Genomic DNA, 576716 nt, shown 5'->3' on the forward strand with positions numbered 1-576716 from the left:
AATTGGTGAGTTCCAGAACAATATTGACTCTGAAAAGTATGTAGTTCGTAAGAGTTCAAATGCCTGACTTTCACTCTTGTCCGATTCCTTGCAGATTGCTGCTTGACCCTAGTAAAGAGTTCCTCGTGGCAACCAGTAATATTCTGGTAAGGATTTGTATTTCCAACACAGTTCGATAAATAATGTCAATATGTAACCTGTTGCTTTCTCCCTTATTCAGGCACTGAGAGAAAGTATGAAGTCTCGGGGAATAATACATCAGGCGGTAAAATCAGGTAAGTCTAATGTGGTGAGGAGGGTTCCCCTTGATAGTCCCTTTGTTTCACCTTGCTGTCCTTTTGTTTCCCCTTAGGGGCTGGGGTTCGGCAAAGATGCAGTGGAAGCTGCGCCGACCCGTGAAGAGGAATAGTACCCCCGGTGGTCAAATCAGGTAAGACTATGGGGCGGTTACTAATATTCCTCTGTGTATTCCCTTGGCTCACCTTGCTGTTCTTGTCTACTCCTTAGGTGCCGTAATGCGGCGGGAACATGCAGGAGGATGCAGTGGAATGTGAAGATGCTGCGAAGGCCGATGAGTTCATTGCGGCGCTGCAGCATGCGAGGCGACGGGCATAAAATAACTTCTTTCTTCTAGCTCGAAGGAGCGATGGATCGGGAATTCAGGTAATGATCAAAGGTATTGCTCTTGTTCCAACCTTTTCTCCTTCTTTCTCCCTTTTTCTAGGAGCTCCAAACTCGAGGTGGGCGTGGCAGAAGCCTGGATGCAGACTTGCAGGCAGGGTGAGCGTTACGCTGCAGGATGCAGAATAACACGAAGCATGTGCTGCTCTTTGGGCGTGGTTTAAATAGCCTCCAAAGTAGTCCCAGGTAAGTATTCCTCCCCAGCCCCGCCCGAGTAAAAAATAGTACCTTGGTAAAATAGTCCCTTCCAAGCCTCATTTGGCTTGGAGCTCTTGCAGCATGGTCTGCAGCAGGACTGACTCTCCATATGAGCCATAGGCACCAGGACCGCACCCAAACAGCCCACTAGCAGGGGTTTTTGGGCTTGCTCAAAATAACTTGATTCCTGCTGCCGGCGTTGCTGGTCCTGGTCTGGATCCACAGGGGTAGGCATCATGACAGACTGATATCCAAATGGATAGTTCCCATCTGTGAAATGTACAGTGAGCTAAAGTGTGGCTGCAGACTCTCGAGTGGGTATGACCCAAAGAACAGGTTAATGGGCGGTTTTCATTCTAACCGAGGGGCACCTATGGACTCTTTTTTGTTTAGTGTTTGATGAACTTTCTACTATAATAGTGTGTCCAAGAAGGCTTCTTAATTCTTCCAGAGTAGTTGGGTCTTTTAATTGCAATAAGGCTTCCACCTTTTCGCCTGGGGACTGAGATCCTCAGAAGTTTCCACAGGTTTTACAGCACTGTGCCTTCTGGTAGGACAGTTTTTCTCTGGTTTTCTGCAACTGGATCAGAACAAAGCGTATTTCTGCTATATGTTCCTCCACCATTGAGCTATTGATTAAGATATCATCCACATAGACCAGGTTTTCCCTTTCGCCCAAATTGGGCATGGCCTTATGTATGAAGAGGTTACATTTGTTGCCAGAGTTTAAATATCCAAAGGGGGTTCGGGTCCACGTGTATTGCTGCCGTCTGAAGATAAAGGCAAGCTTGTGTTGGTCTTCCCTACTCATGGGTACAGTCCAGTATCTGTTAGTCAAATCAATGGCCGAGTACACCTTTGACCCTTGGATCAGTGCCAGCCCTTGATCGATGTAGGGAATTTGCTATCTTGACATGTGGACCTGTTTCTTTAACTACTGAAGGTCTGCGTATAGTCTCCATTGGCCATTGGGTTTGATTATCCCCAGTACTCGGTTGTTGGACAAATTATCCCACGGGATTCTAGGTTTTTAATCATTTCTTTTGAGTGACTCTGTAAATGTGAGAGGTAACCCATATTGTTTCACAAATACTGGTGCCATCCCGGGGTGCTTGGGTATGGTTATGGAATGTATATCCGTGCATCCACAGTCATATAAGTCCACTGAAAAGATATCCTGGAAATCCAGGAACACCTGTTTTAGCTCCTCTTTCTCACAGGCATCAGCAAGATTGATCTGTTCTTTGACCATTTGCTTGAAGCCTGGAAAGACTTCGGGCTTGGCAATTTCGGCAGTATCCTCCAGTTGAGTGGAGAGATCTATTGTTATGGTGTTGGCCTAGACGTACAGTTCCAAGAATGGAAGGTAGTCATTGTGGACTCAGAATACCACCTAATCCTTCCTGATGTCACAGGTCACCTCTTCCATACCATAAGAGCAGGAAGACTACACCAAGAAATTCCCCCTTGTCTGGTGAAAATCTTTTCAGGAGGGATACCGTTACTGATATTGAAGCAGTCATTTGGGACTGGTCCAATGATCTCATTACCTAAATCAATAGAATAATGTTGGGTATCAACTGCCATTCCAATAAAGGTGTCTGCACCCAAAGTGATACTTTGAGGGTCGCTGTTATCCACCAATATTTGAATGGCATCATGTTCGAGGTTGACTAGGGGTGTTGGATGGAAATACAAACCTTGTTGTTGGAGATCATTCAAATGTGTATATGTGTCCTGATTTTTCAGGTTCTGTCTCTGCTTAATTTTGAGGGGAATCGTTTATTATGGCACCTGTCCTGGGATGGAGACCTCTTCTCTCACTTGAACTTCAACCACATAAAACAGCAACTGAGCTGACCCGAATGCTTTGTCGGTGTTGTCAAAGTCCATAAGGTTACCTTCAGTCGTGACCAGGCTTTATAATTAATCAGGTCCAAATTGTTTACAAATCGGTTGAGAATGTCACTACCTAAATTAAAGAACGAAGGGAGATCTCTCATGACCCAACAATTATGTTCAATGCGTTTGTCACCAATGGATATTGTTTGTATAAACCTGCTAAGCAGGAGCTGTTTGGAATTTGGGGTTTCAAGACCTACCTCCCATTTATTAATCAATTTAAATGTGGGAATGGTCTCATAATTTGATGACGCTTCCGTTATTCAAGTATTCACTAGCGAGAACAGGCTCTTGCCCCTCATTTATCTGATTGGGGAAAAACAACTGCTCAACCTTTTTCTGAATGTCGGGCAGACTTTTAGCCAGTTTTTCATCATCCCTCCCTATGGGACTTAGGTTTCCTTCTGGTTTTGGACTAGTATTCACTTCCAGTGTGGAATGCCACTTAAAACTGTGAGAAACGTTGATTTTCAAAAATTTAGAAGAGTCCCCATCACCAGTTTGGTCTCCTAAAGAGATGACACTGATGTCTGGGGCCTGATTGTTCTGGAAATAAAATTCCACTTTCTCAGAATGTTGTTCAATCACAAGGCATATGCCATTCAAACTCACATCATTTGTGCTTTGTTTTAGATTGATCGGCTGGTTAGTCTGGGCCCAGAGGACCTTGTTCACACAGGGAATCAGGGATGATAACCTCTAAATGGGGTCATTCCCCAGTAGACAAGGTGTGCCCTCTGGAGTCACAACTATCAATGGGTGTGTCACCCTATGCCAACCAATTTTTGTTTCCAGATCCACAGACCCTTTGATGGAAATATAATTCCCATCAAAGTTTTGGAGTTGTCCAGGAAGAGGTGTGAGGGGGAATTTGGTGATCCTACCCCTTCCTGAGTTCAGTTGGTCGAAGGCCTTTTTGGAAAGGAGGGTGGCTTGAGATCCAGTGTCCACTAATGCTGATAATGCACACTGACCCTGTACCTTGACGGGAGCATAACATCTTCCTTCCCTCTCCTCCAGGGGGCAAAGAAAATGTGTATTATGTGCCAGATTGGCAGTTACTTTTTTTTTATTTTGAACTCCGACACTGTGATCTTGGACAGTTTCTGGTAATTTGTAAGACAACATTTGCACCCAGAAACAGATGGTGTTGGCAGATCCTCTTTCTCCCCTGATTCTTTGATGCCTCTCATTTCCTGGAGACAATTCACTGAACCTGTTTGGGAAGAGGATACCTCAGTGATTTCAGGATCATCTGGGTGACATTGGTGGGGTTAAATAATGTGTTGATCTGGGTCAGTCTCCATACTTACTCAGACAAAGTCAGGGTCTTTTGGGACCCATTTCTCATTTGGAGGGATCCACCCATCCCTGGAAGAGAAGATTTGCTTACCTGAATCCTCCAGGGATTCTTCTTGAAAAGGGATGATGTTGACTTCCTCCACAAAGTGGGTTTTCTTTTGCTTTCTCCTCCTTACCCTCTGTTTCTTAGGTTCCAGCTTTTTGGATGTAGAAGATTCATATTCAGGCTCAGAGGTTTCCAGGGGTTTTGTTCCGGTGGGAAAGGAAGGCTCCTCTAGGCCTGTGCATCTCCCCTCCACCCAGGCCTTCTCCTCAGCAACCTGTTGGTTGTCAGAAATTTATTCCAGGCAGAAGGTTCCAGTGGAGGGTTTGACTGAGCCCTCAGCATACGACGCAGGTCCTGGGTTAGTTGTTGGACCTGTCGCTCCAGTTGTGAAGCTTTTTCTGGTTGGTAGGGAGGTCTTGATTCTTACCATTGCTGCTTCCGGAAAGGGTAACTGTCCCTTCTCCCGCAGTAGCTAGTGTACTGGAAGTTTCCCTAATAACTTTCCATCCTAGGTCTCCCTTCTCCCGGGTTCAGGAATCTATTGCCCTGAATGTGGGTAGAGAGAGGAGGATTATTCTGGAAATTAGGGTTTGGGGGGTACCTGGCAATGAGGTCCAAGTTGAGAAGTGGAGTATTACTTCCCTGCAGAGGGAAGTTTGGAGGGAGGTTTCCTGGAGCGGTACTTACCTGATTGAACCCCCCCCTCCTTGTGCCGGGGTAGTGCATATATATATATATATATATATATATATTACATGGCCACGGTAGTGGCCATGTAGTTATGGTTAAGTTGCTGTTTCCATAGGAAGAGCACTTTTTGGGTGGCTTATAACTTCGCTCTCCCTGGAAAAAAAGTTTGCTCGCACCTACAGCCCAAACCGCTGGATGGGTTTCCACCAAATTTGGACCAGGAGCAGCGGCTTGGTCCCGAAAGCGTGCTTTTGCAAATTTGGTGAAAATCCGTCCAGTAGTTTTTTTTAAAATGACCAAAAAGTAGGTAAAAACAAATTAGTGATATCTGTGTTCGGTTCGCGGACACACTTCCCTGTTCTCTCCGCGGGCAGTGTCCTGATTGGCCAATCGTCTTGCGTGATGTTCGCAGACATGCAACGTGTTCGCTGATTGAAAGGCGTGGAGCGTGAAGCGCGTCAGATTTTTCGGTAGCGCCCACCATCTTGGATTCGCGGACGTCCGCAGAAAGCGCGGTGAAACTTTGTTCAAAATGTGTATTTTGTTGAGTGTGTTGGTGTGTAGGAGTGTTTGGGGAGGGTGGGAGTGTATGAGATAGGATGAAAGTTGTGTTTTTTATGTGTTAGACGTTCTTTTTGTGCTCGATTTGTTTGCGGACATCACGGGTGTTCTGAAATGTTCTAAATAAACTGACTGGGGGTGTTCTAAGGACTCAACATGTGTCCGTTTTGGTCGCAAGCAAAGTGAAACTGTTCTAAGAACACTCGCGGTGTCCGGGGAGAGTTCGTAGGGGGTGTCCTGAGGACGCTGTCCGTATTGTTCTCTGTCAAGTTGAATGTGTCCTAAGAACACTCGCAGTGTCCTGAAATGTTCGCAACTAAACAAGATGGTGGTGTTCTGAAGACGCTTCTAAGAACACTCCCGGTGTCCTGGAATGTTCGTATGGGGTGTCCTGAGGACGCTGTCCGTATTGTTCTCTGTCAAGTTGAATGTGTTCTAAGAACACCCGCGGTGTCCTGAAATGTTCGCAAATAAACAAAATGGGGGTGTTCTGAAGACGCTTCTAAGAACACTCGCGGTGTCCGGGGAGTGATCGTAGGGGGTGTCCTCAGGACGCTGTCCGTATTGTTCTCTGTCAAGTTGAATGTGTCCTAAGAACACTCGCGTTGTCCTGAAATGTTCGCAAATAAACAAAATGGTTGTGTTCTGAAGACGTTTTTGAGAACACTCCCGGTGTCCTGGAATGTTCGTAGGGGGTGTCCTCAGGACGCTGTCCGTATTGTTCTCTGTCAAGTTGAATGTGTTCTAAGAACACCCGCGGTGTCCTGAAATGTTCGCAAATAAACAAAATGGGGGTGTTCTGAAGACGCTTCTAAGAACACTGGCGGTGTCCGGGGAGTGTTCGTAGGGGGTGTCCTGAGGACGCTGTCCGTATTGTTCTCTGTCAAGTTAAATGTGTCCTAAGAACACTCGCGGTGTCCTGAAATGTTCGCAAATAAACAAGATGGTGGTGTTCTGAAGACGCTTCTAAGAACACTCGCGGTGTCTGGGGAGTGTTCTTAGGGGGTGTCCTGAGGACGCTGTCCGTATTGTTCTCTGTCAAGTTGAATGTGTCCTAAGAACACTCGCGGTGTCCTGAAATGTTCGCAAATAAACAAGATGGTGGCGTTCTGAAGAAGCTTCTAAGAACACTCCCGGTGTCCTGGAATGTTCGTAGGTGGTGTCCTGAGGACGCTGTCCGTATTGTTCTCTGTCAAGTTGAATGTGTCCTAAGAACACTCGCGGTGTCCTGAAATGTTCGCAAATAAACAAGATGGTGGTGTTCTGAAGACGCTTCTAAGAACACTCGCGGTGTCCGGGGAGTGTTCGTAGGAAGTGTTCTGAGGACGCTGTCCGTATTGTTCTCTGTCAAGTTGAATGTGTTCTAAGAACACCCGCGGTGTCCTGAAATGTTCGCAAATAAACAAAATGGGGGTGTTCTGAAGACGTTTTTGAGAACACTCCCGGTGTCCTGGAATGTTTGTAGGGGGTGTCCTTAGGACGCTGTCCGTATTGTTCGTTGTTAAGTTGAAAGTGTTCTAAGAACTATCACGTTGCTCTGAAATGTTCGTAGGGGGTGTCCGGAAAACGGTGTCCGTATTGTTCGCTGGCAAGTTCAAAGTGTTCTAAGAACACTCACATTGTTCACGGACATTAAAAGTTTCCCATAGATCATAGATGAAATGTTTGACTCTATGGATGTGATATGCTGCAGTGGTTGTTGCCAGGGCATAGAGTCTTGGGTGCATGGCCATTTGGCAACAACCACCGCAGCATATCACATTCATATTTGCTTATAACTTTGGGTGAAAAACAAATGTATAAGGAACAAAGGTATTAGATACTATGGATGCGATATGCTGCTATGGTTGTCCTTATTATTGTATACTTACTGATTGGTCTAGTAATGGGAGTCCATGTTTTTCTTCTTCATTTCTTTGATAAAAGAAAATAGCATGTTAGTATTAGTATTTTGTAATGACTTATTACATTGTATAAGCAATATACTTTTATTTTTTTTTGACCCTCATATTTAGTACAAATCAGAGTACTGTGCAATTGGCTCAGTTTCTGTATTTGTTGCTAAAATCATTGGGTCTGTGGGAGAAAAAAAATCCATGTTGGATTAAAAAAAAAACCTTTTTCTGTTATGCTACAGTTTATTTGTTTGTTTGTTTTCAGTGTTCACTTGTTGTTTCTGGCTAATGCTTAATACTTTGCTTTGTTGTATTTTTTTTGGAGCAGTAACAGATTCTTCATTTGTTTTGATATTATAAAATTTTGGAGCAGTTAGATACCAATTGGCGTATTCTAACTGTCTATTTTTTTAATATATTTTAGTGGTTTTGATTTATCTATTTGGATATTGTTAAATTTTGGGACAGTTAGATACCAATTGGCGTATTCTAACTGTGTATTTTTTGTCCTAATTTAGTGGCATTCATTTATCTGATTAGTTGTTGTAGAATCTTTGAGCTGTTAGATAGCTTTTGGAGTATTCTAACAGTTTATATTTTTTTAACACAAATTTACTTAAAGGTTTAAATACAGTTTATTTATCAAATTTTGGTTTTAAGAACAACAAATAAGTGTTTGCAAGATTTGCTGGTAATCTCTGCTTTAGAGTAATGGTACTATCATTACATTCAAACCATCCACATTTCTTTTTTATATATGCCGTGTAGTGCCCTGAATTGGTTGTGGCTCCTGCGTGGTAGATTATACCTATTGTTGTGAAGGTTTTCTTACCAAGTGATATTTGACTATGTGTGAATCCAGTCAGCTTGCAGTTGTTTTTGGTACCATCTGCATTGCAACGTAGAAGCATTAGTATTACGTATTTACTATGTGTTTGTATTACTAACGTGGAGCGATTATCTGAATTGCAGGTAGAGCATAATCTACCATGGTTTGCCTTTTGTACAAGTTGCTGAAATGGAATGGATTCACAATTTGGTATTGATATATATATGAAGCGTTCATTGGGAATTTCTTCTTGTGTCACATTGTTGCAGAGAGTGCATGTATGTTTCCACATGTATGAAATCTGGAAGATTTCATTTATAGGTATGTTTTTGTTTTCCAGTACTAATAGTAAGTACATTAGAAATTCTTGTGGTTCTTCCTGTGAGTTTATAGTGAATTTCACCATTCCAGCACAGTAGTCCAATGGTCGTCTTATTGCAAAAACACTATATGTGTTGTCAGGATTGTTTGCTGCATTTCTGTGAAGTACTAACATTTGCAAACTCAAAGGGTCTGTACTGTGTAAGTAAATGTTGTCAACAATTGGTGGTAATTGAAATAGAATATTCATTGCTACATTTGCATAGCAACTTACACCAACTATATTTGAGAATTTAAATGGTCCAGGTAGTTCTGTATCTAACTGCTTTTTTTGGAGTTTGTCTTCCTTCTTTAAAGAAGTACCTGGTTTACTTTCTCTAATTGATTCTTTTTTGTTTGTGGTACTTGATGAAGTATTAGTTTCTTTTACTCTCTTTGGAGGATTTGCAGTGACGTCCTGTTGCATTTCTGTTTGATTTCGTTTTCTTTTACAACGTTTTAGTTTTTGTGGAACAGAATATGTGCTTAGATGGGGAGTGTATAGTGAGCGAAGTCTATTATATTCTAAAATGCAAGGAATATCAGCGTTTACTTTACTTGCATCAAAGTTGATTAGAAATAGACTGTCAAGTGTACGTAAGCGTGATAGTGCTATGTAGCTCATGCCTTCTTTAAATACTGTGTTACCAATATCTATCATTGCTTTGTCTAGGTTAAGACCTTGTGATTTATGAATCGTGACTGCGTATGCAAGAGTTAGAGAAAATTGTTCTCTGCGTACATACATATCTTTGAAGAGAAGGAATCTAGCTGTTGAGCGTCCGATGTGTTTTACTTCTGAAAGTTTGTCAAAGAGTATATTGACAAACTGAATTTTGTTGTCACGTGGGTATGTTTGAAAGCCAACAACTGTACCCAGTGCTCCATTAACTAGTCCTTGGTCCACGTCAAGGTTACGTTTAAACATTACTCTGCAATTTAAGGATAATTTTAACATCTTTTCTAAGCCTGCTGTGTTTGAGATTGATTTTTCTAAATTATTTAGTCTTGTTGTGGCTTGGTCACACATGGGTAGTGTCATACCATGTACATCTAGTTTGTCTGTGGCGCTAATTTCTATTATTGGTTGCATTTCTTTACTTAACATTATCTCATTGAATTTGAGACAGCTTGCAAGAGTTGGCATTAAGGCCATACAATTGACATTTTTGTGGGCTAATTGTTCCATAACATCTGTAGCACATGCATCATCGCCATAAAGTGCATTAATGTGCCGGGTTTTCAATGTTGCTTCTGCTTCTTTAGAAAGTATACCAACTCTCAAACTTTTTAAAATGTTGGCATAAGTTAGATGTGCAGATTGGCGCATGTTTTCTGTTAATTCTCTGTATTGGAAATGTTGCGAAAGGTTGACATTTCCAATGCTGCCAACAGTTTTACGGCAGAGTTTGTGCCCTAATGTTTTAAAAATAGGTTCACCTTTTACTGGTGTTAATTGAAGCAGATCTCCAAAAATAATAATGTGTTTTCCTGCAAAGAGCTCTTCATAGTCTGTTTTGAGTACTTCTTGTAATCTGAGGTGAATCAAAGCTAACATCAGGTTGGAGACCATGCTCACTTCATCTATTAGTAGCATTTTCATTTGTTTCAATACTCTGCGTAATTCCATTGCAGCTTCTGCAGAAAGTTTGTAATAGTCTAATTTGTTCTGGTGTTCTACTGGTAATAGTAGTAATCGGTGTAATGTAACACCACCTATGTTGTAGGCAGCTAAACCTGTGGGGGCAGTGACAACAGCTGACAGTTTGTTGTTTGTCAATTGTTGAAGGAACTTACTAATGATTTTGATTAGGAATGTTTTGCCAGAACCAGATTCACCACTGACGCACAGTAGTATAGGTTTATAATTATGGCAGGAACATTCTTTATTTTCATGTTTTACACCATGTGCAATTTGTTTGTTACTTCTTGAAAAATGCTACTTTGCTCATTGTTTAGTTTTGATTGTAGTATAGTTAAGTCTTCCTTATCTTCATACTGACACATGGTGTTTTCTACTTCTATCATAGCTAATTCTGCCTCATTTGTTATTAGTGGTTCTCCCAGTGGTTCTTGGCTTCCTGTTACAGAAGGTTGACTACTGTCAGGAGTATCCTTATCTAGTTGGGCTTGGAGTTCTTCTTCATGTTGCTGTTCATTGTGCAACATTGTTTTGTACTGTGTAAAGTTTACATCAGTTATAGAACTTTCATTTGCTTTGAAAGCATCCTCATATGAGTCATAGTTATCTAGTAATTGTTCTTCTTTTCTCCATGGTTTGAAGAGTTGTAGCAGGGACATGTAATATACTTCTTTATGTTGAGGAGTCTTCAATGACAATTTGATATGATTAATTAAATTTGGTTTAGTGAGTTTAACTACGCTGCCTTCACAGTCTGTCACTCTATATTTACCTTTTTTTTCATCAGGTTTCATATTATTTTTGTATGTGTAGTTTTGGGCTATTTGGTATAGACACATGTTTTCCAAAGTGTTACTTCTGTTTGGGTAGTATGTGTCCAATAAATTGTTTTTTTAAAATGTCTTGGCTGTTGGGATCATGTTTGGCTATTGTTTCTATATCTTCATATGATTTTAGAACTCTTTTTCTAGATTTAGCTGGACCAAGACTTAGCCATACTATATTTTCAGATTTACCATATAATGAAGTACCAGTTAAACGATCAGCTGCTTCATAAGATCCACATTCTCTATGGGTGAGCATGTTTATGCCCAAGCTGTATAATTTCTGAGATACTGTTTTATCTCATGACAGGTCATTCCAGAGGTCTTGGAGCTCTGTCTTTTCTGCTTTAGTTAAGTATGCTGTGACATATCGTGCAACTGCAGTAGAATTTTCTGCAATGTACTGCACATCTATGTTTGCATTCCATAAGTGGGCAATGATTGCATTATAATCATTGATATATTTTTCTTCTTCTTTTCTTTTTATGTAATATGTATTTTTAGGTGACTTACCTTTAACACTATGTCTAACTGAAGACATGAGGTTGTTTACTTGACCTGTATTTGTAACTGGTCTAGGGAAACCAAATCGGCATTTGGTGTAGTATTTGCCTTTGTTTTTGTATTTGCGACGACAATATTTTCCACATTTGTGTCTTTGAAATTGTAAAATTTGTGCATGAAGATCACTATTTGTGGCTTCTGATGGAATTTCACAAGTGACATATTTTTCAATAAACTGTAAAACAGTGGCATCACTGTCTTGACCAAATTTAGGAGCATCTTTAATCCATAAAAGCATGTGGATATGTGGTGCTCCTCTGGCTTGGTATTCTTTTCTCCAAAAGAAGTGTTGCACTTCTCCAAGGGGAGGAACAGTTTTATTACAAATAAAGTGTAGCATAGCAATGAAGTGATGGTGAAAATATCTTGAAACATTAACAGGATCCAAAGAACAAAGTTCTCCAGGTGTTAGAATATCTATATTTGTTTTGTTTTTATTTGATATGCGTAGGAAATCATGTAAATCTTCCCATGCATATTCTGCACAACTTAATGTACCAAACCAAGTGGGTGGGCCAAGGTTTCTGATCATACAACGTACATCTCCATGACGTCGAAACCAGTACTCTTTAGTACCACGCATATTTGCTAATAGATTTGTAATATTTGATTGTAAAACCTCATCCTTTTGTTGCACTTTCTCTAATAATTGTGTAGCTGTCATATTTTGAAAGTGTGATCCTGATTTTAATATGTGTGCAACTCTGTAACATAAAGTTGCTAGTTCACTTTCAAAGAGTAGGTGGAATATGTATTCCACATTTTGTCTAAATCTGGGATCTTCAGAATACATCCGTAATGAGCGGTATTCTGAAGCTGATATTTGAATAGGTCTATCATCATACCTTCCTCCTTTGCCAGTAGGAAAGAGTAGAGGAAAAGCATGTGCTTCTATACTTTTTTCCCATATACTGATTGGCGATCCTTTTGTTTGACGCATTTGGTAAGTTTCCAGTACATCTTGTACGGTGTCATTACAGTGCAAAGGATGAATTGTATAATGGTCTAAAGTATTTGATATTGTAGCAGGATCTAGTAGCTCAAATTGACCAGCTTCTTGTGTTTCTTGAATTATTTCAGTTGTATCTTTCAAGTTTTCTTCAATATTAATTTCTTTGTAATATTCATTATTCTCTTTAAGATATTGGAAGGCTTGTCTAACTGTATATAAATCTACCAGCTGTTGCCATATTTTTTTGTCTTTTGTAGGTACTCCATTTACTAATATAATTAAAGATTGCTGCATTGGACGTTGCACTCCTAGAGTATGCACATTTTCTTTTAGATTTAATGGTAAATAAACTACTTTTCCACAAATGCCTTTTACCAATTCAGAGGGAGGTAATTTTGCTGTTTTTGGTTGAAGGCGCATTATTGCTTGAAATGGGTGGGGTGTACTGTTTGAATTATGCTCTCATATAAATTAAGTTGTTGTAGAGGTTTTGGTACTGGGTATAATTCCAAATTATTTGTGATAGAACGTGAAGGAGTTTGGTTGTTGTCAAGTTTTGTAGTGCAATAACTGCAAAGTATTAAGGGCTCAGTTATTTCATATTTGTTTTCTGCTACAAGGTAGAGAGCTAATTCAAACCATTTAGAATCTTCATTGTCTTCTATTTTGTATGATAGGTCCACAGTTTGTGTCTTACTTTTATAAAAAATTATACGGCAACATACACATACATGGTTTGGTACTTCATTTTAGTATTTCTTTTTTGTATGTGTTTAGCAAAAGGTTGCCATGTGTAGAATTGTTGCTTAATTGGTTTAAAGCTATTTCATTCTGTAAATGGCTTTCACTTCCAAAATATTTTTTCTGGATATAGTGAATTTCTTCAAGTAGGTCTTTTGCTGTACCATGTAGAAGGATGTTATTTAACTTTGCTAGTGCTAAAGCAGGACTTTTAGCATAGTACAGTTTATAGACCAGATTTCTTATAGTTGAATGATGTGTTGATATCCTTTTGATATCATGGAAAGTGGTTTTACAAGTAGGTCCTGTAATGCAGGCCAATGAATGTCCTTGTAGTCCTGTGTACTTGCGCACTGGACAGGTATCTATATTTTGCAGTAATTTAATTTTGATTTTGTCTTTGCTTTTTACATATTTATTGAGGAATTGGCGTAAAGATTTGAAACATTGTTTGGGAATGTTACAGATTGACGTGCATGGCCATTTGTACACTAGACGTTCTGATTCAGTTGAATGGAGGGGTAATTCTAAGTTTTCAGGGCATATTTTTGTAAGAAGTACTTCTTGTTCCTTTATGGTATTATTCACTTTTTCATAACCTCGACCACTGCTATGTATGGCAATTGTATTTGTTTGCTTTTGCTTGTACGCTTCTTCATTAAAATATGGTTCTGTGCTTGTAGTGTGATTCCATTCACCTCCGCTGATACTTAAGAAGTTCTTTCTGTTGATATTTCGCTTATTGAGAAGTCTTTTTTGTAATTTAGTTATTAATTTTGTTAGTGGTTTCATTTTGTTTAACAGTAAAATAAATACATTTCTTTTGAGAAGAATTGCACTGTCCATCAATGCTTCTAAGATTAATTTCCTACGATAGGTTTTAAGCTTTGAACCTGATTTCTCTCCTGTTTTTATAAGATTTTGAAGGACTTTGTGACGGTATATTTTGGCTAAAATACTTTTCTTGGTATGCTTACTTTGCACTACATTAAAATTTGAAGAAGTAGTTTTATCTGTACTGATAGCTGATTTTCTGTTAATTGTTTTTTGGTTTGTTTTACATTTTGATAGAGGAAGCAAAGTTGTTGTACTTGAAACTTCTTGTGTTTCACTAACTGATTGTACTAGCTGTTTTGTTTCAGCTTTTTTTACAAATTCTGCTAGAGATGGATGCTTATGTTGGACACCTTTATTTTCATTTGCTCTACTTTTGCGTTGCTTTCTACGGACTTGACTTTTGGTAGGCATTCTTTAGGGTCTGTTGAAAAAAATAAAGAAGATGTGGGTTGGGGTGTTCTGGAATGTATGTGTGCTGTGTGCATGAGTGTTTGAGTAAGATGATAAAGATGTATGTAATGGTGTGTGATTGTGCATTGGGAACTAAAACTAGTAGGGATAGGTATTCTTGAATTTATGTGTTACTAAACTGGGGTTCAGATGACAAAAAAAAGTAAGCTAGTGGTGTGGAAAAGTACAAATAGTAAATCGAATGTATACAATTAAAACAGTTGTTTGTTCTATAATATGAAAATTGTAGTGGTTGAGTTGGGTAATTTGTGTGTCCAAAAATAGAAATTTGTGGGCCATTCTGGCTGTAAATCGCTGTTTAAGACATGGAAATTTTTGGACAAAATGGTACAAAATCTCTATTTTTAGAAACCAAAATAGCTTGCATTAACGTTATAGTATATTTGATTAATAATACAAATATTATGGTGATATTTTACTTCCTTTTTTTTAAATTAACAGGTAACTTCTTAGTTTTTCTTTCTTCTTCGAATTCGGCTGCTTCTTTTCAGGAAACTGGTCTTCACTGAAATTGTAAAAGCTTTGAATTAGTAACTTTGTTTGTATATAGCACTGTTTTTAATTTAGATATTGATTTTTTTAATTGAAATCCTCAGTGCCTTCTGTAAAACCATTAAAATAATTTATTTACATAAGATACATTGCATCAGTTCAGGACATATGATATGTTCTTAATGAACAAATTGTATTGAATGACTAACTGTAGCAAAAAAAAATATCTTTACTATGTCTTGTGAAATTTATAATATATTAGTGAATACCACTATTTCTGTAAGTAAACTGTTCTAGGTAATAGCGCCTCAATGTCATGTCTAATTTAAAGTAATTAAGTAAATAAATAAATAAAAACAAAAAATATGAAATTGTATAAGTATTTTTATAAAGGTTTAAACATAGATTGTGTTTGCATGCAATTCTGTTTGAATGCATGTAGTCTATATATTTCATTTAAAAAATGTTAGTTTAACATGATTTGAGTGTGTGTGTATAAAGAAAGTAAATAGTATAAAGGTTTATAAGTGATAGTTGATTTTAGGAAATTGAAAAAAGTACAGTAAATTCATTTTACAGATTTTACAAGGTAAAAGTCTGTTTGAAAATGTGTTCATCTACTATACAGAAAATATGCATACCTGAAGTTTGTGTTCATGCATATGGATATGCATGGAGCTGCAAGTAGAAATCTTGAAGACTTGTACAGTATTTCTGGTAGATGCTGCTTGCCAATGATATGACACTTGTACTCAGAGTACTGATCTATGATGATGCAGTTAGATGTAGAGGTCTTGAATGTGATTGGTGCATGGTCATGTGATTTTTGAGGTACATCCAATGAGGGAATGGCAGAGAGAGTGTAGTGGAAATGGTAGAAGGGCTGTTCATGTTACGATATGTCCGCGGACATGGCGGTAGTTCGCGGACATCGGGAGTTACATCGGGGGATTTCTGGGTTCAGAAGTCATGCAAATGAGAATAAGCACTGAAAGGGATTGGTCAGGAAAGTTTGGTGGGTGTGTTGTGCCAGGAGAGATTTTCGCAGATACTCTTTTTGCTGAGAGAACAAATGATAGCTATGGCTGTGTGTTTCAGAAAACAGATTGTTTGGATTTTAGGAGATTTGTGGATACATTGGTTGAAGGTGCATGCAGAAAGCTGTGGAGTAGCTGTAGATCTTGGATTCCCACATGTGGAAATACACTGGCATGGAGTACGTGGAATGAAGTGGTTGGACTTGCTACCTCTCTGTGCTACTTTGGAGACAGAGCAACATCCAGACATATTTGTAATTCATTGTGGAGGGAACACTTTAGGACATGTGACTGGAATTTCTTTGCAATTTGCTATGAAAGAAGGACTTAGGAAGGTTATGGACATGTTTCCTAATTCTCAAGAGATATTTTCACGGACTGCGCAGAGACAAATGTGCCTTTGTTCATTTGGTCCACAAATGGAAAAAGCAAGGCGCAATGTTAATAAGGCTGTTTGTGCCTTTCTAAGAGATTTTGGCATGTCTTCTTTTCACAATGAAAATATTATGTTTTGTAGTACATACATTTTTCGCAGAGATGGAGTCCATTTTACTTATGCGCAATCAGATTTTTCTGAGAAATGTACAAAATGCATTTTCAATGCACTTATTAGGGTACATTTCTTGCAATGATTCTTGACACTTTTTTCGCAACATAATAAGAATCCCTTCTACACATATTTCATGAGAAGTACATACACATGTGATGTCATCAGTGATGTCATCAATGACATTTGTGATGTTATCTTTGATGTCCTGGGTGTTAGTCTTAGCAGTGCACGGTGGTGGCGTGAGTTATGGTTGCTTAGCTTACCATAACTGGCGAATTTCATGGGTTTTTCGGTTTTACTTGGAACCATAACGCCCCTTTAACAAAGTTTTTTCACTGAATTTGATAGGTTTTTAGTAGCGCAACTTAACCATAACGTCCCTTTAACAAAGTTTTTTTCACTGAATTTCATAGGTTTTTAGTAGCGCAACTTAACCATAACATCCCTTTAACAAAGTTTTTTCACTGAATTTCATAGGTTTTTAGTAGCGCAACTTAACCATAACGTCCCTTTAACAAAGTTTTTTCACTGAATTTATATATATATGTATATATATATCCTGGTATAGGTCTTGTACCTTTGTATCTTGGAGTTACATAGGTGGCAGGGTCAGAAGAGTCATTTGTCTGGTATACTGCCTAACTCCCACTCGATTGGGTTGAATCCGAGGTTCTCCTCTGCTTGTCATTCTGTTTTTGGCAGAATGAGTATTTTTATGCCCCGTCTCCAAGTCCAATGGAGGGGTATTTTTCACCTTCGCAGCTGCAGGTGTTTTGGAAAGTTTAGAGGTTTTATGGTTATTTTTATTTTCAGAGGGCTTATGGACATCATAGATCCTGGTGGCCTATTCAATCACCCAATCCAGGGTCCTATGCTCATGAAAATCTCTCACTAATTGGGTCATAATGTATTTCGGGAGCACATGGAATTATGTATTGATGAACTCCTTACTATTGGTATTCACCTGACTAGAAGTCTGGGCAAATGCTTGTTTCAAATCCTGCACAAACTCTTTAGGCACCTAGTCTTCCTCACACTGCAGGTTGGATGCCCCCTTGCAGGCTACCTGTGGAGTCCTGTGAGTAGTAAAGTGTTCAAAAATGGCTGCCTTATAGGTGGACCATTTATAGTGATCTTGATCCTACAGCCGTGCAAAGAAACTGAAGTATTCACGGGAGAATATCCACTTGACAAACTCCATGCAATTGCCATCATTTTTTAATTCCAAATGTTGTCATCATTTGCTCAAAAAGCTCTAGATGCTCCCATACCGAATATTTTGCCTTCTTATGACAGGGGGTCATGAAGCTCTTTATGACCTTGATCTTCCAAATTGGGTTTTTCTCAAGACCTTTCTTTTGTTTGGCAGACTTCCTTTTCCTCTGCACCTCAGTCCACTCAGAGCTGCTACTGTTGGTGGTCCATTCCCTGTCCTCAAGGCACTCCCTACCTCTATGAGACTGGGAAAACCTTCCATAATTACAGGGTCTGGACTCTTCTCTCCTGTGGTGCCATGAACTCTCAAGGTCATTTCCCTTGTAATCCCCTTTTTGCACAGGTGAGTTCCCATCCTCCTCATCCCTCCCTCTAGGTATGCCGGGTAATTCTACCCATCTCCCTGAATGTGTGGATGTTTTCATGCGCTTTCTAGACCAAAACTTTGGCTCTTCTCTTTCTGCAAAGCGGACTAGGTGGCCCCTTTGTAGTTTCATTTTCTGCCAGTCCAAATCCCTGATCTTTTCATCATAGGAGTCCTCCTGGTCAGAAGTACTCGCTAGGATGTTTTGATTTGCCAGAGCCCACTGGTCCGGCCACCTTCCCTTCTGCTACTTAGGAACCCTGAATCCTCATCTATGTCAGATAAGGACTGACATTCTGGATCAGTATGACTAGGCCTGGTTCAGTCCAGCTGCCTCATGTTTCCCTGTTCTTGCTAAGTGGTTTGCATGAAGTCAGCTGTGCTCTGGACATATGAAATGGTTAATTGGCTTGAGGTCCCTGGTAGAGAGGTCACCACTACTCAGAGGACACTTTTCCATAGCCTGACTGGGCAGGGTGACCCAAAGTCTGTTTGTATATGGCTATTTCATTAGCCAACCTCTCACACCTGTTTTTCTCGGCTCCTATCTCTTGGTGGGATGCAGAGACCTATGTTTTTAATTCTGACACAAGTGCTTGAGTGGCTTCTAACACTTTACTTTGGGCCATTAATTGATCTTTTAGTCCCTTGATTTCTTCACAATTGAACACACTTTCATTTTGTGAGGTTTGCATTGGGCACCCATATTCAAAGCGTTTCATTTTCAAGCGACTAATCTCTTCCTCTTGTGCATTTCTGCAGTGTGCTGCCTGCAATAGGCCAATCTCTGCTTGCCTCACACGTTTACTTAATTCTGCATTTTCTAGCCTTATGTCAGTCAGATCCTGAGAACATGACTCACTTTTCTCTGCATCCATCTTTAACTGACACACTTACAGATAAAGTATTCTATGGGTTTAATGTGTCCTTTTCTTTCCTCAACTGCTTTCTCTGTTGTTTCAATGGGCCTCATTACACAGTAGGCGCGCGGCAGTGCCAGTAATCCCTTAGTGCCCTACTACGAGGTCCCTCAGCGGGTCCCATCCTTAACGCCTGGTCTGACCAGGTGTTAAGGACGGGACCCGCTAAGGGACTTCAGAGCTAATAACGATACCACAAATTGCTGTAGCGTTATTAGCTCCTTCCCCATTCTCATAGGGGCTCGAATGGGAATGGGGAATGGTATTTGGCATGGGGACTTACCGGGTCCTCCAGGGTCGGAATGACCTGGTAAGTCCCCATACCGCCTACCCGGACCCGGTATGCGGTAAGGGAGTAGCCATGCCGCTAATAGCGCCATGGTTACCTCCTACCATGTAATGAGGCCCATTGTGTCTGGATCTTGGTGGCCTGATCAAAATCACATTGAGACTCAATCCCTTTGATAATGAATTGGCTATTTTCAGTTTTCAAATGTTTTAGTTGTTTGTTTCTTTATTTATATAGCGCTCCCAAACCCTGTTAAGTGACTTCAATTCAGCAATCCCACTAAGTCAGTGCCTCGTCTGGGACGCCCAAGGGAAGCCCTTATTTATATATTTTTATGACAAGTTATACTCTGGATGATAAACCCTTATGTAACGCCCCTCTCTTTGAATCCCCCTGACCTCACTGAGCCAAGAAGTAGGTTTGTTTTGGAATTTAAAAGATTTATTGGAAAAATTAAACAATATATATATGTATCACACGTTTATAATAAATTAATATTTGATGTCACACTTAATATGACAGTGATCAACAATGGATAATATTACAATTGTACGCTTATTTAATTACTTAGGAGTTGGTATAGGAAGGAAAAGGTAACTGAGAATGCTTTTATGGTTTCAAGGAAAAACAATGATGGAAAGAATGCAGTACAGAAATAAACTGATAGGGTTTCACAAGAGATAATATGTTCACTTTTCCCCTTGTAGCAATTCACTCCCCCCCCTATGCAATAGAAGGAGATGGAAGGGGAGCACACAATTTTCAGGAATACAAACAAAATGCAATACAAAGTTCCAGTTCCCCCCAGCGAGTTTAGGGGAAAACAGGTATGATTTTAAAGCAGGCAAATCCTTTTAAATGTGGTGGCAATGAAGTAAAAATATCCTAAAAATGCATTTAATTCCCTATAGGAGGTTCAGGGTAGGTGATAGCAATTTAAGATTAGTTCAAGTCACACTGGCAATGCTCAATGAGGGATTAGCAGATGAATTAAGGTACATTCTTGTCCAACTCTGATCTTTCTAAGAGCTTGGGTTAAGAAATGACAACATTTTTTCGTTTTTGGTAGCTTTAGCAACATTGGTTTTTCATCAAATCTTTACACAGACCTGTACCCTCTCCCTGAGCATATTACAGTAATTTACTAGGTCTCTAGCACAAACCCTGTGTCTGCAATATTAATAAATAGCGTGGTTCGGTCCCAGAACACCGCACAAAGTGGAGTTTGGTCTCAAATCGTGACGGCATTTTCCATATTAAGGACCCCCAAATTGTACATTTCTGTGAGCTTAATACAAGATTTTATAAGCAATTTAATCAAACATACATTTTCCCTTAATTGAATTCACATACCAGTCTGGCCCGCCCCCCAGCACTTGGTGAGTCAGAGATCACAGGCCTCTCCTTCCTGGCAGGGCAGCTGTTGACAGTTACACCCTAATCTGCATTTCTATTCAATTGAAAGGTTCTATTGTGTTGTGTCCTGCAGGCTGCAGGGGAAACGCCTCCCTCTCAATCAACAGGGCCATGTGATATCCTGGGCTGTTGTGTGGGTCTCTGGGGTGTTAAGGGTTCTCAGGAAAAGCAAGTCTTTTGAACTTTTAATTACATAAGACCACCTTCTGTTCACTGCACAGTTCTGTAAGACAGCTCTCCTGTCAGGATTTATAGAGCGCCAGCGCCGGTCAGTGGCTTGCAATGGTACTGCACCCATTTTTGGAAGCTGTCTTGAATTAATACATTTCAAAAAGAAAGGATTTTACTTGATAGTATATGATCCTTGCTTGGCATGGCATTGATGTGGATCTGCAGTAGAGTAATTTTGTGCCCATAATTTTAGCCATTTTTGACATCAATTAAAACGGATTTTGAACAGAACCATCTTTCTTTGCACTGGTGGGTGGCAGGTCAGGCAACCATTTTGGTGTGCGCAAAACTGTGCGGTTTTCCTGGATTCTGGCGCAAATGTGGGCTTTTCCGCCATCTTGGATTTTCTAAGCCCACAGCACCAAATGTTGTAGCATAATAGTTCAAACGTGGGTCAGGACAACGAAAAACCCAAAGGTATCTGAGCGCCTTGCGTAAGAATATTCAAATTGCATGTTACATATTATCAGATGGGGGGTACCTGGGAAAGAAGGTGTGATAGGAAAGTGATAATCTCCTCCAAAATGACTCTGTTATGAATAATCTGATAATTTAGTTAGTGTTGTAGTGCGCCCAGATTTCCCACACACTCTTTATGCTCATCTTGCAGTGCAGAGGAGCACTGCATTTTCTTGTTGCTGTTTTTTAACTCATGTTTTAGCTGCTCAATGAGACTTTCTTGTTTTAACTCTAAAATGTGGCTCTGTTGCACTTTAGTTTCTAATTGTTTGAGCTCTTGCTGGGCTTCATTCAAAAGCTCAGCATGGTTCTGTACAGACTGAGTATGAGTATTGTGGACACACCACACAGGACCTATGCGCTAGTTATCACTGTTAAACTTTAAAGAAAAAAGTTAGATTTGTTTATTCCAGTAGTGGTGTAAGCAGCAGTCCAATCCTGGTCAACCTGGCCACACAGGATATTATAGAAACAGTTAAGTGGAGTGTGGATGGAATTGCGCTAAACACCATTAGACTATATGACAACAATTAAAGTACAGTATTTTAATGTGATGAAGAACAGCCGACATGTGTTTCGACACTTGCCTCGTCTTCAAGGCTGAGTGGCAGAACCACAAAACGTAATACAGCAATATATGTACAGAGTTTGAAATAACAAAATTGTAACAGAAAATTGAAGATTGAGAAATGATTCAACATAAAAACACGAAAAAATTAAGTAAATAAAGAACCGGTAAGAGGAGTGGTACAGCAGTTGTGGGGCAAGATTGGCACCGCATTAAGAGAACAGGAATATAGAAAATGTATATAAGCACAATGGAAAATAAAAACTGTTTCATCTTCAAGTGAATGTGATGTCCCATTGCACCCTCGCAAGACCACCATGCAGATCACGCACCCAACACCATGCCACGTGTATAGGGTGCTAATGCAATATAATATTATCAAGGCAAGAGACTAATCAACATCCAAAATCAATCCATTTGTTACGCTCACCTGGTTCCCACGGGGGCGTCGACCAGAACTGGGCCGCTGTTATTTCCACCAGCGTGACGTGTAGCGCCGAGATGACTGACTGGACTGGCCCGCTCAGCCTAGTTTGTCTGGCTCGCAAGAATATTCTTCTGCAAAGGAGAAGAGGAATTAACCACCCGTGGAATTGAGTGTCAACCCACCTTCCCCACTCCCATTGTCTTCCCACAGATCACTCTTGATGTCCCCTCCTTAGTCTCACCTGATGTTTGGAAGGATGAGCTCTCCATCCTGCGTCGACCGCAGGGGCGCGTTGATGACCAGTTACTTCACTGGCGTAGAGGAATTGGTGAGTTCCAGTATTGACTCTAAAGTCCAATTGTTCAAATGTCTGCTCTTCACTCTGTCCTATTCCTTGCAGGTTGCCGATTAATCCACTCGAAGATTTCCAAATGGCACTCGGTAAGATTCAGGTAAGTCTATTGTGGTTTTCCCCTTAGGGGCCGGGGTACGACGATGAAGCAGAGTTGACTGTGCCGACCCGAGATGAGGTGAGTACCTCCCGTGGTAAATCAGGTAAGTCCTTGAGGGGTAGCTTGTATAGCCTTAGAGAGTCCCCTTGCTCACCTTGCTGTCTTTGTCTCCTTAGGTGTCGGAGGGCGGCCGCGAGATGGAGAGAGCGTGATGGAATGCTGAAGTACCGCCAAGCAGGTGAGTTCAGCGCGGAGCCGTAGGAATGCGAAGCGATGCTCCAAAGACTTCTGTCTTTCAGTTCCGTGGCGAGATGGATCAGGATTCAGGTAAGGATTAAAGTTAAAACTCCTGTTCTAACCTTTATCCTTCTTGTCTTCTTGTTTCAGGAGTCCCAGGACTGAAGCGGGCGTGGCTGAAGACTGGAGCTGCTGAAAACACAGTGAGCGTTACGCTGCAGCAAGCAGAATAACGCGAAGCACGTGTGGCTGTCCGGGCGTGGTTTAAATAGCCTTGGAAGAAGATCCAGGTAAGTATTCTTCCACAGCCCCACCCAAGTAACAAAATAGTTCCTTCAGTAAAATAGTCACTCCTAAGCCTCATTTGGCTTCAGTCTTCATGCAGCATGGTCTGCCTCAGGTGAGTATGCAGCATGGTCTGCTTCAGGTAAGTTATCAATAATGAGCCTGGCGCCCATGGCGCCAGGACTGACTTTATCTTTATGAGCCTGGTGCCATAGGCGCCAGGACTATACCCAAACAGCCCCTAATTGGGGCTTTTGGGCATGCTCCAAGTGGCATGATGCCTGCTTCCGGGGCTGCTGGGCCTGGTCTGGTCTTCCGGGGGCAGGCATCATGACACCATTATAAATGATTAGTGCACAACTGCACCAAACATAAATTCCAAAAAATACCAGAAACCACATTCCGGAAAGGTATACCCAATAAAGAAAACGCTTACCAAAAAAGATTTGCAAATGAACAGTGAATACAAGAGCCCTGTTGGAACATTGCCAATAGTAAATTAAAGATCTTCAACCAAAACAAACCTGAGAGCAACTAAGTAACATCATTAAAAATCAATAAGTTCAAAAGCAAGGGACTTACCACACTGGGCTTTAAATGGTGAATACCCGTTGAGAAATATATATCTTTATCCAGTATCCAAAAAAGCCTAATGGCTAGCACGCATATATCGCCTGCAATTAATAGCACAAAGGTATCAGAGGAAGAAAGACAAAATGATAACAGAAAGCATTCACGAGCACAAGAGAAAATAAAAAAGGCTACTTACTCGGCAAATCGAGTCAGGTACAAATAAAGTGAAACAAATCCAATGGCTACCGTTCTCAGTGAATCTAAATAGAAAAAACTGCCGTACACGTCACAGAAGTGACAGTGGCGGCGGCGCAACTACATTGTGTCGCGTAAGTGACATATATTGTCAACAAAGTGACGTAGGCGCGATTACTGTCCACACGAGATCCTGCCATGGCATTAAGGTAATCGGAGCAAAATTGCGCTCGTCACATTGGTGTGGCTCAATGACTGGTGATAATGAATAAGTCCCAAAACAACTAATTAGGCACATTAGCAAACAATAAAACACGTGATTCTATCAATTTAACCAATAACCCGAAAATGGGAAATCAAGAATCCCGTGTGGAGGAAATCATGTATAGTGATTATATCCATAATGTCAGCCCTAAACGTGCATAGATGCCGGTAAGCTAAAACATGGTGGAGTTGAAAAGATGCAAGTAAGGGGAGCATTAGCATAATTAATGACAGTATCTGAAAATTGATTAGTGGAAGTATTGGCCCACTTTTACAACAAAATGTAGCTATTTAACAATAAATCAGACCAGATTCATAGAAAGACGTGCATCTTGTGGTCAGAATTTAATCCACGAGTGGTACATCGTAATAGACAGATGAGTTTGGCTTCCATCTGTCGCAATTTCAACTGAAGATTCCCGCCCCTTTTCCCCTTATGCGCTCTCATTAATCCAATGAAGCGCAAATCAGATGTTTGATGCAGTTGGTGTTCAGTCTGCCAATGAACTTCCAGAGGAGATTTAGGTTCACACGCACAGAGATTGGTCAAGTGTTCTCTGATCCGGATTCTGAGTTGGCGTATGGTGCTACCCACATAGAGCTTGCCACAAACACATATAATGGCATACACCACATAGGTGGTTTTACAGTTAATAAAGTAGCGTAGAACCACTTGAGAGCCAAACTTATCTGTAAAGGTTTGACATTTAGAATGGGCCCAGGGCACTGATTGCAGTTGCCACATTTGTGAAAACCTGACGGTTGTTGTAGCCAAGAGGGATTGGCCACCTTATTGTCAAAAATGACGGACTAACCTGTGATTTAATGGTAGGCGATCTCAGAAAAGTAAATTTTGGCTTAGGTGTTAAAAAAGGCTCGAGATCCTTATCGAGTCTTAGGATATGCCAATGTTTAGCTACCATTGTATACAACATGGAGGAGTCAGTTGTGAATGGGGTAACCAAGGAGATATGTTGAAGGGAATCTTTGGGTTTAGGCACCTTGTTCAAGAGGTCAAGTTGAGTAACATTGGTGAATTTAGTGAATGCTTCATCTATGACTGAGCTGGTGTAGCCTCTGTTCAGAAAGTGCTGATTGATAATATTGCATTCCATATCATAATCTATTGGACGCGTAAATTGCGTCTTGCCCTATGAAATTCTCCAGTTGGGATATTGTTAATAGTCATACGCTGATGGTTGCTCTGTGCTGCTAACATGGAATTAACCTCAGTAGGCTTTCTGTAAGTACTGGTTAGAAGCTGTTGACCTTCAACAAAAACATGTAAATCTAGGAAATAAATTTGTTTGGAGTCACACGTACTGGTTAGGCTGATCCCAAATGAGTTAGTATTAGCAAAAATAAGAAAGTCATTCAAAGCATCTTCAGTGCCTTTCCAGATCAAAAAGATATCATCAATGAATCGTCGCCAAGTAATAATATTAGCAACAAACTGAGTTTGATTCAAAATGTGTGTTTCTTCAAAGTGATGCATAAAGAGATTGGCCAATGAGGGGCAAATTTAGCACCCATGGCCACCCCTTTTAATTGAAGATAGAATTGGTCATTAAAGATGAAGACATTGTTAGCTAGCACAAATTGTAAAAACTGTTTAAGCATGGAAACATGTTCTAGGAATGATGCCGAGCTATTTCTAAAGACATAGTCAAGTGTGAGCAAGGCTAAATCATGATTAATGTTAGTGTATAGGGAAACAACGTCAATGGTAACCAACAAATAATCAGGTTGCCAAATGATGGCAAGAATATCTTGAAGAATGAGAGAACTGTCTCTGATGTAGGTAGTCATTAGGACAACATATGTTTTAAGAGCCTCGTCCAAGTATTCTGATAAACCCTCTGTGGCCCAGTTAATTCCGCTCATTATCGGTCTAACTTCTGGCAAGACCTCAAAGGATTTATGAATCTTGGGTAAGAAGTACATGGTAGGTAAGGTAGGTTCTTTGATCAATAAAAATTCCTTTTCATCATCAGTCAAGTAACCCATGGTGTACCAACAATCAATTAGCTCGATTAGGTCCGATACAACTCGTTTGCTAGGATTCGATTTTAGAACCAGATAACATCCAGGGGTATTGAGGTATTTAAGGCCCATAGAGATATAGTCACAAGTGTTCAAAATGACAATATTACCCCCCTTATTCGCCTCTTTGATGACAATGTCGGTATCATTGGTTAAGTCCAGTAAAGCAATTTTTTGATTGTTGGTGAGATTGGATTTACACCCGGGTTTGGACCTTTTGTCCAAATATTGATGAATATCTCGAGTTATTGCTTGATTGAAAGTATCAATGACGTTGTCACCAGTAAGCTGTGGTGTGAATTTGGAATTGGGTTTAAGTTCCTTAAGATTCAAATGTAATTGGTTAATTTCCAAGTCATGAGGAACATTTGGGGTGTCACCGCTGGCCTCTTGTTCCAAGGAAACCAAGGTTTCAATGGCTCTCAGATCTCCAATGCTGAGAGCCCTCGGGGGATCCAGTTTGGGCTTGGGAGTGTACATAGTAACCTGAGTGGCAAAACACTTTTTTAACTTAAGTTTTCTCAGAAATTTGTATAGGTCTACTTGAAAATTAACAAAGTTAGTACAAACACTGGGTGAACATGATAAACCTTTATTAAGGGCAGATCTTTCATGCGCAGATAATGGACGTTTAGAAAGATTAATTACTAGATCAGTATCAATTACTGTCCCAAATGTTTTTTGGAGCGAGTTAAGATACCCGGACGGGCCTGGTCTTCATCTGAGCTGCCGCTTCCGCTGCCGCTTGCCCCCCCTCCTACACCTGGCATGTTTAGTGGAATTGGTGTATATACTGTGGGGGTTATGGAAAAACGAACCTGTTTGGTATTGGCAAATCTGACGTTCCCTTTCTTTCTTCTAACCAGTACTTACAGAAAGCCTACTGAGGTTAATTCCATGTTAGCAGCATAGAGCAACCATCAGTGTATGACTATTAACAATATCCCAACTGGAGAATTTCATAGGGCAAGACGCAACTGTACGCGTCCAATAGATTATGATATGGAATGCAATATTATCAATCAGCGCTTTCTGAACAGAGGCTACACCAGCTCAGTCATAGATGAAGCATTCACTAAATTCACCAATGTCACTCAGCTTGACCTCTTGAACAAGGTGCCTAAACCCAAAGATTCCCTTCAACATATCTCCTTGGTTACCCCATTCACAACTGACTCCTCCATGTTGTATAGAATGGTAGCTAAACATTGGCATATCCTAAGACTGGATAAGGATCTCGAGCCTTTTTTAACACCTAAGACAAAATTTACTTTTCTGAGATCGCCTACCATTAAATCACAGGTTAGTCCGTCATTTTTTGACAATAAGGTGGCCAATCCCTCTTGGCGTATCTGTGACGTGTACGACAGTTTTTTCTATTTAGATTCACTGAGAACGGTAACCATTGGATTTGTTTCACTTTATTTGTACCTGACTCGATTTGCCGAGTAAGTAGCCTTTTTTATTTTCTCTTGTGCTCGTGAATGCTTTCTGTTATCATTTCGTCTTTCTTCCTCTGATACCTTTGTGCTATTAATTGCAGGCGATATATGCGTGCTAGCCATTAGGCTTTTTTGGATACTGGATAAAGATATATATTTCTCAACGGGTATTCACCATTTAAAGCCCAGTGTGGTAAGTCCCTTGCTTTTGAACTTATTGATTTTTAATTATGTTACTTAGTTGCTCTCAGGTTTGTTTTGGTTGAAGATCTTTAATTTACTATTGGCAATTTTCCAACAGGGCTCTTGTATTCACTGGTCATTTGCAAATCTTTTTTGGTAAGCGTTTTCTTTATTGCGTATACCTTTCCGGACTGTGGTTTCTGGTATTTTTGGGAATTTATGTTTGGTGCAGTTGTGCACTAATCATTTATAATGGATTGATTTTGGATTTTGATTAGTATCTTGCCTTGATAATATTATATTGCATTAGCACCCTATACACGTGGCATGGTGTTGGGTGCGTGATCTGCATGGTGGTCTTGCGAGGGTGCAATGGGACATCACATTCACTTGAAGATGAAACAGTTTTTATTTTCCATTGTGCTTATATACATTTTCTATATTCCTGTTCTCTTAATGCTGTGCCAATCTTGCCCCACAACTGCTGTACCACTCCTCTTACCGGACTTGGTATGTTCTTTATTTACTTAATTTTTTCGTGTTTTTATGTTGAATCATTTCTCAATCTTCAATTTTATGTTACAATTTTGTTATTTCAAACTCTGTACATATATTGCTGTATTACGTTTTGTGGTTCTGCCACTCAGCCTTGAAGACGACGCAAGTGTTGAAACACGTGTCGGCTGTTCTTCATCACATTAAAATACTGTACTTTAATTGTTGTCATATAGTCTAATGGTGTTTAGCGCAATTCCATCCACACTCCACTTAACTGGTTCTGTACAGAGGCCACACTATTCTGATGTCATTCTTCCACTATAAGCAAATGGAAGTAAATATATCATGTGAGCTGAGCCATTTTAGCCTGCTCATCTCTAGTAGTTTGTGTCATATAAACGTATGTTAGATCTTGATGTAACAGACCATTATCCTGCCACATGTCAGCATTTGCAAAGGTAACCTGCTGCATCAGTCTGGCTTGCCCCATTTCACATTATTCCTCCAACCATTCACCTTTAATAAATAATCTTGATAGGTGGTCCTTTCTGGCAGCATTGATTTCTCTGGTGCTCATTTTTAAATGTGTTCTGCAACCTTATACACTCTCTAGGCAAGGGCAAAATCTCAACCCGTTCCTGCATATTTTCTGCTCACAATGTCAAATCGAAATAATTCTATTCAAATCTATGTTTTATCTATACCTCCCTGGAACCAGGGTTCAAGTCTGAGGGGCACCATAACAATGCAAACACAAATTCTTTCCACTGTAATGCAATTAAACCCACATGAATAGTCTGCTGGTACTGCAAATGTTACAAGTGAACACTCTCAACCAATTCCGGCCTTGAGCCCCCAATTTGTCACATTGTATTGGATGGTCACTCTGAAGTTGGGGAGTTTCCCCCAATTAATGTGTCGCACAACAATGTGCTTAGCAGATTCTTATTTGGTTAGGTCTCCACCTGAATAATACCACTCAACTGATACCCCCTGTATGACCAATAATCCGGGAAGCAGGCTGGTGTACATAAATAATCTGTATATATATATATATATATATATATATATACAGTCGTGTTTGTTTGTGGATTTGTATGTGGCATTGATCTTGGAGACGTAACTCTTCATGAACGGCGAGGTGCGTTGTCATGAATATTGCATGAAATATTCTTTATCTCATTGCCAAATTAATGCAACTATTTCTAGCTCAATAGGTCATCCTGTTGCCGAGATAATTATTTTTATTTTGTTTGTCGGCATTACATTTTGTGGTTTTCCGCCGCCATCTATGGGTCATTTGTAGAAAATGCTCATCATTGCTTTGTCTGTGCTAAACTGGTCTTGCATTTAATTTTTTAGAAGAAAGTGAGTGTGTCTTTCTTATCATTGATTTGTTTTGCAATAAACTTGATACATGTTAATTTCACTAATTATTTTACATTGTTTTATTTATTTAGTATGTATAGTCAGTCAGACCTTTACACTGTATTGTTAGAAAGTATACATATTTCCAATATTTCATTTCTAAAAAAATTCATAACTACAATTACATAATTTGCACTTAATTTAAAACCAATGTTTGTTATCATTTAAAACCAATTAACCGTTAAGAGGAAAGTAAAAAGGGGAGAAACAAAACATCAATTTTTAAGCAAACAATCTGTCAGTTGCATCAATAAAAAATAAAATAAAAACAGCCTTTTATAAGTGCTAGCCTCAAAGACATAACATTCTTCCAATCAAGAGTAGCTAGCAGTCCACTCTCCCTCCACATTTATATCCACTGATACAGAGGGATCTTAGAAGGATCACAAAGCAACCAGATGCTTTTCAAACTTCTGCCATATGTGTAATGCAGCCGCAGTTGCCACCAAGGATTTTGCTTGTTATACAGAGTCGCAAAATTGATCTGTTGTAAGATATACATACTTACAGTACTTCTCTCATAAAAGTGCTTTAACACACTACATTGAGTAAGGAAATGTCTAGCCAATTCCACAGACAGTTTGCAGATACGACAGTGTCGGTTACATCTTTCCAGAGCAATCCATGCCCCTGTATTTTTTAAAAACAGATAGGGTTTCAAGGTGCAATAAGGTGACAAACTGTACCAGTTTCGGTGTGTAACATTTTACCAGGCAATCACAAGGTTGATTTACCGTCATAACCTGTGTAGAATACATATTATACCTTTGTTTGCTTGCTAAATATTCAATGAAAATCATGCGATCATGATTCTTTGATTTCCTCTCAAAATCTGAGGCATATACCTCACCTAGCGAATCAGGTAAGCCTTTCATGCTAATCTCCACACAGTGATTTAATACAATTTTTTCGGTATTAGCAAACCAAACACTGTGCCCACAGTATGAATCATGCCACTTAATTATATTTGAGGGTCTATCCTTTTTGCTGAAATATACAGCACCCCACCACTTAATAACAGCCAACTGCAAAAGATCATGTAAAGATGGCAGTCCTACTTCTAGGCGCATGGCTTCCACAGGTACTGATTTTGGCAAGCCCAACATTGACCTCAATGTTTTCACTACAGTTTGGGCAAGCAAGAAGCTGATCCCAAAGGCAGCATTTCTATAGCTGTTTTATGTGCGGTAAGTTTATCCTCCATAGAACAGCCCCCCTACTTGTCAATCACATTATTTAAAGAAAGCCATTTAGTCCAAGCTAAGGAGGTAACCATCCTTGCATGATGAATACTGTTCAAGTCATGTGCTATATGCATGGCAAGATATCTATAGGTATCAATTTGATCTAGATTGTGTCCATCCAATTGCCATGTGAACCTCTTGCCCTGGTATGCTCCCTTACCTATTGGCATAACCTCTAGCTTCCCGATATTTACTCCAAGACTATTAGTTCTGCATAATTTGACAAAGCATCAAGAGAGCACTGTAGACCCATTGGGGTTTGATCAAAAATCAAAGTGTTATCAGCATATGTGAAACTATACATGCTTTTACCCCCAAAGGTCAAGGATGATTGTGTGTTGTTTCAAGAGTTTGAGCGAAATCTACCACATAAATCATATACAATATTGGGGCAAGTACACAACCCTGCTTAAGTCCAACATTGGGATAATGTCATGCGCTATCTACGCACACCATCGTGGCAGGTATGGAGTAAGTGGAGGCTCTGCGCCATTGAATGTTCCCACTACGGTATCTCTACTTCCTGGTTTACCGGTCTAGTCTTCTGTCCTTTTTTGTTTACCTTCTGGTATTTAGCCACACCCACCAACCTGTCCAGTGCGTTGCAACCCTTTGCTTTCCGCTCCAGGTGCTATCGCTCTCTTTTCCACTCAGTAGTACTATTTTGCTACTTTCCTGGCTGCTGATAATTTTTTCCCTTCTGAGTTTTTTCTCTCCTTCGCTACTTTCCTATCTTTACCCCTTGCGCCCCGCACCTGCTGCTTGGATTCCGAGTTTGCAGTGGGGGCGGGGTATGCCTTTCTTTCGGCTATCTCTCTCTGTGGTTTCCGGGTTTTGATTTTGGAAGTTGCCCCTAGCCCTTCTGCCTTTTTCCTTTCTAAGATTCTTTTCCTTCTATTTGCTTTGTTTCTTTTCACCTTACTGACAACTTACCTTCCTTTCCCTTTCGGTCTGTTGTTCGTTTCTTTCATGGTGTTCCTTCTCTCTCTACCGGCGGTGGAGTCACTCTGGTATTCTGTTCATCGAACAGGAATCTCTTGCATACTGTGGACACTCCTCCAAGTTCTACGGTTACGAACTACTTTGAACTGCTACCAAAAGTATTCATCCTCATATTCTTCTGAGCTGCTACCCTGAGGAACATTGGCTCTCTACGATCAGCAAGCTAGAAGACTTTCGTCCTAACCAGCCCTTCAACTTCCGGAGAGGTTTCTTTAAGCATTGCTTTTTACCTCTCTTTTGGAGTTTTCCGGAAGGGGGTCCCCTGTTCCCCTGTTTATTTAGGGTACCAGGGTGGCTTCTTACCGGGGACAACCTTATCTCTTCTCGAGGAAAAGGACTCCTAAGAAGAAGGGACAGAAAAAGAAATCTTCCACAGAAGAATCAGGTGAGGAGGAGTGGGGTTTTGAAGAGCGGGAGGACCTAGGAGTTGACAGATAAAAAGGTCTCGCAAGGGAACCATCCTGTGCTAATCTGACTCTCACTACACTGTCCTCATGCATCTGTCTAATAAAGTAATGTAATGATTTGTTCAGCCCCCAAACTGACAGTGGATTCCATAATCTACCCGTTGACCATGTCAGAGATTGAAGAATAATCCATATAACACACATAAAGACTAGTTCCAGGGTTTTATAACATATCGTATATCAATGTGAGTAGTATCCAAATTGCATGTTTAGTAGAGCGCCAAGGGGACCACTCCGGTGGTGATAGTGCACGGTACAAATATCTTTTAACATTAAAATTAACATTAACTATACCCCTTCCTGAATCCCATCTGCATTGGGCTCAGTATTTGATTTGTGCTTGCCCATGCGGAAAGTAATTTCTGAAATACCACATACCATACGTTCAGATTTTGCAGAGTCAACGTTTCACAGCAAAAAACTAAATTTCTCAGTGTCATTAGTTTTAATAATTCTATCTGCTAGGAGCCAGTTTCAGGCACTGATGTTGTATTCATAAGCACGCAACCAGCACCTATACTTTGATCTTGTAGCTACTTTAAGTCTGCATTTCTCACTGTAAGATATTTGTTTATTTTTTGTGATTTCTCGAGTGGTAACATTATGAGATCTCTTCCATTTTGGTATCTCGAAGTCATACAAATGCCCCAAGCTTGTTGTATTATTTGGCCGCATGACACGCAGCCTCTGTATAAATTATACCTATCTAATAAATGTTTCAACTCCCAATCATGTCCACTGAGTAAAGACTCATCATTCTGTGTAGTGGTTCTCAGATTTGAGTTGAACTGGCTATTGTTAAAAGTTGTCCAGCATAACCTATTTCCCTGTGAATTTAAAGACGGGTTTGTGCCCAGTTGCCTTCCATGCTGTTTACTTAATGTTTGAAGTGTTATACTCCGTGCAGCATGGTCACTTAAGTCTATCAAGCTAGCTTGCAACTGCGGTGAATACTTATGAATGGCAGTATTTACAAAGATAAACTCTATACAACTTTTGTATGTACCATTTAACCAGGTCACCATAGGCTCCCCTGAGTTGTCAATAAGCATTTCCAGATCATATTCTCGGAGAGCTGTGCACCAAGTTAGGGCCCTTGTCTGGGCTACACGTCCTCGCTTAGCCCCTTTAATCCCAATCACAGGGTTTGTGCAATCTACATTCAAATCACCACTCAAAATAATACCTGCCTTAGGATGTCTACCATACCAATTGCATAATGTTTCCATAACTGCAGTCATAAAGAATTTTGTTAAGGTCCCACCCTGGGGGTCATAAAATGTCAGCACTAGGGTTAATTCAGAACCCCATGATGGATTGGTAAGAACTGCTGCCAGGAGATTTTTCTGTGTAGGTCTATCAACAAACTCCAGCAGATCATATCTTGCTTTCGCAGCAATACAATGCCCTCCTTTAGGCCGACCCAATTTGGCTGAGGCTGCAAGGCTATGTACCATGCTATAGCCAGCAAGTTGGAAAGGCGAGGTTAACCATGTTTCCTGCAAAATTAAGACCTCAGCCCCCATCAAATGTGCTAGACCTCGTATATTTCCAAGAAATGTGTTATGCCCTCTTGTATTCCAGGGCACAACCTTTAATACGGGTGTGTCCTGTATAGATAAATTGCAATGAGTAGCATACACTCTAGCCCATTTGCCCTCCAATCTCCTTAACTTTCCCCCTATTGCCATATTCACTTGACCTTAAGCATAGGCAGCAAAACTACCCAAATCACCCTGTTCCCAACGTTGATTATTGCAGGCAAAAGGTCAGACAATAATAAGTTGAAACCCCAAAGCCCAAAGTGCTTGTGCATGCTGGCATATGCGTTCTGCGACGATAGGCGAGTGCAGAGAAGCAGTGACCCAGTACTTTGGACTAGTATATCTTGGCAATTCAAGTAGTGTTATATCATTGCTTGATATTGTTCGAAGGTCAGGTAGAGTGTGCAGGAGTTTCAAAAGCCATTTCCTATATACGAAGGGGCTACTGGTTGTTGGAGAAATTTCAACCAATTTTATATGGTGTAGATCTGCATATTGGGTAGAGTCTGAATGGGTGGCAGCATTGGAGCTGTAGGAATTCCCTAGGCAATTATACCAAGGGTCTGCTTGTGCAGGTATGGGTCAGACAATGATTTTTGTGCAGCCTTGGTAGTTGTCCCATGTAGAGCTCCACTGGCATCCCGCTGATTTCGGGGGTGGGGGGGGCACAGTAGGTCTATAAGGATCTGAATGCCAGTGGATTGCCCGTCCGATGTTTTTGTCGAGACATAAGTCGGCTGTCCATTTGTTAGCTAATTTACAACCAAATAAGGCGCCGTAGATGTAGTTGCACATAAAGTAGGATTATGATTTACATTTGTTATAGAGGGATGGCCTTTGTCAAACTGAATTTTGTGCGTCATCAATAGCTGATTGTCCCTAAGATCAACCTTAGATTTCAGTTCTTTTACAAGCTCTGAGATTAGCGATAGATTCAGCATAGACTGTTCAGTGTATAAGGTCAACAAGACTTGTTCCTCTGAGTAAGCAGTGACCCTTACTGAATCTGGCAGCCCACAGGAAAGACATTAGGATTTTACGGCCCCAGATGCATCACAGGATTATCAATAAGTGTGCAGGATTGATCACCCGCCCCGATAGTAGTGGGGCTAACGTTATGAAGTTTTCCAGCAGTTTGACCTAATGTCACTGCATTTACAGGGTTTTTGTTTTTTTTGCCCCTCCCATCTAATATGGCCTTCTTTATTCATACAACAAACCTTCGAGCTGGCCTCGTGTACTTTGCCACGTAACATTTTTTTTTTTTTGTTTATTTCTTTGACAACTTTATTTAAAGATTTATCAAAAGAAATACATATCATTCCAAAACAACAATTATGATAACAAGAAAATGACAAAAAAAATCATTATACAAGTTAATACAAATAGTACATAATAAATAAGAAAAACCTATCAATTATCTCTACTAATCGCAACAAACCTAATTTGAAATGATAACTAGCCAAAAATCAGAGGAAAACAAGAGAAAGAATAAATAAATAAATAAAATAACACAAACACACAACCACACAACACAAGACAAACACAATAAAAAGAACACAATAGTAAATTAACCACTCTGAAACAAAAACCATCGCCCATCAGCACTTAATTCACACATAGAGTTCATTAAAAGCCTCCCACTGTTCCTTATAAAATTCTTCTTTACGTAAAGCATAATACTTAATCCTCTCAAATCTACTACTTTTTGGTCACCCTTTAGCCTGGCTATGTTAGACCCATCCAAGTTCTTCACTTTGAGGACTATTTAGGTTACACCAGCTACATGTTCCATTGGGTAAACCTGTTTTAAACCTGTTGGGTAAAATTGGTCAACAAAAAGAAAAACAGAATGTATTGGTAGCAACATGATGCCTCTATATATTTCTGTCTCGGTTTTTTTATACCAGTGACAACACACAGTATGTTCATGTATGAATTGACTTTACTCTTTGTTGCATGCTTTCCACTTGAAATGTTTACACCCCTGTATATTGTACTTACAATTCCTTCACAAAATGTTTAAAGGAATGAGAACAGCCACTTAATAAAAGCTGTTCCCCTAAAAACTAATGATCTAGCACATGTGGATTATTACAGTCTCTTTCATGTACTGCTATCCTAGGTATTATATAAATTGTGACACCAAAAGATAGCAATTTGTCTTCAAACTTATACTGCAATTAAAAAATTACAGTCAGCTTAGACTTCTACAGTCAGGACAAAAAAAAACCCTTTTTGTACACATTTGTTAATGGCCCGTAGTCCTGAGTCTGGTTAGGGCTCTCCCTCCCGTACATACTGCTAACGTAGCTTCGGCAGTGAGCTCTACCAGGTGGTAATGGGCCATAGTCCTCCTTAATGACCCTTAATATGCACGTATATTCTCCTTCATTCAAATGAAATTCATCACACAAAATTACTACATTCATAATAAAACAGCCACCAGAAGGGAAGGAGGCTTCTCATCTTGTAGGTCTGGAGAGACACTTTGGAAGGCCATCCTGATGAGTATCAACAGGGTGGAAACAATACCTTGTACTGTGGAAGTCCGGAAGCTGGTCGCAAGACACCGCAGGCAGTGCATGCACCTAGGAGGTGGATTATTACATTTGGTACTGTCGCCATGGGAGGAGCAGGCACTGAATATAATCAATATACACAGCCTTACTGAAATTGGAGTAGTAGAGCATGGGGGTGTCATACATGTATACGTGTACGACAAAAAGAAAAGGCGTGATCTGCAAAGCTTGTGAGTGTTAAAACAGTGTGTATAACCTGACACTAATGCGCAGTAGTTCTGAAGACAACACCCACCCATGCAGCAACAGCGAAGGACGTGTGACATCCCCAATGTATGCTCCCTCAAGATATGCACCCTCTGAACTCAGATGTGGCTACATACTACCACTAGCCCTGTGCACGAAGGAAGGTGATGATTCCATGTATGCAAACAGGTTAATGGACACACCAAACCGCACTCCTATTTTACAAAGGAATGTCTGTTGTATCAGGAGCATAAAGTGTTGACTGGTAAAAATCCCAGGAAGGGGAAAATCAGAAAAGCCCAAAGAGATCAGTGTCCCGGACCCCTGTACAGTTTCCCCAGAGACATGGGTTAGTTACCAATCTATAATTCATGCGAGAGCATGGTAGTGTGCATGACACTACAGCATAGTGTAGTTCCTTATATTGCCATGTTCCAAGTGTGTGAGCAGCTACAGACACGAACTAAGGTGTTGCCAGTTTTGCTAAAATTCATATGTAATAGAGGAAACTTCCAATGTCGACACTTATGTGCATTGCAGTCCCCTCTGTGTGATTGCCCTTGTTACCATGTTGAAGTGCCAACACCACATGTAAATCCAGTGAGACACAGGCTTTACTGCATCATGTACAGATTGTAGTGCAATACTATCAAACCATGCATGCATGATGGAAGACAATTACACAAAGGCCTATGGAATCCTCCACTTTTACACAGCTGCTAAAAGTTGGCAGACTCCATAGGGACCAAATCCATTTAGGCCAGCATGGAAATCACACGCAGATGGAATTTCATCTCTTTTCGGCAGGTGAATCCAAAGGTGCAGGAAGCAATGCCCATGTTGTACTTTGTCAAACTGGTCAAAAAGATGGTCAATGGTACCATACTGGTCAAAAAGTTGGAACTTCCCTGTAGCTGCAAAGCATGTGTAAACTGTGCGGCCATCCTTCACGTGTCTCTTTGCATGCTTGCATACAGAGTCCAAATGTGTCTTCCCTAGGAGTGTAATGCAATGTGTCCTTTTGTGAGATCCCCACAACAAAACACAGATGTATGTGCATGCACAGCGGCATGAGAATGGAGACATGAAATCATATCACATCACCACTTCCTGGCCAAAGACATATCCTCCGGTTCCATGTGATTACAACGAAAACTGGAATAACGAAAACGTTTTTACAACCCTAAAATATTTGAGGGGTTCCCTCGCCTGAGCCCCCATTTCCCTAGGTCCATAACCCCACCTCAAACCCCTCCCGGCCCGTTTTTTTCCCTTAACACACCACCGATATATATTTTAAATAAAACATTCTGTTATTTTGGGGTGGTTTAGAAAGTTGGTTGTTATTCCAAATTCGTTATTATCGCTGTATACCATATCCTCCTTGCATGCAGTGGCCCTATTGAGTCTGCGGAATGCATCACCTCTCCATTGTTGATCCCTCAACATGAACATAGAGAGCTCTGCAGACCACAACGACTGAAAAGTCTGGTTGCTTGAGTGTTCAGTTAGGTGCTGAAGGAAAAGGAGCCCATCAAGCATTAACAACCATGCCTGTGGAGAAGCATTGAAGGGAAGGACATTGATGTCATAGCCAACCACAATAGGCTTATTGCGAAAAGGCATGATGTGATATATACACAATAAAGGTACAGGGCAGTGATTTTATCTAATTTGCATATTCATGTAGTGAGGCACCCATAGTTTCTATGGAGACACAGAAGTGGTTCATGAGCAGGCTAAATGCCTTCTCATTGGTGTTGCAGATACGAGCGTGTGCATTATTGTTTAAACTGTTGAGCCAGGAAGAAATAGAAGCCTACCGAAATCCTACACAAAAACTGGACACCCCGCAATGCCCAAGAAAAGTGGCAACAGGGCCCCTAGGCCACATGGGAAATTGAGATGAATGGGCATGGCTGGAGGGGGCCCTGGAAATGTTTAAGAAGGTAAGCAAGGCCAGCAGCAACTTTAAAAGGAATGATCTAAAGATAATATCATGGAACATCTGTGGTTTTCATAAGCTAATTGTTGTAATGTACAGTTGTGTGTGTGTGTTGGTGTGTGTTGGTTGTAAGGGAAGGAGATATGTTGTATAGTGCTTGTCTGTGTATGCATGACCTGAGAAAATGTTGGAGTGCAGATGTGGAATGTTGACCTGTGAGTCTATGTCAAGGTTCTACTTAGTGTCAGTTGAAACTAAGCCAGCTGGGTGATGGGACCCAGTGGTGCCCCTATATGTGTTCCTATTGTAACAGCTTTAAGTAAACTGGAATAAAGATTAAGTGTGAACCTACCTAAGAGTACAGAAGTTGCTTTTCTACATTGGCGACATGGAAACTGAAACTAAGAGCACGCGGGCAGAAAAAGAAGAAGAAGCAGTCTGCTGAGGGCGGAGCAGCAAGAAAAGAAGAGGAACCACTGCCCCCAAGGAGAATGAAGTAAGTCCCATCACCAAGAGCAGAAAGAAGGGGAGGAAAAGCCCAGCGCAGGGGAGGAAGCAGTTCCAAGTTTAACCCAAGGAAAGGGGAGATTACATCCCAGCACAGTACCAGGGAAGAAGAAAGAATAGTCCCAGCGTGGCATCAGGGATTAAAGGGACAGAAGAGAAGCAAAAGCTGTTGCAAGGGTCCCAGGGGTAAATGGAGGAAGAGCCCCAAAACAGGCAAGAGAAATGCCTAAGCCCAGTGCTTAAGTGAAGCCTTTGAGTAAAATTCTGGTTATCTCGAGGATACTGAAATAATATGCGCATAAGGAAGAAGGTGTTGACACCGGGTAGCCAAGAACTTAGATGCCCATGATGTGTATGCACTAAAGGTTGAGGCATTATTTAGTGTGGCATGTCTGCCATTCGGAAAGATAAGTCACCTGGTAAGATTGTGACTGATACAGATGGTGTGATGGGTAAACAATTTTTCAGCTGAATGGTGGTTGGGAGCAGGAGATGTGTATGCTCTGAAGCGGTCTGAAGTCTGATTATGTCAGACTGGGAGCAACAGGTGATGGCGAGAGTAGGAATGCCATTGTAAGCTCCAGTGCAACGGCTGATGTTGTCAGGGCCGAGTTGCTGAATATCGCAGTGCGTGTGATAAGTAAGCAACTGAGCCGTAATACAGGAGGATCTGATGCTTAACGCAGTGTCTGAGGAAAGCACCCTCATCTGCCTTATGTATCCAGTGTCAGAACCAGGAAGATAATGGGAAACGGATGGTTGGAGTCAAATAGAGTAAAGAGGAAGCGCTCCGTAGAGACAGTAGGGAGCAAAATTAAAACAAAGCGCTCCGCAGAAGCAGTAAGGAGCGAAATGAAGATATTGTTCCTAGAAAAATGTTGCGAGATCTTGGAGGGACAGACCCCGGCAAGTGTATGGATTTAAAGAATGTGAATCCGAAGTTCACATTATCAGGCGTGTCGATCGCTGTGAAGATTTTGGAACATGGAAACTCAAGAAGTAGTGTAGCAGCAAGGTAGTGAAGATGTCAAGACGTCAACGTCCATACAAGTGTTACGGCGTTAAAGAAGGAACATTGTGACACATTGAATGTCTCAGAGGGACATTTAGAAGGGAGTGTGAGCTGTGAAAAAAACAGGAGGAAGGAATATCATAAGAGGCATATCCTTTTAGCAAGTCATTTTAACAATGTATTACACAGTTTATGGAAAGCCACTGTGATGGCTTGAATTGTCATGCATGAAAAGTATGAGTGCTAGAGTGGCAGGATGGAGAAGAAGTGGAAATGGTGATTAATGTATGCTGCAATAAAGTATATTACTTTATGGGGATTTGCAGGGTGTATAAGGTAATATAACTGTTTGAACATGAGTGGCACGTGAGGTTTGTGCATTCATGAAAGTGCAAAGATGTTAGTAAGTAAAGTGTAACTTATTGAAGATTTTCCGTGGACATTATTGAGTTTAAAGGAATGGTTTGGTACATTTTTTTTATTGCCCCTACGGGTCGGCCATGTGTTTTTAAGCCTAAGTCGCTCGATTTTAGAAAAATTTCCTATGGACCTTACCCGAGTTTTTGTCCATTAAACGCACGCGAAAACAGGCATCAGGGAGCTGCCATTTTGTGATAATCCTATCACTTGCCGCATCGCCCTGGCTGACCTGCTTTTGCGGCACTAAATCATATCCCCCGCCCCTGAGCCTGACATTATCAAAACATTCATATTCCCCGCCTCTCTCCGTGACGTTTCTGTGCTGCGTAGGCAAACGCACCCAGTCGCCTTCTACGCGACTTCACACAGAACCCAGAAACTAACACAGATCAACTCACAACACAGCGCGCCACAATTCGGAATATGAAACTGTACTTTAAAATCAAACAGCAACACGGTACATTTGGTAAAGTACATTTATTTGACATTAAATGTTTATAGAATATTCAGCAATTGCCATATGAACTCGGAATGCCATTTATTTTCTTTTATCTCTATCGGCAAAAACTGTTCCGTTTTATCGTGAGTCATGCGCTGTTCCTTTATGGTACACAGGGTGTTGGTTTTCGTTAAAAGAAGCACTTTGGTCGCACGGTGAATCGCAAGGCTGTTCCATCAAGTAGGCACTAGGCCAGTGTAAAGGTTGATATGTTGCTTCTAGCTGCTAGTACCGCGTAAGGGCATATGGGCCCTTGGCGATCGTCCCATAAGATGGTCAATGTAGTGCAGTTGTTTACAAGAAGCTGCAGTTGGCCGTCTGCCGGGGTCTGGAATAGGTGGCAGTGGCAATATGGTAGGATGTACCTGTTTAGAAAACATAAACATTGAAATTAGTCTCACCAGCCGATCTTTATTACTATTATTCATTTTATTTATTACGGGCGAGCTGAAACTATTTGCTTTCAAGGATAGTGCAATGGAGTATGTTCGGCTCTAAAATCAATGCGAAAAGTAACGAAATAAATCGAGGTTAGCACACAATGAGAAACAACTGTTTGTCTACATGCGTGTGGAATGTGGACCTGCATGCCCATGTGCCCGCTACAAGGACGATACCACAAACGTTTTCCTAGCTCTTCATTCATTCATTTATTCATGCATCCATTCATTAATTCTTCATTCCGGTATAAAAGCGTCTAAAGAGTTACTTATATTATATTTGCAATTTCCATTGTGTCTCTGCGTAATGCAGTCCGTAAATCCCACTGTGCTCTTGACAACGATTTTTCGTATACTGAACTAACATGAAACTCGGTCTAGTTTCAGAATTTTCTGCCTTATCGTCTCTTACGTTATTGCACCCCCCCTTCAAATGAAGTTCGTTCGGCATTGTCCCTGTCTCTCAAGGTCAGAAAACAATAGAACCTTATACTGCCAGTGCGAGTTGTGGGCCTCTTCAGGCCGCCAGCTGAAAATCGAAGCCGCTGACCTTCACTAGAAATGAGCATACATTCTTTCTTTGCAACATCCCGTAGTAAAGCCATCTGTGAGAACTTGAAGTTTCGAATCCATCTATGTACTGCGCCTCAATGTGCAAATGCGAACTGGCTTATCTCCCATCTGCAACAGCTCGCTTGGCGCGTTCTAAGGACCCCAATTTTGTCCTCTTTGTCTGTGAGCTTTGCAGCCCCAAAGAACCATAACTATTGAGACTTTTAATTTTTTGGGGAAGGTCAGGAAAAGTATAAAGTACCCGAGGAGTTGAGTTGAAAGTGAGATTTATTGTTTGTTTGTTTTATTATTTGCAATACGCAAGCCTCCCCTCGGTTAACAGTGCGCAGCATTTACATGAGATTGCGAAAATTAGTTGCATCAACAAAAATATATACATACACATATAGACAAAGTCAGCAATATGAGGTGAATAGAGAGAGAATTCAAAGATGACACCCAGGTTGTTCGCCACCCAGGATGGTGAAGGTAGGGGTTAGGGTTAGCATACTTTGTATGTACACTGTACAATAACATTTATTTACAAAAAGATAATCGTATTACAATTACTTAAACTGGGATTTGTACTTCACAACCAGCTCTGCTTTGGGTGGACATGGCACAATGGCAATGTTGGGTGGCAATGGATCAGTGCTCTGCACAGAAACGTTCAAAATTCCATATCTGTGCTTCTCTAATACAGCAACAATAAGGCTTTTGACAAAGTCGAACTCCATTTACTCATAGACTGGTTTGATCACCCATTGCTTACTTCTTTTTGAAAAGGCCTTAGTGTAGCGAGGCATCCTTAGATTACCCGTAGTCCTAGATTGTTCACGGCCGAGATTCTCGTTATGGGCCAAGACGGCAAGTAGAGTCCTATGTCCCATGCCCTGTATGTTGAAATGCAAGCGCTTTGGCCTGTACTTTAGGCACATATTGTGGAACACCTCCAAACCTCCTGTGTGACAGAATTCTGTCAGTCCCCTCAAATCTCTTGATAGAGTTTTATCGAAAACAATCTTCTCAATGGCTTTGTGTGTCGGTGAAGATGGAATCAACCAATTCTTCTTCCGTGCCTCCACTGGGGACAAAGGGCCATGTTCACATTGGTGGAAATGTAGGTTTTCTGACCAGTGGTGCATTTTGGTACAGTGGTGCATCAGTGACCGCCATTTTTCAAGTAGTATTTCCACTGACCCTTCACAAGTTTTGGAGCTCCACCAAAGATGGTTGCTGATAGACTGGGACCACTCTGAAATACTTTCCAAACCTTTTTTTTTCCCTGCAGCCGAGATTTTCTTATTGATTGATTTAGCAAGAAGCCATACGTCAAATTGATGTTTAATATGTGGGAACTGCTCTCTCATTGTCTTGGCAATTGAAACGTGTCTGTCCATGGCTATGAGTTCGATGTGCATTCCCCTCGATTGTAGATATTCCACTGATTTTATAAATCCTCGTTTCTCCATGGCCACTGAGGATGTACATTGTGTTACCTGCATGACCACCGAACTCACAATTTTCTTACTATCCATGTCCTGAAAGTGGTAGGTGCAGTACTTGGCAGAAAATCCAGGGCTGTCGCACTGTCCATCCCCGGCTAGCCTGAATCGTTTGCCTTCGAATGTACTTGCTAGAGACAATTGTTCAATTTTCCAAGCATCACTAATGGCCGGAAACAGATAATCATGTTGGTATTTGTAGTACTGCGTTTTTTAAATGAAATGGAGTCCCACAAACTAAAAGAAAGACTCTAACTTTCTAAAACTGGACCCACTAAAAAGTGAGGCAGCTGCACACAGTAGATTGCCTGCTGGCAGTTTCCCCAGCATCGGTTGTGCGGACCATGAGAACGTATGATTTAATCTACAAGCGGCATTTATTTTGACGTTACTGCCTTGTTTTTGACGAGTCACATGAATCAATGGCTTCACACATACTTTCCCTCTAACTGAATGCCCACATTTCAGCATACTTATAATATTCATCAAACAACTGTCGAATACTATGTATTTGCCCTCTTTCGTTAGACTGTCATCCGGCGTCAAAGTTGTTTCGGCCTGTGACGTTGAGGACATATCACCACATTTGAAAGAAATATCGCTGCTATCAAGTTCTGATGCGTCGTTGAATGCTGCTGCTGGTTCATTCTCTGTCATTTCAACATCTGATGGGAGAACACAACAATGTCGACAGCTTTTTTGGTGGCAATTTTTTGGCGGGTGTAGATAGTGTGAATTGATCTGCGACTACTTCAGAGCTATCTTTAATACATCCAGTATCATGTTGTTGTGGTGGTGCGGTCGCACTGTAGCAATGGTCCAATACAACTTTGCTGGATTCTCCGGACACATTCATTTCATGTTCTGGCCATTGGACATGAGCATCCTGAGTCGCAACACGCCGCTTCTGAATTAATAGTTCCTCCATAGTGTAAATGGTCTGGCAAGCAACATCTCTCATTCGCTTCACTGTCTGTGTATGTATAGTTCGTAGACCCACGGGTAACTAGAGGACAGATTGGAAAAGGGATGTTCAGTTTAAACACAAGATAAAGTATAGTACAATTGAATTGAAAAAAACATAAAATAGTCCCCAGCACAAAAAAATGTCTAAAGTTATGAACTGTTTGTTTCTTTTCTTTGCAACTTTTTTGACTCGACCTTCAACATCTGCATGCTGTTGCTCCGATTCGTATCCGCATGGCTCCCCTTCCTCTTGCGCTGCAATGACTATATTTTCTGTATCCGCATAGACAGCACGGAATAATGCTCCATCGACTCCCTGAAACATAGTATTTTCATTACTGTGTATCAAAATATTGTTAGCATAAAACACACGTGAGGACGAACACACAGGTACATCTCAATAGCCAAACACGATTTAAACATTGTGTGGAACAATCAAACGACAAGTATTCGAGCTCTGATGACCTAGTTCGATAGAGCTGTCAGTATCCATACCTCTGGCTCTGCATGGACTGCCACGAATGATTGTATTGAAGAGGAGGCATCAGCAACTCCCTGAAACACAGTACTTGCGTTAGTATGGTTTTCAATATTGTACACATAACACACACTTTGGGTCGACGGCACATGTACATATAAAGAGATAACCACAAATGTTGCATTGTCTAAAAGAAGAAGGAATATTTAAATATGATCAGATTTAATCGACTTATTTCTCCGATTTCTTTACATCTGCATCATCTAAATGGGATCTTGTGATTGTAGTGGAAGCTCCATCGTCTCCCTGAAGCACAGTACTTGCGTTAATAGGGAAGAAAGTATAGAAAGTATAGCAAATGTAATCACGTTATATGATCACGCTCGATGGAGCTGTCAGTATCCATACTTCGTGCTGCTGAAGAATATCTATGGATGTTGTAAATGTGGTGCGCACTTCTGAAAGCTGATGCGCCGATTCGTTTCCGCATGGTCCTGCTTCCCCTGGAATTACTTGAATGTCAGGCTCTGCATCAAGTGCGTGGGTTGATGCTTCAACAACTGCTTGAAACATAGTATTTACATTAGTAAGGATTACAATATTGAAAACACAACACACACTTAGGGTCGACCGCACAGGTACATATCAATGGCTAACCACGAATGAAACATGGTGTAGAACAATCAAACGACAAGTGTTCCAGTCCTGATGATCACAGTCGATGGAGCTGTCAGTATCCACATCTAGTGCTGCTGAAGAACATCTAGGGCTGTTGTCATTGTGGTGGACGCTTCAGCATCTCCTTGAAAGACAGTACTTGCATTAGTATGGATAACACTAATTATAACTGAAAACAAACACCAGGGGACGACAACTAAGGTGTATATCAATTGGAAAGCACTAACCAAACAATTGGTAAAATAATCACACGATACATAAAAACTATTACTTGACATGCATAAAGCAAGTCTGTAGCGGAATAGCCAAGTATGATTACCTGATACGCGCTAGAAGTGGTTGATAACTGCGGGCACGTCACGGATGTAGAATGTTCTTGCTTCAGATTCAGTGGATAGTCAAGCAGTTGTAAAGGTAAATTATTGTTTGATGATGAAATGCAAATATTAAAAAATTGCCATGTAAACCGACAGGATACTTGAGAATAATGCTATTGAAAATGTGCAATATAGCACAGTTCCCTGTGCCCATAAATAGATTTCCTTTGGGGGTTATAACATAAAAAATAATGTATTGATAAATGTCATTATTCAAAAAGCTACACACTCATATCAATATCGAAAGTATTACAAGGGAGTATTACAAGGGACACAACACCTAAAATATCAATTCATCCATTCGGCTACCTACACACTACTGCAAGGCCTAAAGCTAAATCGGGACACTTGACTCACCAGTGGCAGAATGTGGAAGAATAGAGTTGGAATAGCGTTTGCGAGCAATTTTCGTGTTGTTCGCCGTTTATTCTTCTTTGTTACCCAAGATGTGGCCTACATGTTCGAGGAAAAGTGCCGGCTGCAGATGCGTTATCGATCACCCCTCTTGTTCTCTAAGACTTGTTGGACTCTATTTTCCAGCTCATCCAGTGTATATCTGCAATGTCTGACCCATTCTCTTATTCGATCAACAGTTTTTGTGAATACATGCATTGTAGTGCCTTCAGATTTAGCATGGGTCTTCGAAGGGCAACCGCTAATCGAACAGGCAGGCATTGTTGAAAATTCTGAAAAGTAAATACCAAGATTATTATAAAACCTTGATGAATAAAAATGTCATAAAAAAAGTAAATGAACCATACCATGCTCAATGCAAGGTTTGTTTTGGTCGCCGGAACTATACCAGTTCATCATGCGCCGTTTAGTATTTGCATAAGTTACAGAAATGTTTTAAATTATGTGACTAAACTCTGAACATGTGACTCGTCCCTTGGATGTTCTGTCTTGCACGAAAAGGAAACATGCTTACATTATAGGCTGGACCCCCGAAGGATGCAATTCGATGACAATTGACACAGATGAAAATAAATAGATCTATTGATAGCATAACAATTGAAACTCAAGTCAATAGCAATGAGACCAATGACCATAGCTCTATTGGGTACTGTAATCGCAAATAGATAGAAATGTAAAAATGACCGAAATATGACTAGGAGACATGGCCTTACCTTGACCAACAAACAGTTGGATTCAGCAGGCCGAGCAGTATGTTGCAGGAGAACAGGTAGATGGCCACAGGTAGCACACTGACGAGTTTGATCGAAGCGCTCACAGATAGCACGATGACGAGCAGATTAGCATAGATCTCAGAGCTTCTCAGGTAGAAGGTTCAGGAGTTGACTTGCAAAGCACAAAGATGTTCTCATGAGACATATCAAGTGGTTTATAAAGTACTAGAAACAGGGGTGTGTTTGTGAATGAATGACATGTGTATGTTGTGGTATTATGTGGTTTCCAGGGGGGCGGCCTACCTCAGGGGAGGCCTGCCTGGAGACACGGGGTCTGAGGAGGCCATGTGAGCGATGGCCCCTGGGCGTGGGATACCTTTTGAAGTGTACATGCTGTTTGGCACCTTGGCCGTTTGCGCCCGTGACAGCCCCCCATGCCAGCGCTCATTCCCGGGTGCGAACCGCCTTTGATAGAGGGGGGTGGGATGGATGGGCCTGGGGCGTGCAGATAAGGCACAGGAAGACTGCTGAATGGAGACACACTTATGTGGATTGCAGGGGAGCGGCCTGCCTCAGGGGAGGCCTGTCTGGAGACACGGGGTCTGAGGAGGCCATGTGAGCGATGGCCCCTGGGCGTGGGATACCTTTTGAAGTGTACATGCTGTTTGGCACCTTGGCCGTTTGCGCCCGTGATAGCCCCCCATGCCAGCGCTCATCCCCGGGTGCGAACCGCCTTTGATAGAGGGGGGTGGGATGGATAAGCCGGTGGGCATGCAGGCAAGTGTGTGGGAGCGAGGGGCCATCAGACCCCTCTCATTGTTTAATTCTCAGTAGAAACTCGGACCAAGTGCCTCCAATAGTGGGTTCGCCCGTTGCCCTTATGTGATGTTAACTTTGGTTGACATTCGCGTAGATGGGACCACTGAGCAGGACACGGGACATCCATTTTTGTACCCCCTTTCCACTCCATCTTGGTGACCAGGCCTCACTGCGCAGAGCACATGGACCCCACCCTCGTTCCCACTCTGACTGGAAAACTCCAGAGGTATTTGCAACAGCTAATAAATGTAACACATCACTCTTCCTCTGAGATCACTGTCCTGCATGTGAACAAGCCTCAACTAAGCACATAGCTCGTTCATCTCCACAAACGTGTCCTTGCCCACGCACCCTCACCAGTGGAAACTTACTGCCACTCTGACCCTGTGTCCCTGCAAGGTATTCTCTTCATGTGCCAGACCACTGACCACGCCATGATGCCCACCTAGCAGATCCCCAACTAACATTAGACCCCTACTGCAGTATATCGTTGCCTATCAATAACAAATGCCACATATCGGAGATTCTTGTGAGCACAGACCCACATTTCAAACAGTGTATTATAGTGGTCAAGACCCTTAACCTAAGGCCTGTATAATCCAATGTTGATTGATAGTATAGATATATGTGTGACTTTTATAGAGACATAACCAACTGAAAGACTTCGAACAAGTGTTATTTAGTGCATGCATTATTGAGAATATATTATGTTAGCTTAGATAGTGACCACCCTGCTTCACAGCGACCTGACCTTCACCCATTCGGAGCACATATGTCTGACGTCCATCCTTGAATGGAGACACACTTGATTCATTTAAAAAATCGAAACAACCGTTGTTAAATAAATGTGGTGTTTTATTTTGTATCTTATTTTGATGACACAAAAATACAAGACTTTAGACATTGTACAGGTCAGGTTGCAGCACAGTGAGAGAAAATCCCCTGTACTGACCGCTGTCACTCGGGAACGTTTCTCTTATGGCACGAACGGCACAGGCGGGTATCACTCTTCGAACGCGGTGTCCAAGCCTCCCGTGAAGCCACCATGTAAAGGAACGATAGGCCACCAGCCTTTACCACCTGTGAAAAGGAATGAAACAAACTGTTTTTAAATGACCAAGATAAGTTTAATAAATGTTTGTTGTCAATGACAATTCTTGTAACTAATGGCATTCTGCTCTAACAAATGCTATCTACACACTGCACACTATTGAACAACTTTCATGCGTTACAATGATATCTATATGTCATTTTGGATATAGCAGAAGACCATGAAATAAGAGTGGCATGACAAGCAGAGTATACTTACTCGTTACTCGGATTACGAGGACGAACAGTTGCGTGAAGTTCGTGCATAAGCCCCATCATTATCCTCAACACGGACCGTGTGAGGCAGGCTGCCCTGAAGTCTGGCAGCTCGGTGATGCACTGCGGTCGTGGCTCTCCTTCCGAAATGTAGGCCACGCATCCCGAGTTTTCACAGCAGCAGCAGTTCTCGTCCTCGGTTGGCATTAGCTCGCACCGATTGCATGTGCACCAGGTGGAAACACCGTCCATGCGACTAGGTCCAGGCTCTTCAGCTGTTGAATCGTCCTCCCAACTGCCGTCAGAAGACCCATTGTTTTCGGGTGTTTCCCTTTCCAGTAGTTCCTCCTCAGTATACTCGGGCTCGTACATGTAGGGCATTATTGTAGCCATTGTGTGTTAAACAAACTAAAATAATTTATAGCGGTGGTACTGGTATCTGTTCACACGGGCTACAAGCAACGAAGGTAGCTGACCAGAGCACAGAAACGAGCCACAGAATACTCAAAGTAACACAGAGAGAGGAATGGAATCGAAAATCTGCTGCTGTCTGTTGTGAAACGGTCTGTTTATACTTATTGAGGAAAGAGGCGTCCTGCCATTTCCATGGCGACAAGTCATTAGCTGAAGCGCAGTGAATGTTGACACGAGACGTGCTTTGGCATTGTGAATTGGGCGGTACGCGTCTGCTGATGCAAAACCAAACAGAATTCCAATATGTAAGTTATCTGTGGTAAATATGTTTAAGGTATACTATCAGAGTGAGTGGCTGTGGCTCTACCAAAGGTAAAAAGGGTGCAATTATGTTAGCAAATATGGAAAGTTGTGTACTCACAAATAGCAATGATCGAGGTCGTGCCTTGATGATATGGAAAAGGGGAGGCCGCACCTGCCCGAGAAAGGGACGCTGGGAGCCAGATCAGTTCTTGGTGGTCAAAAGGAGGGGTCATGCCTAAAGAAGTGTGATAGTTCGGTCATGCCTCCTAAAAGTTTCGATGGTGAGGTCATGCCTGCATCTACCATTGTGGGAGTAGTAGTTCCCCAAATGTAGAGTGAGAGGTAATGCCTCAAACAAGTTGTGATGGTTAGGTCGCGCCTGTTGCCATCCATTAGAAGAGGGAGTGTTCCCTAGTGGAAAAACGGGGTCACGCCTCCAAAATGTTGTATGAAGATTTCAGGTGGAGGTTGTGCTTACTACCCATTTATCAGTATTGGGACCAGTAGTTTCCCAAAATGTAGAGTGAGAGGTTACACCTCGAACAAGTGATGGTAAGGTCATGCCTGTTGCCATCCATTAGTAGAAGGAGTGTTTCCTGGTGGAAAAAGAGGGTCATGCCTCCAAAACATTGTGATGGGGAGGTCGTGCCTGCCACCATCTATCAGAGGTGGAATAGTAATTTCCCAGTAGGTAAAAGGGGTCATGCCCACAGGTTTGTACAGATTAGGACACCCTCTTCAAAGGTGCAGTGTTGTTGTGAGAGTGTATGTGTTGTGCATACATATGAATGGGAAATGTGTTGTAATGTACAGTTGTGTGTGTGCGTGTTGGTGTGTGTTAGTTGTAAGGGAAGGAGATATGTTGTATAGTGCTAGTCTGTGTATGCATGACCTGAGAGAATGTTGGAGTGCTGATGCGGAATGTTGTCCTGTGAGTGTATGTCAAGGTTCAACTTAGTGTCAGTTGAATCTAAGCCAGCGTGGGTGATGGGACCCAGTGGTGTCCCTATATGTGTTCCTATTGTAACAGCTTTAAGTAAACTGGAATAAAGATTAAGTGTGAACCTCCCTAAAAGTACAGAAGTTACCTTTCTACACTAATAGGAACTCCTTATGCACCTTTTGAAGCTGTAAACATGATAATCTTACAGGGAACAATGCCCATAGAACATCTTGAATTGAAAAGATATAGAACCTATTGTAAACCGGCAATACAAGGAAAAATGGGCCGTCCTAAAAGAGGGCTGGCAATAGCCATAGATCTGAGTTGGGATGCTAGTCGCTACGAGATTAAAGTAGCATCGCCTGACCTAATGGCCATATCTATTCAAATTACTCCTCTTGAGGCAAATCTCCTAATAAGTTACCGTTTATGGAAACCAATCACATACGCACACATTGAGGTTGCAGAATGTGTTGTGAACATTGTTTGAAGAGTGGTTGGAGAAAGAAGGAAATGACAACATATTAGTAGCAGGAAGCTTTAAAGAGTCCTGGGTGGGGATACAGCGGACTGAGAGTCGCAACAGAGGAAGAAATTCAAGAACAAGAAGTGAGCAATTAGGAGTCTTGTGGAAGAACTTCATGGCACAATGGGATCTATGGCCTTGTATTCCAGCAGATGGAGAAACAAGACTTCTACACATGGAAGAGGGGGGCCGTACCTCCTGGATTGACCATGCATTTGTTTCTGCAGAGTTGAATAGGAAGAATAATTGTATAATTCAGGGGGATGCAATGGGTAGTGACCACTTGCCTATATATTACAACCCCAATGTACGTCCGTCTATGCACCAAATGTATCCAGCAATGGCTTTTACTACAGTAACTAAGGGAGTTGCACCCATTACATGGAACAAAAGGGCAATGATGGAATTTAAGGTGGCATGGGGAAAATGGTTGTTGAACATGGCAGAGATAGGGGTCCAACTAACAGTCTGGAATTACAATGTTAGGTTGCAATCATGCTTGAAACTGCTCACTGGGAAGAGACAATTGCAGGGAAATGTCATTCACCTAACGCCCTTTGATGTTAGAATTAAGGAAGCTAAAACAAATCAGCTTATGTAGGATGAATTCTACTTCACCCAAAAAATTCCTTGAGAAGAAGAGGAAGATATTTGCTCGATATAAATAGGTATTTAAGTTGATTAGCAGGGAAACGAAAATCAAGAGAAATCAAGAGAAGGTGTCTTCTTTGGAGAATAAGGATGCAGGGAAATGTTGGTCTATGATGGCGGTGGTAAGAAAAAAACAACATGACCATGGTAGAAGAGTGCCAAGTCCCTGCACAAGCCTGGGAGCAATACTTAAACAAGAATACAACACTATTCCGGATAGGGAACCCACCATTAACTTAGAGGAAAGGCGGTCTTGTATGGGTCAAATTTGCCCTTTGGATCATGATGCAGTGGTGTGGGCAATTGTTAGAGCTAAGCCCTGAAAGGCCCCGGGGGCTGACAATGTTCCTCCGGTCATTATTAAGGAGAACATGAAGATGTGGGCAACTCCCTTATGGGAGCTGTTTCAACATGTATATTGTACATCAAGGGTACCAGAAGCATGGAAGCAATCCCACATCGTGCCAATCTTCAAAAAAGGGGATACATTAAATCCAGAAAACTTTAGACCCGTTGCACTAAAAGACTCTACTAGTAAAATGTGTTGGACTCTATTATTGAGGGATTAATACACAGAGCCTATTATCAGACTGCCAAATAGGTTTCAAACAGGAATGGGTACCCCACTAAATGCTTTCACCATAGCACATATGAGAGCAGCGGTCAAGAAGAAATCTATCGGTACTGTGTACATGGCCTCAATCGATATGACCGGTGCATTTGACACGGTTAGTCGTGTTCGATTGTGGCAAAAGCTGCTGCAGGTAGGGATTCCGATCAGTCTGGTGAAACTGTTGAGTCTGTTGCACACAGTTACGTCAGTGAGAGTGAGGTTAGACAGGGGGGCAATGACACCTCCAATTAATACATATGTGGGGTTGAGGCAGGGGTGTGTTGTAGCCCCAACCGTTTATAACATATACACAGCAGAGATTGCAAAAATCTGGGAGGAGGGCGCATTAACTCAGTGAGGGTGGGGTCGGCAACACTGGATTGGATAGCATTTTCCGATGATGTAGAATTGTTCGACCTCACCCTGATTGGGCTGCAGCGCACTGTGGGGTGTTTTAACCCACTAGGCTCTGCCCTGTGACCTCCCTGTATGCTGATGGTGAAAGAATCATCAGAAATGGCCGCAAAAGCCCTATGCACCCAAACCTATGAAAATTGTGTTTTGAAACCGGAAAGGATGGCTGCCAAATCTACATTGCCTGTGTCAGTGGAGGAAAGGAGACCACACTGCTGAAACCTGTCATTGGGCTGTAAAACATATAAAAATGGAGCACAGATGAAAAGCAGTGCTTGCTGAAAGAAATCAGAAATCTGCTTTTAAATCTTTTCTTGGTTGTTAAAAAATACATTATGCTGGTCCCAAACACCCGCAAACATGCAATCTTCTTGCGGGGTGTCTCATGCTATGGAATACAAGGAATTATTGTGCATTTGCAATATCCAGGAAAGTTGAACTGGTCATAAAAACATCCACAGCCAGTTTGCCTGTCTGGGAAAGCTGTCAAAATCTGGGCGCAGTACCAGCGGCCGCCTGTCACTGTTTCTAAAGCCCGTTTTAAAATTGTAAAAGTTGTACCATTAAGATCTAATGTCTCAAATCTAAGTGAGTTGTTATCAAGAGCAAACTAGGTTGTCACTATTTAAACTTCATGGTTTAGAGCCTAGAATCAGTGCTCTAGATGTTTGTTTTAAAATTGTAAGTTTATTTTCAACAAAGAAAAATGTAACAAATGTACTTGATTCAGCCAAAGCTACAAAGAAACTTCCCCCACTGAGAAAGACACCTCCCTTCTGCTTCCCACCAAAAGGCCAGTAACTCACATTCAGGTGTTGAGTAAGAGGCGAGGGGCACTGGATCTGCTCTGGGAAGAAACAATGGGCCTCCCTGGGTTGAAAGGATATGCAGATTAAAGTGTCAACAATGCTCTCTGCCAGAAGGAAGTAGGCGAAGATTACTGCTGGAGCTGCAAGAGAGCCAAGGAGGTGGGGATAGACAGTTTTGTTGATTCACAATCGACGAAAAAGCAGATTTCTCATAAGACTGATAATTTACTGTAAACAATTGTTAAAAATATATAAACCCCGGACTTCTGAATCTAAATTTTTGCTGCACATTTTAAGAGGTGCCAGAACTCTGTCCTATGTTCTGGGACATAACTGTAGAAATTGTGGTTTTATACCAAATGTAATTATGTCAGAAGTATAAAACTTCACACACTTATGCTCCTATGCAATGCGCACATGTGTACCAAGTTTGTACAAAACAGATATTGTGTCCCGGACAAAAAGTGCGAAAATCTGTCAGATCCAGACCCAAGATCATACAGAACGGGGTTTGGAAGCATATTTGCTCCACAAAGTATGGGCTATGGATATGCTATTGTTATCAAGTTTGTAAAATTGTAAATATGTATTATATGAAAAGTAGATTTCCTGTGCAAAAACAAAGGGGAGGTTTTCCCTGCCTCATAAACCACCTCACATAATGACACTCTGTTTTCTTCTCCAATCAGGAGAGAGGAAAGACCCTAGCCAATAGAATACCTAGGGGGTGCGCCAGGATAATTCAGCATAACCACCCCTTTATCAAACACATAAATAGAGACAGTTTAGGACCTAGAAAAGAGACTGATCCACCCACCATCCCGATTTCAGCGAAGCACTCTGCAGGAGAACCATCCATACTCCTTGTTCCAGACCACAAAAACTTTGCAAGCAGAAAGGCTCAGAGCATAGCTGAACCACTTTCAGCTGGGCCTAACTTCCAGAACCCATTTCTCCACTTAAAGGGGAAACCAAAAAGAAGCAGCCAGGCTGTGCTGTAACTGCTTGCCTGCCAAAGAATCATCTTCATAACCAGAAGGGCAGATTAAAATCCCACTCTGGTGCCGGGCCGTGCTGTGCAGACCAGAGAGCCATTGCAGATGCTGTCCAGTCCTGCCGTGCGGTGTCCAGAGGGTCTTGCTGATCGCTGACCAGACCAGTCCGGTGTACTCAGCAGTCTGTCCCAGAAAGTATCCCCGACCAGATCCCTGACGGGTCCATTCAAAACATTGGTAGTGAGTATCCATAGTACAGGATTGTCACTAGCCTATGTACTATCTATAATCATCGCCATCCAAATCAAATCTATCTCATATCCAGAACTGTATTGTTAGAAATCTTTTTTGTCTTGCCTGAACTCTCTCTCTTATCCTATAGTCCTTCTGTAATAATATTGTTAAAATCATCTTTGCGCTGATATATTTTATCTGAAGAAAGGCAAGCGTCTCGGCGGGCAAAAACCTGATCGATGACGTCCTGATTTGCTGGCTGTGCTGTTGTGTAGTTTGTATCTTCATAAGTTATCGCTAGTGTAAAGAAACCTTGTTTGTGATTTTAAAAGCGCATCCTTGTTTTACATTTTGCCTCTATCTGAAAAAAACGACCTCCACAAAAACGTTCATAACATCTTTATACTTTGTGCGAGAAACGAAATTTAAGTGTCTACTTGAAGCTAACATCCTGAGCTTTCCAATGAACCCAAACTGCATCTCAACTCTTTATATTTTTTCCGCAATCGTGCTTAGCGCACACAGAAAAGTTTGCCGCGAATTGTTCATTTGGCTCAAATCTATAACGTGTGAAATAGCTTTTCATTGCACCCGACCTCAAAATTAAGTTTTCAACTTGCTCATTACTCTCAAATCATTGCTAGTGTTTGTCTGATGCCATATAAAGTGGCTCCCATGAGAATTTCAACAATATCAGTGATTTAAACAATTTTCCGTGTTTTACCTAATTCATTCAAGCCAACTTTTAACCCATTTTTGACAAGTTTGCAATCATTCCTATTTCTCTCTCTGTGTTTGCTGGGGGAAATTGGGATTGTTATATTTTGTTGAATTCTGTATTCCTGAAACCTGTTCTCTCTCCTTCCATCTCTTTATATTGCATATTCGGGGGATTGAGGGGCGTGCGGGGGGAAATATTAACCACATTGCCATTTGATTGAACATACACAAAAGTATTATTTCTGTGCTGCATTATTTTTCCCAACATTACTCCTTCTGATTAAAGAGATTGGGTAGTGTGACATCACCCCATTGGTGATTATTATATAACCATTAAAAATAGTGTAATATATATAGTGCAATAGATAAATAAATATGTGTACTTTGCCAACCAGCCTGATTCCTGGTTCAGTGTGACCGGGGGAGATTCAAAGAGAGGGGTGTGACATAAGTGGTACATCATTCAGAAATAAAAGAACTTATAGACACAAATAAATAATTAAGTGTTTCAGCTGTGCATCACACGCTAGGCATTGACTTAGGTGAAGTGCCGGCTTGAAATCACTTACAAGATTGGCGGCTTGATGCCGGGATTTCTGAATTAGACATACCACTTGTGACAGCTTAATACAGCGTGCTAACTAACGGGGTACATAAACCCTGTTGGGCTAACACACTGTGTTGCATTCTGAAAAGCACCCTTCAATAGCAACGCTCTAAGGAATTTGGTCTGTTTTGCAAAAATAAAATAACTCCTGTAAGTAAGAAAGGAAATTAATATTTCCGGAATGGCGACCTTGGTAGAAAGCAGTATGGCAAAAGAACACCTACTGCACACATTATTTGTCAGGGGTGAATGGACAGAACAGGATCAGAATGTTTGGTTGCAGGGAATTAAGGAACAGGCCACGGCAACAGGATTAAATATATGGCAGGATCAGGGTCCATTACATATGGCACTGAGTGAACTGTATATGGCCCCTAAGGTAAAAGAAGAGCAAAGTAAGAATGCCAAAATAGCGGCATATCTGTATTTCCACATTGGAGCAATATAGGACCAGTATGCTGAAAACCTAGATCTGACAAACAAGCAACTACAAGCATTAGAAAAAGCCCAAACTGATCTGGACTCTGCAGATCAAAGGCTACAAAAGATCCATGAATCAGAAAATGAAACCAGGCAGACCTGATAAAAATAAAAGAAGATATGGCTATCCTGCAGCAGGAGAAGGTAGAGTAGGATACCAAAGTGCTGGCGCTGCAGAAGGAGTGGCAAGAAAGTTTGGACCCTCTACTACAGAGCCAGAAAAAGCTGGAACAGCAAATACATTTTAATAGAGCATGCGCAGAGCAGGTAGTCACCCTGCAAAACCGCCTAGACCAAGAAAAAGAAGAGAATAATAAATTAATCCTGAAAGACCTTGACACTCAGACAGAATTTGATGGAGAGCGCCAGAAAGCCAGTGTGCTCCAAAGGCAGAGGAACTACCTGGCTGCACAGAGGCATACTGTCATTCTGGAAAGGGACACCTTAGGCCAGGAGGTCAGTTATTTAAAAGATAAGATGGAAGAAAATTACCTGGCCCTCCAGGGACTGGAGGAACTCAAAAAAGATTATACAAAACAGTTAGAGCACTCCAGGAGGATGGAAGATGCTCTCGCAAAGAGTGACCAGGCCAGTAAGGACAGGACTCAGGATGTAACCCTCCTGCAGCAAAAATTGGCCCAATATACACAGGAAGCACAGAGAGACAATGAGGCTCTCTGTGAGAAAAATGACAGGCTCCACAGACATGTACTATGCAAGAACAACTGATAGAGACTAGCTAGGCCTTGATAGAGGAACAGGAAGGTCAGGTTCTTGCATGGCAACAGGGAGCAGGGGCTGAGAGAGATGAGGTCCGCTGGGAAAGGGAAACACCTAAGCATAACCTCAGGGACCCTAGTACCAGAGGTCTTCATCTCTTCCACTCCATGGGCTCTGCCACCCCCATGCCCACTGGCACACATGAGCCAAGGGCCACGGGGATGGCAGACTTCAATCCAATGATGAAAATGGGGCTCATAGATCAGCACCTCCCAGGAATGGATGGGCGGGCATCTGGGTATGGGTTCCCAAGTGCTAGGCCTACATTCTCTGATCAGGGAGACTCCAATGAGGAGAGGGTCAGAGAAATGGATCCTCAAAAATACCATCTACCCAGCGACCAGATGGTAAAGTTTAGTGGGGAACTCCATGGGAGTAGGCCCACTAAGGGCATCCTGAAAACCTCTGCCCAGCTAATACAGTGGGGGGGGGGTACTCAGCAAATCCTGGGAGCAAGGAGGAATCAGAAGACTCCTCTGAGCGCCACAGAACTCAAGAAACTAGGCCCCCACATTCTGCCAGCCATTCCCAAGCTCGCAGAATCCGGGAGAGCCTAGAAGACCAGACAGGCACCTCTGGTAGCAGTGCCTCTGAGTCAGAGGATGAGTGGACCAGGGTCACCCAAACCAAAAAAGCCAACAAGGTCAAAAGGGCCTTGCTCAAGGATCCCCTAAAACAAATAAAGGCCATTAGAAGCGTCATCATGCCAAATCATAAGAATGCGAAATATTCGGTTTGGAAGCACCTTGAGATCTTTGAACAAATGATGGAGACTTTCCATTTGAAGGACAGCCAAAGCTGTATTCAATATGCAAAGTGGACATTCTCTCCCGAGTACTCCAGCTTCTTTGCGGGGCTGGAGGATCTGAATCATTCCAGGTGGTCCACCTAAAGGGTGGCCATCTTGAAACATTTTCTGTGCACAGAAACCTCAGGAGGCTCGCAAGGCATCCTACAACTTGCAATGTGGGGAAGATCAGGCCCCACAAGAATTTGTTGAAGAATTAAAGCGTGCCTTTGCGCAGACCACTAGAAGGGTGCGCACCGACAGCAAAGAGTTTGTAAATACTTTCTTCCACGCTCTCTCCAAGTACATCATGACCCAGCTAGTGAGAGACTTTCACGAGAAAAGATCACTAAACTGGGTCATTGAACAAGCCACACGCATTTATGAGGTGCAAAAGCCAATGGAAAACTAAAATAATCCAAAAAGCCCCAAAACAACCAACACCCCTGCTGCTGCCAAAGTGGCGTAGGTGAAGGTTGCCCCCATTTTAGATTTGGAGATGGGAGGGCCTTAAAACCTGCCCGCACAGAATCAAAACAACCCCAAACCTAGAAGGCCCTTGTGCCAATCACAAACAGGGAGCCAGGGAGGTAACCTCATATATGGGACCCCTAAATCTCCTGACTACATCAGCCCTCGCTACAAGGGCAATAGACCCATCCTGGGTTATGTGTGGACTCCTCCAGCCCAAGGGGGGGATCCAACCAGACAGCAGCTAACCCATGGAACTTCCCTCCTCACTTTCCCCAGGAGGGCAGTAATCCTCCAAATACTGGACAGAATTTCTTCCCAAGATACCAGCAAAATTTCAACCCCCAAAACAATCCATCCTTCTTTCCCCAATTTCCTGAGCCCAGACAGCCCAATCCGGGAGAGGGGAGGCCAAGGGTGGAGGGTACCCAAATTTTCCTAACCCGGGGTATTTTGGGAGAAGGGATAGCTACCCTTCCCGGGATCAACTCAGGGGAGACATGAGGACCCCGTACCAGCCAGAGCGGGTGTCCCAACTAGAGCGTCATGTCCAAAACATGGCCCAGGATCTGGGTCGCATGCTGAGGGCTCAACAGAACCCTCAGAGGAGCACGGCGGCACATAATGCCTCAAATCCAGGACCTGGTGCTCCAGAGCAATGATGGGGGAAGAACCCCGACAACCCACCGGTACCCAGGGAGAAGGCACAAGGGGAAGGGTGGTGTAAAGCCGTGGAGGAAGCTTCCTTCCTCACTCGTAAAAAGCCCCTGGAAACCCAGGAACCGGAACCAAAATCTCCTGCCCCTGAAAGTCTGCAACCCAAGGAGCAGAGAGGGGGGTAGGAGAAATAAAGAACCGAAAAAGACCCATTTTGAGGAGGAGGTACAAGTCTTCCAGTTTGAAGGAGAGGGATCCTCAGAGGATTCTGGGAAAGGGATCTTCTCCGTCAGAGATGGGGGAACTCCTCCCAAAGAAAAATGGGTCCCAAAAGATCCAAATCCAGACTGGGTAGATGTGGGGACTGAGTTAGCACCACCCATCATCCAACCCCAGAATCACCAGCACGAAAATCCCCTGGTTCAAACCCATCCTAGGGACTGCCTCCAAAAATTGGGGGGCAGCCCAGAACCAGAACTAGGGGAACCCAAAACTTCCCCCATATCTAGCTGTCACCTTTTTCTTTCAGATTCCCAAGACTCCAAACAGAATCCTGCCCAAATCACTTTCCTGTCAGTGTCCAAAACCAAGAAACTAACCCACCAGTTGTCCAAAAATGTACATTATCTGTGCCCCTTGAGAAGAAGGAGGGAAGATTCTATGCCCCGGTCCAAATAAAGGGGCAGTGTACAATTTTGGCACTGGTGGACACTGGATCCCAAGCTACTCTTCTCTCAAAAAGGGCCTTTGATCAACTGAATTCGGGAAGGGGGAGAAATACCAAATTCCTCTCACCCCTCTTCCTGGACAAATTCAGAACTTCGACGGGAAGGAAATTCCCGTCGAGGGGACTGAGGATTTGGACATTAAAATTGGGCCACACAAGGTGAAGCACCCGGTCATAGTTGTGACTCCAGAGGGCACACCAAGTTTATTAGGGAATGACATCCTGCGTAGATTGTCACCCCTCATAGATTGTGTAAACAAGGTCCTCTGGTCCCAGACTAACCGACCAATAAAATTGAAACAGAGTGTCAACCATGTTAGTTTAAACGGCACATGCCACATGGTTGAACAAAAATCTGACCAAGTAGAATTTCACTTCCAGAACAACCAAATCCCAGACGTGACAGTAATAGCAGTAGGACAACAAACAGGTGATGGGGAGTCCTCTCTATTTTGAAAAATCAACCTTCCATTTCACAATCAGAAAATCCCACTCCTATAATCCAGAAAGATGAAAAATCGGCTCAAAGCCTGGCTTATATTCAGAAAATTGGAGAGCACTTGTTAATCCCTATTCAGTTAAATGAAGGGAAGGACTCTGTTCTCGCTTGAGTATGTGTGAACAACGGTAAGAGCTTCATCAGCGAAGCCATGTTCCGCAAGCTCCCAAAAGATCCAGGCATTCCCACATTTAAACTGATAGACAAATGGGAAATGGACCTGGAAACACCAAATTCCAAACATCTCCTGCCAAGCAGGTGTATGCTCAAAATCTCCATTGGCAACAAGAGCATAGTCCATATTTGTTGGGTCGTGCGAGACGTCACTGCCGCATTTTACTAAAGCAGTGACATTCTCAATCGCTTTGCCATTAGTTTGGAACTAATAAACTTCAAAGCTTGGTCCCGATAAGCGGGTATCCCATGGGTTTTGATGACCCAGAGAAAGCATTTAGGTCAGCTCAACTGCTGCCTTATGGATTTGAAATTCAGATTGGAGAGGAAGTCACCATCCTAGAAAGGACCTGACAATTCTCACTGGAAGTGAGATTAAAAGAGGACAGAAACTGAGAAACCCTGATGCCTATATTCATCTGAATGCTCACTTCCAACAGCAGGGGTTGGGGGGTAAACCCAACACCATTAGTCAATATAGAGCACAAAACCATTCCAATAGAGGTGGATAACAGCGACTTAAAGAGTATCACTCTAGCTGCAGGCAAAATTATTGGAATGGCGGTTGATGACCGACATTTTTCCATAGATTTAGGTAATGGACTGTTAGGGTCAAACACCAAGGAATGTTTTGACAGTGATAGCGACGAAGACCCAACACCAGACAGGATCTTCACCCGGCATGGGGGGAATTTCCTGGTGTACACTTCCTGCCCTTATGGTAAGGAAGATGTGACCTGTGACTTCAGGAGGGATGAGGTGATATTCCAAGTCCGCGAGGACTGCCTTCCCCACCTGAAGTCACCAGTCCAAATCAGCACTTTGACCACGGACTTCTCCACCCAGCTGGAGGAGGCTGCTGAGATAGCCAAACCGGAAGTCTTTCCAGGCTTCAGGAAGATGGTAGAAGAGACAGTCAACCTAGCTGATGCCTGTGACACTCTGGAGCAGAGGCAACAATTGAAACAAGTTTTCTTAGATTTTCAAGATCTCTTTGCGGTGGACTCATATGACTGTGGTCGCACCGACATCCACACAACAACAATTCCCAAAGACCCTGGCATGACTCCAGTGTTTGTGAAGCAATATCGCTTGCCTCTCGCATCAATGGAGTCCCTTACTGAAATAATTAAGAACCCTGAGTCCCGTGGGATAATTCGTCCAGTCAATAATAACCTTCAATAATAACCTTCAATAATCCGGTGCTGGGGATTTTGAAGCCAAACGGCCAGTGGAGACTCTGTGCTGACCTTAGGGAGCTCAACAAATGGGTCCATACTTCCCGTTGGCCTCTTCCCTACATTGACCAAGGGCTGGCCCAGATCCAGGGGTCACAGGTATTCACTGCAATAGACCTGACCAATGGGTACTGGACTGTACTTGTCAGTAGGGAGGACCAATACAAGCTGGCTTTTGCCTTCGGGGGGCAGCAGTACACATGGACCCGGACTCCCTTGGATACATCAACTTCGGCAATTAATTTAACATTTTTCTACACAAGGCCATGCCTGACCTGGGTGAAAGGGGTGACCTGGCCTATGTAGATGATGTTTTAGTCAAAAGCTCGACTGTGGAGGAACACATAGCAGAGATTCGTTATATTCTGACACAGTTGAGGGATGCCGGAGCAAAACTCTCCTTTCAAAAGGCACAGTGATGTAGAACCCATGTAAATTTCTTGGGGCATGAGATTACTCCTCAGAGTCTCTGCCCCAGGAAAAGAAAGAGGAAGCACTCCATAAATTAAAGGACCCCACAACTCTGCAGGAACTAAGGAGCCTCCTTGGACTAACTAATTACAGCAGAAAGTTCATTGAGGATTACGCAGAGATCACAAGAACCCTCATCCATCTTTTGAAGGGGGGGTCAAGTGGGAGTGGGGTCCAGAACAAGCCGAGGCAGTAAGACAACTCAAAAGAAGCCTCACACACGCGCCTTGCCTAGCTTACCCTGTCAAAAACAAGGAGTTCTTCTTGGAGACAGGGTTCTCAAATACATGCTTGACTGCAGTATTATATCAAAAGCATGACAAGACCAATTAAGTAATCTCCTATACAAGCAAAACTTTATCCTCTGTGGATGAAAAATTCAATGATTGTGAGAAGACACTCCTGGCAACGGTGTGGGCATTGAAGAATTACTGCCCGTTTATCCAGGGGGAACACATCATATTGGAGACTCCACACCAGACTCTGCAATATCTCCAAAGTGACAGAATCTGTGCCGGAAATGTGAGTAATTCCCAAAATCCTGGATTCTGTCAATGCAAGGCTTTCCTGTAGAGGTCAGATATGGCCAAAACAAGAAGAATCCCCTTGCGCAAGGTCTGGCTGACTTGCATTATTGTGCCAGAGAAAACTGTCTCAAGGACAAAAGTCTTAAAATGAAGGACAACATGGAGGCATACCTTCATTCCCCAAACAAAGTCTTTGAAGAAGACAAGTGTGAGGAAATGCCCACTGTCTATGTGGATGGATGCTCCTACCATGTTGACAACAACGGGGAAAAAGAACTTGTGGTGCCATAGGGAATGCATGGGTGAATGATGCCCCAGAACCCTCCGCTAGGTACAAAATCGGTCCCCAAAGTAGTCAAGTGGCAGAGCTCATGGCTGTGCATCAAGCCATCCTCACTGCTGTCCAACACCAACTCCATGAACTGGTCATAATCACAGATTCGGATTATGTACGGAATGGGTTCGTGGAGCACCTGGTTAACTGGAAAACCAGAGGCATGCTATGTGCTAATAACAAACCATTGAAACATGGGAAATTAATCCAAAATATTGATGATCTGGTCACCTTCAATGGGATGACCATCTACTGGAAAAAGATCAAGGGTCATTCTAAAGTAGAGGGACTAGACAAAACTGGAAATGACCTAGCTGATCTGCTGGCCAAAACCAGAGCCATACAAGGGGATCTACTTGAGATTGAGTCCATGTTGGGGGAAATCCAGGTCACGGCTATCACTAGGTCCCAGACAAATGCTCACAATGAACTCTGAACTGCACAATGGAGTAAGGAGACCCAAGATGCTGATTTGATCATGGCTCAAAAAGGGGATCCAATAATTGGTAAGTTTTATCAACACCTTGAGGACCCTGAGAACTTTCCCCTGACAGAAATCGATTACATAGGGAAAGAGGATCTCAGAGTGTTGATGAAATGTCCAAAAATGTTCCGCATCCAAGATGGTTTGTTGGTAAGGAGCTTGCCATGACCAGTGGGTGGTCCCTATCTCATTCCGAAGCCTGATGCTAAGTCACGCCCATGATGTGGCCAAAGCTGGTCATAGGGGGTTTCATACAACACTTGAAATCTTAAGAGAGGGTGCATACTGGCTACACACGGGGCAGGACCTCGACCAATACTTGAAGGGGTGTCTTGTGTGTGCCCAATTTCAGTCAACATCCCTCACACACCACGCGCCTCTCCAAAAGAGGGGGATGGCACTGCCTTGGTCAGATTCACAGGTCAATTTTATCGGGCCCGTGATTTACTCCTGTAGGGGGAACAAGTACATGTTGACCGTGACATGCTTGCTCACTAAATGGGTGGAATGTCTCCCGGCCCCAAATTGCAAGGTAGAAACAGCAGCTGCCCTGATGATCAACCACATCTTTTTGCATTTTGGACTACCCCAAAGGATCGAGTCAGACCGAGGAAGCCACTTCACTAGTGAAGTGATGACAAAGATGTGGGAGATACTTGTGGTCAAAAGGAAATTACACATTGCCTATTGGCTAGCCTCTAGTGGTGCAGTGGAGAGATACAACAAGACAATTGTGAGCATATTTAAAAAGTTTGTGGCAGATTCAGGGCCAAGTTGGCACATCCGACTACCTCTTGTCCTGATGGCCATCAGATCTACCCCTTCATCTGCAACAAAAATGTCACTGTTTGAGCTGATGACTGGACAAAGGATGGTGCTTCCCCAGCATCTGCTCTACAGAACCCAAGAGCAGACTTTGATCAATGCCTCCACAACTCATGAGTATGTTGAAAATCTGAGAAAACACCTTCAACATGCTTTTGCCTATGCTCAGCGAAATCTAGAACGATCTGCAGACAGTATGAAGACCCATTATGACCTAAAGACTACTAGAAAAGAATACCAAGTAGGAGACCTTATAGAATTTCCAAAGGAACCAGGCCAAACAGTGCAAATTTCTGCCTAGCTGGAGGGGTCCTTTTGAAATTGTAGACAAAATCTCACCAGTCGCCTACAAAATCCGTATCCCCAAAGGCAGTTTGGCAGAGGGGGAAGATAAGTGGGTCCACATCAACCAACTGAAGTGTTGCCATCCTAGGCACACTCTGCAGCAACTAGAGGATTCATCTGGAAAAGCAGAGGGGGACATTCCAGACCCCTAGAATTCCAACTATAAAACTATTCCACCTGTTGAAAATGAGTAATCAATTTCAAATAGAACAGATTGTCATGATATGTCAAATGTATGTGTCTGCCCCACTACATGAATAGTGGTGGGGAAATGTCTACAAATATGCTCTGTTTTGTCATCCTAGAATTTGAAACCATGGATCCTAAGTATCAAGGAGGACCACTCAGGGACCGGATGGAAAAACCCAAGGGTCCCGGAGTATCGCTCCATTCTCTCATCCTGAACCGGCGAGGGGAACCTGTCGATCCAAAAAACTGAACATCCCAATCTCGCGACTTCCTCTTGACGGGCGGTCAAAGGTCAAATTGCGAGGGGGGGCTTTGTGGGATGTTTTAACGCACTAGGCTCTGCCCTGCGACATCCCTGTGTGCTGATGGGGAAAGAATCATCAAAAATGGCCACAAAAGCCCAAAGCGCGCCGGACCTATAAAAATTGCGCTTTGAAAACCGGAAAGGATGGCTGCTAAATCTACATTGCCTGTGTCGGTGGTGGAACGGAGACCATACTGCTGAAACCTGTCATTGGGCTGTCCAACATGTAAAAATGGAGCACAGATGAAAAGCAGTACTTTCTGCAAGAAATCCGAAATCTGCTTTTAAATCTTTTCTGGGTTGCTAAAACATACAGACTGCTGGTCCCAAACAACTGCAAACATCCAATCTTCTTGTGGGGTGTCCCATGCTATGGAATACAAGGAATTATTGTGCATTTGCAATATCCAGGAAAGTTGAATTGGTCACAAAAACATCCACAGCCAGTTTGCATGCCTGGGAAAACTGTCAAAATCTGGGCCGCCTGCGACTGTTTCAAAACTGTAAAAGTTGTACCATTAAGATCTAATGTCTCAAATCTAAGAGACTTGTTATCAAGAGCAAACTAGGTTGTTACTATTTAAACTTCATGGTTTAGAGCCTAGAATCAGTGTTCTAGATGTTTGTTTTAAAATTGTACGTTTATTTTCAACAAAGAAAAATGTAACAAATTACTTTTAAGTAAGCCTGATTCAGCCAAAACTACAAAGACACTTCCCCCACTGGGAAAGACACCTCCCTTCTGCTTCCCACCAAAAGGCCAGGAACTCACATTCAGGTGTTGATTAAGAGGGGAGGGGCACCGGAGCTGGTCTGGGAAGAAACAATGGCCCTTCCTCGGCTGAAAAGATATGCAGATTAAAGTGTCAACAGTGCTCTCTGCCAGAAGGAAGTAGGCGGAGAATACTGCTGGAGCTGCAAGAGAGCCAAGGAGGCGGGGATAGACAGTTTTTTTGATTCACAATGGACCAAAAAGCAGATTTCTCATAAGACTGATAATTTACTGTGGACAATTGTTAAAAATATATAAACCCCGGACTTCTGAATCTAAATTTTTGCTGTACCTTTTAAGAGGTGCCAGAACTCTGTGCTATGTTCTGGGACATAACTGTAGAAATTGTGGTTTTATACCAAATGTAATTATGTCAGAAGTATGAAACTTCACACACTTATGCCCCTATGCAATGCGCACATGTGTACCAAGTTTGGACAAAACAGGTATTGTGTCCTGGACAAAAAGTGTGAAATTCTGTCAGATCCAGACCCAAGATCCTACAGAGACGGGGTTTGGAAGCATATTTTCTCCGCAAAGTATGGGATATGGATATGCTATTGTTATCAAGTTTGTAAAATTGTAAATATGTATTATATGAAAAGTAGATTTCATGTGCAAAAACAAAGGGGAGGTTTTCCCTGCCTCATAAACCACCTCATCATGATGACACTCTGTTTTCTTCTCCAATCAGGGGAGAGGAAAGACCCTAGCCAATAGAATACCTAGGGGGTGCACCAGGATAATTCAGCATACCCACCCCTTTATCAAACACATAAATAGAGACAGTTTAAGACCTAGAAAAGAGACTGATCCACCCACCATCCCGATTTCAGTAAAGCACTCTGCAGGAAAACCATCTATACTCCTTGTTCCAGACCACAAAAACTTTGCAAGCAGAAAGGCTCAGAGCATAGCTGAACCAATTTCAGCTGGCCTAACTTCCAGAACCCATCTCTCCACTTAAAGGGGAAACCAAAGAGAAGCAGCCAGGCTGTGCTGTAACTGCTTGCCTGCCAAAGAATCATCTTCATAACCAGAAGGGCAGATTAAAATCCCACTCTGGTGCTGGGCCGTGCTGTGCTGTACAGACCAGAGAGCCATTGCAGATCCTGTCCAGTCCTGCCATGCGGTGTCCAGAGGGCCTTGCTGATCTCTGACCAGACTAGTCGGGTGTGCCCAGAAGTCTGTCCCAGAAAGTATCCCTGACCAGATCGCTGACGGGTCCATTCAAAACATTGGTAGTGAGTATCCATAGTACAGGATTGTCACTAGCATATGTACTATCTATAATCATCCCTATCCAAATCAAATCTATCTCATATCCAGAACTGTATTGTTAGAAATCCTTTTTGTCTTGCCTGAACACTCTCTCTTATCCTATAGTCCTTCTGTAATAATATTGTTAAAATCATCTTTGCGCTGATATATTTTATCTGAAGAAAGCCAAGCGTCTCGGCAGACAAAAACCTGATCAGTGACGTCCTGATTTGGTGGCTGTGCTGTTGTGTAGTTTGTATCTTCATAGTTTATCCCTAGTGTAAAGAAACCTTGTTTGTAATTTTAAAAGCGCATCCTTGTTTTACATTTTGCCTCTATCTGAAAAAAACGACCTCCACAAAAACATTAATAACTTCTTCATACTTTGTGCTAGAAACGAAATTTAAGTGTCTACTTGAAGCTAACATCCTAGGCTTTCCAAACAACCCAAAACTGCATCTCCTTATAGTTTTTGCCGCAATCATGCTTACCGCAGGCAGAAAAATTTGCTGCAAATTTTTCGTTTGGCTCAAATCTATAACAAGTGAAATAGCTTTTCATTGTACCCGACCTCAAAATTACGTTTTCAACTTGCTCATTACTCTCAAATAATTGCTAGTGTTTGTCTGATACCATACAATGTGGCTCCAATGAGAATTTCAACAATATCAGTGATTTAAACCATTTTCAGTGTTTTACCTAATTCATTCAAGCCAACTTTTAACCCATTTTTGACAAGTTTGCAATCATTCCAGTTTCTCTCTCTGTGTTTGCTGGGGGAAATTGGGATTGTTATATTTTGTTGAATTCTATATTCCTGAAACCTGTTCTCTCTGCTTCCATCTCTTCATATTGCATATTGGGGGGATTGATGGGCGTGCAGGGGGAAATATTAACCACATTGCCATTTGATTGAACATACACAAAAGTATTATTTCTGTGCTGCATTATTTTTCCCATCATTACTCCTTCTGATTAAAGAGATTGAGTAGTGTGACATCACCCCATTGGTAATAATAATAATAATAATAATAATATTATTATTGTATAACCATTACAAATAGTGTGATATATATATTGTGCAATACATAAATAAATATTTTAACTTTGCAAACCAGCCTGATTCCTGGTTCAGTGTGACCGGGAGAGGGGGGGGGGATTCAAAGAGAGGGGCGTGATATAAGTGGAACATCGTTCAGAAATAAAAGAAATTATAGACACAAATAAATAATTAAGGGTTTCAGCTGTGCATCACACGCTAGGCATTGACTTAGGTGAAGTGCCGGGTTGAAATCACTTACAGCACACTTTTGCTTTTCCACACACATGTTGTTGAAAATAATCTCAAGTTAAATAGTGCTAAATCAAGAGTCTGTACCTTTTCAACAAAGAAAAGTCCCGAAATGTTGATGTGGAGGGTGGTGGATGAGCCTTTGGAGAGCGTCTCGACTCTAACATACTTGGGGTATGAGGTTTTAAATTCTACATCCATGCTAGGAGGGGTAAACTACCTCAACTCTAGGTATGGTCCGTTACTCACAAAGATGATGTGAGTATATGCACAGCTTTGTGGTTATTCGCTGACTCCACTGCTACGGTTTTACCAGATGCAAGTGGAGCTAACAATTTTGTATGGGTTGAACATAAACTTAAATGATCTGGGGCCAAACCTGAACACTATCCAAGGAAAACTCTGGAAAGAGACATTAAGGTTAGCAAATTCGGTGACAACTCAGTAATAAGGCATGAGTTTGGGCTAGTCTCTTTGGCCTCAAAGGCAGACTGGAGGAAACTGATGAGTTTTGCAAAATTACTAAATCCCCCAACCCACTCACTATATGAAAAATGGGTGCAAGTTCAGGTACAAAATTCTGGAGAATGCATAATCAACTTGTAGCTAGAGATGAACACATTATTGAGTGAAATAGGATCATCTACTGGTGAACTGATTACAAACCAGGTGAAAGTAAAACAAAAGTTGATTAAATATGACTGGGGAAGAACGTCAGAGGCAGGGCTGGACTGCCCCAACGGGACACCGGGACATCCCCCGGTAGGCCTCAGGACTGTAGGGCCTCTTTTTGAGCAGATGTATACACTTCATTAAGAACATCGCATTGATTTTGCCTCGGCTCCGTCTGGGTGGTTTGCCTTGAATTGGCTGCCACCGCAGTGCGACCGAGGCAGGCACTGTAATTCTTTTTCTTCCCAGCAACTGGGCTGGGCCCACCCAGCGCCTGTGTACGAGGGCCTCCTGGGCTGGGCACCAGAGGAACTGCACGTGCCCCTGGCCCCCTGCTGCAGCTCAGGCTGCGTCACGTGCCCTCTGCACACATTGTCACCGGCAGCTCAGAGAAGCGCAGGGGTCAGCAGGGTAGACTGCAGGGAGCTGGGCTGGCCCGGCTGCATGAGGCCTAATAGCAACTTGCAAGATGCAAGTCAAGAAGATCGAGTTTCAGGTAAGCTGCAAGACGCTTAAGGCTCTGAGTGTCAGCACAAACCGGCCCCCAGGGCCTCACACTGTCACTTTCTCGCTCTGCCCCCTCTTTCTCTCTGCTCCCCCACCCTCTACCTCTCCCGCTCTTTTTCTCACTCTGTCTCTCTCCCTTTCTATGGTTCCATCTCTCTTTGACTCGCACTGTCTTGCGCTTTCCCATGTCTTGTGTGCTTCTCCTAAAATGTCGCCACCATGTTCCCCTGCGCTGCTGCCAAATGTTTTGTTTAAAACCTGAAGATTTTACCGTTCCTGTCCCTCCCCCTCCCCGTGTGTCCAGAGCTCAAATTTCACACGAGGTCAGCCTGAGCCCTGCGCTCCCCCGCAGCACCCCTTCTGCTCTCCCTGAGGCTGTCCACCATAGGCGTTGCTGGGGGGAGGGAGCTAAGGGGGCTATAGCCCCAGGTCTTTTGATTGTAGCCATTCCCTGCTCTGGCACTGTGTGGTGCTCAGCTGCTGCCGCTGCGGATGCTCCACAAGCACAAGTGGCTGAGGAGGGGATAAGGGAATGCTCGCCGCCTTGCATTGCTGTCAAGGCTGATGCTGCGGGTGGAGTCATGGGCTGTGGCAGCCACATGCCAGTGTGCACGCAACACGGGATGCGGAGGGACACTAAGGGTGCAGGAGCCTCCTCCACATGCTCAGAGGCTTCTAGAAGCAAAGACAGGACTGTATTACGTGCTCGGCCAATGACGGCAATTATGGACTAGGACCTTCATTGTATGTAGTTTGTCTAGAGGCAGCCACAAGCAACAATAATACAAGGCCCGAGGTACACACTATGTACCAAGCAGAAGGGAAACGAAACATGCTTTCAAAAGCATTATTCACAACGCTCTCTTACTTAGACAACTCCAATGGCTTCTAAAAATACTCTGCTGAAACTGAGCTTTCAGCAGAAGGAGCAGGGGTCCTTCTAATGCTTCTGTCAAGAGGTGTACCCCAAGTCATTGCTAATCCCCATCACATGCCCGCTTCATGTCCGATGCCCCAGCTGTGACATAGTGTTACGGATCTACGTGAAAAGACTGGGGAAAAAATAACCAGTCAGAAAAGACTGAGTTTTTTTGGTCGAATTGCAGAAAGAAATTGGGGTTTGTGCACTTTTTTATTATAAGGCGGGGTGGGGGAAGACACCTCCAGCCCCACTAGTTCCCCCCTACCTTCATTTATACTCTTACCCCACCCCCCATCTATTTTAAAAACAAATTCAATCAAAATAACTCGATCTTTTCGGCCTCGTTGTTTTCCCATTCGTTCTTATGGGGGATTACCAGTGTTACAGTAGCTTCCTGAAGCGGATGCTTGCACGGCAGTTACGTTTTATCAGTTACAAGTCCCAGAGTGGATGTATGTCCCAGTTTATGGGGTCCTTTTGGTGTGGTTTTAATGTTTTTTGGGGGATCCGTGTTATTTTTCTTTCCAGTTATGCTGGAACAATTTTCTGTGGGAAATATGGAGTGATGGCCTGGGCATATGATGGCAGTGCCTTGCAAAAGCCTATCTAATATCTCAAGCCAAAACTGTTGGCTATGTATTTGCTTGTTTTTAAAAAGATTCAGTCCATGGAAGACATATGCATCAAGTGGCTTCGGGCATACTTGGTTTAGGCATTTGTATTACACTAGTAGCCATTTACAGCTGGAAGTAAGCAATGAACTCTCAGCAGACTGCTTAGAAATAACCCTGGCAGCCTATTGGTGGCTGATAATGCTTAATAGAGCGAGCTCAAAGAGACCCCAGGAGGATGTGTTTTGGGCGGAGAGGGCCAGGTACTGGATGGGAATTGCCATAGGGATTACATTGACCATGGGCAGTCAATGAGTGGATAAATAACCAAGCAACACCCAGAAGCGGTGCCCCTTCTCACATGCTATCTCCCACCTACCTGTGCTCTAATGCATTCTTTTCGGCTTATAGGTGGCACTTACCTAACTGACCAAACTAAAAACATGAAAAATGGAATCCACTGGTGGATTTTCAAAGCACATTTTCCAAATACATAGTTACAATGGTACATAGTACAACTGACCCCGACTTACACTCTCATTCTGAGTATAGGGAAAAGGGGCAAAAGTAGAGTAAATATTGGAATCCCCTAGCAATGTCATGTGTGCAATTTTATAGCATGGAGCCATGTTGCAACGTGGGAGGCCATCAGCTCAGCCGGCATTCATACATGTGACCTGCAGCTTAAATATACATCTCCACAGTAGGCAGAAAAAACAACCCAGCCATTTCACCAAGATTGCAACCTATCACCTGCAGACCAAAATCCTCATGCTCTGCCGGAGGCGCTTTAGCCAGCTTAGATATACTTTACAACAGGCAAATACTTCTGAAAGGTTAGGCTGGGGCAGTGTCAGTAGCATATGAATGATACCTGACACATGACTGGTCTATCCAAGACCGAGCGTAGCCTTAAAAGCCTACCCTATATAGAAACCATGGGAACAGGGTGGGGACTCTGGAAGGTTGGTATGGTTTGGCCTAGGGGTGGACTCGCATATATGGAACTCTGGTGATTTTTAGGTAGGCCTCTGCTCCATGGGCCTCTTTTTTGTGGTATTTCCAAACGTTCTCATAGGAAAAGGGTTGCGTTTGCTTAAAATGTGTAATATGGGGCCACTTTGAACATTATTTCCAGGGCCTCTTTTTGGCTTCCAGTCCACCCTTGATCAGAGGATACGGCCAGATATGGCCTATACAATGAATATGCAAGGTACATATTCATTTTTCCATGCCCAAAAAGAAGATCACTATACCTCTGTTTCCGAATAAATCAACTGCCTACACTCAAGAGAGTGGGGGTTGGAACGGTGGCATAGAAAACCTAAGTTGTAGGCTATGTGGTATGGTAGAAATAAGAGAAACAATAAAACATTTGGTCATGGGCTGTACAGCGTTAAGGGAAGATCGGAAGAGACATCTAGTTATGACATACGGTAATGAAGCGTGTTGGGTCAGTCTGATGGGTGGACAAGCACAGAGCCATATCCTAGCTCTATGTGACCTGCTCTATAAAATCCTGGAGAAGCTAGGTAGAGTGGGGGAGTAAACTATGAAATAGAAAGATTGACTTTGTGGTAGTTGGTGGTTTTCTTTCTTAGTCTTCTTAAAAAGCTATATTCTTTTATTTTTTTATATTGCTGATGTAATTGTGTACAAGTGACGGTATAAATGAGAGGAAAATTGTGTAATTTTCCTTTTAATTTTAAATGTTTTTTTAATGATTTGTATTTACTAGTGAAAGATTCCTTTCTGTTTACAGTTGGGACTCAAAACACAGTAAAGAAAAAAAATATATAACATTATTGTGGTATCTGTAGAAATGCTTGAATTCGAAAATAGCTACTGCATAATGATCAAATTGTTTTGGTTGAATTTGTTTGCGATTTTTGTACATTTGTAGTACAAAATAGATGGGGTTGGGATTAGGCAATAGGTTAAGGTAGGGGTAAGTGGGGTGGTATCCCCCGGCAATATTAAAACAAAAATGTGATCAAAATAAATTCAGTCATTTTGCAGTAGGTATTTTATTTTCGATCATTTCACGGTATCCTATTCTTATAGCTCTGCTGTCTATGGTTCACTGGATTCCGCAATGGTGTCATCAGCCATGGGCTATGCAGCATCACCTGGGGAGTAGAGAGGAGGATTGTGATGGTCACTATCGTTCTTCAGATGGCGGGATGGATAGAACTTGCTTTTGGTGCATATAAATATATCCATATAAAATGTGTTTCAGTGTTTCATAGGGTGTGCCCATGCAATAAGCTAGTGCCATTTCACCATAGTAGTGCATAGAGTACAGGTCAGACTTGTGCATGTGTCTGAGAGTAGGGCAACTCGTTTGCGTGAATGCCACAGGGCCTGTGTGTGGCACAGGCATGTGCCTGGTGTCATTTTTGGGTATGATGAGCCAGATAAATATAATTTTTTGATCGCAGCGGTCCATGTTTCTCATTCTGGTGAACAAACGAAGATGAAAAACATCCTCATTTCCAGATGATGCTTTCTTTAATGCAACATCTGCCCATTTATACAATTATAGTGTTGCGAAAAAGAAAAACAGGCCAGCGTGATTGGATGTGAGATTTCTAACCTTTTACGCTAGATCATGGGTGCACAACATACGGCCCGCGGGCCAGTTGTGGCCTGCCATGCCTTTTTGTCCGGACCGCCAGCAACAAAGACTTTCCTAATGGAGGGCGGCCCGCAAGCAGCATCGGCCGCCCTCCGTTAGGAAACTCTTTGTTGTCTTCCGGGCTGGACAAAACACTGGCCCTCATTGGTTCAGTGCACACGAACCACGCAACTCCTACGAGCCACGTAGTGCGTGTCTGCTGCACCAATGGAGTGCCAGCACTACGGCTGGCGTGGCCAGTAAGGCTTGATGCCGGAAGGCATTTCAGCCTTGTCACGCCCACGTCAGCCGTAGTGCCAGAAGCCTCGTCAGCGTTCCAGCACGTCTGGTAAGTACATGGTAGGGGCGCTGTATGTTTGTGTGTGTGTCTGTCTGTCTCGGGTCCGTCCTGTGTTTTTTGATTTTGTATGTATGTTGAGATGCGGAGGTGGGGGTGTATGTCAGGTGTGTATGGGTGTTTGTATTTGTATGTCTGCAGTGTATGTTGAGATGCAGGGGTGGGGGGGTGTCGGGTCTGCTTGAATGTGTTTGTGTGCAAGTGCAGTGTGTGTTGAGATGCAGAGGGGGGGTGTGTGTCGGTCCTGCCTGAATGTATTTGTGTGCAAGTGCGGTGTGTGTTGAGATGTGGAGGGGGGGTGTGTGTCGGGTAGGCCTGAATGTGTTTGTGTGCAAGTGCAGTGTGTGTTGAGATGTGGAGGGGGTGTGTGTCGGGTCTGCCTGAATGTGTTTGTGTGCAAGTGCAGTGTATGTTGAGATGCGGAGGGTGTGTGTCGGGTCTGCCTGAATGTATTTGTGTGCAAGTTCAGTGTATGTTGAGATGCGGAGGGGGTGTGTTTCAGGTCTGCCTGAATGTGTTTGTGTGCAAGTGCAGTGTGTGTTGAGATGCGGAGGGGGTGTGTGTGTGTGTCGGGTCTGCCTGAATGTGTTTGTGTGCAAGTTCAGTGTATGTTGAGATGCAGGGGTGGGGTGTTAGTCGGGTCTGCCTGAATGTGTTTGTGTGCAAGTTCAGTGTATGTTTAGATGCAGTGGTGGGGTGTGTGTCGGGTCTGCCTGAATGTGTTTGTGTGCAAGTGCAGTGTGTTGAGATGCAGAGGGGATGTGTGTGTCGGGTCTCCCTGAATGTGTTTGTGTGCAAGTTCAGTTTATGTTGATATGTGGAGGGGGGGTGTGTGTCGGGTCTGCCTGAATGTGTTTGTGTGCAAGTGCAGTGTGTGTTGAGATGCGGATTGGATGTGTGTGTGTGTCGGGTCTGCCTGAATGTGTTTGTGTGCAAGTTCAGTGTATGTTGAGATGCAGAGGGGGGGTGTGTGTTGAGTCTGCATGAATGTGTTTGTGTGCAAGTGCAGTGTGTGTTGAGATGCGGAGGGGGTGTGTGTGTCAGGTCTGCCTGAATGTGTATGTGTGCAAGTTCAGTGTGTGTTGAGATGCGGGAGTGGGGTGTGTGTCGGGTCTGCCTGAATGTGTATGTGTGCAAGTGAAGTGTGTGTTGAGATGCAGAGGGGGGTGAGTGTCGGGTCTGCCTGAATGTTTGTGTGCAAGTGCAGTATATGTTGAGATGCTGGGGGGGGGGTGAGGTCGGGTCTGCCTGAATGTTTGTTGTTGTTGTGTGCACGCTCAGTTTATGTTGAGATGCAGGGTTGGGGGGTCCGGGTCTGTATGCGTGCATGCTTGTGAGTTTGTTTGGTGAGTTGGGTGGAGGGGGGTTCAGGTCTGTATGGATGCATGGTGTATGCTTGTGAGTTTGTATGGTGAGTTGGGGGTGGGGGCCTCTATGGGTGCATGGTGTACGCTTGTGAGTTTGTGTGCTGAGTTGGGGGTGGGGGGTTTGGGTCTGTATGGGTGCATAGTGTATGCTTGTGAGTTTGTGTGCTGAGTTGAGGGTGGGGGTTCGGGTCTGTATGGGTGCATGGTGTATGCTTGTGGGTTTGTGTGCTGAGTTGGGGGTGGGGGGTTTGGGTCTGTATGGGTGCATGGTGTATGGTTGTGAGTTTGTGAGCTGAGTTGGGGGTGGGGGGTTCGGGTATGTATGGGTGCATGGTGTATGCTTGAGGGTTTGTGTGCTGAGTTGGAGGGTGGGGAGTTTGGGTCTGTATGGGTGCTTGGTGTATGCTTGTGAGTTGGTGTGCTGGGTTGGGGGTGGGGGGTTCGGGTCTGTATGGGTGCATGGTGTATACTTGTTAGTTTGTATGCAGGGGTGGGGGGTTGGGGTCTGTATGAGTATGTATGCATGGTGCATGCTTGGTGGCATGCAGCATAGTGTTTGCTTCTGGGGTGGGGGCCATGGGGCATAGTGTTTGGTTGGGGAGTGGGGGCCATGGGGCATAGTGTTTGCTTGAGGGGTGGGTGTTTTGGGGCATAGTGTTTGCATGAGGGGTGGGTGTCTTGGGGCATTGTGTTTGCACGAGAGGTGGGTGTCATGGGGCATAGTGTTTGGTTGACTGGTGGGTGTCTTGGGGCATAGTGTTTGCATGAGGGGTGGGTGTCCTGGGGCATAGTGTTTGCATGAGGGGTGGGTGTCTTGGGGCATAGTGTTTGCTTGAGGGGTGGGTGGCTTTGGGCATAGTGTTGGCATGAGCGGTGGGTGTCATGGGGCAAAGTGTTTGGTTAAGGGGTGGGAGCCATGGGGCATAGTGTTTGCTTGGGGGGTGGGGGCTATGGGGAATAGTGTTCTCCATGTGTTTAATAAAAATTGGGGGTTGAAAAAGCCTCCTGCTATGCCACGCCCCACTGCGCCTACCGCCCCACCCACATTTACTTTTCGGCCCACTATAGCCATCATGTAAGGTACTTTCGGCCCTCTGTTAAAATCAGTTGTGCACCCCTGCCCTAGATGAAGAAAAGCGTTTCCTAATTGGCTTCTTCATGGGAGCACAATTGATCCTTTTCGCTCATGAATCTTGCAATTTCTCACAGTCGCGCTAGCTTACACCCTCAGCAAGCCACTGTCCCTGACGCTGCGCTTCTTCTTCTTGCTGATAGATTTGTATCCATCAGCGGTGATTTTTGGATGCCGAGGCTTGAGCCTCATTACTCCATCTTCTAGGGTTGAGTGTATAGTCGTGGTTTAGGATTCTTCATGGTCAGTGTGGACTTGTCACAGTAGGGCTGGTTTCGCAGGGTCTTCGCCATGATGGGGTGTCCCTGATGCGGAGTAGCGCCCAGTTTAAGTAGCAGATGCGCGATAGAGGCGGGAACTGCATGTCAGCACCGGCTCCCAATCTAACATGAAGCCCCCCAAGGACTGCACGTGCAGCAGGTCCATTATACATCAGATGGAACTGACTGGAAGTACCTATGGCTAGACGGGGCTTTTTTCATCCATAATAGCGCCCCTCCATTATGTTTTACACATACACCCATCACCAAAATCACGTACATCAACCATACACTAACACCCAGACCTCCATCCATTTAATTATACTTAACAGGTAACACTCAAACGCCCATTGGTATCCATTCATTAATCACACCCATCCAACCTTCCACAAATTCACACCAAGCCTTTTTGCCCATACCCACAAATACACCCACACATCCACCTAATCCGATCCATTCACAAAGTGGCATCCAGCATCCACCTAAACAATCACATTTATCAATGAATCCACCCACCCAATCAAACATATCCATGCAACCTCCTATCCATACGTAAACAAACATATATAAAAGCAAGACCTACTGACTGTACCAATTCTTGTTGGGAGTGGGAAGAAGTCTGAGAAGGCGGCGCTAGCAAACACTACAATACGGTTGATAATATAGGTGGCAGTGATTGGGCAATGATAACAGCGAATGATGCTATTTTAAACTGGTAATAGCGGTCATCAGGTTATGATGGGGAACCAATGTTGGGGTTCTCTGGGTGAGCTCGAGAGGCGTGTCATCATCTCCTGGGAGAGTTGGAAAGTGCTGTAGAAGTGGTGTCAGCTGACTGAATGGGTAGGCTTTCTTTGCATTACCGATTGCCACTTTGGGCTAGATTTTCATAAAGGTGCGCAGATAATGAGCTCATTTCCTTTGCATTCATTGCTGAAATGCTCAGGTCACCTTATTCCCACAGGTGACTGTGATGTCGCTCGACGACCCTATCACGTGACGAGGGAACTTGGGGACACGGGAAGGGGAGGAGTCGGTGGCGGAAAGGGAAAGTTAGTTCATGAGTTGTTAAGAGGTGAATAAAGACATGTTTCAACCTCGCTCTGGCTCCCGCCTATTTTGTGCTACGTTGTATAGTGGCGTGTATAATGGCGTGTAGAGCAGAGTATTGCAGATCCTCCAGAATATTACATTGGTGAAGAGGGAGGCTACGAACTGCAGCGCATTAAAATACCCACGCTCGTGGCACTGAAGACGCCACTCGAGCGGCGGTACTAAAACTACGGTTGACGGGCGAGAAGCTGCCTTTGCCAATGGCAAGTGGAAGAGGCAGAACTGAACCCACAGCGGTTCCCTGCCGGCGTCCTGACACGCCTATTCCCACTCACACAGTTCCGGGCGGTACAAGTACAAGAACTCCCGCCTCCCATTACACACTCCTAACCCCCAGAGGTCGTGCGGTGCTCCCACCCACCCCACTAATAGCATTTTGAAGGTGACGGTGCCACGTGGCGGCCGTGGGTGAATCAAGGAATAAAAGGGCACACCGGCCCACACCATACGAGGTACTTCTAACGGATGTCGTTTTCAATTCACCAGAGCAATACACCACCAGACGCTCTCACAGTGCACGTGGTGGCGCCAGGCCGTAGATGAACCCCAGAACAGCACATAAAAGGATTGCCACTAGAAACAAAAACCGCCACGTCATTAAGCCCGGAGTTGGAGGGCATCAGGCAAAATTTTCCAATTGGGACCCCACAAGACTGCCAACACCCCCGCCCACAGCAAATGGTGGAGGGGAGGACAGGCAGCACTGCACAATCACACCTAGGAAAGCACGCAAACAGGCTCCATGTCAGAAGAAGAATCTTTAACCGTGCCACTGACACCTGCTCAAGCAACCCCAGCGAGGATGCACGACAGCCTGGTAACGCAACTACCCCCCCATTTTGACCTCACTCATTCCAGCACACTAAGACCACGCTGGAAAAGGTGGCTGAGGGATTTTGAGGTATGTTTAAAAGCAATTGGCCCGGTAGACGAAGAGAAGAAACATAGCTTACTGACATACTGAATTGGCTTGAATGTCAGAGACATAGTAGATGAACTTACGGAAAGTGCCACTCACACCTACGCAGGCCTAAAATCCACTCTCACTGACTATTTCATGCCATACACCAACGTGGATTACGAAAGACATATTTTTCACACGACCAAGCAAACCAGAGGAGAGACTATGGACGCTTTTGTCATGGGACTAAGACTCAAAATGAAACACTGTGATTTCAACAATTATTCCAACGAAGAGGCGCTACGCTAAAAAACATAGTAGGGTGTGAGAGCGCGGACTTCAGGAAACATCTCCTACAAAAACCACACAATTTTGAAGAAATCCTGCGGCTTGTGCGGTCGGATGCTGCACTAACTGCCCAAGAAAAAGTCTTGAAAGATATCAAGATTACGCACGGCAAACAAGAGAGTGTCAAAAAACTGGAAGGGACCACAAAAGGAAACACCAAACCATTCTGCTACAGGTGTGACCATGAATACCCACACGAGGGACTATGCCCTGCCAGGGGTCAGCAATGTGCAGCATGTGGAGGAGACAACCACTACAAAGCAGTATGTAGCATATTTCGCAACATGATACGAAATGATGGAGGGGGAGAAAAACTGACTCAAAGCAAGGAAACAAGACCACTAAGTCCACCCCGAAGTTCCAAACCAACGCACAAGGCCCCTCCACGATGGCAGAGAGAAGAGAGGTCAGAAAGGAGACGGGAACGATCCTCAGGCGACTGGAGGGACAGCCGACCGCCCACCTCCAGACCGAGGAGAAGACCCATAGATATGTCAGATACCTAGTCGAGCACTCCCAATCTGACAGCGGCTCTAGCATTTCCTCGGAAGAGAAATCCAGGCGGCATGAGAAACCATAAGAAGAACCACAAAAAAAAGGATACCTATACGCACTGGGAAACCCAACTGCCAAAGAGCAAAGCCCAACACTCATCATACAGATCAACAAGACAGCGGTTGTATTCCTGGTGGACACAGGGGCCACCATAAATGTTATAAGTGAAGAAATAGACCACAGCATACCACATGCCCCACGCCTGCGGCCAGCCAAGTCACTCATCTATCCATATGGATCCAAGACACCACTGCCATGCAAGGAGTACTTTGTCGCCTCATGCAGCTACAAAGGACAATCAAAAGAAATCTCCATGCATGTTCTGGAAGCCGCCACCGACAGTGGATGCATCTTAAGCTATTAGGTCGCCATTGAAATGGGCCTCATCCATGTGCTCTACAGATTAATGGTACACAAGTACCTGGACCCCACTGCAAACATTGAACAAGTGTTCCCCGCACTCTTCAAGGGGTTAGATAAACTCAAAGGAAGCCAAATAGAACTCCACATCGACACACGCATCACCCCGGTAGCCCAACACTACAGGGGAATCCCCACCAACATACAAAAACAGGTGGAGGAAGAACTGACAAAACTACTCGAGGCAGACATCATTGAGCCAGCAGACGGCCCCACTCCATGGGTGTCCCCATCGTGCCGGTACCCAAAAAGGACTCCAAGGATATTTGCATCTGCATAGACATGCGAAGACCCAAAGAAGCCATGCTCCGGGAACGCCACCAAGCCCCGTGCATCACGGACATGGTCCACCTCCTCAATGGGGTGACAACATACTCTAAATTAGACCTCAACAAAGGCTATCAACATCTGGAACTCAAAAAAACATCCAGATACATCGCCACGTTTGCCACCCACCTGGGCTTATACAGATACAAACGCCTCAGCTTCAGCGTCTCATCGGCCGCAGAAATATTTCAGTCGGAGATCCATAATGTAATCAAGCACATACCAATCTGCCTGAATTACAGCAATGACATTCTGGTGTTTGGTCAGATGCAGGAACAGCACGACAACACCCTCACGAGGGTGTGCATGGCTCTAGAGGAGGCTCACCTCACGCTGAACAAATAGAAGTGCGAGGTCAGGAAACAGACCCTTTATTTTTTTGGACACATCTTCTCCTCCAACGGCATGACACCAGATCCAGAAAAGGTCAGCGCACTTGCAGAAGCAGAACCACCCAACTCTACAACAGACCTACGATAACTCCTAGGGCTAGTGAGTTATTGTACACGCTACATAAGGGATTTTGCATCTGTCAGTGAACCCCTGCGGTTTCTCGCCAAACACAACACAGAATTCAAATGGACGGAACAATGTCAGCAGGCATTCCAGTCGATAAAACAGTGCATATCCAGCGCCCTAAATATGGCATTCTTTGATTCCAAGAAAACCACTGAACTTCTGGTAGATGCAAGCCCTGTAGGCATCGGGGCCATCCTGACTCAACTGGACGAGAAAGACAACCTATCAAGACACATTGGGGCCGATTCATGGAACAAACGTGCGCCAAAAATCTTGGCGCAGGCAGTCGCAAGCAGGCGCAAGCGCGAAAAAACAGGTGCGATTCATGGAAGTCCCTGCGCGTGTTTTCCTCGGGATGTGCGCCAAACCCGTGCATGGCGCATACGTCACTGCAACATCCCGAACGGCGTGCGCGACGCACACAGTGAAAGCGCACAACCTCAGCACATACACCAGAAAGTGGGCGGAACACGGGGCATAACGCGCGGAATGGGGAACAACGCGCGAAAATAAGGGCGTAACTGGGGATGTACTGCAGGGAAGAAGACGGAACGCCCACACGCACTCGAACCACACGTATTCATGGAATCGAATAGGGCAAAGCCGCGCACAGCCAAAGACACGCACAAGCCGAAACACGTCCGCCACACGAAGGCAGGCGGTAGCGTCCCTGCGCATTACAAAAGTGGCAATATACAGCAATGATGAATGTCCCATGCTGCGATTGGGCCTGTGCGAGCGGGGCACATGTATTTCGGGGGTGCGCGGGAAGTTTCACACACGTTTGAGCGGGGTACGTGTATTTCGGGGGTGCGTGGGAAGTTTCACACGCGATTGAGCGGGGTACGTGTATTTCGGGGTGCGCGGGAAGTTTCACACACGATTGAGCGGGGTGCGTGTATTTCGGGGGTGCGCGGGAATTTTCACACACGATTTAGCGGGGTACGTGTATTTCGGGGGTGCGCAGGAAGTTTCACACGCGATTGAGCGGGGTATGTGTATTTCGGGGGTGCGCGGGAAGTTTCACACGCGATTGAGCGGGGTACGTGTATTTCGGGGGTGTGCGGGAAGTTTCACATGCGATTGAGCGGGGTACATGTATTTCGGGGGTGCGCAGGAAGTTTCACATGCAATAGGCCTTGGGCGAGCGGGGTACCACTCACCGTCTGCGTGTAGAAGAACGCATAGCCAACACCCACCCGCTGTGAAGTAATAGCGTGTGAACCCCAACGCCTGGAAAACACACGCACCGCACCCCACAGAAAGCACCTACAGAGCAATGGAAATCCATGTGGAATCTTCAAGCCCTGCCAGGGCAACGCCCGTGCGCGATACGTCACAGACGCGCTTACGCGCTAAGGGCATTTGGTCCAATGAAATCGCGTATGCGTGCAGACACGCTTACGCGCTAAGGGCCTTTCCTCGAATTACACGCTGATGTGCAATTTTTTCACGTGCCAAATCACTCCGTATCAAGCTGGCCACGCGAAAACACACGGACGACCACGCTCCTGCCCAAAAGGCCGAATCACTGCCCCCCAGAGCCCCGAGCACGCTCCCACCTGCCATCTGCTGCTGCCTGACTGCCTGCTGCCCTCGTGCCCTGTCATTTGGTGCCTGCACATCAGCCATCTGCAGGGGTCCAGTTGCGGTGCCCACCCCTGCTGGAACAGAAGACTCCCGACTGGGATACCATTGCTCCACAGCCCAGGCCCAGGACCCAGTTGCCCACCCACGCCTGCCTCGGGGGTTGCCATGTCGGGGCAAACACCATCTGAGACCACTGGCGACCCCCAGCCAGGGGGGCAGAGGGCCACCAGCTTCAGTCAGAAGGAAGTTGGTGTCCTGGTGGAGCTTGTCCTCGGGCATTATGATGCCCTCTTCGGATCATCACACGCCGACAAGGAAGGACGGGACAGGATCTGGGACGACTTTGTGGTTGCCATCAACGCGGAGGGGGTGGCAACCCGCAACATCAAGCAAGTCAAGAAGCGCTGGGAGGACTTGAGGTCCAGGACCCTCATAAAGGCCCGGCGCCTCGTGGAGGGGGGCCGGGGCAGCATGAGTACCATCCAGATGAGGGTCCTGGAACGCGTACGCCCAGTGCCCCATGCCCAGATCCTTGAGAGGCAGACCCGTCTGGAGTCGAGCGGTAAGTGGCCAAGCATTGCTGTGTGAGACAGGGCATGTTGCAGTGTGCTGGTTGTCTGATACTTGCCTGTATGTGTGACATAGGCCAGGTACGCATGTGTGTGTGCAGGGACATCATGGTCATGCATGTGAGACCAGTAATGTGTGAACCACACGGTTGGTGCATGTGTTTAAATGCAACATGGGGAGCCCTATGCGGAATGGACACATGAGAGCATGCCAGTCTCTGTTCCTGGACATGGGTGGGGGTGAGGGATGGGTGCTGATGCCATGTACATGTATGGTGTACATGTCTGTGTGTCTGACCTGCGTGTCTGTGACTTGTGAATGCCATGGATGCATGACACATGTCTGTGACAATGTTCAGATTCACTGATGCAGCCTAGTTATCCTTGCATCCACTGTGTCTGGGGTGTACGAGGCCAGATGGATGAAACTGCGGTGAAGTGTGTGCATGTGATAGGCATGACCCATGATGCATGTGAGTTCCAAAACAACATTGTATGTTTCAAGAGTCCCTTGGACATGTATGCTAATGTCCATAGCATGCACCATGCCTGTTACTGCATGTGTTTTGCCTGCACTGACTGATGTGTTGTGGAGGGACATGATGGAAGTGATCTTTGACAGTGCCACTTATCTGCTATTGCTTCCTGTCTAGGGGACCATTGTACAGTACCCTGATGCTTGTGTTCTATGTCTCCCTCTACACAGCGCCAAGTGAAGAAGAGGGCGGAGACGTCGCTGTGGAGCAAAGCGGTGGGGATGCCCCCACAGCTGCAGCGGAAGGGGTGGGTGAGCCCTCACAGGGGCTTGCAACGGTGGAAGACGGTGTGGAGCCATCCAGGTTGGTGGTTTCCACAGAGGAGGAGGAGGCCGCTACTGAGCCGCACATGGGGCCTGGTGGGAGCATCCCTGCTGGTGCAAGTGCTGCAGTCCAGGGGCAGGGGCAGGAGGCAGCACAGGTCGCCGTGGAGGGGCCTGTGCATGTCACTGTCCCTGACACTGTGACTGCACCACCATGCACCAGCAGGGATGCCCCATCCCAGGCCCGTCTGCAGGTAGGGGGGATGTCCATGTCATCTGACTCCCCTCCACGTGTTGGCGAGGGGACCCCTGGCCATATGGAAAAGGTCCTGATTGGTGTCGCGTTGCGCATGTGTGACATTCGTGATGGCATGCGTGCTTCCCGGGGGGAGCACGCACGTCATCACGTAGAGCACCGTGCCAACGTGGCCCAGTTGGGAGCGGCCATGGTCGGGGGGTTCGTACATGTGTCGGCCACTCTGGCAACCCTCTCCTCCTCTGTGGAGGCTATGCGCCAGTCGTTCTCCATGCCGTCTTCCGGCCCAGATGCCACCAGGGCCCCCTGTGGACCTGCCCCGACCAACGCAGCCAACTCGGTGGGGATCCCATCCGTGCCACAGTCGGGAGTCGGAGGTCCAGCAGGGGTGGACACACCAGCAACTGGACCCCAACAGATGGAGGATGTGACGGCATCATCGGGCAGGGCACGTGCACGACGGCATCGGTGGATTCCATCAGCCTGGATGCCGTCGTGCTGGCAGAGGCAGTGGCGTCGGAGGCAGCGGCAGGCTCGACGTGGGAGGCATCATGGCTCGGGGCCATCAACATCAGGGGGGCAGGCATCGGCCGGAGGGCAGGAGAACCCTGGAATGGGAGTGTCTTCCGTGTGGGAGCGGTTGGGCCAGCAGATAGGTGCGGAGCGGCGGCGGGCGGAGGAGGTACGGCTCACAATGGTCAGGGCGGAGAACTCCATGCGGAGGGCGCTGAGGCGGGCTGTGTGCCTCGAGGGTATTCGCAGGGAGTTGGAGCTGGACACCGCATTATCCCTGCAAGACCTCGGGGCCAGGGAACATGCCCGCCTCCAAGCCATTAAACAGGAGTTCGATGATGCCCTGGCCCATCACATCAACCAGTGAGCCGTCGGACTAGCCCGCCGCATTTGTATATAGTTATTTAGGTTTAGGTTTCATTTCTTTATTATTATGATTTGGAATCCACAGACTTTGCTCCACTTTTTGTATATAGTTGTATTTTAGATAGGGTTCTTGGTAGGTTTCATTTGCTTTTGGGATAATGGACCCTTCAGACTTTCGTTTTCAATTTTCAGGACATGTATATACTTTCTTTTAGTCATATTCACATGGAGTAATGTTTTTTATGCTTTCCATCTTTGGATTTTGTTCTATGGACTTTGGGGATGCAACACTTATTTTTATCATGTTTTGGATTTCTTTTCTTGCTTGGATTTGACTTTCTTTTTCTTATTTCAAACATTATTTCTTCATTTGCATGTGTGCTTTTCATTTTGACATTTGTTATACTTTTTAATACATTTCTTTATTCAACATTATTGGTGTGGTGTACAGTGATGATTTTGGTGCATGTCTCCATGAGCATTGGCGCAGTCATGTGTTGCAACTGTGTGGCTCTGTAGGACATTTGCTGATGGGCATGCTGGTTCTTTTCAGACTATCATGGAATGGGTGATTTACTAGGGAGTGGGTGCAGTGGTTCGTTGGGTGTTTGCACTGGGGGGTGGAGGGGTGGGATTTGGGTTGGCATTAGGGCCATGGGTCTGTATAGTCATGGTGTGGTGTTTGGGGGACATGAGTGGGGGCCTGCTGGCAGGTGCCCCACACTGCTGGGGGTGGGGGTGCAGGGGGACATGAGTGGGACATGAGTGGGGGCTTGCTGGCAGGTGCCCCACACTGCTGGGGGGTGGAGGTGCAGGGGGACATGAGTGGGACATGAGTGGGGGCCTGCTGGCAGGTGCCCCACACTGCTGGGGGGTGAGGGTGCAAGGGGACATGAGTGGGGGCCTGCTGGCAGGTGCCCCACACTGCTGGGGGGTGGGGGTGCAAGGGGACATGAGTGGGACATGAGTGGGGGCCTGCTGGCAGGTGCCCCACACTGCTGGGGGTGGGGATGCACGGGGACATGAGTTGCTGATCAGTAGTGCAAGGAGACATGTGCCTTTTGCTGGGGAGCATGCCCATGTTGGGTGGGCTGCCTGCGGGACATGACCAGGGGTGCAGGGTAGTCCCCTGTGGTGTGGGATGCCTGCAGGGGCCGTGGAGAGTGTACAGGGAACACCTGGGAGGACCCACAATGCCAAATCACGTGTAGGACTCCCCGGCACCCCTGAAATACACGTACCCTGCTGGAATTGCGTGTGAAACTTCCCGCGCACCCCTGAAATACATGTACCCTGCTGAAATCGCGTGTGAAACTTCCTGCGCACCCCTGAAATACACGTACCCTGCTGAAATCGTGTGTGAAACTTCCCGCGCACCCCTGAAATACACGTACCCTGCTGAAATCGCGTGTGAAACTTCCCGCGCACCCCTGTAATACACGTACCCCGCTCGCACAGGGCCAATGGCGTGTGAAACTTCCCGCGAACCCCAGTAATACACGTACCCTGCTGAAATCACTTGTGAAACTTCCCACGCACACCTGAAATACACGTACCCTGCTGAAATTGTGTGTGAAACTTCCCGCGCACCCCTGAAATACACATACCCTGCTGGAATCGCGTGTGAAACTTCCCGCGCACCCCTGAAATACACGTACCCTGCTGAAATCGCATGTGAAACTTCCCGCGCACCCCTGAAATACACGTACCCTGCTGGAATCGCGTGTGAAACTTCCCGCGCACCCATGTAATACACGTACCCCGCTTGCATAGAGCCAATCATATGTGAAACTTCCTGCGAACCCCAGTAATACACGTACCCCGCTTGCCGTGCTGGTACAGGGTTAGCGCAGCCCTTTGCGCTGGATTGGGGATTTTGATGGCTTTTCCCTGTGCAAGGGGTGTTCTTCGGGGCGTAACTGGCGCTGCTGCAGGATCGCTGCGCCACTGAGCGCCACGGCTGGTTTTGGTAGCTGAAATCCATGAATACGCTGTGCGCGGAAATGGATTTTAGCGCACGCGGCTGGCGCAGAGATTAGCTCGCGCACACTGTGCGCCAGCCGCGTGCGCCACTTGTGCGCTAAATTCTATGAATTACCCCCATTGTGTCATACGCCAGCAGGAGCCTGTCCAAAACCGAACAGGCCTACTCACAAGCTGAAAAGGAAGGACTAGCAGTGGTATGGGCTTGCAAACATTTCCACCTATTCCTGTATGAAAAACCTTTTACAATAGTGACCGACCACCAGACATTGACTTTTATCTATGGAAACCCAAAGGCAAAAATGCTGCCACGTATAGCGAGATGGTCATTGAGATTGCAGGACTATCCCTTCAACATAATACACAGGCTGGGGAAGGAACACAATCCCGCCGATTTTCTATCACGACATCCATGTAAGGAACATCAGCCATCTCCATCCATCACGGACCAATGCATCTGGTACGTGGTTCAAGGAAACACCCCAAAGGGTCTTGACCCACAACAGATAGAGCAGGAAACACACACAAACCAGGGTCTACAAATCATCCTGAGGTGTCTGGAAACAGGACACTGGAAACAAGCCAGACAACTAAAAGAAAACGTGGAAGAGGACGTGAAGCAAGACATCACCTGCCTCGTGGCTGTAAGAGAGGAACTAGCCAATTCCGAAGAAGGACTGCTGTTAAAGGGCACCAAACTAGTCATTCCTCGAAGCCTAAGAAAAAAAGTGCTCGAACTGGCGCACGAGGGACACCGGGGCATAGTGTCCACCAAAGGATGCTCAGACAAAAACGATGGTTTCAGCATCTTGATTCGCAAGAGGAAGAACTGTTTCATGTACTGCCTCACCTGTGCAGTCATAAACCCCCACACGAGACCCGAGCCACTACGCATGACAGACCTACCCAAAGGAGCATGGGAGGAAGTCACCATAGACTTTTTCGGACCACTAGATGGGGGAGAACACATACTTGTGGCAGTGGATGAATACTCCAGATACCCCGACATTCAGATAGTACCATCCACTGCAGCGTTTCACACGATCCCGGCTCGACAGAATGTTCGCTACATAAAGCATCCCGACAATGGGCCCCCGTTTACCGGACGGGACTTCAAAACATTTGGTGAATACATGGGGTTCCATCATAGGAAAAACTCGCCACTCTGGCACCAAGCCAACGGCACAGTGGAACGTTTCAAAGAGCAACATCAAAAGAAGCGTACAGATTGCCTGACTGACAGGAGAACCCTTTGAGAAGATGCTGTGTCAGCTCAGGAGAGAATACGGCAACACTCCCCATAGCACCACAGGGCGAGCCCCTGCGGAAGTGATGTTTGGGAGAAGCATACGGACCCGACTTCCCGAGGTGACCAAGGAAGAGGAACGGTACGATGGAGATGGGGACATGCGTGAGCAAGATTCCTGGAACAAAGAAGCCATGAAGAAAAGGGCTGATGAGAAGCGTCGAGCGAGGGAAAACGACTTTGAGCCTGGGGACGTGGTAATAGTGAAACAGAACCCGAGTTGCAAAAGCATGGCTGCTTTTGGAGAAGAACCCTTGACAATAGTACAGGTGAAAGTGTCACTCGTCACAGCCGAGGGAGCCCAGAAAACCACAGCCCGAAACTCCTCCTCACAGTTTCGGCAAATGCCAGGAATTGTACCATTCGCCCACCAAGACCCCTCAGGCCAGACCACAGAGTGAGACTCACCATATTATGGAGATGGTGAAGAGTCTATTGCAAAACCACCACCCATGCCCGCAGATACCCTGGAGGAGTTAGGGGACATGAGACCGCACCGAACAAGAAGGAAGCCCAAAAGACTTATTGAGGAAATGAACTAATGATGAGTTACATGCTTAGTATCAGGGGTGTGTGATGTCGCTTGATGACCCTATCATGTGACAGGGGAACTCAGGGACACAGAAAGGGAAGGAGCGGGTGGCGGAAAGGGAAAGTTAGTTCATGATTTGTTATGAGGTGAATAAAGATGTGTTTCAACCTCGCTCCGGCTCCCACCTATTTTGTGCTACGTTGTATACTGGCGTGTAGAGCGGAGTACTGCAGATCGTCCAGAATATTACAGTGACCTGGGCATTTGAGGAGTGGCTAGACAATAGCGCAAAGATCCACTGTCCAGCCTCCCTGCACACATTAGTGTCGGGAGGTTGATCCCAAGAGGTTCTGTGGTTGCTGGGAAAAAGCGTTTCCATGTTTGGGGATGGAATGCAATTGGTCTGCCACTGTTTAAACCATGACTGTCTCACTTCAAAAACAAATCATGACAGCGCCAGAAATGACCCTACCATGATTTTCGCTTCCCCTGGGCCTGTTGGCAACAATGTCTGAGCATTCTGAGTGAATTGCGTATGAGCTTTTAAACACACAGAAAAGCCCACTTATTTGCCCAAGTGCACACAGGGGGAATAAGGGCATGTGAAGGATTCCAAAGCCCTTTGGGAATTGGGCTGCTGCTTTTCTTGGCGCAAGTGAGGAGATGCGCTAAAGCATCTTCTCATGTGCACCAAAACATGATTTGAGAATCTGGCACTTTGTAGCAGCCTATTGGGCATTCAGCAGCCTGTATAGTCAGCAGCAAACCTCGACCATCACCAGCATATGTAAAGTTCCTTGATTAAACATTTTTCATGCCATGCCACCTGTTAGAAAGTTGTTCACGTTACATTTGTTTAAGAGCTGTACTAATTTCAGGGTGAATATGTAGATGGAATTGTTTTCATTTTTTTAAAAATTAAGTGTTTATGGTCACACATGACCTTTACACTAAAGACAACAAATAAAACATTTCATCATAAAAACATAAAAACAGTAACATAAATAATAGAAGTTAATCTAAGCCAATAACATTTCATTTAAGGCAAAGAAAACATAACCATAATTAATAACAACAATTATAGCACTTTAAAAGCAAACAGTTGATTTAGCTGAACTATAGGGCCAATAGTGTTTTTATGGTTAACCTTTATAGGATGGGCAGTCTTTTTCCCACGTTTTGCCAAATGTGGGATGCAGCAGCAGTCCTGACCATGGTGTTTGCCGCATAGATTGTACTCCAAAACTGATCTGATGTATAATCCACACTCATGTGAAACCCCTTCTCATAAAGGGCATGAAGCAAACCACATTGGGGGAGCAGTGCCTCGCTGATTCAACAGCCGCATTACATATGCAGCATCAGCGCTCTTTTCTTTTGAGGCCAGACCAGGCCCCTGTATTTACTTGTACCGGTAATGTTGCAAGGCGCAAGGAGAGGTTAAAATGGACCAGTTGAGGGGAGACAACCTTGACCAAATAGTCACAGGGGTACCTGTATTCATTCCCTGAGTCGAGTAAAGGTGGGATTTCCGCTTATTTGCAAGACAATCGATGGACAGAATGCAATCGCAGTCCCTTGATTTCCTTTCAAGGTCTGACGCATATAACTCCCCCCAGTGAATCCGGCAGCCCCTTCATGTCTATGTTCAAGCAGTGGTTCAAGACCAGATTTTGCATGTCTCTGAACCATACACTGTGCCCGCAGCATTGTCCATGGTGCTTAGTTAGCTCCAAGAGTCTTCGTCCTCCCTCATCCCTGAAGAATATAGTACCCCGCAATTTACAGACAGCTAATAGCCAAAGTATGTGCAGGGAGGGCAGCCCCAGTTCAAGTTGCATGGCTTCAACTGGGACGGAGTTCGGGAGACACAGCAAGGATCTTAAAAGCTTGCCCTCAAATCTCTTGAGCCAGGACACCGATCCCAGAGGCAATGTTTCCAAAGCATACAGAATCCCGGGAACTACCGATAACTTATATGTAGAAAACTTTGCCTCCATTGATCTTCCTCCGTGTCTGTCGATCACTTTGTTCAATGTCAACCATTTTATCCACGCCAAGGAGGAAATTGCTTTCTCGTGGCGCTTAATGTCTACTTTGTGGGGGTTGTGCATACACAGATATTTATAGGTCTCAACTTGTTCTAGGATGGAGCCACCCAATCGCTGGTGAACCGCTTCCCCCGATAGGCCCTCTTGCCTATAGTCATGATCTTAGTCTTTCCGATGTTTACACACATACAATTTAGATCAGCATATTTCACCGAGGCCTCAAGCGAGCGCTGGAGGCCCATTGGGGTGCAATCAATTATGACAGTATTGTCCGCATAGGTGATTCAGTTTATCTTCTTTCCCCCAAGGTTCGGTGGCTGGTTATGTTCAGCTTTCAGGGCCGAGGTAAAATCTGCTACATATAGACTGTATAACAGTGGCGCAAGGATGCAGCCCTGCTTGAGACCAACGCTAGTATACAACAGTCTTGTGAGTATGCCATCCTGTGCTAGCCTTACCCTTACTATAGTATCGTCATGCAAGAGCTTGATAAAATACAACAAGGAAGGGTTAAATCCCCAGCCACTCAGTTTAGCCCACAATCTACCTGTCTGCAGTGTCAAACGCAGTCCACAAAGCACATGTAAAGATGTGAGCCCGGAGCACTCGTCCGATATAAGTGTAAGTAGCACCCAGATGGCATGAAGGGTTCTATGCCCCTTCCTAAATCCCATCTGTGTTCTATTTAATATGGACTTTGAGCTTGACCATGAGGAGAGCAGCTCCAACAACAGCTGTGAGAAAATCTCAGAGCTGCTATCTAGCATAGCCATTAATCAGTCATTATTGGGGTCTGATTGAAGCCCTTTCTTGTAAACTGGGATCAAGATGGAATCCAGCCATGTAGATGGATAGCAACCTGTCTCACAGACTCAATAAAATAATGTCCTCAATAGTTTGGCCCAAGGCAGCGGGTCCTTTTTAATGACCATATTGCAAAAACCATCAGGGCCCATGGCTCTAGATGATTTAGAGTTCACAATTATTTATATGATGTCTGCCTCCTTCACATAATGCCAAACCAATGAACCTACCTTAGAGACATTTGGCACATGAGATTTGGGTTAAATATTTCACCAGCAAGTTTTAAAAATGTGAGTGGCCCAGGTATTTTCAGAGATGCCACACACCAACTGGTCCAAGTTTGCAGGGGAAATATGTCTTAAAAGAAACCAGAATGTCCTTGTGTCACTAGTCTTGAGAATTCTGTCTATGAATCGCCAGTTGCAGGCATTTGTGTTATATTTATGAGCATGCAACCAGCTTTTATAGCTAGATCTTGCTTTCCCCCTAAGCATGACTTTCTCACTTGTGGATATTAGATGGTTTTTTGTTATTTCTCGGAGGGTACCATTAAGCGATTTTGAATTTTTGCAATTTCCAGATTATATAGTAACCCTTGCCCACTTCCACCAGATTCTTTCCATCTACATTGCACCCATCTAACAAGCATTTCAAGTCCCACCCATAGTGCCTAAGAAGATCTACTTGTGTCTCCATACTAACTCTAAGATTCAGGTTAATACGACTGATATTAAAAGATGACCAACAAAATCTATATCCCTGGGAATTTACCATTGGATTTACAACCAAAATTGTTTTCTGCTGCTTCAGTGTTACCTGAAATTCAACACTTAGGGCAGCGTGGTCTCTAATATCATCTGGGAATGATTGAAAATTGCAGAATTAGCAAAAATAAAATTGATGCAACTGTTGTATGTTCCGTTGGACCAGGTCACCACTGCTGCCCTTGAACTACCAACGACCATCTGTAAATCGAATTCTAAGAGTGCCGCTCACCAGGCCAAGCCCTTTGTGTAGGCAGCCTTGTCTCACCCACCCCTAGCACCATCTGTCATTGGTTCTGTACAGTCAACGTTAAAATCCCCAGTTAATTTGACACCCGCTCTGGGATCGCCACCACGCCAAGTCTGAAGGGTCTCTATAGCTGCATGCCTAGGACTCTTAGTGGTGTCTCCCCACCCCTGGCGAGTCATACAGAGTAATTGCCAAAAGTGGCCCTGGGCCCCACTGTGATTTAGACAGAGTAACTGCCAAGAGGATTTTATGGGCAGACCTGTCACTGAGTTCCAATAAGTCGTAGCATGTCTTGGCTCCTATGCAGAGCCCACCTTTGGGACACCCCTTCATAACTGGAGCAGCAAGATTGTGGGCTATGCTATAGCCATCCAGAAAAAAATTGAGAAGTCAGCCGTGTTTCCTGGAGAGTAAAGACCTTTGCCCCATCACATGAGCTAACCCTCTAGAGTTTCTAAGAAAGGAATTTGACCCTCTTGTGTTTCAGGATACCACCTTTAACAAGACCCCAACCTGCGGGGAAGGAATTCAGTGGGGCGCATGAACATGTAACCAGGATCCCTCTAACCTTGTGGACATTGCCCTGTAGCCAAAGCTCTCACAGTCTGCAGTCTGGCGAGCATAAAGCCCACGTACCTCCAGCACCCATGATTGATTATTCAGGGCCTCAGGGCGGAAAACTGTTGGCTCAAAACCCAGGTCCGCAAAATCTTGAACATGGTTACAAATCTGTTTGATTACTATAGGTGAATGAAAAGTAGCAACCACCCAGTTTGTTGCTCTAGAGAGTCGTGGCAGTTCTAAGGAGGTTATATCGTTGGTCGTTATAGCACATAAATCTGGTATAGTGTGCAATCATTTCAAAAGCCAATTTGTATTTAAAAAAGGGCCTTTAATAGTCGGAGAGACTTCAACCCATTTGATATGGTGGAGATTTGCAAACCAAACAGGAACAATGTGCGGTGGAGCAGCCTTACTCATAACTGTGCAATTTACCAACACGATTATACCAAGCATCTAAAGAAGGGTCCATAACTGCAGGTCCATGCATTGCGCCCTGTCCAGCAGGTCGGGTGCCCCAGAAATATCATTTCCAATAAAACCTAATTTGGGTACAGTGTTTTGCTCCATGAATGCAGATAGGTACCCAGGAAGAGTGGTGACTGTTACATGAGCTGGTTGAATAGCTCTAGATATCACCCAGTTGTCCAGGGGTCCTTGTAATATGGCCCACCTCACTTCTCCATTTGCTAGCTCATTAGTAACCAAGCACTCCCCTGACGTTGTGGGCATTAGGGGTTTAGAGTTAATTTTAGGGTCTCCTTGTCACGGGCCCTCCGTTTGCTGCGTTGTGTTTCTCATCAGTGGCCGTGTGTTTTTGGTTCATCTTGGTTTCAAGATGTTTAATGTGCTCCTGAGACAGCGGGGAGTTCAGCATTGATTGCTCAACACCTAAGTCTGATAGCTCTTGTTCCTCAGTTTCAGTCAAAACTGTGACAAAACCTGCACAAACCTAGGTAAGGCCCTCTATTTGACACTGTGTTTATACACAGGGAGCTAATTGTTACTGCCATTCCTGTGGCGAATGTGATAACTTTAGATATAGTAGTAGCTGAATCGGAAATTATGTGACGTGACTTTAATGGCTTCCCAACAAGCTTATTTTTAGATGCCTCTGGTGCCTAATATGACCTTCCTTACCCTCAGTACACAACACCTGAGTTGCCTCAGATCATTTTGTCATCAACATCTTTAAGGCCCGTTGTTCTTTAGCTATACTCGAGCATAATTGAAACAGGGCCTCCATTTTAAACTCTAAATTTGTACCAGGTAATGGACAGATTGTAACATGCAATCTGATTGGCCCTCGCTGGGGCATTACCCAACCGAGAATCCCTCCCCCAAGTTATTTTCCTTTGTCCCCGGCAGGGTGTGGGGGGTGTGGCAGCCTCTCAGCCAACGAGGAGGCACGGAACGGGATAATCCCCGCTCCAAGCCACCACTCAGCTGGAGGCTGCCATCTTCCCCTGCCAGTGATTTATTTAAGATTTTCCCCTCCCCTTCTCCCCCAATCCAAACAATCCCCTCCCCTACCCTCTAAACCCCACTTACCTGCTTTTTGGTCCATTTCGGGAGCAAACACGCTGGGAACACTTCTGTCCCCAGTGCGTCCGCTCCCGATCCGCAAGAGGCCGTCATGGCAAGGAAGAAGGGACTACACGTAGTCCCTTCTCTCCTTTCCATGGCGGCCATTTCCTTTGTTTACATTTTTCTTAGTTTTTGAATGGCCGCCATGGAAAGGGAGAAGGGACTTCATTTTCCCTTCCCCGGTGGCCATTTTTTGTTTTTGGAACAGAAAAACAATGCTCTTAGTACCCCGGTCTTGCTCAGGCCTGTAACTATGGGCCCCGGGGCATTACCTGACACAGTAATGCCCCTGCGGCTCGGGGCTTATTGCTTAATTATTCAATTTGCTGATTTCTACCAAAGAACCTTCCTTGAGTGGGGTAGATTTCACCCTATAATCAGAGAGATGGTAGGCCACCTCAGCCTCTGTCTCGCTGTCACTTAAGGAAAAGTCAGTTGTAGAAAGCAAATCTACAGGTCCGGAGTGTTCGATAGATGGGAACCAACCACATTATTGTAATCGGGTTTTGTGGGGCACAACGAATTGTGTAGAAGATTTGAGCAATGATTCAACAGAGATACATTATTCTCTATATTGGAAAATCCAGGCGAGAGATCAATCACAGTACTTCTGGGTTCCTGCACACAGCCCCTCTCTTTGGTAGGGGAGACTATGTTTGCCACAGGACCTTTCCCAGGCTCGGTGCAAGCAGATCCATAAAAATTGTAATCTTTGGTTGCATTGTCCGGACCTGTCCTTTTTGTTTTTTTGGGGAACGGGGGATCTCCCCTCTCTTGCTTGTCCAGAACTTGATTTCTAAGGCCTTTGCCATTTCGCTGCACTGTCCTGCATAGACCATATGTATGCAAGTTTGATTTAGGCATGCTGTCTTGCAAGTGACAGATTTTTATTTAAAAAAAACAGAATCCAAGGAAAATAAAGTATCAAATTCTACAATGAGATTATGTACTTATGACGAAAAGACTGTGCTCGCCAGCACTTTCAGCCTTCACTTTCAAAATATGCCAGTATGAGTCCGGGTCACGTGCTTTCCACTAGCTAGCTTGCACCTGCTTTCATCAGCTCTCACGAACATGACACACACGCCCAGAAACAGACCTCTAAACGAATTTCCTCCACTGCGGGCAGCGTCCTGCGGGGTGCGGCATGCACTCGCTGCTAACCCACTTTCCGTGGGTGTTGTGGAACTGGCCTGACATTTTTGTCTATGTGTAGTTTGATGCATGGTCCTTTTAACATTCCTACTCCTTCGAACAGTTTGGGGAAAGTGTTCTTGAGTTCCCTTTTTTTCCAATGGTCTGTCTATCATTGCCCTGACGGATTCGCATGGTAGTGGTAGTCCTTCAATGACCTCCGACTGGTCATAATGTAGGTCAATCAGGGCAAGTGCGTTAGCTGTCCTGTAACTGAGAAGGCAGCGGCCAATAGCTGGGCTTCTTATCACATGTATCGTGGCGGTTGTTGTGATGTCTCTGTGCCGTAGATCGCATTGAAATTTCCCTTTAGATGTCATGGGTTGGGCTGCTCCCCATTGGAAGATGTGTGTCTTAGAGGCTATTTCACGATAAATGTCTTCATTCATGACGTTTACCGTTGCTCCTGTGTCAACGATAAATCTGTTTTGGGCTCTTCCCATTTGAATTGTTACTCTGGGAGCCGCAGTGTCCTCTTCCTCCACACTGAGAAGGCATACATACTCCCGGTCGTAGCCGTCTTGCAGGTATTGAGGTTGTTCATTTCCTCCTGGTGGATAATGTGGTGGGGCATAGGGGTATGGCTTCCTGTCGCGCTCCCGGATGTCTGGTGCTTCCGCTTTGCGGTTGTCTTCGCGTTCTAGTTCCCGCATGAAGTCATCCTGATAGGCATCATATAGTTCGTGGTCTTTCCTGTCCGGTTCAATCTGAAGTCCCTCCAGAGCTCTCACTGTGTTTGGGCGTTGATATGATGGCGCGAGAGGTACGTTCCTGTCCACTTGGTGGTGCTGTTCTTTATGTGCGTCCATCACACGAGGGGCAGGTCGTGGGCGTGTTGATCCCCCTTCCGGTAGTAGTTCCTTGCACATCACTTGGAAGTGGTTCTCCATTCCGCATCTCATGCACCGTTGCCCGATGGCGGGGCACGGTCCTCTGTGTGGATATTCGAATCCACAGCGATAGCATTGGCGGTCACCTTGTGCTCGTTGTGTCGGGTACCTCTGTTTGGTCCTTGGTTGGGGGTTTGGCTGGCGGGCATAGGGATGTATTGCGGCTATAGTTTCTCCCTTTTTTGGGTTCTCAATGGCTGCTGCCTGAATGTCCACTCTTTCGTAGACCCTGGCTAGGTCTAGCACTTCTTTTAGAGATAAGGGTTTCTTGAGGAGGTGCTTCCGGAACATCGAGGATACACACCCCTCTATGATGCGTAATCTAATGGCTTCTTCATCATTAAAGCTAGCAAAGTCACATTTGGATATTTTCCTTTGGAGACGTATTACGAACTCCCCTATTGATTCGTGAGGTAGCTGGCCACATTGGTTGAAAGTGTATCTTTCATAGTCCCGGTTAGGTGTGATGACCAGCTTTTCGTTAATGGCTTGCAGGAGTCTTGCATACGTGGTGCGATCTTGTGGAGGGATTGTGCGTATAATGTTTTTGATTTCTCTCCCTGCGACATTTGCAAATATGCTCAGTATGTTGGGAGGTTCTTGCGTGCCAATGGCACCTACAAAGTCGTCAAATTCCTCCATCCATTCTTCCCATCTTTGCCCCTGGTCATGGTGTGGGTTTAACGTGAACGGGGCAGGTCTCCTCATTAGGCTTGCATGAGAGGAGGGAGCTCCTGGTGGTGGTGGTGGTGCATTAGGGTTTGGCGCGTCTGCAGATGACATGGTGGTGTCGCTTGGTGGTCCTACGTCCACTGAGGTGGTGTGCGTGTGTTGTCACCTGGTTGTGGGTTTTCTTGATGTGCAGCGTGGAGTGCTGCGTCGCAGATGCTCGGGGTGCCCTAGTAGGCTTTGCACAATGGCTCTCTTGTTCTGCTGCGGTGTAAGTTCGCGTGTTGGGGCACGCTGTTCACCTTCTGCTTCTTGTGTGCAGACCGGCGCTCTGGTAAATGTCACCTTTAGGTGTGTTTACTGATGTGTCACGTGGGTGGGAGACTCGGGGTTCCTCTTTGCAAATGTCACCTTTAGGTGTGTTTACTGATGTGTCTCGTGGGTGGGAGACTCGGGGTTCCCCTTTGGGTGTTTTTACTGATGTGTCACGTGGGTGGGAGACTCGGGGTTCCCCTTTTGCTACCCCTTTCCGACACCTTACTTGAGGGGTGGATGCCGCGAGCCTGTGCGTGTGGGCCTGCTGCATTCCCTCGTGGTCTCCTTCTTCTTGTGGGCCTCTTCCGGCTCGCGGGCTCTTCTCGTTGTTGGCGTCCGCGGTCCTCTTCCTGCCGAGGGGGGGCGCGGGACCTCCTGGGCTCACGGGCCCTACGATCTCCCGGTCGGCTGGGCTGCTGTCGGCAGGCTTCTGCCGTCGGGCACTTCGGTCTCGGGCGCACGGGCCCTTCGATCACCTGGTCGGCTGGTCTTCACTGCCGGGCTCTCCAGTCTTGGGCGCACGGGCCCCCCGATCTTCCGGTCGGCGGGTCTGTAGCTGGCGGTCCTCCGCTGCCGGGCTCCTCACTGCCGGGCTCTCCAGTCTTGGGCGCACGGGCCCCTCCAATCTTCTGGTCGGCTGGTCTGCTGCTGGCAGGCCACCACTGCTGAGCACCACACTGCTGGGCTCTCCGGTCCTGATACGCTGCAGGGCACACGGGCCCACCGGGTCTGCTGGGCTCTCGAGTCCTCCTTAACTGCTGGGCACACGGGCCCTCCTTGAACGCTGCTGGGCGCGCAGGCCCTCCTCACACTGCTGGGCTCACAGGCCCTCCAAACTGCTGCCGGCACGCAAAGGGTCGTATCGGCTTCGTCGCCAGTGTTGGACCCCGCTCATACGCACGCACTCAGGCCTACAAATGACGCGGAGCCAAATCTATGGTGAACCAACTTTATTCACCTCCAAACTCCAACTGCCGTCCCCTCCCTCCAGCCCCTCCCTTTCCCTCTTTCCTCCCGCTCTTTCTCCTTGGCTGCCCTTAAAGGGACAGTGTCTTTTTTATTCATGTGTAACAGGGAGGGGGGAGAGGGATAAAAGTTAGTGTCTATATCGATAGAATACTGTGTATTATTACGAAATTATACATAGCGGTCTATTATTATTCTCTTTTCATCAGGCATTTCTTAAAGAGTTAATTTCGTTGGGTAAGTACCGTAAGTGCCTCTACCAAGTGCTTCTCATTGCATGTCTGTTTGTCACGTGCATAGAGGCAGTGGCCAACACAACGGACGAATGAGGTGGATCAACAGAATGCAGGAAAACCCGAATTGTCAGCTCACCCCTTGTAATCGGAGTCGCCTTTATCCACTACCGTCAAAACCCCAGAAAGCCACTTATCACTGATCAGAACACATGGGTCTTGTTAGCCACTGATCAAAACTCTGGAAGGTGTGGAAGTCGTGAAAGGGGCCACTCTGCACTTACACTCCAGCAAAACACAACCAACCAAATACCTTCTGAATGATATGTATGAGCCATTCCTGCTAATTCCGAATGGAATCAAGGCCCAGTGATACAACTTCTTATATCCTACGCTTATGGTCCTATTTTGACATCGTAATCTTATGTAATAGTTAAATGTCGATTATTCTCATGTAATAGTTAAATGTCGACTTTTTTCTCATATTTTTTTTTATTCTCCGTATATATCATATTTTTAAATGTATAACGTATGCGTATTTATACCCAATTTTATAGCACAAAATAAACTCAATGAAAGGAATGCCATAATTCCCCTTCTAGGGACAGCTCCGGCTGCCCCATGGATGGTAAAGGTCGCAAGGTCACTTAATGCAAGAGCAGGAAGACACTTCCGGGGATGCCCTCCCAAACTCCCTCGGTCATTCACCCCTCCCCCCAACGCAGGCCAGGAACAGATGCCAAGAAGCACTAAAGGAGCGGATCAGACCGGTCAATAGGCCATTAGTTGCCATCCCAGTGGAAAGGAACACACAACAATAATTCATGACTTTGCCAGCCCTCAATGGCCTAATGCTTCCCCGATAGCGTTTGATGTGCATTAAGAAATACAAGTATATTTTCAAATGGAATCGTATTAAATTGAGGAAGGTAATGTATTGCTCCTCTCAGCACTCTGTAAAAAGATGCAGGCAACGATGCTCTGCACACATAAACCAACAGTATCAGCGTGATGTGGACAGAAGATGCTTTCAAACGATTCAGGTGTGATTAGGTGTGCTTACTAATTATCAGTAAACAGGGCGCTAGATTTGTATCCCAATTAAAATACAAATGAAGTGTGACAGGTGAACCCATAAATCACTTAATCCATAATGATCAGACCGCCGAAACACAGGGCAGAAAGAAAATAATCTATTAAAAGGTATTGTGAAACAGTTAGATCTCCATTAATAGTTAATCTGAGACTATTGGAATTACCACTGTTGGAGATATTCATGCAGCAACCATCGATGAAGGGAATTCTGTCCCTCCCCAATCAAACGCGCCACACCAATATTCCTTTTTGGTTCAATCTAGTCCTGTCTGTTTCATAAAGAACCACCCACGTACGTCCCTCAGCTCTGTACCACAGATAAGCCAAGAAGCAGGCTGGTGTACAGAAATAATATATATTTATTACAGAATAGGAAAATGTATAGTTGTACAAAATCACTGATCACACCACTTCACTCCATGGCTCAAATGCTTTTCTTTCCGAATAATTCTTTTTTTTTTTTTTACAAATTGAAAACACTAGTTGATTCAGGATAACAGGGATCACACATTCTTTAGTCCCACAACATGTACAGTCAAAACAATTTGCCTGGGGTTCACATTTAAAAGCATGTAGCACTTTCCAACATGACAAGATAATAGATATGTTCAAACTAAGAAATAGCAGGGACCTTACGAAGATTAAATATAACCCATACACACGTGACAATATATGCAAACACCAAATATGGCTACTAAAGGAATTGGCAGAATTTCTTCCGTTATCATGAAATCCGCAGATAACTATGAGAAATACTATGTGAGGCAAACGATAAATAGAGCGAAATATCGATGAACTGAGCATTGGTCCAGTATCAGGACAGCTAATGACAAATCACTGGTATTTGTCAAACAGCCGACGTGCGTTCCAACCGAAGTCTTTCTCAAGGCGGCGACGTGTACCAGTCGTGGTCAGCCACTTCCTGACTGACCACGACTGGTACACATCGCCGATGCCAGCACCAGACCAGGCCACCTAGCCTCAACCTGGCACCCGGATTAGGGGGGACCAGCTGCTAACTCTACCACGAGTCTGCTGCCACTTCACATCCGCCTTGAGAAAGACTTCGGTTAAAATGCGCATCGGCTGTTTGTATTCACTAATTCTGGCCTAAAGTGGCTTGTTGTTTTTGAACACGTCTGGCATAAATTGCCACATTGACTTTTTTGGTTGGTTACATCAATAAAAACCCCATGCACAAAAAAAACCCAAGACTGGACTATGACTAGACATTAACAAAAGGCAGAACTGCCAATTTTGGACCCACAGATCCAGCCAGCGCCCACAACTAACAAAGGTTTGTCATCCCAACAAGCATCAAATTACTTGGGAACCTCGGAGTTGGTCCCCAGACAACCCATGATCCATGCTGCAGGCAAAACCTTACCCACTAATAGGAGGTGCGCAGGGGACCAGGAGTCCTGACCACAATAACTCCAAACCTTCTGAAACCTAACCATAAACATAGTTCCCAAATTGGTAGATTTCCATATTTCCTGCGTAAAATTCCTTTAATACTCTAATGGCATTACTATTCTTTGTAAATCATCCACATGGGTGAATATTAGAAATATAAACACTGTGAATTCACTCACGTCAACGTGTAGGATGACATCATCGCATTACGTGCACGCCTTTGATGACGGCAGCCATTTTGGCACCGCAACGCTGCATCCGAATCCGAGGAAAGTGCTAGGTGGAACATTAGGCTCTTATAATCTCTTTTGGTGATTGATTCTGGCAACAATAGCAATTGGGGCTTATTTGATTTTATTGAATCATCTGCAATACGAACACCTCATTAATTGAGACAGTACTACTTATGTCTTTGAGGGGGACATTACCATTATTCATTCAATTTGATTAGGATTCACCACATATCCACCTGATTATTTTCCATTTGGAGATGCAGGTGAGCCTCACACTGAATTTGGCTACAATATGAATAGCATGGTTATCTTTATGGTTTTCTTTGAAAATATGAGAATACCCATCCCTTTTTTCAATTTGTAGATGCACCTTTTTGCACTGTATAAAGAACACCATGATGAAGCTTATTTTATTCGACTTCACACCTCAAGAGCACATTTTGGTAAATTACCACAGTCAGCGGTATAGCATTGATTGATAAAATAATCTAGATGCAAAGACTGTGATTTAGGAGACATTATTTACCTTTTTACAGATGTGGACCTCCTCCCAACAGAATTAGGATGCATAGATTGCAGCAATTTACAGCGAAAGTTTGGAAAGGAATATTTTTGTGGAAAGACACAGTATGACCTTTTTTCTTTTTTCTTTATTTAAGGACATGAATCTCCACTTTTGTTGGGACCCACTTTATTAGACACATGAGTTACATGTCTCTTCACCCTTATTTTTCTCCAGGTCCTTGGTCACACCAGTGGGGAAATGAATGAACATTGTCTAAAGACCAATCACATCACCAGAAGATATCTGGATTTTTTATTTATAAGGTGATTTAAAAAGCTTACAGTGATTTAAATTTACAAACATTTAAAAATGGAAATGTAACATAACAAAGTGTCTTTAAGTGTATTCATTGGTACTCTTCTCTATTATATTGCAGTAATCTTCACAGTAAAGCACTTCTGATGAAGAGAGTTATATCTCGAAACATGTTGGGTTTCCCATTAAATCTGAATTTGGGAAGATAAAAGATCATTGTGATATGTTTTGTCTTGAGGAATGTCCATTTAAATATTTATATTATTTGGCAATTTTGAAATTGCTTCACAGTATATGTTAACATAAATAAAGTAACATTTTGGCTGATTTTTGGCCCTTGATAGTGTGCAGGGAACGGGTGTTCCCACATCTTTTGGAACTTACTCTTTGGTAATTAAGATCATGAGCTTGACACACTACTTTATATGAAGTTGAATTTAATAAAAATGCAACACTTTATTCTGCAAAAACAATTTCACACCTGCAGCGACCTGTATTTTTATCTCCATGCATGCTTAGCAATGCCTTAAAGTCAGTGCTCCAGATAAGATTTGGAAGTGGGAGTATTTTACTCCCTATATTTTTAAGTTAGGTGTAAAATGATTTTTAGGGAGTCAAAATGTAAGTCGAATTCCCAATGAGAGTATCTTTTAAGCGAGTAAAAATATGTTTTAACTGGAAAATGGAAATGTTTTTGTAATAAATATTTCTTTGAACCTAGTTATTCATGCACATTAAAAGATACATGTTTACCTCTTTGGATCAGCCAGCTATAATAGTAGTTTCATCCTTTGGTCCCATGTGCACTGTAGCGGTTTATTGAGAGGCCACTATCAACAGATGGAATACCTTTCCTCCCCAAGCTAAGTGCCACACAATAAACGGTTAATGTCAGTTCTTTTATTGAGCCGTATCTCCAATCCCCCTGAACTACCAATGAGCCAGGAACCAGGCCGGTGTACAGGAAATATATTTATGTTTATTTGAATGAGATGTTATGAAAGTCACACTAAAATATCAAACACTACTTTATCCGTGACAGAACACAATAACCTTCTCTCAACATAAATAAATAAATCACACAAGTGGGTTGAAAAGAACACACAACACAATTCTTTACTGCCTAAAAATAATTAAACTGATCAATAAACAAAAACAATTACAAATGTAGTGCTATGCAATTTTGATTTTCCGGCATTCTTAAAAGTTTAGCAATAGGGTTTATAAATTGGCAAAAATGCATATGGCAATTATGGTTTCACCCACACTTTTGGTTTAAAATAAACATTGGGTGATTTAGCAGTTTGTTTTTCAGAGCCCCCACCGCCCTATTTTGGTCTGTGTTGAGGAAGTCAGTTAGAACAATTTGAATGATTTGGGAATTTTGGATGTCAGACCCCCCCTCCACTTAAAGGCATGGGTTGGGGAAGGTGAATGGTAAACATTGGTATGATCTGAGCATTTTAGATTTCGGACCCCCTCCACTTAAAGGCCTGTGTTGGGGAATCTGGCAGTTTAGGGATTTCTTTAGTTAAGGAGAAAGACACTCCTGTTCTGAAAGAAGTCAGGGTCAACAGGACAAATAGGATCACCCAATTAAATGACAGTCTATAGTTTTCAGCGCACACCAGGATTGAACTTTGTTAATTTCAAATTATCACAAAAATCGCCAGATGGCATCCTGCCAAGGGCAATTTATTAAATTAATAGTTTTAGTTAAATAGGCTAAGGATCTACACAGCCTCCCCCCATCAACTATAAAGGGAAAGGATTTAAGGCCAGTAGATTTACCCACCTTTTCGTTACAAAGAGCTCAAATCTACTTACATTGAAAATCTCTGTTTAAAGTTCAGGACAGCCAGCTGCATGACTGGACCCTCTGGAAAGATAGGAAATTGGCCTATTCACTCCACTCTCAAGGAGGGCCTCACACTCTCCACCATGGGACCCAGTCAGCTTTTAGTCCTTCCTAGAAATAGACAGCTCCACCCAGAAGCAATCTCTGCAAAATCTCTTTTTGGTATTTCCTGGCAGCTGTCAGATGGTCATTTTCAGCAGTTCTCCCCAATGGTAAATTTCAGCAGCTCTGTCCCTTCCTCATAGTGCATTCCACTTTATATAGCAACAATGACACCATCAAGTTTACAATCTTGGGAGAGTACCCTGCATGAGTTCTAACAAATAGGATTGGACAGTTACCCTTCTCTATCCTCCCAACTCTAGCCCATCTCTAAGGATTGGCTTAGGAGTCTGGAGCAGACATATGGCAGCTTCTATTTGCAATCCCCATTTGTTCTCATGTCAAATTTTTGTCAAAAATGAGTTATGTGGCAAAACTACATAATTTTACTAATAACTGCCATAATATACATATTTTCTGATTCAGCTAATCATGGGGAATTAAATAAGATGACAACCAGGTCTGCACCATGTTGCACAGTTGTGTGGCCATTTCCCGCAATATTTACCAAAACCATAATAGGTAGAGACATGTAATTTATTACACATATTCCTAATTTTACCCTCCACCAGCACGGCAACCCTCACATTTGGAAAATGTTTACAGGTCAGCCAGAAACCCATTTTAGATGGCCATTGCAGTTCCCTGAGTCATAGGTGGATGAATTGTATATCACCAAAATCGCCTTCATAGGTGGATGAATTGTATATCACCAAAATCGCCTGGAAATTACCTAAAAAATGAAGCATATATGAAATCAGTACGACTTGTGGTTGCTGAGAAAAAGGCCTAAGTTATAATAGTCCTTTTAAATTAATAGTAAATCTTCATGTTGGACAAATGGTAGCTCTCCTGCCTCCAGGCCATTTGTTCTAACCAGAACAGTGTTTTTATTAGTCTCTTTAAAGTTGGTTGTTTGAAGTTGCGTTCATCTCTTAGATACCTGGGATAAACCAGCCAGAGCATTTAGCCTGCTCAGAACAGCCCTTTCAGAGACACCAAGTCTAGGGAAAGTCTGTTTTCGACACCTCTTGGCAGCCACACTTTATTGCAGTTGTAAACAGCTGGAGGCATGTAAAAGCTAGGTTTCCAGTGGGGGAGTTCTTTGTGAAGTTTGCCCACAGCCCCACCATTTGTTCCTGGCTGAAACGGAAGTCACACATTGCAATTACTAACCTCAGCCTTCATTCTTTGAAATACAGTGTGTTTTACTGATCACATTGCTTTTGTGCTGAAAGTGCAGGGCTGTTTCTTTCAGTCAGTAATAAAATATACTTTTTTATTTTCTGCTCTTTGTTTTTCTGCTGAAAAGTGGGTCTGAATTGTCACAGTTTACTCCCTTTTGGTGGCTGACATTTTCATTGAAAAATTATGCATTTATTTCTCAGCCCGCAATGTGATGTGCTTTTCCAATCTGCACTTGGATTGCATTTTTGTTTTCGCTTTCTCTGGATTTCCATTGGAGAAAGACAAACACATAGTCTGCCAAAATAGGCCCACTTGAACTTTTCAAGGCAACGAAACAGGATTTTCTTTTCAAACGTTTTGCAGGTATTTTGCATGTGAAGCATAATCTGCCTTACTTTTTGTCAACACACACTCTACCTTACTTTTTGTCTTTTCTCTGACATCTTTATGTTGGCAGGGGAAACATTTTCTCATCTCTTGCGTTAACTTGCAAACACACATGCAAAGCCGTTTTTGTGTCAGTGTTTATAAATCATGTAAAAAGGACCTTTGGTTTTCATCTTCCTTTATGAATGAAGATGCTTCTTTTCCTTTGGTAATGACAGGTATGCCTTTTTCACATGGCCCTTCAGTTCTGGTCTTTTGGGTCCTTTGATTACACCCCACAGCACTACTGGTCCTGTTAATTGACTTCAATTCAGCACTCCAACTAAGTCAATGCCGAGTCTGGGATGCCCAAGGGAAGCCCTTAATTATATATGTTTATGACAGGTTAATGAATCTGGATGATAAACCCTTGTATAACGCCCCTCTCTTTGAATCCCCCTGACCTCACTGAGCCAGGAAGTAGGTTTGTTTTGCAAATTAAAAGATTTATTGAAAATTTAAACATGATATATATCACACTTTTATAAATAAATTAATATTTGACAGCACACTTATGAATATGACAGTGATCAACAATGGATAATATTACACTAGCAGACTTTTTTAGTTACTTAGGAGTTGGTATAGAGAGAATAAGGTAGCTGAGAATGTTTTTATGGGTTCAAGGAAATGCAATGTTGGAAAAGAATGCAGCGCAGAAATAAACTGATATGGTTTCAACAAGAGATAATATAATCACTTTTCCCCTATGCAATATAAGGAGATTGAAGTAAAGCACACAGTTTTCAGGAATACAATCCACATGCAATTCAAATTTCAGTTCTCCCCTAGCAAGCTTAGAGCAACCGGGATGATTTTAAAACACAGGAAAAAATACTTTAAATGTGATTTGCAAAGAAGTGAAATATGCTAAAAATGATTTTAATTCCCTATAGGAGGTTCAGGGTTGTGATAGCTACTTAAGATTGGTTCAGGTCAACACTATCAGTGATTCATGAGGGATTATCAGGTTGAAAACGGATTTCAGCAATTGAAGCAAAAGCAGCAATTTTTTTTACAAGTGGTGAAATGAGCTAGTTGCAATTCGCGGCACTTTTTCCGAGTGCGTCGAGCGCAATTACGGAAAAACTATAATGAGTCGGTTTAGAGCTTGTAAAGCTTAGATTCTTAACTTTAAAATTAAAGCTAAATCTCATTCCTAGCACATATGGTTCAAAAGATACAGACGATTTTGTGGAGGTAGATTTCAGAAATGAAATAATGATTCAGAATGGCAAATTACACTTTCACAGCTTTGAAGTCACAGAATGAACACGCGATTCCTAATGCAGTTCTATGCAGGTTGCATTGGATGGGATAAGCTTATTTTAAACTAATAGATGACTATGCACAGTTCTGGCTGGGTAAATTTGAAATAGGCCGTCAAGATCTGGTCAGGTTGGCTGCGGTTCTCTCGCCATGGGACGGTCTCTGGCACTGGTTCTGCTCACAGCGATCTGGTCTGAGTCTGCTATCGGCACTGCACAGCGGTCTGGTCTGGTCTCTGGTTCTGACAAAAGTTCTTGGCACTGCACAGCGGTCTGGTCTGGGTCTCTCTGGATACAGCACTGCTTTCTGGGTTCTGGCACAGGGTTCTAGCCAGAATCAAACAGCACAGCCCGGCTGTTGAAGAATTTAATTAGGTTGCAAAAGATTTTGAGGCCTCTGAAGGATTCAGCTTGTGGACTGGGCCTCTCTGCTACAAGTTCTGAAGTCTGGATTCTAAGTTCTGGTTCTGGAGTCTTCTGGATTTGAAGTCTGGAGTCTCCTGGCAAAATGCTTTGCAAGAAATCAGTTTGAATTGGAAAGTGAATGTCCCTACCTGGGTTTCAGTGGTCCTTTTTATGTCTTTTCAAAATGGGTGTGTGCGTGGGCATAACTAAGCCTGCCCCTCACAACTTATCATTGGCCACCTTCTCCTCTCTCCCCTGATTGGGGGAAGGAAATGGAGTGTCATCGTGATGAGGTACGTTTATGGGTCAGAGGATCCTCCCCTTGTCACTTTGCACACAAATCTATTTTTGATCCAAATGCATATTTATCTATGTACAATTTTTCTAATATTACATGTCCAGTTAACATATTTTCTGTAGCACCAAACCATCCGATCCCTGTCTTTGTAATATGGCGTGTCCACTTCTGACAGAATTCTGCCCTTTTCATCAAGAACACTACCTCTAACCCTTTCCAGAATTTACACAATTGTGCGCAAGGAATATGGGCATCAGATGATAAAGTGTCAGATTTTTAACATACAGACATTTGGAGTAATACCCTATTTTCCGCTACTACCCCCCAGAACATACCACCGAGTACTAACACCTCTTAAAATGTGCACAGAAAAATCACAGGAATGATGATATTATTTATATAATTTTGACAGTTATGTACTATGAATTATCAATCTTTTTAAAATTAGGCTCTGGCCCAGATGGGTGTGGTTTGGGTTCCAAAGCACATGGGGGAATTTCTGTCTGTCCCCGCCTCCAGCTCTGCTGGCTCACTGAGGCACTGCTCCTCCCAGTTTCTTCCAAGAGGAAGCCATTTACGACCCCCCTAATTTAACATTTGCCTGAGCCAAGGAAAGTTCATTGTTCTGTTTCCCTTGCAGTCCCAGGTGCCCCTCCTCTGATTCTATCAGAGAGGTGTGATCTCCTTTTGGTGGTGCAGCAGAAGGGAGGCCAGGCCTGGGAATGCAGTTGCTGGGCAAGTTTCCACTCCTGTCGGGGGTAGTTGCCGGGCAGAATTCAGTCCCCTTAAGCCAGGCTTTAGCCAAATGTCATTTTTGGTTCCAATTGTTCTTCATTCAAATCAAACTTACAATTTTTACACATGCAGCTAGAACACTGATTCTAAGTTCAAAACTATGACATTTAAGCAGTTGAACCTATGTGACACTCAAAAGTAGGTCACTCATTTATTTTAAACATTTCGATTTTAGTGACTTTAAATCCCATTTCACTTAAGCTGCTGACATCCACAGCTCAGCCAGTTTTGTTATGAACATTATTTTAGGCTCTTCATCTTTCCAGATTTGGTATACACACAAGACTTCATTCTACCAGACGTCTGCTGGTGTTCAGTAAGATTTTTGAATATCTTGCCATGTTTGAAATAGGCATTTTAAGCTTGCATTCAGAGAAACAAAGGTGATTTCAAAGCGCTTTTTGAGCTAACAGGCACTGCTTTTTTTCCTTTGGCACCACGTTTCACTCATGGCGCTTCTGGCCCATCACGCTCGTACTGGTGGGTGGCAGGTTAGGCGACCATCTTGGTGTGCGCAAACTGCGCGGTTTTCCTGGATTCTGGCGCAAATTTGGGCTTTTCAGCCATCTTGGATTTTCTAAGCCCACAGCACCAAATGTTGTAGCATAATAGTTCAAACGTGGGTCAAGACACCTGACAGTCCGAAGATATCCATGAGGCCATGTGGGTGTAAGCAGGGGCACAAGGTCCTATGTGTCTGTTCCCTATTTTTTGTTAGAAGTATTTGTACCACCTATCTTTATTTTTGGAGTATTTGCCTATTTTTAGGGAGTAAAAGTGGCCGATACACCCCTTATATGTAGGGCTGCTTGCAATACTGTTTAACTTTCTCACATGTAAAAAGAATTTTGACTGGTGCTGCGCTCTTAGCAATGCTGACAATGTTAAAGCACAACCACCTTTTCAGAACAATGCATTTTCTATAAATGAAACCCATTATACTTCACAAAAATATCAGTACGGGCATCCCTCTATGAGAACAAACACAGCTAATTGGTCTATTCTTTGTGAAGGTACCCACTCAAGAGTCTGCAGCCACATTTTATCTCACTATGCCTTTCACAAGGGGTAAATATCCATTTGCATATCAGTTTTTGTCCAGCCCACATGGGTAGTCCAGCACCAAACTGCTATGGCAATTCTCCTCTGAACAGGAGTACCAATAGCAACCCCAGACACGTGTTTCAGCCTAGTCAGGCCAAATCAGTGAGGTGGAGCTGTGCCTCTCTGAGCACAGTGAGCAAGGGGTCCATGTCTGGATGACCCTAGGAAACTTAGGGTGACCAACCCTAAGTCCCTTAAACAATCAAAAGAATAGGCATACGCTCCCCTCTATGAAAACAAACACAGCCAATTGACCTTTTCTTTTTAAAGGTACCCACTTGAGAGTCGCAGCCAAATTTTAGCTCAGTATGCCTTTCACAGGGGAGAAATTGCCATTTGCATATCAGTTTTTGTCCTGCCCACCAGGGAAGTCCAGCACCGAAATGCTATGGCAATTCTCCTCTGAACTAGAGTACCAAGAGCAACCCCAGACATGTGTTTCGGCATAATCGGGCCTCATCAGTGAGGTGGAGCTGTGCCTCTTTGAAGAGGATTGCCTAGCATTTTGGTGCTGGACTGCTCAAGTGGGCGGGGACAAAGACCGATATGCAAATGATTATTCCTCCTTTGTGAAAGGTACAGTGAGCTAAAATGTGGCTGTTGACTCTCGAGTGGGCACCTTCCCACAGAACAGGTCATTAAGCCGTGTTCATTCTCGCAGAGGGGCGCCCATACCTCTTTTTCCTTTCTACTTCCCTCCCCTCTGGTGCAATGAACAATCTCTCTTCTTTCAGGAATCACTTTCTCACTTTCTGCAGTGATGTACATTTAAATTATTGACTCCACTCTGTTTAACTTAGGGAAGATACTGTTCTGTCCCAGCACACAAACCAAGTGATTCAGTGGATCGTTTGGGACCCCTCTACCTTAAGGCAGGGTTCATGGGAATGGGAAGCAGTAGGGAATTTTGTTTTTTATGCACCCCATCTGTCAGGAATGTGTTGCTTGGCAAAAGAAATAGGAGTACCCAATTACTTCAATAAGCTATATCTTTTTTAGCCACACTGGAAGCAGTGTTATTTTCAAATTTCAACAAAATCACCCTATGTAATTTGGCTTTGTGGGAATTTATTCAAATACTGTTTAATACAATACTAAGGATTTATTTCAACCAGCACACCCAATCAAGAAATGGAACAATTACATCACACAGATCCCCAAAAACCTGGTTCAGCTGGACAAGTTAACTTACATAAACATCTCTGGGTTTGCGCTCTGTAAAAAGGACATCAAAGCTTAGGTCATCTTTCAGGTACAGGACAGGGACCACTAGAATCCAAGTTCAGTCATCAATATTCTCCAGGCTAAATCCCTCTATTTTGACTCTCTCTGGTCAAAGAACTCAGCCTCTGTCCCCTCTCCTGGTTTCCTCAAGCAATCTTATCAGAAGTTACAACCCAGGTAATTTCAGGCAGTCTCCCTCTCATTTTCCAGGTCCCCTTATGAATCTTTTACCACTCTCACAAAAATGTCTAAATTATGCCATGCCAGCTCACTGGTTATTAGTTTTGATTGGACAACTATTTTCCATGCCCTTATCCAAGGGCTAGCCCCTCTCCTTTGATTGGTCCCTTCAGTTTAGCAAGGCCAAATTTGGGAGGAGCAAGTCCTCCCACTTGAAATTAACCTTTGTACACATTTTACTTAAAAGTCACAATGTGGCAACTACATCTAGTTGATAGCTTAACATAATATTTAATAATAGTTTGCCCATGCCGGATCGAATGAAACATGTCTTGTCTCGGCACAATGTTGCAGATTTGAATGCCAGTTTTACGAGAATTCTGAAAAAATGAAAAAGTCCATATGACAAAATTGTACACACTTCGTTCGTTACTTCCATAAGTACGATATTCCAAAATGTCTGCTTCGTGACATTTCTGGGGAAGCTACCATCACATTTCAGAATATACCTTTAGTTCCCAAGGTCGAATCTTTATGAGGGTTAAAACATTGGATGGAGCTTCCCTTAGGCCTTTTAATGATGCTTAAACCATTACTGTGCGGCTTATGGTTCCTGAGAAAATGAACAAAGTATGAATCTAGATCTAACTTCTGGTAATCTCTAAACATATAAGCATATTTTGACTTCAATTGCACATTAAGTTTCCTTTCCCATCCTAACATGGGATCTGGACCATCTGCTTTCTTTGTTGGTCTTTGCCTGAAATTAATCAATTAGCATTGTTTCTCCAATGGCTAATGGAACATCTGTTGCTTATCTTTGAGCACAGGTCTCAATCCACCATAAATTCCTTCTTGGTCACTGCAGTGGCTTCAAAAAAATGTTTTAGATAAATAGAAGATAGGGGGGAGGTCACTATTTGAGCATTCTGAACAGAAACTGAAGCCATTTCTCCTGAACAGAAACTGATGCCATTTCTCTTGAACAGAAACTGATGCTTTTAAATGTTACAGTTTCCTTTACACATGAGGACCTTTATCTGCTGCATTTTCTTTACCTGTGAAAAACATATATATGAATTACAGCAATTTGTCATGACAGTCCACCTTTACATCATAATACTCATTTGAATGGTTCAGGCCGGGGAGTTTCACTGGTAAACAGTTCCTTTCCTTCCAGGCTGCAGAATACCCACATTTTCTCCATGGCATCTTTCTTTTGGGAAAAGTGCACTTTGGGGCCTCAGTCACTTGTATTGAAAAGTAGGCCTTTTCGTTTTTGGCTTTGTCAGTCGCATGCTGGGCCCATTTAATTAATAAATAATATTGTTTTCATTTATATAGCGCTACAAACCCTCAGGCATCTGAGCGCTGCTTTTTATTACCCACAGTGAGTGGTGCTCATTTATCAACTGCGCAAGGATGAAAGGCTGAGATTGGCCCTGCCGGGATTCGAACCTGCGTCAGCAGGCTCTGCACGGATGTCAAAGCGAGCGCTCTATTTGCTGTGCTATCTGTGCTATTTGACTGTCAATTTCATTTTATTTCTCTGGAAAAAGCATTTCGATGTGGCAGTTACGAGTGAAATACTGCCTTTTTGTCTGTCAGCCCCCAGTGTGTTTTCCAATAGCAAAAAGGATTTCTGCACTCTTAGGACCTACATAGTTATAGGCAGTTCATTTGATCATGGGGCTGACTTTACACCCCGCACCACTGAGCGTAGGATGGTCAATGGTAATTGCCAAAGCGAATAATATAGAAAATGTCAGTTTGTGCCGATGATCAAGAGACACATCGAAATAGGCCATTTTCATTTAAATGTCCTTCTGCTATTTGGATCTTTGACGCAACAGAATGGAGTAAGAGGACACAACAAGGGGACTAGATACAGGACCAGAGAAATGCTGAATGAACATAGATAGTACTTTAAGTACAGGAAGATATCTAGGGGGGGGGTCTAAATAATTACTAAACAATATTTGTAAGCATGGCCTAAAAAGTGCATGGCACGGCCTAGGGACCAGGGACCAATTGTTCATACCTGGTTGTTTGTTTGTTTGTTTATTTTATTTATATAGCGCTTACCCGTGGGTATCTGGGCGCTAGTAAATAAGAGAATGGTTACATGTTACAGATCATTTGAGAAGTACATAGGTCACTTAATACAATTTACAGTCATTTAAGGTAACAGAGGTCACTTAAAGTAGATCATACAGGATAGTACATAGGACATAATATACAAGGCATTAATACAATCCATGCTTAGGTGCAAGCATGAGTAAAGTAAATAAAGTCATGCATGAATAAGTGGACATATATGGGCAGGCTAGGTGCAAGAGGCCAGGATGGAGATAGGGTTAGTTCTTATTGAGTAGCCAGGTGATAACACAGCTTCTGAATGTTTAAGTTTTTATATCCTGTGGGAGTGTGTTCCATAGTTGGCCGGCCAGGACAGGGAATCTCTTTTGAGGTTGTATCTTGGTACCAAAAGGCATGAGGTATTAGAGGATCCCGTGGTGCGGGTGGACGATCTCAGGGTGAATTTATCAGTTAGGTAGTGTGGGCTCTGTGGTTCAGTGCTTTGTGGGTTAGGCAGAGAGTTTTCAGGTTCAGTTTATCTTGTATGGAGAGCCATTTGCACAGTTTTCTAGTTGCTGATATGTGCTCTCTTCTGGGTATGTTTAGGGCGGCTCTTTGAGCATTATTTTGCAGAATCTGCAGTTTGTTCAGGATGGACTTATTGGCGCCTAGGTAGAGACTGTTACAGTAGTCCAGTTTGGATTGTATAAGTGCCCTGGCTAGTATAAGACAGCTGTTAGGTGATTGTAGGGGTCTGCACGCCCTGATCAGCTTGCCTGTGTAGGCGGTAGCTGAAGCAGTCATATTTACGTGTTTAGTAAGTTTGGAGTTTGCATCGAAGTAAAAACCTAGAGTTTTTACATCTTTGGCAATAGGTATGTTGTTCCCATCTATGCAAATGCTGGTAAGGTTTGGGCTGAGTTTCTGTAGGTTGGTGTGTGATCCAACCAGGAGAATCTCAGTCTTATCATCATTCAGTCAGAGGCCGTGAAGGGCCATCCATGCCTGAATGATGGTATAGATTTCATTGATCCTGGCTACATCTATGTCATAGGTACCTGATAGGGTTAGGAGTATCTGGGTGTCGTCTGCGTAATTGTTGTAGGCGACACCCAGATGGTCCCGTTTATCAAATACGGGCTTTGTAAAGATATTATACAAAGTGGGCAAAACACATGAGCCTTGTGGCACGCCACATGTGATGGGAATAGGGTCAGCAGCTGCCGTGGGTGGGAAGACCTTCATGGTCATGTTGTCAAGGAAAGATTAAATCCACTTGATAGCTGAACTCGAAAAGTGAGCAACCGATGCAAGGTGGTCACAAAGTACCTTGTGGTCGACGAGGTCAAAGGCCGCCGTCAAGTCAAGGAGGAGTAGGATGGCCACTCTACCTTTATCTTTTAGTTCCTCAATCTGGCTTTTGAGGTCAACAAGGGCAGTTTCCGTTACATGGTGCGGTCTAAAGCCAGCTTGTCGTCATCCAAGTAGTTTCTTAGTTTCAAGATAGTTTTGGATTTGCAAATATGCAACCCTATCTAATATTTTTAAAAGAAAGGGAACCATTGTAATCAGTCCATGGTTTGTAGGAATCGATGGATCTAGCGTTTGTTTCTTGAGTAATGGGAGCACCCAAGATTCCTTTAAGTTGCATGGTACGGAGTTGCTGGAAAATGATGAGTTAATTCATTTGGGGATAAAAGGGGCTAGATCTCTGGCCGCATCTTTTATGATCTGTGCTGGGCGACTGTCACCTTTGCAATTGGAGGGTTTCAATGAGGCTCTGATTTTTTGTACCTCTGGTGCTGATACATTGGTGAATTTAAAGCCTGAGTCAAGGTTGATGGGGGCGGGCATGATCAGACTGAATAGATTATCGGTGGTTAATTGGTGCCGTTTGTTGGCTTTTTTAGTCTGGAGACCAGTATTTTATTGGTGAGTGCATTCTGGATGCTGGTGCACCAGGGTCTATCCTTAAGGCAGGAGTCTGAAGGTGGGTTAGGATTTTCCAGCTCGCTTAAGATGTTAAACAGTTCTTTGGAACTGGAGCTTGCTTGCTTTATCGTGTCATTGAAGGTTTCTTTTTTAGTTTGGATAATTTCACTTGTGTATGTCGCTGTGATATTTGCTAGGTTAGTTTTGTTCTCGGAGGAAGGGGTATTCTTCCAAAGCATTTCAAATTACCTTTTTTCTGTGCGTAGTAGTTTAAGTTGGGGGTGAACCAAGAGTTCAGATGTGCTCTTGGTTTCCCACTGCGCATTTTTAGTGGGGCGATAGTATCTAAGGCTTTGATCATAGATTCATTGTACAGATCTACCATCAGATTCGGGTCATTCGTGGAGGTAGAGCATTAAGTATTGGGATTACTAGAGGTAGGATGCCCTCAGCTGTGATATTGCATTTTTTTCTAGCGAGACATGGTGGTGCAACAGGGCTTTTTATCATCTCTAGATTGTTGATGTTAAGCTGAAAGGAACGGAGGTGGTGGTTTGTCCATAATAGGGGTGATGACTCTTTTATTGTGATGTTGCAATTTAGGTCTGCTACCCAATCGAGTGTCCTTACTTTCTGGTGATTTTTTGTAGGTAGCCATGTTCTGACAAGGCATTAGCTACAGATATGGCAGGTAAATCATTAGGATCGTTGTAGCCTAGGTTAAAGTCACCTAAGATAATGTTTTGTGCCTTAGGTCTGGTATTGTCCGCTGCTATAGCAGAGATGTCTTCTTCAAATGATCCTAAGGGACCAAGGGGCCTGTATATAATTTGGATGGTGATAGTACTTTTAGGTGAGGTTTGGAATTTGACTGATAGGAGTTTGCATGAGGCGACCGGAGATGAATTGGCTATTCTCATATCTAGTGTAGATCTAAAGATGATGGCGGTGCCTCCTCCTCTAGAGTTCAGTCTAAAAGCTCTGAGAATAGAGTAATTTTCAGGGACTGCTAGGGCAATAGAAAGGACAGCTGCTTCATGCAGCCAAGTTTCCGTTACTGCCAGGAAGTCAAGATTGTTGGACAAAATGGTGTCTGCAATCTCAGTCGCATGGGCCACAAGGGACCTGGCATTTAGTAGAGCCCCTTTTATAGGGTGCTTCTGGATGAGTAGGGGGTTCTTATTGGTCGGTGTCTTTTTAGGCTTGCAGTGATGTCTTTTGCGGTTCACTTTTTGGTCAGTGTGTTCTCTGGATGGTTTACTGATGGTCTTGGGATTGTGATTAGCTGGTCGGCTATAGCCCAAAAGGAGCCTATCATTATTATTCCAGGATGAGGCAATGTGTAGGTTAGGAAGGAATGGTGTGGTCCTAATTCTTGTGTCCCGACGAAAGGTACTCAGTGCAGGTAGGAAGGGGGTGGCCTTCATCATGGGGGTGAATGTGGAGCTGGGACTTTGGTTTGTGTCCAGTGGATACTCCATCAGGGCAGTGTTCCGTGAACAATTCTCGAGCCAGGTGATGTCATGAATTGCAGGGTGCGCCCCTTTTGGGCCTCATGGTCCTTGTCACAACGGACTTATACTCATTAATACCTCCAATATGGCCATCCAACGCATTCCCTTCTCGCTCCATGCGTTGGACGTAACCTTCTCTATTTGTAGACCACGCCTTCCGCGGCTCCGTGCGTCTCAATGCTATAGCGATTAGCGACCAGACGTGTGCTCCGTAGCTCGCGGTTCTTCTCCTTTCCACTCCGCTATCCCTTCCTCGAACCCCCCCTTCTTCTTCCTCCTGGATTCTAGTTCTAGCAAACTTACCTTGCCTCCTGGATTCCTGGATTCGACCTCCTGGGAAAACTGAACGCATTCTGGATTCGGCAGAGACACGGGCCGCCTTCTTCAAAACCCGATCCATCCGCAAGAAGGCAGCCTCCAAGGACACCGGTTAAGAACGGATTCAGATGAGAAGGGGGAACTCCTTGAAAGGTGATGTGGAGTAGCAATGGGAATAGGCAGAGTGTACTAAGCATGGTGTGGGGATTATCGCAGTGAGGCAGTGTTGTGTGCTGAGACACCTCCTAGATAGGTTAATTCAGCACTAGTGGAGAGGAACTATATTGTTCAAAGGCCTGTGTAGGTTTAAGAAGTGCAATGGGCTAGTTCAAGAGATGGCAACAATGGTTATAGTCTAAGGAGAGGCCAATTGGGACTGGTCTGCAAAAAATAGGCTAGTTAGATGTATCAGTAATCGCCCATAGATATAAGTAAGTTTTAGGCAACGGGATAGGCTAGTACTGGAGTAACGTAATAGTGGGGCTAGGCAGAATAGCACAAATTCAAAAGCAGTAGTGGGTTCAAATAATCAACAGTGGAACCCAACCAGCAGTAAGCCTTAGTCGGGCTAGGCAGTGGAATGGCCAAATTTGAAAATCAACAGTGGGTGCAATATTCATCGATAGATCAGGAAAACAATGATGGGTACAGTCTGTGGAATATTAACAATGGTTGCGAGCAAGCAAAATGTCTGGGTAAATCCTAACAACAAGATAGGTTACATAGGTCTGTGCAGTCCAATATCTGGGTGCAGTTGGTGGTGGACGGTAGATATATGCATATAGTGAGCAGACTAAGTGGGGCGTGCAGTAGTGCAGCGAAGACCATTAGCGGCAGGGTTAGTTCGTTTGGTAATAGTCAAATCAATGTGCTGATAAGAGGAAGAAAACTCTTAGGCTAGTTCAGAGAAAGAGTGCTTGCACGGCGTGCGGAAGAACACTGTACATGCACTGTGCCTTAGACATCCGCAGGGGGTTAGAATGACGTCGGGCTAGTAGCAGTAGCTGCCCCGATAATGAGCCAGTCATTTGATAGTAATCGTGTATGAAGTTACCTGAGAAATAATCCAGCGATCATAGGTGGCAGATATTTCACCGGCTCCTGCGGCGAACAGGGGCAAACAGGGCCTTATAATGGCCTTGGATATGGCCAGCTCTTCCGCCTGCCGGTGGATGTTTCACTTAAAGAGGATTCACGTTGCCTAGCAACCAAAGTGAAGATTAGCCTCGCTTCCATGCCACATCGCGCCCGACATTTTGGATCAAGGCAAAGTAGGCGTGTGCAGTGCCAGTCAGGAATACAAGTAAGCAAAAGTGGATTTTAGGCAAAGATAGGGGCAAACTAGAGCCCAGGCATGGCTCAACAGGTGATTCTCAACAAAGGGGAACAATGGATGATTGGATGCCTCGTCATCGCTGATGTGATGGCAGGCTGTGGATCTCTATGTGCAGCGGGCAGTTGGTGGGGGCTCCTGTCCTCTCCCATGCAGGATGGGCGGTCTGTGAAGTAAGGGGCAAACAGGGCCTTATAATGGCCTTGGATATGGCTGGCTCTTCCGCCTGCCGGCGGATGTTTCGCTTAAAGATGATTCACATTGCCTAGCAACCAAAGCGAAGCTTAGCCTCGCTTCCATGCCGCATCGCGCCCGACATTTTGGATCAAGACAAAGTCGGCGCGTGCAGTGCCAGTCAGGAATACAAGTAAGCAAAAGTGGATTTTAGGCAAAAATAGGGGCAAACTGGAGTCCAGGCATGGCTCAATGGGTGATTCTCACCAAAGGGGCACGATGGATGATTGGATGCTTCGTCGTCGCTGATGTGATGGCAGGCTGTGAATCTTGATGTGCAGCGGGCAGTTGGTGGGGGCTCCTGCCCTCTCCCACGCAGGATGGGCGGTGACACCCGTGTATATGTAAAATGTAAATGTAAAATAATTACACAGCAACTATGCCTCAGTGTTTGTCACTGTGTCCATTGTAGGTAGGCCAGAGAAGCAACGGCACCCTTGGAGGTTGTATGACCCAGTATTGAGTGATCCGGTTATGTGCTGGGAGTTAGGTGAGACAATAACCAACTATTTTCGGGAGAATAGTAACTCTGACCCTTCTCTGGGTATAGTGTGGGATGCAATGAAAGCTGTGGTACGGGGAGCACTTATTAGTAAGTCGGCAGCATACACTAGGGCAAGACAGCTAGCCTGTGCGGGTCTGTAAACGGAGGTGGAGCAGGCTGGGCAGGGGAATAAGAGAACTGGATCGCATTGTGACCTGATGAGCTTGAGGGTGGCATGAAAGAAATTGGAGGAAAATCTGGCTGACAGGACTGCCCAGGCTATGTTAAAAACCAAGCAGTTTCATTATGCAAAGGGGAATTGTGCCAACCGCCTCCTGGTCACTAAGTTTAGGAAAACCCAGAGCCCAAACTCAGTATTAGCCCTACAGGATCAGTGTGGGGTGGTCCAGCGGGGGGAAGCAAAGAAATTGCAATTATTTGAGGAACATTTTGGGGAAGTGTTTCGGGGGGTCGATGATCAACTGGCAACACAGGCCCAATATTAGCGGGGGGTCAACCTGACGAGATTAATCACAGAAAAATGTGGGTCATTGGAAGACCTGATTGTCCTGGATGAGGTGTAATGGACTATTAGGTCACTGAAGGCTAAGGCCCCCGGGCCTGATGGTTTCACTGCCCCGTTTTATAAAAAAATCTACTCTCCTTTAGCTCCCTTCCTGGTGGACCTCTTTAATTCATTCAGAGCATTCGTTGGGGTGGCCCCTACCATGGGTACCTTTACTACGACAGTGCTGATTCCCAAACCGGGAAAAGACCCGGCATTATGTGAATGATACCAACCCATTACTCTCACTAACATCGACTCAAAACTTTTCTCTAGGATTCTGGCCCGCCGCATGATGGCGGTCCTGCACAGAATTATAGCTGTGGATCAAAAAGGGTTTTAATCGTGGGTCGTGGTACCCATGACAATGTGAGGTGGATCCTGGACCTGCTGGAGGTAGGGGAGAGATTGGGCGTCAAGATGAGCATTGTCGCATTAGACTCGAAAAATGAATTTGACAGGGTAAGCTGGGCTTATCTTAAGGGGGTCTTGCAGGGGTTTGGGTTCGGTCCTGGATACATTAAGTGGGTTATGGCCATTTATCAGAACCAATCAAACTCTTTTCGGGTTAATGGGCGCTTGTCTGCGTGCCTGCCAATTACCAGGGGCACTAGGCAGGGCTGCCCTTTGTCCCCTAAAATATTTGTGCTACGCATGGAACCTTTGGCTTGCCGTATTAGAGCTAATGCAGGCATTGAGGGTATAGAGGTGGATGGGACCAGCTATAAGGTTTCTCTTTATGCTGACAACATTTTCCATTTTACTTACTCTTCACAACCTCCCTACCGCCCTGGCTCATCTGTTGGCAGAAGTGGAGATCTTTGGCCGGATATCAGGGTTCAAAATTAACTTTGATAAATCGCATGGGCTAGATGTTTCATTTGGGGTCCAGGACAGATCCGCAATTGAGGCCCTGGCACCTATACAGTGTTCCTGGGAATCAATCCCCTACTTGGGAGTCCAAATACCTAGTAGGGTCTCGGAAGCGTATCATTGCAATCTCCCTTCGCTGTTCCAAACAATGTCTGATGACCTAAGTGGATGAGATGGACAAGGAATGTTGTGGTTTGGGAGGATCGCCACAGTGAAGATGAACCTTATACCCCGCTTACTGTATGTTTGTCTAGGCCTGCCGGTCAGGATCCCGGATTCAGAGTTTCGCACCCTATAGGGGAACATTCTTAAATTGATATGGGGGGGTAAGTGGGCAACAATTTCAAAAAGGGTTCCATTGAAACCGACTGCAGTGGGAAGCCTGGGAGGCCCGGATGCGTTTAGGTACAACCTAGCTGTGCAGATCTCTCACGTGGTCTCCTTGGAGGACCCCGATAGGTAACCGGTCTGGAAGGTTATTGATCAAGTGCAACCAGTGGTGGGACTGGGCCACCTCCCATATATGTGCCAGGGATCCCTGGTTCCAACATACGGCTTCACACTCCTGTGGGCCCCCAGAAATACACTTTACTATATGGGCCTGGCACTCCGTATGTGAGACGTGGTGCGGGGGCCTGGCCCACTCACTCCTGTCTGGAATAACCGGAATTTCATCCAGGGTGCAGTAGTAGAAGCTTTGATGCGTGGGTAGTCGGGGGTTGGAATCACTTCAACAATTGTACAAGGAGGGGAGCCCATTAATCTTCGTAAATTGTAAAGACACCATTGCACTGCTAGAGGCTGAGCGCTATCGGCACGCGCAATTGAGACACTGGGCTTCGCAACCCTCCACGAAGATTGGAGGCCATTAAACGCCCTTGAGCCGACGGTCCGGGGGGTGTCTCCCGGGGCAGAGTCCCACAAATATACAGACTGCTGGACAAGGGGGACTCTGTGGAGTGGATGCCATGCATGAGTAGATGGGAAGAGGATCTGGGGGAGCCAATAGAGGATGAGGCTTGGCTGAGGATATGGGCAAGAATGCATAAATCATCCAGATGCCTCATGGATAAAGAATGTGCATTAAAATGTTGCCTCAGGTGGTCCTGACGCCAGAAAGGCTTCATCTTATTTCAGCAGACTACTGCTTGAGTTGTTGGCGGGGTTGCACAGAGGTGGGTTCACTCTTCCATATGGTGTGGAGGTGTGCAAAGGTAGAGCTCTTTTGGAAGGAGGTGCTATCCAAAATGAAGGAGATTACCGGCCTTTCTCTTCCTATGAATCCCTGGGTGATATTGCTGGGGGACACAGGTGACAAGCTATTTCCTCTGTTGGATCCGCTTGCCACAATAATTGTGCAGCTTCTCTTGGCAGCCAAACTGACTATTGCACACAACTGGAAAAACGTGGATGGTCCGCTGGTCCAAATGCAGTGGGTTAAAATTTGGGACATTATAGTGGCAGACAAAATTACTGCAATTCATGAGGGGAGATACGCCAAATAATTGTCTGTGTTGAAACCTTTTTTGACTTTTCGGACAGCTGTGCAGCGATTGTGGGTAACCCCCCACAGATGAGACATTGGGCCTCCTTACGAGGCTGGCGGCCACGGAATGAACGGTGCCGGTAAGGGACCGACATTGTTCATTGCGGGCCGCCACATTACGAGTACCGCTGCGGATCCTGCTCTGTACGCCTGGCCAGACCAGACATGCATAGAGAGACCCGCAAGCAGTCTAGGATGCTAACAACGGGCCTGTCACTAACGGGCCCATTGTTAGCCTCCTCCCCATTCCCATTGAGCCCTATGGGGGCTCAAATGGGAATGGGGATGTACCGGGTCTGGGTCCAGCGAAAGGGAATTACCGGGCACTGCAAGGTCGGAATGGCCTGGTAAATCCCCTTTTGAGGGACCCAGACCCGATTCTGGGGGTAGCCATGCTGCTAAAAACGGCATGGTTACCTCCAAACTCGTAATGAGGCCCCTTGTGCATTACTGTAATACATCTGGCGGTGCATGTTTCTCCTGCAGAGTGGAATGGGCTGTGGCTGCAGTCAGATGGGCCCTGTGATGTGGACTCGCTCCAGTGCATAGGAGCTGTCACTGTTGTTCTCTCCCTGCCATCTGTTCACTCGCAATGTGAGATGAGTCATGTGATTTTGTGAAATGCAAGGCATGTGTACATGTATCTGTCTCTTCCCACAGTACGTTAAATAAACGTTTTTTGAAAAATAAATTAATTAAACAGCAGTAAAAAATACTAAAATATCAATATTCAAATATGCCAGTTAAAATTCCTTTGTTTCTTGAAAGGAAATCCACGATTATTATGCAGTAATATATGTTTTTACATCATTCCACTCACAGTAATTCATCACAATAATATATTGGGAAAAGGAAAATGTATTCTCTACAATAAATGTTTCCTTTAGACTAGAAGAAAAATAAATCTAACTACAAATATCTGATACAAATGATTTGATTCTAAATATGGGTGATAGTGAGTACTGGTGAAGAGCAGTATTGTCACTCATCATGCTGACATTGGGCCTCATTACAGGTCAGACCTGCCGGGGCACCGGCACCTACAGGCATGGTTTTCACAGTGCTTCTGTGTCCCCATTCCCATGGGGTGCTATGGGACTCCACGGGAATGGGTACTTACACTTTCCGCCGCCTGACATCCCGGGACTTGTAATGTCACGGTGGCACTGGGATATCAGGCGGCGGAAGTGTTATGAGTTCTGCGGCAACCCGCCAGTAGCACCGGTGGGATACCGCCAAACTCATAATGAGGCCTATTGATTTTTATTGTGGGGAAATCAAGGTATAATGCCTTGCCAAAACCACAGATGGCGGGTTCTTTTTGAACCCCACCACGTCTGAGTCTAAACTAGCTCCAGTCCACTTAAAGGCCTCTCCACAATAGCTACCAAAACATGGTTAAAACGACCTGGCCCCACTAAATTGGTTATAGAGGGCAGAAAATGAGAATTGAAGATAGGTGTGGGGCAGGAGAAAAGAATGTTGGCTATCCCATGTAAAGAGCCATTTACAGCAGGGAATTCTGTGCGGTTGCCTAGAATTCCTTTATTGTAGCCGCAGCCCTTAGTATGTCCTAAAGAACCCATGGGTTGACAAGAACACAAAAGGACATGCAGTTCACCAGACCGGCATTAAGCTTCTTTACAGTTATCTTTATAGTGAAATAAACTAAATTAAACAGAGGAACACTAGCTAAGCCTGCCCTGGTCCTACACAACAGCAGTACATATGGAAATGAACTGAGAAAACATGGACATTTCACAGAGCAGAACAGGCTATCTAACCCAAAATGGGGATATAAGGGCCGTTCCAAGGCCCAAGGGCTGGATGAGAAATATCAAAAGGGAACACGGAAACAAACTGGATAAAAGGAGCACTTAGATGTCACTGCAGGCCACCAAAGGCACAAAGCCTGAACAAGCAGGGGCCCTGTGGCATGAAAATGCACGCTCAGGGGCCCGCACAGTGCAGGGATGAGACTCAATAGAGAAATAGAGAAAATGACCTAACTTTGGTGAAGGATATCTATGTGATGACACTGATATCCAGACTGATAACCAAAGTATGATTCCATCCATTACTCATGCTTGTAAGAATGCTAAATCTATTGTCTGTCATGTGATAATAAATCCATAGAATCAAATATGCATATGTTGCTATTTTGTTCTATCATATACCTCACAAATGTGTTATATTACCTCTTTTAAGATTATTTTAAGAGTAAGTGCAAAGGTTTGTTTGTTTGTGTGTTTGTTTTATTCACTTATAATAAAACAACCCGAAGGTAGCCGGGTGCAGCAGTACAGAAAATGCGAGGCTTAGTTACAGGGTAGGGTCATGGGTTACATGGAAAGTACAATATATTACAGGGAAAGGCAATTACAGTTTACATACAAGCATGGTCAGTACAAAGTGCAATGAGGACATTATCTGTACAGGCACTAATAGGACATTAGCCCATCAGACAGATGGGCAAAGTGAGTAAATCTGCACGAGCAGAGATAGGCCGGATAGTAATGTGTCTATACTAGGGGTCTCGAGAGAATGAATAAGCGCTAGTGGGCTAATCATTGGCAGACCTCAGCAGATTGATATAGTTGGATCTAAATTTCGGAAAGGGCTGCTCCTCATGTAAAGGGTGAGGCAGTGAATTCCATAATTGGGCCGCTTGAACCTGGAAGCTGCCTCACCCCGCCTTGGTTAGCCTAAATCTTGGTGTGATGAGGCTATTGGCATTGGACGTTCTGGCTGGGCGTATATGGTTTCTTTTTCTGAATTTGTTTGTGAGATAGCTCGGTGTGGCATTATTCAAGGCTTTGTGAACAAGTGATGCCACTTTTAAATGGATTTTGTTTTGGGTGGACAGCCAGTTGTTTTGGCGCCTGATCTTTGAGATGTGCGATCTTTTGGACACACCGAGGGCAGCTCGCAGGGTGTTATTTTGTAGGATTTGAATTTGATGGGTGATGGATTTGTTGGCTCCAATGTAGAGGGCATTACAATAATCGAGCCTAGAGAGGATTAGGGCTCTCGCTAGGATAAGGCAGTTGTTGTCTGAGAGGAAGTGTTTGCCTGCTCTAATGAGCTTACATGTGTAAGCAGTGGCAGATGCCAGAGACTTCACCTGTTTGTCGAAGGAGAGGAGGGTGGCATCCAGATAGAAACCAAGTGTCTTCACCTCTTTAGACACCTTAATGATATTGCCGTCAATCTCAAAGGAGGTGTAGTCCTGGATTAGTTTTTTGTGGTTAGCATGAGTCTTTGGATGATGAGCTCTGTTTTATCATCATTCAGGCATAGACTGTGGGTTGCCATCCATGCCTGGATGATGATATACGCCCTGTTTACCAAGGCCAAATCCTTATTATAATCCCCAGAAAGAGGGAGGAGAATCTGGGTATCATCTGCATAATTAGTGTAGGTGATACCAAGAAGGTCCAAATCATCAAAAAGGGGCTTAGTAAATATGTTGTATAGAATAGGGGAGACACAAGAGCCCAGGGGGACTCCACACAGGATGGGAATCGGGTCAGCCGCTGCCGATGGGGAGAATACCTTCATGGTCCTGTTGCTAAGAAAGGATTCAATCCAGGTTATGGCCTCTCTGGAAAAATGTGCGGCAGAGTCTAAATGGCTGCAAAGTACCCTGTGGTCCACAAGGTCAAATGCCGTTGAGAGGTCCAACAGCAAGAGGAGAGCCATTTTTCCTTTATCTCTTAGTTCATCTATTTGTGCCTTCAAAACAATAAGGGCGGTCTCTGTGCCGTGTTGGGGTCGGAATCCTGATTGCCGCTCTCCTAGGAGTTTGTGTTGTTCCATAAAACTTTGGATTTGATTATAGGCAACCTTATCCAGGATTTTAAGCAGAAAAGGAACTGTCATGATGGGACGGTAGTTTGTGGGTGTAAGTGGGTCTAGCGTTTGCTTTTTAAGCAAGGGTAGTATCCAAGATTGTTTTAGATTGGTGGGCACAATGCCGGACGTGAATGAGGAGTTGACAAGTTTTGAAATAAATGGGGAAAGATCCCTAGTGGCACCTTTTATGAGCTGGGCAGGTCAGGTATCGCCCTGACAGTTTGAAGGCTTGAGATAGAGGATGACTTTCTCTACCTCAAGGATAGATGTTTTAGAGAACATAAATCGTGTGGTTGGGTCCTGTTCCTTTAGAGCACAGTCTATAATTGACCCACTCTTGTGAGTCTTGGGTGGTTGAGTGAGGGAGGCTTTTTTATTGGCTATTTTCTTTTGGAGTAAGGAGATTTTGTTTGATAGTGCTTGTTGAATATCGGAGCACCAGGTTTTGTCTTTGGAACATATATCCGGAGTGGGGATGGGTGACTCTAGTTCCTTGAGAATAATGAACAGTTCCATCATACTTGAATTAGCATTGGATATACGCTTGTTGAATGAGTTCTGCTTGGCCAAGTAGATTTCTTTTTTATATTGGGAGGAGATTTCTGTTAGTTTCATTTTGTGATCTTCTGAGGGGGTAAACCTCCATGCTGTTTCGCAGTTCCTCTTAAGTAGTCGCAGATCCTTTAGTTCAGGGGTAAACCATTTGTTTAGGTGAGATTTAGGTTTACTCAGTCTAAGTTTCAGAGGGGCGATGTGGTCAAGGGTGGTTAACATAATTTTGTTATACTCATTGACTAATGCTTCTGGGTCTAAATGATCCTCTAGTCGGTTAAGGATGGGTAGAATCGCCGGGATCACTTTCTCTTTCGTGATGCTCTTTTTATTTCTTGTTAGGCATGGCGGGGCCACAATGGATACTGGCAGACGTGGTCTGGAGGTAGATCATTGAAATGACAAGAAGAAGTGGTCTGTCCAGGGTTGGGGGACAATGGATCTGATATTGGCGGTGCAGTTGTAGTCTGCTAGCCAATCGAGGATTCGCCCTTTATTGTGAGTGGATTCTAGAGTTTTTTGTGTTATACCCAGATTAGAAAGAGAATTGGCAATGGTTGCGGCATTATTATCTAGAGGGTCATTGAATCACAAGTTAAAGTCTGCTAGGACAAGTAGTTGGGATGAAGTTTAAAGGTTGTTAGAAAGTAAGTTGTGGATGTCCACCTCAAATGTCCCTATGGGTCCAGGTGGTCTATAGATGAAGTGGATAGTCAGTGTTTGGGAGCTAACTAGAGGAAGTTCGATGGTGAGTGTTTCGCATGAATCGGATGCTATGGTGGGCGTAATCCTCATGCCTAAGCTGGTCTTTGTAATGATATCAATGCCATAACCGCGCATATTGGTTCTGTCTTGTCTGAATATGGTATAGTCTTCCCGGATTGCTAGGGAGAGTAGGGGTCCTGATGCGTCATGCAGCCTTGACTCTGTGATAGCGAGGAAGTCCAAGTTATCGAGATATATCAAATCGCAGATGTCAGTGGCATGTTCGGTCAGGGATCTGGCATTTATTAGTCCTCCTTTGAGGGGGAGGGCAGTGTGTTATGACGGTTCTGTTTTGGTAAGGGTGGGGAGAGGCCTCCGGCTGTTGAAGTGGAAGATATTAGCACTCTGGATGTTGGATCTTTTGTTGGTGGGAGGTAGGGTTCTAGTCAGGGGATCTTGAAGTCTTCTGAGCTTAGCTCGGAGCGTAGCATTTCTGAGGAGTAGACTGCATGGGTTACTTGGATATTCAATTGAATGACTCAGTTCCGGGTGTTCCATAGTGGTGCTAGTAGCTGGGGAAGTCGTGGACAATGTATTGAAGGCTCTGGTGAATGCTGTGGATACTCTACAGTCAGCTCTCTGGTGGGTGGTGGATAGGAGGAGTAAATACAATAGTAGGCAACAGGGTGTGCCACTTATGATGTGAGAGCTAAGTTCCAAAGGCACAGTTCACTGGAAAAGGCTACTTCGAATGGGCACAATGGGCAGAATACAGCATAGTCAGGCACAGTGGGCTATGATGACTAACCTTCGGTAAGGCACTGTGGGCTACAGTGCCTAAGGTTCAAATAGCATAGGTACAGTAGCCTATAGTGACTACATTTCTAATAGCATAGGCACAGTGGGCTGCACTGTTTAAAAATCGAGTAGGTACAGAGGGCAGAATTCAACATAGGCACAGTGGGTTATAATGACTAAGGTTCAAAAGGCATTGGCACAGTGCATACAACAAAGGCAACAGCAAGGGCAGAGGCATGGGCAGAAGAGTTACAGTTTGACGTCTAAGGTAGCATGAGAACGCTGTTGGGTTGTGACGTGGAGGAACTCAGGGACAGGATATAACTAAACAATATGCATATATACGTCATATACGTTATGAATCCTTGCAGAAATTCAACAGACAACGCAGCGATAAAAGGTGTGTCATGGGGTTTGCCTCGTGAGTGGGCTAATCGTAGCACTAAGGTCTTACAATACTAAAGTATGAGGAGTGGAAATAACCGAGTCACAATGGCCTTATCAAAAATAGCGGGCTAACGACAGCGGATGCACATACATGCAGTAATTAGCTTGCGCAGGTCATTTTAACAAAGATCAGATTTTTCATCACAATTGTTTCTCTTATTGCGCGGAGGAGTGGCTCAGTATCGGTGTGAATGCCAGTGATTGAAGCTTGTTCAAATTATGTTAATAGTTTCAGCATAGAGTCATGCCTTTGCCGCCTGGCCGTCCCTGGACAGGCACAGGACAGGCACAGGACAGGCACAGGACAGGCACAGGACAGGCACAGGACAGGCACAGGACAGGCACAGGACAGGACAGGCACAGGCACAGGACAGGCACAGGACAGGCACAGGACAGGTGCCTTGATTGCGGTGCCGGCTTCCGCCTGCCGGTCAGCCCTATTGGTTAAAATAGATGCAGCGGCCTGATTGGATGGTGATGCTAGTAGGCTGCTGGGAGAAGGTCAGGCTGATGCATCGCCCATCTTAGCCTTGCCTGCAGCTCCAGAATCTTGTAGCGCTTCATAGGTATGAGGCAATACATTTCAAAATGCAAGGTATTCGGCTTGTGGCAAATCACGTCACATTAAATAAAAGTGGATTTTGCACAATGCGAGCACGGTGGGGTGCGGTTTGCTTTTGCTGCTCGTCGCGGGTAGAGGGGGCCCCGATGGGTTTACCGCATGGAAGGTTGGCGTCGGGGAAGTTGGGATGCCTTGCTCCTGCGGCGCTTCTAGGAGGGTGTGCCTTTCTAGGCTCTCTCCTACTGCAAATGGTGTCAGGCACAAGGTGGAACGTGTTTTGATACAGATGATGTTAATTAGAGAACTTGTTGCTATTTAAAAAATTTCTTGTTTGTGTACGTGATATTTTTTTGATTTTATTTATTTGTATATGCTGTATGAATGTGATGTTCAAAATAAATTGATTCGTTCATTGATTAGTACCAGCAAGGCCTAGGGAGCCTGGTATGAGAGTTACCATTGCATAGAAGGCTGGACAGATTTAAAGCCTGGCCATTTTTGACAAGGGCCTTTAGGCTGAGTACCTGTGGGCAGTTTAAGCAGTTCACATTTCTGTTCAGGTTTGGCAGTTCATGTGAGCATGCTACTGGCATGGCTGTTCGATTCCGAGTGTTAGCTTAGGTCCTGGGTGACAGGGATAAGGCCCACAGGCTGAATCTGGCCCCTGAAGCCCTTTTCACCTGCATGCACGTGCATATTATTGCAGAGGACCCCCTGAATGCAGGCGATGAAACTTCATTAACATGAAAGAAAGGCACTGTCGCCAGTACCGGATTCTGTGCAGGGGGTCTAGGGTGCAAAGCACCACTGCACGGGAAGCAAAACAAAACAACCCAAAGATAAAAAACGCAATCGAGAGCAAAAAACAAACACATACAAATAAACACACATCATCCGATTAAGGACACGTTTACTTTTAAGCAAAATCCAAAGGATATTTTTCTGCAGCGACCTCAAAGCCATTGGCACCATTCATAAAACAAGCATTGGCAATGCCAACAGCTTTGGCGTTTGGGTAGGCATGGGAAATGCACTTGCCAGGCACTGCTGTAGTGGTATTAAATGGCCATTCATGGTAGCAGGCGCAAAATGGTGTGAATACCTGGACATCTAATAGCGGTGCCTTACAAATGCCTAATACTGATACACAAGTGAAAACTGTTGGCTTTGTCAATGCTTATTTTTAACAGGACTTCAGTGAAGGACACGCAAAGTGCTTATAAATCGAGTGGCTGCAGCCAAACCTGGTTAAGATATTTTTATTACACCAGTAGAGTTTTTACAACTCCAATTAAGTCATTAACACTCAGAAGACTGCTTTGAAAAAACACTGGCAGGCACTTTGAGTGCATGGTTTGATGGCAAGGCTTGTTTAAAGCGAACTCACAGAGTTCCCATTAGGAGGTGTTTTGCGCGACAGGGAGTGGCCATAGGGATTAGCATGGCCACGGCAGTCAATGTGTGGGCAAATAACCAAACAACACTTACAAGCTGTGTGTCCCTCCTCGTGTGCCATTTGTCCCTACTTGTACTCTCAAGCAACAGATAAGGCTATTAAAAAGGGTGCAATTATTCTGAGGTGAACAAGAAACACATGAATGCTTTATAAAATCTCATAAGTGCATGGGAGATGCTATTCCCAGGAAGCCACGCCTGGAACCTGTTTATGATCTGACAGGAAGATGAGTGCAGACTTATTAAACTCCCAGCTGAAGTTCAAAGCGTTCTGCAGTGTAATTTCGCGCCCCTGCTTGAACAAACAAAAATGTGCTTAGCAAGGTTTCCTTGCATGAAAAGCTCAAATCGTAACATCTCAAATTAAATTTTAAACTGCATGTTTGAAATACGGCTCTGTTATGTTCCGCCCTGCGTCCCGCTACGCGGTGACGCAGGGCGTCCTTAATAAAAGCCCCGCCCCCGCGTTCGGGGGGCAGTTCCGGGCGAACGAGTATCCAGCGTGGGTGTGAGTCATTGCGAGCTCCCGCTGGAGCTGCGCCACAGGCCGCGCGGCCTACCCGCGTAATACCAGCCCCCGCGCGCCGGCCGCGAACCGGCAATACAACAATGGCGACGAGGAGAGACGAGCTCCACAATAAGCTCGGTGCTCTGAAGGCACCACAACGACACACAGCCATCGCGGCTTAATTTTTGGACACCCGGTGGGGGTGCCATCACACACGTGACCCCCCACCCCAAAAAAAAAAAAAAAAAAAAAAAAAAAAAAAATTTTTTTTTTTTCTCTCTTCGCTCATACACTCATGAGCTCTGCCTCCAAGACCACAGCTCTTCCCATCCACCACAGGAGAGCAGCACCACGGAGTGTGGGGAGTGCCAGGCCAGGAGTTGCAACACGGCGCCTGGACACGGCGGCACCTCCAAGGCAGGCAGACGTCGCAGCACAGCATTGGTGGCCGTCGGAGGCACCCACGACAACACGGATCAGGTACACGCCAGCATGGCGGCCGGCACATCCACGCCTGGGCCCTCCACGCCGTCCAGAATTGCGGCAAACCTGTCCATGACGCCGCCTCCACCTCGAACCCAAGGCACTTCGTCGACACTGGTCCAACCGTTTGACCCATTCACGGACCCGTCGTCATGCGGACCCAGATGGCAGCTATGGATCCAGAAGTTCGAGATGGCGATGGAGTGCAAAGAGATCACTGCGCCCAGGAAACTGAAGGCACACCTGCTACTCAGTGTGGGTGATGAGGTACTGCGCATCTTCAATTCGCTGAACGTTGATGATGGCCTAGATGGGTACCGAAGCGCGAAAGACGCCCTCACCGATCACTTTCTCCCTCAATTAAACCCAGACTATGAGACGTTTCTCTTCTGCACCACATTACAGACAGCGGAGGAAACCCTTGATGCGTACCACACCCGCCTGAGGAAGCTAGCCATGTCCTGTGAATTCACAAATGTGGAGAGGGAAATCAGGAGGCAGATCATCAACGGGATTTATTCGGAAAAACTGAGGCGCCTGATACTCAGCGAGAAGGGCATCCCCCTACAGCGTATCCTTGAACTAGGACGTCAGAGGGAACTGGCACACACCAGAGCGGCCAACATGGAGGCCACGCTACACAGGCTGCAACCTGCTCTCAACACGGCTATGGTGGCCCGCATCGTCACCAAACAATCCTCGAGAGACGACAACAGTGGCGGATACGGACAAAACAGGTGGCAACCGCGTATTCCGGGACCCACTGAGTGTGGTTGGTGCGGTGGCCCACGACATGGCCGTCGCAACTGTCCTGCTCAAGGCACCACGTGTGGGGCATGTGGCCGGAAGGACCATTACGCGAAAGTATGCCGATCAACGGACACCCCCATACAGCCTCAGCAAAACCAGCCGGAGAAGATCGCGACCAAGAAAAAGAAGCAAGCCAGTGCCAGAAGGGTCGCAGTGGCCAGCTCTTCCACGGAGGATGAAGGGGACGATGTCTCGGCAATGCTGCAGGCCCCCTCCAAGGACACAGACAGGAAAGGAAGGAAGGTATACCTAGTGTCTGCACTATGCCAGGGCCGTGGACCTCGAGGAAAAGCCACCCGAAGGCGCAAATGCATGGTCACCATCCAAAATCAGTGCGTTCAGATGACCATCGACACAGGCGCTTCGGTGAACGTAATGCCTGAAAGCATTTTCCTGACTCTAAGTCCTCCACCAGAGCTGAAAAGCACCGACACTCTGCTCTTTGCATACGGCTGTCGAAAGCCCCTGCCGGTAATTGGCAGGTTCCGCACCATGCTGGAACACGGGGAGAACAGACTATGGTCCAAAGTCTATGTTGTGAAGGCAGGTGTTGAGAGCCTCCTGAGTGGGGACGCAGCGGAGGACTTGGGAGTGGTTCAATTCGTCTGCCATGTCAACGAAGAAATGGAGATCGAGCAGATGCTTAACCAATACCCTGACTTGCAAGAAGGCATAGGCTGTCTAAGAGGCAAGACCATCAAACTGCATATTGATGAGACTGTGCAGCCGAAAGCCGTCCGGCACCGAACCGGCAATACAACAGGCTCCTTCCAAACCCTTTAATATTTCACTGATGCGAACCCTGCTAAGTGCTTTCAGGCTTGCTCACTTGCCTGGCTAGCTATATCATGGGGAAAACATTAACGCTGTGGCCGCCACTCTTTAGTATTATACTGTCCATTTTCAGACTCCTGATTGGTGTGGCCCACGAGGGGAGAGGTACACTTGAATCCAAAACGGCTCTTGGTCCGATTGAGTTTGCCAGGCCTGGTTAAGCGGTTCTTTTTCGAGTGATTTTCCTCATCCTTTCCTGGCTCTGTTACCATTGTCCAGTCTCCCAACTGTGATAATTCGACTGGCTTTCTGGATAGATTTTCTCTAGTTCATGCTCGGCTGCAGACTAAAGATGACTAAAGATGACCCAGGACCGTCCCTGGGGTGGATGGGGGGGGGGGGGGCATTATCTCCAGGGAGGCAGGTGCTGGGTTACTGCGGACAAGGGAACATAGCAGCCTCTAGCAGTGACCAATTCTGGTGCGTCTACCAACTTCTGCACTGGAGGCTGCAAGAGGTGCATGAACTGAGAGGACTTTCAGTGGATTGGGGCAAGGACGGAAAATAAAGCTTTTAGTTAAAATGTTAAAAATGATGAAACAGCAAACAATGAAGTCGGGTTTACTACAGCACCTCAAGGTTTGGTGCAGTCACTAAGCGACTCACACTCCTTCACTTAAAGGGGACGGAGGGTGTCAATTGCAATTTAACTAGGGAGGCAGTGTGGGTGGAGAGTGATAACACTTTACTAAAGTAGAGAGTCATATGTTTTTGCATCAGATAGAAGGTCATTTGATGGAGTCTAGCGGAGAGGCGGGGTGGGTTGGGTCAAAGAGGGGATATGATGTTAACTGTGGAAAACGTGGCAGGGAAAACACCAGATCCCAAACAACACCTCAGTGGCCATCACCATTTTACCCTGTGACATCTGCCACACAACACAGCGCTCTACAACATAGCAAACACCAATCATTTCTTACTCCCCAAGCCTCTTCACACAACCATTCATGAACCCCTCACGCTACTTCATCTCTGCTTGCTGCTCTTGACAAATGTGGAACAATCAACACCATTTGGTGTGGGTCAGGCTTTCAAGTGCAGTTTACTTCACCTGTTCTTTAGAAACTAAGCTGCAGAGACACAGCAGTGACAGGGCACGCACAAGGCGTGCAAGATGCCAATTTGTCTCACTGATCTTGCTGGTTCAGAGCTTCAGGCTCTGGCATCTGCCAGGACCACACCATGAGCCCTCAGAACATTGCAGTTCAGGGAATGTTCTGGAAAGCCCTGACTGCACCATGATGTCACTTCCGCTCCCCCAGCAAAATCCAAGCTCATCATGGAGGACAGTTTTCATGGAAGGGGAACGATTGAAGGTGCACGCACTATGAGTATAGACCCTCTGTTGCACCCAGACAAACTCCAGAAACTAAGTTCAACTTTTAATGCCTGCAGGTGGGGGTGGGGTGTCGGTGAAGCATGCCTACCATCAGAGATAAAACATGTCTTGCTCCAAACGTGAATAGTCCTGCTTGTTTGAAGTCACCGATTTAGACTTGTAACATATCATTTCACAACAAATTCTCTGGGCTGAAACCATACAGATCTATACTTAATGGCAAGGCACAGAGGCTTAAACCATGTTATTTTCTGACAGCAGCAAGATACTAAACTAGATTCATAACAAAGGTATTTTTAAGTGCTGAATTTTAAATCCCACAACTTCCTCGACTCCTTCCTACAAACTTTCAACCTCTTTTCTTGTTGGCGTTCAAACCTAGGTATCGTGCCATGCATGACCCAACTGATCCTTTTAATCTGGGCTTTGATTGCTGTTGTCAAATTGTTGGGAACTGGCCACATGGGTGGATCTTCATTAGCATGCGCGATAGGCTACTGTTTTTTCACAGTTATTTTAGTGACATGGCGTTCCATGCTTATTTTGTACTTAATTTCAAGGATGTTGCGAACCAACACCATTAGTGTACCCTCCATGTCCACTCCCCACACGTAATGACATCATCACCCAGGCCCTCAACCAAACACCCCCCCTCAAACACAAAAACCTCACAACCACTGCCATAAACCATGGTGCAACAATTCCCTCCTCTCCATCAAACAGGATACAACTTGAAACAGCCTGGGATAAGAACCCATGCCCCTCGTTCACAACACCCATCAAACATTGAGGCGGCAAATACAAGATGGCCATATGCAACGTCAAAGTTGCCTACTACCTCCAAGAACTCAAATCCAACACCGGTCAAACACAAAAACTTTTCAACATCATCATGTCACTTTTCAAAACCAACATCCACCCCTCCCACACCCCCATCCACATCACTGTTCAACTCCCTCTTGGGCTACTTCAACTCTAAAATACACTTCAGACAAGTCCATACCTCTGCTGTCTCACCACCATCACCCAATCTTAAGCATTCCCACACATGAGACACACACCCTCCATTGACTGAGACACCCCCATTACCCTCACAGCCATAACAAATCCAGCACAATTCCTGGATGATGCATTGCCACCTCAAAATGCATCAAACTGCATCACCACCCTGAACCTGCACTGAGTCCACATCATCAAATTCTGTCTCCCACATGGTACAATCCTCCCCAAATTCAAAACAGGACACATCTCAGTATACCTCAAGAAACCATCCCTCAACCCCACACTCCCTGAAAATGACCTTCTTTTCCCTATCCAGTCATACTTCGACAGGAACACTCAATCACAAGTCGAATCCAACAGCACATAACCACAAATTCTCTCCTCAACTCCTTCCAATGAGGCGTTCGACCCAGTCAAAACACAGACTGTAACACTTCACATCCTCGATGAGATCCACAACAATCCTGACAGAGGACACACACCTTTGACACCATAGACCACACCATTCTCCTAAAAATCCTTTCCCACAGGATAAAACTCTAAAGCACTGTTCTCGACTGTTTCACCTCCTTCCTAACTGACAGCACACACTTTGTCTCCACCCCTCCTATCAATCCCCCGATAGATCCAAACCCACCCCAGTCAAGTACGGATGATTAACTCGAACCATCCCTATCTGCTCTCCTCTTCAACCTACATGTTGAATACCCTGCATATAACCATACAACCACAACAACCAATTTCACGAATGCATGGACGACACATGAATATACTTCAGAATCTCATCCCTCTCACAAATCCACACCCTCAATATATGTCTTTCCACCTAGACGACTTGGATGACCACTCACATACCCAAACCTAACCGATTAAAAACAGAAAACCTCATCATCTGTCCCCTGGCACATATCCAACCTCCTTCCCTGGATCAAAGAACTCACCGGGGACAACCCAGGCATATCCATCTCCACACGTGTCAAATCCCTAAGCATTACCATCAACCTCCACCTATCCTTCACCAAGGCATGCAACCTACAACTACACCTCCTCTGCAAGATAAGACACATCTTTTCCCCTAATGACTTCCCCACTGCAGAAAAAGCACTCATTCTATCCAAGCTGGGTTCTGGAAACAATATCCTCACTGGACTCCCTAGCAGCACCTTCACACTCATATAAGCCTTACAGAACATGACAGCAAGCATTATCCCGTAGCTACTGCGAGAAACCTGAAGGTGTCTCCCTAGCTAGTCGCCGGGGATCTGTCATCCAGGTGACCATTGCTATTGGATCCAGTTCCTGGGGGTGGACCAGTGAGTGAAGATCATCTGGATGGGGTGTCCACAGGTAGTGGGACACTGTTGGGTGAGATGCAGTACCCCCCTTCTTTCAACACCTTTTCCCATCCCAACATGAAGGACATTCACAACCACTGCCCCCCCCCTTTTTCGGACACAAACACTTTTGCACGACACACCAGAGAAGGGACAAACACCAGCACTGTTTACCTTACATGTCCCAATACAAGGGTCAGGCAAAGTCAAGCAATTGATCAGAATCACACACACCTGACAGCCCTTTCCTTCCCCACAGGGATAAAAGGTGAAGCAAGAGAGCACAGTACAAACAAGGCAGAACGCACAACGAGACAGCTATCCAGACCCAGCAGTTTAAGAGCAGGAGAAAGGCGACAAATATCAAGAGGCTGACAAGGTGAGACACGACCTTGCCCTTTTCCCTCCGGAGAGGGAATCGTAAGACCTAGGACAATAGCCCAAGTGTGCTGCAGCAACAGATGTCAACGGTACACGGTGCATATCGACGATGATAAGCGAGACCGAGGACTTCTGTGGTACCGGCCTTAAATCCAGTCACGAGGAAAGCCAAGCGGTTCATCACAGCCGGTGAGACGACTGGGAGAACCGGTAAGAGCCGGGCCGTGGTGAATGACTGTCGCAAAGTGGCAACTTGAACCAAGTTCAGAGAACTGTAAAAGTGTTAAAGCAGAGACCAGGTGCAGAGGCAACTGGCACTGCGTGGGTGCTAACTCGAGAGACTCTGGTCGATACCCGTCTGAGTGAAACTACAGATACCAGAAGCCGTAGTAGAGCCGTCAAGTTAGGTCAAAGTGGTCATACAGGAGTTCAAGCAAAATCCCTGCACAGTCGAAAGCCTTTGACCTACGAACTGTAGAGAAAGCAAGAGAAGTGAATCCCGTAAACATTGAAAGCAAATGTGAATGTGAAGTTGGCAAGAGTGAACCCGGAAGAGGGATGCTGACAAGGAAGGGGCAAAGTCTAAAGTCCCAAAAACAGTGTGTTGACAAACATGAACCTGGCCGAGGGATGTCCACTGGAACTGTTTAAAAAGACATTTAGAAAAGTGAAAGGACAAGCCATAGTGAACCCGGAGGAGGGAGGCTGAAAGTAAAGAGGGGTCAGCGCCCGGAAGAGGGAGACACAGGGGTGAAGAATCCTCACCCAAAGTAAAACAAGGAAACAAACTTTCATTTTGTTGCAGGGACTTTTGTTTTGTTATTGAATATGTCAGGCCCTCGAAGGCAAGAGACTTTCAAGAGAAACAAGACTTGCCCATCAATGGCCCTGATAGCTGCAAGTGGAACTGTCGACTCCAAGATCCCACTTTACCCCGTGCTCAAAACGTGGGGAAGGGAGACCCAAGCTACCGCATCCTGACATTGTCTTTTGTGAACGCATCTTTCTTTTCTTGAAAACAATCCCACACCCTCTTTGTATTAGTTGTAAGGTTTGGCAATAGGTTTCTTAGTATAGGCCCTTTTTATTTGACACAACACCACTAGGACTGCCTTATTTTGATTTTATGGTCGACGCTTGCTCCCATCTTAGATTTAAGTTTAGGTTAGGCGTTTTCCAACCTGCATACAGTTTAATAAACACCCTAGAACTGTGATCATGTGTGTCTGTCTTTACTGTTGCCACCATGAGTTCCTTACACTACCCAAACACATACATACCAGTTCTATTCCAGCTCCAGTGGCTCTCTGTAACCCAGAGTATTGCTTTCAAAGGACTCTGCATCACATGCACAGCCATCCCCTTCAAATTCCCATCCCACCTTCACAACAAACTTAAACCCATCACCCACACAAACACCAGACAAGCTAACAAAATTCTCCCATGCATTCCACTCTGCAAAGTAACCTGCACACAAAATCAAGCCTTCACCCAGTGGGCACATAGAGCCTGAACTGCACTACTACTACCCGTCTGCATAGCACCATCCATTTTCAAAAACGAAAACATACCACTTTCATCATCGATCCAGACGATCTGCTCCAGCATCATCTCTCTATCCTGTTGGTCCTGTCCTGTTCATTATTTTGCATCTTTTTCCCCTCTTCACTTTTATACTGAGTAAGGTCCTCTGAGGCCCTCTGAGTAGGGCCAGTACTAAACACAAATTAAAATAAAATGAAATAGATAATACAAGAGAGCTGGTTTCTCTTTCCACAGTGTAATTATGGTTTGTGTGTGGTGGCCCTGTATACTGCATAATGCATTGCACTGTTTTCAATGTATTCATACAAACCTTGTAATATGTAAACATGTTCAAATCTAAAGTAGCAGCATTCTGGCTACAAAGGGATGGATATCCTTAAACTGAAACATGTCTGCTAACCAGTGCTTTAAGTGGGCTGGGGCCTGCCGGGGCCCAGCCCCGGCAGTCTCCAAAAAGTGGGGCTGAGCCGGGGCCCTACTGGGGCGCCCGGGTCCCACCACGCCATGGCAGGACGGATTATCCCGCCGCGGCCGCAGCCGCAACAGGAGATGCGGCCGCCAGTTTAACGTTAGGGAGCTGACAGAAGTGCCAGCCAGTCACAGTAACGCTGAAACTGGCTGGCACTTCCGTCAGTCACTGTAACTTCCTCTGATGACCCTAAGAAGTTAGTCCCTTTGTTTGCATTCGCCAGGTCACTGACCCTCAGTGAACCCGCGGGCTCCATGATCTAATATGCAGATTAGATCACGGAGCCCGCGGTTTCACAGAGGGTGAAAGACGCCTCGGGCTCTGTGATAGAGATCACGGAGCCCGAGGCGCCTTTCTCCGTAGGTAAAGCTTTATAAAAGATGTCTTGAATTGTCTACGTTTCAAGACATCTTTTAGAAACGTAGACATATTTCTATGTTTAGAACAGACGGCTTGAAACGTACACAATTCAAGGCATCTTTTATAAAGCTTTGTCGACGGACAAAGCCACCTTGGGTTTGTCCGTCCTCAAAGCTTTATAAAAGATGGCTTAAATTGTGTACGTTGCAAGCCATTTTTTATAAACATAGAAACATGTTACAAGTGTCTATGTTTTATAAAAGGTAGCTTGAAAAGTACACAAACCATAGTAAGGTAAGCACACACGTGTGCGTAACTTATATGGTTTGTGCACTTTCAAACCACCTTTTATAAACATAGAAATATGTAACATTGCTATGTTTATGAAAGAAGGCTTGAAAAATACACAAACCATAGTAGTACGCATACACATATATAAATGCTCAAAGACATTTATATATTTGTTTGCGCACCTTACTATGATTTGTGCACTTTTAGAACACGCCCACAATGGAAGCCACGCCCCCAAACGAGGGCCCCCCCCTCAATTTCTTACCCCACTTAAAGCACTGCTGCTAACACATCAGAGATAGGGAAAATCTATCACCAATTAGGTTTTCTCAGGATCGGGTCCCCTTCACTCTGCTTTATCTTCCCTGTAGGGGAATGCGAATTTAGCCATGGTGATGGGGGAGGTTGCATGCAGGCCCAATTAAACGAAAAAACACCTCTTTGACGTCAGCGATGAGTGTCGTGTAACTGCGTCAACGTCTTCAGAAACCGGTACAGGAACGCGACTGATCCATCAGATATGGGCACTAATCCCTCAAGAGTAGATATAAAAACTAAGAAGAGGAAAGGAACTTTGCCATCCCTTTTGTCACTGCTTCGGGAGTCTAGAAGTTTTGAGAATTCTCTGTTTAATGTTTAAGCCACTAAGGATGTGTAATTGGTGCCCTACAGCCAATCATTATTTATTTTGCATTTTGAAAGCGCACGCGGGCATCAAAGTGTTGTTACAGGAATTGTTTGTTTTTTAAGGTGCGTAATAGTTTTTTTTTTGTCTTAGTTGCGTATTTATAATGCGCTTAAATACCGAGGGGTTTCTAAGCGCGGACGCAGGGATCAAACCTGGGGTTTCTAAGCGCGGACGCAGGGATCAAACCTGTGTTGCTTCTTGTTATCTTGCTTCCAAGGCAAACATGCTGCCGCTGAGCTATCCTGATTGGGTCTTGTCACATGCACTCAAAAAAGTTGTGACCTATTCTCAAAAAGCACCTGAATGTACTTTCCACCCCCTTTGCATAAATAAGGGAATGTTTCTGCACATTTCAGCGCACATCCGGAATTCTCAAATGGGATGCACTTTGAAATGCACAGAAATTAGACACATTCTACTGTGCCTGTAGGGAAGGAGATGCACAAAGCATGACAAGGTCTTTTCTGACCCTGTCAAGCATTTTTCTTTAAGTATGACAGCAGCATTTTGAACCGTTTCTGTTCCACTTGAATTTCTATCCCTTACATAGCGATAGACATGCCTTTATTTGTATGTTTCCATTTCAGAATGTCTGACTATTTAAGGGCCTGCCATTGTAAATCACACCCCCAGCACCCACGTGTGCACACTTCCAACACTAATGTATGAAAGGAGGAGGGCCAGTGCATCTTTTGCCCTGCCACACAGCCTAAAAAAAATACACAGGTCACATTTCTGAATAAGGTGAACTGTGCATGTCTTTCGTTTGCTCAAATAAAACAACCACATCCTCTGCGCTTTTGTTTACTTGTGCCTTTTCATGAGAATCTTCGCGACTTGATTTATATCAATCCATCTACCTGACATCAGACCCTGACTTTCTGAATTTCACCTTAACCCCATGCCCTTTAAAATAAGAGATGGGAGAAATACAACTAAGCTTTCCCCCTTTCTCCAATGTGAAAATATAGCCAGTTCTTCAAGCTATTCATAGCCATGATATTCACTTCTCCAAAGATAAGTCTGTTTATTTTTATACAACGGGCTTCACAATAGGACACTTTACACATCATTATAGCTCATCTGTGGGTAACTGCACAGAAGCACAGCTAAATATAGCACTGGCAATTAAAATGCAACCTCTTCCCAGTCTATGCCAAGTGTGTATTTTCCTCTCACTCACTATAAAATGTTAACGAAATGAATAAAAAAAAGAAAAGGAACAATGGGGGTGACCCTTTCTCCAAATGTGCATTTCCCTTTTATGTACCATAAAATGCAAACATGTTTCCTCTTTTGCTGTGTTCACTTGACACACATTCAAATTTAGTAAACTGCAATATGTAAACAAAATGCTCCTACCCATGAATGAAGGCCCTATTACAGTTGCGCTATAACAGCCTGACACAGAGACATCCGTGGTCCTGCAAGATGGCAGCCAAAAATATGGGCAACTGAAGGTCATGCGCACCTGTCAGTGTGTGTGAACGTATATAGCAGCAGGTGTATTATCTGTGTAGCTGAATAGTTGGCTTAGTTGCCCTACAATAGGGCTGATTCCATGAAGCTTATTATTGCAGGGTTGAGCAGACCTAGGAAAGTCAGTTTGACTGATAATGGGTAAATGATTTCCATGCTGTAGATATAGTTTTTTTTTTTTGAATATTTTTATTTTATTTTTAAATCAAACAAACACACTACAACTGTTTCAAATCATAGTCCAGCACATTTTCATTAGAACTCCCCAACTCCCCGACCCCCCTTAAACTAGAGCCGGTTCTCACATGTCATTTACGGGAGCATCATTGGGTAGCACAGTACTTAGGCAGTCATCATCCGGGTCCTCTGTTCCGTTGTTACCCTGGTGAGGGTTTGCCATAGAGGCCACCAATTGCCGCCAGGCCAGCAAGGGCCCTACTTCCTTCTCGCCCCCCCTGGTGACCGCTTCAAACCAGACTACAGATTCAGCTTCCGCCCACCTCAAGAGGTCCGTCCACCATAGCTCCACCCTAGGTCTATGGGCCGCCTTCCAGCCCATGGCAATCCTACGTTTGGCCAAAACATAAGCCAGGTCCTTCATCTTGCTTATGTGTTTAGAATGCCAAGGTCTAGGGAAAAGCCCAAGCATACATGACCAGGCCGATTCCACATCCAGCACCACCCCCCACCAGCCAGTTTCGTCTTGACCTCGTCCCAAAATCTGTGCACCTCCGGGCAAGCCCAAAACATGTGTAGCTGTCCCGCATTCACCTCCCCACACCTGGGGCATTGCTGCGTAGCTGGTCCCCCAAACTTTGCAATTTTCCCGGGGGTTAAATAAGCCCTGTGGGTAACGTACAATTGAAGCTGTTGGAATCTCGCATTTCGGGAAACCTTTTTGTGGTACCTCTGGGCCCGTTCCCATTGCCCGTCTGTGATGGGTCCTCCCACCTCCTCCTCCCAATCTTGTCTCAATTGAAGCAACTCCTTCCCTGCCCTTACTCGTAGGAGCTTGTATATCCTCGATATTTCGTGCCCGCCCTCCGATACATCATACATGGTTTCCAGGGAGGCGTCAGGGTCTTCCGCTAGCACTGTCTCAGGCCATCTTTCTCTAGTCTTTTTCATAAGCCTAGTGTAGGTTATATATTGGCCACTATGTACCCCCGTCTCTTCATGCAACCTCTGAAAGTCCACTGCCTCCCCTTCCTGCCATATGTCCCCGAGGGTGGCCAGGCCTACCTGTTCCCAGTATCTACGGACCGATTCAAGTAGTTGAGAGTCGCTCCCACACAGCGCCGCCAACGGGGCCTGCTGAGAGTACGGCTCTGAGTCCCCCCCAATCTTCCATGTCCTGTGCCAGATCTCCCAGCCCAGCCTCAGTAGCCGCCCTTTGCTCACCAGTTTGTCTCTGCACAACCACACCACTTCCATCAGAAAGTATGGGGCTGTATCTCCCCGCAGAAGCCTAGCTTCCGCCGAGTCTTCAGCTGAAAGCCACCTGGCCACGTACTGCAGCTGCCCCGCCAGGTAATAGAGTTCAAAATTAGGCAGGCCTATCCCCCCTCTCACATGGGTTCTGAAGCTTCCACAGAGCAACCCTATTCCTAGAGCTGCCCCACACGAAACCCCTACACACGCTATGAAGTTTCGCGAATAGGCTCCTAGGTATCAAAAACGGGACGTTTACAAAAAAGTGCAAGAGTCTAGGCAGGACCACCATCTTGAGCAAGGCCGCCCTCCCCATCATGGTCAGGGGCAATCTAGACCAGAATGCCATGCTGTTCTTGATCCCCTCTATCGCCTTTTCCGTGTTATGCTTGTGTTCTGCCTCGACCCTGTGGTAAATATTTATTCCCAAATACCTAAATGTCACGGGCTGCCATGGTATTGGCAGGACAGGCAGCCTCTGTACCGGGACATTCCTATATCTGCCCAAAGGGAACAGACTAGACTTTCCAGGGTTCACCGATATGCCCGAGAGGTTGGCGTACCGTTCTATTACCTCTAGCACGTACTGCAGGTTTTCTTCTGGGTAACGCAAATAAAGGAGCATATCATCCGCATATAATGATATCAGATGCTCTCCACTGACAGTGCTTATGCCCACCACCCCATATTGTTGTCGCAGGCATATTGCCAGCGGCTCTAATGCAAGTATATATAGCATGGGTGACCAGGGGCATCCCTGTCTGGTCCCCCTGCAAAGCTGCCAAGAATTTGAGACTGTGGACCCTGTTTTGACTCTCGCCATCGGGGTGCTATAAAACAACTGGACCCATCTGAGGTATCCAGGTCCCATTCCGTACCCCTTCAGGACCGCTTTCAGCCAGGGCCATCGTACCGAGTCGAAGGCCTTGACCGCGTCTAACGACACTATAGTCAACTCGCCCGTGTCTTCCTCAGTTTGGTCTATGACATGGTGTAGCCTCCTGTGGTTATCGGTGATGTTCCTGCCTGGAACATATCCCGTCTGATCTGGGTGTATCAGTTTCTTAATCACCTTCTTCAGTCTATTAGCCAGCACCGCCGTGAGTATTTTGCTGTCCTGGTTAAGCATGGACAACAGTCTGTAAGACCCGCACTCCACGGCCGGCTTGCCTGGTTTCAAGAGTGGGATGATTACAGCCTCGTGGAGGGACAATGGGAGTTCCCCCTGCTCATAGGCCTTGTTAAAAGTGGCAAGCAGTGGCTGAAGCAACTCTTGCTTGTATGTTTTGTAGAACTCGCTGGGCAGCCCATTCGAACCAGGCGCCTTGCAAGTGGGCAAGTTCTGAATCACTACCTCCAGCTCATCCGAGGTGACGGGTGCGTCTAACTCGGTGCGTTCTAGATCATCCAAGGTGGGCAGCTCTATGTCCTCCAATGTGTCCAGTATGTCTTGACACATATCCTCCCCCGTGTCCTCATACAAGTGTCTGAAGAACTTAAGGAATTCCTCATTTACCTCTTTCTGGGTGTTGCATATGCAACCTCTCTCATCCTTAATCTCACTAATCACCGAGCGGGGGGTCTCACTCTTATACAGCCAGGCCAGCAGTCTGCCCTGCTTGTCGCCCCCTGCGTGTATCCTCTCCGTATATTTCCTGTAATTGAGTCTGCATAGTCTATCCCAGAGTGCGCTGCAGGACAACTGTAGGTCCTTTACTTTGGTTCTGTTATCATGAGCGGTGCTCTCGCAACGTGTGAGATCCTCTAGCTCCCTTTCCACCTCCTGGAGTTCCCTTTCAACACCCCCTTGTAGCCCCTTAGCTTGGGAAATGGCCACCCCGCGCACCACCACCTTAAATGCTTCCCACAGTGTGCCCACAGAGCTTACGCTTCCCGTATTTATATGAAAGTATTCTTCGATGGCATCCCTCAGGCCCTCCCGAAACCCCTCGTCCTGCAGAGCCTCGGCCCTGAGTCTCCATGTAGGGATCCGCGGTCTTGGGGGCTGGTGTCTCCAGTCTACCACCAAGGGCGAGTGGTCAGATAGTACTCGGGCCTTGTATTCCGCTCCTTCTATGTCTCTCACCATCTCGGCTGTTACAAACATGTAGTCTAACCTTGTGTGCAGATCATGTGGCGCTGCGTAGTGTGAATACTGCCTATCCGTGGGATGCAGCCTTCTCCACGCATCCTCTAGGCCTAGGTCTTTCAGTAAGGTACCCAGCGCTTTAGCCGCCGGTGCCGTTTTCCCTGCTCTGTCCTTGGACCTGTCCATTCTGGTATCCACGGTACAGTTAAAGTCCCCCCCCACACTACCATACCCCCTGCCAGGGGGCCAAGTTTCCCGTAGAGGGTCCTAAAGTAAACCGCTGTGTCGTTATTGGGGGTGTACAAATTTATGATGTGCACTTCTCTGTTTTCCAGGAGACCCGTTACCACCACCATTCTACCCTCCGGGTCCACCGTAGAATCAAGCATCCGAAACGGCACATGAAGCGCCACCCAAGTAATGACCCCTCTAGCATACGCTGAGTACGCCGCACCCACAACATTCCCCTTCCATTTCCTCCTGACCACCTCCAGCCTTTCCCTAGTGAGGTGGGTCTCTTGCAGCAGGGCTATGTCTACACGCATCCTCTTTAAGTACAACATCACTTTGTTACGTTTCAGGTAGCTGTTAAGGCCCCGTACATTCCAGGTCACAATTCTGAGATTACCCGATGCCATCCGGTCGGACCATCTCCATTCCATTCCGTCCCATAATGCTCCCCATGTTGGGTCGTTCCCTGGCTCTCTCCCTTCTATTCACAAACAATACCCCCCACCCCCTTCCCCAACTTCACACCACTGCACACAACTCCCCCCCCTCCCCGCCAGTCCCCAACAATAGCCCAGCTCCATCCCTGGATCTCAGGCCTACCCACGTCTGGACCCGTCTCGTGTCCGAGGACGGGGACCCCGCGGGGTGTCACCAATCTAACAGTGACCTAACTAAGTATACTACTATTGGGTGCAGAGGGTGCTCCCCAGGAGCTCCCAGTCGTCTATTTAGGAGAAGTGCATTCAACGGGACCCGCCGGAAGATACCATGACTTCCTCCCGACAAGCACAATATCGTACTATATTCCAGTCCCAATGTCATAACTATGGCCTCACGGGTGCCTCTGCAATGTGCTACTTATCTCCAGCCGCTTCTGTCTGGGCATCCGATTCCTGAGGTCGACCTTGCATATCCAACCACTCCATCGCTTCGGTCGGCGTCTCAAAGAAGAGGGATCTGTTCTTATAAATCACCTTTAACCTGGCGGGGTAGAGCAACAGGTAGCGGTGGCCTGCTTCTCTAAGCCTCCTTTTCACCGTTCCAAAGTTCATTCGACTCCGCTGTACGAGCAGCGTATAATCCGGATACGCCGTTATCTTCGCTGACCCCCTTTCTATCGTGCCTCCTTTGCGGAAAATTCGAGAATCTTTTCGCGGTCACGATAGTTCAAGATCTTCACGATCAACGGCCACGGGGGGGCTCCTGGGGCCTGTCTCCTGGTCAGGGCCCTATGTGCCCTTTCGACTGCGAACCCCTGGGTCAGTTCCCCGCCTGTAATCTCCTGCAAGAGCATGGTTTCAACGTAATCCGTGGGGTTCGATCCTTCCATTCCCTCTGGAACACCCACTATGCGAATGTTGTTGCGCCCGGTGCGCCCCTCTGCCTGCTCTGCTCTGTCCTCCAAATTGCTCACTCATTGCACGAGGGCATGGAGCTCCTTAGGATGTGCATTACACGCCTCCGTGGTCGGGGTCAACTCCTTTTCCAGTTCCCCAGTGCGATCCGCGATCGTTCGCACGTCCTGGCGCAACAGGTTCACCTCTTCTCGGACCGCTCCGATCTTAAGGTCTAGGCCCTCCTGCAGCTCTTTCGTGGCCAGGCCTAACTTCGTCTCCCAAGCCACCTTCAAGTCGGCAATTGCTGCCAGCACCTCCTGGATAGTACCTGGTGGGTCCATCGTCGCCGCGGGGGCTTCTTTGCTCTTGCCCCCTTCCGCGCCCGAGGGTGACCTAGCGTAGGCCTCCATCGTGGGCTGTTTGATTCGGGGTCGCACCACCTTGGAGGACATCCTGCTGCGTCGGTTGGGCCCACACGCCCAGCTGTATCTTCGGCACTGCGGAGCGCCTTGCAGGGTTCGTTCGCCGGCCCCTTCACAGCAAGGTTCCGCTGAACTCGGGTTCACTCTGCTGGCCCGCCACGATCCAGCGCCTCCTCAGTGGGGGCTCGCACTTATGTTCTTGCCTCCAGCCAGAGGCACATGCGACGCGTCTATCTGGTTGGGCTCGCCAACGCTCCAGCCAACTTTGTCTTCCTCAGCTCCACGGACCATTTGTGGCCCTTTGTCCGCAGGCGGCCATCTTGGGTGCTGCCCTTCCACTGCGCGACCGCCACCTTCTTCCAAGTCTAGTTCTGTGGGTATGCAGTCTCGCCGGTGGGGAGGGCACTCACCATGTGCCCCCCACTTTCATGCACCCTTGGATGCACCGTGGGCTCGAAAGTCCGCCGAAAACCATCACTTCTTCCCAGGATCAAGATCGGATCATCGGGAGCTCCTCCAAGGAATGTCCTCTCAGGTAGCCATCAAGCCACGCCCCCTACCTGTAGATATAGTTATGGTGTTCATAGGTCTCAGAGGGCGACAAAAGTCTTGTTTAAGGATTTTTCTGAAAGTTAGGTGGGCCTTCAGTTTACAAGATACAGAAAAAAAGTGTGATCCAGAACATGGATGTCTGTACTGAGAAATATGCAGTGCCCAGGTATGACTTCAACAAATATGGGATTTCCGTTCATAGTTGAGTAGTTGTAGAGTGGAGACAGTGCGTCTCATTATGAGTTCAGTGGTGCAGTAAAAAAGTGGTAGTTATGCTGGAATTACCACCATTTTTACTACACCGCCAAATTCCGAGTTTGACTTTCAGGTAAACCCTTCCCTTTCTATTTCTGCTTAAAAGACTTTGAGGGTAGCATGTCTATAGGCCCTAAAAGAGCCTATGAGGGTAGCTTGTCTTTTCACACACACAATCAGATCAGACAGCGAGATCATAGATAAGCTCCATCTGAGCTTAAGGTACGTATAAAGGCACTACTTCAGTGGCCATATGCTGCAGGAGCAGCTATCCATCCACACACTTGTTACGCTCACCTGGTCTCTGCGGGGGCATTGGGGCACGGTTGCAGCCCTCCCTGAACTTGAATCACCCCCTTCAGGCCTCTCCCTCAGTAAAAAAGCTGTGAGCGGTGGTACGTGGTGATACTGCTCCTGCATGGAGATAAGAGTGTGTGAGTGCGCCAATCTGTGATTGTTGTACCTCTTGAACCCTTCACCCCAAAGTACGGTTTCTGTTAGCACACGCTGCCCCCTTAAAGCTCACCTGTGAATTATGGAAGATAAGCTCTCCGTCCTGCTACTTCTGGCACGGACGCGTCGAATGGGATCTAGTTCCTTCACTGATCCCTGATAAGGATTAGTCCAGTCCAGCTGCGACTATGCTTCTCCTTATGATTAGTAATTGTTTCTTGAGCTCTTGTGATGCTGTTCGTTCTGTTTAATGTCTTTATATGTTGCTCCTATTTATGCCCGCAATAATGTCTCTATTCTGTTTTCTTCCCTTAGATGGAAATGTGGCCTCAATGCAGCTGTGAGACGCGAGACGCGGCCGGATGGACGATGGATGCTACCGCAATGTTCGACAGCAGGTAAGTGATAGTTTAAGGAAAAGCGCGAAGTATGGTGAAGTGCAACCTTAAACTGACTGTTTTTTCGATGTCTAACCTTCTGTTCTGTTTTTCCTTGCAGGCACTGCTGTCGACGATGGAGCGTGTCGTGCTGCGGTACCAAGATGAACATTTCGGCGTTCCAGAAAGTGTAAAGATGAATACTTGGTTCGCCAAAGAGCTGTACAGGTAAGAACAGCTTCCCCCAGTTGGTAAGTATGCTGGCAGGAAGCAGGATGTCCAGGAAGCAGGATCTTCAAAGATAAGTCTGACCTCAGGTGATGGTGAGCGTTACGCTGCTTGCAAGTGCAGAATAACGTGAAGCATCTGTCTTGAGGATCAGGGCAGCTTATATAGCTGAGATCGTGGGGACGGCCATTAGGGCCGGTTTACCAGCCACACCCTGCCACTCCTGGAGAGTGAGCACATGAGAAGGCAATCCATTAGCAGCTACACCCAAGAATACACTTGGGGCTGCTTAATGGATGGAATGTTCAAGGTTAATGCATCCTGCTTAATGGATGGCATATTCAAGGTTAATGCATCTGAAGTGCTATGTCCATAATAAAAGCTTTTTGGTGTTAAATGGATGTTCTTGTTTACTTTTGTTCATGAGACTGGCGCCAAAGGCGCCAGAACAGTGTCCACCCAGGTCTCCTGTGCATGCGCCCCTTACATGCCTGTGCCCCTGACTTCATGACAGCACTCCACCTCAAGGCCCCTCTCAAGGGTAGTTCTCCTCCCGGTCCTGGTTTGGTGGGATTATTGCGATGGAACTGTCTGATTAAACGCGGAGCATGGACGTGTTCACTGGGTTCCCAAGTTCGGTCTTGAGGTCCGTAACCTTTCCAGTCAATTAGGTAATACAATTGTAATCGAACCACCTTGGAGTCCAGGATGGATTTGACTTCATATTCTGGTCGTCATCTATTACTTCGGGCTCTGGCGGAGAACTAAGCCGCATATTGGATTTCATTGGTTTGAGGAGAGAGACATGAAATACGGGGTGAATTTTCATGTGAGATGGTAACCCCAATTTCATGGCGACAGCATTGATTATGGACTTTATAGTATAAGGGCCCAGGTATCTTGGGCGGAAAGCTCTTGGCCCATTCAGGGGAATATATTTGGATGCTAACCACACCTTTTCTCCAATCTGGTAGGTGGAAGCTTCCTTCCGATGTCGATCAGCAAACAGTTTTTGTCTTTCCTTAGCCTTGGTCAGATGCTCTGTCGCTTCCTTAAGAACCTGAGTGATGGTGTTATGCAAGTTTTTTATGGCTGGCATTTCCAGGGTATCGGGTGGATCAAATACTGATGTCCGCTAATGTCTTCCATGCACAGTGTAGAATGGAGTTTCCTCTTTGCTTCTGTGAACTGAGTTGTTGTATGCATACTCAGCTATCCAGAGTATATTTTTCCAAGAATCTTCGGACTGTTGCAACATACACCTGAGATATTGCTCTAAAGTTTGGATGGTTCATTTGGTTTGCCCATCAGTTTGAGGGTGATGGCTTGTGGAAAACCAGAGATCGATTTTGGCAATCGTACAACACTTTCTCCAAAAGGCAGAAACAAATTGAGTTCCACGATCAGATATTAATATTGATGGAAATTAATGCAATTGACAATTTTCTCTAGGGACACAGAAGCGAGAGTTGACACAGTTGGAAGTTCCTTCAATGGGATAAAATTGGCCATTTTGGAGAATAAATCCACAAGGACTAATATGGTGTTGTATCCATTGCAGGGTGGAAGATTTGTGATGAAGTCCATCGACAGGGTATGCCAAGGTGCAGGCGGTACTGTTAGGGGGTGTACTAAGCCAGCAGGGTTCTGTTTCTGAGACTTGTGTTGTGCACAGACACTGCAGGTTTAAAAAAATTGGGTGATGTCGTTTCGCCAGGTTGGCCCCCAGTAGTTTTGTTTTACCTTAGCCTGAGTTTTGGCTATTCCTGGGTGTCCTTCCACTAATGAATCGTGGTAATTTGTGATGATTTGCTTTTGCAGTTCTTGGTCTTGGACATATAATCATCCTTGGAAATACGGTAGATTGTCTTCGATGTTGGACTGGTCACCTTTTAACAGCCATTCCTGTTTTGTTGATTGATCCATTGGGGATTGCAAACTGGTTCTTTGGTCATCCACACACGTGGTGGCAGCTATTCTGGTTTGAATCCTTTCCTCAGGAATAATGGCTACTGGGTCGGTTGCTGTAAAAGCCCCTTTTTCTTCACTGATGCGTGATAGAGCGTATGCTTTTCCATTGCACTCCACCCTACCTGACCCAAAGAATAACCAAGCACTCCGCCACCAGACCATTAAGAATGTGCTACTCCAACACGATTGTCAGGCCCAAAACACGCAAGGTGCGCGCTGGTGGTGCCAGCTTTCCCACACGGGCCGCCACCCATTGGAACGCACTGCCACCGCACATAAGAATGATTGAATCCCACCAAGCCTTCCGCAAAGCTGTTAAAACCAAGCTCTTTGTATGAAACGTACCTGACTGCATTCTGTTACTGTATGACGAATTTCATGCTTCACCTGCAACTATGCCTGTATTTGTGTATCCATAAGACCTCTGGCCTCATGCATATCCGCTGAATTAAGAATCCAACACTTACTTGTAACAGCTCCTCGATGTCCATGGCTGCAAGTGCGCTATACAAATGCGAATAAATAAATAAATAAAATAAAATTGCATACTCAAGGTTTATAAGTGATAATAAAATCGTATTAGGTAGTGGAGAAGAAATGTATTGTGCAAGCAAGGTCTGTGAGTGATGCAGAAGGACAGGCAGATGGCAAGTGCCGGAAGCAATATCATCTTGGCCACCTTGTGAGCAGCTAGGTCTTGCAACTTCTTCTCCAAGTGCTATGTGAATCATCTGTACAGTGAATATGATGGGATGAAGCTGTTTTGCGTGGTGTATGTCTCCTGAACTCTAAAATAAGTATAAGATTTCCTAGTAGGTGGATTGTGTGGCGTTTAGGCAGGTGTTTTAGTGCTGTTTGTTAGCCTTAAATGGTGCTCGAAAGTACCTTATCTGACGCTGACAAGTGAGTTCATCAACAGGATCTAATTCAAGTGTCAGTGTCTTCCAGTTGTGTGTTTGTGGCTTTGTGGTTGTTGGTCTATTGAGTGAATCCCTGGATGTTTTCTTGTTGAGCAGGAACATTAGCTTCTGTGGAGCGAGGGTGTTACATTTGTTTGTGGGCTAGGTGCTTAGTACTGAAATGCAAGATGGTAATGGTGAGGGATAAATGAAGGTAGACTCCGAGGACTGAAGTACAACAGCAAGCCTGATATTTTGATTTTCTTCCATCCCTGTGAGCGAATGGGTCACGGGGAATTCGCTCACAGGGATCAAGGTGCTAAGATTGGTGGTGCAAGAAGAGAGGATAATAAAAATGCAAGTGTAGTTGGCACTTCATGGAGTGAGAACTGGGTTTAGACTTCCAGCAGATGCAGATGAGAAGATAGTTTCCATGGTGTATTAGGCTGGAGGAGTAAGGCTGATGACTATTTGGGGTAAGAGGAGAAATTATTTTCACTATGATGAGGGTGGAAACAGGTATGTCGAATCAGGTATTGGCATCACTGAGGTTGGCCAATTTGGGATGATTTATAATAATGGAGTCAACAACATCACTAATTCAGTCAGGAAAGCCTAGGTTCCATGGGCAGCAAGTATGATTTAGACAAATAGGAAGGAGTGATGAATATCTGGAGAGAGGATTGCCTTAATCAAAAAGGGACATTCACTCGGGGGTATTAATGTTGTTATTGTATAAGATGGCAATCCCTCCACCTCATTTGAATAGGCAGTTTTCCAGGGTGATCAAAGCAATTTTGCTCTTAACCAAGTCTGTGATACACAGGAAGTCAGGGTTGTTGTTAATGAAGAAGTTGTTGATGATTTGGCCGTTTTTGGCACTAAAAGTTGCATTAATGAGATTGCCAGTGATGTCACAGAGTTGGGAGTCGGTTGGCAGCCAGTGGGCAAATGAGTAGAAGGAATGTGGGGGAACCGAAACAGGAGCAGGGGAGTCCTGATAAAGACCTCCTGGAATGGTTCAAAATGGGTGTCGTTGGGTGTTGTGACGGTAGTAGTGTTAGGACAATGATCTGAAGTGCAAGAGAACCTTCATGCCATGAAAATATTAAACATGTGGTTCAAATTGACAGGTTTGAGTGATACAGAGGAAGAGGGTTGGGCAGGTTGAAAGTAATGTAGAATGAGAAGGTAATGAAAGAGTGTGTGGAAGGTAGAGGAGGTGGATAGAGGAGATTTTTGCCTGTGGGAGTAGTCAGGTATATAATATGCTTAATATGCTATGTGGGACTGAAATGGGGTGGAAGGTGGACATGGTGGTCTACAGTGAGTAAGTAGTGACACAAGATGAGGGAAATGTTGTAAAATTAATATGGGAGGATGGGAACAGGTGGTGAGCAAAGTGGATGTTCAAGTTAAGGGAAAATAGGTGGGAATTTCAATGAGGGGGGCATATGGGCAGAGAAGGTGAAGAGGTCAAGTAGGGTAGAGTAGTGAAGACTGGAGTAGGTCTGCAGAAGGGGCAGAAGTTGAAGGTCAGTAAGTGGGTTTGCATGATAAAGGAGAACGTTAAGGAGATATGAGAAAGTGGAAGGAGTGAATGAGATGGGCAATATTAGGGTGCTATGGGTGTAAGTGTGTGATGGAAAGAGATGACGCATTATGGGGAAGATAGGGAGTAGGGAATTATGGGGCAGGAGGCGGGAACTGTGGGGGTGGCTGAGAAGTGTTGTGTCTGGTAAGAATGGTTTTGAGGAGATCTACATGCTATGTTTGAGGTCACAGGGCTCCTTGCAAAATCTGTGGCTGGGAGGCATGTCCAGATTCAAAGCCAGGAGTTACTCATAAATGCAGCTTTGATCTAGTTCACTTGGGAGATAACCCAGGATGACAGAGAGAGACAAAATAAATCTTTTTACCCACTCCCTTTTATGTATAACTAGAGAGTGATGTAGCTCAATATGTAGAGAGATCATAGTGCCAATGAGCTGCTTACTGATGAATGTCCAAGTGCATCACGGTGAAAGTTTTGTTATGAGATGAGCGATTGTATAGAGGCCAAGGCTAATGTGTAAGTTCGGGGAGACTTGCATAAAGTTGACTGTAGTGACTCCCTTTGTCTACCATGTATTGTTCTTATTTGTTTGTAATGGAGGGAGCAGGCCACTCTATCATGAATGGCTAAATATCGACAAATAAAACATTCTGGCTAAAAGAAAATGAGGCAACATTCCCTTCCTTCCACCCAAAGCTCGTAAATCTGCCAAAGTTAAAGAGGCATACCTACAACATAGATTTGATGGATGCGTGCATTCACCCTGAAAGTGAGGCACCAGTTGGTGAGTGCATCAGAACACTAATATGTGCTATGAAACTGAGTTCTGAGGCACAATCTCTATTTTACCCATTTGCCTATTGGTTTACTCTTTACATTTGCATCTCAATTACAGCATTTTATAGTATTTCACCATTTATATTTACTTTCTCATTGTTTCTCTTGTTGCTCAGTTTTCAGCGGGCAACATTAATTGAGTCAGAGAACTAGTCACATGAAGCCAGAACAAACCTGGGTCCGAATTTTCCTTGAAGGATTTTCTGTTTTCTTTGCTGGCAGCCATCATACAATGGGTTTTCCCAGAGTTCCGGGCCCCCACACTTTATAAGAAACTCTGGCTGGGCAGTGGTTGCATTCAGCAGGTGCACCAAAAGAAATTAAGCCCGTGCCAACCCACATTGCAAACGCATCACACACCAGCATTTTCTTCATCCTCACCTGGTGGAGCTAATGAATTCGAACATATATAAAGTGTCTGCTCTCAACAGTTACAAATTTAAATAAAACATTTGAATATCTGAGAACCTAGCCACATGAAACCATAGATAGGAAAGACCATTAATACACATGTGGTTACAATTTGCCCTGACCTAATCACCTCTTCACTAGCTCACAAAGGAAAGCAAGGTTGACAGAAAAAAATTGGTATCTGATCCATGATCTTATAAATTATAATTATTTAAGTCACTTATGTAATGATAAAACCTGTTGCAATGGTGTGAATCTTATTGGTTTAAATGATTAAATTAATTCCTAACTAGGATGCATCTATTAGCTCCCCCACTGATTCCTGTGATTTGATGGTGATAAATTGTCCCACTCGAAACAACACCCAATTTTCAACAAATCTGATTGTGTTTTATCTATTACTATCCTTACATTCTCCAGATTGTTTTCATGATGTGATTTCAATCTGTTGTAAGAGCAATTAAATAATCAGGTAACCTACATTCTCCTGTATATCCTTGGACATCTGCGCTCCAGTAGAAGAAGATGGTAGGACCCACACCAAGTTAAGGTCACACTTTAGATGCTATTTTGTTTATAAGTTTTAGATAACCATATCATTGAAGACCTCGCAATGCCATTATTATGGTCATACCATGCTGGTATAATGCTTATCATGCAAACCATGGAAATGCAAACAGGACCTTGGAACATCCCCTTTCCTCCCACTCAATGGGAACTTTGGAAAATATGTAATGAGGATGCATGGTAAAAAACGCCTCTCAATGGCCCGCCAAAAGAAAACTAAGCTCATGTGTTTATCCCGCTAGCGGCACTGGCAGATTAGCAGTCTTGCCTATCGAATAAAGCTGACTTTATAGGACCTTGGAAGAAAGGTAAAGGACACAAATAAATGAAATGACCTGGAAAGGGGTACACTACATACACTACAAGTTTAAACAAATCTAAAAAAAACAACTGCGTGGGCTAGAGGTGGACTGGCATAAGAATCCAATCTCTTCCATCCAGCCCATCAATACAATCTGTGAAGAAATTGAAACGGCAACACCAAAGTACAGAACCAAAATATACAATCAAGTTCAATGTTCTGTATTGATTAGTTAACTACAAATGATATTTGGGGAAAGCCAGCATCCACTCCTGCGGTATGTAGACATGCTATGTCAAATATGTCACACAGAGACTTCTGCATAAATTGCCATTGAATTTACAAGCTTTGTGAAACACGCAGATACACGCTGTGATTTATTTTAAAACAGCTGTGTTTGGTAATCCTGCATGAGGATTTATTTGTCTGATCAATATTGACTAAAGCATTCGCTTAGCTCACCTTTGCAGTGCTCTGTGAATCGAATGCAATCTTCCAGACATCCGGAACCTTGGACGGCAATCTTGTCGTTTACGAGGTTCTGAAAGGCACTACAAGCCCCAGAAGCCCCGGCTTGGCATATAACGAAATGTCAGGTGCTTCAGCGCTGATGCTTCATAGCCAAGCCAGTCTTCGCCAGTCTTCGCCGGTCCTTACCGTCCGTGGCATTTCGGGGCACCCTGGGCCTTTTCCGTCGGACTTTACCATCCAGCCACTGCAGTCAATTGGTTTTGGGGGTGAGATGGGGGAGAAGACCGAGATTAGCAGGCCTGCGGGCCAATGTAGTATTGTCATTGATCAACTCAAGGCACAGAATGCCATGGAAAACGCAAAACTAAGCAATCATGCACCGCAGCACTTACATCAGCAGGTGGAGGTTAAATGCATTGAAATAAGAAATAGCAAAAGGAAAGCTAGCAAAATTAAGAAGACAGAGAATACTTCATCACAGGACAAAATGGACACCAGGGGGGAGGAACCTAAGATTTTGAGGACATGTCTACTTAATACTAGATCTCTGTGTAAACATGCACAAAGTGTGCACGATTTCATCATTGATGAGGAATTAGAGATTTTATGTCTAAAGGAGAACTGGCTCTTAGATTCAATTGGACCAACGTATGCCACTGCTTTGCCAGAAGGGTACACTATTCATCACAAGAATAGAGAAACAGAGGTAGGAGGGGGGCTAGCAGTGAAAGTCACAGACTCCGTACATTTGTTTATGGCCTCGACTTCATGCGCAAGATGTGAGTTACTTAACCTCAAGCACCCCCCATGAAAAATGACTGCATTAACATCATAGTAGTAAACAGACAGCCTTCCCTCATTTCAGATTTCACATAAGAATTAATCCAACAGTTTAATAATTTGAAATCCTTCAATTCAGCCACGTTGCTTGTGGGTGACTTTAACAGGTGGAGAGGGAACTCAATAAGCTCTCCGCCTGGAGCAATCCCTGAATATCGTTAATTTCAGGGTAATAAATAATGAACCCACAACAGTTAAAGGGAATCAGCTAGACTTGATCATAGCACAAAACCTTGATGTACAGATGGGGAAGACGTCTCCATGCATCAGACTGACCACTTCAAAGTAATCTTTGAGGTACAAATAAACTACCCCAGCAAGAAAAGTCATAATAGACGTGAAAAAGTCCAAAGTAGGAATTACAAGAACATAAGACCAGAACAACTGGAACAGTGCATCAATAAAATCCGTGAGGATTCCGAGGAGAATGATTCATGTGAAATACTCTTATTTTGCTCTAGAACTAGTGGAGCAGCTTGCTCCTATAAAGTCAAAAGGTGAGAGAGAACAGAAACCACAAGAAATGGTTCCATGCAGAGTTAGTCAAACTCAAAAAAGAGAAAAGATGCAGGGAGAGCAGGTGGCTAAAACATCCTACAGAAGCCAATAAAGAGATGTGGAAGTGCACTGAAAAATTTTACAAAAATTAGATTAGGGAGGCTAAGAAAAACTTTCATAATGAGCTGATTAAATCTATGGTCTCAATGCACTGTAGGTTGAACACCCTGGGGCCCAGGGAGCCGGAGTCCAGGTCAGTGGAGATAGAGCAGTAAATAGTTTGTGTGTATGTGTGCAGCTAGACTACATTTGTCAGTGTGTGCAGGGTATGTGAGACAGGTAGTATGTGTGCAGCAAGGCCAAATTGTAGTGGGGTTAGCTGCATTCTAGTGGAGGTGGAGCTAGTATGTGAGATTATGTGTGCAGCTAGTCCGACTTGATCGTCGGGGATAGCTACATTCTAGTATTGTAGATGCTGAGCAGAGAGTCAGGGAAATGGGAGATATGTGCGAGTATCCGTGGGGTTGGAAGAGGCCTCCCGCTCCCTGATTGCCTTCCTGTGCCTACCGAATTAACTATGCTCCCCTTTATAGGTGTCTGGTGGGTCAGGAACATTTTGGTCTAGTTGGAACTCAGCTCTGTCTGCAATCCACTTACTCATGCGATATGCAGTTTTAGCATAACTATGTATAGTGGGCGTGAAACCACTTAGCCCTCAAGAACAGCCCTATGCCACTGGTCCCTGTTAGCGTGGAATGTGGCCATTTGATAGCCACTATAGCCCAAAGAGGTACAAAAAGAAAACGAAGAGTCATGTCAGAACAAGTACACGCCTAGTAAAGATGGTCATAAGGGGGATGTAAAGATAAAGAAATGAAGGAAACTGATATATAGATCAAAATACAAATAGATGGTAAAGATGAAAAGAGAGTTGAAGAGAATGCAGAAAAACAGACAGCAAGAAAATAGTAAGAGAAACTGATAATGCCCGAATTACTTTCACTAAATTATATAAAGGGCGCCTGGCAGAGCCCTGAAAAACCCAGGTGGGAATAATTAAATAAACTGAACCAAAATTTCAGGGTGGGAGGTCAGGCAACAGTTCCAATCTAAAATTAGACAGGCAACCAATAGTTAAGCTGCAGTCCTTTTTTCACAAAATGTTTAATTTTTTTATCAAAATGAATAGTATTAGTAGAGATAGAACACTCAAGGTATATTCAAGACACAACAATACAAAGTGAGTATGATCCAGTATAGACAACTGGATCTTAATGTGATGGTACAAAAAAAGTGTGCTGTATCGGGTAAAACACAAACAACTATGCAGTCACAGAAATACAACATAAACCCACATTAGTGGACATGTATATAAAAGACACAAAAAAATCAATGTTTCAAAAATGCATTGTCTTAATGGTCATATCGTCGACACAATGGTGTTTCGGCCTAGAAAGTGCTGTGTAGTATAGCTATGTAAGCAGGCCTTCATCAGGACTTGTGGAAACCTGAAAGGTGATCCTGGAGTGTCTATCTGGGGAAAAAACAGATGGGGAATTGTCAGTGGAACTATGACCTCTAATAAAATGAATAATTCAAAAAAGCTCTCATAAGATGCTAAAAGGGTCTCCTAAAGCTAGGGGCCTGAAATCTTACCAGAGATTTGTCCAATGCTATGGTACAAAAGAATATCCATCATCAGTCAAGATATCTGGGGTGTACTGAGTACGTCATGGAGGAACAGGAATTGAACCTGTAACGACATGTACATAGTGCTGTAAAAATACAGTACAAAATAATAGGCCTTATAAATGCCCAATATACCAAGCCAAATATGGAGAATCTTACCTCAAACAGGTAAGTAATGCTCAGCCCGAAAAAATGGAGGCGGTAACTGCAAAACGTGATTCCTCCGCCAAATATATCAGAATGCGACTCAACTGTGTGGGGAAAATAAGAATAATGGAAAAAACTATATATAAAGATGGTGTCCTATATAGTATAAACATATAAAGATTATGGGGGCCAAAACATCACGTTATAGGCTAAACAGCATACTTGATTACTTACAATTGTATGCGCAATTTTACGGCCGAGCCCAGGCAGGGGGTCTCAAAACGCGAGCGTCGTCACAGTGAAAGAGTATCCCTGGGAATCGCGAGCAGAAAAAACAACAAAGCGTCTCAGTACGCGAGCGTGGTTGGAATGACAGCCTGTCCCAAAACATCGCGAGTAATAATACTTGTGAGACAATCCGATTGGTTGGACATGGCGCTGAAGTGAAGTGTCAATCACAAGAGGACCAATGAGAGACAAAGTAGGACCGTGACTAAACGTTGGAAGGAACCTCCAAGGGTGAGGTAACAACCACGTGATGAAGCGCAAGCCATCACGTCGGAAAAGAGCACGTGCAGATGTAAAGTAACGGGAGTAAATTCAACGTTCAAAGCGCATGCTAATGCTGTGTTAATGAGTACCACGAATGGTTATGGGTGGAAGCCAGCACTCAAGACGTTGCGGGAACAAATTCAACGTTCAGAGCGCATACTAATGCTGTGTTGATGAGTGCCACTAATGGTTATGTGTGGAAGCCGGCACTCAAACATGATGATACATAAAAATGAAACATAGAGTAAAACAATGAAACATATGGCAACAAAATTGCGAAGTAACAGTGTGATGTGAGATTGAGCACACAAAGAGCACTATTTACATTTGTTTGTAGACAAGGTGCTTATTTCAGAAGGTACATTATTAATGTAGCACTGAGTTTCAGTGGCAGAAGTATACATACAAGTAATATTGCACATCTAAACTAATGCTGAACAATAAGACAGTATAGTTAATATAGATTTGATGATGCTGTCACTGAATCTGATCAGAATGCCCTACATGACACCATAATTGCAGCACAAAGGTCATACGTATACTGCATGCATAATTGAAAAGAAGTTGGGATATGAGAAAACATCCTGTGATGGCCCAAACTTACATATAGCATTATAATGGTACATCCAGAATAGTCAAGGTACACAAAATTATAAGTTACCTGGGCAAAAAATCTAAATGCTTCAAAATGAGCAAGTGACTAAAAAACAGGAGTTCTCATAAATCGAACAGATCAAAAAGATCAAAAAGATCAAAAAGGGCTAGGATGGTCGAACAGGGAGTGGACAAACAGGCCAGGGGTTCATTGACTGTAGAAATGTTTCCATTCCACCGAAATATTCAACCCTGATCTGACAGTGTCAAGTTGATGGACCAGTAGTTGTTCCAGTCTAGTCAAAGCTCCATCTCTATCACCCCCTCCTTTTTGTGGAGTAAGTTGTTGAACGATGGTCCAGGATAAATCATCATTGGTGTGTCCTAGTCGGCTGAAGTGATCAACAAGAGGTTTGTCCTGAATCTTATTCTTGATACATGATCTGTGCTCTGAGATCCGTTGTTTCACTGGTCTGGTGGTTTTGCCTATGTATAACAAGTGGCATGGGCATAATATTGCATAGATCACGAACTTGCTGTTGCAGTTGGTATGTGTTTGTAGGGTATGATGATAGCCCTTGTAGTCAAAGGTTTTGGTGGGGCTCGTGTAGCGGCATGCTATACAGGTGCCACACCGAAAGTGACCCACAACGTTCGGAAGGTCCCACAATGTATTAGATGTCTTTGTTTCCTCGATATAGGTGTGGACCAGGGAATCCCTTAGGTTCCTGTTCTTCTTGAAAGCGAAAATGGGCTTTTTATCCAGGATGCCCTTGTTCTTAATCAAATGCCAATGTTTATTGATGGTTTGTTTAATGAGGTTACTTAGAGGACTATAGGTGGTGACACAAACCAATCTATTCATTTCAGTTTTTTCCTTGGGAGAAAGACATATGGTTCTGTCGGTATTCAAAGCCCTTTTTCTCGCTTGTTTGACAGATTTATTTGGATAACCTCTTTCCTTCAATCGTAGTTGTAATTCATCGACATGTTGTTCATACTTTTCTTTGCTGGAACAATTCCGCCTAATTCTCAGAAACTGGCCATAGGGCAAATTATACCTCAGGCCCTGAGGATGATAACTAGAGAAATGCAGCAGAGTGTTGCGGTCAGTTGGTTTCCTGTAGAGTTCAGTTTGAAGAATATTGCCTGATCTGTAAATATGCAGATCTAGGAAATCTACCTCCTGGTAGCTCCACTCGATGGTAAACCGGATGTAATGATTGCGTTGATTTAACCATAGATGGAACAAATTCAGCTCATTTTCTGTGCCTGTCCAAATGAGTAGGACGTCATCAATGTATCGTCGCCACAGAAGAATTTGTGACTTGTAAGGATTCTGATCATGATATATGTAATCTGTTTCATATTGTGCCATGTACAAGTTAGCGACATCCGGAGCAAAAGTGGCCCCCATACTGACGCCTTTAATTTGTTGGTATAGTTGTTCCTTGAACAGGAAGAAATTCTCCGACATAGCCAAACGTACACATTCCAGGATGAAATCTGTGGGTGTGGAAATAACATCGATCCTTTTGTTCAGGCAGACCTTCAGGGCCTCTAGCCCCTCTCTTTGTGGAATCGAAGTATACAAGGCTTCTACATCCAGAGTGGCCAGTATACAATGCTGTGGTAATTCAAGATCTTGTAGTGTTAGTATAACATTTGTAGAATCCTTAATATAGGATGGCATCTTACCTACAAAAGGTTTCAAGAAAAAATCTGTATAGAGGGACAGAGGTTCCAATAACAAATCACATGCAGAAACAATAGGTCTTCCTGGTGGTTGCCTAGGATTCTTATGGATCTTTGGTAGAATATAGAACGCTGGAATCCTTGGGTGTGTTTTGTTAAGAAACTGACGTTCTCCCTCACATATCCAACCTTCCTGCTCCGCGTGTTTTGTAAGATTGATGATCTCTTCTTGGAGTCTAGTGGTGGGATCCCTTCTTAGGGGTTTATATGAAGTAGTATCGGCGAGCAGACGCCGACATTCATTATTGTAGTCTGTTGTTTCCATGATGACGATCCCTCCTCCTTTGTCGGCAGGTTTTAGCGTGATAGATGGATCGTTTTTGAGGTCTGCTAGGGATTTTCTTTCCTCTCGGGATAGATTGTCCTGATAATAGTTCTTTTTAGACAAACCTTCTTTTAGACTTTTAGAAACCAAATTCTCGAAAGTTTCAAATTCAGCTGGTATAACGTGTGGTGGAGGCATAAACACTGATTTGGGTTTGAACCCGGTGGTGTTCTCGGGTTTTTCATTACTCTCGGATGTAGTCTCTTGATGATCTGGTAAATATATTTCAAAAAAATATTTCAGTCGGAGGTTCCGAAAGAATCTCTTAAGCTCCATTTCGGCCGTAAAATTGCGCATACAATTGTAAGTAATCAAGTATGCTGTTTAGCCTATAACGTGATGTTTTGGCCCCCATAATCTTTATATGTTTATACTATATAGGACACCATCTTTATATATAGTTTTTTCCATTATTCTTATTTTCCCCACACAGTTGAGTCGCATTCTGATATATTTGGCGGAGGAATCACGTTTTGCAGTTACCGCCTCCATTTTTTCGGGCTGAGCATTACTTACCTGTTTGAGGTAAGATTCTCCATATTTGGCTTGGTATATTGGGCATTTATAAGGCCTATTATTTTGTACTGTATTTTTACAGCACTATGTACATGTCGTTACAGGTTCAATTCCTGTTCCTCCATGACGTACTCAGTACACCCCAGATATCTTGACTGATGGTGGATATTCTTTTGTACCATAGCATTGGACAAATCTCTGGTAAGATTTCAGGCCCCTAGCTTTAGGAGACCCTTTTAGCATCTTATGAGAGCTTTTTTGAATTATTCATTTTATTAGAGGTCATAGTTCCACTGACAATTCCCCATCTGTTTTTTCCCCAGATAGACACTCCAGGATCACCTTTCAGGTTTCCACAAGTCCTGATGAAGGCCTGCTTACATAGCTATACTACACAGCACTTTCTAGGCCGAAACACCATTGTGTCGACGATATGACCATTAAGACAATGCATTTTTGAAACATTGATTTTTTTGTGTCTTTTATATACATGTCCACTAATGTGGGTTTATGTTGTATTTCTGTGACTGCATAGTTGTTTGTGTTTTACCCGATACAGCACACTTTTTTTGTACCATCACATTAAGATCCAGTTGTCTATACTGGATCATACTCACTTTGTATTGTTGTGTCTTGAATATACCTTGAGTGTTCTATCTCTACTAATACTATTCATTTTGATAAAAAAATTAAACATTTTGTGAAAAAAGGACTGCAGCTTAACTATTGGTTGCCTGTCTAATTTTAGATTGGAACTGTTGCCTGACCTCCCACCCTGAAATTTTGGTTCAGTTTACCGAATTACTTTCAGTAATCTGCATTACTTCAAGTCCTACTCTTCCTGGATGCAATCCAAACTTTGCATATGAGATCTATAACATCGACAGACCTATGCAAGTAAACACTGGATACTCCCCCCCCACCTTCAGTAGACTCCTCCTCCCCACCTCCTGTGCAATAACAGGCCACTTAACCAGTGAGGCATAAGAGGACAGATGAGAGAGATCACTCCAAAACTCACAAAAGACCTGGATGGCAGCCCATTGGACACGTAATGATGAAACTGCCTGTACTGACCTGCTTGACTTTGGCCGCTTCCATGCAGGCATTGGATTCTGCCTTTGGGGTTGAACTGACATTTTCTCCAGCCATCCCAACTGAATTCCCTGCAGCTTGCTATGAGAGGGTTCCAACTGAGAAAGGAAAGATGTTTTGTGGGAGAGTTATGTAGGTGTTCTCCTGAGCTACCCTCAGTTAAGATTTCTCTGTGTAAGAAATGAAGACGATTAGGTCCTGCCCCCTTTAACCAAACGCTTGCGTTTCCTCGACCTCCTTTTAGACCACAACGATAGCAAGTACCTGTGTGTTTCAGTGTCCACACCTTGACTGGCACAGCGGCTGTGGAGAAGAGCGTTTTTCACCAAGTTGTACGTGGTTGTAGCAGTTCAGGACCATTTTGGTGTTAGTCCACACATGAATTCTCCCACAAAGTGAAAACAAATCAAATGTCTCAGTGTTACTTTATACTTGGATTCTCGCTTGGACATACACAGTTCAAAGGTTGTGACAAGCATCACCCTTAATCGCCTCATCATTTTCTTCTCTTGGCAAAATGACAGCGTTGCAATGTAGAGCAGGCAGCCTCCACTTGCTAAAGTTAAATAAGGTATCTTTAGTATCTTTGCAGGTGGTCGCGTCATTCTCAGGGGTCCCCAGAACTTTTCCAGATGAGGAGAAAAACCGAACCTGCCCACCTCATTGCAGCTGTTTTACTACCGCATTTGTTGAACAGCCATTGTGTCCGCATTTTTGCTGCATTTCATTAGGGGGTGTTAAGGGAACATTTTAGAGGATTTTAGGGTAATGTGGGGTTCGGGACAGGTGGGGGTATGGGATGGGGTTATAGGGTGCTGAGTGGAAGCGCCCCCAAGTTAGCACGATCCTCCCCGCAATGGGAGACAATAATGGACACTCCCGCAATGGGAATAAGGCCAAGACAGAGTGCGGGTGAGCGTAAGTGGGAGTTTATCCAAAGAATATGGCATGCAAAGAACTCTGCAACCTCCGAGAGCGCTCTGCCTGACAATCGCAAAGGCAGGCGTATTTCTAATACAAAAAACGTCATCAGAACCTACACACTATAGGGGGCACAAGTTAATTGGGATTGTGTGGCGTCGACTAACTATAGGTGTTGCTGCAGCATGGTTGGTCCGGGTGAGATGTCGTCACTGGTCAGCCTCGTGGGTTGGGTTGGGCCTGGCAGGCCGGCTCGAGGTCATCCGGGCGGTGTTGGTACGCTGGGGCAGCCTGTGACAAAGATGAATGCCTTCCCTGACTTAGGTGCCCTAGATCATGCACATTGCAGTTACTTAAAACCCCATATCTAACTTCTACAGTAAATCTTTCAATCAATACAACACAGGAGGAATGCACCTTGTGAGGGGTCTGGTGGTCATCTGTTGGATTTACCGGTGTTCTGACGTCTGGTATTTCAGGTCGAGGGGCTGGGCTCTGGGGGGCTTGTGCCGGGTGGTACATGTTTTATTACTACGTTAGAAGCTACTATGAAGGGGGCTCTGTGTCTTGTCCCATTGTCGGGGGTCTCCTTGGGGTTGTCTGGGGGATTGTGGGATTTACGAGAGGGTGCTGGTAGATCAGTGGATTCAAACGTAAGTTTATTATCGTGCTGTAAATAACGCAGGTGGCGGCCGGTGGCCTTGGATGCTGTGTTGGGGCCTCTGACTCTCTGAAGTAGTTCCAGCTTGGCCGGGGGAGGTGGGGGAGCACGGCACAGGCCTTAGCTTTTTTCTACTTGGCAGGCTTCGTAGGGCGGGAGGGAGAATGGCCTTGCATATATTCACAAAAGGTATTTTCCTCGTGTGTTGCCTAATTTTGAATACAAAACTTTTATATCATTTGTCTTCTTTAAACTACTATACCATACATATATACTTCGAGTTCATTAAACATTTCGTTAATATATTCAGTCTGAGTACCTTTTCGTTACCTAACATTATATTCACTACAGTATTTGATTATTTTATGTACATTAGACGTTACATGAGGTAGTTCTAGGTTATGGCCTACAGAGATTGATACTCGCCGCTTGGGGTGATTAAGAAAACATATACGAGTTCAGGTTTCTACATAAAATTGAGAGAACACTTATACAGATAAAGGTTATACGTTTTGTCGACATCTTTCTCTGTAGTTATAGCAGCATTAGTCCAGACCTGGGGTGACATCATATAACGTTACATCTTTATGGTTGATTCACAGTTTACAGAATCTGTTTAAACAGAGGTAGTTCGTTAATACCAATACTTGAATTATTTTCTACTTTCTTCAGATAGTGATGCTTCAGCTTTTTCCCCGTCACCCCGGCCTTGCGGACCAGGTCATGCGGGGTGCAATATTACATTGTGAACGATAAAATGTTACAGTGTTAGCATCTCGGGTTAGCTCATACCTGACTTTCTCATGGGAACGCGCTCGCAGCGGATCTACCAGGGCTACGGCGGCAGGGATACTTGGAAAGCCCTCCAAAGGTGGGGGCCGCGCTACAGCGCGCTGAACTCACGCCATCTTTGCTGGGCAAGAAGGCTTCTAGGCCTATCTAAACGTTAGTGTGAGTGTATGATGGATATGTGGGGGCAATGTCATCGGCGGGCAAGCCCTCCTCCACCTGGGCCCGGGTGGCATGGGGGGACGCTCGGCGAGCCATGGTCCTCACCTGGGTAGAATGATGTAGGAGAGGGGGGCCTTTAAGGCCTGTCCTCCCCTACATTTCCCCCCTTTCGTTACTAAAGTAACGAATTCTTCAGGTCTTCCAACCTTCTGCACTCTTGTTCCTCTACTATCGCGTCATCCCATGCAGGTGTTCCCTTGATGGGCATCCATGCCCTACACACCCCCCTTAAGCTCTCTCCTCTTCTAGCATATTCGTCTGGTGTGCACGTTAAATATATACAGTCACCACTTTCCTCCAAATCTACCCAGACCTCTGTGTACCATTCTAATTCCACGTTTCGGGGCTCCTTGATAGTGGTATGCCATAACTTGTCTACTATGTCCTTGTCACGGTACATAGGCACTAACCGGTACTGGGGGGTGTTATCTATCCCTGTCTGCACATATACTTCTTGTGTTTCCCTCATTGTACCACCAGAGTTGCCCATTGTCACCACCATCATTGCGCCGTTAGGGACCGCATTTGCACAACATCGGAGGCCCAACTGGCACAGGCAGAACGCCACGAGGAGGAACACCACAGCTGGTACCAGAAATTTCATTGTTATTCCAAGCCAAGAGGGAACCCAGGAGAAGATATTGTCGAACCACGTGCTGGCTTCTGCTCCACCTTCCATCTTCATCTTCTCTCCCAAATTATGTACTGCTTCGATCACGTGGGATAAGGAACCATTTTCCGCGTCTTCAGAAGGTACGAAAGTGCAGCAGGCACTTCCTATTTTTCGGCAAACACCTCCGTCAATCGCTGTCAGTAGGTCCAGAACATACCTGTTCTGCATGGTCATCAGGCGTAGAGCTCGCAGTTCTACTTTTATTATGTTAAACCCTTCTTCAGTGTCATTGGCTAACTGAATCAGTTCCCACCGTGTTATCTGGAGCCATTTTGCATTTGCCCTTGCTTGGACACTTGAAATTAGCGAGGCAAAGAATGTTTCTACAGAGCTGAACAGCCGGTACCTGTCTGGGATCTGTGCCAATAAATCAGACGAAGCTTGAGATATGTAATTTGATGCCCGTCTGTTCCGTGATAGCTCTTCTCCCTTCTCTCCGGAGGACAGGACATAGAGGTGTGATTTTGCAGTGGGAGGAACCACACCCTGGTGCATGTTCCCTGGCATCCTTTTATTTTCGTCAACGTGGCTTTCTGGAATCACCATTAGGGCCGAGTGCAGAGTGGCCATCGAGCAGCTGCCGCTCCATGCCTGGGGAAGGTGCAAGTAGGCCTGGTTCCCACATACCCAGTATGTGTCCATCAATGCGGCTGTTCCTTTTCTCATCTCTGGGATGGTGAGGGTTTTGTTGCAGTTTTTATTCGTCCCTATTGCCACTTTTCCTTCTCCCTTAAAACATAGTTCGTTCTTGATCTCACTTTGTAGCTTGAAGGGTTTTTCCATTGCTGTTACCCATGTCAGTTTGGAAATGTGCTCCTTCCATACTGGTGTGCATGTTTCTTCCATCCATCGCAGTCTGGCTGGTTGGACACCTCTCAGTGCTTCCGCTTTGCACAGTACTTCTTCATCTTTCCATTTGTTTTCAGAAAACAGTGTCCCTTGTATCGCAAAAAATGGTTCTTTGAGACATACCACTCCAGCTGCTTTTGGGTAGCACGTTTTTTCAGTCTGTATAATCTTGAAAGTGACGTTGTGTGCCTGGAAGGTGTTTTTTATACGGCATAGCGTGAGATGAAGGAGACACTGGGCATCTACAATGGGCAATTCTCTGGGCAACAACACTTTAGGTGTGCCTGATGCATGGGGAATGAGCGAGCAGACATAACAGCTCTCATTTGTCGTTTGTTTGGCTGTGGCACTCATATCAGCATACCATTTATTTGCTTGGTGGGGGTGCCGAGGATCTTCCATTTTGTCTAAGCCTAACCCATAGTACTCATCATACCCCCTCCTGCTTGTCTCTCTTCTCCACCTACTATCCTTGCTTCTCCTACGTCTGCTGTTTTTGATAGAAGAAAAAATGGGCCCCCCTTCCTCCTTCCCACCCCCCTTGTCAAATTTCTGATATGTTTCCTTATGTTCTTTAATAGTTATAATATTCCCATCTTCCTCAATAAACAACAAGTCACTTTCTTCTGATGGGGTGGGGAGGGTGTTGGGGCTGTTATATAGTTCAGGTATGGACATTGTGTTATTTTCCATTTCTGTTTGTATACCTCTTGAATCTGACAGGGCGACAGTTGGTGGTTCAGTGTAATAACCCCATACAAAGTGTGATCCATCCCACACCAGAAAATCACCTTCTTTAAAATTTACACTTGTGGTTGCATTGCTCCCAGGAGCTCGGGTGACGTTACTCCCCCCTCCCCCCTCGGTCATCTCGATAGAGATGAACGCTATAAACCAATATGTTACCAGGCAAAACATTGATAGGAAGAACACAATAACACAAATTGACAATCCACATTCATATGAATATGTAAGTCTATCTATTAACATTTCTTTAATTCTAACAAATCTATTAGTTGCAGGCTGCCCATTAGATGCCATGGTAATTCCTGTTTGAGATACAAAAGTGCATTAAGTACAGGCATGTAAACATTTCCAACGTTGGAAGCTCTTTTTTTTTTTTTTTTCATAAAACATGGACGTGGGTGGGGGAAGGGTTTGTTTCCACAGACACGGGTATTTACAATCAATACTTTTAGATCATTGTATATTATATAGAAAAAACTTCTTCAAAAGAAAGAGAAATTTCAAAAAATGAGAGAAAAAAAAAACATTCAATTAAAAGAGCAAAAATATATTCTTTTTTTTTTTTTTTTTTTTTTTTTTTGTACGAATGCCATGTCATCAGTTGCATTCATTGTCAATCGCTGCACATACAGAAAATCACCTTCACTCATTCTGCACAACTCCACTGTCCGCTGTTGCCTGTGCCTCGTCCTGCGCCTCACCTTCCACGGCGCTATAGGCTCTGCGCACGTCTGTCAAATGCACCCAGTATTTTAGGCCCTTCACCTTTACTGCCGTGGGCGTGCAAAACACTACCTCATAAGGGCCATGGAAACGTGGCCCATTCCACCTTCGCACAAAACTTCTGACATATATAAAGTCACCGGGCATTAGCTGTAATGGTTTGTCAGGCAGTGTTACTAATTCTGTTGTATTCCCCTCCTCTCTTGTGGAGGGGGGGGCTAGTTGCTTCGCTATTATGCGCGCTGCCCGTGTCAGTTTTTTCAAGTACTCTGTGAACTCCTCTCCCAATACCGCTGCGCTTCTGTGTGCATCAGAACGTTCACGGAGAGGTGAATGTGTTGTGTTCATTCTCCTTCCCGTGACGATCTCATGCGGGGACAAATGGTGGTCTTTACTTGGCTGATTGCGCAATTCGAACAGGGCCAGAGGTAGGCAGTACATCCAGGTCTTTTTGAGGGAAAAACATAATTTTGACAATCTGCCTTTTAACAGGCCGTTCATCTTTTCCACTACGCCATTACTTTGAGGATGATAAATCGAACATAATTTGTGCTTTATTCCCAATAACGTAGTCACTTCTTTGAATAGTTCATTGACAAAATGTGTGCCGTTGTCTGAGCGAATGACTTCGCAAATTCCCCAGCGCGGGAATACTTCCCGCACTAGGAACTTTGCGGCGCCCTTCGCATCAGGGCGAGCACAGGGACCTGCCTCCACCCACCTCGAAAATGGACATACAACCACAATCATGTAGCGAGCCCCATTACATCTTTCTCCCATGTCTACATAATCAATGTGGAGCTCTCTGAATGGGCCATTTGGTTTTGGTATCGTACCTCTTAGTGTGCGCAATGTCATACCTGAGTTATAAATTTGACATGTTGTGCATTCCAATGCCAACCTTGTTATGTGTTCCTGGAGGCAAGGTGCAAACCAATCTTCTTGTATCTCCGGCATTATGTGTTGTTTTGCGTTATGTGCGGGAAAGTGTAGTTGTTGAAACGCTATTTCTAACAATGTAACTGGCATCACCGCTTTTCCTGAACTTTCTTGTCGCCACAATAAATCAGTCGGCGATTTGCTGCATCCCCTCTTAGTCCACAGCAATTTTTCTTCTGCACTAGCTCCCTCTTGCAGCTCTATTATTTCCTGTGTGGGCATCATGTTGTATCCTGTGGGGACCTCTTGGCTTGTTGTGTGGTGCAATATGTACTCTCCTACTTCACCTTTCTGCAAATATGAAGCTTCTTTGGCAGCGGCGTTTGCTGCCGCGTTCCCCAAAGATATAAAATCTGTATTTGTGGTGTGGGCTTGGCATTTTACGATGGCTACTGCCGTGGGGTCTTGCAGGGCCTCAATCAGTTCTTTCAATAATTCTGCATGCTGAACCGGTGTTCCATCTGCTCGTCGAAACCCTCTCCGCCCCCACCGTGCCAGCCCGCCGTGTACTGTTGTTGTCATGTATGCTGAGTCTGTATATATTGTCACTGCGCACCCCTTGGCGGCATGCAATGCTTCTATTAGCGCTATTAGTTCTGCTGCTTGGGCTGAATAGTGTGATGGGAGGCGGTGTTGCACTAGTGTCTCGTATTCATCTTCCTCTAATCGTACAACTGCCATACCCACATGTTTCTCTCCTGTCTCCATGTCTATTGATGCTGACCCGTCCACGAAATACACCTCTCCCTCGTTCAGGGCATTCTCAAAAACCACCTGGTCCTGACCTTCGTCACCTGTGTACGTTGCGCAGTTGTGGTTCTGCATGTCTTCTATAGTGCACGCCTCTGTGATGAATGTGGCTGGGTTCACTGTTTTACATCTCACTATATGGATGTTTGCGCTGGACAATATTATTTCATATGCTGTGGCGCGTTGTGTTGTCAATGTGCTCTTTGATCGCTCTAATATTGCAAAGAGTGAGTGTTCCACAAAAAGTGTCACAGAACAGCCCATTACTATCGTGGCACTTTTCTCAATAGCGAACGCAGCTGCAGCTAGGGATTGCTCGCACGCGAAATGGCCTTGCATTACTGCGTCTAGGGTGCCACTATAGTAAGCCAGTGGCTTGTGCCCTAACGATGTTTTTTGTGTCAGCACTGCTGTCATCAGTGTTCCTTTGCAGTGTGAAAATAAGAAGAATTCGCGCCCATAATCTGGATTCGCCAGTACTGGAGCGCTTGATATCAGCTCTTTCAGTGAGTTAAATGATGTGTTCATTTCTTCTGTCCATTCTATGTGTTTGTTTACCTGCTGGGCCTCTTTTAGTGCCTGTAATAAGGGCCTTGTGTATGCTGCATAATCCAATATCCATGCACGGCAGTAGTTGCACATACCCAGAAATTTCTGCATCTCTTTTACTGTTTTGGGCTCCCCAACTGCTCTAATTGCCTGTGCCCTGTCTGGTATGATCCGCTTACCATCCTTTGATATCAGCTGTCCCAAGTATAGGACCTCTGTCAGACAGTATTGTAACTTCCCCTTGTCCACCTTGTACCCTTTATTGGCCAATAATGTCAGGAGTGTTATTGAGTCCTTTCTACACTCCTCCTCAGTTTGTGCACAAACCAATAAATCATCAACGTACTCAATCACCGTGCTTTCTACAGGCAAATTCCCCAGATCTTCATGTAGTATCCTGTTGAATATGCTTGGGCTCTCGCAATATCCTTGCGGTAGTCTGCAATGTTCGAACCTCCTCCCCCCTAGTGTAAACGCTGTTAAGTACCTGCTCTCTTCTGCTAAGGGAATCGAGAAAAATGCATTTTTCAAGTCAATGACCGTGAAGTGGGACGCTGTTTTTGGAATATTGCATAGTATTGTCGCCGGGTTCGGCACTAGAGGGAACTCCTTCTGAATCACATCATTGAGTGGGCGTAAATCTTGTATCATCCTCCAGGAACCTCCCTTCGCCTTTTTAATCGGGTAAATGCATGTGTTACATGGGGAGTTTGAGGGCACTATTATTCCTTGCGCTAGCAGTGCATCTATTGTCTCTCTGATCCCTTCTTCTGCTTCGCGTGACAATGGATATTGTTTTACCCGGGGTAGAATTGCTCCCTGTTTCAGTTTTATTACCACAGGCTGAACCCCATGTAATAACCCCACATCATGGGGGCCATTTGTCCATATGTTAGTGGGTACTAACCTCATGTCATCATCAAAAAATGTATGTGGTGCTCCTACTACTGCCATTAATTCAACTTTAGTTTTTCTCGCTGTAACTACAATGTCGCACGGCATTGCTAGTTCCATCACTATTTCGCCATCTGTCTCAGTGTCAGAAAATAGCTCCTCGTCCGATAGCTCCCGCAGTGGGATATTTGCATTTGTACACAGTACTGTCCGCCACTCACATCCTTCCATGTCAACTCCAATCACACATATTCTGTTTGCTGACACGTGTACTGCGTGTAAATCCAATGATAGCACTGACCCGGGAGCAGTGTCGGGGCTCACTATGGGGCGGAAAAGGAATTCGGCTGGGATCCTCCAATCCGTCCTTTTTAGTTCTGGTACTATGAGAGCCAATGTTCTCATGCCCTCAACAAACATCTCCTCGTTTCTTGGTAACCCTCTGATCTCTTGCATGATTGTGTGGCCGTGTATTACTGCTAGTACGCGGAGGGGACATATGCCTGGTGTTGAACATACGATACCGCTTCCTGTGGATGATATTGTCATATTTAGTTTGCTTAAGAGATCCCTCCCCAGCAAATTAATGGGAGAGCGTTCATAGTACAGTAAGGGTGCTTTCACTGTTTTACCCCCCACTGTCACATCCAATGCCTCTGTGTAAGGAACTTCAATTACAGCCCCAGAGAACCCCTGCGTCTCTAACGTTCTATTAGATAACGGGAACCGGCCCTCTCTAATACATGATTTCTCCGCTCCCGAATCCACCATGAATATGAATTGCTTGTCTCCTATCTGCGCTCCTATCAATGGTTCCTCTGATGCATTGTGGGTCGTAGATAGTACTGGACACGCAAGTGTTCTCTGTGGGCTGTCCTATGCGGGGTGTCTCATTGCCCCCCCTTGATCAAAAATGTTCCCCGAAACTACCGACACCTCGCTATAAGGTGCGGGGGCAGGCGCTCCATTAGCTACTGTGGCGAAAGTGTTACCTGGCGTGTATTGCATATTGACATTATTCTGTGGGTGGTTTTGTGTTCTGTACTGATGTCCGTGTAGTTGTGCGTTACTTCTTTGCCCTGCATTTTCTGGTTGCTGGTATTGTCCCATGGGGAGGCCGTATGGGCTTCCTGGGTGGGGGTGACCGTACTGCTCTGTCTCCTGGAACCCGTTGTTTTGTCTGCTCCTGCACTCCCTTGAGTAATGCCCCCATCTCCCACAATTCCAGCAGCTCCCCTGTGGACCTCTGGGACCCTGCCACCCATTTCCTCCCACTCCTCCATACCCTTGTCCTCCTCTTCGGCCCCTGTACCCACCTCTTCCCCCTCTTGGGGCCCACTCTTGCCACGCCAGACCTCCGTTCTGCTCTTGTTCGTTCCACTGTCGCTGGCCTTGTCCGGCCCAATTAGCTGCTATTCTCCCTTGTATTGCTATCTGCCTCTCCTCTCCTTCGTCTCCCTCCCTCATGAGTGGGAGTCCGGCTACCGCTGCTGCAACCTTCACTAACTTTGACTGTACCAACTTCGCTTCGTCTGCCAACCTTTTCTGTGCTACTTCCCTCTCTCTTTCTTTTATTCTTTTGCAATGGTGCACTATTATGCTTTGGATCTCCGGCCACCCCTTCGCCTCAACCCCTGCTATTTTGTCGAGTGCCTTCTGCACCTCTTTTGGGAGCCCTCTCTTGATGATAAAGTAAAACAGAGACGTTGACTGATGCCAGGGCGTGCCCGTTTCCGCTCTCCACATCTCCTGCACCCGGAGAATGTAATCCATAGCATCCTCCCCGTCATTCATTGTACATTGCATTACTGACTGTAAATCAGGGGTATCTGGGAACGTCTCCCGCAGTGCGTCCCACACCCTTGCTCGCACTGTATTAAAAGAAGCCCCGTCATGGCGATCACAATTCAACGCCACGCCTGGGAAACCAGCCTTAGCCCATACTCTGTCCGCTTGATCTCCTACTGCGGATACTAGTAGGCTTTTCACATCGCCTACTGCCAACGGTATGCCGGCGGTATGTTTCTCAAATGCATATATCCACTTGCTCGCCCCTCCTGACAACGGGGGCAATAATTTCATTAAATTAGCCTTGTCCATCTGGGCCCACGGTATATAGTTTGGTCTCCCCCCCCCTCTGTGTATCAACGGAAGTTGTAACTTCCCTTTTGCAGTTGCACCCTCCCCTACCTTAGTCGCTGCTGACTCCAATGACGCCATCTTCCCCACTCTATTTCTTAATCGTCCCATCCATTCATCATCTATAGTCCCTAGCGAACATGCACCGTCCACCTCCTCGCTTTCCCCTCCTACTGCCATACTCAACCTATCACTCTCATCCAACCCTCCTCTGACATCACATAACAAGTCCTCTCTGATCCCTCTCTCTCGTGATACATCACCAATGCTCCCTTCTACTGCTCCTACCTCTATTATTCGTGTCGGCTCTTCCTCAATTCTGAACAGTATTTCCCCCTTTTTCCATCCTTCCTCCATTTGTCTACTTTCGCTTGACGCTCTAGACGTGCGTCCTGATTGTGTAGGGGCGCACGCTGTGCGCTCACATATGTCTTTTATTCTTGCCACAGAAAGCCTCGACTCTAAGTCACTCGTTAGCTTTTCTATATTCACCCTCTGTGTGCTTCCCTGGGCGCGCTCTCTAGTGCTTTGGGTACAAGCTAATCACCTCCGTAGGATGTTCTGTATTTAACTGGTCCTTTTCCCCCCTTTTCCCCCCTTGGAATCATGAGTGGGTTGTCTGTTGTGGGCGGCAGATCGACATTTGGTGCCGGATCTTTGGGTGGGGGTACTTCCTCAAACAATCTCCAGAGGTCTAATATCTCCTTCCTGTTTTGCCATTGTTTTCCCTTATACTTGAGGCTAATGCATGCTCGTACCATATCAAGAACGCTTTTGTCAAAAGATCCTCCCTCTGGCCAAATCTGGGGCAAGCCCTCCCCTTTCAATTCTGTTACCCATTGATCGTGATATTTATTTATTCGTTCAGCGTACCCCGGTAAGCTCTTACAAATATGCGACAAGGGAGTTTCTGCCCCCATATTCTAAATCACTAGCAACGACCGTGTCCACCTCCTTTACTTTTAGTTAGGTGTAGATATATTTATCTATATCTTTATGGCACAGACAAGAGCGGACGTCTCAATGATATCACCCAAAGTTATTCACTGCACAAATCCTTTCTTACTCACCACAACTCATCCCTTCTCATTCCCATACACTCTCATGTGATTTCACTTACAACCAATCAACTACTAGTTATGGCCAACACTCTCTAGCACCCCCTCGCGGTCAACCGTTCGTCTCCACTACTCGCACGGTGCGCGCACCCCTCACAATACTTTCCCACTCACACCTCTTCTTTTTTCCTCCCTTTCCTCCCTGGCCAGCTGTCCCTGTTTTTCTGCTAAGGTTACTGTGTTCACGTCTGTACGTGCCACTACTTAATCCCACTCCTAAAAAAGTGCTCCCTATTTTATAGTTCTTCTACAAGTATGTTTACCTTATACCCTTTTCGCGTTCACCCCTTGCCCCGTGGACTGGAAAAAAGAAATAGAAAGAGTAGCAATCACTAACAGTATCCTAAGTGTCTCCCTTTGCCAGACACCAATAACTTATTTTTTACTTCTTCATATATTCCCAGTACTACTTTAGATAGTACTATGCGGCGCCGCCTTCCACCCCCTCTCGGAGCTAGGTTTCCGTCACTTCTACCTCTTCACTTACTTCTTACTCCTAATGGCCATATGCAAAGAAAAAGATAAAGAAAGTTTTAAGACCTGTCTTTAGTAGACTCCCGTAATTCTCTCCCCTACCTGCCCACGTTCTCCTATTCACAAGTTCCCCTCCCTCCCCCTTTATGATCGCTCGCACTCGGTACTCACGTGCCCGTCTTGAACCGATAGTCTCCGAAACTGGGTCCGTCCAGGCGGTGTTGCCTTTCTGCTCAACAGTCAGCCCCGGCTCCGGCGAGCGGTACTCAAAGGGGATTTTGCAACCGGGATCCCGTACCCCATCTAGTTTGAGTGCGCACTTCTAAGCGTACCGGTCGCCGTTGGCGGGTAGCTTCCCGGAGCCGGCCCACCGTGCGTTTCCCTTTCTGACCGGAGATTCTCGTGCCAAAAGGGGGTCGTTAAAAGGAGTTCAGGAAAAATAAATTTGGAAGTATCACGCTATCGGGGTCACCACTGAGTGGAAGCGCCCCCAAGTTAGCACGATCCTCCCCGCAATGGGAGACAATAATGGACACTCCCGTAATGGGAATAAGGCCAAGACAGAGTGCGGGTGAGCGTAAGTGGGAGTTTATCCAAAGAATATGGCATGCAAAGAACTCTGCAACCTCCGAGAGCGCTCTGCCTGACAATCGCAAAGGCAGGCGTATTTCTAATACAAAAAACGTCATCAGAACCTACACACTATAGGGGGCACAAGTTAATTGGGATTGGGTGGCGTCGACTAACTATAGGTGTTGCTGCAGCATGGTTGGTCCGGGTGAGATGTCGTCACTGGTCAGCCTCGTGGGTTGGGTTGGGCCTGGCAGGCCGGCTCGAGGTCATCCGGGCGGTGTTGGTACGCTGGGGCAGCCTGTGACAAAGATGAATGCCTTCCCTGACTTAGGTGCCCTAGATCATGCACATTGCAGTTACTTAAAACCCCATATCTAACTTCTACAGTAAATCTTTCAATCAATACAACACAGGAGGAATGCACCTTGTGAGGGGTCTGGTGGTCATCTGTTGGATTTACCGGTGTTCTGACGTCTGGTATTTCAGGTCGAGGGGCTGGGCTCTGGGGGGCTTGTGCCGGGTGGTACATGTTTTATTACTACGTTAGAAGCTACTATGAAGGGGGCTCTGTGTCTTGTCCCATTGTCGGGGGTCTCCTTGGGGTGGTCTGGGGGATTGTGGGATTTACGAGAGGGTGCTGGTAGATCAGTGGATTCAAACGTAAGTTTATTATCGTGCTGTAAATAACGCAGGTGGCGGCCGGTGGCCTTGGATGCTGTGTTGGGGCCTCTGACTCTCTGAAGTAGTTCAAGCTTGGCCGGGGGAGGTGGGGGAGCACGGCACAGGCCTTAGCTTTTTTCTACTTGGCAGGCTTCGTAGGGCGGGAGGGAGAATGGCCTTGCATATATTCACAAAAGGTATTTTCCTCGTGTGTTGCCTAATTTTGAATACAAAACTTTTATATCATTTGTCTTCTTTAAACTACTATACCATACATATATACTTCGAGTTCATTAAACATTTCGTTAATATATTCAGTCTGAGTACCTTTTCGTTACCTAACATTATATTCACTACAGTATTTGATTATTTTATGTACATTAGACGTTACATGAGGTAGTTCTAGGTTATGGCCTACAGAGATTGATACTCGCCGCTTGGGGTGATTAAGAAAACATATACGAGTTCAGGTTTCTACATAAAATTGAGAAAACACTTATACAGATAAAGGTTATACGTTTTGTCGACATCTTTCTCTGTAGTTATAGCAGCATTAGTCCAGACCTGGGGTGACATCATATAACGTTACATCTTTATGGTTGATTCACAGTTTACAGAATCTGTTTAAACAGAGGTAGTTCGTTAATACCAATACTTGAATTATTTTCTACTTTCTTCAGATAGTGATGCTTCAGCTTTTTCCCCGTCACCCCGGCCTTGCGGACCAGGTCATGCGGGGTGCAATATTACATTGTGAACGATAAAATGTTACAGTGTTAGCATCTCGGGTTAGCTCATACCTGACTTTCTCATGGGAACGCGCTCGCAGCGGATCTACCAGGGCTACGGCGGCAGGGATACTTGGAAAGCCCTCCAAAGGTGGGGGCCGCGCTACAGCGCGCTGAACTCACGCCATCTTTGCTGGGCAAGAAGGCTTCTAGGCCTATCTAAACGTTAGTGTGAGTGTATGATGGATATGTGGGGGCAATGTCATCGGCGGGCAAGCCCTCCTCCACCTGGGCCCGGGTGGCATGGGGGGACGCTCGGCGAGCCATGGTCCTCACCTGGGGAGAATGATGTAGGAGAGGGGGGCCTTTAAGGCCTGTCCTCCCCTACAGTGCCTAGCCCCACAAAATAAAAATACTCAGACAAATGTGGCAAAAAACGACCGGCGACGAGATGGGCCAGATCTGAGAAAAGAGCAGGTTCAGGAGAGGAAGACGATCCCAGATTAGGTAAATCAGGTAAACTAGACACAGAACATCTGGCCCATGGGTTAGGATTATGTGGCTTTATATACCTATGGGAGAAGTTCTCGCTGTGCTTTATGAATTCCACAATAACGTAAAAGAGGGCAAACACTTCTACAGCCAAAATGAATGCCGTTCCCTGTGGTTAGTCTAATGGCCAATCCATAAATCTGATTTGGCTCTCCACAATCCTATACTTTCCCTCCATACCCTAAGAGAATGTATCAGAGTGCCCAAATTTGCACAGGTTTTTGATCCCGTGAGATCTGCCTGTAAAGGCCATGACACTGCCATATCCAACAAGAACCTCTTGTGGTTAAAGGGCAGAATAAATAACATGTCCCATTGAAGGGAGTCCATTCTTTTCTCTCCAGGTCTGAACGGTTTTCAATGTCACAAATAACACTGTAATATGGATGGACAATGTGTATACTGTATTGTGACTTCTGGGGTCCTGAAAAGATCCTCTTTCTTGTAATCCCTTCTTTTCAATCACCAGGTAAGAGATGTAGTCACACCTGCAACTTCCTTGCTATAAAAGGCCAAAGAAAAAAGAAAAGGGGAGCTTAGCGGTCAAGACTCTAGGGGAGAATGCATTTGAAGGCCTGCACCATTTTCCTCAAGAACAGAAAACATGTCATCCGTGCCCAGACAACACACACATGATCACTTGGGCCACCTATGTAATGATTGTCATGAAGAATGAGTGAATGAATGGAATTGGGGAGAAGAGATATAGGCGAATCCTTTGTAAATGGATTGCCTTGGCATCCACTGCGGATGCCCTGAGTTGTGAGAGCCTCAAGCAATACTCTTGTCTCGGGAGGATAGCTTGGGGGCAACGTGCTCGCCTTGGAAGCAAGACGACACGGAGCAACACAGGTTCGATCCCTGGGTCCACGCTTAGAAACCTCTGGGTATTAAGTGCGTTATAAATAACCTACCATATCTTTAGATCTTTGCATTAGTGTGGGATTCAACGAGCCCCCCTCCGGTGCCTGTATTTCTGGCACGGATGGTGGACTACCAGGGGAGTGCAAGGATGGCCCTGCTTATGGAGTCTGCTCTTTTGCCCTTGACTCACCGAATCTAAATCACCACAAAATCGAGAGCAGATTCCCTCTCCCCACTCACCATATTCCTACGCCAGTGTATACAAAGATGCACACCTACCCCCCCCCTTCAATTTATGAAGGACATAGCCACCCTGTAATCTATTCATTTATGTATTTAGCACTGAGTATTTCATTGATAGATGTATTTAGCATTATGTATTTTTATGAGTATAATAGCAATCCAGGAGAAAAGGCTAGAGAAGTGATAACAGACGCAAAATAAATAATGTTAGCATTTTTAAGAGGTAGGGAGAAGGAAGTAAAAAGAACATAAAATAATGTGAAGTTCCCGGGAAGATTTATATTTATCGATCCAAGGTCAGATTGAAACAGAGAGTTTATAACAGTAGTAGGAGACCATGAGAACCATGGCTGAGGGGGGTTGCCTTCAGGAGAAAAGGGCACATGATGCAAACAATGGACATTAGATGAAAGAGGCAGCTTCTAACTATTGCTTTATTGTGATGAAAGGGGGATAAGCCCAAGAATGTTGACTGTTCGGGGAAGGTAAGGGACCATTCCCATTTCTTCTGGCCAAGGAATAGTTTCAAGGTGAACCTTTTGGTGTTGAGATTGGTTTTAGTCTCAGTCAACTGATGCATCATCCACAAGTCTATTTGTGAGGACATTTCTTAGATACAGTTGATTTTTAGTTGAGGCTTGTGATAGTTTGTGAACAATTTTTCTATTATTGGTATAATTTTAGCAGGTGAGACCTGAGTTGATGATGATTTCCAAGAGTTGATGTAGCAGTTCGAAATTAGGGGTGACAGAACAGAACCTTGTAATACTGACGTAATCCACATGTAATATTTTAGAGTTGAGGGGATGAGGGGGTTAACAAAGGGTTGTATAGAATCTTCATTCTGTGGGAAAGGAAAGACATCATTCAGTGTAGTGTAGTTTACTCCAGTCCTATATCTGCAACTATGCAGGAGGTTTTCTTGGCTGAATGTTCCAAATGCAGCTGAAATATACCAGAGGATGAGGATGCTTAGTCTGCCAGCATCGGCATTGTTCTTTAGTGTATGTTTTATGGAGGAGTGGGCTGGTTGTATTCCAATCATTGGTCTGAATCCATGTTTTGCGCTGTATCCATTTTCTTTGTATACATGTATCCATGTAATTATTCGTCCCAAGGTTTAAGACATCTAGGGTTGGGGGGAGGGGGTCAGCTTCCCAGTAGCAGCACCGAAGATCTGGAACTCCCTTCCCTCCCACATTAGAAACGTGACTTCACACCAGCATTTTAAGAGTCTCATTAAAACTTGGCTCTTTGCAAGTAGCAAGTTAGAATTTGTTGATCTGTTTTGAACATCGCACTGCGTATATAGTACGCTCAAACTGTTTTTCTACCCGCTTGCACAACCCACCTGTAACCCAAATGCAAACATGTGCTCTGTATCTTTCCCAATGTCAATTCGGCTTATAATGTTATGCTTCTACCCTGTAACCATAGAAGTATGCACTCTTTTTAACGTACACCGTGATACCTCTGGGTTTGGGCGTATGACAAATGATATGAAAAAAAAATATTAAAAAAAGAAAAAAAATAATAATCCCAAAGATGTCGGTAGATGAATTCTTACAGGGATTTTACTCTGTAGGCAGTATTGGAAATAGGGTGGTAGTTCAGAAGGTCTTCAGACTTCATATAGTCTTCTTAATACAGGCTTGACATACGAAAATAATTGACCAGAACACACTCTGGGAATCGATATCTACAACTTCAATACTTTATTTTTAGTAAATTAACACAATCTAGATTCTGTATCAAAAACATATATAGTCTTAACGGTAGGGGGTAGATCAACACACCCAAAACAATTCTCCCATCAAAAGCTTTGACAAGGGTGGCTTGATTGTTTGAATGACATATGTAGATGTAAAGGGCGTGTACTGGTTCTCGTTCTATGGATGAGTTGAGAAGTGATTTAAAGAGGTAGGCAAGTCTTGTGAGTTGTGTTATTGCTTGGAAGATATCAGGTGCGCAAGGGTCATAGGGTGATCCTGCTGGTTTGCTGCGGGTGATTATGGTCATAATTTACTACAAGTGAAAGGGGGAAAGATCCCTGGCTACCAGCTTGTGCTGCAGTGGGTCCTAGTTCTGTTTTGTGGTGGAGTATTAAGATGCTGTTGTTTTTTACAACATGTGTCTTCAGGCACGGCTTTTATCACCAATCTATTGGTGCATTTGATTTGCCACTTCCCTAATCTAGTGACGAAAAGCCATGTGGTATCCTTCTTGATGCCAACCAGGTCAACAATTCAACAAAGAATATTAATTATTTTCGTATGCAATATTATGACAACTTGTGCAACAGAGCGTTATTGGGATCTATGCAAATCACAAACCAGCACAAAAGGCACTTTTGTTTTTATTGATGTGATATATATTGCAGTATTTAGATTTGTGATTTCTATGAGGTCATATCGCAGACGGCTCATACAAGAACGAGTGCCCGGTTGAGCACCCATGGTGGAACATCCAGTATTTGGAAATACTGTCTATTTTACCACTCTGTACAATTATAGGATTTGCAACCCACATGTGTTAAAGACCTTTACAATGGTGGTAAAGACCCCTGTGGCACTAATGACTCGTCGCCACTGAAACCCATGCACACTTATACCCTCCACAATGTAGTATTGTATTTCTTGCACTGTCGACCAAACTGTAACCGCCGGCCACAACTCTATGCTCTTATATGTATCAATATGCAAATCGGCCATCCTGTAACTTGTTGTCGACAAGCACGTCCTTCTTATGTATTCTATATGTATGCTTCTGTAACTGTCATAACCTCGGGCACCCAGTTACCTCAGGGTTAGGTGCGCTTTACAAATAATAAACTAAACTAAACTAAACTAATGCATGCAGTAAAAGTGCATGTGCCCAATGGAGTCCAATGGGACTTCAAAATGGGGTATAGCCTCACCTTAAACAAAGCTCTGAATGATACGGTAACCTGTAATTAAGTTTGGTGACATTACCACGGGCAATAACCCCAAGCTTGTAACGAGGCCGCCAAGTATATTAGTTGCTGTGATATTAACCGATATATTATTCATGTATAAATGCTTCAGCGAAACGAGCTGCATAAAATAAAGGTCGCCAAAAATGAGCACATGAGAATTGCATTCATTTTAGTCTGCAATTATTTTATTTTAACATCAACATTAAGTGATTTTGCACACCTTTAATCCAGGAGGCACGTGGTGTCCTGTTCTAGGCATCCGCAGGAGGTGTTCAACCCTCTCACATTGTGGGGACTCCAGCATTACAATACATATTGGGATGCTCGTGCCTGCCTTTGCAGCCTCCTCCACTTCAGTGAAGCATGCAGGCTCGCAATGCACAGCTTCACGCTACATTTCCTGCTGACACAGAAAGGTCATGTTTGCTGGGCTACAGAAAGACTACATTAGGATGGAAAAAGGTTTCAGGGCATCTTGGTTGTTTCATCTATTATTTACTTTCCTGACATTCCCTCTTATCAATGCTGGACCGCTGACATGCAAGCGTTTCCATCGAAAACATGGCGCTCGCTTGGCAGTGGGCTGCAGGACTAAAGCTATAACGCACGCTGGTTTAAATCGCTGTTTGTTTGAATAGACATACATATTCAGACCTTTGTCTCTCTACGCCTCTCAAATCTGAATTACTGAATCGTTCTTTGTTTAAACACAACTCAGGCTGGTGCTAGAAGAACGCAAAATAAAAGGTCAGATGTTTGCTGGATGAATTTATACAATTTCTTAATGTTCCTGTATTTAGTGATCCCTCCAGGATATAGCACAAATGATTCCCAAATTTTCCAGCAAGGAAAGGGAAATATTGTAGCAGCAAAATATTAAATGTTGTGAATGTATGCTTAATTAAAAGAGTTATGGGTAGCCACTAAAATTACATCATTCCATTTCTAATAAAACGTGCCTTCTGATTGAAAACAATCTCGCACACATTCCTCCACATGAATAATTCGTGGGGCTTGGGGCCACGTGTTCTCTGGAATCTCGCACACATTCCTACACATGAATAATTCGTGGGGCTTGGGGCCACGTGTTCTCTGGGCGCCTAATTTCAGACACTGACATGGATTTGTCCACAATACTACTTATAATAATTGGAAAATGGGCAAAATAGTGAGCTGGGTCTTCTCTCAGACAGTCCTTTAAGATGAGTAGGAATACCCTGGAGATGGATGGGGATGCAGATTTTAGTCATACCTCAATAATCAAGACGACTCAAGAAGTTTGGCAAAGTTTGTCTGTTTTAATGCCAAGTATTTAAAATAGGGAATACAACGAACATCAGCAATCGCTCGGACTCTACTTACTTCACAAAAAACTGGACTCTTATACCCAAAATTGGTCATCATTTACGTTTTGACCTGCGTCATTACCAATGTCATCCTACGTGGCAAACTACAAAAACCTAACAGAGGGTATGATTGGTTCTAAGTGTACTTCTAAGTATAGGCTCTATATCTACATAGAGCAGTGGAGGAAGTTGATAGGATACATAACATCAGGTGGGGCAACTAAGCCCTCACCTCAAAATGGCCACTATGAACGTCACTAAATGTACGATGTCCCATTGGCCACACAAGCTATAGGACCCTTAATTACGCAATCCCCTACAATTGGTTAGCTTCTAACCCCTGTCAGTACTTTTCCACCTACGTCTAACAGCATACAGACTGAACAACCAGGTGCGGGTGAGCTCGTTTTAGCACTAGCTTCCCGCCAATTAGCATATCATCTATCATCACCTCAATGGTCCAGTGTCAATTAGTGCTCTGAAGTTGGCCTTGAGTTTGTACTGTGTTCCGAGCATTTTTAGGGAGTATGGACACAGCCAGCCTTCGTACATATGTGACCATCTTGCTCGTCCAATTTCCCTCTATCACGTGACTGGACACCATCAAATCGAGCCTTTTAGTGTATTTGATTTTATTCTCCAATAGTCCTCTGGCGTCTTTTGTTCTGCTTAACCTTTCTGAACAGGAGTTTCTGTTCCTTCACGTTAATTGTATCCAATGTCAGCCAATTCCAGTTTGAGAAGACCTTAGCTCTCTTGGCTCTATAAACTCTGTTAACTGAGATTCATGTGTGCTTTCAATTGCTTTATTAACTGAGACACACTAAAAATTGAGGCCTTTTTGTTTTGTTCAGTACTGCTTATATGCATAGTGGAAACATCCATCCTTTACATGTCCATATGTATCTATATATGTATATGTTGGCACTTGCCGTGGTCTATCTATTTCAAAAGCATGTGACAAGCTTAATGATTGCATTGCTGCTTGCGTTTCATTGCATCTGTACACGTTTAAACTAACTAAGCATCTTCATCAGGTCTGTGGCATACGTTTCTTCCAAGATGGCACTTATCCTTGGTACCTTCTTGATGGTTTGTAAATCGTCTGCATCCTTTGGTCTGTTTATCTCTTCTATGGGTGTCAATTCGATTTTGTGTGACATCACCTTTCATCTTTGCCATTTGGTTTCTCAGCTTCTTCAAGAATCTCGTTCAAATGGCCATCATATTGTCTTGTATGTAGGTATGGTTTCCTCAATGGGTACTTTACCTCCCATATTCTGTTGGGTGTCCTGACCCACGTTTGGACTATTATGCTGCAACATTTGGTGCTGTGGGCTTAGAAAATTCAAGATGGCCAAAAAAGTCCACATTGTGCCAGAATCCAGGAAAACCATGCAGTTTTGGCGCACACCAAAATGTTCCCCTGACCTGCCACCCACCAGTGTGAGCGTGATGGGCCAGGAGTGCCATGAGTGAAATGTGTGCAAAAGGAAAAACAGCAGTGCCGGTTGGCTCAAAAAGCGCTTTCAAATCACCTTTGTTTCTCTGAAATGCAAGCTAAAAATGCCTATTTTAAACATTGCAAGATATTCAAAAATCTCAATGAACACCAGCAGACATTTGGCAGAAGGTAGACTTGTGTGCATACAAAATCTGGAAAGAGAAAGAGCCTAAAATAATGTTCATAATGAAACTGGCTGAGCTGTGGATGTCAGCAGCCTAAGTTAAATTGAACTGAAAGACACTAAAATCTAAATGTTTAAAATAAATGATTGACCTACTGTTGAGTGCAACTGTTAAATGTCATTGTTTTGAACTTAGAATCAGCGTTCTAGCTGCATGTGTAAAAATTGTAAGTTTGATTTGGATGAAGAAAAACTGGGAACAAAAGTGACATTTAGCTGAAACCTGGCTTAAAGAGATTGAATTCTGCCTGACAACTACTCCCGACGGGAGTTGAAACTTGCTCAAGAAATGTTCCCAGGCCTGGCCTGCATTCTCCTGCCCTCACCAAAGGGAGATGACACCTCTCTGATTGGATTAGGGGAGGAGCAGCTGGGGACTGCAGGAAACTGAACAATGAGCCTTCCTTGGCTCAGGCAAATGTTAAATTAGGGGGGGTCGTAAATGGCTTCCTCTTGAGAGAAACTGGGAGGGGCAGTGTCTCTGTGAGCAACTTGAGTTGGAGGAAGTGGACAAACCAGAAATTCCGCCATGTGCTTTGGGAAACCACACCCCTCTGGGCCAGAGCATAATTTTAAAAAGAGGATAATTCATAGTACGGACTTGTCAAAATTATATAAATAATATCATCATTATTGTGATTTTTCTGTGCACATTTTAAGAGGTGTTAGGACTCTGTGGTATGTTCTTGTGGATAGTAGTGGAAAATTATCTGATGCCCATATTCCTTGTGCATGTTTGTGTAAATTCTGGAAAAGGTTAGAGGTTGTGTTCTTGATGAAAAGGGCAGCATTCTGTCATAAGTGGACAGGACATCTTACAAAGACAGGGATCGGATGGTTTGGTGCTACAGAAAATATGTTAACTGGACATATAATATTAGAAAAATTGTACGTGGATAAATATGTATTTGGAACAAGAATAGATTTTTGTGCAAATTGACCATGGGTGGATCCTCTGACCCATAAACTACCTCATCACGATGACACTCCGTTTCCTTCCCCCAATCAAGGAAGAGAGGAGAGCTTGGCCAATGATAAGTTGTGAGGGGCAGGCTTAGTTATGCCCACGCGCACACCCACTTTCAAAACACATAAAAAGAGACTGCTTGGACAGGCGAGACATTCACTTTCTACTTTCTTGCGGAGCATTTTGATGGACGACTTCACATCCAGATTCCAGACTTTACATCCAGAGATCCAGAACTTAGACTTTAGATAGACTACAGAACTTAAAGCAAAGGCCTAACCCACAAGCTGAGAACACTTTTCAGCAGGCCTTCAGAATCCAACAATCCAACCAAACTATCCTACAGCCAGGCGAGCTGTTGGATTTTTTGCCAAGAACTTTTGCCAGAACCGGCGGACCCAGAAAGCAGTGCTGTATCCAGAATCCACTTGATCCAGACCAGCAGAACCCCAGACCAGACCGCTGTGAAGTGCAGAGCATAGCTGACCCAGAGAGCTGTGACTTCAGAACCACCTGCCGGAGTCCAGTCTAAACCTGATCAGACCTTGACGGCCTATTTCAACATTAGAGTGTGAGTACTAAGCCAGAACTGTGCAAAACCAATCTCTTAGCTTAAAATAATCTGATTCAAAACATTTGAACCTGTCCAGAACTGCATCATAGGAATCGTGTGTTCATTCTCCGATTTTAAACATGTAAAGTGTCATTTTGCCATTTTGAATCATTATTTAATTTCTGAAAAACTACCTTCATAAAATCGTCCGTATCTTTGGAATCGTAGGTGCTAGGAACAAGATTTAACTTTCATTTGAAAGCTAAGATGCTAAGCTTTCCAGCAGGCCTATTTAGACTTTCTATTCATTATACTCTTTCTGTAATCGCGCTCGACACACTCAGAAAAAGTGCCGCGATTTGCAATTTGGCTCAGATTTCTTCACTTGTCAAAATAGCAGCTTCTTGCTTTCCTTTGCTGAAATTCGTTTGCTACCTGATAATCATTCATAGAGCATTGCTAAAGTGATCCTGAACTAATACAAAGTAGCTATCACCCACCCTGAATCTCTTATAGGGAATTAAAATAATTTTTAGCATATTGTTCCCTTCTTTGCATACCACATTTAAAGTACTTTTGCCTGTGTTTAAAATCATCCCTGTTTCTCTAAGCTTGCTGGGGGGAACGGGAACTGAATTGCATGTTGATTGTAAATCCTGAAAACTGTGTGCTTTACTTCTATCTCCTTATATTGCATAAAGGGGGGAGTGAATTGCTACAAAGGGAAAAGTGAACATATTAGCTTTTGTTGAACCCATATCAGTTTATTCCTGTGCTGCATTCTTTTCCATCACTGCATTCCTTGAAACCATAGAAGTATTCTCTGCTACCTTATCCTTTCCATACCAACTCCTAAGTAATAAAATAAGTGTGCTAGTGTAAGATTATCCATTGTTGATCAACATCATATTCTTAAGTGTGATATCAAATATTAATTTATTATAAAAGTGTGATATATATATTGTTTAATTTTCAATAAATCTTTTAAATTGCAAAACAAACCTACTTCTTGGCTCAGTGAGGTCAGGGGGATTCAAATAGAGGGGTGTTATATAAGGGTTTATCATCCAGATTATAACTTGTCATAAAAATATATAAATAAGGGCTTCCCTTGAGCAATCCCAGACAAGGCACTGACTTAGTGGGATTGCTGAATTGAAGTCACTTAACAAGATTGGGGGCTCGAGCTGGGGATTCTGGTTTAGATCTATCACTTGTGCAGATTAATACAGTGTGCTAACTGACAGGATATATACATTCTGTTGGATCACCATGCCGTGTTACACTGTAAAAACACCCCTCAAAGGAACGCTCTAAGGAAATGGTCTGTTTTGCAAAATAAAATACAAACCTCTGTAAGTCAGGAAGGAAATCAAATTCCAGAATGTCGACCTTGGTAGATATCAAAATAGCCAGAGAACACCTCTTACATAAGCTATTTGTGAGAGGTGAGTGGGCTCATCAGGACCAGGTGGTCTGGTTGCAGGCAATCGCACCCCAGATCACTGAAACAGGGTCAGATATATGGAGAGATCAGGGTCCCTTACATGTGGACCTGAGTGAACTATATATGGCCCCTAAGGCCAAGGATGAGCACAACAAGATTGCCAGGGTAGCGGCATATTTATATTTATATATGGGAGCCATACAGGACAAATGTGCTGAAGGCCAAGATCTGGCAAATAGGCAACTGATGGCATTAGAGAAGGCCCAATCTGACCTGGTGTCTTCTGAGCAGAGGCTGCAGAGGAGCCAGGAGTCAGAAAATGATAGTAGGCAGTATATTATTAAAATATAGGAGGATATGGATATCCTGCAACAGGAAAAGGATGACCAGGATACCAGATTTCTGGCCTTGCAGAAGGAGTACCAAGAAGGTTTGGACTCCCTACTGCAGAGCCAGAAAAAGCTGTAGCAACAACTAGACTTTAACAGGGCATGCACAGAACAGGTAGCCACCCTGCAAATCCGACTAGACAGAGAGAAAGAGGAAAGCAATACATTGATTTTGAAAGACCTAGATACCCAGGCAGAGTTTGATCAAGAATGCCAGAAAGCTGGTGCCTTTCAAAGGCAAAGGGATGACCTGGCGGCACAGATGCAGGCTCTTAGGAAAGGGACACCTTAAGCCAGGAAGTCTGCCAATTAAAAGAAAAAATTGAAGAAAATCACCTAGCCCTCCAGTGACTGGGTGACCTCCAAAAAGAGCACCAGGACTTGCTAGAGCACACCAGGAGGGTGGAAGATGCTCTGGCAAGAAAGGAACAGACCAGTAGGGATGGGACTCAGGAGGTAACCCTCCTGCAGCAAAGACTGGCCCAGTATTCCAGGACCAACCAGGAGGCACAGAGAGAGAATGAGGCTCTCTGTCAGCACAATGATAGGCTCCAGCAACAGGTAGCCATGCAGGAGAGACTGATAGTCTAGTAAGGCCTTAACTGAGGAACTGAAAGCGCAGGCTCTTCCATTGCAACAGGGAGCAGGGGCTGATAGAGATGAGGTTCGCTGGGAAAGGGAAACACCGGAGCATAACCTCAGGATCCCTAGTACCAGAGGCCTTCATCTCTTCCAGTCCTTGGACTCTGCCAACCCCATGTCCCATGGCGCACATGAGCCCAGGGCCACGGGGATGGCAGATTACTATCCAGCCAAAAGTATGGGGTTCATAGGCCAGTACCTCCCAGGAATGGATGGGCGGGCATCCGGGTATGGGCCCCTAAGCACAGTGCAATTTAGCAGGGAACCCCAGGAAAGTAGGCCCACTAAGGGCACCCTAAAAACCTCTCCCCAGTTAGGTCAGTGTGGGGGGTACCCATCAAATCCTGGCAGCAAGGAGGGATCTGAAGACTCCTCTGAGCGGACCAGGACACAGGAGACTAGGTCCCCACATTCTACCAGCCATTCCCAGGCTCGCAGAATCCGGGAAAACCTGGAAGATCAGACGGACACCTCTGGGAGCAGTGCCTCTGAGTCAGAGGATGAGGGGACCAGGTTTACCCGAACCAAAAAGGCCAATAAGGCAAAAAGGGCCTTGCTTAAGGACCCCTTAAAGCAGATCAAGGCAATAAGGAGTGTTATCATGCCTTACCACAAGAACGCCAAGTATTCTGTTTGGGAACACTTGGACCTTTATGAGCAAATGATGGAGACTTTCCATTTGAAGGACAGCAGTAGCTGCATTCAGTATGTCAAATGGACATTCTCCCCAGATTACTCCAGTTTCTTTGCGGGGCTGGAGGACCAAAATCATTCAAGATGGTCCACCTACAGGGCGGCCATCTTGAAACATTTTTCTGTTCACAGAAATCCCCAAGAGGCTCGCAAGGCAGCCTACAATTTGCAATGTGGGGAGGATCAGGCCCCACAAGAATTTGTGCAGGAGTTAAAGAGCGCTTTTGCGCAGACTACAAAAAGGGTATGCACGGGCAGTAAAGAATTTGTTAATACAGTTTTCCATGCCTTACCCAAATACATAATGACCCAGCTCGTGAGAGACTTTCACGAGAAAAGATCTTTAGACTGGGTCATTGAGCAAGCCACCCGCATCTATGAGTTGCAGAAACCGGTGGAAAATAAGAATCAGCCCAAAAACCCCAAAACCAACAGCCCCCCTGCTGCTGCCAAGGTGGCAGAGGTAAAGGTTGCCCCCGTTTTAGATTTGGAGATGGGGGACCTAAAAACCTGCCGGCACCAAATAATTCTAAGCCCAGAAGACCCTCGAGCCAGTCACAGACAGGGAGTCGAGGAAGTAGTCCCACAAATAGGGTCCCTTGCTCCCCTGACTATGTAAGTCCCCGCTATAAGGGAAACAGTCCAATCCTGGGTTATGTGTGGACTCCTCCGGCCCAGTGGGGGGGTCCAACCAAGCGCCCAACCCAGGGAACTTCCCTCCGCACTTCCCCCAGGAGGGCAGAAATTCACCAAATCCTGGGCAGAACTTGTTCCCCAGGTATCCACCCAACTTCCAGCCGCCAAATCATCCATCCTTCTTTCCCCAATTCCCTGAGCCCAGACAACCGAATCCGGGAGAGGGGAGGCCAAGGGTGGAGGGGTACCCAAATCTTCCCAACCCAGGATATTACCAGAGAAGGGATAGCTACCCTTCCCGGGATCAGCCCAGGGGAGAAAACAGAACCCCGTATCAGCCTGAGCGGGTTTCCCAACTTGAGCGCCAGGTCCAAAATATGGCACGGATCTGGGTCACATACTGAGGGTTCAACAGAACCCTCAGATGAGCATGCCACCGCAGAATGCCCCAAAGTCTGGGCATGGTGCTCCAGAACAATGACGGGGGCAGCACCCCGATAACCCACCGGTTCCCAGGGAGGAGGCACAAGGGGAAGGGGGGTGTAAAGCCATGGAGGAAGTTTCCTTCACCACTTGTAAACAGCCCCTGGAAACCCAGGAACCGGAAACAAAATCTCCTGCCACTGAAAGTCTGCCTCCCAAGGAGCAGAGGGGGGTAGGAGAAACAAAGGACCCAAACAGACCCATTTTGTGGAGGAGGTACAGGTCTTCCAATTTGAGGGAGAGGGATCCTCAGAGGATCCTGGGAAAAGGATCTTCTCCTTCAGAGATGGGGGAACTCCTCCCAAAGAAAGATGGGTCCCAAGGGAGTCCAGCCCAGACTGGATAGATGTGGGGATTGAGCTGTCGCCGCCCATCATTCTATCCGAGAACCAACAATGCCGAAAACCCCTGGTTCAAACCCATCCTGGTGACTGCCTCCAAAAAGGGGGGGAGGCCCAGAACCGGAACCAGGGGAACCTAAAACCGAATCAATAGACTGGGTAGATGTGGGAATCGAGCTGTCGCCGCCCATCCTCCTATCCCAGAACCAACAATACCAAAAACCCCGGGTTCAAACTCATTCTGGTGACTGCCTCCAAAAAGGGGGGGCGGCCCAGGACCGGAACCAGGGGATCTCGAATATCCTCTTTCAAGTTGCCAACTTTTTCTTGCAGATTCCCTTGACTCTCCACAGAATTCTGCCCAAATCTCTTTTCTCGCAATGTCCAAAACCAGAAAATTAGCCCCCCAGTTGTCCAAAAATGTGCATTATCTGTGCCCCCTTACAGAGAAGGAGGGAAGATACTATGCCCCGGTACAAGTACAGGGGCAGGGTACAATTTTGGCACTGGTGGACACTGGATCCCAAGCTACACTTCTGTCCAAAAGGGCCTTTGATGAACTAAATGCAGGAAGGGGGGAGAATTACCAAATTCCTCTCACCTTTCTTCCTGGACAACTTCAGAACTTTGACGGGAAGGAAATTCCCGTCAAGGGGACTGCAGATTTGGACATCAAAATTGGGCGACACAAGGTGAAGCACCCGGTCATAGTAGTGACTCCAGAGGGCACCCCTTGTTTACTAGGGAATGACCTCCTGAGAAGGTTGTCCCCCGTAATTGATTTCGTAAACAAGGTCCTCTGGACCCAGACTAGCCGACCAATAAAATTAAAACAGAGTGTCAACCATGTTAGTTTAAACGGCACCTGCCACATGGTTGAACAAAAATCTGACCAAGTAGTATTTCACTTCCAGAACAACCAAATTCCTGACGTGACAGTAATAGCAGTAGGACAACAGACTGGTGATGGGGGGTCCTCTCTATTTCTGAAAATTAACCTTCCTTCCAGTTTAAGGTGGTATTCCACACTGGAAGGAAACACTCTGAAATTCTTTACTAATCCACAATCAGAAACTCCCACTCCAATATTCCAGAAGATGTGAAATCAGCTCAGAGCCTGGCTGATATTCAGCAAATTGGAGAGCAGTTGTTCATCCCTGTTCAGTTAAATGATGGGAAGGACTCTGTTCTCGCCCGAGTGTGTGTGAACAACGGTAAGAGCTTCATCAGCGAAGCCATGTTCCGCCAACTCCCAAAACATCCAGCCATTCCCACATTCAAACTGATAGACAAATGGGAAATGGATCTGGAAACACCCAATTCGAAACATCTCCTGTATGCTCAAAATCTCCATTGGCAACAAGAGCATAGTCCATAATTGTTGGGTCGTGCGAGACATCACTGCCCCTTTTTACTTAGGCAGTGACATTCTCAATCGCTTTGCCATTAGTTTGGACCTAATAAACTTCAAAGCTTGGTCCCGATTAGCGGATAATCCTATGGGCTTTGATGATCCAGAAAAAGCATTTAGGTCAGCTTAATTGCTACCTTATGCAGTTGAAATTCAGGTTAAAGAGGAAATCACCATCCCAGAAAGGACCCTACAATTCTCCCTGGGAGTGAAAGTTAAAAGAGGACAAAAATTGAAAAACCCTGATGCTTATATTCATCTAAATGCTTCTCTCCAACAGCAAGGGTTGGGGGTAAACCCAACACCATTAGTCAACACAGAACATGACACCATTCCAATAGAGGTGGATAACAGCGACTTAAAGAGTATTACTCTAGCCGCGGGCACCATTATTGGAATGGCGGTTGATGACCGACATTTCTCCATTGATTTAGGAAATGAACTGTTAGGACCAATCCCCAAGGACTGTTTTGACAGTGACAGTGATGACAATACAACACCAGACATGATCTTTACCCGGCATGGGGGGAACTTCCTGGTGTACACTTCTTGCCCTTATGGTAAGGAAGATGTGACTTGTGACTTCAGAGGGGATGAGGTGATTTTCCAGGTCCATGAGGGCTGCCTTTCCCACCTGAAGCCTCCGGTCCAAATCAGCACTCTGACCAGGGACTTCTCCACCCAGCTGGAGGAGGCCGCTGAGATAGCAAAACCAGAAGTCTTTCCAGGCTTCAGGCAGATGGTGGAAGAGAGAGTCAACCTAGCTGATGCCTGTGTGACTCTAGAACAGAAGCAAAAGTTGAAACAAGTTTTCTTGGATTTCCAAGATCTCTTTGCGGTAGACTCATATGACTGTGGTCGCACTGACATCCACACAACAATTCCCACGGACCCCGGCATGACTCCAGTGTTTGTGAAGCAATATCGCTTGCCTCTCGCATCAATGGAGTCTCTTACTGAAATAATTAAGAACCTTGAGTCCCGGGGAATAATCTGTCCAGTACACAGCACCTTCAATAATCCGGTGCTGGGAATATTGAAGCCAAACGGCCAGTGGAGACTCTGTGCCGACCTTAGGGAGATCAACAAACGGGTCCATACTTCCCGATGGCCTCTGCCCTACATTGACCAAGGGCTGGCCCAGATTCAGGGGTCACAGGTATTCAATGCAATAGACCTGACCAATGGATACTGGACCATGCCTGTCAGAAGGAAGGACCAATACAAGCTGGCTTTTACCTTTGGGGGCCAGCAGTACACATGGACCGGAACTCCCTTCGGATACCTCAACTCCGGCAATGAATTCAACATTTTCCTACATAAGGCCATGCCCAACCTGGGTGCGAGGGGTAACCTGGCTTATGTAGATGATGTCCTCATCAAAAGTTCATCTGTGGAGGAACATATAGCGGAGATCCGTTATGTTCTGACACAGTTGAGGGCCGCCTGAGCAAAACTTTCCTTTTAGAAAGCACAGTGGTGTAGAACCCGTGTTAATTTCTTGGGGCATGAGATTACTCCTCAGGGTCTCTGTCCCCAAGAAAAGAAAGTGGAAGCACTTCAGAAACTGAAAGACCCCACAACTCTGCGGGAACTAAGGAGCCTCCTTGGACTGACAAATTACAGCAGAAAGTTCATTGAGGGCTACGCAGAGATCACCAGACCCCTGATTCATCTCTTGAAGGAGGGGGTAAAATGGGAATGGGGTCCAGAACAATCCGAGGCAGTAAGACAACTCAAAAGAAGCCTCTCACAAGCGCCTTGCCTAGCTTACCCTGTCAGAAACAAGGAGTTCTCCCTGGAGACAGGGTTCTCTAATACGTGCTTGATGGCAGTATTATACCAAAAGCATGACAGCATGACAAGGTCAATAAAGTAATCTCCTATGCGAGCAAAACTTTATCCTCTGTGGAGGAAAAATTCAACGATTGTGAGAAGGCACTCCTTGCAATGGTGTGGGCATTGAAGAATTACCACCCGTTCATCAAGGGGGAACACATCATAGTGGAGACTCCACACCAGCCTCTGCAATATCTCCAAAGTGACAGAATCTGAGCCGGAAATGTGAGTAATTCCCAAATTACTTCCTGGATTCTGTCAATGCAAGGCTTTCCTGTGTAGGTCAGATATGGCCAAAACAAGAAGAGTCCCCTCGCGCAAGGTCTGGCTGACTTGCATGATTGTGCCAGAGAAAACTGTCTCAAGGACGAAAGTCTGAAAATCAAGGACAACATGGAGGCATACCTTAATTCCCTGCACAAAGTATTTGAAGAAGACAAGTGTGAGGGAATGCCCACTGTCTATGTGGATGGATGCTCTTACCATGTTGACAACAAGGGAGAGAAAGAACTGGTGGGCGGCGTAGGGAATGCATGGGTGAATGAGTCCCCAGAACCCTCAGATGGGTACAAAATTGGTCCCCGAAGTAGTCAGGTGGCAGAATTGATGGCTGTGCATCAGGCCATCCCCACTGCTGTCCAACATCAACTCTACAAACTGGTCATAATCACAGATTCAGATTATGTACGGAACGGGTTTGTGGAGCACCTGGTTAATTGGAAAACCATAGGCATGTTATGTGCTAATAACAAACCCTTGAAACATGGGAAGTTCATTCAAAACATTGATGATCTGGTCACCTCGAACGGGATGACCATCTACTGGAAAAAGATCAAGGATCATTCCAAGGTAGAGGGACTAGACAAAACTGGAAATGACTTAGCTGATCAGCTGGCCAAAACCGGAGCCATCCAAGGGGATCTAATAGAGATTGAGTCCCTGTTGGGGGAAATCCAGGTCACTGCTATCACTAGGTCCCAGACAAATGCTCACAATGATCTTTCAACTGCACAATGGAGTAAGGAGACCCCAGATGCTGATTTGATCACGGCTCAGAAGGGGGATCCAATAATTGGTAAGTTTTACCAACACATTGAGGACCCTGAGAACTTTCCCCTGACGGTTCTGATTACGTTGGGAAAGAGGACCTTAGAGTGTTGATGAAATGTCCAAAAATGTTCCGAATCCAAGACGGTTTGTTAGTAAGGAAATCCCAAGCTGGCCATGATCAGTGGGTGGTCCCTACCTCATTCTGAAGCCTGATGTTAAGTCACGCCCATGATGCGGCCACCGCCGGTCATAGGGGGTTTCATACAACACAACAGTCTCTTCTGGTGCAGTAGAGAGATACAACAGAACCATTGTGAGCATATTAAAAAAGTTTATGGCAGATTCTGGGCCAAGTTGGGATATCCGATTACCTCTGGTCCTAATGGCCATCAGATCTACACCTTCATCTGCAACTAAAATGTCACCATTTGAGCTGATGACTGGACGCAAGATGGTGCTTCCCCAGCATTTGCTCTACAGCACCCAAGAGCAGACATTGATAAATGCCTCCACAACTCATGAGTATGTGGAGAATTTAAGGAAACACCTCCAACATGCTTTTGCCTATGCTCAGCGAAATCTAGAAAGATCAGCTGATAGCATGAAGACCCATTACGATTTGAAAACTTCCAGGAAAGTATATAATGTGGGAGACCGGGTCTATCTATACAATTTCCAAAGAAACCAGGCCAAACAGCGAAAATTGTTGCCTACATGGAAGGGACCGTTTGAAATTGTAGATAAGATCTCACCAGTTGCCTACAAGATCCGCATCCCCAAAGGTAGTTCGGCAGAAGGGGAAGACAAGTGGGTCCATATAAATCAGTTAAAGTGTTGCCATCCCAGGCACACTCTGCAGCAACTGGAGGAATCCTCTGCAATAACAGAGGGGGCCGCTCCAGAGTAATTCAGTTCCAACCCTAAAATATCCCACATATAGTCTCTAAAATATTGATTCTTGAATGCAAATTGTCTCCTGATAAAAAAAATGTATATGTTCTTGTCTTCTGATTAAAAAAAAAAATGTATATGTTCTTGTCTCCTGATTTTAAAAAAAAAATGTATATGTTCATGTCTTTGGATTTATAAGATGAATATGCCGCCCCACTATATCAATAGTGGGGGAGAAATGTCTATGAATAGCTATTGCCGCTTTGCTTTGTCATTCTAGGAGAGATGAAACCAGGGAGACTGACCAAGGAAGACAACCTGGGGACTGGCAGCAAAGATCCGAGGGGCCCGGGGTACTGCCCAATACTCCCATCAGGACCGGCGAGGAGAACCGATCGATCCACCGTGATGGAGGAAAAGATGCTGAACTTTGTCATCTGCGGAATCGGAAGAAGATGATGTGGACATCCCAGCGCGTGGATCAAATCATCCTTTGCACCGGACTCCCCCTCGACTCGAAATCAAAGCGCAGTCGGATGGGGGGGCTTGTTGGGTGTCCTGACCCACGTTTGGACTATTATGCTGCAACATTTGGTGGTGTGGGCTTAGAAAATCCAAGATCGCCGAAAAAGCCCACATTGCGCCAGAATCTAGAAAAACGGCTCAGTTTTGGCGCACACCAAAATGTTCTCCTGACCTGCCACCCACCAGTGCAAGCAAGATGGGCCAGGAGTGCCATGAGTGAAATGTGTGCCAAAGCAAAAACAGCAGTGCCGGTTGGCTCAAAAAGCGCTTTGAAATCACCTTTGTTTCTCTGAAATGCAAGCTAAAAATGCCTATTTTAAACATTGCAAGATATTCAAAAATCTCAATGAACACCAGCACACATTTGGCAGAAGGTAGACTTGTGTGCATACAAAATCTGGAAAGAGAAAGAGCCTAAAATAATGTTCATAATGAAACTGGCTGAGCTGTGGATGTCAGCAGCCTAAGTTAAATTGGACTGAAAGACACTGAAATCTAAATGTTTAAAATAAATGAGTGACTTACTGTTGAGTGTCACATAGTTTGCAACTGGTGAATGTCATAGTTTTGAACTTAGAATCAGCGTTCTAGCTGCATGTGTAAAAATTGTAAGCTTGATTTGGATGAAGAAAAACTGGGAACATAAGTGACATTTAGCTGAAGCCTGGCTTAAAGAGATTGAATTCTGCCTGACAACTACCCCCGATGGGAGTTGAAACTTGCTCAAGAAATGTTCCCAGGCCTGGCCTGCATTCTCCTGCCCTCACCAAAGGGAGATGACACCTCTCTGATTGGATTAGGGGAGGAGCAGCTGGGGACTGCAGGAAACTGAACAATGAGCCTTCCTTGGCTCAGGCAAATGTTAAAATAGGGGGGGTCGTAAATGGCTTCCTCTTGACAGAAACTGGGAGGGGCAGTGTCTCTGTGAGCAACTTGAGTTGGAGGAAGTGGACAAACCAGAAATTCCGCCATGTGCTTTGGGAAACCACACCCCTCTGGGCCAGAGCATAATTTTAAAAAGAGGATAATTCATAGTACGGACTTGTCAAAATTATATAAATAATATCATCATTCTTGTGATTATTCTGTGCACATTTTGAGAGGTGTTAGGACTCTGTGGTATGTTCTTGGGGATAGTAGTGGAAAATTATCTGATGCCCATATTCCTTGTGCATGTTTGTGTAAATTCTGGAAAAGGTTAGAGGTTGTGTTCTTGATGAAAAGGGCAGAATTCTGTCATAAGTGGACAGGACATCTTACAAAGACAGGGATTGGATGGTTTGGTGCTACAGAAAATATGTTAACTGGACATATAATATTAGAAAAATTGTACGTGGATAAATATGTATTTGGAACAAGAATAGATTTGTGTGCAAATTGACCATGGGTGGATCCTCTGACCCATAAACTACCTCATCACGATGACACTCCGTTTCCTTCCCCCAATCAAGGAAGAGAGGAGAGCTTGGCCAATGATAAGTTGTGAGGGGCAGGCTTAGTTATGCCCACGCGCACACCCACTTTCAAAACACATAAAAAGAGACTGCTTGGACAGGCGAGACATTCACTTTCTACTTTCTTGCGGAGCATTTTGACGGACAACTTCACATCCAGGATCCAGACTTTACATCCAGAGATCCAGAACTTAGACTTTAGATAGACTACAGAACTTAAAGCAAAGGCCTAACCCACAAGCTGAGAACTCTTTTCAGCAGGCCTTCAGAATCCAACAATCCAACCAAACTATCCTACAGCCAGGCGAGCTGTTGGATTCTTTGCCAAGAACTTTTGCCAGAACCGGCGGACCCAGAAAGCAGTGCTGTATCCAGAATCCACTTGATCCAGACCAGCAGAACCCCAGACCAGACCGCTGTGAAGTGCAGAGCATAGCTGACCCAGAGAGCTGTGACTTCAGAACCACCCGCCGGAGTCCAGTCTAAACCTGATCAGACCTTGACGGCCTATTTCAACTTTAGAGTGTGAGTACTAAGCCAGAACTGTGCAAAACCAATCTCTTAGCTTAAAATAATCTGATTCAAAACATTTGAACCTGTCCAGAACTGCATCATAGGAATCGTGTGTTCATTCTCCGATTTTAAACATGTAAAGTGTCATTTTGCCATTTTGAATCATTATTTAATTTCTGAAAAACTACCTTCATAAAATCGTCCGTATCTTTGGAATCGTAGGTGCTAGGAACAAGATTTAACTTTCATTTGAAAGCTAAGATTCTAAGCTTTCCAGCAGGCCTATTTAGACCTTCTATTCATTATACTTTTTCTGTAACCGCGCTCGACACACTCGGAAAAAGTGCCGCGATTTGCAATTTGGCTCAGATTTCTTCACTTGTCAAAATAGCAGCTTCTTGCTTTCCTTTGCTGAAATTCGTTTGCAACCTGATAATCATTCATAGAGCATTGCTAAAGTGATCCTGAACTAATACAAAGTAGCTATCACCCACCCTGAATCTCTTATAGGGAATTAAAATAATTTTTAGCATATTTTTCCCTTCTTTGCATACCACATTTAAAGTACCTTTGCCTGTGTTTAAAATCATCCCTGTTTCTCTAAGCTTGCTGAGGGGAACGGGAACTGAATTGCATTTTGATTGTAAACCCTGAAAACTGTGTGCTTTACTTCCATCTCCTTATATTGCATAAAGGGGGGGAGTGAATTGCCACAAGGGGAAAAGTGAACATATTAGCTTTTGTTGAACCCATATCAGTTTATTCCTGTGCTGCATTCTTTTCCATCACTGCATTCCTTGAAACTTAAAAGTATTCTCTGCTACCTTATCCTTTCCATACCAACTCCTAAGTAATAAAATAAGTGTGCTAGTGTAAGATTATCCATTGTTGATCAACATCATATTCTTAAGTGTGATATCAAATATTAATTTATTATAAAAGTGTGATATATATATTGTTTAATTTTCAATAAATCTTTTAAATTGCAAAACAAACCTACTTCTTGGCTCAGTGAGGTCAGGGGGATTCAAAGAGAGGGGTGTTATATAAGGGTTTAACATCCAGATTATAACTTGTCATAAAAATATATAAATAAGGGCTTCCCTTGAGCAATCCCAGACAAGGTACTGACTTAGTGGGATTGCTGAATTGAAGTCACTTCACAATTATCTTAGGTATAGGTATTCTAATGGATCTTAGTTGGGTAGGCCCAACCTCTATAACCCCTTACTTTGCCTCATCTGCCGACCCTGTCTTCGGAGTTTAAATGAATTCTCTGAAACAAGTGTTGTGTGTGACTGATTACTAACAACATCCATTTCAAGCTCAGGTATCTTGACATCTTTTCTTGGGACTGTCTTTTTTTAATATAATGTTTTTGTAGCTGGTGTGTAGGGTCTAGGCTGCCTTGTAGTTGCCACACATACATCATCCTTATGCTCAGGAAGATACACAGGAGTCTTAGCTCCATTTGCACCTATGTAAAATGCAGTTCTCACTTTCAGTGAAAGCAATATGGTTCTGCATTGTAGATTGCTTCTGGAAGCTGCTGTCTTGATCCAGTAACTCGTCCTTGATCAATCGTCTGCTCACTGGATGCTTAAAAATGACTTTATCTGTATGTCTGGAACCAATTCTTTCACTATTTGAGATGTAAATGTTCCTTTATTGTGAAGAAAAATGATCTCTGTAAGTCTATACATGCTCTATCACATAGATCAGCTCCCAATCAATGCCTTGAATCTGTTTCAGTCCAGATGACATGTTGCTTCCCTGTGAGCATGAACAAAAAGTTTGTCTTTTATTCACTTCCTTGTTCTGTCCCTCAGAGGAAAGTTTCTACACCGCTCTCTGATTTCTTTCAGAATAGATGCTCACTTGAATGATGATACCCTCCAAGATCACATTCACATTTGCAGTGTTTCTTGGATCTCTCAGAAAAGTTACCATATCAGTGTGTCTTCCAACAAGATGCAGATATTCCTCAATTAGATGAAAGAACACCACACTGACTAGTCTATATGCTGCGTCGGCTGTTAAGGGCATTTGTATTCTCTTCACTGAACTCAGGTAACTTCAAGAATTGTTCAGTGATAACTCTAAGCAACCTTCTTATAATTTTCTCATTGTCAGGTTTTTGAATGAAAGCTGGAATACGGCAAGTTAGCCCCACCAGTGAAGGATAAGAACGCAGCACCAACTCACAATACTTAAGTATGTTCCTAGAAAGGTCATCACTGGGTAACACCATCTGTAGATCCAAACAAGAACTCATTGTGGAAAGAATCAGGGTATTGTACCCTCTTCCAATTGCTGTGTCCACAATCAGAGTCTGGCATACTTCTCTACTTATCAAGGCTTTTAAATATAACTCAGTCCAAAGTCAATTAGCTAATGTGGCATTAAGAATGCAGATCTTCCCTTAACCCTGCAACTAATATGCACAGAGTGTTTGAATGTTTTCTTTGACCCTTTTATGAATAGCTCAAAAGGGAGTCTCCAAAGCCAAGCCACAGTCCAATTAAAAAGGTTTTTTAATCTTTCCACTTGTCAGGTTATGTGTCCTTCTTCCTCGTCATAGATCTCTTCTGCAAGTGCTGTGGTTCTTCCCCGATGATTGTAGTTTCTTCGCAGAGGGGTGTAGGCAGAGGAGTTTCTCCAGAGTAGATCTTTACATCTCCCAGGAATATCCAAGCATGCCTACCCTGCAATTTGACTGCAGATGGCGCTGTGTCCTCAACGACAAAAGGACCCTTGAAACAGCGCTTGTCTCACTTTTTCCTTTTGTGGTTACGCACTAGGACCGCATCTCCGGGATACAGTTGGTGAAGATGAAATTCCTTGGGTTGTTGAAGCATCTCCTTGGGTGTTCTGTACTGCCCTACACCCTTTGCTCTGCAACTGTCCTGAAATGACAGAAAAACTAGAAGTCATACAGTTCAAATAATCATGCAATTCCAAGCCTAGTACTTCTGATGATGGCTGATAATCACTTCTAACTCTGGATGGATGCATTAGGGGTGTTCTCATTCACCTTTCTGTCATGATTCCGTGAGGTGTAAGATAGTGGTCAGAACCTGGTTGGTTCCTTAATGCATATAATGCCAATGGTAGGCAATGCAACCACCCTTTCCTCAGATTAAGCTACAACTTGGCTATCCTATCTTTTAACAGGCAGTTGAGCCTCTCACAGATCCCATTTCCTTGTGGATGATAAGCCGAAGGAAACTTGTGCTTTATACCCAGCAACAAGCTGATCTGTTCAAAAACCATATTGACAAAATGAGGACCATTATCGGACCTCTCCACCTCACATACTCCCCATCTAGGAAACACTTCTCGCACAATAAATGTGGCTACACAGGTAGTCTTGCTGTGTGCATGGAGCTGCCTTTATCACTTGTGTATAGGCACAGTATAAATGCCATATCATATCATATCATCCATCATGAAAAATGACACACCACAACGAGCAAATATATATATCCATTGTATACTTGTATCATGTCAATATAGTCTATATGCAAGTTCTGAAAAGGGCCATTGGGTCTTGGAATGGCTCCGCTAACTGTGTGCAGTGTATGCCCGGCCGTGAATTGTTGGCACACAATACAAATTACCATTAAAAAATGCAACATGTTCCATTAGGTTCAGTACAAACCATTCCTCAGCAATAGATAAAGCAAGATTCTCCCTAGTTGTATGCGCGGGGTAGTGTAGCTGTTCCAGCGCTACCCTTAAAAAGGCTATAGGCATCACCGGTTTACCAGTGCTGACTTGTCGCCACAATGCTTCAGAGAGGTTTAAAGAACACCCTGTGTGTGTCCATAAATTCTTTTCCTCTTGAGGTGCCTCCCCTTGGAGCTCCATTATTTGTGTTTTGGACATATGATTATATCCTTCAACTACAGTCATCATTACATTCATCCTTTCGCTCACATTAAGGGTCTCAACATTCATCTACCCTATATCTGTATTTGCTATGCGTTTGGCCTCAGCATTTGCTTCTTCATTTCTGCGCGAGATAAAGTGTGCTCTTTTGGTGTGAGCTGCGCATTTAATGACTGCTATGCCTACTGGGAGTTGTAGTGCCTTAATAAGCCTGTCCAATAAGGCTGTGTGCTGCACTGGCGTGCCATCCGCTCAGAGGTAGCCCCTCCTTTTCCAACGTGCTAATCCTGCGTGCACCGTCAACGTCACATAGGCAGAGTCACTGTACACTGTTACTTCCTGGTCTGCGTGATTCTCGATCGCGAGTATCAACAACAATAATTCTGCAGCCTGCGCTGAATAATTGGATGGCAATCGAGTACTAACCGACACCTGAAATTCCCCATTAGCCGTGTGCTTCACCACAGTGGCACCTGTATACCTTTGTCATCATTTTGATCGATCGTTGAAGACCTGTCAATAAAGACAATCTCTCACCCTGCTAGTGCATTCTCCTTTACTCTAGGGATTTCATCATAGAACTCTTCAAAGTTTGCACAATCATGCCTGGGTTCTCCTTCTGTGATTGGCTCAACTATAAACATAGCTGGATTCACTATTTTACATCAGACTATTTTGATTGCTGGATTTGATATAACTACCTCATAGGCAGAAGCCCTTTGAGAAGATAACGTACCTTTTGGTTTTTCTAAAATGGCAAATAATGCGTGTTCAACAAATAACGCCATAGAGCATCCCATCACTCTGCTTGTAGCCTTTTCTATGGCGAACACGGCGACTGCCAAACTTTGTTCGGCTGGGAAATGACCTCTCATTACAGGGTCTAAGATTCCACTGTAATATGCAAGGGGCTTATACCCCAACGTGGTTCTTTATGTAAGTACCGCTGTCATAAAAATGCCATCTGTATGTGAGAATAAAAATAAATCCTCTGTATAATTAGGGATTCCTAAAACTGGGGCTGTGCATATTGCTTTTTTCAATTCATCAAACCCTTCTTCCATTGCCTCAGTCCACACGATTCTTTCTTGTGTTGCCTGTGCCTTCTTCAAGGCTTGTAAGAGAGGCCTTGTATACGAGCTGTAGTCAAAGACCCATGCTCTTACATAATTACATAGTCCTAACAAGCTCTGCATCTGTTTTATCGTGTGTGGCTTAGCTGTTTTTAAAATGGCCTCAGCTATTTCAGGGGTGACCTTTTTTCCCTCATGTGAAATCAACTGGCCTATGTACAGCACTTCTTGTTGACAATATTGTAACTTTTCCTTGTCAGCCTTATATCCTTTGTAAGCAAATATAATCATCAGCTGAACGGAATCGCGTCTACACTCTTCCTCTGTGGTGCTACAAACTAAAATGTCATCTACGTATTGCAGCACAACACTTTCTAAGACAATATTGCTCAAGTACGTCTGGAGGACTCCGTTGAAAATTGATGGAGATTCACAGTACACCTGAGTCAACCTAGTGCTTTTCAAGCGCACTTGTCTGAAAGTAAACAATGTCAAATCTTGTGAGTCTTTGTGCAATGGGATTCAGAAAAATGCATTTTTCAATTCAATCACTGTGAAATATCATGCATCAACAGGTATATTACATAGAATTGTAGACGGGATCGGGACTAAAGGGAACTCTGCCTCTAAAATTTGGTTTAGTGGTCTTAAATCTTGCATTAAATGCCACAACCCCCAGTTACTTTTTTTCGTGGGGTACATTGATGTATTACATGGTGACTTCACTAAGATAGCCTTGATCCATCATGGCAGAAATCATATTAAAAATGCTTCATCTGCCTCTCGAGGGATATTGTCGTGCTCGAGGTAAAATTGCTCCTGGTTTTCATTTAATCTTCACTTACTCAACCCCCTTTAGTAAGCCTACGTCATAGGGGCCAGTGGTCCATAATGAAACTGAGACTTCCACCATATCTTCATCAAAATATTCAGGACGCTTCTGTGCTAAAGTCATTTTCTGCAGAACTTCTCTCTTAATTGCCCTTACCCAATAGGTAATGCTCATCTCAAATACCACATAATCATCAGATAAATAATCTCCAAACAATTCCTCATCAGTGACATTATTCACTCTGCAGCCCTCCTCCATGGCAATTATTGTGCTCTATCGTCTACCCTTATGATCATTTGCATCAAGTAAAGCCATATTTCCTCGGACTATTGCTGCTTCTATGTTTAAAGGAAAACTTTGACCTTCCTCTTCATCCATGGGTATCTGAGGCCTGAATAGAAACTCTCCTGGTATCCTCATCGTTCTACCCACTAAACCTGGTAGCCAGGTCAGCAGAATGCGTATCCCATAGTAAAAAACCTCGGGTTCAAGCGGTATCGTTCTTTGAGCTATCTGCCCTGTGAATGCCATGATCATTTCGCACATGTTTAAATAATGCATTCCCAGTGTTGAGCATGCTATGCCTTCATCAGTAAACAAAATGGTCATATTCAATTTCATCATTAAATCTCAACCCCAGTATATTAACAGGTGTTTGCCTTGAATTTAGAAATGACACCTTCATGATATAGAAATGGCACCTTCATGTCACATTCTTCCATAGAGACTGGTAATTCTTTGGTGAAAGGAACTTGACTTGTTGCGTCTGTAAAACCCTGAGTATTCATTGCATTGCCAGACATTAAAAATGTGCCATCTCATATACATGAGCGTGTTGCACCCGTGCCCACTAAGAATGAAAAAGCTTTGCCGCCTATATTTACGTCTATCCTCGGTTCCTCATGAGGATTCAGCGTTATAGATAGGACTGAATACATCAGGTATCCCAGTGAGCTGTCCTATTGTGGATGCAGTCTCACTCCATCACGCGTGAATGGATTCCCTCCATCGACAGTGACACCTCCTATTTTACGAGTCATTGGCAGTTCTGTGTGTTTGTGTTCTGCACAAGTTGCATAGGGGATTGGTGCGATTGTCCTTGTGGTTGATTACTTGTAATTTGTTGTGGTTGCAAGCTTTGCTGCACTCTCGGCTCTTGCTGCTGCACTGTTTGATTTTGCGCAACTCCATCCCCACTCTGCTGCCAATATGCAGGTGGATATGACATCCACCCTCTTAAAAACTGGTCATTCTACACCATCCCTTGGCTTCTACACACACGAGCCAAGTGCCTTGTCATTCCACATGTCCAGCATGCAGGCAGTGGTCTCCCCATCTGCACATATTGCATATTCTGATTAGCATTTTGCATATTCTGAAAACCTCCATGATTATTCCGCCAATTCCTTTGATTAAGTTGCCAACCTCTTCCTCGATATCCCCTTCCTCGTGGAGCATATCCACTATTTGTTTGATCAAATTGGTTATTCACCTGTGGCATGTTCAGTGTCTGTTGTGAATTTGATCTACCTACGCTAGTTAGCATTGTCCCTTTAATGGTGTACTTAGACAGTTTTTTCTGTACCAATTTTGCTTCATCCCCTTTTCGAGTATTTTTTTTTTCCGATTCTTTTCCTGCAGGAGTCTGCAGTAATGTGCAATGGTTAACTGGATTTCCGACCATAGTTTGGCTTCTATACCCACACATTTCTTGAGCTGCTTCTGTACTTGCTCTGGCAGCCCTTGGCATAATATATGATAGAATACAGGTATAGATTGCCCCCAAGCCTCACGAGTCTCAAGCGTCCAGGCGTCTTGGACATTTTTAATGTAAACCAATGGATTATCTCCTTCCTTCATTTTATTTGTCATTATAACTCCCATATCAGATGTGTTCGGATATAGTACTCATAGCACTTTCCAAACTGCTGCTCTGCAGTTGTTGAATGGCGCACCATCGTGCGCTGTGTTGACTGTAGTCAAACCCGGGTAACCTGCCCTTGTCCATACATCATCAGCTCTCTAAACAAGTATAGTGATTAGAAGACCTTTAATATCCCTTATAGCCAATGTATTCTCTCCTATCATTTTTTCACATTCATGTATCCATTTTCCAGCGCCGGAAGTTAAACTCAGGTGTTTGCACCTTAAATTATCTCTGTTCATTTGAGGCCATGGAATGTAATGAAGCCTGGCCCCTCTTTTTTCTAACAAAGGAAATTGTGACGTCCCAAATTCATTCTCATCTCTCATCATTTGTCTATCTATTGCCAGGGTAATATTTCCACATCGACGTCTACCTGGCAATGATCTTAATCTGCTTACATAAGGCAGAGACTGCCCCCTCTGACCGTGGGGTTGCCCCTTATGTCAATCTGACAGTGTCAGTGGCTCTGGTGCTTTAGACACAGGTATTTTTAAATACGACCATCTTACTCCCTTATCCATACGCGAACATCCCTCTTGACCACATACATTGCTTCTCTCTTCCCCATGGAAGTTTTCCTTCTCTTCATCTGACATTTCCTGTGCCCAACTCGTGTAACTTCTCTCTTCGTCGTCTCTATTCAGAGTCAGTTTGTCTAGAGACAGCGCCTTATGTCTCGCACTACATGAGGCTTCCTCCATGTCATACAACTGAGTGCTTTCAAGACAATCATTTTTTTCCTTCCCTTGTGATTCTTTCTGGGCTTGCATTTCTTGGTATACTTTATCGATCGCTTCCCCAATACTCCTAGAGTCAAACTCGTCTTCTAGATTTGCTCTAGACATGCCTGGTAATGGCTCCAATTCGGGATAAAATTCCTCTATGCCTTCCCATGCTACCTGTGGATTGGGATTCCTTACTTCCCTGTCCAAATAATCAAGATCGCGTGCTCATGTCTTCTTTTACGTTCCATATCCTCATCAAATTCTCTACGTTTTCTCGCTTCCTCTCGCACTCTGTCTTCTTCTTTCTTTTTCATATCCCTTTGTATCTCCTCATACCTTCATCCCTGTATTCTTTTCTCTCTTATCCTTTGTTCTTCTACTTCTATTCTTTTCCTTTCTAGCCTTTCCTATTCATCAGCTGTTCTTTGTTTATTGTCACGTTTTCTTTGCTCTTCTGCCCATTCCTGTTCTTTTGCTTGTTCATCTTGATATACCTGTTCTCGTCTCGATCTTTTCTTCTCACTCCTTCATCTTTCAATCGTTCCTCTCTTTCTTTGTCTTTTCTGTCTTGTTCATGTTGCTCTCCCCTTTGTCTTACATCCTCGATGCCTTTACCATCGAGTTTAAGTAAAATCTGCCCTCCCATCCATTCGTTCTGTAAGAGCGCTATCTCATCAGTTTTATCCTTGTCTCCCTTCCATCTCTTTATTTTTCTCCTTATATCTAGAGATATGCTTGCTCGATCACTTCTCTCCTTATTGCGTCTCGGCTTGTCCCTCGGGACTTTGGAGGTTATATCTTTCTCGGTTCCTTTCTCTGGGCCCTCATCACTACTTTGCATAGGTGACTCATATGATGGATTGCTATATCCCATCGCTGCTTTAAGTTTCCTTAATGGGTATAACCCATCATCTTTCTTAGTTTCGTCTTTTATTTCAGACGGGGTGGGCAGAGCAGAAGGCCCTTCACCCCCTCTTTGCATACATTGAGTATGCAATCTAAAGGAGGCTCCTCCTCCTTTTCTTGTTGATACATTTTCCAAAGTTCTAGACTCGCTAGGCGCTTTTCTAACTTTTTCCCTGTGTACGCTGCATGCAAATATGTCGTCATGTGCTGCAAGACTGCTTTTGATAATGATCCGCCTTGTGGCCATGGCATAAACATTTTATCTGCGGTTCCTTTAACCCATTCTACACTGTATTGTTTAAGCTTAAGCGCATGTTTCGGCAGCTGGTTGCAAAGATGCACTAATGGAGTAACCTCTTCCATTCTTAGCCTTTTCACTTTTTCTTTCTGCTAAAACTCGCTTAATTTTCAATCACAAGGTTTTTTAAGTACATCTCAATTAAAATATAACATGAGCGAGCACCAATCGTCGCAAGCTCCAATCCCATCAAAACATAATTTTTTACTTTACTCTTGATAAAAAACAACCATCAAAATGCAATTTTAAAACAATTAATTTCTGTGTCTTCAACTTCACGTTTCTTTATTACAAAAGAAATTTCTTTTCAGCTATGATGTCATCTCACCTCTCATTTACATAAAAGAAGCAGACAAACTTAACCAGTTAGATATACTATTCACAATCTTTTCCTTAAGGTTTCTGCTAACACTGTTTGAAGCTTAGGAACAGGGCGTATCGTCTTATCGTGTCCTCACTCACGATTATTCTTCTTTATATTTAGCTTGGCCACACTCAAGTCAGTGGGCCTCATTCTGAGTAGGGCGGTAAGGGTTAACGGTCACCGGTAACGAGACCAGTGCCGTTAAACCCTTACCGCCCTACTACGAGTTCCCTTTGCGGGTCCTTCCTTAACGCCTGCTTTTAGCAGGCGTTAAGGACGGGACCCACAAAGGGACTCCGGGGTCAATAACGGTACCGTAATTTACGGTACCATTATTGACACCTTCCCCCTTCCCATTGAGCCCAAATGGGAATGGGGAATGGCCATGGTGAATGGAGAATTACCAGTCTCTCCGACCTCGGAATGGACCGGTAATTACTCCATTCACCAGGCCGGAGTTTGGACGAGTTCGGAGACAGCCATGCCGCAAATAGCGGCGTGGTTACCTCCGAACTCGGAATGAGGCCCAATATCTTGTTTCCCATGTACATATATATTACACTCTTACTCTTACGTTATATTTTATCCCACCTCCCTCCATTACTCTCCCGTATTTACTATACATGTATTCCTTTGCCACACTCTTTGGTCTATTTACTCACCATTCGCATGTTTTTCTTGTTCGGACCATCGGGGTCACCACCTTCGTTACCACCTCTTTGAGCTGCTTTTCAATCCGCTTCTCGTAGATGTGGGATGGGTTACTATTCAAACTAGGGGTCCCGTCAACCGTCCCTGTAAGGCTTTGAAATCTATACTTTCCACTATCTACGGGGAGCTTCACGTCCTGTCAGCCGAATGGCAAAGGTTGTGCGATATTCCCTAGACTCTAAAGTTACTTACTTCGACAACCGATAGTTATCTTATCTAACCATCCTATCTCTGCTACCAAGTGAGCCGGGTGTTCTCTCAGACTGCCCTTTAAGATGAGTAGCAATACCCTCGAGATGGATGGGGATGCAGATTTTAGTCAAACATCAATAATCAAGACGACACAAATAGTTTGACAAAGTTTGTCTGTTTTAATGTCAAGTATCTAAAACAGGGAGTACGACGAACATCAGCAATCGCATGATCCTCTGACTCTACTTACTTCACAAAAAACTGGGCTCTTATACCCAAAATTGGTCATCATTGACGTTTTGACCTGCGTCATTAGCAACGTCATCCTACGTGGCAAATTACAAAGACCTAACGGAGGGTGTGATTGGGTCTAAGTGTATATCAAAGTATAGGCTCTATATTTGTATAGAACAGGGGAGGAAATTGATAGGATCCTTAACATCAGGTCAGGCAACTCAGACCTTCCCTTAAAATGGCCTCTCCGAACGTCCCATTGGCGACACAAGCTATACGACCTTTAATTACGTGATCCCCTACAATTGGTTGTCAGTACTGTCAGTACTTTTCCACCTACGTCTACGTCTAGCAGCATGCAGACTGAACAACCAGGTGCGGATGAGCTTGTCTTAGCACCAGCTTCCCGCCAATTAGCACATCATCTGTCTTCACTTCAATGGTCCAGTGTCAATTAGTGCTCTGAAGTTGGCCTTGAGTTTGTACTCTGTTCTGAGCATTTTTAGGGAGTATGGGCACAGCCAGCCTTCGTGTGTAGGTGTGACCATCTTGCTTGTCCAATTTTCCTCTATCACGTGACTGGACACCATGAAATCGTGCCTTTTCGTGTATTTGATTGTATTCTCCAATAGTCCTCAGATGTCTTTTGTTCTGCTTGACCTTTCTGAAAAGGAGTTTCTGTTCCCTCACGTTAATTGTATCCAATATCAGCCAATTGCAGTTTGATAAGACCTTGGCTCTCTTGGCTCTGTAAACTCCTTTAACTGAGATTCATGTTGTGCATTCAATTGCTTTATTAACTGCGACACACTGAAAATTGAGGCCTTTTTGTTTTGTTCAGTAATGCTTATATGCGTAGTGGAAACATCCATCGATTACTTTTCCACATGTATCTATATATGTATATGTTGGCGCTTGCCGCGGTCTATCTATTTCCAAAGCATGTGGCTAGCTTAATGATTGCTTTGCTGCTTGCTTTTCATTGCATCTGTGCATGTTTAAACTAACTAAGTATTTTCATCAGGTCTGTGGCATAAGTTTCTTCACCTTGATCCCAAGATGGCCCTTATCCTTGGCATCGTCCTGATGGTTTATAAATCGTCTGCATCCTTTGATCTGTTTATCTCTTCTATGGGTGTCAATTCGATTTTGTGTGACTTCATCATTCATCTTTGCCATTTAGTTTCTCTGCTTCTTCAGAAATCTTGTTCAAATTATCATATTGTCTTGTATGTAGGTATGGTTTCCTCAATGGGTACTTTACCTCCCATATTCTCTTAGGTATAGGTATTCTTCTGGGTACTGCACAGAGTCCACGCTCTTCTATTTGTTGGTTAAATTGTTCTGTATATGTCACATACTTGGGTTAATTTTATCAGGTAATGTAGGCGGGGCAGTTGGGGTTGGAGTACTTGACTCCTCTTTTACAATAGCATATTAGATCCTTATCCCTGGTGCATTTAAAATGTGTTGCAGCACGTTTAAAAATGTCAAAGTGTGTGCTATTAAATCACTATAAATTGGATGGGCGTATTATTCCTTTCTACTTTTCCGTAACAGTTTACAGTTTAATAAAGATAGTTGTATTGATTTTTCAATGATTCCGGCTACAGATTTGCTGGAAGGGCTGTCTTTTTGGGATCAGGCCTGTACCCAGTTTTAATATATGAATTCACTGCTACGAGGGGCTGTATCAACCTGAACCTCATCAACCAGCTATACCCTTTCCTTTACCACTAACCAGATGTTTACCAATGCCACATTAAAAAACAATAGCATGCGGAGAACCAAGGAACAACATATATTTATTTTAACAATTCACTATCCACCTACAGCAAAAGAACCATCAATCACAGGGTTATGCAACTTTCAGCTCTCCAGTTATTTTGGAGTATGGCTTCTAAGATCCCTCACCATTAATTAAGCCCAGTGGAGCTGCTGGGTGTTGTAGTCCAAAACATCTGGAGAGCCAAAGGTTGCAGGCCCCAGTTCTATCATAAATACCATCTGGGTGGGGAAAGACTGTATACCTCTGTCCCCACAAGGTACGTCCTGAAGTAATTTACTGGAGAGCCTACAGCATAGATAAGGTGAATGCAGAGAATACCCAGGAGTCACCTGGGACCTCATGAAGTGATGCTGATTAATGCATTTTATAATTCCCCGATTTTAATAGTCACAGATCAAAACAATTTCATGCTATGTAAGTAAATTTCCAATAATGATAAGGGGCAACCCGGCCTGCTACTATGTATTCCAAACCATATCTGTTTATTCCTTCAACACATTACAGTACCTGATGCATTCCTTTCCAGACCTTTTCACACAGAGTAATGCTATATACATTTATCTTTATATGGCCAATAGAGCCATACAAAATACAAGAGAAGAGGTGCGTGTGCCGGCAGCAGAAGAAAATGGCAGCCAAACTTCTCAGTTCTTGTCCCCTTTCAGGTCAAACACTCTTTTCCCCCCTTACCCACCAGCTGAAAAAGAAAGATGTCCTTATCGGGGAATCCAGGAAACATCCAAGATGATGTAACCACCGGTGGTGACCGCTGTTCAGCTGGGAGACAGAGAAATCCTACATTAAGGTACGGGATGCAGAGAGCCCTCAAGAGGGCAGACATGCTTAATTCTACAGGCAACAGATAAAGTGTGTTCTCTTTGAGCTCTGCCACGAGCTCTGGTAACATCCCAGGCCCCCTGGACTGTAGAGAAAGAAAATACGGGAGTGGAGGAACTTTACCTGGATCTCCAATCACTCTTGGTGCCGTGGCGGTCTCCACCAGTGTCTCGCCGCCAGTGCTTTGCTTGCCGGGTACTGCAGGGCGGGTGCCGGAGCTGCCACGGGACACTGAGAAATGGAGAGCAGTTCACCCAGGCAGAATGTCCTTTGCACATTAAAGTTCTCAATGAGTACCAAAGAAACAGTGCCTCTCCTCCTTATTTAGAAATTATGAATACATTGATCATATATTTAGTCAAAGCAAAGAAAGCTTTAATGTTGCATGCTTGATAACAGACTTCAGCCAACACATGTTTCGACACTGGGTCTTTATCAAGGCAATGCTGACGTCTTGAATTAAACCTAATGGTCTCAAATGATGTTCCAGTTCTACTAGTAATTGGTTGGCAGCTAAGAAACGGTGCTGATTAGAAAACACTAAGCCTTGCCAATTTTAGTAGATTGCTAGCACAAGAGAAACGCGAGGGAGGATTCCTTACAGGGAACCCCATTCCCATAAGGAAGTTATAATAGAGCCAGCCAATGTTGCTAAGACATACTGCCAATCTACTAAAATTGACAAGACTGAGTGTTTTCCAATCAGGACTGTTTCCAATCCTCCAACCGTTTACTGGTAGAACCGGAACATCACATGAGACCATTAGGGTTAAATCAATACGTCAACATTGCCTTGACAAAGACCTAGTGTCGAAACACGTTTTGGCGGAAGTGTTTTATCAAGCATACAACATTAAACCTTTCTTTGTGTTGACTAAATATATGATCAATGTATTCATAATTTCTGAATAAGGCTAGCGCGAACAACCAGAACCAACCTGCCATTTCTCAATACTTGTTGAGGTTGAGAGTAGAACCCCAAGGTTCCAGTTGTGCTGCACGCCTACGTATCTGCCAGGACTAGAGCGCCCTGACTGTCGGCCTTACTCACTCACTTTAAACCCCAACATAATGCATTTGCATTATGGAGGGAGTGATTTAACTCACTCAATAATAATACAAATATTATTTGCATTAGCTAAGAAACTAAACATATTTAAATTCTTTGCAAATGCAAAGAATGCTGGTGTCCCTTATGTCCTAGACAGCATTTTACATGGGTTAAGGCCACCGAACAAAACATCCATGCCTTCACTTATTTACGGCTATGTTAAGGGCATTAGCATGAACATGGCCAATGTCACGCTATTGGGGATGCTTCGGGGGTGCTAAATAATCCATGCATGAAGCATACTGATGGTTTCTTCACCCCATCATCTGCCTGTCAGTGTCAGGATATGGGTGGGGTCAGAATGCTGACCCTGTAATTTGCCTGATTCAGGAATAGGCAGGAGCAGGAGTGGAGGGTGCCTTCTGACTCTGACCATCTTCCTCCAATGTAATGACTTCTGGAGGAAAAGGGAGGAAACCCAGGCTGACAAGAGAAGATCACTGACTGCTGTGGTCGTCAAGGGTAATTCTTTTTTTAAATAAAATGAGAAATGTTGCGTATGCGTGTGTTTGTGTAAGTGTGTGAGTGAGAGAGAGATATTTTATTTTTAAAGCGTGCACTCGTGTGAGTGACACATTGTATCTGCGTGAGTGAAGAGTTCTGATGGGTGCTGTGTGAATGATTGAGAGAAGCTGTACGGGTGTGTGACTGCTTGTGTGCATGTTTATACCAATGTGTGTATCTGCATGAGTAAGTGTTGTGGTGGGTGATGTGTGAAATATTGAGAGATGCTGGATAGGTGTGTGAATGCTTGTCTGCATGTGAATATGAATTTGTGTCTCTGTGAGTGAAAAGTTCTGATGGGTACAGTGTAAATAATTAAGAGAAACTATGGGTATGTGACTGCTTGTGTGAATGTGTACGTGAATGTGTGTGAGTGAGTGAGTGAGTGAGTGAGTGAGTGAGTGAGTGAGTGAGTGAGTGAGTGAGTGAGTTAAATGCTCTAGTAGGTGCTGTGCGAATTATTGAGAAAAGCTGTGTTGGTGCATAACTGCTTATGTGCCTGTCTATATGAATGGGTGTGTCTGCATCAGTAAGTGTTCTGGTAGGTGTCATGTTAGTGATTGAGAGAAGCTATTTTGTCTAGACGCTGGGTCACTCTAGCAGATTTGTGAGAAAGATGTATGCCCCTCCAATTATAAAATTCACCATCCACCACTGTCGCCTACCTTTTTTTTCAGTGATGGAAAAATCCACAATCATTTTATAGTCAAGAAAATTAGGTTTTTCCAAATTTCATGTAAATAGGATTATATGGTTAGGCACCTAAGGTTCCTGGAGTCAGACGTGATCCACATACACAACAAAGTTGTTTACATTTTTAGAATTAAGTAGAGATTTGGATGGGCTTTGTGAGGCCCATTTGAATTTGCAAAAGAGATTATGCAGCAAATTGATTTTTTGATTGATTTTTGCAAATATGCATTGAACAATTCAGTATTGCTAAATGTCAGTCAAATCAAAATGTTGCCATGAGCCTCCTATCAGTAATGAAGTTGGACTTTGATTGAGCCATCTCATTGCATTTCTTCCAAAGTATGGGAGAAATTCACTACGTCAATATTATTCCTATGCAACATATTTTAATAACAATATTTAATTCATCAACATTATTTCAGCACATGCCATAAAGATTTTACACAGTAAATTCATATGTATCATAAAACACCCTGTCGATAGAAAATAAATATTGCGTACGTGTATATGGAACACATTTTTTAAAGTATTTATAAATCCATTATACAATTAAATGTTAAAGGTATTTGTACCGTGCACCGTCACCAACTGAGTTGGTCCCCAGGCGAACAAGTAAGATGGAAACTGAATATACACACCAACTGTAGGACTAAGAATGTTATCTACATCATCAGTTGTCCCTATTCACTCATGTATGTAGGTAAGACAACAAGGGAGGTGAGACAAAGAATGGGAGAGCAAAGATCCTGTATAAGAAACAAGACACCGAATAAGCCTCTAGTGGACCATTTTATTCAAAAGAGCCATAAAGACACTGACCTTAAGTGGTTTGTCTTACAACATATCAGACCCCCCACATGAGGTGGCAATATGGCATCTATTCTACATAAGATAGAGCAGAAATGGATTTACACCCTAGACACTGTAAGACGGGGTCACAATGATTCCGTTGAATGGAATTACCTTATCGCTAAAAACTAAGAGACCGTGTGTGGGATCTGTACACACCCTGAAGAAGAGAGAAAGATGGCGGAAGTGAGTATACCTTGCCTAGCTAATAGGGAGGGATGCACTAGTCAATAATAACGCGGAATTGGGAATTACATTCTAAATAGAGGATGTTCTCCGCAGGACCAATAAAGGTGGTCACATGTGTATGAGAGATGAGAAGTGTGTGAAGAAGATAGGAGAGGGAATGAATGGTGGGAATCTGCTGTGAGTGAGCCAAACTTTTTTACTGTATTGAACTGATGATATTGTGTTGCGATATTCATGAAATTGTATGAATTAATATATGTTAATTGATTCATTTTTTAAAAAGTGTAATAATTAAAGCTGGTTTTGGATTATAAAGATTGTTTATCGATATATATGAAAAGATAAACTTGGTATAAGGTGTCATCCCTCAACCACTGGTCCATAGTGCTGCTTTTATATATACTGTATAGCCCGAAGAACCAGGTTGGAATCGGGCACCCCCCTTTTTTGTTTGGTTCCAATACACATCCTGGGTGCCAGAGAGTCTGGTGTGCTGTGAGTGCCTGAGACCATTGTAGTCCATGATTGGTCCACGGATGGTATGCCTGTATGTGAGCAGATCTCCCATTGGGTCCTCTTTGTTTTGGAGCTAAGGAGATTTTGGATAAGAGAAGGCTCCAAACACTCATACCATGTCGATCTCAGGAGTTCTCACTGAACAAAGGATAGGATCCAAGTATCCTGAAACTAAGAAGGCGAGTCGAGGAACCGCTGGAAGGTTTGGCACCCTGAGCCTGCTGTCGTCCCACTGAACCCCTCTGCATCTGATTGTCCTACAAGGTCTGCGAAGGTGCTTCAACCCATTGGAATAGTGGAACCAACTATTCTCGGTACCTTCATCAAACCCTGCAAGTAAGCCTTTTGGGAAGTGTCCCTGGGCCAACCAGTGGGCTGACCAGCTAGCGCAGGACCTTTGCTCTGATAGCACTGCCGTTTAAGGCGGCCCTTGAAACTTTGTATATCGCAAGCTCTGTTTTCACAGCACTCTCACTCCGAATTACGTACACTTGGCGTTCCCAGGTCTGGAGTAAAGAGAGAGCATCCGAACCGGAGTACACGCAGTTGCCGTGTTGCTCAGCCATGGTGATGAATTTTGCAATGCATTGCAGCCGTGCCCCTCTGTGCCCTAAAGCCTGCTACAGTGGAACTGGCCTGATCCATCCACCAGGAGCTGAGAAATCGCCATTGTCCCGTTTGGGTATCAATGCTGTAACTTAGTCGTTAAAAGCCGCAGAGCCGCAAGATTACCGCATTTGAACCTGCAACCGAAGTGGACTCGAAGTTGGGTCCGTAGTGCGCCGGGAGTCAGTGAGTAATTGCAACCCTAACCATTGGCCCCTAGCGCATCCATCAATTTTTACGCACGCATGGCCCCGGAGGGCTTCTCTCCTTTCCACTGCTAGTGCGAACTAGAAAACTATTCCCAACTCTCGGAACCTGCTATGCCCTCATGAGGCGACCCTCCACTAATAGTCGGAACCTATTCTGCATCACCTTACCCACCTTCCTGGGCTGCTACAGACCCTACAAGAGACCCCATTTTGCCCATCTGCATTACCGCGTGCACCAGCATTGCAAGTACATTTGAGCAATAGGCTCCCCTCTTCTTAGTGACTGGACAGTCTTTCAGTTAGGATTGGGTTTGTTGCAGAACTGCCTAAAGACTATCTGCACTGCCTGCTTCATTCCCTTTTCTAGGTTGTGGACCCATTTCGTGCATTAACCCTTTAGGCCCCTTTGTTCTTGTATATATGTATTTTAGTAGGATTGTGTTGGTTTAGAAGTATTACTGTGATTATTACTGTGTGTTGAACCTCAAAGGCATTGAATAAATGTATTTGTATTTTTAATATATATATACACCTGACTGGGAGTGATTTGTAAGTGTCCTTTACTCTGTGTGCTCATTGAGGTCTTTCAGTCACCCTCACCCATCCTGAGACCTAGTCTTGACCGCCGCCAATGCTACCTTGATTGGTCTGGCTTGTCCATAAGGTTATCCTGTTCCAAGAAACAAGGCTGTCCTTCTGAACCTCTGCCCACCATGTCAGAGTTCAGAAATCCATCTTAACACTATCCTGTCACCATAAAGCTTCCGTGGGGGATAAAGAACACCCCCTTCATTTCTACATTTCTTGCTCTTCTTGTGGTGCGCTTCCCTGAATCTCTTTTAATTGGGTTATTGACAACTTGTTAAACCCCTCTTGTACTAACATAGTTTTAACTGAGTTCTCTATAATATTCTCAGTATCAAAACTCAAACTTTCTGGAGAATATGCAACCCTTTTGGCTTCTACAACTGCGGCTTCATTCCCATAAGAGATAAAATCTGTTCACTTATTATGCGCTATGCATTTAAAAACCGCTATGGCTACTGGCAGTTGTAGTGCCGTAATAACTCCAATAACGACGCATGTTGCACTGGAGTGTAGTCTGCGAAGAGGTAGCTCCTCCTTTTCCAACCTGCATCTGTACTGGCTCAGGCAAACCCTGACATAAAATATGGTAAAATAATGCCACTATCTTTTGCCCTGGCTCACGAGTTTCAAGCTACCATTTCTCCTGTCATTTCTTACGTGTCATAATTGCATCCCTATCCAATGTTTCAGGATATTATACCCTGAGAGCCCTCCAAACGTCTGCTCTACAATTATTAAACAGCGCTCCATTGTGTGCTGTGTTTTGTGCAGTTACACTTCAATATCCTGCTCTTCTCCATATGTCATCAGCTCTCTCCCCAAGAACAGCTGCCAGCAGTCATTTTATGTCCCTTATGGCCAGCATATTTCCTCCTGTCATTTTCTCTAATTCGTATATCCATTTCCCATCCCCCGAAGTCAAACTAGGGAGGTTACATCTTAAGTTATCCTTGTCCATCTGTGGCCATGGAATGTATTGTGGTCTTGCTCCCCCTTCCGCCAATAAGGGGAACTGTGTAAACCCTGTCTCATAGTCAGATCCCACTATCAGTCTATCTATGGCAGGGATAATCATCCCTGTCTGTCTCCTTGTTGGTAATGACCTTGACCTGCTTACATATGGTGGAGAACCTCCCTTCTGACTATGTGTTTGTCCTCGGGAACGCTCAGTATATGCTATGGGATCTCGCGTTCTATCTTTAGGCTGTTTCAGATCCGACCACCTAATTTCCTTATACATTTGCAGACTTCCTTCAGGAACTCTCTTTCTTCGTCTATGTGTAAGCCCCAACTAGTGTGACTGTCATCCCCCTGACCCTTGTCTAAATTCAGTCTGCTCAAGGAAAATGCCCTGCGTTCATCACTAAACAAGTTTCCTTCCCTACTCTGTGATTGAGGTACTGAGGATCGATCATTGTTCCCCTGAGCTCCATACTCGCTATCTCTTCTTAACTGTTGATAGACCTTATTGATCCTTTCTTTAAGGCTTTACGCATCAAATCTTTCTTCTTCCAACGCTACTCTAGATGCTGCTGGAGTTACATCCTTTATCGGAAGACTTTCTTCTACTCTGTCCCATCGCATTTCTGGGCTCGGTCTAATTTGTTCTTTTCAGATGAAACTGATGTTGAAACCTTGCTGTCTGCTTTTTTCGTTCTATTTCTTTTCTTCTCCCTACTTTTCTTGCATCCCTTCTAATTCTTCCTGCCTTTGTTCTTCTCCTCTTCTTACTCCTTTCCTTCCTTCCTCTTCTTCTCTTCATCGCTGTAATCTTTTGTCCCTTAGTCTTTGTGCTTCTTTCTCCTCTCTCTTTCTTTCCTTTCTGTCCCTCTCTTCTATTGCTCTTTGTCTATTGTCGTACTTTCTTTGTTCTTCTGCCTGTTCCTCAATTGTCTCTTGCTCCTCCTGATATATCTGCTTTCGTCACTCCCTGCTTTTCCTTTTCTACTCATCCTCTTTCAATCTTTTCTCTCATTCCTTATCCTTCCTTTCTTGTTCGTCCTTATCTTCTCTTTGCCTAACTTCCTTGATACTTTTCCCATCTATCTTGAGTAATATCTGTTCTCCCATCCATTCGTTTTGTACCAGTGCTACCTCCTCAGCCTCATCCTTTTCTCCTTCCAGAGTTCTAAAATCGCTAATCTTTTCTCTAGTTTCTTCCCTGTGTATACAGTGGGCAAGTATGTGGTCATGTACTGCTCTTGACAATGATCCCCCTTGTGGCCAGAGCATGAACATTTTATCTGTGGTGCCTTTTATCCATTCTGCACTGTACTGTTTGAGCGTGGGCATATGTTTTGGCAGTATTTTCCATAGGTGCATGAGAGGAGAATCCTCCATAATGACAAGTCTCAATTGAACGTCGAAACTTACCAGACCATTAAACAAACCTTTTATCTTGGCTTAAATCACCACTTTTCAATGTTTTAAAACAACAAATATGAGCAAGCACCATCAATCGCTGCTCAATCCTCTTATTTCAATGCCCTATCTATTCCTCTTATTGGCGCCAATCAGTTTGCTATACTCAATGGCTGTTGCTCCTCATCTTTTTTCACAATTCTATCCTCTTTGATAGTTTACTCAAGAAACAACATTTAGAGTAGTCAGACATTACACATTATAAACACAGTGATCGCCTCTTCCCTCGCCTTTACTTTTTTTACCTTGTACAGGGTTTGAGACATCACCTTACGTAGTCCTGACTACGAGTTTTATATTTCACTCTACCACCGCTGGGATATGAAATGTCTCCTTCTAAATCTCTTGAATTAGGAATTCTAGGCAGTATCTCTTACCTCTACAATTATGTCCGTTACTCCAAACGATTACAATCCCGTCCCCTTATTTGCCAATCCTCTTAGTCTACTCATGATTCGTCAATCTACTCGAGGCCTTCGGTATCGACTCCCTCTTCAATCCAACCACTTCGCCTTCCATCCGCAGAGCACCCGTGGAAGCCGGGCCGGGATTTCTTCAAAGGGGGACCTGCCCACCGACTCAGTTCTTCTTGCAAGTTTATTTCTAGTCAGCCGCTCTCCGCAGGAAACTCTGCGATCTTTCAGCTAATGGCGGAGGATGCCTGATCATCCGGAAATCTGGAGCAGAACTGGTTTGGATCTTTTGAACCATCTGCACCTCTACCACATGAACTTAGGGCCTTTAGGAACGTGCATGAAATGGATGGGTTCACACAGAATAACCGAACCAATTTAGGAAGATGGCAAAGTACTGTTTTATTAACAATTATCTAAAACAGGGAGTTGCAACGGACATCAACGGACAGACACTTCATTTCTCTTAGCAATCTTTTCACAAAATTAAGCTTATATATCCAAAATACATCAGAGGTGACGTCATACCACGTGGCAAATAATGAAAAACCTACTAGGGATCTGGTTTGGATTAAGGGGAACATCTAAGTACACTGTCATGATCTCTGCTTCCAAAAGGTCAGGGTTTTCCCAACTCCCTTGGAAGCAGATCCATAACCCAGGTTCCGAGTGCCAACCAGTCCCAATTGGGACCTTTTGGACCCAGTCCTGGCGCCAGTGGCACCAGGCTCATAAATATGCCCAGTCCCAGCGCTGGAAGCGCCGGGCTCATAATGCTTGGGTGGACTTACCTTCAGCAGACCATGCTGCTTACTTGCCTGCCAGTTGAGCCTTTGATCCTCTTCTGTTTGGAACTACTTTTCCTGTTGGGTGGGGCTGGAGCCACTCCCTAGATTCAGAACACTGGAACTCTTCTGGAAGGCAGGAACTCTTTTCTTACCAGGAACTCTTTTCTTACTTGGGCGTGGCTGTGGAAGGAGACACCTAAGCACTACAGGAGGCTATTTAAACCACACCCGGTGGATGAATCTTGCTTTGCGTTATTCTGCAACCTCTGCAGCAGAAAGCTCATCGTGTCTTCTGCATCCGGTCCTGGGCCTAAGGAAAAAGGCTTACCATCCTGAATCCAGTCTTCAGCAACACCTATAAAGACAAGAAAGAACAGGTTAGCATTCCGGCATCTGAAAGGCAAAGGCTTACCATCCGGAATCCAGTCTTCAGCAACACCTATAAAGACAAGAAAGAACAGGTTAGCATTCCGGCATCTGAAAGACAAAAGTTTACCAACTCTTCGCACGCTCCGGAGGCCTTCGGCGCTGCATCCCGCATCTGAAAGACAAAACAAGGTGCGTTTAAAGACATTGGGGAACTTTAATACTCACGTGCCATTACTCCTTTCCACATCTAATCCAGTGGGTATTCCGGCACCCTGCAGCCGCTCCGAACTCGTACCTGCAAAATAAAAAGACAGTTAGAGCGCATAGTGAAGCAGGCAACAAGCGCTTACTTACGTGCTTCCAGGCGCTTCTATTCATCACACGGGCTCCATCTTCAACTCACTTCAGCCCGTCATCCGCCATCGCCGGAACCCTGCAAAACAAGAGACATCATTACTGAAGACTTTAAAGACATTTGAATGACTCGAAACTTACCGTTCGTGCAGTAAACGACAGACAGCAGTCCTCTGAAGTCAAGAGGCCTGCGCTACCTATCCAGTGAAGAAACTGGTTACAGCACCCTGCCCTGAGGCAGATGGAGAGCTCGGCATTCACTTACCTAAGGTGAGAGCGTTAACCTTTGGGGGTCTACAGGAGAGGAGAAGAGGAAAGAGATAGGGACACCCCAATAACCCCAGTTCATTAACCCCATATTTTCTATCTGCAGACATCTTACTCTACACGTCAGGCATACAGTGCACAGAGGTCCAGCCCAAAGAGCCAACCGGGTGCTACACATCACCTTTGAAGATACGGTAGTCGCCCAGTCAAGACCGGCGCCTCTGCGAGAATCAGGTGAGCGTTACAGAACGCAAAGCCTACCGCAAAACTCTCGCCCAGGCGCTATGGAAACCTCGGATACTGACCCCCTAGCCCGGTTACTTGGGGAACTAAGGGCAGAAGTGCATGCAGCTCGTCAGGAAACGAATGCTCTAAGAAGGGAACTAATTATTTCCAAGGAGAGAACAGACAATCTTGCTAGACAAGTGCTACAGTCACAAGCCGGACAGACCCCGTTACCCGCATCAGGGGCAAATCTTCCTTCAACATCCTCTATGAATCCAGTGCAGATCAACCTACCTGGGAATGTACCTCTGGCTCCGCCCGAACGATTTTCTGGTGACCCAAAGAGGTTTGCAGTATTTATCAATCAGTGCCGCTTGCACTTCTTATGCCGGCCAGCAGCCTTTCCAACTGATCAAGCAAAAGTAGCTTTTGTTCTTTCGTACCTTAGTGGCAATGCGGCAGACTGGTCGATCCCTCTAGTTAATCAAGATGATCCGGTTCTCCATGATTTTCAAGCCTTTCAGCTTAGTATGAAAAAACTGTTCGCAAGACATTCACAGGGGCAGGCCTTGGACAATGAGCTTCTTTCGTTGCGACAGGGTAATCAAGACCTTTTGGCTTATATTGCATCTTTCAATAGACTAATAGTGGAAACTCAATGGCCTGAGGACAAAAGGATTACGCTGTTTTATAGAGGTCTACGTGGAGAGCTCAAAGACGTTTTAGCCCAAGTAGTGAATCCCCCACAAGACTGTTCGGATTATATAGACTTGGTCGTTCAAATAGATCACAGGCTGCAGAACAGGAAGGCCGATCGTTCCAAGTTTGATGCTCGAGTATTTTCCAAACCGCCAACTCCTTCCAAAGGAGTAGACTCCGGGGAACCCATGCAAATAGGGGGTCTGAAAGGTCCTCTAACACAAAGGGAGCGGGAAAGGAGGAAACAGTTGCAATTATGCCTATATTGCGGAAACTCAGGGCACTTTCTTCGAGACTGTCCGGTGAAACCTGCCAAGAAGGCAGTAGGAGCTGCAGTTACCAAAGTTACAAACTCTGAGCAGGGAAACGACCTCGCCCGACAAGAATAGAGGTCCTCTTGCCGAGCGTGAAAACCAGTTCCGTGACCTCGCATTTCGTGATACCTATGGTCCTCATTAGCCCTGATAATCCGGATCGATTACATGCAATTGAAGCTTACGTCGACAGCGGTGCCATCGGCAATTATGTGGATCATGAAATGGTTTTGAGGATGAATCTAACTCTTTGTCCCAAGGCTGTAAAGGACGTCATTACTACGGTGGATGGTACAGAGATAGCCTCCGGGCCAGTAACGCATACCACTCAAGAGGTGACGCTAGTAAGTCAAGATGGACACCATGAGAAGATCGTGTTCGATGTGATCAAGGCCCCTCAGTTTCAGATTATTCTAGGAATACCTTGGTTAGAGAAACACAATCCTCTGATCGATTGGCGAGCAAGAACGGTCCAGTTTCCAGAATGTGTCTCTACTTGTCACCCTCCACCTGGTGTTGCACTGGCCGCAATTTCTTCAGAGACTCCCCAGTTACCTCCCGAATACCTCGAATACCAAGATGTTTTCCAGAAGGATCAGGCTAACTCTCTACCTCCTCATAGGTCTTATGACTGCCAGATAGACCTGATACCTGGATCTACTCCTCCTTGTAGTAGAATTTATGCCCTCACCGAGCCTGAGAACCTTCACCTTCGACAATACCTGGATCAATACCTGGCAAATGGGTTTATTCGTCCTTCCAAGTCCCCTGCTTCTTCAGCTTTGTTCTTCGTTCCAAAAAAGGAAGGAGACCTTAGAACTTGTATCGATTATCGCTCCCTGAACCAGATCACCGTTAAGAATAGATATCCGTTACCTTTGATCCCTGAACTCCTGGACCAAGTCAGAAAAGCATGCATATATACAAAGCTGGATCTTAGAGGAGCTTACCACTTGGTACGAGTAAAAGAGGGCGATGAATGGAAGACGGCCTTCCGCACCAAGTATGGGCTATTTGAATATCAGGTCATGCCCTTCGGACTTTGCAATGCCCCGGCCGCCTTTCAATATTTTATGAACGATGTCCTCAGAGAGCTCATAGATGTATGTGTTGTTGTTTACATTGACGACATCCTCGTTTATTCTTCATCGGAATCTGAACATCGGAAACACGTGAAAATGGTCCTCGAAAGATTGCGTCAACACAAACTTTTCGCTAAGTTGGAAAAATGTGTTTTCAACGTGACTGAAGTTGAATTCTTGGGATTCATATTATCACCTGGTGGAGTGCGTATGGATTCAAAGAAGGTCGATGCAGTTCTCAAATGGCCATCACCATCCTCCGTAAAAGGTGTGCAAAGCATGTTAGGCTTCGCTAACTTTTACCGCAGGTTTATCCCCGAATTCTCTCGAATAGTCCAGCCCATCACTGCCTTGTTAAAGAAAAACAAACGTTTTGAATGGTCTACCGAGGCGGAACAAGCTTTCCAGGATTTGAAGACTAAATTTATCTCTGCACCAATCTTAAAACACCCTCGCCCCGAACTCCCCTACATCGTGGAAACTGATGCTTCAAGCCTTGCCATGGGGGCAGTTCTATCACAAAAGGACCCGGTAACCAATCAGTTGCATCCCGTGGCATTTTGGTCCCGCAAATTCTCGCCTCCTGAAATCAATTACACGATTACTGACAAGGAACTTCTGGCTATCAAGTCTGCCTTTAAGGCTTGGCGGCATTATCTGCTGGGGGCCCGACACACCGTTACTGTGATTACGGATCACCGAAACCTGCAATATTTGAAGACCGCAAAAGCCCAATCCTCTAGACAACTCCGTTGGGCATTATTCTTTGCCGAGTTTGACTTCATAATTACCTATCGACCTGGTACAAAGAACGGTAAAGCCGATGCCCTTTCTCGGATGGGAGTGGAAGAACTCTTGGTCAACCCTAAACCTGTACCAATCATTCCCGAACAAAGAATTCTGGGTGTAATCGCCACAGAATCCATAGAGGAAGTTAAGGATAAAGCCAGGCAACTTGTAACTCCAGCAGACATACAGAATTGGCATCTGCAGGGAAAGGACTTTGCAGTAAAGGACAACTTATTGTATTTCCAAGAACGATTATACCTACCCAGCACAGATTTACAGAAAAAAGTAATCTCTTGTTATCACGACTCTTTAATGGAAGGTCATCCCGGTATAGCCAAGACCGCAGAAAAGATCAAGCGCTACTTCTGGTGGCCGTCTTGGAAAAAAGATATCAGAGACTTTATAATGTCCTGTGGAGTATGCGCCCAAAACAAGAGTCAAAAGGAAAGACCAGCAGGCCTCTTACGCCCTATTGACATCCCACCTCGCCCTTGGCATACGCTTTCTATGGACTTCATCACCGATCTACCTCCATGCTCCGGATACAATACGATTCTAGTAATCGTGGACTTATTCTCCAAGATGGCGCATTTCATTCCGCTCAAAGGCTTGCCAACAGCAGCAACTCTGGCCCGAGAATTTCTCGAAAACATCGTCCGACTGCACGGTTTTCCTTCGGTTCTAATTTCCGATCGAGGTAGTCAATTTATTTCTCATTTTTGGCGAAGTTGCTGTCGGTCGGCTCAAATTGATGTGAGACTATCGACCAGTCACCACCCTCAGACCGACGGACAAACCGAGAGGACCAATCAAACTCTGGAACAGTATTTACGCTGCATGCTGCAACAAACTGAAAAAACTTGGAAAGATATCCTTTGGATTGCCGAGTATGCCTACAATAACTCTGTCCATTCGGGAACTGGGAAAACCCCGTTTTTTCTTTTGTACGACAGTCACCCTCGAACCTCGGAGTTGGATCCCCTCCAAGATCTTGAAACACCAGCAGTAGACTACCTGCATTCTACAATCACCCAAGCCTTTAAGGAAGCTGTTTCTCACCTTCAAAGGGCTAAAGAACAATACAAGAAAGGAGCAGATCAACATGGGAAGGAAGCCCCTCACTATCAAGTAGGGGATCAAGTCTGGTTATCCACCAAATATCTATCTCTAAAAGGGCCACGCACATTCAACCCAAGATACCTTGGTCCCTATTCCATCACTACCATAGTAAACCCAGTAGCGGTCAAGTTGGACTTGCCCCCGCACATGAAGATACATCCGGTCTTCCACGTCTCTCTATTAAAACCCGTGCAACCTCAAACCCGACTAACCAAATCTCCAAAACCTATCCTAGTGGATGGAGAACTCGAGTTTGAAGTCAAAAGCATTCTGGACTCCAAGATCTCCAAATCTAAACTATTCTACCTAATTGACTGGAAAGGCTACGGCCCCCAAGAGAGATCCTGGGAACCTGCTGAATATGTCCACGCTCCTCGCCTAATCAAAAGATTTCACCGAACATTTCCTGACAAGCCAAAACCCCCGGAGAAGCCCGGTTTGGGAGGGGCCTTGAGGGGGGGTACTGTCATGATCTCTGCTTCCAAAAGGTCAGGGTTTTCCCAACTCCCTTGGAAGCAGATCCATAACCCAGGTTCCGAGTGCCAACCAGTCCCAATTGGGACCTTTTGGACCCAGTCCTGGCGCCAGTGGCACCAGGCTCATAAATATGCCCAGTCCCAGCGCTGGAAGCGCCGGGCTCATAATGCTTGGGTGGACTTACCTTCAGCAGACCATGCTGCTTACTTGCCTGCCAGTTGAGCCTCTGATCCTCTTCTGTTTGGAACTACTTTTCCTGTTGGGTGGGGCTGGAGCCACTCCCTAGATTCAGAACACTGGAACTCTTCTGGAAGGCAGGAACTCTTTTCTTACCAGGAACTCTTTTCTTACTTGGGCGTGGCTGTGGAAGGAGACACCTAAGCACTACAGGAGGCTATTTAAACCACACCCGGTGGATAAATCTTGCTTTGCGTTATTCTGCAACCTCTGCAGCAGAACGCTCATCGTGTCTTCTGCATCCGGTCCTGGGCCTAAGGAAAAAGGCTTACCATCCTGAATCCAGTCTTCAGCAACACCTATAAAGACAAGAAAGAACAGGTTAGCATTCCGGCATCTGAAAGGCAAAGGCTTACCATCCTGAATCCAGTCTTCAGCAACACCTATAAAGACAAGAAAGAACAGGTTAGCATTCCGGCATCTGAAAGACAAAAGTTTACCAACTCTTCGCACGCTCCGGAGGCCTTCGGCGCTGCATCCCGCATCTGAAAGACAAAACAAGGTGCGTTTAAAGACATTGGGGAACTTTAATACTCACGTGCCATTACTCCTTTCCACATCTAATCCAGTGGGTATTCCGGCACCCTGCAGCCGCTCCGAACTCGTACCTGCAAAATAAAAAGACAGTTAGAGCGCATAGTGAAGCAGGCAACAAGCGCTTACTTACGTGCTTCCAGGCGCTTCTATTCATCACACGGGCTCCATCTTCAACTCACTTCAGCCCGTCATCCGCCATCGCCGGAACCCTGCAAAACAAGAGACATCATTACTGAAGACTTTAAAGACATTTGAATGACTCGAAACTTACCGTTCGTGCAGTAAACGACGGACAGCAGTCCTCTGAAGTCAAGAGGCCTGCGCTACCTATCCAGTGAAGAAACTGGTTACAGCACCCTGCCCTGAGGCAGATGGAGAGCTCGGCATTCACTTACCTAAGGTGAGAGCGTTAACCTTTGGGGGTCTACAGGAGAGGAGAAGAGGAAAGAGATAGGGACACCCCAATAACCCCAGTTCATTAACCCCATATTTTCTATCTGCAGACATCTTACTCTACACGTCAGGCATACAGTGCACAGAGGTCCAGCCCAAAGAGCCAACCGGGTGCTACACATCACCTTTGAAGATACGGTAGTCGCCCAGTCAAGACCGGCGCCTCTGCGAGAATCAGGTGAGCGTTACATACACATTCTATAGGAACTAGGATTGTAATTGACTGCCCACTGTCAGGTGGACAACATATGCCTACCTCTAAAACACGTCATCTTCAGAAACATTAGATACACGGTTTCTCATTGGTTTTCAAACTATAAGGTCTTTTGTTATATGGACCACTACAATTGGTTGGCATGCTTGTGCCATGTCTGGAACATTTGGTTCACCTAGCAACAGGTAAGCCCAGGTGCAAGGAAATGGGGCCTGACTCTACCTCCCCACCCAATTAGCCCAACATCTCTCATCACCCAAGCCCTCTGCCATGAAGATTGTCTTTGAACTTGGTCTGGCAAAGTATTCTTGTCTCTGAGAATACATGGGAGTGCGGGCACGCACTATTATGTTCTAGGACTCCAAATTGGAACTCTATTTTCATCCATGGCTCACGGGACAGGAGACCACGATTTGGTCCATTTTGCAGCCTTTGAATGTCTTAAATGAATTAAACTTGGCACTTTTGGTGTTCTTTCTTTGCAACTTAACAAGGGATGATTCATCTTTTGCACATTCACACCTTTCCAGAATAGATAGCCGACCTTGGCTACTTCATTCTTGACTCCAGGGCAAACAACCTTGCCTTGAAACTACACGATTCAGCTTATTTTTGCTGCAACATAGTTGTTCCCTTTCCTTTTCATGGGTCCTGCCCTATTAACTAACATAAATGATACCGATGTCACGCTTCTATACAATGGTGGCTTTGTCTGCATTCTATTCACTACATATAGCCAGCTTCTATGATGACTTCTATGATGACTTAGTCTACTTGCGTTTCAGCATCTGTACAATTATTGAACGGTTGATTATTTTGAGCACTTTGTGCATGTTTAATCTTCGTTTTCGTATTTAAAAGGTCTCTTGATTCTTTACTTCATCATTAGTTTCTATAGGATCCATACATCCTCTTCAGCCAGTATCCCCAGACGTCGTTCATACTCTCTCATGGTGCACAGACTTTTTTTTTCTTTGCTCTTTTTTATATTCCTTCAGGGAGTTCCTCCCTCAAATTGTAGTCGCTTCGGGGATCTTCTTTCAAGCATACGTTGTGGTATTGACACAACTGCTGGTGTCAAACACGCACAATCTCAGTCATCCAATATATGGGAGGTAGGGGCACGGGTGTTCCTGCAGATGCTCCTCTACAGCAGCACAAAGTATACAATGCTGTAATGAGGCGATTGAGTGAGCTTGGCCTTAAATACATGATGTTTTACCCTGCAATGTGTTGCTTGAGCGGTGCTCCTTCTTCACAGGAGAGACAGGGATATGGAGGGGGCTGTGCTGCTTTGGTCTGTGCTTGAGGGTATGTGGGGGTGGCAGTGAGGGAAGGGCTTTACGGCATTCGGAGGGGAGCATGGAGGAGCAGCCGTCCCTAGTTTTCTGCATCTTGACTGTTCATATGGCCCTTTCAAGGCCAGGTCAGGGTATTCGGGTGGAATCTTTGTTTGAGTTTTTTTTATTAGAGTGGGCGCGTGTTGGGGAAGGAGTGTGCACAATGGGTCTCTGTTCACTGTTAGTTATTTTTCTATGCATATGGAGATCCGACGATGTTCATATCTAGGGGAAGGTGCTTTAATTTATGGCAGATTTTCCCATGGCTGCTTTGAATGTACTTAGCTGGAATGTGTGGGGACTGAATAACATGGTGAAGCGCAGTAAGGTGCGCTCCGACCTAATCAGGTACACAATGGATGTGGCAGTGCTTCAAGAGACTCACCTTGATGTGGAACCAGCTTGGTCCTCATATGGGTATGGTAGGCCTCAGGGCTGAGAATAACTCAGTCCACGATTGAAACAGAGGGGAGGTATGTGGCTATAGTGGAAGACCTGTTGGGGCGCTCTTTATTTCTGCTGGGCATTTCTGCTTCGAATGTGGAACTAGGAGAGTTTTTTCCAGGGAATGCAGGATTGAATAGTTAAGCATAGAGTGGACTGGATCGTGTGGCTGAAGGGATTTTAACTGTGCACGTGATAGCACGCTAGATGTGAAGAGCGTTGTGGTACAAACCAGGAGGTCGGCATCTAAGACCTTTTCCAAATATGTAAATGAATTGTGCCTGTGGGATGTGTGACAGGCACGGCATGGGGAAGAGCATAGCTTCTCCTACTATTTGGAAGTGCATGGTTCTCACTTGTGCATTGATTATGCATTTGCAGCGGTGTAAGAGCTTGAATTGGTTGCGAGCGTGGAGTTTCTGCATAGGACTCTCTCTGACCATGCACCATTACTCCCGGGACTTGTGCTAAGGGGTAGCAGGTCGCCCATTTCCAGGTGAACATTTGACAACAAGATGTTGTTCGAATGTTGCCTACTGATCCACTCTGGAGATTCGCCAGTTTTTACGGATTTCAATTGTGGCTCCCCTGCCACTAGGGCCACTGAGTGGGAAGCCCTTAGGGGAGTCTGTATTTCAGCAATGGTTGGGGGTACACAGAGTACTGATGGCTGAGGTACTGGTTCTTGAGCGCACAGTGACATCTCTAGAACAAGCTGTGGTTAGGGGGGAAGCTGTACAGGAGGCACTAGCGGATGCCACAAGCAAATTGCGGTGGGCAAGGGAGTGACTGACTACCCATGATTACGCTGGTTATGTCTTCAAACAGCACTCGGAGGGGGATAAGGCATGCAGGCTTCTAGCATGGCTAGTCAAGAGAGAGGGAGGGCAGCGACTGTGTGAGGGTGTGAGGAATGGCGAGGGACAGTTGGTCACGGATAGTGTGGGTATCGGTGGAATGTTTTGTGAATTTTAAACCAGTCTATATGCAGAGAAGGGGGGTTGATTAAGAGCAGGCTGCCTCGTGGCTAGCAACGATGGATCTCAATGGGCTGTTGGAGGAGCAGAGAGAACAACTGGAGGTGGCTGTGGGGGCACATGATGTTGAGCGGGCTATTGAGGGTCTGAGCTCAGGTAAACCTCTGAGGGGTGGGATTATGGTAGGGGTGTACAAAACCTACAAGGAGCTGCTGGTCCCCAAGCTTCTGGAGTTATTCCTGGAGGTCAAGGAGAATGGCAGCCTCCCGGCATCTATGTTGGAATTCCTGGTGGTTGTCATTGCCAAGGAATGTAGGGAAAGTAGGGAGTGCACCACATACAGGCCCCTGTCCATGATCAATGTGAACATTAAGATCCAGTGGAAATTATTGGCCAGTTGACTCAATCCAGTTATGCATGTTTGGTCCACCCGGACGAGACAAGATTTATACCTGCAGAAGCACTATGCAGAATCTCAGAAGACTGTTCTTGATTCTGGACAAACAAAGGAGCTCTGCAGGAAAGCTTGCAGTGGTCAGCCTGAACTCTTATAAGGCATTTGTTTCAGTAAATTGGGAATTCTAGTGGATGGTACTTGGTAGAATGGACCAAGGGATCCAGTTCATGGACTTGGCTAGGCTTTTGTATGTGGGCTCGACGACTAGGGTTCAGGTTAATGGGGCCATCTCAAATGTATGGCCACTGCAACGGGGAACGTGACAAGGGTGCCAATTGTCTCAGCTGATATTCGCGCTGATCATAGAAAAACTGGTGTGGGTCTACCGAAAGAGGCACGAAGCAGTGGGGCTGCAAATGGGCAGAGTATCACCCTGTATGTGGACAACGTACTTCTGTATGTTCGTGACCTGGCCACACACCTGGAGCTGGTGACCCTAAATAATAAAGAATAGGAATAACAAATAGTCTTTTTAGAATTCTATACAATAATTGCAAGACTCATTAAAGGTTTATTTTAGACACACTTCAGTGGGTGAGTCACTGATTTAGTCTGATTTAGTCCGTTCTTAAACACCTCAAATTTACAATGCAGACACCAACTATATGTGTTTTGCTTTTCTCAAGTTGCAGTTATAGCATGTTTTTTCTGCCGTTGTCATTCCATCTGTGTGTCCTTGGCAAAATCATTGTGCCTAAAAGCTTGCGTACAGCGTAGAAATGTTTGACCATAGCACATCAAGTGGCCCTTGATTTCATTGTGCCACAATTAATGCTTTGTTGTAATGTGTCTATCTTTCCTATCTCCATGGCATGCTGTGCAGGGTGTTTGTTTGCATGTATGAGGTAACGAGTGCCCAGAGTATGAATCCTGTGTGTGCGCTGCTTTCCCTGCTCTACTCTAAATTCTTTAATACACAGTTATGAACCCTCCCAATGATATGTATTTTGCCAATCTCTGAAGCCTGAAAAGTAGATCCACGGAGGCTTGACATGTGGCCAACTTTGCACCAGACCTGCAGATGAACTGGCCTGCTGTTAAATCTCAGTTACCAGTTTATTGGTATCCACTACAGAGTGTAATTTGTTTTTTAAACTTTGAAAACATTCAGACATGTAATTTCTCATTTTACCATAGCCGGTAAGATAATGATAGCTGGTAAAATAGCTCAGTGGGTTGAGCACTCGCTGATGCAATGTGTGTGTGATTTGCAAGTTGCAGGTTTGAATCCGGCAAGGCCAACTCTAACTTTGATCCTTTTGAGGTCTATACACAGGGCTTTAAGTGGGCCGGGGCCTGCCGGGGCCGGGCCCCGGCAGTCTCCAAAAAGTGGGACTGAGCCGGGGCCCTGCCGGGGCCCCCGTCCCACCACACGCAACATTGGCGGGATGCATCATCCCGTCGCGGCGGCAGCCGCGACGGGAGATGCGCCTGTTTTGAAGTCAGGCGATCTGACAGAAGTGGCAGCCAACCACAGCGATGCTGTGCCTGGCTGCCACTTCTGTAAGTCATAGTAACTGCCTCTGGTGACCTCTCGCGCGAGGGGTCACCGGAGGCAGTTACTGTCCCTTTGTTTCCCCAGGTCGCCGAGGCGTCTTTAACCCTCGGCGAACCTGGGGATTCCTTGACATTTTTCGAGGTTTATGAAAGATGGCTTGAAAAGTACACAATTCAAGCCATCTTTTATAAAGCTTTGCCGACGGACAATTTTGTCCGTAGTCAAAGCTTTATAAAATATGGCTTGAATTGTGTACTTTCAAAGCCATCTTTTATAAAACCGAAATGTTTAAAAAAAAAATGGCCTGAAAAGTAGGCAAACCGTAAGGTATGCACACACACACATATATATGCATGTTATATATCTGTGTGTGTACCTTACTATGGTTTGTGTACTTTGCAAGCCATCTTTTCTAAACATAGAAATACATATTTCTATGTTTAGAAAAGATGGCTTGCAAAGTACACAAACCATAGTAAGGTACGCACACAGATATATAACATGCATATATATGTATGTGCATACCTTACGATTTGCGTACGTTTTAGGCCACGCCCCCCACAAGCCACGCCCCCAAATGAGGGCCCCCCCTCGATTTCTTACCCCACTTAAAGCCCTGTCTATACATGAGTACCAACAGAGGTTGCGTGATATTGTATGTATTTGTTCTATATAAAGCGCTTTATAATAATAACATCATTATAATTTGGCCTTGGACATCTGCTTACATTCACAGTAATTTGGTAATCTGGGCCTATACACACTGATATTAACAATACATATGTTGATTCATTCTTGTATGAAATGTTTATCACAGTGATATGGTTACCCCATTTATCGTAGTGTACTTAGGAACAATGCTATGTGATGCCACTTCCTGTTTTGTCAACGGGTGTAAGGTCGGGTTCCATCACTTCCTGTGATGTCACTTTGGGGTGCCGTCAAATGACATCACTTCCTGTGATGCCATCAGAGGTCAAGAGTTGTGTGATGTCACTTCTGCTATCCCTGGTATTTTGGTGAAATGACGTCGCTGGGTGGGCCCATACAATATGGTGTGGCCTGAGGAGGAGATACAATTCGGGTATGGATGATTCATGGGGTGTTTGTTTGTTTGTTTGTTTGTTTTATTCGTATTTATATAGCGCACAACAGCCCAAAGGAATCGTGGCACTTGTTACAGAAACTTGCTTAGTTACAGAAAATATTGCGTTGACATTTGTTACATATCGTGAGCATTTTGTATAAAATAATATTACATTTGTCAAGTGAATGTAGAGAGAGGATACAATATATGTACATAGATTACATTCTATTTATCTTACATTTATATTACAATATACATATTAGGAACAGTGGACGTAGTAGCAGCGTTAGTTCAGGAGAGTGGTCTTGAGGTTTTTACGGAAAGCAGAGATGGATGCTTCAGCTCTGAGGGGGGCAGGTAGTGAGTATCATAGTTTAGATGCAATGGGCCTCATTACAACTCAGGCGGTAAGGGGTTTACGGCGCCGTAAACAGCGCCGACCCTTACCGCCTGAGTACGAGGTCCCTTAGCGCCATGGCGGATTTAACACCTGCTTTTAGCAGGTGTTAAAATCCATGGCGCTAAGGGACCATGGAGTTAATTACGCCACCGTAATTTACGGAGGCGTAATTAACGCCTTCCCCACTCCCTTTATGCCCTATGGGGCAAAAATGGAAATGGGGAAGGGTAAATGGGGATTGGGGACTTACCGCCCCGCCAAACTCGGAATGGGGCGGTAAGTCCGCCAACCACCATGGCGTAAACGTAGTTTACGCCATGGTGGTAAAGTCACGGCCCAGGCGGTAACTTACCGCCTGGGTCGTAATGAGGCCCAATGTATGAGAAGCCTAGCCCTCTGGCTTTTGCTTTCCTAATGTGTAGCTGATTGGTGTACTGAGCTCTGGAAAGGCGCGTTGAGGCGGTCCTTGATATAGCTTCAGCTAGATATGTGGGAGCTGTGTTGTTGATGCATCTGTGTGTGATAGTGAGAATTCTGAGAGTAATGCGGTCTTTAACCTGTAACCACTGTGCGGCTTGTCTGGCTTCAGATATAGGGTCTCTTCTGGGGATGCTCATAGAGGCTCTTAGGGCATTGTTTTGTGTGGTTTGTAATCTGTGAATGTTTTTGGAGGAGGTGCCAGCCAGGACTGCGTTGCAGTAATCGAGTTTGGCGCCTATTGTTGCTCTGGCCATTGCAAGGCAGTTGGGTGCGGATAGGTAGGGTTTAATGGCATTGATAAGTTTGTGCTGTAGGCTGACGCAGAGGCTATTCCACTAACTTCTTTGTTCATAGAAAAATTTGCATCAATGTGGACACCTAGAGTCTTGACAGATGAGGATACAGTGATGGTGGAGTTGTATATGTTAAAGTTGGCGTTTTGGGAATTTAGCTATGTTATTGTGTTTTTCTGTCCGACGATAAGGATTTCAGTCTTGTCACCGCTAAGACAAAGGCCATTGACAGCCATACAAGCTTGGATTGTAGCATATATATTGCGTAAGGCAGTGGCGTCTTGGTGATAGGAGCCAGATAGTGGTAGGAGTACTTGAGTATCGTCAGCATAATTGGTATATGCTAGACCCATTAAGTCAAGTAGGTCGAAGAGGGGTTTGGTGAAGACATTATAGAGGGTGGGGGCTGTACATGATCCTTGGGGAACACCGCAATTTATGGTTGTAGGGTTGGCGTTTGCTATGTTAGAGAAGACCTTCATGGCTCTACCTTCAAGGAAGGACGTAATCCAAGAAGCTGCTTGTTTAGAGAACTGGGTTGCCTTAGTGAGATGGGTAGTTAGTGTTTTGTGATCTACCAGATCAAAAGCTGCTGATAGATTGAGAGGGAGGAGCAGGGCAGGTTTACCTTCGTCCATTATCTGGGAGATTTGATTTTTTAGGTCTAGTAGAGCGGATTCTGTTCCATGCCCTACACGGAAACCAGATTGCCTTTGACCCAATATGGAGTTGGCTTCTATGTATGATTGGATCTGGTTATGAGCTGCCTTGTCCAAGATCGTCAAAAGGAACAACACTGTCGTTATAGGCCTGTAGTTGGGCTGAGCTGGGTCAAGTGTGGTCTTTTTTAGGAGGGCGCATACCCAGGCTTCTTTTAGACTGTTAGGTACAGAACCTGTTTTGAATGAAGCATTAATGAAGGCAGTAATCAGAGGGGCAAGATCGATTGCACATTCCTTGATAATTTTGGGGGGGCATATGTCTCCTTTGCAGAGTGATGGTTTGAGGTGTTTGATAAGTTCAAGGACCTCGGATTTGGTAGTGTCTCTAAAGGCGAATTGGGCGTGTTTGGGTTTACTACTGTTGGCTTGTGTTGGAGGGTTAGTCATTTGGTTAGGAAGGGCTTTGCAGTGGTTGTGAATTTTTTTTGGAGGAGCTCTATTTTATTGAGCATTGCGGACTGGATGCCAGCACACCAGGCCTTGTCTTTAATTATCTCATCTGAGCTTGCCGGTGGTGTGACTAATTCGTTAAAGATTGTGAATATTTCTTTAGATTGGGAGTTAGCCTTGGAGATCCTCTCATTAAAAGAGTTTGATTTTGCTGCGATGATAGCTTTTTTATAATGTATGGCTATCTGTTTGAAGAGGTTCTTATTTAAGTCACTTGGGTCCGCTTGCCAGTTTTTTTGTAACTGACGTTTTTGTGCACGGAGCGTTTGGAGTTCGTCCGAGAACCAGGAGTTACAGTGAAAGGATTTTTTTTCTTTCTTACTTTCAAGTGGGGCTATTGTGTTTATGGCATTGGTAGGAGTATCGTTGAAGATGGCTGATAGCACATTGGGATCCTGAGAGAAAGGAGGTGCTAAACAGGGGTTTTTAAGGTAGGGTCGGAGGTTGTCTGAGTTCAGTTTTTTTGAGCTTCTTGTTATGGCTGGTGGTGCGTGGGTGAGAGCTTTGGGACTAGGGGTGGTGGGGATGAGGAATTCAATGCAGGTGTGGTCTGTCCAGGGATAGGCGGTGTTAGAGATAATGTTGGATGCACAGTTGTGATCCATGACCCAGTCAAGGGTACGGCCCTTAGAGTGAGTGGGAGCGTCTACTCCTTGAGAGAATCCTAGGTCTGCTAGCTCTTTAGCTAGGGTTGAGGCGGATTCATCTTTAGGGTCATTGTATCCTAAGTTTAGATCTCCTAGTAGAAGGATTTTAGAGGATTTCTTGATGTTGTTACTAAGTCGGTGGGAGAGGTGGTCTTGGAGCTGGGGGTTCCAGGAGGCCTATACAAGGTGTGGATATTGATTGAATTGTTGGGAGAGAGCATAAGCTTGGCTGAAAGGATGTTGGCATTTCCACCCCATGTACTAGGGTCTGATAGCCTAATGGAGAGTGAATCTTTGTAGATAAGGGCGACTGCCCCTCCAATTCTGTCAGGTCTATCTTATCTCAGGATGGCAAAGCCTGGGGGTAGGGCTAGTGAAATGGCTGGGCAGGAGGCATCATTGAGCCAGGTTTCGGTGATGCTTAGTAGGTCGAGATTATGGGTGGATAGTAGGTCATTTATCTCTAAGGCATAAGCGGGTAGGGAACGTACGTTCAGCAGTGCACATTTGAGAGGTCGGTATTGTGCGATATTGTTTTTTTTTATTTTGGGATGTGATAATGTGTACTTATCGTAGTGTGTGGTACTGTGAGTCTTAATGTGTGGTGGTGCTGAGGAGGGTTGGAATGATGAGGAGAGAGGGGCAATGCCTTTGCAGCTATTGTTGTGGGGTGTTGGCGCAGTGCAGGTACCTAATCTAGAGTTTCTTGAGGTGAAAGGTGTGAGTGAACATGGCAGGTGTCTGGGAGATGTGCGGTTTCTGAGCCTGTGGAGTCTGACAGCTGGGCTGGGTGGCCGAGACTGTGTGATGTTACGGTCTGGTGGGGTGGAGTGTGAGTTCATTGCGCAGCAATGACTGTGATGTGCCGGGTGTGCGTGATTAGGTATAGGGACCATTATTGTGATGGCTATAGCAAAGGTTATTAGGATGGCTAGGGGGAGTGTGGCAATGTGAAAGCGGCTGTGTGAGTGTTTGTTGTGAGTGGTGTATGATGTCTTGGGCAGCATGATGGGGAGAGTCACCGATGTGCAGCTGGTGTATGGCAGGGGAGGTCGGCGTGACCGTGCAGCTAGTGGAGGAGCACGTCAGTGCGGGTAGACTCGGGAGGCTGTGGGTAGTCTGCTCGATTAAACTGACAAGGATTGTCTATGTAGGCTTTACAGTGTTAGAGTCCAAGCATGGAATTAAGCATGCTTAATGTTTCAGGATACTCTGTGGTGATATTGGAGTGCAACAGGTATGCCAATACTTTACTCGTATTGTGGTGTGGGCATGTGCAAAAATGCTGGGTAATGGCAGGTAGGTGCGGTTGTTGCGGACACGGCGGAAATCACTTTCAGTCAGTGCCTAGATTCGATTTTCATATTATGGGCAGGAAATGCTAGGTAATGCTAGGTAGGTCACAGGTGGGTAACAGATTTAACATATGCAAGCAGTGCCTAGATTCGATTTTCACATTTTCAGACAGTGCCTAGATTCGATTTACACAACATTTTCAGACAGTGCCTAGATTCGATTTTCAAAATATGGGCAAGAAATGCTCAGTAAAGGTAGGTAGGTCACAGGTGGGTAACAGTTCACTCAGTTACAAACAGTGTCTAAAATCAATTTTCATGGGTTATACATGTCTTAGTGAAAAGAGAGGTAGGGCGAGGGTGCAGATCATATCAGCGTGAGTAAATTGTATACAGATAGATGGGATAATGGTGACTCTATAGCTATGAGGGTGCGTGGTGGGAAGAGAAACGGGCGATAAGGCGCAGTGAGAGCAGTGCACCGGCTATCGGTAAAGGTACCTGGGCCTCAGATAGTGCGGGCTTTGAAGAGCATACAAGGTAATGGAGACTGGAGTTGGGTTTCTGGAAATAAGAGGCTCAGGTGGGGTTAGGGGAAGCCCTGATCAGCAGTAACTGCCAGTATTGGTGTAGGGGGAGGGAGGGAGTACGGTGGGCAGTGGGGAGAAGGGATCGGAAAGGAGCTGGAAGGTGATGAGACTGAGTGGGGGAAGGTATCTATGATGCTGTATGGCACTGGGAATGCTTATGACTGTATCTGGACAGATCTGAGGTCCAGAGAAACCATGTGCTGTAAGTTGAAACTGAATAAATGACATTTTAAAAAATCAAAAAAGACCCACACCAATGTCTGCCATAATAATAAAAAAACCTTGAAGTCGAACAAGACTCTTTGCTTCATTCGGGCCATCTGTCACACTTTCCTAAAATATTTAATGCAGCTCCTTTTAATGCCATTTTTGCCTGTTTTTGAGACTGGACTTTGGAAGGGGCTGCTAGATGGGAATATAACTGGGGGCACATCACAATATACCACCTTAACCACTCGTTTGCAGATGGTGAAACACCAAAATGCTTTCTTGAAGTACACTTGATAGCATTGCAATCCAGACTGAAATGTTCAACTCTCCTGATGTGGCAGGGAGACCGCAATCAGAGGGCGTTCAAGATTCCCTTGATCATTTGTAATAAGGCTGCCCAGTCCTGTTTTTGCTTGGAATTCTGGAACTTGTAGTTTTCCTAAATTTCAATTGGGAAAGAAAAAACTACAAGTCCCAGACTACAAAGGAATAAAAACGGGGCTGGATGGTCTTCTCAGGCATGGCCACGGGAAACATGTGAGCTCTGGAATCACAAGTTTAAGCACTAGTACTAACAAGAGATAGAAGTCTTAAGGTATGGTTCTCCACATTTTTTTAAAGTTTTGGCAATTAGATGGCGCTTTAAGCACTGCCTAAAAGCCGCAAATATTCGCATTTGAACTGAGGCTAGGAGTGAGATGGCGTGTGAGCGCGACACAGAGACTGTGGGTATTGTTTGGATTTGTATCTACCTATTGACCACCAATGGCCATACTAGTCTCTATGGCCATTCTCAACCACTATTTGCCCCTCCACATCTAAAGCACCCTTCACTCCGGATGGCATATTTGCAATTGGAAACAAGCTCATTGTGTAATACAAGTGGCTCAGCGAATTGTGTCTTCAGGCACTTGATTTATGACCAATATGTGTCTTGCACTGAATTCCTTTTCCTGATATGATATTATTGGTTATTTATTACGTATTTAATACCCAGAGGTTTCTAAGCAAAGACCCGGGGAACGAATCTGCGTTGCGAATCTGCATGTCGTCCATGTCGTCTTGCTTCCAAGGCGAGCACGTTGCCGCTGAGCTATCCTCCCAATAGTTTTGGCTCCAACATTGGCATTAGATAGGGGTTTGCCAAGCACTGTCTTAATAAACCGAGGGGCTAACAGCATTTGCCGGCTTTGGCAAGATAGTACAACTGGAAAATGTGCCTGGAAAGTGCCTTCCACATGTATACATAAAAGCCAAAGCGGTTGGCTTTGCCAATGCTTGTTCAGACAGTTCTCCGCCTTTCATTGACTTCGTGAACACCTTGAATAAACGTTTATGTTAAGCCTCTAGTCCTGAATTCCCAATAGCTCTTGGCATACTTTTGATATTGCTTGGGATATCGATAACTTCATATTTCCAACAGCAGTGTCTAATAATACATTATTGTTATTTTTCGATTTGTTTGGTCTGGACATTACGTTCTTTATCACTTTGAATTTGCTCGTCTTGTATTGTGATTTGCTCCTGCACCACAACCTACATTGCTAATGCGCATGCTCAGTCAAGCTACAAAGCAGTGAGCTATTGCTAATTTAGGGAGGTTAGGCTTCATCTATTTTGCACAGCTCTGTCTAAGTGCTGCGATTTTATGTATGCACATTACTCCTAATGTCAAGTCAAGAGGAGGGGAGAGCTACAGATAGAATGGACTACTGGTATGGGGAAGCAGTCTGTGTATTATTGCTCCAGATAAGGGTTGTTAACCAATGTACAAGGCTTTTTGACTCTCATTTGCATATTTTATCGGCAGCACGTGGGAACCTCCTTATCTAGACCTTTCTCCAGATAAGTCGAGTACACGTTTCAGTTCGCTTATGGGTTCGTCCTTTACCGCTGAGTAACCGTGTCCATCTATTGAAGATATTGACAAACTTCCTGCTGCTAGATGCTTTTTGAAAAAATATGTGAAGAAGTGCATTGTCTATTTTTAATATTTAAGGCATTTAAGGGTGCTCAATGGAACCATTTAACGTGTTAATTTCTTGTCTTTCAGCATCAACGGACGTCCTCCACCAAAGAGAAGCACATAAGCAAGTTAATTTTTCGCAATGATACAGAAGTGAGATCAACAACAAAAAAAAGTCAGCTTTAAAAGAAGTTGTAACTATAGCAACCTCTGTCATTTCGGAAAAAAAATGTGAGCAAAAAAAAAAAGGCTTCCTCCTACGCACAGAAGCGCGCAGTTCCATGGACGGAAAGGAGGAGTAGCGCGGGCGCCGGCAGCGCCAGTGTGTGAACGCGGAAGCGAATAAAGTCCAAAACTCGAGGAAAATGCAAATGGATTCCGACCCACTTTGATATCTCCATGTCTGTGCAATTGAAAGGCTATTTTTATGGGTGAGGATGATTTGGAAATGTTAATCTGAGGAAAACGAAAGGGGTTTAGTTTAATAGATAAGCACACGCCGAGCGAGCATTTATGCAGCTTGGAAATACACTTTTCATTAGATACGGGTGCCAGTTTAATGGACTCCGGCGACAGCTGATCCGCTCAAGTACAAAATATTTTGGGATATATTTAATAATTTCCAGCCAATGTTGGTTCAGGCTGCGGCGCGTCACTTGTTTATTACAATGGAACTGAGAATCAGGGGTGGACTGGGAAACAAAAGAGGCCCTGGAAATCATTTTCAAAGTGACCCCATATCACACATTTACAGCAAGCCCAACCGTTTTCCTATGGAAAAAGTTGGAAATAACACACAAAAGAGGCTCAGTGTGCAGAGGCCTGCGGGAAATCTCCCTATAGGCCAGTACACCCCTGCAGAGAATATGCAAAAAAAAAGCGTTTCCAATCATTTTGCTATGCGTAAAATGATGTAGACGAGCAAGGCAGTTTCAAGCCAACTTGGTGCACATGACGAAACACTAGAATGTGTCACCCTGACGGGCCCATCTTACTCCCAAACTACACCTCTGTGTCACTCGACAAAACTCTCCTCAATAGCAATAAATCATTGTTAAACAAATGAAGCTGGTTGCATTACATTGCAATTCAAGTACTTTACAGAAGAAATCTAATGTGAAAACAGCTGCTGCACTCAAGTAGATGGTTCGCCTGTTCTTAGGGAAGGCATTGCCTGAATGCAGTTTCAAACTGCCAGTACTGACTCACTGTGATGTGAGCAGCCTGAGAGGGATTGAGGGCTCACAGACCACTGGTCCTGTGCTGCAGACATTGGCCCTCATTACAAGTCAGGCGTTAAGGGGTTAACGGCGCCATAAAGAGCGTCGGCGCCGTTAAACCATTGATGCCTGATTCACACTTTAACGCCTGCTTTTTGCAGGCGTTAAAGTCCAAGGCGCTAAGCGACCTTGGTGCTAATTACGGCACAGTAATTTACGGTGCCGTAATTAGCGCCTTCCCATCCCCATTATGCCCTACGGGGCAAAAATGGGAATGGGGAAGGGCCCATGGTGAATGGGGAATTACCGCCCCGCCAACCTTGGAATGGGGCGGTAATTCCGCCATTCACCATGGCGGAATCCGGCATGGACCATGGTGCTATTAGCACATGGTCCACCGCCTGACTTGTAATGAGGGTCATTCTGTTCGAACCACCTCACTTGTATTTCGCAAGGGGGAACACTAAACTAACCATATACATTATTTTCTGATAGAAGGTTATCATTTCAAGGTGGACAGTCTGGTACACCCCTATTGTACTCTCCCAAAATACCTCTATTAGAGAGGGAGAGGGGATAAATGGCACCAATGACTGTTCATACCTGCTTTGCATTAGATCACAGAGCATTTGAGGAATATAATAATGATCGAGGCAATCAACCAATGTAAGAGGTGCCCTCGACTGCACCTACGTAGAGTTGGTAGTCCCACATGTGGTGGAGGTGGTGTACCGCAATCGTAAGCTATACCACTCCATCAATGTGCAGATGGTGTGTGATGCCAGCCAGATAATAACACATTGCTGTGCCAGATACCCAGGATCCACGCATGATGCCATGGTGCTGCGGAACTTCTCACTACCCAGCTTCATGGAAGGAGACGTTGTACGAAGTGGCTGGCTGTTGGGTGAGTCTGCCCTCTGGGCCATGGGAGGAGAGGGATGGGGGGGCTACATGCATATGCAAGGGGATGCTCTTTGGGCCATGGGAGGAGAAGGATGGGGGGCTACATGCATATACAAGGGGGATGCCCTTTGGGCCATGGGAGGAGAGGGATGGGGGGGCTACATGCATATGCAAGGGGAATGCCCTCCGGGCCATGGGAGGAGAGGGATGGGGGCTATAGGCATATGCAAGGGGAATACCCTCTGGACCATGGGAGGAGAGGGATGGGGGGGCCTGAAAGTATCTTGAGTCATCCCCAACCACACAGCCCTCACATGTGCGTACATTATGGACCTAGCCAATATGCATCGGGGTGCCTGGTGGCCTGGTGGTTTAAATGTCTATGCCCCTAAGTCATGTATGTCACCCAATGCTCGCACCATGGATTGGCATGTACTGTACAGGGCTGATAGCCATGTGGATGTGGCTGCTATTGACGGGATAGTGCATGTGAACTTGAAATATGTACAGGCTGAGCACACATGGCAACTGAGCATTATCCTTACACATACACCCTTCTGCTCTGCTGGCTATCCTCTGAAGGTGTGGCTACTCACCCCTGTCAGGAATCCTCAGGACAGGCACGAAGAGGGCCTCAATTGTGCATATACACGCACGCGTGTGGTCATTGAGCAGACGTTTGGCCTGTTGAAGGCACAGTTTTGCTGCCTCAGCAGGTCGGGAGGGGCACTCATCTACGGGCCTGGGAAGGTGGGCAAGATCATCATGGCATGTGCAATGCTGCATAACATGTGCATCCGGCGGAACGTACCCTTGCCACCTGACATGGAGCTGCCACCACCTGCTGAAGTAGGAGAGGAAGGAGTAGATGTTGGACATAGGCCAGTACGCGATACACTTGAGGGTCGTGCAGTGCACCAATTGGTATTAGACCAATCATTCTGATGTACAGGGATGCAGAGGGTGCCACATGTTGGGAACTGGGTGTGTGGGTATATGGGCACAGTACACTATGAAGCAATAAATTGACAAACGCCAAAGAAGCAATGTCCACTCATGTGATGTTTTGTACACAACAGGTGTATTGAAGTGATGTTGTGTACAACATGATTCAACAATCCATGCCCCCATACACACCTCACCCTCCCCCCCACACACACCCACGCTACCCCCACACGCACCAACACCCCCAGTACTACACCCACCACCACCCTCCACCCTCCCCCTAACACCCAAAGTCAACAATGGCATAACATGTGTCTGGATATATTCCTAAAGAGATTCTGCTGGGTGGCCCTGCTACTGTGGAGCCCCCTTCGGAGGAGGGGGTTGAATATCTGAGCGCTGTGCACTTCGCATGGGGCTGGTCTACCTGGAACTCGCTGGCATGGTCGATGTGGATGAGCCAGATGGTTGTGACCCCAAAGCCGGAGTTTGCCGCTGCTCCATGCTGTCAGCAATCCTGGTGAGGATCTGTCCCAAGGCATTGAAGCCATCGCGCACTTGCTGTGCACTTGGGTTGATGGCCTGGATTACGGCTGCAGTGCTGTCATGGATGACCCGGCGTGTTGACTCCCCTTCAGCAAGGTACTGCTTGACCTAGCCTTGCATCTCCTCCTGCCGGCCCTCCATCCTGGACAGACGTCCCTGAAGGTCCCGTATGGCAGTGTGAGTGGTGGTTGGTGGGTTATGTGGTGATACTGCATGCAATATGGGGCTGTGCAATGTCGGAGACCACTCTCCATGGCTGCCCTGTTCGGATGAATCCTGGCGAGGGGTGTCCTGTGGGGTGACCTGCGGGCTTGGTGTTCAACCTACAGACTTGGAGTGGACGAGTCCTGCATTGCCGAAATCGTCAGGGTCAGCTTCCGCGTCGACACTATGCTGTGCCGATGCAGCCATCTCCCCAATTGTGCTTGCAGCAGCAGACTGTGTGCCATCATTGCCCATGCCAGATATGTCCTCGGCCTCTGTTGATTGTGTGTCCATGGATGCAGGGGTAGGTGTCTGCTGGTCCTGTGTTGTTGCAGTGTGGCTCGTAGGGCACTGGTTATCCTGCGTGCCGCTTGGCCCATCCTTGGTCCACTCGAAGTAGATGGTCTGGTGTCATCAGCTTGGCTCCTTGCCCTTTTGCATGGTGTTGTGAATTGTGCACTTCCATGTGCTTCTTTGGTGTCTGCATCTATACCTGTGGGGGACAGAGAGTGGCAGGGCATCAGTGATGGTGGTGCTTGCATCATGCATGCGTTTGTCTTTGTACAGTTGGCGCCATGTGATCAGTTGCATGCCTGGCTTTGCAGCGGACTGGGTACATGCAAGGTTGGGGAGTGCTGTTTGCAATCGTGCAGGTGTTCACATGTACACCATGGTGGCTGCTGCTGGGCCTTGATGTGTGTTGTGACTGACATGCTGTGTGACAGGTGCAGGTCATCTGTGTGTCGGGTGTGTATTTGTGTATGGGCGTGGCATGCAGCATGCATTGGGATGTGATAGTGGTGGGCCCAGCATGTGTATATGGATATGTGTAGGTGTGCATGATGGGCCATGTATTGGCTGGCGTTGCTGTCACATTTGGAGGTCAATGGTGATGACTGGTTGTCGTGTGTTTGTAGGGACACTCACCTTCATCTGCCGATGTTGGCACACCAAACTCAGCTTCACTGACTCCTTCAATTGACTCCACATCTATGACTGAACTGCAAGTCTCCTCCCATCTGACCAATTTCACTGGTGTGTGAGGTCCTCCACCTGTTGCCAGCCCCTGGCTCAGATTGGCAGACAAGATGTTCCGAACTCTCAGCCTGAGTTCATCCCATCGCTTTTTACAATCGCGCACTGTGCGTGTGGTGGTGCCGACTGCACTTACTTTCCTGGCTACTTCTTCCCAGGTGGCCTTTTACTTCAGCTGGGCTGAACGGCTGAGGTCTCTGCAGAACACCACATCAGCATTCGCCAATAGGGTGTCAGCTAACATGTTCAGCTCCTCATCCTTGAACTGTGGTTTACGCAGGCGGGCAGTGCCTTTCTGGGTAGACTTAGACATTTTGTCTGTGGTGTGCTAGGAGTTCTGGTGGTGAAGGTCCAGTATGTGGAGGATGGCAATGGATTGTGTTTTTGAAGATGGCCGTCAAAGCATTTCCGGTTCCGGGGCGATGACGTTACTTCCGGGTCCGGTAATAACGGCCCGTTCTTAGCACTATGTTAATACCGGTAGCGCTATTTAGGGGTTGCCGAGGGCGGAGGCGTTATGTGCGCATTTGTTGATGCCGCTATCTGGGGGTTTAAGGTCGTTACCGGCATGCCGGTACGCCCGTTACTGGCATGCAGGGGTGTGCGTGCTCGCGCACTCTTAATCACCCGCTGTTTACAGGTTCGAGCCAAGACAGACATGTTATTAACGGCATGCCGTTAAGGGCTGATTGATTTTTTGCGCCAACCTCGTAATGAGGCCCAATGTCTGTCTGAAAGTGTTGTGTGGGAACAGATAATCAGAGTCACTTAATGGGTGTGAAATACATGATTTTTTCAAAATTAACAAACAATCAACAATCAAAAAGCTGTGACGGTAAGATGAACCAAGGGCAGAGTGAAAGGCAGTGCACAGGCAGAATGTGATGCAGGTAGATTCTCATCTGCCTGTGTAAAGTCTGTTTAAAACACAGTGACACATATCAGACAGTGCTGTGCAGGTCACAGGTCGTTGTATCTAAAAACCCACCAGAACTTTTGAGCACATCTATAAGGCCTGAGCACCTTGATGAGCATAAGCTACATTGCAATGCAAATATATCAGTTGGAATTTTTTCTTCCAGGGCAAACAATGGTGGCATTTTGCCACCTGCATCCTGGGCAAGCAAATCAAGTTCTGAGAAAAGTCTTGGACCATCTCATTTACCTCAAATCCCTTTGACTACAACGTTTTTTAGAAAGGAGTCTACAGACATTAACAGTAGCCTGACCTCTGACCTCATGTTATGGACCAGCATACCATCATCAGTGCATAATTATCATCTGAGGACATCCCAGTGCTATGCAATCACTGGCAAGTTCAATAATCACTGCATTGGGGTGTAGTAGAGCACAGATTCTTATCAGCATTGCTCCCCTGCCCCGAAGTGCAATCCCAATGACACTGGAGTGTTTCAGCATATCCAAGGGTATCAAGAGTTGTATGATAGTCTGTGACGTGCATCTGGAAGTATTGGTCGTACACAGCTTCAGGTAGAGAAGTTCTTTAGTAATAATTAAGAATGTAGCTAACAGCCCGGCAGCCTTGGACTCCAACTTCCAGCAACCTTCCTTCCGCTCTCTCACTCCTTCACTAACTGCTGCTCTTCAAATCCAAATACCATTCACTCCACACATTCCAATTCTAAAAGAGAACACAAAGATACCACACACGTTCCCCCTTTATAACGACAAACTAATACTAAAGAGCTACAACAAAATTTACCAGCAAAGGTCTAACTAAAAATATACCCCCTTACAACCACCAGCAATGAATCACACGCATCAACGTCCACCAATCTTGAAACTCTCCTCACTCCCAACACCACCCTCCACTTGATCTCCCCTCAAATTCTCATTCCATTCATCCTCCCTCAACTTCCACGTCTTTTTCACTTCCATGTTTTTCACTCTTCCCACAGCAGCTTCCTTGTACCTCTTCTCCACAATTCCTTTGCATTGGAACACTCTTTTCACATTCCATATAGAACAATCTTCCACTCTAATCGTCCTGGAAAATAGTTCAATAACCACTAAAGGCTCTGATATCTTTGACATTCCTTTTTTACTATCATCCATTTCTTCACTCTTACTAGATCTCCTACTTTAAATTCATCATTCCTTCTTAGCTTGACCAACTCTCCGTCCATAGCTTTTTGTCATTCTTTAAATTTTTTCTTAGCCTCTTCCTTCTTGCCCAACCCGTTCCCCCAATGTGGGAAGAACATGGAATTCAAACTCCTACTGAACATCAATTCAAACAGTGACACTCCTGTCACCCTATTAGGAGATGACCTCACGCTCCAAACCATCTCTTCCATTGTGTTCCAGGAAAGCAATTATATCATGCGTTTCAGTTCATGTAACCATATTCACTTCTGGCCAATTCGACAAGTGGTCCATCATTACAATTAAAAACTTTACCCTTGGTCCATACACATCGTACAGACGCAGGATATCAATCTCTACATGTTCCCACACCCCTTCCATTGTGTCCACACAATTATCTTTCATTTTACCAATCTTCATAGTTTTATCAGAATTATTACATGGCCAACAATTCCTTATCATTCTTTCCAAAAATATATCCAGCCTTGGTCAACAATACTTATGCCTAATTTTCCTCATGGTGCCTGTAATGCCTGGATGCTCAGCTTGGACTAACTCTGCCAACTTCTCTCTTAAGGACATCGGTGGCACCAACACTTGTCCCCTCAACATTTCCTTGGGCCTCATTATAAATTTGGTGGAATCTCACTGGTAAAACCATTGGGATACCACCAAACGATAATACTGTTCCTGCCACTTGGTCTTCCGGTATTACCAGCAGATTACAAGTGGCTGAAAGGGTGGGAACTCCCCAATCCATGGAGTCGCATAGAAATCCATGGGGGGAATTGTCGGCATTACAAGCACTGGTGATAGGTAATACTAGCGTTTGTTGATGGTGGTGTGCTGGATTTACTGGCAGCTCAGAGCTGCAGGTAAATCCAGCCACCCCAGCACCAAACATTTAGTTTGCCTGTCCTGAAATGTGCCGGTATACAGAATGTCCGGCACGATAATTCTGGACCAGCAAAATTATAATGTCGCCTATAATCTTCCATTGACAACTCTTCCTTCACCTCCCAAAATGGCCAAAACTCCTCTCCAATATGTCTCTTCTCAGGCCACACTTCTATAAACCACTTCTGAACTTTGTTAAATATTACAACTTTCTCTATTTCCACATCCCACTCTTTGCTTGATACCACTTCACCACCTCCCAAAATCAGACTTGCTACTACCTCATCAGTGTCTTGCTTCATACCACTGCTACACCTCAAGAGGCATCCTTGACAAGAAATCATCTACTTTATTCTTCACTCCAGGCACATAGTCAAATTCCTAAGTCTTGAGTCACAATCGGGCTAAACATGCCATTGCCCTTCTCATTCCTTCTACTGACAACACCTCAATCAATGATTTAGGATCTGTCTTCACAATGCATGGCTTCCCCCATATGTAATGTCGGAAGTAACTTAAACCCTAAACACAAGCCAACAGTTCCCGTTCAATCATTTAATATCTGGACTCAGTCTCTGTTATCGAATGCGAGGTATGACATAATTTTTTCAACCCCTGTAGTCTTCTGTGACAACACCGCTCCCGGTCCTCTCCTACTTGCATCCACGGTTATGGTGGTCGGCTCCCCAACCACAAACCATCCTAACTCAATTGTTGAACAAATCTTCTCCTTTGTCTCCTTCACAGCCATATCACAATCACTTGTACATTCAAACTTTGTATTTTTCCACAACATTTGCTTTAAAGGCATCATAATGCTTGCAAAGGTCTTAACAAATTTGTTATAATATCCCGCCAGGCCGAGAAAAGACCTCAGCTCTTCTTCAGTGCATGGGCACAGTGCATCTTTGATCACCTTCATCGCTCTTATATTTGGTTTATAGCAAGTTGTTTATTACATGTCCCAAATATTCTACTTCTTCAACTCCTAATCTGCATTGTGATGCTTCTGTGGCCATGCCACTCTACTTCAGTCTCTTTATCACTTCTCGTAATGTCATGTCATGTTCATCTGCTCCTTTTCCATATGTCAGAATCTCATCTTCCAAAGCCATTGCTCCATCGAACCCCTTCAGATGAAGCATCATTTTCCTCTGAAAAACTGCTGCGGCAGTCGCCAAGCTAAAGGGCATTCTGCAGTACCTAAACATTCCGAATGGTGTAATGAATGATGCCAGTTTCTTGGAATCCTCTGTCAACTTGATCTGATGATAAGCCGCTGACAGATCAAGTGCCATGAACACATTTTCTCCATTAACACAGTAACATTTCTGAAATTTGAGTCAATGGGTACCTGTCTATAAGAATGTTCTTATTCAGTCCAGGCCGGTCCACACACATGCACATTTTCCCTGATTTCTTAAGTGCCACAATTACATGGCTCACCCATTCAGATGACTCTATTGGTTCTTGTATTCCTTCACTAATTAGTCTATTTATTGCCCTTTCAAGGTTTGTCTGTGTCGCCAATCTGAAGTATTGGTCGTACGCAGCTTTAGGTAAATAAGTTCTTTATTAGTAATTGAGTATGTGTTTAACAGCCCAGCAGCCTTGCACTCCATTCACTCCCCACATTGCAATTCTAAAAGAGATCACGAAGATACCACAGATCTCTTAATAATATTGTGTGTGCGCCGCTTTGGTATTTGTGTGGTCCTGTTTGGAAACATATGTTTGGGCAGCTGTTGGTAATAACGGATCTCCAGTAAGAAAATTCCCATTCACTGTTAATGTACTGGTAATTGGGCTTGCAGTGAAGATGGCACTAGAACATTTCAAGGGGAGAAAAGTATATTTCAATCAATGGTACTTTATTTTGGCTACTATATCATAAATGTTTACATAAAAAGAAAACACAGATACACAACTTGCAAACACCACACAAGAACTAAATGACATACAACATGTGTAAATTCAATATTAATAAAGTGGCAATGGTCAGTGCTTTAAGTGGGCCAGGGCCAGCGAGAGCCAGGCCCCTGCAAAAACATCATAGTGGTACACATTATCCCGTCACGGCTGCAGCTGCAACGGGAGATGTGCCCGCCAGTGAGTCAGGCAAGCTGACAGAAGTGCCAGCCAGCCACAGCGACGCCGTCACTGTAACTCCCTCTGGTGGCCCCTCGCGCTAGGGGTCACCAGAGGAAGTTACTGTACTTTTGTTTCACCCTGCCCAGGTCAATGAGGCGTCTTTGATCCTCGGCGAACCTGGAGACTGTGTGACATATTTCTATGTTTATAAAAGATGGTTTGAAAAGTACACAATTCAAGCTATCTTTTATAAAGCTGTGCCGAAGGACAAAGACGACTTGGGCTTTGTTAATCGGCAAAGCTTTATAAAAGACGGATTGAATTGTGTACTTTTCAAGCCATCTTTTATAAACATAAACATATGTTACATATTTCTGTGTTTAAAAAAAAAAGTCTTGAAAAGTGCACAAACCATAGTAATGTACGCATATGCATACCATACTATGGTTTGTGTACTTTGCAAGCCATCTTTTATAAGTATAGAAATAAGCTTATAAAAGATGGCTTGCAAAGTACCCAAACCATAGTAAGGCGTGCACATAAATATTTAAATGGGTACTTTTCAAGCCATCTTTTATAAACATAGAAATATGCACCATATGGCATAAGGTGGTCCATGATCTACGTTTGAACCGACCATCCTGATGAAGGTGCTAACAAATATCTCTATCCCACCGAAATGTGTTGATGCTACAAACACATGTGTAAAGGCAGAAATACACACCTAGAGAAACTACCGGGATAATATATTTACAAGTGACAGTTCTCCCCCACTTGCCTTTTTCCATTTTGCATTGAAAGACATTTTTTAAGAAGAACGCATTAGAAAAACAAGAAATGCTTTAAGTTTATTTTTTAGGCTCTTGTGACAATGGTTGATAATAAAAATGATAAATGACCATTTGGGAACCTTTGTATTTTTAGAAATAGCTTAAACAGGGATAGCTACCTCTCTCTGTCTTTCACCTAGATAGGCGACCCACTACTGCCATAGTAATTGTTTTTTTATAACACTGCTTAATACCCGCTTATCGAACCTTTGTTGATCTGTGTCGTCTTGCTTCCAGGGCGAGCACGTTGCCCCTGAGCTATCCTCCTGAGACTAGGGACAGAAATCTAGGGACAGCACACAGGGAAAGTTGAAGTCTGTGCAGGGACATTTACCTAGCCGTACAGGGTTACTAAATGAAAGTTAAAGTCCCTCTCTCTCCAGTGTTTTCACCCCTAACGACCTTCATACAGGGTGAGTGCACACACAGACTCTATTTCTCTCTGACGAATTTCCCATACCTGGACTTTGGTTCCTCAAGGGCATTCAACCTACAGCCCATTGAGACCATACCAATGGTGAAAGACACTATAGAAATGACCGTTGCATTACATTCCATTGTGTGTAGGAGAGAGTGGTACCAGTTGAGTGTAGTATGGTGAAGGGGTATAAAAGGTGAGCGAAAGAAAAATAGAGAGAGGGGGCATAAGTGAAGGGGAGTGAGGGCCAGTGGAGTGGTGAGAAAGTGAAAGGTGGTAGTAGGAGTATTAGTGGGGGAGGGCAGAGAGAAGAAGGAGGACAGTAGTGGGAAGAGACCATCAGGAAGAGTCTGTAAGATCAGGAGACCGAGGAACAGACAACGGTTAGTGCAGGAGAGAGATGAGAGGAGAGAGGCTCAGGTAGTGTTAGGGTGGCAGAAGAGAGCAGAGAAAGAGAGAGGAGCAAATAGATGGGAGCGAGAGTATAGAGAGGAGACTGAAATAGGTACAGGCAGGGAGCGGGTAACAAGGAATATCATTGAGGGAGGAGGGAGGAGATAGATTTCAGAGGGAGAACTGAAAGTGAAACGGAGAGAGAGAGAGAAAGAGGGAGAGTGAGATATTGAGGAAGAGAGAGTGAGTCTCGTGGACAAGCACTGGTAAAATCAGTCTGTAAACAAAAGGCAGAGGAACATTTAGAAATTCCCTGAGGGAGTTAGTTAAAGATGGTCACAGAATTTCCTCCCAGAATGGAGGAGACAAAGATAGGAGGGGTTTCCTTTCTTTAGGATACTCTAGGGATGTCAGAGTGGTTAACAACATCTGGGTTAGGGTGAAGAGTTGAGTGTGTCATATCGATCCATGTTGTCCCACTCGTCTCCCAAAAGAATGAATTCAGAATTTAAGCAGAACACAATACACCTCACATCCATGTCTGTGGATTATTGGGTCCATCTGCGACACTCTTACGTGTGTTCCTTTTCAGTAAGGTAGGTTCTTGGATGTTTCAAAAGCTCGGCATGTCACAAAACAAGGAATATAATTCGTGATTGAGTTGTAGCCCTAGTCTGCAGTTCCTTTTGGCTGTTTGTACACACCTTGTGGAAATAAATACTAGGACTAGTTCAAGGAGGTTCTAAAGAACAGATTGATTGTCACATCAAATAATGCTGCAATAGCAATATTATTTTGAATGCCCAAACATCTCCGGAACTAGGTCAGTGTGTGGGGTATCAAATATTGGTTGCCTTTTATTAATGATGTCTTGGAATCTTTACAAACCGGTGTTTTCACAAATTTGATTGGTGGGGGCTTACCACTATTTACTAATTAAATCTGGCTTTGAGTAGAAGTCGCATTTTAGAATATCCTTTGACCATAATAGGTATTGTGTGATGATCTTCAGATTGTGTAACAATCTATTCATATTGAAATGAAGTATGGATTACATATTTCCTGATTCTATGGAGCAGTTTCAGGTTGTTTGGTATGTATTTAATCGCACGCTACAACTTCATACAACTCATGTTCTTCAGATTTTTGTATGGTATATAAGAACTATCCATCGCCAAACCAGAAAAGTTTAAATTTGTAAAACAAAGTGTATTTGTCATTTGTTCTTTCCCCAAACGGGGTAAATACTGAATTTAAGAAAGTTGCAGCCATTTAAACAAGGTTTTCTAGAACTCACACATTTTTATAGCTGGTGCATACAGATTGTTACTAATATTCTTCCAAGGTTTCTCATTTTTGATGAAGGGTACACTGATTAAGGGTTTGGTTTGGTGAAGCGAGCCAACAGGTCCTTTGGGCACTTTATCAAGCCTTTACATCTTGTCCAGTTTTGAGACATATTGTCACTTCCAAATCATTTAGTCTAGATCCTGACACCACAGAGAGAGGTGTCAGAGTTATTATTTTACACATAGTGAGACAATCAGGAGGAACAATAAAGGTTTCACCTGTCCTGTGTATTTCCTTGGGAAAGGAACGTCTCTGGTGAACAACAATTGTTCCAAATGAAAGAAGCATGTTCTGAGTGTAGTCATTTCTTTTTGGTAGCTGATTCCTCATTTAGATATGAATGAACCTCAGTAATTAGCATATACTGCAACAGGTTCATTGTCTAAATATGTCCCACTGTTGGTGAACATTTCTTGTTTCTGTGTAATTGTGTTATGATGTATATTGCAGGGTAACCCCTATACAAAGCAGCTGCCTTAACATTATTTGGACCTGCAATACACCTTAGCACACCGGAAACTTAGAACCAACTAGGCTGAGCACATGGGTGTGGAATGAATAGGGATGAATACTGATGTATAGCGGGTCCTTGTTAACTCATTAAACATTTTTATTGGAATTATTTGTATTCATCCATTGATTCATTTTTTGTTTAAATGATATTTATTTATTATTCGTTATTTTGCACCTGAATAGGTAACAAACCACACACACGTGATTTAGTTATTTTTGTATATGAATGTCTATTTTCCTAAAAATTATAATTGCATTGTATGCTTTTTTGCATTAAAGTTTGTGTGTTTTTTGCACATTTGTTTGGATGTGTTCATTGAATTTACTGTCCGGTCTATATATATATAACACTCAAACCAGGGGGCTGGTACTCCACTGTGCTTCCACCTTAAAAAATGATTAATGGAACTTAATCTGCAATATTATTCTAATTCCTTTGCTTGATCGAAGTGGTTCGGCAGCATCGATTCTGGATTGTGATTCCAAGCCCAATAACCCACCTACATTTAATAGGCCAAAGGTATTTAAATCACCAGCTTCTTTAGTAATTTCTTTGACAGAAGTAGTCCCTAATTTTTCATAACAACCCAGTATGATCATGTGTGTGTTAGCCATTGTTATGTAATCCTCCCTGTTCATCACCACAATATTACCACCTTTATCTGCTTGTTTAATCACAATATGAGTATCTTCTTTCAACGCATCTAAAGCTTGTCTTTCTGTTTTGTCAGATTCTTGTATCCTCTTAGTTTTCTATTCATATCCAGCAATTTATGTATATCACAGGTAAATGCCTTCTGAAACAAGTCAATAGAGTTTTCCATTCCAAAGAATGGTGTACATTTTGACTCATCCCTCATTTCTAGATTGGTTAAATGTTTGGAATCTATGTTTAGATCTTGAAGGATACCGATGCTCTCAATATCCTCATAATCTTCCTGTAGGACATCAGTACTTGTGTGTTGTCAATGTCTATGACAGTTAATTCACTATCCGATCCTGGCTTGTGTGTTACAACATTTCTCAATTGCTTGTTGTGATAAAGAAATTGTAGTTTCAGTTTCCTAGTGAATTTATACAAATCCACTTGGGTGTTGATCCAATTGTTATGAACCGTTGGAGCAAATGGAATTCCTTTATTCAATAATGTGTTATCAGCATTGCTCAATTGTCTACTAGACAGATTAAGGACTAGATTTATCTGGTTTGTTGTATGCATTTTTCATCTTTTAATATTGAAATAGTCTTGGAATAGTTTGTACATTTTGTAACTATAATATGATTTATTATCCCTGAAGAAGACCTGAGCCTACAAGGTTGAAACACATGTTGGCAAAGGCTGAACACTAGTGAAAATTAAAAACAATTGTGTGCTCAACAAAGAATGTATTTTGATTATTATTGGGTTAGCTATATCTAGGGTGTTGCGCATTGGTCAGGTAGTTAAGTTTCTTATATATATATATATACACATAGTGTTGGTTGTCAGGGACCTTGTGCAGGAGTTTTTGAACTGAGCGGGCCACCCAGTCTCATTCTTCTAGAATGTGGTATATTCCCCTGTTTGAGTCGGCGACCCACCCCAGTGATAAGTAAAGACGGTGGGACCTTTGTGTATATATATTACCTTGGCCATTCTGTGCTTCAAGTTCCTGGTCAATACCACGTGGCACTTGAGCACCTGAAAGGAACTATTTAGTTGTAAACTTCTATGTCCCAGTTCGGGACCAGAAAACCTTTGTTTTTGTTGAATCTTTGAACTTTTTGTTAACAAGGACACAAGGAATATGCTAGGAGAAAGGAGGCATTGCCCTAGCCCACTGGAAATGTATTGGAATTGTTTCCTGATACAGAGGAACTTTTAACTGCCAAGAGAAGTGAGTCATTCTCCTGGGCTCAGACAGAGATTGAACATTTAGTTATTTTTTTTATTACAGTATTAGGGAAAGTAGGTAGGTTTTTTACCAGGAAAGGTAGGATATTTTTTTCTTTGGTTTAATAAAACTCACTTGTAAAAATGTCACCTCTTGGTCAACCTCCTGCTTTCTTAATGCCACAACAATCTACGTGTACGGATTGTTGTGGGCAGCGGAAATCTCAGGCCAAGTATCTCCAAGATAAAATTTGACCTCATATTTTCCATGATGCGGTACAAGTTAGTAAAGGCATAAATATACTGACTGACCTGGTGAGATTGAGTAATGTCTACAATTTAGATGGTCTTCAGTGTTGAATTTGGAAGCTAAATCTATCGAAAGCTGCTCTTTGTCGAGATCTATTTAATGGTCCTTGATTAATCTTTTGTATTACGCACGAGAGAAATGAGTCCTGTTAGATCCCAAGCCCACATCCCAGGTAGTTCCTAAGTGCAAGATATGGGAGCAAGTCAGCTGTTTTGAGTGTACAGTTCGTTTTTGTTTGTAGTTCAATCTGCAAGGCATTAAGTCATACCTGATCACTGCGGTTTGCAAGTTTCCAGTAGTACATGGCACACTGCATAAGAAACGCTGTCTCTGCCGCCGCGCGTCACGCCTGGGAATCGGGGGTGCTCCCTCCGGCTAATGCTCCACTGGCCCCCTCACCGTCATGCTGGGTCTGGGTCGCGTTGTGCATCCGATTTCGGGCTGCAGGCTGCGCCCGGCTCTCCTCTGCTTCGGGTCCTGAGTCAGCGTAGGGTCCACCTCCATTTCCTGGCTGCGTCTGAGCTCGCGGGTGCGCCCGCCATCTTGCTTCTTCCGAGGGGTGCAGGGCGCTGTGTTTCAGACGACGATTTCGGGCGCATAGCTTCTTGCAGGTACTTCATCTTCGGACCGCTTGTGCTCTGCCGGTTCCGCTCCTTATTGCTGATGTCGGCGAGTCATTTCAGCCAAGGGAACCGCATGAATTCTGCTGCGGTAGCGGGCGATCCACGGGCGGCTTCAGCGGAGCGACCACATCGCTGGCGCTCCAAGCCACGCCCCTCGATAGTCAAAGGTTTTGAACATCTCGATCTAATTACGCTGGAGTCTAAATGATAATTTAAGGTGTTTGTTGTATCTATGGGATGGCAAACAAAAACCTCGGTTTTAGTAATGTTCAGTTTGAGCCCCTTATCTGCAAGAGCCCCATGAAGCAGGGTTAATAGAGATTTAGGTCCATTGGGGATTTGGTCCACGTAAAAAGAGACACAATCTTTCTGACCACCATATAGGGAGCATCAGCTGTAAAACCCCTGGAGAATTGTGATTAAATCATTAATAAAGAGTGAAAACAATAAGGGGGCCAAGACGTAGCCCTGGTGCACCCCATTATTAATGCTGAATGGTTCACTAGGGCCAGTCCGCTTGTCCCCTCCAAATCTGGCAAGATTATCTGTGTAAAGTAATCAAAAAACTGGATTCTAATACTTTCCCAAATATCTTACCTAAGGAATCTAAAAGGAAGAATGGTCTGTAGTTGGAAGGTGAACTAGGGAGACTCTTCTTATAAATAAGTAGCAACAGAGCACCTTGCCAAATGTGAGGCACATTGCTTTGAACTAATAAGTCAAAAAGGGAGCCCATATTTTGGGCTGTTTCATAAATAGTTTAACCAGAATAAAGTCTGGACTTGGAGTCTTCCCTGTTTTTTATTGAAGAGATTGCTCTCTCTATCTCACCCAGAGAGAAGGGCAATAAAGTTTCACCCATTATTTGTTGTGTTAATATCCCGGCAAAAATATCGTCATGCAAAAAAAAACAAGCCATATTTTTGCAGCGAAATTAAGCCATGGAACCTGCAGGGGACACCCCCGCAATCCCTATAATATTTTAATGGAGTGGGGGACACACCAACATCCCCTGGCCCCAAAAACCCCATAAATTATCACCACTAATAATATTGCCTATGGCCTTACCCTACGACCATATATATGGCGATATTATTGGTGGGGATAATATTACCTGATACCTTTTTGTGGGGGCTAGATATAGGAACATTATATATCGCTGCCGAGCGGGTGTATAGGGCACTGAAATGGGCAACCGATTCATCCATGTAAATCGAATTGAAGGTGGTTGTGCATGTCTCCCCCTCTAAATTGTGGGCTAGTTTCCAAAAAGATCTTTAAACATTCCAGTGGACGTCCCCCTTTAGCTCTAACCATGCTACCCGAGCATGTTCAGCTTTTTTCTTGGCTGAAACTACTTTATAGGTTGCCCTTAGTCTGGTTACAGACTCTTGATTGTTAAGAGTTCGCACCGACTAAGGCCATTTTTGCAGCACGACACTCAGTGTCATATCATTTGGTCTTGCTGTTAGCCAAAGTGGCATGAAAACGGTTTCTTGGAAAATAAACGAAGTCAATGGTGTGCTCGTTTTTTTACGTTTGGAATAAAATCCCATTGGGTCAGACATAACAATTTGATCAGCATAGTTAGAGAGTTTAGGTACCAGGCTACTACATAGTTCCGGGAGAGCGCAAGATCTATCTAAGCTCTGATGATGCATGAAGAAGGCCCATGTTTCCTCCGTAGGGCCCAGCAGCAATAAAAGACACAACGTCAAACTGATGTATATAACGTTTCTTATTCGGCAGAAAATAGACAGAATACACTGAATAGTCACTTGAGATTCAGGTAGTGCACTATGACAAGTTACAGCAGTTGTCAGAAGGAGCTGTGGGGTTCTGCCCCCAGAGCACAGCAGATAAAGGCATGTCACTAATATCTCATAGCATTGGCATAACTCCAGGTGTTACTTTCCATAATAGTTCTGAAAGATTGCAGCAACTGAAAGCTCGGTTACAAATAGTCCTTGCCGTTACCTGGGTTACATTTTGTTGCAATACAGAGAAGTGGCATTTGCAAAAACCACTATTATATTCCATACATGGTGATAGTGTCGATAGTGGAGGAAAGCAACTGGGCACAGGTAGTGGATGTGACATATCTGTCATGATCTCTGCTTCCAAAAGGTCAGGGTTTTCCCAACTCCCTTGGAAGCAGATCCATAACCCAGGTTCCGAGTGCCAACCAGTCCCAATTGGGACCTTTTGGACCCAGTCCTGGCGCCAGTGGCACCAGGCTCATAAATATGCCCAGTCCCAGCGCTGGAAGCGCCGGGCTCATAATGCTTGGGTGGACTTACCTGCAGCAGACCATGCTGCTTACTTGCTTGCCAGTTGAGCCTCTGATCCTCTTCTGTTTGGAACTACTTTTCCTGTTGGGTGGGGCAGGAGCCACTCCCTAGATTCAGAACACTGGAACTCTTCTGGAAAGCAGGAACTCTTTTCTTACCTAGGCGTGGCTGTGGAAGGAGACACCTAAGCACTACAGGAGGCTATTTAAACCACACCCGATGGATGAATCTTGCTTTGCGTTATTCTGCATCCTCTGCAGCAGAACGCTCATCGTGTCTTCTGCATCTGATCCTGGGCCTAAGGAAAAAGGCTTACCATCCTGAATCCAGTCTTCAGCAACACCTATAAAGACAAGAAAGAACAGGTTAGCATTACGTTCTTCAGTGACAGCTCTTCACTTACCTGGTCCATCGGCTGTCACCAACGCCTCGCGCTGCATTCCGGCATCTGAAAGACAAAGGCTTACCTACTCTTCGTGCGCTCCGGAGGTCTTCACACTGCATTCCGGCATCTGATAGACAAAAGCTTACCAACTCTTCGCACGCTCCGGAGGCCTTCGGCGCTGCATCCCGCATCTGAAAGACAAAACAAGGTGCGTTTAAAGACATTGGGGAACTTTAATACTCACGTGCCATTACTCCTTTCCACATCTAACCCAGTGGGTATTCCGGCACCCTGCAGCCGCTCCGAACTTGTACCTGCAAAATAAAAAGACAGTTAGAGCGCATCGTGAAGCAGGCAACAAGCGCTTACTTACGTGCTTCAAGGCGCTTCTATTCATCACACGGGCTCCATCTTCAACTCACTTCAGCCCGTCATCCGCCATCGCCGGAACCCTGCAAAACAAGAAACATCATTACTAAAGACTTTAAAGACATTAGAATTACTCGAAACTTACCGTTCGTGCAGTAAACGACGGACAGCAGTCCTCTGAAGTCAAGAGGCCTGCTCCCCTTATCCAGTGAAGAAACTGGTTACAGCACCCTGCCCCGAGGCAGATGGAGAGCATGGCGTTCACTTACCTAAGGTGAGAGCGTTAACCTTTGGGGTTCTACAGGAGAAGAGAAAGGGAAGAAGAGAGAGACATTCAATAACCCAGTTCCTTAATCCCATATTTTCTATCTGCAGACATCTTACCCTTCGAGTCAGACATACAGTGCACAGAGGTCCAGCCCAAAGAGCCAGCCGTGTGTTACACATCACCTTTGAAGATACGGTATACGCCCAGTCAAGACCGGCGCCTCTACGGGAATCAGGTGAGCGTTACAGAACGCAAAGCCTACCACAAAACTCCCGTCCAGGCGCTATGGAAACCTCGGATACCGACCAGCTAGCCCAGTTACTTGGGGAACTAAGGGCAGAAGTGCATGCAGCCCGTCAGGAAACGAACGCTCTAAGAAGGGAACTGATTATTTCCAAGGAGCGAACAGATGATCTCGCTAGACAATTGCTACAGTCACAAGCCGGACAGACCCCGTTACCCGCATCTGGGGGAAATCTTCCTTCTACATCCTCTATGAATCCAGTGCAGATCAACCTACCTGGGAATGTACCTCTGGCTCCGCCCGAACGATTTTCTGGTGACCCAAAGAGGTTTGCAGTATTTATCAATCAGTGCCGGTTGCATTTCTTATGCCGGCCAGCAGCCTTTCCATCTGATCAAGCTAAAGTAGCTTTCGTGCTTTCGTACCTTAGTGGCAATGCGGCAGACTGGTCGATCCCTCTAGTAAATCAAGATGATCCGGTCCTCCATGATTTTCAAGCTTTTCAGCTCAGTATGGAAAAACTGTTCGCAAGACATTCACAGGGGCAGGCCTTGGACAATGAGCTTCTTTCGTTGCGACAAGGTAATCAAGGCCTTTTGGCTTATATTGCGTCTTTCAACAGACTGATAGTGGAAACTCAATGGCCTGAGGACAAAAGGATTACGCTGTTTTATAGAGGTCTACGTGGAGAGCTCAAAGATGTGTTAGCCCAAGTAGTGAATCCCCCACAAGATTGTTCGGACTATATAGACTTAGTCGTTCAAATAGATCACAGACTGCAGAACAGGAAGGCCGATCGTTCCAAGTTTGATGCTCGAGTATTTTCCAAACCGCCAACTCCTTCCAAAGGAGTAGACTCCGGGGAACCCATGCAAATAGGGGGTCTGAAAGGTCCTCTAACACAAAAGGAGTGGGAAAGGAGAAAACAGTTGCAATTATGCCTCTATTGCGGAAACTCAGGGCACTTTCTTCGAGACTGTCCGGTGAAACCTGCCAAGAAGGCAGTAGGAGCTGCAGTTACCAAAGTTACAAACTCTGAGCAGGGAAACGACCTCGCCCGACAAGAATAGAGGTCCTCTTGCCGAGCGTGAAAACCAGTTCCGTGACCTCGCATTTCGTGATACCTATGGTCCTCATTAGCCCTGATAATCCGGATCGATTACATGCAATTGAAGCTTACGTCGACAGCGGTGCCATCGGCAATTATGTGGATCATGAAATGGTTTTGAGGATGAATCTAACTCTTTGTCCCAAGGCTGTAAAGGACGTCATTACTACGGTGGATGGTACGGAGATAGCCTCCGGGCCAGTAATGCATACCACTCAAGAGGTGACGCTAGTAAGTCAAGATGGACACCATGAGAAGATTGTGTTCGATGTGATCAAGGCCCCTCAGTTTCAGATTATTCTAGGAATACCTTGGTTAGAGAAACACAATCCTCTGATCGATTGGCGAGCAAGAACGGTCCAGTTTCCAGAATGTGTCTCTACTTGTCACCCTCCACCTGGTGTTGCACTGGCAGCAATTTCTTCAGAGACTCCCCAGTTACCTCCAGAATACCTAGAATACCAAGATGTTTTCCGGAAGGATCAGGCTAACTCTCTACCTCCTCATAGGTCTTATGACTGCCAGATAGACCTGATACCTGGATCTACTCCTCCTTGTAGTAGAATTTATGCCCTCACCAAGCCTGAGAACCTTCACCTTCGACAATACCTGGATCAATACCTGGCAAATGGGTTTATTCGTCCTTCCAAGTCCCCTGCTTCTTCAGCTTTGTTCTTCGTTCCAAAAAAGGAAGGAGACCTTAGAACTTGTATAGATTATCGCTCCCTGAACCAGATCACCGTTAAGAATAGATATCCGTTACCTTTGATCCCTGAACTCCTGGACCAAGTCAGAAAAGCATGCATATATACAAAGCTGGATCTTAGAGGAGCTTACCACTTGGTACGAGTAAAAGAGGGCGATGAATGGAAGACAGCCTTCCGCGCCAAGTATGGGCTATTTGAATATCAGGTCATGCCCTTCGGACTTTGCAATGCCCCGGCCCCCTTTCAATATTTTATGAACGATGTCCTCAGAGAGCTCATAGATGTGTGTGTTGTTGTTTACATTGACGTTTATTCTTCATCGGAATCTGAACATCGGAAACACGTGAAAATGGTCCTCGAAAGATTGCGTCAACACAAACTTTTCGCTAAGTTGGAAAAATGTGTTTTCAACGTGACTGAAGTTGAATTCTTGGGATTCATATTATCACCTGGCGGAGTGCGTATGGATTCAAAGAAGGTCGATGCAGTTCTCAAATGGCCATCACCATCCTCCGTAAAAGGTGTGCAAAGCATGTTAGGCTTCGCTAACTTTTACCGCAGGTTTATCCCCGAATTCTCTCGAATAGTCCAGCCCATCACTGCCTTGTTAAAGAAAAACAAACGTTTTGAATGGTCTACCGAGGCGGAACAAGCTTTCCAGGATTTGAAGACTAAATTTATCTCTGCACCAATCTTAAAACACCCTCGCCCCGAACTCCCCTACATCGTGGAAACTGATGCTTCAAGCCTTGCCATGGGGGCAGTTCTATCACAAAAGGACCCGGTAACCAATCAGTTGCATCCCGTGGCATTTTGGTCCCGCAAATTCTCGCCTCCTGAAATCAATTACATGATTACTGACAAGGAACTTCTGGCTATCAAGTCTGCCTTTAAGGCTTGGCGGCATTATCTGCTGGGGGCCCGACACACTGATACTGTGATCACGGATCACCGAAACCTGCAATATTTGAAAACCGCAAAAGCCCAATCCTCTAGACAACTCCGTTGGGCATTATTCTTTGCCGAGTTTGACTTCATAATTACCTATCGACCTGGTACAAAGAACGGTAAAGCTGATGCCCTTTCTCGGATGGGAGTGGAAGAACACTTGATCAACCCTAAACCTGTACCAATCATTCCCGAACAAAGAATTCTGGGTGTAATCGCCACAGAATCCATAGAGGAAGTTAAGGATAAAGCCAGGCAACTTGTAACTCCAGCAGACATACAGAATTGGCATCTGCAGGGAAAGGACTTTGCAGTAAAGGACAACTTATTGTATTTCCAAGAACGATTATACCTACCCAGCACAGATTTACAGAAAAAAGTAATCTCTTGTTATCACGATTCTTTAATGGAAGGACATCCCGGTATGGCCAAGACCTCAGAAAAGATCAAGCGCTACTTCTGGTGGCCGTCTTGGAAAAAAGATATCAGAGACTTTATAATGTCCTGTGGAGTATGCGCCCAAAACAAGAGTCAAAAGGAAAGACCAGCAGGCCTCTTACGCCCTATTGACATCCCACCTCGCCCTTGGCATACGCTTTCTATGGACTTCATTACCGATCTACCTCCATGCTCCAGATACAATACGATTCTAGTAATCGTGGACTTATTCTCCAAGATGGCGCATTTCATTCCGCTCAAAGGCTTGCCAACAGCAGCAACTCTGGCCCGAGAATTTCTCGAAAACATCGTCCGACTGCACGGTTTTCCTTCGGTTCTAATTTCGGATCGAGGTAGTCAATTTATTTCTCATTTTTGGCGAAGTTGCTGTCGGTCGGCTCAAATTGATGTGAGACTATCGACCAGTCACCACCCTCAGACCGACGGACAAACCGAGAGGACCAATCAAACTCTGGAACAGTATTTACGCTGCATGCTGCAACAAACTGAACAAACTTGGAAAGACATCCTTTGGATAGCCGAATATGCCTACAATAACTCTGTCCATTCGGGAACTGGGAAAACCCCGTTTTTTCTTTTGTACGGCAGTCACCCTCGAACCTCGGAGTTGGATCCCCTCCAAGATCTTGAAACACCAGCAGTAGACTACCTGCATTCTACAATCACCCAAGCCTTTAAGGAAGCTGTTTCTCACCTTCAAAGGGCTAAAGAACAATACAAGAAAGGAGCAGATCAACATCGGAAGGAAGCCCCTCAATATCAAGTAGGGGATCAAGTCTGGTTATCCACCAAATATCTACCTCTAAAAGGGCCACGCACATTCAACCCAAGATACCTTGGTCCCTATTCCATCACTACCATAGTAAACCCAGTAGTGGTCAAGTTGGACTTGCCCCCGCACATGAAGATACATCCGGTCTTCCACGTCTCTCTATTAAAACCCGTGCAACCTCAAACCCGACTAACTAAATCTCCAAAACCTATCCTAGTTGATGGAGAACTCGAGTTTGAAGTCAAAAGCATTCTGGACTCCAAGATCTCCAAATCTAAACTATTTTACCTAATTGACTGGAAAGGCTACGGCCCCCAAGAGAGATCCTGGGAACCTGCTGAATATGTCCACGCTCCTCGCCTAATCAAAAGATTTCACCGAACATTTCCTGACAAGCCAAAACCCACGGAGAAGCCCGGTTTGGGAGGGGCCTTGAGGGGGGGTACTGTCATGATCTCTGCTTCCAAAAGGTCAGGGTTTTCCCAACTCCCTTGGAAGCAGATTCATAACCCAGGTTCCGAGTGCCAACCAGTCCCAATTGGGACCTTTTGGACCCAGTCCTGGCGCCAGTGGCACCAGGCTCATAAATATGCCCAGTCCCAGCGCTGGAAGCGCCGGGCTCATAATGCTTGGGTGGACTTACCTGCAGCAGACCATGCTGCTTACTTGCTTGCCAGTTGAGCCTCTGATCCTCTTCTGTTTGGAACTACTTTTCCTGTTGGGTGGGGCAGGAGCCACTCCCTAGATTCAGAACACTGGAACTCTTCTGGAAAGCAGGAACTCTTTTCTTACCTAGGCGTGGCTGTGGAAGGAGACACCTAAGCACTACAGGAGGCTATTTAAACCACACCCGATGGATGAATCTTGCTTTGCGTTATTCTGCATCCTCTGCAGCAGAACGCTCATCGTGTCTTCTGCATCTGATCCTGGGCCTAAGGAAAAAGGCTTACCATCCTGAATCCAGTCTTCAGCAACACCTATAAAGACAAGAAAGAACAGGTTAGCATTACGGTCTTCAGTGACAGCTCTTCACTTACCTGGTCCATCGGCTGTCACCAACGCCTCGCGCTGCATTCCGGCATCTGAAAGACAAAGGCTTACCTACTCTTCGTGCGCTCCGGAGGTCTTCACACTGCATTCCGGCATCTGAAAGACAAAAGCTTACCAACTCTTCGCACGCTCCGGAGGCCTTCGGCGCTGCATCCCGCATCTGAAAGACAAAACAAGGTGCGTTTAAAGACATTGGGGAACTTTAATACTCACGTGCCATTACTCCTTTCCACATCTAACCCAGTGGGTATTCCGGCACCCTGCAGCCGCTCCGAACTTGTACCTGCAAAATAAAAAGACAGTTAGAGCGCATCGTGAAGCAGGCAACAAGCGCTTACTTAAGTGCTTCCAGGCGCTTCTATTCATCACACGGGCTCCATCTTCAACTCACTTCAGCCCGTCATCCGCCATCGCCGGAACCCTGCAAAACAAGAAACATCATTACTAAAGACTTTAAAGACATTAGAATTACTCGAAACTTACCGTTCGTGCAGTAAACGACGGACAGCAGTCCTCTGAAGTCAAGAGGCCTGCTCCCCTTATCCAGTGAAGAAACTGGTTACAGCACCCTGCCCCGAGGCAGATGGAGAGCATGGCGTTCACTTACCTAAGGTGAGAGCGTTAACCTTTGGGGTTCTACAGGAGAAGAGAAAGGGAAGAAGAGAGAGACATTCAATAACCCAGTTCCTTAATCCCATATTTTCTATCTGCAGACATCTTACCCTTCGAGTCAGACATACAGTGCACAGAGGTCCAGCCCAAAGAGCCAGCCGTGTGTTACACATCACCTTTGAAGATACGGTATACGCCCAGTCAAGACCGGCGCCTCTACGGGAATCAGGTGAGCGTTACAATATCCTAGTAGCTGTTGCTGGAGCCCTGCAAGCTCTGCCGAGCAGGGCCTGGGCGTGCCATTTGTGCAGTGTGCGGCCTCAGGCTGGGCAAAGATAGAATAGCCTGGGCCTAAAGCATAACTTAGCATAGTATAGTATAGTATAGTATAGTATAGTATAGGAATCCTGCCGCATCAATCCCCTGTTTGGTCCTCCCTGAGATAGGGTTTAGACCACAAGGCGCAGGATTAGCACAGGCAGTCAGTTTGTATACCCCTATTCTATTGATAATTCACGAACCCGGGCATCATCATATAACCTGAAAGACCTTATGCCCGGAATTTGACACATTTCTTTTTCTTCCGCTGGCTCTAGTTGTTCCAGCTGGGGTTCGAACGTCAGCGGCAACAGTTTCGCCTCGGCGGGTATGCGAGACACCTGCATGGCACAGCAGTCAAGGAGGCAATGGATGAGACATCCTAACATGGCAAGTGCAATCATTGCAACCAGAATTATCAGAATGCTTTGTAATATGGAGGAACCTAGGAAGCCAAAAACATCATGGCTCTATGTAAGGAGGGACCACAAGGCACCTTCGGTATTCTCATGCAGGAAGCAGCCCACTTCCTGGAGGTGTTAGAAAATGTCACCAATCTTGTCCTATAATTTTGCATGTACCTCTTTGTGCTGCCAGGATGTAATCAAGAGTCCTTCTATTCTGCAGAACCATGGTGTGTAGAGCCACTTGTTCGGCATTCATTACCTTCAGGGCTTGGTGGCGGTGTTATTTGCATCTTTTTCGAGGAGAAGACCGAGAGAATGTATGTCTGCCTCATTAAGGGAAGTACCAATGGAAGGGACCAGGAATCCTAGAAACTCTTAAAAGAATTCTGCAACTGAGCATTTACCTACACAGGCCAGAGTACTGTGGACTGGAAATTGTGTGGTGCGTCTGAGTGCCGGCTTAATGAACCCAGTGGTACAGGTCCCATGGAATCTTTTTGGGAGCCACTGAAATAAGTGCACCTAACAGTTATGAATATTTTGGAAAAGTTGGCGCTGGACCCTATGTTAAATCTACCCTTGGAGAATGTGATATTGTATTGGGTTAGGTTAGGTTAGGTTAGGTTAGGTTAGGTTAGGATTGTCATCGAGGAGAGCTGGATGAGGTCCTATCGGGGAGGCAGTTGCTTGGTCCCGGCAAGGCAGCTGAAAAGGGTTTCTATGTCCTGTACCCAAGGCGATTGCCCACTTTCTTTGTCCTCAGTGCTAGCAGACAACAGAGTTTCTTTGTCCGGGACACCTAGAGACATTTCGTCATTGGCCAGCAGAACAGTCTTCACACACTGGCTGGCGTGGACCCAAGAGTCATGATCTTTGTAGCGAACTGCAGTGTGGATTGTCAGCAGAACCTGGAAGGTCCCTTTCCACCCTAAATACAGCGATGACTTCCGTTGATGAACCTTCAGCATCATCCAGTCACCTTGAAGGATGCTGTGGCATAGGGCCTCAGGTGGTCGCAGAAGTGCTTCTTGCATTTGCTGGAAGTGAGAACTGACAACGAGCATTCGTTTTTGCACCAGGAAACAACAAGATCATCATTAAGTTGCAAATCACAAAGTTCTGGTGACTGAGGGGGAGTGCCTGGCATTGGCATCGGCCTGCCCATAAGTATCTTGTGTGACGATAGGCCATGCACGATATTGACAGTGTTCCTTATGTCCTTAAGCACAGGCCAGTCTCGTGGAACACCTTTGCGAGGCGGTTTTTCAAATACAGGTTCATTCTCTCCACTGCCCCGGTGCTCTGAGGATGATAAGAGCAGTGGAAATTCTGGAAAATCCCTAATGCAATGCAAATGTTCTGTACAATCTGTCCTGTGACGTGAGGTCCTCTGTCAGAGTGTGTGGAGACGGGGAGGCCAAACCGTGGAATGAATTCCTTGAGCAATGTCTTTGCTATTGTGATGGAATCCACATGCTTACATGGTTAGGCCTCAGTCAAACCTGAACATTTCTCAATTACCACTAATACATACTCAAAGGATGCACATCTGGTCATAGAGATGAAGTCTATTTGAAGATTTATGAAGAGACCACGGGGGAGTTTGTGTGCCCCAGTAGTTGTTTTGACATGCCTTATGAGACATTTGGGGCAGCGAGCACAGTACATTTGTGCGTGGGAGGGGAACCTCGGAGCGTACCAGTACTTTTGTACCTCAGCATTCATTTTACCTTTGCTTGAATGAGACACAGAGTGTGCAACAAGTGCCAAGTAAGGCAACATAGGCAATCAGAGCAGAATACACAACCTTTACTTTCCCAGTTCTGGTTCTCGGCATGGGCGGGGGCGTGTTTTACAGGGCGATGTAAGGTCGCATTTTTCACAATCTGCGTTTCCCTGTTTAATATCTTCAGAAAAACATGTGTGGGCCTTGCATTTCACAATGGCCAGCTCAGTGAGTGGCAAGACAGCGTTCAGCAGTTCTTCAACATAAGGTGCGTTAGGAATGGGCATACCCTGTGCAGTCAAGTAGCTTCTTTGTTTTCAGATGTCAAAAGCATAGTGGGGGTCTGTGTATATAGTGGCTGAGCGTTGTGTAGTGATTGTACAAGCCGTTGTGAGGGCAATGGGTTCAGCAACTTGTGTTGATTGTACTGATGGGAGTTGAAATGCTTCACCTCAAAAGAAGTACAAGCGGCAAAACGTACCTGGAGAATCCCTCAAGAATCCCTAAGACACAAGCCATCCACAAAGAGTACTAGGTCTGCATTGGAGAGGAGAATATCTTTGAGGTTGGCTAGAGGTGAGCCAATTATGTCAACCGCAGCAAAGCAATCATGCAGGAGACCGTCATCAGGAGTGGATAGAAGGGAGGCAGGGTTCAGTGGGGCACACCTAATGAGAAAAATGTTGGCGGCAGAGAGGAGCAAATGTTCATACTTGGTAAGGCGTGAATCAGATCAGTGTTGGGTTTTTCCCCAAAGGAGCAGGGCTAGTATGGAGTGAGGCACTGCTACATTGTGTGGTGTGCGAGCGCAATGTTATCTGCTTTTGAGAGGAGGATGGCTGCTGCAGCCACAGCCCAGACAAGTCTGGGGAAATTGCCCGCTCAAATACGTACTCCTCCTTCTCATCACACATGACTTGGAGTAATCTGGCAGGGCGAGGGCTGGGGCAATGGAGAGGACAGTCTTAATTTTAGAAAAGGCAGTAGTTGCCTCTGTAAACCAAGGAAGTTTGTCAAGCTGTGAATCTAAGAACATTTTCTGCATTGGAGCCACAGTTGGGGCATAATCAAGGTTCCAGGTGTGGCAGGAATTGCTCATGTTAATGTTAATGTTAAAGGACATTTGTACCGCGCACTATCACCACCGGAGTGGTCCCCTGGCGCTCTGGCAGCTCTGAAAGAGGAGAGGAGGTTGAGTTAGTGGGAGGAAGCAGGAAAGGTGCATGAGAGCAGTGATGTGCTGTTGGCGCCCTCAGCCCGGTGGGTCCGTTGGCTGAGCCTGGGGTGTTTGCGGCCGGTAGTCTCTGTGTACTGTTGTGCGAGTCTATGTGTGTTTTTGTTTTGTTGTTGCAATGTAGTGAAGTTTGTGCGGTCTGTTGTGCTGTAGGTTTTGGTTGTGTTTGGTTTGGAGTTTGAGAGGTGTATGCAGAAGGGGAAATTGTTAGTGGGGTTGGTTAGTTTGCATCTCTGTCCTGAATTGAGGCGCTCGGCTTGCGTAGTCTCCCCTGATGCGCCTCTGTCCTGATCTGGGTCCGTCTGGCATACAAGATTCCTTACTCCTCTGGCCGCCACCTCTATCATGCTCTCTCATAGCCCCCCCCCCGTCCTCCCTTCATACTCCTGTGGCCAGTGCACCTGCCAATGTCAATATCTCAGGTAGTGTGGTGAGTGCCAAAATCTCGACAATTCCACAACACTGTGGTACCTGGCGGTAACAAAGGGGCGGGCGAAAGTGTTGGTGGGGTTGGCTTGGGTAGTTGACTCAGTCTCCGTGCGTGTCGCCTGTGTTCCAGTCTATCCGGTGTCACCCGTCCAGGTGCTGTGGGAGCTTCCCTGTCGGTTCGGGGTTGTCTGTGTCCTTTCCAGTTTAGTCCTCCTTTTTCCTGTTTCGGTTTTCAGTTTTTAGTCCGTAGTGTTGAAGAGCCAGGTTTTTTTTATTTTTTTTTATTTTTATTTTTATACGGTTTATGCAAACCTTTAAAAAAAGAAAAGAGTACAAAACATCTGGGGCCCGGTCCAGTCTGTCTTCCGAACCCTGCGCATCGCCTTAGACGAGGTCACAGCAGCGGAACCAGGCCAGCGCCCCCGTGGGAGTCAGGTGAGCTTTACAGAACGCGAAGCCTTCCTACAAATTCCCACCCAGGCGCTATGGAAACTTCTGAGACTGATCAGTTGGCCCTATTACTGGGGGCATTACGGGCCGAAGTACATGCCGCTCGTCAAGAGACTAATGCCCTCAAGAGGGAATTAATAATATCAAAGGAAAGAACTGATGACCTGGCCAGGCAGCTTTTGCAAGGTCAAGCTGGACAAACTCCTCTACCCTGTTCCGGAGGGAACCCCGCTCCTGTGGTTCCCAGTAACCCTGTGCAGATTAATCTACCTGGAAACATGCCGCTGGCCCCACCTGAACGCTTTGCTGGGGACCCCAAACGATTCACCGTATTCATGAATCAGTGTCGTTTGCACTTCCTATGCAGACCTGGGGCCTTCCCTAATGATCAGACCAAAGTAGCCTTTGTATTGTCATATCTCAGCGGCTGCGCTGCCGATTGGTCAGTTCCACTGGTTACTCAAGATGACCCAATTCTCCGTGATTTTCAAGGATTTCAAGCAAGCATGGAAAGGTTATTTGCTCGACACTCTCAGGGGCAGGCTCTGGATGAATAACTTCTATCCCTGCGACAGGGCAATCAGGACCTCCTATCCTATATTGCAACCTTTAATATACTAATTGTGGAAACGGGATGACCAGAGGATAAAAGAGTCATGTTATTTTATCGAGGTCTACACGGAGAACTTAAAGATGTCTTGGCCCAAGTTGTAAATCCGCCCCAAGAATGCACAGAATATATAGACTTAGTGGTCCAATTGGATCACAGACTTCAAAACAGAAAAACAGATCGGTCCAGGTTTGAGACCCGGGTGTTGGTCAAGACCCACGCTAACCCCAAGGGAGTTGATGTCTCTGAGCCTATGCAAATTGGAGGGGTTAAAGAACCCTTAACTCAAAAGGAACGTGAAAGGAGGCGGCAGTTAAAATTATGTCTTTATTGTGGGAACTCTGGACACTTTCTACGAGATTGCCTGGCAAAACCGCCCCGAAAAGCAGTAGGAGCCGCTGATAAAAACCATGAAGACTCTGTTTTGGGAAACGACTCAGCCCGACAAGCGTAGGGGTCTGCTTGCCGAGCTTGAAAACGAACTCTCAGACCTCGCATTTCATTGTGCAAATGGTTCTCGTAGATCCAGAAAAGCCTAAGCGGTTGCATGCAATAAAGGCATACATCGATAGTGGGGCTATTGGAAACTATGTGAATCGTGAATTGGCCTCTAGGATTAACCTCCCTCTCCGTCCTAAAACCAGCAAAGATGTCATCACCACAGTCGATGGAACTGAAATTGCCTCTGGACCGGTAACACATTCCACTACTGGGGTGACTCTTATTGGTCCTGACGGCCATCGGGAGGCAGTTGTGTTTGATGTAATCAAGGCTCCACAGTTTCAGGTTATTCTTGGAATTCCTTGGTTAGAGACACATAATCCTCGAATTGATTGGCGAGCTAAGAGAATAACCTTCCCGGATTGTGCACAAACATGCTACCCAGAAAACCTGAAGATTAATCTAGCATCTGTAACCTCTGCCTCCATGCAATTACCTCCGGAATACCAGGACTTTCAGGACGTCTTCCAAAAGGAACAGGCCAACACGTTACCTCCTCACCGATCGTACGATTGCCAAATCGATCTGGTGCCCAGTGCACAACCCCCTTGTAGCAGGATTTATGCCCTTACCGAACCTGAGAACCTGCATTTGAGACTATATTTGGATCAATACCTTGCCAATGGTTTTATTCGCCCGTCAAAGTCCCCGGCATCCTCGGCTTTGTTCTTCGTGCCTAAAAAAGAAGGCGACCTTAGAACTTGTATCGATTACCGCGCATTGAACCAGATAACGGTTAAAAACCGTTATCCTCTGCCTCTGATTCCTGAACTCCTTGACCAGGTGAAGGACGCTTGCATATACACCAAGTTAGATCTCCGGGGGGCATATCATCTGGTGCGAGTAAAAGAAGGCGACGAATGGAAAACAGCCTTCCATACAAAATATGGATTATTCGAATACCAGGTAATGCCTTTCGGGTTGTGCAATCCGCCTGCTGCCTTCCAATTCTTCATGAATGATGTCCTTCGGGAACTCATCGATGTTTGTGTTGTCGTCTATATCGATGACATTCTAGTGTACTCCTCTTCGGAATCTGATCACAGAAAACACGTTAGGGCAGTTCTGGAAAAACTGCACCAACACAAAATATTTGCTAAACTGGAGAAATGTGTTTTCCATACCACAGAAGTTGAGTTTCTCGGTTTCATCCTGACACCCAAAGGAGTCCGAATGGACTCAAGAAAAGTGGATGCCATCCTCAAATGGCCATCACCTAGCTCTGTAAAAGGGGTTCAAAGCATGCTCGGCTTTGCCAATTTCTATCGCAGGTTTATCCCGGGATTTTCACGCATAGTACAACCCATTACTGCACTCTTGAGGAAAAATAAACATTTTGAATGGTCTGAAGAAGCCGAGCAGGCCTTCCAGGATTTAAAAGTTTACCTCCGCACCTATATTGAAACACCCACGTCCAGATCTCCTGTATGTCGTCGAAACTGACGCATCCAGCCTAGCCATGGGAGCAGTTCTGTCTCAAAGAGATCCTGAAACCAACCAACTGCATCCCGTAGCATTTTGGTCCAGAAAATTCTCGGCACCAGAGATTAATTATGCAATCACTGACAAAGAACTGTTAGCCATAAAGTCCGCTTTTAGAGCCTGGCGGCATTACCTGTTTGGCGCTCGACATACCATCACGGTGATCACTGGTCACCGGAATTTACAGTATTTGAAAACCGCCAAGGCTCAGTCATCACGGCAGCTCTGATGGGCTTTGTTTTTCGCTGAATTTGATTTCGTGATTACCTATCAACCTGGCTGCAAGAACGGCAAAGCAGACGCCTTATCCCGAATTGGAATGGGAGAATCTGATACAAACTCAGAACCAGTACCAATAATTCCCGAACAGAGAATTCTAGGCATGACTTCGTTACAGACGCTTGAAGACATTCAAGTCAGAGTGAAACAACTCCTGGACCCTACAGGATTGGATACAAAAGGGATCAGACTTTACCATAGATAATGGTTTACCTTATTACCAAGGACGCTTATTCCTGCCGCACAAGGATTTACACAAACTAGTTATTTCAGGTTATCATGATACATTAATAGAGGGACACCCCGGTATTGCCAAGACAATGGAAAAGGTGAAACGACAATTCTGGTGGCCCTCTTGGCGAAAAGATGTTAAATCTTTTGTGATGTCCTGTGGTGTTTGCGCCCAAAATAAAGGTCACAAGAAAAGACCAGCCGGTCTCCTTCAACCTCTAGACATACCGCCAGCACCCTGGCACACCCTATCAATGTATTTTATTACGGACTTGCCTCCTTGTTCGGGATACAATACCATTCTGGTAATTGTGGATTTGTTTTCCAAAATGGCCCACTTCATTCCTTTGAAAGGTTTACCTTCAGCTTCTGTCCTAGCCAAAGAATTCCTCGAAAATATTGTTCGGCTACATGGATTCCCATCTATACTAATCTCTGACCGGGGAAGCCAATTAATTTCCCACTTCTGGCGCAAATGTTGTCAAATGGCACAAATCGACGTAAGATTATCGACCAGTCACCACCCTCAGACCGATGGTCAGACCGAGAGGACAAATCAGACCCTTGAGCAGTACTTACGGTGTATGTTACAGCAATCTGAAAGCAACTGGAAAGACATTCTTTGGATAGCCGAATACGCATATAATAATTCGGTACACTCTGGAACTGGCCATAGTCCTTTTTATACCTTGTTTGGACATCACCCTCAAACCTCAAACCTCGACTCACCTCAGAACCTCGGAGTGCCCCCAGTAGAACATCTGCATTCTACCATTACCCGAGCCTTCAAAGAGGCAACCACGCATTTACAACAAGCCAAGAGAAAACACAAGGAGAATGCTGACCTACATCAGAGTGAAGCACCTCCGTATCAGATTGGGGATCAAGTGTGGTTAGCTACCAGACATTTACCGCTCAAAGGGCTTCGAACTTTTAACCCAAAATATCTGGGACCTTATTCTATTACGGCAATAATTAACCCAGTAGCGGTTAAACTTGATTTACCAGCTAATATGCGAATTCACCCTGTTTTTCATGTGTCACTTCTGAAACCAGTGGTCCCTGGAACCCGACTACTCAAACCTCCAGAACCTATTCAAATAGATGGGGAACCCGAATTCGAAGTGAAGAACATTTTAGATTCAAAAATGTTTAGGTCAAAGCTTTTCTACCTAATTGATTGGAAGGGGTACGGACCTCAGCAGAGGTCGTGGGAACCCAGAGACCATGTGCATGCACCTCGATTAGTCAGGAAATTCCACCGACTCTTCCCAAACAAACCAAAACCCCCAGAGGGAACAACCTTGGGAGGGGCCTTGGGGGGAGTGCTGTCACGATGCCCGCTCCTGGGGAGCCGGCTCAGGCCCTGCGTCCCCGAAAGCGGATATCAAGTCCCCGGGGAAGGTCCCAGCAACCCTTTATAGGGGCCCTTTGGACAGCATCCTGGCGCCTATGGCGCCCGCCAGGCTCATAGAAAACGTCAGTCCTGGCGCCATAGGCACCAGGCTCATTATGAAAGTGTTTGGGTGCACTTACCTGATGCAGACCATGCTGCAGAACCCCGGCCTCCTTGAGGCCTGAAAGGAACTACTTTACCTGTGGGACTCATTTACCACCCGGGCGTGGTCAGGGAAGGATACATACCTGATTGGAGGAAGGACACATTCTAGGAACTTCTTCCAAGGCTATTTAAACCACACCCGATCAGCCACACGTGCTTCGCGCTGTTCTGCATCTAGCAGCTGGACGCTCACCGTGTCTGCTCCTGCATCCTGACTTCTGCCACACCTGCCAGCATCCTGAATCACCTGCAAAGGAAGGGAACAAGAGAACAGAAGAAGGAAAAGGCCTCACCTGCTAAATCTGCATCCCAGAGACATTTCGCCGACAATCCTGAAAAGGAAGACATTTATTTTTAAAAGCACATCGCATCGATCGCTGCAGCGCCGCATTCTACTCACCTTTACAGGGCGCCTCCATGTTCAGCAGCGACCATCCGGATTCGCAGTCGCGCCCCCGCGCCTAGGGAGAAAAAGACAAGAACAAAGGTGATAGAAAGAAGGGAAAAGGGAAGCTAAAACTCCATGTCAAGACTTACCTGTTGGGTCATTCCCTTTTCATTTCGGTCCGCGCCGCATCCAGGCATTTTCGGACCCCGGCCCCTAAGGGGAAAAAGACATCAGCGTTAATGAGTGAATGAAAAGACATTACCAAAACACTCATTAAAGACTTACCTGATTTCCTCAAGGATTTCACCGCTCACCTCGGGTCGGTGCCTGTTCTCCGGCATTCCGTACCCCGGCCCCTATGGGGAAAAAGACACTAGCATTAGAACATTAATGCATGGACACAAGGGGAACCACTTATAGAAAAACTTACCTGGAAGCCAAGCAAGTTTGGTTCTCACCCATCCGAAAATCCAGTGACGTAACTGGATACCAACGCGGCCCTGCATCAGAAGCAGGATGGAGAGCTCGTCCTTCCAGACCCTAAGGTGAGACGCTACGGGGAAGCACAGAAGGGTTTGAGGAGGGTGAGAGGGGGAAGTGGGAGGCCGATTGCATTACCCCGCAGACAGTTAACCCCCTATTCTCACCTACAGAAGGATACTTCTGCGAGTCAGACAAGCCAGATCTGGGGCCCGGTCCAGTCCGTCTTCCGAACCCTGCGCATCGCCTTAGACGAGGTCACAGCAGCGCGAACCAGGCCAGCGCCCCCGTGGGAGTCAGGTGAGCGTTACACAAAATTGGTGAGGGGATCCCAGGCATCTCCGAGCCCCTGAGGACATTTTTTGTTGAGCATGCTGTATTTGTAGTGCCATGAGGCATGCAACCCCATCCTGTTCCGAAATGGGTAGTTTAGGTATATGGATCATGTAAATGATAGCTTCGGATATAGTATCTGGTGCTCTAATAACACACTTCTGCTGGTGACGCTAATGTTCTGCTCTCTGCGGGTGCAAATGTGTAGATTCTGCATCTCACAGGGGCATTTGGTTTCTGGCCTGAGGTAAACCCAATGGGGTTCTATCAGGTGGGGATAGCCACAGCAGAGCACCTTGGGACACCTTATAGATACCCTGTGCTGTGGTGCACAGGCTAGCTGAGCTGGCAGTATCCCTAACAGCATCAGATGGGATGACAGGGCTAGCAGAAAAACATTCTTTAAAAAAAACAATATTGCACTGATTACTCGCTGGACTTTCAGTTACTGTTGGTACAGAATCTAATTGAGAAACCTACTGGAAAGATGACAACATAAGGGAGCTTGGTGCGGTATCACAATCGGTATGTGTGGTTATGCCAGCTTGTGCCTGGGTAGACCTCTTTCCCGCATTTCCCGTGGGAACTGCGAGAGTTTTGGAAGGCGTAGAGTCATCCACAGCAAGTGCACTGAATCTGTTGGTGCATTCCAATGAAGGATGTGGTTCTATGTGACTAATAAGGTTGAAATTGCGACCCTCCTCTTGTACAACCAGGAGTGGTAGTTCATCCATCTCTGGAGGAATTACTTCCTTGGTGATGTGACATGTCAGGGGTGAGGGGGGGAATTTGTTTCGAAGTGACTTACTAGTGCTGGTGCAATGGTCAGCTTTCTCTGTTCTCTCTGATTCCTTTGTGGCAGTAGCATTGTCAAAATCGAATAGTATAACCTCTATTACATCTATTAGGTGCTGAGCCTGCAGAATAGTATCTTTGTATAAGGAGATTTTTTTCTTGGGGGGGCTGTCTGATGGAGTTTCTTTCCTCTTGTACATTAGACCAAGCAAGATAGCCAAATCAGGAGCAAAGCTAGCTGAACAAGGTCATGCCCGACAGGCTCACGGTACCTTTCACAAGTCTGTCTCCCCCTCCCTGGTTCCAGACAGCTATGAAGAACAGTGAATGCTATCCTAGCATGGGCACACATTTAATTACACTTAGTCACACTTGGTCACATGCTTAATTGTTCACTCCCATTGTGGCTTGTTTGAAGGGGAAAGGGACAGGGACGTCATTTAGGGGTCACTAGAGGTCGCAACTGCGACCTCTGAGGTCTCCCTTGCGACCTTTGTGGTCTCCCTTGTAATGCAAGCTCCTGGGGAGCGGCCAGCACCATGTGGCTCTTTACTTCTAGAGTGGCTGGCTTTCTTGTTCATGCCCCTTAACAAAAAAGAAAAAAAGAAAAATAAGAACTGGAGTGCCACAAGTCTAACACTTTCAGCACTGACCCTAAATAAGAAAGAATAGGAATACCAAATAATGTGTCTTTCTGGTATTCTATACAATAATTGCTAGATTCATTAAAGGTTTATTTCAGGCACACTTCAGGTGGTGAGTCACTGATTTAGTCTGTTCTTTAATGCCTCAACTCAGCCTTTCATGCTTCTGAGGTCGATAAATGAGTACCAACACACGTTGGGTGATATTGAGTGTATATTTTTTCTATATAAAGCACTTAAACACAAGTGCTTTATAATAACACATCATTATCATTTGGTCATGGACGTCTGCTTGCATTCACAGTAATTTGGTAATATGGCCTTATACACACTGATCTTAACAATACATATGGCGATCCATTCTTGTATGAAATGTACATCACATTATAGTGATATCGTAACCATATTTTTCGTAGTGTGCAATGCTATGTGATGCCACTTCCTGTTTTGTCAACGGGCGAAAGGTCGTGTTTCATCGCTTCCCGCGATATCACTTCAGGGTGGGGTCAAATGACATCACTTCCTGTGATGTCATCCCGGGGTAAAGGGTCGTGTGATGTCACTTCCGCTACCCCTGGCATCTTGGTGAAATGACGTCCCTGAAAAGGGATGATGTTAAAGGACTCCTTGAAAGATGCAGGCATGGGTGTAGGCACATGTTCATTTTGTAGCATGCAGTAACAAGCATTGGTGACAGCTGAAGAAAGCAAAGACTAGCAGCGTCTTATAGGAACTGAGTCACCTTGGGGCCACCCCACAAATCCTCAAAGCATCAATCGAGACAATCAACAGTCTCAGGATAGGGTCTCGGTAGAGCGCGCCAGCCAAGCCAAGTCATAAACACTTGTGTATAGGCGCGTTATAAATGCCATATCATATCATATCATATCATGCAGGACCAGAATCGCAGCTGCAAGGCGCACTGAACTGCACTTAACATAAGGTATAGAGCACACAGAGTGAAGGTGAAATGAAGGTGATACCAGGATCTCCAGCCTAAAACCTATCACCATCCCACGTCACCACCACCCCCCCTCGAAACTATGCTATGCCATTTTATATATATTATATATATACCAGTGAACTGGAGCTCTTTCCAAACTTAATTATTAACTTGGACGCTAGGTTAGGCTCCAAACCATGAAACAAGACATGCACAGTCAGCATGAAATGGGTCTTCCATAAGTCAAAAGGTTGAATCAGTCTGGAGATACATTTCTTGATCTAGTACTCAATGTCCTAAGAAAATTAGGTGAAAAACGGCATCACAAACAAAGTCAAACCTAGACGCAAACCGGTGGAAGGCAATCAACAACTTCAGAAACAACAACAATGTTGTGATAAAACCTTTGGACAAAGGAGTCAGTGTGGTCATGATGAATACTACAGAATAATAGCGATGTAATACAATACCCCTACCAAACACAACATCTACCTCCACCAGCAGGGCACATTTATATTGTTCTATAAAGGAGATAGGTCTGAACTATGCACCAATTGTCTTAACCACACATCAGAGGTCCCTGATTCGGCACTCTACGTCCGTAAAAAATAGACTGTATGCTTAAATATATCACAACACATTCTAAATGTGTCGGGAATCAGTTTTAGGACACATTTAGAATGTTGAATGTATTAGTTGAGTATCTTTTGTGTTTGTCAAATCTTGTTAGGATGTTTTAGATGAAATGTTGAGGTATTAGTTTATTGGTTCCACTGTGTGCTGTGTTTTTGGGTCATTATGTTGACAAATACCTCTTTTCCTTCGTAACGATTCTTCCATCATACATCAGAGATACAACTGATTTTCTTCTTCAAAATTCAAGATATCCCATGGCAATCCACATATATTTTGGCAACGTTAGATCTCGTATCATTATATCGAGCATAACACAGCAATAAAAGCGCCACAACATTTTTTATCTACAAAATCAGCCAGCTACAGAGACCATTTATTAATGATATTGGAGATGCTCAGATACTGTTTGGAGCACAATGTATTCCTGTATGAGAGACAATACTATTTACAAACATGTGACGCTGCAATGGGGACAACGTTTGCGACAACTTATGCCAATCTATACATGGGGATTTGGGAAAATGAGATCCTGCACTCTGAGGAGCTTAGCGAATTTACCAAGAAATTAATACTATTTTTCGTTTATTTATTCATCATTTGTATAGCGTACAAAACCCAGAGGTATCTAGGCGCTTTTAGCTTCAGAAGTTGGTCACATATGTTTCTTAGAATGGTAACAGGTTACAGTCTTAGCATGATACATCACGATATGCAGTTACAAGTAGGTAAAAATCAGCTTATTTTATGGCACACACTTTGGAAAAGCCCCACCTTATGGTACGGGGTCCTACATCAAAATATGCAGTTGCAGGTAGGTAAAAATCAGCTTATTTTAGGGAACACACTTTGGAAAAGCCTCACCTCATGGTACGGGGAGCTACATCAAAATATGCAGTTGCAGGTAGGTAAAAATTAACTTAATTTAGGGAACACACTTTACATCGATGATCTCTTTATGATCTGGGATGGCAGCACAAAAGAATGGCTAGAATTTGTTGTAGTCATCAACCGTAATCTGCGAAAAATAAAAAATTCACAGAAAATCATGATATCAAGAATATTATTTATTTAGATATAAAGATAGAGATTGCAGATGGAAAAGTACAGAGAAAAAAACAGGAGAATCTCTACATTACATGTGGAGAGCAGCTACCCAAAGACCTTGAAGTGGAGCATCCCATTTGGTGAGTTTTTAAGAATCAAAAGAGACTGCACAGAGGAAATGGACTATTTCAAATTCTCACAAGAGGCAGCAAACAGATTCAAAGAGAGAAAGTACCCTGTACATGTCATCAACCAAGTGTATCTAAAGACCAGGAGCATCCCATTTGGTGAGTTTTAAGAATTGAAAGAGACTGCACAGAGGAAATGGACGGTTTGAAATACTGACAAGAGGCAGCAAACAGATTCAAAGAGAGAAAGTACCCTGTACATGTCATCAATAGAGTGTATCTAAAAAGCAAGAAGGTGAAAAGGGAGGAACTCTTGTGAGTCAATAACAAAAGGTAAAAAAGATATAAAATGACAAATCGGAACCTTAGAGATTGATAACAATTTACAACAATCAGGCTGGGCTTATTTGCAGAATTTTAAACAACCACTGGAAGATCTTAACTAAAGATAAGGACATCATTGCCCACATAGGGGAAAGAGCAACAATCATATATAGAAACCCCTATTGATCAGGAACCTACTGGTACCATGTTTTTTGTCACAAAAAGCTAAAAACCAACTGGATATAAAAAGCAAAAAATGTTTTAAAAATGTGTGAAGTGCAAATCATTCAAGCATGGCATTTACAAGATGGACTACATGCACCCATGAACAAAGGAAAAGAATCCATAAAACAGTACTTAACATGCAAGAGTACAGATGTGATATAAGTCATCCAATGTGGGCGTGAAAGATGGCACATGGGAATCACCAAACTAATGGCGAAAGCAGGATCCTGCAACATCTAAGAGCCATAAATAATACAAACTATGCATACCCCCTGGCCAAAAATATTGAGCTTGAAAACATTTCAATACTCAACACAATACGCATGGAATAAGTTGAGAAGCACCAAAAGGGTGGCGACAGGGAATTTATTCTACACAAAAAAGAGTGTTGATACATCGTGGATTTGGACACAAGGATGCTCGGGGCCATAACCTGGGTGAGGAACTCTATGTATTTATAGGCACAGATGTGCGAGCAGTGTGTGTTCGGTGTACCTTAGTAAAAGTGCTTACTTTGGAGGCTCCTGGAATTTACAGGCAGACATTCTGCAAAGGCTGAAACCCACGAGTCCGCCTTCTTTTTCCATCATCTGAGAATCTGCTTTACTATAAACACACCATGCATGCGCGGAGTGCTGTGCACTGTGCGAGCAGTGTGGGTTTGGTGTACCTCGGCAAAAGTGCTTACTTTGGAGGCTCCTGGAATTTACAAGCGGACATTCTGCAAAGGCTGAAACCCACCAGTCCGCCTTCTTTTTCCATCATCTGAGGATCTGCTTTACTATAAACACAACGTGCATGTGCGGAGCGCTGCACGATGTGCGAGCAGTGTGTGTTCGGTTTTGGGTGCTGGGTGCCGTGCCATCGCTGATGCAGAGGAGTGTCCTTATGGATGAACATTCGACAATTCTGGAGGTAAGCAGTATTGCTGTCTAGCCTTTTCCTGCGTCTTTCCATAAATCTCCTCTGGCGGTTGTGACTTCAGATAAGCCGGATATACAACACGTACTGAAGGAGAGGCAAGACAATGTGACTGAATATCTCTATATTTAGATCATTGAGGAATGACCTGCTCTAATCTATGCCTTCTGGTGACTGTGGTCAGTGCTGGCTTTGAACCAGTGGCATGTTATATTACTTGTCTGCTGGTGACTTCAGACAGTGCTGTCTCTGAGTCAGTGGCATCAAACAGCATTCATCCTGAGTCCGTGGAGTACTAACAGAGCTGTTCCTTCACTGATTGTCCCGCGGGTGGCTGCAGATATAATTATCTTTGAACAAGCAGGACTGCACAAGACAGGAGTTCCCTGTACATGAGTGATTGCAGTTGTTGATCGCTTACACCGACCTGGGATATTCTTAAATGTGGATACAATTCTGAGAGTGAATTCAATGTCTTGCTGTAGTGAGAACTAAAACAGGTTCATTTATCATGAACTAGTGTGTGGCAGAGCAGCAAAAATGAAACTTAGGAGTAAAGTCAAAGCTAATAAAAAGAACAGATGTGGCCCAGTGGAAGCTGGCACAGCTGAAACAAGTACCCAAACTACATCGATAAAAGAGAAGAAGATAACAGACTTTTTCAGAGAACAGGTAGCGGCGGCAGAAGTGCATGAAGAGCCTGAAGGCACGGATATACCTCTCAATGATGCCACATGCACCTCAGCTGAATTCAATAACAATAATTCACTTCTGAACTTTGCTACAGCTTAGAGGGCCAGATTGCTAGTATTGAGCAGAGCAATTTGGAAGTGCTAGATGCAGATGACGGAAATAGTCCTGGATCAGTCAGGGAGGCCGGGAATCTGACCCCGATAAATTCTAAGACAGCGGCAACTGAAAGACTATGCTGCTCACCACACCTTATGGGTTTGGTAGACAGTTCAAGTGACATAAATTCGGAATCACATGACACTGTTCCCTTAAGTCTTAATCAAGAATGTGGCAACTGTAATATTCAACCTAAACATAAAGAATTTGATGCACATAATATGGCAACAAGTTTTGCTTTGAATTTTATTTTAAAGTTGTGCCATAATATTGCATGTAAGGTGAGAAATAACTCTGAATTGCTGAAAGCTAATCAAACAGTGTCACGTGTAGGGAGATCAGAGGTGTCTAGTACATCAAAAGAAGCTATACCTGCGAAACCCAATTTAGATAATATGGGTGTTGATAAACTAGAGTCTACTTTGGTTGAGTTTTGGCAGGGTGTGACTGTGAAAGTATTGAGGAGAAGAAGGCAGACACAACATAATAAAACTATTGAGCCCATAGCGGTACATGATGTTCTTAATGAGTGAACTACTGAACTTACTGTGAAACAACTTCTGTCTAAATGTGGTAGAAAGAGGGCTGCTAGGAAAGCCAAAAGACTTTCTCTTAAAACAAGTAATCTCATAAGATGGCTGCTCGCAGCAAAAAATGGGCAACAGTCTAAGGAAACTCACATATTGCCTGAGGTTGTGAGTGTAACTGAAGAATCAAATACTAGCTCTATGGACTCTACTGCCAGTAGCCTTGATAGTAGTATTGAGTCTGTTGAAGGACTAACTCCTAAAAAGAAGTCCAAGGTAAAGTTTAGGACTCCTAATCAGGGGGGCTGTAAGAGTGTTTATTGCAAGACTAAAAGAGGATTGGACAGCGAGAATGGGAAACAAAATAAATATCTTCCCACAAGGGAGATCACAATCACAGCATTGGCTAGGAAGAACAGAAAACCTATAAATCGAAGTAAGCTTTTGGAAATCCTCAGTATGCAACTGTCGCTAAGGATTGTAAAAGGCAGGGACTTCAAATTTGTAGAACAATGGCCTGGCCACATAACAACGGTACACTGTTTCTCGGTAGCAGTGGTGTGTCTCGTTAGAGACTGTAATGAGGAACCTAAAAGGAGCAGATATGTCCTAGATACTGGCTCTGATAATAAGGAGTAGAGGAGAACAATGGGAGGCTTAGCAAGAGTGTTATGAAGAAATCTGGAAAAAATATGGGAGATACTGAAGATCTGGTGAAATCCCATTGAGAATGGCTGTGCTCCTTTTTGCCACTTATGAACAGCGCCAAGTGAGCTGATCTTATTATAGCATCATGGAATACACGTGGCCATTGCCATTTTATAAAGGATTCAGGCTCCTATGATGCTTTTACTACAGCTCAGATTGTCTTTTTACATGAGACTTGGCTGATGCAAGCAGTTGAATGTGACAGCTATACTGCTTATCACAACAAAGCAAAAATAAGCTTACGGGGCAGACCGTTTGGTAGACTAACCATACTGGTATCCAATGTTTTTGAATCTATGGAATTTATGATGGTGACACCTAATCCGAATTTAATAATTGTTGTAGTGCGAATGAATGGGAGCTGCACAATTTTGCAGGTCAATATATATGATCACCCTGGTGATGAACATACTGTGGCCATCCAACTGGCATATACAAATGTGTTATTGAGAATTATAGGTCTGATGTTGAGACAAATATTATACTAGGAGGTGACCTTAATGCCAATATCTCACTATATAAGGATAAAATAATCGGACAAGAGACGGCCATGACAAAGGCTGAAAGGTGGCAAACCTTCATATCAGACATAGAACTTCAGGTTGCCAATCGCTTTGGGTCTAGTCCAGCAATAGTTACACCTACATGGACCAAAGGGATGTCTAATTTTCAGACACTGGCAAATTCATATAGCGATCATGCTCTGTTGATATGCACTATTGAACTTAAATATAAATGGTGGCAACATGACAGAATTGGGGAAGTGGATATTAATAGCAAAGGTAATAGGTTGGGATGGTCAGATGCCAACCTTGCTAAGGCTTATCTCTGGAGTCATAGTCTACAGGTGGAACATTTAGCTATGTCTTCTGACAATGAAATTATATGTTGGATTACCCTATGTATGCACAATACGATGCCCATAGGTGGTGAGCTACGTCCATATAAACCCGGTAATGACCATATGATAAAGCAATATGGGATATGAAGATCAAGATGCAGCGTGCTATAAGACTGTGTGATCGCAGTGATCTTTGCCCTGAATTGTTATTTGAGGCAAGATGCAGGATCAAAAATAAGTCTGATTGAAACACCAATTGGTAAAATATGGTTGCCTTGCTGGTAGCAGGTAATACGTACATGTTTTGGGCCAGCTTCAAATCCATCACCAATGGTGGTAAACATGAGCTGGCGATACCTATTGATAGTTCCACCTGGTCTGGTCTAATTTTCTCCTGTGCAAGTTTAAAGGAGATGTTAAAGTTTTGGAAAAAAATACTATACCCAATTTCAACATCTTTAGGGATGATATCATCAGGATAATCAAGAGTCTGATGCTCTCCAGAGCTCTGGGGCCCTGCGGGCTTTGTAACATCATAATCAAGGAGGACCCTAAAATATGGGCAGACATACTGCTAACAATATATAAGAAGGTAACTGATATGATATGATATGGCATTTGTAACACGCCTGTACACAAGTGTTTCAAGGCGCGACGAGGCAGGAGGGGGGGAACAAAGGGAAGACAGACAACGATCCTACTAGGCCAAGTGTCATTCAGATCGCGTAAGTGCATGGGTGGAGGGAAGGGAAAAGTGCAAGGGGACAGGGAGGGGGGAAAGTGCAGTACAGGGAAGTAGAATAACAAATAAATAATAGGGCCAGCTAGTGGCAAGTGCAAGGTAAGTTCAGACAAGTGCTGGGAAGGCGGGCTGTAGGGATACAGACTTAGTCCCGCAGTGCAGGGGTTGCCAGGGAGGCAGTGCAAGTGGAGAGTGGCTGGGCCAGGACCGAGATCGGTGAGAGTGGCCCAGTTGCAGATTCAGTGCAGTTTCAGTCAAGAATTTATCAGGGGAGAGGGGGAGAGAAATCAGAAGCAAAGAGGAAGGTTTTGAGGTGCTTCCGGAACCAGAGATGGTTCTCCTCAAGTTTTAGGGAGGCAGGAAGGGTGTTCCAGAGGGAGGCCCCTGCCGAGGAGAGAGATCTACCCCCAACTCGTTGCTTGGAGAAGCGGCTGACCCTGAGGGAGTTGGAGACGGATGAGCGAAGAGCTCGAGAAGGAAGATATTTAGGAAGAGAGAGTTGAAGGTATATAGGCCCCAGGCCCCAGAAGGCCTTGTGGGCAATGCAGAGGGTTTTGAACTTAATCCTCGCAGCCACTGGGAGCCAGTGTAGAGATTTCAGACCTGGAGAGATACGGTCCCTGGGCTTGAGGCCAAGGACAAGTCTTGCAGTCCTGTTCTGGATAAGTTGCAGAGGGCGGAGGGTAGAGGCAGGCAGATTTAGATAGAGGCTGTTACAGTAGTCCAGCTTCGAGAGAACCAGGGCTCGGGAGACAGTGAGCTTCTGGGGGAAGGAGAGGAAAGGAAGAATACCTCTAAGGAGGTGCAGCTGGTAGTGTGACTTCTTAGAGACGTCAGATATGTGAGGAGAGAAGGAGAGTGTGGAGTCGAAGATGACCCCAAGGTTTTTTGCCTTGCAGGTAGGAGCAGGAAGAGGGCCAGGAGAGGCTGGCCAGAGAGCTGCAGAGAAGGAGGGAGTGGGTGTGCCGATGAGTAGAATTTCAGTCTTACTGGCATTTAGTCAGAGGTCATTGGCGGCACACCATTCCTGGATAGCAGACAGGAACTATGCCCAATTCTTGGAAAATGTGCAACATTATTCCAGTTTATAAGAATGGCTCACATAGCCTACCTATCATCTCCTTGCACTTACAGATGTAACTACTAAAATCTTTTGTACATTTGCACTTAGTGAAATTAACAAATGGATAGAGAATTAGCATACTCTGGACATGGTTCAAACAGGATTTCATAAAGGTTGCTCGACCATCGACAGCATATTCATAGTTAACACGTTAGTAGAACAAGCCAAGGGCACCGATAAGTTACCTCTTCATGTGCTGTTCGTAGATTTCTCCTCAGCATTTAATACAGTAGATTGTGAAATGTTATGGAAGAAACTGGAATCCTTGGGGATGCCGGAACACCTGATCTATGTATGTAGAATGATCTATGAGGAGAGTAAGGCAAGAATCAGACTAGATAACACTGGATTGATGACTGAACCCATACTAATTGAAAAGGGTGTGAGGCAAGGCTGTCTCCTTGCACCTACCCTATATAATCTTTATATGGTAGACTTTGGTAGAATATTTATGGAGAAGATGAACACAATCCCTAAATTGGGTTGTTGTAAAGTAGATGGATAAACTATGCTGATGACATCATTGATTTTGACAACACCTTTATTGGCATATGCAATAGTGCAAGGGCCATCTGTGACTATGCAGAAGAAAATGGTCTCAAGTCAACTTATCTAAAACACAATTCATGGCCGTGGGCCATAAGTGTAGCAAAAACTCTTATATTCCCTGTTCCCTTGGCAAAATATTCAGAGTTAAGTGCTACAAATACCTAGCACATGAAATCTGTGCTGATGGGAAAAACTAATGCCATGGTCCAACAAAATAAAAGAGCAAAGGTTATGTCCACACTCAGTGCAGTGATGTCATTTTCTAAGAAAACAGTAGGCTATAGTCTATTAGGTATTATTAACATCTACAAACAAAAACTGGCAGCCATATTTCTATTTGCCTTCGAGGCTTCCTATTCTGATTGGACAGACTGGTGGACACCACCGAGGGGATCATATGGAGAAGATTACTGGGTCTTACAAATTACACACCATTCCAGGCGGTGCATCTAGAAGTGGGAATTATCTCACTCTCCTCACGCATTGAACTCAACCGTGCCAAACTTTACTTGAGGATTACATTTACACTACCTAATTCGCTCTATTGATTCTGTGCGATAGTTTAGAGGGAGGGAAAGTGCAAGCATTGAATAAATATCAAGAAAAGATTTTTCTATTCTTTGATAAGATAGGCGTGGTCCCTAAATGGGATTATGGGGAAGGTGCGTTGTTAAAATCCCTTAAGGATTCCACTGAGAAGTGGGCCTGGGTGAGCAGTCATGATAAGGTAGCGAAAATGAGATCCTTAAGCACCTTTTCTAAAATACCTTTTGAATATAAAAAAAATGCAAAGGTATCTAAAGCTGCTGCCTTCTCCTGCCACTCACAGAATCTTTATGAATATTAGGCTTAACCGTTTGAATGTCCTGGAAGTAAGGGGGGCATGGACCGGAATTCCGGCTGAGCTGACACTATGCCTGGACGGTAACATCATAGAATCAGCCAGACATGTAATGACCTGCTGTACAAAAATGAGCCCTCTATATAGCAAATACTTTGAAAAGTTTGAATTTGAAGAAGAATATATTACTTCAGAAGTGTTCTGGTTATGTTGTCTTTTGGGAGATAATAAAGGCCTGATAATTGCCATTACCCATATTTGGAAATGCGCCAATGAATATCTGCGTAAATTTGAGGATGATGTGAAAATGTTGGCTAACCTTGAACAGACATCATGTTAGTTACTAGTATGGCATGACACATAATATAATTTTTCAGAATACATGATGTGAGTAGTCCTTATAAGCACCGCCAATCATTGGATATTGTGATATGTGATATCTGCTGTGCCTTCAAATATGCTGTGCTAGCTGCTTTCAGTCTTAAATAAATTGTACTGTTATAACAATTTTATATGCATGAATTTTAAAATCCTGTATTATATTGACGTTTACTTTTGTCTTTATGTCATGATATGATTGCTGTCTTTTTTTTCTTTCTTTTTGTCTCTTCTATATGATGTTTGTTCTTTTGCCTATTCTTAATTTGTACATTTGTGTAAATGTTTATAACTAAATACATAATTTAAAAAAAAATAGGCATAGAAAGAATATCATTCTGGCACTGACAAAGGTTAGATTGCTTACAAAGAATCTATCATGTTACAGCAAGATTGCAATAGTTTTACATTATGTTTTGACACTGTTGTTTAAGTCACTTTTGAATGTTGCCGAGTCGGGACAAAGTGAAAATCAGGCATATACAGAAAATGTTATCTATGTGTAATCTTGACAGGTATTGAATGTAACAAAAAGATTTTAGAAATATTCCATGTAAGCATGCTGAAGCAAATTGCACCTTTTATAAACATATTGCAATTTATGAATATGGATATGAAATCATCAAGGACCATAAAGTATATTATAAAATAGCTATGAAGTTTGGGCATTTAAACCCGAACCATGCTAGGGAGCAACCGGTATTGCAAAGGTATACATTGAAGTATCTTGCTAGCAAAAAACTCAGCATTTAATCACACAATTTTGTATGAAAAATAATACATTGAAGTATTAGATTTTATTAGATTTTTAAGACATAATGATGCACTTTATGGAGGAATGTTGCAATAAATCCTATGCACTTTACAGAAGTACTGTTGGCAATATGCACTTTAAGTACAAACTGATAAGGTACAATGCAATTTAGCGGAATGCCCTTTAAGCTGAGAATACAAGCTATTTACATCAAACATGATTGCAAATGCAAGCGAGATACAAGCCCCATGCACTTTAGGAAAGCATCGGGACAAGAAAAATGCACTATTAAATTAACACAAGCACTTTAAATATTAACTATAAAGGGCAAAAAGCAGTATGGCAAATGCACCTTATGCCGTGAACATATACTGAAATGTACCATTGTGTTATAATGCATGAAACAGGCCAACAGTAAATACAGTACTGTGCAGTAATACAAGCACAAACTACCATGATGCTGTGAATGAGTACCAAAAATCGCAAATACTGAATGTGGAATAAAATAAGTACAAAAATACACAAATATACAAATATGAAATGTAGATGAATAAGGAATTAGAACATACAATATGTCAATTCTGCCACACACATATGTATTTGATAGAATGGTCACCTTCAAAATGGAAACCAGTTTTCATGAGATGGCACAGGGGTTTGTGTGAGAGTTGACACTCAGGAAGGACGCAATGCTCAGGTGTGTATTTATTGTGAAAACACACAAGCCTCAAGTGATTCTGAGAAAGCCTGTTTGGGTGAATCACGTAAATTCATTCTGCCTAAGTACATTTTTATAAATATAAATAAAGAAAGTTTAAATGCTTGAATCTGGTGTGAAGCCTGATGTCACTTGAAAATACTGATGATCCTTGCCCTGACAAGTGTGGTTTTTTAAAGTAGGGGTTTCCCTACATTAGTGTGAAATATACATATACTCAGGTAGTGGGAAACATGTAATTTTTGTACCTATGTACCCTGCTAATGGTCAGCCCTTTTGGATTCAATAGAATTACGTGTTATTTTAATACAGTTTTGTTTAGAATTTTTTATTTGCTCTCAGACCCTGGAGTGAAGTCCTGCTGTTCCGCAGCATTCTTTCCCCTGGTATATGTATAAGGAACTTTCCTACTCACCACTCTTGATGTGGTTTTGCTGTATTCCAGCATAGAACATAAGATAGGAATTCAGGCAGCTAAAATATACCTATCAACCAAGTCTGCGAACTGTAGAGACCACTCCAGAAAAGCTGATGTTTTAACTTGAACACAACGCATTCCTGTTTGATGGAACATTTTTTATACAAATCTGTGGTACGGCAATGGGCACGACATTTGATCCCCATATGCAAAATTAACATGTGGGAATGTGGGAACAATAAATATTGCACAGTGATGAATTTGAGAAATACAGCAACAAAAAAATCTCCTGGATTTGCTACATAGATGATCTCTTTATAATCTGGAATGGAAGTGTATGAGAAAGGCTAGACTTTGTCAGAGCAATCAACCAGCATCATCAGAATCTAAATTCAAGGAACATCATGACAAACAGGAAATCATCTATCTAGATGTATTAATATATGTGGAAAATGGACAACTGGAAAGTACAATGTACAGCAAACCAACAAGTACCAATTTGCTGCTGCATGCAAGAAGCTGCCACCCAAAAAAACCCATTAGCAGCATACCATATGGAGAAATGATTAGGAAACATAGAAATTGTTCGACAGAAACAGAGCTCCAGAAACATGGCAAATCAATAACAAGAAAATTTGAAAAAAGCAGATGCCAAAAATCAATAATATAGCTGCCATTTGACAAAGCCAAAGTGAAGAAAGGGAAGATCTTCTACAACACAAACGACCAGGGGAAGGAATGAGCAACACCACAAGATTCATTACGACATATCACGTGCAAGCTACGAGAGTAAGGAAAATCTTGGACACCCACTGGAGGATTCGAAAAAAATACCCAGACATTTCCTCCCATCTAAAAGATAAAGCACAAATAACATTTAAAAAAACTCCATCTATATGATCAAAAATAGTGTCTTCATTTTTCCAAAGAGACAATAGAAAAACAATGACAGAACAAAGGCTGATGGCACTCATAAAAGGCTTCTTTAAATGTAGCAAGTGCAAAGCATGTATCTACAGTTTAAATGTCAAACAATATGTGAATCAACGAACAAAGGAAATTATATCAATCAAAAAACATCTAACATGTGAAAGGCAGTTTTCCAGATACATCATATAATGCGGCTGTAAGAAGCGATATGTAGGCAGCACTAAACATATGGTCAAAACATGCATCCTACAACACATCTCAGCAATGAACAATAGAGACTATGCATATTCCCTGGCCAAGCATTTTTAAGAGACACACCATGGCAACTAGAGTCTCAGCTCATTGTTGACCTGGACACAAAAGTCCTGAATGGACACAATATGGATGAGGAGATGTATACGTTTTAGGAGACTAGTTAACAGCAATGCCGTTGTTTTTGAATCGATCCACATTGGGTATAATTATAAGAAATAACAGGATTATATTCTATTCTTCCACATACTCTGACAAGCATGAAACGATAGCTCTAGATTATGTCGAACATGAAGAAATAGCTGTTTATTAAAACTACGGTCAAATATGCCCTGTATCAATGAGAGCCTAGGAACATGCATAGGACATTGGTCCACCTAGTTGTTAATGGTGAAAGATGTTAAATGTCACTGGACACTAATCTTAACAAAATATGCTTAGAATCATTGTTGTACATTCCCTTAAAATCTGCATGTATGGTAATGACAGAGATCCCATGTAACACCAACTGCTCATATGTGAGGAAAATATTGCCATTCAAGGCTAGAACATAACCACGTTGCCCAGAATGAAGAAAAATGTTGCTCATACACAATTGCACTTTATATATATGATGATGTCAGCCCATGATGTACTGTCAAATACTAAGGGATTTATTAATACTATCTGCTGCTAAGGTATTTGTACCTACACAATGCTGCTCATGCATAATGGCACTTTATGTATTGTACAAGCACTATTACACCTTGTTCATCAATTGCTGCTAAGATATTTACACCAATATAATATCATACATATGCATCAGCACTTTAATTATATGCTGTAATAATAAAGGACACCCCATTTGGCTGCACGACACAGTCACACTTTGAGAATAACAATGCCAATCAAGCACAGTTGCATTTGAATTGTCCAAATGGTGTAGATAGATTATTGTCACCGATCTGCCGTTATGGCAGACACATAATGCAGCATTCAAATAGATCACTGAGTCTTTGCTGAATTATCTGCAATACAAGAGATTCCTTCATATTAGTCGGAAAACCTAGAGGGGTGTACAATATTTCCCCCAACACACATTGGCGAGCAGGTTATTATATTAACACCGATAACACAGTTTAAATGTAGCAACAACATGGAGCCCCACTATGAGTCCATGCGAACATATATAGGAGTGCGCTAGCAGTTAGATACACAAGTAATAAACAGCACATATATCATGGAAATAAAAGGAATGCAAGGGAGCATAGAAACCAGACCAAGATGGCACCAGGTGTAGCACCAAACCCCATTAGACAACATTCTGGGCTACACATGAGAAAGAGCAGAGGGATTACCAATATACAACACCAAAGGAATAGTATAAAACAATGGTGCTCACACTCACTTTGAACTCTGATGAAGCCTTGATGGCGAAACGTGTTGGTTGACGTTCCGAAGTCTCTTGATGTCATCCTACTGGTGATTACCATATTATTTGGAATATTAATGAGTTTACCAAAATAAAGGAAATATAATATTTCAAATCCGCCTGGAGCTGCTATGCCGTTTTTCACCGGATCTGGATGTGGTAAACCCTCTCTAATGAGGAAAAGAGAGGAGGGGCCACTGTGAGTGCGGAGGCGACACAGGAAGTTGTCCCTGATTCTTGACATATATATATTCAATGAAAAAACTTTGTTAAAGGGACGTTATGGTTAAGTTGCGCTACTAAAAACCTATGAAATTCAGTGAAAAAACTTTGTTAAAGGGACGTTATGGTTAAAAGTAAAACCGAAAAACCCTGAATAACACCCATGACATCAAAGATGACATAACAAGTATGATTGAAAATTCAGAGTGGGGCATATACTTATTTTGCAAAGTTTGGTGAGGTTTCGTCCAGGGGGAGCGAAGTTATAAGCCGCCTAAAGTGCTCTTCCTATGGAATTAGTAACTTAACCATAACTACATGGCCGCTACCGCAGGCCATGTAATATGTATATGTTTGTATATGTATATATATATATATATATATATTTATTTCAATGCACTGGAGCTCTTTCAAAGCTTAATTATTAACTTGGACGCTGGATTAGGCTACAAACCATGAAACAGACACACACAGATAGCGTTGTATGGGTCTGCCATAAGTCAAAAGGTCCAATTTGTGTGGATTTCTCACATGTATTGTTCTGTGGAAACCAAGCCTCACTGCATGTGGCCAGCTTTCAACCATAAAGTACAGAGAGACCATGAAACCCAAGATTTTGGAATGCAATTCAGAAGTATTTTTCATTTTCTTTTTAGTAATGTCTGTTAGTGACACGTGTTTCGGCCTTTGGCCTTCTTCAAATCTCAGACACGAGGCGAACGGAACTCCATGAAAAAGGCACAGGGATAATACCAACATTTTAAAATCTGCACTAATTATGAAGAGAGGCTTCATTGCTTATCAATTAGTATCTGTCCGGCTTTGAAGAAGGCCAAAGACCAGAACACGTGTCGCTAACGGACATTACTATTGATTTGCTAATGGACATTACTAATGATTTAATATACTTCCAACTGGAAGTTATGACCAGTGAATACATTTACTTTCAACTGGCGCAATTTGTGCGGTGGCATCTAATCTTTTTGTGCTAATAAGAGGGCAGTGGGAGCACTCTTTGCCCACACACAATGCGACAGAAGGCATCGATTGTATCATCGGTTTTCTTCTAATTCAGTGACCCTTGTTGCGCTAGGAGCCTTTCAAACCAACCCACAATTACGTTTACTCTGTTAATCTCAGAGGTCTACATCTGGCTCTCCCACAAGCCTAAAACAACTCTCACCCAGTGCATAAAACCTGTGCATACATCCACAGGTCACAATGAACCTCCCCACCTCACCCACCCTCAGCGGCCACCACTCTCCTGACATTGAGGCAGCTCTATAGCTTCAGTATCACAATGATGCTGAAACAATGCACCGGGTTCTTTGTGATAAAATGAGGATAAGGAAATATAAAAGGTGGCGTGTGGATTCTTCAAAGTGCACCACATAGCTGGGTACACCAACTGTTCACCTAAATGGTAATTCTGTGGCTACAGGAAAGTGACGAGAAGAATGCTGACCATGAAAAAAGGCTTTTTGCGGTGGTATAGAGTAGGCCTTCTAATAGCATTACAATATAGAGTTTGCAGTATCTCTAGACCCTTACTAAGCAATGATGTATGCATGAGCACCTTAGAAAGGGTTGTGCAGGAGCAAAATAATGAAATCAGGGTAAAATCAGCTGTGCAGCATTGATCTCATTTTAGGGGCTATCCACCGGAGATAGGGAGGGTCTGCAGGTATTATCAAATATACAAGGTGTGAGATTTCTCCACAAGGGGTCTCCAAGAACTGGAAAGATACCACCTCACGCATTAAAAGCAATTTGCTCTAAATAAAAAGAAGGTTGAAGGAGAAGGAGGCTGCCTTTCTGAAGTAAGGTCTAGTTGACGGATGTGATCCCTAATGTTAACACTTGTACACACAATTTAGCAAAATATCTAGCCTGTTTGCCCAAAAATGTGTTTGCATAGCTTTGAATACAGTTCCAAATGCTACAAAAGAAATATATTTTGGTCATGTGAGTGCCTTGTAGTTGCCTGCTCATGTTATGCCCTTTAGTGACACGTGTGTCCTTCTGGAACTCCAGAATGTGAAATTTAGGGGTGCAGATCAGCTACCTAAAGCATGACCATGAACATTATAGTATGTGCTTTTTAAAGGGATTGGTAGGTACCTAAAGCCTGAAAATGTGTATTTCTATTTTATTAGATTTGTATGGCACTTTCACCAAAGCACTTGACGGACATTAAAACGGTACAATTAGGAGGATTACCATTTATGACGAGTGACCCGAGAGGAGAAGGTGTTTCAAAGGAGAGCCAAAAAGTGGAAGAGAAGGAAGTGATCTAATTGGAAGTGGAAGTTAATTCCAATATTTCAGGCACATTGGGCAAAGGGGACAGATACAATAAAGTGGGAATCATATCACAAGGATCGAGCAGGATAGTAGAAAGTAGACCAGTTCAGAAAGGTAAAGTGGAGCCAAACCATGTAAACATTTAAATACAATACATGTAATATAATAAAATAAAAAAGTAAACGAGAATTAAAGGGCAACTACATAATAGAAGAAGGAGCAGGTAGAACATAATCACGAGAAGGAATAGAAAATAGAAGCAGAATGGATGAATTGTAGATGGAGCACAAAGGGATGAGCCGATTAGCAGGAAGACCAAGAAGAAAAGCCAAACAGTAATCGAGCTGGGAGAATACTAGAACTGTAATCAGTAGTTTGGTAGCTTGAAAGGAGAGCAATGGATGTGCATTGCAGATGTTAAGTAGTTAATACCAACAGAAGTGGCCAGGAGCAGAGCTATGAGGGTTAAAGGAAACTGAAGAATCAAAGATTACCCCAAGGTTTTATGCAGGATGGGATAGAGAGAGAGAAGAAGGGTGAAAACGAATAGATGTCGGGGGGAGAGGGGATTGAAGGCGAGGGAAACTTCGGTTTTGGTTGGATTGAGTGGAAAGAATTTTGCGGCCATCCATGTTAAGAAAGTCAAAGAGAGAAGAGAGTATGAAAAGGAAATAGAGGAGAGAAATTGAGAGTTATCTGCATAGAAATGATAGGAGAAACCATATGATACAATAATAGTGGACAGTGGGATGGTATAATGAGAAAAAAGGAGTGGTCCAAGGACGGTGAAAATGTACGAGGGAGTATGCGCAATTTAGGAGGATGGATCTTCATACTAAAGTTTGGCTTCTTATGCTGCAGGGTGCAGTATGTGTACATTAGGGGTATAGCACTGCTGTCTAAACATGGGGTTACTCCATCTGTCCCCATAGGCCATCCCCACCCCTCTGTTTCCCCCGTGATGTTCCCTTGTGCACCCTCCCTTCTCGCACACAGGTGTTGCATGTTTTACTTGATTCTTCTACCCTGCGCCCCCTAACACCCTCCAGCCTACTTCTGCAGGAGTCTGTCCTGATACATTCTGGTTTCACCATCACTGTCTTGTGGCCAATGCTGGATTTGACTTTTATGGAGTTCATTGATTCACGGTGCGTCACTCTTTATCATGGTGGCCCTGAATCATGCTGTTCCCATCTTCATCTTGTATCCAGGCTTGCAACATTATGTATTACAACTGGCTTCTGGAATTGTATTTGCTCTCCCTGCTTGCTTCTCCACTCATTTTGACTGCTTGCTCTCTGTTCGCTCCTCCTCTTTCTCCCTTTTCCTATCTCCTCCCCTTACTTTCTTCTATGCACTTACTCTATCAGAATTGTCCCTGGACCTAGTATGATAGGAACATTGTCAGTCTCCTCTCCTCTCCCCTTACTTGTTTTTTTCTTTCCACCCCTCCCTCGCCCCCCTCCAGCACTATCTGAAATGTCGTCAGGCCTAGTACGATAGTCGCTTGTTTTGTTCCTCCCCTCAACTTTTGCACCCCTCTCCCTCACCTTTTCTTTTCTCCGGCTCTACCAGAAAAGTCGTCATGCCTAGTACAGTAGTCACCTGTCTGTTTCCATTTTCTTCCCACTCTCCCCCTCCCTTCCTTATCTATGTCTTAGCTCTTGCACTATCTAAAATGTCATCAGGCCGAGTATGATGGTTAATTTCACACCCTTACTGTTCATGGGCTGTAAGAATGTAATTCTATTTTCCCTTGTTCCCTCCCTTGACTTGAAGCGTCTTTGAAACACATTGTGTATAGGAGCTATATAGATCAACTATCATATCATAATGCATGGGAAATCACAGCTCACTTCATACATTCCAACTTTACTTGTTTAGGTTTTGGCTCCCAAATCCAGTGGATCAAAAACTGCTAACATGGATAGTGGTAGATTGCAAATATGTACGAATGCAAATCCACTCTTGTGAGGCCATTTTTACTCTCTTTATGTTTCTGGGATTGTGATTTGCTGAAGGGACAGCATTGCAGGAGGGGTGTGTGTGTGTGTGTGTGTGTGTGTGTGTGTGTGTGTGTGTGTGTCATAGTTAGAATGAGCTGCATCTGCTGTCTGTTTAATGGAAAGAGTCCCACATGTATGAGGCTTCACAGAAAGGTGAATGTCTAACCTGCTTTACTTTGAGTGTGTGCCTGTTTTGTGACCCTTAGCCAATGCTATTTTCTGCTTGCTACCTGTGGAACAAGGAGGACCGCTACATGATTTGAGGTGGTCCATCTTTGGCAGCAGTGAAGTAGAACCTAAGCCATGTACAAGAGATTATTCATGCCCCTGTAACCCAGGCAGGGCCGAACATGATACATGTTTATGTTTATGTTTAACATTTATATAGCGCAACCAGGTACCCTAAGGCTTAAGGGCGCTGTGAAACGCAAAACAGAACAGAGACAACAAAAACTGCGCCAAGTCTGGGATTGGCTCAAAAGCAGAAATCATACAATGACAGGATCAGGCGTGAAGCAGCAGGATTTTATGCGAAGAGTGCCGTTTTCAGCCCCTTCTTAAATATTTCCGTAGAAGAGGTGGTCCTCAGTATTGATGCAAGAGAGTTCCATTTAAGGGGGGGCTGCCGAGATAAATGCTGAGTCCCTGGATTTTTTTGTTTTCAGGAGTGGCATAGCTAGGGTTTTAGATTCATCCGATCGAAGGGATCTAATGTTGTTTTTTACCATAACTAATTCTTTAAGGTAAAGTGGCATGACTCCATGTATGCATTTATGTATAATAAGGAGGAGCCTAAACACAACCCTGGCCTGCACGGGTAACCAGTGTAAACTTCGCCGTGCCTCAGACACATGGGCCCTCATTACGACCCTGGCGGAAAGTGACTGACCGTACCGCCACAGCGTAAATAGCGTTTCCGCCATTGCACGAAGGAGCAAATTGCGGCCCATTCCGACCCATCGGGCACGAGCACCACGGCATGGCGGAAGTGCAAAGTCCGCGATGGCGGAAATGACCCCAAAACGGCCCACACCGCCGCCGTACGGCGCCCTAGGTGCAATACCGCCACCCATCACAGCGGGCACCGCAGAGTGCGCCTACCGGAAAGTACGGTGACCGGAAATATACGGAAACGGAAGTTAAAACATGGGCCCGGAACGGGAAACATCCCGCCGTGCACCCATAAAACCACTAAAACCACACAACCACTAAAATCACTACCCTGAGACACACCCCAACCCGTCATCCACCCTAGCGAAACCAAGAAAAATGGGAAAAGTAGCGAAGAAAGCGTGCGACCGCAAGCGGCAGGTCCACTTCTCCCGTGAGGAACTCACCGTGCTAACAGAGACCCTCCAGGAGAATGCCGCCGCCGTCTTCTCCACGCAAATGACCAGGACGGCACTTGCCAACAAGAAGGCCATATGGGCTCTGGTGGCACAGCGGGTAAGCGCGGTCGGGACCGCACCCCGCAACCCACAGCAATGCAGAAAGCGGTGGGACGACCTGTGGATACGCGTCCGCAGCATACTCTCTGCCAACCGCAACATTGCCACAGCCACCGGGGGAGGTCCTGAATCACCCATCAAGTTGACCCCCTGGGAAGAAATCTGTGCCTCCACCATCGGAATGGAGAGCATAGAGGGAGTCGGAGGGATGGAGAAAGGAGTGCAGACATCAGAAGAATCAGGTAGGTGGCCCAGATAAAACAATGCTAAATCCACAATGTCCAATCATGTGAAGTACCATGTGTCCACATAGTGCAACAGAAACACATGTCCAGGAGAACGTCCACACACATCGCCCTGATAGTGCACCTTAAAACCACAATAAATACATAAATAATTAAAAACCCCTAAAACACCCACCACACGTCCAGCAGGCACACCCTAACTGCAGGCTGCCAAACAACTGCACCCTCACCCCACACACAAATAAAAGCACCTCCAAGGCACCGACCCAAATCACCCTCATGTACCACCCCAATGCATGTGATACAATGCCATTCCAATACCCACAGACCCATTAATAACCCTCGCCCTCCTTTACTCCACCACAGGCTCCGATCCAAACGACGAGCATCAGGACACCCCTACCAGCACACCTGCAAAGAGGGCCAAGACCAACGGCCAAAGACCCTCCACCTCAGCTGCACGCATCAAGACACGGCAGCAGCACAGAGGGGGGAACATCAACAGGCACCCCAGCAGCCAGCATGCCCACAACACCACCACCACAGGTCCCCCCAACGGATGCCACAGAAGGCACTGCCTCTGGTGGCAGCAGCACCATAGGTGACACCCCATTGATGGCAGCATGCTCCGACACAGAAGACGGGGATGCCGAAGTCAGATCCATCCATGACCTGTCCCATTCCCCCTGTCTGTCCCATCCCGTACAACATGAGGATACCACGCAGGGGCACCCACAAGACGACGACTGGCCATCCCCCCCAAGCCCTGTGGCAAGGCAACATGAGGTCAACAGCCCCTCTGTGACACCCCCGCAAATGGCCATGGCCCAGCAGAGGCAACAGTCCCTCGACCAGTTAATCGTGCAACAGCAGCAACTGGCCACGCTCCTCAAGGACCATGCCGATGAATGTGGGGGCACTAAGGCAGACATAGAAACATCAACTGAGACACTCAGGGCACAAATGGAGAGTAGCACCGAGAGCCTGAGAGTCCAAATGGAGAGTAGCACCGAGAGCCTGAGAGTCCAAATGGAGAGAAGCACCGAGAGCCTGAGGGGGGAACTGCATGCGACGTCCAAAGATGTATGTGCCGAACTTGCCGCAGTGCGCCGTGTACTCACTGAGCTCTCACAAACCCTTAGGGACATGCATGGACGTGAGCAGGCAGAGACGTCATCCGTTGCAAGTTCCGTCCAGGGCAGCCCCCAACGTAGATCTGGGAGGAACCTGCGCTCCACAGGCAGGGGTGCCCCTGATACCCGCAGAGGGGGCTTGCAATAGCGACAGCCCACTGACAATGAGCTTCTTTGGACACTGGTGTTCGGGGGGGAGGTAGGAGGGTGGAGGGGGTGTGTTGGGCTCACTTGGGTGGCGGGTCGATAGGGTGTTCTACATGATATCACATATGCCATAAACAGTGCACGATCAACCAATGAGATGTGTGGACAATGATCTTTGTGTACTAGGCCATCATAGGCGTACAGTCCATATTGTGCATGTACCAGACACACACAGTGCCACGAGTCCCGTGTCCATGTATCAGCCACCAGGCGTGAGTGCTAGAAGCATGCATCAATGAGATGCTGACGAATGTCACGGCCCTCCGGTGCCTCGCAGACTCCTTGAGGTGCTGCCACATCCCCACCCTCATCATGACCATCATCAGGTGCTTGCAGTTCAGCGTCAGGGGGCATGGGCACATTTCTACGTACGCACATGTTGTGGAGCATGACACATGCCATGACCATCTTTGCAACCTTCTCATGGCGGTACAGGAGTGCCCCGCCAGACCTGCTGAGGCAGCGGAAACGAGTCTTCAGTAGGCCGAATGCCTGTTCAATGACTACACGGGTACGTGAGTGGGCATGGTTGTAGTCCTCCTCATGCTGGTCCCGTGGGTTCCGGACTGGTGTGAGGAGCCATCTCTTCAGTGGATACCCAGCATCACCTGTATGTGGACGAGAAACGTATGATGTGGAATGCCATTGCTACGTACGCACCCCCCCCCCCTTCCTGGCAGTTCATTGCCGCATCACATACCCCACATCATCATGCATGAAATGAGACTCACCGAGTAGCCAGGATCTGTTCCCTGCGTGTCGCTCCATGTAGCGTGGTATAGTAGAGTTCCTCAAGACCATAGAATCATGGGTTGATCCAGGGAATCTGGCACAACAATGTGTAATGATCCTGTTGGAGTCACACACCATTTGTACATTCAGGGAATGAAATTGTTTTCGGTTGCGGTACTGGGCCTCCATGGCATGTGGAACGACCAATTCCACATGGGTGCAGTCGATGGCACCAATGCAACCCGGTATGCCGGCAAGTGCATGGAATCCCACCTTTGTGTTGGTAATTTCCTGCTCCGAGCGTGGTAGAGAGATGTAGTCGTCTGCGTGCTGCAGGAGGGCATCGAGCACTTGCAATAGTGTCCGTGAGAACAGTGGCTGTGAAATGCCATGCAACTGTCCGACTGTGTGCTGGTAGGTGCCTGTGGCCAGGAAGTGGAGTACAGACACCACCTTCAGTAGGGGTGGGATGGCGGTTGGGCTATCTATCATGCTGACAAGGTCAGCCTGTGTCATGTCCACGATGGCGGCTATGGTGTCCCGGTCCAAACGGTAGAGGGTGTGGATCTGCTCATCAGTGAGGTTGAACGGATGTGCTCGGAGGCGTGGGATTGCGGGCTGCCTGCGTGGTGGTAGTGGCTGTGCTGGCGGCCCTTGCTGGCCCTGCCTTGCCCTCCTCCTCCTCCTGCGTCTCCTCCGTGCGGCCGGTTGTAGTTGGTGTTCGTCTTCTTCTTGGAGTTGGAGCACTTGCAGTGCTATCAGGTCCCCCAGGGCCAACATCGCGAGTCCTGCCGGTAGCATTTCGGAGTGGGTGTGGTTGTGGGAGGAGACTGGGTGTGCAATTTATGTGTTTTCAGGCTGTATGGCCTCCACCTGTGGTGATTCATTCCACCTGTGCAAGCTGCTCTCCCCTTTGGCCGAGCACGTCCCGCACACAACGCTGCAATGTGACGCATGGCATCTTGCTCTTGCATTCATGTATTTGTACCCGATGGCCGTGTAACATTTGTTGATATATACATTCGGCTATGGTCCCATTGTTTCACATACAATCTTTGCAGTCGCGAACAGACTTGGGATGGGTCAGTGGGACGTAGTACTCGAGTAACGGTGGGCCCTCATGCATCACTGTACCGAGTTGCAACGACGGGCGGGGCGTCCCATCCGTGGGTGAAGGCAGTTGCCATTTTCACACACAGCCGCACTCGATGGATTAATTAGTGATTTCAAACGGCCACAGATGCCTTTTCGACGTGATGTTGCAAATGAGGAATTCGAAGGCCGGCGCTTTCGGTTTTCAGCTAGCGCCGGGGAGATGCCCACAGGTCTGACTGCAAATATAACGTTCTTTTGTTCGATGTCCTTGAGACAGGGGCCATGGCGAGGAAGCAATGATTGATATGAATAGTTTTGGATGCGCAATAGTGACGTGGGCGATGAGGCCGGACGTTCCCAAATACATGTAACTTCACAACACTGGAATTACGGGCTGGGGCACTGTGGATTTTGCAGGCTGCATAACGCACAGACTCAATGGAAAGTTTGAATGTTTTGTGAGTAAATATTCAGGCGTTTTTATAACAGGATGAGGGAATGATGAATGGATGCATGGGCAGGTGATTTGATACAGGGTTTGCCATGTACAGGGCTTCTTGCAATCTATCCGCCTCCCCTGCGCTATGTGATGCAGGGCTGCCATAGTGGGACCATCGTCTATCTGGCCTTGTTGAGCCCTCCCTGTCTCGACGCGCCTTCAGACACTTGTGTCCATGCACGTTAACATTCCCATCTGATGGAATCTGTTCTGACAGACGCATGCACAGGTACACTCGTTTGTGATGGTGTTTACACCTCGATATAGATAGTTATGAGTCGCTAGTGGTTTCGGGGTGGTGATGATCCTTTGGAGTGGGCTAGCATGCATATGACTGTGGATTTAGTGTGATCATTGAAGTGAGTTGTTCGAATGTAGTTCTGATGGCCATTCTGTTCTTTTTCTTTTCTTTTGGTTGACAGGTATCTCCTCCCCTTTTGCCACTGCCATCTGTATGCCACTCCTGCAGATGGCGTTTACTCCCGACACCGGCTGCTTCGTGTTAATCAGTGGAGCAGCATTACGATCTTATGGGACGATCGCCAATGGGCCACATGCCCTTACGCAGTACTAGTGGCTCGGAGCAACATTTCGGCCTTTCAGCTGGACTAGTGCCTCCCCATTGGGACGGCCCTGCGGGTCTGTGCGCTTCCATGTTGCCTTTTCGTACGTGAATGTGGCTCTGTGTACCATGATGGAACAGGGCGTCACACAAGTAGTAGCTGGTCATTCCTTGCGGATGCAGCCCACAATGGTGATATGTGTTTTGGAGTTCATGGACTAATGGCTGTATGGGCTTGGTGATTTAGTTGTGCATTAAATTTCTATTCTGATATGGGCCGTGTAGCGTTCTTCTTTGCGAGTGATGTGGCATATTCCTATTTGGGGAGCGATGTATTGTGAGGAGATCTCCATTGGGTTCCAGCTTCGGAGTTTAGTCGCGTGGTACTGTGCTGGGCGCGTTTGCCTACGGAGCCCAGTGAGGTCAGGGATGGGGGCTGCCAATGTGACTGTTTGCATGTTGTCATGCTCAGGGGCGGGGGAATGGGTTTTGTGTAACAGATGCCGGTCAGCCAGGTGGACTGGTGGCATGTTGTGATTTTCGGAATATTGCTGGTCACAGGTGCCTGTGTTTGCGTGCGTTTCGGGGGGGGGGACTGTGGTCATGTCCATTGGAATGGCTTCTGTATTCGTGCCATCTGTGCCCTGCAGCTCCCATTGGCCCCTCTTGTGTTTCTTTTGTTCGTTGGCATGCATGGGTGACTTGTACATTTCACTGGTTGCATTGTGACTTCATTGCACCTACGGGGAGTTGTACTTTGTGGGCAGGGAGCGGTGTACAGGCACTCAGTGGGGCCGTTTACGGTTGATTCGCGATGCCGTACTTCTCACCATGGCGGATTGGTGCTTTCCGCCATGCTTGATGGCGTTAGGTACATGTCCGCTAGGGTCGGAATTCGCGTACCCTTGCGCCATGGTGGTATTTACGGTTTGGCATGGCGCGCGCGCGCGTACTTGGTGCAGTTAGCGTTGGCGTTCACTACGGTGTCGCTAATGGCTTCGTACTTTGCGGTGACGGGTCATAGTCGCACCGAGCGGTATTCGATGGCGGTATTGCATTTCCGCCATCGTTTTTCGGATTCCGCCAGGGTCGTAATGAGGGCCATGGTCTCTTCTAGATAGACCCTTCACTACTCTAACTGCGCCATTCTGTATGGCATGTAATCGGTGAACAGCAGCAACCCAACCAAGAGACTACAACAATAGTCGATCTTAGATCCAATAATAGCCCTTGCCAGGGTTTCAGAGTTTGCTTCTGAGATAAAAGGTCTAAGGCAGCGAAACAGCTTAAGGAAGTATGAGGCCGATGACACAAGACTGTTCACTTGGGCATTCATGTTCAGATTTTTGTCAAGATAAATGCCAAGGGTTTTCACCTTGCTCATAACCTCAATGTGGCAGCTATCTATGAGAAATGACTTATAGCCAGATCCTAACATCTCTAATTTGGACTCTGTGCCAATAAGAAGAAGCTCTGTTTTGGAACTATTGATGGCTAAGCCATTTAACACCATCCTGTCCTGAATTATTTTGTAGATTTCATTGATTCTTTGTTCATCTTCCGCATGGGAACCAGATATGGGGATGACACATTGAGTGTCATCCGCATAATTTGCAAATATGATCCCCTCTTTCTCCAACATCTGGAAGAAGGGGATCATAAATATATTATAAAAGCAAGGCGACATGCAAGCTCCTTGCGGGACACCATATGTAAGTACTGTCGGTTTTGCTTCGGCAGTGTCACTGGCCACTGTATTTTGTCTATTCTTCAGGAAGGAGATAACCCAGTTTATCGCTTCATCCGAAAAGTTGGCAATCCTCTTTAGCCTGGTGGACAGTATGGTATGGTCCACCAGGTCAAAGGCAGCCGACAAATCTAAAATCATAATAGGTGAGATGTAACCTCCATCCATCCTCTGAAGGAGATGGGATTTGAGGGCTAACAAGGCCGTCCCGTACCATGATTCAAGCGAAACCCTGATTGATATTTATGATAAATCTGGTTTTGCTCCAAAACAATGGCGATCTGATTATAGGCAACTCTGTCCAAGATCTTCAACAGAAAGGGAGTGTTAGTAATGGGCCTATAATTACAAGCAGTAAGGGGACATGTTTCTGCATATGTCCATAGTCACTACAGAGGAGACGTTGAAGGATGGAACCCTCCCAAGAGAAGGTGAGAATATGGTATGCCGGACAAAGACCCATATTGAAGGGGGGATTATTAATTTGAGCATACTAAAATAGGAGTCCGTGGACAGGCCTGTCAGAACTGTTGATGGTGAGCCCTAGGCTGTGACAAGGCCTAATGAACTTGGAAAACATAAACAGGAGGGTTGCGTAGAAGACTTAAGGATTTGTGAAGGAGCAAACCAAATTCAGAGGCATGGAGAGGCCTGAAGAAAGAAGTTCTGAAGAAGAGGAAGAAAAAGAAGAAGATTGGTGGAATACCATAATCTTGTGTTTTACTGAAAATCTATAGAGAACATCTTTAGAGAACATTTATGAGCATTTCTGTTAGCCAGACTTTGAACATTTGTTTGATCGCATAGGTTTCACCGGGAGGCTACAAGACTTGATGAGAATTTGGTGGCACATGTTTGATCGCATTCACCTTGGACTTTGTGTATTAGAGTAGGGCATCCCTGGAAGGACAGAGAAAGCAAGATTAGATTTGAGCCTTTATGTTGGCACATATTCATATCCTAATGAGTGGAGGTTACCTGGAATAACCTATTTTAAGTTATCCTATCCCTAACACATATTCACAGAGTTATTCCCTATTATTTCTAGATCATTTCCCTATTCCCTATAGGCATTTCCCAACATATATCTAAATTGACATATAGAAATAAAGACACTAGCTCTGTATTTTGTTCCAGCTCCTTACACATGGTGTCAGTAATCAGATCAAAAACACTGACATAAGAGTTGACCAAAACCAACATCTATGGCACATAATCCTATAAACTAGAACCCATCCCAGGAATAACTTGTAGTTTAAGCCTTTCCATCCTATTACCTTCCATCTTTGGGGCCCAACAACTACTTTGAGGGTACCCCAATCCAGCTCATGGGACGTGAGTACTGACCTGAGTAATCCTGCATCCAACAGGAAAACGAACTAGAGGATTCTGAATCAACAGCCACATTTGTCCCTGAGATATTAGCAGACTGGCCCTATTGGGAAAACTTGAAGGGCCAACGGGTAGATTATACAGAGACCAGATAATCGAAATCTCTGGACTGAAATATTAATATTGTTATGAAACCTAGAGGTGGATTGTTCCAAAGGGAACTCTGGATATTTCCTGGTGGGCTGACCTCTCTCAGAGTCATCCCATTGCCTTCCATGTCTCCTAAACCGTCAAACCCTTTTGGAAAAAAATAATGTTATAATGCTTCCAAGTATGTTATTCCTCACTCTTAACAAATACTATATATCTGTTTGCTTGTTATGTTTACCTACGTTGTAATCCCTTTACAGAGACAAATGCACTTTAAATGTATTACTAAGGCCCATTTTTCAAAATGTCTTGTGGCGAGAACCCCCGAAACCATACATAGAGGGATTGGGCTTATTTGCTAGATTCAGTTGCATAGTGTAATATAGGACCACTTTCAAAATCATTTTCAGTGCTAATTATGGGTTCCACCCCTAATGAAACCCAAACATAATTTATACCATGAGCCAGCCCACCTTGGGAGGTCTCGCAGTCAGCTTGTGACCAATTAGACCACTGCTGGAAGAAGCCTACAGAGACCCTAGAAAAATTGAAAAATTGTCTTGGTAGAAATTCAGGCCTTTACCTACCACCTGAGATCAAGCAGTCAGAAATTGTAGGGTGGTTGGCAGAGCAAAGAGCTTGCTGTTAGGGCTCTTTTTACACTACCATGAAGAAAACATTTTTGGAGTGATCTGGGATTTATGATTCATATTTCAGATGAAAGCTGTGAAAGATCCAGCTAAATCCGAGTGTGTCACTGAGTCAGATGTTTTGTAGGTTTGAAGACCTAGTGTGAAAGTTGTTAGGGACACGAACCATAGAACAAACTTCAAATTACTAACCATGGAATGGTTTACCCAGTCCCTTCCTCCTTATCTACAGTGCCCATAAGGCAGCATGCACTTCCCCCTCTCCTTCCCCTTGCACTTCCCTTTGCACTTGCATGATCTGAATAACACAAGACCTAGTAAGACTGTTTGTCTTGTCCTCCCTATGTCTTCCCTCCCTTGTCGTGTAGTGCCTATAAACACTTGTGCTCAGGCGCATTTTAAATACCATATCATATGTATCACCTTAGATCAAGCAGCCATGCAGCTTTGGCCACCGTGTCAGGGACCTTATCAATAAAAACATCTACTTGCCCATCTCAGAGGGATAGTCTACATCTCACAAGGCGGGATGTACCATCTATTCCAGTCAAGCGAGAATTTTGCCAACTTCACCTGAAACCTAGTTACGGTCGCCAAGGGACCATTTACCTTGCAAATGGTCCAAACCCTCAGACCTCCCGCTCAGCTTATCCGAAAAAACTGTGGATGTGGGAGGCAGGCCAAAAATGGGGAAGGCCACGTGGGAGACCCTAGGCAGAGCCACAGTTTTAGGCCAGAGGGATTAATAGACCGCTGAGGGTGTGTTGCGTGTGCAGACAGACTGAGTCCCCCTGGCAATAACAGGCAGGCTGCACCAAAAAGTGGGGACACCAATGAATGATTTATTACAGACAGATAAGAAGGTTTATTGCAAGCAGAGAAGGTTAGGCACACTGGGGGCAGATAATTGTCTGCACTGAGCATAAGGTGGGGAATTGATAGCAGGCATACAGGCTAGGCACACCCACTTTCATGGGAGCCGAGAGCCTGTGGAGCACCCTGTGATGCAGGGGGGGACACCACGAGAAGAAGCAAAGGGGCGGAGAGAGAAAAACTGGGTGGGGCTCCTGGAAAGGAGATGAGAGGGCGAGAGAGAGAGAGACTCGATAGAGGGAAGAAAAAAGAATGGTCTGCTAGGGAGCAATGAGAGAGAGGGAGAGAGAGCGAGAGAGAGAGAGAGTGGGGAGCAATGAGGAAATAAATAGCCGGAGGGGAGGAAGTAGGAGAGGGGATAGATATGGCTGGTAGAGAGGGTGAGGGCTTAGAGAAGGGGGAAGAGAGAGAGAGAGAGAGAGAGAGAGAGAGAGAGAAGAGATTGAGGAAGAGACAGAGAGAGAGAAAGGGAGAGAGAAAGAAAGACACAGAGAAAGAGAAGGAGAGAGAGGGAGAGAGAGGCAGAGGAAGACAGAAAGAGAAAGTGAAAGAAAGAAGGAGCGAGAGACAGAGAGAGAGACAGGGGCAGAGACAGGGGCATAGACAGCTGCGAGGCCAACCAATGGAACAATAGAGCAGATTGGGGTGAAAGAGGAACAAGAGGAGGGAAGGGAGAGGGTGAAGGAGAAACAGGGAAAATGGTAACTGCTAAATGGCCTCCTCAGCTTCCCTGCCCCACCCACATGTTCAGCACACCATGTCAGGCCACCCAGAAAGAGAGCTGGAGCCTCTTCTCCACACACTTATAAGGCTGGCACTCCCCCTCAGGTAGAGCCCACCCACACCCACGAGGGACACAGCTGTTCCCAGGGACCAAGACGGAAGTGGGCTGGGATCACAGGGTATAGGGTAAGCACATGCAGGGAAAGGTACTCTCTCCACAAATGTCGCTTCCTCCCTCCAGGGCTCCTAGTTCTTTTTCCAGGGACAGGAAGGGGGAGAAGGTCACAGGGAGTGGGACAGGTGGGCAAACACAGGCCTGGGGAGGAAGGAGGTTTCTCCGGAAAGGGCCAGCCCCAAGACTGCAGATTTTACACTGGCTGTAAAGTTGGGTGCTGTTGCCTGGGAACAGGTGGTAGGGCTTTGCAGGAGTATGGCTTACATATAGTGTAAAATGTAAAATACATTTGGGAAAATGAAAAGTCACGCAATACATACTCTCATTGTCCCCAATGTCCTTGAGAAGCTGCATCCTGCCAATTTCCCTCCAAACATGTGTGAACCAGTATTCAACACCCCTGTAGATATAGCCTGGTATAGAAGTCTGAAGAGGATAGTGAGCCCTCAAAACGAGCAGAAGTTACAGGCCTAGCTTTCTTTTGGAGTCATCAAGATTCCGAGACAAGACCTTTTTGGACAGTATTCAATCAATCAATCTCATCGGTAGAACAAGAGCAGATAGTAAGATACCTGCCCGTAATCCTAACTTCAGCTCATGAATTGGATACTTTAAATACAGTTGTGAAGAGATGCATGGCAATATATTTACATTTTGGAAATGACCATACAGTCATCACTGGGGACCAAGCATTATACTGTGGACTAATAGAGCTAAAGTGGCCTGTTGCAAAGTACCAGAAGTCAATTCCACACCTTGGTGACCTTCATATCTCAATGAACTTCATAAATTCCATAGGATATCATATTTATTTATGTTATTTATTTGTAGGGCGCCGAAGCCCACAGGTATCAGAGCGCTCAAAGACAAGCACAGGAAACATCAACAAAAAACGATGTGACAGGTGACCAATATGGGCAAGAGAGTCAGAGGCGGGCGGGTTCTAATTCAGATAGGCATGGCTGTAGACAGCATTAGTTGAAAAGGACAGTTTTCAAACTCCGGCAAAAGGGATTGTGTTCCTTTACCACCCTAAGCTCCAAAGGCAAGGCATTCCAGATTTTCGTGGCCTTGAAGGGGAAGGATTTGATAAGACAACTGGAGAGAGCGAATTTAGGACTGTTGACTAAGCACTAAGGCAGATGAGTGCAGCTTCCTTGCTGGCTCATAAAAGGACCCCAGTTCGTTAATATAGACTGGAGCAGTACCATATAAAGCTCTATGTACAAAAGAGAAGCAGCCTTAAATTCTAGCCGGGAGGCCACAGGGAGCCAATGGAGATCTCACCGGCTATCATAAATATGATATCTTCTAACTTTCTTCATGATAATGCGAACTGCATTTTTTTGAAGAGTCTGGAGGGCATGGATGTTTTTCTTGTTGTCCCCAATTAATAATGCATTGCCATAGTGCAATCTGGACATCACAAATGCAAGGGCCACTGAGAGCAACTAGATTTTGACGGAAAGGGACAGAGGTTTCTCAACAGCCTAAGGTAGTAAGAACCATTTATTACTGTCTGATATGAGCGTCTGCACTAAGCAGAGGATCAAGATAGAAGCCCAGAGTTTTAACACTGTGAGGCTGGAATTGGACAACCGTGAATGGAGAATGATCTGTAGATGGGATCGAATTCTGCTTGAGCATGCTTGCTGCCAAAAACCAAAAGCTCGGTCTTATCCACATTCAGACACCTGCAGTTGTTGCTCATCCTGGTCTTAACATGAAGATAAATGGTCTGATGAAGGATGGCGTCCTTGGCATAATCCCCTGATAACTCAAGAACTAGCTGGATGCCATGAGCATAGTTCGAGAAGTACACTCCAAGCTCATCCAACAGGTAACAGAAAGGTTGAATATAAAGGTTGAAAAGTAGGGGGGACATACATGCTCCTTGAGGGGCCCCACATACAATGGGGGAAGAGGGAAAAGTTGACTCAACCCAACATACTCGAGAGGCATGATTCTGGAGAAATGATCTCACCCATAGAATTGGGTCAGGAGTGGAGCAGACATGTTTCTCCAAGGCGGGCAGGAGGTGGTCATGGTCAAGAAGATCAAAAGCCACTGATAAATCCAGCAGGACCCGCATGCCAGAGTGACCTCCATCTGAGATTCTCAACATGTGTGTCTGTAGATCTAAAAGAGCGGTCTCAGTACCCTGGAGGGGTCTAAAGCCAGAGTGTCTAGGATGCAGGATGTTAGTCTTCTCAACAAAGGCTTGGGGTTGGTTAGTAGCACATGTATCAAACACCTTGAGGAGAAAATGACAGTTGGAGATGGGGCACAGGTTACCAGGGTCACTTGGGTCCAGTCCTGGTTTTTTAACCAGAAGGGTGATGGTGGCTTTCTTTATGGAATCAGGAACTTGATTACTGGCAAAAGAGGAGTTGACAAATCATATCAAAAAGGATGCAATGATATCCTTGTAGTGCAAGAAAAAGTAAGGGGGAATGGTGTTCTCTGAACACTGAGAGGGGCTAATAGTTGACAGGGTGGTCATCATGTCGGCAAAAGAGATGGGAGCGAAGCTAAACACTGTGATGCTGGAAATGCATTGGAGGGACAGGGCCTCCCTGTCCTTGTTCTGTAATCCTTTTTCATGTGTGTTCTGTAATATTTTCTGCCCAGGAGTCCATGTGGAAATCCTGGCAGTGCAGCTCTTCCTCTTTTTGGTTTGGTGTACGGACCCTTGGGATACCCTTATGGCACCCATGGGTGGGTGTACAACACTGTACCCCTAGTGTATGTTTTTCGGGCACCTGTGTGTGGCTCACAGAGCAGGGTATGGGCCGGTGGCAGCTCCATTCTGAATTTGACAAGTGCACTGAGTATCCTCCATTTTGGCATACCCAGGCTCTGCCATTGGAATCAGTTGATTCCTGATAGAAGACAAGATAGCCCCTGTGGCATCTTGCTTTCTATTGCCTGTTACCTTGTTTTTCCCAAAGTCCTGGGAAGCCCTGACTCTGTCCCTTCCCCCTGACTGGCTGTTGGGTGGCAGTTCCATATATGTTATTGTGGGGAAGTCCAGGCCAGACTGACTGGAGCCGACCCAGTGACTGTATATTGTGGGTACACCCTTAGGGTGAGACCTGGGTGAATGGAGTGTGTGACCAATAAGCACTTCTTGTTAAGGATGTTTGGTTTCTGGTATATAACACAATGAATGAGACAGCCCTGCCCGAAACTGAGATGAATGCAGTGTGGAGTGCTGAATGGTAGAGTGTGTGTCCCAATACACATTCCTTGTTGTGTGTGTATGGAGGGAGGAGAATGGCCTGAATGCACAGTGAGCCTGATTGGCTGCCTGCCTGCATGAATGCCCTTCTGGATGATTGGTTGCCTGAGTGTGACCCAGCAGAGTGAATGAGAGACCAAACAGTATATCTGGGAACCTCTCACTGATGGAATTCGTTCAGAAGCTGAAGTTGCTACTTCATGCTTAACCTTGAAGCCCACTGGAAGAAGAAGAATTGCTGCTGCTATCCTTCACCAATCTGAGAGCTGCTGTGCCTTCAAAGAACTGATCCAAGAGAGGACCTGCTAGGAGACCTCTCCCCGAGCTACGAGGGTCCATCGTGCACCAGCTAACCTTCGCCGAAGTACCTTGGAAGTCAATCCTTGAAAGGCAGCTGACCGGAGACAGGGACCGCCGCAGAATCACGAAGCGAAACGGCCGGACATTGAAGTCCATCATCGTCGATGACGATCATCGTCGACCGGAGCGGCAAAACTCCATTGATTAAGAACACTGTCAAGGAAGGACTCCATTGCTCCTCGCCGATAACCGCTTTGTCCCGCCAGAGAAAGTTAAGGCTGCGACACGCCGAAGAGAATCCACCGGTGGGGTTCCCGCCACCCGAAGACCACAAAGACACTGATGACCTGACGCCTTTGCTGGGCCAAAGTTCTTCAGTAACTCTTTGTGGCAACGAACTATCATCGTCGAATTGCCCCGCATGCCTCATCTTCGCAGGACATCCATGACCGATCGTCAACGAGCACCACCAGGACCAAAGCTGCTGCCTCGACACCTCTGTTCACCATTTCCTCATGGGATCTCAACGATCCGTAGCTTCTGCCTAAAAGGGAGCCTCTCAAGAAGGATCCGACGTCGAACTCTGCTATTGCAGGTACATTGGGGTGGAAGAACCTTTCTAGAGGGAAATAAGACTCTTATAAGCAATATATGTACTAGGCTTGTATTATATCTTTAATTACAGGTTGCCCAGGTGGGGGGATCATCATACAGACCTGTGCCTAGTATTAGGGGCCCAGTATTCTGCCTATTGTTTTAACCAACCTGCTTTCCTCCTGTGTCTGTTGTTGGTTCACTTTATTAACTGATTTGTATGACATTTGAACTGAATACAGTTGATGCATTTTAATGGAATCAAAGAGAAATTGTGGTACCACATAGAAACTGTATATCTTTAGAATTTTAGATTAACTTGAGCACAAAGTGTGTTATTCTGATTGTGTACATAACTTGAGCCTATTTATATAAAGATTGTGTTTTCACTAACATACTGTGGGCCTCATCACGACTTTGGCGGTAACCCTTAAATCCGGAGGTCGCGCTATTACTGCCAGATTTAAGGGTCTGCCAAGTCAGGACTTTGGCAGATTTCGCCCCAGCTCTTGGCTGGGGGGAAATCCGCAGCAAATTTGCGCTATTACCATTGGCGGGAAATCCGCCGGCGGTAAGAACGCGAATTTTCCCCATTGAGCCCAATGGGGAATGGGGCATTCTTGAATGGGCTCAATGGGGAATGGGATATTACATTAGCGCCGAACTTGTGATCCAGCGCTATTAGCGCCGGGGAGTTCGGTGGTAGGGCTAATACCGCAAGCGGTAATACCGCCGCCGTTACCAGCAAAGTCGTGATCAGGCCCTGTGTGTGGACATTAATTTGTGGGTGCTTGGGGACTGCACTGTATATAAGAACCAGCCCAGATCACCTCCTGAGAGCTTAAGCCTTGATTGCTCATCCAACGTTACCAAATAGAGAATCTTGGCTGGGGTGCTCTGTGCCTCTACTCTGATAGAGAGAGCAGGGGTACAGATACCCCCTCCAGTCTTAACAATCATATAATCTGATTTATTGATCAGAGGAACAGGAGGAGGACAGAAAGGTAGATGTTTATCAGCCGAAAGTTTCACTATGATTTTGTCCCGCGCCTTATCCACCTTGGCCTCGATGGCAGCCTGTATATCAGCACAGACTTGGTCCGTGGGAGCTATAGCGATGGAAAGAGAAGAGTGCTGGGTTTCTCTAAGGACTTCACAATCTCAAAAATAATTTTAGAACTGTTGTTTGCTTCCTCTATTTGTTTGTTATAGAATTTTTTTTAGCTTCGTTACTAGCTACCCTGTAGTCTTTGTCTAAGATCTTTCACTGTGCTTTGTTGTCTACTGAAGGTCATTTAAGCCATTTGGTCTCCGCCTGACATTTCTGAATTTTCATTTGGCACTGATCCTGCGTGAACCATTTCTGGTGAGAAGGATTATCTCTAAGCAGTTTTCTCATAACGAGCGCCAAACGATTCAGCAGGGAGAGAATAAGGTTATTAAAGGTGTCAGTACGAATAGAAGGAGGGTCCAGATCAGATGTGGCTGACATGATGCTATCATGGCAGTCTTTCAGGTCCAGCTGCGGAATCTTCTTAAAGTTTCAGTTTAAAACAGTTTTTTGAGGGTTCAGTGATTTAGGAGATGTTCCAGGAGTAAGAATTGTAAAGGAGACATAATAGTGGTCGGATCAGATGCAAGGGAAAGTGTCCATCACATTGACTTTGAGATTATATACTACAACCCAGTCAGGGGTGTGACCCTAATATGAGTGGGTGCACTATTATGGACATGGAAGTTGAGGTTATTTGATATGGATGCATCTGGAGTAGATGAGGTGTGCTTGGAAAGCAGACTGTTGGGGCAAGGTACAGAGGAACTTGGTCTTCCTGGAAAGGCATACAACAAGGGTATGAGGGCTCACAAACTCACCTTGCAAACCCTATGGAGAATTCTAGTGCCAACCTTTCTTTCGTATGTTGCTGAAGCTGATAAAGACTACCACGCTGATCTTTCCACATTAATCACTGATGACAAACCCGAACAAATTCCAGATCTGGTATCCCTTCTTATGCAGGAACAGCTTTTCAAGCTTCTGACAGATTTTGTTGGAATTAAATCTGAGGATGTGAACTTTCTCTTCAGGGTGCAGTACATGGACATGGTCTCAATACTGTTGCAGTTCACTCAAGCCCAGCGCAATGGTATATGGGGCCTCCATCTTCACTCTTTCAGTCAGATTTTGCCATACTTCAAGTGGTATGACCACCTTCACTATGTAAGATGGAGGTCCGATATATATTTAGCTGACATGCACCAACTTTTAGGAGCCGTGTCATCAGAGTATCGAAAGGGCAATTTTGTTGTCAAGGGATCAAATCAAACCTCAACCAGGTTGATCCTGACCAAGCCATGGAGTGGATAAATGGCACAGGAAAGAAAGGTGGTGGAATAATTGGTAACACCAAGACAACATCAGCACTGTGCAGATGGACATTGTCATATAATCTGAGGTCTTATATAGCAGCTAGCACACATGCGATGTACAATCTTTGTCTTGGGAGTACATGCCTTCACAACATAGCTACCAAGTCACGAGAAAGGCCTGACAATGATGAGAGTGCCTTGGTATCGACCTTTCAGGGGGTCAATTTGTTTTCAACTGTTACACACCCAACCAAAACATTGCAACCAAAGATCTTGCAAAATATTCAATCCAAGACTCGCTGCTATGTGCCAAAGAGTTTGGAAAAGAGTTAAAAGATTACTTTGTCCAAAAGAGATTAATTATTTCAGAGCAGCATAACAAACCAGATGTTTCATTCCATGCAATCCTCAAGAAGAAGAATGCTCCGTTTGCCTCTATATGACGTGTATAAGGACACTAAGGATAAGGGCAAGAAAACTATTCTAAGGCAGACAGAAATTTCCTCAAATGTTTAATTACTGCCTATGAAGCTGGTCTACCAGTTGACTTGCCATCTGTACTAAAACATGAACTTCTTCCAGGTCCTTTGTCACTTAGGGAAATCAATAGTACACTCCAAAATAGGAGAAAGTCAGTTCGGGCGGATGTGATAACAAAAGGAATAAACTGTCCTGAATCTATTGAACTTCACAAAACTTCATCCTGTCTTATCGGTGATAGACAAGCACTTTTGGTAGCTCTGGGAAACCGTGACAATGCCCTAACCTTCAGAGATCTGGCTGACAGATATGATAGAACAGTGCTGAAATCAGGTTGTAGATATCAACGGATAGATGTTGTGTACAACAGATATAGGGAAGAGACAATCAAGTGTACTACCAGAAAAAGGCATATCAAATCCACTCAACCAATCAGATGACGTATTGAGGGTCATGATGTGCCTCATCCAAAGAACTGGAACAATTATCCATAAATGGCTGACAATAAAGCTGATCAAGCAAATTGTTTGGCAAATGAATTGTGTTCACAAGCACCAGCGGACCAAGAAATTGTAGTTGTTGGAGAGATCAGGGAGGAGCTTGAGTTCAGGTCGTCAGAAGGTACAACTGATTGAAATGTGCTGAAATCAACAAGCAAAGAAGCTGACACAAGGCTGGTGTTGCATGCTGCGCAGAGCCAGTTTAGGACAGTGGTTGTGTCATCCCGGGACACCGACTTTCTCCTGCTTTTGGTTTCCCACTTCGACCGTGCACAATGCTAACATCTTTGGATTATGTCAGTACATCAAAGACACAGCATAATATACACCAATCTATGATGTTTTTGACAATCTTCCAAGAGGTTTGTCCACAACACAGCTACCATTTTACGCTTTAACTGGGTGCGACACCACCTCCTATTTTGCTAATGACACCAAATGCTCATCACTGAAGGTTTTCAAAGTGCACCAAAAACTGCTGAAGAACTTGGGCATCAGTGAACTCACAGAGAAGACTGCCAAATCTGCAGGAGTGTTTATTTGCAGGATATATAATGTGAACAGAACAGAATCTAGGATATATAATGTGAACAGAACAGAATCTGTTGATCCAGCACGACATAATTTTTTCTGCAAGAATTGTAAACCAGAAGCAATGTCATCGACAAGTGATGCTCTTCATTTCATTTGATGAGAGTACACTATTAAGCAATGGTGTGGAGAAATGGCCATTGTGCCATACCTGACCTTCCTGCACCTGTGGAAAGAGGATGGAAACCTAATGATTTAGAATTAGAGCCTATTCTGATGTCACTTAGTGCAGTCCCAGAAGGTTGCTTCAAGATGATTTCATGTGCATGCCAGAAGCAGTGGGCGAGTCGACGCTGCAAACGTCGCAAATCAGAACTGCTGTGCACATCAATGTGTGCCTGTCAGCAACAGAGCCAGGATCAGGATCAGACCCCTCATATGAATACTATGTAGTTTGGCAAAACAGGTTGACATTTTGTGTCCTGTAACATATATTACTATTTGTGACCATTTATTATTATTAAACTTGATCTTACCATGTCAGTTCCCATTTTTTGGTTTTCAGCATTAATAGGCCTATCAGATTGAATGTCTGTCTCAATTTGTCTCTAGCCATTAATCAGACTATATGGATGTATGATTGAAGCCATGTACATTCATTCTGGGGTGAAAGTTGTATGGTTAATGTTTGGTAAATGTATAATAGCTGTATGTATTTACATGATATAGAAATGCTTGCTAAATGACATTGACCAAACATTGCAATTTGACAGCCATTTTGTTAATGCTTATTAAAAGGTAAAATGCTCAAAATTCGGCTTGGTAACTGGGTTAATCGAATTTAGCATATCCTAGTTATGTTAAAACATGAGGTTCCCAACTGTTACCTGAAAATGCACCTAGAAGCTTATACATGATCTTTTTCGTAAATCCATCCACGCTAAATACAGAAAACCCACAGTAAAACACAGTGATGGCTGTCAGGGGTGAAAAGTGACACAATACATTGAAAATGAAAATACCGAGGTACACAGGTGGAGACTGCCATTTCCACACAGCAAGTCAAAGGGCTGCACTACTTCTCTGCTCACTTGCTACTCCTGCGGCCAACAGGGGCAGGTTTCTATGCAGTGTTCTAAGAACCACAGGGAAGAACTGATAAGAGATTCAGTGATTACATCTATTACAAATTGGTCAGAAACCTCACTAGAAGAAACAGCAAAAGAATAAGAGGATAACAAGGCACACCAGTGCATTCTGACCCAATATCTATAATATCCGAGTTACCCTGAATGATAGAATAAATAAATATATAAATGCAAAAATAGTTTTTCCTTTGGGGAGGGGTAAGGGAGAATTTCTCTTTAAATGCTGCAGCTGCAGGTAAGGGAGCAAACAGTTCTCCTTTACACATACTACTGTTGGTGGGGGATTGGTATGATAGATTTTTCTCTTTGAAGATTCCCACCTGTTCACTGTGGGGTCCCTCTGGATGCGGTTGTGCTTCCCCATAGTGTATCTTTCCCTGAATCCATGAAAGGCACTTCGAAATCAGCTCCAGGTTTTGGATCTCTACACCTGATTCAACTTGGAAGATGTGGTCTTGAATACCGTGTTTCTTTGGAATCTGATAGTTTCTAATCACTTGCTGTCTCAGGGGGTTTGGGAATAGTACAGGGATGGCCGGACAGTCCTATTGTCGGGCGAATCTTTGGTGAAATACTCTTTCCGGCATACAAAGACAAGAGGCCTGAGAGATCTGTCAAAGGTGAACCCTAGACCGTGGGAAGGCTGAATGGGCGTGGAATCCTTAAACAAGAAGCCATGGAGAAGCTTAAGCGAACAGTGAAGAAACAAAATTAATTGAGAGCCAGAGGCCATGGAGAGGCCTGATGGAAGAGGCTGTACAGAAGAAAGGACTTCACAAGGGTCTATGTTACACAGTGCAGTTATAGAGATGATTTATGAACATTTCTCTTGGCCAGCTTTTGAGAACGTATTTGAAAGCATAGGGTTAGCCAGGGGGCTAAAAAACTTGTTAAGACTAGGTTGGGACATTTCTGTTGACCTTCAGGTATGTACTTGGCTGATTAGAAAAGGGCATCCATGGAGAGACAGAGAAAGTACAATTAGCTTTCAGAGTTCACGGTTGGCAGTACTTTATATCCATAGGAGCTGGGAACACCTGAAAGGCCCACCTTTGGGTTATCCAATCGCTACACTAGTTTCTAGAGTTACTCGCTATTCTTTCTATATCGTGTTTCTACTGCCAATAGACATTTTTCTAACAATTAACCTAAATCAACATATAGGGCCTCATACCGAGATTGGAGGTAGCCATGGCGCTATTTGCGCCATGGCTGCCTCCAATACCAGGTCCGGCACCGGTCTGGTTGAATGGGGACTTACCGGGTCCTTCCGACCCTGGAGGACCCGGTAAGTCCACATTCACCAAACCATTCCCCATTCCCATTTGAGCCCACATAGGGTTCAATGGGAATGGGGAAGGCGCTAATAACGGGCCCGCGAATAGCAGGCCCGTTATTAGCGCCCTGGTCCCTTAGCGGGACCCGTAAAGGATGTGTGGTCAGACCACACGTCCTTTGCGGTTCCTGCTAAGCGACCCCGGAATTGGGCGGTAAGGGATTACCGACACCGGTCTCCTTACCGATGCCCGGTATCCCGTACCACCCACTTCGGAATGAGGCCCATAGTAATTAAGATGCTTAAACTGAACTGTCCGACTCCTGGCATATTTTGTTCCGCCTTCTCACACCCACTACTGTGCACAATCCATTTCCATCGTGAAAATGAAGGCAAAAATGGCTAAACACATTTTAAATATAAGTCAAGGATATTTTCTGAAATACAGACAGTGGTATGTCTGTACAGTGGTATGAGGAAATGCACTACCGTTGCAACCGGTACACTGGTATTCATGGAATTGGCCATATTTCTGGGTAATTGCTACCTGCATAAATCCACCAAAAAAATCTGGCCAACCTGCAATGCAGCTCTGAGCATCACCGTGCCCAATTTAGACAGTGGACGAATGTCTATTTTCACCATTTGTTATTTAGAAATCACTATCAGTATTGTGATAATTTTTTTTACAGTTTCTTTACTCGTATGCAATAGAACAGCAACGTTTTCATCAAGTGTGGCAATCAAGTGTGGCAGTTCTGTTAGCAAATGTATTCCAGATTTCCCACAACTAATCTTTGTGATGCAAATCTGCCCGGTCAGCGGTGCCGTGATGTTAGAACAGTGTGTCTGTCCCTCAGAATGACAAGAACGCTATGAAAAAACAGACTCAAATATGCAGATCACATATTGTGCACAAAGACTCAATTCTTACTGAGGGGTCAGGGATCAAGTTCAGTGCAGGCATGAATCTAGCCTCTGTGGTTTGAATGAAGCAAGTGAGCAGCGACCCCTGCTCAGCCAGAGACAATTCTTCTCTATTAGCCTCCAAAGCTTAGCTGAGTTCATAAGAGAACGAACATAAAAACCTCCCAGACAAATCCTGACTGATGCAATGGCCTCCCTGCCCCTCAAAAACTTGAGCCGGACCACCTGAAGTTCTGGAAGCAGGTCAAGGCCTTCCTTTTCTCCTCTGCTTTCTCTCTTCCTCTCCCTTGCTGACCTATCTGGTTCTGAAGCACTTTTGTATGAGCGTGTTACAAATAAAATATCAATTGGCTACCCTCAGAGTCTACTGGGTACCAGGTTAGTCCATGATCATTCTCCCCTGCACTGCATCCAGGCCTACAGCACACTTAGGGGCTGTAACTGCTACCCACAGTCTCCTGCCTCCTTGCACTTACCCAGAGCCATGCTGCTCCGGCTGCACTTACTCAGAGCAACACTGCCCTGATTGCACTTCCTTCCCTCTTTGCTGCACTTCCCCCTTCTCCCCCCACTGCACTTTACGTCATCGCACTTGCACAATCTGAATGACACATAGGGCCTCATTACACGGATGGCGGTAAGGATTTACCGGTAACGGTAAAATACCGGTACTGGTAAATCCTTACCGCCTTACTACGAGGTCCCTTTGCGGGTTGGGGGATTTAACGCCTGCTTTTTGCAGGCGTTAAAAACCAACCCGAAAAGGGCCCCAGGGAGCTAATTACGGTACCGCAATTTGCGGTACCGTAATTAGCGCCTTCCCCATTCCCATTATGCCCTATGGGGCGAAAATGGGAATGGGGAAGGGCAATGGTGGAAGGGGGAATTACCGCCCTGCCAACCTTGGAATGGGGCGGTAATTCCCCTTTCCGCCAAGGCGGTGGCAGTATTTTACGGGCGTGAACCATGGCGCTAATAGCGCCATGGTTCTCCGCGATCCGTGTAATGAGGCCCATGGGGCCTCATTACGACCCAGGCGGAAAACCATGGTGCTAATAGCACCATGGTCCATGCCGGTAACTTACCGACTCCGCCATGGAGAAAGGGGGAATTACCACCCCATTACAAGGTTGGCGGGGCGGTAATTCCCCCTTCCTCCATGGCCCTTCCCCATTCCCATTTTTGGCCCATAGGGCTCAATGGGAATGGGGAAGGCGCTAATTACGGCACCGTAAATTACGGTGCCGTAATTAGCACCAAGGTCCCTTAGCGGGTTGGACTTTAACACCTGAAAAAAGCAGGCGTTAAAAAGTGTGAATCGGGCGTTAAGGCTTTAATGGCGCCGCAGCCTTTTACGGCGCCGTTAACCCCTTAACGCCAGGGTTGTAATGAGGCCCATGGTCTAGTAAGATCGTTGGTCTTGTCATCTCTCTTTCTTCCCTCCCTTGTCTTGTGGTGCCTGGAAACACAGGCACGTAATAAATAACATATCATATCATGTGTCTTTGATATTTGCGAGGAGCCAGAAATCACATGCTTGTGGTCCTAGTAACATTTTTTTTAATAAAACTATTAAATATTGATGTGCTGGTTTCAGCCAGTTTATTTTAAAAGAACGTTATGCTATCAGAGCTGAAATGGAAAGGGACTGTACAGAACTCACAGTGACATCGTTTTCTTGTTCATAAAATTGCAACTTGGGATGACTTTTACCTCAGCATATCACACGTGTGTCATCTGGTCGCAGTCACCAAGGTCGCAAGGTGCCCAGTGTGCAACTGCGCAGGTAAATGTTGCCTGTTCTAGCTGCCCCTCCCTCTCACGCTTCTCGGAACACCTTATGGAGCTGCACGTCAGTTTGAAAAGAGTACTGCGTGCTTTTGCACATAGATCACGCAGCAGGAACGTTCACTTCTAAATATGTATGTTGCTTTTATATCCAGGCTAAGCTAGTCTTATACTTGAGAAACGGCTGGAGGGTCAGCCCACAGCGCTTAGAGAATCATTACAGGTAGAGACTTTTTTGGGCGGAATGATCAGGGAAATCCAGGCCATTTTGGGAATATCACCATGCCAGCATTAACAGATGGTCAGGGATTCACTGAAATGCTATGACGCGTATGTCACTGAATCCACGTGCATTATTATTACTCATTTCCAGCCTCATCAAATATATTACGTAAAGTAGCGACTACTGTACAGCGTTCAATGCGCAAAACACTGACATCCCACCAATGTATCCATTATATGACAAAGGCCAGCAGGTGGTGACTTTAGGTGCCTGCTATCAGCCCCTTCTATGTCCCCATAGAATCACGTTTTCCCTATAACCTTTTCTATACTGGTAAAAACATGTTTCACAACATCAAGGAACTGTTTATAATTTTGGTGGAAAAAATGGAAGATGTTAGTAGGCAGCATTCCATTTTGTAATCTGGGGTCAGTTACCGCTGCTGGAATTCCTCCGGAATACCCCTGGACGTATATACCCCCCAAGGTTGTCATGTGGTGGGCACTAAGACAAGTGAGGCCTGATTTACAAGGTCCTTTTCAATGGGGTTTTCCTATTCAAAAGTGGTTTTATGAATCAAGCCCATGGTATTATACAATAACACCTGTTTTAGGATTCATCCATTTATAATCAGAACCTTAGTGGTAAACGGAATCCTTAATCATAATTGGTTATCTATAATGTGTAATGTGCTTAATAACCTGAGGTTGCTAAGCAAGGATGCAGGGATCGAACCTGTGTTGTGTTCCTCCATGTCGTGGAGACTTTATACCGTGCAAGGTGCTACTGGTGTTTAAATATGCGTAAATCCCTGACCACAGACATTTCCAGAACACCCTCAGTAACTCAAGATCTCAAGAAGAACGGGGCAGGATTTGATGAGTTTGGGGGGCAAGAATATATACAAGTAATAGCGAAAAGTAGGGAGGGACTACTACAAGCCGCCTTTAACTAGTCAAGGGTGCAGGACAGAAACTATTCCCCCCTTGACCCGTTCCTACAACCATCCACCGGGGTGTGGAGAATACCCTGAATCTGTATACAGCGGCCGGGTGTGGGCTGTTTCATGCCTCCTGGATATCAAGCCCAAGAATGTGGCTCTTCCAGGGCAGCATGTCTCCAAAAATGTGATGCCTAGTGCGGCCCATAAACCTTGCGAGAGACAACCGTCTGCTGCTGCCGACCTGGAAACATCGCGAGAATAGAACTCCAACATGTGCTTGATATCAAGACATATGACTAGAGCACGGTGTGACCTGACTCAATTCATCAGGGTAATAGACCTTTTCAGAGCTACACTTCTCATGGAATTGACTCCTTGTGGAGACTGTGTGGCACAAAGAGATCCGAATAATATAAACATGTATCTATTCACTGAAACATCTTTATTTGAAGGGGCATCATGGTTGGAGACCAAAAGAGTAGAAACACACAAAGGTGCCACTTATGGCTTCAAAAGCAACCTTAACTCAGCCAAGGCTAGGCACTGCTCAGTGGCACAAAATATAGCGCCTTAAATATAATCTTTACAGTCCATTTGAACTTTGTTTTATGCTGACCCCAAATTAAAAGTAGATGTCAACATAGACAATGTGTCACGCCTCTTCGGAGACGTTGGTCTTTGTGGCATCGTTGGTCCCATGGACGATGGATTTCGGCCATTTTTCCTTCCAAGATGGCCACCACAACGGACGATGTGGGTCTAGACAATGCACAACCCAGCACCAGGGAAGCTCCGCCCTCCTACTCGAGATTCAGTTTATCTGTCCCTGCTGACAACGCACGGATGCGTTGCTACTCTTCACAGACAACGCTACGCAGGTTCGTATCTAGGGATACCTTTCCAATACGTCTTGCTTATATCCAAAACTTTATAGTACCTAAATCTGTCCCTCGTTCTTTCTGACTTTCAGACTCTGTATTTCTACTCTCCTCCTCTCCGACCACAGAGACTCCAGCTCCCTCTCGCTCACACCTAAATCAGGAATCCGGCGAGCAGACTGTTAGGTTTCATCGGTACGAAGGATAGGTGTAAACAGACACCCCCTTATTCAAACAGTTACCTGTAGTTGACACATTTCTTTCCCTTATCCAATATCTAGGGATTCTGAACTCGGTCTTCAGACTCGCTTATTCAACACCTGCTATTGCTGATATACTTCATCAGGTGGAAACCAGAAATCTTCTCTTCCAGCGTGATACACCTCCTAATCCTTTTTAAGGGTAACTTGAGAATACTTACCTCCAATTTCTATCACTCACTTACCCTCATATACTTACCAAACTTTCTTCTTCTTTCTCCGTCAAGACCGGCTTCCACCAATCTTCACCTGAATCTTCGCTGCACAGACGACATCGATCCTGCAGTCGCTGACACAGGGTTTTCTTCCTCTGAGGGTTTCCCTGAGACCTTTTCTCTCCTCTAGTCTTCTAGAGGGGGAAAAAGGGTTTAGGGAGGCTTTCGTACTCATCCCCCTGTTGGAAGATATCTGAGTTAGAGGGAGGGAGAGAAAGAGAGAGAAAGGAGAGGAAGAGGAGTATCAGTGAGTTATTGAGATAACCTGTCAGTTACCTAACTTGTTCTGAATCCGCAATTATTATAGTTATCAATGCCAAAAAAAAAATTCTTTGAATCTGGGATTTCCCAGAGACTGAATCGGTTATCTCAAGGTTCACGGTAGTTATCTTCACAGGAAACTATGGACCCAGCCCAACAACAACAGTTAGTTACAGCAGTGCAATCTTTGACTGCTGAGGTGCAGGCTTTAAAGCAGGTGGGAAGAGTTCCTAGTTGTTCTAAGTTACCACCAGGCCCGATCCCGGGGGGTTTGTTTGACGGGAATCCTCATAAACTCAAGGCTTTTATTGAGGCCTGCACCATCCAATTTTCATTTAAGACTGCGTTTTTTCAAAATGATCGCAACAAGGTAGGACACATGATTGCTAACTTAACAGGTCCTGCCTTAGCGTGGGCTACGCCACTAGTTACCACAAACAATGCTCTGCTAGATTCGTATCCCGCCTTTTTGAATAGCCTAAGTGCAATATTTAGCCGGCAGGAGATCACTGTGTCAGTCCAGGAACAGTTGTTGGACTTTAAACAAGGATCACAAGATTTACTGTCATACATCACCACTTTCAAACAGTTAGCAGCCGGAACCTTGTGGACTGATGATGCGCGGATCACGTTATTCCGCAGAGGATTGAAACGAAGATATAAAGGATGAAGTTTCCCGAGTGCCTAGACCTCTAAATCTAGCAGAATTGATTACGATGGTAATGCAGATGGACTATCGAATGCAAGAAAGACTTAAAGAACGACGCCAAAGTCGTCCCTTGAAACAACCAATGACATATTCTCCCAGTTCATGGAGAGCCCAGACCGATGAACCTATGCAGATAGGAGCTACAAGAGGCAGACTTTCCCCAGAAGAGCGTAATAGACGTCGCGTAAAGGGGTTGTGTATGTATTGTGGATCCAAGGATCACGCAGTTCAAGATTGCCCTATCATCCCTGTCAAAAGACAGGGAAGCACTACTTCCCAACCGCTAGGGGAACCGTGGCTAGGGAGTCAGTAATAGGTTCCCCAACAGCTTCCTTACCTTCTCAAGTTACAGACATTCCCGGTCTCCCTATGCTGGTCCTACAGGTCCAGATCGAGTGGGGTGCTTCGGACTCCGTACTGGTGGCGGCCTTGATTGATTGCGGGGCCACCGGGAATTTCATCGATACCCATTGGAAGGCAACTCATAGAATACGTGTTCAGCCAAATCCTTGGCAATTCCAGTAGAATCAGTGGATGGAAGTCCGCTAGTTTCGGGACCCATAAAGGAACAGACAAGACCAATACAGATGAAGATTTCCTCCCATCAAGAAACCATCGTATTTGATGTTATCCGTACTGCACATTATCCCTTGATTTTAGGATTACCTTGGCTTCAAGCCCATAATCCTTATATCAATTGGAAGGCCGGCACAATCTTTCTAGGGTCAGAATATTGTTTGACTCATTGTCTCTCTGAAGGAGCACTTGGTTTTCGTTCTACAATCTCTGTCTTAGAAAACAGTTGCACAACCACCATGTTAAACAGTATCCAAGAAATTCCCCCCGAGTATTGAAAATTTTAGACAGTATTTTCTGACTCAGAATATGCGGAATTGCCCCCACACCGTAGAGATGATTGTGCCTTGGAACTCGTTCCAGATGCACCGATTCCCTTCGGTAACATGTATGCTCTGTCCACACGGGAAAGGGAAGTCCTTAAAGAATACCTCCAAAAGAGCTTACGTAATGGGCTTATTCAAGAGTCCACCTCTCCCACAGGGGCTTCATTGTTCTTCATCCCCAAGAAGGTTTCAACGGAACTCCGACCGTGTATTGATTATCGGGGGTTGAATAAGATCACGACCCCTGATTGATATCCGATGCCTCTAATACCGGATATTCTCAAGGCCGCTAAGGGAGCTACAATCTTCACTAAACTGGACCTCCGTGGGGCGTACCATCTCACCCATATACGCGCCGGCGATGAGTGGAAGACGGCCTTTCGTACTCCCTTGGGACATTACGAATATAGAGTAATGCCATTCGGCCTCTCTAATGCCCCGGCTGTTTCCCAGCGTTTTATGGACCACATATTTTCCAATATTCTTCTTCATACAGTCATCGTTTACTTAGATGACATATTGGTTTTCTCTACTTCTTCATCTGAACACAGTCATCACGTAAGAGAAGTCCTGCAGAGACTGTCCGACAATCATCTTTTTTGCAAATTGGGGAAGTGTGAATTCCACAAGAGCAAGGTGGCTTATTTGGGGTACATATTATCAGCCAAAGGGATCGCAATGGACCCAAGAAAGGTCTCAGCTATTACTGAATGGCCTATTCCACTGTGCATCAAGGATCTGCAGAGATTCTTGGGATTTGCAAAATTTTATAGACGCTTCATCCCCCACTATTCTGAGGAGATTCTTCCGATGATGGCACTCCTTAAGAAGGATGTACGATTCCATTGGTCAGAAGAGGCCCATCAAGCATTTGAGAAACTCAAAAAACACTTCCTTACTGGACCCATACTGATTACTCCGGACCAATCCAAAAGGTTCATTGTAGAATCAGACGTGTCACATCATGCTTTAGGAGCTGTTCTGCTTCAAGAAAATGAACAAGGGGTAGAATGCCCTGTAGCCTATCTATCGAAGACACTTTCACCTTCAGAAATAAACTATTCAGTTCTCGGAAAAGAACTTCTGGCGATCAAGAGATCTTTTGAGGAGTGGAGACACCTACTATTGGGGGCAAGACACGCTATTGAAGTTCGAACAGATCACAGCAATCTGTGAGTCTTACAATACTCACAGACCAGGAATAGCCGACAGGCACGTTGGGCTAATTTCTTTTCCCCTTATGAGATAGTATTCACTTTCATACCAGGAAGAGTGAATCTAAAGGCAGACGCACTGTCCAGGAAGGATAACAACACCTCAAACCCTTTCCAATCTGAACCTCTTTTTCCACAAGCAAGATTTTTACAGGTAGCTACAACCTTTCTTCAGTTGGTGGCTGACTCAACCTCTCAATTCATCCAGCTGAATCCCCGATTTGTGGCCACTTGGAAACTTACTCTCTCCCAAGGGTGTGCTTATAGAGAGAAACTACTATTTCTCCCCTCCGAAGAATTGAGAAGATCGGTTCTACAACTCTGCCACGACTCCCGGTTGACTGACCATAGAGGCGTGGCAAATACCAAGGAGTTGGTTCAATGTAATTTCTGGTGGCCGGAGATGACTCGAGACATACAAGATTATGTGTCAGCCTGTGTCATATGTTTGCAATCCAAGCCCCTTCGGTCAGCCCCCTTGGGTCTTCTGTCGATAATGCCTGTCCCAGATCGTCCTTGGCAAATTATATGAACACATTTTATAGTTGAACTGCCTATATCTGACGGTTGCACTATGATCATGGTGACAGTGGACTACTTTACAAAGATGGCTCATTTTGTTCCTCTTCCTCGGATTCCACAGCAGCCCAGATGGTAAAAATCTTCCTTTCACGGATATTCACTCTTCATGGCCTCCCTGAAACAATCGTTTCTGATCGTGGGTCTCAATATACGTCTTGATATTGGCAGCAAGTTTGCAAAAGCTTGAATATCTCCCGAGCGTTGAGTTCGGGGTTCCATCCACAAACTAACGGCCAGACAGAACGATTAAATCAGACTCTGGAGGGGTACTTGCGATGTTACATCTCTGCTTCACAAGACAACTGGTGTTCTTTACTACCCTTGGCAGAGTTCGCCTACAATAACTCTCGTCACTCCGCTCTGGATTGCAGCCCTTTCTTTTGCTCCTACGGTTTTCATCCTACCTGTTTTCCTACTGGTCTTGCATCCTCGTCCCGGTTTCTGGATGTGGACAACCTGCTGAGGACAATCCAAACGGGACATCGAACAGCTAAGACATCTCTTTCGATGCTCAGAGTCGTGTCAAATGCTTTGCTGACAGACACCGCACTCCAGCGCCAAGATTGGTGCCGGGTGATTTAGTGTGGTTGTCTTCCCGATTTTTACCCCATCATTTGGTCCCTTCCAAATTGTCTCCTAAATATTTCGGTCCCTTTCCCATATGGCAACAACTGGGTTCCTCTGCTTTCAGAGTCAAGCTACCTCCTTCTATGGTCCAGAATTCATCCAGTATTCCATGTGTCGCAGCTGAAGAAGGATGTTGTTGATCGGTTTTCTAGAGCAAGGGATGCTCCCCCTCCTCCTATTGTCACTCCGATGGGACCTGAATATGAAGTGGCTGGCATCTGTGACTCTTGCCTTTTTCGGGGTCGTCTTCAATTCCTGATTGATTGTCAGGGTTACTCTCAAGCTGATCGCTCATGGGAACCTGCCTCAGCGGTTCATGCTCCGGTGCTTATCCGCCAGTTTTTTCGGAGACATCCTAATAAGCCGGGGACCCCGGCCCGTTGGAGGGGACATACTGTCATGCCTCTTCAGAGATGTTGGTCTTTGTGGCATCGTTGGTCCCATGGACGACAGATTTCGGCCATTTTTCCTTCCAAGATGGCTGCTACAACGGACGATGTGGGTCTAGACAATGCAAAACCCAGCACCAGGGAAGCTCCGCCCTCCTACTCGAGATTCAGTTTATCTGTCCCTGCTGACAACACACAGATGCGTTGCTACTCTTCACAGACAACACCATACGTAAGTTCGTATCTAGGGATACCTTTCCAATACGTCTTGCTTACATCCAAAACTTTATAGCACCTAAATCTGTCCATCGTTCTTTCTGACTTTCAGACTCTGTATTTCTACTCGCCTCCTCTCCGACCACAGAGACTCCAGCTCCCTCTCGCTCACACCTAAATCAGGAATCCGGCGAGCAGACTGTTAGGTTTCATCGGTACGAAGGATAGGTGTAAACAGACACCCCCTTATTCAAACAGTCACCTGTAGTTGACACATTTCTTTCCCTTATCCAATATCTAGGGATTCCGAACTCGGTCTTCAGACCCGCTTGTTCAACACCTGCTATTGCTGGTATACACCCAAGCTCCTCTCCCACAACTTGCCAGGTAAAGAACCCTTACTGTACACTTCTTGCTCACACTATGCTCTGTACTGTGCTAGCGAAATTCCGTGCTTCATCAGGTGGAAACCAGAAATCTCCTCTTCCAGCCTGATACACCTCCTAATCCTTTTTAAGGGTAACTTGAGAATACATGCCTCCAATTTCTATCACTCACTTACCCTCAGATACTTACCAAACTTTCTTCTTCTTTCTCCGTTAAAACCGCCTTCCACCAATCTTCACCTGAATCTTCGCTGCACAGACGACATTGATCCTGCAGTTGCTGACACAGGGTTTTCTTCCCCTGAGGGTTTCCCTGAGACCTTTTCTCTCCTCTAGTCTTCTTTAGGGGGAAAAAGGGTTTAGGGAGGCTTTCGTACTCATATCCCTGTTGGAAGATATCTGAGTCAGAGGGAGGGAGAGAAAGAGAGAGAAAGGAGAGGAAGAGGAGTATCGGTGAGTCATTGAGATAACCTGTCAGTTACCTAACTTGTTCTGAATCCGCAATTATTATACAATGTTTCCCTATCTGTTGCTGCTCCTCGTGCCCCGTGGGAGCCGTGTGTTGTGCATGTCATCTGTGATGCAATGTGAGGTGGCTTCAGCAGTGCACGGATATGGTGGATTTATGGTTGGTTTTGGAACCATAATATGCAAATTGCTGTGGTTTTGATGTGTTGCTTTTCAACCATAACATTTCTTCAACAGACGTCATTTCAGTGCATTTGTAAGGTTTTTATTAAAGTAGGTAAACGATAAGTGTACTTAAAGATGTTTCCATGTTTTCCTTTGATGTCATACACTAACACAGCTACAGCACTCACAGGGCAAGATATCAGCTACAATGGACACAGCGCCAGTATCATGGCCATGCCCTGAACACCTCAACAAGAAACAATATGCCAACCAGGCATGCCTGCGGGCACGCTGCCCATCGTCTGGGAACATTGTACTTGGGGCATGCCCTCTTGCCATACCCAGGCACCTCAGAGCATCCCAAAGTGCCCATTTGGCACGGCCATGCCCACTGGACATTGGTCCTCAGGTATTGTACACAGTGCATGGAAGAAGGCAAGGATGAAAGACTATGGCATGGATGAAGGCCATTCCCTGATCCGCCCAAAGAACCCTGGCGTTCTTGCCCAGTGGCTACTTTGCTACTTTTACACACTTCCTTCACATGAGGTGAGGCTTTTGCCAGCTCTGTATACTTGCACCTATTTTGTCCCTATGATGTCTGCAGACCTGGTGTAGCCCGATGTAAAATGAGGCATGTCAGTGTTTTCTTTCACCAACCGCCACTTCGCTGTAATCCTAATGCATGTTCTTGTACCTATGAACTGCAAGATGTACTTACTTTAACTAGCGCTAGATGCCTCACGGCTTCGTGCGCTGAAATAAATGCCAAAAATAAATAAAATAAGACTCTTTTTCAGGTAGCTGTGAACCTGGATCGACTAGACCTTATTGGGCGCTGTACTCATAGTGATACCTAAGTTGTCATGCAAAAACCTGACACTTTGCTGTCAGTGGTCATGACAACTTTAAAATCTGATCAGACAGTACATCTGCACGTGCAATTTTATTTTATTATCTCACTACAGCTCAATACTATCTTGGAAATCCTTTAGCTGATTGTTCTTAACCCAATATCTGATGGGGATAACATGTATGCAGAGATATGTTAATTGGTATATGTCAAATTTCTATAAAGGAAAAAGGAAGAGCACGTCCAATTCAATGGATTGCACACCAACATTAACTGGCAGGCTTCTAATCTCTGACATCTAGTTGCAGACAGAACCTAAGGATGAGGTTGATGCATAGACCCCAGCATTAGTCTAGACCAGTTGATACATGATTGTAGACATTTATTGTGTGACAAGGGTATAAGAGTTGTAGCACACATGTCGTGGTCCTAAGTAAGGGAGAACGCATGGGCTGACTTTTGATCTGCTACTGACAAAGATACCATAACAGCTGCCAACCAAAGCCTGCTCAACACACACTACCCAAAGGGAACCCATCTAGTCCAGCTGACCCACGAGCTGATGTACTTTTCTTAAGTACGTCAGTTGAACTAGATGGGTTCCCTTTGGGTAGTGTGTGTTGAGCAGGCTTGGTTGGCAGCTGCTATGGTATCTCTGTCAGTAGAACTAGAGATCTGGGATAGTACTGATTTGGGGAGAATTGAGTCTTATAGTGCCATAATAAAAATAGAAGAAATGACCTTTGGCTTCTACAACGCCCTAGCACAGCCTTTCATCCATGAGTTCCTTTAGGGATTTCTCACAGTAAATGTCAATAAGTACATGAATCACAACTTCATATATTCCCAGATGCAAGAGCGCCATGGTGTTAATGGGCTTCAGGTTTGCTGTGATAATGACCTTGCCAGTCGTGCAGTACAAGTGATAGTTCCATGTAAAGGTAGGGGAGAATTAAGGGTTTGGTATCACCCTGCAGGGAATGTCAGTCGAGCTCAAGAAGAATGAGGTGGTTCTTGGTCACCCACATCCAACGTGTGCTAGAGACATGGATTGTAGCTTGAGGTTTTCTGCAACCCATTACTTGCTTTTTCAGACTCTAACTCCACCACTGTTCATAAGGACCGTCTGAGAGCCAAATAAGTTTTTAAAGAGTGACTGCATTATTACATGGGCTCAAGAAATAGCATTACAGACTGTCTGATGTTGAGGCTGGTTAGAGCTCGTCTGCAGTACCTGCGATGTCTCACTGCATGTCAGCTATGCTTTGCAGGGCACTCTACTCTTCTATAATGGTTGTGTTATAACTTTCCAGAGTGGGTCAACTAAAGAAAGTCTGGTGGTGTGTCTACACAAATAGCTAAGGACACTGAGGACCTCATTAGTAATTGAGGCAATTGTGTGTCACATCAGAGTTTACCAATAATAGAGGGGGTATCTTCCTTAATGAATTCGGGGTCAGCAGGACAAAAGGGATTACCCAATTAATGTATAGGCTATAGTTTTCAGCACACACTGGGAAGTGAGCTTTGTTAATTTAAAATTTTATAAAATTCACCCCGTAGTGTTCTGCCAAATGGGGAATTGATTAAATTAATATTGTTTGTTAAATAGGCTAAGGATCTTCACAGTTTTGCCCGCTCCCCGCCACTATAAAGGGAAAGCCCTGTCAGTTCATAAGACCCCAGAGGTGCACTGCGATTGCGATTGCGTTAGGACTCTTGCAGTGGAAAGATTCCTATCGAAATACTCTTTAAGAGACACTCCTGCGCCCTATCAGTTCTCTAGAATTCTAGCTATGGCAGTTTTACTAGCACCACAGCAGTGCACTGTCAGTGATAAAGGGCCATAACCATGGGAACTTCCTCACAGTGGAGTCTTTGGATTGTGGGGCAAGGATCCCTTTTGCGCTCACGGCACAAAAAATCCCAGACTTGCTTGAATTGGAAAAGGTTGCTTTAATGAGACAGGCCACAGCTTACACATACACACTAACCTGGCTACATGGCCTTACAGACTACAGATCAATTAATTAAACAATTAAACAATTCATCACTTCCTACCCCTTCCTCCCTCTCCCTACCTTAATTCCAGCTTTCTCCACCAATCTTCGCCCTGAGGCCATGCCCCTGCTTCTTCAATACCTCTTCCACCTCTTTGTACCCCCCCCGGCTAGCCTGTTCGTGCAAACAACGTCACTCTCCTCCTTTACTGTGCTACTATCCCTTTTATCTTCCCCCAACCATCCTCCAAAAGGCCACGTACCTGGCACCAGAAAACTCTCTGCCCTGAGGTGTTCTTTCTGCCCCCCCCCAATGCCTCCTACCTCTACCCATTTATGATATCTTCCACCGCGAACCTAACTCCCATCAAATAGTACTGGTTTCCCATAACTGACAAATGAACTCCATCCTCCCAAGCCAAATAAAAAGCGTCATATTTGATCTCCAGGTATAAAAGTGTGCTCACCCCCGGGACCTGCAGGACTTCAACATCTCCCATTTAATCTTCTTCCTCGTCTGTTCCACTGCCCCCTCCTTCACAGCTACCCTCCAAACCCTCATTGGCATCAATTTGGTCAAAACAACCCCTGGCCAGATCTCCCTCAAACAACTAAGGTCCCTCTTCATCTTCTTTAACAGCACCACACCTGTCTCTCTAACCAGATCGTTCTCCCCTGCATGTAACACCAGGGCCGCCAGCACCCCGTGAAGCTCCCTCATACCTGCCAGCGTAGGCAACAGTTGGTCCCACCCCCGACCATCTCAACAAAGCCAAATCGTAACTACACCCTAACTGGGTACCAAATACCCTTTTTGCTACATCATTCTCTGCCATTTCACTATGGAGTGTCCGCATATCCATATCTGAGGCAAATCTGAAAAAGAAAAGTACACATTTGATGATTCCTCTACCTCAACCCTTTGTTCCATAAGAGCTCAATTTTCCCATCTCTGATGTACCCCTTATATTTTACTGATCTCCACCACCCCAGATCGTTCACTTTCTCTTCAGACAATCCCAGCCTGTTCCCTCCGGACGCCGCACCCATCCTGCATGAGCCCCGAAACCCTCTGTCTTCATGCCCACCGCCAACAGAGGCCTCCTCATCACCCCCAAAACCTGAGCAGCCATCAACTCCTCCCCGTTCTCATGCTGAAAAACCAAACCCTCCCTTTCATTAAATCTCTCCCGCCATAGTAGTCCTGCTCTCACCAGACACAACTCCCTACTACCCCTATCCAAATGCATCCAAAACCCCACCCCAACTGATACGTCTGTGATTTACAAATTTTGATAACCACGCTGTCCTCTTACAGGCAGACATTCCTCCACCTCAGACCTTGATCCCCTCGCCCCTTCAGTACCAACTCTGACAGCCGAAATGCCCCAAAAAACAACCACATAAACCACACCGAAAACATGTCTCTTTCTCATGGCGACCAGCATATGCCATCCAGAAACTGGAACAGCCTACAGGACCTCTGACACTGGCCTCCTGCTGTCTGTCCGCTTCCCCTTTTCCCTTGCCCATCCTTCCAAAATCCTTTGTTCCATTTCCCCCTCTAGGCTGAAAACCCCAGAACCACTTCCCATAAAATGCAATGCCCGTCAGCTTCCCCACTATCATTGCCATGGACCAGCCCTTACCCACACAGCTCAATATAAAGTCTCTCCTTCTCTCCACCACATCCACCATCCCCTACCTACTTTGTGCTTCCCCCTTCAGAAACTCCATGCTCTTCTTTATGCAGCCTGTGATGCTGGGTCCAGTGAACCCTCTACTAAATGCAGGGCTTGCAATCTCCTAACCGCCACAGCTCCTACGGGATCCAGTGCCCCTCCACCTCTTCTTCCAGTGCCAGCCCACAGAATCTCTGCTTCTGAAAACTAGATAATGCATCAGCAATGCTGTTATCCTTTCCTGACAAGTGTTTCGCCCTAAACACCACATTCCATTTCAGGCACCTCAGCACAAATTCTCTCATTAGCCTGGCCACCCTCTGGTCCCTGGCTGATTGCTTGTTCGGCTGGTGCCTCCCTTTGGAACAGCCTCCCGACCACCTTGAAACTTGAGGAAAACCATCTCTGGTTCCGGGAGAACCTCAATACCTTCCTCTTTGCCTCTGCCTTTGCCCCCCTTGTCCCCTGTTGATCTGTTTCTTCTCTTGGCATCGTGCACCTGGCCACCCTCTTTCATTCGGGTGCAGGTACCTGCTCACCCTGCCACCCTCCTGCACTGCCTCCAGGCCACCCCCTGTAACAGGGTTCTGTATCTGTACCCATACAGTCCCCTTAGATCCCGCAGAGTTGTGGGGTCTTTTATTTTCGGGAGTGCTTTCTTTTCCTGGGGACAGAGACCCTGAGGAGTTATCTCATGCCCCAAGAAATTGACACGGGTTCTGCACCACTGTGCCTTTTGAAAGGAGAGTTTTGCTCCGGCAGCCCTCAACTGTGTCAGGACTTAACGTATCTCCGCTATGTGTTTCTCCACAGTTGAGCTTTTGACTAGAACATCATCTACATAGGCCAGGTTACCCCTCTCATCCAGGTCGGGCATGGCCTTATGTAGAAAGATGTTACATTTATTGCCGTAGTTGATATATCGGAAGGGAGTCTGGGTCCATGTGTACTGCTACCCCCGAAGGTAAAGGTCAGCTTGTATTGGTCCTCCCTACTGACAGGTACAGTCCAGTACCCACTGGTCAGGTCAATTGCAGTGAATACCTGTGACCCTTGGATCTGGGCCAGCCCTTGGTCAAGGTAGGGAAGAGGCCATCGGGAAGTATGGGCCCGTTTGTTGAGCTCCCTTAGGTCGGCACAGAGTCTCCACTGGCCGTTTGGTGTCAAAATCCCCAGCACCAGATAATTGAAGGTGCTGTGGTCTGGACGAATTATCCCACGGGACTCAAGGTTCTTAATTAGTTCAGTAAGGGACTTCATTGATGCGAGAGGCAAGAAATACTGCTTCACAAACACTGCAGTCATGCCAGGGTCCGTGGGAATTGTTGTTGTGTGGATATCGGTGTGACCACAGTCATATGAGTCCACCGCAAAGAGATCTTGAAAATATAAGAAAACTTGTTTCAATTTTTGCTTTTGCTCCAGAGTCTCACAGGCATCAGCTAGGTTGACTCTTTCTTCAACCATCTGCCTGAAGCCTGGAAAGACTTCTGGTTTGGCTATCTCAGCGGTCTCCTCCAGCTGGGTGGAGAAGTCCCTTGTCAGGGTATTGACTTGGACTAATGGCTTCAGGTGGTGAGGAAGGCAGTCATTGTGGACTTGAAAGATCACCTCATCCCTCCTGAAGTCACAGGTCACATCTTCCTTACCATAAGGGCAGGAAGAATACACCAGGAAATTCCCCCCATGCCGGGTGAAGATCCTTTCTGGTGTTGTGTCATTGTCGCTATCACTGTCAAAACAGTCCTTGGGGATTGGCCCTAACAGTTCGTTACCTAAATCTATGGAAAAATGTTGGTCATCAACCACCATTCCAATAGTGGTGCCTGCGCCCAGAGTAATACTCTTTAGGTCGCTGTTATCCACCTCTATTGGAATGGTATTGTGTTCTATGTTGACTAGTGGTGTTGGGTTTACCCCCAACCCTTGCTGTTGAAAATGAGCGTTAAGATGGACATAGGCGTTAGGATTTTTCAGTTTCTGTCCTCTTTTAATTTTTACTTACAGTGAGAATTGTCGGGTCTGTTCTGGGATGGTGACTTCCTCTCCAATCTGAATTTCAACTGCATATGGCAGCAGTTGAGCTGACCAAAATGCTTTCTCTGGGTCATCAAAGTCCATGGGATTACCCGCTAATCGGGACCAAGCTTTGAAGTTTATTAGGTCCAAGCTAATGGCAAAGCGATTGAGAATGTCACTGCCTAAATAAAATGCAGCAGGGACATCTCGCACGACCCAACAATTATGGACTATGCCCCTTGTTGCCTATGGACATTTTGAGCATACACCTGCTAGACAGGAGATGTTTGGAATTGAGTGTTTCCAGGTCCATTTCCCATTTGTCTAACAGTTTAAATGTGGGAATGGCCGGATCTTTTGGGAGTTTGCAGAACATGGCATCGCTGATGAAGCTCTTACCGTTGTTTACACACACTCGGGCGAGAACAGAGTCCTTCCCATCATTTAACTGAATAGGGATGAACAACTGCTCTCCAATTTTCTGAATATCAGCCAAGCTTTGAGCTGATTTCTCATCTTTTTGGACTATAGGAATGGTATTTTCTGATTGTGAATTTGTATAGAACTTCAGAGTATTTCCTTCCAGTGTGGAATGCCACCTTAGTCTAGAAGGAAGGTTGATTTTCAGAAATAGAGAGGACTCCCCATCACCAGTTTGTTGTCCTACTGCAATTACTGCCACGTCTGAGATTTGATTATTCTGGAAGTAAAACTCAATTTGGTCAGGTTTTTGTTCAACCATGTAGCATGTGCCATTTAAACTAACATGGTTGACACTCTGTTTCATTTTTATTGGTCAGTTAGTCTGGGTCCAGAGGACCTTGTTTACACAATCTATGAGGGGAGACAATCTACGCAGGATGTAAATCCCTAGTAAACAAGGTGTGCCCTCTGGAGTCACAACTATGACCGGGTGCTTCACCTTGTGTCGCCCAATTTTAATGTCTAAATCTGCAGTCCCCTCGACAGGAATTTCCTTCCCATTGATGTTCTGAAGTTGCCCAGGAAGAGGGGAGAGAGGAATTTGGTATTTCTCCCCCCTTCCCGAATTCAGCTGATCAAAGGCCCTTTTTGACAGAAGGGTGGCTTGGGATCCAGTGTCCACCAGTGCCAAAATTGTACATTGACCCTGTATTTGGACGGGGGTATAAAATCTGCCCTCCTTTTCCTCAAGGGGGCAAAGATAATGCACATTTTCGGCCAACTGGTGGGTTAATTTCCTTGCTTTGAATACTGACACAGAGGTGATTTGGGCAGGATTCTGTTTGGGATCTTGGGAACCTGTAAGAAAAAGGTGACTGCTAGATATGGGGGAAGTTTTGGGTTCCCCTGGTTCTGATTCTGGGCTGCCCCTCCTTTTTGGAGGTAGTCACCAGGATGGGTTTGAACCAGGGGATTTTCGTGCTGGTCATTCCGGGTACTGATGATGGGCGGTTTTAACTTGGTCCCCACATCTACCCCGTCTGGATTTGGATCCTTTGGGACCCATTTTTCTTTGGGAGGAGTTCCCCCATCCCTGAAGGAGAAGATCCTTTTCCCAGAATCCTCTGAGGACCCCTCTCCTTCAAACTGGAAGATTTGTACCTCCTCCACAAAATGGGCCTTTTTAGGGTCTTTATTTCTCCTCCCCACTCTCTGCTCTTTGGGTTGCAGCCTTTCGGGGGCAGGAGATTTTGGTTCTGGTTCCTGGGTTTCCAAGGGCTTTCCACAAGTGGGGAAGGAAGGTTCCTCTAAGGCTTTACACCCCCCTTCCCCTTGTGCCTCCTCCCTGGGAACCGGTGGGTTGTCGGGGTTCTTCCCCCGTCATTTTTCTGGAGCACCAGACCCTGGATTTGAGGAATTCTGCGCCGCCATGCTCATCTCAGGGTTCTGTTGAGTCCTCAGCATGCGACCCAGATCCTGTGCCATGTTCTGGACCTGGCGCTCTAGTTGGGACAACCCCTCTGGCTGGTACAGGGTCCTCAATTCTACCCTGGGTTGATCCCGGGAAGGGTAGCTATCCCTTCTCGCATAATACCCCTGGTTAGGATAGTTTGGGTACCCCTCCACCCTTGGCCTCCCCTCTCCCGGATTGGGCTCTCTGGGCTCAGGAAAGTGGGGAAAGAAAGAAGGGTTGTTTTGGGAGTTGAAGTTTGGCGGGTACCGGGGAAAGAAATTTAATCCGGCATTTGGGGGATTACTGCCCTCCTGGGGAAAGTGAGGAGGGAAGTTTCCTGAATTTCCTGCTGTCTGGCTGGATCCCCCCTCCGCCTTGGGCTGGAGGAGTCCACACATAGCCCAGGATGGGTCTATTTCCCTTGTAGCGTGGGCTGATGTAATCAGGGGACTTAGGGGTCCCATTTGTAGGGTTACCTCCCTGGCTCCCCATTTGGGATTGGCCTGAGGGCCTTCTGGGTTTGGGGTTGGTCGGATTCTGCACGGGAAGGTTTTTAGGCCCCCCCATCTCCAGATCTAAAATGGGGGAAACCTTCACCTCCGCCACCTTAGCAGCAGCAGGCGTGTTGATTGGTTTGGGGCTCTTGCTCATATTTTTACTTTCCTGCAGCTTCTGTACCTCATAGATGCACGTTGTTTGTTCAAAGACCCAGTCTAGTGATCTTTTCTCATGAAAGTCCCAAACTAGCTGGGTCATAATGTATTTCGGGAGAGCATGAAAGAAGGTGTTCACAAATTCCTTACTGTCAGTGCGCACCCTTCTAGTGGTCTCTGCAAAGGCGCGTTTCAATTCCTAAACAAATTCTTGTGTGGCCTGGTCTTCCCCACATTGTAGGTTATAGGCTGCCTTGCAAGCCTCTTGAGGGTTCCTATGAATGGAAACATGTTTCAGGATAGCTGCCCTATAGGTGGACCATCTGGAATGGTTCTGATCCTCCCGCCCCGCAAAAAAGCGGGAGTACTCAGGAGAAAACGTCCACTTTACATACTGGATACAGCTTTGGCTGTCCTTCAGATGGAAAGTCTCCATCATCTGCTCAAATAATTCAAGGTGCTCCCAAACCGAATATTTTGCATACTTGTGGCAGGGAGTGATGATGCCCCTTATAGCTTTTATTTGCTTCAGGGGATTCTTAAGTAAAGCCCTCTTAACGTTGTTAGCCTTTTTAGTTATGGTGACCCTGGTCCACTCATCCTCTGACTCAGAGGCACTGCTACCAGAGGTGGCTGTCTGATCTTCTAGACTCTCCCGGATTCTGCGAGTTTGGGAATGGCTGGCAGAATGTGGGGGCCTATTATCTAGAGACCTGTGGCACTCAGAAGAGTCTTCTGACTCTTCCTTGCTCCCGGAATTGGTTGAGTACCCCCCACTGTCTTAGCTGGGAAGAGGTTTTTAGTATGCTCTTGGTGGGCCTAGTCTCGTGGAATTCCCCACCAATTTTCACTGCCTGATCTCTTGGTAAGTTATATTTCTGAGGATCCATTTCTCTGATTCTCCCCTCACTGGAGTCTCCCTGATCAGAGATGGCCCTAGGACTTGGGAACCTGTACATAGATGCCCGCCCATCCATTTCTGGGAGGCGCTGAACTATTAGCCCCATATTCCCCATTGGGTTGAAGTCTACCATCCCTGTGGCCCTTGGTTCATGTGAGCCAGTGGACATGGGGGAGGCAGAGTCCATGGAATTGAAGGGATTAAAGTATCTGGCGAGAACAGGGTTCCTGAGGTTATGCTCAGGGGTTTCCCTCTCCCATCTGACCTCATCTCTCTCAGCCCCTACTCCCTGTTGGCATGCAAGAATCTGACTTTTGTGTTCTTCTATTAAGGCCTTACTGGTCACTATTAGTTGTTCCTGCATGGCTATCTGTCTATGGAGCCTGTCATTTTTTTTCACAGAGAGCCTCAGTGTCTCTCTGTGCTTCCTGTCTGCATTGGGAGTATTGGGCCAACTTTTGCTGCAGGAGACTCACCTCCTGAGCCCTGTCCTTACTGGCCTGATCATTCTTTGCCAGAGCATCGTCCACCCTCCTGGTGTGCTCTAACAGCTTTTCATAGTCCATTTTGAGTTCACCCAGTCCCTGAAGGGCCAGGTGATTTTCTTCCACCTTGGATTTTAAATGGCTGACTTCCTGGCCGAAGGCGTCCCTTTCCTGAATTAGATTACCCCTCTGTGCAGCCAGGTCGTCCCTTTGTTTTCTAATGGCACATAATTTCTGGCGCTCCTCATCAAAGTCTGTTTGAGGGGGGAGATCCTTCACTATACATTTATTATTTTCCTCCTTCATTTCATCAATCTGATTTTCTAGGGCAACTATCTGCCCTGCGCAGGCTCGATTATAATTTACCAGCTATTCCAGCTTGTGTTGGCTCTGTTGTAGCAAATTCAACCTTTCTTGACACTCTTTTTGCAGTGTCAGTAATTTGGTGTCTTGATCTACCTTCTCTTGCTGCAGGAGATCCAGATCTTCCTTTAATTTTAACAGGTACAGTCTGGTTTCTTTCTCTGATTCTTGGCTCTTTTGTAGCCTTTGCTCTGCAGAGTCCAAATCAGTTTGGGTTTTCTCTAGGGATTGTATTTGCCTCTTTGTCAGATCTAGGTTTCCGGCATATTTTTCCTGTATTACTCCAATGTGGAGGTACAGGTAAGCCGCTATTTTGGCAATTTTACATTGCTCTTCTTTTACTTTTGGGGCCATTTACAATTCACTAAGTGCCTAGTGTAATGGACCCAGGTCCTGCAATGTAACTAATTCTATGGCAGTGATTTGTTGTTTGATTTCCTGCAGCCAGACAATCTCATCCTGCTCTACCCATTCACCCCTGACAAACAATTTGTGCAGTGGGTGTTCTTTTGCTATATTGATTTCCACTAAGGTCGCCATTCCAGAAAAATGTATTTCCTTCTGACTTATCTCAGGGTTATTTTATTTTTGCAAAACAGGCCCAACTCCTTTGAGTATTTCTATTGAAGGGTGTTTTTACAGTTTAGCACAGTATGGTAGCCCAACAAGGTTTATGTACCCTGTCAGTTAGCACGTGGTGTTAGACTGTCACAAGTGGTATGTCTAATTCAGGATCTCGTGACAAACCCCCAGGCTGTAAGTGATTTCAATCCGGCACACACCCAAGTCAACGCCTAGCATGTAATTCACAACTGACTCCTTATTTATTTTTGTCTAAAAGTTCTTTATTCTGAACAATATACCACTCATATCACGCCCCTCTCCTGGAACACCACCCCCGTCACACTGAACCAGGATTCAGGCAGGTTCGCAAAGTTAAAATATTTATTTATGCATTTACAATTTAATCACACTATGTTTTAATGGTTACACAATAATCACCAATGGGGTGATGTAACAATGAATAATCTCTTTAATACACAAGGAGTAATAGTGAGCAAAACAATTCAGCACAGAAATAATACTTTTGTGTGTGTGTTCAGATCAAATAGCACTGTGGTTAAAGGTTCCCCCTGCACACCCCTCAAACCCCAATAGGCAATGTAAAGAGATAGTAGGAGAGAGCAGGTATTCAGAATTTGGCAGAATTCAAACAAAATATCAATCCCACTTCCCCCCCAGCAAACCCAAGAGAAAAACGGTATTGACTGTCAAGCTGTAAGAACGGCTTTTAAAGTTATCTTGGAATGGGCTCGGCAAAACACCAACTATGGTCTAAATTGCTGAAATTACTATGAATTATTATGGGAGCACTTTGGATAGTTGCACACAAACACAAGCAATGATTTAATACCAAGAAACAATTTGAAATCTTAAAATTCAAGTTGGAAGCAATGAAAAGCTGTTTTACACGTGTCAGAATTTTCCAAAAACGAAATTAACGGCAAACTTTTCACTGCGTGATAATCGCAATAACATGAGAACCGTATAGATTTGGAATGCGATTTAAAGCTGTGGATGTTAGCTACAAGCAGAAGTTGACATTTTGTTTCTAGCACAAAAACTGAGGAAGTTATCAACGTTTTAGTGGAGGTTGTTTTTTCGAGATAGGCGTAAGAATGGAAAACAGGAATGGACGTTTAAAATGACAAAAGGATTTCTTACACTAGAGGATGCCTCTGAACAAAAATGAATGCCCCACAGGAACACAGCCACTTAATCAGAATGACTGCCTGCTAAGGACTAGCCTTCTTCAGATGGGAAAATATCAGCGCAAAGATAGTTTCAGCAATACTATTACAGGAGGAAGATAGAATGGTTTGGAGAGAGTTCAGATCATTCCAAAGTACTCTTACAATACAGGTTCTGAATACAAGATAGGATGGGTTTAAGATAGGGATTAGCTAAGCAAGGTACATATGCTAGTGACACAGATCTTTCTATAGATACTCACTAGATATGTTTTTAAACAGAACCGTCAGGATTCTGGTCCGTCAAGATTCTGGTCAGGGAATGGGATCTGGTTCTATGACAGACAGCTGGGCACATCGGATTGGATCTGCAATCAGCAAGGCGCTCTGGTCACAGCACGGCACAGTACTGGACTGGATCTGCAATGCACTCTGGTCACAGCACAGCACAGGACTGGATTGGATCAGCGTTTCTTGGTTCTGATGATACTTCTTTTCAGCAGGCAAGCAGTACAGCGCAGCCTGGCTGTATTTTGATGCTTCCCCTTAGGTTTGTGGGGTTCTGGATCTGGAATTGGGGGCCTAGCTGAAAATGGTTCAGCTATGCAATGGGTTTCTGCTTTGCCAAGTTTCTGGAGTCTGGAGCAAGGAAGATGTAGAGTTCAGCAGCAGGGTGCTCCGCCAGTATCAGGTTAGTGGGGGAATCTGTCTGCCCTTTTGAGAGGTGAGCTGTCTCTATTTATGCTAGGATAAAGGAGGTGTGTGGGCTGGTTTATTCTAAGCTCGCCCCTTTGCCAGGTGATTGGGTCAGAGTCTCCTCTCTGCCTTGATAGGAGGAGAGCAATAGTGTGTCACCTTTATGGTGTGACTTTATGAGGCAGAGAATCCACCCCTAGCCACTTGAACACAAAATCTACATATTTACACATGTGCAACCTCTATAACAATCACATATACAGATTACATATTTTATATTGCAGCTATCCCTCAAAACCCCGTAGCTGTGGGATCTTGTCTCGGCTTTTCACCAAATGTTGCCCTTTTAATCAGGAACACAACGACCAATTTTAAGCAAATTTCTGCAAGTGTGTGCATTAACATGGGCATAAGTGTATAAAGTTTCAGACTTCTAGCGAAAATACATACATAAAATCACATTTTCTGCCATTTCTTTCCAGAACATGTCATACGATTTTGCCGCCTCTTGAAACATGCAGCCAAAATTTAGATTCACAAATCTGTTATTTTTATACTTTGTACAATTTTCACTGGCAACTTATAAGTCTTTAAACAAAATGTTCTTTGTTAATGTTCAGCCACAGATGGTTGTTTGTCTCCGCCTCTTTTTGTCTCCCTGCAGTCCAGAAGCAGTCTCCTCCCTGTTTGCTCTTGGCAGAGGCCATTTATGACTGTCCTCACACCCGGCATTTCCTTAGTAGCAGCTGTTCATTGTTCCCTTTTGCCTCTGTAGACCAAGTTCTTTCCAAACCCTATAATTACTGCTTGGGTGTGATTTCATGGTGGGGGGAAAGGCCATCCTTCTGTAGAGAAATCTGATATTCCAGTTTGGTAGCTTTTAGCCAGGCTTGATTTAATTGTTAATTATGTTGCATTTTTCCTTAGCTTAAAACAAACTTGTGATTTCAAAATAGCAGCTAGAATTCTCATTCAAGATTTTAAACCATGGGATCAAAACAATTACAACATAGGTTACTCTCAGCAACAGATTGCAAACATTTGATTTCAGTTTATACATGTTTAAAGGGTAATCAGGCAGGCTCTCGACAGCTGTCATCTCAGAAGTCCACTGCTGCACAGAGATTTTTGGAATCCACAGACAGGCCACTTTTGCTGTGGAAATCCCTTTATGCTTTCAGCTTTTCAGGACCTTCAGGACTCACAAAGATTTCTTAAACTAAGTGAATTGTAGCACCCAGCAATAATTCTGGATGTTTGAGGGTGTTTTGTACTGGCATTCTGCAGTCTCAGCAACAAAGAAAAAAGGATTTAAGGCAAGATTTTGGGGTTTCATTTAGCAACACTGCTTTTTCCTTCTATACTCCATTTTTACTTGTTGTGGAACCCAGTGACATATTCCAGGAGTGAGATCTCTGTTCCACCACTGACAACATGCGTGGCAGATTGGGCAGCCATCTTTTTGTGCTTTGCAAAGCGCGATTTTCAGGGGTTTTGGCGTGCACAAGGGTTTCGCAGCCATTTTACTATTTCTGGCACCCTCATAACACAGTGCTGCAGCATAGCAGAGCAGAAGTGGGTTAAAACATCCCATAACATGACACTGCACAGCCCATCGGCAATGCTTTGTCCACATAAAGTTGACCCTCAAACTGCATCGCGAGCAACCAAACATCCTCTGGATGCACCAGCAACAAACGAAAAGCCGATTTGATGTTGTATTTGGCCCTAAAAACACCACACCCTTATTTCCTCACCAAACCCACTGCCTGAACCACACTTGCATAGGACACCCCGCAATCCTCAGGGGCAATGAAATCATTCACCAACATACCCTCTGGCCATGACAAGTGGTGAATCAACCTAAACTCACCGACTACATTTTTAGGCACAACCCCTAAGGGGGACACCACCAAATCAACCACCCAACCCTCAGCTATTTCCTTGCGCAGCTTCGCCCTCTCCACCTCTGGATTCTCCGAAGCCGACTTCAGGTTTTCCACCCGGCGCTGCATCCTCGGCTCCTGTTACCCCAACCTAAAACCCTCTGGAAACCTGCACCCAAAATACTGGCCCCTTCCCTATCCGGGTGAAAACAGAGCCATTCTTACAGCACATCCACCTTAACTGGAATATAGGTCTTTCCCCTCGCCCCATCCCACACCCCCTCCCTCTCTCTCCTGTCGCAAAACATTGTGTTATGGGATGCCGTGTCCTGTGCATCTGCTGCAATCATGTCTGAATTTGCCGGTAAGGCACAGGTAAACCGCTTGCTGTATGAAGTGTCAGGGTTGGGAGCGTGGGCGCCCCCCACTGCAACCACAAGTTCATCCTTGTGGATGATTCTGGCCGATCCTTCCTCTCCAGCTATCGCCTGATCTCCATTCCTCCTTTCCTGGGACAACTCTTGGTAAAGCTGGCCATCTACCAGCTTAATCTATATATTGAATCTGTTGGTTGCCGCCATGACAACCAGTCTGGTTTCAGAGCTGCCAGAAGCATGGAAACTACTTCCCTGAACACCTGTGAAGACTTGCTCTGCAATCTTGACTCTAATATCACGTCCGTCCTCATTGTCCTTGATCTATCGTCTGATTTTGACTTGTTCAACCATGCCATCCTCCTCAATAATCTCAGAGACAACCTTGGTATTACTGATCAGGCCCTGACCTGGTTTACCTCCTTTCTCACTGACCGACCCTCTCAGGTCCGACTGGGGTCTTTCCTCTCATCTATCCCTCTCTCTACTTGTGGTTTTCCCCAGGGGTCTAACCCCTCTCCCTGGCTCTTCAACCACTACCTGGCATCTCTTGCCCACCGCATCGCTACTTTCTTCTCCAATTTTCAATGTTATGGGATGACACTGAGCTCTCTTTCAGGCTCCCCCCAGCCACCTCTGCTTCTTCTCTCATACCAGACTGTCTGGCCACAATTCAGGAATGGTATGCTGCCAATGATCTCAGCCTTTATGCCAGTAAGACTGAGATCCTCCTCATTGGGACACCCGCTACCTCCTTTCCTCTCTCTGGCCCCTCTTCCTGCTCCTTACTGTGAGGCTAAGAAACTTGGTGTCATCTTTGACTTTACCCTCTCCTTCTCTCCTCAAATCTCTGACATCTCTAAGAAGTCCCACTATCAGCTGCACCTCCTCAGAGGTATTCTTCCTTTTCTCACTTTCCCCCAGAAGCTCACTATCTCCAGAGCTCTGGTTCTCTGTAGGCTGAACTATTGCAACATTCTCTTTCTAAATCTTCCTGCCTTTACACTTCGACCTTTACAACTTATCCAGAACAGGACTGTGAGACTTTTCCTTGGCCTCAATCCCAGGTGTAGTATCTCTAAAGCTCTGACATCTCTTCACTGGCTCCCCGTGGCTGCAAGGATCAACCTCAAGACCCTCTGTATTGTCCACAAGGCTTTCTGGGGCCTGAGACCGCTCTACCTCCAACTTTCTCTTCCAAAACATCTTCCTTCTCGAGCTCTCCACTCATCCACCTCCAATTATCTGAGGGTCAGACGATTCCCCAAGCAGAGAGTTGGATATATCTTCGGCTGGGGCCTCCCTCTGGAACAGCCTCCCTGCCTCTCTCAAACTCGAGCAGAACCACCTACAGTTCTGGAAGCAACTCAAGACCTTCCTTTTCGCTTCTTCCCTCCCCTGCTGATGCACCTGACTGCTCTGCACAGTGGTCTCCTGGTCACCCTCTGAACTCGGGCCCAGGCTCCTGCATGTCCAGTTCCCTTCACACTACCTCCGGGCTCCCTTGCACTTAAGGGTCTGTATCTGCAACCCTATAGTCCCTTCTCTCTGCACTTAGGAGCCACCCGCTGGCGGCACTTGTGAGTTAACTGCACTTCCCCTTCCCCTCCCCCCTGCCACTTCTCCCCTTCCCTCTTCCCCGCACTTGCGCGATCTGAATGACACAAGGCCTAGTGAGATCATTATTAATGCCACTTCATATCATATAATATCATTTCAATCTCCCCCCACACCGCCTGCTTGTACTAACCATCCTTGCCTTCAACTCCACGTCGTACCTCACCCAAGCGAAACCTCTGAAACGTGTAAATTCCTTCCTAGTCATATCCAAATATTTTAACAAAGCTACACACCTCACAGTAGATGCTAGCGTAAATTATAAATGGTGACGTCCAATTTATGATTGTAACCGGTACCTGTGGTCGTGCAGCTAGCTCCCGCTCCTCTTCCTTTGACCACTCTTTATCTCTGACCGACCTATATGTAAAAGCTTGAACAAATCCACAAAATCTCAGCCCCAAATGTTCTCCTTTGTAGCCAGAATCAAATATGTGCCCAACGGCTTTGCAATACCCATATAGGGTAGATTCTAGGTCTTCTCTGTGCTCTCCCCTGTACTTACAGTAGGGACCTCCACCAACCCCTGTGCCACAGGATCTGGGACCTTATCCATCTGTACTTCGACCAAGGCTATACCTCTCCCTTCTGCTCTCACCAAGGTCCCTGCCATCACACCCCCATTCTCCAACCCAGGTGTCCTGATCCCCCCTTTTCATGCCCTCCACTTAGCCCCCAACCTCACCCATGCCGCATACCACTCCCTGCCCTGCTCACCTCTTGCTGCCCTGTCTTCACCCAGCCATGTCATCCTGGCCTCCACGCCACTACTCCTCATTTCTTTCCTCAGCGGACTTCTACTGCAGGGACAAAAAACATCAGCAGAGTCTCCAGCCCATCTTCCCTGCATTCTCCCCATACTCCTCTTACTCCCAGCCGCACCCTCCCCCTCAAACACTCTCACTGCATCTCTTCCAACCCACTCCCCTTGGCCCCTCTCATCCCACACCAACCAATCCTCCTCAGCCCCTTCATCCTCCCCAGCCATATACCATTCATGTTGCGTACGCCTGTTCGGGCCAAGCAGATCCTCCGCGAGCCAGCACGGGGCATCCACCCCAATGCTCCTGTTTCATCTTCTCGGCAGGGACACACCAACCCCTTCCTGCTCCTCTTCTCTTCTTGGGCGAGGCGTTCCCTCCTCTGCCCTGCGTTCCGTCATGCTAGGGGCTGTACCGCACTCTCTATGCTGCTCGCTTCTCACCGGAGAGACCGCTCTAAAGTCCTCTATGTCCTCCTCCTCCACTGCAATCGGGGCCAGGCCGATTCCTCCGCGCTCACCACTGCCGGTTAGGGCGTGTTGTATAAAGATGATCTCTGTTTTTGAGATATTTAAGAGCCACTGAATAGCCGGCATGCAATAACCTTTTTGACGGCCATGATATGAATCATGGGGCAGCATCGCAATTGTTTCTGGTTTTAGATATAGTTGTTTGTAGATTTGCATACAACAAATAGCAAGTGTGATATTTTGAAAAGGGTCGATGTATGACAGGTGTATTCCACCCTTTATAGGTGTTTCACAACGTGTCATTTGAATGATGCCGTCTCTAAACAAATTACAAGCTTGCCTTACAATGTTGACATCTTCTTGAAAGTAGGCCCATAACTCTTGGCAAAAGTTAAACATGCCATGTTCATTTGCCTTGTACTGAACCCCGTATTTATCCGGGGGTGTGAATGGGCCGATTTAATTTTTGTTAGCGGCTGTGTTAAAAAGATGGGAAAAGAAACCCTTTGAACCGGGGAAACTAAATGCCTTTGGAAGTTTGCTGAGTTTCATGGGTAAAAAGTTTGAGGAATCAATAAACGTATTTGGAGAGGTACCACAAAGATGGTCATTAGCTTAGCACCTTGGGTGATAAGTTTTATTTAAATTGTTTCCCAAACTAACTGTCTCAATACAAAGTTTGAATCTTTTCCTTTGGAATCGTGGACTAGAAGGGTGGCACCCATGAATTTGCTTTTTACAAAAGTGCTCATAAAGGTCGCCACACAGGTGTCCTCTGTAAATTCCCTATAGCTATCCCCTGTTAGATGTCTGGCATAGACATAGTTAGGTTGATGGGTTATATTCTCTTGGTGGGCCTCCATGTCATATATTATGTAGTTCTCAGTTTTATTCTGAGGTCTGCCGGACATCATGTAACACAGGTGTTCAGCCATGTTCGCAATCGAAACGTTGCACACTCTACAAATCATCCCGACACAGTTGTGACTCTTGACCAGAGATTTTTGGCATGTTGAAAAATCAATGCGCAGCTCACAAGCGACCGCCCCCAGTGCCACCTTTTGACTGTGTGTATCTAGACAGGCCTGAGACCTCGCGACCTCACGAACGCGCGACACTGAGGGCATTTTGTAGGTTTTTCGTTATGCGTTTGACATTCGTCTCTTAGACACAAGTGGCAATGGTATTGGCAACTGTGTCTATGTTGGTTTTTGGAAATGTGATGACAATGCTGACAGAGATGTTTAGCCCCCAGAAAACCGTTTAGATTCAATACACCGTAGAAATGGTTGACATGGTGTAAAACATACAAAGTGTTTTTGGCTGTTTTAGTCGTAAGCGTGAATATCACCACACCCTGTTGGTAAAATAGAGTATCTTGATGGGTTATTAAAATACTCCTCAAAGAGATTCAGTTCTCCAAACCCTATCAGCTTTATGATTTGTGGTTCAATTAAACCCATAAGACTGGACACCTGGCAGAGATTTAGGGGCCTGTGATCGAAATGTAATAACAAACAGCCTTTAGATTTCATGATGGGGCTGTTTAGAATCTTCCTGAAAGGCTTATAAGCACCGCCAGAGCACGGCCTGACAACTAACGCGCAAAACACAACATTTCGAAATCTTTGTACATTTTCCAAAACCTGAAAAACACAAAAAGTATCACGATGTGACCGCCTTGTAAACAAGGGTCTGATTAAAACATCAGCCTCCATTCTTATTTGAACAAAATCATTGGGACCAACAGTTTCCAATATTTACCAGACTAGCATTTCCACAAATCCGTTATAACCGCTATTCCATGTCCTAGAGAGCGTAAGTGGTCCTAGTTTACAAATTCCTCGTAATGCTCCACAGTCGCAAATGTTTTATAACTTCTTTGATAAGTTTGCACCCTTTCCAAATAAACCAGGGCATCCATTGTCTGTGGTATTTTTTCAAGATTTTAAATAGTTGCCGTCTCTGAGCTCAAGATCTGGCCCATTTTAAGTTTTGTCTCCTGTTTTTAGAATTCTGCCAAAACAGATGACCGCCACCACTTTGAACAATCGCTTTCTCTGTAATAATGACTCTGACACTGTCTGTGTTTTTAACTGTATGCAGTCTACCAGAGCCGAGGGTTGCAGGGCATTGTTTTTGCATGTTTTTAGTTTTTTAATAGGGCTGCTTTGCAAAGACTTGCTAGTCATAAGTCATAACTTTGTGTGCTCCTCCAATATGTTTAATATTTGCAATAGTTCAGGGACGGGCGTTGAGAGGGGTCTGTTTATACTGTGCCCCGCAAGTGTTTGTGGAATACTGGTTAAAGATTCAGATGATATAACCGCAATGGGTCATGCACTGTGTTGAACACCCGGGGCCTTGTCTAGCACTGTAGCGGGTGTGCCATTGTGATTGTTTCACAAAGTGTATCAGAGCCCCCGTCCATGACTAATGGAGTGCATTGAACAACTGGGGCATCGGTTAGCATAATATTGGCCTGCACCCCTCTGACTGTCTCACAAGGCGGCGCAGCTAAAGCGGTTGTATTACCCCTCAGATGCTTTAGTAGCAACAAAACAGCTCCTTCTGCATTTTCAAAAGCGCTCTGAACCATAGATTGCACAATATGCTTCTTTTTGCAGTAGGGTTTTAAATCTTTGAGGATGTGCAATCATTTCCTATCATTTTTATAAGCTGCATTTTTTTCTTATTCTTCTAAATAACTTTTACATGCTTGAATGTAACTACATCTGAAATGTTAGCCATCCCAACATTGTCCCCAGACTCCACCCCGGGACCACAGTCATTTTGCGTGTCTGTATCACTATCCAGAATTAGAATGGGTTAATCGAGAGATATTTCAACAGGTGTATTAGTGTTGTTGTGCGATGTTGATGGAAGCTCAGGGAGAGCATCGACCTGGGTTTGGACACTTTTCACCTGATTATTTGAAATGTTATAGATCTCTGTATTGTATACCTCTTCATTATTGTCCATGCTCACCTTTTGATCGTCATCAGAAATATCATGAATGTCCCTGTCGTTATTCACACAGCCTTCGTGAATAGCAATTGCAGTTTCATCCTCAGCCCTGTGCAAGCTCCCCTCTTGAAAATCAACAGAAGTTCCTGCCCCAACCCTGTGCACATTCCCCTCGTAGAGCGCCAACACAAGATTCATACCCATCATTGTATCCACCCCTGTCCCGAACATTACCAGAAATAATATTAGAAAGATCAGCATTATGGCCGCCCCAATCCTGAACATAAACAGTGTGCGTTACCCCTTACTGAACATCAGCAGAAATATTATCAGGGCCAACATTGTATTCATCTCAATTCCAGTATAGACAGCTGTCTTGAGTATCAAGGGGAGCTGTATTAATAACCCCCACCATTGTGACTCACAGCCATATTGCTATGTGTGAGGACTGGGAATTGGGGTGCTGGGTTGTGGCATTGTGGCAAGAGTCGTGATGTCAAGGTTCATAGGTTCTGGCGGTGTCAGGCAGAGGGAAACTGCTATTCGAAGCGAAAACTACACTTCCCAGTAGGCTCTGCAGCATCACGTGTTCAGTGAGAGAAGGCTGCCTTGATGGGCTATATAGTCCTGCCCGGCCCGTGCTGCTTGCTGGTGATTTTGGAATTATGCAGGCAATGGTCGAGATGCGGGCAGGTGTAGACGCCAAATTGTGGGTGAGCGTATGTGGTGAGCAGCGGCAGAAAGGCAGCGGCAGGAATTCCGGCCATGCAGGGTGCCGGTCCGCTCACTGAGTATGCGGAAGGTTGAACTACGATGCGTTCACTGCCAGCCGAGGCACTCTGAGTCACCATGCTGATTCACAATGGCTGCAGCACATTCCCTGGTCCTATTGTGCCTGGGGCACCACGGATGAGTCCCCAGGTAAAAGATAAGTACACCATTGCATTCTTGAGGCAGACAAGGCCAAACAGTGGGGGCCACGGCAAAACTCACACCAGCAGTTATGGCATGATATGAGGGACGCGGCTCCTCCCTAGAGTAAGTGGGGAAGTCGTGTCAGACAAGGGCTCCACTCAGTCGGATACTGCTACTTCGTTTGCTACGCTAGTCATGCCATGCTTTTTGTTGTTTGTCTAAATGTATAATGTTCCTTGCTTCTCAGTCCTTACAGACGTCATTGTATGTGCTTATCTGTGCCTGTACATTGTCTGGCAACCATCTGCTGCTACCTGGGTCATGATTATAGGAACATGTTGAGACAGGAGGTCAGGGGTGTCCAAACGGGGGCTCTTGATTAAGGAAGGTCATTCAGGTTCCATTGCCAGTAGACTTCAAGATACTCATGAACTACTGTGAATTCATATGCATTGTGTCTTTTCTAGTTCCCCCATCCCTACCCATTCACGTTCCCTAACCCTCTTCCTGACTTCCCCCATTCTCCCTACCTATACACAACTTCTCCCTAACCCTCTCCACCCCCCCCCGGCTGCCACGTGGTGTCCTGTATTTCCTGAAACCAGGCACCCGTGCCAACCTAGGGTGGAGGGTTGACTTCCATCCGGCTTCCATGGTCAGGGTGAAGTTGTGCATTTTTCTCTGTGGGTCTGACATATGCACAATGTCAGCATCCGTTAAAATCACCTCCAGAGACATATGATTGTTAGGAAACTCTGAATCTCTCTACATAGCGAATCTTTGCTCTTCCAACTCAATTACTGTATCATCATGAATAACGGCTGTAGCTTCTTCCTGTGTATATTCCTTATTTCCCTCATTCATCATCGCCCCAATGTCTTTCTGCAAAAACCTTAAAACATCTTGCAGCTCTTCAGGTGAAAGCCCTGAAAACAAGATCTCATTGGGGTCTACTTCTGCATTAAATAGGTTATCTAAATTTTGAAGGCTTCACAAGCTGACAATGTTATTTATGCTTGTGTCAGATCCCAACTGTGCAGCCCTGTTTGTACTATTAACCCCTGTGACATTATTTTTCTTTAGTCGCAGTTTAACTCCCCACCCCAGTGGCTGTCTTACCTCAGCCGGATAATTCTCAACATTATGCACTGCGTTTTGCAGCTTAAATCATTCACCAGCAGCCCCCGAACCCACTTCACACTGGTGCTGCCTTGCGATTGTACACTTTTAAAGGAGGCTTGCAGTCAAGAGCCAGCGAGAGAATTGTCTGTAAATGTGTGAACTCTCACTCCACATTTGCATGAGCTATTTGAACATTTAAATGGTCGGTGATATCCGTCAGAGCCCTCAAGTGCCCCGGTGCTGAGGGAATAACTCTGTAATCAGAGTTAAAACCGGATCATTCCCTATTTTGCTCGAGGGCCGGAGACAGGTTAAATGCCGCTGTGAGCTGGCAGAAACCAGAGGGACTGTGGGGTTGGTAGGGGTGCAGGTGCATGTGCTACTGTGATATAGCAACAGCTTCATCCAACAGCTTCTCAGTGCGATACGTGTTGGGGAAGTTTTGGACGGGCAAGTTTAAGATAAAAGAACTTTCATATGTCTAGAATTGTCCTTGCATCTAAAGGAGAGCATTCGTGTTATTTTAGATGACTTATCATCATGTGTAACTTATTTATGTGAACACCCTGCAAGAGGGATATATTGCTTGAAGGAACATAGGGATGTTTTTTACTCAGAATTTGTGTTGAATTTATTGGTTTTCTATAAATCTATTTTTTTAAAGTGAAATTGTATATATTTATTTAAACCATGCTGTCTATTAATTTCCATACATTAAAAATGTGAAATATTTGTCTGCAATGATATTTGGTTTCTTTACCGCAATGAGTGCTTGTGGGTTTCTCATTAGGTCTTAATGAGCCTGTAGCCAAGGACTTAAACCTGAGCACCTAAAGAGAGGGAATGTATTGATTTTCTTTTTAGAATTTCTGTGAATTGTTGTGCCTTTCCTCATCGATACACATTTTTGTTCACAGTTTTTGACTGATTTTGGGATTTCCCACAGCATTAAGAGGAATTGTAGGTGGAGGAATGTCGTTTTCTAGGAGAGACTCGTCAACTACAAATCGTGCAGGGACACTAGCTTTCTGTCATGCCCGCGCCGCTGGCGCACGCATTGGCAACCATCATGGACTACTTGGTACTCATTTATCCTCCTAATACTCCTTGAACAACTCCTTTTCACGTCTTGGTCTTCTATTTCCATTTGCTCAACTTTGGTTCTTTCTTATTTCATTCTATTAACTACATTTACCATAATGCACCTGGCTGCAGTCCTCAATCCCTGGCTATTCTTATTCATCGTTATTGGGACCACAATCCCCAGAAGCCCTAGCGGCCAGTGCTGCTTCCACCTGCTCAGGACCAGAGAGGGAGGAGGCAGATTGTCTTCAGGTGTGCTGCTACAGGTGCTGTCAATTAGCCTGCCTCAGAAAAGGGCAGGGCTGTATATAAGCAGCTGCCTGCAGGAGCACAGTGTCTTGCATCTCGAGTTCTCGCCGCTCCTGTTTGCCTTGACCCGCTACTTTGTATGCTGTTCCTGTTGCTGCATTATCCTGTTTTGATCCAGTGCCCTTTCCGGGCTCCCTGCCTTGCAGCCGATCACGCTCCGCTGCCTTCTACCTACAGCCCTTGTTCCTTTGGGCTTCCTGCCTTGCAGCCTACTACAGTCCTCTGCAGCCCTCTAGAGCCAGCGGCCCTGCTCCTCTGGGCTCAGTCCTTGCTGCTCTGCTCTTCTGGGCTCCTTGCCTTGCAGCCTGCCTCACTCCAGCTGCCTACAGTCCTTGTCCTCTGGGCTTCCTGCCCTGCAGCCTGCCTCACTCCAGCTGCCTACAGTCCTTGTCCTCTGGGCTTCCTGCCCTGCAGCCTGCCTCACTCCAGCTGCCTACAGTCCTTGTCCTCTGGGCTCCTTCCTTGCAGCCTGCTCCCTCCGCTGCCTACAGCCTGTGTCCTCTGGACTCCCTGCCTTGCGGCTTGCTACACTCCTCTGCAGTACAGCCTGTTTTACACTTAGCTGCCTACAGCCCTGCTCCTCTGGGCTCCCTACCTCGCGGCCCTATTCTTTTGGGCTCTCTGTCTGTCGCCTCCTACTAATCTCTCTCTGTCCTGTTCTTCTGGACTCCCTGCCTTGCAGCCTATTACAGTCCTCCGCAGTCCTCTACAGTTTGCCTCCACCTAGTCCCACTCTTGACTGCAGACCTGCTTCCTACTTTGCAGCCCTTCTGTTTTCCTGACTGCTGCTCCCTTGTTCTCTCCTTGAGTCCTCTGTACTCCACCTTAGGTTATCTACTTCAGTCTAACTGCCTTTCCTTCATTTCCTTCTGCTAGATTGCTCATTGACTTCCTTTTCGCTGGATATATCTGTTCTTCTCTTCTCATGTGTCTTATGTAATCCCTTTGTACAGAGCTTGCATGTTGGCTTCCGGCAGGCAACCTCTGCCCCTTCCCTTGTCGCATTTTCAGTGTTACAGACACCCACTGCTGTTGTTCCCAGCCATGAGCATACAGAGTGGGCCTCTGTTATAGCAATCTGTGCAGAAGGCTGGAGTTTCCTAAGGTTCGTGGAACACTCTTTCCCATTTCAGCATACACCCCAAGAGGGAATCCAGTTTGTTTGTACCTTTGTATCTTTTGCCCCTTTTGGCTCACAGCTACAGTTTCCTACTCTTCTTTCTTGTTTAACTCCCTGCTGTGTGTGCTTATCTGCTACCTTACTTCGGCACAGCCACCCAAAATCTACCTGGGTACCCTGTGCCACTCTTGACAGAGTGCCATTCCTGACACTTTCTCAGAAGAGCAGGCAGTGAGGATTTTGAACTGAATTAAAATCACTGAGACTGAAATAGCCAATACTAGCAAACCTGAAGAGTCAGTTCGACAGGTGGAAAGATTAATCCACATAGAGATTACTAAAAAGCTCCATGAGACTACGTTATCACAGAACTATAAGGCCCAACGGATACCAGGGGGCTTACGTGTTTGCTTAGAGCCTAATAGTCCAGCATTTGTAAAAAAAAGTGGTACCAAATTCTAAACAAATGATCAGTGGACTTGATTATTCTCACTATTGAAGAGTTAGCAAAATCTTTAAGCTCATTAGGAACAGATACAACAGGTCAAATCACATTTGGCCACATTAATGTCCCAAGAGGAGGTACAAGGTATCTTGAATGACATCAATCGTAAAATTGGACTCATACAAAAAAGGAAGTAGAGGCCAAAACATTGAGGAAATTCTGCAGAGATGCCTTGCATTACAAGCTAGATGTTGTTTATACCTGGCAAGTGTACTATCAATCACAAGGCTCTAAAAAATGTAAGCAATGTGTCCCAATGACTAAAATTAATAATACCTCTCATAATGTTGTTGGATCTTTCAAGTGTTGAGACAGGGGAGAAGGATTCTCAAGGTGAGGAGGTTGAGGTAAGGGAGGACAATATTCCTCAGGAGAAGGGGTCTTCTTCAAAGAGTCGGCAGGTGTCTTTTTTAGAGTAAAAAAAACAAAGATGAAAAAAGAAAAATACTGCCAAGGAAGGTACTCCCTACATGGAAGACCAATTGTTAATATCTCCAAGTACCAGTTGTCCATGTTTGAGAAACTGACGCTGCAGAAGGGTCTCTCCTTTGTGCCTCGTTATGACAGCAGTCTATTTAAAGAGACCATTGAAGCACAAGGGCAGGTTGAAACATTGAAATACCTTGAGATGAGGAATAAGAGAAGGTTCATGCCGTCCTTACAGAACCCCATTTTAGAGGTGTTCCAGAAAAAAGGTTTTATATGAGTGTGAGCAAATATATTACTAGAGTAAAGGCTTTAGGAATTTCTCTAACTGTGAACAAAAGGCCATTAAGCGCTTGTGGGAGAATGTGCCAGGCTTAAGTGGCACAGCGAGTAGAGCGAGTAGAGCGCCCGCTTTGACACCCGTGCAGAGCCTGTTAACGCAGGTTCGAATCCCGGCAGGGCCAAACTCAGCCTTTCATCCTTCCGAGGTCGATAAATGAGCACCACACACCGTGGGTAATAATAAGCAGCGCTCAGATACCTGAGGGTTTGTAGCGCTATATAAAAGCCTAATTATTATTATTATTATTATGAGGACATTATCTTAACACCAGAAGATAAAGGAGGTGCGCTGGTCATTATGAAAAGAGATGATTATGAGAGGGAAGTGGAACAACAACTATCGGATCTGGAAAATATATATGGAAATTGAGGGAGATCCAACAGAACAAGTGAGGTCTTTCATTAACACAGTTTTGCTTGAGGCACAGAGCAATGAACACATCACGCATCACACAAGACTTTTCCTATCTAAGTTGTACCCCACCAGTACTCTACATCCTACCCAAATTTCACAAAGATCTTATATCACCACCAGGTAGACCGATCATTGCGGTTTACAACAGTTTGCTATAGCCTTTGGCACAATATGTGGACAGAATATTGCAGACACTTATTCAAGTTAATTCTACTTATATTAAGGATGCTGGGCATTTTGTGTCCCAACTGACGAGTATGAATTTTGTAGAGAATGTTGACATCCTGTTCATTATGGATGTGACCAGCCTCTATACCAACATTTCCCATGAAGCTGGCTTGGAAGCAGTGGAATGGTTGCTTTTGAATGCTGAACATTGTCCTGCCCACTAGTTTATTGTGCTTTCACTATTGAAAATAATTCTACTGAAAGAAAAATTCTAATTTGAAACTAAATATTTTCGGCAAATATCAGTCACCTTGATGGAAGCAGCAATGGCTCCTAGTTACGCCAATATGTTCACGTCGTTTTTGGAAGTAAAGAATGTTCTGGAACATCCTAAATGTTATTTTAGATACATTGATGATATTTTTGGTATTTGAGGGGGTACAGTGGAGGGGCTGCTGTTGTTTTTTGAATATAGGAACAATATTCACCCACGTATCAGATCTACAACTCGGTTTAGCTACCAGTTTTGGCTGCTATGATAGGGGGTACGGGCAGAGCCCCACCTTCCTTGTTTGCGGGGAAATAAAGATGTAATTACATCATTCCGTTTCACCACAGTGCCTATGCTTCATAAAGTCAAGTACAGCGCCATCATGTGGTGCTGCTGGCCTTGGGCAGGGAGTCTGATTCTTGGCAGTGTTGCCTCCCACTGCTAGCAAATTGCGTTTTGTTTTTATGTATGAAGTGCTCTAGAGTATGCACTAATGACGTAGGCTCGTCCATTAAGAAGCTAGAGGGCACTGATGTTTGGCCCTCCTCCTGGCTCCCATTGTCTGCGAAAAAAACGTAAGTTACAGGGCCTTCAGCTGAGGCTCCATTACCAGGGCTGAGGGGCGGGACTTCCGGGTCATAGTGTGGCATTGGAGATGGCAAAAAGAGGCAGCATGGGAACAAGCAGGTGTTAAAAACGTTGCATTTGTTTTAATACCTAAGCATCTGTGAAGCGTTACATTTCGTGAGCTGCTGGAGGCAATGTGCTGAATTCCGATGTGGGCATTTGTGAGAGAGAATGTGTATTATATGGATCGGAATGCTGTACATGTGGAACCGTGCTTGAGGCTGGGAGGGGTGAACAGCGGGGGATCAGGGTGGGAGAGTTGCCAGATTTCTGTCGGCTTAATGCACGAAATATCTTTCTACACATTTTGCTTTACTTGCTGCTGTTCAGGAAAGGCGCCCCCTTAGGACACGTTCAGAGTGCACCAAGTGCCATGCGCGAGACGTTAAGCAGAGGCACGTGATGGCCTTTCTTGGGCAGTGTAGGTGCCCCAGGGCTGGCCATGGTTTGTACCTTTCGTGTCTGGCTTTGGTGACCATGCTCTGGCAGAGATACCTCCAGGGTTGCTGACTGGTGAAACACCCCGATGCTACCACAGCAAAAAGGAGGACATTAAGACAAAACTACCCAGCTCCCATGACGGTCGCACTACTACTGTTAGAAGGCTGCCACAGTGCCAGATACGGTGCTGAGAGTCCCGGGGGAAGCCCGAGCTTGAGGGGCACAGGCAGGCAGCTCAGAGGCCTGGCGTGTGTGCCTCATTTTTTTTTTTAAAGTGGGACATTGAGTGAGTGGTAAAAGATTTCTCAAGGAGGCAAGCAGAAAGAAAATAACTGAAACCTTCAATTGTATTTCAATTTGACATTTGACTAATATAGTTCAAAATGTTAGACGTTAAACAATTCAGATGCCACTTTGCAGAGAGCAATCCCAGCTGGTTTGCAGGCCTGCAAAAATAAGATACGCAGTGCATGGTCTCCTCAGCGAAATATGCAAAACATGTATACATATCAAAGGCATAGCTGACGCTATCCATAATCTCTAACTGTAACTATTGCATGGAGGATTCTGTTTTTAGAACTTTCCCGACACCAACCGTTTTAAGTCCTCGAGCATGCCTTTACTAGCAGACGTGCTGCTTGTGTTTTTATAATCTGGTCACTCATAATTGCCTATCGTAGCAGGAAAACACCCGACACAGTGACATGATTTGCTGGTTATATTCCGTGCTGGCTGCTATCACTTAATACGTTCCGCCAGAGTAAGAATCCAGGGAAGGCCGGTCTTTTTGGAGGCAATTTCGAAGTATTAATGATTCTCATTGTTACACTGCTGAAAGAAGGCACCTGAATCAAAGGGAGCATGTTCAAAACCCAGGAAAAGTGACATAAGCAGAGGCAGTGGCAGAGCTAGGTTTTGATGAGGGGGCGGGGGGGGGCAAGGGCTCCTCAGGGGGCGCTGTGCTGGTCAGGTCAGAGAGGGGTTGGGCTCACTACCATTTCCTTAATTTTGCAGGTATAACTAGGAACTGTTGATAGGGAGGTATACAGTTTGTGCATTATATCTGTATGTTAAAGCATTTAATTGGTGTTAAATTATAAATTAAAACAATTACTATGATTTGTATGTTACAGCATTCTTGTTCTCCTTCACTGTCCACAAACTGCTAATTGGGATGCTTAATATTCAAAGCAAAACTGTATGTATGATGGCTGCAGATATAAGAGCCAAGGTAGCAAACTTATTAGGTGTGGGCCGTGATCAAAAAGGTCACTTTTAAATAAATAATACAATGGTAAAAGAAGCATGAAGGTGAATAAGATTGTAGATTTTTGTTTTAATTTGGTTAATTGTGGGCGGCGGGCCATAACAGTTTATATGATTATATGTAATTTAAGGGTGTGCTCAACAAGCCGGTTCGACAAGTCAGTTGGTTGAGTGCTCGCCGCTGCGATCTATTTGTGATATACAGGTTTTAATCCCGGCATTTCCAGCTCAGCCTTTCATCCTTCCGAGGTCCATAAAAGAGCACCAACTTCGGTTGGGATGATAATGGTATGTAAATATGGTCTATGTACCGCACTTTTCCAAAAGCACTACAAAAATAAGTAATTATCGTTAACATGGCAAGTAGCACATTCAAGTAAAACACTGGAGATCAACCTACATGTTGTTTACCATGGATCACACGTCTGCTCTACAATTCAATATTCTGCTGGGACTGCAAAGAAGCAGCGGGTCTGGAAGGGCTGTAGCAAGCCGAAGATTATGGCTGGGTTGAGAAGCTTATACATGGGTGTACTTGTCTATAGGGTGTGGTTAGCTTGTGCAGAACAGTGTAGAGGGTCGCCAAAAGAGCTTATGGGGGTAAGTGAGTAGGACTGAGAAGCTTGGGCACTTTCCAGTCGCAGTAAAATAGCTCAGGGTAATATGCCTGCTGATGAGATCTGCAGCTAATCTCCAAGGGAAAGTTTCCAAACCCGCTACTCTGCACTGTATTTACTCACACAATCCCTTTGCTCACTTGCTAACACACAGCCTCTACCCTCTTCTCAAATACCAATATCAATCACAATCCTTGCGCACCCTCCTTTCACCAGCTCTCTCCTTCACCCACCTTTCACCACTCTCTCTCGTTTGCCCTCCTCAATACAAAACCTCCCTTTCTTCCTCATCTTTCTGAATCTTGTTTAACTATCTCTCTCCTCTCGCAGATACACTGCTCTTGCACATGTGCCTCTCACTCGCACACTACTCATTCATATCCTACACTCTCCTTTGTCTCCATCTTTCTCACTTTCCTGTACCTCATATTCCTTTGGCTCTCACACCCCACTCTTCCTCTCGTACCAGCACTTCTGTTATTTCTCATTTACGTTGCGGAAGCATCCCTGCTCATTTTAACTTACTGTGCGCAAACACCGGCGCGGCTTCTTGTGTACACTCCCCAAATGCTTATGCTCTCAATGCACTTAACTTGCATGAACACTTTCTCTTTCTGATTTACTTTGCACGACCATTGAAAAGTACTGCAAGGAGGCCTTATCGGTGAGGTGCTGTACACTGATGGGAAAGCAGAGAATGTTAAGCACTCGCCCCATACATCAGTGTCCAACCTGCAAGACGCTGGTTCAAAGCTTGACGAGGTTGGCTCAGGCCTTCCTCTCTCTATGGTTGATTGAGTACATTTTGCTGATAACATCTTCTATTACTGCACTTAGTTTTGGGAAGAATCGGGCACGAAATGCTACATTTAAAGGGGATATTAATACATATTTGATCCTTTTACCACTATCTCTCCCAGACACTCTACCTCCAGAGGAATGAAGGGAGAAAGGGACAAAAGGAGGGAGGGAGCAAGGAAGGGAGGGACGGAAGAAGGGAGGGAGGGAGATTTGTAAAACTATATGATGCAGACTAGCAGCAATTGGTAACCTGGAGTTATCTCATAAAAACAATTGTGGACATCGAAAACTGCAAAAGTTACCTCGTGGTGGTTGTGTCAGAGAACCAACTTTATAACGTTCATTGCTTTTCATGGTAGCTGGTCAATCGGGTGTCTTTGGGCGTTAATTGATTTAATACATCAGACAAAGTGGTCACTCTGCTGACAAAGGCAATGGACGTAATGTATAAACAAGGATTCGAACTAACATGTGTGAAATCAGATAGAAACAAGCACACACTCTTGAAGGATCGAGGTATGGAGTCTACGCAAACAGCCCTACAAAATTTTGGACTGCGGCCAAAAGAAGGGCCTGATTCAGGCTCCTCTCCAGGTGACAGACAGGACGCCGCTCAGTCACCTGCTCAAAGAGAAGACCCAACACCTCGCCCAAAACACCACCCAAAATCCATCAGGTTACCGGGGGAGGTGCAAAAAGTGACCCCCAGCAGACCAGACCTGCAGGCTCAAACATGGTTGTGGCTTCCGAAAGTCCTTTCAAATTGTCTTCACAAATAGCCACCATCTCACGCCATCACGCCCAAAGATCTCCAGTTACTTTCCTTGGACAGTTGGAATACTAGAGGATTCCTTCATCTAACATCTACAGGCGACATTAACTTAGGGGGATACGACATTTTATGTCTACAAGAGCTGTGGCTGAAGACTAAACCAAGGCTTGATGGATTTGAAATCGCCTTTTCAGAGGCACTGACGGGGGAAAAAGGCAGACCTTCTTCGGGTCTGATAATCGCAGTTCGGATGGGCAGCGGCTTACAAATAGTTAAGACCATCTTGAAATCCCCATTCGTCCTAGCGGTCCTCATCTCTTGGTTTCACAAAGAAGTTGGCGTAGAATCCTTCATGCACACATACCTGCTGGTTATGACGATCTACTGGAACCCCAAGGCAATTCAAAGCGATTCACTGTTTGATTTAGTAACAACCACGCTGGATTCTGTATACTTAGAGCTGGGAGCTTGTGAGGTCATCATTTGTGGAGACCTTAACATTAAATGTCCTATGGATCCTCCAGAATCTGTAGAGTCCTCACAGTACCAAGCTTGCCGACGGGGAAAGGAGTGGATCAAATTAATGATATCAAGACAACTTTACAACACAGCAACTATGCTACCCGGTAGTATTAACACACCAACGTGGAAGCGTGGTTTGTCTTGCTCAACCATTGATTACATCTTTACTTCGCAACTTCTCCTGGCCCGGCTGATCGAATTTAATGTGCAACAGTCATCTCAGAGCGACCATAATCTTCTGTTCATAAAATGGTCATCAACAAAACCACCAAATACCCACTATAGGGAGCAGTCGAACCGGAATGTAAAGGAAACCGGGTAAGGGTCACCCGGGTGAACATTCAAGATATCACAGTCTCTTATGGAATCAGTGTGAACCATGTTGAAGTAGACTACAGACCGCTCCTGGAACCCTATAGATTGGCCAGGAACGGCACTTATGACTTCAATCCTGGCCCTCCGTGTCATACACACAATTTTGACACTTTGCTGGTAAAACGCTTCGTAGAGCTAAAAGAACAGCTGCAAGACACAACACGGCTACCAATAAAATCTATGCAACTGAGGCAATAAGCTCTTATAAAAATTGGTTAAGATCATACCGCCTTGCGCTTTACCAGAAGGATTCTGAGGCCATGTTGGAGCAAATCAAGAACTGCAACTCTAGAGACTTCTGGAAACTGATCAATCCACGGGCCAAAGCCACAGAATCAATGATGTTAAACAGTATCCCGGAGTCAACATGGGTTCATTTTTATTAAACACTGTTTAGCTCCCCAGATGCACTACCTTTAGCTGCTCTGCCACTGGCTTCCGATCCCTGGGTCGACCACCATGATAAATCGGACATTCTATGCGTAATAATTAAATTGAAGAACTCAAGGGCACCAGGGCCTTTTCCAATGCAAACTTAAAATCTGCCCCAGAAGACTGGGCAAATCTCCTGAGTTTGATTTTCAAAAGATGTTCGACATAAAAGCAGAATCCCGCCCACTTGGACCTGCGCGGTGATCATTCCAATATTCAAAAAAGGAAGAAAAGACGACCCAAGGAATTTTTGCCCGGTGGCTCTACTTGATGTTATAGGGAAGGTGTATAGCTCCTCACTCCTGGAACACTTCAATTCATGGGCTAAAAAATCTATCTGCGACGACCCTCTTCAATCAGGGTTCAAAAAGGGAATAGGAACAGTATTGATATCTTCCTACTGAGCATACTAAAATCAAAAGTCCTGGAAGCCAACCAGAAACTATATTTGGCATTCATAGACCTTACACAGGCTTTTGATTTAGTTAACAGAAGAAAACTTAAGTGTCTGGAAGTGCCCATGGGAGATTCTGTACAAGCTACAAGCCTTACACGCCTCCACCACCGTACAGGTCCGGCTCAACTCAAGGGGACTGCTCTCTGCAGTGATACCAACCACCCGAGGGGTCAAACAGGGCTGCCCCCTCGCCCCGGCCCTATTCCTGGCATACTTTGGGGACTACAAAGAAACTAACGCCGCGACACAAGCTTTTCCCCTAGTATTGGGTAACATGAAAGTTCCGAAACTCTTGTACGCGGATGATCTTATACAACTTGATCAGACCCCAATTGGTTTACAACGCCAGCTGGTCTCCTTATCGAAATACACGGAAGACAATGACCTGGAAGTCAATAAACAAAAAACAAAGATTATGGTCTTTGAAAAAAGGAGTAAAAAAAGTTGCAAGAACTCATGGTTCTTGGCTGGAGAAAAAGTCAAACAGGTGTCCGAATTTAAATATCTCGGGGTGCTGATTGACTCTACACCTAAAGACTCAGCAACGCAATCACACCTCCTCGCAAAAATGAGAAACCTCATCTCACAGGCCAAAGTCTTAGACAGACAATACGGCCGCTTCTCTTTGATGCCCCTTCTCAAATTCTACCGAGGGAAGGTGGTTCCAACAAACACTTATGGAATAGATGCCATGCCCTCTCTTCCTAATAACCTGTGGTCCAGATTAGAGAGCATCTTCTGGCGATCGGTCCTGAACCTTCCACCTTCTACACCGCTAGTTCTGATCAGACTGGAACTTTCACTCTCATCCCTGGAGTCAATAGTATTGAGAGCTTCGATCATGCTGTACCGGAAGGTTAAGGATCCATCTTCACCCACGATTTTCTCCATGGTACAAGAGGAGATGATCACAGGTAAATGCAAACTGCTGTCTACCTGGGAGTCTAAATGCAAACTACAGCTAGAAACCTGTGGCAGCTCTATTGAGGAACTACTGGGTAACCCGACAAAAACCAAAAAACGCCTAGATGAAATGGACAGGATAAACACGGACAAGGCAGCTGCTTATAAACTGACTCAGCATCTGCCTCCATCGCGCAGAAAGTTAAACGAAGTCCAACCGTTTCTTATCAGACACCCAAGCAGAAAAACAAGATTGACACTGCTTCATGCCAGATTGAATTTACTGCCTACAAATGAGATTTTGCACATAAGAAGCCTCTCTGCGACTAACACTTGCCGCTTTTGTAAAGATATTCACACCATCGAAACGCTTCGGGCATCTTCTCCTATTATGTCCAGGAACATCTCCACACAGAACTCCTTATTTGCTTCATCATTTGGAGAAAGCGTATTTGACAGATGAATCCCTCTGGTGGGAACGTCTAATAGGAGGCCTTAGACCTGCATGGACGATAGCAGCTCCCAGAATCTTGGATTTAATCTTTCAAGACGAAGTGCCAGAGTCTTAGCAGAAATGCTAAAGTTTGCATATTCTTTTTCGGAGGGTCTGGGCGGTTTGGTTCGTTCTCTTCTGTGCTGTTCTGCTCTTTCCATCACGCTGATACTACTAACTTTTTATCTCTCTCTCTTCATTCTTCAAACTTCGACAACTTGATGGTTTTGAGATTTTACGTCTATCTTGTAAAAATCACTTCGGTGATTAAAAACTCGTAAAAAAAAAAAAGATTTGATATTGCCCTTTACCAGAAATGGGAATATTGTGTTTACTAGGGCAGAGCAAAGAGGGCAGACGTAACGTTGCTGCTGTTAATGAAGCTGCTAATCATGGAGATTAGGCTGAAACAATTATAGCAGCTAATTAAAGGACAATGCTTTTGTTAGTATCTCTTCCCAGACAAAACTACTGGGAATTCCAAACTCTGGCAAAACAGGGATAAATAAAAACCCAGCCCTGGTTGCCATGCACCAGCAGCTGGATCATGCCTGATTAAACTGCAAATAAAACATATGAACCTAACGTTTTGTAGTCCTTCCAATTTCTCAAAGAAGTGGTTTTAAGTGATTCATAAACAGCCAATGCATTTCTCCAAGTAGATCTAGGGCCACCATCTGAAGAAGGCACAAAAGGTCAACTGGTATTCAGGAAATCTATCCTTCTAAAGATCTTCATGTTTCTGATGAGTTTATTGACAAATTGCTAAATGAACGAAGGCCTGGTGCCTCTGCACCACCTCCGTATGTTCCTCTTCCCGCTGCTGTACATCTTCCTGCTGTTATTCCTGCTCTTCCTGCTCAACCTGTTGTTCCTATTCCTCCGGTATTTGTCCCTCCACCTGCTCCTCCGCCTCTTTTTATCGCACCAGTTATAGTACCTCCATCGAATTTGCCTGCTCCCTCTCTTCCAAGTGGTCCTGGGCCGCTAGTAATGGATCGAGGTACAGGAACAAAAGTTGTCACTCGCAATACTGTACCACCGGAGAAGAAACGTGAGTTAATTGCATGGGCTAAGCATTGTATGGAGAAGGATGATCAAGCTAGCGTTTTTGCCGCACTTTGTAATACGGATAATTTTCCTGAGAAAAATGTTTTTATTGAGGGTTTAGGGATTCAGTTATGTATAATGTGGGGAAGATTAAATAATGCGGATGTTCTGCAAGGGTTAAGGGATCTAAATACTCTAGCGCTTTCTAGTGACACTGTGGAGAAGGTAAATGAGCATGTCAAGAGGTTATTTGGGTATAGAAAGGAGTTAGAAAAGTTACAGAATGAGGATGCTGAAGAGGAAAATATGTATGTACAGAAACGGTTCCTTCCGTGTCGTAAACCGATATCGGAGGAAATGCGAATTTGAAAGAAAGACGCGATTAGATGGATTTTAGATATATCGATAACTCCAGTTGAGGTATATGACACATATACGCTAGAAATGCAGAGGGAAGTGATACAGGTAATGGTAGAGTACCTGCAGGATGAATGTGTAAAGAGAAAGATTAGTTGTCCCACAGAGTTACTGGGTATTTATAAGAGGGCTCTTTCACTTGACACTTCTTCGACTGCTTTAGCGCTCGACTTAGCTCTCTTGCTTAGTAAGCGTTCGGAGTTGCCTACTTCTCAGTTGCCTATGAGAGAGGAACCTCCGACATTTGTCCCGAAGGTTGAGGTTCCCGCTAATGTTGCAGCAGGTACACCTGCTGTGGACATTCCCGCACATTATGAATCGCAGTTTGTTCACGTCCCTTTTTCACGACAGGAAGTGAACACTATTAGACAATCCATTCCCGACATTAGGTACAATCCGACAGGGTTCTATAAAGAGATAGAGTCCGTTTTGCAGTCCTCAGTATTCACCCTAGGCGATATTGATTTGTTATTTCCCGTTCTCCTTCCCCTAGATTTGTGGAAACAAGTTAGGGCTATAGATGATGTACCAGGGTTGGGAGATACATGGGCTAACATAGTTAGGCTCGATGGAGAAAGGCCAGCTGGCGAAAGACCGCCTCAGGTGATATTAACTTTGCCTGATAGAATTGTTGCTAAATTAAAAACCATAATTCCCGAAAAGAGAATTATTTGGGACAAGCTTACAGCCTGTGTCCAAGGAAAGTCTGAGGGTGCTACCGAGTTCTTTAATCGGTTCGAGCAGGTATTCTCGGATTTCAGTGGACAGGACTTAGGCACAGAGTCTGGGAAAAGATTATCCGTAGACAAATTTGTGCGTGGATTGCTGCCTGACATCCAGTCACAAATTAAGTCTTCTGAGAGCATTGGCAGGGGAAATCGCAATCAGAAGTACTGCATATGGCTCAGTACTAGGAGAACCGTGTCAATAATGAAAAAGATAGAATCGAGAAGAGAAAAGGTGATTTAAAGAGTAAAGTATTGTTACAACAAATTGTTAGAGGCCCCAGAGGGGCTAGTTCTCAGGTTAGAGGTCAGTATGTCCCGCAAGGGAATGTGCCCTTGGGTCCTGTGAACATTAACCAGTGTGCTTATTGTCGCCAGGAGGGTCATTGGCGTGCACAATGCCCCGCTCTTCGACAGAGGTCGAATAATAGATTTGGTAATATGGGTAGGCGATCCAGAGGTTGCCCGGGTATAGGGGGCCCTGGAAGAGGTCAGTTTACACAAGACCCTCAGCAACCTTTTTCGCAGGACAATCAGACTCTTAGTGTGGACACCAGGAACATATTTGATCATCCTTCCGCTGCATATTTATCTGAGGAGCTTCCTTTTGATGATATTTTGTTTCGTTAGGATTGCCCGAAGCAGGGTTTGGAACCTACACCTATTCCTGTTAATCAGAAAGGTCCCTACATTGAAATGGTAGTGGGAAATAGGAAACATCAGTTTTTGATAGACACTGGAGCACAGAAGTGTTCCATTGATCATTCTAGGGTTCCAAACATTCCACTGTCAGGGCAAACCAATGTTTCCGTAGGGTTTTCTGGCACACCAGTTGTTTTTCCGGTTACTTCGCCGGTACCTATCTCTTTGGGTCCCTTTACGGACCACTGTCCATTTCTTTTGACTTCGTATTGTGGAGAGAATTTGTTGGGGTTGAATCTGTTGAAGGAATTAAATGCGGTAATTCATTGTTCTTCTGATGGAGTGCGTTTGACGATTTCACCACAGCAATTTTCTGTCTCTCAATTCTTGATTAGACCTTTGCCGCCAGAATTCATTGATGTACCAGAGTGTTTATGGGCAACTGACGACAATGATGTCGGTGTTCTACAGATTGAGCCTGTTAAAATAGTCTTGAATAATGGAATTAAGCTGCCACGCATTCCACAGTATAAAATCTCAGTTGAGGGTGAACGAGCTTTGAAGTGCATTGTTTCCGATTTTGTGCATCGCGGGGTGATTGAGGAAATTGCAGTTAGTTTGTGCAATAGTCTGATTTTTCCCTTGTACAAGAAAGGCGACAATGCAATTCCATTCCGTTTGATAATTGATTTACGTGCCATTAATAAAGTTGTGGCACCACAATTTCCAATTGTGCCTGATGTAACGACAATCCTAACCATGATTCCAGCTACAGCTACTTACTTTAGTGTTGTGGACCTGAAGAATGCGTTCTTCAGTATTCCTATACATAAGAATAGTAGATATTTGTTTGCGTTCACCTTAGGGGGACGCTCGTTCACATTCACCTGTGTACTTCAAGGTTACACCGAGAGTCCTAGCATTTATACTAGCGCTTTGAAAGAACAGCTTGATACTCTTGAATTACCCTCTATTTGTACGCTGCTTCAGTACGTTGACGACTTGCTTTTAGCTGCAGATTCTGAGAGCTCTTGTAAAGAGGGCACTGTATTGTTGCTTATCCATCTAGCTAAGCATGGTCACAAAGCTTCACTTAAAAAGTTTCAATATTGTTGCCAGGAGGTCGCCTATTTAGGCTACCTCCTCTCAAAGGAGGGAAGAAGATTGACACCTGAAAGAATAAAACACATTTCTGGCATGTCTGTTCCAAATACGCAGAAGGAAGTTAGAGCCTTGATAGGTATGGCTTCTTGCTGTAGGTTATGGATCCCAAACTTCTCACTAGTGCTAAAACTGATGCTGGCCTTGACAAAGAAGGGCATTTCTTCGCCGTTGCCATGGACCTCGGAACACCAGCAATCGTTTGACTTGCTTAAGACTGCATTATGCTCTGCACCAGTTTTGGGCACACCAAACTATGAAAAAGTCTTTGTGTTGTTTGTGCATGAATGTGATGGATGTGCTTTGGCTGTATTAACGCAGGAACATGGAGGGAAGAATATGCAGTGCAGTAACTTTTCTTCCGCCCTCGATCCTCTAGCATACGCTTTGCTAAGATGTTTGCGCACTGTCGCTGCTGCTGCTGCGTCTGTTAAACAGAGTGAGGGAATGGTCCTAGGCCATGATCTAAACCTGATGGTGCCTCACTCTGTATATGTTCTATTGAATCAAACCCAAACGCAACACCTCACTTCCGCACGGTTGACGAGATATTAATTGATTTTGTTTGCCCCTCACATTCAAATTAAGAGGTGTTGTGTTCTTAATCCGGCAGAACTCCTACTTTTCCCGCAAAATACTGTTTGCGGTGACGAAGAGTCACATGATTGTCTGTATGCTACCGAACAAGAAACACAAGGTAGAATTGATCTATAGGATACTCCTATGGTTAATGCACAAGGGGAGCTGTTTTGTGATGGCTCCTGTTTCAAACTTCCGGATGGTACATCCGCAGCTGCTTATGCAATCACTACATTGAGCACGGTTGTGGAAACCAAGAGAATCACGCATAACTCCGCGCAGGCCGCAGAGATTATAGCATTGACCCGAGCTTGTGAACTTTCCAAAGGGCTTACAGTAAATACATATACAGATAGTCAGTATGCCTTTGGGGTGGTTTAAAACTTTGGGAGACTTTGGTCAGAAAGAGGGTTTTTAACTTTGCATGGCACCAAGATTCAACATGGCTCCCTAATAGTACAACTACTCTCAGCGCTTGCGCTCCCTACTAAGTTAGCAATTGTGAAGTGTGCAGCACATCGAAAGATTGTAGATGACATTGGAAAAGGGAATGCTTTCGCTGACCAGATAGCTAGACAGACTGCCACTGATCTCCTTACCGAGATATATGTTTCAAGGGAGACTGTAGATGCCTATGTAATGGATGAGGGTGTTGGGTCTGTATGGGATATCCAAGCTGATGCCACATTAGAAGAATCCAAGAGGTGGGCTGAGGGCTTGGGGAAACTCGATGACGATGGGTGTTGGGTGGACACGGTTGATGGAAAATGGCTACTTCGTGATGCTTATGTGATGATGATGGTCATCATGGCACACGGTCCTACGCATATGTGTGCCCAGCAGATAACGAAAATGTTAGAGAAAGTTTGGGTAAACGACAACATTTCGAAAATTGCTCAGCATTACGTCCAGAACTGCATGATTTGCCTACAACATAATGTGGGAAAGGTGACAGCAACTCCAAGGGGAAGTTTTGGGCCACCCTCTGTCCCATTCGAAGTAATCCACTTTGATTTTATTGAAATGGAACGATGCAACAATCTAAAGTATGTCCTTGTGGTCATTTGTGCTTTCAGTAAGTGGGTCGAGGCTTTCCCTGTCAAAGATGCTACAGCCATGACCACTGCAAAGACCTCATCCTTTAGAGTTGTTTCTACCGACTGAAAATGTACCCACTGTCCCTACACCTTTTGTACATTTGCATACTTTGTCTCCTAGAGATTTCCAGCATAGGAAAAGATATCATAATAATTCTTTGCTACTTATCATGAATGCTACACATACCATTTTTAATAAATCCAACTGCTGGGTCTGCTCACATTTACCGCAACACGGGGATAAGGGGCTAGGTTGGTATATTCATCCTTTACCGTTGACAACTGCCTGCTATGCTTCTTTTAGAGCACTGTTCTTTGGCCGATGGAATGCGAGCGTCTCAGGGAACTTTGATGGCACCAATTTGAATAGTTTTGAGAAACATGTTTTGACTCCCCTGGGATGCTCGCTTTTTGCAAATAGGAGTAAACCGAATGTTGCTTCTATTAGGCCTTCTGATAAACTGTCTCGTCCTTTCCAATCTTTGATTTCCTTTAAAATGGCTCCGATAGGCAATAAGGATGCCATGCCTCCTTCCGACACTGTTAACCATAGCCCCGATTCAGTTTCTTTCTGCATACAGAGGAATGGCACTCGGTCAATGGGAGATTTTAAAGGTTGTGCCAACGTTGCAAATTTGACTGGGGAAAACAGACCTCTGTATGTAGGCGAACCTGTCTATTTCGTTTGCGGTAATGTAGCATTTCCATGGTTGCCCAGGTATTGGCAGGGAACTTGTTATTTAGGGATCCTGTTACCTGGGGTGTTCATAGCAAGTACTGTAGAAGTTTCAAAGGCTCGTCCACGGCGGGATGAGAATGGTGACACTCCAGCACACATTTTGGGACATATAGCAAAATCAGTTGTGCCATTTTGGGGGCAGATAGCGAATTCCGAAGATATCATGAGACTAGTGGCGAGAACCATCAACCGGACCACGGATATACTCTACCACATGACATTAAAGCAGAAAGCAATAAGATTAGTAGCACTTCAGAACAGGATGGCATTAGATGTCATTCTGGCTGAACGTGGTGGTGTATGTACATTAGTGGGGTCCGCTTGCTGTGTTTTTGTACCAGATTCCTCCCCAACTATCTTCAAGGCAATACAGAATCTGCACGTCCTTAGTTCCGAAGTGCATGTTCCCGAGGGAAACTGGGATCTTAGCGCTTGGTTCTGGGACTTCTTGAGATCTTGGGGTTGGAAGGTACTTTCGGTCTTATTAATTATTTTGGGAATCCTGTTGTTTCTTTGTTGCTGTATTCAGTGTCTGCCTGGTATATGTTCGATGCTAGGGGGATGTTGCGCACAAGCGATAGGTTCGATAGGATATAAAGTGTATGCCCCAGATAAGATTTCCAAAGAATATGTATTAAAGGATATTTTAGCAAAAGACCTAATGGTGATAGAATTGATTCAGGGTGCATGGACAATGATGCATGGAGTTATTTGCAAGGAGACCCAAAGTAGTTCTTAGCACTTGGCATAGGCCAAAAGGAGGGTTTGTCGGAATAGAAAGTATATTGTGCCTCCTGTTGTAATAAATATATTCGAATTGGCCTACGCCAAGCTGCTCGAAATTGGCTTGCGAAGGAAATCTGTGTTGCAAGGTCCTGACCTTAAATCTATGTAGGCCGCCATTTTAGGTAAAAACCGCCATTTTAGGATTTGTTGCATAAAAATCACCCTGTGAGCTAAAATGGTGGACGATGTCATTGCAGAATACAACATGGCCGTCTTGACCTCTGTACATAGCTAATGTGTAATTTGCCTGCAGGCCACTTGTTGAGGTCATGAACTGAGACCTTGTCCTTCGTTGACCTATGTGTAGAAGGATTACTCGTGCAATGAAACTAATCCACAAGCATATGTTGAGGCAATGTATTCAAATACTGAACGAAGAACATCTGTTTAACTACATTGAATTAATGTTTAAGAAGGCCTGCATGGAAAACGTTAGAATACACAGTTAATGCATACGCTTGTTGATACATGTATTGAAGACAAACCAGTTATATGCGGTTATTTGAGACTTGGCACGAACCCTAGATTGGTCATTTATAAAGTGGGATATTAACCCGAAGTGGGGCTGGACATAGTGCCCACAATGTGTATAAAAAGCGAATGCATTCTAATGTACAGCGTCTCTCACTGAACACACTGAACCACGCTGGAGTTTGTTGTGTTGTACTGAGGGCAAATAGCTATCTGATTTTGCTCTGCTTTTGTAACTGGATTCAGTATAAAATAAAGTACTTTGTATGTTCCTTTGTAACCCGTGTTTGGTGTATTTCCTTTTGGGGTACTCAGCCTCGATATTTTATTTCTGTTTTCACAAGCAAATGCATCCAGATTTGTGTAGTACCGCGTAACAAGCACACATTGCAGCTGATGTCACTTCCGGCGATCTCACTTCCGGCGATGTCACTTCCTGTTGGCTATGCTAATGAGTCCCCCCACTTATTTTTTTAGGACTTAACCCCTGCTCACCAAGGTCCCCGCCGTCACACCCCATTCTCCCCCCCAGGTGCCCTGACCCCCCCCTTTTCATGCTCTCCACTTAGACCCCAACCTGACCCATGCCGCATACCACTCCCTGCCTTGCTCACCTCTTGCTGCCCTGTCTTCACCCAGCCATGCCATTTGGCCTCCACGCCGCTACTCCTCATTTCTTTCCTCAGCAGACTCCTACTGCAGGGACAAAAAACATCAGCAGAGTCTCCAGCCCATCTTCCCTGCATTCTCCCCATACTCCTTCTCACTCCCAGCCCCATCCTCCCCCTCAAACACTCTCACTGGGTCTCTTCCAACCCACTCCCTTTGGCCCCTCTCATCCCACACCAACCAATCCTCCTCAGCCCCTTCATCCTCCCCAGCCATATACCATTCATGTTGCGTACGCCCGTTCGTGCCAAGCAGATCCTCCTCGGGCCAGAACGGGGCATCCACCCCTATGCTCCTGTGTCATCTTCTCGGCAGGGCCACACCAACCCCTTCCTGCTCCTCTTCTCTTCCTGGGCGAGGCATTCTCTCCTTTGCCCTGCGTTCCGTCATGCTAGGGGCTGTACCGCACTCTCTAGCAGCTTGCTTCTCACCAGAGGGACCGCTCTAAAGTCCTCTATGTCCTCCTCCTCCGCTGCAATCGGGGGGGCAGCATTGCAATTGTTTACGGTTTTAGATATAGTTGTTTGTAGATTTGCATACAGCAAATAGCCAGTGTGATATTTTGAAAAGGGTCGATGTATGACATGTGTATTGCACCCTTTATAGGTGTTTCACAAAGTGTCATTTGAATGATGCCGTCTCTTAACAAATTACAAGCTTGCCTTACAATGTTGACATCTTCTTGAAAGTAGGCCCGTAACTATTGGCAAAAGTTAAACATGCCATGTTCATTCGCCTTTTACCAGATCATACAATGTTCTTTTTCGTCAGGCATCATGTACTGAATCCCGTATTTATGCGGGGTTGGGAATGGGCCGATGTAATTTTTGTTAGCAGCTGTGTTAAAAAGATGGGAAAAGAAACCCTTTGAACCGGGGAAACTAAATTCCTTTGGAAGTTTGCTGAGTTTCATGGGTAAAAAGTTCAAGGAATCAATAAACATATTTGGAGAGGTACCACAAGGATGGTAATTAGTTTAGCACCTTGGGTGATAAGGTTTATTTAAATTGTTTCCCAAACTAACTGTCTCAATACAAAGTATGAATCTTATCCTTTGGAATCATGGACTAGAAGGGTGTCACTCATGAATTTGCTTGTTACAAAAGGGCTCATGAAGGTCGCCACACAGGTGTCCTCTAAAAATTCCCTATAGCTATCCCCTGTTAGATGTCTGGCATAGACATAGTTAGGTTGATGGGTTATATTCTCTTGGCGGGCCTCCATGTCATATATTATGTAGTTCTCGGTTTTAATTTGAGGTCTGCCGGGACATTATGTAGCACAGGTGTTCAGCCATGTTCGCAATGGAAACTTTGCATACTCTACAAATCATCCCGACACAGTTGTGACTCCTGGGCAGAGATTTTTAACACTTTGGACAATCAATGCACAGCTCACAAGCGACTGCCCCCCGTGCCGCCTTTTGACTGTGTGTATCTAGACAGGCCCGAGACCTCGCAACCTCACGAACGCGCGACAGTGAGGGCATTTTGTAGATTTTTCCTTATGCGTTTGACATTCTTCTCTTAGACACAAGCGGCAGTGGTATTGGCAACTGTGTCTATGTTGGTTTTTGGAAATGTGATGCCAATGCTGACAGAGATGTTTAGCTCCCAGAAAACCTTTTAGATTCAATACACAGTAGAAATGGTTGTCATGGTGTAAAACATACAAAGTGTTTTTGGCTGTATTAGCCGTAAGCGGGAATATCACCACACCCCGTTGGTAAAATAGAGTTTCTTGATGGGTCTATAAAATACTCCTCAAAGAGATTCAGTTGTCCCCTATGACCGTTATGCTTTGCGTTTCATACCCATAAAACTGGACACCTGGCTGAGATTTATGGGCCTGTGATCGAAATGTAATAACCAACAGCCTTTAGATTTTATGATGTGGCTGTTTAGAATCTTCCTGAAAGGCTTATGAGCACCGCCAGAGCGCGGCCTAACAACTAACGTGACAAATTTCAGCAGCGCAAAACACAAAATCTCAGTCTTACTCTGCAGAAATCTTTGTAAATTTTCCAAAACCTGAAAAACACAAAAAGTAAACGATGTGATTGCCTTGTAAACAAGGGTCTGTTTAAACCATCAGCCTCCATTCTTATTAGAACAAAATCATTGGGACCAACAGTTTCCAATATTTTACGGACTAACATTTCCACAGATCAGTTATAACCGCTATTCTGTGACCTAGAGAGCGTAAGTGGTCCTAGTCTCCAAATTCCTCGTAATGCTCCACAGTGGCGAATGTTTTATAACTTTGATAATTTGCACCCTTTCCAAATAAACTGGGGCATCCAGTGTTTTTGGTGTTTTTTCAAGATTTTTAACAGTTGCCGTCTCTGAGCTCAAGATCTGGCCCATTTTAAGTTTTGTCTCCTGTTTTTAGAATTCTGCCAAAACAGATGACCGCCACCACTTTGAACAATCGCTTTCTCTGTAACAATGACTCTAACACTGTCTGTGTTTTTAACTGTATGCAGTCTACCAGAGCAGAGGGTTGCAGGGCATTGTTTTTGAGTGTTTTTAGTTTTTTAGTAGGGCTGCTTTGCAAAGACTTGCTAGTCGTTAGTCATAACATTTTGTGCTCCTCCAATATGTTTAATATTTGCAATAGTTCAGGGACGGGCGTTGTGAGGGGTCTGTTTATACTGTGCCCCGCAAGTGTTTGTGAAATACTGGTTAAAGATTCGGATGATATAACCGCAATGGGTCATGCGCTGTGTTCAACACCTGGGGCCTTGTCTAGCACTGTAGCGGGGTGTGCTGTTGTAATTGTTTCACAAAGTGTATCAGAGCCCCCGTCCATGACTAATGGGGTGTATTGAAGAACTGGGGCATCAGTTAGCGTAATATTGGCCTGCACCCCTGTTACTGTCTCACAAGGCGGAGAAGCTAAGGCGGTTGTATTACCCCTCAGATGCTTTAGTGGCAACAAAACAGCTCCTTGTGCATTTTCAAAAGCACTCTGAACCATATATTGCACAATCCGCTTCTTTTTGCAATAGGGTTTTAAACCTTTGAGGATGTGCATTAATTTCCTATAATTTTTTTAAGCTGCATTTATTTCTTATTCTTCTAAATAACTTTTACATGTGTACATGTAACTACATCGGAAACGTTAGCAATCCCAACATAGTCCCCAGACCCCACACCGGGACCACAGTCATTTTGCGTGTCTGTATCGCTATCCAGAATTAGAGTGGGTTCATCGAGAGATATTTCAACAGGTGTATTGGTGTTAGTGTGCGATGTTGATGGAAGCTCAGGGGCAGCATCGACCTGGGGTTGGACACTTTTCACCTGATTATTTGAAATGTTATAGATCTCTGTATTGTATACCTCTTCATTATTGTCCATGCTCACCTTTTGATCGTCATCAGAAATACCATGAAAATCCCTGTTGTTATTCACACAGCCCTCTTGAATAGCAATTGCAGTTCCATCCCCAGCCCTGTGCAAGCTCCCCTCTTGAAAATTAACAGAAGTTCCTGGCTCAACCCTGTGCACATTCCCCTCGTAGAGCGCCAACACAAGATTCAGACCCATCATTGTATCCACCCCTGTCCTGAACATCACCAGAAATAATATTAGAAAGACCACCATTATGGCCGCCCCAATCCTGAACATAAACGGTGTGCATTACCCCTTACTGAACATCAGCAGAATTATTATCAGGACCAACATTGAATTCATCTCAATTTCAGTAAACACAACTGTCTTGAGTATCAATGAGAGCTGTGTTAATAACCCAACCATTTTGACTCAGAGCCATATTGCTATGTGTGAGGACTGGGAATTTGGGTGCTGGGTTGTGGCACTCTGGCAAGAGTCGTGATGTCATGGCTCATAGGTTCTGGCAGTGTCAGGCAGTAGGAAACTGCTATTGGAAGCGAAAACTACACTTCCCAGTAGGCTCTGCTGCATCACGTGTTCAGCTACGTGAGAGAAGGCTGACTTGATGGGCTATATAGTCCTGCCCGGCCCGTGCTGCTTGCTGGTGATTTTGGAATCATGCATGCAATGGCCGAGATGCGGGCAGGTGTGGACGCCAAGTTGTGGGTGAGCGTATGTGATGAGCAGTGGCAGAAAGGCAGCGGCAGGAATTCCGGGCATGCAGGGTGCCGGTCCGCTCACTGAGAAGGCGGAAGGCTGAACTACGATGCTTTCGCTGCCGGCTGAGGCACTGCGAGTCACCATGCTGATTCACAATGGCTGAAGCACATTCGCTGGTTCTACTGTGCCTGGGGCACCACGGATGAGTCCCCAGGTGAAAGATAAGTACACCATTGCATTCTTGAGGCATACAAGGCCAAACAGTGGGGGCAAGGGTAAAACTCATACCAGCAGTTATGGCATGATATGAGGTACACAGCTCCTCCCAAGAGCAAGTGGGGAAGTCGTGTCAGACAAGGGCTCCACTGAGTGGGATACTGCTACTTCGTTTACTACGGTAGTCATGCCATGCTTTTTGTTGTTTGTCTAAATGTATAATGTTGCTTGCTTCTCAGTCCTTACGGACGTCTTTGTATGTGCTTATCTGTGCTTGTACATTGTCTGGCAACCATCTGCTGCTACCTGGGTCATGATTATAGGAACATGATGAGACAGGAGGTCAGGGGTGTTAGAACTGGGGCTCTTGATTAAGGAAGGGCATTCAGGTTTCATGGCCAGTAGACTACAGGATACTCATGAACTACTGTGAATTCATATGTATTGTGTCTTTCCTAGTTCCCCCAACCCTATCCATTCACGCTCCCTAACCCACTTCCTGGCTTCCCTCGTTCCCCCTTCCTATACACAACTTCTCCTAACCCTCTCCCCCCACCGGCTGCCACGTGGTGACCTGTATTTCCTGAAACCATGCACCCGTGCCAACCTAGGGTGGAGGGCTGACTTCCATCTGGCTTCCATGGTCAGGGTGAAGTTGTACAATGTCAGCATCCTTTAGAATCACCTCCAGAGACATATGATTGTTAGGAAACTCTGGATCTCTCTGTATAGCGAATATTTGCGCTTCCAACTCAATTACTGTGTCATCACGAATAATGGCTGTAGCTTCATCCTGTGTATAGTCCATATTTCCCTCATTCATCATCGCCCGAATGTCTTTCTGCAAAAACCTTAAAACATCTTGCAGCTCTTCAGGTGAAAGCCCTGAAAACAAGATCTCATTGGGGTCTACTTCTGCATTAGATAGGTTATCTAATTTTTGAAGGCTTCACAAGCTGACAATGTTATTTACGCTTGTGTCAGATCCCAACTCAGCAGCCCTGTTTGTACTATCAACTCCAGTGATATTATTTTTCTTTAGTCGCAGTTTAACCCCCACCCCCGTGGCTGTCTGACCCCAGCCGGAAAATTGATCTGTGAATTGTTGTGCCTTTCCTCATCGATACACATTTTTGTTCACAGTTTTTGACTGATTTTGGGATTTCCCACAGCATTAAGAGGAATTGTAGGTGGAGGAATGTCGTTTTCTAGGAGACACTCGTCAACTACAAATCGTGCAGGGACACTAGCTTTCTCAGAAGGGTAGGCAGTGAGGATTTTGAACTGAATTAAAATCACTGAGACTTAAATAGCCAATACTAGCAAACCTCAAGAGTCAGTCCGACAGGTGGAAAGATTAATCCACAGAGAGATTACTAAAAAGCTTCATGAGACTACGTTATTACAGAACTATAAGGCCCAACGGATACCAGGGGGCTTATGTATTTGGTTAGAGCCGAATAGTCCAGCATTTGTAAAAAAGTGGCACCAAATTCTAAACAAATGATCAATGGACTTGATTATTTTCACTATTGTAGAGTTAGCAAAATCTTTAAACTCATTAGGAAGAGATACAACAGGTCAAATCACATTTGGCCACATTAATGTCCCAAGAGGAGGTACAAGGTATCTTGAATGACATCAATCATAAAATTGGTACAAAAAAGGAAGTAGAGGCCAAAACATTGCATTGAGGAAATTCCGCAGGGATACCTTGCCTTACAAGCTAGATGTTGTTTATACCTGGCAAGTGTACTATCAATCAGGAGGCTCTAAAAAATGTAAGCAATGTGTCCCAATGACTAAAATTAATAATACCTCTGATAATGTTGTTGGATCTTTCAAGTGTTGAGACAGGGGAGAAGGATTCTTCAGGTGAGGAGGTTGAAGCAGGGGAGGACAATATTCCTCCAGAGAAGGGGTCTTCTTCAGAGAGACGGCAGGTGTCTTTTTTAGAGTAAAAAACCTAAGATGGAAAAAGAAAAATACTGGCAAGGAAGGTACTCCCTACATGGAAGGCCAACGTTTAATATCTCCAAGTACCAGTTGTCCATGTTTGAGAAACTGACACTGCAGAAGGGTCTTTCCTTTGTGCCACGTTATGACAGCAGTCTATTTAAAGAGACCATTGAATGAACCACAAGAGAAGGTTGAAACATTGCAATACCTTGAGATGAGGAATAAGAGTAGGTTCATGTCATCCTTACAGAACCCCATTTTAGATGTTTTCTGGAAAAAGGTTTTATAGGAGTTTGAGCAAATATGTAACAAGAGTAAAGGCTTTGGGAATTTTTCTAACTGTGAACAAAATGCCATTAAGCGCCTGTGGGAGAATGAGGATATTATCTTAACACCAGCAGATAAAGGAGGTTCACTGGTCATTATGAAAAGAGATGATTATGAGAGGGAAGTGGAAAAACAACTATGGGATGTGGAAACATACGGAAATCGCGGGAGATCCAACAGAACAAATGAGGCCTTAATTAATGCGGTTTTGCTTGAGGCTGAGAGCAATGAACACATCACACAAGACTTTTCCTATCTAAGCTACGCCATACCCTACCATGCCAGTACTCTACATCCTACCTAAAATTCACAAAGATCTTATATCACCACCAGGTAGAACGATCATTGCGGGTTCCAATAGTTTCCTGTAGCCTTTGGCACAATATGGGGACAGAATATTACAGCCACTTATTCAAGTTAATTCTGCTTATATTCAGGATACTCTGAATTTTTTGTCCAAATCGACGAATGTGAATTTTTTAGAGAATGTCGGCATCCTGTTCACTTTGGATGTGACCAGCCTCTATACCAGAATTCCCCATGAAAATGGCTCGGAAGCAGTGGAATGGTGGCCTTTTAATGCTGAATATTGTCCTGCAAACAAGGTATTTGAGCGTTTGCTTTTGAAAATAATTCTACAGAAAAAAATATATATATGAAACTATATATTTTCTGTAAATTTAGGACAAATCGAAGGGAGCAACAATGACTGCTAGTTAACCCAATGCTTTCAGAAGATAAAGGAGGTGCGCGGGTCATTATGAACAGAGATGATTATGAGAGGGAAGTGGAACGACAACTATCGGATATGGAAACATATATGGAAATTGAGGGTGATCCAACAGAACAAGTGAGGCCTTTAATTAACGCGGTGTTGCTTGAGGCAGAGAGCAATTAACACATTACGCACCACACAAGACTTTTCCTATCTAAGTTGTACCCTACCATACCATGGCAGTACTCTACATCCTACCTAAAATTCACAAAGATCTTAGATCACCACCAGGTAGACCTATCATTTCAGCTTCCAACAATTTGCTGGAGTCTTTGGCACAATATGTGGCCAGAATATTGCAGCCACTTATTCAAGTTAATTCTACTTATGTTAAGGATGCTGGGCATTTTTTGACCAGGCTGACGAGTGTGAATTTTGAAAAAGAATGTTGACATCCTGTTCATTATGGATGTGACCAGCCTCTATACCAACATTTCCCATGAAGCTAGCTTGAAAGCAGTGGAATGGTAGCTTTTTAATGCAGAACATTGCCCTGCCCACATGTTTATTGTGCTTTCACTTTTGGAAAAAAAACGAATTCCAATTTAAAACTAAATATTTTCAGAAAATATCGGTCACCTTGATGGACGCAGCAATGGCTCCTAGTTACGTCAATGCGTTCATGTAGTTTCTGGAAGTAAAGAATGTTCTGGAACATCCCAAATGTTATTTTAGATACAATGATGATATTTTTGGCATTTGAGGGGGGTACAGTCGAAGAGCTGCTGCTGTTTTTTAAATATAGGAAAAATAGTCACCAATGTATGAAAAATTACAACTCAGTTTAGCTAACAGTTTCGTCTATGCTAGGGCTTAGGGGCGGAGCCCCACCTTGTTTGCAGGGAAATAAAGATGTCATGTTTACTTTAAAGGCAAAATATACAACATTCCATTTCACCACAGCATCTATGCCTCATAAAGTCAGGCACAGCGCCATCATACAGTGCTGGTGACCATTGGCAGGGAGTCTAATTCTTGGCAGTGGCACGTCGCACTACTAGCAAATTGCGTTTTGTTTTCATGTATGTAGTGCTCTAGAGTATGCACTAATGAAGTCACAGGGTCTTCTGCTGAGGCTCCATTACCATGGCTGAGGGGTGGGACTTCCGGGTCATCATGTGGCACTGGAGGTGGCAAGAGAGGCAGTGGTGGCAACAAGCAAGTGTTAAAAACGTTGTACTTGTTTTGATACGTATGCATCTGTGAAGGGTTACATTTCGGGAGCTGCTGGAGGCGACGTGCTGAATTCCTAAGTGGGTATTTGTGAGAGAGAATGTGTATTATGTGGATGGAAATACTGTGCTTGAGGCTGAGCGGGGTGAACAGCAGTATTACTCTTGGCGTGCGACCCCCCAGGTCCCCCACACGCACTCACACGCATACGTATGCACACTGCAGAGAGACGCAGGACGCGTGTTGCTGGTACGGGTCCCGGCGGCAACTGCTGACCGGGACCTCCTTTATTGACAACCCGCATGCGCGAGACGGAACGAGGCTTGCGCATGCTCACACGCATACCGTACTAGGCAACATCCCTCCTTTTTCCCCAAACAATGAACACATATAAACCATAACCATAACAAACAGAACCTTGATGCCCAGGAACAGTTATCGACCCCTTAGGAGGCCGGGTCCATGATGAAGTCCTGGAACCTCGCCGGGCGTTGGCGCCCCTCCCTGCTCGGGTACGTTCTGCCCTCCTCTCGAGATGGTCCCGGGGTTTCTGGGACCTCTGGAGGATCTTCACCTGCCGGCGTTGTCGCCGAAAGGGTCATTGGGAAGACGCTTCTTGCGGCACCCTTGGCGGTGCTTCCGGGTTGCAGGACTCGATCCTCTTGAAGTAGGATATGTTTCTCGTGATCGTTCCCCTCTCGTTGGCCACTGTGACCATCGACCCCTTGAAATGTGTCACTCAAAGTGGCTGGGCCTCATACGTGAGTGATAACTTTCCTTACGGACGCCTGTTTCGGACCAGTACAGTGTCTCCTACTTCGATAGTCTTTTCCTGCAGGTTCCGGCGTGTGCTCTCCTTTTCGTTCTTGGCCCTTCGCTCCAACCGCACGCGGTTGTTGACGATCACCCCTGGGCAGCGCCCCTCCACCTCAGGCAGCAGTTCTCTGGGGCATCGGTTGAATAGGGCCTCGGCCGGTGCGACCCCGGTGGACTGATGGGGGGTTGTCCGATACTCTCGCAGGAACTCAAACAGGTTCTGATGCAGTTCCCCTCCCCCATCTAGCGAGATTCGGAAGATCTTGTTGAGTGTCTGCATGAAGCGCTCGGCCTCTCCATTCGCCCTGGGCCAGAGCGGGGTGACTTCCTGGTGTTTGATCCCTCTCTCCTCACAGTACCTGGCAAACTGCTGCCCCTGGAAGGGCGGGCTATTGTCCGAGCATATCTCCTTGGGAAACCCGTGGGTGGCAAACATCTTCTCCAGTGCTAAGATGGTGTGGTCGCTGGCCGTAGACTCTACCAGCTCTACCTCTGGGTACCGTGACCAGAAAGTACAGGACTCAACCTGTGGAGCCAAAGTCAGCGTGCACTGTGCCCCACGGCTGCTCACTCCTTTCCATGGCTCTGATGGGCGGCCCCCTTTCCACCAGACTGGCCGCCTTCCACGGAATGCATGTGAGCACGAACTTGTCCACCCTTTGCTCCAGGTCAGGGAACCATACCTTCAGTCTTAGGCGCGCCTTAGTCTTGGTGGCTCCTTGATGTCCCTTGTGCACCAGATGTAGCACCTTGATCATCAAGGCTTGCGGGATGACGATCTGGCGGCCACGCAGCAGCAGGCCGTCCTCCGTCACTGAGAGCTTGTTGCGCACCTTCCACAGTGCTTGGAGGTCTTTTTGAGCTCTGGTCTCCCACCTTGCATTGTTCGTGAGTACTTCTCTCCACTCCCCGCTGTCCATCGGCTCCCTGATAACCAGTACGATTTCATCTTCTTTCGAAGCCTCTGCAATCTCCTGGCGTGCCAGGGTCACAGGTAGGGCCGCTTCCACCACCTTGTGCACCATCTCAATGCAGTACATCACTTCAGCCATGTCTCGGGGGCACCCGGCCCCTGGATGTCTGGACAAATAGTCTGGGGGGTTATGGGTGCCTGGGCGATATAGCAGTTTGACACCATACTCAATCAACGACAGCATCCACCGTTCGATGCGTGGAGGTGGCTTGGAGGAGGCTCCTGCCATGATCAGAATGAGAGGCTTGTGGTCGGTAATTACCACAACAGGCTTCCCTAGTATGTAAATCCGAAAGTGCTTGCAGCCCCACAGAATGGCCAATCTGCGAGTAACTTTTCTCCATTTCGGTAAGCGCCTTGCTGGCATACGCGATCGGGCGCATGAGACCATTTGAGTCTGCCTGCATTAGCACTGCACCCAGCCCAACCGGGCTAGCATCAACGACAATCTCTGACTCCCTGTCCGGGCTGAAGTAGGCCATGATCTCCTGACCCGACAGTGCATTCTTGATCTCGGTGAACGCCCTTTGTTCCTTGGATGTCCATGCCCATGCAACATCGTTCCTCGTCAGTGCACGCAAGGGCTCTGACAGCGACGCCAAATCGCGAATGAACCTCCCGCAGTAGTTCACCATACCAAGAAAACTTCTTATCTCAGCTGGTGACTCGGGGGGGCAACCTCGCATATATCTCTCACCTTCTCCTGCATGAAATACGACCCTGAAGAATTCTATTCGGACCTTGAGGAACTCAGAATTCTTTCTGTGTAGTGTCAGTCTTAGGCTCTTGAGTCTATTCAACGCTCATTCCAGCCTCTTCAGGTGTTCAGCTTCTGATTGGGCAAAGACCAGAATGTCATCTGACAAGTTAATAAATGAAGTGAGAGAGGAGGGCACCACTTATGAATTAAGTCTTTTTAGTAGTTGCATTCGATGATGAAAAAATATGTTGAAGTATATTCGAAAAATTGTTTTGCCTGGAGCAGCCAGTCCATAAAAGGTCCTGTAGCACTAGGACCTATACAAACACAAAATATCCAAAAAACAGAGTGGCTACACTCTGTTAGGAAAGGCGCTTCTCAGTTAGCCCCAATTAGGTTGCTTATCTTAGATTCACTGTAGAGTATATCAAAAATGTTAGTCAAAAAAATTCTCAAAAAGTAATAAGTTTCATAACAGGAAATGTTTAATGCACATTCCTGAAGTATCTGCTGTTACAGTATATCTTTGTAAATCACACAATGAGTGTTCATCTGAGATTGCCCATAATACTCTGGTGCCAATGCTTTTCGGTTAAAACCTTCTTCAGGGCGGTATTATAGCAAAACTGATATTACATGACTTATATGGTAACATCATTAACAGAATGTATCACAATACACAAAAAGCAATCAAATAAGAAAAGTATTTACAAAAGCACATACCGGTTCGTGTACCACATCCGCATATATTGATAATGGGGAGAACAAAACAAAAAAGCATACTAATTAGTTTACTGTCATGATTATGCCTGTTCTGTTTAAATTTCAGCCTTAAGAGGCAAGTCATACCTTAGTCATGCCAAGAAACTTTAGGGTCGTGAAGTTGTACAGTTGCACAACGAGTAAATCTACAAGAAAAGAATAGATGTAACTCTAAGTAGCCTTCGCAGACATCAAAGGATAAAGCTTATTTAATGCTGTGGATAGCTGTGCTTACCGAGCAGCTTCAAAGACGTGTGTGCCAAGAGAGCTGCATCTAATGCGCTCGCAATTACTTTCGTTTTAAACGTTTCCACGGAGGCGAGGCGTTGCGGTCCGGTAGGAGCACGTACGCCTCGCGCCCCACCCCCGGGTGGAAGCCCTGGGGTGGGGATGTCTCCATGGTAACTGGCGTTTGGACGAAGCCTACGGGTCTCTTGCCTGCATGTACTATTAGTAACTGATTCGCGTTTGGAGAGAAGCGCGTACGCGAATCGATTCAAATGCATTTTCTGAGGGATACACGCATTGGGGCAATTCATATGGTGATATCTAGTGTCATTGTAGTGACAATGATAGCGTTATAAGTATAATAGGCCCTGTTGGAACAAATAAAGGTACCTGGTGTATGTGCGCTATATTGTGAAAGGGAGACAAGTCGCTGTCACATTGTGTACACATGGTACAGCGACCAACACTAAGTCTGCCCCATTGCGAGAATGTTAAGTGAATGCAACTACTATCTGGAAAAGCAGATAGATATTACCAATTATACATTAAGCTAATGTGTTTTACTTAGATCTATAATGGGCCAACAAGTGGATAAAAATATGTGGAAGTGAAGTAAATAATGTTTACAACGTGCGCCTCCATAGTGACAGAGGTAACAATGTTAAATCAGAAAGTTCAAAAGTTGCAACGCAATTAAGGTAAATACACAGCAGGCATATAACAGGGAGCCTTAGAAACAAGGGACAGAGGGTCCACATTTGCATGAAAGAATATCAACAATATTGCTTAGATAATTCTATTACTCTGAATGGTTCTACAGAAAGCACATGTAGTTTATTTCTTCATTGAGTCCCTTAGGTGTAAGGGAGCCAAGGCGGTCAATCCAGAAGGTTTCTCTCTGGTCCATCTTCCTTTGGAAATTCTCATGCGTATCGCTTTTAGAAACAACTTCTAAAATTACAAAACGGATCTGGGCCAAGTTTTGTTTCCTCTCATCCCAATGTCTTGATACCGCTGAGTTCGGATTGTGGTTCCTTATGCATGATCTCTGTTCATTCCATCTAGTTTTGGCTACTCTTAATGTCTGACCCACATAGTACAGTCCACAAGGACATTTAATGGCATAAATTACATTGAAGGAATCACATGTAGCTAAATTCTTGAGTCTGATTGTCTCCCCTGTATGGGGATGTTTAATTGTCTCCCCTTTAGTTACATAGCCACAATTGCTACAATTCAAACAAGGGAATGTCCCAATCTTTTCTGTGAGTTTTTTCTTCAGCGCTGGTTTCGTTTTGACTAATCTGCCTTTTAAGTTTCGGCTCCGCTGGTAGGCAAATGTAGGGGCTTCCTTAAATAAGTACTCCACTCGATGATCACAAAGTAGTGTGTTCCAATGTTTCTTAATAATGCATTTGATGCGATTACTTTGACGTGAATATTTAGAAACAAAGACGAGTGGTGGAGTTTGATCCTGCTTTGTCTTGACTTTCAGTAAGTCTTCTCTTTTCTGGGTGTCTACACGAGCTTGAGCTGTGCTTATCTCTTCTTCCGAATATCCTCTGTCTAAGAATTTCTTGCCTATTTCTTGGATGGCCATCTGGTAGTCTTCTGGATCACTTACCAATCTTTTCACCCTCAACATTTGGCTGTATGGAAGGTTTTTTATAAGGCTAGGTTGATGGAAGCTTAGACGTTGTAGTAAGTTGTTCCGATCCGTTGGTTTCCAAAATATGGTGGTTTGATATCCCATAGTGGTGATATTAATGTCTACATCCAAAAAATGGATTTTCATGAGAGAATGTTCTTGAGTGAATTGAATACGGGCATCTATGCTGTTGAGGTATGTAAAGAAATTGAGCAATTCTTCTTCTGTGTCTTTCCATATCCCAAATATATCGTCAATATACCTAATCCAAAGGCCTAATTTGGAATGCCAGTGTTCAATTTGTAGTATGTTCTCAGATTCAAATGTGTGCATGAAAGAATAAGCATAGGAGGGAGCCATGGTGGCTCCCATGGCTGTCCCAGCTACTTGGAGGTAGTAACCATCTTTATATCGGAAGTAAGAGTTATCACTTATGAACTCGAGGAGAGCCATTATGAACTCCTTTTGGGCTGGTATCTCTTCCGCATTCAGTAACATCCACTCCACCGCCTCACTTCCTAAGTTGTGGGGGATCGATGTGTAGAGGCTTTTGACGTCGATTGTGAAACAGATGTTGTTGCAGTTAAATGGAGTGGAATTCAAAAGTTGTAAGAAATGGGTAGAGTCCTTAATGTATGTATTGGTTTTTTGAATAAGCGGTTGTAAAAAATAATCCACGTATTTGCCTAAAGGTTCTAGTATACTGTTCATCCCTGCTACAATGGGTCTTCCAGGGGGTTTCACCGGATCTTTATGCACCTTAGGGAGCGTGTAGAAGTGTGGTATTCTGGGGTGAGGATTGGTCAAAAATGTCTTGGTATGATGATTAATCCATTCCAACTCTTCCGCCTTATCTAGCACAGACTTCAAGTTTTCCTTTATCTCAGGTGTAGGATCATGTGTCAATTTGGCATATGTATTGGCATCACTCAATTGTCTTTCACATTCTTCTTCATATTCTCTTGTGTTAAGAAGTACTAGACCTCCTCCTTTGTCCGCAGCCCTTATTGTGATCAATGGATCTCCATATAGATCGCGTATCAATTTCAGTTCATGGGGTTTCATATTTCGTGGGGAATGGCCTTTAAACTTAAGTTTTTCAAAGTCTCTTGTGACCTGTTTTTGGAAGATTTCAATGGACGGTATACTTATTGGAGGAATAAAGGTACTTTTACTTCTGAATTCCTTTAGTTCTGCTTCTTCCTTAGCTTGTTGATCTTCCAGCTCATTAAAGAATACCTTCAGCTTCATCTTTCTGATTAGTTTATAAAGTTCTATTTTGGACTCAAATAGTGTGCTGTCATGTGTTGGAACAAAGCTTAGGCCTTTCTGTAATGTTTCTGTTTCTTTGCTGGTCAATATTCTAGTAGATAAGTTCATTACTATGTTCTCTTTTGTTGAAGTCTCGTGTTGGGTTTCCCTTTTGGTCTTTCTCCTCCCCGTCTCGTTCTCTTCTTCCTTTGTCTAAAAAAGAACTCGCTGTGCTCCTAGGTGGTGTATCTTCTGTTGTTCTCGAGGAGCCTGAAGTGCTTGCCGTGTTAGCTTCTTCTCGGTTCCGGGGTTCCCTTTCTGTATCTGTCCCCGAGCTAGAAGTTTCACTTGAATTTGTGGGCTTGGGTTTCCTTAGTGGGGGACCATATTTGTCCATCCAGTTATAAACTTCGTCTTTGAGATAGTCATAAGTGTCCCTTTTGAACTTATGTATTTTCTTGGACTCCAATTCTGTCTTGTAATCAGTCAATTTCTCGTTAATTTCTTGAAGGATAGAGTTAACTTCTTCTCTGTTCAATGTTGTTACTAACGCCTCTTCAATCTCTTGGATTTCTTTATTCCGATCAGTTATATCTTTTGCCAACTCTTGTATGGTCAGCAATATGAGGTCTAGCGAGCACTTGTTAAGTATAGCTTCCCATTTCTTCACAAACGTTTTACTCTCCTTGCATAATGTCGGACGTAACTGAATGTGTAGTCCTCTCGGGATTCGTTGGTTCTTGTGGTATCTCCCTAAGGTTATCGCATGTAATTTGCGGTTTATTTCCTTTCGGATTAGATATTCTAATTGCTTGATCTGTTGTTTAGGATCTTGTCGTTTACTACTGCCAGTTCCAAAGCCGCTGTCTTTTATAAGACCTAAAATGGCATCTGCTTCTTCAGACGAAAAGCCCAATGTGTCTGCCCTGTTTGTGGTCAGGGCTTCGATGTCAGTATATGACATCCTATTTAAGTTCCAGCAATCCTTATGTATCCTCTGCTTATGGGTTCTTCAGGATTGCGTGCTCCACCTCTTTGTGCCAAGTGAAAATATCAAAAAATGAAGTGAGAGAGGAGGGCACCACTTATGAATTAAGTCTTTTTAGTAGTTGCATTCCATGATGAAAAAATATGTTGAAGTATATTCGAAAAATATTTTTGCCTGGAGCAGCCAGTCCATAAAAGGTCCTGTAGCACTAGGACCTATACAAACACAAAATATCCAAAAAACAGAGTGGCTACACTCTGTTAGGAAAGGCGCTTCTCAGTTAGCCCCAATTAGGTTGCTTATCTTAGATTCACTGTAGAGTATATCAAAAATGTTAGTCAAAAGAATTCTCAAAAAGTAATAAGTTTCATAGAAGGAAATGTTTAATGCACATTCCTGAAGTATCTGCTGTTACAGTATATCTTTGTAAATCAAACAATGAGTGTTCATCTGAGATTGCCCATAATACTCTGGTGCCAATGCATTTCGATTAAAACCTTCTTCAGGGCGGTATTATAGCAAAACTGATATTACATGACTTATATGGTAACATTAACAGAATGTATCACAATACACACAAAGCAATCAAATAAGAAAAGTATTTACAAAAGCACATACCGGTTCGTGTACCACATCCGCATATATTGATAATGGGGAGAACAAAACAAAAAAGCATACTAATTAGTTTACTGTCATGATTATGCCTGTTCTGTTTAAATTTCAGCCTTAAGAGGCAAGTCATACCTTAGTCATGCCAAGAAACGTTAGGATCGTGAAGTTGTACAGTTGCACAACGAGTAAATCTACAAGAAAAGAATAGATGTAACTCTAAGTAGCCCTCACGGACATCAAAGGATAAAGCTTATTTAACGCTGTGGATAGCTGTGCTTACCGAGCAGCTTCAAAGACGTGTGTGCCGAGAGAGCTGCATCTAATGCGCTCGCGCTCGCAATTACTTTAGTTTTAAAAGTTTCCATGGAGACGGTGCGAGGCGTCGCGGTCCGGTAGGAGCACGTACGCCTCGTGCCCCAGCCCCGGGTGGAAGCCCTGGGGCGGGGATGTCTCCATGGTAACTGGCCTTTGGACGAAGCCTACGCGTCTCTTGCCTGCATGTACTATTAGTAACTGATTCGCGTTTGGAGAGAAACGCGTACGCGAATCGATTCAAATGCATTTTCTGAGGGATACACGCATTGGGGTAATTTATATGGTGATATCTAGTGTCATTGTAGTGACAATGATAGCGTTATAAGTATAATAGGCCCTGTTGGAACAAATAAAGGTACCTGGGGTATGTGCGCTATATTGTGAAAGGGAGACAAGTCGCTGTCACATTGTGTACACAAGGTACAGCGACCAACACTAAGTCTGCCCCATTGCGAGAATGTTAAGTGAATGCAAATACTATCTGGAAAAGCAGATAGATATTACCAATTATACATTAAGCTAATGTGTTTTACTTAGATCTATAATGGGCCAACAAGTGGATAAAAATATGTGGAAGTGAAGTAAATAATGTTTACAACGTGCGCCTCCATAGTGACAGAGGTAACAATGTTAAATCAGAAAGTTCAAAAGTTGCAACGCAATTAAGGTAAATACACAGCAGGCATATAACAGGGAGCCTTATAAACAAGGAACAGAGGGTCCACATTTGCATGAAAGAATGTCAACAATATTGCTTAGTTAATTCTATTACTCCGAATGGTTCTACAGAAAGCACATGTAGTTTATTTCTTCATTGAGTCCCTTTGGAGTAAGGGAGCCAAGGCGGTCAATCCAGAAGGTTTATCTCTGGTCCATCTTCCTTTGGAAATTCTCATGCGTATCGCTTTTAGAAACAACTTCTAAAATTACAAAACGGATCTGGGCCAAGTTATGTTTCCTCTCATCCCAATGTCTTGATACCGCTGAGTTCGGATTGTGGTTCCTTATGCATGATCTGTGTTCATTCCATCTAGTTTTAGCTACTCTTAATGTCTGACCCACATAGTACAGTCCACAAGGACATTTAATGGCATAAATTACATTAAAGGAATCACATGTAGCAAAATTCTTGAGTCTGATTGTCTCCCCTGTATGGGGATGTTTAATTGTCTCCCCTTTAGTTACATAGCCACAATTGCTACAATTCAAACAAGGGAATGTCCCAATCTTTTCTGTGAGTTTTTTCTTCAGCGCCGGTTTCGTTTTGACTAATCTGTCTTTTAAGTTTTGGCTCTGCTGGTAGGCAAATGTAGGGGCTTCCTTAAACAAGTGCTCCACTCAATGATCACAAAGTAGTGTGTTCCAATGTTTCTTAATAATGCATTTGATGCGATTACTTTGACGTGAATATTTAGAAACAAAGACGAGTGGTGGCGTTTGATCCTGCTTTGTCTTGACTTTCAGTAAGTCTTCTCTTTTCTGGGTGTCTACACGAGCTTGAGCTGTGCTTATCTCTTCTTCCGAATATCCTCTGTCTAAGAATTTCTTGCCCATTTCTTGGACGGCCATCTGGTAGTCTTCTGGATCACTTACCAATCTTTTCACCCTCAACATTTGGCTGTATGGAAGGTTTTTTATAAGGCTAGGTTGATGGAAGCTTAGACGTTGTAGTAAATTGTTCTGATCCGTTGGTTTCCGAAATATGGTGGTTTGATATCCCATAGTGGTGATATTAATGTCTACATCCAAAAAATGGATTTTCGTGAGAGAATGTTCTTGAGTGAATTGAATACGGGCATCTATGCTGTTGAGGTATGTAAAGAAATTGAGCAATTCTTCTTCTGTGTCTTTCCATATCCCAAATATATCGTCAATATGCCTAATCCAAAGGCCTAATTTGGAATGCCAGTGTTCAATCTGTAGTATGTTCTCAGATTCAAATGTGTGCATGAAAGAATTAGCATAGGAGGGAGCCATGGTGGCTCCCATGGCTGTCCCAGCTACTTGGAGGTAGTAATCATCTTTATATCGGAAGTAAGAGTTATCACTTATGAACTCGTGGAGAGCCATTATGAACTCCTTTTGGGCTGGTATCTCTTCCGCATTCAGTAACATCCACTCCACCGCCTCACTTCCTATGTTGTGGGGGATCGATGTGTAGAGGCTTTTGACGTCGATTGTGAAACAGATGTTGTTGCAGTTAAATGGGGTGGAATTCAAAAGTTGTAAGAAATGGGTAGAGTCCTTAATGTATGTATTGGTTTTTTGAATAAGCGGTTGTAAAAAATAATCCACGTATTTGCCTAAAGGTTCTAGTATACTGTTCATCCCTGCTACAATGGGTCTTCCAGGGGGTTTCACCGGATCTTTATGCACCTTAGGGAGCGTGTAGAAGTGTGGTATTCTGGGGTGTGGATTGGTCAAAAATTTCTTGGTATGATGATTAATACATTCCAACTCTTCCGCCTTATCTAGCATTTGATAGCTTTGTTCATATTGTGATACATTCTGTTAATGATGTTACCATATAAGTCATGTAATATCAGTTTTGCTATAATACCGCCCTGAAGAAGGTTTTAACCGAAATGCATTGGCACCAGAGTATTATGGGCAATCTCAGATGAACACTCATTGTGTGATTTACAAAGATATACTGTAACAGCAGATACTTCAGGAATGTGCATCTGACATGTTAATGACACCTTTTAGTCCCGCCAGGGCTCCAAGGAGGACGTTCTGGAAAACTTCTGCTGCTGATGATACCCCAAAACTAAGCCTTTTAAATTGATATAGTCCTTCGTGTTTGTTAAATGTCGTTATATAATGTGACTCCGGGTGGAGCTCCAGCTGGTGATACCTGTAACGCTCACCTGATTCCTGCAGAGGCGCCGGTCTTGACTGGGCGAATACCGTATCTTCAAAGGTGATGTGTAACACACGATTGGCTCTTTGGGCTGGACCTCTGTGCACTGTATGTCTGACTCGAAGAGTAAGATGTCTGCAGATAGAAAATATGGGATTAATGAACTGGGGTTATTGGGTGTCTCTCTCTTCTTCCCCTTCTCTTCTCCTGTAGAACCCCAAAGGTTAACGCTCTCACCTTAGGTAAGTGAACGCCAAGCTCTCCATCTGCCTCGGGGCAGGGTGCCGTAACCAGTTTCTTCACTGGATAAGGGTGCAGGCCTCTTGACCTCAGAGGACTGCTGTCCGTCGTTTACTGCACGAACGGTAAGTTCCGAGTATTTCAAATGTCTTTAAAAGTCTTTTGTAATGATGTCTCTTGTTTTGCAGGGTTCCGGCGATGGCGGATGACGGGCTGAAGTGAGTTGAGGATGGAACCCGTGTGAGGAATAGAAGCGCCTGGAAGCACGTAAGTAAGCGCTTGTTGCCTGCTTCACGATGCGCACTAACTGTCCTTTTATCTTGCAGGTACAAGTTCGGAGCTGCTGAAGGGTGCCGGAATACCCACTGGGTTCGGCGTGGGAAGGAGTAATGGCACGTGAGTAATAAAGTTACCCAATGTCTTTAAACGCACCTTCTTTTGTCTTCAGATGCGGGATGCAGCGCCGAAGGCCTCCGGAGCGTGCGAAGAGTTGGTAAGCTTTTGTCTTTCAGATGCCGGAATGCAGTGCGAAGACCTCCGGAGCACGCGAAGAGTAGGTAAGCCTTTGTCTTTCAGATGCCGGAATGCAGCGCGAGGCGTTGGTGACAGCCGATGGACCAGGTAAGAGAAGCGCTGTCACTGAAGACCGTAATGCTAACCTGTTCTTTCTTGTCTTTATAGGTGTTGCTGAAGACTGGATTCAGGATGGTAAGCCTTTTTCCCTTAGGCCCAGGATCAGATGCAGAAGACACGATGAGCGTTCTGCTGCAGAGGATGCAGAATAACACAACGCAAGATTCATCCATCGGGTGTGGTTTAAATAGCCTCCTGTGGTGCTTAGGTGTCTCCTTCCACAGCCACGCCTAGGTAAGAAAAGAGTTCCTGCTTTCCAGAAGAGTTCCAGTGTTCTGAACCTAGGGAGTGGCTCCTGCCCCACCCAACAGGAAAAGTAGTCCCAAACAGAAGAAGATTAGAGGCTCAACTGGCAGGTAAGTAAGCAGCATGGTCTGCTGCAGGTAAGTCCACCCAAGCATTTTGAGCCCGGCGCTTCCAGCGCTGGGACTGGGCATATTTATGAGCCTGGTGCCACTGGCGCCAGGACAGGGTCCAAAAGGTCCCAATTGGGACTGGTTGGCACTCGGAACCTGGGTTATGGGTCTGCTTCCAAGGGTGTTGGGTAAGTCCTGACCTTTTGGAAGCAGAGATCATGACAGCACCCCCCCTCAAGGCCCCTCCCAAACCGGGCTTCTCCGGGGGTTTGGGCTTGTCAGGAAATGTTCGATGGAATCTTTTGATTAGACGAGGAGCGTGGACATATTCTGCAGGTTCCCAGGATCTTTCTTGGGGGCCGTAGCCTTTCCAGTCAATTAGGTAAAATAGTTTAGATTTGGAGATCTTGGAGTCCAGGATGCTTTTGACTTCAAACTCGAGTTCTCCATCAACTAGGATAGGTTTTGGAGATTTAGTTAGTCGGGTTTGAGGTTGCACAGGTTTTAATAGAGAGACGTGGAAGACCGGATGTATCTTCATGTGAGGGGGCAAGTCCAACTTGACCGCTACTGGGTTTACTATGGTAGTGATGGAATAGGGACCAAGGTATCTTGGGTTGAATGTGCGTGGTCCTTTTAGAGGTAGATATTTGGTGGATAACCAGACTTGATCTCCTACTTGATATTGGGGGGCTTCCTTCCGATGTTGATCTGCTCCTTTCTTGTATTGTTCCTTAGCCCTTTGAAGGTGAGAAACGGCTTCCTTAAAGGCTTGGGTGATTGTAGAATGCAGGTAGTCTACTGCTGGTGTTCCAAGATCTTGGAATGGATCCAACTCCGAGGTTCGAGGGTGACTGCCGTATAGAAGAAAAACGGGGTTTTCCCAGTTCCCGAGTGGACAGAGTTATTGTAGGCATATTCGGCTATCCAAAGGATATCTTTCCAAGTTTTTTCAGTTTGTTGCAGCATGCAGCGTAAATACTGTTCCAGAGTTTGATTGGTCCTCTCAGTTTGTCCGTCGGTTTGAGGGTGGTGACTGGTCGATAGTCTCACATCAATTTGAGCCGACCGACAGCAACTTCGCCAAAAATGAGAAATGAATTGACTACCTCGATCCGAAATTAGAACTGAAGGAAAACCGTGCAGTCGGACGATGTTTTCGAGAAATTCTCGGGCCAGAGTTGTTGCTGTTGGCAAGCCTTTGAGTGGAATGAAATGCGCCATCTTGGAGAATAAGTCCACGATTACTAGGATCGTATTGTATCTGGAGCATGGAGGTAGATCGGTGATGAAGTCCATAGAAAGCGTATGCCAAGGGCGAGGTGGGATGTCAATAGGGCGTAAGAGGCCGGCTGGTTTTTCCTTTTGACTCTTGTTTTGGGCGCATACTCCACAGGACATTATAAAGTCTCTGATATCTTTTTTCCAAGACGGCCACCAGAAGTAGCGCTTGATCTTTTCTGAGGTTTTGGCCATACCGGGATGTCCTTCCATTAAGGAATCGTGATAACAAGAGATTACCTTTTTCTGTAAATCTGTGCTGGGCAGGTATAATCGTTCTTGGAAATACAATAAGTTGTCCTTCACTGCAAAGTCCTTTCCCTGCAGATGCCAATTCTGTATGTCTGCTGGAGTTACAAGTTGCCTGGCTTTATCCTTAACTTCCTCTATGGATTGTGTGGCGATTACACCCACAATTCTTTGTTCGGGAATGATAGGTACAGGTTTAGGGTTGATCAAGTGTTCTTCCACTCCCATCCGAGAAAGGGCATCAGCTTTACCGTTTTTTTGTACCAGGTCGATAGGTAATTATGAAGTCAAACTCGGCAAAGAATAGTGCCCAACGGAGTTGTCTAGAGGATTGGGCTTTTGCGGTTTTCAAATATTGCAGGTTTCGGTGATCCGTAATCACAGTAACGGTGTGTCGGGCCCCCAGAAGATAATGCCGCCAAGCCTTAAAGGCAGACTTGATAGCCAGAAGTTCCTTATCAGTAATAGTGTAATTGATTTCAGGAGGCGAGAATTTGCGGGACCAAAATGCCACGGGATGCAACTGATTGGTTACTGGGTCCTTTTGTGATAGAACTGCCCCCATGGCAAGGCTCGAAGCATCAGTTTCCACGATGTAGGGGAGTTCGGGGCGAGGATGTTTTAAAATTGGTGCAGAGATAAATTTAGTCTTCAAATTCTGGAAAGCTTGCTCCGCCTCGGTAGACCATTCAAAACGTTTGTTTTTCTTTAACAAGGCGGTGATGGGCTGGACTATTCGAGAGAATTCGGGGATAAACCTGCGGTAAAAGTTAGCGAAGCCTAACATGCTTTGAACACCTTTTACGGAGGATGGTGATGGCCATTTGAGAATTGCATCGACCTTCTTTGAATCCATACGCACTCCGCTAGGTGATAATATGAATCCCAAGAACTCAACTTCAGTCACGTTGAAAACACATTTTTCCAACTTGGCGAAAAGTTTGTGTTGACGCAATCTCTCGAGGACCATTTTCACGTGTTTCCGATGTTCAGATTCCGATGAAGAATAAACGAGGATGTCGTCAATGTAAACAACAACAAACACATCTATGAGCTCTCTGAGGACATCGTTCATAAAATATTGAAAGGCGGCCGGGGCATTGTAAAGTCCGAAGGGCATGACCTGATATTCAAATAGCCCATACTTGGTGCGGAAGGCCGTCTTCCATTCATCGCCCTCTTTTACTCGTACCAAGTGGTAGGCTCCTCTAAGATCCAGCTTTGTATATATGCATGCTTTTCTGACTTGGTCCAGGAGTTCAGGGATCAAAGGTAACGGATATCTATTCTTAACGGTGATCTGGTTCAAGGCACGATAATCTATACAATTTCTAAGGTCCCCTTCTTTTTTTGGAACGAAGAACAAAGCTGAAGAAGCAGGGGACTTGGAAGGACGAATAAACCCATTCGCTAGGTATTGATCCAGGTATTGTCGGAGGTGAAGGTTCTCAGGCTCGGTGAGGGCATAAATTCTACTACAAGGAGGAGTAGATCCAGGTATCAGGTCTATCTGGCAGTCATAAGACCTATGAGGAGGTAGAGAGTTAGCCTGATCCTTCCGGAAAACATCTTGGAATTCTAGGTATTCGGGAGGTAACTGGGGAGTCTCCGAAGAAATTGCTGCCAGTGCAATACCAGGTGGAGGGTGACAAGTAGAGATACATTCTGGAAACTGAACCGTTCTTGCTCGCCAATCGATCTGAGGATTGTGTTTCTCTAACCAAGGTATTCCTAGAATAATCTGGAACTGAGGGGCCTTGATCACATCGAACACGATCTTCTCATGGTGTCCATCTTGACTTACTAGCATCACTTCTTGAGTGGTATGCGTTACTGGTCCGGAGGCTATCTCCGTACCATCCACCGTAGTAATGACGTCCTTTACAGCCTTGGGACAAAGAGTTAGATTCATCCTCAAAACCATTTCATGATCCACATAATTGCCGATTGGCACCGCTGTCGACGTAAGCTTCAATCGCATGTAATCGATCCGGATGATCAGGGCTAATGAGGACCATAGGTATCACGAAATGCGAGGTCACGGAACTGGTTTTAACGCTCGGCAAGAGGACCTCTATTCTTGTCGGGCGAGGTCGTTTCCCTGCTCAGAGTTTGTGACCTTGGTAACTGCAGCTCCTACTGCCTTCTTGGCTGGTTTCACCGGACAATCTCGAAGAAAGTGCCCTGAGTTTCCGCAATAGAGGCATAATTGCAACTGTTTTCTCCTTTCCCGCTCCTTTTGTGTGAGTGGTCCTTTCAGGCCCCCTATTTGCATGGGTTCCCCGGAGTCTACTCCTTTGGAAGGAGTTGGTGGTTTGGAAAATACTCGAGCATCAAACTTGGAACGATCGGCCTTCCTGTTCTGCAGTCTGTGATCTATTTGAACGACTAAGTCTATATAGTCCAAACAGTCTTGCGGGGGATTCACTACTTGGGCTAACACATCTTTGAGCTCTCCACGTAGACCTCTATAAAACAGCGTAATCCTTTTATCCTCAGGCCATTGAGTTTCCACTATCAATCTGTTGAAAGACGCAATATAAGCCAAAAGGTCTTGATTACCCTGTCGCAACGAAAGAAGCTCATTGTCCAAGGCCTGCCCCTGTGAATGTCTTGCGAACAGTTTTTCCATACTGAGCTGAAAAGCTTGAAAATCATGGAGAACCGGATCATCTTGATTAACTAGAGGGATCGACCAGTCTGCCGCATTGCCACTAAGGTACGAAAGCATGAAAGCTACTTTAGCTTGATCAGTTGGAAAGGCTGCTGGCCGGCATAAGAAATGCAACCGGCACTGATTAATAAATACTGCAAACCTCTTTAGGTCACCAGAAAATCGTTCGGGCGGAGCCACAGGTACATTCCCAGGTAGGTTGATTTGCACTGGATTCATAGAGGATGTTGAAGGAAGATTTGCCCCTGATGCGGGTAATGGGGTCTGTCCGGCTTGTGACTGTAGCAATTGTCTAGCGAGATCGTCTGTTCGCTCCTTGGAAATGATCAGTTCCCTTCTTAGAGCGTTCGTTTCCTGACGGGCTGCATGCACTTCTGCTCTTAGTTCCCCAAGTAACTGGGCTAGCTGATCGGTATCCGAGGTTTCCATAGCGCCTGGGCGGGAGTTTTGCGGTAGGCTTTGTGTTCTGTAACGCTCACCTGATTCCCGCAGAGGCGCTGGTCTTGACTGGGCGAATACCGTATCTTCAAAGGTGATGTGTAACACACGATTGGCTCTTTGGGCTGGACCTCTGTGCACTGTATGTCTGACTCGAAGAGTAAGATGTCTGCAGATAGAAAATATGGGATTAATGAACTGGGGTTATTGGGTGTCTCTCTCTTCTTCCCCTTCTCTTCTCCTGTAGAACCCCAAAGGTTAACGCTCTCACCTTAGGTAAGTGAACGCCGAGCTCTCCATCTGCCTCGGGGCAGGGTGCCGTAACCAGTTTCTTCACTGGATAAGGGTGCAGGCCTCTTGACCTCAGAGGACTGCTGTCCGTCGTTTACTGCACGAACGGTAAGTTCAGAGTATTTCAAATGTCTTTAAAAGTCTTTTGTAATGATGTCTCTTGTTTTGCAGGGTTCCGGCGATGGCGGATGACGGGCTGAAGTGAGTTGAGGATGGAACCTGTGTGAGGAATAGAAGCGCCTGGAAGCACGTAAGTAAGCGCTTGTTGCCTGCTTCACGATGCGCACTAACTGTCCTTTTATCTTGCAGGTACAAGTTCGGAGCTGCTGAAGGGTGCCGGAATACCCACTGGGTTCGGCGTGGGAAGGAGTAATGGCACGTGAGTAATAAAGTTACCCAATGTCTTTAAACGCACCTTCTTTTGTCTTCAGATGCGGGATGCAGCGCCGAAGGCCTCCGGAGCGTGCGAAGAGTTGGTAAGCTTTTGTCTTTCAGATGCCGGAATGCAGTGCGAAGACCTCCGGAGCACGCGAAGAGTAGGTAAGCCTTTGTCTTTCAGATGCCGGAATGCAGCGCGAGGCGTTGGTGACAGCCGATGGACCAGGTAAGAGAAGCGCTGTCACTGAAGACCGTAATGCTAACCTGTTCTTTCTTGTCTTTATAGGTGTTGCTGAAGACTGGATTCAGGATGGTAAGCCTTTTTCCCTTAGGCCCAGGATCAGATGCAGAAGACACGATGAGCGTTCTGCTGCAGAGGATGCAGAATAACACAACGCAAGATTCATCCATCGGGTGTGGTTTAAATAGCCTCCTGTGGTGCTTAGATGTCTCCTTCCACAGCCACGCCTAGGTAAGAAAAGAGTTCCTGCTTTCCAGAAGAGTTCCAGTGTTCTGAACCTAGGGAGTGGCTCCTGCCCCACCCAACAGGAAAAGTAGTCCCAAACAGAAGAGGATTAGAGGCTCAACTGGCAGGTAAGTAAGCAGCATGGTCTGCTGCAGGTAAGTCCACCCAAGCATTATGAGCCCGGCGCTTCCAGCGCTGGGACTGGGCATATTTATGAGCCTGGTGCCACTGGCGCCAGGACAGGGTCCAAAAGGTCCCAATTGGGACTGGTTGGCACTCGGAACCTGGGTTATGGGTCTGCTTCCAAGGGAGTTGGGTAAGTCCTGACCTTTTGGAAGCAGAGATCATGACAATACCCAGATCTCAGATCGAGCTTGGAAAAGACTTTCGCCCCATGCAGCTCGCCCACTATATCGTCAGCGTAGGCGTGAGGTGACGTTCCCTCTTTAATAAACGACTGGAGTTCCTTTTCCACCTGTGCCCTCAGATGGAATGGAATTCTTCGGTGCTTGAGGGCATCAATGTGGAGCCTAATAGGGTCGCCCTTCAACTTGCCCACGCCCTGAAAGATGCTTTCGAACCGATGCAGCAGGCGATCAATGTCAGTATGGTACACTGCCAGCGTGAATGTACAATGTCCAGGGCTTCGGAGGCAGCGCAGCTCAGCAGGGAATGCGGGTTTACATGAGTTACAAAAAACCTGGCCTTGATCTTGTTCATCCCATGTGACACTGGGGCCACAAAGACTCCCTGAATTGGCAGGGGCGTGTCCCCCCAAAGGAGTATGTCAGAGCTTTGGATTCTTCCAACTTTGGAGGCCCTGGGAGAGCCTCATAGTGTTCAGTGGCTAGGACGCAAACCATGTCGGTTGTCTGCTCTGCTTCGCCCCAGTGGCAATGCTTGAGATGAAAAAAATCTCCTCCTCATCTTCCTCTTCCTCAGCGATGTCCAGATCTTGCACACCCTGCTCGATCGTCAACACACTCTTAAAGCATCTGGGGTTGCCCCCGCTCGACTTTGCTGGCCCCCTCAATGCAGCTACTGGGGTTGTGGGCCTACCACACTCTCACGTAGTGTCCTGGCGTGCTACACCTTCTGCAGACCCTTGACTTCGCAGGGCACTCCCCTGCATGTGGCAGGTCGTACCCAGAGTACGGACAGGACTGCAAGTTTCTGGGCGTCGAGGGACTGTCCGCTCTTTTAGGGGCCCAGTGCGTCCTCCCTGGGGCAGAGCGCCCAATGGCAAAAGCATCCTCGCTATTCCCTGAATGCATTGCCGCGTCCATTTTTGCGCCTCTAGACTCCGCCAGTTCATATGCTCGCCCAGTGTCCAGGATCTGCGCCAGCATCAGGCCTGGCTCCCTAAACACTTGCCTCCGCAGTTTCCCAGAGCTGCACCCTTGTATCAACTGGTTCCGTACCATCTCCTCCTCATTCACCCACCTGCAGGTGCTTGCAAGGTGCCTCAGCCTTGCACAGAACTGGTCCAAGGACTCCTCCCCTTGCTGCTTTTCTGCACACATCACAAATCTGTCGAAGTCGACATTCGCCAACGGGAAGGAAAATGGTTCTGGAGGGCCCGTTTCACCGCATCATAGGTGACAACCTGAAGATTTAGCGAGTCAAAAATCCTGTGGACCTCCGTGCCAGCTGAGTACACCATCGTGGCCACCTTCGCATCATCATCAGTATCACCCCAGGCCCGAAAAAACATTTCCAGTTTCTTCACTCATAGTAGCCACTTTGGCCCCAGTTTGGACGGTCGGCCTGAAGTATCGAATTCGGGCATGGGTGCCAAGGTGCTATGCATCCTGCGTGGGACTGGCATGGGGCCCCATCTTCTCCTTCCTCCTCACCCATGGTGGTAGCTGGGGTGGGGGTGTAACAGCAGGATCAGTCCAGAAGTGTTGACCACTGACCTTCTCTTGGATGGGAAAGGTGTCCAGGAACAGATGACACAGGATGATAATGGGCCGGATTGGGCCTGAGTGGGCCTGCAGCTGCAGCAGGTGAGTCCTTCAGCCTTCCCACTAGCAATAACCACGTCCCTTTATCATAAAAGGGCCATGGAGTGTCAAAAAATTGAATATTGCGGTCCAGATCACAGCCGGCGCACGAGCACCCGTGTGGGCCGCAACCGCCGTGATCCACGTGTTTCCGAAATGGCCGCTGGTCAACTGCGTAGGTCTGTCACCGTGTGAGAGACAAACACTCTCTCTGACATGAAGCAGCCGGAGCAATTTCGCAATTTCTGCTGCCACGGATCCTCGTCACCAGTGTTACTCTTGGCGTACGACCCCCCAGGCCCCCGAATGCACGCACGCACACAAGCATACGCATGCACACTGCAGAGAGACGCGGGACGCGTGTTACTGGTACGAGTCCCGGCGGCAACTGCTGACCGGGACCTCCTTTATTGACAACCCGCATGCGCGAGCCAGATCGAGGCTCGCACATGCTCACACGCGTATCGTACTACGCAACAAGCAGGGGATCAGGGTGGGAAGGTTGCCATATGTCTGTCACATTACTTCACGAAATATCATTCCACACATTTTGCTTTACTTGCTGCTGTTCAGGAAAGGCTCCCCCTTAGGACACATTCAGAGTGCACCAAGTGCCATGTGCGAGAAGTTAAGCAGAGGCACATGATGGCCTTTCTTGGGCAGTGTAGGTGCCCCAGGGCTGGCTATGGTTTGTACTTTTCGTGTCTGGCTTTGGTGACCATGCTCTGGCAGAGATACCTCCAGGGTTGCTGACTGGTGAAACAACCCGATGCTACCACAGCAAAAAGGAGGACATTAAGACAAAACTACCCAGCTCCCATGACAGTCGCACTGCTACTGTTAGAAGGCTGCCACAGTGCCAGATACGGTGCTGAGATTCCCGGGGGAAGTCCGAGGGTGAGGGGCACAGGCAGGCAGCTCAGAGGCCAGGCATGCATGCCTTATTTTTTTTTTAAAGTGAGACAATGGCCCTCATTACGATACTGGCGCTAAACCATGGCGCTATTAGCACCATGGTTGGTGCTGGTATCGTAACGAGTCCGCCAATGTTCAATGGGGAATTACCACCCCATTCCAAGGTTGGCGGGCGGTAATTCCCCATTGAACATTGGCCCTTCCCCATTCCCATTTTTGCCCCATAGGGATCAATGGGACTGGGGAAGGCGCTAAGTACAGTACCGCAAATTGCGGTACTGTACTTAGCACCAAGGTCCCTTTGCGGGTCCCTACTAAAACGGCTGGTCTAGACCAGCCGTTCAGGTCGGGTCCATAAAGGGACCTCGTAGTAAGGCGCTAAGTGTTCAACGGCGCCGCAGCCTTTTACGGCACCATTAAACACTTAGCGCCAGGGTCCTAATGAGGGCCATTGAGTGAGTGGCAAAATATTTCTCAAGGAGGCAAGTGTATAGAAAATAACGGAAACCTTCAATTGTATTTCAATTTGACATTTGACTGATAGAGTTCAAAATGTTAGACGTTAAACAATTCAGATGCCACTTCATTGCACAGAGAGCAATCCCAGCTGGTTTGCAGGCCTGCAAAAATGAGATACGCAGCACAAGGTCCCCTCAGCGAATATGAAAAACATGTATACATATCAAAGGCATAGCTGACGCTGTCCATAATCTACAACTGTAACTATTGCATGGACTTTTCTCTTTTTAGAACTGGCCCGACACCAACCGTTTTAAGTCAGCGAGCATGGCTTTACTAGCATAATTGCCTATCGTAGCAGGAAAACACCCGACACAGTGACATGATTTGCTGCTTAGATTCCGTGCTGGCTGCTATCACTTAATACGTTCCAGCCAGAGTAAGAATCCAGGGAAGGCCGGTCTTTTTGGAGGCAATTTCGAAGTATTAATGATTCTCATTGTTACACTGCTGAAAGAAGGCACCTGAATCGAAGGAAACATGTTCAACACCCAGGAAAAGTGACATGGGCAGAGGCAGTGGCTGAGCCAGGTTTTGATACCAGGGGTGTGGGGGGTGAACGGGCGAAGTGCTCCTCAGGGGGCGCTGTGCCGGTCGGGTCAGAGAGGGGTCGGGCTCACTACCTTTCCTTAATTTTGCAGGTATAACTACGAACTGTTGATAGGGAGGTATACAGTTTGTGCATTATATCTGTATGTTACAGCATTTAGTTGGTGTAATTTAAGGGTGTGCTCAACAAGCCGCTTCGACAGCTCAGTTGGTTGAGTGCTCTCTCCTGCGATCTATTTGTGATCTGCAGGTTTGAATCCTTGCATGTCCAGCTCAGCCTTTCATCCTTCCGAGGTCCATAAAAGAGCACCAACTTCAGTTGGGATGATAATTGTATGTAAATATGTTCTATGTACCGCACTTTGCCAAAGGCACTACAAAAATAAGTCATTATCGTTAACATGGCAAGTAGCACATTCAAGTAAAACACTGGAGATCAACCTACATGTTGTTTACCATGGATCACAAGTCTGCTCTACAATTCAATATTCTGCTGGGACTGCAATGAAGCAGAGGGTCTGGAAGGACTGTAGCAATCCGAAGGTTATGGCTGGGTTGAGAAGCGTATACATGGGTGTACGTGCCTGTAGGGTGAGGTTAGCTCGTGCAGAAGAGTGTAGAGGGTCGCCAAAAGAGCTTATGGGTGTACGTGAGTAGGACTGAGAACCTTGGGCACTTTCCAGCCTCAGTAAAATAGCTCAGGGTACTATGCCAGCGGATGGGATCTGCAGCTAATCTCCAAGGGAAAGTTTTCAAACCCGCTACCCTGCACTGTATTTACTCACACAATCCCTTTGCTCACTTGCTCACACACAGCCTCTACCCTCTTCTCAAATACCAATATCAATCACAATCCTTGCGCACCCTCCTTTCACCAGCTCTCTCCTTCACCCACCTTTCACTTCTCTCTCGTTTGCCCTCCTCAATACAAAACCTCCCTTTCTTCCTCATCTTTCTGAATCTTGTTTAACTATCTCTCTCCTCTCGCAGATACACTGCTCTTGCACATGTGCCTCTCACTCGCACACTACTCATTCATATCCTACACTCTCCTTTGTCTCCATCTTTCTCACTTTCCTGTACCTCATATTCCTTTGGCTCTCACACCCCACTCTTCCTCTCGTACCAGCACCTCCCTTATTTCTCATTTACGTTGCAGAAACATCCCTGCTCATTTTAACTTACTGTGCGCAAACACCGGCGCAGCTTCTTGTGTACACTCCCCAAATGCTTATACTCACTATGCACTTAACTTGCATGAGCACTTTTGCTCTTTCTGATTCACTTTGCACAAACATTGTAAAGTACTGCAAGGAGGCCTTATTGGTGAGGTGCTGAACACTGATGGGAAAGCATAGAAAGTTAAGCACTCGCCCCACACATCAGTGTCCAACCTGCAAGACGCTGGTTCAAAGCTTGACGAGGTTGGCTCAGGCCTTCCTCTCTCTATGGTTGATTGAGTACATTTTGCTGATAGCATCTTCTATTACTGCACTTAGTTTTGGGAAGAATCGGGCACGAAATGCTACATTTAAATGGGATATTAATACATATTTGATCCTTTTGCCACTATCTATCCCAGACTCTCTACCTCCAGAGGAAGGAAGGGAGAAAGGGAGGGAGGAAGGAAAGGAGGTGTTAGGGAGAATTCTCATAAATGGCTGATTTCCCTTACCTAATGAGTCCCTCAGCAGCTTTGCTGGATTTCTAGGGTTTATTTTTTTCACCTGGTAAGAGTGTGAGCCTTTTTCCCACTCTTACATGTGTTTTGCTGTGTGTGTTTCTATTTTTTGTGTGATCTTGGGCAATGGAGCCTCAACTACTCCATGACATCATATTTTTCATGTGTGTTACACAGCACCTTCAGTGCAGTGACACAGGGTTGACTTTGAGACTTCCCACTGACTCCATTTTCTGGGGCTGGCTACTGTCCCCCAGAAAAGATAAAGTTTCCATTAACTTTATTTTAGTCACTTTAAACCACAGACCCAGAACACCCCATCTTACATGGAGTATTGGAATGGGTTAATTCTTATCCCTTTTTGTCTGTGTCTCTTGGAGCATTGTTTCGCTCCCTTTAGATCAAGACTTGGCTGGTGGCAGTGGTAACTACCCTATTATTTATACCGTGTTTATCTTAAATAACCATGGTATTGGTTTAGGCTATTATATTAGCCTAAAACATAAACCCGCTTGACCATATATATTTTATTACGGTTCCAGCTGGGTTTATTCGCCATTTGTTTTTGTAAATGTCTTTCTCATGTTTTACTCTACGCGCCAAACCAGGTTTGGTTCCTTTGTTTGCCGTTTTTTAGTGGGCTTCAGCACAGAAGCCCTCCTTAAGGCGCCTGAAAGTCTGGGTAGGCAGGATGTGAGGGAGGGGTCTTAGGACCCCTGCCATGGTTCCCTTGGTAACCCAAGTCGCACTCCTGTTTGATTGGCTGGGTGACTGTCCTTGCCAGGACAGCCACCCTGCTGTGTGATTGACAGCTAGGCTGTATGAATGGGGGAAAACTGCATAAAAAGCAGGTATCTGGGACTGGAAGAGCAGAGTCACCACTGGAACGAAAGAAACAATGAGGAGCTGATGGAAGAGGACCCCAACAACGACTGAACTGCCCGGTGAAGCCCTGCTGCAGGTCCGAATCTTCAGAATCCGACGACAGAGAAGATCCTCCATGAAACTTCTTCCCTTGAGCTGGTGGGACCAACCAGTTCGCCCAAACTGCAAGCCAGGACCCCTCCTCTGGTCAAATTTGCTGTCCAGCGCTACAGTGGGCCAGATAACCAGGAAGGTCGGACCCTGCTTGGGTTTTAAGGAGCATACCTTTTATTTGTTGCTTTGCTCTGCTGCTGGTTTCTTCCCTGGGTAGTGCAGGACACTCCAGTCTTCCTACTTCTTGTCGGTCCGACAGTTGCTTCAGGAACCGTGAGCCTGCAGGAACTACCAGTAACGTCCGCCTCAGCTACAGCTCCCTCTCCGTTTTAAGGTACTGTGCAAATCCGGTTGTTCGTTTCATTCAGCCGCGGTGAAAGTGTGTCCTCCTCTCTTCTTTGAACTAACTTTTCTGGCAACCAACCTCGTCCGGAACCCGTGACATGAACTTTACTGCGAACTACCCTGAACCGTGTGATCTTGAGCAAAAGACTTTGACCTAGTGACTTTGGCCCTAAGGCATTTTTACCTGATTCTATCATTGTAGTTCCTCTTGCTCAATTGCCCTGAGTAAGTACATGTTGGTGTGGTTCAATTTTTATTAACTTTGTCCTTCCCTCCCTTTCAAATTGCTGGAGTGCCATTTGCTCCTGCTTCATTTTGTGAGCTTAACTTGTCTGGAACTTATTGGGAGCTGTGTGGTGTATTAAGAGTGTGATATTTAAACTGCTAAGAATAGTGAAATGTTATACAACTGAAGAGTAAAATAAATGTATATTCTATTACTTGAAAACCTTGAGTGAGTGGTTGTTTGAATAATAGTAATTGCTGTCCTTTGTGTAACTATTTGATACTGCTCACTTACTCTTGAGATAAGTCTGGCTGCTCAGCCAGTGCTACCACGTTACCTGTGTAGTACAGGCTCGTACCAAAGGTGAATTTGTACTGTCACTTGTAGTCTTAATTGTGTGTGGTGTTCCCAAAGGGTACTGCATATAATTCTGCCTAACAGGAGGGAGGGAGGGAGATTTGGAAAACTATATGATGCAGACTGGCAGCAATTGGTAACCTGGAGTTTTCTCATAAAAACAATTGTGGACATTGAAAACTGCAAAAGGGACCTCGTGGTGGTTGTGTCAGAGAACCAACTTTATAACGCTCATTGCTTTTCATGGTAGCTGGTCAACCGGGTGTCTTTGGGCGTTCATTTATTTTATATTGCCCTTTACCAGAAATGGGAATATTGTGTTTACTAGGGAAGCGCAAAGAGGGCAGACCTAACATTAATGCTGTTAATGCGGCTGCTAATCATGGAGATTAGGCTAAAACAATTACAGCAGCTAATTAAAAGACAATGGGGGTCATTCCGAGTAGGGCGGTAAGGGTTAACGGTCACCGGTAACGAGACCGGTGCCGTTAAACCCTTACCGCCCTATTCCGAGTTCCCTTTGCGGGTTGGTACTTAACGCCTGCTTTTTGCAGGCGTTAAAAAACCAACCCGCAAAGGGACCTAGGAGCTAATTACGGCACCGTAATTTACAGTGCCGTAATTAGCGCCTTCCCCATTCCCATTGAGCCCTATGGGCCAAAAATGGGAATGGGGAAGGGCCCATGGTGAATAGGCAATTACCGCCCCGCCAACCTTGGAATGGGGCGGTAATTCCGCCATTCACCATGGCGGAGTTGGAAAAATACCGGAGTCAACCATGGCGCTAATAGCGCCATGGTTAACGCAAGGGTCGGAATGAGGCCCAATGCTTTTGTTAGCATCTCTTCTCAGACACAACTACTGGGAATTCTGAACTGTGGCAAAACAGGGATAAATAAAAACTCAGCCCTGGTTTACATGCACCAGCAGCTGGATCATGCTGATTAAACTGCAAATAAAACAAATGAAACTAACGCTTTGTAGTCCTTCCAATTTCTCAAAGAAGCGGTTTTAAGTTATTCAAAACAGCCAAACCATTTCTCCAAGTAGATCTAGGGCCACCATCTGAAGAAGGCACAAAAGGCAACCAGTTGACCCTTCCAAAGTGCAGGATTCCTTCTTTTCTGAGAAAAGTGCTTTACTTGTGTGTTTTCCACTAGGGCATACACATTGGTATAATGGTGCCTTTCTCGCGATAAGCCTTTTGCTCGAGAAAGGCACTTTGGTGTAGTTTGAGTGCAGGTAACTTGACGCAAATCTTCAGTTAAACAACAATCTCGCTTAATAATACAGCCTCCACCCCATGCCCAGTACAGAAGGTGGGAAGTCGGGAACCTTATGCAAAACAGTCTTCTACCAGTCTTACCAATGCTGTACCTGTTCTTTGTGTGGCAGAAGCTTACTATGTTGTTGCCTATGTTGGACATATTCTGTGTGTTTGATGGAAAGGTGCATGTCTATTGTTTGTGGTGCATGCATTCTGTGCGTGAGGGATGCTTGCACTGTTCATACTGTACATGCAACGCTGTGTCTCCTGTTGTGTGTGTTTGCGAGAGAGAGTTATTGTGCCCTGACTTTGTAAATAAGTTAAATAGTTCAGGTTTAAATTGTGCCCAAATAAAAGCTTGGAAAGTTCTATTGGTGGTATTGTATTTTTATAATATAACTTTATAGACCTGCAGCGAGGGTCGTACCAGGCGTTATGGGCCATGAAGACCGAGTTAACGAGGTATGAGGGACCATAACGCCCGGTGCGGCCCGAGCTGCAGGTCTATAAAGCTATTAGAACACCCTCAGGGCCCGATTCTGAACTTGGCGCAGTGAATGTGTTAAAAAGCAGGATTCACTGCGCCAAATCAGTATGCCCAGTCTCCACCAGTATTTTCAAGTGGGCCTGGGTGTCCTCATAGTGCACGACAGTGCACCTTCATGATTGCACCTGTTTGTCATAACGGGACCAAGTCTGAAATCTCAGCAGCATTTTTGTAAAAGAACATATTCGTTAGTTTACAAAAATGCTTCTGAGAACATGGGTGTGTATGAACACATTCATATAAACCAAAGTAAGCAGCTTCAACGTTGCAGAATACAACGTTGAAGCTGCTTGCTTTGATGTATGTGAAAGTGTTCATATACACCCATGTGATGTATATGAACACAAACACCTTCACATACAACAAAGCAAGCAGCTTCCAGTTGTATTCTGCAACGTTGAAGCTGCTTACTTTGGTGTGTATGAAAGTGTTCATATGCACCGCTTGTGTATATGAACACTTTCATATACACCAAAGCAAGCAGCTTCCACGTTTTATTCTGCAACGTTGAAGCTGCTTACTTTAGTGTGTATGAAAGTGTTCATATGCACCGCAGGTGTATATGAACACTTTCATATACACCAAAGCATGCAGCTTCAACATTGCAGAATACAACGTTGAAGCTGCTTGCTTTGCAAATACCCGATTTGCGGGCTGTAATAAATCTGTGGGCTACATCAGTGCGTATAGCCCGCAGATTGACCAATCAGCTTCCCAGAAACACCACTAGGGTGTTCTAATTAAGATTATGCCGCATCCCAGGGGCCATGTTTGCTGCATGGGTAGGAAAACCTACAGGCTAGGACGATTCGTACTTTGGGGATTTACGCATGATTTTTGTATCGACTTTGTTTGCATCGTTCAGTCTCTCCCCTCCACATAAACCTGAAGCTAGCCTCCTACACAGAAGTGGTACAGCAGAGATAGCAGGGCACGTTTCACTTAAGTAGAGAAACATTGCATGCATGCATCACTCTCCTACATAAACAATATGCACAGCTTTGCTTATAGTGGTGTATTGCAAACACAGATTCTCCCTCACACTCATAGGAAAGATGCAGCAAAAGAACTTAATAATAAATTAACAAACACCTTTCCGGTTTCCATGCAACGATCAGTCATGGCAGTCTTCACATAGCTTGCCTCAGCCAGGGGTTGGCGGGTCTGGTCTGCAAGCAACAGGAGAAACGGAGGCGTTGCTGCAGTTGCCATAGGTGTTGTGGTGTTGGCCCTTTAAGGGAGCGCACGCGACGGGGTGACGTTCACTCCGTCGCGTGCGCAGTTAAATAAACGGGGCGTGTCCGGTGAGAACAGAACCACCGGGGAGCCCACACGAGCAAGATCGCTGTCTCCGTGTCTTTGTGTCACGGGGGGTGGGGGGCTCACGGACAGCGGAGTCCGGACACCGCCAACAGTGGCGACGAGTGCCGGGATCACTTCCTGGAACAGGCAGAGACATTCGCTCGTAGCGTAGATGATCCTACGTGAGTGCTTCAGCGAATTCTGACCGCGCAGAGGGGAGAGACACACGCGGTGGGCGGCCATTTTGATGAATAGGCCTCGGATACTCACGGCTTCATAACGAAGCGCCGGTGAGCCATCCGGACATAATTTTTGGACATTCCAGTGGCGGAAAGCCACTGGAAACAGCATGTGTCATTTTTAAAATGAATCATTGACATTTTCACTGTTTTTCACCGAGTAGATGGGTGAGACTCCATTGGAAGCCTGCTGAATGCACTCGGGGTCTTTCCCCCCTGCTCAATTTTTGGACGCTTCATTGTCCTGCCTGCTGGTTGGAGCGGTACATCCACGAGGGGTGCATCTGGAAAGAGGCAGAATTTAGACCGTATCAGGAGGCTGCTTGCTGGTGGTGAGTTGCGGCCCCATTAATCATATCATCTGGGGTGCCTGTGCGCTATCCACCATGAGTCAAGCTGCTGCTGCTGCTGCTCCTGTTGCTCAGCCTCCACCCGCCCTCCCGCTGAAACCACCTGGGTCCCTACAGCCAATGCCTGAGTTTGATACCTCGGGCGCTCCATCAAGCCTGGGACAGAGGTGGAAGATGTGGATGGATAGACTCGAGATGTACTTCAGGGCCACGATGGAGACGAGCGACGACAGCAAGCTGGCCACTCTCCTGTACTCTGCTGGCCCGGCAGTGCATGAGATTTTTCTGTCCCTGCAGCCAGCGGATGGGTCGTTTGCGGCGGCAAAGGATGCACTCCATAATCATTTTCTGCCAATGGCCAATGCAGATTATGAACGTTTTCTCATGGGGACGGCTCGACAGAAGGATGACGAGACTCTAGATGTATTCTACGGGGGGCTGCGGAGACTGGCGGCGCCATGTGCGTGGAACGACCTTGAAGTCATGATTCGCAATCAACTCATTCAGGGGTGCGCCTCTGGGAAACTGCGGCGCCAGATATTGCGTGAGCCGGGTATCACCCTTCCCCGCATCTTAGAACTGGGAAGATGCCACGAAGTGTCGGAATTGCGGGCGACCAGAATGGAAGCTAGTGCCCGCCCAGGCAAGGTGGAGGAAGTCTGCGCGGTCGGAAGAGGCCGTGGAGCAAGGCGCCCCATGAACACCCAGGGCCCGCGCCTGCCTGGGACAACCTCCTCGTGCCCAAAGTGTGGGTACGACCTCCCGCACCCAGCTGAATGCCCTGCGACTGGGGTGAAGTGCGGAGGCGCGGATCATTTCGCCAGGATGTGCCGATCTGCAGCTCCTAAGGTAGTGCGTAGGGGACCTGTTCGAGCCGGTTTCTTCCGACCCCAAAGGGCGTCCAACGTTGCTCAAGTGGACCAGGGTGACGAAGGGGCCCCTCAGGAGGGGGAGGAGGAGGAAGAGGATGATGAAAACATTTTCTTTGTGTCCATTGTGAGCATGCTGAAATCCAGCTCCAAGAGGCAGCCCAGGTGCAATGTGCTGGTCAATGGAGACTCTATACCAATGCTAGTAGACACCGGTGCGTCCGTGAATGTGATGGCCAGACAGCACTATGATACCATGCAGATCCCGCCCACGCTGACCGCGCCAAGGGCACGCATTGTCGCTTTCGGCGGCGACCAGCCCATTCCCTTGGACGGCGTGTTCGTGGCTGATGTTCAATATGGCGACTCACATATCCGGGCCAGGTTCTATGTCACGCCGGTGAGCGACAACACACTGCTGTGCTGTGCTGCGGCCGAAGCTCTGGGAATTGTAACATTCGCCTATTCAGTGTACCTAGACGACATTCAGGTGCTCCTGGTCAAACACATCTCCCTGTTCGAAGGCATTGGACAGTTGGTGGGTGAGCCGGTCCGGCTCCACATCGATGAGTCGATCCAACCAGTGGCGCTGAAACACCGGCGAGTTCCTTTTCATCTCAGGGATCTGGTGGATCGAGAGCTGGACAATCTTGTAGGGCTGGACATTATTGAAAAGGTTCAGGGCCCCACCCCATGGGTGTCTCCCATTGTCATCGCACGCAAGCCCAAACAACGGTGAGGATCTGTGTGGACATGCGACTCCCCAATAAGGCCATAAAGAGGGAAGGGCACTTGACCCCTACCATCGATGATATTATAGCGGAACTGCAAGGGGCGAGGTTCTTTTCCAAACTGGATCTGAGAGCAGGCTATCACCAGGTGGTCCTGCACCCCGAGTCCCGCTACATCACAACGTTTACCACTCATCAAGGTCTTTACCGATATAAGAGGTTGAGTTTTGGGGTGTCTTCCGCGGCAGAGGTGTTCCAGAACATCATAAGAGGAGCACTAGCTGATCTGGATGGAGTCCTTAACATCAGCGACGACATCCTGGTGTATGCCAGGTCAGAGACGGAGCATCTGGCACGCCTGGCCAAGACCTTTGAGCGCCTTCGCTCGCTGGGACTCACCCTGCACAAGGACAAGTGCGAATTCCTGAAAACAACGATTGAGTTTTTTGGATTCGTATTTAAGGTGGATGGGGTGTCGCCGGACCCCCGCAAAGTGAGGGACATAAAGGAGGCGCGTCCGCCAGAAAATGTTGCGGAGGTGAGGAGCTTTTTGGGCATGGTCACTTACTGTGGCCGTTTCATCAGGAATCTGGCGTCCCGTTCAGAGCCGCTGAGATCTCTCACAAAGAAGGATACCGTCTGGCAGTGGGGCCCCCTTGAGCAGGCGGCATTCGATGATATCAGAAGTGCCTTGGCGGCGGACGACACCATGGCATTCTTCGATCCGAGCCTGCCGACAGAGATCGTGGTGGATGCCAGCCCCTGTGGCCTGGGGGCAGTGCTTACCCAAGTGGGGAGTGACCAGGAGATTCGACCCATAGCATACGCCAGCAAGGCGCTCTCCGACACCGAGCAAAGATACTCCCAGATTGAGAGGGAAGCTCTGGCGGTGCTGTGGGGTTGCAGACATTTTCGCCTCTACATCTTGGGGCGCCCCGTGACTGTGGTCACGGACCATAAACCGCTGTTGCCGATCATGGCGGGCTCATCATCTCGTCCACCAGTGAGAATAGAGCGCTGGATGCTCGCCCTGCTCGAGTATGGAGTGTCGTTGACATAACGTCCAGGGGCTAACAATGCGGCGGACTATCTCTCTCGACACCCAAGAGGGGACTCGCAGGAGTCTACGTCGGCTGAAGAGGCCGACGAACATGTCCGCCTGGTCGTGGAAACGGCCACCCCAAACTCCATGCAGGTGGAGGAGCTGGAGCTTGTGTCAAAGAGCGACGAGTGTTTTGCCATCCTGAGGGAAGCAATGCAAAGGGGCTGTAACGCTCACCTGGCTCCCACAGAGGCGCTGGTCTGGTCTGGGTTGCTGTGGCCTCTTCAAGCGTGATGCGCAGAATTCGGACCACCGATTGAACAGGACCCCCAAATCTTGCTTGTCTGGCCCGTAGGAATATCCTTCTGCAGATGAGAAAGGGGATTAAGTGTCTGCTGAATAATGTGCTTGCTCCCCCCTTTCCCCCTTCGTTCTCCTCTGACTTCCTCCAAAACCCCCGGTTTAAGCTCACCTTATGGTTTGGAAGGATGAACTCTCCATCCTGCTTCTGGTGCAGGGGTGCGCGTTCGTCCAGTTACTTCACTGGTTTTCAGAATGGCGCTGGCAAATCCACTTGACTTTACTGAGCGATACGCCGTAAGTATGAAGATGCAAAAGTTCAAGTGTGACCCTCCTTTTATGTTGTCTTTTTCTGTCCTTTATTTCAGGTGCAGAACAAAGGCGATGCGTTGAAGGGTTAAATTGCCGGGGTAAAATCAGGTGAGTCAGTGATGAGGGCGACCCCTCTAAATGTCTTTATAATTCCCCAGTAATGTCTTTTGTCCTTTCCCCATAGGGGCCGGGGTGCGGTACCTGCCAGAGATGTGGCGCCGACCCGAGATGTGGAATGGCACACCAAGAATAGCCGGTAAGTAATATGGCTGAAAATCAGGCTTTCCTCTTGTGTTCCCTTGCTCACCTTTTGTCTCTTCTTCTCTCCCTTAGGTGCGGTGCAGAGATGTGGCGACCGGCACTGAGAGCCGCGATGGAGCCGGGCGGCGTCTCGGGAACAGGTGAGTGAAGCGCGGCGCTGCAGCGAGCAACGCAGTGCTTTTAAATGGAAGTCTTCCTTCAGGAATGCTGGCGTGAAGATTCCGGATGCAGGTAAGAAGGTTGAAATAGTTCTTGGTTTTCACTTTTCTCTTCTCTTATTCCCTTACAGGTGTTCCAGGTTCGAGGCGGGCATGGCTGGAGTCCAGGTGCAGGAGCAGACACGGTGAGCGTACAGCTGCTGGGATGCAGAACAACGCGAAGCACGTGTGGCTGTCCGGGTGTGGCTTAAATAGCCTTGGAAGAAGTTCCAGGTGAGTATTCTTCCACAGCCCCACCAAAGTAACAAAATAGTTCCTTCAGAAAAATAGTCCCTCCTAAGCCTCATTTGGCTTGGTTCTTCATGCAGCATGGTCTGCATCAGGTAAGTGCACCAAACACTTCCCTTTATGAGCCTGGCGCCTATGGCGCCAGGACTGATGTCCAACATGAGCCTGGCGCCAACGGCGCCAGGACAGAGTCCAAAGAGCCCCTATAAAGGGCCGCTGGGCTTTTACCCGGGGGCGTGATGCCTGCTCCCGGGGGTGCTGGGCCTGGCCTGGTGCTCCGGGAGTAGGCATCATGACAGCACTCCCCCCCAAGGCCCCTCCCAAGGCCTTTTCCGCAGGAGGTTTCGGTTTGTTCGGGAAATTCCGATGGAACCTTTTTACTAGCCGAGGTGCATGTACGTGGTCGCTGGGTTCCCAAGATCTTTCCTGAGGCCCGTACCCCTTCCAATCAATTAGATAGAAAAGTTTTGATTTTGAGATCTTAGAGTCCAAAATGTTCTTCACCTCGAATTCAGGCTCCCCATCTATCTGGATTGGTTCTGGTGGCTTTATTAATCTGGTTCCTGGTTGCACTGGTTTCAAAAGCGACACATGAAAGACGGGATGAATCTGCATGTTAGCTGGTAGATCTAGCTTGACTGCCACTGGGTTAATTATAGCTTTGATCGAGTAAGGGCCTAAATACCTTGGATTAAAAGTCTGAGGTCCCTTGAGTGATAAGTGTTTGGTAGCCAACCATACTTGGTCCCCTATTTGGTATGGAGGCGCCTCCTTGCGATGCAGATCTGCATTCTTTTTGTATTTCTCTTTCGCATGTTGTAAGTGTGCAGTAGCATCCTTGAAGGCTTGAGTAATCGTAGAATGCAAATGGTCGACTGCGGGCATTTTGAGGCTCAAAGGGGAGTCCAGGTCTGAAGTACGAGGGTGATGTCCATATAGGGTATAAAAGGGGCTCTGACCAGTTCCAGAGTGTATCGAGTTATTGTATGCATATTCAGCCACCCATAAAATGTCCTTCCAATTAGCCTCCGATTGGTGCAACATACATCGTAGATATTGTTCAAGGGTCTGGTTTGTTCTCTCCGTCTGACCATCGGTCTGTGGGTGGTGACTGGTTGAGAGTCTTACGTCGATTTGTGCCAGTTGACAACACTTTTTCCAAAAACGAGAAATGAACTGGCTTCCCCGATCGGAGATTAGTATGGACGGGAATCCATGCAGACGGATGACATTTTCGAGGAATTCCTTGGCAAGAACAAAAGCTGAAGGTAATCCTTTCAACGGAATAAAATGGGCCATCTTGGAAAATAAATCCACCACAACCAGAATAGTATTGTATCCATTACAAGAGGGCAGGTCCGTGATAAAATCTAGTGACAAGGTGTGCCAAGGTGCTGGTGAATGTCTAAGGGTTGAAGAAGACCGGCGGATTTTGTTTTTTTACCTTTGTTTTGGGCGCAAACTCCACAGGACATCACGAAAGATTTAATATCCTTTCACAAGGACGGCCACCAGAATTGTCATTTAATTTTTTCCTCTGTTTTGGCAATGCCAGGATGTCCTTCCATCAGAGTATCGTGATGACGGGAAATAACCAGTTCTTGCAATTCCTTTTCTGGCAAAAATAAACGTCCTTGGAAGTAAGGTAAGCCATCGTTGATTGAAAAGGCAGACCCCCTTTTGATCCAATCCTGCAAGGCCGAAGAGTCCAGGAATAGTTTTACCCGTGCTTGAATGTCTTCAAGGGTTTGTAAAGTGGTTATCCCCAAGATTCTTTGTTCGGGAATTATCGGCACAGGTTCTGAGTTTGTGTCCATTTCTCCCATTCCAATTCGAGATAGCGCGTCCGCTTTGCCATTCTTACAGCCAGTACAGTAGGTGATTACAAAATCGAACTCAGCAAAGAATAAAGCCCATCGGAGCTGTCGTGAAGACTGAGCCTTGGCAGTTTTTAAATATTGTACATTTCGGTGATCAGTGATCACGGTGATGGTATGCCTGGCGCCAAGAAGATAATGCCGCCAAGCTTTAAAGGCGGACTTAATGGCTAATAATTCCTTATCGGTGATTGCATGATTTATCTCCGGCGGCGAGAACTTTCTGGACCAAAATGCTACGGGGTGCAGTTGGTTGGTTTCGGGGTCTCTCTGAGACAGGACAGCTCCCATGGCTAAGCTGGATGCATCGTTTTCGACTATATATGGGAGATCAGGACGCGGATGTTTCAAAATAGGTGCAGACATAAATTTAGCTTTTAATTCCTGAAAGGCCTGTTCAGCTTCCTCGGTCCATTCAAAACGTTTATTCTTCCGCAAGAGTGCAGTGATGGGTTGCACCACCCGTGAAAATTCTGTGATAAACCTGCGATAAAAATTGGCAAAACCAAGCATGCTTTGGACACCTTTCACCGAACTAGGTGATGGCCATTTGAGGATGGCATCCACTTTCCGTGAGTCCATTCGGACCCCTTTAGGTGTCAGGATGAATCCAAGAAATTCAACCTTGGTGGTATGGAAAACGCATTTTTCCAGTTTTGCAAACAGTTTGTGCTGGCGCAATTTCTCAAGGACGGCCCTGACATGGTGTCTGTGATCAGATTCCGAAGAGGAGTACACCAGAATGTCATCGATATACACGACAACACAGACGTCGATGAGTTCCCGAAGGACATCGTTCATGAAGAATTGGAAGGCAGCAGGCGCGTTGCACAACCCGAAAGGCATCACCTGGTATTCGAATAGTCCATATTTTGTACGGAAAGCCGTTTTCCATTCGTCGCCTTCTTTAACTCGTACCAGATGATAAGCCCCCCGGAGATCTAACTTGGTGTTTATGCAAGCGTGCTTCACCTGGTCAAGGAGTTCCGGGATCAAAGGCAGAGGGTAACGATTTTTAACAGTTATCTGGTTCAATGCGCGGTAATCGATACAAGTTCTAAGGTCGCCTTCTTTTTTTGGCACGAAGAACAAAGCCGAGGATGCCGGAGACTTTGACGGGCGAATGAAACCATTGGCTAGATATTGATCTAAAAATATTGTCTCAAATGCAGATTCTCCGGCTCAGTAAGGGCATAAATCCTGCTACAAGGGGGTTGTGCACCGGGCACCAGATCGATTTGGCAATCGTACGATCTGTGAGGAGGTAACGTGTTGGCCTGTTCCTTTTGGAAGACGTCCTGGAAGTCTTGGTATTCCGGAGGTAGTTGCATGGAGACAGAGGTTACTGATGCTAGACTGACCTTCAGATTTTCTGGGTAGCAGGTTCGTGCACACTCTGGAAAGGTTATTCTCTTCGCTCACCAATCAATTCGAGGATTATGTGTCTCTAACCAAGGGATTCCGAGTATAACCTGAAACTGTGGAGCCTTGATTACATCAAACACAACTGCCTCCCGATGGCCGTCCGGACCTACAAGTGTTACCTCAGCTGTGGAATGTGTTACCGGTCCCAAGGCAATTTCGGTTCCATCGACTGTGGTGATGACATCTTTGCTGGTTTTAGGACGCAGGGGGAGGTTAATCCTGGAGACCAATTCACGATCCACGTAGTTTCCTATAGCCCCACTATCGATGTATGCCTTTATTGCATGCAACCGCTTAGGCTGTTCCGGATCTACGAGGACCATTGGCACAGTGAAATGCGAGGTCTGAGAGTTCGTTTTCAAGCTCGGCAAGCGGACCCCTACGCTTGTCGGGCGGGGTCGTTTCCCGATACAGAGGTTTCATGGATTTTTTCAGCGGCTCCTACCACCTTCCTGGGCGGCCTTGCCGGCAATCTCGTAGAAAGTGTCCAGAGGATCCACAATAAAGACATAAGTGCATCTGCCGTCTTCTTTCACGTTCCTTTTGCGTTAAAGGTCCTTTAACTCCTCCGATTTGCATTGGGTCTGAGGCTTCAGCCCCCTTGAGGTTAGCGTGGGTCTTGACTAACACCCGGGTCTCAAACTTGGACCGATCTGCTTTTCTGTTTTGCAGTCTGTGATCCAATTGGACCACTAAGTCTATATATTCAGAGCACTCTTGGGGTGGATTTACAACTTGGGCCAGGACATCTTTAAGTTCTCCGCGTAGACCTCGATAAAATAACGTGATTCTTTTATCCTCTGGCCACCCAGTTTCCACAATTAGTCTATTAAAGGTTGCAATGTAGGAAAGGAGGTCTTGATTGCCCTGTCGCAGAGATAGAAGTTCGTCATCTAGAGCCTGCCCCTGGGAGTGACGAGCAAATAACCTTTCCATGCTTGCTTGAAATCTTTGAAAATCACGAAGAATCGGGTCATCTTGAGTTACCAGTGAAACTGACCAATCGGCTGCACTGCCGCTGAGATATGATAATACAAAGGCTACCTTGGTCTGGTCATTAGGGAAGGCCCCAGGTCTGCACAGGAAATGCAGACGACACTGATTCATGAATACGGCGAATCGTTTGGGGTCCCCAGCAAAGCGTTCGGGTGGGGCCAGCGGCATGTTTCCAGGTAGATTAATCTGCACCGGGTTACTGGAAAGCACAGGAGCGGGGTTCCCTCCGGAACCGGGTAAAGGAGTTTGTCCAGCTTGACCTTGCAAAAGCTGTCTAGCCAGGTCATCAGCTGTTTCCTTTGTTACAATCACTTCCCTTCTGAGAGCATTAGTCTCTTGACGAGCGGTGTGTACTTCGGCCCGTAATTCCCCCAGTAGTTGGGCCAACTGGTCAGTCTCGGAAGTTTCCATAGCGCCTGGGTGGGAATTTGTAGGAAGGCTTCGTGTTCTGTAACGCTCACCTGGCTCCCACGGAGGCGCTGGTCTGGTCTGGGTTGCTGTGGCCTCTTCAAGCGTGATGCGCAGAATTCGGACCACCGATTGAACAGGACCCCCAAATCTTGCTTGTCTGGCCCGTAGGAATATCCTTCTGCAGATGAGAAAGGGGGTTAACTGTCTGCTGAATAATGTGCTTGCTCCCCCCTTTCCCCCTTCGTTCTCCTCTGACTTCCTCCAAAACCCCCGGTTTAAGCTCACCTTATGGTTTGGAAGGATGAACTCTCCATCCTGCTTCTGGTGCAGGGGCGCGCGTTCGTCCAGTTACTTCACTGGTTTTCAGAATGGCGCTGGCAAATCCACTTGACTTTACTGAGCGATACGCCATAAGTATGAAGATGCAAAAGTTCAAGTGTGACCCTCCTTTTATGTTGTCTTTTTCTGTCCTTTATTTCAGGTGCAGAACAAAGGCGATGCGTTGAAGGGTTAAATTGCCGGGGTAAAATCAGGTGAGTCAGTGATGAGGGCGACCCCTCTAAATGTCTTTATATTTCCCCAGTAATGTCTTTTGTCCTTTCCCCATAGGGGCCGGGGTGCGGTACCTGCCAGAGATGTGGCGCCGACCCGAGATGTGGAATGGCACACCAAGAATAGCCGGTAAGTAACATGGCTGAAAATCCAGCTTTCCTCTTGTGTTCCCTTGCTCACCTTTTGTCTCTTCTTCTCTCCCTTAGGTGCGGTGCAGAGATGTGGCGACCGGCACTGAGAGCCGCGATGGAGCTGGGCGGCGTCTCGGGAACAGGTGAGTGAAGTGCGGCTCTGCAGCGAGCAACGCAGTGCTTTTAAATGGAAGTCTTCCTTCAGGAATGCTGGCGTGAAGATTCCGGATGCAGGTAAGAAGGTTGAAATAGTTCTTGGTTTTCACCTTTCTCTTCTCTTATTCCCTTACAGGTGTTCCAGGTTCGAGGCGGGCGTGGCTGGAGTCCAGGTGCAGGAGCAGACACGGTGAGCGTTTAGCTGCTGGGATGCAGAACAACGCGAAGCACGTGTGGCTGTCCGGGTGTGGCTTAAATAGCCTTGGAAGAAGTTCCAGGTGAGTATTCTTCCACAGCCCCACCAAAGTAACAAAATAGTTCCTTCAGAAAAATAGTCCCTCCTAAGCCTCATTTGGCTTGGTTCTTCAAGCAGCATGGTCTGCATCAGGTAAGTGCACCAAATACTTCCCTTTATGAGCCTGGTGCCTATGGCGCCAGGACTGATGTCCAACATGAGCCTGGCGCCAACGGCGCCAGGACAGAGTCCAAAGAGCCCCTATAAAGGGCCGCTGGGCTTTTACCCGGGGGCGTGATGCCTGCTCCCGGGGGTGCTGGGCCTGGCCTGGTGCTCCGGGGGTAGGCATCATGACAGGGGCGCCTGGAAGACGGTGCTGGAAGCGGTGGAATGCAGGACATGTGAAGCCAGAGTGGCTCTCGAGCAGTTATGGAGAGTGAGAGAAGAACTGACATTCTCGGAGTCGGGGCTGCTACTAAGGGGTGAGAGGATCGTGGTGCCCCAGGCCAAAGTTGCACAGGTCATCGCCTTGGCGCTCCAGGGCCACCAAGGGGTGCCCAAAACAAAAGCTCGCCTCCGCCAGAAGGTGTGGTTCCCGGAGCTCGAGCGGAAGGTGGAAGCATTTGTGGCATCTTGCGTATGGTGCCAGGCTGCGGCACCGGCCCAGCGGGAACCGTCCATTGAAACGATGCCAAGAGGGACCAGGCCATGGGAAGTAGTGCACGCAGACTCCGGGTCCACGTCGAGAGGCACTCACTTCCTAGTTGTGGTGGACGAGTGGTCTCGATAACCGGAGGTCGAGTTCATAGAGTCCGTTGCATTTGAGAACGTGGTGGTGGCGCTGGAGAAGATTTTCGCCACCCATGGCCTGCCCTCCGTGCTGTGCTCCGACAACGGGGCACCATTCCAAGGCGAGAGTTTTGCTGAGCTCATGAGGGAGTATGGCATTCAGCACCGGCGGGTAACCCCACTTTGGCCCCGGGCCAACGGTGAAGCAGAGCGCATGATGCGCACCCTTAACAAAGTCTTCAGGATTGCCCACGGAAAAGGCGAGTGCTTGCAGAGGGCCCTGTATGTCTTCTTGCGGGGATATCGGACCACACCCCACTCCTCAACGGGTGTAGCACCGGCGGAGGCTCTCTTCCAAAGATGCCCGAGAGACGTCATACCGGAGGTGGGGGACAGGGACCCCGCCGTCATTGACAATGAACAGGTTGAGGAGGACAGACGAACAAGGACGCAGATGGAAAACATCCGGAGAGGCCTGAGACCCCCACACATCGCGCTGGGGGATGAGGTGCTGGTGAGGAATCGCCACCCACAAGGCAAGTTATCCCTCACGTATGAACCCACCCCCCTTGATGTCGTGGCAGTGAAGGGCTCGATGCTGACAGCCTCTGATGGGACGTCGTCCGTGACTAGGAATGCTTCCTTCTTCAAGAGAATCGGCGACCCGAGAGTGGACAGCCCGGACAACCGAGAGGGTGAGGATGCCTTGGATGAAGGTTGGGGTGAAAGCCCCGCCGTGGACTCCCCTGCTAGGGGCCGACCAGGTGAAGAGACACCGGCCAGAGACATTGGCAGGAGGTACCCCCTGAGAACAGGGCGTGGGAAACCTGCCCGTCTCACAAACTATGTAACGGACTGAGCTGGGGAGGCTGACCTGGGGACAATGGTCAGGCCTTGACAGCCACCCTCGGGGGATCCAGGGTGGCTGTTAATAAATGGGGTTTTCTGGTGTGTACATAGTTGCGTGCTTTATAAATGTGTGATAGTTAGTCCCTCCTGTTTCCAATTTGTTGTTATGGAAAAGGAGGAGTGTGGCATTGGCCCTTTAAGGGCGCGCACGCGATGGGGTGACGTTCACTCTGTCGCGTGCGCAGTTAAATAAACGGGGCGTGTCCGGTGAGAACAGAACCACCGGGGAGCCCACACGAGCAAGATCGCTGTCTCTGTGTCTTTGTGTCACGGGGGTGGGGAGCTCACGGACGGCGGAGTCCGGACACCGCCAACAGGTGTCTCTCTGACTCGGCTGGATTTAGACAGTGGTGGTCTCTGTTGTGTAGAGGGCGTGCAACGTGAAAGTGCCCCATCCCACCAGCTTGTTGCCAGGACACTGAGGGGGGCAGGCTGGGGCTCAGGGAAGTCTTTTCAGCACCGCCACCAAAGTGAAAGTAACACTATCCCCGCCCAGCCAAGGGTCACGGCACAGCACACGTTAGTGTGCCCCGTTCTTTTTGTTTTTGTAATATGCATTTGCAATCGATGGCGGCAGACGCTCCACTTTGCTGCGGGTTCCGGCCCCAACAGGAGGGCGCACCGGGCACTGCCCCCTTTGCAGAGGGGTGCAGAAAATAACACGTGGGACTGGAGAATATGTGTGCAAGTTATAAATAATCAATGTGCGCCACAGGAAGTGCATTGGATGGTATTGAGGACAGGGTACAGAAGCTCACCAATGTGCTCCTTTTCTTTAAATACTTAAAAGGATATGTATGTGCCACATCCCTGTACCTTAGCTGGAGCAAGGGATAGAAGGGAAATAGTAGATTAATGTTAATGCCCTCATATGTCAAAAACTACACAGCCCTGAGGAAGGAGTAGTAGACACTTAGGCTTACAGAGTACTCCCTTGTGTCCTACAGATAAGATTTGAGGCAATGGGGTCTACACAGGCCTGAGAGAGAGAGGTTTGGTGTTTCAGTGTAGGTCGGTGAAAGTATGTGCAAATGTGCTTTTCTTCCGGAGTGGGTGCATATCTTAAATTGCTCCTGACAGTTTGCAAAACATGTTTAAGCATGATTTTCTGCTGTTTCCAGCTGCCTAAACAATGTGTACATGAACCATTTATGCAGGGATGTTGCTGGGTTTGTAAAAGATCTGGGGCTAGAGCGCATCACATAACTATATCATCTGAATGCACGCGTGGTGCAAGTTTTAATCTTGCATACTGTACTGCTCATACTTATTTAGAAGTACTGCTAACATGTAGCTATACTGCCACTCTAAAGTGTGAACATTCATCCAATAGTGCTAGGTAACACCTTATGAGGTTATATAAAACAAAGTTAAGCCTTTCGACAGGAAAGCCAAAGCTGTGGATTGAGAAATTGTATTTAAGCAGCAGTTGGAGAGCTGCCTGTTTGCCACATTAGCCATACAGTCGCTTGCTGCTGGTTATTGGACTGACAAACTGACAGGGGGTACCTAATGGGCCTAAAGTGGTGGGACATAATACATTTAATTACACAATGTAGCGAGCACAGCGAGCGACCTGAACTTGACCAGGGGATACAGGGAGTCTGTCCCCCTGTGAGAACATATTTCAGGACAATTTTTCAAAAATAACTGAAAAAGTGCATATGTTTCGTAGTGATCTAAAGGGCTACCCAATACTGTACCGCTAATAACCGGCGGCCAATAACCAACGGCTAGCAGCACGCAGGTGGGATACAAATACCCAATATAACATAACTAACAAATGAAAAGCATTCCCATTCCCAACATAGCTTTTTAAACATTCACACTAAAGCTCTAACTCTGTGCCTATAATCTGTGGTAAAAGCACTGATAGTTCAGAAATCGTATAAAGATTTTGGGGCAAGGGGTCATGACTACTTCCCACTCTGCCATCAAACCGTTCGACTCCATCCCAAGGCCAGGCGTTAGCAAACTCTGGGGTGCAGTGCTGACCATGAGCCCAGGGGTACTCGTACCACGCCATCTTCCATGTTTCTGGGTATATGTTCTAGTCCCACAAAGCAAGGAAAAAGGGGGTCCACAATCACCTCAAAACAATTTTAAAAACACCCACTGACTTATCTCTCATAAGATTACAAAAAGGTCGGCTAAGGGCCCATGGCGGGCACCTTTATCAGAGACTGCTTAAGCCACCGCACAGAGGACGAACTCTGGACTTCATCATTCACAGAAAGACCACCAGACTACCACCTCCCCGTTCTTGAACTGGAGGGCTAGGCACATGCCCCACCTCAGAAAGGCAATGACCTGGGCGGCCAGTCATTCCAGATGCGCTAATACTGCCTGGTGCTGCTACTTCTCAGCCTGGATCCCGGGGCTCTGACCATCCCTGACGTTGCATGGCCCGCAGCCGAAGCCCAGCATTCAGAACACCGCCAGGAGGCATGGAGAGTGAAGGCGATGGTGCTGCAAGGGAGACGGAGAAGATTCCTGCGGCAGTCGTGTGACTGCGGCAAACACAGACTGACGGCTCTGAGACATGGAAATAGAAAGAGGACTATATGAGAGTACGATACTTTGTGCCGCCATCTCAGGCATGTTCTTGCAGTCATTGCATAGAAAAAGATTCTTTTCAATGACAGGCAAACAAGGCTGCCAAGCGCATCCTGTAATCGTTGCTTAAGGGAAGCAGACAAGTACATCGCATACACCTAATATCTGCAGTAGAACCACATCGGTCACGACAGAGGAAAAGACCGTCGTGCACCGTTCTCTCCAATGGAGAACCACTAAAGGTGGTCATTGACACTGGCGCAACAGTGAACGTTATGCCAGTGGCAGCATTCAACAGACTTCACCCGAAACCCAACCTTCAACAGAAGAAAGTCAGGCTATATGCCTACGGATGTAAGAAACCCCTCCCCGTGCGAGGGTCGTTCAAGTCAAACTTTGCCCACGAGAACACCAACTGCCGTGCACGCATATATGTAGTGGACGCCGGCTGCGAGAAGTTACTGAGCTGCAAAACGGCAGAGAAGCTGAAGCTAATACACTTTGCTTTCGGCCTCCAACACGACGAACTCAGCAACCTACAAAGACGTCACAGAAAGCTATTCCAAGGCATCGGGTGCCTCAAGGGGAGAACCATCAAGCTTCATATAGACCCCACCATTGAACCGAAAGCAGTTCGACACAGACGGATCCCATTCCACCTGAGAGGCGCAGTAGAAAAGGAACTGGCCAAGCTCGAAGAAGAAGGGATCATTGAGAAAACATCCGGACCGACTCCGTGGGTCTCACCCATGGTTGTAGCTCAAAAACCCAAACAGCCGAACGCAGTAAGAATATGCATAGATATGAGGCTTCCCAACGTAGCGATTGGGAGGGAACGCCATGTAACCCCCACGATCGACGAACTCATCGTAGACCTCACCGGAGCAACAGTCTTCAGTAAACTTGACCTCAGATCAGGCTATCACCAGCTAAGACTATCCAAGGAGTCAAGATACATTACCACCTTTTCGTCTCACCTCGGCCTGATGAGATACAAACGGCTCAATTTTGGAATATCTTCTGCCGCAGAAGTGTTCCAACATGAAATCCGCAAGGTCATCACGGGATTAGAAGGAACCACCAACATCAGCGATGACATCCTTGTATACGCCCCAAACAAAAGTGAGCACCATCGGCGTCTAGCGGCAGTCCTGAAAAGGCTCGAAGAAGCAGGCCTGACACTCAACGCAGAGAAGTGTGAATTCAGCAGGAGTGAACTATGCTTCTTTGGCTACATATTCAGCGCGGAAGGCGTATCCCCCGACCCGTCGAAAGTGCGAGACATAAAAGACTCCAAAGCACCACAATCAGCCTCCGAAGTGAGAAGCTTCATGGGAATGGCAACCTACTGCGCACGCTTCATCCCCGACCTCGCAAGCATTGCGAGCCCGCTCAGGGAGCTGACAAAGAAAGACCAGAAGTGGGAGTGGACTGCAGCTCATCAACAAGCATTTCAACAAATCAAGGACACTCTATCTGCCTCCACCACCATGGCCTTCTTCAACATAGAAAGGCAGACTGAACTCCTCGTTGATGCCAGCCCAGTTGGCCTAGGGGCGGTGTTAACCCAAACGGACAACGAAGGCAAAGTGTTACCCATCGCATTTGCCAGCAGAGCACTCACAAAACCCAAACAGAACTACGCACACATAGAGAAGGAGGCCCTAGCCATCTTGTGGGGATGGCGCCATTTCAAAGTGTACCTGCTAGGCAAGCAAGCGAAAGTCTTCACGGATCATAAACCCTTGATCCCGATCTTCCGAGGCTCTGCCCCCCACCCACCTGCACGCATAGAAAAATGGATGCTGCAGCTACAGCCGTACAACATCGAGGTGGAGTATCGCCCAGGATCAGACAACCCGGCAGACTACCTGTCCCGCCACCCGAGGCCAGCTACCGACAGCGAACAACACCACGCGAAGGAGACCAATGAGCATGTCTGTCACGTAGTTGCCTGCGCAAGACCGCGAGCCCTGACACTGCAGGAAGTGGTGCGCGAGACAGAGGAGGACACCGTCCTACAGCACACGGCCGCAGCTATCCATTCCGGGAATTGGAAAAACTATCTCATGTCAATAGCCCAACGCACAACATCGGCACAGACCAAACTCAGAGCGGTGTTCGGGATCAGACACAAACTCTCAATAGCCCCGGAAGGGGAGCTATTAAAGGGGCACCGAATCATACTACCAGAGTCTCTGGAGGAAAGAGCTCTCAAGTTAGCTCACAGTGGGCACCAAGGAATCGTAAAGTCAACAGCATACCTCAAATCTAGGATGTGGATGCCGAACATGCAGCAAAGAGTAGTGGAGTTGGTAGAATCCTGCGCAGCCTGCCAAGCATCCAGGAGGCCCGAAAACCCTGAACCGATCAGCAGTGTCCCGAGGAGCTGCACACGCTGGGACGCAGTCAGCATGGACCACTGCACCATTGCCGGCGAAGGTTACCTGCTCGTGATAATCGACGAGTTTAGCAGATATCCAGAAGTAGAGCATGTGGCCTCCACCAACGCCGAAACCACTATCCTCGCGCTGGAGAAGATATTCGCTACTCATGGAATTCCGAGGAAAGTAAAAAGCGACAACGGGCCTTCTTTCACCAGTCAGGAGCTACGCGAATACTTTAAAGAAGTGAACATCAAACACCAGCGGATCACCCAGAGATGGCCCCAAGCAAATGGAGACGCTGAGCGATTCATGGGGTCGCTCAACAAAGTCATCAGAATTGCCAAAGAACAAGGGCACCCGTGGCTGAAGACAGTATATCGGTTTTTGAGAACACACAGACAAACCCCGCACTCAGCCACCGGAATCAGCCCCGCCGCCCTCATGTTCGGAGTACCCATACAAGCAGAACTTCCCATGCACCCCCACTGGACAGCCCCAGAACCCGACATCCCAGCAATAGACGCCAGACGGCTAAGGCGAAACGAACAAGAGAGCATCGCCAGGCGAGCCTGCCACCGAGAACTGACCACAGGAGACACCGTCATTGTCAAGAACCGTGCACCGCCCAAGAAAATGTCCCTCAACTTCGAAGTGCGACCATGGACAGTCAGTACAACCAACCATAGCATGGTCACCACCACCCGAGGGGGAGAGACCGTGACAAGAAATGTGTCACACTTCAGGAAAGTACCCCCAGAAATGTGGGAAGAACCGTCAACACCCCCGAGAGGGGACGAAGGAGAAACGCCGCATACACCTCAAGGACCGACACCACCGGGCGGTCTGGCCACACCAGGAGACCCAGGCAGATCACACCTGCCAGAGGAGAGAACCGAAGCGGAAGCCACCAAGGAAGACATGCACAAGGAAAGAAGCACCCGCTACCATCTGAGAGAGAAACCCAAACCGTCGTGCCGCCGCCGGGGGTATGTAGTAGACGGAGTCTATCATCAGACACCCCCGCCAAGATGAACCCTGAAAGCAGTGAATGAAAGCAGGTTCATTACGATTGTGTATTACTTTGTAGGTCATATCAGTTTACAATAGTTGTTGTTAATTACCATATAAATACCTCCAAGTTGGGGAGGAATGTGGTGTCACGTGCCCTTACGCAGAGGGTCACGTGACACGGAAGGAATAAAGGAATCACCGGAACTGGCATGATAACGCCAGTCCGGGTTTAGGCACCACACGAACGAGTCGTGTCTTCATTGCGCTGCGACCTTCCCGCGCAGCGCCACCAAACAGGCCCGCCCGCGCTCACCAGCCGGGGCTGGGCAGCAAAGCAAACATCACACCTTAGTTTGTCAAAGCTCATTCTTTCTGATCTCCGAGGCTCCCTTGGAGTGTCTGTCTGTAGCAGGAGCAGCTAGCTGTGCCTGCGACAGGAACATGGACGTTTCGTCGCCAGTGAACCATGGCTGGATCAGCACAGTAGTAAGGACCCTAGCCTCTAATCGACCTTATTGTAGAATTGAATTTCTTATGGAGCTGACACACACACACGTGCAAGTTCAGTTCAACAAGAAATGAATGCTTTGTTCTCTTACTGCGCTGGAGAAAAAGACTCAGCACATGATAAAATCAGCACACACATTAAACTGCATAAAAGTACAACTTGATTTGTGGAATAGCCAGGGGATGCGCCGAATGTAGAGAAGGATGTAGCATCCGATGCCGTAGCCGCTACGCACAGCAGGACACTCATGGGGCCTATCTACCCCATCCCTGCCAAAAATAGGAACCTGCTGGGGTCGGGGGGTGGCTCTCTTCAGATTAGTGGTACCAGTCCCAGGAGGAGGAATGAGGGAGGGAACATGTTGGTGGGAAAAGGGGCTAGAGGGGTGCGGGCTAGACCCCTCCCTAGGGTGGGTTTATAAGCACAGCAAAGTAGGAAGGCAGCCCAATTTTCCTGCAGCACTGAAGAAAGATAGAACCGCCCGACCACCCAACATGTATAAAAAATGTAGTAATGGTTGAATGTATTAATATGTGTTTGAATTTTACAGCAAGATTGTCGCAGTGGAGGTACATGGTGCTCCAGGCTGGTAGGCCTGCTGGAATCCACAAGGGACTGGCAGGGTCCAAGTTTGTCGGCAGCCGAGTGCTTAACTCAGCAAGCCAGGGGAACGGGGGTGGGTATGTGTGGGTGGTGGGAAGGAAGGGGAGGTGGATAGGTGCAAGGATCAAGGCTGGCGGGGTGGACTAGGCAACTGGCAGTAGGGGCTAGCAGGCACAAGGTAACAGGGCGCAGGGGAATCCAGTTCGTCGGGAAAGGGGGAAGGGGACAAATGTACGGAAAAGCGGCACAGCTACTTGGGCAGTGGGTAGAGGACTAGTGGTCGGTTACCAGGGGGGTGCAAAGGAGGAGGACAGTGGGAGGGCAACCCCCAGGGGAACGAGGAGCAGGCAATGGGGGTAAGGGAAGGGGGCAAGTTCAACGGGGAATCAAGGAGAACAGAAACCTATGGGGGAACAACAACGGGGGAGTCGCACAAGCGATGGGGTGCGAGAAGTAGGCCTGGAGACCGGGTGGAGGGGGCAGAGGTCAGGTGGTCAGGTACATAGAGAGGGAGGGATCAGGAGGCGAGAGAGCAGCAGGACCACGGGGCGAGGTATAAGATAGGGACCTGGAAGCTGGGGGGCCGGTGTTAGGAAGGGGTTGGATGAAGGGAAAGTTTGGAGCACGTACACCTGGCCAGGGAGCAAAGGGGGGGCAGGCGACAGGGGGTGAAAAAGGTTTAACGATCCTGCACCAGAAAAAGTAGTGAAACTGAACCGGCTGGAAATAAAGCCGGAGCCGAAAGGGGGAGTGTTCCAAGTATGAAGTAAACAAGTTAATAAAGTAAAAAAAGTTGACGGAACAGCTCCGCACAAACGGAGGCTGCCTGCCGGCATTATGAAGTAAACAAGTTAATAAAGTAAAAAGGTTGACGGGAACAGCTCTGCACAAACGGAGGCTGCACGCCAGCAAGTTGGAGTTCATGCTAAGTTAAAGTGAAAAAGTAACGGCGTCAGTTCCGCTCATCGGATGCTGCTCGCCATCAAGTCTGAGTTTGTGCGAAACTGAAGTGGAAAAGGAACGGCGTCAGATCCGCTCATCAGATGCTGCTCGCCATCAAGTTATAGTTGGTACAAAAGTCAAGTGGAAAAGTAACGGCGTCAGCTCCGCTTAGCGGATGCTGCTCGCCATAAAGTGGGGAATGTAAGCGGTGCAGCTCAGAGCAGAAAAACCTGATGCTGTACTACCAAGTAGCAAATAACGGGGCACCTTTAAGTTACCTCCTGCTTAATAAAGCAACTGTGGCCTGTACATCCACAACCTGAGTCAGTGTCTTATTTCTGGGGGGTGTGAGGGGAAGGATGGCAAAAGGGAAGGGGGTGGAGGGCCGCAGGGTAAAACAAAGGGGAATTTGGAAACCGGGTAAACCAAATGTGGGGCCCAAGGGAGGCCGGTGTGTGGTGTTGCGGCTAAGCAGATTTCCCGAAAGGCCTATCCGACCCTGCTCACATAACTATGAAGCAAACTACATTTCAGTGGGGCTAGTCTTTACTTCTAGCCCCAGAGCTTTTATCCAGCGCTACAACCAAAAGACCAGGGGCTATAGCCCCCCCAGCGTCCCTCCAGCGACCCCTCTAGCGACGCCCCTGCATTTATGTTCACTCATATGAGATATTCTCTATATTGAAAAATATGAAACATTTAACTACTACAGTTTAGGGGCCTGATTCACAGGACGTTTCCATATGGTATTGCCCCATTGTAGAACACTTCTGTGAATCAGGCCCTTGGTCTCTATTGCCACGTAGCTACGATATAGGGTGAAATAATATCTTACTGTCATAAGGAAACATATTTGAATAACCTACTGTAAATACACCTAAGAAGTGCTGTTAATCATAACCCAGTGTCATTTAATATAGCCAACATGCTTTTTCCGTTGCATAGAATGGCATGTGTTGGCTTTCATTAAGGAAGAATGTTGGGAACTACAAACTTTGCTTTGCTGCAGGCATGTACCTGATATGTAAACGGCCAATTACATTATTTGCATTATCTGAACATCAACCGCGAGCATGCTGCACTGTGTAGTTGCTGAAGGGCAGCTTTTCAGGTTTATGAATGGCCTGCAGCTTCTAGTCCTCACAGCATTGACACTTGGCTAGGCCATAGTTTTACCAGTATCTTTACAGCTCCTTGGGCCCAGTGTATGTTAAACAGGCTGGTAGTCTGTTATTTGCCACTGTGCTTGTCACCAAAACACTTAGGTAGGCCCTGCATAAAATTGAATGCAACTTAAAATGTTATTATTTGCAACGTTCAGAATTCCGTTTCTGCCCTAATGTGAATGGCTGTGCCTTTTCGACAGCTTCATTAAGGTTCACAATTTGTGACAAGCTGATTCTTTGACCAGTGGCCTCTGAAATCTGAGACTTTGAGAGGCACACAAAGACAGCAAAACAGATGCTCAGAGGTGAAATGAGGTACAGCGGCAGATAAATGAGCCAACAATGGACACCTATAAGGGGATAACAGAAGCTGAGAGCCAAGGGGCAGGCAGCGGCTTAGATGTAAGAGATAGAGGGGCAAACGGTGCTTAAAGAGACTTAGGCAAAGAGATGAAAACTGAGAGAAAAATGGCCAGAGGTGTGTGTGTGAGGGCAAGAGAAAGACCAAGAGGTGCACTAGGCATGGGCATCATAAACATGTTCTTCACAGTGGCAGTTCTGGCATATATTGTAAACAGAGGTATGATAAGCATGTGTTGTAAAATGCTTCTGTGTACTATTGGTGACTGTGATGCTGGAAATGCATCTGAATCCTTGTCCTTTACTGTTTTTTATCGTGTGTTCTGTCGTGTTTTCTGCCCAGGAGTCCATGTGGGACTCCTGGCAGTGCAGCTCTCTCTTTTGGTTTGGTGAACAGACCCATGAAATACCCTTATGGCACCCATGGGTAGGGGTACAACCCTGTGCCCCTAGTGTATGTTTTTGGGCACCTGTGTGTGACCCACAGAGCAGGGTATAGGCTGGTGGCAGCACTATGCTGAATGTGACAGGTGCTCTGAGTGTCCTCCATTTTGGGATACCCAGGCCCTGCCATTGGGATCAGTTGATTCCTGATAGGAAACAAGATGGCCCCTGTGGCCTCTTGCTTTCTATTGCCTGTTACCTTGTTTTCCCAAAGTCCTGGGAAGCCCTGACTCTGTCCCTTCCCCCTGACTGGCTGTTGGGTGGAAGTTCCATATATGGTGTTGTTGTGAAGGCCCAGCTAGACTGACTGGAGCCTTCCCAGTGACTGTATGTTGTGGGTACCTCCTGTGGGTGGGACCTGGGTGAATGGAGTGTGTGACCAATATACACTCCTTGTTGTGGTTGTCTGGTTTCTGGCATGAGAGACAAAGACTGAGACAGCCCTGCCCGAAACTGCCCTGAATGCAGTGTGTAGTGTTGAATGGCTGGGTACTTGTCCCAATCCACATTCCTTGTTGTGAGTGTCTGAAAGGGAGGAGTGTGGCCTGAATGCACTGTGTGCCTGATTGGCTGACTGACTGCATGAATGCCCTTCTGTATGATTGGCTGCTGAGTGTGTGCCAGCAGTGTGGATGAGAGACAGAATAGTATATCTGGGGACCTCTCACCACTGGTAATTGTTCAGAAGCGTTCAGAAGCTGAGTCTCCACTCTAAGAGTAACTGGAACTGCTGATCCTCGACGCCCAGCTGGAAGAAGAAGACTTGCTGTTGCACTTGCTTCGACCGATCTGAAAGCTGCCGAATTCGTCGAGGACTGACCCGAGAGAGGACCTGGTAAGGCGCCCTCTTCCTGTGCTCCGAGGGACCATCGAGCACCGCTCCATCTTCGCCGAAGCACCCTGGAAGTCAGACCCTCGAAAGGCTGCCGACCCGAGACGGGACCGCCGAGGAGATCGAAGTGAAGCACCCGGACATCGCCGCTGTCGAAGTCCATTGCCGTCGACCAGGGTTCGCAGGTTTGTGTAACCGCTGGAGGCCCGTCGAAGTTGTGTTGCCCAGCCGTGGGGACCACTTGACACCGTGCCGCCGACGACCGGAGCAGCCCGCTCCTTTGCCTAAGAACATTCAAATCGAAGGACTCCCTCGCCCGCATCGTCGACCGCTTTGTCCTGCTGGAGAAAGTCGAGGACGACCAACGCGCCGAGGAGAATCCACCGGTGTGTTTCCCGCCACCCGAAGACCACAAAGACTCGAACGACTCGACGCCCTTGCTGGGCCACAGTTCCTCACACTCTTTGCGGTCCAGAACTATTGTCACCGAGGTTCCCCGCACGCCTCTTCCTTGCAGGACGCCGACGCTCCGACGCCGACGAGCACCGCTCGGACGAAGCTGCCGCCTCATCGACGCCGTTCACCCGTGTTCTCCGTCGGACGTTCGACGACCTGTGTCTCCCGCTTTAAAGGGCAGGCACTCAAGAAGGGTTGTCGATTCCCCGACGCCGAACGCCAAGTTCCTCGACGCCTCTCGACGATCCGTGACTCCTGCTTGAAAGGGGGACGCTCAAGAAGGATCTGTCGACGCCTCTTCGAAGAACTCGACTCCACCAGGTACATTGGGGGGGTAAAAACATTATAGGAGGGAATAAGACTTGCAGAACAATATATGGACTGGGCTTGTGCTATATCTTTATTTTACAGGTTGCCCAGGTGGGGGGATCTCCACACAGAACTGTGTCTAGTGGTAGGGGCCAGTATTCTGCCTATTGCTCAACCATCTTATTTTCTCTCCTCTCTCTATTGCTGGTTTCACTCTATTGATCTGTGTGACATTGTTACAGTATTGTTGATGCACTTTAATGAGATCTAATACAAAGGGTGGTACCACTTTAGAATTGTATATATTTGCCATTGTTGATTTTCCTAAGTACAAAGTGAGTTATTATGATAAGTGTACATAACCTTGAATATTGATTATATAAATACTGTGTTCTAACCAATACAGTGTGTGGACATTCCTTTTTGGGGACTACACTGTACTTAAGAACCAGCCTGCATCACCTCCTGAGAAGCTAGGCCTTGATTGCTCGACCATAGCTACCGAATAGAGAATCTAGGCTGGGGTCCTCTGTGCCTCCCCTCTACCATATAGAGAGCAGAAGTACAGACCACCCCCTACCAGTCTTTACACTGGTGGCAGCGGTGGGATGCTTATGGTTTTAAGAATCAGTGTATAACCGTGCCACTTACAAAATATCTGCACTTTATTAAATGAAGGTTTAGTTGTGTACAAGATAACTGCATTACAAACAATGGAGTCTATTGCAAATGGCAAATTGACTCGGATGAGCTTGGAGGCTCTCCAGAGTGCTTGTGAAGCCAGGGAGTTAGACTTTGTGGATAAGTCTAGGGCTGAGCTGATAGCTGCCCTGGTGGACTACCAGACTGATGGTGAAACTCTTGATGAGGGGGGGAATGCAACCAATGAGGACTCTGCCCCTGGGGTTTCTGCTGAATCTGTTTCTGGGAATGCCGCCATTCCTGCTGCCTCTGTTCCAAACCCCAGCAATTCCTTGGAGATTGAGTTATTAAGGATGAAATTGGCCTTTGAATACCGCAAGTTGGAAATAGATGCTGAATTTAAGAAAGAGGAGTTGGCTCAACAAGTGGAGCTCAAGAATAGGGATCTTGAACTCAGAAATAAGGACCTTGAACTCAAGAGCCAGGACACTGAATGTCAGAGAATCCAGCTAGAGAAAGCTAGAGTGGAGACTTCAGCTAAAACCAGTGAGAGTGTCAGGTCCCCAGCCACCAAGTTTATGAAAGATTTGGTTGGTGTATTTGTGGAGGGTTCAGATATCCTCCAATAGATTGAAGCGTTTGAAATGGCTTGTGCGATTCATGATGTTGATAAAAGAGATTGGGCTAAGTGTTTGTTAAGCAGAGTGCCTCAAACTGTAAATGACTGTATTCTGAAGCTGAGTGTGGAAGAAAGGGGTCAGTATGAGTGTATGAAGTCTGCTTTGATTGCCAAGTTTGGCAAGACACCTACCCAATACCTTAAAAGGTTCAGGGATTTTAAGAAAAGAGAGAATGTGTCTTGGGTTGACTGGGTGAGTGCTGCGCCCATGAACATGATGGGGTGGATTGATGGATACAAGGTTAAGACTTTTGTTGAATTGTCCCACCTCTTGTTTTTTGAGCATTTTTCTGAAGCCTGTTCACCAGAGCTGCGTCAGTATGTGGCTGACCAGAACATTTTGGACCCCTTTAAGCTGGCTAGGTTGGCTGACAAGTGGGTCTCCCACCGGGTGTCCCCTAAGGACTCCAGTGGGAAGGACAAGGACAAAGAAAAGGGGGCCTCTCAGAAAGCTGAGGAGTCCCACAAGCAGTCACAGTCGGGTAAACCTAAACCTTCCTCTCCCAAGACCCAAAAATCTAGTGGGGATAAGTCATCTGTGGGTGGGAATAAGAGTAGTGGTCCACCTGCTGCAAAGCAGGCTCCCAGTGGTTCCAGTACCGTACCCCGCACTCCTGGCACTTGTTGGGACTGTGGGGCTCTGGATCACAGAAGGGGTGACTCCATGTGTAAAGGTAAGGCACTTGGAGTACAGGCTGTCAGCCTGACCTACCCTTACCCCGTGTCTGAGGTGGAGGCCACTGTCCTCCCCTCCTCTACCGGGATCACATTTGGTGCTCCGGTAGAGATTTCCTTAGTGTCCCTTGGGGCCTGGGACCAGTATGCAGAAGTACTGGCGACTATCCCACAGAACACCCGTAGGTTTTTGAGAAGTGTCCTCTTGAATGGCCAGCCTTCTACTGGTTTGAGAGACACTGGGGCAAGCATGACAGTGGTGGACAGGACCCTGCTCAAGCCAGAGGACTATGTAGGTGCTCCTCTGAGAACCACCAGGTTAGCTGGTGGGCCTCCCAAATTATCGCCTGTAGCCTTAGTCACACTCATGATTGGAGACAAGACAGCAAAGCTTCCTGTCCTGGTTCAGGACAATGTCCCTGCTAACATTCTGTTAGGAAATGATCTAGTAGAGTTGGGGTTGATCTCGGATGGTCTTCCCATGACTGCTGCTGCAGTCACTAGGTCAAAGGTGACACTGGGTCTGGCTGTGAGTCAGGTACCCGAGCCAAAGGCGAGGCCTAAGGCAAGAAGAAGGAAGACCAAGAAGGCCACCTCTGTGGACGGAACACCTTCTCTTCCTGCTGTTCCGACAGCACCCATTGGGATCCATGCTCCGGACGGGCTGGGTCCAGTGGAAAAACTCAACTCCTGTGGGAGAAGAGACAGAAGACTCTCCTGTGGGAGAGGTTCTCAACCCGGAGTATCATCCCGACCTTCAATGCTTGTTAGCTGAAGGGGGACCCTCCCGGGCAGACTTCTGTAAGGGACAGAGAGAGTGCCACTCTCTCGAGGGACTGAGGAAACAGGCCCTGTCCCAGGCACAAGGAGAAGTGCCTAGGACATTTCGGATTTATTGGGAGGGTGAGCTCCTTGTTAGTGAGCCCACTAAGCCTGAACCTGGTGCCCTCAAGAGGTTGGTGGTACCCCAGGTTTACAGGCCCTTCCTACTGCAGTTGGCGCATGAGGTGCCCTTGGCTGGTCATCTTGGGACCAAGAAGACTAAGCAGAGGCTCTCTGCCCATTTCTACTGGCCACGGATGGGAGTAGAGGTGGAGTCCCACTGCAGGACCTGCCCAACTTGTCAGTTGTCTGGCAAGACTGGAGGCAGTATCATTGCCCCACTGCAGCCATTGCCAGTGGTTGGCACACCATTTGAGAGGGTGGGCCTCGACATCGTCGGTCCCCTTGACCCTCCCACTTCAGGTGGACATCGGTTCATCCTGGTCTTGGTAGATCATGCCACCAGGTACCCTGAGGCAATACCCCTTTGGACTGTTACTGCCAAGGTGGTTGCCAGGGCTCTCCTGGGCATTTTCAGCCGTGTTGGATTCCCCAAGGAGGTTGTCTCTGACAGAGGATCCAACTTCATGTCTAGTTACATGAAAACCATGTGGAAAGAGTGCGGGGTAACCTACAAGTTCTCCACCTCTTACCACCCCCAGACCAATGGTCTGGTTGAGAGGTTTAATAAAACTCTCAAGGGCATGCTAGGGGCTTTGGAAGAACCCCTAAGGAGGAAATGGGATCTCCTCCTGCCATGCCTGCTGTTTGCTTACAGAGAGGTACCTCAAGAGGGTGTTGGTTTCAGCCCCTTTGAGTTACTCTTTGGACATCCCGTGAGGGGGCCCCTCACCTTGATCAGAGAAGGCTTGGAAGCCACCCCTCCAGGTCCCGCCAAGCAAGTGGGGGACTATGTGTTAGGCCTCAGACGGAGGATGACACAGATGATGGGTCAGGCAACCGCAAATCTCAAGGCCAGCCAGGAATTGAATAAGTACTGGCATGACCTTAAAGCCTCGCAAGTGGATTGGACTCCGGGACAGGAAATCCTTGTGATGGAGCCTACCAAGCCTAGAGCTTTGGCAGACAAGTGGACTGGACCCTTCAGGATCATCTCCAAGATGGGCGAAGTCAATTATCTGGTTGAAAGGGGAGCCTCTGGGGTAGCCCCTCAGATATTCCATGTCAACCGGCTCAAGCCTTTCCACCGGCGAGCAGAAGTCTCATGTCTCTTGCTAGCTTCAGGGCAAGAAGAGGATGAGAGTGAGCCCCTTCCTGATTTGCTGCATAGCAACCCTCAGGATGGCTCAGTGGAGGGAGTACATCTCTCTCCGGATTTGACAACAGAGCAACAGAGGGCCTGCAGGGCTTTGCTCCAACAGTATGCCTCTCTGTTTTCACTGACGCCAGGCCTTACACCATGGTGTAGACATGAAATTGACACTGGTGACAGTGTGCCTGTCAAAAGCAGGTGCTACCGTATGTCAGATACCGTCAAGAACCACATCCAGGCTGAGGTCGCCAAGATGTTGGATCTGGGTGTTATTGAACCCTCAACCAGTCCCTGGTCCAGTCCAGTGGTCCTTGTCCCCAAGGCAAGTTCCCAGGCGGGTACCAAGGATTGGAGGTTCGGTGTGGACTACCGAGGAGTCAATGCCGTCACCAAAACTGACGCGCACCCATTGCCCAGGGCTGATGAGCTCGTGGACACCATAGGTGCTGCCAAATTTGTGAGCACCTTTGACCTTACCTCAGGCTATTGGCAAATAGCTCTGACGGACCATGCCAAGGAAAAGACGGCCTTCTCAACACCTGAGGGACTCTACCAGTTTAGGGTCATGCCTTTTGGGTTGAAGAATGCCCCTGCCACCTTCCAGAGATTGGTCAACCATGCGCTCAGTGGGCTGGAAGCCTTTTGTGTGGCTTACTTAGACGACATTGCCGTCTACAGTTCCACCTGGGAAGAGCATTTGACACATCTGGATAAGGTGTTGCAGGCCTTGAAAAGGGCTAACCTCACTATCAAGGCCACCAAGTGCCAGATAGCTCAGGGGAAAGTTACCTATCTTGGTCATGAGGTAGGAGGGGGTCAAATCCAACCTCTCTCCAGTAAAGTACAGGATGTACAGAACTGGGAGACTCCCACTACTCAAACCCGGGTGAGAGCCTTTTTGGGCCTCACTGGGTACTATCGCAATTTCATGGCAGACTATGGAACCATAGCTGCACCCCTGACAGCTCTAACTTCACCCAAACAGCCTAGGAAGGTTAATTGGACCGAAGACTGTCAGAGGGCCTTTGATGGCTTGAAAGAAAGTCTGTGTAGGGCACCTGTGTTGTGTGCGCCTGACTACAGCCGACCCTTTATCGTCCAGACGGATGCCTGCGACACCGGAATTGGAGCTGTCTTGTCCCAGTTAGATGACAAAGGGAGAGACCATCCTATCATATTCATCAGAAGACAACTCAAGGGTAGAGAACTTAGGTAGGCTACTGTTGAAAAGGAGTGTTTTAGCATAGTTTGGAGCCTTAGGCGTTTTAGGCCCTACCTTACGGGGTCTACCTTCAATGTCCAAACAGATCATAAGCCCCTGAAGTGGCTTATGCAAATGAAGGGTGAGAATCCGAAATTGCTCAGGTGGTCCATTAGCCTGCAAGAGCTAGACTTCACCATAGAGCACAGACCAGGGAAGAGTCACGATAATGCAGATGGCCTTTCCAGAAGGTATGTTGACCGTCTGGATGAGGGTGTCTATCCCGTGGGAGATTAGACACCCTCCACCTCAGTCTGGGGGGGGCGACTGTGATGCTGGAAATGCATCAGAGGGACAGGGCCTCTGAATCCTTGTCCTTTACTGTTTTTTATCGTGTGTTCTGTCGTGTTTTCTGCCCAGGAGTCCATGTGGGACTCCTGGCAGTGCAGCTCTCTCTTTTGGTTTGGTGAACAGACCCATGGGATACCCTTATGGCACCCATGGGTATGGGTACAACCCTGTGCCCCTGGTGTATGTTTTTGGGCACCTGTGTGTGACCCACAGAGCAGGGTATAGGCTGGTGGCAGCACTATGCTGAATGTGACAGGTGCTCTGAGTGTCCTCCATTTTGGGATACCCAGGCCATAGCTCTCAACCATTTGCCTCGCAAAAGCGGGTGAAATCACCCGATTTTGTTTTTGGCGGGTGAGACGCCCATTGGAATGAATGGGCGTGCGGGAGGCTTGGCGGGTGAGTCAGCCCTTTGCAAGGCGGGTGACACCCGCCAAAAGCGGGTGAGTTGAGAGCTATGCCAGGCCCTGCCATTGGGATCAGTTGATTCCTGATAGGAAACAAGATGGCCCCTGTGGCCTCTTGCTTTCTATTGCCTGTTACCTTGTTTTCCCAAAGTCCTAGGAAAGCCCTGACTCTGTCCCTTCCCCCTGACTGGCTGTTGGGTGGAAGTTCCATATATGGTGTTGTTGTGAAGGCCCAGCTAGACTGACCGGAGCCTTCCCAGTGACTGTATGTTGTGGGTACCTCCTGTGGGTGGGACCTGGGTGAATGGAGTGTGTGACCAATATACACTCCTTGTTGTGGTTGTCTGGTTTCTGGCATGAGAGACAAAGACTGAGACAGCCCTGCCCGAAACTGGCCTGAATGCAGTGTGTAGTGTTGAATGGCTGGGTACTTGTCCCAATCCACATTCCTTGTTGTGAGTGTCTGAAAGGGAGGAGTGTGGCCTGAATGCACTGTGTGCCTGATTGGCTGACTGACTGCATGAATGCCCTTCTGTATGATTGGCTGCTGAGTGTGTGCCAGCAGTGTGAATGAGAGACAGAATAGTATATCTGGGGACCTCTCACCACTGGTAATTGTTCAGAAGCGTTCAAAAGCTGAGTCTCCACTCTAAGAGTAACTGGAACTGCTGATCCTCGACGCCCAGCTCGAAGAAGAAGACTTGCTGTTGCACTTGCTTCGACCGATCTGAAAGCTGCCGAATTCGTCGAGGACTGACCCGAGAGTGGACCTGGTAAGGCGCCCTCTTCCCGTGCTCCGAGGGACCATCGAGCACCGCTCCATCTTCGCTGAAGCGCCCTGGAAGTCAGACCCTCGAAAGGCTGCCGACCCGAGACGGGACCGCCGAGGAGATCGAAGTGAAGCACCCGGACATCGCCGCTGTCGAAGTCCATTGCCGTCGACCAGGGTTCGCAGGTTTGTGTAACCGCTGGAGGCCCGTCGAAGTTGTGTTGCCCAGTCGTGGGGACCACTTGACGCCGTGCCGCCGACGACCGGAGCCGCCCGCTCCTTTGCCTAAGAACATTCGAATCGAAGGACTCCCTCGCCCGCATCGTCGACCGCTTTGTCCTGCCGGAGAAAGTCGAGGACGACCAACGCGCCGAGGAGAATCCACCGGTGAGTTTCCCACCACCCGAAGACCACAAAGACTCGAATGACTTGATGCCCTTGCTGGGCCACAGTTCCTCACACTCTTTGCGGTCCAGAACTATTGTCACCGAGGTGCCCCGCACGCCTCTTCCTTGCAGGACGCCGACGCTCCGACGCCGACGAGCACCGCTCGGACAAAGCTGCCGCCTCATCGACGCCTTTCACCCGTGTTCTCCGTCAGACGTTCGACGACCTGTGTCTCCCGCTTTAAAGGGCATGCACTAAAGAAGGGTCGTCGATTCCCCGACGCCGAACGCCGAGTTCCTCGACGCTCCTCGACGCCTCTCGACGATCCGTGACTCCTGCTTGAAAGGGGGTCGCTCAAGAAGGATCTGTCGACGCCTCTTCGAAGAACTCGACTCCACCAGGTGCATTGGGGGGGTAAAAACATTATAGGAGGGAATAAGACTTGCAGAACAATATATGGACTGGGCTTGTGCTATATCTTTATTTTACAGGTTGCCCAGGTGGGGGGATCTCCACACAGAACTGTGTCTAGTGGTAGGGGCCAGTATTCTGCCTATTGCTCAACCATCTTATTTTCTCTCCTCTTTCTATTGCTGGTTTCACTCTATTGATCTGTGTGACATTGTTACAGTATTGTTGATGCACTTTAATGAGATCTAATACAAAGGGTGGTACCACTTTAGAATTGTATATATTTGCCATTGTTGATTTTCCTAAGTACAAAGTGAGTTATTATGATAAGTGTACATAACCTTGAATATTGATTATATAAAGACTGTGTTCTAACCAATACAGTGTGTGGACATTCCTTTGTGGGGGCTTTGGGACTACACTGTACTTAAGAACCAGCCTGCATCACCTCCTGAGAAGCTAGGCCTTGATTGCTCGACCATAGCTACCGAATAGAGAATCTAGGCTGGGGTCCTCTGTGCCTCCCCTCTACCATATAGAGAGCAGAAGTACAGACCACCCCCTACCAGTCTTTACAGTGACCAGGCCTCTATTGGAATGATTCTTATGTTATCCTTCAGAACAGACTCTAAATTGTATGGCATTTTACCAATTACCTATATAATTGCTTTACATTTGCACCATTTCAAACTATTATTTCAAAAATGTTCTCAGGCGTGAAACCACCCCACACCCTAAGTTGTTTTGGACTCCTACTCTATGTTCAGTCGGTCAAACAAATTTGCTGGGAAAATGTACATCCCTCCACTAAACAATTTCACCAGCCGCCACTGATCCCAGACCCATTTTGCATGTGTTGGAGACCCTTTCCAAGCCCTACTGAGTATCCTTGCAACGCTGGCACCTGTATCGGTTTTGCCAACACTCTCCTAGTGATCTCCAGCTTGCCTGCGTCTCCTCTCTGGTTCCGTGTGGTTTCCCCTGCTTTCTTGTGGGCTGCTGAGGCTCTGCAGTGTTTGGTTCAGCAATGGCAGCACTTATTCCTTGGTTTGCACTTTCCCATTGCCTTCTGCTTCTATCGGTTTCCCCTGTAACCTTACATCGAGGACAGAGTGGGAGCTTTTCAGCAGACTGGTAAGTGTCCCATACGCCTTCTTCAAATGTTTCCACTCTGCAGCTCTCTTGACTGTGGTTCCTACAAGGAGGATCTCTCTCCTCTTGGTTTCCTTCTTCAGTTTGGAATGGGTGTTGCCCAATCAGCTTTCAGGAATCAATAGACTGTTCATTCAAGTTCTCCTAAGTGCTCTTTGTGCTTCCACACTTCTTCTTCGTCACAGTACTGAAATTGAGTTCTTCCAGTGAGTCAGTTGGTTTCTTATTCATCCCAGTACTTAAGGGGTTGTAATTGTAATTGTTTATTTATACAGTGCTTATCCACAGGTGGAGTGCTTCAAAGCCCATTGAGGAGTCCACACTCTTCCTCATCCCAGTACTTCCTATACTGACAGTATGGCATAGACATATAGAAACACTAGGGAAAGTGTTGGTGGGGGGGTAGGAAGGTATGTTAGGGTTAGGTGGGTTATGGGGATACCATGTTCTCCCCAGGTCATCACTAATCCCATAGAGGGCTTAACCCCCTCCCCCATGGGTTCCACTCGCTGAGTACCACCCACAGGGGGACTCTCAGGTAGCAGCCTCAACTCCCTGGCCTCATGGGAAAGAGCTCCCTCTAAGGGAGAAGTGACAACACCTGGGTATTTGTCACATCACTCAATGGTCCCACTTCTCTGCAGGTCTCAATGCACATGGCGATTATTTTCACCCTTTCGGAGTACGAATGGTGGGATCTATGTGATGATTCCGAAAAAAATAACTGTAAAGCCCAAAATACCTGTTTTGTTGTTCTTTTACCCCATTTCACTGTGTCTGTCAAACTTCTTTTTTTTGGGCTTTGCAGTGATGGTCTGCGATATTTTGGGGTGATACCCGAATGGTGCATGAAATCCATGCATAAAACTTTTTATGCATGGTTTTCATGCTTTATGAAATTGTGGTCCATTTGAGTAATGGGAGCATGGGTATAGATCAGAATTAACAATTCCACACCCCATCCTCTCTGTCAGCCTCACCTTCCGGATCCGAGTTTGATATAAGTGTATATGCTTTGGATGTACATCGTGTGGGGTTCATTAAAAGGTGGTGGGTGAGGCGCGCACTCCCGGTCCTGGTCAATTAAACCTGTTGCAAAAAAATAGGTAGCTGGGTCACAACCCTGTTATTACTGAGTACCTGATTTGCAGCAAGGGATCTAACCCTGTTATTACTAAGTACCTGAATTGCAGCAGAAGGGATCTAACCCTGTGAATTTTTGTCCATTTTGGGATTTGACCCAGCTACTTATTTTTTACAACAGGTTCAATTGACCAGGACCGGGAGTGCGCGCCTCACCCACCTTCTTTTTTGTACTGAATGCTATGGGAGTCCCGGGCTCCAGAGGCAGCGCCACGGGGTGACTGTGCCCCACTTTGGAGAATCATAAAGATGGTTCTCTCCCCTCCCCCAAATTTGGGAAGGACTTGTGCTTTGGAGGGGTGTCGGTTGCTGGTCACCTGAACAGAAAAAAACGTTTTCACTACAGCTACCAGAATCCTTTGAGTCTAATTAGAAACACCTGCTCAACAGCCTCCCTGATGATTATTTGAGATAAGAAAGCGCTAGGAGGAGAACAACTACAGACCACAGAAATGCAGCCAAGGGATCTAACCCTGTTATTACTGAGTACCTGATTTGCAGCAAGGGATCTAACCCTGTTATTACTAAGTACCTGAATTGCAGCAGAAGGGATCTAACCCTGTGAATTTTTGTCCATTTTGGGATTTGACCCAGCTACTTATTTTTTACAACAGGTTCAATTGACCAGGACCGGGAGTGCGCGCCTCACCCACCTTCTTTTTTGTTCATTAAAAGGCCCCAAACAGAAGTCCCTTTCACATGAAAAACAAGATTTTTCAACACTGACACAAAAACCGCTTTGCTTGTGGCTGTAAGTGAATACTTAAGGTCCCTTTCACCTGAAAAGCAGCATTTTCTAAACACTGACCCAAAAACGGCTTGACACGTGTATCTGCAGTTTAAATGTGAAGATATACCACTGCTAACAGATAAAATGTCAGGGAAAAAGACATGGTGTGTATTGACAAAAAGTTATGTATATTATGTTTCACATACAAAATACCAGTGACATTTGAAAAGCCACTTTGTTTTCATGGAGAAATGTCAGCCGAAGGCAAACACTTCTGACATGTGGGTGGGCAAACTTCACAAGGAAGTCCCCAACTGCAGGTCTGGATTTTACATCCCTCAGCTAATTATAAAGACAATAAAGCATCCTGCTAAAGGTAGTGATGCTTTATTGTCTTTATAATTAGCTGAGGGATGTAAAATCCTGCTCAGTGATCCCCAGACATTCTGGCTTTGAAGGCAGAGACTGCAGGACATGTTCCCCCAAACACAAAGAGAATAATAAAAACTCTGGTTACAGGCTGACCAAGTGAGACCATATGGCCTGAAGCCAGGAGAATGGCCATTTGTCCCACATGAAGATTCACAAATAATTTAAAAGTACTATTATCATTTAAGCCTTTTTCCCAGAAACCATAAGGCAGATACTCTTCATTTATGTACCATTTGTTAGGTAATTACCAGGCGATTTGGAGATATAAAATTCAGCCACCTGTGATTCATGGAACTTTATTGGCCATCTCAGAAGTGCTTCTGGCTGATCTGAAAATGTTCCAAATGTGAGAGTTGGTGAACAGGTGGAGGGTGACATTGGCAATATGGGTAATACGGTACATATTCATAACTGTTATACTTTTTGTGAAAAGGGCAGAAAAGTGCCACATGGCCATACAAAATGATGCAGACCTGGCTGTCGTTTTATTTAATTCTCCATGATTAGCAGAATCAGAAAATATAAATATTATGGCAGTTATTAGTAAAATTATAAAGTTTTGCCACATAACTAGATTTCTGCCAAACTCTGGCATGAGAACAAATGGGGCTTGTAAATTAAGCTGCCATGTGTCTGCTCCAGCCCCTAAACCAATCTCGACTGGGAGGCTGGGTTTCAGAGGAGAGAGAAGGGTAACTGTCCAATCCTAGTTGTGTGACCTCTTGCAGGGTACTCCCCCAAGATTGTAAAATTGGTGTGGTCATCCTTGCTATATAAGGAGAACTGTATAAGGAAGGAAAGGACAGAGCTGCTGATTTTTACCATTGAAGAGAGCTGATGAAACATAATATATGAAAGCTGCAAGGAAACACCAGAGGAGATTTCTGAGAGTGCATCTGGGTGGAGCTGTCTATTTCTAGGAAGGCATGAGAGCAAACTGGGTCCTATGGTGGAGAGTGGGAGGCCATCTTTGAGATTGGAGTGACCAGACCCCTGCTCTATCTTTCCAGAGGGTCCTGACATGCATTTGGCTGTCCTGAACTTAACAGAGCCTTTCTATGTAAATAGAACTGAGCCCTGGCAAACCAAAAGGTGGGGAGTCTGATTGCCTTAAATCCTTCCCCTTTATAGTGGGCATGGGGGTACACAGCTGTGTAGGTCCTTAGCCTATTTAACTAAAAAGATTAATTTAATTAATCAATCAATCAAGTACTTCTATTGCGCACTGTCACCGAAGGCATCATGCATATTTGAAGGTTTTTAAATGTTGCTTGAAAAGTGCAAAATCCACAGTGTGCTGCAGCTGAAGGAGCATCAAATTCCAGAGACTATGCCCTGCAATGGAGAAGACCCTGCTGCCGATTTGCTCCTTTCGATATTTAGGAACACACAGGAGTGCTGCATCAGTGGTTCTGAGGGGGCGACATGGGGTATAGCTCTGTAGCTTCTCCTGAATGGCCTGGCAACCTTTCCCACTTAGAGCTCGGTGGATCATACAGGAGGCTCCACAGGTCACCACAACATGGCAGGATCTATAGGGAGGAAGGGAAACCCTTTGAGAACGGGAGGTCAGGAAAGCACAGAACCAGTTCAAGACTGGTCCGGAGAACCCTGCCTGTTTTAATCTGGATAGTAAGATCTCATGGTCAATGGTGTTAAAAATCGGCCAACAGGTCCAATAAAATAAGGCCAGACGTGCCGCTTTCCTCCCTAATCATGGTGAGATCATCAAACACTGCCACCAAAACAGATTCTGTCCCCATTGTTAGGGAGAATTCTCTGTTTGGGCTGAATTTCCCTACCTAGTGAGTCCCCCAGCAGCTTTGCTGGATTTCTGGGGTTTCTTTTTTTTCTCCTGCCAAGAGTGAGACTCTTTTACCCTCACTCTTGGACCTGTTGAAGTGTGTTTTCTTGGTTAAACCTTGTGTTGAATGGGCTATGGGGTCTTTTACTCCATAGGGCCTCATGTATTTTTGTGATGTGGGTTACACAGCACCCTCTGTGCCGTGACCCAGGGGTGTCCTAGGGACTCCCCAACATAGACTCCATACCCTGGGACTGACTACTGTCTCCCAGGGCATGTAAAGTCACCAAAGACTTTGCTAGTCTTGAATCCTGAACAGAACCAGTACAAACCATCATATTGTGGACGTACTGGCTGGGGCAATTCGATTGCCCCAGGGTCTGTTAGTCGAGGGGGCACGTCTCCGTCCCCCCTGATCGAGTTTTGGCTGGTGGCAGTGGAAACTACTTTTTATATTCGACCGCGAATATTTCCCTATGGGATTTCCCATTGTTTTAGGCTAACACATTTAATTATTTATTTACGGTAGCCTTAAACATACCGCCGGTTTATATAATTATTATTATAACTCCGGTTGGGACTTTTTGCCAAAACTTGATTTTAAAATGGCGTTGGCGTTCGCCTCTGTAACTCTGACCCAAAGTGGAGCCCTTTGTTCCACTTTTGGCGGGCTTCTCCACAGAAGCCCTCCAAAGTGGTGCCACTCTGTCTGGGGTACTTAGGAGGGGTGGAGGGGGATTTAGGCACCCTGGACTGAGTTACCTTGGTAACTCAAGTCGCACTCCGTCCTGATTGGCCCAAGTGGTGAGCCGGCCGGCTCACCACTTAGCATGTTTGAGTGACAGCTAGGCTGGGTGAATGGGGGTTTGCTGCATAAAAGCAGGGCTTTGGGGACTGGAACTTCAGAAGTCGCCACAGGACCAAGAATCCGACGAGGGAAGAGCTGAGCCGACCTGCTTCGACGACACCACCCGGTGGAGCCCTGCTGAACCGTCTCACCACTTTTCCCGACGACCGAGGAGAACTCTTAACGGAGCGGCTCCTTCCCTTGACTGGTGGGGACAACCAGTTTTCGCCTTCTTTTCGCTTCTCGAGGTATCTCGTGGCCGCCTTGCCAGTGCCAAGCACCCCGGCAACCGGAACCCCACCACTTTTACCCCAACCACGAAAGTCGGTACAACCCTTTAACCGGAGGACTCCGCGGCTGGTTTCTTCCCGGGCAGTGCAACGACCTTCTTCTTCTGCTCTTCAGCGAGAACTTCTTCTCCCCTGACCGACGTCGAGCCTTGCTGCCACTGCCTGGAACAACTGCCACCGCTGGAGGATCCTTTCCGCTTAAGGTACCGTGTTCCGCCTGGCTTCCCTTGCTTCCGACTGTACGGGGTAGATTTAGCCCCGGCTTTCGACCCTGGGAGTGCCTGGGACACCCTGGCTAAACTTTCTAAGCCACTCTAAACTCTTTCTAACTCTTTGCAAGACTTTGAATCCCTAATAACAGTGTGATCTTGGGCACATTTTCGCTCCGGCTACTCTAAGAGTGGGCCCTGCCTAGTGACTTTTGCTCACCTGTGACTTTGTGCTTCTCTGAGCCTATTGCAAGTGTTCTGGACCTTAGTGTGGTGTGTTTAACCCATTTCTGTTTCTTTTTACCCCTTTCTTGAACCTACTAGAGTGTCATCTAACGTTAAGCGCTCACCTCTGTTTTAATTATGTGGTGTTAACTTAGAGTTGTCTAGATAGGAGTGAGGGTTGAAACTGCTTTCATTATAACTGTGTTTGAAGTGTTTGTACTATATTTTGCTAGAGTGATTTCAACTTGTGTGTGTTCTTAAAAATAAATAACTATATACTTTTGAAACCAAGCTCTGGTCAGTGTTTGTTTGTGCTATTGTATTTGGGTACCTATTGTGTATACTTTACATACTGCCTAACTCTTCTTGAGGGAAGTCTGACTGCTCAGCCACAGCTACCAGGTAAATCTGGGTGGTGCGGACTGCTACCAAGTGGGTTTACTGCTATACCTGTAGTCTTAAATCTTTTGCAGTGTTCCCCAAGGGAACTGCACAGGTTTCTGCCTAACACCCATCATGGGGCAAAAACCCAGTTGGCAGGAGCCCAGGAAATTGTGTCCCTCAAGAAACACCCAAAGCTGTGTGGTGACCACTGCTTCCAACACTTACATAAGAAAAGGCAGTAGCGAGATGGGATGGTAGGTAGATAAAACAGAGGCGTCCAGAGGTGGCTTTTTCAGCAAGGGAATCACTAATGCTTCGTTTAACTTACAGAAATTTGACAGAAAGCCAGAGAAGAGTTAATGGCTTGGCAAGAATCTCAAACAAATTCTCTGGAGCCTGTTTTAATAAGTACAAGGGAATGTCATTAAAGGGGGAGGCCGACTTCATGCCAGCAACCATCCTGCTCATCTCGGCCCCCTTGGTGGGTGTGAACCATTAAATGGGGCAGCAGCCACTTTTACAGATAATAATATAGGACCGTTGATCTTGCAGGATGTGGCAGTATTATGCTCAATTGTCCCTTTGTGCATAACGTCTTTCCTAATCCCCCTGATTTTGTCAATGAAAAAGCCTGAGAGATTATCGCACAATAACTGTGAGCTGGGTGAGTCAGGATTCGCATACGGTTTGGTCAAATTCTTTACTATTTCAAAAAGGTTTTTTGCGACGGTCATGATTAATTCCCTATTTGGTGGGACACTACGGGGTGATTTTAGTTAAAATTCAAACTTAACAAAGCTCACTTCCCAGTGCGCGCTGAAAAACAATAGCCTATAATTTCATTGGGGTTTCTTTGTTCTTAAATCAGTTGGATCTTTTTGTCCAGCTTCCGCTAATACAGGCCTTTCAGTACAGTGGAGTCTGAAAGTCAAAATTCCCCAAACCATTCATATTTTTCTGTACGACTTCCCCAAAACAGACCAAAGTAGGGAGGTTGAAAAACAAACCGCTAAATCACCCTTTGTTTATTTTAAACCAAAAGTGTGGGTGAAATCATAATTGCCATATGTTTTTGTACCAATGTTGAAACCCTACTGCTAGCCTTTTAACCCTGAAAGAAAATCAAAATTGCAGAACACTACATTTATAAACGTTTTGGTTATTGATCAGTTTAATTATTTCTTGAAGTGAAATTTGTAGAAAGTGAAGAATTGTGATTTGTGTTATTTTCAAATCACTTTTGTGATTTATTTATATTGAGAGAATCTGAATGTGTTGTGCCACAGATAAAGTGGTGTTTGACATTTTCGTGCACATTTCTATCACTTTTAATTTAAATAAATACAAATATATTTCCTGTACACCGGCCTGGTTTTTGGCTCATTGGCAGCTCAGGGGGAGGGATCCAAGGGGCATGATATGAGTCTGAGATAGGACTGAATTAAAGAATCTGTTAAACAGTTTGTTGCGAGACGCCTTGATTGGGGAGGGAAGGAACTCCCTGTGTTGAGGGTGGACTCTCAATAAACCATTACAATCGAAACTGCATGTTTCTGACACCGTCAAAAAGCAGGCACATTCCTTTGCAGAAGAATGGCAAGCAGGATTTATGATTTGTTTCCTTACTGAGTGCAACTATAACTCGGGAATCAGTGTCTGACATATTTCTGTGCTATATTCATAACCATTGACAAAGCAATGCAAATAGCATGCAGTCAACAGCTCACAAGAAAGTACCCGTATGTGCTATTTACGAGCACATCCAAAATAAGCCCCACGGATGAAGGTCCTGCAAACACAGGACCTATAGTGTTCCGTAGCGCAATAAATGAAATGTAAGGAATCATGTAGCGATTTATAAGAATCTCTAATAAATACATAAATAAATACTACCAAAACTGAAAATAAATGTGTTTATATGTACTCATCATAAACCCTAATAAAGGCCTACAAATATCCTCATGGATATTCCTTCTCCTTGTTTGGGCGATTTAACGCCCACAACAAGGCCTACAGAACCACTAACTACTGCTCCTTGTGTAATTGACCATCTGTTTGGTATGATACCGCAGGAGAAAATACTGTTACTGGAAGCAGAATTACAGCATCTGCATACGCAAACACTTTGTGCCTAGGCTCAGACTGGCCTATAGGGCAATGCCCGAAGTGCGGGCCCAATATGCTTGTGTGGGACAGTTTTTGTGGTCAAAGTGTGCCTGTATTTTGGCCGAAAATGCAGTTGTCCAGATCCCCCATACATGATAGATGGGATCAGCAAGGAGCTTTGGTCTAACTCTAATAATATCTGACCACCTGGGGAAAACAAGGTTCCAAACTTCTAGAAGATATAAACTGCTCGATGATGAACCGTTGACTAATCCTAGTAGGGTGAAAATAAAACTGTTTGCAGCAAAATGGATCCAAACCATGGACGACGTTGGAAAGTTAAAATTGCATACCCAACTAGCAAAGGTAGTAAGGAAGCAAGGTGTGAATTATATTTACAGAAGTGCTCAAATCCGAAAATGCAGATAGCTTTCATGAGGCTGCGATTCAATCTATGTCGAACCAATGAAATTATCGCAGCCCGTTCCAAGCTCAATAGAAGTATTGTAGGCTGTAGATTCTGTAAACAAATAAAAAGTAAAGAAAATCTCTATCATTTATTTGTGGTCTGTCTGTATTTCACTATGAAACAAACTGAATATTTTGGACGGTTTGTTGAGAAATTCAGGATGCTAACGGTAGATGATTGGTGGCAATGGATTATTGGAGGAACACAAATGCCTTTGCTTATAGCGACGGTTCAATACTATTGGAAGGTGCTGGAGCTTAACCTGGAGAAGTCCTAATGGTTAAACATAACCTGAAGACCCAGACAAAGTACTAAAAGATAATAAGTAAAGCAATGAACATCCATCTAAGAACTATCAGATGAGGGACCCTTAGAAAATTTAGGACAGTCTGATAAAAAAAAATCTTTTACAAAAAAAAAGAATTGTTGGCCGAACGAAAGACGAAAGACCTGGCTATGATTGATGACTGATGAAAGATGTAAAGATGGTTTTAGTTTTGCCAAAATGTTTAAGTTTAGCATAAATATGCACATAAAATTATTTTTAAAAAATTGGCCAAAGCAGGCCACTTTGATGAGTTGGGTAGTAGATTTGACCAGTGTTACTGAACAAATGTTCTTTCAAATTCACAATTTGTAGCACATTTTACTGAACAATTCCCTCTTCCCCAACCCCTTGGGTACTACTCAAAAAGTCTTCTCATTAAAGGAACAAATTCCATTTGTGAAGGTGGGACTCTTTTTCATTGGTGCCTGATACAAACTGATGCCCCAGTGACCCTGGTTGTGCACAGTCATTACTGTTTGCTAATCTATCCAGCATCACAGCTATGCTGAGCCATAGATCCAAAATGGCGAAGAGGGTGATGGCCGTACGACAAAGCCTGTAATTCCAATTCTGAACAGGTCACAGCCCTCCCTTTGAAGAGCCAGTTGAGAGCCAGTGGACCTCACATGGAATTCGGGTCATGTGACGGATACGGGAGGGGATAGAGCAGGCCTGTATTTAGCTGAGAACAGCTATGGCACAAAATCCCACCTCAACAACCTCTCCTACAGAGGAATCCCGACTGACCACACATCTCCAGTGGCCATCCCAACTCTCGCATTCCTCACCTCCTGACCCCCTTTTTAAGAATAGCTCAGACAATGGTCACAGGTTAGTGATGGGTTGAGTGGTTTGCTGTAGAGTTGGTGGGTGGAGGGGTTTGTTGCGGGGGCTGTAGGCATTGCATATGCATAGATGTCATTTTGTTGTGCCAATGAATGTATGTGTCTCTCAGGAATTTGTATTCCATTCCATTTGTATTGTTCATAGCCGTGCTCAACCATTGCATGGCAGATTACACAGCCAGTTCTGAAAGGTATGTATACACATTTAGCTGACATCTTGTCATAAAGCACCAAAGTATTGACTGAAAAGGATACGGTACTCAAAAGGATACAGATGGTAGGGTCTTCCGGATCCCTGTTCACACGATTTGATAGTTGTGAAGTCAAGTTTAGACCTTCCAAATGATACGACTCTCTGACTGATGAATCAGGCAGAGAGATGGATCACTGGAAAGGGCGTGGGTAAAGTATAGGAAGTCAGCCTAGAACAAAATAAAGTATCACAAGAAACTGCCCCAAATCGACTCTCTATGATAGAACAGTATTTGGCATTAATACACACACTGACCTTATGACTGGTGTAGAAGAATCCAGCAGAAGTCTCTTGAGGAAAATCCGGAATTGGAACAAACGACAAGGAAGGGAAGATTAGTAAGGGAGACTTATCCCGAACGGCACGAGGCTCACGCTAGATACCGGGTTGCTGCACCACAGGATAGCGCCCAAAGTACTGTTCACTGTCACCTTCCAACAGTCCTTGAAAAGCTTCCTTCCCACGTAGAGAAAAGTATAGAAATTAATAAATCCACTTGTTAATATCACAGATGCAGGAGTCGGAAATAGCACCCTTTTGTGGAATAAACAAAGTACACGCGGTTCTGAACAGCCGCGAAGAAAATAGTGTGCGCGTGTGGAATTACACGCGAATAGGATTCACGCAATCCAGGCCAGCCGCGCTTGAAGACAGCGTGCGCTTGTGGAATTGCACGCGAACAGGATTCACGCAGCCCAGGCCAGCCGCGCTTGAAGACAACGTGTGCGTGTGGAATTACACGCGAACAGGATTCACGTAGTCCAGGCCAATCGCGCTTGAAGACAGCGTGCGCTTGTGGATTTGCACGCGAACAGGATACACGCAGTCCTGAACAACTGCGCTTGAAGACAGCGTGCGCGTGTGGAATTACACGCGAACAGGATTCACGCAGCCCAGGTCCGCCGCGCTTGACGACAACGTGCGCTTGTGGATTTGCACGCTGACAGGATACACGCAGCCCAGGACAGCCGCGTTTGAAGACAACATGCGCGTGTGGAATTACACGCGAACAAACAGCTCCAGGAATCAGCGTGTGGCGGAAAACACACTATAGAAGGCCCAAGAAGCAGCTGAGGAAAACTGCAAGGACGCAGATCGGAGGTTAAGCTACACAACGCCAAATGATTCGATCAGAAGCAGCGAGTGAAGTTTCCACGCTACTTATATACGTAATGCCGTAGCTCACGTGACGAAGCAGAATTCACGTGAATTTAGCGACGTGAAAAGTGCAGACGTCACTTTCCCGGCAATGAATTGAACAACCGCCATTTGGAATAGAACGGTCTAGCTGTTCTATGAGCGTAAGAGGTAGAACCACGTCCAGCATGCATGACAGTGCCATCCCCCAAAGGGGCAACCTCTCCCCTTTTCGAGTGAAAACGCTTCAATAAAGCAGGAGCATGTATATTGGAAAGAGGTTCCCAGGACCTATCTTCGGGACCGTAGCCCTTCCAATCCACCAGATAATACGGCCTACCAGAACGTAGCCTCATATCCAGTATGTCCTGTACCTCGTACTCATCTGAACCCCTCACAGAAATAGCAACAGGCCGTACAGGCAATCTGGTAGCTTCAGAACACGGCTTAATGAGTGACACGTGGAATACGGGATGCACTAGCCATCGTTGTGGCAAAGCCAGACGGACAGCAGCCGGATTAATTACTTGGAGTACTGCATACGGACCAATGTATTTAGGCAACAATTTCTTTTTTCCTGGTATCCTCAAGTTCTTAGTGGACAACCATACTTTCATACCAGCCTTGTAGACAGGTGCAGGTACTCTATGAGCATCGGCATAGAACTTGTCGTGTCTTTTAGCTTGTTCCAATTGCTGCTTCACTTTCCTCTGTAGATTCTTAAGATCACGAAAAGCATGGCCTGCGGCAGGAGTATCCAAAGACAAACTGGAATCCAAAGGTATTGATCGGGGGTGTTGTCCATAAAGAGCATAGAAAGGTGAAGTGCCTATGGCACTATGATAGGAGTTGTTGTAGGCGAATTCTGCTGCCGGCAGGACCTTGAGCCAATCTGATTGAAACTGCAGACACAAACACCGCAGATATTGTTCCATAGTGCTATTGACTCTTTCGGTCTGTCCATCAGTTTGAGGGTGATAAGCACTGGACATTCTGTCATCAATCAGTAATGCTGAAGTTAGTGCTCTCCAAAAGCGTGACGCAAATTGTGAGCCCCTGTCCGTAATGATTACTGACGGTAGACCAAAGAAACGGAATACATGTCGAATGAACAGGTCAGCCAAAATAGCAGCTGTTGGTAAACCAATACAGGGAATATAAAGAGCCAATTTAGTGAAGTAATCCACTACAACCCATATGGTATCGTATTCCTGGTTTTGTGGGAGTTCCACCACAAAGTCCATAGATATCATGTCCCATGGTTTGTTAGGGACAGGTAGGGACTGGAGTAAGCCCACTGGTTTACCAGGAGTGTTTTTGCATTGGATGCATACAGAACATGTTGATACATGATTTATGACATCTTTTGTCATGGATGGCCACCAACACCATCTTTTAAGCAGCTCTGGTGTTTTCTTCTGTCCAGGATGGGCTGCAATCAAGGAATCATGATTTCACTTGAGGGCCTTATTCCGCGTTGAAAACGTTGGTAAGTAGAGCACTCCTTGTGTGAAAGGTAAACCGTTATGTACGTCCAGCTTCATATCCTGGATCACTTGGGGATTATTTTTCACCCTCTCCTGTACTTCGTTTTTTAAGGATGGTTGAACAGAACAACTACATATTACATGATCGGCCAACAACTGATTGCGCACCTGTGATTCTTCCTTCGCCTCCTCACCAATGCGAGACAAAGCGTCTGACTTAACGTGTTCTCTGGCAGGACGATATGTGACCTGGAAATCGTATTGAGCAAAAAAGACATGCCATCTGGCCTGTCGAGCCGTAAGACATTTCATAGATTTGAATGCTTGAAGATTTCTATGGTCAGAGTACACCAACACCTGATGTTTGGCCCCAAGAAGATGATGTCGCCATTCTCGGAAAGCATCCTTGATTGCCAGTAATTCCCGCTCAGTGACGGTGTAATTTCGTTCATATGGGGTAAGTTTGCGAGAGAAGAAAGCCACTGGGTGCTCCTCCTTGGTTTCTGTGCAAACTTGTGAGAGCACCGCTCCAGTAGCGACACTGGATGCATCCGCTTCAACAATAAACTGGCGATCTGGATCTGGATGCTGAAGCACGGGTGCGGTGGTAAATGCTTCCTTTAACATCTCGAATGATGCTTGGGCATTCTGGTTCCAACAGAAAGGAACTTTGGAACTAGTTAAAGCCGTCAAAGGAGCCACTGTTTTAGAGAAGGAACGAATAAACCTGCGGTAAAAATTCGCAAAGCCTAGGAAAGACTGTAATGACTTGACATTGTGCGGAACAGGCCAATTCAATGTGGCCTTCTCTTTGGAACGGCTCATTCGAGCACCTAGATTGGTAATGTCGTAACCCAGGAATTCCACTTCCTGTGAATGAAAGACACATTTCTCGGCTTTCACAAAAAGAAGGTTCTCCCTGAGTCTTTGTAAGACTGTAGAAACGTGTTTGACGTGTTCTGAAAAAGACGATGAATAAATCAGAATATCATCCAAATAAATCACCACGAATTGGTCCATTATATCCCTGAAAATATCGTTCATGAAGAACTGAAAAGTAGCGGGAGCGTTGCACAGACCAAAAGGCATCACCAAATATTCATAAAGGCCATACCGCGTCTTGAAAGCGGTCTTCCATTCATCGCCCTCACGAATGCGAACTAAATTGTATGCTCCTCACAAGTCCAATTTAGTGAAGTACCTGGAAGTACCTAATTGATCCAATAGAACGTTTATCAGCGGTAAAGGATACTGATTTTTTATGGTGATGTCGTTAAGTGCCCTGTAATCAATGCAAGGCCTTAGATCTCCCTCTTTCTTCGGAACAAAGAATAGAGGAGATGCAGCAGGCGATTGCGATGGCCGTATGAATCCCATCGCTAGAGCTTTATCGATGTATTCTTTCAACACAACGTCTTCTTTTGGAGTCAATGAATATACACGACCTGTAGGAATTTTAGCTCCAGGAATCAGTTCAATCGGACAGTCATACTGTCGATGTGGAGGCAGTTGTTCTGCCTGGCCTTTATCAAAAACATCAGCGTACTCAGTGTATTTGCATGGTATGGTTGTATCGCTTTGATGTGAATTGTTTGACACCTCCTGACTGGTAAAGCAATGTTCATTGCAATAAATTGAAGTGTCAGGGTTGCACACCGGTACCTGGCGCAGGAGTGGATGTACCAACTACCCCCACACTGGTCTTGATACCTGCAAGACAAAGCTTACGCAGGCCTTCGCGACCAGGGCAGGGAAAGAGGGTAGGGTCTCGTTGATTGGATAGGTTGGGGGGTTGTGGGAAAACCGGGAAAAGGAGTAGGGCGAGGTAATGAGTAGGTAGAGGGAAATTGGGTGAGGTTCAACTGCTGCACACCTTCATCGTCATCTCATAGCACACCACATGATAATTCCAGCAGTGCCTACAGGCTGGGCCAAACTGTACGCTTTCTGAAGTATGAATCACTTAAATAACATTTGACCCCTCTGAGCAGTGCAATTGGCAGTGGGCAACCACTGTCACAGTTAACTAGCATGCAACACTTAGCTTGGGTTCATTGTCCGGTCCTAGTGCTCGGTCCTTGGAAAGCTGTCAGTCTGTGCTGCGTCTCTGAAAACGGTGTAGACTGGTCACGTCTTCCGCTACAAAGAAAGAATATGTGTTATTCCTGGTCACACATACACACGGTCATTCACTCCATGCCGCACTCATACTTTCTTCCCAGGCTTAATGATACGGCTCCCCACGGACTATGCCGCTTGCCGTGCTTGTCTTTTTAGCAAACAAGTCGCTTGTAAAAATGTCAGCGCGAGCTTCGCCGCGCGTGGCTTGGGGCGCGGGTAATCTCTGTGTCACAATGCCAATGTCGCGTTCCTCATATCTGCATCACTCGCGCTGCTAAACACTGTTATCCCAGGGCTTGTACTTATCTCGTATGCCGGCGCAGGGGCGAGCGATATGGACTGGGAGACTGTGCCCCCTGCGCTTCCCAAACCTCTCTCTACGGGCTTTCTCAGGACTGAGTTTTGCGTTGCTTCGATTCCCTGGGTATGCGTCCCCAACTTATCTGAGTATAGGCGAGGGGCCGGATTCTCAATCAGGCGGGTCGAGGCCCCTCGCACGAGTTTTCCTGCAGAGCTCGATGTCTCACGTCCTTCTCCCCAGCGATCTCGAGCACAAGCCCCGTGCCGGTGTTTTCGCGCATGCGCGTTGGGGCGTACCATGCCCGATCCGATCCCTGATTGGCTGTCTGTGCGCGAGGCATGCTGGGAAGTGTAGTCTCGATGCACTTGCAGTGCCTGCAGCCTACAGGGAGGACAAAGCAGTCTCCTGTATGGCAGCACCCTTCCCCATCCTACCTGAACACTACACACATCCACAACACGTGGCCCATAGTGCTGGGCACCCACCAGTTTCTTCACTTTAGGTTTCGCTGCATGCTTCGCTGCATGCTTTTTGCGTGCCCCCCCAGGTCCGCCCCTGACATCACTCCCCCCCCCCACGGAAGGCCGGTGGAGGCCGGGGTTTATCTGGGAAGTTACGATGGAAGGTGCACAGCAGTCTTGGGGCATGTACATGAGCGGATGGCTCCCAAGAGCGGTCTTCAGGCCCATACCCGACCCAATCTACCAGATACAAAACCCGTCCTGCCCTATCCCGTTTAGAATTTAGGATTGCTTGGACCTCATATTCAGGTTCTCCTTGTAATAGGACGGGTGGTGGTTTTTGGGTCTTGGTGGTCTTGGGGGCTGGCTTCAATAATGAGGTATGGAACGTTGGATGTACTCTCATTTGAGGGGGCAATTTCAAATGCACGGCTACTGGATTGATGATTCGTTCTATGGGGAATGGGCCCATATATCGTGGTTGTAATTTACGTGGTCCGTGTAAAGTTATATTTCGAGTGGAGAGCCAAACCATGTCTCTCACTTGATATTGAGGGCAGGCTCGACGATGTTTGTCAGCATACTTTTTGTAGATGGTCTTGGATTGTACAAGATTTTCCTGCGCCTCTTTCCACACTTGTTCCATGCACTTCCTCCGTCCTATTATGGTTGGAAGGGTCGGCTTGGATTCTGCCAATGCAACAGGGAGTACCATGGGATGGTAGCCATAAAGGCAGTAAAAGGGTGATTGCTTCGTGGAAGTATGTTTTGCGTTGTTATACGCTAGCTCCGCCAACCACACATGTTGCAACCAAGTTGCTTCCCGACTGGCAATAAAACACCGTAGGTACTGTTCTAGCCCCTGATTGACTCTCTCTGTTTGGCCGTCTGTTTCGGGATGATAGCCCGCTGTCAGGCCCACATCCATTCCTATGATTTTGCAGAATTCACGCCAGAAGCGAGAGGTGAATTGTGGTCCCCTATCCGTAATTATGTGAGAGGGCAGTCCATGGAGGCGTACTATATGCTGAAGAAATAGCTCTGCGACTTGACCTGCGGTTGGTACTCCCATACAAGGGATAAAGTGTGCCATTTTAGAAAACGTATCAACCACCACCATGATGGAGGTAAACCCCTGGACTGCAGGTAGATCTACTATGAGATCCATAGTGATGGAGCGCCAGGGTGCAGAAGGCGTTGGTAATGGGCACAACAACCCTGCTGGTTTACCGTGGTCGGATTTATTACGTGCACACGTATCGCAGTCACTCACATACTGTTGTACGTCTCGCCGCCAATTAGGCCACCAGAAATACCTTGATACCAGTTCTTGGGTCTTTGTCCTACCTGGATGGCCCGCTAGAGGGGAATCGTGGCACCAAGACATGGCTTTTTTCTGTAGTTTGGTAGCGGGTAAGAAGAGTTGCTGGCCGTGATACGGGAGTGCAGCAACTACCTGATGTTGCGGGTCTTCTGCACACCACTTGTGCAAATCCTGCATGGATAATTCTTGCTGAATCATCTCAAATAGTCCAGTCGTAGCACCAACTATGCGTGCCAGTGGAACTATGGTCTGCGGAACACTTTCTGTCTTATTGACAGGATCAGGATATCGTGACAGAATGTCGGCCTTGCGGTTATTAGTGCCCGGCCTATATGTAATTATAAAATCAAATTCCGCGAAGAACAGGGCCCAACGCAATTGCCGCGGGCTCAAGTTTTTAGCAGTCCGGATAAATTGCAAGTTCCGGTGATCGGTTATCACAGTTACTGTGTGCCGAGCCCCCATCAGATAATGTCGCCACTCATCAAAGGCGGCTTTGATGGCAAGTAATTCACGGTCCGCAATGGTGTAATTTGCCTCAGCTGGTAACAGTCTTCGCGAATAGTAGGCCACTGGATGGAGTAAGCCTGATTCTGGATTCCTTTGAGACAATATGGCCCCTAGTGCATAGCTGGAAGCATCGGTCTCCACGGTAAATGGTTGAACTAGGTCAGGGTGCCTCAGGACAGGTGCGTTAGTAAAAGCGCTCTTCAGTAGTCGAAAACCTTGTTCAGCGGTTTGATCCCACACAAAGGTACATCCTTTACGTAGTAATTTGGTGATTGGTGTTACCAATTCCGAAAAATTCTTTACGAAGCGCCGATAGAAGTTGGCAAATCCCAGGAAGGATTGTACCTCTTTCACGTTAGTAGGGGATGGCCAACTTGGTATCGCTTGCACCTTTTTCTGGTCCATTTGTACCCCGGTGGGTGTCAGGAAATACCCCAAAAATTCAACGGTGGTACGATGAAACTCGCACTTCTCTAACTTAGCGTAGAGTTGATGTTCCCGCAATCTAGATAATATGGCGCGAACGTGCTGGACGTGTTCCTGAGGACTACGAGAGTAAATTAAAATGTCATCTATATAGACAACTGCACAGATGTCTAGAAACTCTCGGAGGACTTCGTCCAAGAAGTGTTGGAAGGCTGCGGGTGCATTACAGAGGCCGAATGGCATAACCTGGTATTCATACAATCCGAATTTTGTACGGAAGGCGGTTTTCCATTCGTCCCCCTCACGCACCCGCACTAGATGGTAAGCGCCTCTAAGGTCCAACTTGGTGTAGATGACCGCATCTCGTACCTGGTCTAACAGAACCGGTATGAGAGGAAGGGGGTAACGGTTTTTGATGGTAATCCGGTTTACCCCGCGGTAATCGATACAAGTCCGGAGCTCCCCGGACTTCTTGGGAACGAAGAATAAGGGGGAAGAGACTGGTGAGTTGGAATGGCGAATAAAACTGCTCTGCAAGTTTGTAGCAATATACTCACGAAGATGCTCATTTTCTGCCTCTGTCAGTGCATAGATACGACTGCACGGGAGAACAGCTCCCGGTTCAAGATCTATTCTGCAGTCGAACGATCTTTGCGGAGGCAGAGTCTCTGCAGCCTTTTTATTGAACACATCCGCAAAGTCGGAGTATTCTTTGGGTAGATCTGTGAAGCACATCTTGGCCGGCTGGTCCTCTACAGTGCCAATGGTGCACGAAGCTATGAGGGGTTTTGGTCTACAATGTGTTTGGCAATAAGTGGAGTTCAATGCGACCCGACCAGTAAGCCACCGAATATCTGGATCATGTTTACGTAACCAAGGTAGTCCAAGAATAATCCCGAACTGTGGGGCGGCAATCACGTCAAAGGTGATCTCTTCCCAATGTGATTCCCCACATTGTAGGGTCAATTTTTGGGTACAATGAGTAATAGGACCTGAACTGAGAGGGGAGCCATCAACCGCCTGAACTGGCTCTGGTGTTTCTTTCGGGTAAACGGAGATCCCTAATGCTACAACACACTTGGTATCAATAAAATTTCCCGTTGCTCCCGAGTCCACCAGCATGGATACCATCCTCTGGTGCCCTGAATAGCTCAATTGACCCGATATCTTAATATGGGGAGCATAATCGGGATTGTCCGTGACTGGGGCCCTAATCTCCGGAAAGCTCGGTCGGGTGACCCCCACTACCGCCGAGCGGATACGTTTCCCTGACTCTTAGGCTTTGTGGGGCATTCTCGCACGAAATGCCCGGCTAAACCACAATAAAGGCAAACACCTTCTTTCCTCCGTCGCTCCTTCTCTTCCTTGGATAAGGGTCCTCGGACAGAACCTATTTGCATGGGTTCATCCCCACCAGACCTTTCTACCGGCCCACAAGGTCCACGAGACTGGTCTAACCGGACCATTGGGCGAGGTTCACCTTTTCTTTTATCGCCCCGTCTCTCAGCCTGGCGATGATCCAACTGTAAGGCAAGATCGATCATGTCGGAACATTCCACCGGCTGTGGATCAACCTGGGCAATTAGATCTTTCAGATCGTCCCGCAGGCCTTGATAGAATAGAGATATTCGCTTGTCGGCAGGCCACTCAGCTTCCGCTACTAAGCGGTTGAAGTGTGTAACGTAAGTTACCAGTTCCTTGTTGCCCTGCCTGAGCGTCAAAAGCTCTCTATCCTTATACAGGGTGGCTGCCCGTCGATTGAATACCTTCTCAAACTCACCCAGAAACCTATCCCAGTCATAGAGTAGTGGGTCGTCCTTATGCACCAAAGGATTGGCCCATGCCGCAGCATCCCCCGTGAGATACGAAATGACGAAGGCCGTCCTAGACTGGGTGGACCGGAACGCCATGGGTTTAGTAAGAAACTGGAGGCGGCACTGAGTGATGAAGGTAGTAAACTTCTGAGGGTCCCCAGCATAACGCTCTGGGGGTGCAAGAGGAACTGTGGGTTCTGGTGACACTTGCACTTGGACGGGGACCGGGGCTGAACCAGGTAAGGGCGAGGTCTGCGCTGCCAGACTTCGGACTTGAACCGATAAGGCAGCGTATTCCTGCCGAGATGCTGCCAATCCGTTCTGCAGATCCTGCAGGACTTTAGCAATCTCCTCCATGTTGCGGGAAACGGGGGAGGGTATCAAACCCACTCAGGCGCCGTAATTATTCGTGGGCTTGTGCTTCTGTCAGGGTTGCAAACCGGTACCTGGCGCAGGAGTGGATGTACCAACTACCCCCACACTGGTCTTGATACCGGCAAGACAAAGCTTACGCAGGCCTTCGCGACCAGGGCAGGGAAAGAGGGTAGGGTCTCGTTGATTGGATAGGTTGGGGGGTTGTGGGAAAACCGGGAAAAGGAGTAGGGCGAGGTAATGGGTAGGTAGAGGGAAATTGGGTGAGGTTCAACTGCTGCACACCTTCATCGTCATCTCATTGCACACCACATGATAATTCCAGCAGTGCCTACAGGCTGGGCCAAACTGTACGCTTTCTGAAGTATGAATCACTTAAATAACATTTGACCCCTCTGAGCAGTGCAATTGGCAGTGGGCAACCACTGTCACAGTTAACTAGCATGCAACACTTAGCTTGGGTTCATTGTCCGGTCCTAGTGCTCGGTCCTTGGAAAGCTGTCAGTCTGTGCTGCGTCTCTGAAAACGGTGTAGACTGGTCACGTCTTCCGCTACAAAGAAAGAATATGTGTTATTCTTGGTCACACATACACACGGTCATTCACTCCATGCCGCACTCATACTTTCTTCCCAGGCTTAATGATACGGCTCCCCACGGACTATGCCGCTCGCCGTGCTTGTCTTTTTAGCAAACAAGTCGCTAGTAAAAATGCCAGCGCGAGCTTCGCCGCGCGTGGCTTGGGGCGCGGGTAATCTCCGTGTCACAATGCCAATGTCACGTTCCTCATATCTGCATGACTTGCGCTGCTAAACACTGTTATCCCAGGGCTTGTACTTATCTCGTATGCCGGCACAGGGGCGAGCGATATGGACTGGGAGACTGTGCCCCCTGCGCTTCCCAAACCTCTCTCTACGGGCTTTCTCAGGACTGAGTTGTGCGCGGCTTCGATTCCCTGGGTATGCGTCCCCAACTTATCTGAGTATAGGCGAGGGGCCGGATTCTCAATCAGGCGGGGCGGGGCCCCTCGCACGAGTTTTCCTGCGGAGCTCGGTGTCTCACGTCCTTCTCCCCAGCGATCTCGAGCACAAGCCCCGTGCCGGTGTTTTCGCGCATGCGCGTTGGGGCGTACCACGCCCGATCCGATCCCTGATTGGCTGTCTGTGCGCGAGGCATGCTGGGAAGTGTAGTCTCGATGCACTTGCAGTGCCTGCAGCCTACAGGGAGGACAAAGCAGTCTCCTGTATGGCAGCACCCTTCCCCATCCTACCTGAACACTACACACATCCACAACACGCGGCCCATAGTGCTGGGCACCCACCAGTTTCTTCACTTTAGGTTTCGCTGCATGCTTCGCTGCATGCTTTTTGCGTGCCCCCCCAGGTCTGCCCCTGACATGAAGGATACTGGAGCAATCCCGAAACCCAGTCAATAGCGGGATTATGAAGGGTCAACCAGGCAAGACCAAGTATTATTTTGTACTGCGGAGCAGCTATGACATCGAAGACGATTTCTTCCGAATGACTATTAGATAATGTCATCTGAACAGGTACCGTCTCCTGGGTTACCATACCAGAAGTCAAAACAGATCCGTCCACAGTATTAACCGTTTCAGGTTTGTTCCTGTTTGCAAGGGGTATGGAACAATTCTTGGCATATGTGATGTCTATGTAATTGTTAGTGGCTCCGGAATCAATCATGGCCTTGGAAACCAATTCTTGGTCATCACAACGTAACGTCACCTCGACAGCTATAGGTGCGTGATTAGGAATGGTACTGGAGTTCGATAAAACACTCGACACAGGGACTCCTGCTACTGTCTAGTTTTGGCGTTTCCCGAACGCTTGACTGGTTTCTTAGGACATGTCGCTAATAAATGCTCGGATGAACCGCAATACATACATAAATTGTTCTTTCTTCGGTTCTCTCTTTCTGCATTGGACAACCGGCCTCTCACAGCGCCAATCTGCATTGGTTCAGGGTCGTTCGAGGGAACTGCCGGTGCCTCCGAACGAACCGATGCTTGTAAGAATGTTTTTTTCTCTCCTTTCCGAGCATTTCTTCGGGCATCGATTTGTAGAACCAAATCGAGCAACTCTGTGAATCCCGTTGGAACCACCGGAACCATGGATAAGGCATCTTTCAGTTCTTCTGAAAGACCCTTGTAGAAAACAGCCGTTTTCTTGCCTTCAGGCCATTGAGTTTCGGTTGTTAGTTGATTGAATCGGGCAATGTAAGGCAAAAGAGGTTGACTGCCTTGTTGTAGATTAAGTAACTCCAGATCCATAGCTTGAGTAGCATAACGCATGTCAAAGACTTTACTCATAGCAGCCAAAAGATCATCACAGTCGTATAACAAAGGGCTATTTGATTCCAACAAAGGGTTAGCCCAAGCAGCAGCTGTACCCCCTAAATGGGAAAGCACAAATGCTGCTTTTGTGGTTAGGTCAGGGAATGATGTAGGCAAAGAAAATGGAGTCCGCACTGATTAACGAAGGTTCTATAGGTTTTGGGGTCACCTGTGAACCGTTCCGGAGGAGCCAAGGGAAACTGAGTGGGCATAACCACATTAATAGTTTCCTGTGGGGGTGTCATAGTCCCAGATCCAGATGCAGTGGCCATCGGAATCTGTGCTCCCTGAGGACTAGCGTGCATGGCGTCTTGCATAACGTCCATACGGTGCCGTAACATGTCCTGTGCCGTAACCATTTCATTTCTCAAATCGCTGATCAACTGAGTCAAAACAGTTAAAGGATCCGTACCCTCCATGGCTTCTGATTCTGTCATAAAGCACCAAAGTATTGACTGAAAAGGATACGGTACTCAAAAGGATACAGATGGTAGGGTCTTCCGGATCCCTGTTCACACGATTTGATAGTTGTGAAGTTAAGTTTAGACCTTCCAAATGATACGACTCTCTGACTAATGAAACAGGCAGAGAGATGGATCACTGGAAAGGGCGTGGGTAAAGTATAGGAAGTCAGCCTAGAACAAAATAAAGGATCATAAGAAACTGCCCCAAATCGACTCTCTATGATAGAACAGTATTTGACATTAATTCACACACTGACCTTATGACTGGTGTAGAAGAATCCAGCAGAAGTCTCTTGAGGAAAATCCGGAATTGGAACAAACGACAAGGAAGGGAAGATTAGTAAGGGAGACTTATCCCGAATGGCATGAGGCTCACGCTAGATACCAGGTTGCTGCACCACAGGATAGCGTCCAAAGTACTGTTCACTGTCACCTTCCAACAGTCCTTGAAAAGCTTCCTTCCCACGTAGAGAAAAGTATAGAAATTAATAAATCCACCTGTTAATATCACAGATGCAGGAGTCGGAAATAGCGCCCTTTTGTGGAATAAACAAAGTACACGCGGTTCTGAACAGCCGCGAAGAAAATGGTGTGCGCGTGTGGAATTACACGCGAATAGGATTCACGCAATCCAGGCCAGCCGCGCTTGAAGACAGCGTGCGCTTGTGGAATTGCACGCGAACAGGATTTACGCAGCCCAGGCCAGCCGCGCTTGAAGACAACGTGCGCTTGTGGATTTGCACGCTAACAAGATACACGCAGCCCAGGACAGCCGCGTTTAAAGACAACGTGCGCGTGTGGAATTACACGCAAACAAACAGCTCCAGGAATCAGCGTGTGGCGGAAAACACATTATAGAAGGCCCAAGAAGCAGCTGAGGAAAACTGCAAGGACGCAGATCGGAGGTTCAGCTACACAACGCCAAATGATTCGATCAGAAGCAGCGAGTGAAGTTTCCACGCTACTTATATACGTAATGCCGTAGCTCATGTGACGAAGCAGAATTCACGTGAATTTAGTGACGTGAAAAGTGCAGACGTCGCTTTCCCGGCAATGAATCGAACAACCGCCATTTGGAATAGAACGGTCTAGCTGTTCTATGAGCGTAAGAGGTAGAACCACGTCCAGCATGCATGACACATCTACAGTGTTCTGAAAGTCAGATTTACCCACAGAGGTACCCCAATCATGGGTGTCATGGTACAGGAATGGGGTGATTGCACTCATAGCCACATTGAGCAATCCTAATGTTTGTGGCCATGGCATGAGCAAGACCACTGGGGTGCAGGGTCTCAAAAGAAACTCTCCATCAATTCCTGCCTCATTCACCCTATTGTGGCCATCCCACTTGTGCCTTCTCTTCCTCTTTGTCCTTGCTGTCAGGAAGATAGTTTTCTTTAGAAGATTCGGCCACCGATTGTCTGATGCACGAGTTATGCAACAAGCAGCATGCAATGATGTCCCTCACCTTCTAACGTCTGGGTATCAGAGTTTTTTCTGTGTGATGCAGACAGGAGTCTAAAGGCCATTATATTATATTATATTTAAAGGCCATCTCAATAACGCATCTTATTCAGATAGGTGCTTTGTTTTATCGTCTCTGCTGTTCCATTTGTGGGTTGTGATGTGGTGTCATCAGATATTGCCAGAGGGGATATCCAGCATCACCTATGATGAGATTAGTACAACAACCAGTAGTTACCTTTACAAATGATTCATGGCATGAGGGTCCGAATGTGGATATAAGCATATAGAGCAAACCACACCATTTCGGACACCCCAATGTCAATCCCTCCCCATTTACGACACCAGAAATTCCACACACCCCTTCTTCACGCCCCTTCTTAGTACACCAGCATTTCCATCCCCCTTTAGGACAGTGGCATTCCTTCGGCATATATGCAAATGTGATTGTGTGTTTTGGTGTTAAGGTTGCCCCACATACCTACTAACCATGACCTTTGTGCTCTGCAAGTGGCATGTTGGCAGGAAGGGTGCTGTGGTGGAAAGTCATGGCATCATGGGTTTAACCAGGAAAACGTGCACTGTAGTGTGTGATGGTCAGGTCAGTGTCACCGGTCATCTGCACATTGCGGGTGTGTTGTAATTTGCAATGTTCTTAGGCCTTCTCATAGGCATCCGGTGGTACCAATTGGGCATGTATACAGTCCAGTTAACCAATCGCGTTAAGCATTTGGTCTAGGCCATATGATCATCCTTTTATGGCAGAGATGAATTCCAGTGCCATGGGCAGGGCAATTTATGCTGAGGCATGGTTACGGAGGGCCCATAATTCTTGGTTGAGCACTCTTGAATACGTGCGTTGTGACATGCCTTTCAACATGCCCGCTGTGTACTAGAAAGTGCCTGTTGCAAAAATAAATTGCACACTGACACCAACTTCAACAGAGGGGGTATGGATGTGCGAAGAAATTTAAAAAGGATATCCTGGCCTCCAACCCAGGTCTCCCCATTGCTGACACCTATTCCAGTGCCTCAGCCAGACAAACCTTCACCGACATCCTCTTTGTCGTTTCTTCGCCAGATCTCTGGACCCCTCATATGATCTCTGTCCTCTGTCCTGTCTCTTCCTCTCCCATTAATGGTGGCACCCGCTGGGATGTCCTCATGGATTCCTTTGACTCCTCCAAGGTCATCATTAATGTCTACCTAAACAGCACTATCATGGTGAAAGGCCCTCAGGCCAATCTCCTCCTCTTCGATAGGCGGTTCCCTCACCTCATTAACTTTCTCTCCTCTCCAGCTGTCCCCTACTCTCCTCCTTTGGCTACCCTGCCCTCTTTTCCTTCTTCCTCTGTCCTAGCTCAAATTCCCTCCACACCTCCGCAGGGCGTACCCCTGATTTATACCCCTCTCCGGAAGGTCTTTAAGGCTGGCAACCTTCTTCATCTTGCCACTCTCAACTCTCGCTTTGCTGTCAAACACTCCTCTGACATCTGCCACCTCCTTGAAGAACTTGACTTTGATGTCCTTGGTCTTACCGAGACATGGTTCACGGCCAGCTTTATCACAAGCTTTGACACTCTTCTTCCTGATGGCTACAAGATCTTCTCTGCCCCAGATCTACCCGGACTGGAGGTGGTGTAGCCCTGATCTTCCCTGAATGGATTCCTGCCTCTATCGTCCCTACTCAGACTTAGTCCTCTTTTGAATGCCTTGTCTGCAGGCTCTCTCTTTCTCCTAGCTACTCTCTTACTGTGGCTACTCTTTACCGTCCTCCCGGTCAAATCACCTCTTTTCTCTCTGAGTGGGCTGACCTCTCTTGCTCCCTCCTGGCCTCAACCACTCAACTCCTTCTCCTTGGTGACCTCAACATCCATCTCGATTCTCCCTGCTCCTCATATGCACTTTTTCGCGGTCTCTGTGACTCACTCTCCCTCTCTATCCTCCCCTCTGGCCAGACTCAATCTGTTGGTCACACACTTGATGTCTTGATCTCCTCTGGTCTCCCTCTCTCTATTCCCCTCACCACTCCTCTCTCCTGGAGTGATCACTGCCTCCTCTCCTCTCATCTTTCCATCTCCTCCCCTCAAGCCAAACCTAACCCAAGACTGCAACCCACCTTCTCAGACATCCGCCCCATGAAGAGTGTGTCAGTCGAGGCTTTTGCTGCTACCTTCTCCCCCCCACCCTGGGAAAACTCACACCCTGACATGGCCTGGCCCTGCTTTACTCCTCTATTTCTGCTACTCTTGATGCTCTTGCCCCTGTCATGAGGATCCACTTGAAGTACAAAGCCAATTGCAATTCTTGGTATGACTAAGACATTGCAACACCTAAACGTAAGTCTAAGGCGGCTGAAAGAAAATGGAGGGCTTCTTGTTCATCCTCTGACAAACTGGCCTGCCGCCTGCTCCAACGCAATACCGACTCTCTTTCCGCACCAAGAAGAGAGCCCACCTTCAAGCCCGTGCCTCTGCGGCTTCAAACAATTCGGCCAAACTCTTTAAAATCTGTAAGGAGCTGACCAATCCTGATGCAGTCTCCACCCCTCCTCTTGCCTCCCAGGCCATTTGCAATGCCCTTGCCTCTCACTTTATTTCTAAAACCCAGGATATCTTGTCCACCCTCTCCTCCTCCCCCTCTGCTCTACCCTCTCCTTCTCTGCCTGCCGACCCTCCTTCAGCTACCACTCCACCATATTTCTCCTCCTTTCCTCTTTTCTCCCCTGATGAGGTTGCTAGACAAGTTCTCATCATATCAGGTCCATACCTGTTCCTCTAAAACCATTAGGGACCACTTGATGCCCTCGCTCCGGCCCTTGCCAATTTCTGCAACCTCTCCTTTGCCACTGGATCTTTCCCATCCCCTCTGAAGCACTCCCTTGTTCATCCTCTCCTTAAGAAACCTGCAGCTGATCCTTCTTGTCCAGCAAACTATCGTCCAATTTCCATTACTCCCTTTTTGGGAAAACTCCTGGAAAAGCTGGCCATCTCTCAGCTTAACCTTCATTCCGACTCCGTTGGTTCTCTTCACGATCACCAATCTGGCTTCAGAGCGGCAAGAAGCATGGAAACTGCTTTCCTGAACATCCGTAAAGATCTGCTCTCCAACCTTGACTCTAACATTCCCTCTGTCCTTATCCTACTTGATTTCTCCTCTGCTTTTGACACGGTCAACCATGCCACCCTGCTCAACCATCTCCGTGACAGCCTGGGCATCACCGATCAGGCTGTGGCCTGGCTAACCTCTTTCCTCTCTGATCGACTCTCCTAGGTTCAACTTGGGTCTTTCCTATCTTCTATCTCCCTTTCTACCTGTGGTCTTCCCCGGGAGTTTAACCTCTTGCATTTGCTTTTCAACCAATACCTGGCAACTCTCGCCTACTGCATATCCTTGTTCTGCTCTAACTTCCAGTGCTATGCTGATGACACCCAACTCATTTTCAGGCTTCCTTCAGCCACCTCCTCTCCTACACTCATCTCTGACTGCCTAATCGTCATTCAGAATTGGTGTGCCACCAACGACATTTGTCAAAATGCCAACAAGACCAAGATCCTCCTCATTGGTACACCTGCACCATCCTTTTCCCCTCACTCTCTGGCCGGCCTCCCTTGGCCATCCTCCTACCCCTACTTGCGAGACCAAGAACCTTGGTGTCATCTTTGATTCCACACTCTCCTTCTCTGCACACATCTCTGACATCTCTAAAAAATCTAACTTCTTACTACACCTCCTCAGAGGTACTCTGCCTTTACTCTCCTTCCCTCAGAAGCGTATTGTCTCCCAAGCTCTGGTTCTCTCTAGGTTGGACTACTGTGCCTCTTTCTAAACCTTCCTGCCTCCACTCTCCACCCTCTTCAACTAATCCAGAACAGGACTGCGAGACTTGTCCTTGGCCTCAAGCCCTGGGATTGTATCTCTCCAGCTCTGAATTCCCTTCATTGGCTCCCAGTGGATGCAAGGATTAAAATGAAAACCCTCTGCATTGTCCACAAGGCTTTCTGGGGCCTGGCTCCAAAATACCTTCAACTATTCCTCTGTAAATACCTCCCCCCTCGAGCCCTTTGCTCCGCTATCTCTAACTCCCTCAGGGTCAGTTGTTTCTCAAAGAAACGCGCTGGGGGTAGATCTCTGTCTTCCGCTGGGGCCTCCCTTTGGAACAGCCTCCCTGCCACCTTGAAACTTGAAGAGAACCACCTCTGGTTCCGGAAGCACCTCAAGACCTTCCTCTTCGCTTCTGCCTTTTCCCGTCCTCTCCCCAGCTGATCTGTTTTCTCTCTCGGCACCGTTCACCTGGCCACCCTCTGCACCATTCACCTGGACACCCTCTGTCCTCCGAGCACAGGTACCTGATCACCCTGCCATCCCCCTGCACTGCCTCCTGGCCACCCCCTGCACTGCAGTCTGTATCTGTACCCATACAGTCCCCCACCCACTTCTCTTCTGCACTATCAGATGTATCCTATTTGCTTAACTTAGCACTTGCCACTTGCTGGCTGCACTTCCACCTTTAATTATTTATTTTGATTTATTTTCTTCTTTTCTCTCCTCTGTTCCACACTTTCCACTTTCCCTTCTATGCACTTACCCCTTTTCCCTTTCCCATGCACTTGCGCGTTCTCAATGTCACTGGGCCTAGTAAGATGGTTGTTTTTGTTCTCCCCTGTTCCGCTCCCTTTTGCCTGGTCGTACTCTGAACCACTTGTCTACGAGCGCGATATAAATAAAATATCAATATCAATATCAATATCAGTATTCTACTGTGGCTTTACAGCTCCCCTCAATGAAGTGTAGTACTTTCATTATTGTTGTCCGAACAGGCTTGCAGAGTGTGATTATTTGGCTGTCTGCGAGTGCCCAGTAACAGGTCTTACTCTGGGGATGTATGGGCTTCTCCTTCTTGCCTGTTGTACCTGCTGCTGCTGCATGATTACAAGTTTTCTGCCTTCAGATAGGATGAATAGCTCACCAATTGAGCTGTGAAAGGGCTCTGCCTTGCTGCATTGTGGTGCCTGTGTGCTATGTGCTTTGGGAGGGCGTTTTATATTCTTTAAGGTCTGATTGGAGGCACTTTGTGTGATCACAGGGCATCTGGCACTCATTACTGCCTGCTGCAGGAGGTAATTTTTTGCAGTGTTTTAGCTTTATTTGAACTGCTATCATGACTCTGAATTAGGCGGAATGTTCCTGATGCGTTGTCTTTGTTTGTGGACATCCCCTTTTTTACGGAGGCAATATGTACGGGTTTCCGCATGCAGTCCTTTCACTTGCGGCTCTCTGGTATTAGTGCATCCAGATGCCAAGTCTGAACTGTGCTGGGTGGTAAAACAACCTGAAGATTTACTTTTACCAACAAAATCTTAGGTTCCTGATTTACAAAAATGTTTTCAACGGGACTTTGCATGTTAAAACCATACTTGCCACCATGACCTGTTCCATTTTGTAGGTGCTTATTCAGTACTGTTTTTTTTTCTTTTCCTTTTGGGACTTGGGGTCCAAGTTTTATACTGGAAAAAGTGGAACTACAAGTCCCAGAATGCAAAGGAACAACATCAGAACGGGATAAGCACCTACAAATTGGAATGGGTTAATTTGGCAAGAATGTACAATATATTTGTAAATCAGGCCCTTAACGATGCCCCATGAACTTCTGGTGTATAAGAGTCGCCCAATCATTTGATGAAACCATTGTTCTGGTGAAGGTTTCCTTTAATATTTCCAGTCTGTCATTATACCTTTTATTGAAACTAGTAGTCCCCCTAGGCCCATTTTCTAGAATCCATAACTTGATGTTCTTGAACTGGATCTATTCCAAATATACCAAACATTGTAAGTTATGGAATTTCTGATTTAATTATTTGAACTAGTCATTCACCTACCTCTCTCAAACATATTTCATAGAACCACAACATATGTGAGAGGGGTCTAGCCCCATTTGTGCACATTCCATTTCTGATACGGCATTGAATGGTTAACCTGATGTCTTGCAGGAGTCCAATGCTCATTGAATACAACACTTGGATGCTTCAAGAGTAGTAACACACTTTTCCTAAGGTTTGTGTTCAAACTAATCCTCGCCTGTTCATCCCCCATAAGCAACTCTTATTCAAAATTCCAAATGTTTTCAATGTTTCAATCAACATTTTTAATAGGGATGAGTGGAAGTTTTTTTTCACACAATTGGAGAATAGCAAATAATCAGGTTGAATAAATTCGCTATTTCGCAACGAGGATTGCTTTCTGACAGATTGATAAGAGAATATAAAGAATCACTACTTTTTAGTAAATCGTTTTGGTATTGGGGAAAAAAGGTTGATTTCTTATTAAGAATCAATTTTTTTTCACAAATGAATATTTTTTTGGTTTTGAAGTCCAGCTTCTTGGTACAAAAAAAAACAAACAAAATTACCCTTTGAGCAAAACATCCCATTCGAACCCGAGTCATAATTAGGTGGAATGTTTCAAATATGAGATATTTAAAATACCACGTTACCATTGCAACCATACTGATAATACAGTTCACAGCATTTTGAGAACACTGAAAGCTGTAAGGACCGCAGGAGTATGGGCTCCACTATCACAATAACAAAAATCGATGGTACAGTACTATGCCGTCATTTTACCTCCCCCTACGTTAAATCATTACCTCGCCCCATGCTTCAAAAATCAATTTGTCCCAAAGTTAAGGTTTGGGCTAGCTCATCACTTTACTTGCCTGACCAAAAATGTGGGAATCAGAAAGAGGCTAGGAATGTGAGCATCTATGTTGCTTACAGTCTAACACCATTTCTAAGCAGGCATAATGCAAGGAAGGATCCCCACCAGCCCTTCTATGCGTGTCTCTTCACTGCGCAGCAGCAAAGGGAACCTCTGCTGTCTTACATGCACCGTCATCATGCCGCCAACAAGAATGAACATGCATGATATAATATATTTCCCACATGGGGTAGATCATGTCTGACCTGGCTTTACCGCTGGTGCAGCAATAAAGTCACCTCTGAGCCTCTCAAGATGACGTGTGCAGTAATTACCGCATGTGGTACTCCAGAAGTAAAAAAACCCAAAAGGCATAATGAGGCCCATTGGCATTACTGAGTATACTCACCACTATTCAAAGTATCTTTTCCTCTAAGGAACACGTGCGACATCTGCATCCTTTTAGGATTTCATTTTTGTCAGCTGCCCCGTATTTCAATCTGTTACATTCTGAAATGAGGAAACACTTATCTGGAAATACGTTTCCACAGGACGTGTTTCTAAATATATGTGGTGTAGCTGAGGCAGCATGCTTACATGGCACTGCTACTGTGAATAAACTGTGACTTGTTGTTAGGGAGAATTCTCTGTTTAGGCTGAATTTCCTAACCTAGTGAGTACCCCAGCAGCTTTGCTGGATTTCTGGAGTTTGTTTTTTTCCATCCTGCCAAGAATGAGACTCTTTTCTCCCACTCTTGGACATGAATGTGGTTGATTCCTGGGAATGTCAATGGCCCTCATTACGACCTTGGCGGAGAACCATGGTGCTATTTGCACCATGGTCCATGGCGCTAAGCTGCCAACTCCGCCATGGTGGTTGGCGGACTTACCGCCCCATTCCGACCTTGGCGGGGCGGTAAGTCCCCAATCCCCATTTGCCCTTCCCCATTCCCATTTTTGCCCCATAGGGTATAATGGGAGTGGGGAAGGCGTTAATTACGCCACCGTATTTACGGTGGCGTAATTAACAACAAGGTCCCTTAGCGCCATGGATTTTAACGCCTGCTAAAAGCAGGCGTTAAAATCACCATGGCGCTAAGGGAACTCGTACTCAGGCGGAAAGGGGCGCCATGGTTTACGCCGGCGTAAACCCCTTTCCGCCAGGGTCGTAATGAGGGCCAATGTGTTCTATGGGCTATGGGGTCTTTTACTCCATAGGGCCTCATGTGTTTTGCTATGTGTGTTACACAGCACCCTCCGTGCCGTAACACTGGGGTGTCCTAGAGGATCCCCACCATAGACTCCATACCCTGGGACTGACTACTGTCTCCCAGGGCATGTAAAGTCACCATTGGCTCTACTAGACCTAAATTTAGTAACAGAACTAGTACAAACCAGCCCATTGTGGACGTACCGGTAGGGGTAATTCGATTACCCCTGGTCTGTTGTTCGAGGGGGCACTGTCCCATCCCCCCTCGTCGAGTTTTGGCTGGTGGCAGTGGAAACTACTTTTTATATTCGACCCCGAATATATTCTTATGGGATTCTTCCCATTGTTGGAGGCTAATACTTTTTCACATTAGTCTCTAACATACCGCCGGTTTATTTATCTTAAATAAATCCACCGGTTGGTATTTTCTGCCAAGACTCGGTTTTTAAAATGGAGTATGTGTTCGTCTCTGTAACTCCGAACCAAAGGTTGAGCCATTTGTTCCACTTTTGGCGGGCTTCTGCACAGAAGCCCTCCAAAGTGGTGCTATTCTGTCTGGGTACCACAGGGGGTGTGGGAGGGGGTTTAGGCACCCTGGAATGAGTTGCCTTGCCAACTCAAGTCACACTCTGGTGTGATTGGCCCAAGTGGTGAGCCGCCCCGCTCACCACTTAGCGTGGTTTGATTGACAGCTAGGCTGAATGAATGGGGGTTTTCTGCATAAAAGCAGGGCTTTTGGGACTGGCTCTTCAGAAGTCGCCACAGGACCTAAGAATCCGACGAGGGTAAAGCTGAGCCGACCTGCAACGACGACACCTCCGGTGGAGCCCTGATGAACCGACTCACCACTTCCCAACGACAGAGGAGATCTCCCTGCTGGAGAGTCTTCTTCCCCTGACTGGTGGGAACAACCAGTCCCTTTGCTTTTTCTTCGCTTCCAGGGCGTAGTGGTCGAATTGCCCGTGCTGAGCACCCCGGCAACCGGATAGCCACTAGCCCGTACCGCGACCAAAAGGTGGTGTCTTGTGACGGAGCACTCCGCGGCTGGTCTCTTCCCTGGTGGTGCAACAATCTTCAACTTTCCTTCGACGATGAGACCATCTCATCTCTTGCCAAAGCCCCGACTTGCATCCACCACCAGGAACAACTGCCCCCGCCGGAGCTGTCTCTTCACTTACAAGGTACTGTGTCCGCCTGGCTTCCCTTGTGACGGTTAGCGTGAGGTGTCTTAATCCTTACCTCTCCATTGGGTCGCCTCGAGATCTTCTTAACTTTTTGTTCTAAACTGGTCCAACCTTTCTGTGACAATTTGCTACAAAGACTCGAAGTGCATTTCCACTGTGATACTTTTTGGGACATATCGCCTTGCCTCTCTCCGAGGGGGCCTGGCCTCTGAACTTTGTGATCTACAGTAGACCCTGCCTTACTTGCCTTGCATTTGCTTCGTAAAAGTGTTGGTACCGAGTTGGTTTCATACCCTGCCTTTTCTCTCCCGTTCTAACGAATATTAGAGTGCCATCTAGGTTAAAGCATTCACCTCTGTCTGCAAATAAGTGGTGCCGTTGAACCCAGACTTGTCGAAATATTGTTAGGGGATTGATATACTTATAGTAATTGTGATTGAAGTTGTTTGCCGTAATAGTACTAGTGTGTTTTTCATAGATGTGTTTTTACAATAAATAATTATATATCTTTACACCGAAGCTCTGTTCCGTGTCTGCTTGTTCTACTGTGTAAATTGCCCTATCTTGTATACTCCACATACTGCCTAACTTTTCTTGAGGGAAGTCTGACTGCTCAGCAACAGCTACCAAGTGAATCTGTGTGGTACAGACTGCTACCAAGTGGGTTTACTGCCGAACACCTGTAGTCCTAAATCTTTTGCAGTGGTCCCAGAGGGAACTGCACAGGTTTTTGCCTAACACTTGTACTTCAGCAAAAAGCGTTCTCTTCTCTCTACAGCGGCCTTATTTATGGTTGGTCTGTTAGCTGCATATGGTCCCACTGCTCGAGGGACAGCTGTCCACTAGCATTTAATCTAATATGTATTTTTGGAAGTGTGTCTCTCTGTTTGTCAGCTATAGAAATGAAGGGGGAACTATCTAGAGGGTTACAAAGGGGTTTACCAGGGGTAACCTTTTACAAGGGATCCAATGGTGTGGTTTAAAGTTTATAAAGTGGTGTCCCTGGTGAAGAGAATCATAACAAGTGCTTATTTTGCTTAATTGAGTGTTCTTGCGGTGGCGACTCTGGTGGAAGAAATTAGAACTGATGCTCATTTTGCTTAACGAATAACCATTGCTATTTTGCTTAACAAACAACCATAACAAAAACAGAAAATGCAGGAAACCTTAGTACGAGTTATCGGGAAAAATTAATACAAGAAAATCCAGGAAATTATTCGCATCGACACACAAGAACACAACCCTACTGGCAAAAATCCTTGCAATTCAATCATCATACCCCCCAAGAGATTATCTACTTTTGTAAAGTCGGCTGATGCTTGACATAAAGAGGCAGCCAGGGCAGCAGAGACAGTTGAACAACACCATCAAAGACTTCAAGCACAAGCAAGCAGACAGGCAGCACTGAGACAGTAAAACACACCAGGACAGAGAAAAGCCTACAAAAGGCTGATGCAGTCGTCTGATGTTCGGCGTGAGGAGGCAGGCACAACTGCAGTAGAAACCCATATAAAAAGTTTGGGTACTTTGTAGCTGGAGCAATGACGGGTGTATCTGCTAATTATTTATACACATCATTCAAAACCTTTTCGCATTCGCTATACTGCGGCCACACGGTTTCTTTTTGTTAATGGCAACAAAGGTCCTGATTAGACCATACATTACTTTTTTAGAGCAATTACTAAAGGAGAATTGTGTTTATTAGATAGCAGTTGACTAACACGACTTAACAAGATGAAACTCAAACGGTCTCTTTGTTTTCTGTGAGCCATGTGGTACACAGTGGCAGCTGGTGATTCTTCTGTATTTTGAGGAGCATAAACATGTCCCATTAAAATGTGGGAGTGACCAATTCTAGCGGGGGAGCCCAGACCAGCCAATAGGAGTTCGGGGAGGTACCATCCAATCAAAATGTTTTTACATAAGGGGTTAAAATGATACATGTTATAGCACTTTTCTGTGAAAAATTAGATAGTCACAGAGTTTACAAAGTGTTTTTGTAGGGTAATACATGAAAAACTCCATTGCATGCCAAGTTACCAACAATGCACAGGAGCATTTTCCCCTACATTCTCATGATGACTTGTGCACTCTAAGCCAGTATTCTGCCAGTGTAAAAAAAAAACACTTTTCATGCTAACTGTGGCCAACTAGCTTTAGGCTCGCTGCTACAATATATGCCAGCATGCCTAGATAAAAATTGTTTGTGTTTACTTTAATGATACTATAAGAAAGTATGTACACACTGGTTCTGCCAATATATGCCAGTAAAAATGCCATACCATAGAAAGAAAATATGTCAAGGCTGGCAGCACCAATGTATGTATGGCAACATAGGAAAACTCATCATGTTGGCTTTGTCCTGGATGGCAGTAAAAAATGCATTGCCACAGTAAGAAAGTATTCTTACGGCGCCATGCTCGCCTACTTTCATGCAGCCCATCTGAACATGTTTAAAACACATTTACAGGCCGATTCATGTAATTCCTTCCAAAAGTGTCGCACGCGGCTGGCGCACAGCGTGCCCGTGCGAATGTCTGCGCCAGCCGCGTGCGATAAAACCAATTTCCGCGCACAGCGTATTCATGGATTCCCACCTCCAAAATCAGACGTGGCGCAGAGTGGCGCAGCGACCCTGCAGCAGCGCCAGTTACGCCCCCGAGAACGCCCTCGCGCAAGGAAAAGCCATCAAGATCGCAAAACCATTGCAAAGGGCTGCGCCAACCCTGTACCAGTGCGAGAAGTAACACACGCGATTGGCCTGGGCGCGTGTATTTCAGGGGCTCGCGGGTGGTCTCACACGCGATCGGGCCTGGGGGAGCGTGTGCGTGTATTTCAGGGGTGCGCGAGAAGTTCCACACGCGATTGGCCTGGGCGCGTGTATTTCAGAGGTGCGCGAGAAGTTCCACACGCGATTTGCCTGGGCGCGTGTATTTCAGAGGTGCGCGAGAAGTTCCACACGCGATTAGCCTGGGCGCGTGTATTTCAGGGGTGCGCGAGAAGTTCCACACGCGATTGGCCTGGGCGCGTGTATTTCAGAGGTGCGCGAGAAGTTCCACACGCGATTGGCCTGGGCGCGTGTATTTCTGGGGCGCGCGGGTGGTATCACACGCGATCGGGCCTGGGGGAGCGTGTGCATGTATTTCAGGGGTGCGCGAGAAGTTCCACACGCGATTAGCCTGGGCGCGTGTATTTCAGGGGTGCGCGAGAAGTTCCACACGCGATTGGCCTGGGCGCGTGTATTTCAGAGGTGCGTGAGAAGTTCCACACGCGATTGGCCTGGGCGCGTGAATTTCAGGGGTGCGCGAGAAGTTCCACACGCGATTGGCCTGGGCGCGTGTATTTCAGAGGTGCGTGAGAAGTTCCACACGCGATTGGCCTGGGCGCGTGAATTTCAGGGGTGCGCGAGAAGTTCCACACGCGATTGGCCTGGGCGCGTGTATTTCAGAGGTGCGCGAGAAGTTCCACACGCGATTGGCCTGGGCGCGTGTATTTCAGAGGTGCGCGAGAAGTTCCACACGCGATTGGCCTGGGCGCGTGAATTTCAGAGGTGCGCGAGAAGTTCCACACGCGATTGGCCTGGGCGCGTGAATTTCAGGGGTGCGCGAGAAGTTCCACACGCGATTGGCCTGGGCGCGTGTATTTCAGAGGTGCGTGAGAAGTTCCACACGCGATTGGCCTGGGCGCGTGAATTTCAGGGGTGCGCGAGAAGTTCCACACGCGATTGGCCTGGGCGCGTGTATTTCAGAGGTGCGCGAGAAGTTCCACACGCGATTGGCCTGGGCGCGTGAATTTCAGAGGTGCGCGAGAAGTTCCACACGCGATTGGCCTGGGCGCGTGAATTTCAGGGGTGCGCGAGAAGTTCCACACGCGATTGGCCTGGGCGCGTGAATTTCAGGGGTGCGCGAGAAGTTCCACACGCGATTGGCCTGGGCGCGTGTATTTCAGAGGTGCGCGAGAAGTTCCACACGCGATTGGCCTGGGCGCGTGAATTTCAGGGGTGCGCGAGAAGTTCCACACACGATTGGCCTGGGCGCGTGTATTTCAGAGGTGCGCGAGAAGTTCCACACGCGATTGGCCTGGGCGCGTGAATTTCAGGGGTGCGCGAGAAGTTCCACACGCGATTGGCCTGGGCGCGTGTATTTCAGAGGTGCGCGAGAAGTTCCACACGCGATTGGCCTGGGCGCGTGAATTTCAGAGGTGCGCGAGAAGTTCCACACGCGATTGGCCTGAGCACGTGAATTTCAGGGGTGCGCGAGAAGTTCCACACGCGATTGGCCTGGGCGCGTGTATTTCAGAGGTGCGTGAGAAGTTCCACACGCGATTGGCCTGGGCGCGTGAATTTCAGGGGTGCGCGAGAAGTTCCACACGCGATTGGCCTGGGCGCGTGTATTTCAGAGGTGCGTGAGAAGATCCACACGCGATTGGCCTGGGCGCGTGAATTTCAGGGGTGCGCGAGAAGTTCCACACGCGATTGGCCTGGGCGCGTGTATTTCAGAGGTGCGCGAGAAGTTCCACACGCGATTGGCCTGGGCGCGTGAATTTCAGGGGTGCGCGAGAAGTTCCACACGCGATTGGCCTGGGCGCGTGTATTTCAGAGGTGCGCGAGAAGTTCCACACGCGATTGGCCTGGGCGCGTGAATTTCAGAGGTGCGCGAGAAGTTCCACACGCGATTGGCCTGGGCGCGTGAATTTCAGGGGTGCGCGAGAAGTTCCACACGCGATTGGCCTGGGCGCGTGTATTTCAGAGGTGCGTGAGAAGTTCCACACGCGATTGGCCTGGGCGCGTGAATTTCAGGGGTGCGCGAGAAGTTCCACACGCAATTGGCCTGGGCGCGTGTATTTCAGAGGTGCGCGAGAAGTTCCACACGCGATTGGCCTGGGCGCGTGAATTTCAGAGGTGCGCGAGAAGTTCCACACGCGATTGGCCTGGGCGCGTGAATTTCAGGGGTGCGCGAGAAGTTCCACACGCGATTGGCCTGGGCGCGTGAATTTCAGGGGTGCGCGAGAAGTTCCACACGCGATTGGCCTGGGCGAGTGTATTTCAGAGGTGCGCGAGAAGTTCCACACGCGATTGGCCTGGGCGCGTGTATTTCAGAGGTGCGCGAGAAGTTCCACACGCGATTGGCCTGGGCGCGTGAATTTCAGGGGTGCGCGAGAAGTTCCACACGCGATTGGCCTGGGCGCGTGTATTTCAGAGGTGCGCGAGAAGTTCCACACGCGATTGGCCTGGGCGCGTGAATTTCAGAGGTGCGCGAGAAGTTCCACATGCGACTGGCCTGAGCGCGTGAATTTCAGGGGTGCGCGAGAAGTTCCACACGCGATTGGCCTGGGCGCGTGTATTTCAGAGGTGCGCGAGAAGTTCCACACGCGATTGGCCTGGGCGCGTGAATTTCAGAGGTGCGTGAGAAGTTCCACACGCGTTTGGCCTGGGCGCGTGTATTTCAGAGGTGCGCGAGAAGTTCCACACGCGATTGGCCTGGGCGCGTGTATTTCAGGGGTGCGCGAGAAGTTCCACACGCGATTGGCCTGGGCGCGTGTATTTCAGAGGTGCGCGAGAAGTTCCACACGCGATTGGCCTGGGCGCGTGTATTTCAGGGGCGCGCGGGTGGTATCACATGCGATCGGGCCTGGGGGAGCGTGTGCGTGTATTTCAGGGGTGCGCGAGAAGTTCCACACGCAATTGGCCTGGGCGCGTGTATTTCAGAGGTGCGTGAGAAGTTCCACACGCGATTGGCCTGGGCGCGTGAATTTCAGGGGTGCGCGAGAAGTTCCACACGCGATTGGCCTGGGCGCGTGTATTTCAGAGGTGCGCGAGAAGTTCCACACGCGATTTGCCTGGGCGCGTGAATTTCAGGGGTGCGCGAGAAGTTCCACACGCGATTGGCCTGGGTGCGTGTATTTTAGAGGTGCGCGAGAAGTTCCACACGCGATTGGCCTGGGCGCGTGAATTTCAGGGGTGCGCGAGAAGTTCCACACGCGATTGGCCTGGGTGCGTGTATTTCAGGGGTGCGCGAGAAGTTCCACACGCGATTGGCCTGGGCGCGTGTATTTCAGGGGCACGCGGGTGGTATCACACGCGATCGGGCCTGGGGGAGCGTGTGCGTGTATTTCAGGGGTGCGTGAGAAGTTCCACACGCGATTGGCCTGGGCGCGTGAATTTCAGGGGTGCGCGAGAAGTTCCACACGCGATTGGCCTGGGCGCGTGAATTTCAGGGGTGCGCGAGAAGTTCCACACGCGATTGGCCTGGGCGCGTGTATTTCAGAGGTGCGCGAGAAGTTCCACACGTGATTGGCCTGGGCGCGTGAATTTCAGGGGTGCGCGAGAAGTTCCATACGCGATTGGCCTGGGCGCGTGTATTTCAGAGGTGCGCGAGAAGTTCAACACGCGATTGGCCTGGGCGCGTGAATTTCAGGGGTGCGCGAGAAGTTCCACACGCGATTGGCCTGGGCGCGCGTATTTCAGAGGTGCGCGAGAAGTTCCACACGCGATTGGCCTGGGCGCGTGAATTTCAGAGGTGCGCGAGAAGTTCCACATGCGATTGGCCTGGGCGCGTGAATTTCAGGGGTGCGCGAGAAGTTCAACACGCGATTGGCCTGGGCGCGTGAATTTCAGGGGTGCGCGAGAAGTTCCACACGCGATTGGCCTGGGCGCGTGTATTTCAGAGGTGCGCGAGAAGTTCCACACGCGATGCTGGGCGCGTGTATTTCAGAGGTGCGCGAGAAGTTCCACACGCGATTGGCCTGGGCGCGTGAATTTCAGAGGTGCGCGAGAAGTTCCACACGCGATTGGCCTGGGCGCGTGAATTTCAGGGGTGCGCGAGAAGTTCCACACGCGATTGGCCGGGGCACGTGTATTTCAGAGGTGCGCGAGAAGTTCCACACGCGATTGGCCTGGGCGCGTGAATTTCAGGGGTGCGCGAGAAGTTCCACACGCGATTGGCCTGGGCGCGTGTATTTCAGAGGTGCGCAAGAAGTTCCACACGCGATTGGCCTGGGCGCGTGAATTTCAGGGGTGCGCGAGAAGTTCCACACGCGATTGGCCTGGGCGCGTGTTTTTCAGGGGCTCGCGGGTGGTTTCACACGCGATTGGCCTGGGCGCGTGTATTTCAGGGGCTCTCGGGTGGTTTCACACGCGATTGTGCTGCGTGCGGGTATTCCAGGGGTGCGCGTGAAGTTTTACACGCGATCTGGCCTGGGGGAGTGTGTGCGTGTATACCAGGGGTGCGCGGATAGTTTTACACGCGATTTCAGCAGGGTACGTGTATTTCAGGGGTGCCGGGGAGTCCTACATGTGATTTGCCAGTGTGGGTCCTCCCAGGTGTTCCCTGTACACCCTCCACGGCCCCTGCAGGCAGCCCACACCACAGGGGACTACCCTGCATCCCTGGTCATGTCCCGCAGGCAGCCCACCCAACATGGGCATGCCCCCCAGCAAAGGCACATGTCTCCTTGCACTAATGATCACCAACTCATGTCCCCTTGCACCACCACCCCCAGAATTGCGGGGCACCTGCCAGCAGGCCCCCACCCATGTCCAACTCATGTTCCCCACCACCCCCACCCCCAGCACTGTGGGGCACCCTCCACCAGGCCACCACCCATGTCCAACTCATGTTCTCCACCACCCCCACCCCCAGAATTGCGGGGCACCCTCCACCAGGCCCTCGCCCATGTCCCATCCATGCCCCCCTGCACCTGGGTCCCAACAATCCCCAATCATGTCCGTAATGGCCATCCTCCCCTGCCAAAAGGCCCAACCAACTATCACATCCACCCACATGTCAAAGGCAATTACATGTTACACACCCAATGTAAATAATGCAAATGAACACATGTCTGTCACACACAATGGCTTCAAGTGAATGTTAAAACACCCAACATGACATGCATGAAAGCAATGAGATGATACGACACATTGAAGGATGAAAACAAAAATGTATTGAAAATCAACTTGAATGGAAATGAAATGAGAAAAAACACAAAGCAAAACAACCAAAAAAGATCAATGTCCATGAAAAAAATCCAGAAAATGAAAAAAAGCCATTGAAGAACTATTTACAAGATAATCCCGGGTCCATGAGCCCAACCAAATGAAACCTAACTATGACAACTAACTAATAACTGAACTATATACAAAAATGTGGCGCATTGTCCAATCGCAACCAAATAAAAAAAAATTAAAGGAAACCTAACACTAACTATATAACTATATACAAAGGCAGCAGGCTAGTCCGACGGCTCACTGGTTGTTGTCATGGGCCAGGGCATCATCGAACTCCTGGTCAATGGCTTGGAGGCGGGCATGTTCCCTGGCCCCGAGGTCCCGCAGGGATAATGCAGTGTCCAGCTCCAACTCCCTGCGAAGACCCTCGAGGCACTCAGCCCGCCTCAGCGCCCTCCGCATGGAGTCCTCCGCCCTGACCATTGTGAGCCGTTCCTCCTCTGCCCGCTGCCGCTCTGCACCTATCTGCTGGCACAACCGCTCCCACACGAAAGCCACTCCCATTCCAGGGTTCTCCTGCCCTCCGGCCGATGCCTGCACCCCTGATGTTGATGGCCCCGAACCATGATGCCTCCCACGTTGAGCCTGCTGCTGCCTCCGACGCAACTGCCAGCACAACGGCATCCAGGCTGATGGAAACCACCGACGCCGTCGTGCACGTGCCCTGCCCGATGATGCCGTCACATCCTCCATCTGCTGGGGTCCAGTTGCTTTGGTGTCCACCCCTGCTGGACCTCTGACTCCCGACTGTGGCAGGGATGGGATCCCCACCGAGCTGGCTGCATTGGTCAGGGCAGGTCCACAGGGGGCCCTGGTGGCATCTGGGCCGGAAGACGGCAAGGAGAACGACTGGCGTATAGTCTCCACAGAGGAGGAGAGGGCCGCCAGATTGGCCGACACATGCAGGAAACCCTCGAACATGGACGATCCCAATTGGGCCACGTCGGCACGGTGCTCTTCGTGATGACGTGCGTGCTCCTCCTGGGAAGCACGCACGGCATCACGAATCACAGCCGTGCGCATCGCGACCCCAATCAGGACCTTCTCCATACGGCCAGGGGTGCCCTCGTCCGCAGGTGGAGGGGAGTCAGATGACATGGACATCCCCTCTACCTGCGGACGGGCCTGGGACGGGGCATCCCTGCTGGTGCATGGTGGTGCACCCACAGGGTCAGGGACAGCGACATGCACAGGCCCCTCCACGGTGACCTGTGCTGCCTCCTGCCCCTGCCCCTGGACTGCACCACTTGCACCAGCAGGAATGCCCCCACCAGGCCCCATGTGCGCCTCAGTGGCGGCCTCCTCCTCCTCTGTGGAAACCACCAACCTGGATGGCTCCTCACCGTCTACCGCTGTAGCAGGCCCCTGTGGGGGCTCACCCAACCCTTCCGCTGCAGCCGTGGGGGCATCCCTGCCGCCTTGCTCCACAGCACCGTCTCCGCCCTCTTCTTCACTAGCCGCTGCGTAGAGGGAGACATAGAACACAAGCATCAGGGTACTGTACAATGGTCCCCTAGACAGGAAGCAATAGCAGATGAGTGCCACTGTCAAAGTACACTTCCATCATGTCACTCCACAACACATGTGTCAGTCCAGGCAAAACACACACAGTGACAGTCATGGTGCATGCCATGGACATTTCCATACATGTCCAATGGACTCTCGAATCATACAATGTAATGGTACTCACATGCATCATGGGTCATGCCTATCACATGCACACACTTCACCTCAGTCACATCCATCTGGCCCCGTACACCACAATCACAGTGCATACAAGGATGACTAGGCTGCATCAGTGAATCTGTAAATTGTCACAGACATGTGTCATGCATCCATGGCATTCACAAGTCACAGACATGCAGGTCAGGCACACAGACATGGATACCATATATGTACCTGGCATCAGCACCCATCCCTCACCCCCACCCATGTCCAGGAACAGAGACTGCCATGCTCTCATGTGTACAATCTGCATAGGGCTCCCCATGTCGCATTTAAACACATGCAACAATCGTGCGGTTCAAACATTACTGGTCGCACATGCATTACCATGATGTCCCTGCACACATACATGTGTACATGGCCTATGTCACACATGCAGGCAAGTATCAGACAACCAGCACACTGCAACATGCCCTGTCTCACACAGCAATGCTTGGCCACTTACCACTCAACTCCAGACGGGTATCCCTCTCAAGGACCGGGGCGTGGAGCGCTGGGTGTACGCGTTCCAGGACCCTCATCTGGATGGAACTCATGCGGCCCCGGCCCCCCTCCATGAGGCGCCGGGCCTTTATGAGGGTCCTGGACCTCAAGTTCTCCCAGCGCTTCTTGACCTTCTGGATGGTGCGGGTTGCCACCCCCTCCGCGTTGATGGCAACCACACAGTCGGCCCAGATCCTCTCCCATCCTTCCTTGTTGGCGCGGGACAATTTGAAGAGGGCATCATACTGCCCCAGGACTTGCTCCACCAGGACACCAACTTCGGTGGCAGTGAAGCTGGTGCCCCTCTGCCCTTCTGGCCGGGGGTTGCCACTGGTGTCAGATGTTGATGTGCCCGACATGGCAACCCCAGGGGCAGGAGTGGGTGGGCAACTGGGTCCTGGGGCTGGGCTGTGGAGCAATGTTATCCGAGTCGGGAGTCTTCTGTTCCAGCAGGGGTGGACACAGCAACTGGACCCCTGCAGATGGCTGATGTGCAGGCACCAAATGGCAGGGCACGGTGGCAGCAGGCAGGCAGGCAGCAGCAGATGGCACGTGGGAGGCTGCTCGGGGCACTGGGGGGCAGTGATTCGGCCTTCTGGGCAGGAGCGTGGTCTTCCGTGTGTTTTCGCGTGGCCAGCTTGATACGGAGTGATTTGGCACGTGAATATCCTGCACGTCAGCGTGAAATTCGAGGAAAGGGCCTTAGCGCGTAAGCGCGTCAGCACGCATACGCGATTTCATTGGACCAAAGGCCCTTACAGCGTAAGCGCGTCTGTGGAGTTTCGCGCACGGGCGTTGCCCTGGCAGGGCTTGGAGATCCCGCGTGTCTTTACACTGCTCTGTACGTGCTTTTCGTGCGGTGCGTGTGTTTTCCATCCGTTGGGGTTCACACGCTATTACTTCACAGCGGGTGTTGGCTACGCGTTCTTCTACACGCAAGGCAGACGGTGAGTGGTACCCCGCTCCCCCCCAGGCCCGATCGCGTGAAGAACTTCACGCGCACCCCTGGAATACACGCACACACACTCCCCCAGGCCCGATCGCGTGTGTAAACACCCGCGAGCCCCTGAAATACACGTACCCCGCTCCCCCAGGCCCGATCGTGTGTAAAAACACCCGCGAGCCCCTGGAATACACGTACCCCGCTGCCCCAGGCCCGATCGCGTGTAAAAGCACCCGCGAGCCCCTGAAATACACGTACCCCGCTCCCCCAGGCCCGATCGCGTGTGATAACACCCGCGAGCCCCTGAAATACACGCGCCCCGCTCCCCCAGGCCCGATCGCGTGTAAAAACACCCGCGCACCCCTGGAATACACGCACACGCTCCCCCAGGCCCGATCGCGTGTGGGCCTTCTTGCGCGTGTAGGACTTTGGCGCACATTTTTTTCCTGCGCAGGGACGCTACCGCCTGCTTTCGTGTGGCGGACATGTATGGGCCTGTGCGCGTCTTTGGCCGTGCGCTGTTTTTCCCTGTTCGATTCCATGAATACGTGTTGTAGGCGATCGTGTGGGCGTTCTGCGCACTTGCCTCCTGTACTTCCCCCGTGACGCCCACATATTCACGAGTTGTTCCCCATTCTGCGTGTGACGCCCCGTGTTACGCCTACTTTTGTTATGTGCGCCGCGCTATGTGCGAATTCGCTGTGGCCTTATCGCACGGCGTTCGTTGACCTGTGCGCCAGCGTGCGCCGCGCACTTTCTCAGCACACATCCCACATTTCGCGCGAGCACGGACTTCCATGAATTGATGTGCGATGTTTTCTGTGCGATAATCGCACTTGCACTGCGATTTTCGCTGTTTCTCTGCGAATCGCACGTTTTCGCACGCGTGCGCCGTTTTTTCGGCGCACGTTGATTCCATGAATCGGCCTGTTAGTTCTTGATCCGTGTTAACCCATCTTCCATTGCTCTTAGAGGAGTGAGGCGAAGGAGTGAGGAGTCTGCAGGAGCGGGTATATTGTTTTCTCGAGTGGTTGCTGTAGGGACCTCATTGACTGCGACACCAGCACCTTTTAAAAACAACAAGCTAGCATGGAGAATGTCACGAAGTGAGGCAAAGGAGCAAGAAGTCTTCAGGAGTGGGCATATTGTTTTCTAGAGTGGTTGCTTGAGGGACCTCGTTGACTGTGACAGTGGCAACTTTTAAAAACAACAATGTAGTGGGGAGTGCATCGCGGAGTGAGTAGTCTGCAGGTGTTCACGTGTGATAGTGGGAAGGCGTTATTACGCTTTACCAAAAAGATCTTGGGTTCACGCACTTATCAGTCGAACTGCAAAGAAGTAGTCGCTGGTTTGAGTAACATCTGCCATAAGGTAGGAATACGCACTCATTATATTAAAATTGGGGTTGTAGTGTCGGATCTTCTTCTCTGTGATCTATCATGCCTGGCAAAGCCAAAGGGAAATTTAACAATTATAATTTACGAAGAAAGAACACTAGTGGTAAAGAAAGAAACACCTTACCAGTAAATCCGGATAAGGCGGTCAATGCTACTAAGTGTGATGTAGCTCAGAGTACTTGTGCCTCTCCCCCTGTTGCTGGCTGTGATAAGGACCAAAGGGGGAAAATGACATTGTTCTTCTCTTTAGAGGCACCATTGATTATTAGTGAGAAGTTGACCGATAAAACAGATGGTGGTGTTGAGGTTGTGAAAACTACGTTTCTGGAGCACGAGTGCTCAAAATCCTCTATCTTGATAACAACTCTCTATAAGAGAGGTGTTATTCACTACAAAAATGTATTGCGGCTGTGGGGGAAGTCGCATGTATTGAAGACTCATCTAAAACTCCACCCATGTTGGAGGATGAGGTACCCTCGATAGACCAAGTATCATCCCAGGGTCAAAATGAAAGGCTCTCTGCCTCTCCTAATTTATATGTTGAAAGAGATGAGATTGAAAATACCTGCCCAGAAAATAACGCCCTCGTTGAAATTCAATCAAGTATGATAACGCTACAATTTGCAATTAAGCTATTGCTAAAATTGTGCAGAAAAATAAATGAGGATGTTAAAGTTTTGACCAATATAGGGGTCGATTCATGGAATTAATGTGCGCCGAAAATTCCCGCGCAGAGGTGCCAAAACGTGCGATTCGCAGTAAAAGTGCAAAAATCGCATTGCAAGTGCGAAAATCGCAGGGAAACCAGCGCACATCGATTCATGGAAGTCCGTGCGCGAGAAAAACATTGGATGTGCGCTGAAAATGTGCGCCTCGCACGCCGGCGCACATGTCATTCAACAGCGTGCGCTGTTAGGCGGAAACCTGTGCAGTTCCCTCTGGGACCACTGCAAAAGATTTAGGACTACAGGTGTTTGGCAGTAAACCCACTTGGTAGCAGTCTGTACCACACAGATTCACTTGGTAGCTGTGGCTGAGCAGTCAGACTTCCCTCAAGAAGAGTTAAGCAGTATGTGGAGTATACAATATAGGGCAATTCTTCACAGTAAGACAAGCAAACACGCAACGAGACTCAGTGTAAAGATATTAAGGTATTTATTTATAACGGAACATCTATGGAAAACACTATGGCACTATCAAGGCAAACACTTCAATCACAATTACTCTACGAAGAAGAAACGATCAATCCCCCTAACAATATGTCGACAAGTCTAGGTTCTACCGGCACCACTTATTTGCAGACAGAGGTGTATGCCTCAACCTAGATGGCACTCTAATATTAGTTAGGACGGGAGAGAATAATAAGCAGGTTACGAAATCAACACAGTTCAATACTTCACGGGAAAAATGCAAGGCAAGAAGGCAAGAACCACAATAGATCATAAAGTTCAGAGGCCAGGCCCACTCGGAGATATGTCCCAAAAAGTCTCTAGTGGAAATGCGTTCGAGTCTTTGTAGCAAATTGTTATCGGCAGATTGAACCAGTCCAGAACAATACATGAGAAAGCTTGGAGGCGACCCAACGGAAAGGAGAGGATTAAGACACCTCACTCGAACCGATCGAAAGGGAAGCCAGGCGGACACGGTACCTTGTTTGTGGAGAGACAGCTCCGGCGGGGGCAGTTGTTCCTGGTGGTGGATGCACGTCGGGTCTTTGCCAAGAGTAGAGATGATCTCGTCGTCGAAGAAAAGTGAAGTCCGGTGCACCACCAGGGAAGAGACCAGCCGCGGAGTGCTCCGTCACAAGGCACCACCTTTTGGTCGCGGTACAGGGGTTAGTGGCTATCCGGTTGCCGAGGTGCTCTGCACGGGCAATTCGACCACTGCGTCCTGAGGCGAAGAAAAAGCAAAGGGGACTGGTTGTTCCCACCAGTCAGGGGAAGAGACTCTCCGGCAGGGAGATCTCCTCTGTCGTCGGGAAGTGGTGAGTCGGTTCCGCAGGGCTCCACCGGAGGTGTCGTCGTGCAGGTCGGCTCAGCGTTACCCTCGTCGGATTCTTAGGTCCTGTGGTGACTTCTGAAGATACAGTCCCAAAAGCCCTGCTTTTATGCAGAAAACCCCCATTCATTCAGCCTAGCTGTCAATCAACACATGCTAAGTGGTGAGCGGGGAGGCTCAACACTTGGGCCAATCACACCAGAGTGCGACCGGAGTTGGCAAGACAACTCGGTCCAGGGTGCCTAAACCCCCTCCCACACCCCTGTGGTAACCCAGACAGAATGACACCACTTTGGAGGGTCTCTGTACAGAGGCCCGCCAAAAGTGGAACAAAGGGCTCAACCTTTGGTTTAGGAGTCACAGAGACGAACACAGACGCCATTTTAAAAACCGAGTTCTGGCAGAAAATACCATCCGATAGACTTATTTAAGATAAGTACACCGGGGGTATGTTAGAGATTAACGAGAAACAGTATCAATCTCTAACAATGGGACGAATCCCATAGGGTTATGTTCGGGGTCAAACATAACAAGTAGTTTCCACTGCCACCAGCCAAAACTCGACGAGGGGGGGCGGGACAGTGCCCCCTCGAGAAACAGATCCAGGAGTAATCGAATTACCCCTACTAGTACGTCCACAATAGGATGGTTTGTACTAGTTCTGTTAGTAAATTTAGGTCTAGTAAAGCCAATGGTGACTTTACATGCCCGGGGAGACAGTAGTCAGTCCCCGGGTATGGAGTCTATGGTGGAGGTCCGCTAGGACGCCCCAGTGTTACGGCACTTAGGGTGCGGTGTAACACACTTTGAAAAATATATGAGACCCTATTCAGTAAAAGACCCCATAGCCCATAGAACACATTGATATTCAAAGGAATTACACACATTCATGTCCAAGAGTGGGAGGAAAAAGAGTCTCGCTCTTGGCAGGATGGAAAAAAACAACTCCAGAAATCCAGCAAAGCTGCTGGGGGACTCACTAGGTTAGGAAATTCAGCCTAAACAGAGAATTCTCCCTAACACTCGCCCCCCCCAGACTAAGGGACAGGAGGATTTAATCCACTCCTGGATGAATCTCATACCTCTAGTCGATGACATACATCCTAGAGAGACCATCAGCATTTTGGTGGTAACATCCTGACCTGTGCTCAATGGTGAAATCAAACCCTTGCAGGCAGATCGACCATCTCAATAGTTTTGGGTTTTCCCCTTTCATTTGCATTAACCATCTCAAGGGTTGGTGGTCAGTCTGAATGACAAAAGTAGAACCATACAAGTACGGCCTAAACTTCTTCAGAGCCCACACGATAGCAAAGCACTCTCTTTCGATTGTTGCCCACCTTGTTTCAGGATCCTTCAGCTTGCAGCTGATGAAGCAAACGGGGTGCTCCCTACCTTTCCAATCCAGTTTACTGAGTATGGCACCTATCCCTACATTTGAAGCATCTGTCTGCACAATGAAGTGTTGGCGGTAATCAGGAGCTCTGAGTACTGGGGCTTGGCAAAGAGCCTTTTTCAGGTTTTCAAAAGCCTTATTGAACTCCTCGTTCCATTTAACCTTTTTAGGAAATTTGGGCGAGGAAATGACATTCAGTGGAGAAGCTATGGTCCCATAGTTCTCTATGAAATTCCTGTAATACCCAGTGAGGCTTATTAAGGCTCTCACTTGGGTTTGAGTAGTAGGTGTTGTCCAATTTTGCACAGCTTCAATCTTACTGAGCAAAGGCCTTATTTCTCCACCTCCTACCTCATGTCCAAGATAGACTACCTTACTCTGTCCAATTTGGCATTTACTCGCCTTTATGGTCAGATTGGCTCGTCCAAGAGCCTGCAAAACTTCTCTCAGGTGGGTTACATGTTCTTCCCAGGAATTGCTGAACACTGCGATGTCATCCAAGTATGCCATGCAGAAGTCCTCCATCCCATTCAGAACCTGGTTTACCATCCGTTGAAACGTAGCAGGTGCATTCTTCAATCCGAAAGGCATTACCTTAAACTGGTATAAGCCAACGTGGGTAGAAAATGCAGTTTTCTCCTTGGCATGGTCTATCAGGGCTATTTGCCAATAGCCTGACGTCAAGTCAAATGTGCTGAGGAACTTGGCGGCGCCAAGTTTATCCACCAACTCATCTGTTCTTGGCAAAGGGTGGGCATCAGTCTTGGTGACTGCATTAAGAGCTCTATAATCCACGCAGAATCTAAGCTCTTTAGATCCGGCCTTTGGTACTAACACAACTGGGCTCGACCATGGACTAGTAGAGGGCTCTATTACCCCGAGATCAAGCATCTTGCTGACCTCACCCTTGATGTGGGTTCGTACGTTTTCTGACATTCTGTATCCTCTGCTTTTGACTGGCAGGCAGTCACCAGTGAGTATGTCATGCTGGCCCCAAGGGGTCAAGCCTGGTGAAAGCGAGAACAGAGAGGCAAACTGATTCAACATGGATTTGCACTCTTCTTGTTGCTCGGGTGTCAGATTGGAGGAGAGATTTACTCCTTCAATTTGTTCGTCTAAAGGTAAGCCTCTGAGGAGATCCGGAAGAGCTTCACTCTCTTTTTCTTCCTCGGATGATGCTAGAAGCAACGCTCCTACATCAGGTCGTGAGACATACGCTTTGAGGCGGTTGGTGTGGAAGACTGTCGGAGCCTCCTTGGGATTGCCCAAGTCCACCAGATAGTTAACCTCTCCGAGTTTACCCACAACTCGGAAGGGTCCCATCCACTTATCTTGCAAGGCCCTCTGCCTTGTTGGGATCATAACGAGAACGAGCTGGTCTTGAGCGAACTCAACCATGTTAGCCTTTTGATCGTGCCAGTGCTTGATCAATGCTTGTCCAGCTTTCAAGTTATCGTTTGCTTCCGTCATCATGTGCGACATTCTCCTCCGGAGACCTATCACATAGTCAGTCACTCTGACTGGCTTGGGGGAAGGAGCACTCTCCAACCCCTCCTTAATCAGGGCCAATGGACCTCTGACGGGATGACCATAGAGAAGTTCGAAGGGAGAGTACCCTACTCCCTTCTGAGGGACTTCTCTATAAGCAAAGAGAAGGCATGGCAGTAGAAGGTCCCACTTACGCTTAAGGGGTTCTTCTAAAGCACCTATCATGCTCTTCATGGTTCGGTTGAACCGTTCTACCAACCCATTGGTTTGTGGGTGGTAAGCTGTTGAGAACTTGTAAGTAACTCCACAGGTTTTCCACATGGCTTTCATGTAGTGGGACATAAAGTTTGACCCCCTGTCAGAGATTACTTCCTTAGGAAACCCGACCCTAGTAAAAATACCACGGAGGGCCTTAGCCACAGCCGGAGCTGTAACAGTCCTCATAGGAATTACCTCAGGATACCTAGTAGCATGGTCTACTACAACAAGTATAAACCTGTTGCCTGAGTAGGTTGGAGGATCAAGGGGACCAACAATGTCAATCCCTACTCTCTCAAACGGGACTCCCACAACTGGGAGAGGCACTAAAGGTGCCACATTCTTGGAGCCAACCTTACCAGAGGTCTGGCAGGTGTGGCAGCTCCTGCAGTGTTTTTCTACTTCAGCCCCCATCTTTGGCCAATAGAAGTAGAGAGAGAGCCTTTCCTTAGTCTTCTTGAAACTCAAGTGACCAGCCAAAGGAATCTCGTGGGCTAACTGCAAGAACTGTGGTCTGTTCTCTTGGGGTACTACAAGTCGTTTGTAGTCTCCAGGTGCAGACTTGGTCAGTTCACTGTAGAAGAAGCCATCTTCCCAGTGCAACCTGTATTTCCCAGGCTCTTGCCCTTCAGCCTGAGCTTCTGCCTGGTGGCGAAGACCTTCCAGAGTTGGACATTCTCTCTGTCCCTTACTGAAGTCTGCCCTGCTGGGTCCACCTTCTGCCAGTAAAGACTGCAGCTCAGGATGGTCAACAGGATCCAGATCTCCAATGAGTTCCTGGCCTTCCATTAGCTCTTCCTCAGAGTCTAATTCTACCACACAGGGTTGTACCTCCCTCTCAGCCTCAGCTGGAGGTGGAGTTACGGGTGTAATTTTGGACAACCGCGGGGAAGTCTGTGTTGGCTGCACTGAAATGCTGGCTGCTGGTTTCGGGAGAGAAGTCTTAGGTTTCCCTTTCGCTTCTGTTTTCTTGGAGACAGCTGCCGACAATTCCAGTGAAGCAGGAGTGATTTCCTTCTTCATCATCTCCTGGAGAGTACCACGCATGGTCCTCTCTCTTGCGGGTCTGGTTAGCTCCTGTAACCGTTTACTAGGAGGTCTGGGAGTATGCGATACAACTCCGAGAGTTTTCAAATCGTTACCCAATAGTACGCGTCCTGGTACCTCACTCTGTATGCTGACAGGTATCTTTACAGTCATGTCGTTACACTGGATGAGAACTGGTAATTGGGGAAGAATCTGCACAGGCCCTCCAGCTAACTTGGTGAGCCGTTTGGGTGCCTTAGCAACATCCTCAGCCTGAAAAAAGGATTTATCCACCACAGTTATGCTGGCCCCAGTGTCCCTAATGGCAGGAGTCTCCTGACCATTCACCTGGACACTGTCCTTATAATACTCTTTAGTATTATCGGGGATAGAATTATAGACATCTAAATTCTGTTGTTCCCACAACCCCAGAGATACTAAAGAAACGCTGGCTGAGACTCCAATGGGTTCGTCAGCTAGCAGTAGAAAGTTTCCACTTGCCGTTTGGACTTCCTCCTCTGGAGCGAAGGCTAAGGAGACAAGCTCGACCCCTGAAGGTTTACCCTTACATCTGGGATCTCCTTTCACGTGGTCAGTCGAGCCACAAACAAAGCATTTACCGAACGCTTTTTGGAATGGTGGCTTGTTCTGACCTCCTTCCGGTTTGGCACCAGAAGACACACTATTCTGCTGTGGTTTTCCTGGTGGCTTACCCTTCTGGTTTTGTTTGGGGCCCTCTTTGGAATTTGAGTTATTCGAATTCTCTTTTGAGTCTTTTTTAGGCTGTTTTCCCTCACCCTTTTTCTGAGTTGCCCCAGAATCCTTATGAGTAGCCCTGTTGGCAACCCACAAGTCAGCAGCCTTAGCTAGCGTCCGGGAATCCAATTCCTTCGAATCAGCCAAGTGCTGTCTGAGCTCAGGAGAACAGGCATCATAAATCGACTCCAACATAAAAAGATTCTTCATACCCTCATAAGTGTTCACTTTGTAACCCTTAATCCATCCCTCTAAGTTTTTCAACCCTTCACTCACCCAGGTAGCCCAAGGGGTACCATCATGCTTTTTGAGGGTTCTAAACCTCTTAAGATACTGGGAAGGGGTCTTCCCGAATCTAGCTATTAAAGCTAGTTTCACACTTTCGTAATTCGTCTTATCCGCCTCCCCCAACTCCATTACCACATCAGTCGCAACAGGAGGGAGCCTAGAGAACAACCAGGGAAGTAAATCATTCCCGGTGATGTCCTGGAGCCCATGATTGTACTCAAACAGTTTTAACCAATCCAACACATCCAATCTCGGTTCATACATACCCACTAATTCCTTCGGCATCCGGGGTCTTTTGGGACTGGAGCTCCTAGAGGAACCAGAGGAGAGAGAAGCATTTTCGATAGATAACTTTTTCATCTCTAACTCGTGATTAAGTTCTATTTCCCTGAGTCTTAACTCAGCTTGCTTCTGCTCAGCCTGGGCATTCATCCGTCTGAACTCGAGCTCTTGGTTTCGTTCAGATTGTGCCAAGAACTGTTTGTATTCTAATTCGAGCTTCATTTTTTCAAGTTTTAAATAAGCAGGGTTACTTGTGGGACCTGGTATGGGCCCCGTAGGCACAGCGGGTAAGGCAGGTAGAGGAGCAGGGGAGACAGTTTCGTTAGCCTCTCCGTCCTCGTCAGCCTCTTCATCGCTATCATCAGAATTACGATTCAGATCAACACCATCACTGTTATCTACATTTTCTGGAGAAATTGGTTCCTCTGAACCAGTACCCAGACTTTGGTTCGCCAGCAATCTCTCTATTAATTCTAACTTCTTGCCTCTTACAGAAAGATTCTCTTGCCTACAGAGAGCTCGCAAACTCTCAGTATTTTCACCTGACAAGGATTCTTGACTATAAGTTTCCATCGTAGACATGTTTTTGAAAGTTGCTTTTTAGTGCTATGTTTTGTGGTTATTTATCCTAAAGTGTCGAAAAGCACTCTAAACTGTATACTCGATACAAATCCCACCGCTGTACACCAGTGTTAGGCAGAAACCTGTGCAGTTCCCTCTGGGACCACTGCAAAAGATTTAGGACTACAGGCGTTTGGCAGTAAACCCACTTGGTAGCAGTCTGTACCACACAGATTCACTTGGTAGCTGTGGCTGAGCAGTCAGACTTCCCTCAAGAAGAGTTAAGCAGTATGTGGAGTATACAATATAGGGCAATTCTTCACAGTAAGACAAGCAAACACGCAACGAGACTCAGTGTAAAGATATTAAGGTATTTATTTATAACGGAACATCTATGGAAAACACTATGGCACTATCACGGCAAACACTTCAATCACAATTACTCTACGAAGAAGAAACGATCAATCCCCCTAACAATATGTCGACAAGTCTAGGTTCTACCGGCACCACTTATTTGCAGACAGAGGTGTATGCCTCAACCTAGATGGCACTCTAATATTAGTTAGGACGGGAGAGAAAAATAAGCAGGTTACGAAATCAACACAGTTCAATACTTCACGGGAAAAATGCAAGGCAAGAAGGCAAGAACCACAATAGATCATACAGTTCAGAGGCCAGGCCCACTCGGAGAGAGGCAAGGCGATATGTCCCAAAAAGTCTCTAGTGGAAATGCATTCGAGTCTTTGTAGCAAATTGTTATCGGCAGATTGAACCAGTCCAGAACAATACGTGAGAAAGCTTGGAGGCGACCCAATGGAAAGGAGAGGATTAAGACACCTCACTTGAACCGATCGAAAGGGAAGCCAGGCGGACACGGTACCTTGTTTGTGGAGAGACAGCTCCGGCGGGGGCAGTTGTTCCTGGTGGTGGATGCACATCGGGTCTTTGCCAAGAGTAGAGATGATCTCGTCGTCGAAGAAAAGTGAAGTCCGGTGCACCACCAGGGAAGAGACCAGCCGCGGAGTGCTCCGTCACAAGGCACCACCTTTTGGTCGCGGTACAGGGGTTAGTGGCTATCCGGTTGCCGAGGTGCTCTGCACGGGAAATTCGACCACTGCGTCCTGAGGCGAAGAAAAAGCAAAGGGGACTGGTTGTTCCCACCAGTCAGGGGAAGAGACTCTCCGGCAGGGAGATCTCCTCTGTCGTCGGGAAGTGGTGAGTCGGTTCCGCAGGGCTCCACCGGAGGTGTCGTCGTGCAGGTCAGCTCAGCGTTACCCTCGTCGGATTCTTAGGTCCTGTGGCGACTTCTGAAGATCCAGTCCCAAAAGCCCTGCTTTTATGCAGAAAAGCCCCATTCATTCAGCCTAGCTGTCAATCAACACATGCTAAGTGGTGAGCGGGGAGGCTCACCACTTGGGCCAATCACACCAGAGTGTGACCGGAGTTGGCAAGGCAACTCGGTCCAGGGTGCCTAAACCCCCTCCCGCGCCCCTGTGGTAACCCAGACAGAATGGCACCACTTTGGAGGGTCTCTGTACAGAGGCCCGCCAAAAGTGGAACAAAGGGCTCAACCTTTGGTTTAGGAGTCACAGAGACGAACACAGACGCCATTTTAAAAACCGAGTTCTGGCAGAAAATACCATCCGATAGACTTATTTAAGATAAGTAGACCGGGGGTATGTTAGAGATTAACGAGAAACAGTATCAATCTCTAACAATGGGACGAATCCCATAGGGTTATGTTCGGGGTCAAACATAACAAGTAGTTTCCACTGCCACCATCCAAAACTCGACGAGGGGGGACGGGACAGTGCCCCCTCGAGTAACAGATCCAGGAGTAATCGAATTACCCCTACTAGTACGTCCACAATAGGATGGTTTGTACTAGTTCTGTTAGTAAATTTAGGTCTAGTAAAGCCAATGGTGACTTTACATGCCCGGGGAGACAGTAGTCAGTCCCCTGGTATGGAGTCTATGGTGGAGGTCCGCTAGGACGCCCCAGTGTTACGGCACGTAGGGTGCAGTGTAACACACATAGAAAAACATATGAGACCCTATGGAGTAAAAGACCCCATAGCCCATAGAACACATTGATATTCAAAGGAATTACACACATTCATGTCCAAGAGTGGGAGGAAAAAGAGTCTCACTCTTGGCAGGATGGAAAAATACAACTCCAGAAATCCAGCAAAGCTGCTGGGGGACTCACTAGGTTAGGAAATTCAACCTAAACAGAGAATTCTCCCTAACATGCGCCACGGCCACTGCGAAATTGCACATAGCGTGGCGCACATCACAAAAGTAGGCAGAACACGGGGCGTAACACTCGGAATGGGGAACAACGCGTGAAAATATGGGCGTCACGGGGGAAGTACAGGAGGCAAGTGCGCGGAACGCCCACACGCTCGCCTACAACACGTATTCATGGAATCGAATATGGCAAACCAGCGCATGGTCAAAGACGCGCACAGGGCCAAACAAGTACGCCACAAGAAAGCAGGCGGTAGCGTCCCTGCGCCTGAAAAAAATGTGCATCAAAATGTGCGATAACAAATAGCACCCATATACAGCCATGATGAATGGTCCATACAGTGGCCCTCTAGGACAAATGAGGTGCAAAGGGGTACCGACATACACGGACACCCGCTGTGTGAAAAATAGCGTGTGCGTGTGTTCCTGGGTGCGCGGGAAGTTCCACACGCGACTGGCCTGGGTATGTGTACTACGGGGTGCGCGGGAAGTTCCACACGTGATTAGCCTGGGTACGTGTGTTTCGGGGTGTGCGGGAAGTTCCACACGCGATTGGCCTGGGTACGTGTGTTTCGGGGTGCGCGGGAAGATTCACACGCGATTTCAGCAGGGTACGTGTATTTCGGTGGTGCCGGGGAATGCTGCACGTGATTTGGCCGTGTGGGTCCTCCCAGGTGTTCCCTCTACACCCTCCACGGCCCCTGCAGGCAGCCCACACCACAGGGGACTACCCTGCACCCCTGCTCATGTCCCACAGGCAACCCATCCACCATGGCCATGCCCCCCAGCCAACCCACATGTCACCTTGCACTATTGATCACAAACACATGTCTCCCAGCACCCCCAGCATCCAGGGGCACCCTCCACCAGGCCCCCACTCATGTCTCCCACCACCCCCCAGCATCCAGGGGCACCCTCCACCAGGCCCCCACTCATGTCTCCCACCACCCCCACCCCCCAGCCACCAGGGGCAGCCTCCACCAGGCCCCCACACATGTCCCCTTGCACCCCCACCCCCCAGCCACCAGGGGCAGCCTCCACCAGGCCCCCACTCATGTCTACTACCACCCCCACCCCCAGCAGTGCAGGGACAGCCTCCACCAGGCCCCCACTCATGTCCAACTCATGTCTCCCACCACCCCCACCCCCCAGCCACCAGGGGCAGCCTCCACCAGGCCCCCACCCATGTCTCCCATCACCCACACCCCCCAGCAGTGCAGGGGCACCCTCCACCAGGCCCACACTCATGTCTCCCACCACCCCCACCCCCCAGCCACCAGGGGCAGCCTCCACCAGGCCCCCACTCATGTCTCCCATCACCCCCACCCCCAGCAGTGCAGGGGCACCCTCCACCAGGCCCACACTCATGTCTCCCACCACCCCCCAGCCACCAGGGGCACCCTACACCAGGCCCCCACTCATGTCTCCCACCACCCCCACCCCACAGCAGTGCAGGGGCACCCTCCACCAGGCCCACACTCATGTCTCCCACCACCCCCACCCCCCAGCCACCAGGGGCAGCCTCCACCAGGCCCCCACTCATGTCTCCCATCACCCCCACCCCCAGCAGTGCAGGGGCACCCTCCACTAGGCCCACACTCATGTCTCCCACCACCCCCACCCGCCAGCCACCAGGGGCACCCTACACCAGGCCCCCACTCATGTCTCCCATCACCCCCACCCCCAGCAGTGCAGGGGCACCCTCCACCAGGCCCACACTCATGTCTCCCACCACCCCCACCCCCCAGCCACCAGGGCACCCTACACCAGGCCCCCACTCATGTCTCCCACCACCCCCACCCCCCAGCCATGCAGGGGCAGCCTCCACCAGGCCCCCACTGATGTCCAACTCATGTCCCCCTGCACCCCCACCCCCCAGCCACCAGGGGCACCCTCCACCAGGCCCACACTCATGTCTCCCACCACCCCCACCCCCCAGCAGTGCAGGGGCAGCCTCCACCAGGCCCCCATTCATGTCCAACTCATGTCCCCCTGCACCCCCAGCCACCAGGGGCACCCTCCACCAGGCCCCCACTCATGTCTCCCACCACCCCCACCCCCCAGCAGTGCAGGGGCAGCCTCCACCAGGCCCCCACTCATGTCTCCCACCACCCCCACCGCCCAGCCACCAGGGGCAGCCTCCACCAGGCCCCCACCCATGTCTCCCATCACCCCCACCCCCCAGCAGTGCAGGGGCACCCTCCACCAGGCCCCCACGCATGTCTACTACCACCCCCACCCCCCAGCAGTGCAGGGGCAGCCTCCACCAGGTCCACACTCATGTCCAACTCATGTCTCCCTGAACCCCCAGCCACCAGCGGCAGCCTCCACCAGGCCCCCATTCATGTCTCCCACCACCCCCACCCCCCCAGCCACCAGGGGCACCCTCTACCAGGCCCCCACCCATGTCTCCCACCACCCCACCCCCCAGCAGTGCAGGGGCACCCTCCACCAGGCCCACACTCATGTTTCCCTGCACCCCCACCCCCCAGCCACCAGGGGCACCCTCCACCAGGCCCCCACTCACGTCTCCCACCACCCCCGCCCCCCAGCAGTGCAGGGGCAGCCTCCACCAGGCCCCCACTCATGTCCAACTCATGTCCTCCTGCACCCCCACCCCCCAGCAGTGCAGGGGCACCCTCCACCAGGCCCACACTCATGTCTCCCTGCACCCCCACCCCCCAGCCACCAGGGGCCGCCTCCACCAGGCCCCCACTCATGTCTCCCACCACCCCCACCCCCCCAGCCACCAGGGGCAGCCTCTACCAGGCCCCCACTCATGTCTCCCACCACCCCCACCCCCCAGCAGTGCAGGGGCAGCCTCCACCAGGCCCCCACTCATGTCTCCCATCACCCCCACCCTACTGCCACCAGGGGCAGCCTCCACCAGGCCCCCACTCATGCCTCCCACCACCCCCACCCCCCAGCAGTGCAGGGGCACCCTCCACCAGGCCCCCACTCATGTCTACTACCACCCCCACCCCCCAGCCACCAGGGGCACCCTCCACCAGGCCCCCACTCATGTCTCCCACCACCCCCACCCCCCAGCCACCAGGTGCACCCTCCACCAGGCCCCCACTCATGTCTCCCACCACCCCCACCCCCCAGCAGTGCAGGGGCAGCCTCCACCAGGCCCCCACTCATGTCTCCCATCACCCCCACCCCACTGCCACCAGGGGCAGCCTCCACCAGGCCCCCACTCATGTCTCCCATCACCCCCACCCCCCAGCCACCAGGGGCAGCCTCCACCAGGCACCCACCCATGTCTCCCATCACCCTCACCCCCCATCAGTGCAGGGTGTTAGGGAGAATTTTCTGTCTAGGCTGAATTTCCTAACCTAGTGAGTCCCCCAGCAGCTTTGCTGGATTTCTGGAGTTTGTTTTTTTCATCCTGCCAAGAGTGAGACTCTTTTCCTCCCACTCTTGGACATGAATGTGTGTAATTCCTTTGAATGTCAATGTGTTCTATGGGCTATGGGGTCTTTTACTCCATAGGGTCTCATATGTTTTTCTATGTGTGTTACACCGCACCCTACGTGCCGTAACACTGGGGCGTCCTAGCGGAACCTCCACCATAGACTCCATACCCGGGGACTGACTACTGGCTCCCCGGGCATGTAAAGTCACCATTGGCTTTACTAGACCTAAATTTACTAACAGAACTAGTACAAACCATCTTATTATGGACATGCTAGTAGGGGTAATTCAATTACTCCTAGGTCTGTTACTCGAGGGGGCACTGTCCCGTCCCCCCTCGTCGAGTTTCGCTGGTGGCAGTGGAAACTACTTGTTATGTTCGACCCCGAACATAACCCTATGGGATTCGTCCAATTGTTAGAGATTGATACTTTTCCTCGTTAATCTCTAACGTACCACCGGACTACTTATCTTAAATAAGTCTATCGGATGGTATTTTCTGCCAGAACTCGGTTTTTAAAATGGCGTCTGTGTTCGTCTCTGTGACTCCTAAACCAAAGGTTGAGCCCTTTGTTCCACTTTTGGCGGGCCTCTGTACAGAGACCCTCCAAAGTGGTGCCATTCTGTCTGGGTTACCACAGGGGTGTGGGAGGGGGCTTAGGCACCCTGGACCGAGTTGCCTTGCCAACTCCGGTCGCACTCTGGTTTGATTGGCCCAAGTGGTGAGCCTCCCCGCTCACCACTTGCCGTGTGTTGATTGACAGCTAGGCTGAATGAATGGGGGTTTTCTGCATCAAAGCAGGGCTTTTGGGACTGGATCTTCAGAAGTCGCCACAGGACCTAAGAATCCGACGAGGGTAACGCTGAGCCGACCTGCACGACGACACCTCCGGTGGAGCCCTGCGGAACCGACTCACCACTTCCCGACGACAGAGGAGATCTCCCTGCCGGAGAGTCTCTTCCCCTGACTGGTGGGAACAACCAGTCCCCTTTGCTTTTTCTTTGCCTCAAGACGCAGTGGTCGAATTGCCCGTGCAGAGCACCTCGGCAACCGGATAGCCACTACCCCTGTACTGCGACCAAAATGTGGTGCCTTGTGACGGAGCACTCCGCGGCTGGTTTCTTCCCTGGTGGTGCACCGGACTTCACTTTTCTTCGACGACGAGATCATCTCTACTCTTGGCAAAGACCTGACGTGCATCCACCACCAGGAACAACTGCCCCCGCCAGAGCTGTCTCTCCACAAACAAGGTACCGTGTCCGCCTGGCTTCCCTTTCTGCCGGATCGAGTGAGGTGTCTTAATCCTCGCCGTTACGTTGGGTCGCCTCCAAGCTTTCTCTAACGTATTGTTCTGAACTGGTTCAATCTGCCGATAACAATTTGCTACAAAGACTCGAACGCATTTCCACTAAGAGACTTTTTGGGACATATCGCCTTGCCTCTCTCCGAGTGGGCCTGGCCGCTGAACTTTATGATCTATTGTGGTTCTTGCCTTCTTGCCTTGCATTTTTCCTGTGAAGTATTGAACTGTGTTGATTTCGTAACCTGCTAATTTTTCTCTCCCGTCCTAACTAATATTAGAGTGCCATCTAGGTTGAGGCATACACCTCTGTCTGCAAATAAGTGATGCTGGTAGAACCTAGACTTGTCGAAATATTGTTAGGGGGATTGATCGTTTCTCCTTCGTAGAGTAATTGTGATTGAAGTGTTTGCCGTGATAGTGCCATAGTGTTTTCCATAGATGTTCCGTTATAAATAAATACCTTAATATCTTTACACTGAAGCCTCGTTGCGTGTTTGCTTGTCTTACTGTCAAGAATTGCCCTATATTGTATACTCCACATACTGCTTAACTCTTCTTGAGGGAAGTCTGACTGCTCAGCCACAGCTACCAAGTAAATCTGTGTGGTACAGACTGCTACCAAGTGGGTTTACTGCCAAACACCTGTAGTCCTAAATCTTTTGCAGTGGTCCCAGAGGGAACCGCACAGGTTTCCGCCTAACACAGGGGGACCCTCCACCAGGCCCCCACTCATGTCTACTACCACCCCACCCCCCAGCAGTGCAGGGGCAGCCTCCACCAGGCCCCCACTCATGTCCAACTCATGTCTCCCTGCACCCCCACCCCCCAGCCACCAGCGGCAGCCTCCACCAGGCCCCCACCCATGTCTCCCATCACCTACACCCCCCAGCAGTGCAGGGGCACCCTCCACCAGGCCCCAACTCAAGTCTACTACCACCCCCACCCCCCAGCAATGCAGGGGCAGCCTCCACCAGGCCCCCACTCATGTCCAACTCATGTCTCCCTGCACCCCCACCCCCCAGCCACCAGGGGCAGCCTCCACCAGGCCCCCACTCATGTCTCCCACCACCCCCAGCCACCAGGGGCACCCTCCACCAGGCCCCCACCCATGTCTCCCACCACCCCCACCCCCCGGCAGTGCAGGGGCACCCTCCACCAGGCCCACACATGTCTCCCTGCACCCCCACCCCCCAGCCACCAGGGGCACCCTCCACCAGGCCCCCACTCATGTCTCCCACCACCCCCACCCCCCAGCAGTGCAGGGGCAGCCTCCACCAGGCCCCCACTCATGTCCAACTCATGTCACCCTGCACCCCCACCCCCCAGCCACCAGGGGCACCCTCCACCAGGCCCCCACTCATGTCTCCCTGCACCCCCACCCCCCAGCCACCAGGGGCAGCCTCCACCAGGCCCCCACTCATGTCTCCCACCACCCCCACCCCCCAGCCACCAGGGGCAGCCTCCACCAGGCCCCCACTCATGTCTCCCACCACCCCCACCCCCAGCAGTGCAGGGGCAGCCTCCACCAGGCCCCCACTCATGTCTCCCATCACCCCCACCCCACTGCCACCAGGGGCAGCCTCCACCAGGCCCCCACTCATGTCTCCCACCACCCCCACCCCCCAGCAGTGCAGGGGCACCCCCCACCAGGCCCCCACTCATGTCTACTACGACCCCCACCCCCCAGAAGTGCAGGGGCAGCCTCCACCAGGCCCCCACTCATGTCTCCCACCACCCCCACCCCCCAGCAGTGCAGGGACACCCTCCACCAGGCCCACACTCATGTCTACTACCACCCCCACCCCCCAGCAGTGCAGGGGCAGCCTCCACCAGGCCCCCACTCATGTCTCCCATCACCCCCACCCCACTGCCACCAGGGGCAGCCTCCACCAGGCCCCCACTCATGTCTCCCATCACCCCCACCCCCCAGCCACCAGGGGCAGCCTCCACCAGACACCCACCCATGTCGACCATTACCCCCACCCCCCAGCAGTGCGATTTGCCTGGGTACGTGTATTCCTGGGGTGCGCCGGTAGTCTCCCATGCGATACCATCAGGGTACGTCCATTATGGGTCCGCGGGAACTTCCACATGCGATACCAGCAGGCTATGTGTTTTACGGGGTTCGTGGGAAGTTCCACACGCGATTGGCCTGGGTACGTGTACTCCGGAGTGCGCGTGAATTTCCACACGCGATTGGCCTGGGTACGTGTACTTCGGGGTGCGCAGGACGTTCCACACACGATTGGCCTGGGTACGTGTACCTCGGGGTTCGCGGGAAGTTCCACACGCGATTGGCCTGGGTACGTGTACTCCGGGGTGCGCATGAATTTCCACACGCGATTGGCCTGGGTACGTGAACTTCGGGGTGCGCGGGAAGTTCCACACGCGATTGGCCTGGGTACGTGTACCTCGGGGTTCGCGGGAAGTTCCACACGCAATTGGCCTGGGTACGTGTACTCCGGGGTGCGCGTGAATTTCCACACGCGATTGGCCTGGGTACGTGTACTTCGCGGTGCGCGGGAAGTTCCACATGCGATTGGCCTGGGTACGTGTACCTCGGGGTTCGCGGGAAGTTCCACACGCGATTGGCCTGGGTACGTGTATTTCGGGGTGCGCGTGAACTTCCACACGCAACTGGGCCTGTGAGAGTGGGGTACGTGTATTACAGGGGTGGGCGGGAATATTTACTCGCGAATGGGTCTGGGAGAGCGTGTTACGTGTATTCCTGGGGTGGGCGGGAAGATTCACACATTCGCCTACGACGCGCTGAAAAATAAATGGTCCAATCCTGAAACACGTACGCCAGCATGAAGCAGGCGTACGTCGACCCGTGCAGCATAAAAGTGCGCGCAAACAACAAACAAGCTCAGACGCCAGGATGAATATACCGTTCCTAGCAGCAGTGGCCGTGGGTTACCAAAGGAGGAGGAGGAGGATAGTGAGGGCCCGAATTTTCAGTCCCAGAACCAGCCTTTTTAGGATGCCTGATGACCATGTGTATGGGATGTACAGGTTTCCACCACACATAATACTGGACCTGGTCAGTGAGTGGGAGGATGGCCTCACATCACCCACCCTGTGCTCCCAAGCACTCAGCCCCCTGGAGAAGGTCCTCAATGTACTGCACTTCTTGGCCACAGGATCATTTCAGCGGACAAGTGCCATAGTGGGTGGGGTGTCACAGGCCACGCAGTCACGCTGCCTACACCAGGTCTTGAACATCATCACTGCACGCCCATCAGTCCATAGGCACATATACCTGCCCAGGACACCTGCAGAAAGGCAGGCTGCCGCCCTCGATTTCTACGGTGTGGCACAATTCCCCAAAGTGCTAGGTGCCATTGACTGCACCCATGTGGCACTACGTCCCCCCAGGGCATCTGAGCACATCTATAGGAACCGCAAGCACTGTCATTCCATCAACGTGCAGGTAGTATGTAACGCTAAGGGAATCATCACCTCAGTATATGCCAACTATCCAGGGTCCACCCACGACAGCTTAATTTACAGAATGTCTACCCTAAGCCGGGACCTAGAAGATGGGCGGCATGGCGATACATGGCTGCTTGGTGAGTATGAATGCCACTGCACATGCATGCATGTCAGATGCAGAGTTATGTCACTACCCCACTAATGATAACCATCACCTCCTCACCAGGGAACAGTGCCTACCATCTGAGCACCCACATGATGACGCCAATTCGGAACCCCATCACGCCTCCAGAGGTAAGATACAACACAGCCCATATTGCAACCCGGGGCATAGTGGAGCGCACATTCGGAGTGCTCAAGTCACGCTTTCGCTCCCTTGACCGTTCTGCGGGCAGCTGTTATATGCGCCCCCAGTAGTGTGCAGGATCATAGTGGCAGCATGTGTCCTGCACAATGTTGCAACACGCCGGGGCCTGGCTGTGGACATGGTGGTGCCCCCACATCCCCAACCACATGCACGCCCGCTGCTCATGGGAGGGGAGAGGGCACGGGGTGAGGCAGCTCGTACGCAGCTGGTGGCTAATTACTTCACATAGAAATCACACCCCTGTGGAGTGCACACAGCCCTGGCACATACCATCTGATAAGCAATGATGACTCGACCTGACAATTATGACGAACAAAGGGACAGTCAACTGTCAGAACCATAGCAGCCTGAGATTGTTCATGTGGAAGTGTCACAATGTGTGCATCCCTACCTACACAAACACCACCAATGCAGTGTCATCAAAAGACACACTTCCATGCTGCATAAATGAATACCCACTTGCAAAATACTACATGACAACAGTGCCATGTCCCCCAACCCCTTCCCGGCACGGCCACACAACACACCATGGCATGTCATGCAATGTGAGAGCTAACAAATTAATCCCCAGAACATGCCCTAAGTGTCACCAGCTACAGTGTCCCTAATGGAAACATGGCCACACATGAAATGCTCACAGTAATGCAGGACCTACAACACACATTACCAAATACTTACCAAGAATACCAATCACCTACACAACCTCCAACCTACCTTAAACATGACATTACAGACTTAAAAATGTGCTAGCCTCACTACCTGATGATGCCAGCACTTCAAACACTTGCAAGTATACAGTGTTAGCGCCAAGGAAGAGTGTAGGTGCACTGCTTACAACAGGGACTCCAGTTCCAAGGTGGACCACCTTGTGAAGACATGAGAAATGGACCTGCAGATTAGGAGGATGAGATGGATGCAGAGGCACATATCAATACACCATGCAGAGTACAATACAACAACAATATGCACTATGAATGTATACACAGTATTGACGACAGACTGCCCACACATCGAATGGGAGTCCAATGTCACTATGTACGTCAATGTCACTTGGCACACCCTTTGCAAGCCCATGGAAACTGGAAGCAGGAGGGGTGTGTCACAAAAACCCAAGCATCTGAACCAAATGCATGACAAGCCTGCATGTGCCCAGCCACAATGCAGCATATGCCCACGGGAGCCACACAAGACAACACACTGTCCCAAAAAAAAAAATGCCCATTAATGGGCCGGGGGGGGGGGGGGGGTGGGGGAGGCCACCCAGGAGGTCCGAGGACAGGGTACACACCAAAACCCACCTGTGTGGATCTTGCGGAAAAAAAACACCTCCATGGGCTCATGGCCTACACGGCTACCCTATTGTGGGAGTATCACTGCTGTCGCTCTCCTCACCCTCTGCAGCTGCATCAGGAGGTGGTGGCACTATGGGAGGCAGCCCACGCAAAGCCCTAGTCTGTTCCTCCATGGCTGCAAGCATGCGGGTGTGGTAGGTCTCGTTCTGGAGGATAATTGTGCGGAGGTCCCCATGCAACAACTCACGGGATGCCCGGACCTCCGCCCTAGTTCCCTGCATCTCAGCTGAGAGCGTACGTGTGAGACGCTCCAGCTGCTGTTCTGTCCTTCTGTTTGTTGAAGCCTCAAGCTCAACAAGAGTCGTCCTGAGGTGAAGGAGTTCCACCCTCAGGGCTTCCCTGTGGCCCTGGAACTCTATGGAAATGGCTTCCTGCAGAGTCGCCAGTGCCGCCCGCCTGTCCCTGTCGGACGCCAACATGTCCTCCCTGTGTGACTGGCAGATGGAGTCTGTTGCCTGCTGTAGTCGCTTCATCAGCCTTTCGGGGGGACAATGGAAGTGGCCACCCTATCCATGGCCTGAGCCATCATCTCTGATGATGCTGCCTGTTGGGTTGCCATACGTATATGGATTGCTCCCATGCGGTATTGCCATGTGGCTGACGGCCACCACATCGGCGGGCACCACACCTGTCTGGGGCAAGGCGAACTGCGCCTTGCTGTGCCGGCACTGCCTGAGGCTGCAGGACTGCATTCCCCCTCTGATCCGCTGGCCCAGGAACAGGATCAGATGTCGCGGCGTGTGACCCTGCATCCGTAACCACCAAAGGCGTACAATGCCAACACTGACATCCCCATTGAGGGTTCTAACCCTGGTGCAGGTGGGTTGGACAGAACAGAATCCCTCCCAGGAACACTCACCTGCGACGGCACATAGGTCTCATCATCCGAATCAACACCTGAATACAGCTCGGGGGAGGTGCAGCCAGAGACACCCCTTGAGAGCACGACCTGAGCAGTTGTGGGTTCTCACCCACCACCACACCACATCCCTCACTGGTGGTCGGTTGGCCCTCAGACCCCTCCTGGGTCTGCACCATCTCCACAACCCCAGCAGTATCAAGTGCGTCATCCCCTGCAAAGACATAAAAGAAAACAAATGGAAACAGGCATTAGCACTATGGCACACAATTGGGGCTGAGAGGCTACAGAAACAGTACTTGATTGAAAAATGTCCCACATGACTAAAACCCTCCCATGCATGCACCGTCACTGCGTGTGAAGGGTAGGCAGATGGCACACATTGATGACACCAAGATGGAAGATGAACACATTTGATGCATGCTGCCTAGCAGTGGCATCACACATTGGCCAGTGATTGGCAGGTCAAATACACATGCCATCACACAGATGGCATGTACCCTAGCCATGAAGTGAAGAGGGAGAGGAGGTCACCAATTGTTCATTCAGTCCAGTTTGCTAATGAAATTGATTTTTTCATTGAAATGGTTCAAATGTTTAACCTGGAGCTGCCAGTCCAAAATGGTCCTATAGCACAGGGACATGTCTAAACAAATCATGTCCAGGAAACAAAGCCAGTCCACTGTACCATAGCCATGTCAGACATGTGACAATAGGACTGAGAAATCCTGAGTAAAAGTGGTGGTATGCAAACAATCTGCCTGAATAAACAGAGGTAAATAAGCAACAATGTTGTGGCAAGATGACACTCCAAGGGCAACTGGCGTGGTGTTGGGCTGGATGTCTAATGTTGGCAGAAGGGATGCTGCTATACCCAAATGCAGGTGCACAGAATGTATTGGAAGAGGCACATGGGTGACCCAAACCACTCAGGCACACACACCCTCCCCTGGCACCCAAACAAAAGCCCTCCCACACACACCATGCACATGGTTGACACACACATGCATGTGCACTCACCGGACAATGCCTCGTAATCTGCCAGTTCTCCCACGCCTTGGATCTGTTCCTCCGTGACGTAGGTCCCAGCAACCTGCTCATGTGGAGTGAGTTCTATGTCGTCTGCTGGAGACCCACCTCCAGTCAATAGAGTTGCGGCATGACTTGAGGCCAGCTTATTCTTTGCCCTGCGCTTCAGGTCATTCCAGCGCTTGTAGCATTCAGTAGCTGTGCGCCTCACGATTCCAAGGGCACTTATGATGTCCGCAATGGTCTGCCAGTGTGCCTGACGTTGTGCAGGTGTGGTCTTGGATCCTGCAACAATCACCATTTCGTGGTCATGTGCGGACACATACTCTACAAGTGCATTCAGTTCGGCCTCATTGAAGCTGGGCTTCCTTGACGGGCCGGACTGTGTGCCGTGTCTGGGGCATCAGCCTCTACTGGACGAGCACTCTTCCTCTTCCGCTTGGAAGGTGGTGGGGATCCTGAGTGTCCTATGCCGCTCTGGACACTAGGGGCAGGAGCCCCGGTGGACTCAGTACTAGGAGTGTGGGATTGCACACTCAGCATGGGAGTTGGTGCAGGCATTAGCTCAAGTGTGATGGTGTCAGGGGGAATGTCAGCATGATGGACTTGGACCGACACTGTCCTGGCTGGGTGTGAGAGGTGGGGTGGATGGAGCCGCAGCTGACCCTGCAGCCTCCCCAGCCTGCCTACGCGGGGCAGCAGATGACCTAGCTGCCCCTGATCCACGTGGCCTGATGACACCAACGTTCACCGGCGCACGTGGCCTAGACCTGCTGACCTGGAAGTCAGCCATGGAGTCACCCTGTGCCAGGTCTGGTTCCACAGTGGGCTGTTCCAACAAGGGCTGAGCATGGATGGTGTCAGCCACGTTAACCTCAACGAGGGCGGGGGGGCATGGGTGTCCCTGACGGCTCCTCCACACATGGGGGGCTAGGGGCACCCTGCAAGTCACGGCCACGTCCCCTACCGGATCCACCACGGCCACCACTTGGGGCTCGGCCACCTTTGCCACCCTTACGGCTTGTTCGCCTCCCAGCCATGGCACTGATGTTATTGTGCGTATGGGAGTCGATATGAAATATTGTCCTGGGCAATTGGGGGTCAAAGGGGTTGGGTACCAGATGTTAATCGTACCCTAGTGCTCTAGCAAGGCTGTATGTCACCCCTGGGGAAAGATGACGGGTCACGCAACGCACAGGCACCCCAAAAAAGGGAAGTAAGGTGCACGCAACCCCTCCTAGACCACGTGCGTGGAAAAATAAACCTGCACTACGCTGTGGCACCCAGAAACACAAGAATGAACGTATGCGTGTCACACGCAGCCTAGAATGACCTCTGAAGGGGTACGCGACACACGTGGCAAGCACAGATGTTAAATACATGCGCGACTCACCGTCTGCCAGGAACAAAAGCGTGAAAAATAGGCGCGTGTGCGCCTTTGCAACACCCCCGCCAAAAGAAGAATTGTACGCTGTCTGAGGAGACAGGACAACAGTAGAAGGGAACGCAGTTTGAGGAAACAGGCCCAGGAAAAAGAGGAAAAGAGAAAAAGCTGTCAGAGCTAACAGGGAGTACGAACTGGAAACGCTGTGAAGTAAATCGCGTGTGAACCGACAAGAAGTACAGATTTCACCCACTCGCTCTCCACGAAAAGCAAGTACAAGGAAATGGCGTTCTACACGTAACTTTTATACACACGTCACAGACGCGCATACGCGATGAGGCCATTTCCACCAATTACACGCTTTGACACTCGGACGTGTATCTCTTTTTTTTTTACACGCGCCATTCTCAACGGCCATGCGCGTGACGTCACAGCTGTGCGCATGGGGGCCTTTGGGCCAATGAAATCGCGTATGCATGCAGACGCGCTTACGTGCTAAGGGACTTTTCTCGAATTACACGCAGACGTGCAGGATTTTCACGTGCCAAATCACTCCGTATCAAGCTGGCCACGCGTAACCACACGGAAGACCACGCTCCTGCCCAGAAAGCCGATTTACTGCCCCCCAGAGCCCCGAGCACGCTCCCACCTGCCATCTGCTGCTGCCTGACTGCCTGCTGCCCACGTGCCCTGCCATTTGCTGCCTGCACATCAGCCAGGGGTGCTGTTGCTGTGACCACCCCTGCTGGAACCGAAGACTCCCGACTAGGATTCCATCACTCCACAGCCCAGCCCCAGGACCCAGTTGGCCACCCACTCCTGCCTCTGGGGTTGTCATGTCGGGCACTGCAACATCTGGCACCACTGACAACCCCCGGCCAGAGAGGCAGAGGGGCACCAGCTTCAGTGCCAGGGAAGTTGGTGTCCTGGTGGAGCAAGTCCTGGGGCAGTATGATGCCCTCTACGGAAGTGTGCGCGCCGACAAGGAAGGACGGACTCGGATCTGGACAGACATCGTGACTGCCATCAACACGGAGGGGGTGGCAGTCCGCGACTTCCAACATGTCAAGAAGCGCTGGGAGGACTTCAGGTCCAGGACCCTGAACAAGGCCCGGCGCCTCTTGAAGGCAGCGGATGCCAAGGGGCGCCGGGGCCACTTGTCGGAAGATCAGATGAGGGTCCTGGAACGCATATCCCCAGCGCTCCACGTCCAGGTCCTTGAGAGGCAGACCCATCTGGAGTCGAGCGGTAAGTGTACATGCATCATGATTGTAAGCTGTGCGTGTGGTGATGTGCCAGTAGTGTGCCGGTTGCACATCTGTTTGTATGGGGCCGAGTATGGGTGGGGGTGTACAGGACCGTGAGGCTAACACATGCGAGCGCTGTCATGTGTGAGACATGGATGGTGCTTGTGTGTGTAGGCTTGCATGCCAAATGCAGTTGTGTGGGCACACATTTTGTATTTTGTATTTAGTTTATTTGTAAAGCGCAGCCAGGCCCTGGGGCATATGGGCGCATAAGGTAGAGGAGCTGGTTACAGAGTTAAACAGAGTTACGTTACAGATACAGGAAAGATACAGTTACATAAATATGCCATCAGAACAATGCAATTGACCAAGTTCCAAATAGTTACATGTAAGAACTGACATAATAAACAAGTGCATGCGCAGAAGATACATGTTTGTATCAATGTGTATGTAAGTAGCCATTTTCGTGATGTCACTCATGTATGTTGTTTTCAGCTGCATGTATCAGCACTGTGTACATGTGCATGTGTGTGTATTTGACAAGGGTGCAACAGTGATGCAACATGGAGGCATGTGACAGCGGGATGTGGAAGCCTGATTGGCAGATGTGACATGGATGCCCATCGGAAGACTGCGACAGTTGGCTGAGGTGTACACATGCATGCAAGTGTGGTGGTGTGCGTGCATGTGTAGTGCACTCCCTGTGTTGCATGTGATGTCTGGCTCACCTTTGCATGCTCATGCTGTTGTATGTGTATGGATGGTGCTGGCAGTTGCGATGTGGCTGTGGTATGGCTCATGTGTGCATGTAGAAATGACATGTGTGTTGCCAATTGTGATGCCATGTCTGAGGTTTGCCAATGCCACTCATGTGCAACTGTCATGTGTGTATGTGTCCATTGTACAGTACCCTGATGCCTGTGTTTCATTTCTCCCTGTCTGCAGCGTCGACTGATGAAGAGGGCGGAGAAGGCGCTGTGGAGCACAGCGGCGGGAATCGCACCGCCAGCCGGAGATGCAAGGCACGGCTCCCCTCCCAGGTTGTGATCTCGTCGGGGAGTGAGGAGTCCGGTGCCGCGTCCCAGGCCGCAGCTGCCGGGGGGAGGTCCAAGAGGCGGAGGTCGGAGTTGGACTCCTCGGCAGCAGAAGGGGCAGCTGGGACCCCACAGGGCCCAATGGGGGAAGATGGCACGGAGTCATCCAGGTTGGTGGGGGGTTTGGTGGAGGAGGAGGCCGTGCAAGCAACAGAGACGGGGTCTGGAGGTGGGGATTCCACTGGTGCTAGTGGTGCAGTGCAGGACCAGGGACAGGAGGCAGCACAGGTCGCCGCGGAGGTGCCTGTGTGCAATCCTGTCCCTGATCCTGTCACTGCATCATCTTGCACCAACAGGGATGCCTACGTCCAGACCCGTTTTCAGGCAGGGATGAGCTCACGACAACTGGCCTTCCTCTGCCTGCAGACGTGGCTATCCGGGTCCGGGTTGAGCCTGTCCTGACAGGTGTGGCGTTGCGTCAACGGGCCATGCGAGGTGACCTGCAGTCTTTTCATGAGGAGACAGCACGTCATCTCGAATGGCTCGTTGACCGCGTCGGCCTACTCGGACAGGTCACCCAGGCCGGATTCCTCCCTTTGATGGGGCTTGCTCAGACCCCCTCCTCAACTGAACCCCCTATGCGCCAGTCGTTCTCCGTGCCATCTTCCCACCCATCAGTCACCTGGGTGCCCTGTGGAGCTGCCTCTGACGGTGCGGCCAGGCTGGTGGAGGAGGCATCCCTGCCACAGTCGGGAGTTGGACGTCCAGCAGGGGTGGCCACATCAACGACTGCACCCCAGCCAGCGGAGGATGTGCAGACAGCAGGAGGCAGTGCACGGGCAGAGGCGCAGCACCAGCAGCAACGTGGTGGGAGCCATGATGGCTCGGGGCCTTCGACATCGGAGGGGCAGGCATCGGCCGGAGGGCAGGAGGACCCAGGACGGGAAGTGTCTTCCGTGTGGCAGCGGTTGGGCCACGCCATAGATGCGGAGCAGCAGCGGGCGGAAGAGGCACGGCTCACGATGGTCAGGGCGGAGAACTCCATGCGGAGGGCCCTGAGGCGGGCCGAGTGCCTCGAGGCAATCCGCAGGGAGTTTGGGGGGAACATGTGGATGGCCCTGCGGACCCTCGGGGCCATGGAGGAGGAGCGCCTCCAGGGCATTGAGCGGGAGTTCGATGATGCCCTGGCCCGGAACATCCCAAAGTGAGCCGTGGGATTAGCCCGCTGCCCTTGTAAATAGTTCTGTAGTTAGTGTTAGGTTTCCTTTGGTTTAGCATTTTTTTTGGACCTTTTGGACAATGGGACACATTTTTGTATATAGTTTTTTTTTTTTAGGTAGTGTTATTCGATAGGTTTCATTTCTTCGTTTGGGATCATGGACCCTGGATTGTTTATCTGTATATAGTTGACTTTTGGATTTTCATTTTTTTTAATGATTTCACCATGGAGCAATGGTTTTCGATTTTAATTTTCCATTGGATTTACTTTTGTGGCCTGTGACTTTGGACACCTTTCGTTTGCATTATGATTTGTGGTTTTGCATTATTTCACGTTCCTGCTGGTTTTTAAAAAAAAAAAATCCATTATTGTTTGTTTATTTTTGATTCAATTTATGTTGCGTTTAATACATATTTTTTCTTCAAACTTCAATGTGTAGTATCATCTCATTGGTTTCATGCATATCATGATATGAGTTTTGACATTCACTGACACCCATTGGGTGTATGTGAGGGACATGTGTTAATTTCCAAACTTGCAATTGGGGTTCTATCATGTTTTTGCCATTTCTAAGTGGGTGGATGCAATACTCAGGTGGGTGTTTGGCATTTGGAGGCTGCCCATAAGGGCCAGGGATCTAGATTGTGGTGACATGTTGGCTGGGGGACATGAGTGGGGGCCTGGTGGAGGCTGCCCCTGCACTGCTGGGGGGTGGGGGTGATGGGAGACATGAGTGGGGGCCTGGTGGAGGCTGCCCCTGCAATGCTGGGGTTTGGGGGTGAAGGGAGACATGAGTGGGGGCCTGGTGGAGGCTGCCCCTGGTGGCTGTGGGGTGGGGGTGATAGGGGACATGAGTGGGGGCCTGGTGGAGGCTGCCCCTGCACTGCTGGGGGGTGGGGGTGGTGGGAGACATGAGTGGGGGCCTGGTGGAGGCTGGCCCTGCACTGCTGGGGGGGTGGGGGTGATGGGAGACATGAGTGGGGGCCTGGCGGAGGCTGGCCCTGCACTGCTGGAGGGTGGGGGTGATGGGAGACATGAGTGGGGGCCTGGTGGAGGCTGCCCCTGCACTGCTGGAGGGTGGGGGTGATGGGAGACATGAGTGGGGGCCTGGTGGAGGCTGCCCCTGCACTGCTGGTGGGTGGGGGTGATGGGAGACATGAGTGGGGGCCGGGTGGAGGCTTCCCTTGGTGGCAGTGGGGTGGGGGTGATAGGGGACATGAGTGGGGGCCTGGTGGAGGCTGCCCCTGCACTGCTGGGGGGTGGGGGTGCAGGGGGACATGTGTGGGGTCCTGGTGGAGGGTGCCCCTGCACTGCTGTGGGGTGGGGGTGATGGGAAACATGAGTGGGGGCCTGGTGGAGGCCGCCCTTGGTGGCAGCGGGGTGGTGGTGGTGGGAGACATGAGTGGGGGCCTGGTGGAGGCTGCCCCTGGGGGGTGGGGGTGGTGGGAGACATGAGTGGGGGCCTGGTGGAGGCTGCCCCTGGTGGCTGGGGGGTGGGGGTGATGGGAGACATGAGTGGGGGCCTGGTAGAGGCTGCCTCTGGTGGCTGGGGGGTGGGGGTGGTGGGAGACATGAGTGGGGGCCTGGTGGAGGCTGCCCCTGCACTGCTGGTGGGTGGGGGTGATGGGAGACATGAGTGGGGGCCTGGTGGAGGCTTCCCCTGGTGGCAGTGGGGTGGGGGTGATAGGGGACATGAGTGGGGGCCTGGTGGAGGCTGCCCCTGCACTGCTGGGGGTGGGGGTGCAGGGGGACATGTGTGGGGTCCTGGTGGAGGGTGCCCCTGCACTGCTGTGGGGTGGGGGTGATGGGAGACATGAGTGGGGGCCTGGTGGAGGCCGCCCTTGGTGGCAGTGGGGTGGTGGTGGTGGGAGACATGAGTGGGGGCCTGGTGGAGGCTGCCCCTGGTGGCTGGGGGGTGGGGGTGGTGGGAGACATGAGTGGGGGCCTGGTGGAGGCTGCCCCTGGTGGCTGGGGGGTGGGGGTGATGGGAGACATGAGTGGGGGCCTGGTGGAGGCTGCCTCTGGTGGCTGGGGGGTGGGGGTGGTGGGAGACATGAGTGGGGGCCTGGCGGAGGCTGCCCCTGCACTGCTGGGGGGTGGGGGTGCAGGGGGACATGTGTGGGGTCCTGGTGGAGGGTGCCCCTGCACTGCTGTGGGGTGGGGGTGATGGGAGACATGAGTGGGGGCCTGGTGGAGGCCGCCCTTGGTGGCAGTGGGGTGGTGGTGGTGGGAGACATGAGTGGGGGCCTGGTGGAGGCTGCCCCTGGTGGCTGGGGGTTGGGGGTGGTGGGAGACATGAGTGGGGGCCTGGTGGAGGCTGCCCCTGGTGGCTGGGGGTGGGGGTGATGGGAGACATGAGTGGGGGCCTGGCGGAGGCTGCCCCTGCACTGCTGGGGGGTGGGGGTGATGGGAGACATGAGTTGGACCTGAGTGGGGGCCTGGTGGAGGCTGCCCCTGGTGGCTGGGGGGTGGGGGTGCAGGGGGACATTTCTTCGTTTGGGATCATGGACCCTGGATTGTTTATCTGTATATAGTTGACTTTTGGATTTTCATTTTTTTTAATGATTTCACCATGGAGCAATGGTTTTCGATTTTAATTTTCCATTGGATTTACTTTTGTGGACTTTGACTTTGGACACCTTTCGTTTGCATTATGATTTGTGATTTTGCATTATTTCACGTACCTGCTGGTTTTTTAAAAAAAAAATTCCATTATTGTTTGTTTATTTTTGATTCAATTTATGTTGCGTTTAATACATATTTTTTCTTCAAACTTCAATGTGCAGTATCATCTCATTGGTTTCATGCATATCATGATATGAGTTTTGACATTCACTGACACCCATTGGGTGTATGTGAGGGACATGTGTTAATTTCCAAACTTGCAATTGGGGTTCTATCATGTTTTTGCCATTTCTAAGTGGGTGGATGCAATACTGAGGTGGGTGTTTGGCATTTGGAGGCTGCCCATAAGGGCCAGGGATCTAGATTGTGGTGACATGTTGGCTGGGGGACATGAGTGGGGGCCTGGTGGAGGCTGCCCCTGCACTGCTGGGGGTGGGGGTGATGGTGGACATGAGTGGGGGCCTGGTGGAGGCTGCCCCTGCAATGCTGGGGGGTGGGGGTGAAGGGAGACATGAGTGGGGGCCTGGTGGAGGCTGCTCCTGGTGGCTGGGGGGTAGGGGTGATAGGGGACATGAGTGGGGGCCTGGTGGAGGCTGCCCCTGCACTGCTGGGGGTGGGGGTGATGGGAGACATGAGTGGGGGCCTGGTGGAGGCTGCCCCTGCAATGCTGGGGGGTGGGGGTGAAGGGAGACATGAGTGGGGGCCTGGTGGAGTCTGCCCCTGGTGGCTGGGGGGTAGGGGTGATAGGGGACATGAGTGGGGGCCTGGTGGAGGCTGCCCCTGCACTGCTGGGGCGTGGGGGTGGTGGGAGACATGAGTGGGGGCCTGGTGGAGGCTGGCCCTGCACTGCTGGGGGGTGGGGGTGATGGGAGACATGAATGGGGGCCTGGTGGAGGCTGGCCCTGCACTGCTGGGGGGTGGGGGTGATGGGAGACATGAGTGGGGGCCTGGTGGAGGCTGCCCCTGCACTGCTGGGGGGTGGGGGTAATGGGAGACATGAGTGGGGGCCTGGTGGATGCTGCCCCTGGTGGCAGTGGGGTGGGGGTGATAGGGGACATGAGTGGGGGCCTGGTGGAGGCTGCCCCTGCACTGCTGGGGCGTGGGGGTGCAGGGGGACATGTGTGGGGTCCTGGTGGAGGGTGCCCCTGCACTGCTGGGGGGTGGGGGTGATGGGAGATATGAGTGGGGGCCTGGTGGAGGCTGCCCCTGGTGGCAGTGGGGTGGTGGTGGTGGGAAACATGAGTGGGGGCCTGGTGGAGGCTGCCCCTGGTGGCTGGGGGGTGGGGGTGGTGGGAGACATGAGTGGGGGCCTGGTGGAGGCTGCCCCTGGGGGCTGAGGGTGATGGGGAACATGAGTGGGAGCCTGGTGGAGGCTGCCCCTGGTGGCTGGGGGGTGGGGGTGGTGGGAGACATGAGTGGGGGCCTGGTGGAGGCTGCCCCATGCAATGCTGGGGGGTGGGGGTGATGGGAGACATGAGTGGGGGCCTGGTGGAGGCTGCCCCTGCACTGCTGGGGGGTGGGGTGATGGGAGACATGAGTGGGGGCCTGGTGGAGGGTGCCCCTGCACTGCTGGGGGGTGGGGGTGATGGGAGACATGAGTTGGACATGAGTGGGGGCCTGGTGGAGGCTGCCCCTGGTGGCTGGGGGTTGGGGGTGCAGGGGGACATGTGTGGGGGCCTGGCGGAGGCTGCCCCTGCAATGCTGGTGGGTGGTGATGGGAGACATGAGTGGGGGCCTGGTGGAGGCTGCCCCTGCAATGCTGGGGGGTGGGGGTGAAGGGAGAAATGAGTGGGGGGCCTGGTGGAAGCTGCCCCTGCAATGCTGGGGGGTGGGGGTGATGGGAGACATGAGTGGGGGCCTGGTGGAGGCTGCCCCTGGTGGCTGGGGGTGGGGGTGGTGGGAGACATGAGTGGGGGCCTGGTGGAGGCTGCCCCTGCACTGCTGGGGGGTGGGGGTGATAGGGGACATGAGTGGGGGCCTGGTGGAGGCTGCCCCTGGTGGCTGGGGGTGGGGGTGATGGGAGACAAGAGTGGGGGCCTGGTGGAGGCTGCCCCTGGTGGCTGGGGGTGCAGGGGGACATGCGTTGGTGGGCAGTAGTGCAAGGTGACATGTGGGTTGGCTGGGGGGCATGGCCATGGTGGATGGGGTGCCTGCAGGACATGTGCAGGGTAGGCCCCTGTGGTGTGGCCCACCTGCAGTGGCCGTGGAGGGTGTAGAGGGAACACCTGGGAGGACCCACACGTGCAATTCACGTGTGGTGCTCCCCGCGCACCTCTGTAATACACGTACCCTGATGGAATCGCGTGTGATACTTCCTGCGCACCACTGAAATACACGTACCCTGCTGTTTTTGCGTTTGATACTTCCCGCGCACCCCTGGAATACACGTACCCTGCTGCTTTTGCGTGTGATACTTCCCGTGCACCCCCGGAATACACGTACCCTACTGTTTTTGCGTGTGATACTTCCCACGCACCCCTGGAATACACATACCCTGATGAAATCGCGTGTGATACTTCCCGCGCACCCCTGAGATACACGTACCCTGCTGCTTTTGCGTGTGATACTTCCCGCGCACCCCTGAAATACACGTACCCTGCTTTTTTGCGTGTGTTACTTCCCACGCCCCCCTGATATACACGTACCCAGGACAATCGCGTGTGGAACTTCCTGCGAACCACTGAAATACACGTTCCCCGCTTGGCGTTTGCTGTTTGACAGCCCTGTGAACTGGTCCAGGGTTAGCGCAGCCCTTTGCGATGATTTGGGGATTTTGAAGGCTTTTCCTTGCGCGAGGGCGTTCTTGGGGGCGTAACTGGCGCTGCTGCAGAGTCGCTGCGCCACTCTGCGCCACGGCTGGTTTCGGAGGGAAAAATCCATGAATACGCTGTGCGATGATTTTTTCGCACGCGGCTGGCGCAGTGTATCGCACGGGGACACTGTGCACCAGCCGCGTGCGCCATTTTTGTGCAAATTTCTATGAATTACCCTGATAGTGTCCACTTTGCAGCACAAGAATGATAAGAATCTGGTCAATGATGATGGTGCTGCTGATAACAATCTTGTGCATGACCCTATGCCTGATGATGTAATGAAACCACAGGATAGTCAGTTTAATGGGCATGCTTATATAGAAGAAAATATTTCAGTATCTGCTTACTGGTTGTCCTAAATTGATTGAATTATACAGGAAAGGTTATGGTGACTACAAGGGTATTGAGAGTATACGAGGAGACCAAGCTTGGGCTTATATCTATTCAGGAGAAAATGGGCCTCATTACGAGTCCGTCGGTAACCGAGGCGGTAAAACCGTCTGGTTACCGCTGGACTCGTATCACCATTCTGCCTCCGTGATTCCCGGAATTACCGGGGCATTACAACCCCGGTTTCCCGAGAAATCACGGAGGCGGAATGGTGTTAATCCCCATTCCCATTGAGTCCTATGGGACTCAATGGGAATGGGGATCATGGAAACACCGGCAGCATCTCGTAATGCTGCCAGTGTTTCCTCGTCCGCCTGCAGGCGGGCAGTGTTAAACCACCAGGTCAAACCTGGCGGGAACATCACCTCCAGCCTGCAGGAGTCGGGATCAGGCGGTCCGGAAACAATGGTGGCAGTGGGTTTACCGCCACCGTTATTTCCGGACTGCCTGATTTGTAATGAGGCCCAATGTCTTTTCAAGTTGTAATGTGTACTATATGTGGCAGCTATTAATGAAGATGTTAGATGAACTTTAGATAATGTATGAGAATTTTTTATATGAATTTGAAATGTAAACATTTTGTATCATAAAATTGCTGAATTTGCATTTTAAGGGTCTTATGATAATATATTATATTTTATGGTGTTTAAGGTTTTCTCTCTTTTGACTACAAACCCTTTAACACAAATACAACAAAAATCGGTATCTAATGACTGCAAACATTTATTTAACCTGCAAACAGCATTATAAAATAAAACAACAAAACTCACTCAGTGTGCAAAATAGGTATCGAAGGAATCATAATGAGGCTAATAATAATCAGATTGCCTTGATAATATGTCTGTTACTAATAAAAAGTATCTAATAAAGCCTGGAAATGTGCCAATTGTATGAAGAATAGACTCTCAAAGAATTTGGTTGACCAAAGATAAAATGTTGGTCCCAGAAGCTCGACCAGAGGATGATGAGGACAGAGAAGTCGAATCAGTTCATGACCATGTCAGGCCAGAGGATTGGTGCTCTACTCCGGAGAGAGCCCTCAGGTCACCTGTGAGGATAAAGCTTGTCGGGATTGGGGGTTGGGGTAGAAAGGAATGCGTGGGGCATGGAAAGTGTTAAGAATTGCCTATACACGTCGGAAAAACTATATTTCCCAGCAGCAGTGGTAAGGTTTTGTAGTTTTTGGTACGCGCGTCACATGCTGTGTGTAATTACGGTGGGTCTATTTTACACGCCGGCCGCCCGTGCCCAGGTTGAAGTATTCAGCACGGGCAGTCACAGCAGCATTGTTGGAGGAATCTGAGGGAGGTTGGAACACCAGAAGAATGCTGAATTGCAGCCAGCCCGGGTCACGGTGGTGACAGGACGCCAGAGGAACTTTGGACTACATTCAGCCCGGTTCACAGCGGTGAAAGGATGCTGCGTGGGAACTTCTCTGTGTCTTCTCTTCAGGTCCAGGTAGTCCCGTGGGGCTACCAGACGCTAAGCTAAGTGGCTGCACGTTGTTTATTGGTCACTGCATATGTGTACCGAATTTATGGAAAGCTCAAGTGTGCACAGATTGTTACTGCTAAAACGCGTGTGTTTGTAACATTGCTGTTAATGTTAGGCTGACAAAGAAGGTGGGGAACAGATGTTCAGGAAGCATTATTTGGGTTAACAGGGGATATTATGACTCTGCAGAAGTAAGTAGAACTCCGGTATAAGTTGGACTTTGTGTGAGAACATAAACACACGACCGCTACAGGAGACTGAGTCAAGAGAGATCTAGGTTACATGTATGTTAGACGCATACATGTCATGTTGTGTTTGCTTTTGCTTGCCCAAAGTGCCATGCATTTGTTTCTTTATATAGAGTGAATCCCTTGTTTGTTCCATGCTGCTTGCTTCAATGTCAATATGTGCATTCCATGTGTCATCATGCTTCATGCTATATGTTCACTGTTACATTAAGATGGTTATAAAATGATGTAAAGGTGTTCAGGTTTCTATGGTATTAGTTCAGGAGTCAGGCAGGTCAGGTTTAGAAGTAGAACCAGGTAATAGATATATGTGTGTTTTCCCTCTTTCCCCCAAACCTATCCAATTATGTTTTCCCTTAACCACTTTCCGGTTTTCCTTACTTCCCTTTCCCTATCCACAACCTCTCCCTAATCCCTCTTCCGCCCATTGGCTGCCACGTGGTTTCCTGTCATTTCAGACATCAGGCGACCATGCCAACCACAGTAGGAGGGTCAAATCTATTCAGTTTCTGTGGTTCGGGGGAGAGTGTCGATACTCTCTCCCTATTTGGATACTTGACAAAGCTGTATTTGATTTGGCAAAAAGGGATCAACAATAAAGGCCAACAGTAAAATATTTACAATCAAACATCTATGGGCTAAAAACAGTAGCAAGAGGTTGAACCGATCTGATTTATCAAGGGTTTTACAACTAATACTGTTGTTATGTGTCTTGGACACCAGGGATTTTGATTTTGTGGTGCCCTTGGATTTTGAAAAGACCAATGTCTCACAAATTCATGATTATTTTGTTGACACTGGTAGTATGATACGTTCTGATCAGCCTACATTATTAGAATTAGGCTACAAACTAGACGTTGAGGTTGTTCCCCCGACAGTTGAGGGAGTTCTTGATGTTAAAAGGGCTTCAGAGTACTTACAAATTATTTAGAACTCTGGTGGGAAAAAGGTTACCAGAGACGTCTCATCGGAAGATGCCTCTGAAGTGTTGAAATAGCTTTTAGGCCTTATGTCCTCCAATGATAGTACTCGCTCTTGATTTTGCAAATATTTAACTTGGAACACGCGTGGTTTGAGTCACCTATTAAGTCCAGCAGAACTCGAAAAGCATAATACTTTTACCCCATGAATTCTTCTATCTCCACTCACAGTGTCTTTAAATATTGTTCTGGAACAGGAAGCAGTTCTGCTAGAGTTTGAGAAAGGCAAGGAGGCTGTTCCAGAGGGAGGCCACAACCGAGGAGACAGATCTGCCCCCAACTCTCTGCTTGGACAAGCGTCTGACCCTGTTTCGCTATTGGCTTAGGCGATGCTTGCCTGTTTCACTCTTGGCTTAGGCAATGCTTGTTTCACGCTTGGCTTAGGCAATGTATGTTCTCTCAGACTAACAATAATCGATGTCCAGTCACTTAATTTCACTGCTACATTATCTTCAACTAATTCACAATTGACTCTTCGGTCTACCTCAGAATAATTTTTAAGCACATAGCATCCAGTCTTTCATCTGGTTTCAGAAGTTTTAACATTCCATTAATCTGGTTCCAAGTGTATTGCTCTTACGCAAGTGCTATTAAAAAAGTTCACCCACATGTGAGTTCTACTTTGGTAACTTCTCATTGTCCGACAATCAACGGTCGGGTTTAAAAGCTTTCACTCACACACAAGTGATTCTGTTTGGATGCAGTTGCCTGCCATTGTTCGCGCAAAGGATCAAAATGCTCAGTAACACCAGCTTCTGTCTGGCTCTGTTTGCATGCTGCAAGGTTTGAACTGCTTCTGGCTTCGTTTGGACACACACCCTTCCTCTGTGAAGGTGTCTTCATTCTTGCCATGCAGTTACGGAGCTCCTCTTGCTTATGTGACCCTGGGCTGTACACCAACATTCAGCCATGGTTTCCAGCATGCTTCTTGATGTGTAATCTCTGCAATCAGGTTCACATGGGGAAAAGCCGTCTTCCTTCACGCTTTCTGCTGTGCAACCTCTGCACTTCAGATTTAGAGGGATCTGGACCCTCTCAGGACAGGCAGCTGGAATCTGCTTGGTCAGAGTCGTGGCGTCCCTTCTTTCCACCAACTTCTGCTTGGATTGCCAACACCATGCTCTCCTTCTACTGCTGCTCCTGCAGTGGTTACTTCAGCCACATATCCATCTAATGGCCTGCACCTCAGGGGGCCTTTTAAGCCTGTATGCTTCCCTCAGGTGTGGGTCATTAAGTTTAACAAGCTGACTACTCACACAACATTGCTCTTGAGCCCTCTTCCGCTCCCAGTAGTTAGGGAATTATGGGACTTGTAGTCTGAACCAACAGAATTAGGTTTTCTTGTCAGCTTTTTATTTTTTAAAGGTAGATGTATTCCTCTTAAATGCATTCAAGGAACATGTACAAGATTTTACTTTAAAAAGGAGAAGGCAGTTAATCTAAGTTATTAGTTATAGGTTTCATCACACTGTACCTCTGGGAGTAAGTCGGATGTTTAACCTTAGAGACGTCAAATGGGGTTTCCTTCATTAGGAAGCTTAAAGATTTCACACTAGCTTTACCCACATCAAAAGACTTAATGTGTTATTCAGATACATCATAACCACAATACACCATTACATGCCTTGGTACCTTTAAGGGGTTCTTCTCTTATAAAGACAAATACTGCGTCTCATCCCACGTGATCTCCTCAACAACCTGGGCCTTGTCTCCTCCCAGGTGATCCTCCCACAATACACCAGCTCTAAGTTCAGGATCAGGAAGCGTCTGCCTTTCCCAGGCCACCTGGGATGAGACTTTAGGGGTTTAGAGAGGAATCTGCACGATTCATCACAATTGTCTGACCCAATTATCTGCAACGAGTCCCCTTGCTAAGGGAACATATGCTATTAATGAAGGGCAAAAAGAGGGCGAGATATTGACATAGAGATTAGGGATGCAAAACATATAATGCGTCGAGATTTAAGGAACAAAAACAATATTGTCCTTGATTCTCCTTTATTGCTTAGTGAGATCAGGCTAATTGAGAATAGATACCGTAACTGGGTCAAGTGGTGGAGATGGTCAAGAAGAAATGCGAGATGGCAGAGGACCATAGCAGTAATGAAAAATGTCAATTCCAGAAGTATATGGGAGATGCTGGGTGCAGTGAAGTCTGCTAAACCAAAGACTGTAACCAACTTGATTGGTGGAACGCAGTGTTGTGAGTACATTACTAAACATTTCAATCATGAGGGTCAGTGTGACTTGGGCAGAGAAATTGTAGATGGTGGAAAGTTTGACATTGAGATAGACAGGGCTAGTATAGAATCAAATATTAGAGTTCTGAAAGGATCTAAGGCCCCTGGCCCTAATTGCCTTGCTAATATTATGATCAAAAGCTATCCAACGATGTGAGCCAAAATACTGGAAATCCTACTTAAGAAAGTCAGTACAGAAGGAGTGGTTCCAGTAACCTAATGTCAATCGATATCAATTCCTATTTTAAAAAAGGATTACGTACTCTGACCTCTAATTATAGGTTCCTTTCAATTTATTTAAAATGTTACAGAGAAAATATATGCCTCCTTCCTATTGCTGGAGTTTCAGGAGTGAGTAGGTTATGCCAAATTGTTGGACAGATAACAGACTGGTTTTAGGGTGGGCTCTGCAACTTCCCTTAATATACGTTTAATTGATTAACTAGTTTAGAGAGTTATGAACAAGAAATATCCAGTACTATATGCTGTTTTTATGGATTGACAAGCAGCTCTTGACTCTCACAAGGTGACCTGACATTTGTACCAAGGGCAAATCTTGGTGCTCAGACATCCAACAAGCACTAGCCACTAAAATTGTCACCCTGCAAAATAAAATTCAACAAATAAAAGAAGTGCTGAACTTACAGCACCCATTGAATAGTCCTGTAACAAATGGCCCACCACAGGCCCATATTAACATGTTCAATTTCTCCAAAATGTCTACCCTGGAAAGTTGAAAAAATTATCCTGTCACTGAAACCATCTAATTGCAAAGGTGACACCTGCCCAGCCCAATTAATAAAAGATGCTGCCAGAGACCTATCCCCATTCATCACCAAACTGATCAATGCCTCTTTTGACAAAAGCACCATCCCTGCTAACCTCAAACAATCTTGGGTGCTACCGCTCCTCAAGAAACAAACCTTAGACCCACTTATCCCTACCAACTACCGACCCATCACCACGGTCCCATTCTTACTTAAAATTCTAGATAAAGCCGCATACATGCAAATTCAAAAACACCTTGAACAGTTTAAACTCTTTGGTAATAGACAATCTGGCTTCCGCCGGCTACACGGAACAGAAACAGCCCTTATTGATTTAAAGACCCAAATTGACGAGCTGAGGGACAAAGGGAAATCAGTACTTCTGTTCCTTCTTGATCTGTGAACCGCGTTTGATCACAATGTCCTCTGCCAACACCTTGACTCTGCTGCCCATTTCTCCCCGGAAGCTATGAAATAGATTAGGTCCTTCCTTAGCGAGAGAACAATGAGAGTCTTCTCTCCCTCGGCAGCGGCTGACCCTACCCCCATTCTCTGCGGGGTCCCTCAAGGATCCTGCGTCTCGCCAACTCTCTACAACATCTTCACCAAACCCTTGTTTGATGATCTGAACAATATGGGTGTCACCTACACCAACTACTCAGATGACACCCAGATTCTCCTCCCGCTTTCTGGGGATCACTGCAAAGACACGGGGTTGGTGAACAAAGTATATCTTATCATCCAAGCATGGATGGCCAACCACGGCCTTTGCTTGAACGATGATAAGACTGAGTTGATAATTCTGGGTTCACAAGCTAATATCAAAAAAACTAGGGCAGGAATACTCCTCCTTCAACATTGATGGGAATACCATTAAAGTCTCCAAAGAGGCAAAAACCCTCGGCTTCTACCTAGACTCTACATTGTCTTTCGATAAGCAGATCAAATCACTGACCTCCTCCACAGCCTACACGTGTAAGCTTCTTAAAGCGGGAAAGCCATTCCTCTCTGACGAGAGTTGCTTGATCCTGGCCAGAGCCTTAATACTTTCCAGAATCGACTACTGCAATGCTCTCTACAGTGGTGTGAATAAAACTACTATTCATAAGCTCCAAATCCTACAAAATAATGCCTTAAGAGCAGCCTTAGGCAAAAATAAAAGAACCCACATTTCCCCCCTTAGACGACACCATAAATGGTTATCCACAAATAACAAAATACAGCTGAAGCTGCTATCTCTTACACACAAAGCCCTCAACAATATGGCACCCACGTATCTGATTGCCAAACTTCATAGAAGAACCAATCATAGACCTACTAGAACAAGCAATGCTAATTGTCTGACCATACCCAAATACAAACTTACAACCATTGGTGGTAATAGCTTCCCTGTAAAGGCCGCCAAATGTTGGAACTCACTGCCTCAAGACCTGAGAGCTGCCCAACACTTCTGTCATTTCAGAAAAAATGTTATAAAACATATCACCGATACAGACCCCTAGCTGGGACCTGTAAGACTATGTCTGCTACTAGGGCCCAACCTAGAGCCCTGAATGATACATGAAGGTGATTTGTGTCTGTGTACACCCTTGCACACTGCTTGGCTCCTCTCCTGTATTAGTAAAGGGTCTTCCCCTCTGTATATTTTGATACCGTTGTATATATGTGTATACTTTGACCATCTGTAAAATTCTTATTTATGCTCATTTTGTAACTTGCGTTTGTAACCATGTAAGCCTTGCATTTTCATTCTGCTGTGCCCTTCTACTATGGGTCTGGTGCGCATAACAAATAAATAACCAAACAAACAAACAAACAAACAAACAAACAAACAAACATGGGACACTAGGGGCAAATTGAGTATACAAAGAAATATACCTATCTTGGGGTGCAAATTAACTCTTGAAAAGGGTACAATGAGCTGATCAGCTCTAGAAGCAGGAAAGTGCTGCAACTCAGGGCACTGATTTGTAGGTTTTCCAAGCAGACAGGTGGGGGGGCTATTCCTGAGATGGTATTATATGATTATATAAGCAATGCTTTTGTCCTGCCATACTTTACAGCCTTGAGGCAGTGTCGTTGAAAGATCTACACTGACTTCGGGTCTTTGAAGGAACATTTTGGAAAAAAATATTAGGCTTACTCCAAGCCATTCCCTTTGAAATGTTGAGATTGGAGTTCGGGTTAATATCTATGCAAGTAATGGTTCTTAAAAAACAGGGGAACTTGTATCTCAAGGCAATGTCTAATCCAAAATATCTTTTGCTGTCTCAGTTAGGGACAGTTATGAAATTAAAAGGTAATGACGGCTATTGTGAGGCTATTATTAAATTATTTGAAGTAATAGGCTGGATTCCGGATTGGTACATTAACTATAGACTTTTAAGACAGATGTTTGAAAAGAGACTCGACCTATAGGATTGGAACTGTAACTATGTGCACTTGGCGACAGTAACCAAATATAAGGAAATGTCAATGATTGTTCTCAGTTACAAAATTGCCCAGCCCTATTTATTCTTGTGTCCATTTCCTATGGATGTTTCTACTGTTGTTGCCTATTGTCCACCTACCGGTATCGGCAATTCACTGTGGCAAATAGATTTTGCCGGAATTGTAAAATAGAGAGCATGCATCAAACTTCAAGGCCTGTCCGGATGGAATGCAAGGCTTTGGGGTCCACATATATGTTCCTATTGGGAAATGCTGTCTCTGAATATGACACAATAAGCAGCAATGACTTTTCACACTATTGTCTTCATTCGAGAAATAATTCTTTGCATATGCCACTTTATAGGGTATGGTTAATAGCGTCAAAAGAATTTCAGTAGAGAAATTAATATGAGTTGGAATTGTATTAAATCTATTTTAATGGTATTAGAATTATATTACACATTAATACTGTTGAAAGTTATTGTATACATTATGTTATTTAGATGATGTATTGGATGAATTGTTTTATGTGATTTTTTAATTTTGGTTGAGTGAAAAAGATGTTGATGACATTTTATGTGAAATGTTTGTGTGAAAACGCATCACATTAAATAAATAAATAAATAAGTAAATGAATAAATTGCTCTTAAGGAAAGATGTATTTGGCTTCCTGTTGTCACATTTCAAGTTCAAAATTGACTCATCTGTCCCTTTTGGTGATTGTGATTATTCCAAAGAATCGAAACCCATCTGTGTTAATGGTATCATGTTCCTTGCGTCAGTGTTGTGACACTGGGGATCTTTCACCTTCTTATTGCCATGAGATGTTCTCTGATCCGAACCCTTAATTCTCTCTCTTTGCTGAAAATGAATATTTCTTTCATATACAGATCAACACATACGCAACAAAAATGCTTCAACAATTAATTAATTGTACATCCAAAATCTCCCTGTCAGAATGAGTATAAAGTTATTTAGCTTTATCCACAGTGGACCTGCACATGCTATAATTACTGAATTTAGTGTCAGGTATTTTTTGCTTACTTTATTCTTTAGTGTGGTAGCCCTGTGATAGACCATGTTTAGATGTTCTCCAGTGCATTGTTTCAATTCCTTGTCTAATTATAATGTGGGCTAATGGTTTTGCAAGATTTATTTTCTCCTTATAGCTGCCGCAGAATATTTAGTATCTTATTCAGTATAATCAGAATCCTATCTGATTATCTTCCTTATCTATGGTCTTTATTTTATGATTGAGGAGGTTGTTTATCTTTTCTTTTATTTTATTTATTTGCATTTATCAAGCGCACTTGTAGCCCATAAGGCATCGAGGCGCTGTTAAAGAGGCTAAGCAAACTTAAAATTACAGGCGGGTGCCCAGTGGGCTCATGGTTACACAGTAGCAAGCACATAAGACTCCAATTCCTGCTGCTGCTTCTTTGATCTACTGGAATTGCATCCTATTCTGACAAATCATTTACTGATATTGGTCACTTCTGTCTCAATTTTTTTCAGTCTCATTATAGCTTCTCTAGGATTGAATAATTTCTCCATAACTAATGTCAGCTATGGTGCCTTTTCTATCACTGCTCTTAAATTCACCTGTATAGGTGTATGAAAGCTACTGGTCTCTATTCGATTGTTCTTAAAACATACATGTAGGTCCAGGAAGTCAATGAAGTAGATGAAAGATGAATCTTAAATGTATTGTTGCCTAATCTCTGTGGATATTTGCCTATGTCCTCCTTGTTTCAGTTGTGAAGGCATAATGAAGCAAGACACAGAAAACAGATTCAAAGTTCAAACAAAAGTAGTTTATTAACTTAATTGTCAGGATGGTTGAAGGCTTAACTTGCCCTATGATGAGGTGGGATTTCCGTACCTAAAAAATCTAAGGATAGTCTGAGTGTTAAGAAAGGAAGAAGGCAATGAATATGGCAAGGGAAATGTGCACAGAATCGCACAGTGAACAACTTTGAATCTAACAATGTGCATACAATACCCAGGACTTGTGTATACTAAAACCCAGGAGTGCAAATAGAGTGAAACAATAATACCAATATATGAAAAGGGATGTGGGGTAAGCACTTAGAACCTCCTTATGACTGAAAGGAAAGTCGGCAAACTCCTTACCCACTATGCTATTACAGATACTGACAGCGCTAAACCCACGTAGAGGGCAAGCAAGGACAGGATCTGTGAGCTGACACTCTGGATGATACTGAATAAGGAACTTAGAAACAGTACTCACGAGGACCGGAAAGACCACTTGAATGTCAGTAAACCCACAAAACCCAGTTGATGAAACAGGGACCCTGAAGGCTATAACAGCAATGGGTGGAGGAAACTAAATACATAAGACCCTAGTCAAGGGGCAAGTAGGAAAGGTGATTTTAGAATAGAGAGGAAAACAAAAGGCATTCACACAGGGACTAGTTACAACAGCACCCCACACCTAATAATCAATGGGAAATAAATGTAGAAGTGCAATGGAAAACATGGAATGGATCCCAATAGAAAGTAAGGATCAGGAGCAGGGAAAATGATATCACAAAAGGAAACCTTTCCCACCCATCCAAGGAGAAAAGGCAGGAAGCTAAATCTATAAAGGGAAAGACTAATGCATCAGGTTTTTCAGTAGCAAAGGACAGCATCAAAGAAACAGAGAACACAGGCAAATTGGGCAGCATCAAAGGGTAAAGCACAGAGAAAGGCTGCCTGCAGACAGAGGAAGACAGAAAGGGAAATCCAGAAAGCAGAAATCAATTAAGCACATAAATCCGAAATCCAGGGCAGAGGAACAAGAAACAGGAACTAGGAACTAGGCACAAAAGCTAGGAACAAGGAACAAGGGACCAGTCACAACAGGAACACTGCAACAATGACCAGCGCTGGACTGAATAAACTGAGGCTTTTAAAGCTCCTTAACGAGCACACCCCTCAGGTGTGCCGCCTGCTGCACCTGCAGCCACAGGTGTTGCCTATCCTCCACCCAACCTTGTCCTGCAAGGGAGGAGGTGAGGCAGTGAGCCAGGCATTCTGGGAAGTATAGTCATTAGATTAACGTAGCATGCTGGCTGCCAAAAACCTGGAATGGATCCGGAAGGGAAGTAACTTGGAAAATAAGGTTTTAGCGCTCCCAATTCGTCACAGCACTGTAGCATAAGGTTCGGAGGAAATGTCCAGTAGGGAAAAAACCCCAAAACATGCCCCCAAGTGACGGGAACGGGAGCGAAGGGAGCGAGCCGTGACACTATACCCCCTCCCACGGCCGACTCCAGGCGGCCGTCACCCGCACAAAACATCTTCCTTCCATGACAGGAGCGCTTTGTCTTCGGAGGTGGCACTGACAGAAACGATGACCCGCGGGCAGAAGCAGAGGGACTGGAATGAATACAATCAGGCCGCAGTCTAGAAGAGCCATAGGCAGGTTTTCGGTGAGGAAGAGACTCATGGGTCGAAGAAAGGCATGAAGGACTTGCAGGACCCGAAGCAGAGTTGGAAGGTCCAGGAAGCTCAGTCTCTGGGAGCGAACACTCATACATCATTGAGGAGGGAGGCAGGCTGGTGCAACATGCTTTAGACAATGGTAGATGCTCTGGTAGCCTCCCTGCCGAGAGCGGACACACAGGAGGTGAGAAAATAGCAGGTTTCAGGAAATGTTCATGTTCAGAAAAAGAAGGTGACGGCCGAGGTAGAGGTTCGGATCTTCTCCCATCATCCATCTGGTTAAAGGCCTGTGGTTGAGGGTGACCAAGGTTCGACTGCAGCTGTTCCACGCCTTGGGGGCCTGGAAGTCCAATGGGTTGTACGAGGCTGGCACTCCTGGTGTCAGTCATGTAGCCACCTTGTTGCACGTGGGATACAACCGCAGGGACGTTTGGCATACCGATAGGAGTGATAGACACAGTACTTGGTACATCAGGCACACTCGCAGCAGGAGCAATAACAGGCACATCTTGAACTGCAGCAGTCATACCCTTCCTTTGGCTACTAGCACCCGGATGGTGCAGCAGCTGGGGGGCCATGCCCGTCCCCTCCCTCAGGCTCATGTGGGATCCGGCAACAAAAAGGCTGTCAAGCGGCTGATCCAAACCGGCCCCCAAATGCGAACCATCCAGCCCGTTATCCTGGTCGGCTACTTGTTCGGTGTCTGAGCCATGGCGGATGGTATCCGTCTCCCTCTCGTAACACTCCAGGCAAGTCCAACGGCCTTGCATGTAAGGCCCTCCCGAGTCGTGATCCAGCTTGATGTTTCTGAAGAGGCATAATGAAGCAAGACACAGAAAACAGATTCAAAGTTCAAACAAAAGTAGTTTATTAACTTAATTGTCAGGATGGTTGAAGGCTTAACTTGCCCTATGATGAGGTGGGATTTCCGTACCTAAAAAATCTAAGGATAGTCTGAGTGTTAAGAAAGGAAGAAGGCAATGAATATGGCAAGGGAAATGTGCACGGAATCGCACAGTGAACAACTTTGAATCTAACAACGTGCATACAATACCCAGGACTTGTGTATACTAAAACCCAGGAGTGCAAATAGAGTGAAACAATAATACCAATATATGAAAAGGGATGTGGGGTAAGCACTTAGAACCTCCTTATGACTGAAAGGAAAGTCGGCAAACTCCTTACCCACTATGCTATTACAGATACTGACAGCGCTAAACCCACGTAGAGGGCAAGCAAGGACAGGATCTGTGAGCTGACACTCTGGATGATACTGAATAAGGAACTTAGAAACAGTACTCATGAGGACCGGAAAGACCACTTGAATGTCAGTAAACCCACAAAACCCAGTTGATGAAACAGGGACCCTGAAGGCTATAACAGCAATGGGTGGAGGAAACTAAATACATAAGACCCTAGTCAAGGGGCAAGTAGGAAAGGTGATTTTAGAATAGAGAGGAAAACAAAAGGCATTCACACAGGGACTAGTTACAACAGCACCCCACACCTAATAATCAATGGGAAATAAATGTAGAAGTGCAATGGAAAACATGGAATGGATCCCAATAGAAAGTAAGGATCAGGAGCAGGGAAAATGATATCACAAAAGGAAACCTTTCCCACCCATCCAAGGAGAAAAGGCAGGAAGCTAAATCTATAAAGGGAAAGACTAATGCATCAGGTTTTTCAGTAGCAAAGGACAGCATCAAAGAAACAGAGAACACAGGCAAATTGGGCAGCATCAAAGGGTAAAGCACAGAGAAAGGCTGCCTGCAGACAGAGGAAGACAGAAAGGGAAATCCAGAAAGCAGAAATCAATTAAGCACATAAATCCGAAATCCAGGGCAGAGGAACAAGAAACAGGAACTAGGAACTAGGCACAAAAGCAAGGAACAAGGGACCAGTCACAACAGGAACACTGCAACAATGACCAGCGCTGGACTGAAGTAAACTGAGGCTTTTAAAGCTCCTTAACGAGCACACCCCTCAGGTGTGCCGCCTGCTGCACCTGCAGCCACAGGTGTTGCCTATCCTCCACCCAACCTTGTCCTGCAAGGGAGGAGGTGAGGCAGTGAGCCAGGCATTCTGGGAAGTATAGTCATTAGATTAACGTAGCATGCTGGCTGCCAAAAACCTGGAATGGATCCGGAAGGGAAGTAACTTGGAAAATAAGGCTTTAGCGCTCCCAATTCGTCACAGCACTGTAGCATAAGGTTCGGAGGAAATGTCCAGTAGGGAAAAAACCCCAAAACATGCCCCCAAGTGACGGGAACGGGAGCGAAGGGAGCGAGCCGTGACACTATAGCCCCTCCCACGGCCGACTCCAGGCGGCCGTCACCCGCACAAAACATCTTCCTTCCATGACAGGAGCGCTTTGTCTTCGGAGGTGGCACTGACGGAAACGATGACCCGCGGGCAGAAGCAGAGGGACTGGAATGAATACAATCAGGCCGCAGTCTAGAAGAGCCATAGGCAGGTTTTCGGTGAGGAAGAGACTCATGGGTCGAAGAAAGGCATGAAGGACTTGCGGGACCCGAAGCAGAGTTGGAAGGTCCAGGAAGCTCAGTCTCTGGGAGCGAACACTCATACATCATTGAGGAGGGAGGCAGGCTGGTGCAACATGCTTTAGACAATGGTAGATGCTCTGGTAGCCTCCCTGCCGAGAGCGGACACACAGGAGGTGAGAAAATAGCAGGTTTCAGGAAATGTTCATGTTCAGAAAAAGAAGGTGACGGCCGAGGTAGAGGTTCGGATCTTCTCCCATCATCCATCTGGTTAAAGGCCTGTGGTTGAGGGTGACCAAGGTTCAACTGCAGCTGTTCCACGCATTGGGGGCCTGGAAGTCCAATGGGTTGTACGAGGCTGGCACTCCTGGTGTCAGTCATGTAGCCACCTTGTTGCACGTGGGATACAACCGCAGGGACGTTTGGCATACCGATAGGAGTGATAGACGCAGTACTTGGTACATCAGGCACACTCGCAGCAGGAGCAATAACAGGCACATCTTGAACTGCAGCAGTCATACCCTTCCTTTGGCTACTAGCACCCGGATGGTGCAGCAGCTGGGGGGCCATGCCCGTCCCCTCCCTCAGGCTCATGTGGGATCCGGCAACAAAAAGGCTGTCAAGCGGCTGATCCAAACCGGCCCCCAAATGCGAACCATCCAGCCCGTTATCCTGGTCGGCTACTTGTTCGGTGTCTGAGCCATGGCGGATGGTATCCGTCTCCCTCTCGTAACACTCCAGGCAAGTCCAACGGCCTTGCATGTAAGGCCCTCCCGAGTCGTGATCCAGCTTGATGTTTCTGAAGAGAGAGCTGGCAGAAGTCTCAGACTCAGATGTTGCATATTCGGGAGGCGCTGATTCTACAGTCAAGCAGTTGGGAGAATCAACTTGTGTAAAAGGCAGGCCTTCTGGTGATCCTCCTGAAGCATAAGAAGGGCAGGCTGGACGTTCATCCGTAATAAATGGTTGGGATTCAGGAGGTAACTCTGAAGTAGAAGAATATGCAACATGATCAGACAGAGTAGACAGGTGCACCTCCGATATTGGCAGCGAGGCTGAGCAGGATACAGGTCTCTCATGAACTGAAGCCAAACTAGCAGTAGGCTCTGGGACCGAAGACAGACACTCAGGATGTGCTACCGGAGGCTCCATGGCTGAAGGATAATCCGCTGGATGAGTCACTGTAGCCGAAAACAGGCATTTCAGAGGAAATTCTGAGGCTGAGGGCATGCAAGCTGGAGATGTCTCGTTAGCTGAAGACAAACTTGTCAAGGTCTTTGGCTCTGACCACGTACATGGTGAAGGCTCTTGAGTGACTGGCAGACATAGCAATTGTTCATTGATTGAAGACACGTTTGACAACGATGACTGCAGAGCCGTGGACTGGATAATCGAAGAGTCAATAGTTGTAGGAGGACAGACTGAAGTCCCAGAAGTCGACAGACACATTTGTGGCTCAGGAATGGAAAGCACCTTTAGGGCGGCTGACTCCTTGGCACCAGTAACCAAAGACTGAGCTGTACCCCTGCCGTCCCTCTCCTTAGTGGATGACACAGAGTCTCTTCCTTTGTAGAAGTCAAAATCAACCAGAGGAATCACCATAGTAAAGTCTCTGTTAATCAGGATTTCGTCAAATGTCCATTCCTCTGTCTTAGCTTCTGAAAGTGGCATATTAACAATCAACAGTTCAGGAATTGCCTGCCGGGTCTTTGGTTCAGTATACTGTGGAATGAGTCCATCAAAACATGAATTCTGTACTGTCTTTGACTGTTCGTTGTGACAAAAATTGGCAGAAGGAGGAGCGAACACAGAGGTAGCATCGTTTTCCACATCAGCTTGAATGTCTACTTCAGTCTCAGCAGCTAGATCAAGGGCAGAACCTAAGCCTACAGTAGTGACTGATTCTGTGTATGCCACCATTGTGGATTGTGTTTGGAAATCAGAAGCATGAATGTGTTCAAGCTCAGAATTATGGCAAACTGCTACACAGGAAATCTTAGGTAAAGGAGTGGCTTGTAAATCCTCATCTAACAGCAATTCCTGACAAACGGTAGAACAATTGTCAGAACCTGTGCCCTGAATAAGTGCTGTGCTAGAAAAAGGACTTTCACTCCCAATAGATTTTACATATTGACAAGTATCATGACCTACAAAAACCTCCGCACTCAGGGACTGAACAGTATTCATTTCATCAACGGATAAAGTTTGAGGTGTATTCAGAAAAGACTTTAAGGTCTTATTCTCCTCTTGTAAAGTAATGTATTCTTGTTTTAACTCCTCAAGTTCAGCTTTTAGCATGCCCCGCCTTAACTGTACATCCCTATAAGTAGGCACAGGGGAAGGCATGGTGGCATCAGGGCTGGATCCTGCCCTAGCCATCCGGATGTGCACTGATTGTACATTGTCATTTACTGCTTGCAGGTTTTGTGATCTATACTCTCTCTTACCGACTTGGTCTGTGTTTCCCTTAAGCAGACTACTGACATCAGACCTCTTGGCATTAGGGACTACAGTAAGTACTTGTGCAGAGGAGTAAGCAGTAGACTGAGGGCTGAAAACAGAAGATATGCAATGAACCCCTCCATTCTTTATGTTTGAATCATGAAACTGTTCAATCTGAGGTAAAGCACAACCGGAATCATGGGGTTCAACAACAGACGTACTCGTGTGTAGTAAATCTTGCAGTGTGTTGTTTTCCGCTGCTAAGGCTTGTGCGGACATAGAATCTGGATCAAAATTAAAGACAGAACTAGGATCAGGCAATGTACGATGGGCCATCCTGTGGGAAAAATACTTTGCACGTAAATACCCATTTGTAACAAGGAGTTCATTTAAGTCAGGATCAGTGATTTGATTGTCACAGGTAAACTTAAGGGAAGCTTTCTGTACAAACTTGTTAGTGGCCTTGCTGCCTTTCTTTCTTAAACTGGCCCTATTCAAACGGGAATAACGGCTGGTCATTCTGTTAAGAAAGGAAGAAGGCAATGAATATGGCAAGGGAAATGTGCACGGAATCGCACAGTGAACAACTTTGAATCTAACAACGTGCATACAATACCCAAGACTTGTGTATACTAAAACCCAGGAGTGCAAATAGAGTGAAACAATAATACCAATTTATGAAAAGGGATGTGGGGTAAGCACTTAGAACCTCCTTATAACTGAAAGGAAAGTCGGCAAACTCCTTACCCACTATGCTATTACAGATACTGACAGTGCTAAACCCACGTAGAGGGCAAGCAAGGACAGGATCTGTGAGCTGACACTCTGGATGATACTGAGTAAGGAACTTAGAAACAGTACTCACGAGGACCGGAAAGACCACTTGAATGTCAGTAAACCCACAAAACCCAGTTGATGAAACAGGGACCCTGAAGGCTATAACAGCAATGGGTGGAGGAAACTAAATACATAAGACCCTAGTCAAGGGGCAAGTAGGAAAGGTGATTTTAGAATAGAGAGGAAAACAAAAGGCATTCACACAGGGACTAGTTACAACAGCACCCCACACCTAATAATCAATGGGAAATAAATGTAGAAGTGCAATGGAAAACATGGAATGGATCCCAATAGAAAGTAAGGATCAGGAGCAGGGAAAATAATATCACAAAAGGAAACCTTTCCCACCCATCCAAGGAGAAAAGGCAGGAAGCTAAATCTATAAAGGGAAAGACTAATGCATCAAGTTTTTCAGTAGCAAAGGACAGCATCAAAGAAACAGAGAACACAGGCAAATTGGGCAGCATCAAAGTGTAAAGCACAGAGAAAGGCTGCCTGCAGACAGAGGAAGACAGAAAGGGAAATCCAGAAAGCAGAAATCAATTAAGCACATAAATCCGAAATCCAGGGCAGAGGAACAAGAAACAGGAACTAGGAACTAGGCACAAAAGCTAGGAACAAGGAACAAGGGACCAGTCACAACAGGAACACTGCAACAATGACCAGCGCTGGACTGAAGTAAACTGAGGCTTTTAAAGCTCCTTAACGAGCACACCCCTCAGGTGTGCCGCCTGCTGCACCTGCAGCCACAGGTGTTGCCTATCCTCCACCCAACCTTGTCCTGCAAGGGAGGAGGTGAGGCAGTGAGCCAGGCATTCTGGGAAGTATAGTCATTAGATTAACGTAGCATGCTGGCTGCCAAAAACCTGGAATGGATCCGGAAGGGGAGTAACTTGGAAAATAAGGTTTTAGCGCTCCCAATTCGTCACAGCACTGTAGCATAAGGTTCGGAGGAAATGTCCAGTAGGGAAAAAACCCCAAAACATGCCCCCAAGTGACGGGAACGAGAGCGAAGGGAGCGAGCCGTGACACTGAGTCAGTAAATTCAACTTAAAGGTCTATCTGTGTCGAAGACATACACTTACCCTCACAACTAAAGCTAAACAATATGTAGGGTTGTTGGCAACAAAAGAAATAGTGTTCCAAATAAAGTTATGAGCTTCTTCCAGCTCCTGGCTTACTTTCCAGTTCCCCTTCCCCGATTTCAAGACAGTTCCACAGAGTCTTGGGGTTCCCTTGCCCAAGAAGACACCACAGTTTCAAGGGGACTCGAGTTTCCCTTCCCCAAGAAAACAACACAGTTCCAAAAAGGCAATGTACAAGATTATCTTCCCACAATAGTGTGCTCGGTGTCTACTATTTCTCAATAAGACAGCTCAAAGATAAGTATGTCTCACCAATGTATTTGGTTTAATTTGATTGATATTCTAAGAATATTGATTCATATTCAATAGATACATATGGTTTCATGAAAAAGAAAATTAACTCATATTCAGGTAATGCATGTGACCTTATGACATAGCCAACAATAACCTTTTGCCGAACGTCTCTCCTGTGTTGCCATTCCTTTGGCTTCCTCTAGGCTGTGTCTAACATTCCTGGTCTGTTCCAGATGACTCAAAAAAGTATGAAACAATTACTGCATTTGAACACATTTGTGTTAACCATTTCCTGTTCTTTGACAGAATTGTGGACATACTATTTACACATTTGTGATTACTTGAACATTTATGCAATATACTTTAGGATTCCATCTTATGTATGTCCCCGTTTTTCGTCCCTGAAGGGTTGTTAAAGGCAAGTTATTCACCTATAATCCCCTAGGAATTGTCTGTCAGTTGTGCAATCCTATTTTAGAGCTTTTTGCATAGCTTGCAGCTCAGTCCCCAGTATTGATGCATTCTAGTTCAATAAAATCTTGTGGCCCTTCTTCCATGAATCAACAACATTCCTTGTATTCTTACTGGCGGATTCACGTTGATAGTCAAACTGTTTCAGTTTTCTTTCAAGACGGCAGCAGTGTTCCTCATGTTGCTTAAATGAATCCCTCACAACTAGAAGTCTAAACAGAAAGACGAGCCATTTCATCAGAATGTTTTTTAACAGATAATCCCCATAGAAGTTGTTTTCAACACCATGTGCTTGACTCAAGGAAGAAACAGTTCACGTAGAATATGAAATACGTACGTAAAACTACATTTTAATAACATAGCATTATAACACAAACTCTCTTGGGTCCCTAATGCAAGCCACTCAAGAGAGCAGTGGGAAAAGGGCGTACATACGGTGAAGGAACTACGAGATGTCCCACTCACAATTAGATAATGCATGCCACGCAACATGAAAATGTAAATAGAGTAAAAGCATGGTGGTGAAATAATGTAGTACCCCACACATATGGTCCTTAGTGTTCGGGTGTGAGACAAGATATGTGCACAATGGAATACTTGATTTAAAGAGGAATTTACAGATAGTAATATGCATGATACACTATGGTAGCATACTGAGACTGTTATATCGAATGCCCGATGTTTAGTAAGAAGGCCATAGACAAATATACATTATAAATTTGCTCATAGGTAAGAAAACCAGAGATCCCAACAAATGGAGTAAGAAATACACACGGAACCCATGGAATTGGAATCCATAAGAGAAAATATGAAACAATGATGAAAAAACTTTGATGTACTAATAACAGAGAAGCTACACTAGACACTGATAGGGTTGATATATAACTCAAGCGTGTTTTGAACTGCACCCTGTTGTCCAACTTCTTTTTTTTAACATAAAGCCCTGAAGATGTTCCTATGATTAGTCCTAGAGCCAATAAAAAACGAAGCATGTTGGGCAGGCTCCTTTGTTAGAAAAAAGATATTTTTTCAAACAAGACTATATTCGTAGAACATTATATATGTATACAGCACAGAATGAATGAGTATCACTGTATAGTGTAGAATAACCCACTTATAGGCATGTTGTGTAGTTTTGTGATATCTTGTATATTTTAAAATGTGTTGATTTTCTAAGACAGTCAGGATGCCACAATAATTGAAATAATAGTGGATTATTGATGTTCTCCCTGCAAGTATTATTAACACTAGACAAATGGCATTTGATAAAACTGTTTTCATTGAATAAACTGATGCAACACATTAGTGCATTAATTGTCTCAGACACATGGGATGTTTTGTCTGTAAATAAGTATATAGTAGGGGCCTATGTGCCGTAATACCTGGGGTCTCCAATTGTTGTAGAGTTTGGCTTGAATGAAGCAACGTGCGGAATGCTCAGTATTGGTGGGTTGAATTTCAAATACATCTTGGGGCCCTTCTTCCATGAATCAAGGTCATTAATTGTATTCTTACTGGTGGATTCACCCTGAGAGTCAAATTGTTTCAGTGTTCTTTCAAGACGGCATCAGCATTCCGCATTACCAACGCTGCCACCATCTTCAAAGAACACTGAAACCATTTGACTATCAAGGTGAATCCACCTTTATTTCATAATGACATGATTTGTAATGCAAAGTACAGGGAGGGATACATTATAGTTCAAAAGCGAGGGTGGAAGCCTTGGAAGTCAAAAGACGTGATTGGGATGAGTGAAGTGTGTGTGGGTTAGTGTGACCTCGAGACTCCCCCTGTGCTAGCCTATGAGCATACCAGGTGCACTACATAATGATAGAATAGCAATATCTACAAATGTAGCTAATTGCTCCTTTGGCCTTGGTTCCCTGGAGACGATGAGCCCAGCAGACCACGCATGATGGAAGACGGACGGACTAGGCTGGGACCAATGGCCTGGCATTCCCTATGGAGCAAGTCGGCCATGTATAGGGTCGCCCCAACCAGCCACGTGGGTTTTCACTATATGTAATGAGGAAGTTTATGACGCTGTATTGCTTTTTGAGCTTCTACTTGCACCCCTTTTGTCAGAATGTTCCATGGCAGCAGTGTTCTTTGCTGATGCACCTATTTTTTTAGAAATAAAACGTATCCTTGCAAGTGTTTCTTGATCCTTTTTTCCCTAGCGGGCTGGATTTTTTCTGGTGTGAGCGATTAGGTGTGTGCCTTCCTTTGGTGACCACAACATGAGCTCAGCGCCCCCGTGCCTGCAGAGGTGTCCAGGCTGCTTCTCCATAGGGGACGCGCCCAACTACAGAGATCAGTCCTGAAAAATGCATATTCCTGAGTGGTTTTACATGAGCCGTCTTTTCAGAATTCCTGTCTGCTTTTTGGAGCACCGTTGCCTGGCCACGCGGCGAAACTTTCACTGAAAATAAATGCAAATCTCCTGCCAGGCCCCGCCCACCTGCACTCAGATTTTCCATTTGTACGTTGCGTGCATGCAACAGCGCGCGTACACCAGAAGTGAGCCCGAAGTGAAGGGCTGTTTGGCTGGAGACTCTGCTTCAGTTGTCCGCAGTGTCTTATATGCAGGAGGAATCACTGTTGCCTCGCCAAGCAGCGAAAATTTCACTGAAAAGAAATTCAAGTAAATATACTTGATTTTGAACTCTGCGTTCTTGTGACATTGAAGTCTGCATTTACTGTGCACTTTCTGTGGACTTTGCTTCTAGTAATGTACTTCTCCTTTTACTTAGATCTCCTGCCTCCCATTGCCTCCCACTGCTGCCAGGCCCCGCCTACCTGCATTCAGATTTTCCATTTGTACGTTGTGTGTGTGCGCACCAGAAGTGAGCATGAAGTGAAGGGCTGTTTGGCTATTCGGGTGTCGGTTGCACTGCACCACTGCCCCTCTTAGGTGTGTCTAATGTACGGCCATGCTCTATTAACTTCCTCTTTCCATGTGAATGGGCACCTGTTTGTGGAGTTTGTGCACGCAAGACATTTGTGAGTAAGGAGGAGCGTGAATATTAAATCAATTGAACTGTTTAGTATTGCATAATGCCCTGGTCTACTGCAGTGGTAGTCCTGTGAAGTACGGAGACTTAATTGTTGTCTGTTGTCTGCTACTGCTTCGGAAAAATACTGCTCTCCCATGCGTCGGTCAACTGCAATTACAAGTCTGTTACTTTGCAGTTCTGTAACAGAGCCCCTAGAAAGCTTGCCCCAAACATCGGTGTCTGCTCTGTCACTCTTAATATATGATTTCTGAAGCTAGGTTGAACAAAGAAAATAGGTTAATACTCACGCGGTCATGTATATCATTTTGTGAGGATGCAAAGAGTTTCCATTCATTTGTCATCCCTGAGTCACGTGAGGTTGCTACGACTACCCTTTCATCTCTTTACAATTGGTTTTTGTTGTCTTTCAAGTGAGAGTTATTAAGGGTATCTGGTTGGATTTAACCTCTCCTCTAGATAGGTTGTTGGAGCGGTGTAAAACTGTTGGGGTCTATTGTAGCACTGAATAATTGTGCGCTTTACCCAGATCTTGAACTGTGAGCCCTATCTAGGATGTACTATCTACACTCCCTATATTATGGAGGGTACTTTAAGGAGTGTTAAGACGAGAAAGGTTGCAATAACTAAAAATGATGTCTCATCTGAGAATATTAAGTACTCTGTTCCTTTATGTCTCACCAATGCCATATCCCCCAAACCTACCTTAGCAATGACTGGCCTGTTGGCTCTAGTGTGGCCGACTCAGATAATCATCTTGAAAATGATATAGAGGATGCTGTGTTTGCCCTTATGTATGCGCTGGTGCATGCCTCCCAAAAAGGGCCGAGAGATAGGCTTACCATTCCTCTTAAAGAGGCCAACGATCCTGAGAGCAGAGCTTTTTGAGTGTTCAACAAATGCCCCCTCCCTCTAGCTCAATGATATCGGATTCAGATACGATATTTAAACCACTTTCTGATACATCTATGACGGCCCCGGCAATCATGGCCGAACTGGACAAACGGGTCCGTCTTTCATTAGGCCTTTCAACCCTAATTTCAGCTAGAGGCGGGGGTATTGACATTGTTCATTTTCATACGCTTAAATACAACGACACAGCCATGATTTCTAAGATGGATCTCCCTCTTCTTCAGGAATTAGATGACCCACAGGGGAAGCCTGGTATCATCTCTACAGGTACAACTCTTCTGCGAATCCCGTACTTCCTAACACTCCTCACTTATGTTATAGCCCGGTGCAACCACACTTCTCCTCATACTCTCAAGAAGAACCCCAGTCATCTACTTTACCTGATATATCATTTACGCAGGACTTGCAATTAGTAGAGGAGACATTCACAGTGCTATCCCGCATTCTAAACCTTCTAGATAAAGGCCATGAGCGAACACATCATGAAATGAAAGAACTAAATAATCGATTAGTGGACATATTAGTAAAAGTAAATAAGCTGGAAGGGTTTGTGTGCGTGCAGGAAATGTTAAGAAATCTAAAGGCAGATGCCGTCCCTAATGTTGGTAAAGGTGTCATGAAAAGTCAAAGTACTCAAACTTCTAATATCACTACTGGAGAGAGATACTCACAAACGCTAACATCTAGTAATATTCCAAATTGGATGAAGATGATGACGAAATAGCACAGCTGAGGAAGTTCATTAGCCAAAATTCTGTCCAAATCAATCAATTAGAATCCTTAGTTTACTCTATTCAAATGAACTTGAACATAGACCAATTAAAAGAAACATCTTCGGTAGAGGCAAGGGTACTGCAATCTTGAGAAAATCCGGACAGTCCCTCAGCTGTAACTGACATTATAGATCAAGAGGCAGAAGATATCGAGGACTGCGCTGAAGAACAAGACGACCATTCAAAACCAGTGAAGAAGTTACATCCAGACACTTTTTATCCCGTTGGGAAAAAAGGCTGTACTTCAGAGCTCTGAAGAGAAGAAATCAAACACAGTATCCAACCAACCAGGGGGAAAAAAATGTTACAAACTAAAAATCTTAATTCCCATTCAAAGGACAGCTGTACATTACTGCAGGAAGGCAGGGCTTTCAACTTGCACCAACTGGATGAGGACAGTAAAATGGCCCTCAAGTTAAATGTAAATCCACTTACTTCAGTAACTACAGCCGATTCACTTATGAGTATTACTGTGCCCAATCAAAACATCTTAGGAGAGGAGGAGGCTATATGTAAACGGGATGGAGGTGTCCTTGCTACTGCCATTATTACCTCAATGAGGAAGACAAAGGGTAAAGCCAAAAACCAAATGGTGAAATCAAAGGTAATACCATTGGTTCAGACTCCTAATTCTACAAAAGGTAGCCTCCTTAACTTTATTTAAAAAAATCAATGACTGCCTTAATAGTGAACCCTATAGGTTACATGTATTGTTGTTAGGGGCAAATAAAAAAGACAGCATTGAGACACAGTATAAAGAATCGGGAAATGTTACATCAACCACTGTATTAGGTCATTCCTTGAATACCACAATGGAAGGGATCAAGAATCAGGCAGATTATAGTGGCTTTTCCCCAGAGTTGCTCCTTTGGAAATCTGGAGACAGAAACTATATTCAATCTAATGGACCAGGGGCCAAAAAACTTCTGAAGGTTAATTCTTCTACTAATATTGTGAATGATACTGTGATGACTGGAATGGGGTTCTCTAGGGATAAAGAAAAGGGGGTGTCTGATCTATTAGTGAACCCTTCTGGTTCTATAGTGCCTTTGTCAGGGGTCAATATAAAAGACAGCATTGTGACACACTGCAAAGATGATGGAAAAAATTAGATTGCCCAATCCACTAGGGCACACATTGGGGAATGAATTGGGTGGGATTACGATCACCCCTCCATCGAAATATTTAGACTTTGGAGGCTTTCCCCCAGTGTCACAGACCCGGCCTCTTAGGGATAGAATGACCACACAATATAATGGGCCTGGGGTTGAAAAACTTCTAAAGATCCAGCCCCCTCGCCCCCCACACTATTACTGTGGATGACTTTGTGTCTAATGGAATCAGGGTTTCCAAGGAGATAAAAGAGAGCAAGGATTGTGAGACCGAACACATTGTAAGGACGGTAATGAAATTAATGCTGGATGAACAATCTAATTCATATACTGTTTCTGCACCTGAGGGAAATACTCAAATACAGACCTCTTTGGGTTACCTCCACAACATCTGGTGGGCCCTGTTGATACAACACAATTACGAACACAATACAATACAGCCCGGCCACCCAAAAACTATGGAATCTGAGCACTCTAAATTAACATCACTTACAGTAGAAACTGTGGGTAGCGCCAGTCATCATGATCTGCAGCAGGCAGATAAAAACACTGCCTGTTCGAATACCCTGGAACAAGTAGGGCATCTATTTTAGATTCCACAAAAACTGTTCAACAAAGTTACCTAAACCAGGTGCAATGGAGGAAATCCTGTCACCCAGATAAGCCTAGCATATTGCTTTATTACTTATTCGACCATGGGGGTCCGGAGTCACTCACAAGACGGAGTACTTTGGCCCTGCTGAATGAAATTCCAGGTTTGATGGTGCTGTCATCTGCAGATATTAAATTAGTCGACTTCATCCACCCGAAACGTTTAGATTATGTCCGTTTGGTACTCCATTCAAGATCAACATATGGAGCTATTTTACAGGAAGCTGAAATGTTTAACAAAATGGGGTATGAAATCTTGTCTTTTTCACTGGGTTTTTCGGCAGTAAATATAAATAGTCAGGATAGAACTCAGAGCAAAATAACTGTTGGTGAAAATCAGCCACCTATTAAGGGCTCAGGTGCCGCTGAAGATGAAACAAGTTGGAGGTGGTTAGCAATGACCCTTAGGGATTTAATAGTTCAGCTCAAAGACATGAAGGCCAATCTTTAATAATAGGTACATTTCGATAGTATCTTGGAATTCTAGGGGTCATTCCCATCTCTTGAACTCACCAAATGTCTGTGCAGAGCTAACACAACACTCCCTTATCTGTTTGCAAGAAACCTGGATGACTGATATATGTGTACTAGATGGCTATGAATGTTGCCAGGAACTTGCAAACCAGGTTGATTTAGGTCACCCGTCGGGGGGTCTTCTTATAGCTGTTCAGATGAATGGGGTCTTCAACTTTATGAATTCTAGGGTAGTAACTCAAGGTATTTTATCACTTTTGGTAGAATTTTCACATGCTACTGGAATCATTATTCTACTATTGATAAATGTCTATTGGTCGCCTAAAAATAACCTGGATGATGCCTTAGAGAAAATCAATGAGTTTATATTGGATGAAATGGTTAAGTACTCCGGTCTACAAGTTGTTGTGGGAGATCTAAATGCTGAAATTTTACAGGATGTGGAAGTATCCTACCCCTTTTTTAAAGCAAAGGGTTCTACTTTAGAAGCAGCACACGGAAGGTATGATATACCACTGGGTAATGCCCATAGGAGGTGTAGAAAGAGGTTGTAAGGAAACCAGTGGTCATCTTTGCTCCAGAACTGGGGCTTGATCTTAGCAAGGAATATTGTTGAGGTATATGAATCTGTACCAACATGGACGGATGGAATGAATACATCCACTATTGATTAAATATTCATGTCCCAGTATCTGTTTCAGACTGCATTAACATCTAAAGTTCTTAAAACAAAATATAGTGATCATTGTATTTTGGAATTAACCTGAGACCTGGCGATCCAAAAATGAACACAATCCAGGTTGTTAAAAAATCTGAATGCAAATTTCTCCAAAACTAGACTCAAATGGCATGAAGGAAATATCTGTAAAGTAAATAACTTATTTCTAAAGGAGGTTACAGAAACAACTGTACATGAAAAACGCATCCTATATTGCCATGAAGTCTTCACACAACATACAGGGGAAAAGTTAGATTTAATTAATGCAACTCTTATAAATGGTGTGCGTAAGGGAGCCAGACATAAACATGTGTATGACGACTTAGTAAGACAAAAGAAAAATGCATGTTGTGGAGAGATCAGCATTTGAAGAACTCCGACTTAAGCCCCGAAAGACTCAAGATAAGTATAAAGAAAGTGAAACAGAAACAGAAAAATTGGTTAAATAGCCATAGAATATTAATTCATCAAGCAGACAATGAAGCCATGCTGCATGCACTTAAAGACGGATCAAGTAGAAGTTTCTGGCAATTATTAAATAGACTAGAATCCGAGCAAAACATTGCCCAGACAATTCCTATTAGTGAGCAGGTATGGGGTGGTCACTTTGGACTGATCTATAAGACCACGATTGGTGTAAACAGTTGGAAGAATATCACGTCAGAAGCATGGGATATGTTTTTTCCCATAGAAGATATTGAGAATCAAATAAAACATGCTAGCTCTTCTCGAGCCGCTGATCCGAATTCTCTAGCAAATGCTCTCTTTAATGGAGATCCTGGGCTTTCAGCAAAGATAATTTTCTTCCTATATGAAAACATTATTAGAACAAAAAAAATCCCAATATCCTGCCATTTTTCGTATATCATACCCATGTATAAAAAAGGCGACAGAAAACTACCCAAAAACTATCGACCTATAGCCATCTTAGATGCAGACTCAAAAATGTTTGCTGGCTTAATACTAATAAAAATAAATGAGTGGGTAGAACTGAATTCAATTTTCTCACCACAGCAATATGGCTTTAGGAAATCTTCGGCACTGAAGTGGGTGGCTTACTACTAACAATACTTTAACAAAGGGCCTAGAAGGCTGGTGCAACCCACGTCTATTTAGCAGCCATTGACTTAACCATGGCCTTTGATTTAGTGGATAGGCACACTCTTTGGGGCAAATTGAAAACACTTGGAATGCCTGGGAATATCTTATCGATTCTTGTCCACCTCCATCAGAATTCACAGGTGCAGGTTAGGTTAAATATGGACGGCTTATTGACCTCGCTGATTAAAATAATGAATGCCTAAGGCAGGGGTGCTTATTTGCTCCCCAACTTATTTAACTTATACATCTCAGATACAGAGTAATGCTTGGATGAGAACGCATTTACTCCCCCCAAAATAGAAGGCCACAGGGTAGCCTGGTGTGCATACGCCATTGATTTCTTATTAATTGATCAGTCTTCAAGGGACTTCAGCGCATGATAACTGCCTTTAATTCCTATACAGAACTTAATTGCCTATGTATTAATGCTTCTAAAACAGTCATCATGAAGCTGTCCCACACAAAAACCAGATAGGGAAATGTGTGGTTCATCAATTAGACAAAGTTTGAAGTGAAAACCATGATGAAATATTTGGTTTTCCCAATCTTTAATCAACTTAAGAAATATCGGTATTGGGAGTACATACAGCAAAAGATTATCCTTCAAATTGAACAAATGATAAAGATGGACAATACATTCGGTAAATTTTCGATTCAGCCGTTACTACGATATTACTCTATGAAAGTAATTCCTAAAATAGTGTATGGACTGGAAATTTTTCCAGACGCCATAATAGCAGAACTTCCAAAATTGGAAGCAAAATTGTGGAAAACCATAATGTATTGGCTCCCTAAATCAGTTCCTATTTGGGCCATTCGCTATGAACTGGGTTTACTATCTTTGGATTACTGGGTTATGTGGCGTAAATTATCACCATACGAAGACTGATTAATGATTCCGAAGATAATCTGTACAAAATTCTGGGGCGTGGTATAAAAGAGGAGAAATCTGAAATTGAAGTATTACTGAAGCTGCAGAGGTTATGTCTGTAGACCCTAGGAAATATGGGTCTGGCTCCTACTGATTTGGTAAGCAATCCGCTTTGTGTTAAGAAACTGTTAAAATATGCGGACTGGATGTCCACCATGGACAAACTAGTGTCGACAAAGCTTTTTGCCCAACTGGTAACAAACCAGAAACATTTGGGTCAACCTGAATCATATCTAATAAAGTTTCCAAACAAAAAGGTATGCAACGGAATCATGAGATTTCGTCTAAATGTTTGTTCAATGGGAGAAATATTGGAAATAAGAGCTTCGAAAATCCAATTGGCAGACTTTAGAATGTGCTTTTTGTGTAGATTCTGTCACCACCACACAGAAAAGAAATCGTTGAGACATCTTCTGTTAGATTCTAAGCCTCTATTGGCAGAACATATTGAGATCTTTGGGAAATTTTGTTCAGAATCTTGAATGTGTTTATTCGGATCGATTGGGTTGGGAAATGATGCATGGGACAGGGATATCCCTTAAGCTAGCAGTTATGCACTTCTTGTCGCAGGTATGTGGTGTTTTGCAACTTGAAAGGGGTAATGTCCCTATCCGGGAAGAGCAGGGGTCCAAGGAAAGGACTCTGGAACTTCGTGTTCACCAGTAAAAGACTCTTTAATGGTGAGAAGGGAAAGCATTTCTGGATGTGCCCTATTAATTTCTTAAAGGAAAAGATGGAAATTCAAGTATATTTTGTTTCACTGGAGGATTATCCACTTGTTTGGAAAGTACTTGTTGCTTTTTAATGTGAAGAAATTAAGCGTTATCCTGTATTTGTGATTTATGGTCTAAACTGTTTGGTTGGGAATGTTTTGATAGGGGCGCTATGTATATTGCATTAGGTTTTATCTGTTTTCTTTTTTCTTTCTCTTTCCTTATAGAGTGTTACACTCTTTCTTTATACAGTGTTACACTGATGATTTGTTTTTAAATATTTTATGTCTTGTTTATAACAACTGTTTTCTGAAGTATTTAAGTTTGTAAAGGTTTGTTCACAAACCAAAGACAAAAAATAAATGGTAGTTGTTTTTATTTTCGCTTGTTATTTTAGCTCATTTTGTTTATGTTTTTATTGTGTAGGGTGGAGGCCCAAGGATGGGCATTGTGTAAATAATAGCATGTTTTGAGTGTGTGGAGTTGTGGAGTGTGGGAGTAGGGGTGGGGGAAAGGTATTATTTTTTTCTGTTACAGGAGGGAGGGGATGAAGGATTTACTTTTTTTTACAAACAAGCGGCAGCGTGTGAGGCGTGTTAACAAAGGCATACGACGGTGAGGCGCAAGGATCAATATAATGGAGGAAGAAACACCAATAGAGTATATGTATAAAGCCCTGCCACTGTATCATGACAGAATCGAGAAGTAACACTCGCAATGGGTGACCGAAACAAGAGGAGGGGGGATGCCCTGCTTGTGGCCTGAGCATAATAAGGGAATTCTGGAACATATGCCCATATTTTTGGCAGCCAAGTATAAGGGGAAAGAGTTGCAAAAGAGAAAACAGATATTAGACCTTTGGAAAATGTTCGAATATATGGAAGATCTCGAGGGACGGTGAGCGCAAAATGAGAGTAGGGGTGATAGTACAGGGAAGGAGGGTGGAGCACCAGCGGAGTGTGGAGGAATATACCCATTGGCTGCTTGCCCTGCAGTAGGCTACACTAACCTGACCTATGTGTCCACTACAGAGACACCCACACCACCCCCATATGCCTCCCCTCCGGAGGTCCCAGCACATGCTGATGTCAATAAAAGAGGCATAGAAGTGGCACTGGCAGTGGCACAAACAGAATTGACTAGATTGTGGGTGGCACAGAGTGAAGTGAAAACAGACAAACCAGCAGAGCAAGGGTCAGATGGGTAGAAAGCAGGAAACCGTTTGTTCAGAATAGATAGCACAGCCATAAAAAATGTGCATATAGAAAATGAAGGAGAATGGGAAGAGCGGGTGGAAAGCCCAGGGTATGAGAATTTAGGCTCCCGCAGAGGAAGGAAGATGGATGGAGTACAGTTGATGAGTTCGAGGATGATGAGGTCAAGGAGGCAGAGCAAGCGCCTGCACAAACTCCCCAGGTGGAAAGTTTGTTGGATGGTAGGTTAAGGAGCAGGTTTGGCCGGATGGCGGGAGCAAGGAAAAAAGGAAGTGGACAAAGAGCTGACAGGGGTAGGGTGAAGATGCAGATGCCCCTTATTCATAAGGGGTCTGGCAGGTCGCACTATGTGCCAGGGGAGCAGATAGACAAAAACAATTTAACAAAGGCGCTCCCACCCCTCATGGCAGGTGCAGGTAAGTAGATTTAAACATTTAAAAAGCAGACAGCCCGAGTACCCCTGTCAGTCGGCAACATAAAAAGCTTATTAGTAGCGCCCATTGGAGACCAGGCCGGGGATGTGTAGGTAAAAGCAGGATTCCGGAGGGAATTTAGGGAACGATGCACATGATGAAGTATCTTTCAACAAGATCCGGGCACAAATATGGGGCACACTGCAGCGAGTGTTCCCGGACACACCTGATCTACAATCAATAATACAATGTACCATGGCGGGTGACGAAGACCCCTCTCAGTTTATTCTTAAGGTTCAGGAGATGTAGAGACCAGAGATGGTAGCTCGTGGGACCTGTCAATACGCTTTTTCTAGTTTATCATTAAAAAGGGCCTGCCTAAAGAAGTGCAAAAGGTCCTAGACAAAATAGTGGCCATTGAGTCGAAGGGGTGGCCGAAATACAGAACATAAAAATACACCATTGCAAGATAATAAAGGAGCATGACAAGGAAACAGCCCAGAGGCGGCAAGCAGAGGAAGCAAAACGAGTACAAAACAAACCAGCTAAAAACACTGTGGAGGCGTCAGTATTGACACCAGTGCAGACAGAGATGGCAGGAAACACCCAAGAATTTGCAAATGCTAGGATAGCAGCGGTTTGGTTGGAAGGAGGGCAAGGACAGTGGGGTGGGAGTCCACAGTACTACAGCCCACAGTGGCAACAAGGAGGACAGCAGCGAGGAAGAGGTGGGTTCCGGGAGCAAGTGGAAGGGGCTTTGGGGGAATGGGACCCAGAGCGGGATGGGGGGATCTTCACAATGTTGGAATTGTGCGCATTTTGGGAGAGAGTGTAGGAGCAGACAAGGTATGGGGTATAGCTTTGGCCCACCACCCCAGGGCACCCATAAGGGCCGGCGCCCAGAATGACTTCCATACCATGCAAGGTACACCGGGACTACACACAGTTACCCCTGCAGATACCTGGCCCACCTACTCAGCAGCAGGAGGAGGTGCAACAATTCACACCCCAGTACACATCCCAACGGGGAAACAGCACAACCCCTTTCAACAGTGCACCAAATGGTACGGTTTACCCATTCTGAGGCACAGCGCAGTAGGGGAAACCCCTTTTCATTTCCCAGAACAAACACTTTTATTAGGACATCCCACGGAGAACTCTTGCATTTCCGGTCCCGTCAATGACCCTCAACGCTGATGCGGAACCCTGGGTGGGGGCAGAGATAGGAAACAGGCAATTCGTTTTTATGTTTGACTCTGCTGCTATGAAATCATGCATCAGTGAGGGGGACTTCCCGTTATTGGGCAAAACGTTTGACACACAGGGCTTCTCTGGGATTATTTCTACAGTTCTGTACACTAAAGAGCTGGATGTAAAGGTGGGAGGGAAGGTGGTGCACGCTCCCTTATTATATTCTGAGACTTCTCATGTCAACCTGCTGGCAGGGACCTGCTCAGTAAGTTGAACATGAAAATCTCATTCACTGATCATGGCATTGTTTGCGCCACGCCAGGAATATGCGCAATAAGAACAATGGTAATAATACATGCAATGGCAGGAGAGGTGGTGGTCCGAGGGAAACCCATAGACCCAGACATGTTCATCTATGGGATAACAGTGCTGTTGGAGAGTGCCGACATATATGATTTTTTACCAAGTGGTGTCCCCTGAATTGGTAGCGTGCACAATCCTATCCCTAGACCTGCAAGAATTGTTGATGTTGCCAAAGAGAGTGATCGTACTAGGGACAGACAGGCATGGGTGTGAGTGACGCATAGTACTTTGCATTGACCCCACTGTACCTCTTAAGGAGGTGACAGATGCAGAGCTATTTGAAAATAATGACAATGATGGAAAAATAGTTTTGGAGATGTGCATCCCCTGTCAGATCATGGTGCAGTACCGAACAGTGCAGTGCCCCCTGATGGCCGTTGTGGCCTCACCCCTGTGCATTGAAGCAGACATAAAATATGTACATAAGCAGTGTGGACCACCAACCCACATGATGTTGGGCTTTTAAAGGAAGTAACTCCGGTACACGTGATGCTAAAAGCAGGGGCAGTGTTACCCCGGGTGAAACAGAACCCACTATCAAGAGAAGCAGAGGAGGGAATTAGAGACATAAAACAGGCCCAGTTCAATCAAGGGATAATAGTGCCATCCACATCACTGTGTAACATGGCGATCTTCCCTGTCAAAAAGGCAACAGGGGTCAATTGGAGAATGATCCAGATTTACACCCCTTAAATGATGTGGTACAGAAAGAATTTCCAGTGGTTTCAAACCCTGCCACAATTTTATGCAATATCCCAAAGGAGGTGACCTGCTTTGCAGTGTCGAATTTGAAAAACGGCTTCTTTTCGATACCTCTGCACCCCAATTCACAATATCTTACAGCATTTGCCCATGGCGGAAAGCGGTATGAACACACTTGTTTGCCTCAGGAACCATTCAAGTGCCCAGCAGGATCATCCAGTAGGTGGACGATTTGCGTGTATGTAGCGACAGTGAGCAGAACTGCCGAAGGGGTACAAAGTTGACAAGGCCAAACTCCAGTACTTCCAGCAGGAAGTTCTATATTTAGGTCAGTTAATATCAGCAAATGGCAAACAAATCATACGATACAGAGCAGTGTCTGTGCACGCCACCTCCAGACCTATAACAGTAGAAGACATGCAGAAATTCTTAGGGTTGCGCAACTACTGCAGAGCATGGATTCTAGACTATGCAGCACACACCAGGCTGCTTCTGTAGGCCCTCAAGGATGCACAAAAGAGCAATTATAAAATTGAATGGACAGCAGACATTATAAAAAAAATGTCAATGATTTAAACAATGTGATATCTACAGCCCCAGTGTCGCCACCCTAGACCATACACAGGAATTCTACATATTTTCACATTCTAATGTCCAACTCATAACTGCAGTATTGATCCAGAAAAGTACAATGGGCCACAAGCCATTGGCTTATTACAGTGGCACAATAGACTCAGTGATGCTGGGACAGTTCAACTGCAAGTAAGTATTTGCTGCTGCTGCTGCTGCGTTTGCAATTGAGAAAAGTTCCACAATCGGGATGGGATGTTCTGTCACTTTGTATGTGGAACACTCAGTGTTGGCCATTCTAGAGAGGTCAAAATCTACCCTGACTACAAAGAGAGCCTCCGCTTACAAAATTATCCTCTCAAGCCAAACATTCATATTGTGCAATGCAAAACAGTGAACCCTGACACCTTTTTCACAGAAATGTGTATGGAAGAGGACTTAGCAATGCATGACTGTGTCATGTTTGAGGGGGAGGGGGATGACATCCCCAAGGCAGGAGATAGCCCATTGGAAGAGGGGGAGGTCCTCTTTGTTGACGGGTCAGCAATAATTGAACAGGAGATGGGCCAGAGACATACGGGTGTTGCAGTGGTACGCCTCGAGGGAGGTGAATATGAGACACTATGAAAAGACTGCTGATGCATAATTCAGCCCAAGCAGCAGAGCTCACATCGCTCATTGAAGCACTGCGAGCATCGCAAGGGTGCCACTTGATCATTTATTCTGACTCAGAATACGTCACTACAACAATGCATGCCGGTCTGTCATGGTGGAAAAGGGGGGTTTCCGGAGAGCAGACGGTTCCTCAGTACAGCATGCTGCACTGCTAGACATATTGATTTCCGCATTGTCACAGCCCTCTGTAGTTGTGGTCATTAAGTGTGCCGCCCATACCAATAACACAGATGAGATTTCACTGGGGAACACTCGTGCAGACACAGCAGCCAAAATGGCATCTTATCTCCTGGTACCCATACTTGCAGAGTACGTTCTGACCACGCCCTAAACTAATCAACAAAACACCCCATATACAGCAGTGTCTATTGCACAGCATTTCAAACTACAAGGCAAAGCGCCAAATGAGGAGAAACAACTATGGATGAACAGAGGGTACAAATAGTCCCAAATCGATTTGTTGTGGAGACAAGAATTCACTGGTAAAGCAGTCATGCCTCTGGAACTATTAGCAGTAACTTTCGACCAACTTTACCACCCCTCCCACAGCTCAAAGCAAGACATTGCAGCCAACATACAGGAAGATTGTTTTTTACCCAATCTTCAGGAGCACTTCACAAACATGACCATACACTGCACCACATGTCAAACATTCAGCACAGGCATGCTGCTCCGAACTTTATGGGGCATCCTGCCATGCCCTATTGAGCCATTCCGAGAGCTACACATAGATTACGCCAACATGGGAGAAAGGTACAATGAGTCCCAATATTTGATTGTTGTGGTCTGCCCTTTTCCACGGTGGGTTGAGGCAGGGCCTTGGGCATACCCAGATGCCAAATGTGCCGCCAAATTTCTCGTCCATGAGGTCTTCCCCCGACGGAGTGTGTGCAATGTGCTGAGGTCCAATAATGGCACACATTTTTCAATGAGCTCTTTAAAGAGATCACAGCACTACTTGGCATTAAGCACCAGATGTGTTCAATGTATCACCCCCAGGCCAACAGCGTTGTGGAGAGGATCAACAGCCTTCTCAAGAGCAAACGATTTAAGCATTGCATCACTTTGAAAAATAACTGGGTGCATTGCTTACCCTTGGCCCTCTTTACTTTCCGCACACAACCCAGCAAGGACCATCATCTATCTCGCCATGAGGTGGTCACTGGACAGCCAATGAGTAACCCCATATTCCCTGTGAGGATGGCATCAGATGCCCATAGGGCAGCAGCGGACTGCTGATGCCTGGAGAATTTATCTATGTAAGAGGTTTTGTCAGGAAATTGAATAATCCCAGATTTCATGGTACCTATGAAGTAATATTTTCAACTCCTCTCACTGTAAAAGTAAAGGGGCTTCGCTATTGGATCCATCTTTCTGATGTACTCAGGGTACCCCCAAAAAGTATGCAACCACCTGAGGGCCCAGTCCCTGCCTACCGACCTCAGCTCCATTTGTATAGTCTATCTCTCTCTCTCTCTCTCCCCACCACGTCTTTTGTGTGCATTATTTGTTCCGTTTTAGGAAAGAAGACAATGGAGCCGGCTACATCAGATACATCTGTATGTGTTAGAAAAAATGTTAGCTATCAAACTATTCCTAGATGCTCACATTAGTATATGTGTGACATGCATTTTAGTGCAGCAATATAGCAGACCAACAAGTACACCTGCACTTATGAGCAAAGGTATGGGTATAATATTAAAAAAATGTTTTTTTTAAATATTTTTCATTACATAATCACTTATGATGACATTAGCAGTGGATGTGTTTTGAGTAAACCCATTGGGTCACATAAGAGAATGTAGTGGCAAGCACGAAGGGTGAAGCACAATGCATACCATGGGCCATGCCTTGATGCTATTGAAGATGTACGACACCCTGAAATGACCAACAGCTGGTACACAGATATGAGTGTGGTAGGGAGACAAACGGCAAATGACAGCTGTTATGTGTGTTCACTAATCCCACACACGTCAGGGGCACCCAAGGTATTAGTACCACAGGAAGTACCAATTATAGAGGCACAGTGGCTGGTTCTTCTTGTGCTATGTAGGGTTAAAGGCATCTTCCAGGCACATATAGAGATCATCGATCCAGATCCCTTGCAATGTAACGATAATCTGAGAGACATTAAATGCCTACAGCAACCATATCTGGTGATCCAAGGACTTAAATAAATAAACAATAGATGGCAAGATACTACACTCATCGGCTTGGCAGAGGTCCTCCTGGGATATGCCGAGAAAGGCCTGGCCCGCGGGAATCAACCTGTACCTAAATATGGACAGAACATGTTACAATTTTGACATGGATTGCAATGATAGAAAAACCAGTGAAGATGCACTGAGAAGAAACATATGAACTTTGCTTCCACATTGAAGAAACTATTTTTACCGGTGCTAATGAACAATGCAACAGGACCCTTCTGATTCCAGACCTGAAGAAGGGTACGGCAGCAGTGATGGATTACTGCTGCATCTGTGGCCAATAAGCATACTTGCGCCTCCCACCATCATGGAGGGGCTACTGTTCGCTAGCCGCGCTGCACTCAGTGCTATTAGTAATCCCAGAACACCACTTGCAAGGGGGGCCAATACCCAACACAGCCCTGAACGTTCCTCAAGCGTGCAAAGAGTAAAACGTGTTACCACCACCAGAGTTTCACATTCTACCAGGAAAAGAGCAATACGAGAAGCTGCGGAGGAAGAAGAAATCAAACTGCCTATATAGAGATTCAGCTGCATTGCTCGTGAAATCTCTGAAAAATATAGACTGTATAGCTCAGCAGAGACCTCTTCGCCTCATTATTGTTATCCAGCATGCAAGCCGGCCAATGCAAAATGGCTGCAAATTGTACGATGGGAGCTTATCCAGTTGGCCACCTACACTGAGCATGGGTTCAATGTCATGAAGGTCGGGCTGCATGCCCTTGGGCTCATGACGATGCTGAACTGTTATGTCCTCGATATGCTGACGGTGATGGAAGGAAGTGTGTGCCGTAAAAGTGGGGATTCCTGCTGCACATTCGTACCTTCCAAAGATTTGGAGAACGTGTTGTTGTCTTACATAATTGCAGCATTACATGTTCTAGGAGTACAAATGAAGAAAGAAGGAGGAATCTAAGGAAATTACAGGTTCGATGTTACATTCGATTGGGCCCCATCCTGGCTGGGGGTAATTGTGAAGATGCTGGTACCCGTCATCATGTTCATCTTGGTTATCTTCTGCACCTGCCAAATGGGCCTCTGGTGTTGTGCCAAAGCAGTGCCTAGTAGCGCAATGATGATGGTGTCAACTGTGGTTTCAAAGGTACCTAGCAATACAAGAGATAGGGAAATACAAACTCACCACGCCATCCCCCACATGATCCCCATCCCCTATGGAGACGAAGTGGACCGCGTGTATCACACCACCATTTTCCCACCCCTGACCCTGAAAATTATGAAGAAGTATTGGTAGATCTGGCAGGCGATGGGGGATGCATTTATATGACATGTACTCCTGAGTAATAGGCGCGATCAGGCGAAAGCTTACGATCTGTGTGCACGGCTCGGATACTACTTCACCATATGAAGAAGCATTGAGAAGGGAGAATGAGCACATGCTTGGGGGAGAATTTGTTACTGTAGAAGTAATGAAACGGGGGAATGTAGAGAAGGGAATGAACCATCCCACACCCACAGGGGCTTTACCGTGAGGCAAGTCCCAATAGAAGGACTATAATAGTCCAGGGGGGCACTGTTAGGGTCTCCACATGATCATATTATTGTATGTAATTCAGATGGTTAGATATAACACGTTCATATGAGCAGATGCTATTTTGTAGATATTAAGTAAACATAGTCGAAGCATAAGGCCTGCACGGCCATGCAGTATTCAGTATGTTAGACACAGGCCACAAGCCGGAAGGAGAAATCTGAATAGGCCCAAGCGCTGACGAGAGTGGCTCACGCTGCTAGCTTTCACAGAAACCTTCCTTTGTTCTAAAATGTTTGCTAATATGTGTTCTAGAAAGAATGTGTCCTGCATGGCCACGTGACGGCGTTGGGCAACTTGGTGTACATGTTATCACACACAGGCCAAAGCAGGCCTCCAACCCCCACCCAGCCAACCACGAGTTATAGCCCTACATCTGCCACAGTCCCAGGACCCCTGAATTCCAGGATACCAGTTGACCCCAGACCACCAACCATATACCAATCCACTGTGAAAGATCTAAGAGCATGGTCATCCCACCTTTATTTCATAATGACATGATTTGTAATGTGAGGAGGTACAGGGAGGGATACATTATAGTTCAAAAGCGAGGGTGGAACCCGAAAGACATGATCGGGATGAGTATAGTGTGTGTGGGTTAGTGTGACCTCAAGACTCCCCCTGTGCGACCCTTTGAACATACCAAGTGCACTACATAATGATAGAATAGCAATATGTACAAATGTAGCTAATTGCTAATTTGGCCTTGGTTCCCTGGAGATGATGAGCCCAGCAGACCGCACGTGATGGAATACCGTCCGACTGTACTGGGACCAATGGCCTGGCATCCCCTATGGAGCGGGCGGGCCATGTATAAGGTCGCACCAACCAGCCACGCTGGGTTTCACTATATGTAATGATGAAGTCTATGACTCTGTATCGCTTTTGAGCTTCTGCTTGCACCCCTTTTGCCAGAACGTTCCATGGCAGCAGAGTTCTTGAACCAGGTTGTATTTTTCCTGGTGTGAGTATTTAGGGGCGTGCCTTCAATGTGCACTACTCCTAGTCCCCTCTTCCTCGTCCCAGTACTATAATGGTATGAATGAGGGTACATGAGGGGAAATGGCTTGCAACAGCCTATAGAGGCAGGGAGATGGGGAAGTTGTTTCTCACAATTAAAAGTGGGATACTGTGTCTCACCTGTGTATATCCTCTTTTGGCTTAATGCACAAAAACCCAGACTCATTTAAAAGTGAAAAGGTCGCTTTAATGTGACAGGCCAAAGCTTACAATTAAACGCTTGCCTGGCTCCATGGCCTTACAGACTAAAGAACTATTTTAAACAACCAATTAAATAATTAACCATTTTCATTTTCCTCCAACAATTAAATAATTAAATAAAATCACTTCCTCACTAACTATCCCTTGGACCCTACCGTCTCCTTACCCCTTCTCCAGGCATCCCGCTTTCTCCCCGGGGCCATGCCCCTCCAGGCTCAATACCTGTTCCCCCGGGGTGGCACCACCCCATCCTTTCCAGCGCCATTCCCACATTGTGCTTCCCTTCCCCAACATCTAAAAGGGCCATGTCCCCGGCACCAGAAAAACCCTCCACCGAGGTGTTCTTTCTGCCCCATCCCCCCACCAGTTCTCCTTACCTCCAACTCCTTAACCAATCTCCCAGCCAAGAGCTCAAGTCTGCCAGATAATGATTATTCCCAAAAACCAACAAGTGTACACCCTCCTCTATAAATCTCATGAATCCTTCCTAAACTATCTCCTTATGGTCCAAAACATGTACCGCCACCGATGCACAAAATTCTACCATCTCTCTGTTTATCCCCTTCCTTGCCCGCTCTATTGCTCCCTCATTTCTCGCTCCCTTCCAAACTATCCGCGGCAACCACTTAGTCCCCACTAGAGATGCTTGAGGCCACACTTCTCGGACCCATAACAAAATCCCTTTTTATTCTCCTAAGAAGAGCCACACCCGTATCCCTTACCAGATCATTTTCCCCACCATGAAATAATCACCCCATCTGGAGGCCCATAGCTTTCCCTCAACCCAGCCAACATAGGAAGCAACTGATCCCAGCGCAGCCCCCCAGACCCGGACCATCCTACTACAACATCTTTCTAGCTGCAACCCAGTTGCCTGCCAACAATCCTTTCCTCAGCTTCTTTCCCCGCCCACTTAATTATAGAATGTCCCACAAACCAGATTTTTGAAATCTGACCCGACCTCCTAGCAGCATCTGAAAAAGAAATTACAAAATCACTTACAAATCAACAACATCCTAATAAACGCAACACTCCTGCTATCTACTGAAACATTCTTTAAAGACATCCCGTGTGCCCCGGTCCCTGACATACCCTTTGTATCTGAAAAGGAATAAAGTGGGCACCACTGGGTAAATCCAATTAGAATCGAATATCCATGGAAAACTTCAAATTTAGAAAAAGCTTACAGGAGCTGGCCGTGATGGGTCTGGAGACACCCTGACCCGGGAAACAAATAAGGTAATAGACTGGGTAAACAACCTAGTCAAACAGCCGCTCTCCGTTAAAGCACAACACGGGTCGTGCAATTTTTTGGTAAGTTATCATAGAAAAATTATTCAGGATTTCTACAACTTCATCTTGTATTGATTGGAGTTCAAATAAAACCAAAGGCTTGGTCTAAGTAATGAGTGTTTTAATTAAAGAAAAATTATAGAAAAATTATTTTTCCAAAACAAAATGTTCACTAATATACACTTAGTGAGGGCGCAGCTGACACATATCAAGACTTTAAATGCCAATGCATTTCGGAGCATAAAGCTCCTTCTTCAGGGCAAGTCTATACATAGCGATTGCATGAAGTACCAAAATTATATAACACAATTAAAGCCAACGACATTAAGTGAAACATAATGTGAAATACATATGCATAGAAAGTAAATGACATGTAAATCAAAAAAAATATAAAAAACATACCCATAGAAGAATGGATTCAGAGTGGATATATGAAACAAAAAGAAAAAGAGAAAAGTAAATGAATAAGTGCTAATAGCACGTGCTTCGTTGCAAATAGTGAGCTAATGTAAGCCCAAAATTTACCTTATATATATAGAGTGTAGCCAGAGGTAAATCTACAAGATCAAGGCTCCTGGTCTCAGAAATGTAGAAGTACGGCTCACAGTCGTAATCGTCCGTTTAGAGGGATAAAATAGCCAATCTGTAATGGTGAGGCTAAAATTAGAGTGAAACACGGGCTGCAGGTTAAAAAAGGAGAGAGCTCGTGTGCATACCTGCGACTTGATTGCAGAAATCCCTGCTGAGACTTGGAGAACGCCATCGGACAATGCCGTGTGAAAGCGTTGTCAAGGGAACAGGATGTTAAATAGACACGTGACCGCAATGTCGAAGGAAAGCACTTGCATTGCGGTACGACACATGCAAGGCTGCATGGATGCTGTAGGGGCATGTGGAGGACAAATGAAATAATAATATGTGTACAGGAGAGTGAATGAAGAAAATAGAGCATAACAGAAAATAAAATCTGAAAATACAATATGTAATGAAAATAGAGGAAATACTAAGAATAAATGCTGGTTGTCAGAAGGCAACACGTAATTAAACAATAAAAATGTCAACAGTGAAAAAACATACGATGTGAGCATTACAATGCGGATGAACAAATATACACATGATAATTACATTTTGTCCGCGTGGGGTGGTTCTGAAAAGCACCACCTTGGGTCCCAGACAAGTGTCCGGGAGTTGCGGAACGAAAAGATGACAATTAACTAGTAAATAGTAAAGCGATTCGAGGAATCAATGCATGCTAGTAAAGACAAAACAACTTCCATGCATCTAGATGTATCCTGGCAGAGGCATGTACCAACTGCCAAGAAAACATACAGATGCAATTAGTGTACACATTACACTAGCGTATGGCATCATTAGCAAAATAAATCCATGCTGGTATATGAATGCATTAGAAAGTCTAAGGAAACATTAACTGAATCATATACCAGTCATAAGACAAAAAACCGAATAAAGATACGTCAAATTCAAATGAAGCAATGGTAATTAATTTCTTCATTGAGGCCGTGGGGGTATAGGCTCCCAAGTCTGTCGATCCAAAATGTTTCCCTTTGGTTGAGCCGGAGGCCCATGTTCTCATGGGGATTAATTTTATGTAGTACTTCAAGGATCAAAAACCTTATTTGTGTCAAATTATGGCCTTGTTCGCTCCAGTGTCGGGCCACCGCTGAATTCGGGTTGCAATTACGAATGCAGGAACGATGTTCGTACCATCGGGCTTTAGCTGTTCTCGTGGATTGGCCAACATAATATTTCCCGCACGGGCACTTTATACCGTATATAATGTTCACACTATCACATGTGCCGAATGTCCTAAGGAAAATCTTGTTGCCTGTGCGAGGGTGGTAAATAATGTTCCCTTTAATTACCAGATTACAATTCGCGCAGTGTAAACATGGATATGTCCCTGTACGTTGGGTACTGGGTTCTTTTGGTGGAGGTCTTGTGTGCACAAGTTCATCACGTAAATTTCTGCTCCTCTGGTAGGCAAATACTGGCAATTGTTCAAACAACTTCTGTACTCTAACATCATTTTTAAAGATGTTCCAATGTTTTTTAATAGAATTCTTAATCTTGTGACTTTGTACGGAGAATCTAGAAACATATACTGGTGTTTTAAGTTCTCTCTGAGGTTTAGCGGTGTTAAACAATAATTTGTCACGATCAAGGTTATTCACCTTCTCAGATGCTGTATCAAGTTCCTCTTGTTTGTAACCACGAGATAAAAATTTCTCCTTCATTACAGATTGCTGAGCTAAACATTCATCTGGATCACTAACAATTTTTTTCACACGTAACATTTGGCTGTATGGTAGATTTCTTAGAAGACTGGGTTGGTGAAAGCTCAGCCGGTGAAGTAAGTTGTTGCGATCAGTGGTTTTGCGGAAAAGGGTGGTGCAATAGCCAGTATCTTTCTTCTGTATCAAGACATCAAGAAATGTGATCTTGTCCATAGATATTTCACTCGTAAACTGAATGCGTGGATCAATGCTGTTAAGGTATTCAAAGAAAAGCTTAAAGGTAGCTTCAGTGCCACTCCAAATGCCAAAGATGTCATCTATGTAACGTGACCACAGATGGATGTTCTGGTTCCATTGTTGTTTCAAGAGAATATGGTCAGTTTGTATCTCCCTTACTTCCAGCATCCCAAACTTTCCACCTACTCCTCTGATTAGCCCAGCCTGCTACCTTCAGATGCTGCACCCCTCCTAAATGAAATGAGTTCCAACCTCCTAACCTTTCCCACACCACTAGTAACACCTTCCTCAGTAACCTATCCTTCCTGGCCATCTCCTTATCCCTCTCCGGAAACACCCCCGGTCCTCTCCTACCTGTCCCCCTATATTTCGCACCTTTCACCTAACCTTTAAACAATACACCTACTGCCACTTAGACCCCCTTTCTCCTCTAACCTATTACCCTCCTGCTCACCCTTGCCCCCCACCTTCCCTCACCTTACTAATATGGCCCTGTGTTGCCCATCCTGCACCGGGGGCCCACGTGCACACCCGTCCATGCAGGCCCCTTTCTTTATTACTCCTCTTCGCCACTGCACCAGGGGCCAAACCTGCACCCCCGTCCATGCAGTCCATTCCATATAACTAATCTTCAAGCTCCTTGCGTCCATTACCACCTGTTTCCCACCTGCACCAGGGGCCCTAGCGCACCCCCGTCCATGCCAGCCCCTTTTCTGCCTTACTCCTCTCCACCGCTGCACCAGGGGCCAAACCTGCCTCCCCGTCCATGCAGTCCATTCCATATAAATTCCTCTTCCAGCACCTTGCTTCGTTGCTCCATTTTTTCCTCCAGCTGCACCAGGGGCCCTAGTGCACCCCCGTCCATGCAAACCATCTCATCACTTCCCCCTGCTGCACCAGAGGCATTCCCACACCTCCGTCTATGCAGCCTAAAGCTTACTCACCTTGTTGTGCGGCAAGCGTGAGGGCTTCGCCACCGTCTTCCATGCCCTCCAAACGACGGCCACCACCCCTTAACAATTTCCACAGTTACATCCCCCCTGTGGCCCTCCCCTGCCCTACCTAAGCGTCTTCCTCCTCACCCTTCTCCTACCCCCTTTGGATCACCCCCAAAATCTCTCATAAAAACTTGTGCACCCCCCTCTTTTTCTGATAAACTGAGCCTGACCTACCAGAACACCCCAATTTACCTGGCATGTGGTCCTTCCCCCCCACCTCCTTGCCCCGCTCCTCACCCTGACCCACTGTCCCCTGCCTGAAAACAATCTGTAACCGGATGCCAACCCGCACACCTGCTGCACTCGAGTTTAAATTTGCACATCTACCTCGTGCGGCCTTCTTTATTGAACGCCCAACATGCTGCTGAGGGCTGTCCTCTGCCTCCTCCCCCTACCCCCTCATGGGTGGGACGACCAAGAAAGGGCCGGTAAGGCACAGGCAGACCACTTTCTGTGTGCAATGTCGGGGCAGGCCTCGTTGGAGCCATCCATTGCAGCCAAAGATCCATGTCTATTTCCCCCCACACAGCCTGACTGTCCTCCGCCATTCTTGCTCTGAATTCCTCGTCATAGCGTACCCAGGCAAAACACCCAAAACTTGTGAAAGCCTTCCTAATTACATCAATATATTTGAGCAGAGCCACGCATCGCTCCGGGAATTTCTCACAATAAATGCTGGCATAAATGATAAATGCCGACGTCCAATTCTCAACAGTCACTGGGACCCTTGGGCTAGACCCCTCCTTTGCTCTCACTTCCCTATGGAGCAGCTTAAAAACATCTACAAATTCCCTCGCCTGAATCTTTTCCCTAGTCGCTGCCATCAAGTGCACCCACAAAGGTTTTGTGATACCCATGTACGGCAGTTTTTTCTCCTTGCCTTTCACTTCAACCTCCTTTTCTTTTGCAACTTGCACCTCGAGCGCCAATGGCTCCACCACCTTGTCCGTTTGAACCTCCACTGAGCGTATGCCCTTCTCATCCCCCAAGGCTCCAATGGCCTGTACACCAACTTCTTTCCTTACCTCTTGCAGGCCAGACCCTTCATTACCCGTCCCCATTCTCGTGTCCCCTCTCTGCCATGCAGATAACCATTCCCTTTCCCGCTCACCTCTTTCCACGCAGTCCGTCTGTGGTCTGGCGTCCACACCGATGCTCCTCATCTCTTTTCTTAGAGGGCTCCTACTGCGGGGACAAAACATGTCAGCAGACTCACCCAGCCACTTGTTCCCCCGACCTTTTGCCATCTGACCGCCCTGCACCTGTCTTTCCCACTCCCCCCTCAAACTTCTTCTCTCCTGCCCCTTTCCCTTACATCCCTATAACCTTCTTCCTTCCACTGCCCCACATAATCCTCCAAACCAACTTCATCACCCCTTAAATACCATTGTGGATGCGAGCTCATGCTCGAGTTGAGTCGATCTTCTTCCTGCGAGCCCGGGGCGTCCGACCCGTCACTCCTTTCACGTCTTCTCGGCAGGGCAGCAGAAACCCCTGCCTGCTCCTCTTCTCTCGGACGAGGCGTGCCGTCCTCCACCCTGTAGACTTCCTCGCTAGGGGCCGTGCTGCACCCTCTAGGCTCTCCTTGCACTGACCGAGGAGGGGCCGTTCTTAAACCCTCTCCCTCCAATTGCACAGCGGGGGCTGCGCAGTGCCCTCCGCCCTCTCTCCTCCTAACCGTGGGGGCCATTCCGTGCCCCCCTAGCCTCCTCAATTGATGGGGACCTCTCCCTCCTTCTCCCACCTGCACTCTTCTGTAGGTATTTACCCCCTTCTCCCCTCTGCCCTGTCCCCCCCTTCTGCGCTCCATCAACGCCCCCACCGTGGTTCCCTTGACCCACCCCTTTTTGAGCACTCCTACCCTCCCCATGGATATCATTAACTCCATCCCTCTCTGGCTCCCCACCCGAAATCATTTCTACCCTGTACACTCTTCTAACTACCGCCCTCCTCCTCTTCCTGCCCCTGGATTCCCAAACCTCCCCTCTCCCCACTGCGGGGGTGCAAACCACCACTGCCGTGAGAGCCCCATCTGCCGCCGCTCTATGCTACAGCCTACCACCCTCTACCTCCCCCACCCCCGTTACTTCCCCCACTGCCCCTTCCAATTGGGCCTTAGATGCCCTGCAAATGATTTGCAGGGCCTCCCTCGGAGCCCTAGCATCCACCATACTCCTCTTACTGGCTCCCTGGCCCACCATAGTGCACCAACAATCTGATTGTGCACTGAAATATGCCCCTTGCAGCTCAACTAGCTAAACTAAGCCCCCGAGCCAGAACCTACCCGTGGATAAATACCCCTAGCAATGGGAAACCCAGAAAGAAAATGGGGATATAAAATTGACTATCCCAGTAAAGAATTAATTAACTCTATAATTCCCAAATGAAATATGGTAAATGATTGTCCTAACAAAACAAAAATTATTTTTTATTTATTTTTATTTATTTATTTATTTTTATTTAATTTACCCCCTAAAATTACCCTTTCCTTGCTGGACCCCTTCCGTCACTCAGAAATAGCCCCCCGCCAAAAAAGAAACCAAACTGTGCTCACAGGCTCAAGCTTGAATGAAGAAAAACCGCTGTAACCACTGCCCCTAGCGGCCTGCAGGGAGAACCGCACCGTGACTGCAATATATAATAGCAGGCCCTTTAAGAACACTGCACTGCCCCCTCTGTCAATAGACAGCTACCGAGCACCCGTACGACTAAAACCAGCGGCGGGATAATTATTTAATCACCTCACACCAGCACCGCTCGTAAAGAGGAGCAAGTGTCCTAATGACTGGCAGCCAATTCTCACACACGCACGGCTCAGAACGGCGCACTGAAGAACTGGGCACTTTATAACCTAAACACGCAGGGCCTTCAAGGAGGAAAAACCAACAACCTAACCTCCACCCCGGACAACACTATGAAAAATACCCAATAAGGTAAGGGGGGTACCTTATGTACGGTACCCCCGACTATAAGATAAAATGAATATATATCTTTTTATTTTAATTTTTTTAATTTAAATTCTCACTATTCCTAACCTCCCCTAAACTAATAAACCCACTCTCCTCACCTAACGGTAACACCCAGCGCCGAAGGCACAGCTACCAGGGAAGGCTCGGGAGCAGGCGACAGGACTTCTCAATCTCAAAGTCCAACCGTTGCCTGCCTCCCGCAACCTTCCCTGAAAGCTTAACTACCCCCTGGAGGCACTCTACCCCCCACGGCCACTCGCTGGCCGTGTGCAGTGCCAAAATACACCCCGGGGGAAACGCTTTGCGTTCACCTTCGGCCCCCCTTCTTCACCCTTTTCCTAGTGTCCCTATATTGGTGGTACTTTCTAGGGTTATCCTGGAAAAAGGGAAAAGGGTGACAATATGCCATCAAGGCGGTTGGGACTGAGGGATCATCCTGGAATGGAAATGGGGGATACCACATCTCATCCAGGGACATTCCCCTACCATTCCCCAAGTTTCCCCTACCCAAGTGAGCCTCCCTCACATCTCCACCCCCACGGTTGGGATCTGAGAGCGATGGCCCCTCCCTGGCCACCTGAGCAGTGGATGATGAGGAGAAAGAAGTGAGGACATCTTCAGGTTTCTCAGACAGTTCAAATCATGTAAATAGCATTTCCACGTATGTATTTCCTTTTCAAGATTGTTTTGCTGTTTGTGATATGGCATGCATGACCTCAAATTTTCCCATAAATAGATTTGCTAGTGATGGCCGTTAGCATACACCCTTAACTACGCTCTTGATTGGTGAATATGAATCTGAATCAATCAAGCTTTTTCAGAACATGATATTCCATCAAACTTGCAACAAGAAAAGTGCATATAATCGCCACATGTCACATATATTACATCAACAAGGAATCCCACACTGTAATATCACCTGAAATTCAATCATCCATATCCAAGTATAAATAGAACCTGTAGAACGAATAAAACTTGTCAAATAACTACCTGGTTACAAAGTACTTGAGCCAGGCCTCACGGACTGACAACCATGCCTACAATTCCATCAAAGCCCTGTGTTTGCTCTGCTTTTACCTGTTTAGTTCAAGTATTCAATGAGACTTTAAAGAAACTTGATACTGACCAGGCTATCATGGATGTGAATCTATTGTTCTTCAGTGTGAAATCTATTTTCTATTTTATAGATAAGACAGTGCAACAATAGTGTTTCTTTCGAATAGTATTTATTCGATTCTCTGGCACGATCATGTCTCAGAGATGTGTTAAAGGCTTTCACGTCCAGCATTGCTAGTATGTAACTCTCTTGCATCAGTTTATTTAATAAGACCATACCGTCATGTTTATGTGATGTTAGTGCTAAATAAATGCTGTCCCTTAGTTGTGCAGCAATGCATTTGCACGTAGGCTCAGTGATCCTCGCTATCCCACTCACAATTGGCCTGATTTCTGGAAATATATTCATATTTCTTGTGTATTTTGGGATTAGTTTATCATGGGAGTTGTTGGGTGGTTAACTGTCAGGGACTGACTTTTAGTCTGATTGATAAATCCTCTGTAAAGACAATCTTTTATAGGTCATTTGGATCTTTCTAAAATGCATTTAGTTGCACAAATGAACCACCTTCATCTGAATACAATCACTCATCATGCTGCCTTTGTACTTAACTCAAGTATAATATGTCATGATACCGAAGGAAAACATGTCCTTGATGGCTGCGTGCACCAAAGACCCCTCCCCCCGCCCCAAGCCTTGTGCGCACACACTCATTCCTCCTTCATAACCATTCACACAAGCAGAGCAGTCACGCACCCACATTTCAATTTATAGGCACACCCAGAGTATTCATACTGCATTCCCATTCACATGTGCAT

The sequence above is a fragment of the Ambystoma mexicanum genome, chromosome 4p (genome assembly GCF_040938575.1).
Source record: "Ambystoma mexicanum isolate Mex_15411 chromosome 4p, UKY_AmexF1_1, whole genome shotgun sequence".
NCBI lineage: Eukaryota > Metazoa > Chordata > Amphibia > Caudata > Ambystomatidae > Ambystoma > Ambystoma mexicanum.